This window comes from Colias philodice, chromosome 5, assembly GCF_061535455.1.
Source record: "Colias philodice isolate Cphi_HAF_F1 chromosome 5, ilColPhil1 Martin Lab GWU primary, whole genome shotgun sequence".
NCBI lineage: Eukaryota > Metazoa > Arthropoda > Insecta > Lepidoptera > Pieridae > Colias > Colias philodice.
In genome coordinates this window covers 3,119,981-3,669,758 of record NC_143090.1, presented here as the reverse complement: position 1 = coordinate 3,669,758, position 549,778 = coordinate 3,119,981, and the positions used below count along the sequence as shown (strand labels likewise).

Sequence of the window (549,778 nt, the reverse complement as noted above, 5' to 3'; positions counted from 1 at the left end):
AGATCAAGACACACAGTTCCTCCTAAATAAACTCTTTGAGCGGTAATTGCATCGCCACTTGAAAGCGACGGTAGTGTAAGGTGTAGTGGACAAACTGAAGCAAATTTAGGGATATTCGATTCGACAAAGCTTGTGCGGAATTGTGTGCAATCAACTTGGGAGGGTTACTTGTTCATGCCTTTGCTTTACGTTTGTGTTTGAAAAGGGCTATAACTTATTTGACAAGTATTATATGAATTAAATATTGTTGCAATTGATTTATTGATAACCTTTGAATTTATATTCAACTATCTTTTAGATGGCTATTAACGAATGCGGTGAATAAATTTTTAGTCCAAAGTATCGTAGCATAAGGTTTTTTTACATAATGTTAGAGATAATTATGAGTTTTTTCTTTAAATTCACATAATCTAGCACATATTATAGTAATGAATTGAGGAAAACATCTCCACTCATTAAACTCACAACAATAACAATTAAAAGCCTGGCCATTTCCGCGCGTTTTGCCGTTTAACTAAAACACTAAAGTTTTATTAACTTTCGGCAGCGTTTGCTTGAACGACATTAGTTTGAATTGTGTGCACTTTCCACACGATGTTTATATGCTAATGCACTTTATAAACATTATTAAAAGATAATTGTTTGTACTGAGAGAGCAGCCACACAGATTTTATAAGAAAAGCAAAACACGTATCATAAGATTTAAGTATCTTTTTAAGAGTGAATTAAAATAAGAGGGTTTTGTGATGTGGAATGATTAGATTTAATATTTTAAAATGCAGTTCTGTCGAGAAGTAATATTTTAAAAGATTTGTTATAAGTAGTGATCATAGGTTTAATTAAAGTTCGTTATTATATTTACCTAAAGAGAAAATTTAAACTGTCGATTACACTCTTTACAAAGAGATCTTTGAAGAAAGTTAAACAAGAAAAGGTGAATATTCTCAAGATTTTTTCTATACGGGATAAATGTGTATTTTTTTTAATGAATTGTTATCGATAATTTGTATGACACAAACTGTTCAACTACATTGAATTCGGGTTCGTGTAATTAAAACAATTTAAAAACATACTTATAACATTATATCTCTCTACATTTCAATTGTTGGTCGTTAAATTATACCTATACTTGTATAATATTTACTCAAATCTGCGATAGTGGCAACATGAAAGCAAATTTCATTTTAATGACCCTGAAGCCGGAGGGCTGATAATATCTCACTCGATTTGCTTCCAGCTATCTTTGTTTGAGCTTCTGCGAAACTATGTACCTACATGTATCTCTGTAAGACTTGCTATTTCATGTCCATGTAAATTTATATCCTGAAAGGGTGTAAATATAAATTAAATAGTTTATTTCTAAGGTCAAGATTCAAACATTTGAATAGCATAATATATTTATATTGTTTCAATAAATAGAACATTTACAAAAAAGCAAAGCTTAAGTGGTAGAAATTCAGATGTCATGTTAATAATATTACAAATTATTAATAGGAATACAAGATTTTTCCCGTATTAAGGTATCAATTCTAGAACTCATCACAAACGAAAACAACTCTTAGGTCTTTCTCTGTCAAGCTTGTATCCCTAACACACATAATTATAATTGCAGATTTCAAGACTAAAATAAAGAAGCTTTTAGATAAAGTTAAATTAAAATGTGTATGATTGAATGAAAAGAACATGTACAAAAGGCGGCCTTATCGCTAAATCAGTGATCTCTTCCAGGCAACCTTTAGTTTTAGGATCATGAGAATTACATGTGATTTAAAATAGACAAACGTCACCATTAACAAGGAAGCTTAAACTTATATAACTTGTAACAGAGTCAATACAAGCAGATCATATCAACTATGAGTTCATATATTTAGTACAATTTCCATTGTATACCGTTCCATTGTTAAGACGCGAATGTTCCTTGTCCATATTTTACGGATTTACAATGCTTTCAAAAGGTTTCATTTTCTTGGATCACGTATATACGATAAATTATGCACGTAACAGAGGCATAAAGCAACCTTTTACGTGGCGAGATAATTAACAAGGTTACAGGTTGTTGTTGCATGCAGAGATAACATTTAAAATTAAGGATTAAATAAGTACTAAATTGATTTTCTGTAATAGAAGATATTGCCTAGAATCGTAGTATAAAGGTCCAAGCAGTAATAAGCGTAATCTATAAAGGTGATTGTGCTATAGTTTCAATCGGAGCTAAAATAGACTTTACTACTTTACTTTTTTTACGGTTACTGAATACCTAGCAGACCACCGCTTTTGATTTTTAAATATATACTAAATAATGCATAGAGTTCTCATGAGGATAAAAGAAAATGATAAACTATTTATATTATTATGAAGACATTACATCGCATGAAGTGTGTGGCATGATAATTAGCTGGTCATCTACTCTCTAATGCCATATTCATTCTTCAGATTAATTGCTTCGATGTTATATGGAAAAATAAGTACGACATGCATCCATATACATATTCACAAACTTTGGTAGGATGAGGAAGGTTCTAAATTCGTCATCTTTAGTAAAAATTTGCTGAATAATACAATTGCATTAGGTATATTAATTATAACTAATAAAGAGATTTTATATGTTTTAAAAATAGAAGCTTAAGTTCATAAGTCGTTGAAAAAGCAGAGCAAAAACAACGCACATAAATAATCCTCTTTATAAAGATAGCGAAAGAAAACGTGTTAGAGAATGTTAAATGGTGTCATATCTCTTGGTAGCTCATCTGGGATTATAGAATAACGATAATAAATTTGAAAGCTCAAACTGCTTCATATTTCATACATGTAAGAGCACTAAATGTGAAGGAAAAGTAAGTAATGTATTGGCGAATTTGATAAAAATGTGCGACGAATTTCTAAGCGTAAAAAGTATTAAGAGATTCAGGTTTTATTTTTGAGATATCTGTGGATTTAAATTTATTGGATAAAATGTTTAGGTATAAAGTAGGTTTGGTCAATTTAAAATTATTAATATGATTAACTTGACCTGAATTACACTTTAAAGATGAAAAAGCGTTTTTTTTTACTTGTGTGTTTGACGCATTGAAAAATAAGAATTTCCTCGTAAAAGATGGAAAATAAAAATATGAAAGCAATATTACGTAATTATCTATGTTTATAAGATAACCTTGATGATTTTCAATCATATTATAACAAGTATGATAAATTATTATATTAATTTGCGATTAGATAATATAATTATTCAATCTTATTTATAATATTATTATTGTAAGAGTAGACTTGATCTAAATTGATGAAACCCATAAAATTTTCAAATTTAATACACCGATAATAAATGTGGCTTTTCAGTAGAAACCACATAACAGAGGTCGATGAACTCTAGCACAGACTTGAGGTTTGTTCACTTCCGAGATGAATTTTGATTCGAGCGACGAGCACTATTTGATTTGAATCAATTTTAGTCTTAATTTATATTGTTTTAACAAATCTATGCTTCTATGAAAATAAATATAGAGTCATATAGCTCAAAACCATAATTAAATAATTACCTTATTGTCATATTATATTTGTATATAACATAAACGTAATGATTGCCTTTACAAGAGATTATTAAATGTTTCCTAAATCTGTTTAGCAATCTCTCTAGCGTGCAAGATGTAATAAAACTTTTAATGACAAATCCCATAACAAAGCCGGGTCGTCGTTATCCCCGTTCTATAGAGTTAGTCCTTTGAATTAAATACGACCGTTAATTCGTCTGCGAAGACAATAAGTAAAGCTGACCCGAACCCTTTTAAAATTATAAATCGTCCAATTTTTTCGGAGCTGTCTTTTTATTTTTCGCTGGACTGAAAACAGGATTTTCCGCACGACTGGAAGGGTCAGCTTATAGTGGTCAGGCGTAGGAGAGGGATGTGTAAAATTGTAATTCTAAAACTCGGTCATTATCCATGCAGCCCGGCGAAGGGACCGGCGGAGACAACGGTCCCTTGACACGAAAGTAAGATTAGTCCCTCATACAAAGTTTTAAATTAAACGCTTTCCCGAGATACGGGATAAATAAATTAATAGTGGGATGCGTAGTTATGAATATGCCGCCCCCATTGTTGTCTCTCTTTGTGCTCTCTAATTGTTTTAAAGCGTTTCGTGGTTGTCACGAAATGTTTGGGAAGCTTCAACTGCGAATGGAATTTACAATAAATGTCTTTATATACATTCCATGTGAATACAAGTTTTCATGTATTTTCATCCTAATTAGCGTTTAAAAGTGATGAAATAAATAGAAATCAAACATGAAAATTACTTGAAAGTTATAGAAACAACTTTGCCAACAGCGGATAAGGTTTATTTTAGTCCTTTCTTTTAGTTTAATACACTGTTTCGTGCACTTCCAATATTACTTTTTCTACTAGGTTGTTTGGAAACTTTTATTCAATACGGTTGCTAGGTTACAAAACAATAATTATTCTTAAGAGCATAATAATAAAACTCTAACGACCATCTAACAACATACCTTTGACCTCAAAAACCAAATTATATAATTTAACATCCTGTCATATTAAAACACAAACGCAATACATAAACATGTGGCAAGATTGGCAATTACGATCCAGACATAGGCCGGGAAAGTTGGACTGTTCCCAGCGGATATGTAACATTTTCAGACATCGCAATGCCACAGTGGGCTAGTTTATAGCACATTCTATATTATCTACGTTATATAAACTCACTAGCGACCCGCCCGCGGCTTCGCTCGTGTTGTCAAAGAAAAACCCGCATAGTTCCCATTCCTGTAGGATTTCCGGGATAAAACTTATCAGTCTTTTCTCAGGACTCAAGCTGTACCAAATTTGAAGTAAATCCATATAGAACTTTTTGAGTTTAGCCCGGACATACATACAGACAAACATACAAAAATCGTAAATCTATATTTTTGCCTTTGCTAACGAATGTGTATCACGCTCCAAGTATTCTCTTTAAAAAAATATTTAACGTACAGTTTTAACTATTAAACGATTTTACTGCTACGTTATATAACGTATTCTATATTATGTACGTTATATAAAATTATTGTATACACTGTGAAGGAAATAAGGGCGGTGTAAGCGGTTAATATACATGGGACTTGCATGGGATGCGGAAACCTCAACTTATATACGTATTACCTCAACTATGTAGTACATTGCAAACTCCGACTTACTTCGTGTGAATATAATCTTCATTAGAACTCGACTCTGTACATAATATGTATAGCTGTTATAGGAGTTTATCTTCATAATAATTCAGTTTTTATCATGACTAGAATTTTCCTACACAATATTAAAACGACAACAAATTTTAAGGCAATGTAATTTAAAAATAGATTCGTTCTACAGCTATAAGGGTATAACAGAAACTATCTTCTGAGAAATATGACATGAACTAAGTACGCTGTTTCTAGAAAACTGTTAAGCTGATCTTGTTAAGAGGTTTTATCCAGGTATCAACATCGATGAATGCACTAGATAAGAAGAAACCTTTATCATGCTATCAAGACTTCATCTTGTGCATATATATTGTAAAATAAAATAGCTACTGCGGTTCAATAAGCACAATTTAAACTAATATTATAAAGCTGAAGTTTGTTTGTTTGTTTGGACGCGCTTATCTCAGGAACTACTAGTCCGATTTGAAAAATGCTTTCGGTGTTAGATATTCCATTTATCGAGGTAGGCTATAGGCTAGATTTCATCACGCTAAGACCAACAGGAAAGGAGCAGTGCGGGTAAAACCACGGGGCAAAGCTAATTGTTGTAACATAATACAGCTAAAGTTCAATAAGGACACTCTCATGTACAATACAAACATTCTTACATATGCATTATAATGTGATTTATAAAGCCTTGTATGATCTCTGCTGGACCAGTTACTACCTATCTACTTAATAAATTGATGATACCTCTGGGACTTGAAACCAAAAAACATAAATGATCGTGTTTCATATCTATTGCGAACTACAAAACAAAGTACGAAATAACAACAAAGCATAAACAATTTTAAAAGCATGTAATATACAGTGCAATGTGCAAAGCAAAAGTTTTATAGCGATAAGGTTCAAACATCCGGTCATTATGAGTTCGTGTCTCACTAATTAGGTTGTGGATGCCAAATGTTCATTTCTATGTTGTATAATGCGCCATTCTAAAATACCAATTTATTCTACAACTTTCGGAATAAAGCGTTTTCATTTTAAACGGTTTTTTAAATACATAGGATTTATAAATGCATGTAAGTATGTAAATAATATTTTTTTCACGCTATTAAAGTTAAAGAGTATAACAAATTCATCAAACCCTATACAGAAGACGATGCCTAAAATCTAAAACAAGAAAATAATCCGAAGAACTTATCACTTGTATAATTAACAAACAGAAGAAAACATATAAAGCAAAAAGAAACCCTTCATTAAGAATTTCCGTTGTTTTTGAACATAGGTTAAAAATAATTTCATTTAAAAGGTAGAAAAACAACCCGTGTGATACAAGCTTCTCTCAAGTGTGAGTGAGTTTCATAATTTGACGTGCGAGAAAAGCAATTCACACTCCCCGCAGAATGGCTCGGCTAGTCCTTTTTATTCTCAATAAAATTAAATGAAAAAAGCTGCTGAAGAATTATATAAACCTAAATAATATAAATGTAAATATACATTGTATTTGTAATACTTGACGATCTTGTGTTCATGAAAGTTGTATAGGTAGTATATAAAGTAGTACTTTTTTTTTGTATTTTAATGGTCTACAATATTATCTAAACGAATTACTGAGTAGGTATTTTAATATTTTATATCAGTTAAGTAATATTTGCTAATATTTACTTAATATGAAAAAATATTTCAATCATATTAATTCAACAATGCAGAATCACAAATTACAAAGATACACATAAGCTTTGATAAATATCTGTCTGATATAAAATTGGAGACAAATGTACCTCAACTCTGGGCATAAATCATAATCGACATGCTGATTGCTGACTTCAACAATGACACTAATTGATTCCAACATTTTAAATATTATTCGGTATACTCATTCTCAGAATTCATCACTCCAGGATTTCTACATTTATACATTTAACTATTAAAGTAATCCATAAAATACGCAATCAATTCATGCTACGTAAATTCTGCCGTTACCATATTATATTATCTGTATTCCTGTCACACGACTGGATCTGTTAAACATATAAACTGTATAACAATGTACATTGAATTAGTTACCGAGACAAAGTTTAGAAGCGCAACTACGTGTTGAAATTCTACTTGGCTAACTGAACGGAAATTCTGGAATACTTAGAAATGTTATAATTTACGAATAATGTACCGGACTTAAGATAGGCATTGTAATTACAATTTTTTATCTTTATTCTATAGGTTCCTAACCATAGTTCCTAACTAAATGTCATAGTGTAAGAAACATCGTGCCTGCCTTTTAAAGTGTTTATTCAAAATAGTGATTCGTTAAATTAATCTGAAAATTTTCAATATGTTATGCAGGTAATGTATTCAACCAATCGCGGGAGAAATTGAATAGTAAAAGAAGTATTTTTTTAGAAATATAGATTGTGAATTATTGGATTTTAATAGTAAAATAATGAGAGAGATTAATTTTAGGAAATGAAAAAGTATTTGTCTTATTTTTAAACAGGCTTCCTTCCATCCGCGATTTCAGTCACGAAGTACGTAATTAGATAAAATTCCTATTTGGTAATATCCTATAATCCTATAATCCATATCTGGGCAAAATATACCAAGATCCGAACAGTCTTTTGCGTGAAAGTATTGAATGAATGTATGGAACCATCTTAAAACCATATTTTCCCTGTCACAAACATTTTAAGTATAATATGTAATAGTACCACGTAGTACTTTGACCTTTTACGGTTATGTCAATATCCATTATAGTTTATTTTCTAGTAACGAAAAATCTCAATCAAAAGCTATCAAACGCAAAATCAATATAAAAACTACACGCTCTATTAATTAACCGTAAAATATTTACCGTAAATACATAATAAAGGCACAAAAGCTTTCATAACGCGTTAGAAAATACAAATTTTCCAAGCAAAATCGATGCCAAATTAGTCCGTGAGATGTAGCGTGTTATCTTAAATTCTACCTCATTTTGTTCGGAGGAGCGGAGCCGAGATGTTAGGGGCTTATCTTGTTAGATAGCGATGCTAATGTGCTGGCAATAAAGACGCCGATTCTTTGATTGCGACTGCTCTGGATACAGCTGAACCATTGCTTGATTTGGGTGGCTATTTTAATAGATTGAGGGGCTTAGAATAGGGCTTAGATCAGCTCTAAATGATAAAGAATTTCTAGGATAATAATATTATATTAGATATAAACTATGGATAGGTAGGTGTCCCCTGTAAGCAAATGTGTCCCCTGACAAATAGTAAGAATGACAAACCCCCTGACAAATAGTGTTTATTGTGTGCATTTGTATTTTGTACATAATATAATAAGAATAAAAATGAATATCCAACTCTATTGCCTAATAAATAAATAAGAAAACTTAAAAGAGTTACCCTATCACAAACAAAACCTACTATAAATCTACTCTACATATGACTCTACATATTCCTTCATAAAAACTACCAACTCCTTTACATTCAATATTATTTGTCACAGCTACTGGTTTTGATCCACAACATCCCACTCTAGAGTATTCTATACCAAAAGCTATCTTTGACAACTCACTAAGTTCCTAAATCCCACACTCATTTGACATTTGCACTTACAGCCTACATGTTTGATATTCATTTAAATTTGATTAAAATGTATGAACAGAGTTCTCAAAGTTGAAAATAATTTGAGTGACGTGAAAAGATGTCTCAGAAGTATTTATAATATGAATCTCTATTTACTAAGTTGGAATATTTATAGTTCGTATTTAATCAGTGTATGTAAAAATCTAAAACATTTTTCATGATTTATTGCTACCAAGTAAAGTACATATAAATAAACTAAAAGTCAATTCTAAGGAAAATCCTTAAAAAAACAATCCTATATGATAAAAATTAAATATGACGATGATACCAGTTTCCCTGAAGTTTATGACTTCTTATTTTGATTTATCTTTCGATTAAAGTACTCTTCTATAGCCAAAAACATAAAACATATTTTATTACACTACCTACTACCACTAACTAACTAAATTACCCTATATTATTGCAATAACATATTATATTAAATCAAATAAGACCATACTTAGCTTAACTTTAGACCATACAGCATACCTAAAACCTATAAAGTGGCTAAAACTTTACATTATTGGATTTTGGAATGATCAAAGACTACATCAAAGCGAAAGTTTACTGCGTAGGATATTTAATTAAAAACCTTTCAAAGATTAAACTCAATTTATTTACTTAATTCCGCTTACAATTAGCTCATAAAAGTAGCTCCAATAATGTTTATATCATTTCCGAGAATTAATATAATTAATTTATTTTATGAGTCGAGTCTCAACAGCTTTGTCCATGATTATCGAAATATATATTTACGTACCTACTTATTAATTAATTTGGAGAATGCCTTTATCGGTTTGTTGGCTTGACTTCCCAGTTTCAATACAACTTTGAAAACATTGATTTCATAGACTAATAAGCTGTACAATGTTCCTTTCAGAGTTTCTCATCTTTAATGTAATAAATTGGCTTATAATTTACTTTAGATTTTTTTTGGAAATAATATGTTAAAAAGTTTATTTAAAAACGGTGACCTTCTATTGAAATTTTACAGGCTCTTTAATGATCTGACAACATCGTTATTGAATTAATCAAAACCAAAATAAACCAACATATTTGAAACGTTTTATAATTATTTATAAGTACGTTCTTACCAGTTATTCGAATGCAAATAGCGTTAACCCATAACGTGCCTTGTTCATCATACAAATTAGTTGGAACCGCGGGGCTTCACAGACCGCTGTATATCATTATAAATAATTCGCAGTTAACCCTCCTTACCTTAATTATTATGTCGTAAACGTTTCCATGAGGTATTGGGGTAAAATGCTACCTTTATTATGATGAAAGGAAGAAATGAATTTATCATATATACCCAATGTAGGTATATACCTAAAGCAGCTTTATTATTCAAGATTGTCTTGTAATACTTGTAAGCCGTAGTTCCCAATCAACTTCTGTCTCTCAGTTAGATTTATATCGTCATCATACTGGTGAGACACTTATAATTATGAACTTTGGATTGCTTTGCTATTTTCTTCAGGACCACAGTAAATTTTGTTATAAGTCAGACTTTGGAAGAAATAAAAATGGGTATGGATAATTATTATAAAAGTGCAGCTATGATAAAACTTAGGATACTACCTGGTATTTAAAGGCAAGGTAATCTCTAAAGTAGAATTGAACCTGGGATATTTAGGTATTGTTTGTGTTCCTAAATAACGACCATTAAAAAAAGTAGTGAAATGTTTGGAAAACAAGCTGCAAAACAAAATTAACTGCGCTCAGTTAATAAGTTATTTTCCTCACTTTGACTTCACTAATAGCCTTAATTGGCACGTTCCGATGGTCTTTTAAATGAAATTCATTATAGTACCCTTTAATGAATATTCGGTACGAAATATAGACCTTTACAATCGTGCACTCTCGGTTTTGCCTACGGCTCTTTGATCTTGGTACCTAAATTGTATTATAATTAAATAAGCAGTGGAAAAGATTTATGTCTTTTTAAATTGTATTTAGCTTTGATTCATTGTTTTTCCTTATAAAAAAAATAAAATGCACATCTTAAAATGAAATATACAAGGTAGAGCCAATTATAAATATAATTTTTAACACCCTAATGAAAGTCGAGTATATTGGCATCCTAGCCTATTTCTAAATGCAGTAGTACCTAATACTAACACAGAATAAGTAATTCAATTGCATCATCAAGGATTTATAGTAATCATTACTATAAATCCTTGATTACTCAACTCTACAATATCCAACCTGAAAACAGTACCTATAGAAGACGAAGCAGGGAATTTAATAAAAACAGCGAACAACGAAGCATTTTTAATGTTAATATGATAATGTACAAAATTGTCTACTGGTTGTAATTCTGGAAACATAATTGAAAATTGTTTGCTATATGTAAATAATTTTTCTGCGTGACTTGGCATATAACGTAAATAATTTATCTGAAATTTGATGAAATCCAATTTGGCGCCATTTATTTTGCATGCGTAGCGTTCCTATCCATTTTTGTGATAAATTCGGAAACATTATACATGCTTATTAAGTATGGATTTTTAATACCAACATTTCAACCATAATTATAAAAGTAATAACTAGGTATTTATTTCACAATGTAATTTATGAGACTGCCACATCGACCGATGTGGTCGGGTGCTAGAATCTTCTAGAATCTAGATATAACATTTCTGACCATCCGTTAAAATTCCATACATTGAGTCAAAGAATCGGTTTATTATAACAAATAACGTCTCGAATATGTTACGTCTTTGATTTGTAAATGTAAGCTTTTACGAATACTTACATTTGATTTAAACAGAACACAAATAATGCTAATGTATACCGATTTCGTCTGGTGTTTTATGTTCGTTAAAAACGAAACGTTGTATTTCATAAAAGCCGATTGTCTGTTTGAGTACAAATCAATGAAATGACGTCAATCAGAGAGTGAGAATTTGAATAATATAAAAAAGGTCAACAAATTATCAAATAGCGATTTCGTTTTGTATTTTGGGATTTAGTATTTTTACAACTCAATTTAACGTAGGCTATTTTTAGATTATTTGCGTTTAGTATTTTTACCTTTTTGCACAATTTATTGGAAAATGGTTACTGTAACAAATTCGGAAAATACACTTATACTTTTGGCATTCCGTCCGTACCTGCTTATAAATTCCACCCTTACAATTAAAAATGAGTTAGTACCGTCTACTGTCTTATACAGAAAGCCAACTGTCTGTGACTTAGCCAATAATATAAGGTATCTCAGAACAAACGGACAGAGGGAACAAGAATCCGAGCCTTCCAGAAGGAATTTCTTGCGATAGCTAATAAATACTTACTAATGGTGAAACGCTGTCCATTACAACGCCGGAGTTTATCTCAGCTGAATTTGCGGCAAGAAAATTCCTTTTATTTTTCCCTTGGAGAAATTATTTTTACAGATAAAAAATTCTTTGATTTATCGGTTCGCGTAAGTTGAGGCCAGATTTTACGGGTTGATCATTTCACTTCGCTTGGTTGTTGTGATTAATTTTATAGAATTAACGCTTATTACTTAATTACGTAAAATACCGCTTTATTTTTAATGCCGCGCGTATTTTCTTTGGGTTATATTGAGAATATTAACAAATAATTTAATTTGCGTTTGAGTTTTTGGAAATACAACATTCAATCACGTTGATTAATAACATTTTCTCCTATATCAATCACATAGAATAGAAGACAAATTAGATACCTAATACTATCGAAAACTACTATCCCAAACTACTGTGAAACTTCATTTCATTTTCAAATACCAATATTATTCTAGCTATAAATATCACACTGTTTTATTACACTATTACAGATAACAAAAGGTGCAAAGACGTCATGAAATATATCATATACAGGGTCGTATACGAATTTCCAGAACATTATATTATGGTAAGCACTCTCAGACCTTTGCGTCAGAGCCGACAACCCATTTTAATTACAACTGGGAATGTATACAAAGCACGTTACATTTTGGCAAGGATTACTTTGAATTTTTTCCTTGTTTCTCCTTCTTAATGAAAACGTTGATACGGTATGTTTTAATTATCTTATATAATATTGTAATTGTGTCTAATTTATAAAAGTAGTAGTATCGGTAACTTGCTTGAAATCGAATAAAAAATCTCTGAATTTCGTCCTGAAAATTTCTAGTCCTTTTTTTTCTTTATTTCGTCCAATTTTATTCAGTTGCCAATCTTTCGGCAATTATGAGAGTAATTATTTTTCGGTGATTCTTTGTTATCTAGGTAAATTAATATAATAATACAATATGTAAGTACTACGCGGATGGAGGAGTCACGTAGAACCCCTCTGTTACCGTACTCGCACTTCTGATGCACGTAAACGTAGTTTAATTATAATTAAAAATATTTTCTTCCCTGCACACTGATACGTACTGTATTTACATAATACGTTTAATTGTTACTCTACAAAACGAACTTAATGTTGAAACCAAACAAAAGTATCATCTACCTACAATATGTCGTTAAAATTCCGAACTCTACTAAAATCTGGACGAAGAAAAAACGGTATAAAGTCCACAGAAACTTTTCGAATCTACGTGAAATCTCTCAACGAGAAACAATTATCTGGGTAACGAACTAAATAAAATTAGCATAAAATAATCAGTTACGGAAAATGTACAAAAAATGTCCAAGGTGAATCCCGTCGTAGGAAAAACAATGCTAACCGTTGTTAATGAGAGCTCATTAAGATAATAATATCCTCGTAAAAGAAATTCCGACTTCTATTTTATAGTCCTGTTTCTTTGGGCACATTTTGGGTAATTATGCATGAGCTAAATATGAAGAATATCTTGATAGATTCGAAGCCTTGAGAGAACATGTAATTTTTTGAACTAATCGCATTAATGAAGCTCTCGAATTCAAATAAAGCTCTCGAAAATATCAGATAAAGAAAATTTTCAAACGAGCTTAGATGGTATTTTATTGTACTTGTTAAAGTACACAGTTTAATTACTTGTCAAAATTTAAATTTCATACGTTCTATAAAATCCTTGTGTTGTTAAATTAATAATTTTAAATGTTTTGTAGATCTGAGGGCCGTGGGTAAAGGTTTTTCAGGGAAATTTTACACAACGATAATATTTTAAGCTGTACTAGTACTAAGAGAAAACAATTTTATTTCAAACTGAATTTAATTTAAACAATATTGTATAAACTATTATTAAAAACATTCTATGCTGTAACTTTTTGTAGGTTTAACTTTTCTTATTTTGGTAGATTTTCTAATGTTGTAAATTTGTCCAAAATAATAAATTCAAACATATATTTTCTGTTTACAATATATATTTTTCTAATTTTATAAAAATGTTTTTAAACTCACATTAAATCCATCACCTTAATAAAAGCGGACTTACGTCATCCATCTTGGAATTAAAACGCTGTGCTTGGAACTTAAATTGTACTTTATACATTTTTTACTTCGTTTTTATACAATATAAACTATACCATGATTGAAAAACAACATCGTCGATCAAACAAGACAAATGAAAATATAAATTAGTTCACCTTTCAAAAATAAAATTTGTGTTAGACGTAACTTTTGATTTAATATTTTTGTGGATAAATAGTTGTCAATATAGCTGTCACTGTCACCTGTCAGAACATGCTTAGCTGTCGAATACTATAAATTGCCGCGTTCCTTTGACTCGTGGCGCCCCGTCCGATTAGGGCCCTTCTGGCCTCCTCCACTCAAGCGACAGCTCAAGCCGAGGTTCGTGGTCCCCGTCAAGGGGGGACGCCCTTGTGCATGTCGCTACCAGGGTGAACCTTCAGTTCACCCCCGCGTCCGCGTTAAAATGTAGAAGCCCTTCTGGCTAACATTGAGAGACACCACACAAAAAAAAAAAAGACTCGTGGCGCAATCATACGGATCGTGCTTAGGGGCTCGGACGTTGTTTATACGACGTTTGACCCAACTACCTTCACTTTGCTAATAGTCGTTGACTTGCTGCGATTTGTTAATCAATTAGGTAGCGGTGTAGAATCGCAGTACATTCTAATTACATTTCAAACTAATATTTAACCCAGTCTCGCTTTGTAATTTCTATTATTTGGTATAATACAAAGATGTGTATAAACTAAAAACTACCTTCACCAATCTTCATCTTTCGACATCTTAATCATCCATACCAATTTATAATTCTAACGTCTGTATGTCCGTCTGTTACACTTTGACGACTAAACCCAAGGCTCTATAATATTATGCTGCCTATTTTTTAATTTAATTTATCACCTTACATAAACACGCTAGTGTTTGTGTTGTAAATCAAATTAAAAGTAATCATTAGAGTCTCTATATAACTATTATATTATTATCTTATAGAGTATGTCTGGGCATTAGTCCAAAGGGGTAGAAACTTTCACACCCTGCGGCTAAATACAGCTTCCAATTGTTATGACTTTAAACAAACTTACCCCACGATCTTTATTACCTCTATAAGTAAAAGAGTGTAGATTTATGTTTAGGAAGTTTATAAACGCTCCGGGAGTAGTACGTCGCAATGTGGCTAATTAGCAATTTTGATTCATTTGTTTGTTTTTCGCTCACGACAGATAAACCATATCTCTTTGACATATTATAGTGTGAGCATTATCATGCCTTTTTGAAGATCGTATCTACACCTTTTTACTTATAATAACATTGTACCCCACCAATACATTTTTGTGACGTTTGCTGCAAAAATGATATCATTATAAAACCACAAAAGGTTTTTCTTCCGTAACCCTTTCGGATGATGAATTTCTGAAACCTCTCATTAATTCACCCTTTACATTAAAAGTTAAAGGGTATGGTGTTATTTTTGTAGATGCTTTAAGTTATTTTTGTGACCGTTTGTTTTGAAAAAAAAAATCTAAAATACAACATCAACACCTCGTCGTTTCCTTCCCAATTTAATTTACGTATTCTATTTTACTTATAACTTAAACTACATAACGATATAGTTTTTATTCGTGACAAAAAACTGATGTGCCTTTATAATACCAAACCTTCGACAAAACATGGGTATCGGTGACGTATATAATTAATCAAACAATAAACAGCAAAGGGCAAGTAAGCGTACACTACATTGTAACAAACACACAATTCAAGTAAAACTAGTAAAATACATTTACTAAATACAAACGATAAACTAGTAAAATGCAGATAAAACATACGCCTCGTTTAAAATTTTACACAGTTTTACGCATTCCACGATCTTAATTTCGGTTTAAACTGAAAAGTCAATACAAAGTGGCCCGTTATGCCTAACAACGTTGTTATGCGTCTCGCGTCGAAGAACACGTCCCTTTAAGATGGTGGCCGTTACCATCTAGTGAGAAGCTAATTTAGCCTTATTACCTTTCACCGTACTCTTTATGTAACCGAATACGGGTTATTTTACTAGAGGAATGCTAGTGGAAGGTATGATTACGACTTTCTGTGATGGGAAGTAAGAAAAAGTTATTATAGTCAATTTAGCTTCGCATAAATGTGTAAAAGCTAAGTACCATCCTTTTGTGTGGCTTGCAACATATTATGTGGAGAGAGTTTGTAGAGTTCCATTTATTTATTTTACTTATTTATCAAATACACAGAACTTACTAGTAGGTACTGCTAACTAACTAGGTGGACCTTACATTACATAATAAGACTCATAAATCTTATAAACAGTGTTTTTCTACGAAACATCCTTCTACACTTTAATAATCACCTGTTTTACAGTATGACAAGAGATCCTTCTTCAAGTCAACGAAAAGGCAGGTAACGCGAGAATTCCGCGCTCAAAAGAGATTTTATCTTATCAACGTGCTGTCAAAAAAGATGAACGTCTACCTAAAGAGAAGGTTCAAAGCAAGCTTTAGGAGCCTTGAGCTATTTTTTTCCCTCGTCTTAGAACCTATTCCGACACAAAGGCGTTTTATAGTCTTTTTACACCGTATACACGGCCTACACCGCTATTAATCTTTTATATTTCGACAGAATAAGCACCGAGGTTAATTTTGTAGTGTCAGCTTTATAAATTTATCTAAACCCCTTTAGACAGTTTTCATCAATCACCAGCGAGGTTAGAGAAAACCAGGATCAAATTGTTAACAGTGTTGTGGAATTTAAGCCTACGCGTAATCAAATAAATTATATTTGCGTGACTATATCCCTTCCTATCCTTTAATATCCTTTTTTTTTAATTAGTATAAAAATGTGAAAATTTGTGAAGATCGATAGATGGATGTTTGTTGAACTAAATTATAATAATTTAAGCATGATAATTTGTTTTTGCGTAAGATAGATAATCCCCAAAAAGATAGAGTCAGTATGCAATTTGGTAAAAAGATGGATTTTAACCTGCATTAGTGGCTATTGCATAAGTTGAATGAATGAATGAATGCCTTTATTGCAAGAAATTTACAAGTAACAATAATTTAATAGCTTAACTAGGTTTCTTCTGGGTATCTTGCTTGTCTTTCGACAAAAGCCTCCTCCAAACTCTTCCATGATTGCCTTTGAAGTGCTGTTCTTCTCCAGGTCACTCCTCCTACAATTTCCTTTAAATCATCCTCCCATTGCATAAGTTACTTTTCATTAAAGCCCCACGCAAGAGCTTTATGCTAATATTTTGTTTTATGGCATCTACGTTTCTGAGTGAAAAAAGATACCCATATCGTTTAGCTACTATTATATATTCTATGCCCATATCTAATACATATTATAAAGGCGAAAGTTTGTAAGGATGTATGGATGTATGGATGTATGGATGTATGGATGTATGGATGTATGGATGTTTGTTACTCTTTCACGTAAAAACTACTGAACCGATTACAATGAAATTTAGCACACATATAGAGGGTAACTTGGATTAACACATAGGATAGTTTTTATCCCGGAAATCCCACGGGAACGGGAACTATGCGGGTTTTCCTTTGCAAACGCGGGCGAAGCCGCGGGCGGAAATCTAGTACAAACATAATAAAACAATACTTAATAGTCTTTTATAGAAACAATTTCATTACCAAGTCATTACATACATACATAAATAATAGTCAATTTAATGTCAATTTATTATATTGACAATTTCATAAATTGAACTAACTGACTCTTATGAATTTGTAATAACGAAAACATGTTTTAATTTATTTGAAACATTCATCCATTGTCTGTCTATTAAAAACTATTTCCTTATTCCATTATCGCCATCAATTCGGGAAAGATTCCATTTCATCAAGTCATTTATTATCACTTAATGATATTAATATTTTTATCGGCCTTTATTTTTTTAATTGCTTGAGTGCTATCATACACATGAATGAATTCAGTCGTTTCATTGCCAGAGTGTTTTGCCTGTTATTATGATGGGTGTTAAAGTATCCCCAGCTAAACCAGCCCAACCTAAAATTAATACTTTATTTGAGGAAGATCGTTTATTGAATAGATTCAAATACTTCATAGTATTTCAAACACTTTTTGGCGTCAATCGCATCTATTTATTAGACGCTGGGAGAATCAAAACGTGGTTAAGTTATTTATATAATTGTGGGACGATAGCTTTGGTTATATACTTCATTTTCCACAAAGACAGTATAGCCACAACTTTCCTCGTGTACCAGGACACAGCTTTGGTCGAAAATCTATTACTTACTGTTAATTCTTTAATTTTGCACAAGAATAGTTTGTTAAAGTTTTTCAAGAGGATCAACACTTTTGACGAAATGTTAAACATAAAAAACAACAGTTCGATTGAATGCTCGCTCCAGATTCCGGTTGTGTTTTTGTCCGTGCTATTTGTATTTATTGCAATTGAATGCGTGCTTTTAAAAATCTACGTGATAGATAGAGTATCTTTAAACTCAACATTCTTCATCACGTACTACGCTCTGCTCGCTCACGATACAGAAATAATATTTTTCTGCGTAATGCTCATAATGATCGTCAGAAGAGTTAAGGTATTAAAGGGGCACGTAGCGAAGTTATTCGTGCATGAAAAGGGGATGAAAGAGAACAATTATAATACTCTGGAAGCTTTGTCAAACAAGGCTAACCTAGACGTCAGCTCTTTGCACAGCGCTTATGATTTATTACATAATTGTTCAGAAAAGCTTAATTCAGCTATGAACTTGCCGGTAAAGTATGTTTTTTATAATTTATATCCCTGCAAGATTTTATTCTAATAAGTTTTTTGTTGCAGATGATTATTATATTTATTACTTCGGGATTATCATCGATAATGCTTTTAAGGAACATTTTTTGTGTTGTTCAAATTGATTGGATTGATAATTTTGTAAGTATATAATACGTTCATTACTGTGGTTTATATTAGTACTAGCAGTTCCGCGCGGTTTCACCCGCGTGCCTCCGCTCCTGTTGGTCTTAGCGTGATGGTATATAGCCTTCCTCGATAAATGGGCTATCTAACACTGAAAGAATTTTTCAAATCGGACCAGCAGTTCCCGAGATGAGCGTGTTCAAACAAACAAACTCTTCAGCTTTATAATATTAGCATAGATTATTGAATTTTTGTTAAAACTAATCTAAAATTAGAAATCAATCATACAATATAACCATATATCAATATACTTCTAGTGATTTCTTGTTGTAAATGTATTAATTATTCATATTTAAATACCTATTACAGTACGTGCAAGCATTGATATGCTACGCAATAGGTCACTGCATGAAATTCACGATTCTCGTAGTAATGCCGTGCTACTTCTCAAATATAACAACTACACAAGTGACCATAATTCGAACAATGCTTCATGATGCTATAAATACTATGAACATGGGTAAGTTTTTCTTTTAACTATTTACTCGCCACGACTCCACGGGTAAAATATTTTTTTTTGTACTTATGTTTGTTTTAATTTTATAAGTTACTATCCAAAAATGATAAAAATCCGTTCTGTCGTTCTTGGATTACCTATAAGTGATGTAATAACACGATCTTCTAAAGAAGATCGTGTTATTACATCACTTAAATTTAAAAATTTAAGTAGATCATTTTTACTTTACATTTTCATAGCACAGAAAAGTGAAAACCCAATATAGTGTTCTACATCCATACTATATATAATATTATAAATGCGAAAGTAACTCTGTCTGTCTGTCTGTTACTCAATCACGCATAAACTGAGAACCAATTTTCATGAAATTTGGTATGGAGATAGTTTGATACTCGAGAAAGCACATAGGCTACTTTTTATCCCGAGAATTTGACGCAATCCCGGAAATCCCACGGGAACGGGAACTATGCGGGTTTTTCTTTGAATGCGCGGGCGAAGCCGCGGGCGGAAAGCTAGTATTAAATATGTCAATATATATTAATTCAATAATAAAATAATGTACTTAATATATACTTACATACCTATACATAAGACTTATGCTAAAGAAAGATACAGGGAACGAGTGTCACCCTAAAAATTCTTAAATATTAATAATGTATGTATTTCCCAAATGGAACCGGAATATTTTGGGAAAGGACATAAGGACGGCGAAATAATATTTAACGTATGTCACTCGTATGGTTTCTATAAAGGTTTTTACGGCAAAATTAACATACGTTTTTAGAAGATAAACAAAGATTTTTATAAAATATCTGATTTTGGTTTTGTCATGACCATAAGAGCTTCTCCTCTGTACTTTATATGACCTACCAGGTAAAGTAACTGGTTGCCTTAAGGGCATCCACTAAAAACATCTTTATTCATGTACAAACTTTAAGCCATTTTTAAACTACTAGGTACATGTAAATGAGGACTAAAGGAAATGGTTTCTGGAAGAATACAGATAAAATAATTCATCGTTTTAATTTTACAGATAAAATAGAACGTCGAAAATTGAAAGCCTTCTTCCAGCTAACCAGAGACTGTGACTTTGGCTACGCGCTATGGGGCGTCATCAAAATGGACATGTCACTGCCTCTGAGCTACTGCAGTCTTTGCGTCACATATCTCATTATTGTGGTGCAATTTTCTAAGTTTATTGATTAGTTATAAAATAAATATAGAGTTGGTTTATATATATGTATTGATTATAGAGTTTATCCAATGTTATAAATAAAATAAATAAAAGTCTAAATCATGAAATGGTTTCTATTTCATTCATGCAAGTAATTATGTAGCTATTAGTTCATTTCATCACAGAAAAATCTCTATTCACAAGTGCCTCAAAACACTTTAAAAATACAAACAAATTGATTCAAAGCACCCAAACACTATTAACTAACTGGCAAAACTTTAAACGCAAACACAATATTAAAAAGAATGCTTACTTTCATCCCGAAATTAAAAGCTGTCAGCAAAATTGTTTCACACGGGAACGCATAAAGAAAATTGCCCGCACAATATTTCCAACGTATGTTTGCGTAAACTGTACGCTTGTTTTTAAAACAAAAACATCGTTAAGTGCTCAGGCGACTGTTATGAGGGGTCAAATAGGTCTACAAATTGCACAAAACACATTTTCCCTTGATTAACTTTGAGAAGGCGGCCCTCGAGATTGTAATAAAATAAAATTGGACGTCAATAATAATGTTGTGTTTAATATGTTTATGTAACTAGATCAAAGACTCTTCTGTTAATTGATTTGAAACAATTAAATTCGTTGAGTAAGAATTTATTTGGAATCTAAACCTTAATTGTATTTAACATTAAGTTACCGATTAAAGAGTAAATCACTGTAAACAATACCCAACAAAAACAAACAATAGAGATTTATTTGGCATCGTACTACGATTTTTTCTATGTAATCGATTCCTGTTATAAATTAGGGAAAATTCCAATTAAGAGAGAAATTTCGGATATTTCTTTATTTCTGAAGCGCGATATTTTTTTATTAAATTATATTTAACTTACCATCGTTAACTGGTTTTTCTATAATACGATAGTCAAACGTGATTTCATTCCACTAAATCTTCTTAAAGTCGCACTCATAATCATTTTAGTCCCCAGATTTGGGTTATGGCGAATAACGCGAGCACAGAGTAGGAAAAAATTAGTTAGATAACATTCAGTTTTATTGCGCCGTCCGTCTGCGAAACTCAGGGGCGACGTAAATGGATCTGGCAACGTGCTCTTTTTATCTTCACCAAACTTGAAATGACATTGAGGGATTTTCATTGGGTTATTACTGGATCAACAAAGGGAATTAGTACGTGTATCAAATTATCCACAAAGGGATCGACGGGACACATCAAATATTACGACTGAAAAATATAACTCGGCAATTTGGGAATTCTGAAAAATTGGCTGTGGACTGTCCACATAACAATGCTCAAATTTGATTATTTTCTGTAGGAATAAATATACCATAATAATATGTTCAATATAAGTACGTTCTGTAACGTTCACTGTACTTTCTTTTAATGTAAATTAAAGGTGTAACGATACCCAAGACAGTATGTAAGGCGGAAGTAATCTGTAATTAAAATTTCAGGAGTTAAACGTGTACTTTATTTTAATCATGCTTCTACAGGCTTAGCATCTATAAAAAGAGGGCTGTAAGAGTGTGCCCCGACCGCACTAATTGGCAATTACGATGGTATAAATGAGAATGGCCCATTCAATCCTTGGTTGGGGCGAACCGTTCGATTCCTAAACATTATCGCGGCAAATCGCGTTAAATAGACAGGATTTTTTTTCTTTTCGCTTGGAAATGGATGCTCGCTTACTGCTAATTATGGACTGAAAAGAAATTGCTTTCAGTAATACACCACAGCTTTACGTCTAGTTTCTTTGTGTGTTCTTTTTATTACCTAAGTGTAAGATGGCTAATTTTAACAGTTGTATTTGGGACAACAAGAAAATAATATATAACCTATGCTATGTGGTCCTATAAAATAAATTATAGTATAGGCATTTACCTTAAAAAAAAGCAAAAAACGTGGTTAATTTCATATTTTATAGAAAATTCAACACAAATGAAAGACCAGAAATAGGATCGTAGGTACTTTTATAGCTTTTAGCTGTATATATCATTTCAACATACTGTTTATTCAGTTTATCATTTCATACCTTCCTCAATATAAATTACATCACCAAAATAATTAAAAACGAAATCCTTTCTTTTACAACCAAGCTATTGCCTATAAAAAGCACCCTTAGCAGTTGTAAGGCACAAAATTTTCTGAATAATTTATTTAACAGCAGCTAAGCCTGATTATAAATTGTATCTACTCAGAATGAATTTATTAGAATTTCCCATTGAAGTGAGTTGCATACTTTTTAAGAAGGTTTTTCACGTCTATCCAGTAAATGAATTAAATTATAGTTTTTATTGTATGGATTATATTTATATGTTCTCGGAATATTTGGAATTGTATGTAAATCGTAGAAGTAATAAGTATACTAAGTAAATTGAAAATACTACTAATTACACTAATAATTTAAGAAAAAATCTGCTTAAGTACGACCTTGCTAATTCGTATCATAAAATTTTTCTTCTGAATTGAAAGCAAATTTATATTGAGTAATACTTATATCTTCTAAAGTAAGAAAATGAATCGCTAATCATAACATTACATAAATATTTGAGCTTCTTGCCTTTTATGAATTGCCTTTCCCGGTATAATAAAATAAAAAGCTTGATAAATATTTGTTAACAATGTTTTGATTTATACTTCAATAACGATGTGGTTACTTGTATATCTAATAAACTGATTATAGGTAATGGTTATAGAAGACCAAGCCGTTATAAGCCGTGAGCTGATTCTAAATTTTGGTTATACAGGGTGTCCCGCATACTAAGCTCAAAGGAGGTTATAGTGTTGCATACGCTGAGTACCTACGTAAAAAATACTTGTAAAATTCCAGACCCATTTTTTTTTTCAAATAGATGAATTCTTAAACTATATTATGTGTATACCCAAAACAAGCAACCCGCCCAACTTTGCCACCAGCACGTCAGCTATCGTTTATGATTATGTTTTCATTGACAAAATGCTCACATTAGAGAAGCGGTATATGCCGGCTGCGCGAAGCTAGAGAAGAAAACATGGATTTTCAGGAAAAACTTAGCAAAAAATTTTTTACGTAATTTTGTTGTTTAAGTATTTTTTAGGTGATCAGTGTATACAACACTACAAGTCTCTTCGCGCTTAGTATACCAATAGTGGGACACCCTGTATAATCAACTTATTATACGTAATGGTTATAAAAGACCAAGCCATTATAAGCCGTAAGCTGATTCTAAATCTTGGTTATATACTTATATAATACGAAGCCATGAAAAACCGTATATTACGATATATTCAAAATAATATTTCTGTACCTATGGTGTGAAAAGTGAAGTCCCATGTCCCCTAGTGGGGTAAGGGGCAGATGCATTATACATCTGTTTCACTGATCGATGTTCTTTATGGACAAGTAGGTGATCAGCCTTCTGTGTCCTACCAGACCAAGACATTTTTTTTCTTCGTCTCCACCAGGAATCGAAATCGCTCACGCGTCAACCACTGTACCGAAGAGGCGGTCCGTACCTATGGTAGTACCTATGGTAGTAGTAGTATTAACACATAAATAATTCAACACAATACATTAAAATAAATTTAAATTAATAACTACATTCGTTTTAATATTATAACCTATTTATTTACAACGGTAAGACCCAGGGATTATGTTTGACCTATAAAGGGTCAGACAAAGGTCAGTATTATAAATTATCGGAACATTAATTAATGGTAACTATTTCTCTATCTCCATCGTATTACATTATATATTTTAAATTACATACAATGAAATATATTCTTATAGAGGTAACATATTTTTCTGTTATAACAAGTGAAATAGTATAAACCACAGATTACCAAATATGTAGTTACTACGTATGACTTCAAACTTAGCACTTAAAACCCTCAATAGCAGATAAATTCAATAAGGTGCACTTTTATTTAAACCCAGTTAGTATGAAGGTTGGGATCAAGGGTTCGGACGCTGTTTGCATATTTCATATCACACTGTGACCTTGGCGTCTTGAAATGTTTCCCAAGAAAATAACATTATTTTCTTGTTATATGATGTCAGCAGTCGTTTCAAATTATAGCCACATAGCGGTTTTATTTGTAAATGCTTTTTGTAGTTATGTTACCTATGTATATGTTAGCTTACAGAAAAGGCATAAATTTATAGTAATAAAGTATATTGAAATATAGCTAATAAAAAAAAATGGAACCTGCTATAGGAGGAAGATTAGGGATATTTACTTCAATTAATTAAAATCAGATTTTGCATTTCTAAGCCCTAATTGTTAATACCTCCTAGAACTTGCTCGTAGCGTCGAAAGTCAAACGACCCGTAAAAAGAAACTTTAAAATGAATCTTTTTATTTACAAGTTTTATGAAGAAAGTTAGATTGTTTCACAACAAAAACTTTAATAGTCTTGGAGAATGATTATCATAATTAATCTGCTTTGGAGTTCGCTGTACAAAGAGCCATCACAAAGCGAAGTGGGGACATTATTTATCTTTGAAAATTTTAATTTTAAATCTTCTTTTGTAGCTCATACTATAAAACATGTTTTGATGAATGTGATCAAAATAACAAGTAAACATTAAAGACATATGAACAATTTCTAACTAAGCCTAATTTCTAAATTTCTAAAGCCTAAGTAGCCTTAGCCTTTAGTTTTTCTTGCCTTGTTCTTTTCTAGAGCACAGATCGACAAAATATGTATTTAAAAGTGAAAAATTTCTCAAAAGCGATAGTTTTGTGAAATCCAGGTTCAACTACTAGTGACATTGAACGCTGAGCCTGAACTTTTACTTTTAATGTTAACTTTAGATAACATTCTCTCTTTCCAGAGCAGTTTGAATTCCAAAATTATTACTATCATAACATAGATGAATTAAATTGCAAAGAGGTGACACAATGTATATGAACCTATAAATGTATAAGCATCTATTAAATTAGGTTAACATTGAGATCATCACAGTATCAGATCAGAGATCTAAATATAGGCGATATATACATGCATAGTAAGCTAGCTATCTATCGATTTCACGTGTTATTTAGATAAAAACATATACCTATTAGTTCAGTTTAAATACTATCTGCGCAACATTTCTGTTAATATGGTTATGCAAGTTAAATCTTTACATATTCAGATAAATATGTAAAGATTTACTTGCATGTATTATAAAAGAAAAATAAATTCTCATGTTATTAACATGAAAACCTTATTCTCTATTTCCTTATGAAACCAAATTTTTATTCGTAAATATTTACATAAACAAAAAGTATTTTAATCAAGGAGAGTACTCATCCACACCTATATTTAATACCTCATAAAGTGAGAAGTTTAATAAAAGTAGGAAGTAGGTAGTGCTGAAAATAAAATTTTAAATTCGTCGTTTTCAGCAATAGCCGGAATTTACCTATAAAAGAGCATTCATGCAAGCTATTTCCATTTTAGATACTTTTGAAGGCAAGTGTGCTGTGTCTTAGCATTATACATTCATAGGATTACCGAATTTTACAAAGATACCCTTTTTAACCTTTTTACAAAAATAATACACTATATAATCATAGAAAAGTTCTTATTAGCTAGTTCAATAAAGAAACGAATCTTCAATGGCGGCCAAAGCTGACTTTGACAGATGGTAGGATCAGCAAAAAAGAAAATAAAAATAACGTAAATTGATAATTATTTTATTAATTATTTCAAATTGTTTGTTGACAAACTTTTTTGTTATTGTATTTGTGTATTTATATGAATTATCATATTTACGTATACAGAATGTAATAAAATCCCCATAATACTTGTAATAAGCCCATAAAACTGAACAACTTTTCCCAAAGAACATATTTTGTCAAATTCCAAGAAAACATTATTTACTTTCGCAAATGCATAATTGTCATTGTAAATTTATGATAAAAACTATTATAGGGAAAATCAAATACATTTTAGTGATTTTATTTTTCCATTTTTTTTTTTGCATACCGTACGGCCGTGTGTGAGCGAGAGGGAATGATAAGCGCCGCCATTGAAGATTCGTTTCTTTAAAGAACTGACTAATACGAACTTTTCTATGATTTAAAAAAAATAAAGGAAATATACAAATCCATTTTTTATTAGATTTTTTACCAATTTATCGTATGCCGAGGCTATTACAAAACACTAGAAAATATAATATAATTAATCATAGGAGAGATTTCTTCAAAAATTAATGTATAATAATACGTAAACGCCAACAATATAAATATATATTTACTTGTGTTACAAATCTTAGCAATTGTAGGTAACTAAGATGTTTTCAAATTTAAATCTCATTGATTTGTAATATAATATTTGCCTCTATAATATTGCCTAACAGCAAATTGAATAACCTCGTCACTCACAATACATTTTCCCGGATACCCTCTTTAATGTTATATAAGTGTTACTAAGGAAACATTTACATGGATACGAACAAAGTAACTGTAGGTAACTATAAGAGATATTTTTTTATTAAACTTTAAGTAAGAAGAACCTTCAGAAATCATTCAGGTGCATTAAAAATTACATAATTATCCTTAATTATCAATTTTGGACTGTCTGAATATTAAAAAAAACCAAATGTTATTTTAATACAATGCACCGGATAATTTTACGCATCGTCTAAAAATATACGCTCAATTTTACAAAAATAAAAGAAAAAAGGGCGCAAAATTAAAACCCGCTAAATCAGTTCTTTGCCCTCACATTCAGTGTACGTGATAAAGAAGTAGTGTCCAAATGTATGCAAAAAAGTGCGATATAATCAACGCACGTACCAACTTGGGCCACTATGGTTACTATCCCACACCATATGGCCAATATGGCTGGCATTTCGTGTCCTGACTTAACGTTGTAAACGTCTTGTATAATCCTGGAAGAAATCCTTTTTTACGTTGTGGACTTATTTAGGACAAAAACAAAGGGTACCTTTTCATAAATTTGTAGGTGATTTTTTTGTGAAAATGTGTTTATAAGGTTATGTTTAATAGTTCTACGGAAATGAATCATGATCTTCGTTGGTTGAACTATACATTCATAAATAAAAAAAATGGTTATTTAAAACATTATAACATATTATAATATACAAAAGTATAAATAAGCTTTCTCACAGGTGCTAAAGCATAGGTTCTACTATATTTTTATAAACTGTTTTCATATATATGTGTAGGAGCTATAATATTTACATATTTCTACATATATCTCAAAGCAAAACAACAGAATTATGAGCATTGTGTACTTTGGTAACAAAATTCCTTCTCAAATATTTTTCTACGATTAATACCTTTGAGGTTCTTATAGGTTACGGATAATATAAATAAACAGACAGTCGTAAATAGGTTTCCATATAAAATCGATATTTTCCTCGGGAGTTATGAAAAGACAATTTTCTTTATTCGTTTAGAATATGTGGAACAACATTAAAATATGAATACTTTTGCGATTTCATCTAGACTTTAATACGCTTTTCCAAGAGCAAAGACCGAAATATAAATGCAAATAACTTTCACAGGAGACTGTTTATATAATGCTGATGTTTGTGTTTTTATTTTGAAAGTGTATAATTTAATGTAACATGTACCTACGTAACAACTTTCTTTGCATACTTAAGTGTGAGAATAAAAAGGATAACATAATACTTTAGAATCGTAATTCTGGTTTCTTTAATCTTATATATAACTAGCGGTCCGCCCCGGCTTCGCCCGTGGTACATGTTTACGTTTTCTCTACATAAGAACCATCCTCGTACTTCAAGGAATATAATAAAAAAAGAAATAAGAAAATGAATCGCAAAATGTGTTGGTATAAGCGCATAACTCGAGAACGGCTGAACCGATTTCGATAATTCTTTTTTTATTATATTCCTTGAAGTACGAAGATGGTTCTTATGTAGAGAAAACGTAAACATGTACCACGGGCGAAGCCGGGGCGGACCGCTAGTTTACTATAAAAGTTCCCACTAACGACGACTACGGCTCTCACTGAATGTTTCTTCAATCAAGGAATTAATAACAAATCTGAATATTGGCCAAAAAAAGAAGGCAATAAATTATTTTTTACTATTAATTAAAATCTTCATGTATAAATAACGTACCTTTAAAATTAGTAGTTGAATATTTTAACGACTAACAATGAAAGAAAGACTGAAAATTTGCTAAAAATCCTGTTAGCTAATTAAACGCTAAAGTTGTTGTTCATTAGTAAAAACGCAAAATTCACGTTCTTTAAAATCTTTTTGCTTAACTATTACAAATATAATTAGAAATTCTTATTCCCAGACTCCATTTCTTAATTAGCAAATGTATTGTAAAATTAAAATTAATAAGCAATGAAACTTAAGAACATTGACCCGTCCTTTGTAATGGAGGCTCCGAAACGCTTGTTAATTTCGAAATAGTGCCCCATTAAAGGGCTTTATTTAAATAGAGATGTTTATATAAAGGATGAAATATCATCAAGAAAATTCTGTTGGACTTCAATAAAAAAATACATTCATTATGACTAACAAGACCGGAGTATTTTTGTATAGTTCTTAATTAAAAAATATCATTACTTTATCTAAAAACTGTTATATCTTACTGACATTTCAAGTCAGAGTTTTCGAAATTCTTGGTAGTATAAATGCAAGTTTCAATGAGATCTCCCAGCATCAGTTTGATATATTTGAAGTTCTCGTCAGTGAGAAAAATGTGGTCTACGCCATGTGGTCTCATTCAAAAAGCATTGTTCTATTGGAATCCTCGGCACAGTCCATGTTTGATACATGAAATTGTATTTTATATTGAAGATAAAATTTGAATAGCAGTATTACTGATTTATCAAAAAATCCATATATAGTATAGACCACAGATATAAACATAGTATTTACCTACTACTATCACATCAGCCATTAAAAATCAGTTCATAGAAATTAAAATGTGTAGGTAATTTAACTGCAACTACAGGTAAACAAGATTTTCATTTTTTACAAAATAGGTACAACATTAAATCGGAATTCTTTTTCATAATCATTTTTTATTTCTTTGTCTGCACTCCATCTTAAAATATGAAGTATACCTTATCCCTTGAGATATAAATTATCTCTCTCAGCATTGAAAGATCAAAACAAGCAGACGCAAAAACATCGCATTATCAAATAATTACTCACAATAACTCTCAGATGTGGATTGGAACATTTTATGATATTGTTACACGGGGAATCTACGACATAGTGACGAATAAACTAAACTTTATATGTACGTATTAGTGTCCATATAATCCAGTTATACCCATACTAGACTGTTGCTGAAAGTATTAAATTTCTCAACATGATCCCTAAATTCACACTGTGAATTTCAAAAACGAAATGCTTCGAGATATACGCCCCCATTTTGGTTATGATTGGTTTTCACTAATCCGAATTGAATTTCACCCTTTGACTGAAATTAGCAGCAGTCTCGGGCGCAAGCAAACGCAGCATAGGCATCGCACGCGCATAAGACGCCTCAGCTAGACAACGACTGACGAAAATTGTTTATTAAAAGACCGAAATAATTTGGAAAATCCAAAAGTGCACGCCTCATAATTTTTTTTTAATAAATATTTATTAATTATTATTTTTGTTTATTTAATAACAATTAAACCACATCGAATCAGACCCTGAAAAATGAAAGGGTTCTATTCCTTAGCATACTCAAGCGTAAGAGAAAAAAAAAGACTCGATTAGTAAAGTATTTCGGTCGCTATCGTGTTAACAAGAAAAAGGATCCGCACATACAGACACACGGACGTCCAAGACAGAACTTTTTTAAACTGTTTTTTAACTAGTTTAAATAACAAAAATGACATCAAAAATATCATGAACGTTAAAAATAGTGTTTTTTCTTAATATGTGTGTGTATGTATTATCTTACAAGTGCAATGTATGATACATAAAGACATTTTAAGTTTGAAAAATCAGATGTTTTGCGTGAAGTGACAGTAGTACCCACCTCAACGCTTCGCTTATGAGGCGTGCAATATAACATTTAGTTGGGCACAAAGGCCAGACCTGAGGTTTGACCAGTCCAACCTACGAGTGCCCGAGGTTCGGGGTTTGACTATAACATATTATATAGTAAAATTAAAAGAAATTCAATTACTGAGTAAAACTTGATGACTTAATATTACGTCGCTCTCTTTGGGATTATGCCGTAGACCACAATAACTAAAGCAAATATTCAATCACACTTTATATAAATTGGTAAGTTTTACATATACTTCATTTAAAATTGATAACAAATCCATGTGAATAAAATCTTAGTAATCTGACCACGTTCTAAAATAAATGTAGTACCGTATATTCATGTTTACTTGTTTGAGTAGAGATTGAACCTTCAACCAAATGCATTTACATAATGGAGCTTCGACTTTGGATATAATTTTTCAGGTACGGACTGCTTTCTTGCGTCTTGTAGAGTGTAATATTGAATTATATTATTTGCACCGTGATTTTATTTGTCGTGTATTTTAGTACAATATTAGTTAATTAACTACCTAGCTTATGAATATACTTGAAAAATATGTCTCTACGTTTCAAAGAGTCATAGACTCTATATATTTATTTTACTGTTCTCACTTTGAATAACGGATATAACAGATAAATACACAAAAAATTTATACGTACCTCATATTATATTAATATGTAGCCAAAATATGATTGATGAAGTTTTGAGTACAGAGGCGTAAGGTAAACAATAAACATATTATGCAAAATAAGACGGGTAACACCCTAGAGGCGATTAAGTAAACGGTGGTTGAAATTACCAAAAATAAACATAATTAGGTATCATTCTACAAATGTCAGAGCAGATTGATTAGCACCTACAAAATATATTATTACTAGCTGTGCTGGCAAACGTTTTTCTGCATTACTCTTATCACTTTGGGGTATGAAAAATCGATGTTGGCCGATTCACGAAATGTGTTCCTATTGGGTAGATCTACCCAATAGGAACACATTTCATGACAATCGGTGCAGCCGTTTCGGAGGAGTATGGAACTAACATTGTAACACGAGAAATTTATATACCTACCTATAGAGATTTTGTTTGCAAACAAAACATACATTGAACCATTACAACCACAAAAGTCTTTAGCGGTGGCTTTGTAGCCCAATACATTACGCTTAAATACCATATTTGTTACACTTGTGTACTCTGAGAGATTTAATGGCGTAGGGACTAGGGGACGATTTTCCCTTTCCCCACATTACAAAAACTAAGCCGGATCATGGTTTTTGAAGCCTTTCGTAGATTTTAATATCATCTCTCAATGCGACTTTGTCTTACTAGATATCTAGGCACTTAGGAACATCTATTTCGAATGAACGCTACACGTCGCTCAGTAAACACTTAAATATATTACAGGTATGTAAATACTGAATCTAGTACGAAGCATACTGTATAAGATGTATACGTCTAGCATGTTAGTAATATGGGATGTATAAATTTTCTTAATTAATATAACCGATGTATCCGATGCACTTAGGTATTGTAACGGCTTAAAACACAATAAATTAAAAGCCATGATATATCTCCGCGAGAACACGTGGTAAAACATAAAAATTCGACATGAGAAAAATACATACAACGAATATAGAATGAAAGAACTTCCTCCTTTGTCTTTGGAAAAATAAAAAAAAATAAATTGAACTAAGCTCATTAATTGAAAAAATAATATATTGTAACTTTTTAATAAAAAATAAAGTCATCCCTGATTTCTCATGAATCAAGATGGATAAGATTTAGGTATTATAATTTTATCTAGGTTATAGCTGAGCTGAAAGAGAGCTAACCCATTTATAGGAAGAGGTTTAAAAGCCCTCCGCGAAAGAGGTTAAGTGTACCATATCAAGGCAGATATGTTATAGTTATCCGCTTATCATAAATCTGTGATAATATTATAAAATTGTAAAAATAATTCTATAATTTTATGATTTTCTATGTAATAATAGACCGTAAAACTTGGGTCCTGTATTTCTTCATACTAGCTCACGTTTTGCGTGAGAGCCAAATTTCATGAAAATTGTGTTCATCAGTTTTTGTATGAAAGAGTAACAATCATACATAGCTGATGATTCAATACATTGAATGAGACTACTTCATTTTATTCCAATCTTAAATTAATCTTCTAATTTCCTTTTTCAATTCAATATTAAACATTTGAGATTGTTTTCCTCCCTGGATACAACTCCGTACTTTATTTTGTGAATCGATTAAGATTTAATACAAAAAAATTGAGTATTGTATTCTATATAGCAGAAAATTAAACGAAAATACACACAAACTGTTCTCGTAATTTTATTGTCTAAATCATGTAGTGAATAGAAATACCGGGGGCCTAAATTCCTTGTGTCTGCCGTTCCTACAGTTCCATCTCATTCCCAATTTGTTTAAGCTTTACTGATCTTATTTATGTCTTTATAAAAATATTTTAATGTGAAAAAATTGCTACATTATTTTTGGTAGAGAGTAGAGACTCAACAATGAGTGTTGTGATTTTTTTACCTTTATATATATCCATTTTATTCAAACATATAGTATTTCAATTCTACATTATCATTATTAACTTTGTATTCATGTAATAATTTCAAAAATTCTACCTTCGAAATACAACAAAGTCGCACAAACATAATTCTATGAACACCATTATCATACCCGCTTTTATCTTCAAAACTATTTAGCAACTATATACTAGAGACGTAACAATAAACGTCTGAGCAAGCCATTACCCAAGTATATAAATGTGACAACGCACATCAACATTACTCGTAATTTCGGGATAACTCGAAACATCGCTTAAACATCATTTACATACTAGAGAGACGTAATGCATATTACAGTTCCCTGCATATTCAACTCACGATACGCTACAACACTAATGTCATGTCATACGTCACATTCGCTGTAATCAATTTTACACTTTATCGTAAGCGGGCAAAATGCATAATGGCTTACGCGGATAAATCGTTAAAATGATAACTGTTTATATGTGGTGTCTAAATTCTGTCAAACTGCAGTTTCAAATTATGTCCCTTGAAACGTATGTGAAATGAATCGAGATTGGATGGTTCATGTCGTTAGAAATAAATTAGGAGGTTGATGGCTATTATCAGGTTTAAAATATGTACTATTATAAGCTCTACCTAACTAAAAACTTTGAAATTGTTGTGTTATTTGTATTTTATAGAATTTATAAGAACTTCACATCTGAAATTCAGCACAGCCAATAATATTAGATTATCGCCACCACTCCCTCCCATGTCAACCTGAACTATTTAAATAAATAATTAATACATATTATAAGCATATTATGTACCTGTTAAGTTTTTATTTCCTTCGTCAACGCTTATTATGCACTCTATGTTTACCTAATTCATATTTAAATCTATTCACTATAAATCAATGAGCAATACATATAAAAAATAAATGTAATTACAATATTTCATCAAATTTTAATTCGCATGTAATTAAACATAAAGCAGAAAGTCAAATTAATTTTTTTCACCAAAATTTACATAAAATTTCGACACGTTTCACCCCTTTAATTAAACAACCCTTCTCTGTAGCGCAGTTTAAAATACTTTAATTAACCTTAATAAAATTATGCAGCTCTTGTGGGATGTAAAATAATTGGTATCTTTAATTTTTTATATGATAAAGATGATTTATTGTGTTGAATAAATGATACATTACTACATTCAACCCGCGGCTTTACTCGAGGTTTTAAATATGTACTATACTTTATCAAAAGATGCTAGATGAAAAAGAGTCATCTATATTCTAAGTACTAAACATCGTACCTAAGAAAAATTTGTAAAAATACCTACCTATTTGTTGAGAAAAAATCACATTAAAAATAGCACATAATAATTAACGAAGGTGTAAAAGTTCCAGGTCATGCCAGAATTTAAACCTCGTGTTATAAAATACTTTTTATACAACCATAATTTCGTAAAATATCCCAAGTTAAATATGCTTACGGGACATTATTCCAACCTATAAATACTGGGATCATGTCCGTAAGTGTTCCCTGGACGCCCAGAACCGACAGAACGATAAAAACAAACACTCCAAGTGCTCTCATTATGTACCATTTATCGTACACTGTGTAATGCTGAAAATATCGTCAAAGATGACCAGGCAACTCATCTTTTTTGTTATAAGAAATAGTAGATATCAGAGTTCAGTAAAAAAGTGGAAAAAGTGATCTACCTAAATTGGGAAGTAGACATTTACTTATTTCAACTTCATGATACCACAATCATTATATTAGGACATGATTTTATTGGTTACTATTTTATGCTGTTACGTACATTTGTAGCATTTAAACCAAGGAATAATTATCTAGATAAAAGCAAAATCACCTTACAACATCAATGTAAAAGTAATCATCACAAAAAAAACAACGTAGGTACCTATACAAAACTTCAAAGGCCTTGCCACAGCGAGCACTTTTCCAATAATTGCAGCAAGCTGAACGGGAGAAAAAAGCTAAAAGCATTTGCAGAATCATTGATACGACCCCCTTATTTCCGACTGTCGGCTGCAGACCTGCATTCACCTGTGAGGGAACGAGTGGACGCGACACACTCCAATGCATCGGTTACTCCACTACTTTGCTCGACATTGGTACGGTCAAGGAGGCATTTAAATCTAACGCACGCGATTTACACCCGTATCCCAAAGTACTTGCTTCTAAATTCTCGTACACATTTCAAGTGTAGTTCAAGTTTCTTTTACAGCGTCGAACTAGTGAAGGTGAAGATTTTGTAAAAGGTTTTACGTACAATTTGTTTGTGAGATGTTCACAAATTCTTTCACATATAAATAGCCATAATGGATAGGTCTGAGCCTTTCAAGAGTTCTTGTTGTTTCATTTTTACAAGAATATACGAAATAAATATTTTTCTTACAATGTATGTCATACATTAAATTCTCCTTTTGTATTATTATTATACAGTTTATATATCATTCTAGATATTATGTGTTCTTCCTTCAAATGGAGGTTTTTTATGAAATTTTTTCGATAGAAAACATTCATAAATTATATGAAATTTCACAAATTTTACTTGAAACGGAACAACACATAAATTATTACAAAAGCAGTTCACAACACATTTATTTGAGTGAGTAGGTATTATGTTTTCATACTAGTTAAGAATTTATTATTATAATTGATTTCAAGTTAGAATCAAGAAGATTTTCAAGTGAAACTTCTTTAGGCGCGTTGAGAGTAAAATTTCAACGTTGCGTCATGGCAATACCGTCACGGCACTCGGCACTCTCGCTCTTTTTATGCGTTACGTTAATAATTATACTAAAATAAAACAGTTTTAATTGTTTGTATCGTATTATTTAATCTCTAAACTTCCTTTACCTATAGCAACAAAGTTTTCTGAATTCATTTACATTTCTTATAATATCTTATTTCCTGTTAATATTCATCACAAACACAACAGATAATCTAGTCTCATCTTTCAATTAGAGGTGAACATACAAGATTCACCTTCGAACACGATCAAAGCCATTATGGCACAGATCGATTCAATTAATTCAACACGCTGTACACGTGTAGAAATTTCTAGACATAAGTGCACTGATTAACATATAGTATTTAGATCAGTTATTATATTGGTGGTTTCAGAACGTTAAGAAAAAGGTAATAAATCTAATTCGCATTTGAATAATTCTTTTTATTACTCCTGAACTTGATCATGAATGCAATATTTAACTACTTACAGAGTATTGCATATCATATAAAAACAATACAAAACTCAGCATTGTAGTAGTTATTATTTTATTAAAACTTAAAGAAAGAAACCGAACAAACTTTAAAACCCTGAAACTTGGAATATTTCATCCGCACTTTTTAAAACACTCCAGAACATTTTTCACAATTTTAACGTACCCTGTAAAATCGTGTCCGGGAACTGTGACGTAAAATTTAAAACAAAATTTAATCAACATTAAAACTAAATTAAATTCATTCGAGCGCAAAACTTAATTACCTTCGTATTTCATACAAAGGATTTCACGCATGTGCATCACAAAACATTTCAAATGTGGTTTTAAAAGCTTGCATTTATTGCAAACGCCACAGCCTGAGAACAATGCGGGCTTAAATACGGATTTTATTTTAAAAATACATCCAGATTAGTGGGCATTACGCTCCGACAGCGAGAAACATTGTTTGTGTTGTGAAAAAGTAATACATACTTATATAATACTAACTGTGCTCCGCGGTTTCACCCGCATTGCTCCGCTCCTGTTGGTCTAAGCGTAATAATATATAGCTTTCTTCGATAAATGGACCATCTAACACAGAAATAATTTTTCAAATCGTACCAGTAGTTCCTGAGATTAGCGCGTTCAAACAACCAAACAAATAAACTATTCAGCTTTATAATATTTATAGTAAGTAATATATTATATATATATATTTATATATTATTGTATGTTATTAATTTAATGATTGTTATTTTTACGTTTTATTTCAAAATTATTTTTGAATACATTAGTTAGATATTACTATTTAGGCAGTATGCAAACACAAAACCCATAATATTATATTTTTTCGTCCCGTCATTACTCATTAGAAAATGTCATTCCTCCTGAACTTTTTTAAAAAAACTTAAATAAGAAAAACCTCTCAACTATTATCAATGAATGGTTTTAGTGTCCAATGTTTTATTTCTCGAGAGAACTTCAAGATGAAGTGATTTTTAGAAAATTGTTGGCTCATTAAACATGGATAGAGCCAAAGTAAAAGGCTCAGTTGAAAATAAAGTCTGTAAATAGTTTATGAAAAAAGAATATGGCTGCTCCTTAACTTTCCCATAATTTATAAATTACGAAATAAAGAAAATTTTTGAAGGATACACAGAAATAAGTATCACAAAACTGAGTTATCAAAAACTGTTCGACTAATACCTAATATATAAATAATCAAGATTATTACTGAATTTACAAAAAAAAATCTACGTTCATAGGTAGATTTTTGTGTAACATCCGTATCCGTTAATAATATAAAAAAAATATTTATTTGATTAATTTGACAATCCATACTAATATTATAAATGCGAAAGTAACTCTGTCTGTCTGTCTGTTACTCAATCACGCCTAAACTACTAAATCAATTTGCATGAAATTTGGTATGGAGATATTTTGATACCCGAGAAAGGACATAGGCTACTTTTTATTGCGAAATATGTACCACGGGCGAAGCCGGGGCGGACCGCTAGTATAAAATATATAAATACTAGCTTTCCGCACACGGCTTCGCCCGCGTTTTCAAAGTAAAACCCGTTCCCGTAGGATTTCCGGGATAAAACCTATCCTATGTCCTTTCTCGGGTATCAAAATATCTCTATACCAAATTTCATGTAAATTGGTTCAGTAGTTAAGGCGTGATTGAGTAACAGACAGACAGACAGAGTTACTTTCGCATTTATAATATTATAGTATGGATTAGCCTTAACATCGTTCTTACCGGAATATTGGTGTAACATTACGGCTCATACACAAACGTATACACTTAAAAAAATAAGGTATTATAAAAGGAAATAATTTATTATGTACGCGGAATTAGTTACCGGTGAGTTCATATTATGAAAAAGGATATAAATAATTTCAAAACAATTAAGGATTTTTGTTAACATCATCCAAGGTTCATGCCGTTTTAATAATGAATTATGAAACATATCGATTTTACGTATAATTTTCTGATCATGAAATCAGTTGATTCCAGAGGTTCGCTTGAACAAGTTATAGGAGGAAAAATGAATAATTTACTCGGAGTTTTCGTTTTTATATCGATATTTTTGCACGTGAACGGTGATCTGTTTGACAGGTATAGCGGAAAGAAATTTGACGAGCCGCACGCGAAGGAACTTCGAATAAAAAAATACGCGGAGTGAGTATTCCTTATTACTTTTTTTATGTTTTCACTTTATTAGCCAATATAAGTTGATGTAGCCTTGATCTTTTTATGATTTGAGCTTCGGTTATTGTTGTACATTTGTCTATTTACATATCATTTCTTATGATTTCATGTAATGCTAAGGATTTGTGGTTATTCCACAGGAACTTTCGGAAAAAATTAGACAAACATAACGTGTACTTTAAAACATACCTTAAATTTCGAATACAATTGCACAAATAGACCCACTGTCACAGATGTGTAAATACTCATCTGTGACAGTGGGTCGTCTTCACACGCAGATTTCAGAATGCACTCCTATGAGTATCGTGAATCGTGATGATACAAATATGGTTATTTTCATTTTCCAGGGCACAGATTTCCAATGAATATTTTATCGCGATGTCTATAGATAAATAATTGTAAGACTCGTTAGAATTTAAGCCCACCAAAGCCTAGTAAAGCTTATTTGATTAAAAATACATCATAAGTATTATATAAAAGGATAACCTAAAATTCCATTGTCTACCTTACTTATGAAATCGCATAACCATCGAAAAACTCATTACCCATAAAACTTATAACTAATAATTATAACAAGTGGAAAACTTCTAAGTTAAACGTGTAAACTTCTAAATGTAACATAGAAAAATTTTTCAGCAAATGTTCTATAGACATTGCACCCTGTGCCGCCCACGAGGTCAGCAGAGTAAGCGGTACATGTAACAATTACAAGCGACCTGCGTCTGGCGCAGCTAGGCGACCGTACTTACGACTGCTACCACCGGAATATGCTAATCGTGAGTATCGACTAATATATGGAGTTTTACTCGTGAAATTGCTGGTGGTATGAATTAGGAGTATAGGAACAATAGCGTCAAACTTAGTAAGACTAGAATGCAAGAAAGATAGAAAGAAAAGAAATAATTGTCGTTTATATCACCAACACACTAGAAGAACTAAAATGTAGCAGCAAGGATACGTAAAGGATAACTACTCAGTATAATGTGAACGACTGACACATTATAGTTTTTCTTTTACTTACGTACCTGATAATGATATGAATTAATAATTATCGTAGTCATCTTCAGTACCTATACGATACCAGTTCTCGCATGATTTGTAGAGACGTGGACGATTATTTTGGTCTTTGGGCATACCAGATTGAAAAATTATATAACTTTTTCACGCTTATACCGCAAATAATCAATGAGCCAAACCTTCTATAGTCCTATAAAATACAGCCTTAACATTATAATCTCTGTTACGTTCTGCATAATAAATATCAACCAAAAACGAAAAATAGTTTCATAAAAGAGCAACCGAACAGTGAATATTGTGGTACGTGCGTAAACTGAAACGGGAATAACTGCTCCATTTTACACCCATCAAATCCATTGTTATCTTATAAAAACGAATATCTCTCTTTCTCTATTTGTTACGTTTTCACACATCACGTACTGTACGGATTTACGTGAATTTTGATAGAATGATAAAAACAATAAATAAAACTCTAGTCTATGGCCATGATGCAAACATATGTATGCGGGTATAAAAAGACTTGGTTTCCTTCATATTCATATTCCTTCATTCATTTTACGTTTCACAACGTATCCTTTACCCGTATTCATGTTTCTTTGCCTTTTTCAACCGACTTTATAATAAGAAGGAGGCTCTCCATTTGACTGTATTTTTTTTTTGGGGTTTGTTATCGTAACGTTCGACTTAGTAAACAAATTTTGATAATTATTTTATTATTTGTAAGCAGGTGCCTGCCATATCGGCTCATTTAAATTTGGTTTAGTTCTAAAATAAGAAGGCTGTTTTCAGTTTTCTGTTAAAAAAGATTTATTTGCTACTAGCTTTCCACCCGCAGCTTCGCCCGCGCAGGCAAAGAAAAACCCGCATAGTTCCCGTTCCCGTGGGATTTCCGGGATAAAACCTATCCTATTTCCCGGGATAAAAAGTAGCCTGTGTCCTTTCTCGGGTATCAAAATATATCTAATAACAGACAGACAGACAGAGTTACTTTCGCATTTATAATATTAGTATGGATTGCGAATACTTTAAAAAACATCAAAGCTCAATAAAGCTAAAAAAGTACTATAATTACTTGGCAATAAGTTTGACACAAACTCCGAACTTGTGATAGGGAGAGGAAAATAACTAAATGATCAATATTTTCTACAACGTGACTTATTTATTACTATTTATGGCTCACAAATTTGTGCACGTAGTGGGTATTCTATGATAAAACGTTCATATACATATCATTTACCTCTTTATTCTCTTAATAATTTTGAAATGTACCAGGACCAGTGAAAAGTGTAGTAAAGTTTATTAACCTGTCCTAATATTTTTTTATTACACAGGGCTAGGAAATCGAATGGCATAATATCATCTATATTTCAAAAATTCAGGGAAATGTTTTCTTCCGATTCTTACTTACAGAAACGTTTTTTTTATGATAAAAGCTCATATGTATAATTTTATTTGTAAACTTAAGGAGCAATCACGCAAAACAACAAATACGAATGTATTTTGTTAAAAATGGCATACAAATACATACTTTAATCACCTCCTTTCAAAAATAAATTACACTAGTAAATTTCTACTAACTAAATCAATATTTTAACATAAAACATAGACACAATTAAGGCCCTTCGCTCATGGAGCTACTAAAAAATGACTGAACTAATCAGTAATTACGATTACAAACCAGTTACAAATTGTATCTCGCATACAACGCTACTCAAGTTATAAGGTTTCAGTCACTTGTCAATGTTTGCTCGTTCATTTTTACCATAAAAAACAAAGAAACTCGGGAAACCAGTAGCGTGGAGACCGACACGACGCGTCGCGCGTGATTTGTTGCTAACGCGTTACTCACCAGGTAACTAGTCGCGTCGTGTGCGAATCTCCATAGAACATGTATGGGCTGTGACACTCAGGCAACTCGTTAGTAATTTGAGTTTGTGACTAGTTCTTTTTGAGTAGCTCCATGAGAGAAGGGCCTTAATTAACCAACGTTCAACACCACCGCAATATTTTTCTTTCCAAATTTAATTTAAAACTAGTCAGTTATTGTTTTGGTCCACCGCATCATCAATCCAAAAGGATTAAGCTTAAAACCGCCGCCCAATATTGTAAATTATCACACATTATATTAATTAATTTTTCATACTGCTGCGTTCATGGTTTTCATACACCCGATGTAAATTACTGCATGGAATATTATAATAACATTAAAATTTATTGAACGCTATTTGTGTTAATCAATTTAGTTATAAATAATTAATTTATGAGAATTAACACTATCTGATTATACAGATAAAATAAATAAGCACTATAGTTTTTTTTTTTTTTTTTAAATAAAATAATTCGAACGAAATGCAATGCGAAACGAAATATGAAAAGATTAATAAATTTTTTCTCACATCAGAAATATGAAACCTGAAATTGCATGAGCATCTTAATATAATTTAGATTTTTAAATTAAATCCACTGACTTTGAGGTTTTAATTTAGATTTATTGCATTCGTTTTTTTTACCAGCCAGGATGGTGAAATTAATAATCTGTGGTGTAGAGCAAACATTTTCAGGGCACGAAAATTTTAAGTTTCTTAAATTGAAAATGTTTCAATTGATTGAAGAAAAGTTGTAAGAAACGCAACCTTTACTTTATTCGATCTATTTATTATCTACTTACTAATTATTTATTATTTAAACCAATAGTAGAAGTTTAATCCTCTCTCTCTTATTCCTTGAAAAAGAAATTAACACTCGCTCGAAAATTTCACTATTAGGTACTTGGGTGTACGATTCACTATTTATATGTTGAAATAAATACCAAATTATCTAATATTTCTTCTTTTAGAACATAAAATACGCAAAAACAAAGATGGTAAACCGCTTCCATCCGCCAGAACTGTGAGGACCAGCCTTAAACCAACTACGAGCTACTTGCAGGACAAAAATCTGTTTAACGTCGCCGCTTTTCATTTTATGGAGTTAATACGGAAGGATGTCAGCGCCTTAAATGGACCCTGTAAGTAGGAAAAATAATACTTAAAGAAAATTAGTTCTTAGGATATAAATATGAAACATTAGGTACATTATGTACCTACATACCTATGTTCAGGTATATAGAAAGATCACGGTTAAATTGTAAGTACACGAAATTATACCGTTTATTAATAGCAGTTATTTCAGTTATTTACTGTAAAATTTTATACATAATTTAATGTTGTTTTTTGAATATATAGAATTTATAGTGATATTATTCGTTTAGATTAGTTCTTATTTTAATTTTATCATAATTTTTAAGTACCTACAATTTATTTCCTTTTCTAGAAAAATAGGTATAGCGAAATTATATGATATTCACTTTACGTATTCAGAAGCGCCTAAGGCACTCTAGTTCATAGAAAAACAGAAAAACGCAATGTTACAATCTTTCCCGTTTATGCATTGTTGCAAAGTAGTTTTTATTAAAAACAAACAAGCACTTTCTGTTCAGAGTTTTCAATTATCTACTTTTTAATAATTATTTCTACGCAAATTATAAAACTACATATTATGAACTCTCTTTTATAGAGCACAAAAAACTGATGGATGAAAAAATATTATGTTCATGGGAAATTCACAATAGCTCTTGTTTGTGTAAACATTTGGAATTATTAATACTGTGACAATGAAATCTTTATTATCTAAGAATATTATTATCGTCGCATTATATATTCGTATAAACATTAACAACAAAAATGAATTTCTTAACACAATTATTCGAATTTGTAAACAATTTAGCCATTATACAATCATATCGATTTTTCTACAAGAATAATTTGTATGACATTTTATAACAACAATTACACTTTATAAACAAATTATTTAAAACTATTTCATGAACTTAGCACCTTAGTCATCTCCATACGCCATACCCAAATAATATTTCGAAAAGCAGAATACATTATTAACGTAAAGTATCACTCGCAGATTCCCACAACCCTATTTCAATTAAAACACTAAACGATTGTTAACAAAAGCTGACAAGTACGAATGGACTTTAAAACTTTATCCCAAGTTTACCTTTCAGTGGACTACCTCAAGAAACGACAGAATTGTTGTACCGTAGCCGGCGAACAGGACCCGCGTTGTCTCCCAATACACGTGCAAAACGACCCTTATCTCAAAGGAATAGACTGTCTTAACTTCTCTAGAGCGGAAACTTTCCAAGATCTAGGGTGTACACAAGACGCGGTCCCCGCGCAGGTATGATTCAGTTGGTCTCGAAGTTTTAATACGGTGATTTCAGATCGACCCGTTGAGACGGCAAGAGGCGTCTCGGAACTCTTTGTATTTGGTTTGTTTGGAAGTACGAAAATTGGCTGCTTGAAAACAAATTATATTCTGAATTGATGTTTTCTGATTGACGCGATGTGATGAGTTTGATATCCATTGTTAAGCAAAGAATGTTATTTATAAATATATCTATAAATATGATAATCGGTTTAAAAGAAATCTCTGTAACTTAATATAATTTATAATCACTAATGATGCTCTACGATATATTTATAAAGAAGCAAAAAATTCTTCGCGTAGCAATGCATTCATCACAACGTGAAAATTTTCTATTGTTAGTCCTCAACATTTTTCTGAATGTAGACAATATTTTTGCTAATGTAAATAACTTTATAGAAAGGTGTCTGACTAATCTTATATAATAACAAAACCTTAAACGATTCTCTCAAATCATTAAGTATGAGAATTATCTTTCATGTGTTTGATAGACCGTATAGTTTTTCAGAAAAATCTTACACGTAACAAGTAAACGTATCATTAATCAATTTTTATTTTTAATTATACATTTTTTAAACTTTCAGATAAACTACCAAACTCCGCTCTTAGACTTGTCCATAATATACGGAGTGGATGAACAATCTATGAAAGAATTGCGTTCTTTCAAAAACGGTACTTTGAAGTTGGAGATGCGCGGCAATCGATATCTACCCGCAAACAACGGGACCGATTGCTTCCTGTATAACGATGAGACTTGCTACACAATTGGTAACGTTTTCCTCATATATAATAAACTAGCTTTCCGCCCGCGGCTTCGCCCACGTTTTCAAAGACAAACCCGCATAGTTCCCGTTCCCGAGGGATTTCCGGGATAAAACCTATCCTATGTGTTAATCCAAGTTACCTTCTATAATCGGTTCAGTAGTATTTGCGTGAAAGAGTGACACATACACATACATCCAACCACACAAACTTTCGCATTTATAATATTAGTAGGATAGGATAGGACTTTGATAGGACTTTTATATTTTATCGTAGTGTAAAAATCGTCAAAATAAATTTGTATGGTAAGGCGTTCAATAGACATATTTTAGTTTGTAAGTCATAACATGTACGTAACATTGAAAAACATTTCGCGGCCTCTTCGCGCTTCTCGGAAGAACATAATATAAATAACGAACGCTTTACCTGGAACACATGTTATTTAAAAACAGAGTGATACAACTCACGAGGTATTTCACTTAGTTAATTTCATATTTATATGTAGCAACACAGAAATGAATAACATAATAAACTATGTATGAACAATCTTAAAATCGATCGCTTTACCCATTTATGTGAGATCACCTAATATATAAGTATCCATTTTAAAAAAAGTTTTCAATTTAGCAGCGAAACTAGCTTCTATACCTGTGTTCTAAACAAACAAAAAAACTGAGCGCTAAGCTCGGCCCATCCTTGATTCACTGGGGATTAAAACTAAAACATTGCCTACGTAAAAAGGAATTACACAGCTGTATTAGTGACTGATTTTTCAATAGGCGGGTCTCCATATAGCGAGCATCCTCGTGAAGTATGCTGCGCGAAGCAACTCGGTCTATGTGGACGTAGCTAAGCACGAGAAAAATGACGTGTGTTGTCATTTTGCATAGCAATTGCTTCGCGAGGTTGCTCGCTCTGTGCAGGCCTTTAGACTAAGAAAATTTTTGAGCACGTCCATAACATAATTACAAACAATTATACATCTTTGCTATTAAAAAAATAATGTCTCAGTCTGGCAGGTAACAGAAGGCTGATCACCTACTTCTCCTTAAAGAAAATCGATCGGTGAAACAGATGCATAATGCATCTGCCCCACGAGCGGATTCGAGACTTTTTTATTACTTTAGTGGAAAAATATTGTTACAGGTTTACCAAAAGAAACAACGTTAGATCTTCGCACGACCACTTTTGTTATATTCTTCATGCGCGAACACAACCGCCTAGCAAAGGTTCTACAAGAACTGAATCCTTGCTGGAAAGACGATAGATTATTCAAAGTTGCTCGGCAAATCAATATCGCAACGGCTTCTAATATATTTTTATATGAACTCCTTCCTAGGATATTGGGTAAGCTTCACACATTTTACCATCATCATCATAATTGTCATCATCCTCATCCTCACCATCATCGTCATCATTAACATCATGTTCATCATCAACCGCCTGTTTTAAAGGTTCATCGAACGTGTAAAATTAAGTAACCTAATTCTTTTATTTCATTTACAATAAAAAATTTATAATGGAACAGTGTTACAAACAGGATAAATAGCAATAAAAACAAATTATTGTAAAACTTAATTATAATATAAATCACAGGAATGATCTCAAGTGTAATTTTCATTCGTTTAACGATGTAATAAAATCCAATGAACCTTCCTATTTGATATCTACGGCAAATTTGTTACATAATACATATTTACGAACATGAAAAGAGAATACTCAAACACTTATATTAAACCGGAATTTCATACAGTACATTTTATAAGTAATGAAAAACATGATTTGAAACGAATAAAGCCTACAATTTTTTTATAAAGGTTACCAAAATATGTTGACCTACGATTTGATATCAACTTTTGCGGAACACGTGTCAGCTTATGATGAACAGAAGGAACCTGGTGTGTTCGCTGAATTCGACATTGTCATGCGGTTCTTTAGAACATTTCTTGGAGGAAAGATTGAGTAAGTAAGGTTTATTAGAGAAATGTGTAGTGTTATAATTATCTCGGTATTATGGTAACACGGTTTGTTTTGGTCTACTCTTATGTGATTTTACGCAAATTATAAATTTAATATAATCATTTGCGTATTTACCAAGTGGTGACAAACTAAAATTGTTTAAAACGATTAACTATTTTTTTACGGCAAATTATATTAAAGACCCCAGTAACCCAGTAAGTTTGTAGCTTTTCTGAGGTACAATGTCTGATTAATAATATAATGTTCGTATGAAAATGATAAAAGGTGTAATGTTTTTGTGGTGTAAGATTTGCTATTATCCTCATAAAGTATAAAAACCGCGATAAAGTATATTACTTAGAATAGCTGCAGGCGTATAATGTAAAATGTGAATAAATAGCATCAAAGTATGATCTACGGATTCTGAAATGAAAGCCGCATTATTTTTGTTTTCCTACATAAAGAGAAACCCTCAGAGCATTTAAAATAAAATTTACCCTTCAAAGGCGCTAAAAATAAAACTTGATGTAGCATCTCCGTGCCTTAAAACGAGATTTCAGGAATGTGCTTTTGTTTACAGAAAATATAATGAAAATTACGAAAACGTTGGTGAAATAGAATTGGATGAAAGTTACTCTTTGCTAAAGCTGCTCGAGGTTGATACGAAATTCGATGAAATCAGTCGAGGGACGTTTTTCCAAAGCGCCGGAGAGACTTATGATAAAAAGGTTATTTTAAATTTAGAAAACTAAGTTGCCACAGATAAACAAAAGACAATGTAAAAGCTTTATACAATATTACCTTTACAGATATCGAATATTTCTGCAAATCAACAAGTACATGACCAAGTTTCTCTCGACATACAAAGAGGTCGCGATTTAGGCTTACAGGGCTACAATGCATATAGAAACTTTTGTGGAATGAAAGCGGCTAAGGATTTCTACGACCTCACCGATGTTATTGATGGAGAGGTATATTTGATCTGATTGAACTGATATTAAATTGCTATAATCTTTTTGGAATCGATAGCTTAACTTGTTGTTATTAAATAGCGTCAACAAAAACAACAACAAAACGTCGATCGATGGCAAACATTTTCAAGGTTGATAATAACATATTTACTTTCATATTTCTAAGAAGTGTTTGTGAAAGACATGAGTTCGTGACCCTTCACAATGTCAACAAACAACAAATCTTTGCATCTATCAATCTTGTAATTTTTTAGCTTTTGTTGCAGTAATTTATACAGATAGCACCTTAACTGTGAATTGGTTCAAATAATTTAAAATGTTAACCTCAACTTATTATTACGAACCTTGTTATTACAATTCAACATTTTTTTCGAAATCGTACGTTAAATTAAAATTCTAAAATTAACTTAGATTGGTATTTTTTTATATAGAGAAGAAGAACCAGTTGTTTCTATATCAGAATAATTAATTATTAAAAATTCGGCACAATGTTCTGAATTGACTTTACGATAATTATTGTTTTCAGAAAGTAGAAATATTAAAGAAACTCTACAGCAACGTGGACGACGTTGACCTATTAGTTGGAATTATGAGTGAAAACAATATCGAAGGCACACTCGTTGGACCAACACTCTTCTGCATTATGGTCAAACAAATACAATTATTTAGATTCTCCGACCGATTCTGGTTCGAGAGGGGAGATAATTATCATAGCTTTACTTTTTGTAAGTACTTACTTTTTTCTTATTATTGATGCATTCTTACAATAAAGGAGTGTTAGTATTTTTCGTGTTTACAATCAATACCATAACGTCACGTTTTAAAATACCATAACAATTCTTTATAGCTATTTATTTCGAATGTTGGCGCCGTTTCTAACAAACAATCACAGATAATACAATATTGATTCATAATCATTTATTTTATACAAAACATGAACAAGCGCTCAATTAAACGCAACTGAATCCGTCAATAGGAAGAGCGAAAACGTTACGTAAATACACGCGCGTTCATTAATCCAATAATTAAAACTGGAAAGTCAAACAGTTTCACAATCTTTATTCAAACACATTTACATTCGGACCGGTTTCCACTACGGCAACACTGTCGCAATTATTTAAAACTGCCGCGTTAAAAGTGAAATAAAATGTTATTTTTCAGCTCAATTACGCGAGATCAGGAGGACTAACATGGCTCGGTTCGCTTGTGACAACGTGGAAGCTATCAAATTCATACAACCTCACGCGCTGTTGGCTACCACACATTGGTACGTCCGACTATAATATTTCATTCAACTGCTATGTTTGATTTTTATTATTTAGTCCGTGATAAGTGATGATATAATTGGATTTTAGACTGTATACTTATTTATTTTACATTCCCAGTAATGGGGGATAATCTAGGAAACCCTGTTACCATACTTAGAACAGCTACATCTGTACCGTATAACATACAATTATTATTTTTATCTTCTTTTTTTCGTTCTGCTGTAGTGATCGATCTTACTCCTGTTCCATGTATATCTTATAAGATTATTCTATACAACTGTATATTCTAAACAACTATATATATATCGTAATCCACAGGAACACACCACTACCATGTTCGCATATAACTGGACCAAATTTAGAGGCATGGAGGGATGCCAGCTGCAAAGAAAATAGTCAAATTGATACGAAATTTATAAAATATAATTACCCTGATAGAAACGAGTTCCCGGAATATTCGTCTTTCCTTAATGATATTCTATCAACAGTGCATTTATAATTAAAAAAAATATTAGTTGTTAAACTAAAGATGAATAAGCGAATGTTATGCCGCTTTTACACATTCGTGCGAATAGCGAAGCGAATAACAAACACGGGTAAAATGCGTATTGTTTAATGAAATTCTGGGTGGATAAATGATGTAACGCTTTAAATATTATTTGCAATAAATAGTTTAATCTTTAAAAGACTTTTATTTGTGCTCCTCCTCCTTTATCTTTGAATATATTAAAAAAATACTAAAACTTACAATCTGATGAATTACCTTTTACCTTAATACGTCGCGTGGTCTTGAATCCTACTGCATTTACGTTTAGTATTATCATTAGTAAATAATATGTACATAAAAATCTACAATCCCAACAACAGTAAATAACAACATTCAAAAACGTATTCCAGTACAATAAAAACTCCAATTTACTAGCATCAAAACACTTGGACGTAACAAGATTTTCCTTAAGTAAGAATAGTTAATCAAACGCTGGACTAACAGACCCGGGGAACTTTCTCGAGATCTCATTCGCGGTAATAAAATAAATTAAGAAAAAAGCTAAAAGTAGCTAGTGCAACAGACCTCATTTATTCAACGCGGGAATTGGAGTAATTTCCAGAAGGAAAATTAAAAAGAAACGAGCTTATCCCGCCTGGTAAGCCCTCGGCGCAATTACAGCCCGTCTAAACAAGTTTTTTTCCTTGGACCAAAGATCGGCTTTAAATCGGGCCAGCTTAAAACTTCTTAATAATTACTTAACTTTATAACTGTTCTGGTTTCCGTAAAGTTGGGATCTTCAACATTTTAAAGATGTATTGCGAAGTTTTGCGAAGTTTCAACGCTTTCTAATGTGACAATATGTTATGAGATTTTGTTGTAGCATTATGTCGTAATATAACAAAATACTTTATACAAAATATGTATATGTTTTAATAAACTCTAAATCTGAATTCAAATTCGAATATACATATTTGCAAGAAATTTGGTTATAGAAATTAGCTATTAAAATTTAGATAAACTAATATATTTTGATCACTATGACATTTAAAGTACTTATTTACTTTTGTAAAATCAATAATAAACATTCACCCATGCATAATATGCAGAGTTTAGTAAATAGTTACTATCTAACTTATACGTCTATATTTTCTGTGGTTATACGTTGTTCAGTTAAACTTCCCGCCCAAAACCTTCGTCGACTTGCGGAAGGGTAAATGGCTCTGTTGGACCCACATTTTCTGCGTAGCGACCATTATTGGATCTGGAATTTCGGAAAGGACCCGATTTACTGCCACCAACCGACTTCTTGGTTATTTAGAGAGGTGTAGGCCCACTTTGTTTTTATCATAATTCTGATATTTTGCGTATGAACACAGATCAAACTTTAGTTTAGGCCATAATGGGCTTCTGTATGTTTTACTTTTAATACTTAGTATGGAAAACTTCGCCGTTTGTATACGCATAGAATATCTAGAAAGCTTGCAAAGAGTGGAGAGCCTCTTGACGAAAATTTTCAAGTAGTAGTGTATTCAAATTCGTATTTATTATCAGGCGACGCATAAAAGTCAAACTCCATTCATATTTCGTAACATATCATGGATTCTTTTAACTCGCTCACATATTGAAAAATGAATACGCACAATTAAATCAAAAAGCCATTTAAAACACGAAATGCTTAGAAACCATTTGAAACCAGCACGAGCTTGAAAGCAAAGCGCATAGAGATTTTAAAAGCCATTTTCCGCGTTTCAATAATTTAAAAATGTAGGCGATTCAGAGGAGAATGTACGAATGGCGTCCAAAATGAAGTCAAACGTGAACTCCGCAGTTTGCTACGAAAAAGCGACGTCAAGTTGTAGTTTTCACAGATACGTTCATTTCCATGCCGTGTATGGAAAGTGGGGAACGTGATTCGCCTCCATAAGGTACACTCTGACATAAATTGCTAAGCCAAAGATTTAACTCCAATTTTTACTTTACACGACTTTCATACGATCTATACAAAGTTTCGCGTAGTTGTTCTTTTAGTGAGGAGGCTAAAGTTGCTTCAACTGAGTAATAGAAAAGCTAGAGTAATATAAAGTTATAAAATTTATTTTCCCAGAAGATTATCTCTTGGTCATAAATAGATTTATAAGCACAGGAAGCAAACTTCCTGAATCAGCTTCTACCTTTAATTCTATCGATTTATTAATGTTACTTCCAAAAATATCTCCAACATTTCCAAGTAATCTTTTTCAAAACATTAATTCTATAAATAATTATAACACGGTAAATTCTCCCTAATTCCTTTTAATCTCTTGATGGGCGTTTCTTTGTTGTACCTTTATATATACACTAGCTTTCCGCCCGCGGCTTCGCCCGCGCAGTCAAAGAAAAACCCGCATAGTTCCCGTTCCCGTGGGATTTCCGGGATGAAACCTATCCTATGTCCCGGGTTAAAAATTAGCCTAGTATGTCCTTTCTCGGGTATCAAAATATCTCTATACCAAATTTCATGCAAATTGGTTCAGTAGTTAAGGCGTGATTGAGTAACAGACAGACAGACAGAGTTACTTTCGCATTTATAATATTAGTATATGGATTTCCATAAATATCACCTTGCTATATATTATATACTTACGGTATACTTTTATAACGTCAACACGAATTGACCATAAAATATTAATGTTGGAATGTTAACCGCCGCCCCTAACTTAATAACACTCCGCCGTCTGACGTCATACAATTTTAATCGTGTCGTCGTAACTCCTAGTTTATGCCTTATACCTTAAATACTTGTAACGTACTGGTATTGCATAGTATAGAGATAGTGGTCGTTAACATTTTAATGTAGGCTCCACCTGTTAATATTTGTCTGTTTCGTATAGTATGCTGTATGTAGAACAGCCTGCGTAGCTTGGCCATTTAATAAGAGAAGAAATATAGGTATCAATTATTTTTAATCGGATACTGTAAATTTACGAAAGCTAGTCCGCAAAGTGCTTTAACCTTATTGTATGGTTTTGATAGGATGAGAAATTAAGACCTTTGAAAAAAAGCTGCTCAGATAATCTGAAACTTCTGAAAGGACATCAAAACTGTAAAATTTATACTAATAGGTACATACCCATGTATCGGTTAGATTTTTGGGATAAATAATGAATGCTTGATTTAATTCACGCTTTTGTTTTTCATATGTATTTTATTTACTGCACAATTATATTTATTTAGTATTCGTTTAATGCTGAGTCGAAACCCAATAGTAAAAGTCATATACAGCTCAACTTATAGACTACTAGCTTTCCGCCCGCGGCTTCGCCCGCGTTTTCAGAGAAAAACCCGTTCCCGTAGGATTTCCGGGATAAAACCTATCCTATGTCCTTTCTCGGGTATCAAAATATATCTATACCAAATTTCATGCAAATTGGTTCAGTAGTTCAGGCGTGATTGAGTAACAGACAGACAGACAGAGTTACTTTCGCATTTATAATATTAGTATGGATTCAATAAAATACATCACTATTTACTTTCTTTTATTATTCACAGCAGCACTTCTATAACGGAAAAAACATCGTAAGGAAACTATGGTACAAAATAAATGTATGGTAAATACATTTTATTGGCGCGCTCTTTAATATAGGTAAAGGACATTGATCAAATTATTCTTCACGGATAATTCAGTAGTTCGAACGACTTTAAGTGAAGAAGAATATTAATTTATCTTTAAAATCATACTTTTGTTTCACATTCATAACGAATTCATAAAACGAAATCTTCAATCACATAGAATTTTTTCGTCCAACTACAGGTGTATAAACCAAAAAAAGAGTTAAGAAAAATCATTCTCAAAATACGAGGTTTTTGCTGACGAATCTGAGCGAATTAATCCTGATATTTCTATAATTTGCTTGCCAGAACTGTCACTTGAGCTAGCTCATAGCCTCACGCCGTTTATAATATGGTTATAAATTATTTCATACTCGCCTTGGGGTCAGGCTAGTCCTATTTTCGAGGTTGTTGCTATCTGACCTAATTACCGATTAATTCACTAAGTCGAAGCTCGCCGCAAGTCTTAATTAGCACTGCTTAACACTTTCCTCTATCGATAGACCAATTATGGTCGTCATAATTGCTCATCTCGATACGCTTATTTGCTTCGAACAGATTTATAGCATTTAATTTAATAACTAATAATTGAAACTAAATTTAGACCAGAATTGATGAAACTATGGTAAATATAAAATAACATTTTCGATTGTTGAAGGAAGTAGATGTAAAAGATGAAAGAGGAACTTTTTTGTTATTTTCATTGAATAATCCGTCGAAAATATTCCTGAAATAATTCCACTGATCTTAAATATCAGTCTTTCTTGGAAAAACGTATGCGATCAAGGGTATGTGATGAATAATGTAAGAAAATATTAAAAGTATCAATAATTGTGTGTCATTGCCCTTACTTTTTATAATGTCTTTATATCGTTTCTAATGTGTATATTATTTTTCTTTTGTATTTTTTGTAAATATGAAATTTCCACGTTTGATTCCCTTCTATGACGAAAATAGTAACATAAATGAATGTAATTCTAAAATTGTAAATCGCATTTGAACAATCGAGACCAATTTCGTAGAACAAACCTAACGCACTGTGACGTCACACTGTAGTTATACCTAGTACCTACTGCCACAGTTGCTACTGCTGAGTTTTCAACATGTTCCCACCGACATGAAATGCCAAATGAAAACCCGACAATAGTCCTGCCTCTTCTTTGTTTCCTATATCCTTTGCAATGTTGACATTCTGCGAAAAACAAAACTCGAAATTGGTTGTAAAACTTCTAGGTCGGCAAGGCTACCGAGGTTCATTTCAAACTTAGATATTTTTCTTCTTCGTTTTCTCGTAACACAGTGGAAATTCAATATTGCAATGCATTTTGAAGGCTCTATAAAAGCTTGGATTTTAAAAATAATTTTGTCACGACATATTAACGTTAATATTTAAATGGTGAAAGACAGAAACATATTTCCTTTCATATGCCTCATTAGTCGTCTATAATTTTTTATAGAACCAACGCTTCTTTATTATGTATCCATTATGTATCATCCAATAGGAGAGTATTTAACTATACATATAGGAACACAAATCATCATCCCGTAAATAAACGGTGTAACAGGATTTAACTCTTCACAACAGTCGAATTATGAGCCGACCCGTTTAAAATAAACCGTTTAAACTTAATCACAATTTACTTTATCGAACCTCCATTTAGGTCGTAATTTTCGCAGTTTAAAATCGGAATGTACGCTCATAATGTAATTAAAGGCTCGATTACATTTTGTTGCAAACATGGCCGCACTTTCCATGCCGCAAGTTAATACCGGGCTCCAAGTAATTCTATTCCGCCCAACAGACCTGCACAATTTACGTCTACCCACATAATGTGTTACTGCACCATTTTGACATATTAGGTATTTTGTTTGAAACATTTATACGGAGCGGAGCTAGAATTTTCTAGAAGAACAGTTTATTATACGACACATAAAACATTCTTTGACATTATTCGTGAAGATGTGTGATGTGTTCTTTAATTAAATTCAACGGAAGGACGACAATTATTTCTATTAGATAGTTGATGATGATTCTTGTTAGATAATGTTTCTGTATTTGGTTGTTTCTGTTGCGCTCCTTCTATTGTTTGAAAATTATCATACAAGTTATTTGATAACGAAGCGATGTTATAATATGAGGTAAGCGTCTTGAGAATTCAAAATATTTTAAATGCTATATAACGCAAACTATTCTATAAAATATCTCACAAGATTCCTAAGTTACGGTCGCAGATATAAATTACTAAAATATTGCCATTTTAAAAGGACGATAGCGAAGACTTATCGACAATGAAAAATTCATCATTGATAGTAATACCCTGGCGACTATCCAAACTGCCGGCGATGAGACATATATAACTACTATGCGATATTATTAATTATTTTTTTACGATACAGCGTTGAAAACTGTTCGTATATTTCTATCATTTTATATTGAACATAAAGTGCCAATGTTATTGGGACTATTACAAATGAAATTAACAAATTGAAGTGACTTTTGACTGAATTGCAAAATTGTGCTGTGTGTTGATTCCCGCTATCTATTGAGAATTCCAATATTTTAATAATATTCTATTATTTATGTATTGATAACAAATTCAACATTCCTGAAAATCTATTCAGAAATAATAGGAAAAGAGAAAAAAATATCAGGAAGTCCCAAACAATAGTGCAACCTGTATGTTCGTTTATAGCTAAAACACAAACAGATAATACAGGTAATTGGGCTTGCTCAAGAAATATAACTAACTTATAATGTAACTGCCAACAGCAAGCGACTTACAATCCAAATTGATCCCCTTGTTTTATCTATTAGTTGTTCTGAGAATTCCTTTCCTATTACAAATAATATAAACCACAAAAAAGTAATTATTCTCATTTTTTCCCCGAACTGCTTTAACTGCGAAAGATTAAACAAGTCATTTAATGAAAAGTCTCATTATAATTAATTAAAAACACTTCGAAGCGTGAAACAATTAAAAAATAATTGATTTTGTTAGGATATTGCTTTGGTGAAATAAACAGGGCGAGATAAATCTGGATTTCAATTTCCGTCGCAGGCCGATTATAAACACGGGATATTTTACATTTAGATTGTAACATCCTAATAGACAACAAACAATTTTAAGAGCGATAAAAGGCTTGGTTCATGGAAATATAAGGGGGTGTGTTTCGTACTAAATTACTGGGTCCCTAATCCTACCTCATCTCATTCAGGCCCTTCAAAATTGGAAAGCGATTTATTATCCCATTGATTTTTGGTATTTCATATTTTGTATATTACTTTTGTGTTCTTCATACAATAGATTTTCCTAAATAAAACACACATAGTGCACACCAATATAGCAGAAGGATGCATTGAATTATTTAATTCCTCTTTCTGAAAATTCTGAACAATGGATCAATTTTTCGCAATTTGAACATTTTTTTGTATCTATAGAAATATTTTATACCTATAATATATATATATATATATATATATATATAATAAATATTTTAGTACCTATGAGGTATTACTCTTATTGAAATACGTTATAGAGAACAGTAAAATAAAATGTAATTCTAATATAATAAAAACTTCCACGTATGTGTGAAGTTGCAAAGAAGTTTATGTCTGGTCAAACATTTGAACAAGAACACTCATCAAATTGTAGTAAGGTGTTAAAGAGATTGAAATCTTACTTCTAATATTATTTTAATGTAGTTGATGGTATATTTATGATACCAACATCATACAGAGGATATTACTAGCTTCAGTATAACGATTATTAAATATACTAAAATCTTCTGTTGTAATAACGAAAACATTTAATAATGAAACTTGTTTTACGGTATGTAATTAAGATAAACGTATGATATTTATGTATATTAAGAGAACTGTATTGTGTACCTATAACTGGTACTAGAATAATTTTTTAATGTAGTATTAAGCTTTATACTATAAAGTAATATAAAAGACCATTATTCTTTAAAGATATAAGAAAATGATCGTTCCATAAAATGGAGTATTTACTGCGACGTTAAATATAATATGTAATAAAAATATGTTCATAAAGCTAACAAATTTAATTTTTAACCGATACTCTTACCTTTAGGTACATAAAATATTAAAAAGCAATAGCGCATTTTATAAAGAAACAAGGGTTTAATATTTTGACAACCAGGTTGGTGATGATCAAGGTTTGAATGACTAATTTCTTAGCAAAAGTTCAGCTTACATGAGAACAGAGAACTATTACAGAACATCGAGTAAAACGTCCAGGAAAATTTATCTTCATATTCCCCAACACTCTTGTTTTATATCACAGTAAAACCACGTACCTACGTTAACAACGCTGTGTAAATACGTTAACCGCAGAAGGCATATTCTGTAGAGCAATCAAGATATGTTAATCGTCGTCTTTGATATTCAAACTCGTGTGGAGACGGTCATTCACAGGCATCAGCATTTCACGTCGACCCTTCTGTCATTACGGCTACATTCATCCCTTGTACGACACATAAGGAGCTTGGCACACTTGTTCTGTAGGTCTGTTTCTGTATGTACGTTTTGCACGCCTCATAAGCGAAGCGTTGAGGTGGGTACTACTGTCACTTCGCGCAAAACATCTGATTTTTCAAACTTAAAATGTCTTTATAGACCGGGAGATACTGACACAAAATTTCGAGTCATTTGTAACAGGATGGCGGTTCTACAGGGTTCTTAGTACGCAATGACAAAAAGAAAAACGATGGTGTGAACGCTGGTACCGGCGGCTTAGTCGCGTGGGCGTTAGTCGAACTCGTCGGAAAAATAGCGAAAGTCAAACGATATGTAACACAAAAATTTTAGAATTTACCGATAGCCCATAAAAAAGAAGTAGGCGGTAGTGTCTTGCCATACTTTTCCGGTGTGACTTACAGCCCGCCATACCGACGCGAATGTGTTGATTTAAATAAAACAATTATTCAACCATTTGTATCAGGCTAACTTTTGCACAGGTAACCATCGTCGTGCAGCCATTTACGAAAATCGCCATGCCATACTTTTCGGACGATTCCAAATGGTCGCCATACCGCCGAAAATCTGCAAAAAATTTTTATTTCGCCAAACTTTTTGTACCAGTATTGCATTTGGATTTTTGGAGAGTATTTGATAAAATGTGACCATTATTATATTTGCCATACTTCTAGTAGGGGGAAAAAGTGCTGTCATACTTGAAAAATTAATTTAGTATTAATTTATATAAGTGAAGATTTCCAACACCTAGATCTTTGAAATTTTGTATTTATATTCGTTGATCCTCAAACTTACAGGAAAAATAAGTGCCATACTGTTACAAATCGTTTGACTTTCGCTATTTTCCGACGAGTTCGACTACCGCCCACGCGACTAAGCCGCCGGTACCAGCGTTCACACCATCGTTTTTCTTTTTGTCATTGCGTACTAAGAACCCTGTAGAACCGCCATCCTGTTACAAATGACTCGAAATTTTGTGTCAGTATCTCCCGGTCTATTATGTATCATACATTGCACTTGTAAGATAATACATACACACACATATTAAGAAAAAACACTATTTTTAACGTTCATGATATTTTTGATGTCATTTTTGTTATTTAAACTAGTTAAAAAACAGTTTAAAAAAGTTCTGTCTTGGACGTCCGTGTGTCTGTATGTGCGGATCCTTTTTCTTGTTAACACGATAGCGACCGAAATACTTTACTAATCGAGTCTTTTTTTTTCTCTTACGCTTGAGTATGCTCAGGAATAGAACCCTTTCATTTTTCAGGGTCTGATTCGATGTGGTTTAATTGTTATTAAATAAACAAAAATAATAATTAATAAATATTTATTAAAAAAAAATTATGAGGCGTGCACTTTTGGATTTTCCAAATTATTTAGTAGGTATATTTGTACGTCTGTTTCTGTACGTATTTAGTATATGAGACTATACGTTTTACTTACTTGTTGCTAAGGTCTTAGGTTCAATTATCAACCGATAAAAATATATTCAGGTATGTAATTGCGATACAGAAACAGGTCAATTTTAAACCTAAGTTTACACGGAAAAAATCGTCTTATTCATCTTGGAAACTACATAACCGAATTCAAAAATGATTTAACTGTTGGAAATGTATGATCACTTTGCGTTATAAGGCTTATCTTCAACATGGTACGTACATAATATATCACGGGCGAAGCCGGGGCGGACTGCTAAATTTAAGTCAGTATATAATTATTAAACACCAATATACTACCCTATATATAATATGTATTTTACAAAAATATTTTCTAAAAGTTTTTCATTAATCGAAATGGTTGAATCGTACAGTGATTAAATTTTCAAAGAAATCATCCGAAGTCCTTTTATTTTCTATAATTGAAGTTAGAGTAAATTTCTCCGAAATAGAAATAGTATTAGCAAGTAAGCGTAACCCGTGTAACCTTAAGTAAGCTCTTTCTATTTGCTCTAATACCTATTTGTTTTAGAATGTGTACTTTCACCGGGACGGTGCTTGGGAATCTGCAAACAAAAAATACCTTTATAAGCTATTTTATTATACAAACATCTGGGTATAGAGATACTATATAGTATGAATTAAACAGAAAAAAAATGTATGTGTTTTCTTTTTATTTTACTGAGTTTGTTTGTTTGAAGACGCGCTAATCTCAGGAACTACTGGTCCGATTTGAAAAATTATTTCGGTGTTAGATAGCCCATTTATCGGGGAAGGAAGGCTATATATCATCACGCTAAGATCAACAGGAGCAGAGAACTGCGGATAAAACCGCGGAGCACAGCTAGTTATTAACAAAACTTTATTATTTCCGCTCCAAACAAACTCCCAATTTATTATGATAAACAACTATATTTAGCCCGCATTTGGATCGTAATTCAGTCATTAGTTCTAACATTCAATATGCAATCGAATGGTTTATTTTCATGCAAATGATATGGTTATAACATAGTATTATATTATCTCTGGTTATAATCAGTTCACGGAGTAATCATTGTTTATCTGTGCTACATCTGATATAATATATTCTAATTGATGGAAATACAATTTAAACTATATTCAATATGTAATACACATGTGTGATAATTTGATTTGATGGCCTCGTTAGAGTTGTTTGAATAGCATGTGCCACTCTGCTGGTGTTATAAATGGTGAATAATTGTTATTCAATTAACGGAATGGCCATATTTGTGAAATTTGCTACTGAGATATAATCATACATTCCATTTCAAAATTTTCATTTTTTTTCGTACATTTTCAGTGTTAAACCTGTAATTGAAGCACAGAAATTCCCACAGATCAATCTAGAACATTCCATAAAACTAATGCTTCCTTCCTATCTTGCATCACAGATATCCACAGAGTAAAACTTCAGTAGATACATCCAGGCAATACTCTCGTGAATTGGAAAATTACAAGCAACACGTGCGATCAGCCCGCTCTGTGTCTAGATCCTCTACTCTGTTTTCAATTTATATCTTGTTCCTTTGTACGCGACGTGGCACTCAGCGCCGATTTTTGTTCAAACAGGGTCCTTATATAATAAAAATAATATAATACAATAAACGAAAATAAATAAGAAGCTAATTAAATTTTCATTCGAATTTATCGCTAGGTATAAGCTGTTCATGTTCAAAATTTAAGTTAGAAATAAACACATTATCTACGATAATAATGGCATACGAGCTTCATTCTTAAAGAACGCATTAAAATGCATAAAAGTTTTATTATGGAGTACCTATAGAGGTAAAAGTAAAAAAAAAACTTATCGATTCTACAAAAACCAAAAATATATGATAACTCAAAATGCAATTTTATTCAAGACTTTCATGTAAGTATAAAATATGATATATTACCTACCCAATTCATTTCAATGTAAAAAGTAATTTACATTAAAGCTGAGTAAGGGCCAATTTTTTGTTTTAATAAGCTCTTTGACTTTCTCAAATGTCCTTAGAGTCTGAAAAATAATTGCCATTCAAATATATTGAACCTTAATAATAAGATTCTGTCCGACATACTTCCTAGGATAAAATTTGGTTAAAATATATACACTGAAAAGATATATATATTGTAAAACTAATTATATTTCTTACATTTTTTTTTATACTTCTATATTGGTGATCGAATTTGATTATTTTTTTCTGATAAGAAACGAGCAGCAACAAAAATAATTTCCGTCTTTTCTCTTTTCAATCAAAAATTTCTTTTAATTTTTATAATTTTTTGTAATAGCATTTCTAAAAACATTTAATAAACGAATTTAATTATACATATGAAATTGAGATTGTTATAAATTCTAACTTCGTAAAACTAGTCCAAGCTAAAATTCGTGGAATGACTTAACGATCGCACATCAAAAGACCAAAGTTCGTACCTTGGTTCGTACATAATCCGATAGTTCATTCACATAGTAAATAAAACTGAACCTTAAAACGAATTTATCGTCAATACGTGATCATACTGTAAAGTAAAACATATGGAGCCCCTTATTCGTGGAGTCCGTCCCTACCGAGCAGCAGTTTCAATTTTACACTGCATGATACGTCACACCTTGCACACGAGCTCAATTTATCACTTGTAAACGATAAGATGAAAACTCTTGTGCACGGTAACGGATACTGAAAAAAATTCTTTTTATTTAGTTATTGTTGAGCGAGTTGTGTTAAGAGTTTTTTATTCGAATTGACGAATTATTCCCTTGTTGTTTCCCATTATATTTTGAACAACTTTACTATTTTTTGCAGTGGAATAGAATTTTTGTAACTACTAGAATAGAATATACTAAATACTATGACGAACATCGAAAGTATAAATATATAGTTTCTTTATATCTCATCCATTCAGCCTTTTTATTAACACCATCATGCAACCAAACCACAACTAACAGAATGCTTTGTTTACATAACTATCCATAACTAGCATATAAATTAATATTATACGTACTACATAGTTATACAACGGTTATACTAAGCACGTATGAGTATGGCAGCTAACGAGCTAGCTTATCAAACGCCAACTTCTAGTTTATCTGCAGCCGATATTAATATACTCCAATTAACTTCCTCAGAGTTAAATTAACGCTCGTATATAATAGGAAATGTTACTAGCAGATATTTAGATATATGTTTGTAAGTTTGTAACATTAGTAATGATATTGGTGACGTACATAAAATATAATAAATTACGATTTTGATAGTAAGTGAATCTCTACCAAGATATAGAGACAAGCCAATTTTTTGCTTATCGATTAAAATTTTTATGATAACACAAATTTTTTACAGTACTTTACGATAATCAAGAAAATTAAATAAGAAAAAGGAAAATATTTACATTCTGTTAATATTGGCCCATTTAGATATTACAAGCGCAATTTCCTTATTGTACCTCGTTACGTGTTTTGCAAATCTTTATCAAGAAAAAGTATCTGTAAGTATTGAAACAAGTCGTAAACGTTTCTCTTTAACAATATATTTCGGCCAAAGCAACCTTCATAAAGCAAATATTAGTATCGATGTAAAGATAGGCCGCTGTCACTCGTTGTTTTATGGGATCAGTAAAAAGGGAGGAAAGTCATTTATTTATTTTGTAAAGGTCTGATCACGTACTTGCGTAAGTTGCGGAAAAGGTATCGCACTGAAACAGGCCTATTATAGTTTAAGTTTATAGCTATTGAGGGACTGGCGCCAGTAAAGGGATCAGTTATAATTCTTTATTAAGGTGTATCTTTTAAATAGGTAAATAGGTTGTTCTGAAGTTTGTCAAAATAGTATATTCTCTATTATTTTAGTCAGTATTGTAAACTTAAGTATCACCTCAGAAACGCATTCAACACATTATAACTATTCATTTTGGAATAAAACTGTGTTGCACAATTGATTGACAAATATAGGTATCATACTGCAAAAACATATACGCGTCTTACATATCTGTTAAAAACTGTGCATAAAAATAGTATTACAATCATTTTATTATATTAATTCTAACCAAGTTTTAAATATTTAAATGCGTACAATCTGCTCTGCTTAGACTTGCATACTAATGAAATTTAAACTTGCATAGCAATAAATCTATGTGTTACCCGTGATTTACTAGCGCCACAGACTAAGCGCGTGTAAACTGCCCAAAATATTTCTGTCAAAGAACAAAGGTTATTGAATATTTATGCCTATAAAACCTCTCTCAAGTATACTAAAAGCCCAACGAATACATCAACTGAACTGCTTAAACGGTTTTCATGGATGGTACAAAGGTGCGGTTGGCGGCAGAATGATTGATGCTTAAACATAATATCTGCGATAAATTCTTTCGACAAAAAGTCCATTATAATCTCCATTCAATGAAGTACAGACAGGCTGTTTGCGTAAACGATTTTAAAAGGATTTCCAATCCTAGTACAGTTTTACTTGTATACGTAGTATATTATTATTAGTCTGTGGTTTTACCTATAGAATGTTATTAAAATATACATATAAGGTACGTACACCAAGCGCTAACTGTAACACGTTTATTATGACCTTTAAATTATAGGTTCAACATTTTATTTATAGGTAGGTACATATCAGCGTGTCTGTTAGACATATTTTATGATTTATTGAATTTTATAAAAAGCCAGTTGAGTTAAAAATAGACTTTCAGACCACTCTATCAGGAATCTTATTGACTATTTTGGTCTATAAGCCCTTTAAGATGTGGGAGGATACTAACAAAATAATAATAGGTTAATATTCGTGATAATAATAGGTTTCTATAATGGGATAGTAGTCGTCCTACATAATTGGCATTATAATATTTACGGTATACTTAGTAATATATAGTTGTTAATTGTTATCTAGGTACGTATTCAACATAATTTTTCCATTCCTTTATTACGTAGACATTTTACAGTGACCTTAATCACGATGGTAGATATTTTATTGATTAGAATGTATGCTAGTTATAGAAATTAATATTATGAAGAACGTTTGTCGTTAAATGAATGCGAGCTAATGTTATATAAGTTACGGAAAGAAAGCTAAAAAAATAAGCTATTTCCTGAGCAAAATCCAAAGAGTATGGATTACAGCCATAAAAATTATATAAAAAGCCTCTGTACATAATAATATGTTCCCACGTAACCTTTCCAAAATACCATTTTGATGGTAGCGCAGCATTATGGAGAGAAACAAAATAATATCTTCGAAATTGTACATAATTTTTCATTTAGCAACCTTGAATCCACCTTACCAATAAGAAAACACTATTGGTATGAAATAATATTATGTACTATATGTTATTTTATATTCAAAAGCGCTTGAACATTGAAATTGAAGAAAGAAATGCTCGAGTTTTGTCACAGGTTTTGTTCTTAAAAATAAATCATGTTCAATCTAAATAATTAACTTGTTTGTTAAAATCAGAATCTATATTTCTACTAACGTGCTAATTAAACACGTATCTCTAATCTCCACCATTGAAACAGTGAAACATTTAATTATGCAACACAATATTGTTATAGATTTGCCGTAATAGTTTCTAATTGGCATTACGGCATGTACTCGATGTTGGTATTAATTGATTTAATTACATTTCATCATCAACGTCGCTTCCATTCACGCAAATTTGGAATAATCTTACAATGGAGCGTAAATTAGATACTACATTGTATATGCTAGAATTATTATCTACCATAAGTATATAAGTTTGAGAAGCATATTTAGCGTTCGTGTTTCATTTAAAACATTTGTTAAGTTTTCAGTTCACAACTTTTCTAATATAGACAGACATAAAGATGATTACTTTTGTTGTCACAAAGTATTCTCACAGAACATTTTGTTAGTCTGTACTATAAAAATCATCAAAAGGTGGGCCCACACCGTCCACACAGAGCAAGCAGCGTGTGCCTCCGCTTTCCTCGGCCGAGTCACGTCCACAGTCCACACTGACCAAGCTGCTTCGCGTGGAATATGCGAGGTTGCTCACTCTGTATGAACCCGCCTCAAGAGTATATTTAATTAGAAAATCATGTTTCCGTGTTTCTATAGAAACCATTAAAACCTATACAAATAAATCCACATCCTAATGATATTAACAGAACATATAAACGTTACTACCAACATACCTCACTTATAAGGGTTTATGAACTAAATTAAATTATGTATGAATAAGAGCTACATCTACTTAGAATCCTTTAATTAAATATTTAAATTGAAAGGCAGAATATTTTAGTGAAAATCGTAAACGATTCCACAACCAGCCTTAAGAAATTAGAATACGTACGAGTTTGATCCCTCAGGACAGGAAGAAAATGGGATTTGAATAATGACATTTTCCATAACAATTTCCTTATCGGTATGAAGAAATGTTTGTGGCTTTATTGAAAATATATCTATACTTAAAATTGTACATTGTGAGTTTGTTCGATTGATTGAACGCGCTAATCTCAGGAACTACTAGTCAGATTAGAAAAATTCTTTCAGTTTTAGATAGCCCATTTACCACGGAAGGCTATAGGCTATACATATATTAGGTATATAAATTGTAAATTGTAATAAATGGTACCTATATATCATCACGCTAACACCAACAGGAGCGGAGCAATGCGGGTAAATCCGCGGGGCACAGCGAGTTATCAATATATTCATTCGCATATTCTCAATAATTTCGTTTATAAACCCGCATGATGCAATTATCAAACATCATACTTAAAATGTTAATAAAAATGTAATATATAAAGCCAATAAACGAATTCAATATTAACTGTAATTTCAAAAATGTACGACGTTGGGGAATGTTTAATAACGCAATAATCTCAGAACGATTTTTTTCCTTATATTGAATAAACGATCTAAGGCAAGTAGGTACTTATTCGTTTGTTTTATGTGTTTTATACAACTGCGTGATACAACAACATGAATAACCATAACTCAAGAGTTACCTAGTTAAGTCACTTGATTCCCGTAATTCAAAAGGAAGCCTTTTTTCCATCAAGCAAAACCAACCGTTCTTGAAATAAAAACATGATATTTGAACATTATTATCGGAACGTCAAAGTTTTGAGCTCTCGTTCCAATCTCGACCAGTTAGAATAGACCCGGATTTCGATTACACTGGATTCGGATTGAGAGTAATCGAGTCACGTTAAGGGGTTTCTGTAAACAACTTGACATCCGATATTCCTTAGAAACTCGCGATTGTCGTGTTTACCTGCCGATATCGATTTTGGTAGTGCTTCTGTGGAAATATTAACTCTGTCCTCGATAAGAAGGTTCTCGGTTTACCTTTTCATTTTGCTTTTTTGAGGCCTGTTTTTATGTAATGTCGGTGTTTTGTCTAAATATTCAATCCGTAGGAAATGATAACACGAATATTTTTTTAACTCCAATATCGCCCGAAATATTAAAGACTAGATTTCCGCCCGCGGCTTCGCCCGCGTTTTCAAAGGAAAACCCGCATAGTTCCCGTTCCCGTGGTATTTCCGGGATAAAACTTATCATATGTGTTAATCCAAGTTACCCTCTGTATGTGTGCTAAATTTCATTGTAATCGGTTCAGTATTATTTGCGTGAATGAGTAAAAAACACACACACATCCTCACAAACCCGCATTTATAATATTAGTAGGATAGGATACTATTATAGATAACTGGTTTTCTATTTGCCAGTAAGTTTTTGTTACATTAATCATGTTCATTTTGTGTATTCAAACTTTTGTATTAAGTAAAAATGTAAAAAAAACGTTGTAAATGTAAAATAGATACTTATAATCAAATAAGTCGTTCAAATAATTTGAGATTATTAGAAATGATTACTTACTTGAAATGAGTTTTAACTCATTTCTGTAAACTATGAATAGGAAACCAAACAGAATAGGTTTCTTATTCCTAGCTTAGCTCTATGTAGAGACTGTGCTCGGTTTTACTTTACTTTTGTCATAATAAATTTATAACGTTCAGAAATACATCAAAGGTTTGCGTGCAACTTTTAAGACTACATTATTCATTTATTTATTTATTTATTAAGGCTCATTAGCAGCTGTCGATGCAGCATCGATGAAATTACATAAAAAATACACAAAAAATATAGAACATGATGGACAACCAATAAAAAATGAGCACTGCATGCACTATAAAAAATACGTTACAACACATTCAATACTTTCATAAATTATAAACAAGCAAAAATTAATTCTCAATCTTAATTGATAAAAAATAATAATCAAATTAATTATAATTTAAAACAAGTAAAAAGCGAAACGTTACTTTAAAATACATCCTAAAACAGTCAAGACTTTACCATCGCTCACATGACCCATCAATTTTTATAACGTCTATTTATTAAAAAGTAATTATAATAAAAAGCAAAGTAATATTTACCATTAACGATTTACAAAAAATTTTGTTGCCGAATAAAAAACTTTATAAATCTTCGTACAAAAGTTTCATAATTGTGAAGTTAAATAACAGGCGGGGTTATGAAATTTGTCACGAGATTTTTCATAAAATTTTCTAATAAATCAATCTAGAAAAACTTTGACAGCTTGGAGAATTCGGTGAGTTCAATATAAACAATTTTGGAATTCCCTGAGCCAATCGTAATTCAACGTTTTATTTATAAAATTGATTTAAGACAAAAAGATGAATTAATATTAGAAAAAAAAAACTTGAAATAAAAGTCATTAAATGCAAGTCATTAATTACAAATAATTCCACCAATTGCTTAATAAGCATATTTTCGTCTTCCAAGAATCACCGACTCTGATGAAAGCTTGTATATTAATTATGTAAGTTATTATGAAATATTGGAGTACGCATTACTATTTGCAGTAAAAATATATCGGTTTTATTAAAAACCTCTACATATTTTGCAAATCACAGTCCCTTATGTAATAGAGGAATTTCTATTTACTACTATACAAAACGAAAAGAGGAATTTCAGAAAATATATAATTTACCAAATAGTTTTCTTTAATATACAAAACATAAATTAATAGATACATCATAAACTAACAATGCACGGTAATAGAACACGGACAAAACTATAACCAAAAATAAAGGGAAGTTTACAAGCAAGTCTCGTATTGTTCGCAACAAGCAAGTAATCTCCACCTTGACAGTTTCACTGACACTAAACACTAATCAAAACTAGTTCAGCATGTTTACACGCGTGTGTGTTAGTTCGTGTAAACTCACCATTAAACTCAGATCGAGAGTTGCGAATTTCAGTCTGTTGAAACAGTTTTTGAGAAAGTCTCTTGTTCTAAGAGAACTGATGTTTATATAAATTACTGCAGCATATACTTTGAAATATACATATAGGTACCTAGAGTATTTAGTGGGATGTAATATTAGTAATAACTTAAAATATCTATTAGTAAATAATAAGGATTAACATAATATTACAAGCTCTCTAGCTGACTGAAAACTGATAAGGCTTGATTTAAATTGATTTCACACACTTGATTATTATTATTTAAATATGAAACCCTCTATAAAACTTACCCAAAAATAATTCTACAACGTACGCAATCTACTTCCCCGTTAAAATTAATCACTTACAAACCTTTGAGCCAACAAAAACGAGTAAAAACCCCGCAAACTCACGTGTAACTAATACCGGCTGGTAATATACTAACACCTCTAATGGATTGGTCACTTGTATGAAGCGCGATATATTTAGAAGATCATTGGGTTCTATGGGCCCTCTCCACAATGGGCAGCGTTGGCCCAACAAATGATCGTCGATGTTTGTCGTCTTTACTGTGATTATGAACATCTACAATGACGGCCGATCAAAGACATTCAGGCGCTCTACACTATCGTGATTGCCTCTACTCGCCCAACGCTGCCCTTTGTGTAGAGAGCCCATTAAATTGCTCACCCAGAACCGTGGTTAACACTCAAGATTACGGGAAACCTTTTAATTAAGAAACCGACACGTATGTTGTTTATCATCGAACTTATGTGTTATTTGTTATCAACTAGCTGTGCAACCCGGCTTCGCCTTACAATACTAATACATAATAGACTACTTTGTAATGCAGGTTTTATATTAAAGATACAAAATTCCGTGAATAACTATCGTTAAAAAAACTGTATCAAAATGCATTGCGTAATTTTAGAGATCTAATCATACATAGAGACAGACAGACAGCAGAAAGCGACTTTGTTGTATTCTATGTAGTTCTATAATAACGTAGAATACAACAAAGTCGCTTTGATAGACAATTATTTATCATGAATCATGAATGAGGAAATTTTGAAGAGAGAAAATAAATAAAATGAGAAATACAAAGGTTATTTACAATATCGCTAACAAAAATTAATAAATAAAACAAATCGCGAATAAATATCGTAAATCCGATTGACGGATAAATAAATACGCTATGAATTAAGAACCTTAGTCGTTTTTGGGGTCGTCGGTTAAAAATAGACATATCACTTAGGTAAATAAACTCAATTCATAAAAATCAATAATTCAATAATGTATGAAGTATCGTCAATAGTAGGTACATTATTTAAGTGCCAATTATAATATAATAAACAGTATAATTGCTCTTCAAAACTTAGGTACCTAACAAATACGTTTCGAGAACTACTCATTACATTTAATATTTATCTAGTAAATAGAATTAGTTATCTGCAACTAAACATATAATTATTTTCTTTATAATCTAACTTCATTCCACATAACTACAATATTTGCAATTTAAGTTTCCCTTTAAATAAACAGTTGCCCGAAGCTATTTTATTTTACTCTCCATTAATTAATTTTTCTTGTTTTTGTAGCTTAGCATGAAAATGCATATTATATTTATATATACTTTTTATAAAGTTAATTCAGTTATTTTTTTTATATTTAATTTTCTTGCTCCTTCTGTATGAACGTAGTTTTAAAACTTTAAATCACAGAAAATAGTTACCATAGTATAAATGATAGGGAATATTAGGATGTAATTTTGGAAATTATGAAGGCAGATATTCAATAAAATAAAATTTAATTTAATTGCTCAGATATCAAATATTGAAACAGCAATTAATCTTTCGGACTTCAAAAATTGGAAAGTTAACAAATAAATTGGAGTTGAAAATAAATACTTGCGATACAGCCGACATCGTAACGATTAAAAATGTATGCCAAATGTTCTTCGATTTTTGTTTTTATTGATTGAGTTATATATTTTAAATCTAGTTTTGTTAGTTTTAATGACTCTTAAAGTAAGCAAATAAATTGGATTGAACATATTCGTTAAACATATACGTGTATATTTGTCAGAAAAAAATATATTTATTTCGTTATTTATATGGTCGCTACAATCAAGATGAATAATGGACAAAATGTTGCAATTCATGGTTATTTTTCTCTTGTGTAGCACTTGCTCATCCATTAAATACTGCACACATCCATAATTGCTGCGATAAAATACAATGAGAAAAATAATGTAGTATTCTGAAACAGCCTAAATATAAAATTCTTATATTCTAGAGGCTGTACGGTATTTTTTTCGTGTAACCCCTCTTTGGAGCAATAAATATAGGTAGTCCATGATGGACATGGTAGTTTGCATGCTATTATTTTATTTTCTTTGGGATCAATACCATAAATAACAAAATTGAAATAATTTGTAAGTTATTACTTAAAAGCAACTAAATATAGAACAACCGAAAATTTGGACACCCGAAAGAACTTACTACTCCCCAATTTGTTACATAGTCTAAATGGAAAATGTTTTAAATGTTAAATTATTCACAAAATCAAGTGAAATGTCGAACGGATGCTCTTTGAGTTGAAGTAGAGGAGAAAATTCGTATTTGCTTCACAGAGAATTTCTTGCTATTCATTAATCTTGGCCATTTACGGTCTTCAAGTGTACCTGCATTTCTTGCGTAAACAGAGTGATTGATACACATTGTGACACTGTGTCTACGTCTCTTTCCCTCGGTACGTAAAACAATGCTAATTATTATCTGTGGCAATTCCTGTACAGTTTCCGAAATGTGACTGCGGAAAAAAAATATACCCGAAAGAATTAAATATATAAATAACATAAAACGTCCTGTACTTTAGAACATTATTAAAAATCAGCTACAACACAATTGTAATAGGCAAATGAAGTACGTTTTGCAGTATAGACGCATGGAAAACAGTATATAACCTGCATAGCCGTCTACATTGCGTCGTTCGATAGCTAACAATAACTTTACTTTTACAAAAAATCCACATATCATATAAATTTAATCAAGATTTTATTGAAAGCCGATGTAAAAATAAATCATAATTAAAAACTGAGTGCTTCTACTGCTTGGAAAACTGTTGAGTTAAAGTTTACGGGAACAATGTAACGGAACAATAAAAAAAGCAAATTAGTAATATTTTATTAAAATATAAAGTGCTTTGTAGTGTGTTTCTTCAGAAGAGAATGTTTAATTAAAAACTATCCAAGCTTTGAAGTAATAAATTAATTAATTAATATTGTCATAGTTTTCTTCACATTTGCAATCTATGTCTCAATATAAGAATCCAAGTAATAATCAGTATTAGATGCAAACAATTAGTTTTTTAAAGTGGAGTTCGGAAGGATGGATGGGCAGATGTGATCCATGCAAAAATAGCAGGTTAGAGAATCCTAACAGAAATGCGGCACTAAGTTCTTTTTTTTTTAATCAGAATGGCTTCATTTAATTATTTTACGATACGGTCGAATGTAACCGCATGTGTAAAGAAGTTAGTGTCCATTCTGTTTCAAACTTTTAACATAACCACAAGCTAGTTTATGTTAAAACATATTGTAATAGACAGTAATGGTTTACAAGTTTCGTAAAGCGCCTAAACACTTTTGTCACCAAAAAGGTTGTGTATATACCGATTAGAGGTTAACAGATTGTTTGTCGTTATATATTTGACTTGTAGCTTGATTTATTGCAATATTGAGGGGAGGCGTTGAAAAAAAAATATTTATTTCTGTGATAAAAGGTATGTTTGAAAGTGGGAAGTATTTACAATATGAGCTTGAAATAATTACCATTTCTAGCAAATTCACCATTCACTTAGAGAAAAACTTGGCGATAATGTATTAACGGAAACTTTTCAAAAGATCTGCTGTGGCGAAATTGACCGTTATTATTCAATTCAATCTTATAACTTTATTAATTAAAAACAAAAATATTTAAAGTACGGCCTATTAGGGCATTTAACATTGACCAAGTTACTTATAAAGTACATTTAAATTTAAACGATAATAGAGTCCGAATTCAACTAACTTTCCACCCGTACTGTCATTAGCATAGCCAAACTTATATAAAACACATTAGTCTACCTGTCAATATCCCCAACCGAGTAAAATTAGAATCACTGGGGGCCGATAATCCGCACTCGGGCATTCATTCCCTTCCGTTTTGTTGTGGCCGTCCCTTTCCTAATCCCTTTTGTTGGAACCCGAAAGTGAACGATTTGCTTCGAGCCCGACACCTTATGAATATGTTCTTAGTACATTGTGCTGACATAAATCGACTTGTACGCAATACGAATGCTAGATTTGCGTTCGAATGTGTAGGGTTGGATTATATTATCGATTTGGAAGGCAACAACATTATTTGGTTGTGAATTGTGGTGGTGTCAAAAGATGGTTATAAATCAATATAATATCGATAACAGGATACATCATAATTGATTAATATATGTGTTAATATAACTCCAGGGCGTAAGTACATTGACGTAGAAAAAACATAAAAATCAAACTACATATAATATCACAAGTTTATTATTTATCTATATACATATATAAAACTCAAAGGTGACTGATATAGTGATCTATCAACGCACAGCCCAAACTACTGGACGTATCGGGCTGAAATTTGGCATGCAGGTAGATGTCATAACGTAAGCGTCCCCTAAGAAAGGATTTTAGAAAATTCATCCCCCAAGGGGATCAAATAGGGGATGAAAGTTTGTACCATGAAATTTTATCTTTTCCACGCAGGCGAAGCTGCGGGCAACAGCTAGTTTAATATAAAATTTGAATAGATAAGTTCAACATGGAGAACAAAGTAACGGTTTCCTCAGAAAATAATACTCTTGAATGCTCTATATCTATCGAATTGCGCACTATTATTATACCCCCAAAATACCACGCCACTAGTAGAAGCTGGCATGTTAAATACATTTTGATAATCCGACTTATCAATTAAGGCAAGGAATTGGTAAGCCTTATACGGTGACAGGCTAATCTGTAAAGCCCGTGAGCCTGCTTGTCTAGCTCTGGGATTATTATGAAAATTAAGGAATTAGAGGACTTCTGGGGGCCTGTTTGTGCATTTTTCAAGATGATTACACTTTTTGAGTAGTAGTAGAGATGTATTTTAATTTGAGCATCAATTTTACACAATGTAGAGATACAGTATTTAATAATTTAGTTCTGAATGTCGTGGAGTTGTAGCCACTGAAAATAAAATTAACATTACACACCGTATTATTACAAAACAAGTTAGTATTGAATATTTTAAAATAGAAAATTTATCCTTCACCACAAACGAAACCGCGTGTATCAACTAGTTACTTACAAAAATACATCCAGCAAATAGCAACATAAAACACAACTGTAGTTTCTAATGGAGCGTTCAACTAAAACAAATAGTGAGACACACAGCTATCAGCGAAAACGGTTCAAAATAAACATAAATAAGCTTTTAGAAATACAAGAAACACGCAGCACATAATCATTTATAAACAAGATGATGACTTAACAATACATCGAGGGAGGTAATTGAAAATAGCTCGCATTTCATCGTTCACACGTTTCGGGATTGCCTTTTTATGGCGCAATTTTTCAGGTGGCCCTGCTTCATATTTATTCGAGTCTTTTTAATATTCCTGTTTTATGAGCTGGAATACTCTATTGTGAGACGGTAATGTAATATGAGACACATTTGTGGATGCTACACTTTTTATTTTGCTACATATTTTGTTGTGCATTACTGAGCAATTTATTCTGTCATATTGCCGCTTCGTTGTGTGGTAGTGAGCATATTGAGGAGAGGAAATCATGAGCATAAATTTGACGTAAAAGAAATGTTACTAGTATTTTTAAATCAGAAACGTACTTTGCAAAAGTTTTCATAATAAGCGCGTATTATCTTTTATATGTAATTATAACCTGATTACTATTGGTAATTTAAATTAAATCATATAGGTAATCATTTTTGCATGTTTATCAACATATACCGAAAACCATTAAATTAATAAATATTATTACATAAATAATTAAAAGCTTTTAACTAATAGTTGCCGCTTTTGGCACAATCGCATTAATAAATGCAAATGAAATATACGAATGATGCGGAAAGTACTTTAATGTGTTACTTTACATGTATAATAAAATATTAGTGTAGTTATGAAAGTAGGGTTACCAGAAATATTACTTTAGACTGCCACTTACACTTTACTTACTACACTTTACTTGGATATTTCTGACTTGTATACAAATAATAATAAAAGTATATGAAGGAAAGACGAAGTGAACATAAATAGTATACTTTCAAACAAGCAACATTGTCGATTTACTTTTCATTTTAATTAAGTATCATAAAATCAAGAAGTTTTTGAGCTTTAATGGATTGGTAAAGACATGTTTTTTGAACAAAATTCCAAATCCATACAATTATAATATAACAAATTGCCAATGGAGCTTACATCTATACCTACTTATACTTTTAATTAGTCAATATTTTTTTTATATAAAGCTGAAGAGTTTGTTTGTTTGAACGCGCTAATCTCAGGAACTACTAATCCGATTTAAAAAAAATATTTCTGTGTTAGATAGCCCATTTATCGAGGAAAGCTATATATTATCATCATGCTAAGATCAACAGGAGCGGATAACTGCGGGTAAAACCGCGGGGCAGTCATCAATAAAATTGAATTTAATATTCATATGTAAGTATCACATTTTTTCCTATTTAAAAACCTACTATATTTACTAAGATTTCTGAATTTAACATAGTGTAACCCTAAGTGCAATCAGTGTTCTGACAAATTACATAAACCCTAATGGCGCATCGCATGCAAAACCGCAATATAACTTTTTATGAACCTCATATCTTAATTACTTTCTAGCAATAATATACTAGTGTACGATTTTAATTCAATACGACAAATGTTATACTTTTTAACGAACTATAAACGAATTATTTACTTTTTTGCAACAATATTCCAAGCTTGGGTTCCAATACTAGTGTTTTTTTCTTCAAAAACTCTTTTTCTTAATTTAGCTATCGTGAAAAAAATGTTTATTACCTTTTGGAGATATATCCTTTTGTTTATCTGTGATACAAATGCCTAAATACTATGTCACCAACAGTGTGGAATTGTGGAATTAATGGCCTCTACAAAAGCCTCTACGAACTAATTTTAAACATACCTACTATCCTTTCTTATCGTTCACTCATGACACAATCAAATCAAAGCTATAATTATTACATATATCATGTATATGTCGTGGCCATATCGTAAATTTGGTCATTTCATGATATGATTGGCCATTTCACGAAATGGTCGCATTTCGTGAAATGGCCAATTTAGTTTGGCCACATCATGATGTGGCTTGAGCAGATCAATGATAAGAAATCGTTTCACGATATGGCCAACTAAACGCGCGGTTTTTTCATGAAATGATCAAAATTATTTGATCATATCGTAAAATAGTTACATTAATCATTGGTAGAGGCGCTGCAAGCTCTGTGTTTATGTGATAAGATGGCGGCCGCTGGCGAAAATTTAATTATTCGCAGTTAAAAACTTCATAATTCGTTTAATAACAATATGAAGAAAGTCATAGCAAAGAATTTACGACGGTTCGAGTACTATGGAAAATGTGGATATCTTATATGTATTGAAGAAAAAATGCGTCTTAAATAAAATAATTTAAGACGCATTTTTACTAAAGTATTATAATTGTTTGTTTTTTAAAAAGCGATCCGCTTCTGGCACTCGCCGGCCGCTGCCGCGGCACGCTCGCTTTGCTCGCTCGGCTCGTGCGTTCTTTATTAAAGTCTAACCTAACCTAACCTAAATGTTTTCTATTGCAAAAACCATTCGCTTCTGGCAGTCGCCGGCCACTGCCGTGGCACTAACTTATATGACAATAAACAAGTTCTAAAAATATTCAGAATTTTTTAATGTTTTATGGACTTTATATATTTTATACGATCTGGCCAAATGTGGATGACCATATCGTGAAACGTTGACGATTTAACGATCTGATCAAACCATGTTGGCCATTTCATGAAATGCGACCATTTCGTGAAATGGCCACTCATATCATGAAATGATCAAATCTACGATATGACCACGACATATACAACTTAAAACCTTCATAAAATGGTCAACATTTACACTAAAATATAAACTTTATCCTTAAATGTAAAAGCCACCACAATATTTAGTCTATGTATATTATCTATATATATTATGTATTTATTAAATATTATATTTATCGTCGCCTAGTACCCACAACACAAGCCTTAATTGAGCTTACTGTGGGACTAGGTCGATTTGTGTAATAATTGTCCTATAATATTTATTTATTTCATTTGTCAATTAAAGAGAAGAAATTCATCAAGAGTAGGTGAATATCTACTCTTGATGAATATGAAAGATAATGTCATGATAGAGTCATCTACTCTGTCATTTATCAAATAATATACGTTCTCTATCCAGACTTTAAAGTTCTAACAACGACATAAAATCAGTTTGATGATTACGTCTGAATCTACCCAATTTATGTACTAAGAGTCTGTACCAACTGTTACCAGACATATAGTCCGATCGTGACGAGAACCGACATCTGCAGTCCGTTAAAACAGTACGAACGTAAAATTGTGACCGTTATTAGGAACAGCCTGGCTAAAATATGATGGACGTTTCTAACTATTTCAAATGGAGAGCTTTTAATGAGTTTTATAATACAGCCGAAATATTAAAATAGAGGACCGTGTTGTAGAGACAATATAATTTAACATAGGTATTAATTTTTTAATGGAAAAATCGGTCGGTGAGTTTTTTCCAGAAAACAAGCATTATTTTTGTCAATTGGAAATCCAGTTACGCTGATCGTCAAGCTACAGCTACAAACCTAAAGTTAGACATAGGTAAGTAATTATATTTTAGTGAAACTATTAAAAATGTTTTCCAAAATAATTAAAAACTCATTTCTCATTAGCAGTGTTTTCTAGTATAATAGAAAAAATATATACATAAGAAATAAAAACTGCAACAAAAACCATCCCCGTGTTACCTTCAAATACAATGTAGGTACCTATCTACCTCGTATAAATTAACTTATCCATTTAACGGTAATCCCGTTAACTAAACGTCACGTCATTGTGATGAGCCGTAATTTAGTTCAAACATTTCGTGATTAGCTAGTTGACTGCAAAATTGAATCTGTTATCACCACGCCGTATCACCCCCTTTCTAATCAACTATTAGTCAAGAAGTTATTTAATCTATACATACTAATATAATAAAGCGTTTGTTTGTTTAAACGCGCAAATGTCTATACTAATGTTAAGCTTGCTTGAACGTTCTAATCTCAAGAGCAACGGGTCCGATTTGAAAAAAAAAACATTGTTAGAGGAAAGCTACGCTAAGGCCAATAAGAGCGGAACAATTCGGGTGAAACCGCGGGCACAGCTAATATAAAATGTTACATAGTTTAGGCTTCATTTGATTTCCAAAATGAAACATTATAGATGAAAAATATGACTAAATTTCACTGTTTTATATTCTATCACTATCGCCTTTTATTACATTCATAGGACAAAACAATTGAAGGAGTTTCTTGTAAAATAGAGTTACTTTTTTCGTTATTCGTATTTGGTCGTCAAATATAACGTGTATTGAAAATATAACAATGGTGTTTTACATTGTATTGTTGTTAAAATATTTGTTGGAATTTGGATTTAAGGTATTAACATATGAAAAAGTATAATTTTTGTGTACAGAATAACAAAACCGGATTTCGAAAATTTGGAATGGCATTATTCGTGAAATAACACATCAAATATTGCAATACCAATGTTTTCTGTTCGTACAAATGTACCTAAAACTGAGATTTTTAATAAATAATTCCTGCAATCTACATCCAAGAACCATCCAGAGATTGCAAGCTTCTGTGATACATGAGACGCTGAGCTTGACATAAATTACATACGTATTGTAGCAAGCAAATATCAATTCATTAGTACAGAGTACTACTATATTGTATTATCTGTGGTACAGAGTAAGGGCATATGCAGAAAGAAAGCTGGAAACATATAAGCGCTTATACCGGCGCTTGTCAGCGCTGGTAACCCACGCAGGACAATATATGAACACGCGCCGATAAGCGCTGAACGGTGCCGACAAGCTTCAACACGTGCTGGTCAGCGCTGGGCGCTGCCATATAAAATTTGTCTTGGTCTGCTTCAACCTGCTTCCTTTGTGTAGAACGAACCAGCGCTGTCAAGCGACGGTAAGCGCTTTTAATTTTCCAGCTTTCTTTCTGAATACGGCCTAAGATAGTATTATATTATCTGTGGTAGAGAGTAATTCCAAAGTTCATGGAACAGACGTCGCAGGTTTAATCCGTTTATCTCATCACGAATCACGCATCACGATCAAGTTGTTAGGAGCATACCTGCAAAGCGAGGCGCTTTATGAAATTAGTCGCTTTAATTATGAATACGTAATAATTTTTCTTAGTGCTTATGTGCTTTTTAGTGTTCAGTTTATATTATATGGGTTGTAAATCTGCATAAATAAAGGGTCCAGAAAACCCTTCCCACAAATTGAAAAGCATTACAAATTAGTTAATACAAAATGAACAAAAGCCAAAGATTCACACCATAACACAGAATGGATACTAAGAATTTATTACAGAATTCCTTACGGAATTCGACCCATGGAAGAACCCATGTGAGCGTAATGGGGCAAGATGGGATTAGGGGTAATACGGTTTACCAATACGTATACCTTCATACATAACATATCGATTATTCATTATATAATACTATAGCTTACCGCCCGCGGCTTCGCCTGCTTCGTTTAAAACCTAATAAATTATATACTTCCTTTTAAATCACTGTAGTACCTATCTATTAAAAAAGTGCATCAAAATCCGTTGCGTAGTTAAAGATTTAAGCATACAACACATAGGGACAGAGAAAGCGACATTGTTTTATACTATAGTGATATACATTTTGAATATACAGCGTCAAACGTGTATGAAAAAATATTTCTTATTTGCTCCCTAATATCAAAATTTGAATGATCTTATCCTATAGGGTATAATTTGTGTGTGTGTGTCTCTCTTAAATCTGTACAAATAGAGGCGAATACAATGCAATATGATATTGACACAATATTTCGCATTCATAAAGTAACTATATCATGTACAAGATAAATAAAGATTATATAAGATTAATTTCTACGTATTATAAAAGCAATATCTATTACAAGCCGAAGTTTGAAGTACGAATATCATACACTGTGAAAGTTTGTAAAGCTTAGCGTATAAGGAAATTTAATGAAATTCCTGTAAGATGTGTTAACTTTGCTCATAAAGTCAGACTGCTATTAATAAAAGTATAATTTATTTCGTATTAGTATTTAAATTTAATTTCCATAATTACATTAGTTAATGATGAAATTATTTATCATCATCGAATATCATTTAAATAAAAAAATACGTGTGGCACTCGAGGACTGCCGCGGTAAAGCTATCATAGCATCGCATCGCTGTGACGGTAGGAGTGGGGGGGTGTTAGGTTTTTCGTTACGGAATTTTTACATTCGGTCGCCGCGCTCAAAGTCTGAGATAAAATTAGCTATCCCATAGCTTAAAAAGTATGTTCTGGTAAAGAATGGTTAAGCATAAGCAACAATTAAACAGAATTTAATAATTGTTAATGGTTTTGTGATAAGGTCCACTCCTGCAGGCTGCAGTGGCCTCACCACTTTCTGAATTTGAATCTTTCCAGCAAAAGTAACGAATACTCACAAATTCGCTTTAATACTAATTGTCGAATTACAGACGATGGCTACACAGTAAATAAATAATGATAGATCTACTAGGTCGAAAAGCTCAGATTATGTAGCATTCATGAAGCTTCGCAACTATAGATAAGCTAATAATAAATAGATAAAGTCTATCGTTAAATTGGTTTCAATATCAGTGTTTTTTAATAACCCAGTATACAAAGTGTTCTTTAATTCCGTATAATTGATTGATAAAATAAGAAAAAAATCCAACAATTCATCAATTCAATCCGTTTTTACATCCAGTTTAAAATTTCTTTTCACCTTCATCAATCACTCTTCACAAGTGGCATCGAGTCTCCCAAATTTTTGCTAACGATTGATGCGATTTCATAGAAATTACCATACTGCTTTCATTTTTCAGTGTTGTCGCGTTTTGAAAAGTTTAATGTTCCTATTAATTTTATCAAAATGAATATCATTGAGAACATTCGTTCAATCAAGCAGATACTTTTTTGTAATTAAACCTTTTTCGTTTCTTTGAAAAAAAAAAGAGCGTGTGTGCCGAGCACTCGTGTCAGAAGTGAAACTTCTTTTGCAATATTCAAAGATACCAAAATCGTCGCATTGCTCAATAACGTGACGGTATTGCCATGACGCAACCTTAAATTTAACTCTCAACGCGCCTAAAGAATTTTCACTTACAATATCACTTCAAAAATATTTTTGAAACGATATTCGACAAGCGTTAGTTGAGCAAAAAGAACAACAAAAAAAAATACACCACTATGACTTACATTTAATTATAAACGAAATGTCCAATATACTTGGGTCCTATCAAAACCTACGAGCATAATTATTCTATTAACTTGTGTATATGAGATCTCGAATAGTTAACTTCGAAGGGAACATTTACTTAGGACAAGAAGTAATGAAAAGATAACACTCCAACGATTTCAATTCAACTCGATCCGTCTCTATATGAAATGATCAATAGCCTATACAAAGTTCTATATTCAATGTATTGTGTTTGAATTGCTATACATTTTCATTTTGAATCAAATCGTAAAATATTTTAGATATAAAAGTTCAATAAAGATTCGATAAATCAATTTAATCCTAACTATATTTCAGTCTAAAACTAGAATGAAAATTATTTTTAGTTGTTAAAGATTTAAAACGTCGTGTTAACAAAATTCAAATTACTTTTTTAATAGGTACCTTTGAATAGTTGTCAGCCTTTTTGTGCATATTTTTCTTATTTTATTAAATAGATGTATTTAATAAAAATAATCGTCAATTGTGTTGCTAAGTTTAAAACTCCAAAGCTCGACCAATGTGGATAATTTTTTTAAACGTTTTTATTAAGCAGTAAGCACTAGCGGTCCGCCCCGGCTTCGCCCGTGGTACATATTTACGTTTTCTCTCCATAAGAAGAAATTATTATTTATTATATTACAAAGAATTGAGCATCGATTATCGATTCCTTCCCGCTAAGTCGTACGTATATTCTACATAGTCCCTCGTTATCTATCGCCAGATAATGGTATAACACCACACAGCTATCACACTAAAATTGCCTGTGGTTCCAACTCAATCACTGAGCCAGCATCGGTTTAGTCTAGTCACTACTCAACGGTAACCGCAACAGTTATATTTGGTACAATGTGTTTCACAGCGGTTTGACAAAGTTATTTAGCTAAACTGTTACATTTTATATGTTGTATTGGCGACTGCTTTTACTGTGATTTCAATGAATAAAGTAATGTATAATATGCTTGCAAAATGTTGGTTTAGGGTGTATTATGGAGCATGGTTTTGGAGGCTTTGTAATTTAATGGTAACCTAAAACAAGGAGATAAAATTGTCGTATGTTTCCTCTTCAATCTTAACTTGTCTAATGTTCTAGTGCGACAAAAGATAGATCCTTATACATCATCATCATCCCACTGCTGTTACACGGGCATCCTATGGGGTAACAGGTCAAAATCCACCACAATCCCTATATAAACAGCTTTAAAAGATAAGATATATGAAATAAACTGAAGGAGATACAAATGTAACAATAAATGCATCTCAAAACCTTTTATTAAAATGGCTGAAATATACGCATTTTCTTCAATCAACGTACAGATCGGAATAAAATTTTTCTACGTTTTTTCGAACTCTTGGCAAAAGTGGTTCAATTCGTGCTGAAGCATGTTTAACTTCCACTAGTTTTAAAGTGAGCTGTAAATGCTATTACAATTGAAGAAAGAATCGCTATGTACGGATAAAGTAATAAATTTTTTCAAAATTAAATTGGTGTAATTGAAATTGAATAAAACTGTATTGCATTGATTGCAAAGTTACAAGTATATAAGTACATTATCATTAAAGTACACTATAAATATTTCAATCACATTTTCCTCAAGTATCTCAATGTATTTCAGTATTCTGAACGAAATTAAAACAAACGTATACAAATTTAATTTGTTCATTGCAATTTGCATAATTTATCACAAGGTGTTCCAAATTTCTTCATGCAAAAAAATCTCACAATATATATTATGAATTCCGAAATTATCACCACACTAGCTTTCCGTTTTCATACCAAAACACACACAAGAAAACACTCACATAAGATAGTTCCCCAAGTGATAATTTCCTCTAAACCCGCCGTAATCTTTTAACGAGTTCCGTAAAGTGTTGCTCGAACAACATTTAATCACTCCACTTTCAGAGTTAAGTGCAATTTTTAATCACCTGATTTCAGTTTTGATACTCGAGCGTCGATGAAGTTTTACGACTTGAATATTTATATTGGATATTAACTTCTGCATACCTTGAGTAGTTTCAAACAAATTTTGATTGGTATTCGTAGCAAAATATTGATTTATATTCATTTTATATATTCTTATATTAGTCTTTAGTCTTAAAGTGCATTTAAATCAAACGAGCGAATGCTCATTATAACCCCACTATGTCAAACTCTTTTTAGTGTAAACAGGCATAAAGCATTCTTTCGTTGTTCTTAGTGCGTTCGAAAAGATTCTATGCAATGTTGTAATACTGAACAACACTGAATACGAGTTTTCGATTACACTAAAAGATCACGAAAGAATGCTCTTGCTCTATCTCTAGCTCTATGTCCGTTTGATGTAGATACTTTATCTATACAATAAAGTAAAGACTACAAATATTGTTGTGTTTGATTTAGGTCTCTACTTTTCAAACAAAATTACCGACCAATTTTCTATTCAAGCGTATACGTATATTTATTATTATACATATTATGACACGCGTATTTTAACGTTTTTGTTAATAAATAGTTTAGGAAAATTGTAAAACTGAGTTATGTAAATGTTTAAACATTTTCAATTTGAAATTTAAAGAATAAAAAATATCTAGACAAATACGATACGATAATTAATGAAACACAATTTAGCTATAGAACCAAACTTAATACTTACGTAATTTCATTTAAATTGCGTGAATTCATCATTATTAATCACACATTCAACACTTCAAATGCACACTGCATTTAATAACTCACATTGTTTCCATTCATTCAATATTTAAATAGACTTTAACATATTTATTATTTCCTAGTAATTTTGTTTTGTGGCATCAAACAGTTACGGAAATTTGTTTCTTTTTTTTATAAAATGACATACAAAGAACTTTTATTAATTAAGTTAATCACTTCATAGTATAAAACAAAGTCGCTTTCTCTGTCCCTATGACCCTATGTATGCTTAAATCTTTAAAACTACGAAACGGATTTTGATACAGTTTTTTTTAATAGATAGAGTGATTCAAGAGGAAGGTTTTAGTATATAATTTATTATGTTTTAGACAAAGCGGGCGAAGCCGCGGGCGGAAAGCTAGTTAAAATATAAAATACTTTTAATTGCAATACTAAGACGGTTAAAAAGAAACAATATTCAGTATTAACTTTACAATTTAAAATAAGTTCTAATACAACATACAAGAAACATACTATGTGCTATCAAAAGAATGTGCTTTTTGCTGTAAAGACTATCTTGGACTAACTTTTCTTATCATCCGAATATTTAAATTGTATGGTGCTGAAAAAGAGATACCGTTTGCAAACTTTATATGTCAAGGAAAGTTTCCAAAGAAGTGCCTGTAACCTATTTAGCCAAGTGCTTTAAGTAGGTAATTTCATGCATTTTTAACCTCTAATGTTACTTTTTATGATAATGTTTATCGTTAGAGGACTTCCTAGATTTTCTCACGGGGAAGTTAACTGAGGGAGGTTTATGTATTGATCCTTTTTGCGATAACAGATAAACTGACCATAATGGGTTCTCTAGATTTAGTTATTTAACATTAAATGAGAGCAGATTTTTCAATGTAAGTTGAAGTTATGGAGTTTCTTGCCGATTCTTCTCCATAGATACTGCTTTCCGAATCGGTGGTAAATGTTAAAAATACTTATGTAATGACGATTCGAAAGTGCTACTAAATAGTAGTCTAATTGAATAAATGAATGTTTGAGTTTGAGTTTGAGTTTGAAGAAACGAAAACGAAAACGAAAATAAGAAAAGAATGAGATAGGACATTGAATAGACAATAATAAAAATACTAAAATTACGTATTCATTGCCTATAGAATTATTTTAACATTATAAATTAATTTACTAACAATTCATAACTAGGTATTTCTAACAAGACCATCAGATCAATAACAAAAGGCTTTCTCTGTAATGTTCCGCCATTCCAGCATTATCTTTTAATTACTTTCGAAACCCTTAAATATATTTCTACTCCGGAAAATTTTATGTCTTTAATAATTATTCTAATTACTTTTAAAACTTTTGCATAGGATTCTTGAAGATTTGTAATATGGCTCCTATTGTACGTGTACGTGACAGTAAATTTTAAACTTCATGTTATTGAAATAATATATGGTTCATAAAATTTATGTATTTCAGACATTAACAATCTCAAGTATCACTAACTATTTTACATTGAATTAACATTAGACATTATACTTATCAAGTAAAAATAATAATTTATGTTTTTTCTTTCTATTAATCAGTAATAGTTTTGTATAATATGATCGTCTGTTGTAATCAACCCCACGTGATGAATTAATATGCCGATTTTTCAATGCTTGGTTAAAACTTATCCGTCGTAAGTATTACACGATAATATTAAAATGTCACGTAAACTATCAAGTACGGGCAATTAGAATACGTTTTTAAAATGGTAGTTTTATACATTATTCGACGAATAAGTTTTAACCAAGGATTGAAAAATCAGCCCTTAATAATGCTATAAATAATTTAATTAAACACATGCTTACATTTGCATAAATTTTAATTAGATTACGTATATTTATTTGCAGGAATCTTAGATTAGATTACGTATATTATATGAATGAATGAATGAATGAAAAATACTTTATTGTACACCATAAAGAATACATTTTACAAACTTAAAAATACAATATAACAATGTACAGTAGGCGGCCTTATCGCTGGCAGCGATCTCTACCAGGCAACCCAGAAAAGACGAGGAAAATAAATGAGTCAATAACATGGTGGTGCAAAATAAATAAAAGTGCAAGAATAATAATTTTATTATATATATATACTATACCTACATATATGCAGCTTACATTAATTATATACATACACAAATAATAATATATATACACAATACACATATTAGTAAGATAATAAATAAGAATACATACTTAAATATATACAAGCATACATACATACATATTTTATAAGCACATATTATAAATAAATCGACAGAGTTAATACCTAGCCTGTGACAGAGTTAAATAATAGTTTTTAACTTTCTTTTTGAAAATAAAAATCGATTGAGCTCGTTTTATTTCTTCAGGTAAAGAATTCCATAGGTTAATAACGGTGACAGTGTAGGAGGAATGGAAGAAGTTGGAACGGTGAGAAGGAATACTTAAGGTTAAAAGGTTGGAGGAACGGAGAGTGAGGGTGAGTGAGTGAAATTGTCTTTAAGATAGGAAGGGGTCTTAGGATCAAAGAAAATACCGTATAACGATATCTTTATAATAAAGGAATTTACGTAAGGTATTATTGGAATATATTGAATTAATATTATAAAATAATTGTAAAGTTGCATATCAATTATTTTCACGAAAACAAACTTTTGTTTATCCATGACTCTACGTGTATTGACTGAAAAGTATAATAAGATAGACTCTTTTGGATAATATTAAAAAAATATTTTCAATAAAACAAAAATATGTAAAAAGATTAAGAAACCTCAAATCAAATGCATTGATTTCATACTTTATAACATTTCGAAGAATAAAAATGGAAGCATCACCGCTTCGTAGACGTCAGATGTGATCTCAATTTTATGGATCGTAAATCGTCCAAAGATTGAAAACACACCGCTTTATGCTCGCATGCTAACATCTATTTTATGTTTTATGACGTCATAAAATACTAATTCTTTCCCTTGCATTTATTTAAATGTTTTGTTGACAATCTGTACAAGGATTGTTTAGAAATTGGTTCGATTTTCTGATCTGTTGCGACGACATTGCATCTTTTATTAGATTTCTGTTTGTTTTGTCTAGAATGCTTGCTTGTATTTGCAATTTAATTAATTGTCATTGCTATTAAATAAATGTCATTATAAAATGAAGATGTCAACGATCTTGGAAATGATTAACTATGCAATACAATTAATTTCTTTTTAGATGCGTAAATAAACGTTGATAAAGAAAGATCTTCACAGAAGCGTGATGACAATGTTCGTTTGTGTAAAATGATGAACCGGCAAAATCGAACGGAATAAAGCCTCTTTCTAACAGTATAAGAAATTCAGATGCAATCCATTTATATAAGTATAACGTGGTATAACTTAACGTTTTAACAATATATTAAATTCATACACTCCAAAGGAAGAGCGTTGCAGAAAATATATTATTTAATGGAAGCATTGGAACTGCACATGTAACAATTTTAACATTAAACAAGTTTAAATTACTCTTCAACGCTGTTCTACACAAAACTATATAGTGATTACCTAGCATTATCATCTGCATTTTAAGCTGTTTATCTTTTCCAGTAAACAAAGCAAAAAAGTTTCAGTAAAAAAAAGCAAACAATCGCAAGCAGAACATCTCCCTCTATCAGGTGCCAGCCTCGCCGAATGATAAACCGACTGCCGACATACATTCAGAGGGACACTGCATACTCGTATGCGGCCAATTTCATTATGCAAATGCACATGAAACACGATGGCTACAAAGCCTTAATTGATGAGCAAATTTGCATGCTAATAAAATCCATTTGCTTATTCTGTACATCAATATAATTGTGCCCGAACCGATAATTTGTATTGAACATTTTTATCTCGCGAAACAATTTTATAACGTAATTCGAAGGACGGGTTTGAGGTATTTTATTGAGTGCCGCCCGCGGCATTGCCTTGCTTGTATTTTGATTTCATTTTAAACTATTTTCTAGAGACGGTCTTGATTAGATTCGAAGTTCTCTATCGATTTCTCATTTGGTCTGTTCGATTTCAAGATTTGTCTGCAAAAGTATAATATCTGTATAAATAATGGTTACGTTCCATCTATATTATACGTAAATCGTTATCGAAAATACAATATAGTTATATAAGTAGTAACATATTTTTTAACATGTCAAATCAATATTCTGTCTAATGAGTAAATGCACTATATTCTCCCCATTGGACAATTTCGAAGAAATATTTATAGTTTATATTTTCTTTCCTAAGTACAACACAAAATGTATGAAACAAATACATATTGAAAAATCCTATCCATGATTATCGAATACGTTCAGAACAATACATTCCATTAAATGATACCACAAAGTTTAAAATGAAACCAGCTTCAAATGGGAAAGATTAATTGCAATAAAATAACCAAATGCTCGCGGAAATAAAAATTAAAGTCTTCAGTTTCAGGATAATTAAAGCTCGCAACGAGCCGGATTTTGTTACCAATCGTTTAACCAAAGATAAATAAATAATTAACGAGGCTGATGGCTTGTACCTGCTATTATCCGTTCAAATTATTTAAACCCTCTGCTGATTGCTTTAGAAATGTATTGTAGCTCGTAATGTTACTGGAATTCGATTCAACTTCTAGTATTGTTTGATCTTGAACCGTGTTTGAATTAATTTGGTTTCTTTAATTAAATTACTATTGATTAAGATATTATTTCTTATTTCGGTTTTGAGCTAATAAAAATAATGATTACATTAAAATGTTAAATTCTATGTTGTTATGTCTTCAACATGGCATATGGCATGGTCAGCGAACTATTTCACAAAAAACACTTCTAGAATATTAGGTATAAAATTGGAAATGGACTTTAATGCATACAGTTTAGATATAATTATAATATATTTTATGGGCATTAATTTCCCGCGTCAGATATCGTACGTCAAGCACGCTGGTAGCTTTGGGTTGCTACTTACAAATATAATATTACCCAATACCCATAGAAACCCTGTTATAAATAAAACCGGAAAGAGGATGTAGTCCAATATTTGTTCCTCCACCAATAAATACAAACGTAAGATAAAATACAAATATCGTGCTAATACCAAATTGGAACGAATCTCTATTTGTACGAACCAGCAGATTCAATAAGTCACGTGCCCGAAGAATAACCTTTATTATATAGCAATAAGGTTTCTAGTACTCATATAACACCTGGCAACAAGCCAAATTGCAAGTCAGAGCGGACACATTAATACTGAAACTTTATGAAAATGGAAGAAGGGACTTTAACACCATGAATGACTTATTCAACTTGTCGCCTAATGACCGAAGTTTTTAAACCTGCAAACATTTAATTACTACATAAAATGTTCTGTCGCTTTTAAAGACTTTGTTTAAGGGATTGTAAAGAAAGTCTGGAAAAGCGTTTGGAGGTAGCTTTCAGGAATTATAGAAGCGAATGAATATTAGGTACTAGATACTTTTGTTAGGTCATTTTGTGATCCAGATAAAATAAACATTAATTACGTAAATCATCGATTCCTTTACATAATCTCTTCTATTTTTTTCTTACATAATTATTCGTAAAATTATTTAAATTGTTGTTTCTACAATATCTACTTGTTGTTAAATTAATCTTTATTCTAGCAAAACTAAATTAATACATATTTGCTTTCTAAAAAATAAAAAACAACAATGATATTTAACAAACTTGTTGACTAAATACTCCACGCATAAACTATAAACATCAGACTTTTGAGCTCTAGAAAAACACATGCAAGATCTTTAATTTCCAAGAATGGGTTTTCTTTGTTGTTTAAATAAATATTTTAAGCATCGCAGCATTTTCCAAGAATGTTGACTAGAACGCTTAAATTTTACAATAACTTATATTTTATCAATTGGATTGGATCGACAAGACATTTTAATCCCTATTAGGGTATATTTTTTCTTTAAGGGTCATGTTACTTGATTCTGACCAATGATGTATTTGATTATAATAATCAGTTTGTTAATAATTATTATTGTATCAAAAAATGTTGTGTGGTTTTATGAAACCACGGTAAAAGTGAAACTGTTCGAACGGTTCCGAACACTGCTTTATACCTACTCGGCAGCCGACCGTCACGCGACATGCGCTACACAGACCAAAAAGTTTGAGACGATGTAATAAAAGTTTCACTTTAAAAAACAATTATTTACTAAACAAGTGTAGAGACTCTAGCCAGTTCCACAATTTCTAACTATAAGTGCAGAATAATAACTCAAAATGTCTGCGTAAAGTTATCTAGTCTTGTTGAATTATTAAATATTAGATTTTTTTTTTGAGTTTAGGTAGGTATCTTAAAACATTTAGAGAAAAGGGTGAGTGGACATTCTTCTACTGTTAGAACGTTCAGTAGGCCTAATATAAATTACTAGCGGCCCGCCCCGGCTTCGCCCGTGGTACATATGAAAAATAGATGTTGGCCGATTCTCAGACTTACCCGATATGCACAGAAAATTTCATGAGAATCGGTCCACCCGTTTCGGAGGAGTATGCAGACTAACATTGTGACACGAGAATTTTATATATAAGATTTATCAAACCATTCAATAACCATACCTAATACCCATATTAATTTCTCATTTAAATATCGTGAATTTTTAAATATATAATATCTATCTAAGTTTCAGTTGCAGCAGCGGTAAATACTTACCTTTTCTATAATTTGTATACCTACCATTTATAAAGTTTGTTACACCAACGTAACGAGAAAATTAAATCGTACCATTTGAAAACTAAGTCTATTCCATCGCTAAATAAAAGGAAACCAAGAAGAGAAAGAATTTAATGTAAAATAAAATAATTTCAATTTGGATTTACTGCAAAATTAATGGCAGTCAGAGCTCTAACAGCGGTTAAAATGTAATAAAAAGACGTTTCATTAAATCCCCCATAATTTAAAGCCGAATTACTCTAACGAGCGCTATATTCTCTTTCACTTAGCCAGTGAAAATCATAATACTGACTCATAATCATTTTCTCAGAAGATTTATTCAGGGTTCATGAGTCTCATTAATTGGATCGTTGGAGATCATTTTAATTGCCTAAAATTTGGAATAGAATAGTGTTACTAACCAACATTTAGTAATGTATAAGATATAAGTAGTATGAGTGATTGTTTTTTTGTAAATTGTAATAAATTTGTCGTACGTTTATAATTGTATTTGTTTATAATTGTATTTATTGTTCATAATGTTATACTATATGAACGACTGGCTGTGCCCCGCGGTTTCACTAGCATTTATCCGCTCCTGTTGGTCTTAGGTAGATTATATATAGCCTAAATATATATATACAGATATATATATATATATATATATATAGATATTATATTATATTATATCTATATATATATAGATTATATATACCTTCCTCGATAAATGGGCTATCTAACACCCAAAGAACTTTTCAAATCGGACCTGAGATTAGCGCGTTCAAACAACCAAACAAACTCTTCAGCTTTATAATATTAGTATAGAAGTATAGATTTAGTATTACAATTTTAAGAATATTGACTCTATTTTCAATAATAGCACAAGAATATCGCATTTGTTTCCTAATTCCTGAAATAAACAAAAATACAAAGTTTTAACAAATTTCTAAAACGTTTTACAAAGATCGTATTTCACCGTACAAAATCAGTGCTTGGCCTTGTCTATAAAAACTATACTGCAACTTACGATCTCCGCTGAAAATCTGACCTGAAAAGAAATTTCTTACAAACGTATTTTTAAAAGTACTACAATATAATTTAAAGCATAAGAATTCTTGATAATGAACAAGAAATATTAAAGATAAATTAAAAATATTATAATAATAACGAGGAATTTTTAATTTAACAGATACGAAGCGAAACAAGTCTTTAAAAACATTGGAAATAATAGGTTATATACTATGGGCAACGTTGTTCTTCGAGGAAAGTGAGAGGTTAGGAGCAAAATAGTTTAGTAAGAGTAACTGGTAACTTAAGGGAAATTGGTAAAACTATGTTATAACGATCAAAAGTGCTTCTAGATGGAGTCTAATTGTATAAATAAATGTTTGAGTTTGAAAGAATACTTATATCTATTGATACACATACTTACTAGTTTTGGACGAATTTAGTTACAAACACTGTGTCACGAGAATTAGCATCTATATAGTCGATACATACAGATATAGTATCTTAACTTCCATAAGATAAACTTTTAATGAGCTATTCTAAACTTCCCTTACAAAATGAACTCGAAGTTGACTTACAAATAGGACTTTACAAAGAATCCTATCAGATACTATACTTACATATTATTATAGGTAATGTATGTACTTTATAGAACATTCTAGACGTCAACGTATCCATAAGAACATTAAAGTGTCCGCATTACAAATCAAATGTACGAGATTAAGTAGAATTCAAGGAACGTACATCGAATGTCTTTCCACAACCATTACGTGAGACACCCAGATAATAAAAATCCGTTATTTTGCACAGCAGTAAAGAATATCTCTCGAATTGCCTGCGGAGGCATTTCGCGATTTCAAATTGTAGGCATTACGTCGCGAAAACGTCGCTATCTCTGTTATTACATTCCACTTTAAGGACGCCCTGAATGTACTCAGACACGCCATTCTAACATATTGCATATTTGGGAATCAGCGAAATATCGCATTAGGATCTATCATTGCAAAATCGCGGCGAAATTGGCTTTTGGCAATTGTTGCTGTATTTGTACAGAGAGTACGTGATTATATCGCTGCCAATACAAACTTTTATTGTTCCAGAATCCAGTTTTGCTCAATTACAGTACGACAAATTGCAGTTCCTAAAATTTTGTGTTACATAAATTTATAAAATATCACACTCTACTTATTGAATCCTACTTGAAATAAATATTGACAAATCTTTGCAGAATTAAGTATAAATATTGCATTATTTCAGTAAAAAACAATGATTTTTATTTACTTCACTGTAATGGCGGTTGCAGTACTCCATTGCAATTGCCGCGTAAACCATGTATCGTGCTGAAGATTGATTGGTTTTGTAACGGTCATAAAAGTTTTAACGTAGAGAAATGCAGCTGTGTAATTTGCAATACATTATACATCTGTAGGTAGTATGGAGTAAATAAATCTATTGTTTCTTTTATAAAGCTTAATTCGTTATAATTTTCTATAGGTATACATTCTAATTGTGACTTCAAATTGAAGACAATAAAACTTCTCTCTCAATTTTTATAACTGTTAAATATAATAATCATCGACGATAAATCTAATCAGTATAATACAATAACATTGACAGCTCTCTGAAAGATTACATGTAACGAAGATGTGACGTCAAAAACCAAGTGTTAATGAATCAAGCTGTTAACGAGATACCTCGTCTCATTAATATTCATTAAACTTGTAAGAAGAATGTTACACATGGCATTAACGATATTATACACAGGGTAACCTTTAATCAATTAAAATTAACTGTTATTTCGAAACTGTCACTCAAAACTTGAATCGCGTCAATTATTTATTAAACATAATTATAAAATCAATTTTTATTGTTGACTAATACAATAATTAATTCCCATGAATTTAGGGCATTATTTTATTTGTTTTATCTGTGCATAATAACGTATTTATGTCCTATCATACTTTTTCTTGGTCGATTGATCGATTTATTTTTGGATGCAAATTAAACAATTATTTTAGCTTTTGCATCCATTCTGTCACTTCCAATATTTCATTACCCTTTTTAAATTTGGACGTCAGTTATGAATTAGTGTTCTAGAAAAAACGCCATTTTAAATAAAAAGCAATAGCCTGCATATTGATGCCCCAGTAAATTCAAACCTGCCCGTATTGACATCGATATACAATTTTTAGTGACAGTAAAACTCAGCAGTTTCATATTTTATCGTGATTTTATGTACCAGGATTCATCCAGATATTTTATTTCAATAATGTCCGTTCCATTTTATCTAAAATCTAGTTCTCTTTCTGTTTTAGGTATTTTTTATAGAAAACCTTGCTTTTTACTTAATTATCATTGCTTCATTCTCAAATAGCTTGAGGTGAGGTTTCACCCGCGGACGAAACCGGGGGTAAATTCATGTTTTCTAAACCTTATGTGTTATTCTGACGTAATAATAAAAATCCATTACTGTAAAGTTTCATTCAAATCGGTCCAGTAGGTTTTTCGTGAAGAACAAACAACCATAATGACGAACCATTTAAAATATTATAGTAACTTACGAACTCAATTTTATACAATTTTGTGCAAAGTTAATTTATTACGCACGGTCACTCATAGATAACTCCAACGACGTCATGATTACTATATATCCTATGTATATTCATCACTCATTCCTCAGCTAGTACACGACCGAATTTGTATCTAATAAGTATGATAAAGTTTTCGCATAAATCACTCGAGTTATATCACTGGACATTTTGTACTCGTGCCAACGCATCTGCGCTGAACTTTTAAACAAACTCCCGAGTCATTTTCAAGGGGTCTTTGCTACTCACAATTTGTATTCATGCTCATCTTAGATGAATGGACCAGATTGAATATTTTGTTTACAATGCTCTCTTTTTGAAAGATTTACAATAGTTTACAAAAAAATTTACACATCTGAATAAAGTGTAGTTTAGTCGTATTTTTTCATCGAATGAAAACCATTATTTATTTCCTTATATAACAACTATTCGACTTTACTGACTTTTACGCCAAATAAGCTTTCCAAACCTCAACAAAACAAACAAAACATATCACTAAGAAAATTTATGAAATCCTACATCATATTATACCGTTAACCTGTCAATTTTTACGTCATCATAAAATTCACTCGAACGACGAACGAAATCAAGGTGAAGTGTCTTAAAATTCCGGATTGAGGAGTCATCAATATTTCTCCCTCATATATTTCATCGAGTATCGCAGAGAGCAGGTATTCTTAAACGTTTACTGCAAATCGACTTTCATATTTTAGCTATGATATGATGAATGGTTCAGAAAACATTTTTGTTTTCGTGGAAAAGCACAGCTGCATTTCTCTACATTTAATATAATTTGCGGTTATTATTAACATGCTTTCCACCCGCGGATTCCCCCGCTTAGTCTAAAACCTTCCTGTTGAATTACCTTATCTATTAAAAAAAACCGGATCTAAATCCGTTTCCTAGTTTTAAAGATTTAAGCATACATAGGGACATAGGGACAGAGAAAACGACTTTGTGATTGATGAATTTGTGATAAACATTTAAAAAGATCTCGCTGATCACATCATAAAGTGCAGGATGAATTAAAATTTTTCAAAGGATTTACGTTAAAATCTAATAAATGTGATGTATTCCAGAACAGCAAACAAAGACCGTATGTAATACGTATAAAAAAGCAAACGTACTCCAAGGTTTCTTAAAAAGCGCTCCGCAGCTCTCAATTTGAATGGAAGACGAAAAAATCGGAATCGCAGAGCAAATAAAGCAACATTTGCGGACAAATTGAGCTCATCCACTTGTATCGAGAACGCTCTTATTAGCTCAACGAGTTTCAATTTTAAACTTTTCACCGATTTTCCTTTAGGACTTGTTAAGCAAGATACCATTGTTCGCTTGTAGTTGCCAACTTTGCCTCATTTTTGCCTATGAAAACTTATTTAATTTAAAAGAATGGCTATGTAAATGGTAGGACTTTAATTCACTGAAAAACTGATCTTTAACTGATTTAGAATTAAACGTATTGTATCAATAGAGCCTATGTCTTTAATTGTTTTTAACACAAAATGTATCTTGTAATTTTTTCAACAAATTATAAATTCAAAAGTGCAAAGATTTTGACATAATACCCAACAAAATAGTAACATTTGCAGAAATATACGTTTTAAATTGTGAGCGATCGCGATGTGTACATATAGGTAAGTAGGATTATTTCTACATTTCAACATACGACATTGGACATCAGTATAGTACGATTTTAGAAATTTCGTATTTCATATACCCAAGTAGGTACATATTATAAACTGGCTTTCATGGTTCATTTTCTATATTTTAAATGTACTTCAAAGTGCACATTAACAATTAATAATATTAGCAATAGTTAGAGCACACTACGAAGACTATGAAATACCTAATATTATACACATCTTTTTAGTAACCCAATTTAAATCTATTTCCGAAAAAAAAACAGTTTTGTGCCTAACTAAATAATAATAATTATTATAAGACTAACTGATAAGATGTCATTACTTGATAGAGACCTAGGTATCATAATATAATATAATAATGTGCTTGTACATTTAACACATGTCACATTATGCAAGTAAAATTAGAAGTTATTTCCGACATCGCATCGCACAGTGTGTGTGCGCTCTAAGCGGTCGTTTCGGGCGGCGGTTTTGTTGCGGGCCATAAGGCGCATCCGGCGACCAATGAGCCCCTGCGGTTATATGAGTTTATCTTTTATATTGTTTGTCGGGACGCTGATTAAATTTCAACGTTTCGAATCGTTTTTGGAGGATTACAGTCGTTATTATATTATCTGCTGTTGGAAGTGAAGAAATGCACATATTGTTGCTTACACATTACACAAGCATGATACCGCGATGTTAATAAGAATAAATACAAAGGTTGGTTTTTTAGACGGATTGTTAGAAAAGCAATTTAATAAAAGCTTTTGTCTCTTGTAGTTTCCCAAAACAAGACATTATTACATTTAATGAAAAGAAATCTAGAGACAAAATTAATATATATAATTTTGCCCTGAATAGAAAATGTAATAAATTCCGTCTGAATCCTGTATTCATAGAAATAATAACAACATTCTCATCTATATTTATATAGCAGGAGAACTAATATTGAATCCCAATAGAAATGTCCCGAATATCTAGGGTACTGAATAGTTAAATTATCATGTAGTACAAGCTGTCTACATAACGATTTTACGGTCTACCGCTGAAAATACTGGACGCGATTCGAGAATATTCAAAGCTTAATATTCGGGAAAATCTATTATTCGTAACTAAATACACGTATGAATTATATGGATTTCATAAATTATGCTTTGAAATATAAGATATTTTGTGTGTGAATACCGAAATGGTACGCACGGAGAGCTTCAATAGAGTTTGAATCGTTCTGTCTGATGGAGTAATTAAATGAAATGTTTATGTTCAAAATATTAAAATTAACAAAATAAGTAATATTTAGAATTTTATTTATTTTATATATAAGTTCCGTGAAGGATAATTCATCTCGCTCTGATAATATTTTATCGAAAACGAAACGTTCTTTTTGACCGCATAAATAAAGACGCTAAAGAGAATATTTCAGCATAATTACACAATACCAGAATAATGCCAAAGCGATACAAAGAGATAACGAGAAGTTTGTTTTCATTCAACAATTTATACAAGAGTTCGCAAAACAAGGCAGGATCCCTTCACAATGACTCTCAGAAACAGGGGACATTCACGGACATTACAATCATCCTCTATATACAAATGGGGTTTAGTTCTAAACAGATTTCAATTGTAAAATACGAACTTTTTCACCCATTATAAGATAGCAATATTAATTAAATTCTATTATCTTCAAGACGACTTATGTTATTTTAAAAAATATTTCTGTTTTTCAGATTTCAACTTTATTTATTGAATATTCCAATGCTTTTTCAAGAGATTTGATTTTTCTTAATTTCAAATATTGAGTAGATTCCAATATTTGAAATTGGAATTCAAAATTGGAATTTAGTATTTTAGTAAATTACTTCAAAGGAAATGCGTTGTATTAAGTAGATAAGACAGTATGTATAAATAATGGAATAAAAACAGTCCTTTGTAAATTGTAAACGAAGTCTTGTCTCCGCCAGTGAGCCATAAGCCAATATTATAAAATGTTTTTCACTGATTTTAATAACGAAAATGTTTGTCCCACCAGAACTTACTCGTCTCTATAATAATGTACCTACTGTAATAATAAAACTATAGCGCGTTGGTGCATTAATGTCACTACCAAGAAAATACCGTACCCCTCTTTGACACAAAGACCTCATTTCATGAAAATAAAATTTAGAATCTTACAACAAACAGCAATTTGTGTCTAATAGTCCGGGATACATCGCCCATTTTTGCAAGTGATTACTATCAAGCTAATTTTTCGTGAGTAGCTTTATTTTGATGAGATGCCCAATAATTTCATGTACGAAACTCTCGATTGTGGTAGCTTACAGAGGTAACAAGGATAAAAATTTTTGATTTGACGGTTCTCAAATATTTATTACGCAATTTGTAGGACAATATGTCTGTTGAATTATATAAGTATTAAATAAGTGAAAATAAAAAAATCAGCTGGTTAGTAATCATTTATGATGACTTCGTTATCGATACACATTGGAAAGGGGGACTCTTTGATCAAACCATAGATTTTGTAGGACAAATATTTTTTCGAATAATTTAGATAATTATCTTGAGATTGAACAAAAAAAAAACATTCAGTTAGTAATTAATATTTGAGAACCATCAAATCAAAATATTTTATCCTTGTTTCCTCTGGTAGCTACCACAATCGAGAGTTTTGTACATGAAATTATTGGGCATCTCATTAAAATAAAGCTACTCACGAAAAATTAGCTTGATAGTAATCACTTGCAAAAATGGGCGATGTATCCCGGACTATAAGAGAAGCTCACAAAATTCAGTCACGCGTGGGATTAGTCAAAAATTGTCACATAAAATTTGTTTTTATGTGCACGTCGTCGCGTCGTTAAATTAACGGCAACGCCGTACGAGTCTCAAAGCAAAAAGGTTATAAGCCTGCTTTGAATCGTACATGCTTGTTTTTTATATGAGAAATTTAGAGAGCACGTAACTTGCTGAAACACAAAGTACATAAGCCTCCGTAATGAACAGTCTAGAATATTTTGGTACGGAAATAAAAGCAGCTGAACATATTCCATAAAATTTTGCTGAAATGGACAAATTTCCTCAAAATTTTCCACGAATATTAATCGTTGAAAACTCTTTGTTTTGTTGCCTTAAAACAAAATCTGTGCAACCTTTTCATGGCGACAACAAAAATGAAGCCTTTGCCAAAACACGTATTAAATTTAAGCATTGCCCTGTTTAATCCTTTCTGGTTTAAAATACAAATATGAGTACAATATCTCTTCTTTATTTTGAGCAAAGTGATAGAGCATCATTTAACTTGAATAAAAAACTAAATAAAAACACTTTAACTTTGATAAGCGCAAAAGGAGAGCAGCCAAGTACTTTTTAAAATTTATAATTTTAAACTCGTCGACCAGGGCCAGCATTATTACTTCAATATTGTCTTGTATAAAATGGTACAGCATTATTTTATCGACAGCAGGTGCGTTTAATGTGTATATAGATAATCCCTAATCCTGCAGGTGATGTTAAATTGAAATTCTATGTCGGGAAGCTACAATCCGCTACGAATCCTGCATTTAGATTTCAAATAAGGATTTCTACATGCATGCACGCTAATACTCATAAATGGAAAGCAAACATTGTATCTATAATTTCAGAGGGTTTCGGGAAACAATAATTATATCAGACGGATTAGAAATAAGCGGGCAAAAATCTTTTAAATCCAATGCATACCGTTTTTACATTCCGTTTATTCCACGTCGCATTAAAAAATAACTTTTGTAAGTTCTTTTAATATTTATATAGCCAGGTTACCACTATATTTTGTATTTCTCAGGCATTTAGAGGAACAAGAATCCCATTGCTAGTTTTACGGAACATTTAACTAACTGCGGCCTAAATGTAAACACATTTAGTACACTAGATGACCGCAAAGTGGCATTTCAACTAAACGCCTACAGAAATCCACTAAAATGTCGATGTTCTGTTGTTAGTATGGAACAAACAGAAACATTTCTTGTTCAATATTTAAGGCCATCAAATTGCTTTAATAATATTAGTAAAAATAATGAATGTAACATTTATCTGCACCATTTTCTTCCTCGTATTACCACCTCACACTAAAATCTATATTTCATTCTCATTTCTTTATTTCCTTCTTAATTAATCTGTCACAAAACTTATATGCTGTGACAAAAAATTAAACAGAAAACAATGGTATTTGTTCAAATCACAGTTCAAATCAAGATAAAATCTAAAAAGTGCATATTGCAATGTAAATACAGTTACATAAACGGTCACTATTGTGATGAACGTTTCACGGAATTCAATTCTGAAAACGTGAACAAAAGCATTTTCTCTACATTGTTTGTCATACGAATTTTCATTTACCTTTGCAAAACTGAACATGTGCCTGGATAGTTTTATGTGATACTAGTTGATTACAGTGAAATTTTTAGTCTAATCCATTGTTTTACTAGTTTAGTGTACCTATTACTATCTAATGAATAATATAAAATGTAAAGCGGAAATCTGTATGTACTATGGATTTTTCTTTATATTTTTATAATGTGCTATGTTAAAAAAATGTCTGATGTTCTTTTTTATATGTAATTAAAATCTAATTCTTAATAAATAAAATAGCCATAGAAAGGTAAAAAAACAATACACATCAATACTTAGAAATTAATTTATTGTTCCATAATTAATCTAAGACACTATCTTACTTAAGTACACGGCCTAAACTTAAATTAAATAAATATATTATACAACAATTGTGCCACGCGTCATCCATTTATACAAAGGACGGCTCCAGTATGAATCCCTCATTGTAACAATAAATTACATGAACGCACCTGTGATATCTTGAATACCTGTCATTGTTGACTAGATAAATTCAACCTAGCCTTAGTATTCAAATGTTCATTTAAACAATCTTAACACAAAAGAGGCAAACAAATAAGCATTAGAATATAAGCACAAATACAGGTATTCATTTATGTAATTATGACCTTCTATATTTACATGTTACGTCTATAAAGTCTCTTATTTTCACACTTAAACGTATTAAATTCTACCGATAGATTTTATCTTCATGTGGTGGCATGCTTATAAAGTAAGGTGCTGGTGGTGGTGGCGCTAGATACCGAACTGATCCAGGACCTGACTGCATTTTATGAGGCAACGTAGCCGTTGATAACGAGGGAGGTGGCAATGTACCGGCATAACCAGGCCAAGCTGCTCCCCATAACGGGGCAGCGCCAGCACCCGGACTGTTAGCTAATGGACCACCTCTGTATGATGTACTTGACATACGTAAGCGAACTATACATATCGCTACTATCAAAATTGCAATAAATGCAACAACTCCCCCGACGATACCAATAATCAAATTATCATCATTATTTGATGTCGCCACGCCAAGAACAGGTGCTCCTTTCGGCTCTCCTGCATTTTTAGATCGCTCGTGCGATGGGGCAACTGACCAAATAATATCTGGTTCCGCTGAAGTTCGATGAATTAGACGCGGGGGAAATGTTGTAGATAAGCTTGTGCTAGATGAAGTTGCAGTGGTTCGCTTTCGAGTGTCACATGATAGTTCATCGTCTCCTATTTCTATAAGAAGGAATCCGGATAAGTGTTCGGGTGAATCACAACGCACATCTTCAATCCCAACAGTTGGTAACCATCTACGAAGTGCTCTCGCGTTACAATCGCAGCGTATGGGGTTTGTGTCTAAACCAAACATAGATAAATCAGCTCGTCTATCATCAAGTGCCACTAACAGCTGGGGTTGTATTGTTGATAACTGGCTACCGCCTATATCGATGGTAATTCGTGATGATCTTGGCAATGGAAACAGCAGTGCTGGAGGCAGATTTGTCATTGAAGTATTCCGGAACCTAACTGTAATTGCAGGAGCTTTCAAACCAGCTAACACTCCAGATGATACTGTTTTAAGACGGGATCCTCTAATGCCAAGTTCTTCTAAACGTGGATGTAGAGTAGAATGAAGTTGATCAGGTCCAATATTTGTATCTTTAAATTCAACATCTAACTTTTCTAGTGCTTCGAAAAATTGTAATGCGCCTGGAACATCAAAGTACCCTAATCTAGGATAATCGTAAGCTCTAAGTTCAACTAAATTCGATAAAGTTCTAAAAGCATTCTTTTCAATTTTAGTACACTTTTCTAAACGTCTTACATCTAATACGCGTAGAGAAGATAAGCCTTCGAAATTTCCTTCAAGTATCATTACAATAGGATTATCTGAAATATTGAGCAGTTGTAGATTCTTAAGTTTTGGCCAAGCAATCGCTAGAGAATTCGATACATCTACAATTTGATTGTGGGAAATATCTAGCGATTCTAATAGTGTAGTTCTTGTAAATGTTTTCTCAGATAATTTTGTAATATTATTGTGGGACAAGTTAAGTCTATATAAAAATGGTGTTTCAAGCTGACCTACGGCCTGCATTCCAGTTCCTGCTAAATTAAGGTCTCTTACCGTTTTTGGTTCGGTCAAAACACTCATAACAGATTTTTCTGCCAAGGGGTTGAATGATAAATCCAACTTCTTTATATTTACCATTACACTATCTTCAGCTGGTATATCAACAATATTATTAAACGACAAGTCCACAGAAGATACAAAGAAGTATTGTTTCTGTAATGCCTTCAAAGGAGCTTGTTCAAATAAGTTATGACTGAGGACAATACACTCTAACATATGGAGTCTCGATCTATCAAAAATATTGTCTGGCAGTTCGTATAAAAGATTACCGGCCAAGTTTAATGTTTCCAGCCTAATCAATCCTTCAAAAAGTCTATCGCCCAATCGATCTATCTTATTATAAGAAAGATCAAGAGTCTGTATTTGGCTTGAATTATGGAAAGCCATTTCACTCACAGTCTCGAGTTCATTACGCGCTAATAAAATAGTTCTTAACTTCGGAAGTCGGGCGAAGTCTAACTCATCAACATTTTTCAAAGCGTTTCCCGATAAATCGACTAATTCTAAATATTGCAGAGTACTTATAAGTTCCGAAGGGAAGAAATTAAATTTGTTATTTGTCAATATAATTTCTCGCAAGCGTGGGTGTATTTTGAATGAAGATGGGAATAAATAGCTTAATTGATTATCCGATATATCTATGACTTCCAAGCTTGTACCCGTATTGAAAAATTCGCCCTTGAACGCATTTAATTGATTACCCTTTAAAGATAAAAATTGTATAGACATTACATTAACAAAAGCAGGAGTTCTGATCGTTACAATATTATTATAAGACAAATCTAAATGTGTTAGATTTTTCAAATTTTTAAACGTCCCTTCAGATATTTCTTGTAAATTATTATTTGAGAGATAAATTCTTTCCAAGTTGTGGTTTTTCGAGAACAAATTTACTGGCAGTGCTTTTAATCCAACATTACTTATATCAACTACCAATAAAGCATCGTTGTGGTTGAAAACGTTCTGCGGGAGCACACTCATGTGTAAATTATGGCTCATGTTTAAGTGCGACAAACTCGGGATCGACTCGAATGCATTCACCGGCACTTCGGAGATCTGATTTCCGGATATATCCAGGTACCACAAGCTAACGAACTTCAGCTGTTGTCCCGTGAAGCCTAAAATCCTATTCTGGCTTAGTGACAAAAATTCGAGCGTTACTTCCAATCCGCTGAACACATCTGCCGATATTGAGTTCAGGAGATTTCCAGAGAGATCTAAGTGCTGAAGATTTTTAAAGTGATCGAATGCTGCGGGGGGAAGTTCGCGTATAACATTTCTAGATAGGACTAATGAATTGATTCTATCTGAGACGGCTCGAAGAATGTCGCTCGATAGCGCAGTGACCCTGTTGAAGCCGAGATGAACTGACGTAAGACTTGGCAAGCGAGACAAAGCCGTGGCCGGGATGAGTAGAATATTGTTATCTCTCAACAACAAAGTTTGCAGATTAACTAATCCGTCGAAAGCGTCGTCCTCCACCTGAAATAATTTAGGAAACTTTTAAATATTGTACGAGCTTTTGCATTTAGTGTAAGAGGTATCAAATATTGACCGTAATATTAAAAGTTTAAATAGCTTGTTCTGCCTAAACGTTACTTTAGCACATTTGCAAGTATTACCAGTCACAACATCCCTCCCAGTCCAATTAAACTTTGAGGGCACTAAATAAAAACTTACGGTTCTCAGCGAGTTAACTCCGATATCCAAATAGCGCAGATCGCTTAAACCGACGAAAGTACCCGGGGACAGCTTCACGAGATTGTTCCGGCTCAAGTCAAGCACTTGCAGCGATGAGAGCGAGTTTAGGTGACTGCTGTCCAAATTCTGTAAGCATACGTGTTGTTTGTAAACGTATTTGAATGTTATCTTCGTTTGATATTTTAGTCATTTTTTGGAGGAATATTTTTACAATTTCTTTATAAAAAAATCAATTTGTCGAATTTATATCATTTTAGTTTTTAAAGAATACATATATATAAATTAAAATTATATAAATGGAAATCATCAAACGCATCTAAAAATTAATTATGTGATTGTTACTTTTATTTTAATATCTAATATAACACTTTATATTAATACAAAACTATTTCATCAAATAAAAAAACATCAAAATGTGTTTCCATTCCCATCACGAAGTTGTTTAAAACATTTCTTATCACACATGTTCAAATCTCAAGACTCACCGTGATCATATTACTAGACAGGTTTAAGTGTTTGAGAGCCGTAAAGGATTTGAGGGCGACAGTTGGGAAGTCAGTTATAAAGTTCTCAGAAAGGTCCAACTTCTCCAAGTTTTGTATGCCCTGAAACACGTCGCTATTGAACTTGGAGAGCTTGTTACGGCCTAAATCTAAAGTTTGAAGGTCGTTTAAACTAATAAAGGCGCCGCCTTCGATGCTCGAAATCATATTCCCGTGTAAATCTATTTCTTCGAGTGTCTTCTGTGAAACGAACGATGCTTGACGGATCAGGGCTGAAATGAATGGATAATGTTTTATATTTAGGGAATTTATCGTGCGTTGAATTTTGGCACGTGTTATGTTCAGGTTATGAAATAAAATTGCTGGAGACATGAATTTGTTAATGGTTTATTAGCGGGGAATATCGAGCATAATATTTGAAAGCTCCTCCTACGTTTTTCGTGTAGATTGAATATCAGCACTCAAATTTAAATATAAGTGAAATAAAATTAGAAATCTAAAAGAAGGAACGTGTTTATAGCTCTAGGAAATAATTCAACAATATACAAATCATGCAACATCATTGAACTGATAAGAACAACGTTTGATCTAAAACAGAAAAACACAATATTCCATTATATTCTACACAAATAGCAAATCAATTAAGAGTTACTCTCCATTAAGCTCAAATAAACATTACACAGAGGCTTTCCTCAAAAATTTCACGGCAATATTCACTAAAATAAAGACTTCATTACGCCTACTAAATATTATTTTAGGCGCAAAACTTTAGGCTTTTCCAAATGGACGCGGAAAGTTTGGAGTACTTTTACAGACTTACCAAAAGCCGTAAAGTGTCTTTCGTACATTTGAAGGGGAACAAAATTTTTTCAACTTACCTATTCTATTTTCCCTGAGCGAAAGAAGTTTTAATGAAAGCGGCCCGTTGAGAGAGGAAGATGGAACGGAGATCATATTGTTACGGTCGAGGCGTAATATCTGCAAAAGTTTACCATATTTTTACGATATTCACTTGTACGATACAAGATTTGCACAAATATATTCAAGTGTATCTTATTTTAACATTTGTACTCAAATTTGTGTACTGTGTGATCCATTTATGAATAGTGTCGATTCAGTACCATATTGTTTCTTGAAAAGATGTAATTCAATCGAATTAATACAAATTTAAGCATTTGATTTAGGTACAAGTAAGTCAAACAAAATATAATAAACACTTATTAACATGCAACAAAATTTACTTCAACATTTTACAAGCCTCTACATTTATCAAACTATCAGCCTAAACTATCCCTTACCTTCATCACATTGCATCCAATTAGCAAGCCTTCTTCCAAGCCTCTTATATTATTCCCGCTCAAATCGAGTTCTTCCAAAGCTGGCAAATTATGTAGTTCCGCGGTGGAAAATATTGGGTTGAGGTTATCTCCCAGGAGGTTGTCGGCGAGTACCAGCTTGGTTAAATTACCCTTGATGCCAGATAGCAGCCTATCTGGCAGTCTACGGAGACTGTTGTGAGAGAAATCTAGCTCCTTCATCGGCAATCCGTAGGAGGAAAATATCTGGAATAGGAAAGATGGTGTTTAATTGATATTGAAACTTCAAGCTGGTATAAAATTTTAATGGTAGGTAATTAGGAACAACTTGCTAAATAATCCCAGCAATTAAAATAATTTACTTCTTAAAATAAACAAATTTAAAAATTTCAGGGACATGGATATAATATTTTAGTCAATTTTCGTATTCACTTCAACTTGATTATGTTGTCGTTACAATAAAACTTCAATACTTGTACACTGTATTGTGACTAATAGATGAATTATTTTTACATAATCGAACTGTTTTGAAAATCAAAGGATTAAAACACAAATACATTAAGTTAAATTTTCAAGCATGAATAAATATACCAGTTTTATTGGAAACCAACAAAATTAATGTAACACGCAAGTTTTAAACCATTTGCTAATGAATTGATTGATTTCAAAACCACCAACTCTGGTGAACCTGGTCAAGTATTTGCCTCGCCAACATTAAAATTACATTAGATTAAATACAAAGCTTCGACCACTGTTCCATATGAATAAACGCAATTTGTAGCCAAATGTGAAAATTGAAAGCAATTTATATTAAATATTCGATATATGAATGGAATATGTTTGAGCTAACCAAACATATCAACGTGTTCGGCAAAACAATAATATGTTACTGCGAATTATTTGTTCTGGCTTAATAAATGTTCATTTTAACGCAGACCAATATGGACTGGCAAATATGGAATATTTTAGAGGCGACTTAGCCACGCTTGCTTACATTCGGTAATAGCGAAACGGGAAATTACTAAGCAATACTACGTATTTGCATATAATGTTTTAAATAATTATAAAAGTAATATTTTATAATTGTTGGTATTGATTATAAATGTATTTGTAACGAATGTAATATGTAGAGCGTTGTATCGATGATACGGGTGAGTAATCTAGTCATTGGAAACATCGTAACGGTAATGTAAAAGATGTGGGTTCAAATCTGCCTCAAAATCTACTTTCAAGTATGTTTAAGGTTTTTATGATTGTGTAACTACAAGTAAAACGATTTTTATTCAAATATAGTTTCTAAAAAACATGTTATTCCATAATATAAACAAATTGTCTAGAGTACCACCGGCTACAACAGTTTCATAAAACTCATATAAATGTAAAACATATTTATAAATACGGTTTTAAAATTCACCAACACGCACGTTTAACGTTGAACCGGGCAAATGAGCTGAAGCGTCCTCGTGTCGAATCGTAAAACACAACGAATCCAAGCTTTAATTGAACCACATTATCGAAACGATACAAAAAGCAATTAAAACACATTCCCCATTTAATTGTCAGTCATTGTCGAACAATAATGAACGTTTCTATATGCTAAATGGACACGGAAAGCGATGGATTCGCTTCAAATTATACGATTAAGCTAATTTCGTGCAGATAAGTTGCGCTCATTTGTACTATTTGTCTATTAATTACTGAACAATAACTGTAAAGGCTTGTCCACAATCCACGTTGGTTTCAGGGTAATCTGCGTGTAGCTTTGATGGTGTTGATCGGATGGATATTACGGAACTAAAGCAAAGTGCACATATTTTGAATTAAACTAAGTGCATAAGTATGGGATTATGATCTAGCAGCTATTATTTAAAAGTCGCTTAAGACTGGATGTTAAAATGCCCTAATTGCGCAATAATAATAATTAATGCCATAATATGTAATACCTTTTTACATATTATGGCATTAATTATTATTATTGCGCACTTAATTAAAAAAAGACAATGTTCTTCATCCCACTACTTCATTCGCATGTTAAGGTGATGAATTAATTTTTCTAACATTTACGGCCCTTTTTAAACCTTCGTAATTTTTATATTATTAAAGTTGTCGTGATGAAAATTCTTGACAAGAAAGTTCAATAGTAACACAATACGTCTACCGTTTTAGAAACATGATTCCATGATATTTTCTCGATAGAAAAAAAATACAAAGTTCTCATTGTTATTTTTTTTTAATCTCTGGCATCTTCAAAATAACAAACGTAAAGTTACGACTTTTTGGATATTAACTATAAAATATACAACCTATACGTCTACCGTGTTAGAATTTTGAAATATGCGATGGTTTTGAAATAAACAAGAAATACTTGAAATTAGCGCCTGACCAGCCAATATAGCGAGAGCCGCCCTGTACCTTCCTACCCCGATCGCTGCACGAGTCATTCCCGCTACGGCCGTCACACGGGGAACTTGTGTCGCTTGCGCAATCGTAAAAAAGGGTGACAACACGATAAGACAAAATGAGACAAATGGGGACAATAAAGAAAATAAGAAGAAGAAACATAAAGGTTGGAGGAAAAAGAATGCTTACAATTGGAACAAATTAATGAAGTAAGTTGGTTTTATTTTAAATTTGATGATAATTGTATTATAGACAATGTTTGATATGTACCCCTGTTTTAAGTACATAACGAATGTGTAAGATTTTTTCATTTATAGCATAAATAATCTTTTCAGAAATCCGGAATCCAGAAGGAAATAAACCCACTGATTGTTCACAATGTGAACCCACTCCTTCGTAAGTACCTTTATTCAGTCAAAAATGTATGTTATCAACGCTCTACTGGTTTTATCGCATGATTCCATTTTTAGCAAAAAGCAACAAAGTGCAAAGAAATAAAAAATCATGGTGAACTTAGTGGAAGTATGGTGGACGTAATATGGAATTATGGAACAGGAGCTCGTTGGAGTAGTATTATATTTTAAAAAAATACGAAAAAATTTCAAGAATTTCTTAGTAGATGGTAGATAAGTATGTTGTATAAAGAATTTGATGTTGATATTTATTTCATTTATACTTACTACACCTGTGCGGGAAATTGCTTAGTACTAAAACCGGTTTATATTCATATTTACATAGTAATGTGAGTTTTCATTTCGAAAAATTTTGTGTAAGTATATTAAATTGAGTTCCTGGGTGATCTGGAAACACAATTGGGCCCGGAGGATGGCGCTGCAGTCACTCCTCCTAATCACATGAACCGATTTGGATGAATATTTGTGTGCACATTTCATTGTTGTGGGATGATTGGTTGATTCGTTTTCACATTAGCTAATATTATGTATTTTTGTTGTAAACTTAATTTAATGTTTATAATACATTATTATTGGTATAAATAAGCCAGTGTTCGTCTCACATTGCTGTACCTGCCTACCTATCCTACCAGGGCCTAACTTTGTTCTGGCTATTTTAATTTGATTATTTGTAATGAATAATTACAATTATAATAGAGTGCAAAAAATAAATACATGCGTCAATATATTTTGTGTTTTTTTTAAACAATTTTTTTATTTAAAAAAATATCATTCCGACCGCGGCTTTGCCCGCGTGGAATTAGGTTATATCGTGAATCCTGTTTTATCCCACAGAAGTGTTCAGTTCGGATAAAAAGTATCCTATGTGTAAATCCAGGCAATTAGCTATATTTTATCAAAATTGATAATGTAGTCTTAACGTGATTAAGTAACAACTACCAAAAAAATATACAAATTAACATCCAAAGTTTCGCATCAGTTTTACTGTATTAGCGATATCTTCCACTCTTGACTTTGACTGAGAAGAATTAGGGTTTATAACTTCTTTCAGAAATAGTACCTTTCATTTCTGGGCATGATGTAATATCTACGTCAGCATCAAATTCTATCTAAATCAATTCAGTAGTCCGCGTAATTAGGTACCATTTCATTTTTTCAGAGTAACAATATTTTTTGTTATTTTAAAGATTATTTATAACCTGTATTATTTTGTAATAAAGTAAACATTACGAAATAATAATAATTAATAATTATTAATAATGTCTAAGTAGTTGTTAAAAAGAAAATAATTTTGTGTTTATAAGCAAGAAAATAAAACCAATAAATCAACAATTAAATATATGTATAACAATATTATAACTGTATGACGACTCCATGTACATGTTTGTCCCGAGTCGGCCAGCGGCAGCGCGGCGAGTATGCAAGAATGACTTCGCGCACACCCGCGTTCGCGATAGCGAGCTATTAGACTCCGCCCGCCAAGCAGTGGATTTTTTTTGTGTATCGTCTTAACTTTAATAATAGACTAGCGACCCGCCCCGGCTTCGCACGGGTGCAATGCTGATACTAAATACACTACAGAAAAACCGTGAACGTTATAATAAAAACATAGCAGCCCGGCCGGCCGGTACCGCCGCAAACGCTGCGTCCCGCAATTTTTAAATCTGTAATATCTTCGAAAATATTCACTTAAATCATACGGTGTAAAGGGCCATATAGATCTATATTAAATGTACAGTGTATTCAAGGTATTTAATTGGTTAAGGATTAATGCTGTATTGGTGAAAATCGCTTCGAAAATTAGCTATTATTTGTCGTAAAAAGTAAATGACAAAAAAATGTTATTGTGGGTTATCCATAAGAGATAGACATATACCATCGCGGACTTTTCTGTAGACCTTTTCAATGTGTATAATACTTAGTACATTATTTTGATAAAACTCGTAGGGTTCAGCCTGCGTTTGCAATATAAGCGGAAAAAAATGTAATTTTTTACGACATCACATTAGAAACCTCAAAAATAACAGTACTTCTCCACTATTTAATGGATGTTATTATACATATAAACCTTCCTCTTGAATCACTCTATCTATTAAAAAACCGCATCAAAATCAGTTGCGTAGTTTCAAAGATTTAAGCGTACAAAGGGACAAAGGGACATAGGGACATAGGGACATAGGGACAGGGAAAGCGACTTTGTTTTATACTATGTAGTGATAAGCCTTTCTTAATCCAAAGAGTAATTGAACCATCCATCCATCCTCACAAACTTTAATTTTTATAAAAGCACCTAGATATTTTCAGACAAGCTCTTTCTGATTAAAAATATGCCCTTTTTTACAAACTCGCTACAATCTTTTGGCATATATTTAACAACACAAATTCTAAGCGAAGTAATTAATTTTATTAATTATTGTTTTTACCAAAAAAAACAATAACATAAGTGTAACTGAAATAAACCGTAATACACGTGCCGAAGTCAAATTAATTGAACATAATTTTTATTACCTACGAAAACCTTAATATAATTATAATTCAAAATTACATCTTAAGTGAATAATCGCATTATCATTAATTAACTTTTTCCTCTTCTTCTCACTTGATTTATTTACGTTTCAATTGTAAAGAATTACATATTTTTAAAATTGTAAACCATCTACCAAATACAACACGATACACACAATTTTTTAAAACGTATATAATTATAATAAACTAAATATTCATAGGACATGTGTAATGAAACTAAGAAAATGATTTACCACGGAAAACATTCTTACTACTAGAAATCAGCAGATTTCTCGAGTGTAGGTATCTTCACTAGGTATGTTTATAGTAAAACATCCTAAAACCGTTTGATTGTTATCTTCATCTAATTTATCTCCCGTTAATCTTATTGTAGTTCGTTCTAAATATTTGTACAATGTGTAATCTCTGTAAGTTTAAAGGCGGATGCGTTTCCCGCGTTTATCAGATCATGAATGATCGCGTGCTATCATAGAAATCTGAATATTATTACTCTCAACTCAATTAGCACTAATATTTCCTGTGATATGCTAAATGATACAAATTTATTGAGCAATTACGCTTATCACTGATAAATATATGATCTTTACTCATCTTTTAAAGCTAAAGAGTTTGTTTGTTTGTATGCTTGAACTACTGGTCCGATTTGAAAAATTATTTCAATTTTAGACAGCCTATTTATTGGGGAAGACTATAGTCTATAATATTATCACGCTAATACCAATAGGAGCGGAATAATGCGGGTTAAACCGGGGCACAGCTAATTATTAAAAATGAAGGTTGATTTTCATCTGCTCTGATATTGTTAATTAACGCTAAGTTGTTTTAATCAACGGCTATATGCTCTAATAGGTTCTAGGTCATGCATTAAACTAAAAATAATATTTATTTCGTCTTGGAACAGGAACTATGCTGGTATTTCTTTGAAAATGCGGGCGAAGCCGCGGGCGGAAAGCTAGCTAAACTATAAAAGAAGTGGTAATGCTCGCATTTCGTTTCAATTACAATTTCTCTCGTCTACATAATGTTCTAAAGACTTAACTTTTTATAAACATATAATAAATGTTCGAATTTGTACAAGTTTAGTAATTTTTAGGTTTTTTTAACACCTAAGAAGAACCCCAGTTAATAGATATAATAATGAAAATTAAGAATTTGGGAAGACTTAGTATGGAATTAATTATATACAAGTATAAACACTGGAAACATGTTTCTTGGTACAATAATATACTTGCTTCTCTTCACAAAATGGAAGTAATATTTACAAAAATATTGGAAAAATCACGTATTATAAAAATACATTTCTATTGTAATGTGTGGCGGTAAATCAGATTCTATTTTCATCTTTCCTTGTTTCTTCATATTATTTTTATGGTTCCATAGTTTGGTACAAAAATTAGTATTTAATTTTTCTTTCTAAAGACAGTTGAGACTCAAAAGATGATAATGTAAAATTAATTATAAATGTATATTAAATTTATAATGAAAACAAAACGGCAAATGGTCTTAAGAAAATTAATATTTAATCGAAATAGCGAAAAAACAACTATTTGAAAAGTAAATTTCACACAAACGGTTCATTTATAGTTTTAAGCATTTTACCATAATATTTGTAATTCATATAAAACCACACACGCAGTTAAAAAAAAAACATAAATTATTCCAGTCCATATATTATCTGCATACCAACAGCGAAATCTGTTCAATTTGCGAACAACCCCTCTACTTTACTGTTCCAAAAATCATTAAACATTCAAGCATTAAAAATTCCGTGTACGGAACCCGCCAATCACCACATAACACGCTTGGCTGTTTTTACTTTTGCATATAATATACAGGGTGTCCCGCTATTGGTATACTAAGCGCGAAGGAACTTGTAGTTTTGCATACACTGATCACGTAAAAAATACTTTAAAAAAAATTACGTCCAAAATTTTTTGCTAAATTTTTCCTGAAAATCCATGTTTTCTTCTCTAGCTTCGCGCAGCCGGCATATACCGCTTCTCTAATACGAGCATTTTATCTATGAAAACATAATCTTAAACGATAGCTCACGTGCTGGTGGCAAAGTTGGGCGGCTCGCTTGTTATGGGTGTACACATAGAGTTTTAAGAATTCATCTATTTGAAAAAAAAATGCGTCTGGAATCTTTTAATTATTTTTTACGTACTCAGCGTATGCAAAACTATAACCTCCTTTGAGCTTAGTATACCAACAGTGGGACACCCTGTATAAGCCATTCCAAGGCACATTACAAGGGATTTATTTTATTCGCCATTGTGAGCTATCTATGCAAATACCACAAGACTGTAATGCGGAAATGACTATCACTCTATCCTTTCTCACGCACTCTACCGTTCACTTGTAAATTGTACCAAGGCTGCGGCATTTGCGGATTATATATTTAGTATAATAAACAATACTAAGCTTCGTTTATTTTAGAGTATTTATTGCTATGGAATATATGTATAGGTAAGTACTGTTTTCTAGTAGCTAAGCTTTGAGCTTAGCTATAATTCAGCAAAATGCTGTGATTATAACGTTTTAAACACATTTAGTTTTCTATCTCAAAAATAACAATTAGATTATTTAATGTGATTACTATAATTATAAGAAAAAACATCTAGTAAGAATACATATAATTTAGACATATAAATTGAATCCTACATTATTTATTTAACCTTGTGAACCTTCTAAACGCCTTAATCAATGTTTATCCCGGACTACGCTTAACTGCGCACAGGGCTTACCTATAATGAGATAAGATCCTAGTATTAAGGATTATTATTATCGTACAATTACTAAAATAATAATGTGAAAGATGTAAGTATTCTTTTTTCAATGAATTTTCTTGATGATCTTTCAGTAAGCAGTATTCCGAATGGGTATAACTAATTGAACGAAAATTTAATATAAGTGGACCGTAATTTGTGCCTGAGTTTTAATACCAAGTAATAAGCACGTAGTCTACTGCCTTGTATATTCTTATATTTAGTAATAACTAGCTGTGCTCCGATATGATATATAGCCTATAGTCATCCTCGATGAATGGGCTATCTAACACCGATAGAATTTTTCAAATCGGACCAGTAGTTCCCGAGATTAGCGCGTTCAAACAAATAAACAAACTCTTCAGTTTTATAATATTAATATAGTATACCTAGTATAGATATCCTTCTTTTTACTTATATAAATAATAAATACCTGAGTTGGCAAGGACTGTTGTCCAGCCCATCGTTGACTGAACGCCACTATAGGCGCGCCATACGGCAACGGCGGAAAGTCGCCAGGGAAGACCACATGGTCGCAGTTCATTAATATCCTCAGCTGAAGTGCTCTGTCCACCTGGACCTTACACCGGCAGGGGTAGCGCAGGTCGTCGTTGAGCTCTGAACATGGCACCCAGGGCTGCTGGCTCCACACCACCGGCATGAAAAGGAGGAGGAGTATCCACATTGTGACCTGGAAAGAATAGGATGGTCAATAAAATTTTTATAAAGATACAATCAACATGAAATATCAATACGATTAGAAAAATATATATGCAAATATTCAATACAATTTTCCTCATCATTACATGTTTATTCATATAAATACAATGCAAATATTCAATTGTTTTCCCCATCATAAGATTTTTATTCATATAAATACAAACAGCATTGCAAAAAAAATCAAATGATTAGGTACATTTCGAAATAATTTTTCCCTGTTTTAAATTAGCAAAATAGAGATTTTTTTTAATTTAATTTCAACGAAAACACGGGTAGGTACCTCACACGACATGTAACATCTATTCGCAGAGCTGAAATACGGCCCTACAAGTTTTGGAATAATTAACGAATTATCCAACATTAATCATTACACCCATTTGTATGATTAAATTAACTAATGACTCATCATTAATACTTGGAATAATTACCAAAGTTTCATAGTCTCTAGGTCGTTCCAGATTAAACAAACATTAAACACTCTATATGTAAACGAAAATGAGATATAGGTAGTACTAATATAATTTGTTGGCTGGAAGTTTGATTAACTGGTGTATGAAAAACAAACCAAATTAATGACTGTGGCATTTGAAAAATTATCTCGCCCTATTGAAATTGACTGGATTCAATGAACTCAGAACAAATATGCACATAATTTATTAATGTTTTGGATTATTGTACCTATAAAAAGGTGTTTTCGATAAATTATGAGAAAATGTTGTTATACGAAAATTATTAGAAATAACGCTTAGTATAGAGCTACATATTATGTCTCCACACTTTTTCTCCTGTATCTCTACTACATACCACAGATTATATTAAATAGTACCTACTACTCTGACCTTTTCCCAATATACTCAAATTCATGTATCGTATATAAATTAATTTTTCTTTTACAATATTTAAAACAAAGTTTTTGTTTAATTTGCTAACAAAGCAATTGAAATATTCGAAGCTACGTCGTTGAAAATATTTTGCTTTGATAGGTTTTGCATTTCGATGAAAATGAAAAATACACAATGATGAATAATTGTGATAAAACGTATATTCTTCTATAATACCAGCTGTTCAGTAAATACGATTTTCTTTATCGTTTAAACATAAGAAAAAAATTATTTGAAAAAAAAAATTTTGTGTCAGTGTTTCGGGTCATTTGTAACAGGATGGCGGTTCTACAGGGGTCTTAGTACGCAATGACAAAAAGAAAAATGATGGTCAGAACGCTGATACCGGATACCTTAAGATACTGTAATATTTTATATTAGATAATCTTAACATAAAATATTATAGTATCTTCACCGTGTGTGACGCGCTTAATTATTGTACAAAGAATAAGTATATAAGAATAGTAATAATACCAAAGCGTACATAGAATTTAGTAAAAATACAAACAAAACGGAGAACTACATACTATGTGCGGCTACATGCATCCAAGTATTATTTATTAAAAAATCGTAAATATTTAGTACATGTGTCCCACAATTTCACGATTTAGTAATTCTATTTTTAAAAGCAAATTATTATTAAATCTCTAGATTTGAGTTTGTCTATGAATACCTCATCCTCTATGAGTATAAATTAAAATAGTAAATTCCCAAAAGATCGGCCCTCATAATACCTTACCATCTACCTACATCTTCTGTAATATTGTTTAAAAAATTACTAGAGTAATGTATACAATAAATATAAATCGTATAAGCCTGTATAGAAATTCATCACCCATGAATAGATTAAAATCTATTCTTGGGAGCTTTAGCTCCAGCAGAAAATAAGATTAAGTACTTCAGACTAGAAAAAAGATATGAGAGCCTATTGCTGCATTACATGTCATTATGTGCTATTTCAACCGCAAACCTTTATAGAAACCATAAAAAACTCATTTGTTACATCTGTATGAAATACTCGTGTTTGTGCATATTTGTAACCTTGTGCTCGGAAACGGCTTGACCGATTATTATTATATTAAAAAAATATTGATAATAGAAATTATATGTATATTTGATAGACCGATAGACTTGTTTTTATTACTTTTATACTTCAGGAGCTCTAATATTATTTTTTACCACTAAAACTACAACTTTCGATACATCATCTTCAGTTATATAAAAAGCAGTACAAAGTATAAAATATAGAGATTATACGCATCATATTGATGCAAGATTTTTATCATCGTTGCTAATGGTTATTGCAAATATTAAGCATTTTAAGTATTTCATTGACCTGGCATTGGTAAATATATGTATTGGCAAACTATCGCTCTCGATACGATTTATGTATAAACTTTGTGAATTTCAAACTATCTAAAATTTATTTTGAACTGCATTCATCGAGTCTTCTTACAAGTCGGATTTCCTGTCTTGTCAAAACCCTAGTTTTCCTTTAAAAAGGCTGTTCATCTTTGACAACATAACACGTAAACATTTTAACTGATTCATATATCTAAAATATCCATATTAACTGTATTCAAGATTTTTTTTCGTTGAGATTTATTCTAATTGATTTCAGATCTATTAATCATAAGTTATCTGTATATTTTATGCACGAAATATCTACGTACCTAAATAAAAATCCTTGTGGAATTCACACTTCTTTCGTGCATAAATTGCTCTAAAATTTATGCTCGTGTTTTTTTTAACTACATAGTTCAACACAACATAGGAATACACCACACTTTATTCACACTTAATATACACGTTCACAAAAATGTTTACCTACAAGCACATTCACTGTTTGCACTGTATTACACATTCAAATATAACTGTTACAATAACAATCACCGCTCTACGCATTCGCAAATACACAATTGACTTGTTTGATTACAATAATAACTGTTATATTAAGTCAACAACATCGTAATTAGTTCGTGATTGCATTGACCAAGCCAATTCGGTGACAACTAAACACTCAAGCGAAATGTTTGTGTTGCCTCAAGTTTATAATTACTCAGAGTGATTAGATTATGAAATTCGTTAATAAGTGAGAAATATGAATGAAAGTCGTGTCATTTTTTAATGAGTAATTATGTATAAACAAATTGCATGTCTAAAAGATTGGTTTATCCTTATAGTCCATCTTAATTAATTTAAAACTATGATAAAACAAACTGGTCGGGTCCCAAAGACCAAAAGTTTGCAATGTGTTTTTAATATTTTCTTAGAAACAATACCCTCATAAAATTTACGTATATTTGAAAAACATATTGCAACATCAGTTTATTAAAGGAAGCTCTATTGAGCTGATTATTCAATGCTATCAACAAAAATACGTTTATTCTCTGTATTACGAAATTTTTGGACGCTTATGACCTTAAAAAATGGGTATTTTTTAAGATTGCTAAGATTATGCATGATCTAGATTGTGAATTATGTAAAATACGTCTAAAATGTTAATTTGAATTCCGCTGAGATCGTTTATAGTTAATAGTCATCATTATGGTAATGAGACAGACTTGCTATGTAAAAATTATACAAAGAAAACCATTCAGAATGTGCAGTTCTCAAATAGACGAGTTATAGCAATATGCAATGAAGTCAATGAACTGTCACAGTGTATGCTTGTAAATATAGAAATCTAATATAGATACAAGTACCTTAGTATTATCACAAATGGAATAGAATAGAAGGATTTGAACCTCACATGTTAAAAAACCTCATAAATGTTATTCAAATTAAAATTTAACTAATTGACTCAGAAAATATAGATCTCCCAGAAATACCCTTATCAGTAACAAGTATTAAAAAATTGTCAAAATCACACAAAAAAAAATCATATAAATAGGCCAAGATAGTCACAAGGATTTTGATATGCGCTATTTTTTTAAAAGAACACAGCACGAATTCTGCTTTTAAAATCTCTATGCAACTATTGAGTCATAGATATAAGTTTTATAGCCCCTTAATTGTTTCTCATACATACTTTAATTTATTTTATAGCCCCTTAATCGTTTTTACATACCTTTTCTAACTTGCTTACTGTTATTACCGTGTTACACAATTTTAACATGTGCTAATATTGAGTGAGCACGCATCCATAAAGACAGTCTCTATACATTTTTATTACACGCGGAAGAAGGAAGGAAGCCATTAATTATGTAAATATAAAATTATTAGTCAACAATAGATCGTTAAATTGACAGTAAAGCTATAAAAATATTCAATTGTGAAAAGTAAAAGTGATGTTAAGGTGTCTTAACCACAGACATAGATAGACTACGCAAGTACCGCGATCTGTATGAAAACCAAGCGTGTCATATTTTTTGTACTGACCTTGACGCATTATGACGTCACGAGCGCTTTTTAGTGATGGTAATTTCATTTTACGCTAAATCGATTAGGACGCCACTCGCGCGGCGATTCTAGTATCGTCCTATCCCATCGAAGTAAATCGAAAGAAATCAGATCAAACTAGATCTATGTCTAAGAGGTAATTAAATAAATGAATCGTAATCGATTACTAAATCGATTCAAGACAGAAAAATGATAATTACCATAGACAGAGGAATGATAAAATAAATTTATAAACCTTTTAATATTCTAACAAGTAAACGTTGTGCAAAACAAGTGTTTTAGCTTTTTCTTACATATGCCCATTGAGTTACCGTGTACTACGTACTAGAGAGGCCATCGAAAGAAAGTAATGAAACTGTCAATCAATCAATCTTTATGTCCCGTTGCATCAATCCATTTATCTTTTATGTTCGGGTTACTTGGAAAACTGAAAAAACAAACATAGTCTAAGCAATAAGGAGTTTTCTTAAAAAACTCCCAAGATGACACTTTAACTAATGGCGTCCATGTCTTAATATTTATTTTTAGTACCTTTGTATTAAAATACTTAAAAGTTCTAGGTCAAGTCGTATTAAATGACAAAAAAAATCTATGCCTTTTTTTCTGAAAAATTGCTCCTTCAAATTATCATTTTTCTGTTCGATTATAAAATCGATTAGAATCGAGAACTGTTGCATCAAATGAACATCACTAACCACAAAATTGGACAGAAAAATGAGAACAGAAAAATGAGAAGACGCTATTCATTGCTTGTTATCATACGACTCGATCTTTACCGTGCCAAGTAAAAGCCGCAATGTATTCCGAATCATTTCGTATGATTTGGTATCCGTGTTTGTCACGATCGTTTTCCACAGATATTCTTTATTTGATTTTAAAATAAATAGTGCATATTCTGATTAGAAAATTACTTACCGGTGGAAGGAAACATCTCTGCTAACTCGGCCACTCACAGCTGTGGAGTTTCTACAGTTTATAACGGCGCAATTCGGCATTTTACTTTATTCAGCTTCACGTCTTTCCTTGGCGAACTGCAAGCGCGGACTGAGTGTAGGCCAGCGTCAAGTAAGTTTCATAAACATAGTTTGGACACGGGAAGTACATACACTCGCTTAGTCTATCTTGATACATGTCTGTGGTCTTAACATTAAGTGTGTAGTTGATGGCAAAAATATGATAATACCTATGCATTTGTATGCATACCTACCGATTATTTTTCGAGAACAATTTAAATAGGTACTTATGTTATAAATCACCAATATAAGGGTAAAATGAATTTAATTTATTTATAGGAAATCATTATGGGAAATAATTAATTGGTGAAATTTAAATTGAAATTAATTGATCGATTGATAAATTCTACTGAACAATTAGAGAAGTAGTATTCTGTAATCATTAATTACAGATAATAATTAATTATAGGAATCAAAATTAAGCGAATTTTTACTGCAAAAAAATTAAAAGGAATATAGGCAAAACGAATAATAGGTCTCCCGCTATGCCTAAGCTAAATAGTTTCATTAATAACGACACGCACATATAGGCCAGTAGAAATCGACACTAAAAAACCCTAAATTCGCAAAGCACGATGTAGATTTGAATTTTTGGTATGTTGTTTGGATCAGTTAGGGTGATGTAAATCCCAATTTGCAACTTCGAAAAAGTTGTGCTCGCTGCGCACCACGTGATAAACTGCGAAAATTTTGGACTTTTTTCACTTTTTGCTCTAAAAGTCATAAACTATGCGTTTCCGACAAGTATGATTCAGTACATAAATTAAGGTTATTAAATTTGCAACAATTTAAGCCTAACCGCAGCTCTCTAAACCTTATAACGACTAAACTGTGGCCATTCGAAGATGGTTCATTTTTCCCGAAATATTGAAATTTTTAGTTTTGCTCCCGTTTGAAGCAAAATATTGGCAAAAACCGCTCGTTCTATGAGAAGTTCGTATAATAAAGTTGTAGTGCATTTAATTTTCTTTCATAAGAGCATAGAACAAAGTCTGTGAGACAAATAGTTCACTCACAATATCTGAAAAACAAAAAGAAGGTAGAAATAGATTTTTAAAGAATTGAAACTGAGGGCATATAAAATCATAAAAAGGATAATACTTTTTCATTTGCAGGATAGGTAATTAACAAAATTACAAAGATAATTAAATTTGCAACAATTTAAGCCTAACCGCAGCTCTCTAAACCTTATAACAACTAAGCTGTGGCCTTTCAAAGATAGTCAGTTTTTCCCGAAATTTTCAAATTTTTAGTTTTGCTCCCGTTTGAACCAAAATATTGGCAAAACCGCTCGTTCTATGAGAAGGTCATAAAATAAAGTTGTAGAAAATTTAATTTTGTTAATTACCTATCCTGCAAATGAAAAAGTATTATCCTTTTTATGATTTTATATGCCCTCAGTTTCAATTCTTTAAAAATCTATTTCTACCTTCTTTTTGTTTTTCAGATATTGTGAGTGAACTATTTGTCTCACAGACTTTGTTCTATGCTCTAATGAAAGAAAATTAAATGCACTACAACTTTATTATACGACTTTCTCATAGAACGAGCGGTTTTTGCCAATATTTTGGTTCAAACGGGAGCAAAACTAAAAATTTGAAATTTTCGGGAAAAACTGACTATCTTTGAAAGGCCACAGCTTAGTTGTTATAAGGTTTAGACAGCTGCGGTTTGGCTTAAATTGTTGCAAATTTAATTAGCTTTGTAATTTTGTTAATTACTTATACTGCAAATGAAAAAGTATTATCCTTTTTATGATTTTATATGCCCTCAGTTTCAATTCTTTAAAAATCTATTTCTACCTTCTTTTTGTTTTTCAGATATTGTGAGTGAACTATTTGTCTCACAGACTTTGTTCTATGCTCTAATGAAAGAAAATTAAATGCACTACAACTTTATTATACGACCTTCTCATAGAACGAGCGGTTTTTGCCAATTTTTTGCTTCAAACGGGAGCAAAACTAAAAATTTCAATATTTCGGGAAAAATGAACCATCTTCGAATGGCCACAGTTTAGTCTAAGATTTAGAGAGCTTTTATTAGGCTTAAATTGTTGCAAATTTAATAACCTTAATTTATGTACTGAATGATACTTGTCGGAAACGCATAGTTTATGACTTTTAGAGCAAAAAGTGAAAAAAGTCCAAAATTTTCGCAGTTTATTATTTGCGTATAATCTTTTTTCCTACTTTCCCAAATTTTGTAATTTTGTTAATTACCTATCCTGCAAATGAAAAAGTATTATTCTTTTTATGATTTTATATGCTCTCAGTTTCAATTCTTTAAAAATCTATTTCTACCTTCTTTTTGTTTTTCAGATATTGTGTGTGAAATATTTGTCTCACAGACTTTGTTCTATGCTCTTATGAAAGAAAATTAAATGCACTACAACTTTATTATACGAACTTCTCATAGAACGAGCGGTTTTTGCCAATATTTTGCTTCAAACGGGAGCAAAACTAAAAATTTCAATATTTCGGGAAAAATGAACCATCTTCGAATGGCCACAGTTTAGTCGTTATAAGGTTTAGAGAGCTGCGGTTAGGCTTAAATTGTTGCAAATTTAATAACCTTAATTTATGTACTGAATCATACTTGTCGCAAACGCATAGTTTATGACTTTTAGAGCAAAAAGTGAAAAAAGTCCAAAATTTTCGCAGTTTATCACGTGGTGCGCAGCGAGCACAACTTTTTCGAAGTTGCAAATTGGGATTTACATCACCCTAACTGATCCAAACAACATACCAAAAATTCAAATCTACATCGTGCTTTGCGAATTTAATGTTAATTTCCACTGGCCTAATATTGATAACGTTTTATTTAAATTGTGAAGCATAACAAAAACCTTTAAATTTTCAATTAAAGATATTGCACCTTTCCAAATAGCTTACGATATTCTAAAAATATAACGTTGTTCCTACTTAAACTTTACTTACAATTCTTAGATCCAAAGCTAATTGTATGAACAAGCTCAACCCCACGAAGCTACTTTACAAAGTTCCACACTTGTACACCGACTACTAAGGACAATGTAGTTACAACTTGTCTCAACTCTGACCGTACATTAAAACAATTTATCCAACTATGTGTGTTAAAGACGCTAACTGCCCAGCCTTGTATAATATCGCCTTGTTGATATGAAAACTTTCATTATACTACATTATACATGTGTGTACTGCTTGTGGTTTGTGGAAAACTTTAAGCTTTAAGCTCTAAAAGGTTAATCTAAAAGGTATGTTAATCTTTAATATGAAGGAATCAATCGATACGATCAACTTTCATTTATTTTAACAAAATTGCAGTTTACAATTGGAATTCATAAACATTAATTAGTATAGATATACTAATTAATGTTTATGGAGTTCAAAAATCCCTCATTGTTTTCTTCAGTGATTTTAAAACGTATTTTTTGGCAAAAGAAATATTTTTCAATATAGTTAGGTAACATTCAGTTCGCCACTCACACCAACAAACGCATTTTAAACATGTTTTTGTTCATTTTAGAAAGATAAAAGAATGTGCGCCCAATCAAACTAAAAATCAAAGACAAAAGAAAAAAGTCATTTCCAATAAATATTCTACAAATTCGCTGATTTTATAAATTGGCTATCGTAAAATACAATGTATCTATAGCTTATAAATTAAATCAAAATGACAAAGAAACAAAATGCAGCCAATAACAGTATTGATTTACTTAGTATTCATTCCAATCTGTTAATTAATGCAATTCCGAATGAATAGTTGATATCAACCCAGACTAACAATATTTATTAAAATTCGATTTGTGTCCATGGTTTTTTTTTATTGTGTTTAGGGAAGCGCTTGACCACAATCTCGCCTGATGTTAGCTGAGATGTGGTCTAAGATGGTACGCTCTTCCCAAGAAGGGACCTGTTCACTCTACGCTTGAAGACCCCCATATTTTTATCGTCGGGGAATATATACAGGGATGTATTATCCAGGACACGTACCTATAATTGTTAAATATGAAATATATAAATGCTGTATTTATAGCAATTATTAATTATGATTTATTACTACTAACAAGCTACTTACGATCAAATGACGTCGACTTCTATTATTGAGTTTTCAGTCATAAATTAATAATATTTATTTTACAAATTTCATCTTTTGCAGATTGCAAACTATATTTGATGAAGAATTCCTTAAAATTAATATTGGATAACTATACTGAAATGCGTTTAAAATAAAATAACAAGCATGTTTGATTTATTTCATGTCGACTTCGTATGCAGTTATTATATATTTCAGCACTATATCACATAGTTACTGTCCAAATCTGAAACGCAGGTATTGTACCACGCTATCAATGTAACCAATCTCAAATAATGAGTTTATGAACGTATTCGGAAGTGCATATCGGTCGTCAGTATGGAATCGTTTCAATATTTCTGTCAACCGAATATGGTGCTGAATACAATATTAAATATTAAATTCGCTATACACTTTACCTATTAATATGAATTTGAAGCTACGGTGCACATGCAGACTACAGGAAACGTCCCAATACGACACACTAAGGATAGAAGGCAAATGTTTTGTTTCTTTTTTCTTTGAATTTTTTTAAAGTAACATGTGGATTATCTAAGAGTTCCCGGATTCTCAAATTGTTAATATGGATAAAATTAAAAAAAGTATCTGGAACGGTAGAGATTATATTTACTTAAATTTATTATTACCGCAATTGTTTATAAAAGTATTATTATAAAACATTTTAAGCGGCTTACTAGATTTACCATTAATCGATCAGATTTCTTATCATCCTCTATACATCACTGACGACAAGTATTGATAATTTAGATAGCTATAATATATAGACGCTTTGCTGCAATTAGCAATAACATGATATTGCAATTGCAATACACAAGTATAGAATATAATATAATATATTGAACATGTTATACCTTGATGCTCAAAAAAGAAAATATGTAGAGACGATATAATATGCTCAATATTCAGAAGAGTAATTTCGTTGAACATTGTAAAATATTTTCTAAACTGTATGGAAAATGTTAAATAAAATATAGATTATTTCATTCATATTATAAATTTATAAATATAGATTAATTTTAAATCAATAAAAGTTATAGTAACAATTTTTTATCAGTTAAAACATTTGTTACCGCTTCCTTTTAATACAGTGACTATCAAAATAAGTTATCGGATATTCTTTTTCTTAAATCACCTGTCAGTTAAACTAAAAGGCGAGGTAATAAATAATGATGTATCACTTGTTATTCAGGATCTTATTCCTTTATAGAATTTATAATAACACCGGTTGGCAATCAATTTCGCATGTCCCACCCCATGTATTGTAATGGATCGCCACCATGTGTGATTGATACCTGCACTCTGATTGGTTCATACAGCTGGATTGAAATCTCAATATATTATGCTCTATTACGCACCAGAATATAGATTACGTTGATTTAGTTTGAAATTGTTACTGTTAGTTAGATCTACGTATGTATACATAGATTTATATCTATGCTATACGTAGGTACCTTTCTATATTTATGAACTATCATCATCGTCATCATCATCAGCCCTATACATATATGTTCCCACTGCTAGGACATGGGCCTCTTATGAGGGTACAGGCAATAATCCTCCACACTGGCCAAGTGCTGGTTGGCGGATGTCACATGTCATCGAAACTCTTGATTTAACCGAGCAGTGATGATGTTATAAACATACGTAGATAAATATTTGAAAAATCAATTTATTTCCTGCACGCCCCTGGTCTCGAATCCCCGACATATCGATTTGAAGTCCGAGGTCCTCACGACTGATTGCTATTTAGTATTTATTATATTATGAACCATATTTTCCTGTAATCCTAACCGTACAACGAAAAAAAATTTTGCATTAGTAGATAGTAATCATCGAGTAATTCTTTACTAACATCGAGTAACCTTAATGCCATTTCACTGACTTTCCAACGACTCTATCGTTAAACAGGTCTGCAAACCTACAATTTTCATCTTCTTCCTTTAAATACTTTTTGTCATTTCACTCTTGAATGTAGTTTTAACTGTGCATTATTTTTATAAGGATGTTAAAAACTAGTGAAAATGCATTCTTACGTATTCTCTTGACACAATATAATATATGCTTGTGCTAGATTTGCTCTTTATTCGAGTAAGTAGGTAGATTCAATCGAAAATTTAATCGTTTGGTGGTTCATAAACGCATGTTCCCTGTGCTTCACAATGCACAAACATAGAAACAGGCCTATTGAATGCATGTTATGACTATTAACCTACAAGTATATCTCAATATTAGATTTAAAACTTAATTCCTAACCATATTTGAAATCAGGGATCATCGTTAGTGTTCTGCAAATTTATAGTATCAGCATATCTTTGATGCGCTTGCAGATTTAGTGCCGACACTCATTGTCAGCTGACAGCATTATTAACGGCTTCAGTCAATAGAATATATCATTGTAGTTAAACTGATTACCCTCCGTTTATTGAAAGTTATATGAACCTAATAATTCAGCCGCCGCCTTCCTTGTACTAAGTAATTGCAGCACATTCGTTCTCAGTCTAGATTAGAAGTGCAAAATTAATGAATACGAATGTTTGGTCTAATAAAAACTTGTGTTAATCTGGTGATTTGTTAAAATGCTATTTAATATGAGTAAGATTATTTTATTACACATAATATACAGTAGCTAGTCCTGATGGAACCTACCAGACATTATATTTTATTTTATTTTTAAGATATTGCATAGCTTCTATCGCGGGCCTTGAGCGCGGGGACCGAATCCAGAAATTTAGTAACGAAAAACCTCACGCTCCCCACTCCGACGGGCGCCGGAGGTGTGGCTTGAAGGCATAGCATGCAATTTAGCTTTACCGCGACAGTCCCCGAGTGCCACACGTCTTTTTTTATTTTATTTGCAACACAAACACATAAATAACAATATTATAGGTGCAATACTTAATTAAGATAGACATACTTTCAAATTTCATTATAGATATCCAATTTTTAAGTATGGGAGATAGATATTTCTTCTCTCAATCTAAAGTATAATAAAAGTTTAGATGAGCGAAATTAACGTTATCTATTCTAATAAAAATACTCACTAAATGAATACTAATTTCCATGTTCTGTTTTCTTCCATTTACTTATTTATGGCTTCTGTTATTTTTCTTGCTCTTAATTAATCAACAGTTGCTGAAGTAATAAGATTCTCTTTGACTTTTCAAGTTTATAAAATTAACAGTACCTACGGCTATTTTACTCAATTAATTGGTATCCATTATCATTCAGCTTTTTATTTTACCATATTATTTACACAAAACAACAAACAAAGGCATAAAGAACATCACAAGTCAGTGTTCATACAACTCACTACGCACTTATTAATGAACAGATTATCATTTACGTATAGACTTTAATAGTAACAAACGTTGTTATAAAATGAAAACCAACAAAATCATCAGATCACTAACAAAGAGCGACCGACTGCTCTTTGAAATACTGAAGCAAATACAACATCAGTCAAACGGAATTCCCTTAAAATCTTAAACCCACAAACAGTAAAGTAAAATCTAAATATGACGAGTATCCGATTGAATATAGTCCCATCCACTGCCTGCAAATAGCTTTGTCGACGATTGTATTGACTTTGAGGCTGTTACAGTCCAAAGCTATATTATTGCACTAGTTCTGTGGAATCCATAAAATAAGATACAAAACCGATGTTATTTAAACATTACTTGGAGTGAAAGGAAATAAATAACACGCAAAATAAAGTACAAAATATGTTCGAATATTTTTCGGTATTAGAACAAAAAGGAAAAAATTAACGTTCTTCTTTCCTTATTTGTCATGTTTATGGGTCATATGTTAGATAGGGAAAAAACTAGATAATAATTTTGATCTGAGTCAACCACATGGCAACCAAGTCACATAAATAAAATGCATAGGAAAAAACTGTTAGCTTCATCATATCTCGAAGATAGAAAAATTAAATGCAACAAAACATTTAAAAACTCAATCTATTAAAACAATTTTGTCATTAATCATCCAAAAACTCAACTTTTTTTCCCACAAAACATTAACGTACAACCATGCACGGACGAATAACAGAGTCGAAAATTCAAAGACCTCTAATTCCACCCAGTCAACATTCACACAGACGGGCTGTCGGAATGTCGGTCACTTCACGGGACATAAAGCTTTTATGGAGACATACAGCCCATCCCATAGGGCGCTATATAACCTCTCTGACATACTCCACCGTAATTCAACGCCCGAATACATTGCATTCTTCAGACGATTCTTCTAACCTAGTGACGCTTTGTTAAGTAACGGTAAGATTTATTACTTTACTCCTCATAAAATTATTGGATAGAACGTGAACGTGCTAAGTGCACGTAACAACCAAAATATCCTAAAGTTCCATAGGTAATCACAATTCCATCCTTTACAAACATTGTTTGGAAGGGTTGTCAATCCCGGCTAAGTTACAGGTATCCAGAAATGGAAATCAAACTTTAACGTTTGAGCAAACGTCAAACAAACCACGCAAATAACTTTAAAATTAACTTCTGAACGATCTGATCAAACTTTTATTTTGATTACCTTCATTAATAAAACATTGCCGTAAAATCAGGCATTAGCCATAATAACTTACAGAACATAGCCTGAATTCTAGCGCATTTTTTTGATAATTCATGATAACTTCTTTTAAACAAAGACTCATGACGTCACATTCGACTACTATCTACTATACCGACCAATAGACCTGTAATACTTACCAGACAGAGATCGTAGATTCAGCCATCTAGCCTAGAAAAAATTTTTTAAGACAAATAATTCTAGCATATTGTTGTCTAAAAATATGTTTTATCCACGTGTTTTGTTTCCATAAGTATAGTTTTGTTTATTTGAGATTAAATACATAGTTTGGACGGTATATCAGTTATGTTTATTTATGAACACTCGAAACTTTGTCAATATGTATGAAACTCCCACGTCTTATTTGCTCAGTCGTTCAAATAATGCACAACAAATCTTGAGTCTTTTTATAGCAATCCCCTTAAGCATGTGTCACTTCGAAGAACGTAAATAGAAGATCATTTAAAACCAAGTTTAAAACTAAGTAGAAAAACTCTGAAAATTGAAGCTTTAATGTACATAAGAAAATTGTTTCATCAAATAAAAAGATAAAGTATTCAAGTAGTTTAAAGCGTTATTAAATTGTCGTAATTAGAGTATTTAATTTTTTAGTAAGTCGAAAAGCTAACAAAATCAAGAAAAATTATGACTCTTTGATAACACTATCCATAGCTAAGTTAAAATAAAAAAAAAACAACACAAATTCTTATTTAAATCTCATAAATATTAAATACGTGGTGTACTTTATAACCTCGTTCAGAACCTCTTTACTGTATAACATAAAGAATAACTGGATAAAAAAATTAAATGGCTTCCCACCTCGAGCTATGAAAATGCACAAAGAAAATTATTTCTTAATCTATGGAATTTTTTATTACTTCTCCGTTGTTTTACTACGTAATGAGATTCTCCTTTCTAGCGCAATGCTTGAAACTCTTTTGTAAAAATATTATTTTATTACATTGAAGTATTGTAGACATTCGCAGCCGACAAATTCAATAAGAATACAAAATATTAAGGAAAGAAAAAATCTGTAGCGTATTATTTGATGGCTATCAAATATATTGTTGAATTCAAGTAAATAAAGCGTCTATAAAAGATTAAACAACAAGTTAATATTTAAAAACTCAGGGACCAGGGTTATTACAATTATTTATCTGTTTAAAAATCAGTTGTATTACTTATTGTCTGCATGGGAACTTAATATCTACCAAGGCAAATTCTCAAAAAACCCAATGTTAACAACAGCCAAAACGCTATAAAAAACAAATAATAATAAGCTACGTTGCTGTTCAATGTTCTATCTAGCAAACTGCTAAACTTTTTAGATTGAAAATAAACCCGCCACCTACGCGAACGCCTTCAGTCTACAGGAATATTTAAAAAGCAATCCACCTCAGATTTTACTTAATTTGATTGGAGGCCTGTAAACCAAAATACGAGCCGAAGCTTAAATATTTCCAAACAAACATTGCGATACGAATATATGAATGAAATCCCAACAGCTACAAATCTAGACGAGAGAAAAAGCCATGAATGTAAATCAAGTCGAATACGGCCTCATCAAAGTTTGTTGGCGATGCTCTGTAGGCGCTTTCAAACTCATTTTCATACTGCGGACGCTGCGACAAACTATACTAAACTCCAATTAAGTATATTTTTACGGAATCCCTAAAAAGTTCCAAGGGAATGCCGGCCTTGTTTATTTAGGCAATGTTTACTCGCTCCGAACTTTTGAAGCACGGCCAATTTTTAACTTCTTCTAAAAGGTGTTCCATTATTTTCTTTTCATTAACCGCTACGTGATTTGACACATTTTAATTAAACAGTGTTAATTAATTTAAAACGTTTGTATAAACAAGCTTTAGTTGGGATTTATTATTTGAATAAGACAACCAATTAATTTTTTGTGAAATCACAGTATAATGGTAAGTGTTATAGGTGAAATAAATGCCTTGTTTATTCTTACTCACGTTATAGCTACGAGATTATATTATTTACAGAAAATGAAAACCACATTAAAACTTATCTTTACCTACATATTTAAAAGGATTAACTTTAATGAGACTCAAAAACTAATAATAATTTAGTTTATTATGAATGTTTTAAAGCCGACGATGGAGTAATGGGATGAGCCAGTATGAAAGGACGAGTTCACTGACGAACGAAATTTGCAAGTTATTAAACTATTAAAAGTTTTGTAATTGGTATTTCTATTTGTAATTTTACAGCTTAAATATATTTTTCAAAATTGAATATAAGTAAGGACGATGACAACTGTAGTGTCTTTTTCTTTTTGTACAGGTTTTCTTCAACCAACACTGATTTTAATATTATATAATATGGAATAAATATATAAAAAAAATATTCCGGTATAAAAACTACTATAATCTTTTTTGTGAAGAAGTAAGTTCTAGTACACAACTAAAATAAGTAAATAACAAATCATCACTCCACTAAAATTGACTGAACGCTAAATATGTATGATAACAATTACAAATCGCACAAAAGAACTTTATAAATGTATTTAGAAATGTAAGAATCTACATAAATAATATTATAAGAAAGTTCTTTCTGTGACTTGATAACGAGACTACCAGCTACTAGTATAATTTCATAATTACCCGGTTATCTTTGAATAAATAATTCAAACATTCTCTTACGCTAAAATAATGATGTTAATTAAAAGTCTAGCTTAAAGGTAGCATTCGGATCTGGGCGGTCGCGACCCGGCAGCCGCTGCCCCGCAGCCGCGACCGTGGTCGCGCGTACCGCTTCGTAGGGAATTGTATGCGATAGTGTCCGACGCAAGCGACCGAGCCGCGCGGCCGAGGGGCGCGACCTGCTCGCGATTTTGGCAGCGCCGCCGGACCGCTCCGGGAGCAGTACGGTCGCGCTGCTGGCGACGTTTACGGATGAAAACGACGAGTTTTTAGTTGAATTAATTGCTAAAAATCCACCACTTTACGATCCTCGACTCAAAACCTATAAGGATAATGTTATGATAAAATAAATCGATTTTATTCCTCTTTGATGATAGTAAGACCAACATTATTTGATCGTCCTCTTCTTCGTCCTCTATCAGTCTCTTCACGAGTTCTCGCTTTCGTATATTTGACTATTAATTTGACTGAGTGCTGTTTGACTACTGCGCGTGGCAGTCGCTGCCCGGGTCGCGGACGCTGTTATCCGTAAGCTTCTGGCAGCGCCGCACAGCAGTGACAATTTTCCCGGCTGCAGGGCCGCGGCTGCCAGGTCGCGACAGCCCAGATCCGAATGCTGTAAAGGTAGCATTCGGATCTGGGCGGTCGCGACCCGGCAGCCGCTGCCCCGCAGCCGCGACCGTGGTCGCGCCGTACCGCTTCGTAGGGAATTGTATGCGATAGTGTCCGACGCAAGCGACCGAGCCGCGCGGCCGAGGGGCGCGACCTGCTCGCGATTTTGGCAGCGCCGCCGGACCGCTCCGGGAGCAGTACGGTCGCGCTGCTGGCGACGTTTACCGATGAAAACGACGAGTTTTTAGTTGAATTAATTGCTAAAAATCCACCACTTTACGATCCTCGACTCAAAACCTATAAGGATAATGTTATGATAAAATAAATCGATTTTATTCCTCTTTGATGATAGTAAGACCAACATTATTTGATCATACTCTTCTTCGTCCTCTATCAGTCTCTTCAGGAGTTCTCGCTTTCGTATATTTGACTATTATTTTGACTGAGTGCTGTTTGACTACCGCGCGTGGCAGTCGCTGCCCGGGTCGCGGACGCTGTTATCCGTAAGCTTCTGGCAGCGCCGCACAGCAGCGACAATGCAGGGCCGCGGCTGCCAGGTCGCGACCGCCCAGATCCGAATGCTACCTTAAACGTCGCCAGCAGCGCGACCGTACTGCTCCCGGAGCGGCTCGGCGGCGCTGCCAAAGTCGCGAGCAAGCCACGCCCCTTGGCCGCGCGGCTCGGTCGCTTGCGTCGGACACTATCGCATACAATTCCCTACGAAGCGGTGCCTCGCGACCACGGTCGCGGCTGCGGGGCAGCGGCTGCCGGGTCGCGACTGCCCAGATCCGAATGCGCTACCTTTAGACTGTTATAAGCGGCACTGCCTTATTACAACTATTAAAGTCAAGAACTCCGCGATAGCATGAATAAACTTTAAATAAATCTTAGAATTTTTTACGGAAACCTTCATTCTCTATAATTAATTAGTTTTTTCTTTTATAGCGTTTTTTTAGTAGGTTAGGTCACGATTTATTTATTATTCTTTGAACAGTTTTTTCATGAGGCCGTTATCTTAATATTTTCCAATCTTTAAATAAATTGCTTAATTGGAACTCAAAGGAAAGTTACCGCTTTGCATCCGAATACTATACTATACGTATTGAAATAATTAATACCTTTTCACTTTTCTATGAATTAATAAATAATGCATGTAAAATGACCTACTTAACAAATGGACTACTTAATACATTAAAAATTTTAAAGAGCAACCATGATACACACTCCTTATAAATTAATATTTCAAACTCATATGTAATTTATTAATTTGGCCAAAGAAAATTTATAATTATCCTGATATTCTATTCTTTTTTGTTTTGTAGAATACACCTATGTATTGTAAAATTCAAATACGCATCTATTTCTTTTTGTCTCTCCATTCAAGAAGACCTTTATCAAATTCCAATCAAGCAAATGTTATCAGCCGCAGCACGCGAATCGAACATCCGAAATTAATTAAATTCAGATATCCAATTCCTCAGAAATACGTGTATTAGTTATCTTTGTTTAACCGAGATTTATACCTCTATTTGTCCCAAGGGTTTGCGATATCTCCCGCGATATCTGACTATTTCTCCTCCTTTCAATTCCAACGACCTCGATTGATTGTGGCTGGGAGTGCGGATTTGCGAATGACCTTTTATCTCCAACTTTGTAAACTATCCCAGTAATGGCTATGGGAATATGAGCTTCGGTGAATACATTTCCATGAAAATTAATGACATTCATTGACTCTCTGGTTTTAATTTAGTTTTTAGTATTTGTAATGTGATTGGAGTGTAGAAAACTAACATAATACTGTAATATGAAGAAGAACTTGGTATTCATAGTTACGTTTCTGGTTTCTTGACCAAGAAGATATAAGGCTCGGTCATTTAGATATTTGTATACTGTCTTTCATGCAATGCCATTTTTAAAACATGTACATATATTGTATTATTCATCTATCATCCCATACGCAAATAAACTACAAAAATGACCTAGTTTAACAGCATTTTCCCATAAGCAACTTATTTCTTATCTTCAAAAACATTGTCAACCAAGTATAAAGTACCAGGCGCACATAACTACATAGGTACGCGTTCGAGATAGCAATCGTTGGCATATGCAGTGCAATATCCGGAACAGAACCGACATCGACTCCGCCTCACATGTAATGATGCGAGTGTCGATAAGAATTCAATATACTGCACTGCTTATTTTTATTTGATGCATTCGATCCCGCTCGCGATATAATAAAATTGCTGTTGGTTCTTGTATACTAAGCTTGTTGGTTGTTTGACTTTTATTGTGGGTGATAAAGCTTTAGAATTTGTCAACTGTAGAGCAATATCATTGAGTTTAATGATACATGCATATTGAATATAGATTGACACAGAAACCCTAAGCTATTAAAAAAAATAATAGACTAAATCTTGTCTAATTATGATGAAATTTCATAGGAGTAACCAAAGTCTGATAACGTTAGAATATTATAAATTAATTAATGACGGAAATTCTAATTTCAATGGTATATTTTATGATATTACCTGTATGTGGTGATAATTTGAATGTGTTTACCCCTTTTGTCGTAAAAGTTTTCTCTAAATTCTTGATTCTTTCTCAAACTGCTACTCATTTTAAGTATAATTATTAGAAACTCATCTTATAAAATACAATGCTTTAAGATATTTTCATTAAATTAAAGACATTGTAAAAACAAAAGGCATTTGATGAACGCTGGCGTGCAGCCAGAAAAGCTCTTGCATCGAACTGCCAATGAGTGTGATCCTCGCAAGTAAGGCTTTAACAAACACCGTCAGTTAAGACTCGAGAGGGATACGTCGAGAGATTTGAAAATAAAGCGAAAATATTTAAAAAAGAGCTCGAACGTTCCGGAATGCAACGGAAAAATAATGAACCAGTTTTTGCCCTCACGGAATTCGAAAATATTCTTTACAAGTTTCAGTTCACAGCTACGCTCGCCTGCATGCAGGAGCGTATCTGCTTTTTCCGTAGGTATCAATGGTTGCAAAATTCGTTCAACCGTTCCAGTGTGATTGGTTAACAAACGACCTCAACAGACATCCACTTCAAGAATCGCATTTACATTATCAGGAGAACTACAGCAGCAGCACATAGAATTCAATGAACCATAAATAAAACATTAAATGTCGGGAAAATAATATAATGAATAAATCGCGTTTAAAATCCGTTAAAAAGTCTTTAATTTCTAAACATTAAATATTTAAAAATACACAGAAGCCCATCACCTAATTCTCACACAATCCCTACCCTTACAGAAACAAAACATAAACAGTTACCAAACTAAAGCCATACATTATAGACCACACCATCTATTACTGACCCACGTTACGTCAATCGGGACGAAAGTGCTACGTCAGCACTTGATTCGATTAAACGAGCCCTAAACGACCTCAATACCTCCCTTGGACTATCGACAGGGGAAGTATTAAAACTGCTAGCTTGTTTACAAATTACTGGCAGGGTTGTCTGGTAAACTATATTAAAGATTGACTTTTTACCCTTTTAGCATTGTTAGATTTTAATAACAATGCCGCAGAAAATATATAATTTAATTACTCTCCCGTTTAAATGACGTGATTACTGAACAGTACTAATTTTTCCTACAACGAATTATATGTGCCTTAAACTTTTATCTATCCCAACGTATTATAACGAGTAAAAGTATTGAAATATTTAAGAAATACAATTGGTAAAATATATTTTTTCTATTTTTTGTGCTTTAAAAATTTAATACCGGAAAATAATACTGCGTCATGCGTATGCTTATTAATAAATTGCCAAAATTGAATGTAGTTTAATAACTCGTTATAATAATAGACCGGGAGATACTGACACAAAATTTCGAGTCATTTGTAACAGGATGGCGGATCTACAGGGGTCTTAGTACGCAATGACAAAAAGAAAAATGATGGTGTGAACGCTGGTACCGGTGGGTTAGTCGCGTGGGCGTTAGTCGAACTCGTCGGAAAAATAGCGAAAGTCAAACGATTTGTAACACAAAAATTTTAGAATTTACCGATAGCCCATGAAAAAGAAGTAGGCGGTAGTGTCATGCCATACTTTTCCGGTATGACTTACAACCCGCCATACCGACGCGAATGTGTTGATTTAAAAAAAACAATTTTTCAACCATTTGTACCAAGCTAACTTTTGCACAGGTAACCATCGTCGTGCAGCCATTTACGAAAATCGCCATGCCATACTTTTCGGACGATTCCAAATGGTCGCCATACCGCCGAAAATCTGCAAAATTTTTTTATTTCGCCTATCTTTTTGTACCAGTATTGCATTTGGCTTTTTGGAGAGTATTTGATAAAATGTGACCATTATTATATTTGCCATACTTCTAGTAGGAGGAAAAAGTGCTGTCATACTTGAAAAATAAATTTATTATTAATTTATATAAGTGAAGATTTCCAACACCTAGATCTTTGAAATTTTGTATTTATATTTGTTGATCCTCAAACTTACAGGAAAAATAAGTGCCATACTGTTACAAATCGTTTGACTTTTGCTATTTTCCGATGAGTTCGACTAACGCCCACGCGACTAAGCCGCCGGTACCAGCGTTCACACCATCATTTTTCTTTTTGTCATGGCGTACTAAGAACCCTGTAGAACCGCCATCCTGTTACAAATGACTCGAAATTTTGTGTCAGTATCTCCCGGTCTAAATATTATGGTTGACAACATAATATTCATGACGCACTCTTGCAAATATGAAGGCGTGACTTGATAACCTTCAATCAATTGACTTGCGAAATCTTAATATCATACATTTTATATTGACTAGCTGCCCCAGCAGACGATGTTCCATTGCCCCTTTTTCGTGAAAGAACCTTGCTTGTCTTAACAAACATGTTAAAAAAAATTGCCGAATTTGTAGAGCCGTTCTCGATCTTTACACTTAACAAAACATTTAGTGATTCATTTTTATTATATAGATAAATAAATATGGAAATCCTACGTTTAAATTATCTAAAGAAAGCCATATATTATTTATGAATCCTAATTGAGCGGAAAAGATAATTCATCCCAAGCCAATCAGTAAAGATACTGATTTCAGCATTTTCCGCGTATCGCTTTCTAACATCGTGTATTGAATACAAAAATTGACTATTCTTACGGAAGGAAAAATAATATAAAAGGAAAATAATATATATTAAACACTTGACCGTAATTTGAAGCTTACTTCATTGAGAAGGCACCTAGCTTTTTCCGCCTATTCTTCCCTCTCTTTCCGTTGTATGTATGCTATCTCTCTCGCACACCTCTCCACCAGGTGGCGGGGCGCACGATAATGTCGGGCGCTGGATGTTTTTCATTGGCGTCTAGCTTCCGCCGCGAGAAGGTTGTCTACAAGACTACAACCTTGGTGCTATTAAGTATTAAGTATTGCTTAAAGCAAGTGCTAAAAGTGTTAAAAAGTGTATCCCGTCGGATCGGTACAGTGAGTTATTTTTACATCTATTCTAATTAGTGTTGCCGAACTATCGATAGTTTGACTATCGATAGTTGACCTTGAAAATAAGTCAGAATATCGATAGCACTATCGATAGTATCGATATTATCGATACTATCGATACTATCGATAGCGTTAATCATGGAATACTATTGATGAACTGCAATAGTATCGATAAAATCGATAGTATTGATTGCCAATAGTTGCTATACTATCGATACTGTCGATAGTATCGATACTATTGCTACTGAATATTGCAACTACAATCGATACTATCGATAGTACTGATACTATCGATAGTTTTGAGCTATCGATAGTAGTAAATTGTGCAATAGTATTGTTCACGATTTCTTGGTATAATGGGTCAGTCAGTGCCACCGACCCATATTATGACTCAGTTTAAAAGTTAAGACTAGTATTTGGTTTAATCGTTGTAATAAAGAGACATCTAGTTCTAACATCTAGTTCTCTGTCATCCACTATAATATTATTGATAAAGCAATACTATCGAGAAAAAGGTCACTATCGATGGGACGATATTATCGATAGTATCGACACTATCGATAGTATCGATAGTTCGTTCGATATTGAGCTTCGATAGTATCGACACTATCGATAGTATCGATAGTTCGTTCGATATTGAGCTTCGATAGTATCGATACTATCGATGGTATTGCTATGTGTCGATAGTATTTACGCTTATAGGACTATCGATACTATCGATAGTATCGACACTATCGATAGTATCGATAGTGCTATCGATACTATTGCTTTTCCCCAACTATCGATAGTTAATCGATAGACTATCGATAGTGGACTATCGAGCGGCAACACTAATTCTAATAATATTTTACTTAAAAATGAGTAAAAATCTTTAAAGTCAACGGTATAATCGTTGGACTTTATTTAAAATGTTGAGGTTTTTAATGAATCCTTCAGCAATAGTTTATTTTTTCAATATGCTTAAATACTTAATAGCATGAATAAAGATATTTAAAATTAACGATACAACCGTTACATTTTACTTGAAATAGTAACTTTTCTTTTGAAATATTTCATTATGCAATATGTACTAATTAATATTTGAATTTTTAATACTGTGAGTAAAGCTATTTTAACGGTGTTACCGTTCGGCTTTACTCGAATCGTTAATATTACTTTTGTGATCATTTGATATTACTAGATATATCAAATACCCTCTCTTGTATATAGATATTTTTAATATTTTATTTCATTTTTAATAATGTGTTTTTATTACAAGGGTACAAGTGAATTTTTCGTGGAAAAATTACAATTAATACTTAGTATGGATATGAGCCAACTCAAAGCTTTACAGGCATACAATCCATTGCTACGACTTTATTACATTGTCGTTATCGCTAGGAACGGTTCGGAATTCCTATCATAGTTTATTACTAAAAATTATCGAACGAGATGAGTCAGCTCCAAGAAGTCACGACATGTCAGAACACGTTGTGATATTATTTTATAAATCGTACGGGAGTTACCGCTCAACTGAATAATGATGGAATTCGCTCATGTATAGTAGATACGTACCATGAATGTTCCACACATTCAAAACTATCCGTAGTCTATACGTGTCCTTTTATGAGTATTACTCTGATCCGTTTTTATGTGAAAATAGACATATTACACACGGCTAATTTGATTGAAAATAACGTTTCCTATGTTCAAATGATGCAACTTTTTTGTTAAAACGAGTAAGTACCAAAAATTTTACAATTAAATTCTTTGGTTTACTGAACTTGTGCTGAAAGGGTTATCGTATAATAATTATCGAGATATCTTAATATAAATTAGATTTAGATACACTTATTTCAAAGGATTTACAATTCACTTCTAACGTTTTAGAATAATATTATAAACTTGTACACCTTGACAAAAAGTAAAAAATTGCGGGTGAGTGGAGATTATTTTGTGCAATTAAATATAACGTCCTACGACGGTATGGTTGCGTTCGTAAGGAATGTTAACGGATATAAAGCAACTAAATGTTACATCGATTGCATGAACAAAAATAAATATGAATCGAAGTTCATTTTAAAATTTAGTGAATTGATTTGAATTATGAATTTATTAAATGTCGCTAACATTGGAAAATAAGTTAAAGGACCTTGTTAATTGCTATATTATTTAAATGATTATTTACTGCTATTTTTATATTAGCACTAAGGTGTATTCTTGCTCGAAGCAGAATACATAAATGTGGCCACTACTCCTCGCAGGGGTTAGCCAGGTCAAATTCACCCTCGCAGGGTGTCTCTTAAGCATTTTTTGGCAGGCCCTACTTATTTTTAGCTACAAACATCCCTCGCGCAGCTGTCGCTCGCAGGGAAATGGTGCAAATATATATCGGCCCTCGCGGGGCTTTGATTACAATCGTCCCTCACGGAAAAGATGGTGCGAATATATATCAGCCCTCGCGGGGCTTTGATTACAACCGTCCCTCATGGAGAAATGGTGCAAATATATATCAGCCCTCGCGGGGCTTTGATTACAACAGTACCTCACGGAGACATGGTGCAAATATATATCAGCCTTCGCGGGGCTTTGATAACAACCGTCCCCACGGGGAAATGGTGCAAATATATATCAGCCCTCGCGGGGCTTTAATGGCGATTGGTGCAAATATACAAAGGATTGATCATTAAAATGATCATAGATATTTGCTTTTGTCAACGAGGACCCACGAAAGAAGTTTTGGATATGACCGTATCGGATCTTCACTCTTCTAAGGTAGGTAGAAAAAGGTTTTGAAATCTACTTCACAGTGGGCAGTATAGTAAATGACCTAATAAATACAATAAAGGTTAGATACGTCAAATAATGGGCGCATGAAATTGATACTTCTTATCCTGAAGTTTACGCTTCAGGAATCAGGAAACCACCATTGGTTTACCAATTATGGAAATTGGAATTGAACAAATTGTATTTACCAATGCAAAGCCTAATCACAACAAAGGAAGGCGAGTCGGATCAAATATCTTCTCGCTGATGATTTGTGGCGGTGGTTTCGAGGATTGTCACCAAGCCTTGTGTCAACGGTATGTTTGGTATCGTAATTAAATGGCACTAGCCGACCAATTTTCATATACAAACATCGGAAGAGATTTTTTAATCGCAAAGCGATTGAATGTAACAAATGACGATTGATTACGTATAGTTGACCTCTCATAGGCCTATTTTAGTTGCCCGGTCTTGTAGGCAATTTATTTGACTCGTTTTTCAACCCATTTGACCTCATTATTGCACCCATGAGATTTTTCTTCGGGGCTCAAACAATAAATCGCTGAGGGATTAGGATAATCGTTTGTTAGACAAGTTTTTTGTCATCCCACCAGGATTATTATATTGTATAATATATATTATAAGTATTATATTATAAGTTATATACAACTATTAACGTAAAACGTTTAAGTACTCAACGAATGCTGAGAATACTGACTGTTGAGTTACATAGGATAGAGGATAAATAACGGAAAGTCAATCTTTCCAAACAAAAGCCTCTTATTATTAGTAATTACTTGGAACCCCTACCCTTAACGAGAAAGCTCTGCCAAATGACTTCTCATTTCTTTGCTTTGGGGGGGGGGGGGGGGGGGGCAATAAATGAAATGTACAGGCTATACGGCTTTTAAAATATAAGTCTGGTAAGCGAACTAAACTTTGCTGGTTTAGTTCTTGCTATATCGCTATCCGTGCCTGCTTCTCGTGTTTACGGGTGAATTAAGTTTATCAATAGTCATAAATGCAATGCTATTCAGAGGATATACTGCATTTAAAACATGACAAAGTCTGGTAAGCGAACTAAACTTTGCTAGTTTAGTTCTTGCTATATCGCTGTCCGTGGCTGCCTCGCGTGTTTACGGATGAATAAAGTAATGTCCTGTCTTCGCATCCACAGCTAACTGTCCTATACTGTCATAATCTTAACACAGATTCATTCGACATAGCTCCCCACGAGCTCAGTTCTTCATTTTTGCACTCGCACAACTGTGGACAACACAAGAGCAATGCCTCCATTGGTAGCAGTTACAATCAAGGGATAACTAACCTTAGGCTAGCCATATTACGGATGTTGGAACAACCGACTATATTCAGGGCAATTGTCTTTGTTCAGTGTAACGTTTAGACTGTCGTAGCATTCCTACGGAACAAAGATGGGATCAGATCTGCATCCTTAATGCATTTAATCGAAAGGAGATACTTTCAGACGACGATAGTATTCAAAACCCACCATATTCCTTAACATAATAATGCATAGTTAAGCTTATAATCTCTCTTGCCATTATCCTGCAGCAGAATTCCTTGGCGATAATTTATCCTCGTTAGAACGAGCAAGGGTTGTTACGATAATATGAGAAATCCTAGTCAGTTAGAGACCTGAACGACGCGATAGAGTACCGCTATTTCAGTAGTAGTAACACCTAGAAGGGTGAAGGTATTCTGGAAAGCGGAACTGAAGGCCCGGTCAGCAGCATCAGCCACCTAATAGACAGTGTTCAGTGCTGCACCACTATAATCTGCAAAATGACTCTGACGGTATGAAAATGTGGAGTACATTTTCAAAATATCAAATGATATAGTTGGAATAAAAATCCTATTTGCCTCCGTCTATCCAAAAGACATACGGAGTAGCTAGTAGTAGTTGGTTGAATTAGAATAAAGTAACTATAGTTAAAATCCTTTGTTACTGGATAAATGTGGCTCTTTTCCTATCTGACGTTCATATAGCTGTTGACTGCCTAGTGTTGTGCACAAACACTATTATTATAAACTAGCGGTCCGCCCCGGCTTCGCTCGTGGTACTTACGTTTTCTCTACATAAAAACCATCCTCGTACTTCAAGGAATATAAAAAGAATTATCGAAATCGGTTCAGCCGTTCTCGAGTTTTGCGCTTACCAACACATTTTGCGATTCATTTTTATATAAGTATAAGAAGATAAGTCACGTTATGTAGTCCCGAGGCTTTCGGTATATAAGTTCTGATGTAAATCATAATTATATCTTAAAACCGAATTGATTAAAAGTAACGTACTTGGCTGTAGTAATTGCAGTTTTGGGACACAGATAAGCTCCTTATCATTTTAGTCTCTTAAGTTCAGTATATTTGTTTCCAGTACAGAGTTTATGACCTATCAGTTTTAAATAAATAATTCATGCATTGTACTGAAAGTACTAGCCATGTTTAGATTATGATTGGTGGCGTTGGCTCTAAACATTAATAGATACCGCACGGTTTGGTTGGATGTTAAAAATCTGTATTATAATTAAAACCGTTTACCTGTTTTGATATTTTATTGCCTTATTCAAGGGGTGACCTTTTAAATTTATTTCTGACCCCAAAAGTAAGGACCAAGTTCTCTTCTTGTCCGCTTGTAGCAGGTTGGGTTAAAACTGTGTGAGTTGAGACAGGTGGTAATTCTATGTTAAGATGATTCAATTGTGCTTCTACAGAGTTCTAATTGAATAAATAAAGGTTTGAGTTTGAGGTATTTTTGCCTCGTCGGGATCAGCTGTTGCTTCATTTTGTAAGTAACATCTAAATGCATAATTGAAAGTCGTTACTGGCGCTTTCGCAGATTTACGCTAAAGATAGTGAAAATTGTAGTAACTTTAACTTTTCAAGCCCAAAAGGTTAACTAAGGTACGCTTGAACCAATCTTATAAGTTCTAATACTTTTAATCATTATGATTAACTTTTTGGTTCTTATTTGATTAACTTTTCATCTGGGATTGTTAATATATATATAATATAAAAATTTGTGTGATTTATTGGTAGGTATACTATCTGCACACCTTACTCTTTCAAATAAAGAAATAAGTAATTACTTATGTATTCAAATTCACATTGGCGTCCATATATTGTACACCAGGTGGGTAACAAGCAGGTCTCAATGAAGTAAGCTTCAAATTACGGTCAAGTGTTTAATAGCTGTGTTTTACCTGAAAATAAAACACATATTAAATACTTACCTATATTTGAAGCTTACACTTAACGTCCACCTGTTGTGGATTTCGACTCAATGAAAAACATCCAGCGCCCGACATTATCGTGCGCCCCGCCACCTGGTGGAGAGGTGTGCGAGAGAGATAGCATACATACAACGGAAAGAGAGGGAAGAATAGGCGGAAAAAGCTAGGTGCCTTCTCAATGAAGTAAGCTTCAAATATAGGTAAGTATTTAATATGTGTTTTATTTTCAGGTAAAACACAGCTATTATGAAGTTACCAAGAAGTGCTACTTTGGGCACCTGTATTAAATTTATATGTTTATACATTCAATACAATATATTGAGCATTATTTATCAATCTTTATGTATTAGTGTGTTAAATTTAAAAAGTAGTGAATTTAAGATGTTAAAAACGATACGCATAATATTAATAAAGAGCCCGAAATACAATCTTTTTTGGTTTCAAAGCTAATTATATAATCAAACTATTCGTAGAAGCAATCATTAGACTAATGCAAAATAATAAATATTAAAATACCAAATCTATAAAATTGCATACATTAATCTAAATATTTCACATAAATTTAACTTGGAAATGTGTATCATTTGACCTCATTTAATATTAAGCTTATCTCGTATTACTAAACTTACTCATGAGAGCAATTATTATAATAAATAGCATCTACATTTATGCAATTAACTGTACTCGTACATAAAATATTCAGAGTGATAAGTTTATGTTATTTATATTCGAATAGGGGTTAAACTAAACTTCTGTATGAATTGTGGCATACTTACCCAATACCCAAAGAAATATAACCTGAAAACCAACTTTTAATTTACATAGTAAAATGACACGCTCACGGTTTACGAGGACAATAAAATAAGCAGCCTTAGCGCCCTCAAATGTGTAAACTTTATACTCACACTTTTTTATTCATGTGAACTTTAACAAATGCATATGAGTTTATCGTATAGGAGCTGCCAACGTTGACAAGAGAGAATTTTAGTAGTTGGTTCTTTGATATACTGTTTCTTTTCCTATTTGGGTTAGATTCCGGGCTAACTAAAACCCAACCCTAAAATGACTTTTTTTAAAACGTTACTAGCTCCCGTACCATTATAAACTGTCGCTTGATATGAACATGACGTATTGATAGTTATATTCGCACTAAAAATCGGTCACCTATTTTGTGATGACCTGTATAGTATGAATTATGATCTATGAAGGCTATTTTTTATATTCAACTAATGTGGCTAAAATGAAATGCTTCCAATAAAAATATAACGAATGCTTTGAAAATGTCGGACACTTATATATTGTATGATACTTTGTTGCGACGTTATAATAAAATAAGATACTGGATAATGCTTTACTATCACGATATAAACTGTTCGTTAAAATTTCTAGGTTGAGATCTTAAAGGCACTAAATTCTTAGTACTATCATTATTAGTAAATATTACCTAAGTATTCTATTCTCTTATTTATACGAAAGAGTAATCTATTAAATAAATGATAATATTACAGAAATAATCAAAAGGTTAACTTATTAATTAACTCTGCCTCAGAACCTTTGACCTAATTATAGTTTATTTGAGACATACTAATCCACGACACAATAAACGTATTCTTATTTCATCGATATCTTAACTTCTTATATTATCTTCCTTATCTTCGTTCTAAGTATTTCGTAAAAATTATTAGAAATTCGAGACTTATTAATTATACACGAGTTTCGATGACTATGAACTGCAATAGCATACAATTCTTCATTGTAAACACCGTCTTTTTACTCTGGCATCAATCTTGTCTCAACATTGTGTACCTTTCACCTTACACAGCAATTTTCCCATACACTCGTTCAGTTTTCAATTTGCAGTGTTGTCTCCCACAGGGCGTATCGCGATGTCGAGAACAAGAAAGCCCATAGCAAATATTCATGCTGACATCGAAACTGCACAATATTGACGTATAGTGTATTCCCTCCAAAATGCAACTCTGTGTGCTTTATACGAACCGATTCGTTTCACAACTGGACGTGTTTTTTCAGTGAACATTTTTATTGAACGCTGTCAGCGATGTTATGAATCTAGATAAATATTACTTAAAAGGTTTTTAGTTTTGATATTTTATGATCTGATTTTCAACAAAAGAATATTTTGTGGTGATTTTTAAGACATTTTGCTTTCATCTAAGGACACACAAAGATCAAGAACAAAATATTCGCTGATGTACAAAAGATATTTCATCGGTTCATTAACTCGTAGCATGAAAGGCTTGTTCCAATCTATTGTACTGTATACATAGATTTATACCCGATAAGCTTTGTTATGCGTACTTACTTATTATAAGTATTGGTTAGGGAGCCAGGTGCAAATTTGGTTAACTATTTCCTCTCAAGAGATAATTCGTCAGACGCATGAGAGTATAGTATTATAAAGCCTCGTGAACGTCAGCTGGCGCTCGGTTGGGGGGGTGAGCGGTTGTAGCCTCCCACGCACATAGGAAAAAAAATACATTCATTCATTCATTTCCTCTCAGCTAAAAATTTGTCAAATTGTAGCTAACCCAATATCTCAACGAAAAAAAATAGTCAGCTGGTTACAACATGGTGTATTATACGTCAGCTGGTGTCTCGAACATGAAAGTTAAATTTAAAGAAAAATTTATTTTCCGTTATTTCCTCTCAAACAAAAATTTATCTGATGATAGCTTATATGTAACTGTGGATAAATATATATGTCAGCTGGCTGTATCTTGGTGGAAAAACCGTCAGCTGATACGGGAGGCTACAACCGCTCTTCCCCCCAACCGAGCTCCAGCTGACGTTCACGAGGCTTCATAATACTATACATTGATGCATTTTACTAATTACCGCTTGAGAGGAACTTGGTCATAAAATCTGCTGCTGGCTCCCGGACCATATTTCTTTGTTAGGTCCATATTTTATTGGAGAATAAAATATCGTCAACCTCTTCAAAAATATTTAAACTTAGTTAAGTCTACTAGGGTACCAATAGTATAATACTTATGCTGGTATAAAACACTAAAGAGTCATACAAAAGCACTAAAGACTATTTAAATTTAATCAAAACATATATTTAACAGACCTAAAAGAATTCTCCATTACTAACGTAATATTTGTTCAAGTCCCTATTATTTTAGGACGACAGACCATAGGCCATGTTAACATTACAGTATTCATTATTTTCGTCGTATTTATTCAGCGCCGAAAGCAATGAAATCTCTTTATTCATAGTCATGCCAATTTTATTTGACATAACATTTTCTTATGTTAAGGTTATTACTTTTGTGGTTTAGAAACATAGACAAATAGTCCTTAATTTTACTTCGATCCGAAAAGTAAAACAACATATTATATCTACCTACTCGCTCCGATAAATTAGAGTCCAAATATTATCACTACACTCATGATATTAGATCGTTATTGCACGCCTCATAAGCGAAGCGTTGAGGTGGGTACTACTGTCACTTTGCGCAAAACATCTGATTTTTCAAACTTAAAATGTCTTTATGTATCATACATTGCACTTGTAAGATAATACATACACACACATATTAAGAAAAAACACTATTTTTAACGTTCATGATATTTTTGATGTCATTTTTGTTATTTAAACTAGTTAAAAAACAGTTTAAAAAAGTTCTGTCTTGGACGTCCGTGTGTCTGTATGTGCGGATCCTTCGACCGAAATACTTTACTAATCGAGTCTTTTTTTTCTCTTACGCTTGAGTATGCCCTTTCATTTTTCAGGGTCTGATTCGATGTGGTTTAGTTGTTATTAAATAAACAAAAATAATAATTAATAAATATTTATTAAAAAAAATTATGAGGCGTGCACTTTTGGATTTTCCAAATTATATTTTTAATTAAGAGTAGTTTATTAATTTCTGGAAGGGACAGACTCAGGTCCAGAAACCGTTTTGTTCAGCTGTTATAAGGAACAGCAATTGAATGATAGTATAACGTGATGAAAAGTGTGAGCTTCATTTCTCTACAACTCTTATATTGTGATTATGACAGAATTATGCATACTCGCAACTACGTAAATGTAGTATAAATGTAGTAGTATAAATGTAGTAGTATAAATGTAGTAGTATAAATTCATAGTACTGTTTCCAAAGACGACCCGTCTTCTATCCAAATGATTACGTGAATGAAGGACAGGTTTCTATTAAAATTATAAAGAAAATCGTTATTTCTATATTAACCATTTTATGTTCGTATAGTTTATAATGAAACCTATAATATTAATATATTCGTAGTACCTGGACAGCAGTATAAAGACTGGTATGAGGATATTAATTAAGAGCTTTCCATCCCCAAAAGGGTAACTCATATAGCATGATATTTTCATATTACATAATAATCATTTCTATGAAATAATTCATTATTCATTCTGAAATATTACGTTCGCAAAATATAGGTTATGAGTATTTAATATATCTGATTAAAGTATATTTTGTTTAATTTGCATATTACTAACTGTTCTTCTTCTTCTTTCTTTCTTTCTTCTCGCCAAGAATCCGCCCCGTGTGTAATCTTTTTTCAAAAAATTTCAAAGCTTTAATTATCCTACAGCATTCTCCTGGTTCTAAACTACCAAATCAGTTCAACCGTTCTTGAGTTAGGTATAGTAACAAACACAACTTTCTTTTATATATCATGTGTTTATATAGTATCAACATAAGATAGATTTGTATTCAGTACCCAAGTCAGACCGTGCTACAATATCGATTTCCGATTAAGCATGGAGTTGGTACAGGAAGAACCTAATTTCCTGCCTTCTCCGCTTAAAGCAGAATATATGTGAATAAATCTACATTATTTACTTTGACAAGTGTACATCCTTTGCCATTTTATTTATTTCAGTGTGTATTTATTTTTATTTTGTGTAAATTTTACTTGGCTGGATAAAATATATATTAATTATGCTCAATAATAACTTCATCAACCTTCTGTTTTACTTTTTGTTATTAACGTTCAAAGATTTGATTAACTTGTTAATTAAATCCATGAATTATTAAAGTAAAACAACTACACAAGTGAAATGAATCCAGTTTCAATCAATTCTTAACCTAATCTCTACATTTAGTAGAAGATTATTTTTAATGCAATACATTTGTTGATCAGTATAATATCTGCTTGATTGCGTTCACAATGCCTTCAACTTCCATCATCCATTCAAAGTTGTAACACAATAGAAATTCTAAAAAGAAAATGTGTTGATACAATGTACATAAGCAACAGCCTCGTCATGCGGCGTTAGATCTTCTATCTTAATAATAAATCATGACTTACACGCTTATAAGAATATAGCGGAATTTGATCACGATCGTATTTTCACATTTTCTTTTAACGCCGCGTACATAAACGTTAATTCGGGTTATATTACTTTTCTAACCTAAAAATGTTAACCTAAATATCGGTTATTATAGTATAAGCTTTCTGAATATACTTCGATATTATGTTCAACGAATTCTGATTGTTTATGATCACAATATGTTTCAATTACATTTATTAGTCACCCTTCATTGGAAATCCTGAGCGTGTGACTGACAGACATTGTATTCATAATTGCATTGCATCGTAGCGCATCCAATCGTAACCCTTCAAAGCAGTTTTTTATAAATATTATTTTAGTAATGCTAATATGTATCCGGCACCACTTCATATTATATTTGAAAAGAAATTTCAATATTTGAAAGGTAACTTCTTTAATATATTATGCGATAGTTAGCCAGTTTTAAACGATAGTAGAGTCGAAAAAAGAACACGTCTTGAGCTCCCAGCTCCCAGAGTGGTCACGTAAATCTAATGAAAATAATTCCATATTTATTTAAACGCAAGTAAGCTACATATCTACATTCAAACTAATTAATGTTTGTAAGCTTGTTGAACAGAAATTTACGTAGAAGCAATATCTCTATAATCCTCACGTTATATTACATATTTATAATAAACTAATACTAGGAAACTATCTATAGGCCATGTTACGCCTACGCTTGAGGGACCAAATTACTATGTTGAGGTGAATGAGAATCAATACACCACAACATCTTTGTTATGAAGGCTCCCTCAACAAAGGTATCCAGGCAATGTTTACCTGAACTGAATATTGCGGGATTGCTTTTGATACAAACTCTATATGTTATGGGTGTCAAATAATAGTATTTAGACTAGATAATAATAGGTATTTAGACTGTAATAATAAGGTACTTATAGATTTGAAGGGGTAGCGTAAATGTAAGCTGAGCTGTGTTATTTCTATTTATAAATTATAACTTGTAATGTTTACTATAGTTCTATAACAATAGTACATCTATATGTATAGTTTATGAAACTATAAAATAAAAGTTTATAAATAACTTGCATACCCGATGTGGAAGTATATCTGAAAAAGAAAAAAAAAGTTAGCTAAGTATATGTTTACTATGGCACAGTCGTATTATCATGCATTAAAGTAAAGATTAATACTAATTTCACACTGTTAATCCAACTTAAAAGCTTCAGTTAACAATCGCATCTGCCTCCGAGAAATATCAAAATGTTATTGGTAAATTTTCATGTTGATTCCTAAAATTCTAGCAGTTCTACGACGTTTTACCTTGTTACGCGTATTTATTTCAATAATTAAACGATTGAATCTCAACTTCCATATAATACACAATTTGTTTTAAACATCGATCGTATTCAAAATGTTCGTTCCAACAAAATTAAAACACATACTTTGTATAGAAGAAGCAAGTCGACTCAATCATGGTGAAGTTAGACAGTTCTCTGAGAGTTAGCGGGAAATAATGTAGTTTTACATAGTTGTTGGAATTACTTTATAACGTAACCCCAGTTCTATGAGTTAGTTCCAATACTAAACGCCTTAACAACTTAATTGTTAACTGTGATTCATGTTACTTAGAGCAGGTTACCGAAGCCAAATTGTCTATAATTACTTCCCAATAATACATTTGGGAGCCGATTAATTCCTTGTAAATTGATATTAATATTAATATTAATGAAACCAGTGTAGAATTTACTGAATTTTGTGGTTGTAATTACAGAATCTATGTTGTATTTTTATTTTGAAAGAACATTAAAATAATAACTGGAATACGTTCTATTTTATAATATTTGGAGCACAAATATACGTTACAAAATATGCTACGATCGCTACGAAAGTATTATGTATCGCTCTATGTATTTATTGCTTTTTATTGACACAAAAAAAAGTATCCATTAAAACATCTCCATTAACATAAGACTGTTTAATTACAGCCTTGCCATGTGATACGATTTATTCAAGCATGAACGATACCCGTCTCCATGCAATGAGGTTAACCCCGTGACTTGTGAGTAACGACAATGAAGGCATAAATAAGGCATGAGTCGATACCTCACTATTCGTATTCTACTATAATATTATGTGAAAACACCGTGGTTGTGTGGTTGTGATGAAAGCAACAACAGACATATTTTACGAGCGTAAAAAGAAAGACGTATGTATTTCCTTTATAAGTAATTTTTTTGATAAATGTACTGCTTTACACCATGTATTTTCAGTGTTTTATTTCAAGTGAACACCCATAAAATTTTGTCACGAGCCGCCTCTGCTCTATACTCTTCTATGAACTAAACTTCTTACTATTATATATTGTAGCAAAAATTATCACTGCTCCGCAAAAAGCTCTAATAACACATCCTTTATCAAAACGATGCAGTGACAGCCCTAATTCCAAACCCAAACAAAGGTCACATAATCATAAAATTGCACACAATCACAATATTTCGTAGGGCTGACACGACCCCGTTAGCGGATCAACCAGTCCTCCGATTACGTCCACTTTGGCCGCAGCCTTTAGCGTGGATTATACGGAATACTGATCTGAACTCTCATTTGGATTTAGGCGTTGAAGCGTGAATCCAAAGACGCATAAATCTCATAATGACGTGAATGAATGTGTGAATAAGTCTAGCCTTATTTCTAAGCCTTTACATATTCATTATAATTACTGGTAACCTTAGATTGCTGTAATTCTAAACATTTTTCATTTAATTTAATCAGTTTTCTTGCGTAAAATATAATCATGTAGGCACTAACGTAGAGTTTGAATTTCATAAGACTTGACTGTGTCGCTTAATTAAAATAATTATATTAATTCAGTCCTGAAAATCCCTGTAATTCTTTTAACAATTCAGAAATTTCAAACTAAATAGTCTGCAATTTAACGAAGTCTTTTAAACGTCCCCGAACTCCGCCTCTTAAATAATATATATCGTCTTTATTTTGGCCTGAAAATAAATTTGCGAGCCAATTTTCAAATAAGACACTATTTTCAATTTGATTTTATATGCATTTATCGTTGAAATACCTACTTTTACATACATATTTTTATATCAACTATCTAGAAAAACTGGAGTTATGTTCTCACTTCAAAAATAATAATTTACTCATAATAAATCGATCCCTTATAATATTAGATATTATAATAATATCAACAACAAATACAAGTAGGACGTAAATAGTGGATGCGAATAAAATATGAGCGTAATTACTTGATTCATATGCAAATAAGCAATGTTTTATGGACCCGATGTGCTTTTCCTGGTTTTGTATTTATTTATTAAACGTATAATTTATAATATTATGATGTCCTTTATAACATTCTTGAATATTTAATTTTTATATCCAGTAATAGCCAGCATCCAAGCAAAGCCAAATATTCCGTAAAAATATTTTCTTAATCATTTAACGATTTATAATTAAACAAAATATGTAAACAGTTACTCTAACATCCTGTTAAAGCTGTGCGCGACGTGTTTAAAAAAGTACACCGTTGCAGCTTCCAAGAAACCAAGCTCCTTGCTCGATTCTAAAAAGCCATCAACGAACCGTTACAACCTTCAGTACTGTTATCAATTCGCCACCTGCTCTCGGACTAATGAGTCGCGAGGAATTTTTATGAGATTCACAATCCTGAATGATATTAAAAGTAAAAAAGTTTCTCAACTTTGGTTCAATTAATCAGATTTGAAAATCTATGTTATACTAATTAGGTTATTATAGTAAATAATACAATCCAGTCTTAATTCTACTGGTTTTAAATAATAATGGTTGCGACTGACAATATTCTGTCTACGATTATCAACTACAAATAAATAAATAAATAAATATTTCGGTACAAATTTCACACACGGCACGATCTGATCCCATACTAATAGACTAGAGTAGATAATTTTTGAAACAAAAAAAAATCGCAGTCGGATGAAACCCATTAGAAAAGGAGGGGAATATGATAAAAATGTAAGGAAAAATAAATTACGGTCAATCCGAGTTCGGGAAGTGAGAGGGGGGAGCTTTTAAGAGAAAAAAATGGTCTCTCTCCGACAAAACTACTAGTCCTACGGAAAAAAGTTCAATGGCAAAGTTGTAGGTAATAAAAAGATCTACAACTTTTGTATTAACAATTTTTTCACATAACCTCAAAACTTAGGTGAAAAATTCAAATAACCAAGTTTTTGGTTTTTTATTTTTATCTACTTCAAAATTTATTGTTTTTCTACGAAATTTGGTGAAAACTTACTTTATTATGTCCCAAATACACTGTAATTTATTTGATTGAAAATATTTATTTTTTCGCCTTATTTTGAATTAATACCAAAAAAACAACCTAATTTTCAATCGAAAAGTCACCCGTCAAAATATCAGCTTTTTTCAAAAACTTGGGGTGCTTTTTATTCATTGAAATCTCTACTTTTATATGGTGTAAACAAAAATAAACACCACCATTATTAGTAAATGTTCTCAGGAAATGCATACAAATAGTGTGAAAATTAGCTTTTACTAAATCAGGCACACTTCTCGAACTACCTGAAATGTTTTTATCGAAATCAATTTGCTTTTGAATATGCTGTAAAATATTAAACTTAGAACAGATAATTATTTTTCTTTCGAAATATTACCGAAAAGCCGATACAAGAGAAGATATAGAGTTCGAGAAGTGTGCCTGATTTAGTAAAAGCTAATTTTCACACTATTTGTATGCATTTCCTGAGAACATTTACTATGGTGGTGTTTATTTTTTTTTACACCATATGAAAGTAGAGATTTCAATGAATAAAAGGCACCCCCAGTTTTTGAAAAAAGCTGATATTTTGACGGGTGACTTTTCGATTGAAAATTAGGTTGTTTTTTTGGTATTAATTCAAAATAAGGCGAAAAAATAAATATTTTCAATCAAATAAATTACAGTGTATTTGGGACATAATAAAGTAAGTTTCCACCAAATTTCGTAGAAAAACAATAAATTTTGAAGTAGATAAAAATAAAAGACCAAAAACTTGGTTTTTTGAATTTTTCACCTAAATTTTGAGGTTATGTGAAAAAATGGTTAATTACAAAAGTTGTAGAACTTTTAATTAACTACAACTTTGCCATTGAACTTTTTTCTGTAGGACTTGTAGTTTTGTCGGAAATCGAGAGAAACCATTTCTTTCTCTTAAAAGCTCCCCCCTCCCACTTCCCGAACTCGGATTGACCGTAATTTATTTTTCCTTTTATTTTCATCATATTCCCCTCATTTTCTAATGGGTTTCATCCGACTGCGATTTTTTTTATCTTTTCATTATTTTTAAAGGCTTCTACCCCAGTCTATAAGCTTTCGCTTGTGTTATAGAAAACAGATGACTGATAAACATACATATATAATTTTAAATAAATACTTATGTAGATAATTAACACCCAGACACAGAGCAAACATCTATTTTCATCACACAAATATTTTCCCCGTATGGGAATCGAACCCACGACCAGTGGCTTGTAAGGCAGGGTCACTACCAACCAAGCCAACTGGCCAGTCGAACAAAGGTCGTTAGGAGTCCTCAAATATATTAATCGATCAGAATATTGATAAACTTTGACAGAATTATTATAGATCCCATTTGCCTCAATAAAATGGAAGAAGCATGTGTTTAATATTAATACATAACTTCAGTGCCGTATGTATCATACTTGCTTACTCAATCTTTGTTATACGTTATCTCTGTTTGATACATGAAGTCAAATATTTCATCGCTTTCTTTGATTACTTTCTGAAAAGGAATATTTTCTTTTCAAGATACAAGGAAAAGTTCATGTTTCATTACAAACAGTAATAATGATTCTGATATTTAATGATTTGTAAATTGAGAAGAAATCAATGTTTCTACCCTTAAATTTCAGACAGCGCTTTTGTTCAGTGACGCCATTTGATGCTCACTATCTATTCTTCATTTCTCCTATAAAATAATAAAGCCCTTCCATAGATTAAAGAATTAAATTCGAGTTTTCCGACTACAGCTTTATTTGATTTAAAATAGCGACGGCTTTGTACATTTCAGTCCGCCGCTGCAAATTGCGAGGCGTTCGCAGCTTGCTCGAGGTGAAATAAAAAATATCCGATCCAAACCACTCGAACTTCTCAAGTTTTTAATTTCGATAAAAGCTTTACTTTATTGTTATTGCTTATAATTTTTTCCCACTGTGTTTTTCACAGAGTGTATTTTCATTTCGTAGTTACAAATGCTACTGTTATGCTATAAATTGAAGATACATAATATATACTTTTTCATTAAAATATGGACCAACCTCATTTATATTCCAAATAGTTTTGAAACACCAAACTGTGTTTTTGCTTTTTTAGTTTTATTTCAGTAAAATGAGGTTTATTTATATTTTTAAGTAATTGATGTTCGTGAGTTAATTGGTAGGTAGGTGTCTGTTTTCTTCAAATTTAATTAACAATCATATTTGTGATATTTTATTCAAGTATTAGCTACTTATATGTAAACTATTAATTCATTAAAATTTGATAGCAATTATTATTAAGGTATTCATAGGATCCTCGTGAATTTTATAGACTAATTTCATATTCTGGGAAATAAAAGATAGAAACCTATATATTTTTGAACTCTTGAAGAATTTGCTTTTAACAGTTATTTTAAAAACTCTTAGGTACGTTTAATGACATGAATAAGAATACTCATTGTATCTCCATAAACATGAGAAAGCTTTTTTTTGTAATTATAATAACGTCTCAACCGGTGTCATAATACATAATATAAATAATTACGCTCCCACAAGTTTTTCATTGTAATTCAAGTATAATGCAATAAAAAATTAATGCTTGTAACAACGTAAAACCAGTTAAGACCCTGGAATGTTGCCATGGTCGCCTTTGGTTTGTCTTGGAAGAAATGTCATCATAATATAATACTTGTGGTATCTACGAGTGAGATTAGCACGTACTTTATTTTGTAAGAAGGTTGTCCAAGCAGGATGTTCCATTGCCACGTCAGTGTCGAATAAATAGACGACAAATTTTGAGACAAGATTATCGTAGATAATTTCTTCTATAGCTGCTGACCATCCTGGTCTCTTTTCTTCCAAGATCTTAATGAGTCTATTAAATTATATAATTTTGTTTTTATTAATATATCAGATACATTTTTAATGAAGGCCTTGAGTGCTAAATTTCCCCACAAGGTGACATGTCACTTACTTTAACTGAATCGTTAAACTGTAACATAAATCTGACAAAGTAATCAATATTATATATGTATCTAGTATTCAATATTAAACTCAAACTTAATCCTAAGTAAATCTCATTCTATTATTCCATCCAATTACTTTGCAGTGTAGCTCTGCCTTAAAAATAAAGTATTTACAGTTCACGTTGTTCACCTGCCCCATATAGGTACCTACATGTATACAATTTTTAGAAATAAATATAAAGGTTTAATCCAGCCAGCGACTGCAATAATCCGATTTCACTTGAATTCTGTTTGCTAAAACGTTCAACTAAATACAAATGGATTGTATTTTTCACTCAGTTGAAAATGTATATTTGTTCAACGAAATATAAAAGTCAAAACCGTTTTCGATATTTAACAATTAATGGAAATTGTATGTTTGCTAAATGTCAAATGTTACTCTGTAAACATCATGTTACATTCAATTATTGATCACTATTAGGATTGAATAGGTGTATTTCGAGTAGGTTCTACAGTATACTAATGAATGGAAGCCCATTGTTCCCATAATATAATCTCGAGACAAGCTACATCAAACAATGGTGTATGGGCCAAATGCATTTATAAACTTAACTCAAATTTAATTTATTCACAAACATTGTGCAATTACGTACGATTCGTTTAGATATTATAAACTTAAAAAAGTACAAATTTTTCTGAGCCAATATTGAAAAAGTGCGTAGCCCAAGAAATAGTTTTATTGCCCTCATCCCTAAAGAGCACCTGGAGATGAAACAAAACCGTAACAAATGTGTAAGAATTACAAATTGCCTTTATACATTACTTCATTGGCTTGGCTCAGGATTTTCTAAGAAAAAACATTTCCTTTGCTCAAAGAAAACAATACAGCTACTTCTCGAAGCGATCGAAATTCCGAAACATAAATCAGAAGTCAGCCAATCGAGTATTTCCATAATCCGCCCATCGGATCACATCAGAAGGCAATCGTCACTCATTTTAATATTCAAAATAAAGCTCCCAATACGCTGATCCCGAATCACAATCGAAATCTAACTGTATTACATTGCTTTCGATATTTCCCGGGATTTACCGCTCCAGCCAGCGGATTTACAACTTTGACCGAAACGTTCACCCATAGCATTTTGTTAGCTTTTTATTGGCAATTTGTTACCTCTTGTATCTACCGGACGGTTATTTAGGACCAAATTGAACTTCACTTTCTTCATTAAATGTGTTCGTTAAGTTTTTTTCTGTGTACTATAATATAATGTTGATGAATTATTACCAAGATTATTACTGATAGAAAACTCTATGTAGAGTTTGTCTCATCAATGGAACATTTATTATATTCTATAAAAAAGTTCTGCCTTAAAGCTCCGATATGTTATCTACATTTCAGAACTATAAAGTTCCTTCAAAATACATTCAAAGGTTTTATTTTTATAAAATAGGTATTTAAATTTGTAATTGCGAAAAAAAAATCTACAGAAAAATAGCCAATGAATATTCATATACCAAGTATGGCTTTTACTTTTTTCCCTATTCTACATATACTCGCGACCGCTAGTAATTATCTACATAGACCTCAGAGTGTACTTATGGATATAAACTTAATATTTGAAATGGATGCAAGTTCTATGAATATGAATATATGACACAGCCATTTTGAAAGTGCAGTCCATAAACCACCATATGGATATATTTTCCTTTTATTGTATCTTTTAACGGAAAAGGGATTAATGTGAATGCGTCGTTTTTATAAATTCATTAAAAAGTCATTTCTATTATACTATTAAATATGGAATACTTGCATCATCTCAAACACAAAATAATTTATATTATTATATTCTAGACTTGTTCTATCTCACACTTCTACCACGCTGTTGACACTTTTTAAATATTTTCCTATAAGTATCATACTTTAAAAATTGCATACCGTTTCAACAATTGAATATTCATGCGTTAAAAAAGTAAGTACAGGTAAGAACTCGATTGCAAGGATATTGGAATACTTTCCTATATTTGGAAGTAACGTGGGCGAGAGCGACTTGACCGAGAAAATAGTTGTTCTTGCATGCGTTTCAATTTACCAAATAAACATTATTATTTTTCGTACACTAAGCTTTTATCCTCTTATTGTGTCTTGAAATTATTCTAAAAATTCGTTTTTCAATCACGAAAAAGTGCAGTTTTATAAAAAACTATCTTCTCTCTTAAAATCTAATACCGAGTTTTAATACAATGACGGATAAACAAGTACTAAGAACTTAATAAGTGGGAAATAATTGTTCCTCAAAGAAAAGCATGACATAACATTACATAACTATTGAAGTATTCGTATAGGTTCTGTGAACGGACTACGTACACGTGTGACTCGCATATAAGGAGATTTCTATTTATAGAAGGACGACGGCCCTGTCACTGACCTTATAGTTTAATGTTTGAAATGTCAACCTTTTTAAAATTCATAAGGACTAGCCCACACATCGGCACCTTAATGTTCATATAAGTTTGAACTCTAGTGTTAAATACGTTCTCAGTGATGGTTATTTATTCCTCTGTTCGTGTGTTAATTCGTGTAAAAAATCAAAACTATACAAATTTTGACTGTTGTTTGACAAAAAGGCTGTATAGTTTAAGATAAATCAATGGCTGAAAATTATATCTTCGTTAATTATTTGATCGTATGTTATTATCTGCTGCTGGATTTCAGCTACAGATAGATTGACTTGAAACCCTGAGTCAGTCAATATTACCTATATACACGATAACCACTATTCTCATCAATAACTGTTCTTTTATTACAAAATCTACCGAAATTAATAGATAATATATTTATGAAATAAAACATGAATTAAATATTCATTTTCAATTTGTACGTCACAAATGTTGAATCGTAACGAGTTTAACAAAACCATTTGCTTTTACATCAACAATAATCTCTGAAACTTGACATCTCTGTGAACAATATTTAATTGTAAAATGGATTGTATAAAACCCCTACGGAAATATGGAATGTTTCAGTTGAAATTTGTTACATGAAATAAAGCGATATATGTAAAGAATATCGAATGCCATGAGACATCCTGGCATTGATAAATAATACCGTTTGCAGCAAGAAAAATATATCCAATGCATTTCGAGATAGAATACTCACGTATGCGAACTTTACAATATGAATGAAATTATATATTTCACTAAATAGTATTTAAAACAAAGTCGCTTTCTCTGTCCCTATGTCCCTTTGTATGCTTAAATCTTTAAAACTACGCAACGGATTTTGATGCGGTTTTTTTAATAAATAGAGTGATTCAAGAGGAAGGTTTTAGTATATAATTTATTAGGTTTTACACAAAGCGGGCGAAGCCGCGGGCGGTAAGCTTTGTTTTATGCTATTCGGCTAGTTATAGCATAGAACAATGTTGCTTTCCGCCGTTTGTGTGTCTGTATTTTTTATTGTGAATAGGGAAGCTGTATGCTCAGATCTTGAAAATTACGCAACAAAATTTAATGTCTTTTTAAATAGAGTTGTTCAAGAGGAAGGTTTTAGTACATAAATTGTTAAGTTCCCTACAAAGCGGGCGAAGCCGCGCGCAGGAAACTAGATATCGATAAACTTATCAAACTTTTAACATATAAAAATCAGGCCGCATTCGTTCTTAAACAACGGTACAATCAAGTTTTTAAGGATACGTATTACAGGTATTTTTTGATGAACAGTTACTATTAACATATTTATATCATATAAGATAATGTCTTTATATAACTGAGAGCCGTTATGACGAATAAATTAATGAATTTTAGTAATACTATAGGATAGATACAGAAAACGAAATGAGGAGATAAAAATATGAATAAATAAAAAATATGATACTGAGTAATGGCGTCGCGTCGTTGATTGTTAATAAACATAATATATTGAAGAAAATAACTGTTACTATTTATACAACACCATTTCAATAACCTTGAACATAACAAATATTTCAGTCTTTCGTAATATTGTACAGGTTCAAACCACTTTCGTCAAATTCATATTGCCTTAAGCTATTTCCATTTTAGGTAATGTCTGCAATACACGTACCTACTTATCTATCTCTTCCTAAAGGGGTTAATATCTTAATGAGACAATATTTACCTAAATAATTTCAAATATATTTAATATATTTGAAATATATTTAATAATTTAAATTAATAAAAATATATTTAATATATTTAATATATTCATAAATGACCTCCCACTTAACTTAAAGCACTCAAAAATATTTTTATTTGCAGATGACCTTAAAATTCTGAGAACAATTAAATCAACCACTGATAGTACTCTTCTCCAAAAGGACATAAATTCTTTGGCAGAATGGTTTAAAATCAATAAAATGAAACTTAACTCAGAAAAATGTTACCATATACGATTTAGCAGACATAGAAGTAGAGGTATTATTGCACCCAGTTATCAGATTAATAATCATATCTTAGCAACAGTAGACAAAATAAAAGACTTAGGTGTTTATTTCGATGCAAAACTTAGTTTTCACGCTCACTTCAACCATATAATTAATAGCGGTTTCAAATTGTTAGGTTTTTTACTGAGAACTTGTAAAAATTTTAGGAACCCTCTCACAAAAATTACCCTCTTTAATGCCCTTGTTAGAAGCAAATTAGAATATTGCAGCGTAATATGGAATCCAAAATACAATATTCATATTAACAATATTGAACGCATTCAAAAAAGATTTTTGTGGCATCTTGCGTATAGTTGCAACGTAGCCAAAAAAATTCGCAGTTACTCAGAACGTCTTGATTATTTTAAAATACGAACACTTTATCAGAGGAGGAAGGTTTTGGATCAGGTCTTTTTACATAAATTGGTGAATGGTTCAATCGATTGTGTGTCATTGGTATCTCAGCTTAATTTTAAAGTTCCAGTCAGATTGCCTAGACATTCTAATAATATGCCGTTCCATACAAAATTCCACAAAAGTAATCTAGGCCATTATTCAGGCATTTCTCGCCTTACCAAAGAATATAATAATATAGTTTCTGGCAATAACAAGACTATTGACATTTTCTCAAACACTGTACATAAATTTAAAAAGGAATTGCTCTCGATTGAACCTTTACCAAAACCCAGTTGATCAAATGTAGTTTTATTTTAACATTAATTAATTGATTATTTTGCCGTCAAAATTGGATTTATGTATTATGTATATGTATACTTTTTACCTAATCTGCAGCTAGCTGCAGACTGTGTGTCTTTGATTTAATGTTATATTAATTGTTAGTGGTGGTTGCCTATAATTGTGACAGCACTATGTCTACGATTGTTATTACTTTAATGCTTTTATCTATGTATCAGTGTATGTCATGTTGGTGATCCTTAATGAAATAAATAAATAAATAAATAAATATAAAAGAAATACTCTAATTACCTACTCAGTTTCCTATATCTTCCACTATAGTAATAATAAATTATAATATAAATAAAAGACGTGTGGCTCTAGGGGACTGCCGCGGTAAAGCTATTGCATGCTATGCCTTCAAGCCACACCTCCGTGCCCGTCGGAGTGGGGAGCGTGAGGTTTTTTCGTTACGGAATTTCTCGATTCGGTCCCCGCGCTCAAGGCCCGCGATAGAAGCTATGCAATAGCTTAATTATTATATTAATAAATTATATAAATAACTTATAATATTTGCGATAGTAGGTAATAATAAAATACAAAAAATCCACCATTTTTTTATCTCAAAAGATTCCCATAAAGCATAGTTCTCACCGCATTGCTAACTATGTCGTACGTGCTGAGGTCACCAAGTACCGTTAAAACAAATGGCAAAATTGCCCAAGTTACGAATGTAAAGGTAGAGATGAGGGCCGCGCCTCTCAGCCTGTTTGAATAGCCGACATCGTTGCGCATAATCGCCTTCCTTGCCTCACAGTTTATTTTAGAATACATTGGAATGTAATTGGTATTCATGATATAACTTATTTGAATATATATTGGCCATTTGTTGGTGTATGATTTTTCTATGCATTCATAAACTACTATGAACTATTATGTTGTATATTTTTAACACAGTTTAACTACATCAAAACTTCCGCAACTAAATATCTTAATTCAAATAAAACCTAAATTCAAATATAAGTCAAATCGGATAAAATCTCAAACATATTATTGAAATACTTTGAAGCGCTGAACCGAATACGAAAATTTAACGTATAAAACGAAATAAAAGTTTATTTAGCTCGAAATTTTCACTTTAAACGTCCCTATACGATCCTCTCCAATAACAGCCGCGAACTCAAATCATGACTGATACACCGACATTGCGAGATAGCAGCGCCTAACTTTTCCAATATCGCTACACAAACTCGCGAAATACTTTCATAAGCGATTTATAATCATCGGATAAAATGTCTCTTAGGAATTTAACATTATCTCAATATTACATCTACTACTAATTCATAAAGAAAAGCAGAATACCGCCGAATCTAAGAAACTTCGTGAATAATTCCCCTTTTACGACGCTCAGACAAAAATAATCGAATGGAAGTTCGAAGTAGTCCGCAGATAAATGGCATAATTCTGAACCGAGAGATCCTATTTGCAATTGCTGCTAACATTTCGTGGAACTTGGCTTTGATGACTCTATTTATTACCTTAAATGTTAATTTACAATGAAGGATATGAATTATACGGCAATTTCGAAATAAAATCAAAATGTTCAGAGCAATTTATTCCCTTATGTCCTTATCGTTTCACAGTATAACCTAAGTTTGAAAATCACATAATGTGATACTCTGACGGTTTCCTGAATATGGTACCTAGATATAACAACGATCAAACTTTTGTTTGTTTATACTTGTAGCTTTAAAGAGCACTAATAAGGCCTACTTATGTTGTTAAAATTACGTATGTATTATAACTGGGTTTACCGTACAAACGGTTACTAAGCAGCATTTCAAACAAAGTCATGAAACCGTTAAGACAACGCACGCAAATATTTTGTCTTGCATTTTTCTAGCACAGTACGGAAGCATTTAACGATATCTACTATATTAAATAACAGAGAACACTGAATATTCAATGTTATATTTATATATCTGTTTATCTGTCTATTTTACTCAATCAATTTTAAGCACAAACATAGGAAGTAATATTGAGGCATCTAATGAAGTAAATCTTCGTTATTTTTTGTTATTTTTGTGAAAAACTAGTTGACTCGGCTTCTCATGAAAGCATAATTAGGGTATTACCACTGTTCCCGGTAATTTTTCCAATTTTCGTTTTAATAAGAAACACTTGTACATTTACAAATATTTCAATTTGTCGAATTGTTCCAGGCGTTCTCGTATTTTTTCCTTAACAACAAGTATAACGCTTTATTACATACTTTTCACTATCGCAAATTAATGTCATTTGCTCTACAAATGAATCGAGTATTAAATTTAAAAAAACGCATTTTATCACATCCAGCTCGCTTTTAACATTAATGCATTTTCAATCGTGAGAAGTTAAAACAATGTAAAATTGTTTGAAACACTTTCACATAAACTATTAACCCGCGATAAACATTAATATCTAATTACACGCATGTCCGCATATGCCGTTAATCTTTCACATTCTTTCGTAGAAAAGAGCATAATAATAAATAAGGTATTCAGTACCTAATTAGCAATCCTAATTGTGACTGTCTCAGATAAGTGACAGATAAAGCTTTAGATAAGACTTATTCAAATTTCTATGTATTGAATTTTTAATTTGATTATAATGAACTGTCAAATAAATAGGTACACTTTTACACATAAAGAAGTGTTGTTAAATGCATACACTGAGAATCTTTTCTTTCTTAGATAATAATTTATAATTCCAATTAAGTTAATTTGAAATATGAAATTTTAGTTATTCTTACTGTATAATAAAATATTTAGCTTGATGTTCTAAATGAGAAAGTTTGTTTGGATGGTTTTTCGTTTCAGTAACGCCATAACTGCTGAACCGGTCTAAATCAGACACAAGTAGCTTTGATTTAATTATAGGTACCTACTGTAGGTTACTCGTTACCTTTTTTAAATAATCAATAAGTACTAAAATCGTAATTCTTCGAATACAAGGGCAAAAAAAGTTAAACCTACCTAAATTCAATTTATTCAATAGTGAGGATTATTATGTTACTTCGAACTCAATAAAGTTATTGATAGTTTCAAAATGTCAGGTTTACAAGTTATAAACTTACTTACTTACTAACCCAAAGAAAGTCATGGCCTCCGGCAATAAGAGCCATTTGACTCTATCCCGCTATATCTTGAAGTATATAACTATTTAATAATTTAAAGGAATCAGATAGAATTGATCAGCTTAGAATTCTGCCAATGGAAATGCGCTTTATTTTTATAACACGTCAAAAACTTTATCACAAGTAATATTCACATTGTCAAGTAAAATATTTGAAATATTTGTGTAAGCATAAGTTTATGATTTATTCCTACTAAGCCTCTTCTAAATGGTACTTGTGAAGTACATTTCACCAGAACAAAACGTTCATATTGTGCACTAGCTTCAGCACACGGCTTCGCTCTCGTAGCGCTAGTTTAAAAAGCCTATAAATTTTGATTTTTTTTCCTTGTTTTGCTCAGTACTTTTTCATGCAAAAGACATCTTTATAGCGACATCTTCGGCATTTATCATATGATTAGAACAGTATAATGTATACAAATACTAAAGTAAAAAATTTGCCTTCAGCGTAACCTCAATTTTCCACAAAATCTAATTATAGCGCTATTTTATTATTCATTTATAAAACACAATTTGAAATTTTTAATTTCGCTGCAAATTTAAGTAGCCCGAATAATAGAAGCGAATTAAAATATTATTTGCAATCTTCACTATAAAGAAAGTAATATGTTCACTTTCACTGGACACACTTAAAAAAACTACTCTAACGTACAATGTCTTTCAATACTAGTACTTTATTAATTCATTGCTTCGTAGAAATACATTTTTTCTATAAGCACCGCATTGATAATTAGAAATCTTTAATACACTTGCCATGTAAAAATAATTAATGCTCCATAATATAAGTCTTATTAAAATACAAATTTATGCAAGCACAAAAATAATATTCTAATTAGTTATTAACTATGGAGTAATATTTAAAAAGTACCCACCAACGAGATCACCAAAACTAAGCTAAACAATACAAAGTTTTTATCCTCTTATTGTTACTATCTCAGGTTTTACATAATTCCGTTACAATTGCATAATTTTAAGAGCAAACATTAAAAATTTTATAATTGTCTTTCCGCGAAATTTTAATATTAATTGACTTTCGCCGAATGAAACTACATTCTTTGAAGCCACGTTTTTATTCCATTGTCTCATCACAAAGACGATTTGAACTTATTGTTCAGACGCTTTTGTACGAAGGGAACGATTCCTAGAAAATAATATAACATTTCACGCTCAAGAACGCGTAAAAAACGGGATACTTTACAAGATTAAGTGTACTTACACCTTCTTAAGTTAATGAAGAGCCTACATTAGGGAGTGAAGAAACAGAGCGCAAACACATTTCTTTTTAATGTCAGTTATACGTTTAGCTGTAGCGTTTTTCTAAGTGAATATTTCGTCGTAACGGCTTTATTTATATAAAAATAAAGGCTCACAATCTTTTTAATGAATTTGATAAATCTGACAACAATTAATGTTGTGCAATTTGATAACTTAATACATGTTATACAAAGGAGGTATAAATAGTAGTAGGTACCTACCTATTTATGTAATACCTATAATGTAGAGCCACCCAATAGTCCCAATACATTATAGTAGCTAACGCTAGTAGAGCTATAATTAATATTCATTCTCAAAAAAATATCCACACTGTGAATTGAGAACCTTACGTCGTTTTGGGAACGTCAGTTAAAAATCTAAACAGTTTAACACGCAAACTACATAATTGCGTTCGTAATGCGTAGTATTATGTACTGCTACTTTTTCGTTTTTAAATAACTGTAACTACGTAACTGTATAAATTTCTCATATTATCTTAACTATCCATCCAAGCTCGCCGAGAATAGAATAATAAACATTGAATAACAAATGTTTTCGTAAGAAGTTTTGCAAAAAAAAAGCTTTCCTTTAATGTTTTAGAAGTTTAACAATATTGATCCGTGGTTATAGGATAAAATCATATTTTAATTCGATAAAATAATTGATGGAATGAATAGATGTAATAAAGCTCTTCAATAATCTTGTAATATATCATTCAATGCTGAAAGGTAGTGTACAAAAACAATTATTAGTTTTATTATAATACGGGTTGTAGGATAACTTCTATTCTAGAACAAAAGGTCAATGGCCGAACCGTAACGGTAGGCAATAATTGTGTAGAAACTAGTTTATTCTGAAGTATTAGCTATATTGAGTTTTTTCTCTGTTATTAAATTATTAAAACTAAAGGTGTGGCACATGTGAGATCTACGATAACAACATACAATGTTGAATAAAAATATTATTTACAATAAAATCAAAATCAATATACTATAGGTATAAAAAATACAATTCACAATTATTAAGGCCGTGTACGCGGTCCGTGCGCTGTTTGGCTCAAATATGTGATTTTTCAAACCAGATTGTCCATCAACCACTTATCTTACAAACATATGAATTACTAATAATTTTAGGAAATTTTATTGTCTATATAGTTAGTTAAGAGTTTTTTTCAATTAATACAGTATTTGTGAATACCATCAAGATAACTGAGCCGATGATTACTTAATTTCACTTTTAGTGTCAATTTCGAAGCTAAAAATATCTGAAATTGCTGACAGATCTAACACACAATTATTTTTAACTAACTGCAAAGATCCTTATTAAAATAGTTAGTTAAAAGATTTTTTTATTTTGGACTCCTAACTTACGAAATTAAAATCCGAACAATGTGAATTTTTTTAGAAATTATAGTCGACAAAATGATTATTTTCACCAAGATATTTGACTTTATTGAATATAATTTATACATATTTCAATAAAAGAATGTCTTACTTATAAGATAAAATTTAAAAAATCAACTAAGGTACCTCTATTATTTTTCTACAATTTTTTTTAAAGTACTATAAAACACTGCGCGCGACCCGATTAAAATCAGTCGGCAGCGAGCCTTTCCAGAGAGAGGACATGTTGCTCGGCGCTCTCCTGTGGACCTATGCTGTTCATAGTAAAAGGATAGCGCAAGCCGCGATCTATCGTAATAGATCGCGGAGATTTTGACTTGCGTTAAATTGAATATGCGCTCTTAAAGCTTTCGTGAAAATCGGGGCACGTAGTGAGCCTTTTTATCAACTTTTAAATTTATTTTTATCTTACAAATTGGAACACAAAATGAAACAATGAGAATAATTTCCTTTTTCTGACACTCAATAAATTCATATTCGTATTTTACAGCATCTTTATTATTTATTCAAATAACTGAAATATTTTTACAAATAAATACAAACTAAAAATTTATTATAGCATCCGTAATTACCCTCATATGAACAATACAATACATTCTACAATACCATTTAAAAAAATTATTTGTTTCTATATTTGTTATACTACAATCCTTTGTGGCACAATATTCCAAATATTATGCTCTATTGAATATGTAATCTATAATCCACTTAAATATTCTTTTTTTATTAAATCTAAAAATAGTTAATACTTTTGTACACTAGATCATGCGTAACAAAATGCATGAACTGGTGACCTACTATTACATTTCCGAGCGAGTATTTCGGAGGTATACCGACTATAGAATAGCCGAAATATTTTATTGTGGTAGATACAGTAAGATTGTTATATTGCTCTAGAGTCTATATATATTTTTGAAAAGTATTTTGTTACTTAAAATTATAAAATTATCTATATCAAGAGCTTTTACAAATTAATTAGCAATTACTGTTACTTACATAGAATTGTTAAAACTAGGCTTTAACAATTGAGGAACCTGACATTGTTCATATATTGTAAAGTTGTTCTTGTTTTCCTTTTATGAATTATCGTCTAATGATTATTATCGTCATAGGACAAAAAATCTATACATAGACGTGAAGTACTATCACAAATTTTGAAAGACACAATCTGCTCTTCCACATACAAACTGCATGACTCCAATTTCCTTAAACCAGATTCTCGTTGCAATGCGACCCATTTATACGTAAACCGATATTAGATTTCTAAAGGTGGTAGTCGAGCCTTAAAGATGAAATCCATATTATTCTATAGACGTCCGTAACACAACACTGCAACCTATCTTGTTGATGCAGATGCTTGCTATTGAACTGTTTCCATAAAGCAGTGTACCTACAGTGGAAGTAACTTAATTTCTTGTCATATTATATCAGCGTATATTATGTACCCAGGTCGGGGAAGCTATGTATAGTATTGTATAACGTGTAAATCTTCTCAAGTGTTGTGTTCCTTCTTATCAAATGGTGGAAAACCTAGATTTCAACAAAGCACTAAATTTTAAAAATTAATTTATGAACAAATTGGAGATGTAGAACTCTAATATACCTACTTTGTAAACAGATCGATGATAAGCCAATAGAATAAAGAATACTATTTGCATACAAATTCTTTCATATTTTTGAGAGGAATTTATCTTATAGGTACTAGAAAGAGATCGCCTGTCCTAGTCGATTCATTATTAAAACCATTGTATCACAGAAAAAAGCAAAATACTCACTTAAGGTAGAAAATAAATTTCTTAAATTACCTCTAGATTGTAGATTACTCCATTTATTTACTTAACAGCCACTAGTGGCCGTCTAGACTCTCTACAACTAAAATATTAACAAACATCCTAGAACGTTTACCCTTAGTTATTCAATTTACGCTATAGTTAAAGTAAATTTGGAAATTTACTTTAAAGCTTGCTCAGAGTAAACCACAATATTTCTGAATATAGGTTGAACCCCGTTTAAGTATTCCAGACAAAATAATATACGATTGTACCTTATGTATAATTATTACCGTTCTTCCTTAATACAAATTGTATGTAGATATTTTTATATAAAATTGGGCATAATTTGCCATGAAGAAATAGAAAGTGATAACCGTTGGCTATTTTGGTGACACTTCGTGACTATTGCAGTGAAGGCGATCAGGTTAAGGCTCAAGGCGAAGCACATAGCCAAATACCGAAGCCAATAAGAATTACAATAGATGCTGTTATCTCAACTGGTGTATTGAGCACAAATTCTCGTTAGAGAACTATACTCACGTTCATTCTATGCTACTAGTTGTTGATAGTTGTTTCCGGAGATTTCATATTTTACGTCTATAGGATAAAAGAGCAACGTCTCTTACTACATAATTCGACGCTATAGCAATCGACATGGCTCCACATAACTCATACACATTCCCTGTCCAAATATGATAAGATTTTAAAATCCTTGACATTTTTAGAGAAGATCGATAGCATGATGTAGAGCGTGCAGAAACGTCGATTTATAAAACGTCTTACGTTCTTTGTAACTGCCGAATAAAGCTGACGTTGAGGGATTGAAGGCATCTAGCTGAAACTTCCGTACATCGGGGAACGTAAAAATATTAAAGTTGAACCTTTCCACTTATGCTCGGCAAATTACCGTGTGCATCGTATCCTTTAAAAGTTAGTATGAAACGAAAACTTTATAACGATCTCGTATCGACTTATTGTTGGAAATTTTCAAACTAGGAAGGAATTTAATATGCAAGATTATTACCCTAATTTAAAGTTTACATTTTAACCGGATGAACTCGTTAATATATCAGCTAAGATCCAAATCCAATTATACCAAACAAGACTAATGAACTAACAATAATCTATTAACAGTTAACACCATAAGCGCCTCGTAATCTCCACGTGTTATACCTAGGTACCTTTGACATTTTGAATTGACTGCCAATATTGTTGTTTATACAATAATTTTCACTATTCATCATAATTTCACCTTAACACCTAACGGCATATAAAATCTCAGATGGACGTCATTTAAAATATATCCAACTAAATATTAATATATTCAACAAATCTTCTCTCAGAAATGCTTTCAATTACACATACCTACATAATATATACCTATACCGACTATTGATATAACAGTTGTATACGGATTGAAATGGCACAGTTACTCCATACACGCCCGGAACGAAAACAAATACCTTCCTAGTCCATCTTGTAGAAATCAGTTATACAATATAAGAAACTGAGGCGATCCAGTCATGCTCTCATAAACTGGAAAATCCGATTGCCACGATATTATTAACTACACGGATAAATTGATTTTCATGTTATATAAATTCCTCTCTGGCTAATTAATTTTGGATGGCTCCGATGCAAGTATATGTTGCTACAAACTTTTCCGACACATATTATGTTAATTTATGGTTTGATCGGAATTTCTAGAAAAAATATAATTTATTTTATGAAGACTGACAGTTATGTTGTTTATCTGTAATCTTCTTTTCTCTAAATTTCTATTGAATTGATTCAGGAGACTACCATTATCGCAAAATTTTATTAACTTATAGGAAAAAAAATCGATACAATAACGAATTCAAAGCGAATAAAAGCTTTTACAAATATTATCGCATCCGTCATCAAAATATTCAAAGAAACAGTTCATAAATGATTTACTAACAAAAATAATTTCTTATCTTTACGTATACCTGTATTTATTAAATGGAACACCACTTCCTTTCTCGATAAGATATTGTCTCTAAGCTTTTTTTCCAAGCTCAATGACTCATAATATATGCACGTATTCTAAACTTTTAAGCTAAATGAAAGTACATATAATTTCACACAAGACTCTTTATTTGCATTTCTATGATTGAAAAAAAAATACGAATAGCAAAGCGGCTTCAAATGTCGTAAAACAAAACATTAAATCTTAAGCACACAATTCACTTACACAGGTTGTGCAAACAACGCAAAGAAAGTGCGTATATTTTATTACGGATGCTCCATACTTTCTTCTCTATACGACTCATATTTCAAACTCAGCCAAGTAAACTTATCACATTACTTTTACTGGATGTCAACTTAAATATAACGTCGTATACTGTCCCCCAGTTAATTGCATATTTTGTTCTCTAGTTCTATAAGTCAGAGTTACTGAAACATTCTCTCTGGGAGTATTAAAGATTATTTCTCCAAAGTTTAACATTACTTCAGACCTGGGTAATATTTCACGTCTAAGACACTAAAACGCCTACCTACGCAGAACATAACTCCGTCTACGAATGTATTGTAGTACCTAGTGCACACTAAAAGTTTTGCGTTTCTAGCCACCCATAAATGTTTGAATTTCGAATGTTCTATTTTTTTAACATATGAAGTCTCATAAGTTGAGGAAAAAAAAATTTGGTGGGAAGCACTTGTCAATTTTTTTTTATCTCAAGTTGAAGTTCGTTGTCCGTAGCAAAAACGGAACTAACACGAAACAATTTTAGGGCGATGATTTTTGATGATTTTAAAAGTTCGCTTTCTCCGAAAGCTTGCACTGCTCGCCTTCAAAATACTTTTGGGAGGGAAGCACCTCATTTGAGCACTGTAAGGCATTGATATGCTGAATTTCATCGCGGCCGTGTTTCTCTCCATGATGAAATTCGTGAAGGTCAACCCTCAACTGCGATCACGGAGGAAAATATGGCTACCGTCAGACGACTAATTTAAGAAAATTGCCATATCACTTATTAGGAGATTCGAGGACATTTGGGGATTGGTATGAGCCAAATTCAGAAAATTTTACATGAACATTTCAAAGTTAGGAAGCTTGGTTGCCGGTGGATTGCTCCCAAACTCACTCCAGAACAAAAACGACATCGAGTAGATTGGTGTTAAGAAATGCTATTAAAGTACAATTACGGACATTCTAATGCCGTGTATAATATCGTGACAGGATATGAAATATGAATACATGGTTATATTCCAGAAAGAAAACACCAATATTCTTTGTGGGTGTTTGAAAGTGACAGCAAACCAACCAAATTGAGGCAGGCGAGAAGGGTCGCCAAACAAATGATTGCATTATTTTTCTCTAAGACGAATCCTGTCTGCACTATCCCACTCGAGTAACAAAAGACTGTTAATGCTGAGTGGTACACCACTATTTGTTTGCCCAATGTCTTAGAAAAAATAAGAGAAAAGCGACCTAGAAGTCGCATCTTGTTGCACCATGACAGTGCTTCGGCGCACACCGCGAACAAAACAAAGTCATTTTTGGCTTCTGAAAACATAGAGCATGTGACTCATGCCGCACGCAGTCCCAACCTAGCACCTTGCGATTTCTTCCTTTTCCCAAAAATATATGATTCAATGAGTGGTTCGACATTTACGTGGCCAGAAGAGGCCGTGGTTGCTTTCAAACAGCACGCAGAAAACATACCCTCGAACCAATGGTCCTCATGTTTCCAGAAATGGTTTGAACGGATGAAAAAGTGTTTTAAATGTAACGGAGAATACTTTAAAAAGTAGTAAATATAATATTAGACAAGTAAATTGTTTTATTTATTAGTTACGCAAAACTTTCAGTGTGGCCCACGTATCTATTGAAATATTTTGTGGTACTGTCGAGCTTTTAGAGAAATTTTAGAGAAAATTTAACGAATAAATAATCCACGTAAATTTTCTTATTGCACATGCAATAAGAACGATAGATACGTATCTATGCAGAGTATGGTTTGTAAGTTAAAGTTAATTATTGTAAAATGAAAATAGAGTGCATGAGTAGGTACCAGACGCTTTCAAATACTGACAAATGATGTAAAACTACAAAGCAATAAGAAAACAGTTATACAATACACAGACGCTTACATCAGTAGCGTTAAAATCACTTACAATTGAGTTTTTACTAAATCCACCTTTCAATTTGTCTTAACGTTCTTATTTGGTTTGAAAACTATAACAAATTGTTGATTCAATTTGCAAGAGTTCGAAATGTTTATAATTTTTATGTAACATTTCATTTGTTGGAAAGGTATGAAATAAATGAAAACGTATATTTCCTGAATCCTAGTGTTTTCAATTTAATCCTCGTGGGTTTTCTACATTGTTATCCTTTATTTTGTCATTTAAAATACATTAATTTATCAACATTTACTGATGCAAAACTTTGATAAAAAAAAATACATATCTACAGACTACAGAAAATAGAATTTACTTCACATTCAGAAAAAATGCTTTTATTTTTATTCTGAATATGTTTAATAGTAAAAGTACAAACATTAAATTATTTTTGTAATAGCAAATATGATTTCTCATTTGATGAGTTGGACCAACGTATTTGATATTAAATAAAATATGTTCATTACAAGTTTTGGATAAAGCTCTCTGGGGTAATAAAATATGTATTAAAAAGGTCATCGGAATCGCGAAAACCCATTTATGTAATACCTACGTTAAGTTAACGAATATTGAAGTAACTAAAAATTTAATTTTAAAATATTTTAAATACGATTTGAAATGATAATAATTCCATTTTGGATTTTTATACAATTAACAGCTAATTTGGTGTATGCTTTCTAAAACTTCATCGCAAAACTAATGTAGAGTTTCGTGTTACTTTCTTAACCATAAAAAGAGCCATATGAAATTTTAAGCCTGATATCGTATAATAAATAAACCATACAACATTGCTTCTATATAAAATATTGTTCCTATCATAAACATGTGTTTGCGAGCCAGATTCCTACTCTAAAGAACTTTCAATTCTATAATAGAATAGACTAGTTCAAAACCCACAGAATTTTACCATATTGAGTCATACAATCTTGATTGGTCGTTTACTAACACAAGCGGTGAACGGTAAACCAAAATACTTCCTGCAAATATGACTTGGTATTGTTTTCCTTTCGGCTCAGTGGGTCACGTTCAACATCTGATGCAATTTGTGATCATTCTCATTCCAGTTTATTCGACAATGGACCGAAATTAGCATTATTATGTTGCTACAATGCTCGTTATACCGCTTGCAGAACTCGTGTTGTTTCCATGTAAATGATAGTTTGATTAACGTTTCTATTAACGTACGTAAATTTTAATTATACAAAGAATACACATTTCTAAAAAATATATAAACAAACGAAAATTAATTCATTTCAATCTTTGAATCGTAAACTGGTTTTTATCTTGCCTATCAAGTGTTGAATGTACGTGACACGTACCACGGAATATATTAGGTATGTTTTCAAGATCCACCTCAAGAATGCTTTAAAGTACAATATTAACTTCACTACAACATATAAGAACTTCATCTTATTAACCACTGACCGCATAAAAGCAAACACATAATGATTGGTATGCCTACTTTCAAATTGTTTCACGAAAGGGCTTTAAGCTCATGAGAGGAAATTGATAATGACGTTGACCTTCATTGCCTAGAGTTATTTATTGTAGCCTATTATAGCTACAACATTTATTAACTGTAGAGAAATTTACAGAATTATTTCAAGTATTAAATATGTATCTATGAATATAAAATTCATAACAAAATGCACAATCCAATGTACGGTAGCGGCAATGATAAAATGCCAACATTCAGGAATAACTCCGCGGTCGTCTCTTGCAACGTATGGATTTTTCACATAACTAAATATTTATTCATTCAAATGGCTGCCGTTGCCGCGAGTTATAAAACAAATATATTCCACGGGAACGTACCCAGTTCCGAACTAAACTTTGAAGTTTATTCATATTGATAAGTGGTCGTTTAAAATGCAAAGTGTTTATCTGAAACTTGCCTTTGAAGCGTCGAGAGTTCTGGAGGATCCTAGACGAGACACTATAAGCACACAGTATCACACACAGAACATTTCACAGATCGATTTGGTTTCACTGCACTAGGTTTATCACTAGTTTGTGCGGAGAGGGCATGGACCTGCGCAGTCGCCGGTTGCCGCGGCTCGAGTACCGTTGGTCCGTCGAGCGCCGGAGGGTCGGAGCGGCTCTGACATTTCATTTCTTTACTTTGTCGTGATTTTTTATCACGCTTCTGCTCTACCTTGACTGTGTGGGTGAAGGTACGCTGCGTGTTTACTCGCATCGGTCAGGTTGCAATCATTTGATGTATTATTTACATGTGCGTCAGATGAAGTGTTTAACTATATAAATTATGTTTCATATTTAAACTTCGTTATATATATAATTATTTTCTATGTTACGTAGATTTATATTAAATTATCAATCATATAATAATAATAATTGAGATAACTTTACTTAACGTTCCGAGTGACTTTATTATTACATATTTATTTGGAACTCACAGTAACAATTTAGACATAATGTTTTATGAGACATTAACTATGCAGTTACACATTATATCAAACATTAAAATGATAGATCTGTGCGCCGATAAAATACAGTGAAACCTGGTTAAGTGAGACATCAAGGGACCGGCAATGTCGTTCCACTTATAGAGGTATTCCACTTACCCAGTGTCTCAGATTTACAGGTATAAATAAATATCTGTCTCATTTACTGAGGGTTCCAATAATAATTTGACATTTTTCAAATAAACATCTGTATGATAGTAAAGCGAAACTAAAACTGAAGGTAATTGAAGCTCAAAATTTGTACTTACGTACTTGGAATTACGTGTGGAATTTATGGGTAGAATAAGAATGAGTAAACAAACAATGTTATCTCAGTTACAGAGGTTTATGCATATAAAATTTACTCGCTGTCTCAGTTATAGAGGTAACTATGATGATAAATCGAAAGAACAAATCCCAGATATAGAGGTTTACCTCGTCCCACTAACAGAGGTAATTCAGTGCCAAAGTGTTGGGACCTCAGCATGAGTTCCAGTTATGGAGGTTTCTCACTTATCCAGGTCCCACTTAACCAAGTTTCACTGTACTACACAATCTATTTAAACCATTGCAGAGTAAATCGTGACTGCGCGTACGCAACCCGAGTGCTGACAAAAGACATCAACGCGTCTATAGTGAAACTATTACCAACGAGAGGGATTAAATGTCTTGAGAGATGGATAGATTGCATTCAGTAATATCTGAGTATAAGAAATACGTGAAAACATACAAATAAATTATATGAAGATTGATGTTAAGATATTAAGAACTAATTTATGAATTGGTGCAAACTTAACAGGGCTTTTGCCAGCCTCGAACACTTTACTTTTTTACATCTACCTATTTAAAATTAAATTACAGATTCAATTAAAGAGTTATTCCTGCGCGTTCTCTAGAAGACAAATACAACAAGAATGTTGTTTATAAAAATCTTAAGCCCAAGGGTTGAATTTTTTAGCACGTAACAAAAAGAACAAAATAACACTCACCTGAGAATTGGATATATGAAATGCGGATCGTAAAACAGAAGTTATCAAACCAGAGCATGGGCGTAGCCACGGTGGGGCAGGGTGGGGCGCTTGCCCCACCCTGGCTCTGACCTGGAAGGTATCTAACCAAATCTAAAAAATTTAGTTACCTAGGTACCGACTACAAAACTTAATATCCGTTAAAATATTCTCACTCGAAAGTTGTCAGTCGACACAAAAAGCTTGCGCTTCTGTCTTGTCTTCTTAGGGCGTATTCAGAAAGAAAGCTTGAAACTTATAAGCGCTTATCGGCGCTTGTCATGTTCATATATTTTCCTGCGCGGGTTACCAGCACTGACAGGAAAATATATGAACATGACAAGCGCCGATAAGCGCTTATAAGTTTCAAGCTTTCTTTCTGAATACGCCCTTATGTTGCATGACTTAAACCACCTTTGGTGACAGAAAAAGTAGGTAGTGTATTACTGTTACCCCAAATAAAGCTGTTTTTATTTAGCCAAATTCGCACTAAATTTTCCATCCAATTTCACTTTTGTTTTAGGCTAAGGGTCACTTACTGACCATAAAAGCACAAAAAGCTGACAGATCCAGGTGGAGCTTCGCTCGCAATCTTAAATAAAAGTTTTTGGCCGATATCTCGGAAACTCACTATAAGGCAAAAAATATTTGGATTTTTTTGAAGATAGTAAAATTTTACATCTTTTATACGTTGTAAACTTTTTTGTGGAACTTTTCGTTTACGATTTATGGCCTATTTAATGAACCGGTTAATCGTTTTTGGAAAGTAACTCTTTAAATATTAGATTAATCAATGAAATGCATCATCCATGTTTTAAGATTACTTTATTTGAAACTTTTTAAAGTGAAACTTTTATTAGGTACATCGTCTCAAACTTTTTGGTCTGTGTAGCGCATGTCGCGTGACGGGCGAACCGTACGATAATTATCGTACAAATACGATAATTTTGTGCCTAAGTTTCACTTTTACCGTGGTTTCATAAAACCACACAACATTTTTTTCTAATGCTTTTTGAGTTATTTAACGTTTAATGTTGGATTACCGGGCGATAAATAGAAAAAAAGGTATGTATGTTTCGTATATATTTCGTACAACTAAATAATATTGAGTACTTATTTTATATTCGGATGCAAGAATAAAATAAAAGGAAATGAAAGGAAAATATTTAAAAAAATGCACTAAAAAAATGTCTATAAGTAAAAAAAAGACGTACTGTGGCACTCGGGGACTGCCGCGGTAAAGCTATTGCATGCTATGCCTTCAAGCCACACCTCCGAGCCCGTCGGAGTGGGGAGCGTGAGGTTTTTTCGTTACGGAATTTCTCGATTCGGTCCCCGCGCTCGAGGCCCGCGATAGAAGCTATGCTATAGCTTAAAAATCTAAAATCGGAAAACGGCAAAAATCCACTTGCATTGGAAATTTCTTCTTCGTTTTCATTACATCCGTAAAAAACTTTTGGCCTGCCACGTCACCCGCCGAGCGGCGGCATTTCTACATTGAACGTACAACAACTCAAAAAATATGGGCACTAGGAAAAATTTCAAACGAAAGTTGACGTACATGCATTTTATTGATTAATCCAATATTTTACGATTTATTAGCCAAAAACGAGAAACCGTTTCATTAAATAGTCCATAAACCGTAAGCAGTGAGTTTTACAAAAAAGTTTACAGAATATAAAAGATTCGAAATTCGACTTTCTACAAAAAAGTCAATGTACCTAACTTTTGCCCTAAAGTGGATAGTTTTATAGATATCGGTCAAAAAATCTAAATCAAAAGATGAGAAGCCGTTTTATGCTGCTAATTATCGCAAATTTCGACATTCGCAAGGGAATCAAAACCTACATTGTACTTCCCGTGAAGACAAAGTCTTGAAATTTGGTTAAAAGCACAAGTCCATTGAAATGTTACATTTTTTTAGGCATAACCTTGCGTTTTTTAGAGGTCGCAATTTTATTTTTTTGATGTGTAGGGGGGGTCAGTGTGAAGCTAAAACCAAGTTTGTGGGGTCGCCACCCTTGTCCCACGGCCGCCATCTTGAAAATAGCGGTTGAAATGGTTTTTACGATATATCTCTTAATCCATCAGTCCTCGGAATCACAGACACAATAGAAAATCTATTGTGTCGCGCCCCGATCGGGGCTTACGGTGGTCAATGGGTTAAACTATTTATATGATTAAAAAAAATATAGTTAACATAATTTGTTGCAAATTAAATTCTCTACAACCTTTGGTGCAGAAACTTTTTGTCGTAGATCTATAAATATAAAAGTTATAAGCGAAATTGTTCAGAAATTAGAGCTATTTATATCTTTCAATAAAACTTTTTCTTCGCTTCGCTTAGCTTCGCACTGACGCCCCCCCCCCCTACATATACCTAAAAAAAACAAAATTGCGTCCTCTAAAAAACGCAAGGTTAGGCCTAAAAAATGTACACATCACTAAAATAAAATTCGCACTTGGCCGGTTTTTTTTTTGCCCCACCCTGTGCCCATGGCTAGCTACGCCCATGAACCAGAGTAACCTTCATGTGGATGATATTACAGAGACGGTTTTTTTATTTTCTTACAACGCCTTCCACTACTGTTCTTCTTCCCTACAGATGGAAAACACCTCATAAATAATTTATATTCCACTTGATCCTTTATGCTCGCCAAAAATTGACAAAGGAGAATATTATGTAGGTATAATGTTAATATAATATTTATTGAATATTATGTCATATTAACCACGTATCAAGCAAGTTCGCTTTCAGAGTGGTTTCCCCGAACACGCTTCATACAAAGTTTAATTACCTATTACCACTAGTGCGGTACCATCGTATTAACGAACGATGGTTGACACTCACGCGGCGCGCCTCTTCTAAGGTTATAATGCTTTACATTGATAACTCCTCTTAAATATTAGAAAATATCGAAATAAATTGACTAATCGTAACATTGTCATAACGTGAAATTAATGTCGCTCATATACATGTTATAAATTCAAAAAAAATCCTAACCATTGAGTTTTTCAGTAATTATAAATAAATTTTAAAGGCATATACATACATATTACAAAGTTTGTGATACAAACGTCTATTATCTACAACAACAAATCAGTATCTTTATTAATCAGAAACAGCGTGTTACTTATTCTTTAAAATACATAGTACTTCTGTATTTATATTTATAACAATATAGATTAAATAATTCTTTGATATATAATAATATAGTCTATACCAATGTCAAAGAGGTCTGGTATGTGGGTATACTGCAATAAGATACGCAATACTCACACATCGCTGGCTCCGATCGACTTCAATCCACTCCCTAATATCGTTTTAAATCTACTTTATACTGTCATCTTCTTTTCAACAAAATTGGATTTATACTCGCAAATACATAAAATCTTATTTTGAAATATTCAATGATAAAATGTAAGATTTTATATATATTTCCAAATCGACTTTTCATAATATACATTAGGACATATTACATACACTCAGTTGTACTTTTAAAATGTTGATGACTACTACTTATAAAAAAATATATTTCAATAAAAGAGTGTGAATATGCTCTGTTCAAAATATACATGTTTGCTTGTTACAATAAACAAACAATTACTGTATAGTGCTGATCAAAATAAATATTAATTTCTCTACAAAAGAGTATCTCATAACATTCAAGCTATTGTGTCATAAAAATAAACTTAGTTATTACATTAAAATTAAAGGTTTTATTACGTGATCATCAGGCAAAAAAGATGTTAATCGCAGTTTTACCTGCTTCTATCTCGTCATCACAATGATTTACATGACAATAGACAAACAGTGCACTTTCGAGATTCGCATCTTACTCTCACGAACATACTGGAATGTTCTACAGGTACAAGCGGGTTTCGAAGAAAAATGCTTCTCTATTAATATACCTACAACCCTCAAATTTTAATAGCATAATCTCGAAAAAGCATAAAAATATCCTATATACATCTAAGAAGAAAACCTAAAACTCATCTTTTATTTCGGAATAATATAGCAAACTATTACATGCTATATAGTTTAATAGGTACCTTCCACAAGTCTACCAAAATCAGATTGATTAATCACTATTTCCTTGTCATAAATAAATCAATGCCTATACTATGGCTTGTATCTGTCTGCGTGGCTACAAATCGCTGACATCTCAGTTTGGTTTTAATACCTATTATTAGTAGTATAATGATAGGTCGTTAATATTAAATAAGTAATTAATTTCAATGAGCAATAAATTTACTTCTGTACCGGTACCAAACTCATTATTTTCAGCTCTAATAGCTTTAAAACGTATGGTGTATAATTTATTTGTGTTATACCAGCTAATATTACCTAATACGTGCCAACTTTTATTAAAAATGCGAAAGTCTGACTGTTTATGCCTAAACAATATTTAAAAAAGTCGAATATAAATAAGAAAATCGTAGAAGAAGGGTCAACCAGGGACTCTTTTTTTAGCCGAGCCGCGAACCTCTAACTAACTAGTATACAAACCCATTGAGCCCCGAGCGGCCCGATCGGTCCACGACACAATAGATTTTCTATTGTGTCTGTGATTTCGGGGCCTGAGTTATTAATGTACATACTTACTTACACATTTTGTTTTATCAGCTTCATTGGATAAGCCATATTTTGCAAACGATTATGCTGCGCTTCTTTCCGATCCCACGACCTAGAAGTTATTACTTAGGTCATAGCGTGTTGAAAATCAGATTTACGATCTAAAAAACATTGTGAGAAATTATGTAACTGAATGTAAAGGTTCCTACATCATGAAGTTAATTTAAAAAAATGATTCTGTGTTTTTATAAGGCTCTATGTTTAGGTTTAAATAATAAAATATGTATCTAGGCTTTATTTTTTTGGCTACCCACGCCATTGGAAAAAGGCAAATATGCCAAGTATGCTATTTCCGTAACGGTTATATCGCGGAAGAATAATACCAAGCACGATGAAAGAAAACAGCATTAATTCATATAGCGGAAAGAATTTTCGTAGAATAAAAGAGACAACAAAACTCATTACAAACATGAATTCCATCAAGTACTTAATAGTCCATGGACGAGTCGACTCGTGAGAAAATGGCCCGTGACCGTCCATGCGAACATCATTTAATTACCGCGTTAATGACTCTTTTTATCTGAATGAAAACGCTATTTGCCCGGCAATTTATAAATTATTGATATTCGATAGGTCATGACTCGTAATAAAAGCTTTATGACCCAGAAAATCAGTGGACTCGTCTTCTAATGACATATTTTGGTAATGTTCTACTTTTATACAGAGAGCTAACTGATACTCAACAGTGAAACACATAATTATAAAACTAGTGGTAATTGGTAAAGATAAAATTATTAACCAAATCCACAACAAGGTAGGTGTTAAAAGCTAATGAAATTAAATTCTGTTTTATTGTACCTCTTATAGTCTTAAAAAAGAGCCTTATTTAACCTAACTACCGAATTTCTTGCCGATTCGTATGTAAGTCGAAGCGAAGATGGAGTAAAAAATAAGAAAATCTTGTACTAGCTAATACTTGAAATATGTATTTAAAATTAGTTCGATTTCGCCTCGTGTACTTTAAAAATATAAAATATTTAACTTAATACATAGTTAAAGTTCAGAAATCGTAACTGCTCAAAAATATTTACTTTTCAATTTCTCAGAATCGCATATATTCGCCGTTGCTAGAAATTCCTTCAAAAGGTACATAAAGAATACTTTCTGCTGAAGTATTGAAAGTATGGAATGAACTTCCAACAACAATAAAGCTCTCCCGTAAAAGCTAAAACTCGTACCGATGGCCTCTCTTTGTGTTACTCTTACTACATTTTGCTACGAATGTACTCTACTCAAAAGACTACGTCAAAATACAAATAGCATGAATCACACAAAATGTTTAAAACCAAATAACATCAGACCACCTCCTTGATAAAATGCGTACGGGGACATTTACGGGGATCATAGCTGCTTATCTATAATTGCCAAAGGAATAGGGCTATTATAAAAATATTTATTTATTACAACAATAACAATTGTTTCCGGGAATACAATTATGTACCAAAATAAAACGAATCTATAATCAATTCGTAACACTATAATAATTGGATCGAATATAAAACAAATTCATAGGTACGTTCGTACGTATTTTTCATTGAATCCGACCGCGACACAAGAATAATGATGTCTTACATGGAACTTATTTGTAAATAATAACCGTATCTTACAATTATTATTGTAGTCGGTAGGGTATGTTCGGGACACATAATGTATTTATAATTGTAGTTGAAGTTTGAAGACAGTTCTGAATTCTGAGAACAGTACTTTAACGTCTATCTATATATTGTTTTACGAGTAATAACTAAATGCGTAGGTAATTATACATATTATAATTTTAATGTTGCTTGCACATATTGTGATATTTGCATGTCTATTTAATACATACCTATATTACATAATGCTTAGAAAACTATTAGGTTTAAATATAAAAAAAAATGTAAAAAGTGATCGGTTACCTTTCAATGTGTAATACAACAGCGACGTCCGCACCGTAAATATTGATTTCCATGTAGGTAATTAAAATGCTAAAGTATTTTTATCGCATAGAAACTATAAGTGAATTCTCGTTTTAAAAACTTGCTTTAAGTGTACTTCTTTAAAAGAAATCGTAAAGCAAATTGAAGGTATCTACGTGTTTGGTTGGAAAGCGGTACTAGGTCCGATTTCCTACGGTTTAGTTTTTCTAGAAAGTGAAAATCGTTAAAAATGGAAATATGAAGATAAACTGAAAATTGTTTTAATTTTTTTTTTTTTTGGGGAATTTAATTAAAAAGAAATTCAGTTCTTTTTTTAAATTTTATTTTTCTTTTTTTTATAACTCAAGCATAAAAATAAAATTCTAGATTTTCTGAACAAAATAGGCTAATATAATAATAAATGAAATAGGCTATTAAATTTGTTGGACGGACGTAAATATGTAAAAAAAGCCATAGGTACCAGTGGCGTGCCTAGGGTGTTAGGACTGGGCAAGCCCAAATTTTTCAAAATGTTTGATGGGTACCCTTTTCATTAATAAGATACCTACCTAGGTATACTGTGTAATTATGTTCGTTATAAAACTTATAAAAAAAACGTGAACATATTACCTACATACTGAATCAAATCTTTTAAATTTTCACGCGCGCCCGCAAACAGTTGAGTCAAACGTTTATTATTAAAATCGATAAATTATACAAAACTGTATGACATTATATCTTCTTCTTCTTATATATAAAAATGAATCGCAAAATGTGTTGGTAAGCGCATAACTCGAGAACGGCTGAACCGATTTCGATAATTCTTTTTTTATTATATTCCTTGAAGTACGAGGATGGTTTTTACGTAGAGAAAACGTAAATATGTACCACGGGCGAAGCCGGGGCGGACCGCTAGTTATTAATAAAATTGTACAGATCATTTATATTCTAATTCAAAACGCCAATCTTTCTGAAGGAAAGATTTTATAACATCGGAATTATAGAAAGTAGGTGTTTGTTTTAGAATTCAATTACCTAACAGCTACTTTTCTATGGCAATTATTGATACCTAATACAGAAAGGCGTTCTTGGCCAAATAAATACTTATACGTATTTCTTAATAATTAATACGTACATACCTATGAAGAACGATGAGAAAGCACGCTCCGTGGAAGAACTACTACCTATTTACTAGCAGGAATCGTAACTACCAAAATATGTGCAAGTTTCAACAGCTGGGGAAAGGCTTCTTCTAAGCAATTCTCATTCATGAAATCGTTCGTAAACATTACAATTAAAATTTCGTTTATGTGACTTGTACTAGTTTCGGTAATGCACAAATCGGGAGTTGGTTTTGATGAAGAAATTAATTGTTTTTCAGTAAAGTTTAATGATTTTACCTTTCCCCCGCTGAGCACAAAGCAAACCGCCACAATTTACAACACAATCTGCTGTCGCGACACTTATTTTACAACAAAATTCGAAAAACTTAACCTAAATTACACCGGTATATTCACCCGCTCAAACAAATTATAATTTAACAATAATATTCACGACGTTCGTTCGCGCAATCGTAACTATCTTCACACTGTTAAAGCCGGGCATTTTTTCCCTTAGAAATTGCTATAGAGTTCTATAGCTAGGTATGTATCTACTCCGACGAAATTTCATACGTTAGAAGAGATGAGCGCAAAGCCCGGTAAAAGCCCACACGTGCAAGCGAGACACCGCACTGTTTATAATCCATCCAATTTAGGTTGTAACGTCCAAATAAAAGGTACGACCTTATTCCGATAGGAAGAAGGATGAAATTAAAAAGTTTACTCGAATTCGTCATTATTTTATGCTAGGCGTATTATACATAATACATATATTATATTGTAGGTGAGTTTTCATTGAATTCGGAGCAGATTATGAATTGCTCATTGCGCGCGAATATTCAAACGTGAATATAGTTATTTTTCTGTCTCGTAGCGAATTTCTAAGGCAAGCCGGGCTTTTCGGCTTGTATGAACGTACCGCCACTGATAGGTACCATAACAAAAATTAAATGAGTAGTGATTACTGATTACCAATAATCGTTTACATGAGAAATTATTTAAATAAAAAAGCATATACATTATTCATTTTAGCTGTTGGGTAGTTCAGATATTTGTGTTTTATATGCTTTTGAATAAATTTTAAAATTGTGCATGAAACACAAATAATTATGGGAATTTTTTTTGGCTGTATCGCGCTTCAATCAGATTCTTCTTTGACAATGTCATGATGACATTTGATAGTCTGTTATCATGACATTTGTGATTTGACGCAAAGTTTTCATTTGTGGTTTGTTGTTGTACTTTTTGTACTTAATGTAATTAAAATTTATTTCATAGTACAACAAATTTATTCTTCCTTTAGTCAAAGCATGGTTCATGTGTTTAATATTGATTGAATAACACACACATTCTCTATTTTTCAATAATCAATTAGTTTACTAGTTTTATTCTATCAGGATTTCTCCCACTTTATTAAATTAATTAGGAAAAATGTCAGCCCTATTAACAGCGGACTGGTTTCAGTTGGATTCTTACTACAGGTAATAGCATAAAACAAATAACGCAATGCAAAATAAATTAAATTTTTAAACTTACATTTTTAACTTAAAAATTTTCAGGAAATTTGACTTGTACAATATGATATGGACCATGGACGAAGGTTTGGGTAATATGATCGTCAGTGGAGCGGCTTATGGTGGTCCGATAGCTGTTGTTAGAGATAAGAAACAATTTGTCCGAATTATGACCACATCCAAACCAGTTATAACAATTTACAATGGTGTTGGCAATATTATATCTAAGATATTGGTATGTATATTTAGATAACAATTATACATTTTGCTTCTTGAAAAACTCTTATTGTTTGTTATATAGTTCTTTTTGGATTGTTAAGAAACCTTGCAATTGTTTATTTAACAAAAAAAACTTGTATTTCGGTAATGTAGCTCTATTATTCAATACACACTTCTTATATTATAAAAAAAAATATGTGTGGCACTCGAGGACTGCCGCGGTAAAGCTATTGCATAGCATCGCATCGCTGTGCCGGTTGGAGTGGGGGGTGTTAGGTTTTTTCGTTACGGAATTTTTACATTTGGTCGCCGCGCTCAAAGTCTGAGATAAAAGCTATGCAATAGCTTAAAAAATATCATTTGGTTTCTATCATTACCTTATTCCTTAAAAAGTTCTTAAAATCTGTTCAGCTCATACTTTCACAAAAACAATTAATTATCTTAAATTACTTAACTTTTCAGTGGAACAGTGGTGTGCTAGTTCACATGGGTTGGTCTGATGGGGAACAGCTACTGTGTATACAGGAGAGTGGTGATGTACTTGTGTATGACATGTTTGGAGCTTACCAGAAGACGTTTAGCATGGGACAAGAAGTCAGAGATACAAAGGTTTGATTACTTTGTACATTAATAGCTTGAGCGCTTATCTCTACAATAATAGTGTGTCCAAATATAGTTGCCTATATTGCATGATAGTATATTTGCCCATATAAGGTGTGTGGTTTTTGGATTACTGTGTTGTCAATTATAAAATGTATATGACAAACTAGCTATGCCATGCGGTTACAACCCTGAAATAATACATGGGTAAAAGCCAGTAAAACTATTCCTATAGTAGTATAGGAATAGTTTTGCTGGCTTTTACCCATTGAATTGTTTTACCCTATCTACATCTATACTAATATTATAAAGAGGAAAGGTTTGTATGTATGTATGTATGTATGGTTTTCACGCCTAAACTACTGGACCGATTTTGATGAAATTTGGTACAGATAATCTTTAAACCCTGAGAAAGAACATAGGCTACCTTTTATTGCGAAATATGTACCACGAGCGAAGCCGGGGCGGACCGCTAGTAGCTTATAATATGATATCCTGATATATAGGCTACATCATTATCATATATGTGGACAATACATTCAGTGATTTACATGTGAAAGAGTTATAAACATACTATGTTGATAGTAGATGGTGCATTTTACTAGTAGTTTCTACAGTGATTTAAAACTGTGTTTCTTTTACTTACAGGTGTGTAAAGCACAATTATTCTCAAACCCTCACGGCATTGGCTTGGCCGTAATTACCACAACCAACCGAATGTACTTAGTCAGCAATGTTTCTGACCCTAAACTAAGATCATTGCCTGATCTACCAAGTAAGTATGAATTTTCATATTAAAATGTAAAATTTCATTTTCAATATTTCATAATATAGTTTAATGCTCTATCTAATTAGAGGTTCTTTTTCTCTGTTTCTAACAATTTAAGTGTAATCAATTGTTCATTGTTTGAACTGCAACAAAAGGCAAGGATTTTACAAGAGATTAATCAAAATCTTTTCAATTCTATTTATGTTAGCTAAATAGAATATACATTCAATGTTATTTACAATAATATATTATGAAAGAATGAATACTCACAACAATTTCATACAACTTAAACAATTAATTTATAAGCAAATTTATATTTTACCAAATACATACAAACATTTTCAGGAGCGAACTTGCCAATAAGTTCATGGTGTGTGTTGAGTACTGGCCAGCGGTCTTCAACACAGATCAGTTTCCTTGTGTGTCGAGATAAAGAAGTTTTTAAATGTCAGCTTGGAGAAACTAGACCTATACCTATGGTAAGTTTTTAAATTTAAAATAAGCTATATTTATTTTTATGCACATTAAAAAGTAAATATTTTCTATTTGAAAAAAAAAATGGAAATCCTACTAAAAGTAAGAAACTCATCAAATCAAGTAAGAAAACTTGACTTATAAAACAAACTTCATGATAGGTTTTTATTTGGCTTTAAGTTCATAAATAACATTCATTTTTTTCAGCGTCCAGAATTTAAAAACGCATACACTCAGGTACTATCAATAGTGCCATCACAAAATGGCCGCCATGTCGCTCTGTTCACGGATTCCGGCTTCCTGTGGATAGGTTCTTCTGATTTTAAGAATAAATACTGTGAAATTGATACAGGATACATAAAACAACCAAAGGAACTTGTGTGGTGTGTAAAAACTTAGACATAGTTGCTTGAAATTGTACTTGTATAGAAAAGAATACAATATTAAATTTGTTTTTTTGATTATTTTAACTTACTCCACTACACAACATCAGCTAAGCATGCACGTTTTTCTATTTAAGTTTTTTTTTTATGCTACCATTGACAATTTCTACTTATTTAACTCAACAAAATATAATCATTTTAAAATATGCCTCAACATAATTAAACTTTGTTTCACACTTCATTTTTAGGTGTGGTTCCCAAGCCATAATTGGTCATTGGGACGACATGATGTGCATCTACGGATTCAACGGTCAATCCATAACGTACCCTTACGATGGGCCCTTCCACATAATACCAGAAATGGACTGTGTTAGAGTGATCTCTGAAATGACGCATGAGTTGATACAGAAAGTGCCGGTTGTGGTTGAGAAGATATTCAGGATAAATAGTACCGCCCCTGGGTCTTATTTGGTGGAGGCTTCTAAGCAGTTTCAGGTATGTTAAAGAACATTTTCCTTTTTCTAAATTAAATTCATTGTAACATGTTTCGTTTCAAAATACTGTTGCTTGTTCCAAAAATTTTAGCAATTTAGGTGTTCAAATTTCTATTCTATTCAATTGATAACCAGTTTTTAAAGATCTCAGTGGCGTTTATTATTAGTGAAACTTCTTTAACCCGTGACACGTTCTACGCACAATATTTGTGTCGTAACGCAAATTGTACTGTAGCGTCCTGCGCACAAACTCTGTGCCTAACGCAGCCCGTGACATTGAAGGTCATCAGTAGAGACTTACAAGTGAATGTTTCCAGTATAAAAAATATTTCTCTATGCCTTAAACATTTATAATTCGAATCGACACGACTCCGAGACAGGCAATAGAGACCAAAACCACAAAATAAAAAAAAAAAGTGAATCATTGATTGAGTTGCGTCATCGGCCATAGTTTGTGACATTTGTCTTGTTCAACGAATATTTGGATTGTGAATTATGCCGAGAGGAATAATTAGATGAGTGATAATTGAGACGTATATTACTGGAAATTGTACGTAGAATACGTTTATGATATTGGTTTTAGGGATATTTGAAGAATACTCAGTGAAAAAGTGTCTCAACTTTTCAGTGCGGAAGACGCAAAATGGCACTTTTTTTCTTGTTTGTGAATAATGGAGATTTGTTATTATTTATAGTGAAATACGTTGTGTTAAATGTGTGAAAACATAAGTGAATGTATTTGGCAATCGTGTAGTGATATGAAAACGTGAATATGATCATTTGATAACTCAGAATTATCATGTAAGTGTTAGTATGTAAGCAATTAAAATTAAAACAAAATTAAATCAATTTCTATAATTATATAGAAAAAATATATCGTCATGATTACATTTTTATGCTATAACTAGTTTCTTCTTCTTTCCAAAAATATATCATACATGGCATATAATTATAGAACAATAGGGTAAATAAAATTTTCAAACTCGGTAGTCATAAAAAAGCTAGATTTCGTGAACTCCCTTGACACTATCGGGATCGGTGCCGGCTGTGCGCCAGACGCGTGATAGGTTAATCGTGTTGAGAGTAAAATTTCAAGGTCGCGTCAGGAAGTAAGGCGACAATTCTAGTATTTTTTACTCTTGCCACGTTGACGTTTAGTTTCACTTCTGACACGTGTTCTCGGCACACAAGCTCTTTTTTTACTTGTTTCCTTAATTTTATCTTTATAATAAACAAATATCCTGTACCATCTTATCTGTATTTTTAAGTACTTATATATTGTGAAGACTGCATAAAACTGACTTCTTAATATAATATTATCCAGAAACGCAGCCACCGAGCGGACGAGTACATCCGCCTAGTAAAACCAGATCTGTCCACCGCAGTACAAGACTGTATAGATGCTGCGGCTTTCGAATTCAATACTGATGTTCAGAAGATGTTGATCCGAGCTGCTCAGTTCGGTAAAGGGTTCCTATTGGAGCCAGCGTTGACGGAACATTATGTGACCACGTGTAGATGGCTGAGGGTGCTGAATGCGGTGCGGGATGTGAGAGTGGCTATACCTTTGACGTTCTTGCAGTATCCTTTTTTGTTGAAAACTATTATGTATTTTAATGTGGTGTTAGTAGGTCTCCTTATGATAACGGTATCTAAATATTCCTGTTATATTTATTGTCTATATTGAGTTCCTGCTTATATTAGCAGGATTATTACGAGTTTTCGTACATCTAAAACAAACGAGTTGTTAATAATTCAATTTCACATGAAGAAATGGCGATTTTTCTTAGATTCTGATTTATACTATGTCTAAATAGATTTTTTAATGTTCTTCAAAAATGCTTCATTCAAATCAATCACTATTTAATGTGTTAACTCAAACAACTGGGAAATAATTTCCGGTCCTTATAGTTACTTCGAAATACTTTACCTTACTGATCAGGCATGCTAACCTGAAAGACCGCATCTTCACTTACCATCAGGTGAGATGGCGGTCAAATGCCTGAGCAGCGTATATAAAAAAATACAACTTTTTCCTTTAATTTAAAATTAAATTAAACTTAACTCAAACCCCAGAGTTCAAAACTTAGGTGAAAGAATCCTTCTAGACAGACTGATTTGGCGCAGACTGCATTGCCTCGCGGGACACATCGCCTCTTATTTACAGTTGAAAGACGGACAAACAAGAGTGTTGTCTCATTGGGCTTGTTATAAGGTATTATTATTTATTTATTGAAGAGTCATATCTGGTAATTTGTTAGTTTTACTTCGTTTTGAAAATGAATTGAGATCATTGATTTTTATCTGCTCTTTTTGAATTACCAGCTCCGTATACTTTCCATCGCGATGCCATATTGTAAAAATATCGACAAAGCATTAATTTTTTTTTTTTATTTTCGAAGAAATAATATTTGTGGACGAAAAAAAGTACTTAGAGCAATTTTCCGAATATTTAAATCGTAATAATATTTTTCGTCAAATTTATACTGTCGGCCTACGAGTGTGACAAAGTTTTACTTTAATACTTACGCGATTTTTTATTACATGCACATATAACTGCAACAAAATTAAGACTTAAAATATTTAATCAGGTAACACAACCCCACCTGGACAATGAAAGTGCGGCTCGAGAAATAGGTGAGAAACTTCGAAACATTCCTGGTATCTCATATTCCACTATTGCTATGAAAGCCGCAGAGAAAGGCAGGAAAGCGCTTGCTATCAAGGTAAAAATGTGTTTTTTATTTTTCGATACATACAGTATAAAAATCAAACATTGAATATTATGTCTTCTTCAATGTACTTTATACGAGAACATAAGTGAGTGTTCGTGACCACTCTTGACCGGTGTGCTCTGAAAATTAAGTATCGATTTTACACTAAAATAAAAGTTTATTTTACGTTTCTACACAATGACGAACCCAATTCTTCAATTAATTCCATATATCCTTATCTGTATAGGTTGTATTTTTCTCCATTATTCACCTAATTTTAATTATTCCAGATATTGGAATATGAAACGCATAGCAAATTGCAAGTGCCTCTACTTCTATCATTGGAAGAAGGAGTCATAGCTCTGTTAAAAGCTACAGCAAGCGGGGACACAGATCTTGTGTATATCGTACTTCTACATCTCAAGGAGAAAATGGGAAAACATGAATTTGAGGTAATTTAGATTTGATGTTAGATTTTATATATAAACTAGCTGTGCCCGCGACTTCGTCCGCGTGGAATAGTGACTGCATAGTAGTTACTACTTAACTTTTATTGAATAAACATACCATAAATAATTAAAAGAACTGTTAGTAAAATTTATTACTAAACTGAGCTAAAAAATAATAAAAATAAATGCCTCATTAATTTTCTACGTAAAATTTATTTTAAATTACTTATGTCATATTATTTTTAGGCACCATGGGGGAAGGGAGCAAATTTATTTTTCTTCCTTCCTTTGTATGGATGTTTTTGACAGTAGGTATATCGTGCAGCAACTGAGCGCCGAGATAAACGTCAAAACGCAAAGGAATAGAATCCGCTATCGATACTATAGTCCTTTCCACCTAAGATGATTTCTGTGACACATCGATTATTGACACGTGTAGAGATGTCGGTTACTGAAATCGTATCAATTGTTTCCGATAATCGATAATATTCTATATGGAAATGAAATCGATTTGAATAAAGTACCAAAATTAGTTTTTTCGGCATTTCGCCAACAATTAACTAAGGAAACTTAGCAAACAACAGCAACAAAAAGTCAACAATAACAATTAGTAAAAATAACAGAATACCACGTAAAGTATCAATATAAAAATGCAACTTGTATACAAGGCTGAGGTACTCGTACAGACGATTGACTCGATTGACAAACGATCACAAGATGGGCGCCGATTATATGATTTTCCAACTCTATGATTTTTTAACGATCCATTTCATGTACAAGAATTGCGTAGGTATTATATTTTTGTGTTATTTTATTTTATTTTTCATTATATTAAACTAAACAATACTGTTTTTGATTTATAAGCTTAAGATGTTTCATTTTTATATTTTTGGTAATAATGCCGCGATAAAATAAAAATATTATGCACTAAAATTATTTTGACTTTTTAAACATAAAATACGTAATTCGGAACACGATCAAGTGTCACAGGAATCATCCTAAATGAAAAGGACTATAATTGACTTAAGCGTATGATGTTTTGCTAAGGATTTGTTCACCCTACCAACGACGACGACGACCACGAACAAAATTTTCATCCAGTCGCAATTTAACAAAATTGTGCAAAACACAATTAGAATAAAATATTAAAATTTCCTGTCGTTCTGGTCCTTGGAATTTTTTTTTGAGATCAGTGAACGAAAAAATAGATTTTACGTAGAAACGAACGTATTAAAAACACCTAGAAAAAAATGTATTTGAAGTTTTTATAGATAATTTTATGATCTACAATTTTGGTAAAAGGTCCTTTTAAAAAATTTCCCGTCATACCGGTACTCGGAAAGAAAAAAAATTCGAGGACAATTAATCTAAAAATAGGTTTTTTGCGATTTACCTTTTACCAAAATTGTAGATCATAAATTATCTATAAAAGACTTACAATACATTGTTTTCTAGGAGCCACCGTTTCTACGATAAATCTATTTTTTCATTCGTTGATCTCAAAAATAAAAATTCCAATCACCAGAACGACAGAAAATTTTAATAAATTATTTTTAATTGTGTTTTGCACAATTTTGTTAAATTACGACTGGATGAAAATTTTGTTCGTGGTCGTCGTCGTCGTTGGTAGGGTGAACAAATCCTTAGCAAAACATCATACGCTTATGACAATTAGTATCGAAAGCGGATTATATTCCTTTGCGTTTTGACGTTTGTCTCAGCGCTCAGCCCCTTTAGCCAAACGTCAAATCGCAATGGAATAGAATCCGCTAGCGATACTAATTGTCATAAGCGTACGATATTTCGCTAAGGATTTGTTCACCCTACCAACGACGTCTTCGTCGTTGGTAGGGTGAACAAAAAAACAAAAAAACAAAGTCGTCGGGGCTGCCATACCATCATTATCATAATAAATCATATATTTTTGAAGTGAAAACTTCTTTAGCGGCGTTGAGCACTTTTTCTGTAATGGCTATAAAATCTTAAACTCGCGTCAGGACACGTGACCTGATCGAAAAAGCGTAAGACAGATGGATATCAAACATGCTCAACGTTAATAATCAAGTTTTCACTTCTGCCGGCACTCCCGGAGTGCAACCCGTCTTTTTTTTATAATGGTACTTAATTTTACAGATCGTCGGGAAGTTTGTAAAATTATTATTTATTCCTTTTCCTTCGTTGCGTTGGATTTTTTTTTGAAGTGAAAACTTCTTTAGCGGCGTTGAGCACTTTTTCTGTAATGGGTATAAAATCTTAAACTCGCGTCAGGACACACACAGAACAGTGACCTGATCGAAAAAGCGTAAGACGGATTTTTTTTAGCCCTTATATTCCATGCGTAAGACGGATACCATTCCAAAATATCAAACATGCTGAACGTTAATAATCAAGTTTTCACTTCTGCCGGCACTCCCGGAGTGCAACCCGTCTTTTTTTTATTTTTAAATTTTTAACTTTGGTTTCTTATTTTCATGTAATATTTTCAAGTGAGCGAGACCTACCTCTACCTCCATATTACATTCCTACATCATATTATTGATATCTATAAGTTTGTTGCTCCTTGACATCTTTTAAGTTGGGCCGTAACCGTGCACAAATTGTAATGGACCACAGTGGCAAAAGAAGTGATATCTTTAGGAAAAAAAATTGCCAAGGGCCAACCTATGTGGCTTTGAGTAGAGTTCAAAATTTCCAGGGTGTGGCTATCCTCTCGCTTCCATATGCCCCTCTTCTTTCACAGACTTTCAACCCTTCCATTTCCACCCCTAGTAAATGGCAGAACCAATTTTGATGTAAACCATATTATGTAATTGTATCTACACGTCATATCCTGTCGTTTGATGCTCCATTTGGTTTATTTATCTAACCACTGTCACCCCTAAAATGCCCTATATGTAATAAACGGATGAACCGATTTCGATAAAACATTACTAATTGTAATTCACACGTTGCTCTTTCATATTTTGATATGCCGCTTGAGTATATTATTTGAGCACATTCGATTATTGTTCATTCCCACTTTTACCGCTGTAATCTAATAAATGGATAAACCGAATTGGATAAAAATATAACTAATATTTTTTCCCACATTCCCACTTTTACCTCTATATACCTAGGTATAATAAATGGATGAACCGATTTTGATACACTTTATCTAAGAACCAGCGTCGGAAAATATGCTGCCTAACAACAAAACCGCATCTAATTCGGATTACCTGTTAGCGAGCTACGGTGGCACATACAGACACACATACACACACAGCTTATCACCCATCTTTTTGCGTCGGGGGTTAAAAATAGAATAAGACATAATTTAAAGGACATTTTATGTATAAAATTTACCTAGAAGTAAGCATAATTCTAATTTGACCCCTCCCCCCCTACTACCTCAGCTTACCCCTCCCACCCTTGGGGACTTTCGATATGATCACCTGGACATTTATAAGGAATAACTGTAGCGTATAACAGATAACTTACGTTTTATCGTACATTGTATAGCTGTGTACAATAGAATGCCTTTGCAAATGTTCGCCGTGAATACTTAAATGGTCATAACTTTTTTATTTACGAACTGATTAACATGAAATAAACACTAAATTTTAAATGTACATTACCTCAATATATTAGTGGAAACAGCATCCTAATTGGATAAGCCGTTTCTGATATTAGCGTGCACAAACATACAGACAAACAGACAAAAAAAATTTTAACTACAGTTTTGGGTTTGGGATCGATTTAATAAAAACCCCTGCTAATTTTTTTTTTTTCATATTTTCGCAAGAAGGCGAAAATTAAAAAAAAGCCGAAAATTTTAAAAAATGTAACCAATGAACACAATCACTGTTATCTACTATTACTTATATTTAACTGTAATGGTGTCTTGTTAGTTGTTTGACATCAAATAATAAACATCTACCCTCACTTATAAAAATTTAGTATATTCACATGAAATATAAGCGCACCTGAAATGGACTCTGGGAAGATATGAATTATTTATTTAACTTTAAAAAAAAGCAACCTCACCAACATCATAATAATATTTAAATTATGAATTTCCAAGAAGCGTTAATATTATGTAAATTGATTTGATTTTAATGAAATCTCATAGATGGCGCTGTTTTAAATTTGTCTTTATACTACTAAGATTCATTTTACATATTCACATGAAATATAAGCGCACCTGAAATGGACTCTGGGAAGATATGAATTATTTATTTAACTTTAAAAAAAACAACCTCACCAACATCATAATAATAGTTAAATTATGAATTTCCAAGAAGCGTTAATATTATGTAAATTGATTTGATTTTAATGAAATCTCATAGATGGCGCTGTTTTAAATTTGTCTTTATACTACTAAGATTCATTATACTGTTTCTCTGCCAAAATTACTTAAATGACGTAGTTTTTATAGTGTAAAGGTAGACAATAGCATGGCTTACTCAAAAACAACATTTAAACATGAGTCTTTAGATTGTACGCTGTCGTAGTACGGAGAATACGTAAGAAAAATAAAGGTTCACAGCTCCTCCCCCGTAGGTGATAGCTTGATAATATGTAGCCTATAGCCTGACCCGACCAGTTAGTAATATTCATGCAAAATTTGAAGTCAATCTATGCAGTACTTTTCGAGATTAGCCCGGTCAAACATACAGACAAACAGACAAAAATTCTAAAAACTATGTTTTTGGGTTCTGTATCGATTATAGATCATGGATTATGTATTCTTTTAAAAAAATATTCAATGTACAGTTTTGACTTTCCTACGATTTTATTATATGTATAGATTATTAGATTCCGTTATAAAGGTTTTTCTTTATTAATTATAGTCTCAAATTATTTCCATTACCTTAAGTCAATGCTTACACTTCTTTTTACATTTTTATCAATTTAGTAGTTAAAGAAAGAATCCCAATGAGTTTAAAAATCTTGATTTAGTACTTTGCCCCTGCAACTTTACTGTAGTGCCATGGCCAATCATGTATTAGTCTTATCAAATCATCATTATTGTCATCTATCAATTTTCATATTATAATATTGTAATTGTATGTTAACAGTTTTATTCCATGTAATAAAATTTCAGAAATACCCTCTTAATTCCAGCTAACAATCCGAAGTCTACCACTCGCACATGCGCTATACATAAAGTACTGCGCGAGTCACAACCGCGAAGCATTACGACAAGTGTACGTACAAGAGGACGATTTCCCGGGACAAGCGCACACGCATATCCGGGACGCTATAGAACAAACCAACCCGGGGAGTATCGAGGCTTCGCTTATTTCGGCTAGGGAGTGCTATAAGAAGGGGAAAAACGATTTGGGTAAGTAAAACTAATAGTAAAGGAATTGTGAAGCGTTGCGAATGACTATGCACTAGAGGACGACTTCCCGGGATAAGCGCCCACGCATATACGCAACCACAAATTAAACCAAAATCCAAATATGCTAAGTTTACGATATCTTTTAATGACCAACACTCGTATTTTATTTTCTAGAATGTTAATAAAATATTTATGATTGGTGAATGTTGCATATGATAAGAATTATAAAATTGTTTAATGAATTTGGCAATACTTACTCAATAACACATACAATTTTTTGGGGCTATTGAACTCTTTTTATATGAAGATTTTTTCACTGATCGCTTCAGCTCAGAAATGTTGTGAAAACATTTTAACCAAAATAAATGATAGTGTATAGTTATCCAAATTTTATGATCAAGCTAACTTCATCCCTATTTCCAATCTATTAAGGTCCAGAATCGCATTTCTTATTTCTATTTAAGGTGCATCAATCTGCGAGGACGCACGTAAACTTTGCAAGCAACAATCTAGTTTGCAAGAAACGTATGGGGAAAGTTTTGTTGGTTTGTCCTTACACGACACGGTGAAGAAACTGTTGAACCAGGGAGAAATCAAGCTGGCTGATAAATTGCGCTCTGAATATAGAATGCCGGATAGGAGGTTAGTAACATATTTCTACACTAATAAGTAATAATAAATACAGAGGAAAGATTTTGTTTACAACTTTCGTATTTGATAAATAAAATAATAAAAATAAATAATAAAGCAACATTTTTTTTAGTAACTTATTTAATTTAGTTCAATAAATGTTACATGAAAATTTGTTGAAGATATACAATTTCTATAACTTTTTTCATAAGCAATTTGAACCTTAATTACGCGTAGTATATGCTGTTTTCTGTTTACCTGGCCATTTTCTGGATAAAAGTCGTTTTGTCCTTCATTAATTCATAAATTTCCAAGCAATTATTGATTTAACAACACATCTTGTATCCGCTAATCACAGAAAACATGACATTTAATTTTTACCATAAATCTTTAGGTATTGGTGGCTCAGAATCTTAACTCTGGCTGAAAAAGATGATTGGGCAGAACTAGAGAGATTCTCTAAATCGAAAAAGTCTCCAATCGGCTACGAGCCGTTTGTAGATGCGTGTCTCATGCACAGGAAAAATGATGAAGCCCTCAAATACCTTCCGAAGTGTAGGGATGATATTAAAGTCAAATATTATGTAAAAGCTGAGTAAGTATAATCTTAAATTGACATTCTGTATAATTTATTTATCAAAAAACAGCTTTGCTATCTACTCGTGTATTTGTGTACTTTTGCTTTTAACCGACTTCAAAAAGGAGGTTCACAATTCGACAGTTTTTTTCTTTATTTGTTACCTCTGAACCACCTCTGAACTTTTGCCTGGGTGAACCGATTTTAATCTTTTATTTATTTGAAAGAGTCTGATATGTGGTCCCCTTTTAGTTTAGTTCTGATACTTTTAAGTTGGTTTTTAATGTTTTCTTTAAAAAAGTAATTGTTCTAACGTTGTCAACGTTCATTAAATGTAAATAGGTAGTTATAATATATTTTTCCACTTTACAGGTTTTACGAAGAAGCAGCGCAAGTCGCTTTTGAACAAAAGGACGAAAGTGCACTTTTCTTCGTACAAAATAAATGCCCAATTCGCGAATCCACGAAACATGCTAGGATCTCTGCGTTATTAGAACAATTATCAACTAGGAAATAAGTACATAATATATAAATCATGTATATGTGAATAATGGACTGATTATGTAAATACTATAAAATGTTTATAATTATTTATTTATCTCATTTAAAAACACGTTCAAACACCATTAAATGAAACACAGGCTTGTAGAATAATCTTATTTTTCATAGGAAACAGTTAGAATGTGCAAGAAATAATGTTATTATTTACTATATATGTATTTATTATGCGTTATTCATGTCAAAATAACCTACAAAGATTATAGGCTTAAAAATTGTAGTAATATAAGGTTTTATAATGTATTGTGATACTGTTAAGTTTATTATACGGCAACAAACGCCGAAATGTATTCTATAGTAGTGATATTATTTCATTAAATAATTATATCCATGAATGTATTTTATTTTATCTTACTGATTTTCTGGGTGAATTCAAGTGTCCTGGAAATAGAATATTCACAAGAAAAGTTGCCATTTTAAGGAAAAAGTAATAAGCAAAATAATTTTCGTGATGCTTATTAGATATTGAATCATATTTAAATCTCATGTTCACTGGTAATCACTCAAATAATTCATTTATTATATTCTTAGGGCTGCAATTAATAAATAAAACCAAAAATCACGCGATTGCGGTATGACTTTATTAATCAAAAACATGTAGATACAACATGGATGTTAACATCAATCGTAATAAATAATTTTAAATTATATTATCTGTGGAGATGACAGTAGGTTCTTAAGTACGAGTGAGAATATTCTATATTATTTTATTACAATGTGGATTTTAATGATTTTTCGTTATCATACACATATCAATAAAGATGGCTGACATATCATTTGGAATAATTGTAATGACATACACAAGTTAGAATATAATATACTAAGAACCTTTTACTCTGCGGCATGACTCCCCATAGATCTTGAGCTATGTCTTGGACATACATATAAAATCGGTACAAAAATTATTTCAACAACACCATACGATAATAGCAATTACATCTCTGTAGAAGCTACGTCTAGCTACAATTTACAATGTTGCACGATTATAAATCCTATTGCTAACAAATAGAGTTTATAATCAAATCGTACATCGAAATGTTATTTAACTAGTACATATACATTATACATATATTTTATATCTACATACATAAGCAGGGACAGTCTTGTAGGATACAGCATGAAGAAACAATTTCAGTGATAATTTTTCAACATATATTTCATTTTAGGTACGCTTTTTCACAACCGTTTACATATAAGTATTTGCAAACCAATATTAAATGGGAAAAATAATTTCAAAGCATATTTGGAATAAAATATTTATGTTACAAAAGTAATAATGCTTATAACCCATATGGTGAATAGTAATAGTACATTGAAGATGATTTTTGCTTTTCGGATTTATTCCATTTCTATTTCGACATTTTTATAGTTGGCAACCCTTCCGTTTGTGACGCCATTTTCAAAGCACGTTCTATTCATGATCACACAATTACAATAGGCATGACGACAGTATCCATAAATGTTCGAATTAGTCTTTTTAAGGGAAAATGTATAATATATAAATTAAAAAAAGTGACTTAGAAATATTAAAAACATTAAGATTAATGAGATTATCAATAAAATAAAACATTGAAATTCTGCAGTCGGCCATTTTGACTGAAACACGCGTGACGTCACGTCTACGTAAACAACTCACAACAACTTCGCGGCAGGTGTATTTTGTTGTTATGAATATGCTGAGAATACGCATTTTTATTTATTTTCTATTTTTTCACGTATGCTTTATCGACTCAGAACAGAAATATAATTGCGAATTCACGAATATGTGGTTCGGGTTTCTCTGCGTCAAATTTATACAATCATTTCATATTATTTTCTCACTTTAAACAATGGAGAATGTTCACTAATTTTGATTATTAGCACTCCATATTCTCTGTCAAAAATAAAAAATACTAGTGAAAAAATTACTTCGATACGTCAATTAGTTTCCGATTTAGAAGTAAAACAAGTTGTAAACGCCCGGTGATGGTGTGACGTCACACCACAACACGCTCAATCTGGCTCACTCAGTCCGCTAGCGATCGCGCGCCCGTGCCGTCGAAATTATAATTAAATACATTTAAAAATGTCCAATCCAAATACCAGAAAATCATGTGTTGTTCCTAAATGTAAAAATACAACTACCAATTCGCCGGATAAGTTGTTTTTTATAGTTGCAAAGGACGTAAACAAAAATTTTAAACAATATTTAATAATTTATAATTTCAGAATTTTCCGTGTTCTTACATAGTACCACATATTATAATATTTTGAGAACATTGCAGCTGTTTTGCGTTATCCTTTGTTTTCTATACAAGTTTTAATCTATACTAGACTGTGCTTCTGCTCTGCTCGTATGGGCTAAGTATAGGTAGATGGCTAGTAAGATTTTTTCTTGTTTTAAGTTGAGAATGATATGGAGAACTATACTAAAATATAAGTTGGTCGGGGGAAGAATTAAACAAAAACAGGGTATAGTTCCACACAAATTCAAATGTCAAGAGGAAAATGAAGATAAACCTCAGAGATCAGCAGTGAAAAAACGCAATCGTATAGAATATTTTGAGAAACTATTAAATAAAGATGAAACTTTGGCATGACTGTTATTTTATTAAACGAATAATAATTACTATTATTGGACTATTAACGAAATTTGCGGACGAAAACCCATCAAAATACTGCGCAAGCTACTATTACAGCGCTGCCGACTTGATACTAAGCGTTGTGACGTGACGTCACAAGCGGTCACGTGACTATTAGCGAGACTCGATATTTTTCGAAACTTTGAATGCGTATAAAATCAAAACTACTTGGTATTTTTGACTACGACAAAAACTAGTGTATTTGTATACATACAGGCTTTACTGAAACACAATTTCAAGGGATTTGGCATACCTAGTAACATTCTTCATTACTAACACTTTTTTTGAGTATTATTTTTATGTAGATTCACATTGCAATACTGCACACCACTCATAAACTTTGAAATTAGATTCCATAACACTTTATAATTAAATATTTGTTTAATTTTACTTCGCTATGCACACAGATAATTACGTATTTACGTAAGAGTGACGTCACGCCTACGCCATGACACCTGTGAGCTGTTTTAGCACAGTTAATAAATATTTTTTGAAAAATGGCTTTTATCTTCGTTAAATTTGAGTAAATTAGCGAAATATAGGGTTTTTCTTGTTTAATAAACGTATTCACACATTATGGAAGAGGTTTTGAAAATCTTTCGTCATGCCTATTCGATGCTTTTCAAGCTAAATCGTTTTTTTAGATATTATATCATTCAAAGTGGCACAAAATTTGCAATAACTAGCAACATGCATGGACTATGTCCCCATAATAAGATCTCATCAGCACCCACCCATCAATTTCGCGTTAACTTAACATTTTTTTATAAAATAATCGCGTTTATTAGTAAATAAATAATTGTTAAAAATGAGCTTATTAATGTCTTTCTTGTCCTAAAACTAATAATAATTTAATCAAACAATATTAAACCACGAAACATGTACACTATAATACAATTATTATTATGAAAAACCAATGTTATGTTCGTGGTTTACGTTCCTAGGAGCGAATAACAATCAGTCTTAATGATAAAGGTAATGACTAATCGTAACAAAATAAATAGATAAATTTGTAAAACAATATAAACATCTCTGGATTTTTAAAGGGTACTTAATTTTAAGTGTCACTTCATTCGGAAATTAAAGAGGCAACATAAAAATTAAGCAGCATTTCAGAAAGTGTTCTGTACCGAAGAAAATCTAATAAATTTGACGACTCTAAGTATTTAATAGTTCCAGTGTGAATAGCAAATAGCACAGAAGGCATTAAGCGATAAAAATGTTGTTTGGACTACCTTGAAAAAATATATAATACTACATTAACAGGACAGTAATCTAACAAAACCATTGGCTATGAGATACCATATTCTTTGGTAATGATACTTGATGATAATTACTTTTAATTGAAACAAACGCAGTCATTCAGAAACTATGTTTCTAAACTGTACCTAAGCTCTTATTTTTTGCCCCAACTATAATGTAGATAACATTCTACCTACTTTCAGAACTACGTTTTTGATATAGCACCTTAAAACTTTTTCCGAAACTCTTTACGTAGGTGATACAAAATTTCAACTCTGCTATGGAGATTACAAAAGTGTGAAAATAATGTATTTTTTGGTGGTACAGACAGATTCATACAGATTATAAATAGCAGTCAAAATAAAAAGGCACAGTCACACCTATATCGACATTATAGCTAGGTTAATGATCCAAAGTCTGATCTTAGGTTTCTACAAGTTTTACGTCATAGTGAAAATATTCAGATGAAAAATATAGATAATTTTTGGAAGGCAAGGTATACATAAAAGCCAACTTTTACTTCTTTGAGGTTTTTATAGTTGCCCACAACTAATTTTCGCTATTGTTCGAGTGGCGATCAAAATATTAAAAATAATTTGAAAAAATATCCAATATTTAGACTTAAATATTAAAATTCAAAGAGAAAATATTACCGAAATAGACGTTTACTACACACGACAATACACTCATGAAAATCAATACTTATTGAGATTTCGAACTAACCTAGCCACTACTTTATAGTTACATACTTTATATGTATTATAAAAACTAAGAACAGACTTATTTTAAAAGTTCACATAAATCAGCCTTATTTCCTATTTAACACTATATAGGTATTAGGTATACGCTTACAAGCTTTTTTTTGTTTTTTTTTCTATAATTATTATCACATTTAAGAGTATATCTATAATCCTAGATGATACTTAAGATCAAATGCCATTTTTATTGATTTTTTCGTTTTACAAACATGCAATGTATGTTTACAACACTAACTTATGTGAATTAAAGCATTTTATATAATAAGTACACAATGGCGTAAATGGCACAAGGATATTTTTGTGATGACATTTCGTGTACTCGGTTAGCCTTTGCATTATATTTAATGAAAAAATGTAAACAAAACAAACGAGTATTATATTTGAATAGTAAATAAATTATTGTAGATAAGCTTCCTTTCGAATATAAAACTATTTTTCTTGAAATGTTCGAAGATGTGTTTCGTTTTTATAAAATGCAAGGACCAACCACGAAAGAGGTACCCTGTCGTAATGAATTGAATTTTTTTTTCGTTAGTTTAAAATAGTGAAGCCACAACAAACACATCGTTCTTAATTACAAACTACGTGAGGTCTAAATTTGTCTAATATTCATAACGCTTTGGTAACAAAAATAAATAAAATACCAAATAATATAATCACAGCAAACAGAATAAACTAATCAACGAAAAATACTTCTCGAACAAAAACAAACAACAAGTTTAAAGTGCAACGAAACTAGGCGTGCAAAGCTGCGTGCGTTTACACTTATTTAAACTAAATATAAATAAATAATTTCAAACATACTTTCGCATCTGGCAACATTCGTTCGAGCCAGCGCTGCCAACATTCAAGCACTATAGCTCTCGCATTCGAAAAGATCTATAAATAATAATCACAATAAATTATATGTGGCCGTAAATAACCTTTTTGTATAGGAATTAGGAACTGCGCGTTAACGACGTTGCGGTATTGTTCAACCCCTGCGTTCGTTAGTGACGTTCGACATATCTGTGACGTAAGCGGAGTCTTGTGACGTCACTGTCACTTTGGGCGATCTGTCAAACTTCATTTTGTCCATCGGGCTCGAGCCGGGCGTCGAGTTCGGGGTTAGAAGGACCGAGTGCCGCAGTTGGTTCTGATTAGCACTGATGATGTTCAAGTTTGTGAGATTGTGTTTCGGGATAGTGAAGGAAGGGAGATCTTTTGTTTTGATGCTGTCGTAGATTCTGACTAATTTGTTTGTGTCGATGCTGTCTATGATGTTGAGTTGTCGTTGGGCTGGGGAGGCGGTTACGACTAAGCCTGGCATTTTCACGTGGACTCGCTCGCTGGTGGTCACCGCGGAGGTCGAGGGCTGGCTGACGTGTTGCGTGAGCGAGTGGCTCTTAAGCCCTTGGGCCGTTTTGTAGCTTTTGCCGCAGTGGCATTTGTAGGCCTTTCTTACCCTGAAATTTTCAAAGGTACCCACATTTAGTTGAAAGAAGAGATTTGAAAGAAGAATTCGACTGATTTTTTATACGTCGCTGTACTATTTATTACAAACTGTCAATTAATGAATAATAATTAATTAATGGTTATTACTTATGATATTACTGTAGCTACTCAATACCATATTTACTAGTAGACTAGTAGATTTATGAATGATTATATTATCTCTATTAACTTCATTCTACATTTTCCTTCCAAATACAAAATAATCAACAAAATACACAAAATCAACATTCGCAATAATACCCATTTCTTCCAAAAATATTCTTGGGCAGTCAATCGCTTTTTAGTCCCGGATGGAGCCTTATGTTTATAAGGTTCTTGGGCTGACAGTACTGGATATCTTTTAAAATAAATATTATTAACAAAACAGTCTCTATTAATTGAAAAAAAAATTGCGCATTAATTTGACCAATTAAAATCTAAACTTTAAAAGATTTAGAGGAATACCAAAGGATTTTTTGCATATTTTCATAAAACTGTGATAAAATTGTCACCAATAATAATTCAAAATTCGCCCGACTTATTACAAAAGTCCTGCTATCATATTTATTTTTAAAACATATAATTATTATAAAGGTTCTACTCACTTCCCATCCTTCTTATGGCCATTTTTGGAGTGATATTTGATACCGTTGACATTCTTATAACGTTTCTTGCATCCAGGCACGGGGCAAGCAAAGGGCTTCTCTTGTGCGGCCGGCCCTAAAGCACCAGAGGTGGCACTAGCGTTCATTCTGAAATAATGATTTTTTTTAATATGATAAACGCTTGGAAAATATTTTTTATTGTGTTTTCTGCATTAAATTGTAGGTAAAATGTGTATATGTACCAATGAAGTAGGTATTTTGAACTGCAACATATTCAAGTTTGTAAAAGTTGTCAATACAATACGATTTCCGAAAAAGTGTTTGTAAAAGAATTCAAAATATGTACATGAAATTCAGAATAAGCAAATTCGCTTGCCAACAAAATACAATAAAGCTTTTTAGGTCGGGGAATGCCGTAAAGACGTTAAAGTAAAAAAATAAAATGCCCTACCCCTATTCCACCCTAATTACTTCGATTATTTTATTTAAGACACTTTAATTACGTTTAAAAATTAAATAGTTTTATAATACTCACTTGACACCATACTGCAAAATGAATTCAGAGCTGTATTCCTCAACGTTCGTCCACGAATCGTTGCTGTCTTCAGATGGGCTCATCACTTCCTCGTCATCCATTTCGCTACCTGAATTACCAAATACTGAATTACCAACAGAAAGCTATTACGTCTATATTCCTGAGTCAAATAGGCAAAATTTTATGCCTATTTGACACAGTGCATTTATTTAGACGAAGCCGGGTTTAGATCAGATCAGACACGCCAGAGTTCACAAAATATTGATAACGTTGAGAAAACACAAGTCGAGGTCGCATAAAATCGATTATTATTAATATTCTATATTATAATGATAGATAGAGAATAGAAGTAGACTTTATTATAAAGAAGGAGAGAAATTTCAATTGATTCACAAGTACACGTAACTACGTGTAACTAAGTTGGATCCACGGCCTCATGGCTGTATTTTTCTTACTATTTGAAATTAAAATAACTATCTGACTGAAAAGCGATCTGGACAAAACACAGAAACAAGAAATTAAGATAACTAGAAGAAACGTGTTTTTTTTTATACAAGCGCTAAATATTAAGTTCAGTATAAAATAATAATGGGTATAGTCATTAAGAAAAACTGTAGATTGCTTCTTGAAGCATCTCCATCATCATCATAACTATTTGTTATTTATAGGTCTACCAGAATCTGATGGCATATTTATATTTAAAACAGTGTTGGATTCAGACCCTCCGAAAATTATTGTCTATGGAAGTAAAAATTATACTACTTAATCATAAATTATACTACGTTTCGTTTTTTGTCGATTACGTTTTAAATTTAAATAAAAGAACTAAAATTGATTAATAAAATAAATTTATAGAATAAAAAACATAAGAAATTACAAGACCAAAGGCAATTTCTGGTCGCCATTTTAGAAATTACGCATGCGATGTCATCCAGATCTACAATAGTTTGACTTTGACAGCGGGATGAAGGGGTTAAATCAAGAAGGGTTAAATTCGGTGTCGAACTGTCTATCGAAGAAGTACGCAGTACGCTACAATCGCTTTGTTTACGAATTCTATACTATATCATCGTCTTTCTCACACGCACCATACATAAAATATATCTATCCTACTCCGTCAAAACAACGGAGAGTTTAATTCTACATTCATCGAGGGGAAACCCCGAAGCTTGTGGCAGCGCTAGCCTGATTTAATGTTGCCATATGTACAAAAATTCCCTCAATTGTAGGATTTGTAGGAAAGCTGACTGAATCAATAAAACAATTTGTTCCCAGGATAAAATTATGGTATTTTTGCATAGTATACATGTATTACGATACTACATACTACAAAGCATGAAAATATGGTACAAATAGTATAATTATACTACGAAATCCAACCCTGATTTAAAAAATACGAGATTTTCATGTGGCAACTTTATTTGACAACTATCAAATTGGTTGTCAAATTATTTGTGTTGATGATAAATTTTTAGGATTTTGTCTTCAAAATATTCGAAATGTCGATAAAACCGCTGCGATCACAAGCAAGAGGTGTTGTTTACAATGTGTATTAGAAAAATATTCGATGAAGAAGGGTCAAACACATCACAATTTTCAATTTTAAAGCGCGTGAAAGATTTTGTTGCTAAGTTGGACTTACCCGTTTTGATACTTTAATTTAAAAATGTTATAAATAGGTAACTATAATATTGTTTGTTGAATAAAATATAATTTTATGAAAACTTATTACAAGAGTTTCCAATTCGGCTATTTGTCAAGTCCAAGGTGTACAAGTCAATTTTATAATGTGTTAATACTTACGAAAATAAACATGATTTTATTTTATTATTGTTTTATTTTATAAAAATTTTTAAACAATCGTTAAATATAGTAAATAAGTTTTGATCTGCATTATCATTACATCCATATTTTCACATTCCATAATTATATTTATTCAAATATAGGTATGTGTAAATACATAATATTATTATGTATTAGATACCTTTAGAAAAGTAATATATTATACATGTAATAAGTACCTACATAATAATTCGTGGATATCTCATTAATAAATACAGTATTATCCACTTGTATAATGTGACTAATGATATTAAGGACAAAATAAAAAATACGCAGTATCAAGATCGTTCTGTCCATTTTCCCTAGGGTTGCACACTCTAAATTTTGATTTCCCTAATTGCCATCAGATTCTGGTTTACCTATATTCTCTAATTAATTTTTGTCTCGGTATATTGAAGGTAAATTAATAGCTTTAGATACAAATTATACCAATAGTGAGTATTAAACGAAAAAAAACATGTTTCAATTTTGACTCATTGTAAGTATAACAGAAAAAAAGCTCTTCGACACGTCTGTCTATTCGCTAAACTGAAAAACTACTACAACGATTTTCATAGTTTTTTCAGCAATGGATAGCGTATTTCTCGATCATTCTATATTATGTATTTAGTCGCCCTTTTCTATATTACATATTTGTTACTTATTAAAGCGGCGCGCCGGGCGGGCAAAGACTAGTGTATTCGATATCAATCAGGTATGAATTATAATTTCCTAAGATCATTTGTCTTATAACCCTATTTACCTATTACGTGCCTATGTTCATAATTTTAATAACTTGCATTCATATGATTTCATCAAAAACGTATAAATAACTTATTTATTATGTGCGTGCATCCGCAAATAATCTCTTACAAATTATACAAGTCCGTAATTGAAAAATCTAGGTAAGTGACACTGCATTGCGTGCAACGATAGTGACTAAGTACATCAAACTAAACAGTAAACACTAGAGCTACCTTGAATATATAAATAGGTATATTTAATAAAGTACATCCATACTTATATTATAAATGCGAAAGTAACTCTGTCTGTCTGTCTGTTACTCAATCACGCCTAAACTACTGAACCAATTTTCATGAAATTTGGTATGGAGATATTTTGATACCCGAGAAAGGACATAGGCTACTTTTTATCCCGGGAAAATGACGCAATCCCGGAAATCAAACCGGGAACGGGAACTATGCAGGTTTTTCTTTGACTGCGCGGGCGAAGCCGCGGGCGGAAACCTAGTACTACATAAATACGTATACCTAAGTGATTTCTAATATGCGTAACTTCTAGCCATTCCTTTTTGTGTCCTTTTACTATAAGCCATACAAAAAATTAAGTGTTGTGTTATGTAGTAACTCTATCTAACTACTGTACTAAAATTATATGTGGTATAATTTTTTTTTTTTTGAAAATAATCTTAGATACGACTGTAAAATTTGGTTCATCATTCGTCACAGGCATTTGATGTTTTTACTTTTTGAGCATCAGTTGTTTCGAAGCTATCTAAAAAAATGACTGTCTCCTCCTATGATGCATACAACCACAAAAAACGATAAAGTAAAATAAAACAACGTACATCTGTATTAACGATCTAAGTGCAATAACCTGTAGGTGTACTGCTGCGCACTGATGGGGTTTTCGGCGCAGACAGCAGGCGCTTGCGGACCTCGCCCGCCGGGGGCATTTGAATCTCCCGCCTGGATGCTTCCGTGAAAAATTTTAAAACATAACTAAGTGGAATGCATGCTGGCTGCGAAGCCTCTTTTTGCTCGACGACCGCGGGATCATAATCTGTAAATTTTAATTTTATTCATAATTTGTTATATTTTCATGAAATAAAATGACTTTGTAAACAAATCATTCATCAGCTGTTCAATGTTTACAACATAGAGATTCAAATAAATAACACACTGCTATTAGCCGAAGTTACGAATTCTTTTCAGAGTGTTGACGATAAAAATAATTAAACAAAAATAAACTGTTTAAAATAAATTCAATAACACTGAAATTCCCGCATTTTAGAATCATACAAAAAAGTATTCTAATGTTGGTACTTTTGACGTATTGATAAGACGTATCAAGGGAGGGGTCATCATTTACATCACATTATAGAAATATCATTTAAAAGGAAAGAATATGATTTCAATTTAATATTTACCGATGTGGACATCTTCGATGTGCTCGATTAGGTCCGCCAGACGAGGAAAAGTTATGCCACAGCCATTGAATTTACAGATGTTAATCATGAAGACGGCCATGTCGAATTGACTATAGTGCACTAGTCAAATACGGAACAGTATTCATTAAAATTTTCATAAAAATATTATAATTGATTTATATTAAACAAAAATCAACTGATACGGTAATAACTTTAATAATTCTATAATAATTTTTAGAAACATAAAAAATACAATCAGGTTGCTTCTAACAAAAATATTAAGAAAAAGTAGTCAACCTAGATGTCATACGCGCAGATCAATAAAGAGTTGGCTGTTCCGGGCGGAAATTTCGTAGTCTGCGCAAGTCAACCAATGACAGCATAGATTTTATAATCTGTTTTACTTCACCACTGAGAAATTGAACATTCCAAAGGCCGGTCTCCTCCTTCTCGGTGTTCTTTGGTAAGTGTCGTAGAGAATTGTGACTGCAGTAATCGTGAAAAAGTGCTGAAATCGCAAACCATTATTGAATAAAAAGTGATATATTCAACGATTATAGGCGCGTAGTGCGTGTTGGTGTTAATATTTGCTAGTGATTTTGTAAGTTGCCCCTGGGAAAGACAATTCATCCGTCGGTAATCATTCGCCGTATCGGCCATTTTCCGCTATTCGTAATATATTGACGTTTACAGTAAAATACGCCTCCAGAGCTAATTTTGCTATAAGATTTGTGGTAATATCGTCGGTACAAGCAAAATCTGATACATAAAAGTTAGATCGGGTCTCTGTTACGTAGTGTCGTAAATTACGTAACGCTCTGCGGTCAAACTGACAAGAACCTCAAACTTAATCATTTATCAACTCGATCTCGTCCAAACACCAAATAGGCTTAGCATTTACGGGAAATATTATTCTTTCAGTTATCGATCGCCGCACCCAAACTAAACACAAAAATGCTGTCTGCTGCTAGATTGATCGCCCCTGCAGCCAGGTCTGCTGTAAGTATACAGTTCAACTTCAAAAATTAATTAACATTTAAAGCCGGGTTTCATAAATTGTTACTTTTCCAAAATTTTATCTATTGGCAAATCTTAAGTTCATGTTTATTCAGTTACCAGTTTTTCCTTCTTTAACATTTAAATGCATCTAATAAGACTTCTCTAAAGCTTTTTTACTAAAATTTACTGTTCAAATACTGCCTAAAACCTTTGCACTTAACCCATCAGTTGGTAACACAGCTGTTATATAACAACATAATTCAATTTTCATTGATTTACTTCAGATGAAGTTCTTTACAATCAATCAATGCATACCTCACTAAAACTACCCTATTACTTCATTAATATATGAATTAAATCATTCCAATTAACATTTTTTTGCCCATAAAGTACAACATCAATGATCTGAACTGCTATTATTGATTGGTTCCTACAACTACTGATCTTCTGCAGTGTCTTTAGATATCTCTATTTATTAATTGTGTATATAGAAAGAAAGAAAGAAAAAACATTTATTTCTAGAAAAAGGTACACACACAAGAAGAAAACACAAAAAATAAGAAGAAAGAAAGTACAATACCTACATAAAATTAGACATAAATTAGACGCCATGTTTGTTGAGAATCTGGTACTTTGTGTGCACTGCATTTCCAGAAAAGGGTCTTGACTCAGCTTTCTGCCATAATCGCATCAAGCTGCGACTACAGCCATATATAATTCCAGATCTTCAGCAACACAGCTCTTGTGAGGCCACTGGCAGCAGTCCCCACACATGCACAGCTGGTGCCTGCTGCGCCAGCTCAGCTGTCGGCTGTGCGTTCTTTCCAAACCACATCTGTCACAAAAGACATTGACTCTGCTGCCAAATTCATTGGTGCTGGTGCGGCGACAGTAGGAGTAGCTGGCTCTGGTAAGATTCAACAATTACAGGGTTTTCTGTGCTTGCTTTATCATTTTTAACACTAAATATGTTCATACATATTCTCTTTATCATGCCAACTTAAAGTAATTACTTTTTTGTGTGCTTGCTTTAACACTAAATATGAATGAATTCTCTTTATCATGTTCAACTTTAAAGTTCTGAGGTAGAACTAACATCATTAGAGCAATGTTGGTGTTATATAACATGGGTGGGACTTTGCGTGTGAAATTGGAAGAAAATTCAATCAATAATTTATAAAGTAACTGCATGTTCACTGTTTGCATGAATATCATATTTTAACCACTGGCTCGCTTATTTTTAACTGCATTTATCTTATCTATGAAAGAAGTGCTTAATCAAACACTTGATTACTTGAAAACTATAATTATGGGAATTTTTATGTAACAATTGGTTGCATAATGAGGAAGCAATTTGCATTCTACATGTGATGAAGAAGTTAATTAAAAAAATATTAACGAAATACTTATTTTAAATGAAATAATTCTTAATATTTTTACTAACAATTCATCTTAATAAACTCTTATAACTTCCTCCTTTCCATCAATTGAATAGCTAGTTTTAAATCATATATGTAGAAGCATATTAACACATTAACAGCATGATTTATCGCTCCCTCCAGGTATTGGTATTGGTGTGGTGTTTGGGTGCCTAATCATTGGCTATGCTAGAAACCCATCGCTCAAGCAACAAATATTCTCATATGCGATTCTTGGCTTTGCACTGTCTGAAGCTATGGGACTTTTCTGTTTAATGATTGCATTTTTGATGCTATTCGCTTTTTAGAAGATGTTGTGTTCATTTTTTTTTTAAGTATTTTTATGTACAGTGTATATATTTTGTGATTATGTCTGGTGGAAGCTTTATTTGGTGCATGTCTTTAATACTACTAACCATTCAGGTGAGCACAATTTACTAATATAATTCTTTATTGCATAATTTGTGTTGTCTCTTTAAAAAATGTTAATTTGTTAGTTAATCAATAATTATCAACTCTATACAAACTAAACTTATATTGTTACAAAATTTATCTTAACAAAAAAAAATAACTTGCACAAAGTGCTGTGCAAAATCACTCATTGTATAAATATTTGAGTGATAAGCATATCCAACTTTATTAATTTAAATTTTAAATCAATTAAATAACATTGAAATATCCCCAGAACAGTATAGGAGATGAACAGACAACAAAATGATATCATGACTGGGTGTTTCAGGTGCTGGTATTGGAACAGTGTTCGGTTCCCTCATCATCGGTTACGCCAGGAACCCATCCCTGAAGCAGCAGCTGTTCTCATACGCCATCTTGGGTTTCGCCCTGTCTGAGGCTATGGGTCTGTTCTGTCTTATGATGGCCTTCTTGCTGCTCTTCGCTTTCTAAACCAATTACTTTTAAGAACACTACTACTGCCATCCTAAAGAGGTTTCAGTGTATAAAATCTGGAGTGCACGGCCAAGGAATAGAATGTGTGAAACCTCACCCTCATAGTGGTGTAAGGACATTATGTGTAAATGTGTTACACACCAGTGTGTCATCAGGAATGCAATTTATTTAATTATGTAGTATAAAAATCTGCAAATAAAACGTTGTACGTAAACATTCAGTTATTCCTATTCCTGGTTTATATGTAGACTGTTAATTATTATAATCATGTTATGGAAATCTCCCAGTATAATGATGTAAAGATGGTGACTTTTTGAAGCCAGTTACACTTTGCGTGTTGTCATCGTCTTGTGTTGTTATGCTGTTCGAGAATGTCAGCATCTGTATTGTACATTTTTAGGGCGATTAAATGATACAAACCAATATCTATTGAACATTTTTTACCAATCTCACCTATATATTATTATTTATTAATTATTTTCTCAACTAATTTAGATTGCTCTAACTATAAATTTACGAAGACAGCAGAAATACATAAAATTAGGATTGATTTATGGAAATTATTAATTCAGACCCTATAAAAATTCGAAAAGTTATCCAAAATCCTAAGAAAATGATTTCTAGTAGGCTTAACAAAAGACGACGTTTGAATTTATCAGTTTCAAATAAAAGAAACTACCAATAGACTAGAGTAGATAATTTTTGAAACAAAAAAAAATCGGAGTCGGATGAAACCCATTAGAAAAGGAGGGGAATATGATAAAAATGTAAGGAAAAATAAATTACGGTCAATCCGAGTTCGGGAAGCGGGAGGGGGGAGCTTTTAAGAGAAAAAAATGGTTTCTCTCGATTTCCGACAAAACTACAAGTCCTATAGAAAAAAGTTCAATGGCAAAGTTGTAGGTAATTAAAAGTTCTACAACTTTTGTATTCACAATTTTTTCACATAACCTAATAATTTAGGTGAAAAATTCAAAAAACCAAGTTTTTGGTCTTTTATTTCTATCTACTTCAAAATTTATTTTTTTTCTACGAAATTTGGTGGAAACTTACTTTATTATGTCCCAAATACACTGTAATTTATTTGATTGAAAATATTTATTTTTTCGCCTTATTTTGAATGAATACCAAACCTAATTTTCAATCGAAAAGTCACCCGTCAAAATATCAGCTTTTTTCAAAAACTTGGGGTGCCTTTTATTCATTGAAATCTCTACTTTCATATGGTGTAAAAAAAATAAACACCACCATAGTAAATGTTCTCAGGAAATGCATACAAACAGTCTGAAAATTAGCTTTTACTAAATCAGGCACACTTCTCGAACTACCTGAAATGTTTTTATCGACATAATTTTGCTTTTGAATATGCTGTAAAATATTAAACTTAGAACAGATAATTATTTTTCTTTTGAAATATTACCGAAAAGCCGATACAAGAGAAGATATAGAGTTATATAATTATAATATCGAACGATTTATAACTATTTGACCTCTTTTGAACTTGTGGGCATTACCTCCACAAAGATCTGGGTTCGATTCCTGGTACTTTGTTAAAAATTAGAAGTAAATGCGACTAAAGAAGGTCGGAACTATCTGTGAAAATCTTTAGATAAAAGCGTCTGAATCATATTCTAAGAAAATCTGGCGCTTCACTTGGATGTTGCTGCTTGGATACCTACATGATAAAATTATGACAACCTATACCAACAGAACTATGCTATGAATGATGGTGTTACATCATACACATCGACTCTACGGGATCTCGTGATAAACGCATGTGATTTGGCTGTCAACCAACGTTATCCCAATTTAGTTGAGGATTCCGGAATGGGTGTATTGCTATGCTGTTGTTGACAGGTTCTATTTGAGCTATAGGTATAGTATTTTGAAATAATAGTCTCGTACAAATCAAATGTCTAATACTTACTACAAAATTACTACACTAGAAACGACATCACAACTGTGAATACTGCTACAGAATCGTAAATTTTACTAGTCCAACTTATAATGTACCTATGGACGTTTGTTGCTCTTTCACACGAATACCACTGAACTGATTTTAATGTTATGCAGTTCGCAATAATTATGTACCTACCTAGCTTCATAGCATGTGTACCAGTTACTCAGGTGCTTTTGTACCGGTATGTTGAATCTGCGCAGCACAGCTAGTAGGTATTATAATATGCAACGCTAATATTGGTATAAATACATACCTACCGTGCCATAAAAATTGATTCGTAACTAAAATGGGAAAGTTTGTTACGCTTTCATGGCTTTGCTAGTCATCCGACCAAGGACTACGACGTCAATAGAAAAAGATTATGTTAACTAATGTTATATTACAAAGAGGAAACTTTTGTATGTATGTTTGTATTTTTTTCCCAAAAAATTCTGCACCGATTTTTAAAAATGCTTTCACCATTGTAAAACTATATACCTACATCTTTACCGAATAACTAAAGCTGTTTTCGATTGGTAATAGGAAGTATAAGAATAAAATAATAGCGAGATTATTAAAGTCTTAGACTACAGGCCCATGTTGAAAAAATTATGGGTCATTTGACCCACCACCTGACCTATCTAGAATGATATAAGAGCATAAAATAATAAGATTCAGCACTATGACGTCACTTGTAAGCTGTCCACCTGAGTGCAGATGAGAATTCGAAGGTTCAGGTAGAGATTTTCTCCCCTTGTCTCCATGATTTTTGTACGGCGTTGCGGAATAATTGATTAAAAGTAGTATAGAAATAGTATGACACAGATGCCGTACAAAATCAAATGACCAAATTTACCCCGGCAACTGTCGAAAAATAAAAATAAATTCCGACTTTGTGGACCACCATTTTTGTACGGCATCTGTGTCATACTATTTCTATACTGCTTTTAAGCCATTATTCCGCAACGCCGTACAAAAATCATGGAGACAAGGGGAGAAAATCTCTACCTGAACTTTCGAATTCTCACCTGCACTCAGGTGGACAGCTTACGAGTGACGTCATAGTGCTGAATCTTATTATTTTATGCTCTTATATCATTCTAGATAGGTCAGGTGGTGGGTCAAATGACCCATAATTTTTTCAACATGGGCCTGTAGTCTATCTAATTAGTTATGTAAAATCTACATCAGGCCTGACGGTCTACCTCATGGCGAAAGCTGTCACCACCACAGTTGCGCCAAGACGCTGAAAATTCGACTACCCTTTTTGCAATTGTGACCATTTCACATGCAATAAATTTATATTATAGATCTATGAAGAACTGCACATTCTACACTCTGTAGGTACAATTTTATAGGTACTGCTCTTTCAGCCATACTAGGTGCTGAATAAAATATTGGCTGGTATCAATATTGTATTAGCTTCTACGAAATTCATCTACCTGATATGAATTTTATAATTTATCAAGAGACATCAATGGATCTGGGACACTTCTGAACCGATTTTAATAAGATTTTACTTTCTCAACGGCCAAAGGATTTAATCGGAACAATAAATACGATTGGCCGTCTGAAAATTCAAAGTACAGGACACAGGTTCATGATTATGTAAGATCAAAGATTGACTTCGTTATGTAATGAGGAAAAGGTGAATCCTACCGGGATTTATAGGCATAAATTATACTAGCCGCTCCACCAGAGTTGATTAGATTTCATCAAGCAAAAGTGATAAGGTATATGTTGGTAATTCTAGAACATTGGCATGTTTCATCACAATATATTCAAACTATAACAGGTTCAATATAAGTATGGGTGGATAATAAAACAAAATATTTTAATCAACAAGTTTTATTGCAAATAAGTTTACCGATAAGTACCCAAGTGCGTACCTCCACATTCTCGAACGAATAAAACAACACAAGGAGGCACAAGTAAGACAATCAGTTCTTAGGTACATAGCAAGGAAATACGCACTTGGGTTATATAACTACAGGGTTCTTAATACTAAAATAGGTTCAGGCATTCTGAATGCACCAAATTAGAATTTATACATGATGTCTGGTCGCCGCTTTGATCAAAATGAACACAAACAAAATATTACTTCCGAATGTTATTTATTCAATTTGGCGTTATTCAACAAATTTAATACCGAAACGTTGAAGAAACCATTCACACGCCACACATTCAACTAACTTGTATAAACATGTAAATATATTGTATTTCTTTTATATAGACAATGTCCTTTTCATTTATTTGGTGTTTAGTTAATTAGGTATCACTTAACATACACTTGTACATAATTTTTCATGTTTCAACTACTTAAAAATATACCATTAAATTATATGGGAACAACTATTGGAATGAATTTCTTAAGAACAGGGTCACATTAATTTACCTAATAAGATTTTACAAAAGTTTAAGGCTAGCGAGCATTAGGCTAAAGAATACTTATTTTCTTAGTACAGATATGTTATTATATATATTGCGTGACATCTAAAAAGAATATTCTAGTATATTTTAAGGTTCAATAACTTTCCACACAATTCTCATGCACAGCATGAAAGCGACGTATTTGAGAAATTGAAGATATGTAATGGAGATACAAAAAATTACATGTGCCCCTGCTCTCAATAGTTGTTCCATTTTACACTCATGATTTGAAAAGCACAAACTGTTCTAACATAACATAAGTCTAACAACAATAAAATGTCAACTGCAAATTGTCTCTATCTCGCAGATTCCGTAAAATATTGAGAGGGGTGAAACTTAGAAGTTAATTATTCCTTTTTCTTTATATCTATAAAAAATCTGTAATAATACTATAAATCTAGAATTCTGAATAATAATTTAATGTTTTTTTTTAACAGAATATTGCACGGAACCTGCAATTTGAAAACATAATTTTGTCCTATAAATCTTAAATATGAGTAAGAAGGAATATTAAACTATTGTCACTATTGAAGCTATAAAACAATGTAAACATCTTTACAATAATTCTCACTTAACCTACAGCAAAACAAATTAAGGCAATTCACTACATGTCTAACCGACAAATTACAATTCAGACCATGCTTTTATCAAATTCGAGTTCACAGAAACCAATTATCCAAAGAAAAGTCCACTTAATCATTCAACTACAATTTACTTTTTATTTACCATACTTAAATACTTTCATATATTAAAATATAGTCCCTTATTTCGAATTGACGATATGTAATATGACGAAACTTCTCTCGAATAAATAATAAAATCCAACAAACATCAAGGTTAAGTAGACTTCACTTTTTTGTTGCAATCTTGAGATCAACAATTCAGAATAATATAATTTGGTCCAATTTGAAGTTTCCATGAATTCGAGTATATTTTTGGCTCCCACGCTATCCTCACACATAACTCTCGTACTATAAATTTACCCTCTTTTATATACTTACATCTTTAATTAAAATTAGACCTAATCTTAAATCGCCTCCGTTTCGAACTGGGCGCCCTTCGTGATGGTTATCGGTCCGTAAGTTTCGTTCTGTTCCAGTTTTAATACTTGATGTTTTTTCAGTACAAGTAAACTGTAGAATTTTTGTGCAACCTGTAAAAGAACAAAATACATATTAACATTCTGTAAAATGACATAATTTTAGTGTAGCATGTGTGTTTGTAATGTGTGTGTAAATGTGCAAGCATAGTTATGAAACTAACGTTATTTACTTTAAAACTGTGATAAGTCGTGTAGTCTGTTTCTACAATGGGACTAAAATATTAGCTGGTGATGATGAATATTAGTAGTAACTGAATCTCCAACTAAAAAAAATGTATGCGTGTAATAGAGTACACACGTAAGAAGTGAAACTTCTTTATGACCTTAAAAATGTCAGGAGTATGGCGTAACGCAAAAATGTCACGCGTACGGCGTAACGCAAAAATGTTACACTAAATTTTTGTCCAACCCCGATAAAGAAGTTTCACTTCAAAAATTACCTACTGTTTTTTGCAATAGTAGCCGCTAGGGTGCGGCACGTACTTTTTTTTATAGTGGGGAAATCTTGCCTACCTACCTGTCCTCGGGGAAGCAGCCGTGGGTTATGTCGGATTCTTACCAACTAAAATCCCCCCCTGTGTTCCGTCGAGCTGTTTGAATGATGGGGCCGCAGGTTGAAATTTTTCCGCGACCCTCTCGGCAGCCGGTCATCAGGCCAAGCTTATTTCTACCCTCCAGTTGGCGGCATGAGCGGAACACGTTTCATGGTGCACACGTAGCCGTCAATACGATCGCAGTGTTCCTAATGCCGTGATCGTCATTGGCGGCGTCTATCACCTACCACCAAGTGAGTCACCTGCCCTATTCTTGGGTCACTAAAAAAAGACGGTTTGCACTCGGGGACTGCTGCGGTAAAGCTATTGCATGCTATGCCTTCAAGCCACACCTCCGCGCCCGTCGGAGTGGGGAGCGTGAGGTTTTTTCGTTACGGAATTTCTGGATTCGGTCCCCGCGCTCAAGGCCCGCGATAGAAGCTATGCAATAGCTTAAAAATAAAAAGCACGTACCTGCTTGCGGCTGTTGTGCGGCGGCGCCAGGTCGGCGAAGGCGAGCGCGTGGTGCGCGTGCAGGCGCGGCCGCATGAGCGCGAACAGCTGCGCCGCGCGCCGGTTCAGCACGCGCTCCTCGAACTGCTCCTCCGTCTCGCCCGCCTCGCGCCACTCGCCGCCGCGACCCTCCTCCGGCTGCCACACAACACACACTTATACAAGGTGTCCCACAATTTATCAATGAAAGTTAATTTCAAACAATCATAATCTTTATAGAATAAAAAAGGACAAGTTTATTTTTATTCCAAGCAAAATTACAGAGCAACGTAACCCCAGAGACCGCATAAAACCTCACAGAGTAATATCACACATTTTTTTTATCATCCGTTTTGTACATTATTGCGTTTCTAAGCGCGAAGGGACTTGTAGTTTTGCATACCCTGATCACGTAAAAAATACTTAAACAACAAAATTACGTAAAAAATTTTTTGCTAATTTTTTCTTGAAAATCCATGTTTTCTTCTCTAGCATCGCGCAGCCGGCATATACCGCTTCTCTAATGTGAGCATTTTGTCTATGAAAACATAATCTTAAACGATAGCTCACGTTCTGGTGGCAAAATTGGGCGGGTTGCTTGTTATGGGTGTACACATAGAGTATTAAGAATTCATCTATTTGAAAAAAAAATGCGTCTGGAATTTTATAAATACATATTTTTTACGTACTCAGCGTATGTAAAACTATAACCTCCTTTGAGCTTAGTATACCAACAGTGGGACACCCTGTATAAATATTGCAGACTAGCTGTGCGCCGCGGTTTCACCCGCATTGCTCCGCTCCTGTTGGTCTTAGCATGATGATATATAGCCTATAGCCTTCCTCGATAAATGGGCTATCTAACACCGAAAGAATTTTTCAAATCGGACCAGTAGTTCCTGAGATTAGCGCGTTGAAACAAACGATCAAACAAACTCTTCAGCTTTATAATATTCGTATAGATAATTACATGCCACACTCGATACATTTACAACATAAATAATTTTACAACACAAGTAGTGGTGTATTAAAAAGCGTGCTTCGTATTGTATGCAATTTTGTTAATATTTAAACGAAAAAGTTTCATCCATTTAATTCAAGGTCATTAAATTATTGTATTATCACCTGTTCTTGCTAAGTGTACAAAGTTTGAATTAAATCTGTTTGTTAAAAGTGGGTCAAATTCGAGTCAAAAGGAGTTTATTAAATGTTACATATAAACACACAGGTGTAACTAATATAAACGAATTAAAAATAGAAAACTACTTGAATAATAAACAACATCAACAAACAAATTTTGAATACTACTCACATTCTCCACACTTAAAGGTAAGTCGTAGTCGTGCTGTGGACTCTGGTGTCCCTGCTGGTCGTCATACCCTAAGTTGGTCATGGGCAAGCCGCTCTGTGAATAAATTAACACAATATATTTCTGTTACTTGCATTGGTTAAAACAATACATTTTCAAGTTTTTAAAAGACAAAAATTGCTAGATGAATAATTAATCATAACCATATTATACACACTAAAGTCAAAACTATTGCATTAATTTCTTATTTTTTTTGAAGTGAAAACTTCTTTAGCGGCGTTGGGTATAAAATCTTAAACTCGCGTCAGGACACGTGGCCTGATCGAAAAAGCGTAAGACGGATTTTTTTTAAGCCCTTATATTCCATGCGTAAGACGGATACCATTCCAAAATATCAAACATGCTGAACGTTAATAATCAAGTTTTCACTTCTGCCGGCACTCCCGGAGTGCAACCTGTCTTTTTTTTATATGTACATATATCGTATATAATTAGTACTATAATATTACAACAACACAATATTTACCATCATTAAAAATATAAATTACCTGGTAATCCGATCTATGTAATGGCGAGTGCATGTGGTCCATGCCGGTGTGAGATAATAAGGGATTGTCAGATCCGCCTTGAGGCATCATCGGAAGCTCTACATTGTGGTGTAAGAGCCCACTGTGTTGGACACCTAGGAAATAAAGTGATTTTGAAATATAGGAAAGCCATAATACAAGATTATTTATAAGTTGACATTATTTAAATAATTTGAAATTACACGTGCGTATTTCTATATTTCTTTTAGTTAAAGAATAACCCTTTGGAATGTTGCAACTCGAGGATCTCTAACTCGAGAATTTGCACAATATTATGATAAGCATAATTTTAATATTTAATAATTCATTGCAATAAATATTGTCCTATTTATATTTATACTGAGTCCTAAATAAAACCAATGCTTTTACTCGACCTACAGAATTTTAGTTGCGTACAAATTAGGTGACGTGTACTAAAAAGACATAAAAATTTACCCGAAGGAGTCATTCCTCCGTGCCGCAAACCGGCCGGCGTCATTCCTCCGTGCTGCAAGCCCGCTGGCGTCATGCCTCCATGCCCCAGTCCCGCGGGCGTCATTCCCCCATGCCCCAACCCAGCAGGTGTCATACCACCATGCCCCAACCCGGCAGGTGTCATTCCCCCGTGCCCCAGACCGCCAGGGGTCATACCGCCAGGAGTCATACCGCCGTGCGTCAAGCCGGCTGGCGTCATGCCACCGTGCTGCAGACCCGCTGGTGTCATGCCTCCGTGGTCGAGGCCACCTGTAAATAATATAATGTGTATTTTCCGACATAACAATCTAATTTTTTAACTCTTAACTATTGAGAATCTTTTTTGGTATGCTTACATTGAAAAACACATTGGCAAATCGAATGTTATTAATTTGAACAGTATCTCTAATCAGAATAAGGGAGAAGAACGTACTATAACTTTTAGGACCAGTTACACAACTTGCTAATAAAATCACTGATACTATATTTACCGCATTTTGACCATTTGACGACTTTTATTTTCATAAACTATTTATCATAAGCCAACATAATATTCGGAAGCTGTAAAAGGAACGAATAAATACAAGCATATTTACCTGGCGTCATTCCACCGTGATGCAATCCCGCTGGCGTGAGCCCGCCGTGCACCAAACCTGCGGGCGTCATACCGCTGTCCAGACCGAGGCCAGGGGTCATACCGCCTGGCGTCATTCCTGGATAACAAGATTTTATTTATTAACCACTATCGACTTCTAAAAAGCTTTCTTTTTATAAGGGCCGATTTTTCAATGCTTGGATAAAACTTCAGATAAGTTTAATGAAGTCCAATAAAGAATTACACGATAATATTAAAATGTCACGTTAACTATCAAATACGGGCAATTAGAATACGTTTTTAAAATGGTAGTTTTATACATTACTAGCGACCCGCCCCGGCTTCGCACGGGTGCAATAATGATACTAAATACACTACAGAAAAACTGTGAACGTTGTATATAAAAACATAGCGGCCCGCTCCGGCTTCGCACGGGTATAAAATAGATAGCCGGGCGGCCGGCCGGTACCGCTGCAAACGTTACGTCCCGCAATTTTTAAATCTGTAATATCTTCGAAAATATTCACTTAAATCATACGGTGTAAGAGGCCATATAGATCTATATTAAATGAACAATGTATTCAAGGTATTTAATTGGTTAAGGATTAATGCTGTATTGGTTAAAATCGCATCGAAAATTAGCCATTATTTGTCGTAAAAAGTAAATGACAAAAAAAAGTTATTGTGGGTTATCCATAAGAGATAGACATATACCATCGCGGACTTTTCTGTAGACCTTTTCAATGTGTATAATACTTAGTACATTATTTTGATAAAACTCGTAGGGTTCAGCCTGCGTTTGCAATGTAAGCGGAAAAAATGTAATTTTTTACGACATCACATTAGAAACCTCAAAAATAACAGTACTTCTCCACTATTTAATGGATGTTATTATACATATAAACCTTCCTCTTGAATCACTCTATCTATTAAAAAAAACCGCATCAAAATCCGTTGCGTAGTTTCAAAGATTTAAGCGTACAAAGGGACATAGGGACATAGGGACAGGGAAAGCGACTTTGTTTTATACTATGTAGTGATTCGACGAATAAGTTTTATCCAAGCATTGAAAAATCGGCCATTAGTCGATGGTGGATAAAATTATGTGTTGTTAATGCTTGTGAATGTTTATTTACGAGAAATATTTTCGCAATTTAGAAATGTTTGAACATTTAATTTTATATCAATGTAATAGCATTATTATAATGATTGTCAGAAACTTTTTGAAAACTTCATAAACACTTTATTCATCTATAATATAAAAATGAATCCCAAAATGTGTTGGTAAGCGCATAACTTGAGAACGGCTAAACCGATTTCGATAATTCTTTTTTTATTATATTCCTTGAAGTACGAGGATGGTTCTTATGTAGAGAAAACGTAAATATGTACCACGGGCGAAGCCGGGGCGGACCGCTAGTACTAAATATTTTTTACCTCATGATAGTAATAGATAATAGATACTAATAAGTAACTCACCACCATGGTGTAAGCCAGCAGGTGTCATACTGCCAGGCAGCCCAAGATCTTGACCGTCGCCGTGCTGCAGTCCTGCTGGTGTCATGCCTCCGTGCGTCAGACCACCTGGGAATATATTAAAATATTCACATTTCGAACAAAAACGTTTAATAATTAATTACACACAGAACGAAATAATCCTGAAATAAATAAAAATTATTTATCGTATCAAACTTCAAACTCTGGTGTCAAACAAAATTTCATTTTTGGAAGAGAAAATTAAATCTATGGTGTTTTATATCACAAAAACGATACATAAAAATCAACAATCAATGACCAAAACAATAATTATGCTGTGACTTTATATTATGAAAATCTGAGGTTTATTTATATATTTTAAGGTAAAAGACATGCATCTATTTATATCGTTCTATTTATATCGTTATATGAAAATCAAATTATATCATAATTTGTATTTCACACTGACCTGGCGTCAAAGCTCCATGCGCCAAACCGCCCGGTGTGATGCCGCCCTGCAGTAGCGTGCCAGGTGTTAAGGGGCCGAGCACACCGGGCGTTAGTGGAGCGCCTAGACTGCTCAACATACCTGTATACATACATGGATATAATAAGTAGTCTGTATAACTAACAAAAATAAATAATGCAAAAAAAACCGCAAAAAAATACTATAAATTTACGTTATATTTATGTCAAATTGAATATTCATTAATATCTTAAAAAGAACATGAAACATACTCATACATTGTCTTTTTTAATTTTAATTGAAGATGGACTTTCTAAAAGTGCTAATAAAAATTTGAAACTATTCATAAATACATATCACAAAATACACGCCCCAACCAAACAAATTATATGACAAAGAAAACTGGCTTTTTTATATACCAAATGATATCGAAATATTATGACAGCAGAAGTATTAGTTAATAAGCGACATCCATGATTTATTAATAATGCATATAGGTAAAGTGGTTCCAATAGTCTTGTATGCAGGCGCCGTAAATTACATATGTAAGTACTAAAACAACTAGGCTCATAAAATGTCATCAAAAAATGTGCAGGGGATATACCGATAACATTAACCCTACATTTCGTTTAACACCTTAATAGATGGCAGTAATGTTCAGTCTTTAACTATTGTAACTTGCAACTCTGCCTTCTTCACGCGTAATCAGAGTTTTGTATCGGACAATGTTTGAGCTCGATTATGAGTCGAGTTGTTTATTGTATGTGATCAATATTGTTACCCGGCGTGCTAGGCAACTGGCCGTGCGACTGACCGCACCGATGTTAATGTGTTTATGTGGGAAACTATATTATTTCGTGTAGTTTTTGTATGCACACCTAAAACCTAGTAGTATGTTATGCGTTTATCTGGCGCGTTCGGCGGGTCGTGGCGTGCGTTACTTGGCGTGCCCTGCGGCTGGACTTGTATATATGTACACCTATAGAACCACTTTCCCACAGCCTCGCCTTACAAGACAGCATTGATGTGTGCCTTTTCCTGGCGTGGTTGATAAATTAATGAAATTGTATAGTGTATATATGATGTACACCTATAGCCCCCCATACAAGACGTGTGGTGTGCGTTTACCTGGCGTGCTGGGTGGCTCGTCGTCTGCTTGCGGCGAGCGGTAGGCGGGCGAGCTGGCCGCCTCCGCGTCTGCCGCACCCGGGTTAATGCGTTAGTGTGATAGTGTGGAAACTTTATCGTTTTTTGTTTACCAGTTTTCGATTTATTTAGATAAATTATGTCTGAATTCATTCAGATAAAATATCTCTGAACTGATTTAGATACTAAACTCTTTGAATGGATTTGAGTGAGTATATGAGACATCGTATTTTGTAGATTATGTTGTAATGAAACCAATATGTTCAAGTTTTTAACTACATCTTGAGCGAGTTATATTCGTATTTGTATGCCAGTAAATCATATTCACACAAATACTCAAACACATTTGTATTTGTACGACATTTCCAAATGTCAATTACCTCCATACATGAGCGCATTGATTGTGTGAATGTTTGCACACACCTGAATTACCCAGGTAAGACTTTTTCATAACTTAACTAGCTTTTTTAATATTGGCGTCAAACTTGGTGCTTCCTGTAGTGTTATTTTTTATTTTACAATCATTATATTAGAGAAGAAAATTCAAACTTCGAAAATATTTCAATAAAAATAATTAATAGGAAGTATCTAATATCTAATTCAGTCAGTATTTTTCCTTCTAAACGTAGAACGATAAAGTTTTTCACACACAGAATATTAACAAAAGCATGAAAGTTAATTATTATATGAAGTGATATTGAAACAGTGGTCTTAATATTATTATTATTTACAAAAACAGTAAGTCAAATTAGTAATGAAATGATCAGTTAATATATGCTTGGAGTATTAAATTTAGTGATAAAGCCTATGATAGTTTTAAGTGTAGGTAGATTCAGATGTAATCATTATTTAGTTTAATTTAATTTTGCATGTATTTTTAGAAAGTTATTTACATAAACTTTTTAATTTTTACGTCATCAAATACAAAGAAAAATTAAATAGCTTTTACGCGTACCAATAACGGAAAAAGCATTAATAACAAATAACACATTGTTTTACAGACATTGTGTAAAATATAAGTTTGACACAAAAATATTGCTTTTTCAATATTCAAAATTTTCAAGGATGTAGTTAGTACTTTCCAGAGCCTACATCTGAATCTACCCTCCCAAAGATAAATTTAGCATCAATATATAAAACGCAGTGACTCACCGACAGACGGTTCATATTCTTGTGGCACAGGTGTTGGCGGTTGAATGTCAGGCGCTGGTAGAGTTGGCGCCGGGGTTTCTGGCGCTTGGATTGGCTGCTAAAATTTTGTTTTTAAATTAATTATTTTATATTACATTGTTAAGATAGCACATTTGAAACAAACTATTCAGCTTTATAATATAAGTATAGATAAAAACAAATGTTTTTCTTTGTTATTAAATTTTAATGCTTGTAATGTTTTTTCGTAATCAAATATTTTGTAACCATCTAGATTCAAGAATCAGTCATCCATTATTCATTCATTCATATTTTGTAGCCTAATGAATATTAAAATGTTGTGACTGCAAATTACTCAACAGAACTATTTTTTTCAACTGTACTGTCTCCATAAAAAATTACTCGAAACATTTTATTTTTCACCAAAATCTCATCTACAATTTTTATTTAATATTAGCTGCTCCCCGCGGTTTCACCCCCGTGGCTCCGCTCCTGTTGGTCGTAGCGTGATGATATATAGCCTACCTTCCTCGATAAATGAGCTTTCTAACACCGAAAGATTTTTTTAAATCGGACCAGTAGTTCCCGAGATTAGCGCGTTCAAACAAACAAACAAACTCTTCAGCTTTATAATAATAGTATAGATAATTGACCAACCTCCTCATGACGGCGTTTCCTGCCCCTCGGTTTGCTGACGGCCTGCTCGGGCTCCGGAGACTTCGCCTCTTCTTCATTCTCAGTGCGGAGCGTCATGTTGCGCTGGTACTTCTGTCAATTTATTATATTCAGTTAATATCACTACATAGTATAAAACAAAGTCGCTTTCTCTGTCCGTATGTCCCTTTGTATGCTTAAATTTTTAAAACTACGCAACGGATTTTGATGCGGTTTTCAATAGATAGAGTGATTCAAGAGGAAGGTTTTAGTATATAATTTATTAAGTTTTAGACAAACCGGGCGAAGCCGCGGGCGGTAAGCTAGTTCCTGATAAAACGTTAGGTTAGTACTCAAAATTACCACTGATGAATTGCCATTTATATTTTACTACATTTATATTTTTGCAACTAGTTTCAAGTTTTAGAAATAGATCCATTTGAATTTATAAATATTAAAAACAATCTTCAATACATCATAATTACAACGTAATTAAAGCATATTTAATAACAAACACATATTCGAACTCTGGTTCGAATATGTGTTTGTTACTTTATTTATCTAATTTTAAAATGATCATAGCATACACACCTAACAATATCTCATACTTGTTCAAAACATACCTTAAACAGCACCCTCGAGGGTATCGGCCTGGCAGACAGGGTGAACAGTTTCTCCACACCCCCCGACTCCTTCCAGTGCATCAAGCGCCTGGTCGGTGGGGCCAGGTCCAGGGTGATCACAATATCTGATGTATTGCTGAGTTGGTTCTTCATCTCTTCACCGGATAAGTTCTTCACCTCGTCTACTATGAGTTTACGCTTGCGTTTCGTTTTTGTTATACCTGCGAAAAGTATTAGATTATTTTATGTGAATTCTTGTAAATATTATTAGTTTTTTTTTTTTCGATTTTAGATTTGCTGTTTTTATTTATTATGTACAATATAGTAAATAAGCTGCCTTTTTTTTAAAGACTATGAAGTTATTTACTATTCATTTTATGTTATAATAACAAAACACTTTAAATTAAACTCGAGAATGGGTTGACAATTTCGGCCAATTTTATTTATCGTTTTTTTGAATGCACTGCACATATGAATATGGCGAACAACGTCTTTTTCTCGATCATAGTTGAGTGGGAGAGAGACGCAAGGCATTCGGCGGGCCTCTCTCTCGTTCGGTGACTCATCGTAACGTTACCGAGCGTTACACTTTTTCATAAGTGACTCCCAGTCGCAACCTAATTTAAGACGTTTTCACGTCAAAAAAGACGAAAAAGGGATCACAAAATTATGTATGTTGGGGAGCTAGTAATTAATACCTTACCTTTAAGTACAGTAGCGTCCACAGGTGCCAAAGCAAAGGACTCCTCATCGTTTTGTAACAAGGTAGTTGAGTCCAACGCAGGCGCCGGCGTCGCTGGGGCTTCAGGTCGAGGTTCTTCTTGCGGGGGCTCATCTACCTCCTAATAAAAAGTAATTTATTTATTTATTACTCTTTAATAAAACTATACATAGGATACTTATTGCTAATTTATACAAAGCAAAAGAACCAACTTGCCAAATTAGGTGTGAAAGGGATAAAAAACATACAGGCGTCATTCAAGGTCATATTTTCTTGTTACAAGTTAATGTTCATACTGAAATCTCCAGTGTATTAGATATAAGCTTCTTGGTACTGACTATAGTTTACAATAACATAACGCACCATGGGAGTGTGCGGCGCGGGCGCGGGCGGCGGCGGCATCGCTTCCTCCTGCGGCGCGGCGCTCTCGGGCGCGGGGGAACCCGCCCAGCTGCATTATATTATAAAAGGTTATATTTTATGTTATGTACAATTTTAAAACCTACGAGTAAAGTACTGAAAATTTTCTCTTAATTAAATAAAAAAATTAACAAGAAAGAACATGAAGATATAGGGCTGTATATTACTACTACTTTTAATTGAAAAAATTTTTGGGATCGCAATTAATAATTACAACTCTTTTGAAAACCTTTGACCAAAATTAGGACAAAAATAATATAATACAGAGTAAACTGTCAAATTAAATTTAAAATTAATACAAACACTTCTTTATTAAATAAAATTACATTATTCAATTTTCTTGTGTTTGATTTTACATTATAAGTATTATACATTTAGAAATTAAAGACCAATGGATTCTTGCTGTTTACAGTTCCAAATAAAATATTAATTATAAACCGATACTAACCTGTGTTGCGGCGAGTTTCCAGCATCATAATGGTCTCCCATATCATCATCAGAATCTGGTGCATCTGCGGCTGCTTCACCTCCCTCCGCTCCCGCTACGCCTGCTGCGTCTATTTCGGCCTGGTCAAATCATTTATTTGTTTTTATTTAATTTATTTATATGTGTAAAGAATTTATGTGTGTTTGTGACTTATAATAAACTACTAGGTTTCCGCCCGCGGCTTCACCCACGCAGTCAAAGAAAAACCCGCATAGTTCCCGTTCCCGTGGGATTACCGGCATTGCGTCATTTTCCCGGGTACAAGTAAAAAGTAGCCTATGTCCTTACTCGGGTATCAAAATATCTCCATACCAAATTTCATGCAATCTCGCGCAGGCAACACATCTGCTTATAGTCTTGCGACTGATTGCAGATTAAACGGCAAAAAAAAAAAACAAATTTCATGCAAATTGGTTCAGTAGTTTAGGCGTGATTGAGTAACAGACAGACAAACAGAGTTACTTTCGCATTTATAATATTAGTATGGATTATTTAATATACTTATATGTCTAAATAACTTGTTTGAGCCTTATACATAATCGACTATCAGGTATTTGTATTAATGGTATGACTTTTTGGTGATAGTAAAAGTTACTATACAATTTACCTAATAAATAGGATCGATTCTGCTTCATTTTGTGACCTTATAGTTATTCCTTCAAACAAATCAATAATCTAAGGAAAAAACGTTAATATTAGAATTTTATGTAAGGGTCAAGTAAATACAAAATAGACCATTCAAAATAAATAAGGGCCGATTTTTCAATGCTTGGATAAAACTTATCCGTCCAATAAAGTATTACACGATAATATTAAAATGTCACGTAAACTGTCAAATACGGGCATTTAGAATCCATTTTTAAAATGGTAGTTTTATACATTACTAGCGGTCCACCCCGGCTTCGCCCGTGGTACATATGAAAAATAGATGTTGGCCGATTCTCAGACTTACCCGATATGCACAGAAAATTTCATGAGAATCGGTCCACCCGTTTCGGAGGAGTATGCAGACTAACATTGTGACACGAGAATTTTATATATAAGATTCGACGAATAAGTTTTATCCAAGCATTGAAAAATCGGCCCTTAATAAAATTAAAACTCAAAAATAAAAAAAAACTGACTTGTAACGACTGTGGCTGTGCAGATGTCCCAGCCATTCCCGGAGTTGCGCCCGCGCCTGAACTACTAGCAGTGACATCTCCGAAAAGATCGCCTTCGAATAAGCCTCCCGCATCTACCAGATTATATTTTTTTATATGTTACACTCAATAACCAAAAATACATACACACTTATACAGCAACAGAATCTTGGAAAATTAATTCATCAAATAACTAAGATTTGAAGAATTTTCTTATATTTGTTTTTAAGTCTTTAAGTGGTAGTCTCCACAAAACTTTTGAATTTTGTCTCTTTTGCTATTAGACAAATATCACAATGTGGCTATTTGAATTTACTGTGTAAATGTACATATTTTTAAATCATTAATTGTTTTCTGTATTGAGTGTAACATGTATGTAATCAAATTTACAAGTTTAAACATTGCTATGACACAAAAGAAACACGAACGCCAATCTTTCAATTGAATTTTTTTTCAAGTTATACTTACGTCCAAAATCTCCGACATCCGGTATAGATCCCCCAAAACCATCATCCATATGTGCATTTGGAGCGGCTTCCATTTGAGGGGCATGAGCCTCGGCAAGTGCAGGAGCTGTACCCACTCCTGCACTGGTGGTTGGACCATCCTTGGTCAGCTCTAGCGATGATCCTTCCGCAAATAATAGGTTACTCTGAAAATCATTATGTGGACGTTAGATTGAGTGGTGGTTATTTTAATGGTAATGAAAATGATTAACCTGATGATAAAAAAAAATATAAAGTTGACTGAAAACTAGGTAAGAGCCAAATTGTTTCTGTTTGTATATCTATGAACCGGTTTTGAATATACAATTGAGAGGTTTTATTTCCCTCCCTTTTTATGTTAAGGTAAGTTAAATAAAGAAATCAGTTTATTTGTCATGTACAATGACTTGAACAATTCTATTTTCATTGATATATATACAGAACTGAAAATAAAACAAAGAAGAAAGTTACTTGTTCCAAACCACCCTCGTTGCCAATGGCATCTCTCATTATATCAGGGTTTTCGGTATCAAAACCCATGTCTCCAAAACCATCATCGTGAGTGACCAAATTGAGAGACCCATAATCCTCTCTCATTGTAATTTCCTCGGCTCTTGATTGATTTAGAGAGAATTGCGCTTCAATATCCACTTCACTGAAATATTTCAGAAAGCAGGCTGTTTAATAATTCAATAATAACTTTATTGTAACACAATAAAAGTATAATAAACACTATTGTACTATGATATTGTTAAAAAAAATGTTGTGTGGTTGTATGAAACCACGGTAAAAGTGAAACTTAGGCACAAAATTATCGTATTTGTACGATAATGACTCCGAACACTGCTTTATACCTACTCGGCAGCCGACCGTCACGCGACATGCGCTACACAGACCAAAAAGTTTGAGACGATGTAATAAAAGTTTCACTTTAATAAATGATACATAGATATTTACGCTAATGCATAATTTAAAAATGGTATAACATTTCATATTTATAGTATTATTCCATATCAATCCATTTGAAAATAATGTTATGCGTCTCAATGCGTGATATTTTATAGTATCTAATATTCCTTACGAGTGTGAATAGCTTTTTCTTCCAAAAACTCTATGAAATATCTCCTATTGATAGCTTTTACATGTCAACTTGTGTAACAAATAAACTTTTATGATGACTGAAAACTATTGATACTGATGATTTATACTTAATATTATTACTCACTTTAATTCAGGCATGGCAGTATCAAAATCATGAAATACTTCAGGCAAAGTGATGGCATTCATTGCTGCTTCCCTATGTTCTTCAGGCAAATCTACCATACCTGGCCTAAAGGCCATCTGCAAAGAATAATTTTATGAAGATTTTGCATCTTTGTATTGAACACACACTTGATACAAGCGTTAGGGAGTGGGCATAGAACACGGGACCCCAGGTTTGATTCCCTATGGGGCAAACAAGACCTCTCTATTAAATACACCGCTAAGGCGAACAATCATAAAATGAGAACTGACATTAAATAAAATTAGACTTTATTATTTCTATAATCAAAAGCAGTTCCATATTTTAAATTTTTTTATTAAATAAGATGGTTTATTACCAGCAATGAAGTCTTAAATAATGAATTCTAATAATGTATCTTCTAGCTTTTATAAATAAATCTTAGCAATCAGTGAAATACTTTGAACTATTATTCGACCAAGCCAACTAGACGCTCGGGTGGAATGCGGCCTCCCCGCCCGCTTACCGCCTCAGGTACCGCGTTCGCCTTAGTACGGTTCGCAGCATCGACGCATTCGTACGTTTCGCATCGCTAGTTATTTCTGTACTTTTTATTATTAATCGTTAAAGCTTGTTGTTGACTGTTAAGTTTTTCGTTGTTATTTGTTTAAGTTTTTACTGTGTTGTTATTCATAGACAGCCCTCGAAATGGGGAAAAATAAGACTATTCATAGCGGAGAGCGAACAGTGATATTATTAATATTTTTTTTTTTTGCTATCTGTACCCGAGACATGGGCGGGTGACGTCACAGTTGAAAAGGGTCTAGTTGGCTTGGTCACGTAGTAGTATGATCGCGAAAGAATATTAGTTTGTAAAACAGAAGTAAAGTCGGAGAAATCTGTTAAAATTATTTTGATCTGATTGGAATTATAAAGCCATAGCCATAAACAAAAGTCCCGTTTCATATTTAGCGGACACTATCACATATTATAAACTAGTGATAACGTTTAGTATATGAACTGACGAAGAATAACAGATACAATAGGATAAACAATACAAAGTACACGAAACATATATATTTCCTCACCTTGATTTTAACAAAAGCTTCATTACAATCCTGTAGCAAATACTTTGCTTTCCTTGAATATATCCTTACAACACCAAGCAACAGATGCCCAGATGTACGGAGGGCCATCTTCACTTTAGGCTTCAAAATTCCATCGACAGACTTTTCAATATTCGTTTCGAATACATGAGCCTTGGTAAGCTTTTTGTCCCAGTGGGCCGCCAACCAAATTTTGGCCAACGGGCCCTTCTTGGCCAGCACAAAATGTGCATAAAACATTTTGTTTGTATTTTATAACTGGCCAATTACATCAAAATTGTTCTGAAACCAACAAACATATAAGCACTGCACTAAATATAAACCATATAAAAGTTCTTTAGGCTTTCTGCTATAAATGTAAATCACTGTATTTCAACAACGGTGATCCAGTTTGGCGCCCATTCTTTGGGCAACTTTTTCGAGGGTCATAAACACTCAAAATTAGCCGTTTTTGTACTAATCGCACACATCTAGGTTTAATTACACTATATACATAATTATAATCAAGTTTTGTAATAAATACCTAATTTGAAATCATAAAAACCACGAATTTCACCGTCCACACAACGTAAACATGACAACAATTACGCTTTCAAGATGGCGGATAAAATTATAGACAAGACAAGGGAGAAGTGAGAACCGTTCCTTTCGTTCGGAAATAAACTATAGTTTTAATTTTTAATAAATTATCAAATACAAGTAGAAATTTTTGAATATAATAGTTTAAAAAAATAAGATAAATATACACAAACGAAATAAAAATTTGATTGATAAAGTTTATTTTAAACTCCATTCATAAAGTTTAATTTTTTTGTAGATTAATATCACAGAATTAATATATGTAATACAATAGCATATTATATGTGTACAGTCTATTTATTGTAAGGCCGCGTTTCCATCTGCAAGAAAACTTCCGCAAGAAATGTCCGACAGTCTGTCTGACAGCAGCTTGCAAGTCTACTTGCAGGTGGAAACGCGGAAGCTGCTGTCGGAAAGACTGTCGGACATTTCTTGCGGAAGTTTTCTTGCAGATGGAAAGGCGGCCTTAGGTAACTAGTAGTTGGTTATCTAATATCTAATATCTAATATATATTATAAATGCGAAAGTTTGTAAGGATGTATGGATGTATGGATGTATGGATGTATGGATGTATGGATGTTTGTTACTCTTTCACGTAAAAACTACTGAACCGATTACAATGAAATTTAGCACACATATAGAGGGTAACTTGGATTAACACATAGGATAGTTTTTATCCCGGAAATCCCACGGGAACGGGAACCATGCGGGTTTTCCTTTGCAAACGCGGGCGAAGCCGCGGGCGGAAATCTAGTATAATAATAAATGTACGTTGTATCTGTACTTGGTCTGTACATGTTATTTAAAATTTCTAGAGATATCATAGATACTGTACTAAAAACTAAAAATATTTGAAGGAATAAATCGTCGTTTAATAATAAAATAAATAAGTCATCGTTACATATAGCATTATTTGGGCAACTGAGTTAATTATTATATTTAATAAACATATATTTCAAATAAATACTAAATTATGATTTTGAAATAAATATTTCAATTCTACTGGCAATACCGAAATAGACAACATAGACAATTTCTATGGTCCACAAAAAGTTATAAACAGACGTTCGAATTTGGTACGGACCGCACCGTGACCTTGGTGCGCTCCGGACCATATTCGATCGTGTGTACAGTGGTCCGCCGGACATAATTATTATTATTGACGGTACGGTTGGTTCGATGGTTTTTTCATCCGAACTTGGTGCGGACCGTACCAAATTCGCGCGTGTGGACGGGCGATCGCACCGGACAGCGCATTAGTCATAGACTATATACTTATTACAGCTTTAGTCATAGTTCTACCGCCAAACAAAACGGACGTCGGTCGATCGTTATCAATGGCGATGGCGTCGGATGACGTGGCTAATACTGAAAAAAGATTAATAATATAAATTTTAGAACTCTACAAAGATTTATGATATGACTGCATATGTCTGAATGAATCCCTGTCTTTTAAATATAATTTTGCCCATTCTTTTCTCTTCGTTTTCTTCTTTTCAATGGTTGTAACTTGTACTTGTACTTGTACCAAAAGAAGCCTTGAACTGAGGTCTACATGTGAAAAAAATACAACATTCTAACCACGAATTTATTACGAGAAATAGATTTTCAAGGAATTCGGTTTGACTTTTAATGAGATTACTATGATCAATGCTCGAAATATTCACAAAAAAAGGAGATTAATTTGTATTAATTTGATATTATTGAATTGTCTTATAAATCTAAGATATTTTTTTTGTTCAGTTAATTTATTACATATAAATATTATGTACCTACATATAATAATATATTGAAATATCGACTATAACTAACGACTAAAACATAAACAAAAACTTGGTAATAGATAGATGATATATATAATTTTGTTTACTAGGGACAACCCTGACATTCTTTGAAAATCTATATCTCGTAATAACTTCGTGGCTAGAATGTGGTATTTTTGTCACATGTAGAACTCAGTTCAAGGTTTCTTTTGGTACTAAACAGAGCTTCTACTAACGCCTGCATATAATATAAAAAAATAAAAACGAAAATCAGTAAAAATTACAATACTTTCGCCTCTATCGACAATATCGAAAATTTCAAAAAGGGATAATTTGCGCCTTTAATCACTTCATATATTAGCAACGTAATAAATTATCTAGTCACTAGTGTATCTATTTTTTTATATGAATTTATTTAGCTCAGTCGGCCGCGAAAATTCCAATATTTTAAATGTTTTTTTAAAAATCGTAAATTTAATCATAATTTTTAAACAAAGAATATTTTCTTTGTGCGGCAATGCCTGGACGGATAGCCGAAACCGATTGAATATTGAAACTGTAAAGGCGAAGCTGCAAATTAATTAAATGTAATTTTAAATTATCGTGCAAAGATTTTTATACATTCGCTTTAGAAAATGAAGAGCTATTAAAAGCTGTTTCTTCCAACAGCAAATATAAATGCCAAAAATAAATTTTCTCTATTTAACATTGCTGTTTTAATTATCTCCCGTAAAAAATAACTAAAACTCGTATTTTTGATGCTGTTAACCCTTAAATCCTGGCATCTTAAATACTGGCAACCCTAGGTGCGGTGCGGTCGTGTGGCGAGTCGATCGCACCGCACGAGTACGGTGGTCCGGTCGCACCAGTTCGAACGTCTGTTTATAACATAATGTTATAAACAGACGTTCGAACTGGTGCGACCGGACCACCGTACTCGTGCGGTGCGATCGACTCGCCACACGACCGCACCGCACCTAGGGTTGCCAGTATTTAAGATGCCAGGATTTAAGGGTTAACAGCATCAAAAATACGAGTTTTAGTTATTTTTTACGGGAGATAATTAAAACAGCAATGTTAAATAGAGAAAATTTATTTTTGGCATTTATATTTGCTGTTGGAAGAAACAGCTTTTAATAGCTCTTCATTTTCTAAAGCGAATGTATAAAAATCTTTGCACGATAATTTAAAATTACATTTAATTAATTTGCAGCTTCGCCTTTACAGTTTCAATATTCAATCGGTTTCGGCTATCCGTCCAGGCATTGCCGCACAAAGAAAATATTCTTTGTTTAAAAATTATGATTAAATTTACGATTTTTAAAAAAACATTTAAAATATTGGAATTTTCGCGGCCGACTGAGCTAAATAAATTCATATAAAAAAATAGATACACTAGTGACTAGATAATTTATTACGTTGCTAATATATGAAGTGATTAAAGGCGCAAATTATCCCTTTTTGAAATTTTCGATATTGTCGATAGAGGCGAAAGTATTGTAATTTTTACTGATTTTCGTTTTTATTTTTTTATATTATATGCAGGCGTTAGTAGAAGCTCTGTTTAGTACCAAAAGAAACCTTGAACTGAGTTCTACATGTGACAAAAATACCACATTCTAGCCACGAAGTTATTACGAGATATAGATTTTCAAAGAATGTCAGGGTTGTCCCTAGTAAACAAAATTATATATATCATCTATCTATTACCAAGTTTTTGTTTATGTTTTAGTCGTTAGTTATAGTCGATATTTCAATATATTATTATATGTAGGTACATAATATTTATATGTAATAAATTAACTGAACAAAAAAAATATCTTAGATTTATAAGACAATTCAATAATATCAAATTAATACAAATTAATCTCCTTTTTTTGTGAATATTTCGAGCATTGATCATAGTAATCTCATTAAAAGTCAAACCGAATTCCTTGAAAATCTATTTCTCGTAATAAATTCGTGGTTAGAATGTTGTATTTTTTTCACATGTAGACCTCAGTTCAAGGCTTCTTTTGGTACAAGTACAAGTACAAGTTACAACCATTGAAAAGAAGAAAACGAAGAGAAAAGAATGGGCAAAATTATATTTAAAAGACAGGGATTCATTCAGACATATGCAGTCATATCATAAATCTTTGTAGAGTTCTAAAATTTATATTATTAATCTTTTTTCAGTATTAGCCACGTCATCCGACGCCATCGCCATTGATAACGATCGACCGACGTCCGTTTTGTTTGGCGGTAGAACTATGACTAAAGCTGTAATAAGTATATAGTCTATGACTAATGCGCTGTCCGGTGCGATCGCCCGTCCACACGCGCGAATTTGGTACGGTCCGCACCAAGTTCGGATGAAAAAACCATCGAACCAACCGTACCGTCAATAATAATAATTATGTCCGGCGGACCACTGTACACACGATCGAATATGGTCCGGAGCGCACCAAGGTCACGGTGCGGTCCGTACCAAATTCGAACGTCTGTTTATAACTTTAGATTTGACAACTGCACAAACTTCAATCTTTTTCGATTGAACTGTGGTGTGATTGAGACGTACGTGTTAATATTAATCGTAAATATTCTTAAGAATCCCTGTTTAAATTTATTGTATTGTTCTCTTTAATTAATGATCTAAGGCATTTTCAAAGCAGTGAATAATTATTTTACCCGTAACGTTCATAGTTTACTAAATTTGCAGATTTTTACTCCGGCATGTTATTCGGGATGTGTCCCAAATCGCTCTATTTGTGGCCAGACCGATGATGTGACTTCTGATCAATTTTTTATTGATTTTGTTGCTAGGTCTGCCACAGGCTCCCAAGATGGGTGCGTACAGATATATCCAAGAGTTGTATCGCAAAAAGCTGAGCGATGTTATGCGCTTTTTGTTGCGTATAAGAGTATGGCAGTATCGTCAGTTGACTCGTATGCACCGCGCCCCCAGGCCTACACGACCTGACAAAGCCAGGAGGCTAGGATACCGTGCCAAGCAAGGTTAGTATCATTTCTTACACCTACTTCGACTTGGAAGTTCATTCAGTAACTATAGTTAGTAGTTTGTGTCTAATAGTTCACGACCAGCGTTCGTTTAAATTGAGCTACTGTGAATTCACTTGAAATATGAAAGTTTACCGCCATACCCAAAATAATAACACGTGTTGAAGTTCTGTAACATCAATAATTGTAACTAACATTGTTTTGCAGGTTATGTTATCTTCAGAATCCGCGTGCGCCGCGGTGGCCGCAAGCGCCCAGTGCCCAAGGGTGCTACTTACGGTAAACCCAAGAGCCATGGAGTCAACCAACTCAAGCCCACACGCAACCTGCAATCCATTGCCGAGGAGCGTGTCGGTCGCCGTTGCGGTGGTCTCCGTGTGTTGAACTCGTACTGGGTTGCCCAGGACTCTTCATACAAATACTTTGAAGTCATCTTGATCGATCCTTCACACAAGGTAAGATTGCAATAAATCGTTTTTACATTTATAGTTTCAAAGCATTATTGAAATGAAACTTCTTTATGGGTGTTGGACAAAAATTTAGTGTAACATTTTTGCGTTACGCCGTACGCGTGACATTTTTGCGTTACGCCATACTCGTGACATTTTTAAGGTCATAAAGAAGTTTCACTTCTTACGTGTGTACTCTAGTACACGCATACCAATTTTTGCTATAAGCGACTAACATATTTATTTCATGAACAGGCTATCCGCCGCGATCCTAAGATCAACTGGATCGTAAACGCTGTTCACAAGCATCGCGAAATGCGCGGTCTCACATCAGCGGGCCGCAGCTCCCGAGGGCTCGGCAAGGGCCATCGCTTCTCACAGACCAAGGGTGGCTCCAGACGAGCGGCGTGGATCAGACGCAACACACTTCAACTACGCCGCAAGCGATAAATTTCAATTTATTGACTGTCTATTTGGTTTGCGAAGCGTTATACGATTTTGTATTGGTATTGCAACCCAGATGGTCAGTCGCCAATAAATACTTTAATTCCACATTTGGTTTTTCTTTTACGAAATTTAATATAGCTATTGTTTGCTGAAAGTAAAAAGTAAGTAAAATTTATTGAAATGATTTCTTGTATTTAAAATTATGAATTACAAAAAGTTTATTTTTGCAGGTAGGACTGTTGGAGCCAACTTTCATAAAGGTGAGCTATTATTATTTCTTATTGTTTGAACATATTTGTAAGATGCTAAAATGATGAAGATTATGTCATGCACCAATCTGAAAGGTTTTGCTGAATACTCACCTAGTTTGTTATCTGATTATACATATACTATTCTTTAAACAATTTGTGTTATTTCTATAGAAAAACTAATGTACCTTTCTTTTATTGCAGGTTAAAAGTGAGCTGAACAATTATTTCATGGATACAACAGCTGTGAATCACATTTTAAGGTTTGTTTCCATTGTTTATATACATTTAATTTTATTAATGAAAATCATAGATATTCTAGCAAAATGTAAAAACAATTTACTTGCATTTTATGTTGACTGAATTGTCAGTTGAACAACTTGATTTAATATTTAATGATGATACAATGCTTTATGAATGCGCAAACCATGATTACCACGCATTTTTCTTCCTTGGATGGCTGACCATATTTATTAAATTTTTTTCTTACATACTGCATGGGATCTTTTTTAAATATAAGTTTTTTATTCCAGATGAACACTAAAGCATCCGGCAATGGGATCTACTGAAATTTGGACAAGAAAATTTAAGGTATGAACAATTTCTCTTTATAATTGTAACTAAATAATCATTTGAAAACCAAAATAAGTCACTATATTATTTTTATTAGCACTTAAAACAATCCAAATTCACATGTGTTTTTCATTAATATCTAGTTAATGTAATGAGTGAATTTGGAAATAGCAAATTTCGTCTAGGTGAGGCTATTGTTACTTTAATTTTCAATATCCTCAATCCGGCGAAAAACATTTCACCTCAACTATTCAATTATTATTTATAAGCTTGTGTCACACATACTGATATTTTATACTTATTTTTACAGGTATAAATGATGAAACCCATCCCGCTGCAAGCTTACAGTCTACTGCATAAATTATTGTTCTGTAAAAGTCTAATAAATGATAAATTTTTAATAACCTATATTGTTTTATTCCCAATGCCCTAGTTTTACCACTTAAGGAGCAAATCCAAAGAGAAAATTCAACTACTGACTATATTATAGTACATATAAATTGTTTAATTACATAGATTCTATATCAAACAATCTCTTACCTATATACACATTTTCTCGTTTCATAAAATGCAAACTAAAGTTGTCTTTCTCAAGTTATTATGCCGATACCTATCCAATACCTTTCGCTGGCAAGCTAAATCGCTTTTTATTATATAAAAAAAAATATTAAAGAAAATCAAAAATGTAGTTACAATCATGGCCATCAATCATATCGCTTCATTTAGTTTGAAGCGATACCTACTATGAGGCTTTATTGTGGTAAAATTATTCATGGTAGTGCTGTTAAAATGCGTATGATTGTCGTGAAATAGCAAATACACGATGGAGTGCTTGCGTCTATTGTGCTTCTTGTCCTATAAAGCCCGGTTTCCGTGTAGGATGTTTCATTAAAAATTATATATACGGTCGAATTGAGAACCTCCTCCTTTTTTTGAAGTCTGATAAAAGTATCATAATAATTATAAATAAATATATTTTAGGCATCATAAGTCATCACTACATAGTATAAAACAAAGTCGCTTTCCCTGTCCCTATGTCCCTATGTCCCTTTGTACGCTTAAATCTTTGAAACTACGCAACGGATATTGATGCGGTTTTTTTTAATAGATAGAGTGATTCAAGAGGAAGGTTTATATGTATAATAACATCCATTAAATAGTGGAGAAGTACTGTTATTTTTGAGGTTTCTAATGTGATGTCGTAAAAAATTACATTTTTTCCGCTTACATTGCAAACGCAGGCTGAACCCTGCGAGTTTTATCAAAATAATGTACTAAGTATTATACACATTGAAAAGGTCTACAGGAAAGTCTGCGATGGTATATGTCTATCTCTTATGGATAACCCACAATAACTTTTTTTGTCATTTACGTTTTACGACAAATAATGGCTAATTTTCGATGCGATTTTTATCAATACAGCGTTAATCCTTAACCAATTAAATACCTTGAATACATTGTTCATTTAATATAGATCTATATGGCCCATTACACCGTATGATTTAAGTTAATATTTTCGAAGATATTACAGATTTAAAAATTGCGGGACGTAGCGTTTGCGGCGGTACCGGCCGGCCGCCCGGCTATCTACACTCACCGGCACGGAATCTTGGCCACTTACCAATTTGCCGATAAAAAAAGTTTGAAGTGTTTTTCACGATTTTTTTGTATGCAGATATGTTAACATATTATTTGTTTAATTTTATGGTAAGAAATCATTAAGTTTGAGAATAATCTTTTACCACTTTTTAAGAGTTACTCGAAATTTGTGATTTGTGCGGTTAAGCCGAAGTTACGAATTGTTCGTTTTAAACTTTTTTCGATATCGTTTATGACGTTTTAAGATATTGTTATTGTTATACTGTAGTCAATGATCATAACAAACAATAAAAAATGCCGTTAACATTTGAACAACCTGCTCAGGCCATCACAATGTCAGACCAATGACTGCCGCAACGTAAAGTACCTAATGTACAGTACGTACCACGTTCAGCGATGCACTATGCATGGAAAAGATACCAGGAGACTGGCAGCTACACGTGCAGACCAGAAAATGAAGGCGTGAGGTGCACATCAGCTCGAGAAGACCCGTTTATTGTTCAAGAGATACTCAGAAATGGCTTTCTGACAGTTTTTGAGATACGCCACCGGCTCTAAAACACCAGGATAAGAAATGTGAGTGAGCAATCGGTGAGAATACTAATGAAGGAAGTTAATTTGAAGGTTTGCAGACCAGCACGTCGTCCAGAACTCCTCAGACATCACAGAGAAGCACGTCTTCGTTTTGCACGAGAACATGAAAACTGGACTCACAGCCAGTGCGCTCGTGAGGTGTTCACAGATGACTGCTAAGGCACTTTACGAGCTTCTGATAGCCAAGAGTCAGTATAGAGGAGATGAGAAGAGAGGTTTTCACCCATCACCACACTCAAACTGCGATTTTTCATGGAGGGTCAATAATGGTATGGGGAGGTATAAGTTCCGATGCTCGCACGGAGTTAGTTATCGTAGATAATGCCTTAAATTTGATCAGGTACATTGAGGAAATTCTCCAGGAACATTTTCAGCCCTATTACAGGTTTATCAGTGAAGAAAATTTGCTACTAATACACTATAACGCCCGTCCGCGTGTCGTACGATGCGTATAAGAGTACCTTCAAGAGGTTATTATTGAAAAATTGGAGTGGCCAGCTCGTAGCCCGAATCTTAATCCAATAGAACACATCTGGGACATGCTTAAAAGAAACATAAAGTTCGATTCCAACCCAGCACCAATGTTAAATGAGCTTAGAAATACAGCTGGGGCCGTTTGGTACACTATAGCTCAAGTGGACATCAAAAATGTCTTCTAGAGTATGCCAGACTGGATGCAAACAGTGTTTAAGGAAAGAGAAGGAAACATCCTATATTCAAAGGTTCAATTTTTTTTTATGGAAACGTTCTTTCTTATTTTTGGGCATTTTTTAAAAAATCATTTAAATTTCACAGGAAAAGCGTAAATTCTTGTTTAATTCATATCTACGCGTTAGTACTTCTTATAAAATTCCAATTATTACTAAAAGTTAGTAAAAACATTAAAGTAACTAGTTTTGATAAAATTTTTATTGAATTTTGTAGTAGAAAAGAAATTGTGTTATTTTACCCAAAAATTTGCAGTGGCCAAGATTCCGTGCCGGTGAGTGTATTTTATACCCGTACCACATACTATTAATAATATACTACGTATACGAAGTCGGAGCGGGCCGCTATGTTTTTATAATATACAACGTTCACAGTTTTTCTGTAGTGTATTTAGTATCAGCATTGCACCCGTGCGAAGCCGGGGCGGGTCGCTAGTAACCCTATAATTGCATATCATTTATTTTGCATTTTTTGTGTTATTTTATTATTTTTTATGAAACTGGGGTAATGAATATGCTAAGGAATATGCCTTCATTGAAAATAAATTTAAAAAAAATAATTTCTATTCAACTTGTTCCAACACTAATCCTGCATACTCGATCAGTTTAAATGGATCGGAAAAAGTGATTAAAATAAAAAAACGGGTTTGTGTTCTTAGATTCCTTTATGATCTTATAATTAAATAACAATAATGTGAAAAACTTATTCGAATGGTGAAAATAAGATAAAAAAATGTTTACCATTAAATAATTTTAAATTGTTTAAGAAAAAAAATACGAAATATTTACATAATTGAGACCAATTCTGAGGGTGCTTCAACAAAAATATTTTTGGACGGTAAACATGGTAACACATATATGACAGGATAATTAATAATTATGTTATAAAAAATACATTTTCAGTGTTTATTGCTCAAGATTCCACAGCGCCAAAAACTTAAGCTACGTTATAATATTATATACAAAATAATATTTACATAAAATTAAACAAAAAGAGAACGAAACACCACGCCACTAAAATATTAGCTAATAATGATATTCTACGCCAAAAATAATTTAGTGTGTATGATAAATATAAAGACTATATAGACATTGTATTGTATTGTAGTGCATTAACCCTTTTATAGTAAAAATATACTAAATTGCGCGCATAAACTTATGTACTGTAAAGAGGATGAAAAATTAAAGAAAATTCTTATTCCGTGAATTTAGCGCAAAAACTTAACTAAATATAATTAACGTATAATATAGATTTTCACGAAAGTATTAAACCAAAATCACAATTTCACAAATATACCGTTAACTGCAGTTACAATATAAATTATAATATACTCAAAATTTAGGTAATTAATTAATGTAAAAAGTAAAATAATTAGCCGTGTGCAAGAAACCGTAAATCGATGCTTATTTAGAAAATTTTCAAACATGGTATTAAAATGAAAAACATAACAACACTTTATATGAATATTTCAAATCTCTCTCTAGAATAGCAACACTGTTTCGAAGGTACAATTAATATCACTGTATTTTCATAAATTTGGATTTTCTATGAAAACGACTGTCACTCAAAACTTTCTATTCCTCTAATTCATTGACACTATGGTTGAATATTGGATGATTTTGGTGAATCAGTTGTTAGGTATTTGTTGTGGCGGTCGTCGGTCGAAGTGGAATGTATCGGACAGGTAGAGGCCGAAGATGGCAACACTGTAGAAGACTGTCAGCCCGAACAGAGCTACGCTCGCGCTTGCGGTAAACATGTTTGAATATTCACATCTGTAAAAACAAGAAACTAGTGAACACATGAATTCTTGCAATTGCAATTGTTTAAATATCACTTCGTTTATTTAAAAAACGAAATATTTAAAAGAAAAATATTTCAAAACATTTAATATTATTTTTCACTGGCAACCCTCACTTTACCTACTCAATCAATATATATATTGCAAACACATAATATTTATTGCCATCCTTCGATAATTTTGAATTGAATAACATAATTTTTTTTCATTAATTTTTTTTATTTACAATTTAGCATTAACATATCAAAACAATTAGAATTTGTATTTCTAAAAGTACAATACCTGAAGAACCACACAACGGTGAGGGCAACACTGACGAGCGTCATCAGTATATTCTCCAAGTCCCATGTCCGTTCTGCGGCTGGGGCTTCTGTTATCAGCTCGTGGGTAGCAGCTGCTGGTTCCGCTTGCCGTTGTTGCTGTTAAAAATATATATTTGGAAATAAATATTAACAAGAAAAAATTGAACATTCGAACAACCTTTCTTTCACCATTTTTTTGAGATTTTAATTAATATTTAACGATTGCAATGCTTTTCTTAAATTGTTGTTTATTTAGTCGAAAATATATAATTAGCTTGTGACACAGATAGAAAAATAGTTGATTTTGCTATCTATGTTTATACATACTTTATATGGTTTATTGCCACTGGCAAGGGCCTGTCTTCCGATCCAGTGCTTTAAACTGGACTGGATTGAAAAGAATCCAGCACTGGAATCCTGTTTTTTTCGCCTCAATTACGTCAACACGTCACCAATATACATACAGTCGTCAGTCGCCGCCTCGTGACATCCTTCATTCGAACCGCAAAGGACTGCAACGCGCTTGCTGAATCTGTGTTCCCCGACGAGTACAATTTGGGAGTCTTCAAGCTAAGAGTGAACCGGTACTTACTAGGGAAGCGCGGACCATCTCAGACCACATCGTAGCTTTCCATCAGGCGAGATTGTGGTCAAGCGCTTCCCTATCTTTACTAATATTAAGCTGAAGAGTTTGTTTGTTTGAACGCGCTAATCTCAGAAACTACTCGTCCGATTTGAAAAAAAATTTCGGAGTTAGATAGTCCATCTATCGAGGAAGGTTATAGGCTATATATCATCACGCTAAGACCAACAGGAGCGGAGCAATGCGGGTGAAACCGCGCGGCACAGCTAGTCTACAATAAAAAAAGACGGGTTCCACTCCGGGAGTGCCGGCAGAAGTGAAAACTTGATTATTAACATTGAGCATGTTTGATATTTTGGAATGGTATCCGTCTTACGCTTTTTCGATCAGGTCACGTGTCCTGACGCGAGTTTAAGATTTTATACCCATTACAGAAAAAGTGCTCAACGCCGCTAAAGAAGTTTTCACTTCAATAAAAAAAAAGAAAAAGTAGAGCAGTGTAGTGTGTGCGCTCACCTGCGCGCGCTTGGGGTGCACGAGGCAGTGCACGACGGCGCGGTGGTGCAGCCCGCACGCGCGCAGCGTCGCCGCCTCGTCCACGAGCACGCGCCCGTTGAATATCAGACGCACGCGGCTCTCGGAGGACAGCTCGGCCGCGAAGTGGCGCCTGCGCAGACACATAGATACTCACAATCCTTACAAAGTTCATTTGAATGCGTTGAATTTTTTTTTATTCTGAAGTATATCAAAATTAAAAAAAAATATGCCATTACGTCAAATCAACTTTAGATTCATTGATGAAAATTACAACTTGTTCGAATCCAGTTTGTTTTACGAAACATAACATTTGAGCTATTTTTTTTTTCTTTATTGGACACTTAGAAGTACGTATATATATACAGGATTAGCCATTACTTAATTCACCCAAAAAATTTTACAGTGCTTTGAAATCAGGCATTGGATATATTAAAAAAAAATATCAATACAGTTGGTCTTGTCTTTTGTCTTGTTGTTCTGAAAGAGAAAATAAAAAGGAATTAATAACTCACCATTTGAAATCCTTCAAAAGCTCATCAAGACTCCCTTCCACTTCTTTCAAAGTGTCGTTCAGGTATTTTAACTTGATCAAAATCTTATTTGAATGTTTTGTTTCCGCTGCTTCACTAGTTGAACTACTTGGGCCTTCATTTGTAGTAACATCAGCTGTGTTTTGTGAACTTTCATCTTTCTTCATACTACTTGTGGAAGTTTCCGTTGTATTTCTCTCTAGATGATATAACTTATTGTTAACTAATATTGAATACTTTATCTAATATTCAAAATATAGTGCTCACTTTCAATGTATCAACAAAATAGAATATTGTTTATTCAGCACTCACTCTGAATGTTCTAATAAAATAATAACTTTATAGAATGCAAGTTCTTACATAGATAAAAGTCACAATCAATGTGACCTTAATTAGAAATAGATACAAATATATTATTGTACAGTCATCAGCAAAACTTCTTTGGAATTTTATTCAAGTAAACAATCCAACTTTCGCATTTATAATATTAGTAAGATATTACTAATATTATAAATGCGAAAGTTTATGAGGATGTGTATGTGTGTGTTTGTTACTCTCACGCAAATACTACTGAACCAATTACAATGAAATTTAGCACAAATATAGAGGGTAACTTGGATTAACACATAGGATAGGTTTTATCCCGGAAATCCCACGGGAACGGAAACTATGCGGGTTTTTATTTGAAAACGCGGGGGAAGCCGCGGGCGGAAATCTAGTATTCTAATAAACTACAAATCTTGTTAAATTTCAATGCTGTAAGCATCTAATGTTTTAATCATATAATATGTACACCAATAATTAGTAAAAATTCATAAATGTGTATAATTTTCTCATTACTTCAACTGCAACGTAATTGATAGTAATGCAAAAAAAAACGCCATTAAAAAGAAAATTATTGACTGACAATATTACCATTGTGAACGGTCATATCAGCTTCCATAGCACTAACAATGCTGTCCATTTCTCTGATCTGAGCCTCACTGGCCGGCTCCATCTCCTCTTGGCTCTCCGTCTCTACTGACGAGGTTTCTGTTGACGTCTGTGAGGTAGTTGGCGCTGCAATGGAGAAAAAAGACGTGTGGCACTCGGGGACTGCCGCGGTAAAGCTATTGCATGCTATGCCTTCAAGCCACACCTCCGCCAACGTCGGAGTGGGGAGCGTGAGGTTTTTTCGTTACGGTATTTCTGGATTCGGTCCCCGCGCTCAAGGCCCGCGATAGAAGCTATACAATAGCTTAAAAAAAATTCTATGACTGATACAATTCTAACTTTACAGAATAAGTACTTATATACTGAATAATAAAAACATTTTTTTTATCGCTTAAGTCACTTTTGCTGTAAAAAATAATTATATTGTAGTCAAATTCAAAATTCAAAATTCAAAAATTCTTTATTTGGAACATAATATGTAACAAATTGTACATAAACTTAAATTACGATGACATCCGTAAAAGCATAAGAGCTGTGGCACGGATGCCAACGCCCACCTCCATACATAAAATAAGTTCCATCTTAATAATGTAACAAGTTTAACAATAATATGCAAATTAAGTCGGTTAAAAATAGAAAAAAAAAAGTAGTACAAAATTCTAGACAGCAGGTGTGTTTGTGAGACTGAAGATGTGTATTCGTGAGTGTATGAGTATATGAGTGTGTGAGTGTGTGTGTGTGTGTGAGTATGTGCCAGTGTGTATGGGTTTTTCCAAGTTTTAGACTGTAAATTTAATAATTTCTTCAGTTTCTTCATACGAACGGGACAAAAGCCAATCAAGGACTATATTTTTAAGTTTAAAATTACAGAGTGGGTAGATATTTAAAACCTGATTGAGTTTATTATAGATTAAGGAACTAATAAATGGATAGTGGCGACCAGCTACCGCGGTTCTGCGACGTTCAATAGTACACACCCTGTCATATCTACGCCTGGAATTTATAAGGTTGGGGTCATAAGAAGTATCCAAGTGTTTTCTCATAACAATTTTTAGTATATATAATTGACGTACCGACGGCACTTGGCATAGGGCATACAATTCGCTAGTTGGAAAGCGGAGAGGTTTGTTGGTGATTGTTTTAAGTACAGCCCGTTGGGCTCGTTCCGAGCGAATCATCAGAGATTTAACACAACCTCCCCAGGAGGTTAGACAGTAAGAAGTAACAGACTGAATCAGTGCGTAATAGACCGTTTTTAAATAACGGAAGTCTATCACTCCTCTAAGGCATTTGAAAACATATATTAATTTTCTGACTTTAGAACAAACGGTATCGATCTGTTGCTTCCACGACAATGTTGGATCTATTGAAACTCCCAAATATTTTAAACTAGTGGCTCTCTCCAGATGTGTACAACTACATTGAACAAAAGGGTCAGTTTTGAGACAGTCATGGGCGCAAATGGTGAATGTTAGTGGGGGTGTTCGGAATAGATAAAATAATTAAATGGTCACACTGATGCGGAACCGCGATGTTTTCAATTGGTGAGTCGACTACATCACCTGATGAGGGAGCTGCATTCATATTAATTGTTTGTCGCAGTCTATCGGGGTCCGCCAACCGCGCCGCTAGCGAGCAGTCGTGTATTTAGTGTTTTATCGGCCTACACGGAAGATAGTTATCTGCCGAGCGCATCGGGAGCGTTATTAAATTCGGCATTCGGCCCACGGAGTTTTTAATATCCATAATATTGTGTATTCTTAATTGATATTAGTAATCACGCGCTGACCGCGAGTTGTTATTGTGAAGTGAAAGGACGACGGCAATGGCAGCTGTACTGTGGTGACGTATATACATCGTAAATTGTCTCTTTTGCATTATCTTTTATTATCTATTATTCCCGTAAATATAGTTTTTCCTCCCCAAGGGGCCCCTATTGTTTTTATAACATTTGACTGACCGACACACCACATATTATGTGCAGTTTATGTTCTACGCAACGTGGTAATCTCAGGTATGTACCTAGGTTTGATATTACTATTGTTAGTGTATAATGGTAGCAGAGCGAAATAAATAACATACATAATTCGTACGTATACAGAGAGTGGTTCGCCGACCACTGGGTTTTTACTTTTTTGGGTATACGTAACAGGGGGCATGGACGAAATTTTGGGCGCAAAAGTTATAAATTTACTTTTCGCAATATTGAGGGTAAGAAGATTTTGTTGCAGCCAATATTGGACAAGTTTTAAGGCGTTTTCAGCAATACTACGTACCTCATTCCATGTCTGAGCATAAAGAATCAGAGTAGTATCGTCAGCATACGAAATTATTTTACAATTATTGAGAGAGAGGTCACATAAATCATTAATGTAGAGTAAAAACAGGGTAGGTCCTAAGACACTGCCTTGAGGAACGCCGAATGAAACTGAAACATACTCACTCTTGATGTTATTAATAACGACACATTGTGTACGGTCAGAAAGGTAACTGCTAAATATATCCAGAACAGAGCCTCTGATACCACAACGTTCAATTTGGATAGAAGAATAGGAATAGAGACAGTGTCGAATGCTTTAGAGAGGTCCAGAAAGAGAGCTACAGTTTTCAGTTGATGCTCAAAATTGTTAATAATGCAATTAGTTAATGACAGTAATGCATCTTCTGTAGATAGGCCCCGTCTAAAGCCAAACTGGTTTTTTGAAAAGACATTATTAGAATTAAGAAATGTAAGAAGCCTGTTATTTAGGACTTTTTCAAAGATTTTGGATAAAGCTGTAAGCACAGATATCGGACGATAATTTGCGACACTATCTCTATTTCCACTCTTATAAATCGGATGGACAACAGCTCTTTTAAAAACAATTGGAAACACGCCTTTTGATATGCAGAGGTTTAGGACATAACAGATAATAGGGGCGAGAACTTGTCTTGCAGATTTAATGACGGACGCGGGAATACCATCCCAGCCAACTGCACATTTGTCTTTAAGGTTGTTAATAATTGTAAGGATTTCTTCGTTTTCAATGTTCAGAAGTACCATTGAATTTACAGGAGTATTTAAAGAGATTTGTGGAAAGATGTTTGGGTTATTATAATTATTTGAAGTAGCCGATCGAGAATTTTCAATAATTTTATGAGCCATATCCTTACCCACATTCGCAAAGTAATTATTGACTGAATTGACGGATAGACTGGGACAACTACACGAATTTAATAAATCACTTGCATTAGAACCCTTTCTTTTTTGTCCGGATATTTCCTTTATGACATTCCACGCAGCCCTGGGGTTCTTTCTGATTTTCTGGAACCTACTAGTAGTATCTCATATTTACTTCACTTCAACACTTTATAAATATTCCACCAAACCTAATTCAAAGCTTTTATTTAGCAAATAGACACGTATACATTTTTTACAATTGTACATCACAATTTTTAAACAAAGTCATACCATCGATCAGTCTATAGAAATGAAGGCGATTATTGTCCAACATGGCCATGTCTGCGTCCACAATGCTATCCATCTCTTGTATGGGAATCACTCTATTCCCACTACTGTTAGTTGATGTTGAACTGCTTGCTAAAAATACAGAAAACTTGGTCAAATTAATGAAATTATACTTGAAATTCCAGTTTTAACCATGGCTAATAACTTAAGTCCAATGTGCTCAATGTAATGATTTTTAATCACTACATAGTATAAAGCAAAGTCGCTTTCCCTGTCCCTATGTCCCTATGTCCCTTTGTACGCTTAAATCTTTGAAACTACGCAACGGATTTTGATGCGGTTTTTTTTAATAGATAGAGTGATTCAAGAGGAAGGTTTATATGTATAATAAGATCCATTAAGTAGTGGAGAAGTACTGTTATTTTTGAGGTTTCTAATGTGATGTCGTAAAAAATTACATTTATTCCGCTTACATTGCAAACGCAGGCTGAACCCTACGAGTTTTATCAAAATAATGTACTAAGTATTATACACATTGAAAAGGTCTACAGAAAAGTCCGCGATGGTATATGTCTATCTCTTATGGATAACCCACAATAACTTTTTTTTGTCATTTACTTTTTACGACAAATAATGGCTAATTTTCGAAGCGATTTTAACCAATACAGCATTAATCCTTAACCAATTAAATACCATGGATACATTGTTCATTTAATATAGATCTATATGGCCCTTTACACCGTATGATTTAAGTGAATATTTTCGAAGATATTACAGATTTAAAAATTGCGGGACGTAGCGTTTGCGGCCGCCCGGCTATGTATTTTATACCCGTGCGATGCCGGAGCGGGCCGCTATATTTTTATACCTATACAACGTTCACAATTTTTCTGTAGTGTATTTAGTATCGGCATTGCACCCGTGCGAAGCCGGGGCGGGTCGCTAGTAATTGATAAAAAAAAATATTTTACCTATTGGTTCGGGAGCAGGTGTTGGCGGAGTGTTATTTACTGGTGGACTAGGACTAGGCATAATTGATCCTGAAATGGAAAATATTATTTTGACACTTACTTATTTTTAGCTGATTTATATAAAAATATACTTATGATAAAGGCATCTCATTGTTGATTAGCATTAAAAGCAAGATCAGTTAAAAAACTAATAATATATGGGCATTTCTCCGCAACTCCACATCAAGCGCCTATTTTAAGTGCAGGGAAAAAGTAAAAAAAGAACTTACTTGTTCTTATACTGACTGTTACCGGATGGGTGGGACGAGATCTCATAAGCAAAACTGTTCTATATCTGTCTGGTCTAGAATTAGTCGACCACCAGGCTAATGACGCAATGACTATCACTAACACAGTTATCATAAACTGTATAACCTCATCGCCAACACCCTCTATTAAAGTCATTGTGATCTAAAATTAAGAAATTGTTGTCATATTATTTGGCAAATATAATTAGTTTAAACTTTAAATATACGAACACAATTTTGGGAAATACAATTATTATTGTAACTTGTCAAGGAAGGTCACAATAGAATGCACTTCTTGCATGGAGAAGCATAAATTAGAAAGATTAATGGAAAAACACCCAACAGTAATGATGAGTATATCATTGTAATGTTATATACTAGGTCCCTTTACGTATACATATTATTTAGCCCAAAATAAATGCTTCTTATAATATTTAAGAATCCGTCATATATTTTTTTGTAATTTTTGTATATTAACATGAGTCAAGGTCATGTACAAGGCGACAATCAAATGGATATTTCTTACCTCACTTTTACAGTCTCTGATACTGTTCAATAATAACAAAATCAAATGAGATGCCAAATAAAGTAGATAAACATTATGATGCCAGCTGAAAATACGAATTATGTTGATTTCAAACTTCAAAATAAATACCCGAGTGTTTATACTTTACACAACTAGGTACGTCAAAACTCGAAGCTTTCTTTCTGTATCACTTCAAATGCCGTTTTATAGATGGTTTTTAAAAAGTATGTATGATGATATCACATCCAAATCTTTTAATCCTATTTAATGCAAAATCCTATGATATTAGCACAGACTAATAATAATATACTACGTATACAACAGACGGTGCACTCCATACAAAAAAAGTTGCACTATGAATTTACGCAATTAAAGCGCCAGTGGGGAAATAACGTACTACATGTTCGATTATATCTCTTAGTCTTTTGCTTTTAACACACTAGATGGCACGTTAAACACTGACTTGATGTTCTTTTCCTTCCAGAGCCACTAGATGGCACTAATGTAAATATATGTACACGTACCTTTTATTTTCAAGTCTTTGGCGTCAAGTGTCAACTGTCAACTGTCAACATAATATTTTGTACACGTTCGCAATAACAAATTTGTTCAAGAGAGGAGAAGAATTAATCCATCCCAAATGTAAATACGATTCTCCACAAAAACATTGTAGACACAAGAAAGGGATTTCTACATTTGCTACTAAGAAGGATATGGGATCATGAAGGATTTCATGTGTTTTAATACCAGTAAAATGGAATGAGCGCCGTGGCCGTGACTGTGTTTGGTACATAAAGAATGACAAACATTCAACTTAAAATTATTATGAGTGCATTACGGGCAAACACACAATAAGTTGTCCTTTGACTAAGATGTACTTAATTTTAAGGAACACTAAAATGGATGGCTAGAATAGGTAAAATCGCATACATAGTATTTATTTCTAGTCTGTTGTATAAATAATCAAAGACTACAAAATATATAGTGAACTATGTCTTTAATATTAATTCTACAGTTTACAGTGTAGTGTGCAATCTATTGTATGTGTGCGTCTAGAATATATAGTCCTGTTGTTCTACAGTTTAAGCAGTTCAATACAAGCTTACAGTCGAGTCAAGTGTTTCATTAACCACCAACCATTGCATGGCAACCCTGCCAGTTTTGTAAATTGTAGTCTACCTAACCTGACTGTTGTTTTCGATTTGTATCACACAAAGAATACTATACCAAATTTCAAGAAATAAGAATTAAATATTTGATTAACTTTTACTAATATACAGGAGCTTATACATCAAACAAGACCAAAACAGGGCTTTGGAGAAAGTGTGTATGGACAAAGACCACAATACATATGGTGCGGACAACTGCATGAAAAGCATGCAGTAAGGGACATTAAATAAATAAATAAATAAAACACATTTATTGTCAAGATCACAACACGAGATACATATATAAACGAAGGAAAAACAAAAAGAAATAAAAAGAAAAATAATTAAATAAAAATAATCTTATTCCTAAGAACTGTAATGTGGCAGTGAGTGACCTGACAAATGGAGCCAACTCAGTATATGATGGCAAGGTGATTAATACCTCACCACCACTGATTTTCAGTGACCCCAAGTGACTATTGGAGTTTCAGTCTAGAATTGTATATAATGATAATTTAACATGAGTATATTATGGGAAAGATATATTTCTATTAATATGATAAATACTAATAAATAAATACATCAGTTAAAACATGATATACATATATATACATATATATATGTATAGGTAGATATAATATCAGTATGTAATTATGTATATACTTAATGTAAATAAATAAAATGAAATTATGTATAACTATGTTACCGGAAATGTATGAAATCAAGGAATTGTATACAAATCCTAGTGGTCTAAGATCCGAATATAAGTCGAAATGCAACGGCGTGATAATAGAATGAGACCAATTTTATAATAAATTAAGTGTTTTAAAAATGGTTTGACTGGAAAAATCCTGGACAGGATATTTTTTATTAGTTATTAAAAAAAAAATATTTTCATTTTTTATTAATTGCAGTTTCGAGATAATAAAACAAACGTTATTTGAAGACTTATTTACGAATGGGTCTCAAACTAATAGGAAATGTGTACAATGCCGATGCCACTTAGGAAATGTATAAAATATTGTTTAATAAACTATTTAATGCATACATATCCTAGTAAATGTATAATCTTCCTTGGAATTATATATAATTCCAATATCGTATTAGGAAATGTATATAAAGTAAATGATTTCTGTAATAAAACACGTTGTTATTTTTTTTTATTATAGCACCTATTGAGACAATCGGGTAACAGTCTTACCGTAAAATAATAATAATATGTTCATATTATCTTACTAATTAACATTTCTTAAATCAACTTATATTCAATCAAATCAAATTTTCATTTATTTAAGGGTGCTATTACCGATTTTTAACAAAAAACGCTATTTTACGGTACCATTTTAACTCAAAGCAATTACACGTGAGAACAAAGTAATATCTTAATTTAAAGATAATATATTCAGATCTACGATCATCTTATAAAAATTGTACGACGTCATACAAAATTGTCGCTGAAATACGATTTTCCCAGCACAATGATCGCATAAAATGCAAAAAAATGGGGTCTAAAACGGTACAATTTTAAGAAAATTAAAAGCGTAATCTATCTTCTTACCTATAAATTATTGAGGGATATATTATAGTCCTTTATAGATTCTGATAATTTTTTTGTATCTAAATCAAAATTTTATTTCAATTATTAGCTAAAAAAATACTTCTTGATTTCTTCATACATTTTGCTCTCGCGGGTTGTCAGACCGCGCTCAGAAGCGCTCTTGGAAGGACGGGTGTATCGCTCCTTGTCCCAAAAATAAAACGAATTAGAAAAAGATTATTGTGCGTGCACTGTCGTTTTCGTGATTTGAAATATTTGATACTTTTCAGATGCTCTTTTTTATGGGTTGTTGAATAGATTGGTGGGGTAAAACAATTCAAGATGGCGTCGACGAAAATTTGACTTTTTTTCGTGATGGGTGTCATTTTCATAGTTTTTGGGGTAGCTATTAACGAATATGAGGTCAAAACTGAAATCCAAGATGGCGCCGACAAAAATTATACATCATTTCGTCATGGGTGTCATTTTCATGGTTTTTGGGGTAGCTATTAACCAATATGAGGTCAAAACTAAAATCCAAGATGGCGCCGACGAAAAATTTGACTTTTTTTCGTGATGGGTGTCATTTTCATGGTTTTTGGGGTAGCTATTAACGAATATGAGGTCAAAACTCTAATCCAAGATGGCGCCGACAAAACTTTTACATCTTTTCGTCATGGGTATCATTTTCATGGTTTTTGGGGTAGCTATTAACCAATATGAGGTTAAAACTGAATTCCAAGATGGCGCCGACGAAAATTGTACATCTTTTCGTTATGGGTGTCATTTTCATGGTTTTTGGGGTAGCTATTAACCAGTTTGAGGTCAAAACTAAAATCCAAGATGGCGCCGACGAAAAATTTTACATCTTTTCATCATGGGTGTCATTTTCATGGTTTTTGGGGTAGCTATTAACGAATATGAGGTCAAAACTATAATCCAAGATGGCGCTGACGAAAATTTGACTTTTTTCGTGATGGGTGTCATTTTCATGGTTTTTGGGATAGCTATTAACGAATATGAGGTCAAAACTAAAATCCAAGATGGTCGTCGAATTTCAAGATCGCGTCATGGTAATACTGTCGCGTTATGGAGCAAGGCGGCGGTTTTGGTATCTATGAATCTGACACGTTTTCTCGGCACACACGTTCTTTTTTTTATTATCTTCGTTTAAATGTTTTAGATAAACTTTATTTTAAAAAAAGTTTAGCGAATATATTTAAAGTTAATAATATCTGTCAGAATATAAACACAGATGATGATTGCCACAGAGTTGCGTTTTATATTACATTTCTAAATTCTAATATTTAGAATTTAGAAATGTAATATAAAACACAACACACAATTTTAAAGAACATTGAAATGCATATGCATTTCAATGTTCTTTAAAATCGATCGTTTTTTTTAAGACTTTCTACAAAACTGTAGTTGTTAACGTTTTAGTTATTTTATTTAAGTTTACTTTAAAGGAGTAAGAAAAATATACCTAATTATCGACGGTTATATTGGGGATTTGGTAATACCTACATAGCTGTCTCAAAAACCTTGATAATGACACCCATGCCGAAAAGATGTAAGAGTTTCGTCGACACCATCTTGGATTTTAGCTTTGACCACATATTGGTAAATAGCTACCACAAAAACCATGAAAATGACACCCGTGATGAAAAGATGTAAAATTTTCGTCAGCGCCATCTTCGATTTTAGTTTTGACCTCATATTGGTTAATAGATACCCCAATAACCATGAAAATGACACCCATGACGAAAATATGTAAAATTTTCGTCCGCGCCATCTTGGATTTTAGTTTTGACCTCATATTGGTTAATAGCTACCCCAAAAACCATGAAAATGACACCCGTGTCGAAAAGATGTAAAATTTTCGTCGGCGCCATCTTGGATTTTAGTTTTGACCTCGTATTGGTTAATAGATACCCCAATTACCATGAAAATGACACCCATGACGAAAATATGTAAAATTTTCGTCCGCGCCATCTTGGATTTTAGTTTTGACCTCATATAGGTTAATAGATACCCCAATAACCATGAAAATGACACCCATGACGAAAATATGTAAAATTTTCGTCCGCGCCATCTTGGATTTTAGTTTTGACCTCATATTGGTTAATAGCTACCCCAAAAACCATGAAAATGACACCCGTGTCGAAAAGATGTAAAATTTTCGTCGGCGCCATCTTGGATTTTAGTTTTGACCTCGTATTGGTTAATAGATACCCCAATTACCATGAAAATGACACCCATGACGAAAATATGTAAAATTTTCGTCCGCGCCATCTTGGATTTTAGTTTTGACCTCATATTGGTTAATAGCTACCCCAAAAACCACCCACAATTGCAAATGTGTTTGCTACTTAGGAAAAGTTCAGATTTAAAGATATAGATAATGTGACGAATTTAATTTATTTAATTCCGACTGTTTCTCGGAATAACATACCTACATTTACTAAGAATTGCATACAATGCCGGGTTTAATATATTGCCGGTAACATAATATTATGTATGATAATAATTCTTAAAAAAGTATTTTATATATTTCTTAAAAAGCTTCGATATTGTATACAATAATACAATTCATATTCAAATTGTTGTAAAATAGTCCCACTTTTTTAAGTTGGTTGAATACATTAAAATACTTATAAGGATCGTACCTACTAATAAAAATAACAAAATGAATTTTTTAAAGTTCCCAGTAATCTTCTGGATTCAATTTCAATAAAAATATAAAAAAAAAAATATCAAGTATGAAGATGGTCTATAAAATGGATTGCGCTATGTTTACGTGAGCGTGATGTCCCGCGAACCACGTTGCGACGTTAAATACCTAAATTTGAGTAACGCAGATTTGTGACAGCGTCCTTAAGGTAATCAGTCCCCTCGTCCTGCTGTCCCCGTGTACATGTCGCAGTTGGATTATATAATCCGCCGTATTACAAACGGCCGGCATTTTGTAATATGCCGAAATTCGTCTTTTTCAAACATTCTACAAAAAGACGGTCGCGAGCTAAACAGAACTAAACAGAAATAGGAGCCCCACTTCGTGGGGCTCCTATTTCTGTTTAGTTCTAAAAAACACGAACCTAACCTAACCCACCCCCTTATCCAAACCAAAAAATTCTGATTACGAATTTTCGGCATATTACAAAATGCCGGCCGTTTGTAATTCGGCGGATTATACAATCCGATTGCGACATACATACCCCTCGTCCCGCGTACCTTCCAATATCTTAGATGTTTTACATTTCCGACTGTTAGTTAGGAAATGTATGGATTTCCTAGGAAATGTGTACTATAAAATAATTTATTTCACACATTTCCATGCGATTTTAGGAATTACATATACATTTCCTGGGAATTTTATACAATGACGGATTACATACATTTCCGTTAACATATACTTACAATGTTTATAATTATAATGATAAATAGGCAGAAAATAACGGTCTATATAATGTTATGTTATATTATAACCAGTAAATAAAATAAATATTTAATTAAAGTTTATGTGTAAACTGTAATTCGATACAAATGCAGGGTTAGAACAGGATTTTAAAATATGTCTCCGGTATTGGAAACGAAAATTATTAATATTTGTTAAACTGGTTAAATGGTGGTGGAATGTTGTTCCAACACTTATGGCTCTTTCAATTTATGCGTTTCGTATCGGACCGCTAGTCGCTACAGTGCCGACTGCCGAAGCTGTGCGTTTGTCGTACGGCGCACGGCCGGTCGTTTGTTTTCATACAAAATGCACGGTGCGGCAACAGCGCGGCGTCCGTACCGCGAACGCTCGACAGCAGGACGGCAATCTACAGATCACCCATATTTGGCAATCTCGCTTCACCTAATGGCCTTGTCTGTTCAAGCCGAAATGAATTAATTACCTACTGCAAAAATTAAATAATTTAGATTACCTGGAAAAGACAAGGAAAATAAACTTTAAACAAGTGTTCGACCGATTATTACCAAGTAGGTAAATAAATTAATGACAAGACAAGGTAATATGCTAATAATTTCCTAAAGAAAACATTTTTTTTCAAAATTTTCACATAATAGGTACTAGTACCTAACTAGACTCAAAAGTTTATGATAAGTCAATAAATGATAAATAGAATATGTTTAAGTAAAATGAAGTAGTTTATTTTACAATAAATTAATCTTATAAATTACCAACTTTCATTCTACGGCTTCAACCGTGTGCCTTATTCAATCCCTGTTCCTACACCTTGAATCCAACTAATATTTATGCAACAAAATTGAGATGTCCTTTTTCAACGTAGGTATGTACCGTGTATGTATATCGAAATTTCCGTCAAAATCGGTTCAGACGCGTGCGGGAATACCTATTTTCTCGTGGTCCCACTATTTTCTATTTTGTCCTACTATGACGGAGTAACTTTCGTATTTATCTACAAAACAGAAATGATTTGATTGTTTGTTTGTTTGTATTGGATAGGATCCGAAACTACTGGATTGATTTGAAAAATTATTTCACCATTCGAAGCAAAAATTATACCTACCTGATGAACATAGGCTACTTTTTATAACGGGAAAATACTTCATTCTTATGGGAATCGATGTCGAAATATTTAATTTTAGGCGCATAAAGAAAAAAAACGCAAAGGATCATTCAAAACCTTTTCTACGGTTTAAATCTCAAAACTTTTTGGTTCATACTTCATATAAAGGTAATCTGATAGGATTATTTAGAAAATAAAACAAGATGACGTAGGTAGGTATTTAACTTTAGTTTCGATTTATTATCATTATGATGATTTCTTGATATTCTTAACGACGCGGTTGGCGCAGAGGTAAAGTAACTGCCTACTGAGCTGACGGTCCCGGGTTCGATCCCCGGTCAGGGCAAATATTTGTGTGATGAACTTGATTATGTGTTTTTGGGTCTGGGTGTTATCTATATATGTATTTATAAAATATTAAATTACTAGCTGTGCCCGCGACTTCGTCCGCGTGGAATAGTGACTGCATAGTAGTTACTACTTAACACACAATTATTGAGTAAACACGTCTTGAAACACGTATTATCATATACAACTAAATTATAAGTACTTACACATTATTATAAAGTTAAGAAATAAAATAAATAATAGCACAAAAGAACTGTTAGTAAAATTTATTACTAAACTGAGCTATAAAACTTAGGTAAGAAGAGTTCAAAATTTCCAGGATGTGGTTATTCTCCCGCTCCCATATTTCTTCTACTTTCACAGACTTTCAACTTTTCCCTTTCACCCCTAGTAAATGGCAGAACCGATTTTGATCTAAACCATGTCTAATCATACCTATATATTTACATGTCATATCCTTTCGTTTGGTACTCCATTTGGATTATTTATCCCCACTATCACCCCTAAGGTGCCCTATATGCTTACCTATATGTAATAAACAGATTAACCAATTTTGATAAAACATGACTAATTGTAATTCACACGTCATTTGATATGCCGCTTGATTATATTATTTGACCACATTCGATTATTCATTCCCACTTTTACCGCTATAAATCAATAAATGGATGAACCGATTTTGATTAAATATGCCTCATTATACTTCTCATGTCAGGTCATGCCCTTTCATTTGATATGCCACTTGGGTATATTATTTGACAACTTTTATTCCCACTTTTATACCTTACTTATATCCAATAAATGGATGAACCAATTTTGATAAAATATGTCTTTTTGTACTTTACACGCCATGTCTTTCATTAGATAAGTCACTTGAGTATATTTGATAAAATTTATTTATTTATTCCCACTTTTACCCCTAAGTATATTAAATAAATGGATGAACCGATTTTGATAACATTGGACTACTTAATTGTTTCTGACAGGTCGTCTTTTTTCATTTGATATATCACTTGGGTATAACAGACAGCATTCGTTTTGCTCATTCCCACTTTTGCCCTACATATAATTATTGGATGAACCGATTTTGATTAAATATGCCTCATTATACTTCTCACGTCAGGTCATGCCCTTTCATTTGATATGCCACTTGGGTATATTCGACAACTTTTATTCCCACTTATATACCTACATATTATGTATATACAATAAATGGATGAACCAATTTTGATAAAATATGATTGTCTTATTGTACTTTACACGTCATGTCTTTCATTAGATACGTCACTTGAGTATATTTGATAAAATTCATTTATTTATTCCCACTTTTACCCCTATATCAAATAAATGGATGAACCGATTTTGATAAAATTTGACTAATTGTTTCAAACATGTCGTCTATTTTCATTTGATATATCACTTGGGTATAACCTACATTAACAACCTACATTAACAACTATCATTCGTTTTTTTCATTCCCACTTACCCCTATATAATATAATAAACAACTAATGTAACAAAAAAAACGCATCTAATTCGTATTACCCGTTAGCGAGCTACGGTGGCAGTTGGCACAGACAGACACGCAAACACACATAGCGGACATAACACCCCTCTTTTTGCGTCGGGGGTTAAAAATATAATACCTACGACATAATTTCAAAGACCTTTTATATATGTATAAAATTTACCTAGAAGTAACCATAATGCTATTTGTGCAGGTTTTAGACTTATGAGCAAAAATCTAAATAAAGGTCCTTTGACCCCCCCTACTACCCCCTGAGCATAACCACCCCCCCCCCCCACGCTTGGGGACTTTCGATATGATCATCTGGAGATGTCAAGGAATAACTTTAGCGTATAATTTACGTAATAAAGTAATTCATGTATAGAATGCCTTAGCAAATGTTCGCTGTGATTACTTAAATGGTCATAACTTTTTTATTTATGAACCGATTGACATGAAATAAACACTAAATGTTAAATGAAGCTTACCACAATATATTAGTGAAAACCGCATCTAAATCGGATAATCCGTTTCTGAGATTAGCTTGTTCAAACATACAGACAAACAGACAAACAGACAAACAGACAAACAGACAAACAGACAAAATTTTTTTTAACAACAGTTTTGGGTTTGGGATCGATTTAGTAATAACCCCTGCTAATTTTTTTTTACATATTTTCATTGTACAGACACCACTTTTCTAGAATTTTATTATATGTATTGATATTTATCATCGTCTATACTCTGTCCATTATATTATTTGTTTTTTGACAGCTTCACGCCTATGAAGGATTGTATTGTCTATGTTAAAATGTCATACAAATAATTATCGTTCTTCATGGACAGGTCCCGCCCACTTAGTGATGTCTACACAGAATTATTCAATGATGGGTCGATAGATTATAATAATCGATAGAAATACTCTGTAAAATATATCCGATGCAGAATAACTCTTCTATTATGTTATATAATTTAAACGTAAAGACAACCAAATTGTAAGATAGAAACCAATAAATAATAAAATATTAGTTTAGTTTAGTTTTAACATACAATGCATAGATATGTGGTCTTATTATTACATATCTTATTAGTACGTTTACGTTGTAATTATTATTTACGTACCTGATTCGATTTATGATAATATTTTTAATTTATAATTGAAATGGTATCACAATCGATAATCTTTTGAACATCACTTCTGGTATCACCCGTCGAGCTGTCAAAAAGCAATTCTTATAGTCTTAGGGCGTATTCAGAAAGAAAGCTTGAAACTTATAAGCGCTTAAAAGCGCTTATCGGCGCTTATAAGCGCTGGTAACCCGCGCAGGAAAATATATGAACATGCGCTTATAAGCGCTGATCGGCGCCGACAAGTTTGTTGTAACTTGTTGGAACTTGTCGGCGCCTATCAGCGCTTATAAGCGCATGTTCATATATTTTCCTGCGCGGGTTACCAGCGCTTATAAGCGCCGATAAGCGCTTTTAAGCGCTTATAAGTTTCAAGCTTTCTTTCTGAATACGCCCTAAGACTATAAGAATTGCTTTTTGACAGCTCGACGGGTGATACCAGAAGTGATGATAAGCGCTTATAAGCGCTTATAAGTTTCAAGCTTTCTTTCTGAATACGCCCTTAGATTATACATCTAAGCTTATAGTGGACAGACTATAGTACCCACAACATAAGCCTTAATTGAGATTACTGTGGGACTAGGTCGATTTGTGTAATATTGTCCTTTAATATTTATTTATAATTTATATACTTATAATTAAATGTGACTAGAAATAATATACTTACTACGGTTTAAGTATAGGTTGTATTATGTATATTATTTTGTAATGAGATCTTGCAATCAAATATTCACACAATCTCGCAAGTTTTCCGACAATTCATTTTTCGTATGAAAACGATCAATACACTAGGTACCTACCTAATATAAGCCGCTACAGGAACGCAGTTAGTAATAATTAATAACGGCTTTAACCCATTTACAATATTTTTTATAGGTACTGCAAAGGCAATGAGGTTATGTATTAAAAACGTAGTACATATATTATTATTAGTCTGTGGTCTATGATATTATTATTAGTCTGTGTTAAAAACGTGAAAAGTAACGTAAAAACGTCTTAGTGCCATCTAGTATTCGTTTAGCATCGCCAAATCGGAGGAGAATAACTTGTTTATAGTAGTTTCATGAGATGGCGTTGTTTTGAATATAAACTTTTCTGTAAAATTAGTTAAAATCGAGTGAAAATTAAATTAAATAGGTAGGTTCCATTTACAAAAGTATGTAAAAAATTATAAAAAGCAATGAAATTGCAATTAAATCTAATTTTGTTTCTTGCTGGTTAAAATGATACACTTAGCGGCATCTATTGGTAGACGGATGGCATTAATCGTCTTTTGTATGTAGTGCACCAGACATGATATTAGTGTCTTGAAATTTCTCTCTCTAAATAAAATTCGCAGAGAAAATTAATTTTCAGATAAAATGTCAAATACCATCCATCAAATGTCAAAAATGTCAAATGTCAACGTGAAATGTCTGATGCTGTCTACGGTCGTCTGATGGTTCTTTACCATAGAGTACATTGAGTATAATATGCGTAGAGTGAGAACCTTAGAGTATATAATATACTATCTATAGAGTGCGAACAACCAAGTGGGAACAGTAGGCACAGGTGGGAACAACACGACGTTCCCGCCGCGAGCGCTCGTAGTCGTGGTTGAGTGCTGACGAAGTGCGTTGCTCTGGAATTTTATTCATATTTACGAATAAACATGCTGAAATGTGCAGTGCTATCTTGCAAAAACGATACTAGAAAAATCACAAAATTGAAATCCAGTATCACATTTCATCGGTAAGTTGATTGTTATAATTATTTTTATGAAAATAAATCTAGCATCGCGGTGGTGAAGGGAAAGTGGGAGGGGACCCGCGCAGGCTCGCTCGCGCAACTCACGTGATCGTAGTGATGTGACTTGACCAACGCTGTACTCGATAGTTTACTAGAAGAACTATATTTTAACTTATTATTTATTTTACTTTAAAATTAAAAATCTTCTAGAAATGTATTATAAATAATTTTGTGGTGTGTTTGGTATGATACAATTTCTAATATTATGAATGCGAATGTATTATAGTGTAAATGAAAAGTATGTAATGTTACGATATATGGACCGCTAAATTGATTTTGAAGATTTTGGTAGGTATAGAATGGATAAAATTAAATAAAAAATTATTAATATTATTTATTAGTTATTTCATTTTAAATTATTAATTATTTCTCATTTTAAAACATTATTATTATTGTTCTATTTATTATTGAAAAAAAAGAACTATACCCGATCTTTTATTTTATTAATTTTAATATTTAAGAAGTGCATACGTTTTTCTGATATTCCAATTAAACATATTTTTTTAAAGTACTTATACTTAATACAAAAAAATATTCAAATGGAATAAACACACTTTATTCACTTGGTAAACAAATTTAAAATTACATATTTATACTTTATTCATACATTTCTCCTTTATTATCATATTGAACATAACATTTATATAATATGATACATATTTATTTACATAACTTATCGATAGCTCATCACGCAATTGATATCTATCCATCCCTATTTGTCACACACACATCTATATAGTATCTATAGCTCATCTGCCTACGATGTGCACAAAGCAATTTGTGCAATACACGCGCTCTATACTATATCTATACTCTAGAATGTATTATAGTGTAAATTTTACACTATAATACATTCGCATTCATAATCAGAGGCGGCTCGTGACAAAATTTTATGGGTGTTCACTTGAAATAAAACACTGAAAATACATGGTGTAAAGCAGTACATTTATCAAAAAAATTACTTATAAAGGAAATACATACGTCTTTCTTTTTGGTGTGCAAAAATATCTATAACTTAAAGCGACAAGACATTCGTAAATATCTGTTGTTGCTTTCATCACAACCACACAACCACGGTGTTTTCACATATTGTTCAGATTTAAACACACGCGTATATGTTTTCGTTTTTGTCGTACATTTTTGCGTAAGATCAAGTTCAGGCCGTGGCGGTCCCTTAGCTTTACATTCAAGCCGAATTTGTAACGTTTTATCACACTTTTTAATGAACGCCACATTATAATTATTGTTCATTTTAACACTCACAAGTAATACTGATAACTACAGGCTATTCAACACGTATTTTATAATTTTAATTAGAAAATTGCATGAATCGCGCGCGTGCATTGAAGTTGACTCGAGAGTCGAGTGTTTGTTTATATTATAGACGTGGCAACTGGCAACGTCGCAATCGCTGTCCTGCCGGGCGGTAAAAACGAACCGGCAACGTTTGCGGGTGCGGCGCTCCGAATTTTGCTACTTTTCCATAGAAAATCTTTTGTTTCACGCGCAGGGCTCTGGCAAAACCCTCTCTTTCACTCCTATTGGATTTCGTATTAGGAAATGTACTAAATCTTTTTTCATTGGAGCGCAATCGTGAGCGCTCCGCTTCGCGCGTTACATAATACAGTAGGTATTATACAGGTGTATGGGATGATGGAATGATGGATATATTCATGGGTATTAACAGTAGTTTTAAAGATTACGATTGATTTTAAATAGTAATAATTAATGTTAATAATTAAATTAAGGAGTATGATTTTATTATAATTATTTATGGGAGTTCACTGCACCAGCGCTCCTTAGGGCGAGCCGCCTCTGTTCATAATATTAGAAATTGTATCATACCAAACACACCACAAAATTATTTATAATACATTTCTAGAAGAGTTTTAATTTTAAAGTAAAATAAATAATAAGTTAAAATATAGTTCTTCTAGTAAACTATCGAGTACAGCGTTGGTCAAGTCACATCACTACGATCACGTGAGTTGCGCGAGCGAGCCTGCGCGGGTCCCCTCCCACTTTCCCTTCACCCCCGCGATGCTAGATTTATTTTCATAAAAATAATTATAACAATCGACTTACCGATGAAATGTGATACTGGATTTCAATTTTGTGATTTTTTTAGTATCGTTTTTGCAAGATAGCACTGCACATTTCAACATGTTTATTCGTAAATATGAATAAAATTCCAGAGCAACGCACTTCGTCAGCACTCAACCACGACTACGAGCGCGCGCGGCGGGAACGTCGTGTTGTTCCCACCTGTGCCTACTGTTCCCACTTGGTTGTTCGCGCTCTATAGATATCTATACTCTAAGAAAAAAACCAAGAAACTCATCAAATATAATATCCTCGAGTGTGTTGCGTTAATGCACTAATAATTCAAGTAATGCGGCAAAGTGCAAAGAAATAACTTTTCATTGGTAATTAATTAGATAATCATTTTTAAAACTTGGTTCGAGCAAAATGGCGGCAAAAGCAAGTTCGCGGGCGCCATTTTGCGTCATTTTCCATAGATTAAAAATTTAAGAAATCGCATTGGGTATGAAATATCTTGTTTCTAAAGTAAAATTAAATGACGTAAATTTTTATAGCGGAAAATAATAATTTTACACATTTAGGAGAAGATTGTACTTACTGTGGATATATTTAAAAAAAATGTTAAATCATGAAAGATGAAAATAAAATACTTACGTATCATTTTTTTTTGTTAATATAACATTGTGATTGGTTTTAATTGAAAAGTTTTTAATTGATAAGTTTATTAATAATTTATTTATTAGATAAACTAGCATTCCGCCTGCGGCTTCGCCCGCGTTTTCAAAAAAAAACCCGCATAGTTCCCGTTCCCGTGGGATTTCCGGGATAAAACCTAGCCTATGTCACTCAGAAATGATGTAGCTTTCCAACAGTGAAAGAATTTTTCAAATCTGCCAAGTAGTTTCGGAGCCTATTCAATTCATACAAACAAACAAACAAAAAATCAAACCTTTCCTCTTTATAATATTTGTATAGATTATTATTTTTTGTTACATTGATTGTTCATAATTGATAAGTAATAGGCAAAATATTTACAAGTTTCGCCTCTATAGCGGTGAGTCGATGACATCGCATATTCTATGACTCACAAACCGCCCCGCGCCGCGCACCGCGCTCGCATCACAGATTTTGTTCGTGGTGTCTCCTCTATTCGTAGTAATAATAGCTCAATGTTTGAAAAATACTTTTTAGGTACGTATAATATACATATATTAAGGGTTTATTTTATTTTGCATGACACTTTAAAAACTATGAAGAATACTTCTTCGGTCATTGTTTGATTATTTAATATAATTATTTGTTTTTGAATCGCTAACACCATAGCTATTAAAAAACGAATATATTTAATCGAGAGCATAATAAGTGCTACTAAGTGAAAAAAAATACAATATGAAGTACTTATTAAGCTTTGTTTTTCATGCTTACACTTTAAAATATACTCATGTGCTAAACGATTATTTTATTATTTATATAAATAATTGTATGTAATATCTTTGAACGTGAAACGAAGCAGTGATGACGTGATTTCAACTGTCGTATAATTTTACATGTCATATGATCTTGACATAACGAAACTATTTGTCTCTGTCGTACCTGCACAAAACAACATAGCGCTATCTCAAGTCGCAATATTTGTAGGTCAATTTTGTGACTTTTCGCGAAGTATAAGTATATGTACAATAACAAAGATACCTACATAACTTCATCTTCTTTCCTAATACTTTTCGTGAGTTTCATCATACGGTGAACGAACTTATTTTGAACCCCAGAGCCATTTACTTGAGAATTACTTCTTTCAACGATACGTGTACCTGTTTAGAACATTCCTTTATTTTATTAAATAAATGGCAGATTACAGTGAACGTTGATCGCGGTTTGTGAAATTTGATTTTGAACTTACCCATTGATTTTTCCAATTCGAAAAACAAACCTACTTACTGAATTTCTTGTTGAATTTTCCCAAAACCTATTGTTACTTGGGTCTTACTTGAAACTAAGACCGCCGCAGCTGATTGTTTGTGAATAAAAAAGGAACTCATTCAAATATCGTATATAGAAGCCTGTTGGGATTTAACATGGTCAACGCGCATTCCGTAGGAATCAATAATATATTGTTGCAAAATATCTACGGAGTACATAATACTACTGTTCAAGACATTCTACGCCGAACACAGTATTACTGTATGTGTTATTGTATGAGAAAAGAAAATATAGAGAAGTTTAAGAGAGTTTTATTCACAAGACACTTTAAAATGTAAGTACTTTTTTATTTTAAATATATTTTAATTATATTTTGTTTTGTAATTGAATATTCGGGTTGACTTTAGAAACGTGCGGCACGAATTTCGGCGCGATTTTAATTTTTATCGATCGATAATGATGCCCCGAAACATACATTAGCGGCTTTTCGTGCGGAAACGTGTAATTACAGAGAAATCTTTTTTTTAATTTTTGAGATTATGTTCAAAATTGTTTGAGTTACATTGACAAAACTACAAGAATTGTGTTTGAAAGAGATAACAAATGTCTTAATGTACATATTAAAAACCAAAGTTCATTCAAAAGCATGTTGCTGAGGGGACAACAATTAGAATAGAATAGAATAGAATAGAATAAGAATTTATTCGCAGTAAAAATCAAACACATAAACAAAAAAAATACACAAGAAAAATAACAGTTTACTACGAAAAGGCTATGGACTCAGCATATGGTGGAAGCAATGACTAAAAGGCCAGTGCTTTCACCGCTGTTTTTCAGCCATAGCCTGTTGTAGCCACAAATGTCACACGAGTTGATACAACAAAAATTTTGTTATTAAAATAAAAGTATACAAACTAACAGCATTTCTTATAAAACAAACATGCAATACATTAGGAAAACAGGTAAAACAATAAAAAATAAACAACAAAAAAATGGAAGATGAAAGGAATGCGGGATAATGTTTTATTCCGTTTCTACCGGTGGGATACATCGATACATCTTATATTAATAATAATTAATCAACTACACAATTATATCTAATAGCCAGTTCATTCATACCCGGGTGAAATAATTACTATTGAAGTATTTAAATGTAAAAACACAGTATAAAAAAAAAATATATATATTATAAAAATTACCCATTCATCAACTAATTCACTGGGCACTGCTCTTTTTGTTTTATTAATAAATAGCTTTTTAGTTTAGCTTTGAATGTACCAAGACACCTTGATTCGCGTATAGGAGGAGGCAGGTCGTTCCAGCATTTACTAGCCCGATATTTAAAACTACCTCTAAATGCAGCTGTTTTATACTTAGGTATTCGAAAAACACAAGAGAAAGGCCTTGATTTGCAGAGCTTTTGGCTTCGTGACCAAGTTAATTTCTCATAGAGGTAAGGCGGTGAATGGTTATTGACAACACCATGCAAAAGACTACAAAGATGGAGCTGCCTACATGCTGACATCTTTAGTATTCCTGCTTTATTTAAGAAAGGCGTAACATGCGTGCGAGGTGGGATCTGGAAACAGTAGCGCGCACAGGCATTCTGAATCCTTTGAATGAGACGCTTACTTCTTGCCAGACAACAGCCATCATAAACAACATCGCAGTAATTAATATACAATTCATACAATTCATACAATTCATACGGGTTATTGGCGAGCATATGATTGTTTGGGGCAATATGGGTATGTTCATAAAAAAGTTAATCACTCAGACCCAGACAACCCATTTGTTGCCTCTGACCCATTTGAGTCCCAGTGGCATGTTGTAAAAAGATTTTTTAAAAAAGATAACTATAACCACCCAGCAAACTTCGGTGATAATATTATAGAATATGTGGAGACGATGGGTGGAAAAAAATAAAATGGATCCATTCATTGCCTTTGTAAATATCAAACATGTATACAAGATTTGAATAAATAATTATGTAAAAAAAATGTTTTTATTGTATGTATATTGCACACAAATTGTTAATCACAGAACCGAATCTGTCCACCCCGATTCCACGTGGTACTTGTCTGTCATACACTAGAGTGTATTAAAAAAGTCGGAGGCGCGGAGGAGCGTGGCGCCCGCGTGTGCTGAAGAGCAGGCAGAGTCAAGCGAGCCGGAGTGGCTGAGGCTGGTCGCCAAAGGCGACCAAAAAGCTGAAGCTACGAAGGCGAGTGAAGACTCCTGCCTGCAACGAGGTACACGGGGGCAAGCGCCACGTTCTGCAGCGCCGGAGCAGTCAAGAAAGCCCATAATCTTCGTTATATTTCTAACTACATCACTACATAGTATAAAACAAAGTCACTTTCTCTTTCCCTATGTCCCTTTGTATGCTTAAATCTTTCAAACTACGCAACGGATTTTGATGCGGTTTTTTTTAATAGATAGAGTGATTCAAGAGGAAGGTTTTAGTGTATAATTTATTAGGTTTAAGTCAAAGCGGGCGAAGCCGCGGGCGGTAAGCTAATTTTATTAGGGTAGTTACGATACTTGAACTTTTTATTTTTTTTCTTCGAAAAAACTCAAAAGTGCAACTTGTGACCGACACCGATAGATTGCTCATAATTAGGTCTATCATTGATAAAAAAACCAGATTCCACTATGGAGGCGTTTAGGAGGTATTGAATTTTATTAGGGTAGTTACGATACTTGAACTTTTTAACTAACTACACTAATAAAATTAAATTCCCCGTAAACGCCTCCATGGTGGAATCTGGTTTTTTTATCAATGATAGACCTAATTATGAGCAATCTATCGGTACCGGTCACAAGTTGCACTTTTGAGTTTTTTGGAAGAAAAAAAATAAAAAGTTCAAGTATCGTAACTACCCTAATAAAATTCAATTCCCCGTAAACGCCTCCGTGGTGGAATCTAGTATTTTTATCAATGATAGACCTAATTATGAGCAATCTATCTGTAACGGTCACAAGTTGCACTTTTGAGTTTTTTGGAAGAAAAAAATAAAAAGATCAAGTTCAGTAACTCAAACTACCCTAATATAATATTTTGACAATCGATTCCTCCTAAAGGCTTCCATGGAGGAATGTGTTTATTTTACCAATTATAGACCTAATTAAGAGCAATCTATCAATACCGGTCACAAGTTGCACTTTTGAGTTTTTTGGAAGAAAAAAATAAAAAGATCAAGTTCAGTAACTCAAACTACCATAATACATACCATTTTAACAATCGATTCCTCCTAAAGGCTTCCATGGAGGAATGTGTTTATTTTACCAATTATAGACCTAATTAAGAGTAATCTATCAGTACCGGACACAAGTTGCACTTTTGAGTTTTTTGGAAGAAAAAAATAAAAAGATCAAGTTCAGTAACTACCCTAATCAAAATTCAATTCCCCGTAAACGCCTCCGTCGTGGAATCTGGTGTTTTTATCAATGATAGACCTAATTATGAGCAATCTATCTGTACCGGTCACAAGTTGCTTTTTTGAGTTTTTTGGAAGAAAAAAATAAAAAGATCAAGTTCAGTAACTCAAACTACCCTAATATAATATTTTGACAATCGATTCCTCCTAAAGGCTTCCATGGAGGAATGCGTTTATTTTACCAATTATAGACCTAATTAAGAGCAATCTATCAGTACCGGTCACAAGTTGCACATTTGAGTTTTTTGGAAGAAAGAAATATTTTTTGATCGATTGATGTGTAGTATGGGGAAATTGTTTGAGCGAAAATCATTTTTTAGTGCGTATAACTCAGAAACGGTAGGATATAGGAAAAAATGATTTAGGTACAACTTGTAGATAATTTTATGGACTTTCAACTTTTCCTTGAAAGTTTTTCTCTAACATGTACCGTTTTTGAGATTTAAGCGAAAAATGAAAAAATGGTCCCATTTCCCCCCTCCCCCCACTCCGGGGCTCCTCCTAGTGTCCCGGGGTTTTAGTATGTTTATTACCTAGGGACTCTTGACATGTTTCCGAAAAAACATCTTACGTTACTAACTCACGCACTCTAGAACTTTTTATTCAATGGACTAATCAGACAGGCGAATCAATGGTGGCAATGATAGGTATTTTGCAAATTGATATGTACTACCTATACTGCTTTCTGTATTTTTATTAACCTCTAAATGACATTTGTTCGCTTCATTGTGTGAATTTTAATCGTTTATTACATGTTTATTGATTCATGTTGTATTATGATTTTTATTGATCATTTTTTTAATAATTACTTACGATTAAAAATAATCCCTTCCCAAAATTCTTAATTTTACATCCTACTCGAACTCGTACGGTAAAGTTTTCGATATGAACGCTTTATACATATTAATACTGTTAGCTGCCAATCGACTTAGCTGCAGTGTGAAGTGAAATTTCGTGGAAATACCCACCAGCATATATCTAAAGTCTAAACTGATGGTTTACTTTCTCTGCATCGTTATCCTCAACGAGAACTGGTTTTGCTTTCGTAACTGAGCACGGGTCGGCGATGTTTGCCATTTTAGAGCTTCTGTTTTGAAGCAGTACCTATTTATTATGTAGTCTCTGGTCTGAATTTGGGTTACCTATGTATTTTACAAATATGTCATTGGTGCGTAGTAGTCGAACCATCATTTGCTTATTGTCGTAATAAAAATCGATACTTTCCTGACAAATGAATGTAACATACGCGATAAGCTTCATTTCAGTGAAATTGTAGGTAATATGCGGCTAACTGGCGCCAGACCCCATGACTCATTTATTAGGTACCTAACCATCAAACCGACTAACAGTAAACCCATTTTTAAAATAGCTACATTCCGAACTTGAAAATGTGATTCTAACATGAAAAGGTCGCACGTGTTTTTCTAGGTTACAGTCATGAAGGTATTGTCAATTTTCAGTACAATAATGTCCTTCGTCAGTAAGCGGGGGAGAGTCATACCTAACTATTCAGGAGAGTTCGTAATAGATTGTCGTCTTATTTCTCTAATAGTTATGATTCTTAATTATTTCGGAAAGAAATATGTGGATCTAAATAATAAGAAAAGACTTCATTGCATAGAAAATTATACCTAGGTACTTAATCAATTCGCCACACTGATAATAGCAAGGTTGTTCAAGTCCAAAATACCTACTTCTATAAAAACAATGTAACTACTAACCAGTTACATATCGTAGTAATCCGCCAAAGTCTAGCACAGTTATTTATAAACTCGTCTGCATAATGTAGTCTTTTGAGGTTTTTAGTGTGAGCTTTCCGTTGTTTTCAAAACAAGTTTGTTTATCTTTTTCTTCTTCTGCTTCAATGACACCTCCCGATCTATGATCACCTACCCCGTTTTTGGGTAATATTTATGTTTCAGGTATAAGCTTAAAAATACTTCCTAGTTCTTACTCAGTATAAATTAGTAAATAGCCTACACATTACCTTGAAATATAAATCATAAGTCTGCCTTCGTTAAATTAGGTACAATCAATACAAGTTACAATCTGCTGTTGGCACTTGGCATGCTGTTATCGATATTTTGCCCGTCATTTAAAAAAAGGCGTAAGAATTGTAAAATAAAAAAATAACATTAAAGCAATGTATTATTCTAAACTGTTGGAAATCCATTTAAGTACTGAATATTTTAACTTTTTTAAACTACTTTTTTATAAAACAGAGCTGGTTTGTTTACATACGTCATCACTACATAGTTTATAACAAAGTAGTCTCCCACTGTCTGTCTGTCTTTTCCTATGTATACATAAGTATACTTAGCGATTTTATTTAATAGATAGAGGGGTCAAGAAAAAGGTTTCAGTATACATACAGGGTGTGGCATTATTAATGAAGAACTGAAGATAGCTAGCAGATGAAGTGGCGGTTCAGAAAAAGCATTTTGTCTATGTTTAAAGTCCCTCGGTTTTCGAAATATTCGAGATTTTCAAAAGTCCGAAAAAATTTACAGCTTTTGCTACTCTTTCTGATGGTATAATCCCAAATGAAGGAATTTTTAGCATTTATTTCAATTACTTACCAACGTCGGATAAGGATAGATTTAGAACAATTTTGTAATATGTGTAGGAATTAATTACCGCCACTATGGTTATTTCCGAAAGCGGTTATTGTAGCGTGGGATTTCCTGGATTAGTTCGATGTTTGTGACAATTTATTACTTACAAATTACTTAGATATTAAATATTAAATAAAACTAGCCAAACATCTTGTATTACTTTAAAATGGTTGACAAATTTCACAATTTTGTACATTGTAGATAAGTTTAAGTACCTACTTAGGTACCATACTTAGTTATCACAAACTCGAAAATGCGTCATTCTATGTTGTGTCGTACCGCACGTCAGTAAATTATTGGTTTTTTTATCTGTATATATATTATCGTTTCCTAATCGTATTATTGATGTCTGGAGCCACACGCTTAGGTACCAATTTTTAATAAATATTGTTGGATTCCATTACGAACGATACGATGAAATTCTAACGTAGGTACATATGTAGGGTGACTGGAAATTCGACGCGATCCTTCAAAGGTGTTATACTAGAGGTCATTTGCAACAAATTAAGTCCAGTTAACCAGGGGTCAAAAATGGATGGTTATTGAGCTATGACCCTTTTCTTTTTGAGGTGATGCAAGTTTTGGGCAAGCTTTATTTTAAAGTGATCGCTCATTCTTCGGCTTTCAAAAAAATATCAATTGAATGTTAACAGTGTAGTAGTTTTTTCATAATTAATTGTTTTTGGTAGAAAGGCAGAACATTTTATCAGTCATAGCTCAATAACCATCCATATTTGACCCCTGGTTAACTGGACTTAATTTGTTGCAAATGACCTAGTATGTATAACCCCTTTGAAGGATCACGTCGAATTTCCAGTCAGCCTGTATAATTTATATATACCTACTAAAATACCGAACTGAAAACGTTCACGAATCTAGTGCATGTGAATAGGTGCGTTATTCATTATTATGTCCAGCAAAAATTTATCAGAAAAAATTCAATAGGAAAACATACCTATTTCATCTATTATGGCTTACTTCTATATCCATCAGATAATAAAGTCTAATCCAAATAAGGAAAATAGTTTCATCTCTATGATGTTACATAATATCTACTCTATAATTGTCTCATGTTTTTTTCCATGACCTACAGCAACTCCTTCGTATAACACAAAATATACATTTCAATTCTTTATCCATGCTATAAAAAATATTTATCTATAATTTTAACCTTTTCATTTATCTACATTTTAAAATGTAAGTAAACATAGACATTACATATTATATTATTATACCTATCTTTCTATCATTTTTAATCAACTACGTGAGATATATTTTATGTTCCATTCAATGCTACGCCCATTTATTATATCGAAACGTCGACACTGAATATTTCGTCAATGTAATGACCTAAAAGAATGTTAATGACATAGTTTTTGTCACGGAATCTTATATATAAAAATGAATCGCAAAATGTGTTGGTAAGCGCATAACTCGAGAACGGCTGAACCGATTTCGATAATTCTTTTTTTATTATATTCCTTGAAGTACGAGGATGGTTTTTATGTAGAGAAAATGTGAATTTGAACAATTTGTACCACGGGCGAAGCCGGGGCGGACCGCTAGTATAGAATAACTATTTCACTACCGGTTATAAGCTCAAATGCCTTTGAGTGTAGAATTCATCTAAATACATTTTGATGGTTAATGTTTGCAAATTTTCTTATCACCATGACGCAGCAAAAAGAAGCTACACTAGATAGCGTCCCACGTCAGAGGCCAAGATGGGTGGAAACAAACTAAGCAACATCCACTACTCGATGTATCTATATTATAATTATGTTTGCATGTTCACCATCGTGCTAAGGTGAAGGACGATATCATCCTTGTGTTATTAAGCAATAATTACCCATGCGAGATATTTATCTACAGTACATACATACGATTAATTGCATCGTATCCATGATGACAATTAACAATCGGAATATTCAATCAGAATTTAATGGATATTCCGATTACAGGCTTTGTTGCAAGTTTGTCGTGCATTATTATCATTGTATGTACTATTTTATTAACTTCTATTTAATTATCAAGGTGTTATGAAAATTGTTTAAGTAATTTCATACTCAAAACCTTTCTTTTCGTTTAGCATTTAATATCCTGCTCTCATTTTATTTATATCATGAATATTGCCTTGGAACTTTTGGATGTATCCGCATACAGCTTTGAGTGTGCCTTCGAGTAATTGCAATGTTGTCAAGCAGTGTCAGCGTCTTGGTTTTAGATAACCTATAAAAGTTGGATAATAATAGTCATCGTGACGAGATTTCCAAAACAAGCATGTCTGATATAATGGAGGTTATTAAACCTTCGAAGCCGATGAATGAGTCATTTTAGCAAGTGTTTGATACGCATGAACGTATCTAGTTTGAAGTTGCGTACGGATGTTCCACTCCTAACCTTAACCTAACCTAATTTGTAGCATACGCAACATCATTATTGATTTCTCTTTGATTTCTAAACGAACCTGGTCAATATTTTAATGTTCGTATCGTAGCATCAATATCAAAGCATAACTTGTCTAAAGGATATCCTGAAATTTGGTTTAACTTATTAGGCACCTACCCATATATTTCTTTAACGTCATAATAAACATGTTCAAGTTATATCGACACTGTAAGCATTAATCATAAGTTTTTATTAAACTTAAGGAATAAATGGATCTGAAATACTGAATATTATGTACCTATAATGCACAATGAGCTTATATATTACATAGTTGTATATTGGATCCAGCTCAAATTGGTTTTAGCTGCAATAGTTAGGTATGTAATTTTCATAGGCAACGATTATCATCATCTTTTCTTAAGGGTGAAATACCTACGTTGAAATTGAGATCGTCAAAATATAGTACCTACCTACGTCTCTGTTCAATTCTTGTTATTTCCAATCTGCTTCTGTAAAATTAACTTCCAGAAAAACAAAAAAACAAATCTATTTTCCCAGCATAAAAATTTGTAGAGACATCTGTCAACTTGCTCTGAATCCATCGCCGGTGGTATATTGTAATTTGTGACCCGTATAGGAGACCTGTCTCTAATGAGACGTGTATGAAATGATGTTCTGAAGATGACTGTGTGTTATAAAGCACTTAATTTGAAACCCAACTTTTATCACGAGAAACCTAGATGATATACTTAAAAATCGTTGTTAGAATCTTCACTTGTAAGTCTTTCAAAATTAAGAGTGTGCTGTGTGGCTGTGTTTGTCTTTTAAAATAATTGATTCCAAAGTAATATAAGCATTGCGTTTTTTTCATATCATCGAAAATGTAATATTGAACTTATTGTTATTTTATACTTTGTAATTGTGAAATTGTTTTTGTTCGAGTGAGCGCTTTATTGCTATGTGAATGTGATGGGCGACCGGCGATTCGATCACGTACTTATATGAATTGTAAAGCGGCTTAATAAGTAGATAATGTATAGCAAAATCCTGTGATAATACCCGAATCTGGGTCTTTCCATACCACAGCTAAATGAAAACCTAAATATCGCATTAGAACAAGATTGCGATATGATAAAATTATTTGATATTGGTAACTCTATTTTTCAGTGATATGAGCGATGATAAAGCGAGTGATGCTTTTCAGCTTCTTTTCATTTCTAGCAATACAAAAGGTGTAAAGCTAAGTTATTAATAATTATTAATAGAAATAAAGGAGTAAGTAGATCCCTAATAATAGGTAGTTCCAGTAAAGGTAAAAAGTACCTTCTTCGTAACGATTTACAAGGTACAGTTAATCTATCGTATACTTTACAGGTCCCATCTATTTTGCCTCAAATTACGTCCAATCATTTATTATTATAAGAAAAATAATTACTTGTGGAATTTACGATTTTAATTCATTCCGTTTGCTGTTGTAATATGTAAATATCATTATTAAATATCTCTTCCAAGAAATACAAACTATCAATTAAGACAACGATAACATAACATAATGATATAGCTGACCAATAGTAATCATTACGTACTTATACCGAAGGTTTTAATATTTATAGGTATGTCGTTAAAACTACGTTAGCACATATTATTTCAAAAGCTATTCTAATATGTTTAAATCAATAGGTATTTAATGAATACTCGAATCAGGCGCCTTTTTTATCAACCTTAAATATTTGTCACATAGCAGACCTTAATTGAGGTAAAAAATAAATAGGGAGTTGGGACTTAAATTTTCATAGATTTTCAGGTCAACAAATGTTGAGATTATGTTGGTACATGTTTTCAATGAGTCATAAAGAAAAACAGTAGCCAGCATTGTTGTTATTTCGTAGATTTGTGCGGCGTGAATCCCCACTGAAGTACCCCCCCTGCGCGTCTGCCCACGCGTTACTTCGTATTTGCGAGAAATACATGTACATACATAAATGAATCTATAGAACAGCGAAAACGCGACGGTCTCGTGACCGTCACAATCGCCAGTCCGCTATTGGCTCAAAAAAGTTGACGTCAGTCTTATCGACCAATGACGACGCTCGCAAGTTATTTTTAGAACGTGTAGAGAGCGGTGGGGAGTCGAGGAAAATTGTGAACCGCATTGTGCGCGAATGTTGCACAACGTTTTTAGAGCTCGCTCTGGGCGCGCGTATGTAGTTTTTTCGTTTATAATAAGCGAAAACTTGTTTTGACCTTGAATAATAATATTATTATTAATTAACTTAATCTATACAAGCCCAAAGTTACTTCTTTTTCATATTTTTTAAAGAGTGACTTTCATCTTTATAATAAGAGTGCCTTCAAAACAACTCGTTTTCGAGGTAAGTTGTAATTATAAGTTGATATTATTATTATTGAGAGGTTTGTAATCATTTAAAACAAACATCTCTTATTATAAAATCATATTAATTTGCTCTACATAATTATTTTTTTGGTATTTTTTGTATTCTCATGAACCTCTCGGTTTAATCTGGTAACCGCGTGTAGAAAGATATGAGCAAGTTATTTCTAGAACACGGTGGAATTCAAATAGACATGTTTTTTAAATATACATATGAATATACCAAACCAATTAGTTTTATTGCGTTGTAGTTTCTATAAAATTTCAAATCCATAGCATATGCTATATCAACCTTTAGTTGGCATGGTCGAGGTCGTTTCTAATGGATTATTAAATAGCTATTATAAATTCAGTTTTATAACGTTGGATACTTATATCTGTTTTTATTTGATAAGTGTTTCGTAAGATCGTATAAAATTAATGTTAATTAATAATAAAAAAAAACCTGTACGTCAGTAATGGCCTTGTATCTACGGTGTGGTGAAGGTAGATTTTTGTTCGGAAGCAGGTGTCAACACTCAACATGTTTGTGAAAGTTGTTTCAGGAGGAAACATTCGAACTTGTTTATGTTTTTTGAAAAAACAAAATCACGTTCAAATTACATTGAGTTATTTTTGGCATATGGAAAAAAAGATAAAAGTAGGTACCTAGGTCTGATAAATGATGTGGGTGGCGATATCCTTCAAGTTTATATCGCAATTAAAGCTGAGTGGACTTCTATCTTTTACTCGATAACACTATGTCGATAACACCGATACTGACTTCCATTTTGTCTCCGAGATAACTGTGAACAATTCATGGCGATAACACGTTTCCGATCCACGTGTGGCTCTAACGCTATTAGTGCTCTATATAGGTTAGCTGTTTATTAATGAAGCGGCATTCCATATTATTCTCGAAGTTCCGTCAACAAGTATCAGTATAATATGAAGACTTCAGACTTGTTTTTATAGGTATTCGCATTCATTTTTATTTTCGGATCGTCGGATCCACTTCACTGTATACCTACTCTATGAAAGGTCACGCATACATACCTACACTATTATTAATTACATAAATTACATGTTTATTGTGTACATATTCTGAAATTTGAATTCGTAGGTACCTACATAGAGTTGGCATAAATTAGATCGAAGAACCTACACTATTATATTAATTATATTTTATGATATACATAGGTAGTTAGGTACCTAGTAGGTACTTACATCAATTATGAAAAACGCACTTAGTTAAACGACCTAATACTTTTGGTACGTCTGTTATCTCATTGTTGATTTACACACATTATCTAATTAAGTAGGTACTTAATTAGATAATGTGTGTAATCATGCATACCTATGACCGTAAAATAGTCAAAACATTAATTAATGTACAATAGCGTAATTTAAAGTACTTAATAGTTTATTTATTTCTAGTATGTAGTAAAATGGGGTTTTAACACATTTCTCTATTGTTACAGGGCTATCACTGGGAAACTGTCTTGGACGAGAGCTTAAAGGTTTAAGATTTCAATAGGAGCTCGTGACGAGTTCAAAAAAGTAAGTACCGATCACCGCTGCGGCGGCACCAATTCCCCTAACCACATTTTTGTTACAGGTACTTACAAGATTCACGGGCAAACCAGCAACCTCAAGAGAGAAAGCATCGGATCAGCTTGAAACTATCAAAAAGATCCCTATGTCAAAAAAAAATCCAAAGTTCATTTAACTAAATATCAACATCATGCTTTACAAAAATAGTTATCATAGTGTCAATAATAAATCTATATCCAACAGATACTTAAAAAGAAGTTTTAAATTGATTCCATGCTATTTTTACATTAATGAAGCGATTATGTAATTCATTAACTTGAATCTTGCGTCAAATCTTTTATGTAGATAACGATGTAATACCTTAAAGTCTCATAATGGAATATTCCGTTCAAATCAAATTAATGCATGTTTGAACAATTTCCAACCTAAGAAAAGTTATTAACCGAGGCAAATGATTCTTTCGAATATATAGGAAAAGTGGATTGTTAATTGTTATGCGGGAAATCTGTTAGAGATCATGAGTAGCAACCACATATCATTGCCATGTACATACATGCATTATTATCATAATATTCTCAATATAGTTCAATCAATCTCTTCATATGCAAGTTTAGAACATTATAACTTTTCGAAACTTAATTATTTATGCATTCATTTAACTCAATGTTTTTTTCTTTTTCTATAAATTGTATATTATATGAGTATCAATATTTGTATTTAAAAAATTCAACTATTCTTTGAATGTCTTCTCTCTTCTGTCTTCCATCACTTTATCACAACGCTTATTTTATAAAATGAAGAAACTTTATGTTAAGCTATTCATGTCACTCATATTACTTTGTTGCATGCCTCCTCCCCCAATAATAAAACATCATTCTCCTTGCTTCATAAATATATGCACATTATGTTACGTCGTATCATTTTTGTTTGTAGTTCTATTCAAAATGGTTGCTCAAAAGATCAACGTCTGTCCGCGTCGAGGAGACGATATCGGAAATCAATACGATCCAAACATCGAAAGACATGGTTTTTTCCCAAACGAGTCACAAGACTCGCAGTCATTTGAAAGTGGTAGAAATAGATCGTTTAAAGTCCGAAAAGAACCAACAGGTGAACGGTCCTTACGGAGTTGTGACCGACCTAAGAACGGAATCAGCATCATCATCGCCAGTGCCAACGACAAGCAGCTATTCAGAGGTAAGGAGCGGTCGGCAGCACGTGAGTACTGTGAACTTATTTGTTTGTGAAGTTTCATAGGCTAAAAATCTTTCTTGTGGTAGAGCAACACGAGCAAACGTTCACCTGATAAGAGTTAAGTGACCGTCTACCATGAGCACCTGGGTAGTCTATCGGATGAATCCCAGAATGCTGTATCCAAATTCTGGGTACAGCATTGCTCTACCACCAATAAAGATTTTGCACTGAAAGCAAAGTCATAAACTAACATGAAAATTGATTTTTCAGGAATTTCTGAAACCGGAGCCCGTATTCCAGAGTACAATGTTTCACGATTCGGACGCAGAATTCTTCCAAGATCTGATTCAGTGGTGCGACGCACCTACCGAACAAGTTGTAGTACAGTCCATTGGTACGTATCGTAGAATTGAATCGAAAACTTGGATTCGATCATAAATTATAATTATTATACTCATTAACGCAACGTCTCTTCTTCCTCAGATCCAGCAAAAACAACACAAACAAGGGCACACAACACTGACACACTGCACACACAATTCTCACCGCAAGGTTGGGATGTATTCGACGCTAACTCGCCAATAACACAAGCGGGCTTATACAACCCAACGCCACCCAGCTACCCCGTGTCGCCGAACGCGGACGGGTTGGCGGCCTTCAACACGGACCTCTTCGGTCCCGTCGGTTTCGTGGGCGAGGACAAGGTCGTCCCGTTCCAAGAACAATTTTTAGATATAGATAAATTGCCCGTGGTAATAGGCGAATTAGCGTCAGAGACCGTGGCCGACGCGAATCCCTGGCAAACGACCTCGGAGACCGTCTGGCACACGACATACGACACGAGTTACACGAAACCGCATACAAACATACACAACACAATGCCCTTCATCGATCAAGAGGACTCTCTGGACATGAAATTCATGTCCGTCATACCGAGAGAGGTAGAGAGGAACGACGTAGTGATATCGGAGTACGTAATCAACGACGTGCAGGAGATGGCGGGCGGGCGGGGGGCGGGGCGCCGCGCCGCGCCGCTGGCCGTGGACGTGGCGCGCCAGCCCTGGCCCGCTGACGTCATCAGCACCCCCGAGGTGCTCACCTTCGTCGAGCAGCTGGAGAAGGAGAAGTGTCCGCTCATGGCCTCGGTGAGTCCCGTCTATTCACACGCACGTGATACGTCGGTCACGTGTTTCTTTTGTGTTAGGATAATTACATTAACAATACACAAAAACATTAGCAAGGAATAAAAAATAAACATAGCGTGTTATTTAAAATTTAACACAGTTAATGGAAGCCACATCAAAAGATATTCCTTAGTTGATCTTTTGATAACTTGAATTATTATTAATTGTTATACTTAATTAAAGTTCGTCTCACCATCGTTCCTTTACAGACGCCAATTTCACCACCGGAGCACGACGCGTCACCCAGCTGTTCGATAGTGGACATTTCGCCAGTAGTGGAATATGAACCCATAACACCTAAGAGCGAGCCTCAGCCGGACTCGGAGGAGGACAACAAGTCGAACGCGAGCAAGCGGCGGCGCCACGACAGCGAGGAGTCGGACGAGACGTACTCGCCGTACGCGGAGCCGGCGCCGCGCAAGTACAAGAGGAGAAAGCCGAGCATACCCATCAAGGATATGATCCGCGCGCTCGAGGGCTCGCAGCAGCTGACGAAGGCGCGCCGCGGCCGCCCGCCCAAGCGCCGCGACAGCACCGTCTCCAACGTCAGCGAGAACTCCTCGTCCGTGTCCACGCACGAGACCAAGTACCGGGAGCTCAGGGACAAGAACAACGAGGCTTCCAAGAGATCCCGCATGAACAGGAAGCTCAAGGAGCTACAGATGGAACAGTTGGCCGAGGAATTGGAGGAGCGAAATAAGAAATTGAGGGTGCAAGCCGATCTGCTCGAAGACAGAACGAAGCAGCTGCGGGAAGCTTTCATGGCTGCCGTTGCACGACACAAAGTCGGTTAACACCTTGAAGAAAATTTCTCGGTTTCAAATTGATACGAATGTCATCTATACCCATGGATCTTGCGCTTGCGAACTGAAATTGTGTTTATAGCTTTAATGTGAGCATTAGATATTAGTTTTAAACGCTCGCCATGGATGTATCGTTCCGATCGTAGCTGCCATGTAATTATTTATTTTGCTTCACTTAAAACCCGGACGTGACGTTTTAATACAGGATTTGACTATAGAATTTAAGAATTAATTTTTAAGTCTAAAATAACTTAACACTTTGTTATATTTTTATCGAAAAGTGTTAAAATTTTGATTTTACGATTGTTAGTCTTTATTCTTCGAAGCTTAGCAGAGCTCGGCGTTAATCTTAAAAGTTTAAAATATAAATCATACAATTAATATTAATTAATCAACAATTGGTTAGGTTTTTGAAATAATGCATGGTAATTGATCGCGGTAGACTAATGTTTTTATGTTGTACTTGCAATAAAAGATTTCAACTTGTTGAATTGTTTGTTTTAATTAAATTCCTCGAAGACAAAACTAAAATATTTTACAAAATTAAGGTAAATTTTCAGACATGGACTAAAATTTTACACAAAGCCTCATCATGCCTTAATAAACAGAACTTTAGTTAGGTCTTCATAAACAAGCTTAAACTATTCGTTAACAAATCAAATATGTTGCAGAAAAATTTTTGATCAGTATGCATATTTATAATATGGCTAGCAAGAATAACATAAACATAATGTCCCTCGTAAGAAATAGTCAATAGGTATTATATACTTGATCACGGCGACTTTTGTGCAGCAATGCTGGTGCAAGTTGCAAATGTAACTTTAGCACTCACTATAAAGCACGCAAGCTATGCAATGCTATCATGATTCATGGGTTTAATGATTGGGTTGCTTTACATATTGAAAAGTCGTTAATGTATAGCGAGTCAGGGGCCTTAGACAAAGTAACAATTAAAAAACGATAACGAAGTTAGAAAAGGCAAAAATGTATGGGATTGACATACGCCGCGTTAGATCACGTGGTCTATCTAATGTCAATCCCATACATTTTTCCTGTACTTTGTCTAAAGGCCCTGTAGAGAAAGAACAAACGAAAAGATTGTACCTTTACTTAGGCACATCGTTTTTTGTGTAAAAATAGGTTAGCGAGGACCGAAGTTATGAGCTTTGTTGACTGTAAACCAATAATCTAAGCCATAATCAATAGACTCACTCAAACAGAAACAATCTATGCAGGTTTGATTTTGGCGATGTAATTTCACTTATTTCGATGACATTTTAATTATTTTGAAATAAAAAATTGCGTGTGCCATACGCAATTTTTTTATTTAACAACGAAAAAAACGTCTTGCAATAAAAAATTTATGTCTGATGGATCTATCTAAAGGCAAAAGATTAAAAATTACGCGTTAATAAATGACTATATTTTCCTGAGCGCACTAATAAACGCAACCACTACCACCAGCCAGACACACAGCCCGGACTCTAACCTAAATAGCAAGAGAATCAATATACATATAACTCAACTATACTAAAATGACTTTTTTTAAAACGTTAATAGCTCCCGTACCATATTGAGGACCTACTTACACAAAATCGCTCTCAACTTTAGTGAGGAGGTTTTTTGCTGCTCATTGTTTATCGAGGCACAATTATTATTGGCATATGGAATCAATGAAGTCGAACTGTACAATGTATGTATGTACTTACATATTTTTATAGGTATGATTAATTAATTAGTGAACATAATAATATGTTGCAGTCGTAATAATTATATATTTTTCTTTTTAAAATTGGCGAGATATTATAATAAATAATAATTATTGACACATAACTTTTTAAATTTTTATCAAAATAAAATAAAAAAGAGAGTAATTAGGTACAAATACGCAACGGATTTTGTTGCGGGTGTTTAATAGATAGAATGTAAGTATTGTTTTTTCTATTAGGTTTTAGACAAAGCGGGCGAAGCCTCGGGCGGTAAGTAAAAAAGTAAGTAACTACAACAATGTGTTTATTTAATATATAAAAAGTTAGTAATTAGCTACATTAACAGTCTTCTTTCCTATGTAGAGTTTAGCTGTTCAATCAACTGGTAGTTTTTGCCTAAATTAAAGTTTTGAAAATGAATGACGTTATCTTCAAGGTGCTCTTTGCAAAGTTCTCCTTTGGTACCTCGTATCGTTTATCAATTTTTCTTTCAGTCTGTTAACACTTCTTCTGTATATCCAGGGTTTAAATTTATACTTCCGCTCGGTGTTACACACAAATCAAATAAGTTTGCTTGGGATCCACCTATGTTTGTGGCTTGTGCGATAAAAGTAGGTATCGCTTGCGCTATAATCACTTATCCACGTTTTCTTTACATAATATTACGTTTACTTGTAATTACACTCATATAATTTTGCTTATTTTTTTCAAAAAATAAGTTAAACCATACGTTGTCAAAAGCTTGTTTCTCTTAATCCTCTTTTAATAACTCGAGCAAGCGCTGATCGCGGTTTGGATTACCTAATTCGTCTCAGCATTTGTAGTTTGTGGCTAGTGGAAACATTGGCAAACGCATGAAGCCGCCAAAATATATTCACGATACTCTTCAAGTCACTACATTTTTTCTTTAGTCTATTGTTTTCTTTGTGTAACTTACATATTTTGCTATTTTTAAGTTTTATTAGTCTTTTACAAACATAATGTTCTCCATTCATTGCAACTTCTTGTTCGTTTTTTTTCTGAAAAGAAATTGAATCGATCATAAAATGGGGAATAACATAACTACAATAAAATCATTTAATACTAGCGATCCGCCCCGGCTTCGCCCGTGGTACATGTTTACGTTTTCTCTACATAAAAACCATCCTCGTACTTCAAGGAATATAATAAAAAAAGAATTATCGAAATCGGTTCAGCCGTTCTCGAGTTATGCGCTTACCAACACATTTTGCGATTCATTTTTATATATAAGATTATAGGTAGCTGCTCGAAAAACGAAAAATAAAATATTAGTAACTAAATTGCAATATGTACCTACCTATATCATAAAGTCAAAAGTAGATACGTATCATAAAATTACGGATTATTCTATTACGAATAGATAGGTATAATGTGAACATTTATAGTAGGTACTAATCTAAGGTACTAAACTACTTACTTGCAAGCTACATTGTTCATTTTGTTCTATGTCATCAGAAGACTCATCTTCTTTATATTTTATTTCCTATAAACAAAACAAAAATATAAATAATTCATGTTCAAAATAAGTACTTAGATATCTTATCAATTAATTAAGTTACAACATAATATTATGTGTAGATATTAAAATTCAATCTTAGAGCATTAAACCATGCTCTAAGAATTCAACAGATACTAGACGAGGTATAGCTGTTTTATGTAGTCTTTTGAAGACTCACTATCCAATAATGCATAGTAATAAAAGCTCGGAAAAAAACGTAAACAACCTTTGATTAAAACAAAAAGAGGAAGATACGCTCATTCTGTTACGTACGAGTAAGTACGCGCGGGACGAGCGGGGCGAGGTTCCGTGTTCATTATAGAATATGCTAAAGTCATGGACGTATAAAATAAATTATAATATGTAGTTTAAAAAAACTAAAAAAACACGCTTTTTATAGAAAACCGAACTAAAAAAAAATGTATGCGTGTACTAGAGTACACACGTAAGAAGTGAAACTTCTTTATGACCTTAAAAATGTCACGAGTATGGCGTAACGCAAAAATGTCACGCGTACGGCCGCGGCGTAACGCGAAAATGTCACGCGTACGGCGTAACGCAAAAATGTTACACTAAATTTTTGTCCAACCCCTTTCACTTCAAAATAGAAAATAAATTTAAATGAATTTAAAGAAAATAGTGTTAAAAATTTCAATGAATATAACTAACTAAATTAATAATAGTGTGAGTAAAAAAAAAAATTTTGTTGTTTTAACAAAATCGCTTTGTTATTGAAATAAATTTTTTTGTTGCAATAACAAAATAGTTTTCTTATCAATAAAATTTGTTACTTGAACAAGCTATTCCGTTGCTTTAACAAATCGATTTATTACTTCAATAAAACTATTTTTTTTTAATAATTGAAAGATTCGGTAACAATAACGAAATAATTTTGTTGAGTGAACATATGATTTTTAATTATTTTTTTTTAAACTATTATTTGTTCTGTAGAATTAAAATTCTCTTCAGTATACAAAAATTTGTCAATATTATAGAAAACGGCTAAAGATAATTACTGGAAATAGAAATTAACATCGAGTCCTGCCTTATCGACTGTAGAGAAAAATTATAGAAAATTTTAATTATTTTCTTACCTTATCGACTATAGATGAAAATTATATAAATTATAGGTAAACCAGAATCTGATGGCAATTAGGGAAATCAAAATTTTGAGTGTGCAACCCTGGGGAAAATGGACTGAACGATCTTGATACTGCTTATTTTTTATTTTGTCCTCAATATCATTACTCACATTACATAAGTGGACAATACTGTACTTAATAATGAGATATCCACTTAATATTATATAGGTACAATACAATTAGGTATACTTACATGTATACCTAATATAGTTACAATTATACAAATTACTTTTATACAGGTAATACATACATATTATTATTTACACATACCTATATTTGTATATTCATTACCAGTATGCCATGTGAAAATATCGATATAATGATAATGTAGATCAAAACTGCTTATAATTTTTTATAAAATAAAATAAAAATAAAATAAAATTATGTTTATTTTCATAAGTATTAACAGACACACATTATAAAATTGACTTGGACAGCTTGGACTTGACGAATAGCCGTATTGGAAACTCCTGTAATAAGTTTTCATAAAATTATATTCTAATCAACAAACAATATTATAGTTACCTACATATAATATTTTTTAATTTATAGTATCAAAACGGGTAAGTTCAATTTACCAATAAAATCTTCAAAATTGAAAATTGTGATGTGTTTGACCCTTCTTCATCGAATGTTTTTCTATACACATTATAAAAAACACCTCTTGCTTGTGATCGCAGCGGCTTTTTCGACATTTTCGAAGATTTTTTAGACAAAATCCTAAAAATTATTCATCAACTGCAAAAAAGACAAATAATTTGACATCCAATTTGATAGTTGTCAAATAAGTTGCCACATAAAAATCTTTTATTTCTTAAATATAAATATGCCATCAGATTCTGGTAGACCTATAACAAAAATCATATTTTGCAAATTGAAAAATGGAATAATTTTATCAAATAAGTTAGTGTATTTTCATCGGTCCTCAATAAATCTAAAAAGTTTGAACGAAATCTGGCCGTTTAAAGTGGGTCAAAATCGCGCCCAAAGAAGTCGGTTACAAACAAACATACAAACATACAGGTGAAGCTAATAAAAAGCGTGTAAAAAGACGGACGGAGTATCGCCTAAACATTGAGTGAAGACTAGTCCGTATTATTAAAGTACTCTTTGAGACTAGTAATGGCGGCGACAAATCCATGTGTGTGTGCGCCAGGTTGATTGCCAGATGCAATAAAATTACCCCACACTTTAGTATTTTTATTTTTAATTTGTTATACTTTTTATGTGTTCTCTAACTATTAGAACCTATGCATAAATACAATTACTATTTAGCTTTGACGAATCAACCACTGGACGCGAAACCAAAGGAAAATGTATGAAAACTTGTTCAACTAATATTGGGGGGAGGAGAGGTAAGGTCTTTAATTATTATTAAAATAAATAAAATTAAATAAATAAAATGTCAGTTTATAACCAAACAAATAGGAAACATGCTTCATACGATTTCAGTATACATACACTTGAAATTTTCAAATTAACTGTCTTTTATCAGATGTCGAATTGGCTGTGATATTTTTTTTTATATGGTTGTTATATAAGGGTTAGCATAGTATACATGTTTTTGTGTGAAGAAAATGCAAAAACAAATTTGCATTTTGTATGAAATTATTTTATCGTAATTTTAAAATTAATCAACTTTACATCAACTCCCCGACTTTTGGGAGAATGAAATTCTGAAATAATGGCAACACTATGGCAACAGCTGTCCTGATGACAATGGCGGCTGTATTTTTTTCTACAAATTTTGCCGTAATCATTTTGTCATTAAAACATAAAAGAAATAACTTGCTTCCCTGTGGAATGTTGCGACACCATTTAACCACGCAAGACGGCATTTTTTTTTTTTTGTGAAACAGTGACGCAGTTAATCAGTCGGTAGTTCACGACGTAATGGCGGCCGACTAGCTTACTATGGTGAGAGTGCGTGCGTGTCTATTGTCTTTACACGATCGCTAGCTTACTACGGTGGCTTCACGTTGTTTGTTCGTAAAACGGCGTCCGTCTTTTTTTATACGTCCATGGCAAAAGTTAAATTAATTACAACATCAATGCATTCGTCCTGTCTTTGTGGTGTATTTGTCATCTTCTTTAAAATGAAATTAAACATCGTTTTATAGGTTTTCTGTAGATTATTTGGCTTATTTATTTTTTTTAACAAATAATAATTTAACATGTAAGAAGGTGTATAAAACTTCAACGTAACTATGCTGCCAGTATTTTGAAAATGAATTTGGCATTTTTATGGGTAAAACGGCAAAATGGAGATCTTCCTGTTGGATTTTTCGATCGTGAATTTGATTATACATATTTATTTGTATAGTGCAATAAAAGTTCATGATCATTATTAGACTATTTTAATAAGCATTAAATACATTTTTTTTATAACTTGTTTTAAAAAAAACGTCATAGTCGTTTTCGCTCGCGATTGAATTCATGTGACCTCCGTGATGGATATGATGAAAATAAAATGTCCCATTCTCGACTTAAATCTTCCGCTATTCGCATTCATATATTTTGAAAAATAAAAAATAATATAATTATTGTAATATTGCATTTTTTTTTAATTGAATAAAATTATTTGGTCCATATACTTATATAACTTTAGTAGCTAAGTGCTTTATGTAACAAAATAATTTTTACAATATTATAAAAAATATCATAAACCCGAATTGTCGTTCTGATAAAAAAAATGTGTGCGTGTACTTGTGTACACATGTAAGAAGTGAAACTTCTTTATGACCTTATTTTTCAAAAAATAAGGGATAAGAATCACGCGTGGTAGGGAATAGGGATATGAAAAAGATGGCGCGTAACGGAAAAATGTCACGCGTAACGAAAAAATGTTACACTACATTTTTTCCAACCCCGATAAAGACGTTTCACTTCAAAAATTTTCTTCTTCAATATTTTTACAATAGTTTTCATGCTTCTTATCTTTTTTTAACCTTTTATTTTGTTGATTAATCAACAAAAGATAGAAAGATACAAAAAAAGAACATCAGTGTCTTTTTCTTTTCTACAATGAGCCGACGAATTCGCTTATTCAGACCAAACTTTCTTGGACTATCGAAAATAAAGGTCATATCCGATATGTCTACATTTTCGAGACATCTGGGGACTACAGTTAAACTCAAACTCAAACTCAAATATTTATTTATTCAATTAGACTTCTTATAGAAGCACTTTTGAAACGTCATTACATATTTTAAAATTTACCACCGATTCGGAAAGCAGTATCTACGGAGAAGAACCGGCAAGAAACTCCATAGTTGCTCTTTTAAATCATGTTAGTTTTAAAATTTTACAAAATACATATGTAACATCATATATTATAATAACATGCCAAAGAATTGTCCTGTGGTTTTTTCGCGACAACCCTCCATGGGTTTTTATCGTCCACATATTCCTGAATACTGTAGTACGCTCTCTGAACTAGTACATTTTTTATATAAGTTTTAAATTTAGAACTACTAAACTCTTTAATATTATGAGGAATTCTATTGTAAAAGCGTATATCTTGACCCATAAATGAATTTTTAACTTTAGCTAATCGGAAAAATGGCATTTCAATTCTATTTCTGTTCCTTGTGCCATAACAGTGTCTATCAGGAGATACCGACTTACACACAAGAGTAGGAACTCTTGTGTGTAAGTCGGCGTTTTTGTGTACATGCAAAATATTATTAAATATATACTGTGATGGTACAGTAAGGATACCAGTATTCTTAAAGAGATCTCTTAGTGAGTCACGAGCACGTAAATTATATATAGAACGAATGGCTCTTTTCTGTAAGATAAATATAGTTTCTATATCTGCTGCCCTGCCCCATAGTAGAATTCCATAGGACATAATACTATGAAAGTAGCTGAAATAAACCAATCTAGCTGTATCTTCATCGGTGAGATGCCTTACCTTTCGGACTGCATATGCTGCTGAACTGAGCTTACCTGCAGCGGTGTTGACATGGGCTCCCCACTGTAGTTTCTCGTCCAATGTTAACCCAAGAAATACAGTCGATTCTGTAGGGTGTAATACCTCCCCGTTCAAGGTAATATTTCTGCTTAACTTTTTAACGTTTGGTAGTAAAAATTCAACACAAGTTGTTTTTTTGGCATTTAATAATAAATTATTAGCAGTAAACCAGTCGGATATGTGTAAAAGAGCACTGTTCACTTCGTCAACATTTGGGTCATGCCTATCCACATTAAATATTAATGAGGTATCATCTGCAAACAGAACTATTTCACACCTATCCTGTAAATAATAAGGTAGATCATTGATATATACCAAGAACAAGAAGGGTCCTAAAATAGATCCCTGTGGAACACCAATGTTAATTGACGCACCGCTAGAACGTTCTCCATTAACAACTACAGTTTGTATCCTATCATGCAGGTATGAGGCTATGAGGTTCTGAGCTTGTCCTTTAATCCCATAGTGACTAAGTTTACGCCATAAAGTACAATGTTCAACGCAGTCAAATGCCTTGGAGAGGTCACAAAATATCCCCAAAGCATTTTTTGAGTTTTCCCATGCCTTATATATATGTGTTAGTAGTGCAACTCCAGCATCTGTGGTTGAGCGCCCCTTTGTGAAACCAAACTGTTTGGTGTGCAGCAAATTATTAAATGCAAAGTGACTAGTCAATTGGTTTAATATTAACTTTTCGAATTTAGTTACATTCGGGGGTTAAATTCTCATGATTCTAAAACAAGTGAAAGAAATAATTTAAGTAAAATAATGAATTACATATATTATTATTAGCTTAATTATTAGGCGTTCCGGTAACCTAACAGCTATTAATAAGTCTAATATATTTGAAATTAGATGTATTAAAAATACCTAAAATCTTTATTTCTTGTTTCACTAGCTGAAAATCGTATTAACTGTTAACAGCTAATAGCTGCGTCCCTCGTGTTACTTGCAGTTATTTTCTTGTAAACTTTTAACTTAACCGAAATAAGATGTATGAATTATCTAGGCTTAAATCTATCTTCATTCAAAGTATCATCTATATTTATCCAGACATTTCAGCATGAAGGCTCGTAAAATTAATCAATTAAAACATGTCAAACAAAATCACATACAGTAAAGGTACTCGTAACAATTATTACCTCTAAAATGGGAACAGAATTTTTCATCAGTAGCGTTAATCCTTTCTTTGATGTATATTTATCCTCATTTTTAAAATGGTTACTACATATCCTACTACTACTTGAAGGCATCCAGTCATGTTCGCATCTTTGTTGACGAACAACTGTGATCCAAAATTGTAGATACTCCTCGTCGGAAGGAAATCTATGGAAAAATTAAATAGCTATATTATGTACCTTTTCAAATTTCAATAATCCTTCAACGGTTTTATACAGAAAAATTAAAACGATTAAGATAAAGAAATACGTGTTGTACTTAGTTACTTACATTCAGAAAATGTTTGTTAACATATTAATTATGATTTATGTCCAACAGTGGAAGAGTGGACGAGACTGGGCTGATGATTATGATGATGTTATTCTGTATTTATGTAAATGGATTTGTGTTAATTTATCAAAATCTGTATTTACGTCATGTGTGTCCAAACAGGCTGATAAACAAACATACTAAAAAATGTATCTACATCAACATAATCTTTGAACACAGTGTAGACCGTACGCTAGCTTTGTCACACTAGTGATTGAAGCAATGTTTTATCCCTTTCATAATTCCAATACACATGTCATTCATTAATTGCAAATTGTTATTTTTGCTCTTAAATTGTAATATTTTAACACATTTACCTGTGATATGATATTCCTTTATCTTTCTTTATTTTTTTATCGTAATTTGTGCACTTTCTGAACACACAAGAAGGCATTATTGATAACTTTAACTTAACTTTAATATCGGCACGTGCGCTCGCTGTGACGGTAACAATCTGACTGATTGCACTGGACACAAACAGGACCAATTCACGGTATGCGTTTTGGTGCGTTGGTGGCATCTGTACCTCTTGTTGGTCACTACATAGTATAATTCATTACTATATTACTTGCTCTATGCTCTGTGCATAGTTTAGAATAAAGTCGCTTTCTCTGTCCCTATAACCCTTTGTATGCTTAAATCTTTAAAACTACGTAACCGTAATTACGCAACCTAGTTCAGAATCAGTAATAGAATCGATTGCAATGTTTTTAACAAAACCATAATTAACGTACACCTACCAACTATGGGACAGAACAAAAAGTATGTAACTTCATGAGTGTTTAAAGTTGAAAGTATCATTATAATTTTTTTTAAACTGATTCTGTAAAAGAAAATGGTTGACCGATGTTTCGGTTTTCGGTATATACAGGGTGTCCCATTATTGGTATACTAAGCGCGAAGGGACTTGTAGTTTTGCATACACTGATCACGTTAAAAATACTTAAACGACAAAATTACGTTAGAAAATTTATGCTAAATTTTTCCTGATAATTCATGTTTTCTTCTCTAGCTTCGCGCAGCCGGTACCGGTAGGTAGGTATATACCGCTTCTCTATTGTGAGCATTTTGTCTATGAAAACATAATCAAACGATAGCTCACGTGCTGGTGACCAAGTTGGGTTGATTGTTATGGGTATACACAGAGTTTTAAGAATTCATCCATTTGAAAAAAAAATGCGTCTGGAATTTTATAAGTATTTTTTACGTATTCAGCGTATGCAAAACTCCTTTGAGCTAAGTAATAAAATACCAACAGTGGTGGGACACCCTGTTTAAAGCGCATCACACACGTTGAAAATAATGTAAAATATATTTTATCTTAGAGCATATATCCGATTATCGCTCGCCACACAAATCCTATGAGCCATAACACACGACGAAGATAATATATATTTTACCTTCAAATACCAAGCGATAAGCCATTTATAGGCCGGGAGATACTGACACAAAAATTCGGGTCATTTGTAATAGGATGGCGGTTCTACAGTGGTCTTAGTACGCAATGACAAAAAGAAAAATGATGGTCAGAACGCTGATACCGGATACCTTAAGATACTGTAATATTTTATATTAGAGAATCTTAACATAAAATATTATAGTATCTTCACCGTGTGTGTTGCGCTACCCCTCATGACAAAATAAAAAATATGGTTTAACTATAAACAAGTAGGGATTATCTCATATCAACACCCTGAGCGAAGCGGGGTACCACAGCTAGTTTCATGTTGAATTTTATTTATACACCTTATATATGTCGTGGCCATATCGTAAATTTGCTCATTTCATGATATGATTGGCCATTTCACGAAATGGTCGCATTTCGTGAAATGGCCAATTTCGTTTGGCCACATCATGATGTGGCTTGAGCAGATCAATGATAAGAAATCGTTTCACGATGTGGCCAACTAAACGCGCGGTTTTTTCATGAAATGATCAAAATTATTTGATCATATCGTGAAATACTAATAGTTACATTAATCATTGGTAGAGGCGCTGCAAGCTCTGTGTTTATGTGATAAGATGGCGGCTGTTGGCGAAAATTTAATTATTCGCAGTTAAAAACTTCATAATTCGTTTAATAACAATATGAAGAAAGTCATAGCAAAGAATTTACGACGGTTCGAGTACTATGGAAAATGTGGATATCTTATATGTATTGAAGAAAAAATGCGTCTTAAATAAAATAATTTAAGACGCATTTTTTCTTTTAGGGTATATATTTATGTCGCGGAAGAATTCTAACAAATACCCGCGGCCCCATCATTAAAGCGGCTCGACGGAACACAGTGGGGTTTTAGTCGGTAAGAATCCGACATAACCCACGGCTCCTTCCCCGGGGGCCGTGGGTATCTTTGGAAGATCCGCTTCTGGCACTCGCCGGCCGCTGCCGCGGCACGCTCGCTTTGCTCGCTTTGCTCGCTCGGCTCGTGCGTTGTTTATCAGTCTAACCTAACCTAACCTAACTGTTTTTTATTGCAAAAACGATTCGCTTCTGGCATTCGCCGGCCGCTGCCGCGGCACTAACATAAATGACATTAAACAAGTTTTTAGAATATTCTGATTTTTTTAAATATCTTATGGACTCTTTATAATTATTTTATACGATCTGGCCAAATGTGGATGGCCAAATCGTGAAACGTTGACGATTTAACGATCTGATCAAACTATGTTGGCCATTTCATGAAATGCGACCGTTTCGTGAAATGATCGATCATATCATGAAATGAGCAAATCTACGATATGGCCACGACATATACACAGTAAACATAACAAAATATAAAATAATGAAACATAATTATGAAGCTAATCAATTAATCTACACCATTACATTGTTTGTTGTATTGTATTGCTTGTTATAATAAAATAACTACTTTTTACACGCTTTTTATTAGCTTCACCTGTATGTTTGTTTGTAACCGACTTCTTTGGGCGCGATTTTGACCCACTTTAAACGTTTACGATTTCGTTCAAACTTTGTAGATTTATTGAGGACCGATGACAATACACTAATTTGATAAAATTATTCCATTTTTCAATTTGCAAAATATGATTTTTGTTAATTTAACTATACAATTTTCATCTATAGTCGATAAGGTAAGAAAATAATTAAAAATTTCTATAATTTTTCTCTACAGTCGATAAGGCAGGACTCGATGTTAATTATTACACGCTTTTTATTAGCTTCACCTGTATGTTTGTATGTTTGTTTGTAACCGACTTCTTTGGGCGCTATTTTGACCCACTTTAAACGACCAGATTTCGTTCAAACTTTTTAGATTTATTGAGCACCGATGACAATACACTAACTAATTTGATAAAATTATTCCATTTTTCAATTTGCACATCGCTAAATCGATAAAAATATCAAAACAAATAAAAATATTTTCAGTCATTTTATTATACCTACCTCAATTATAGGAACTGCTGTTTTTTTTAATCTACGTAATTTCTTTTTCGTCTCATATATATCTCCTTCGTTGAAATGTTCCGAGCAGATTGTTGAATGTTTTGCTGGCATCCAATCAATCTCCCGCCTTTGAGTCCTGATTATCTTTATCCACTTTTCCTTCATACACCCATCTTTAGGAAATCTAAATTGAAACGTGTTTTAATATTCATACACATTTTAAATGATAAGTAATTCAAATTAAAAAATGTTTTTTTATTAAAATAAACTGTTACAAGTACTTTTGAGTTGTCGATCGAATCTATCAATATTTAGTAACATGATTTAAAAACAATTTCAGGTTTTATATAATTTTGTGAGGGTGAATAAAGACTAGTTCCATTTTCCTCAACTTCCCCTAGCAGTGGAAATTCCGAGTAGCAGTTCGCCGCCATCGCCATTATCACCAATACAGTTGTTCTCTCTTTCACTCTCACGCACGAGACATAATACATGTCTCACTCATGTACTTCGTAATAACAACTGCCGATTAAAATATAAAAGTAACATTTTTCGGTTAGAATAAATATTCACAGTACTTACGTATGAAATGAAACTGTTTTATTTTCCCTAACAGTTACAGTATAATTCCTGCAACGTCTAAAAACACACGAAGGCATTTTGTTGGACACTTTTACAATAATACGCGTTAATTAAAAGAACGTCCAGCCACGACGCTGAATGGTGCGTGACTAAGTGAAACTCGGGCACTTACACTGAGCTGAGTTTTTTCTTGCCAAAATAGAGAGCGGGCTGAGCGGGTAATGTATCTAAAGCTTTTTTATATATCATAGGTTATCCCCACAGGTTATCCCTGTTTTTGTTGTCCTAACAAATAATTTTTATGCGTGCATGTAACTTAGATTTCACGAGCCACGAAGAAGTCCGCCACCATCTCTGTGACTAAGTTTAACCTTTTGAACGCCAATGACATCTATAGATGTCATGCGCAATCGTGCCCTGTGCGCCAACGACACCTATACATGCCAAGAAACAGATCATAGATAAATACAAAATAAACATATTAAACCTTTACTTTTACGTGTTTTATTTATACAGTTTATGAACTGAATCCCCAGTTATTACATAATTGTACACAGTAAACAAAATTGCCAAGTAGTTATTCAAATATTTGATGACAAAAAATAACTTAATTAATGGCTAAAAAAGCATGTTCTCTCGCGCCAATGACATGTATACGTGCCTACTAGTGATGTAGTGTAATATTCAAGTAACTTCATTAAAATTTCAGCGAAATTACTCTAATTCGCTTAATTTTTGTAATAACTACAAAAAAAAAATATATAAGCTTAGTCACTGAGAAAAAAGGTAAATACTACATTCTTTGGTATAATACCATATTGTCTATATTGTGGATATTGTTGATTTGAATATTTTCCTTTTCGCCAATCATGCGCATCCCTAGCACAGTATCGATATGCAATCCCTTCTGCGCCATGTACATGAATAGATGTCGGACTGGTGACGTCGTAAGCGCGTGCCGTGTTGTTAAGTGCGGAAAGTTGTAAAAATATTTTATCGAGTAGCGGGCGAGTGAGCGAGCAGTTTTCAAAATTTATTACCTAATAAGTCTAATCAGTGCCTTTATTAGAATATTCTTATGATACAAATTGTCGCTATGTCATATAAAATATGGTAATTGACCTAAATAGGTACCTACATATAATTAGTATTTGTAATAACTCAAGTATTAAACTAAATGATTGGAAAATAAATATGTAGTTTTAATGCAATTCCCTTTATTTAAAGGTAATAGTTGTTTTGATATTTACAAATAAACACTCCACAATAATACCTATAGTTCATATAAACTTAATAAATAAACTCGATAAGTTATAATAATATACAGCTACACATCCCTAATCAGAAGCGAGAGATTATAAAAAAAAGGATGGTTGCCCGCGCCATTGGCATGTATACATGCCAATGGGGCGTAACTGATAGAGAATAGTGCTGTAACTTGCTGCAATTTTATATGTATTTTTGTATCTCAAAAGGTTGATTTTTTTTGTTGATAGTTGCTATAAATGTGGTCTTAAGTTTTTACAGTAGGAGATGAGGTTAAATAAATATTATTTTTGTGTTATAAGCTGTTTATTCAAATATTCAGACGTGAATTATTATGTTTATCGATAACATTTTGGACTCCCTACTATTTTCAAGGTTATCTCATTGAATTTGTGGCTTGGCGTGGAGGGCACGGCGATGCGTTTTTGCTCTGGCGGTCAAAAGGTTAATTATTTTGCCGTGTCTACGTTCGTCCGTTGCTCATATTTAATACTAGCTGTGCCCTGCGGTTTTACCCGCATTGTTCGGCTCCTGTTGGTCTTAGCGTGATGATATATAGCTATAGCCTTCCTCGATAAATGGGCTATCTAACACCGAAAGAATTTTTCAAATCGGACCAGTAGTTCCTGAGATTAGCGCGTTCAAACATACAAACAAACTCTTCAGCTTTATAATATTAGTATAGATTTATGTAGGGGAGTAGACTAGGTATTGGTGCTCAGTAACCGAAAACGTGTATGAGATTTATTAGTATTATAAAGAATATAAATAATTTTTCTATTTTTTAGTTCGGTTTCTATAAAAAGCGTGTTTTTTAGTTTTTTTTTTAACTATTATTTATTATTTAATGCATCCATATGCATAATATAGTTACACAAATAACATTAATTTTACAATTTTTAACCATTTTTTAACTGTTTATAGTGGCTAATCTGTGGAACGGCTGGTTTTGATGATATAATATTATTGCTGATGTATTAAGGAATCACTTAGGACAACTTAACATAAAATTTCTACGTTGAAGTGGCGGGGAGATCTAGAAAAACCCAAACTCGTATCGCATAGTCAAATGAATTCGCAATTTTTGTTGCAAAGTTGCTATGTACGTACATAATAAAAGTGGATAATTTGCTTTTTTTCTGTTATGCACAAAGTCCGTATTGTGTATTTCTCTAGCGGTCCACTCCGGTTTTGCCACTATCCAATCGTCCACATTTCTTCCTTCAGAGTCAGGAGTTCAGGTCAGGTGGCCCTGGGATCTTACTCTATACGGAAACAAGACATTTTATACCTAACTAGCTTTCCGCCCGCGCAGTCAAAGAAAAACCCGCATAGTTCCCGTTCCCGTGGAATTTCCGGGATTGCGTCATTTTCCCGGGATAAAAGTAGCCTGTCGTAGTAATGTCGTTTCTCGGGTATCAAAATATCTCCATACCAAATTTCATGAAAATTGGTTCAGTAGTTTAGGCGTGATTGAGTAACAGACAGACAGACAGAGCTACTTTCGCATTTATAATATTAGTATGGATTCAAGATTGAAAGGTCAATCCCCAATTTAATAAATTGGTGTTTTGATGTTCGCCTGACCAAATTAGCTCCATGCCACTAATATTTTAATTTGTAAGGACTTGTGGGTACATGTAAATTTATCCTGTCAATGTGACCTTTTAAAAATTACAAAAATACATTTTCGGTATAAATGAAACAAAAAATGCTGTAAAAAGAGTAATTTATTTATAATTCACAAATAGACATTATGTACCAAATTCTGTTGATATTACAAATAATAACATTTCTTCGGACTCCATCATAGGATCAATACGAAAATTCTTGTGACCAGCCTTAACATAAAAATATGGTGGTTCGATTTGTTGATGAAAGCGAATGCGCGCAGAGGGCGTCAGTATGGCAACCGATATTGAGCCAAAACAGCATTTGATTTCAACAAATTTCGAGTGTAAAGATAAATAATACAATTAACATTCTAATAATAATCTAAATCGACTAAATATAGTATAGACAAATCTAAAATAAAGAAAAAATAAGATTCCCTATTGGTAGCGTTGCAACATTGCAGCAAAATGACAAAGAGTAACACTTGAACAATGTTCTTGGATAATATCAGTTTACATTATACACAGAGGACAGGGAGCACCCGTGAAGATAATCAGTTCATCAATTAGGAATCAGCATTTCGCTCCACACAGTTAAACTAGGTAACCGTTTACACAGCATTATAAATGTAACAAACCCATAGAAAATTTACATCAATAATTTCGCGGTCAACGCCCCAGCCTCCACTGTACCCCTCCACAAACTGTCTTCACATATTTCATGGCTGATGGCTTGCTGTTATACAATTTGTACAACACGTAATAAAGACAATATGAATTTTTGACGTGACAACGTCTTATAATTCGATAGAGCCGGCTGCACGCACGAAAAAACATGACTCATGCGGCGTTACCTCGCTCTGAGGCGTTCCATGTAAGGCTTGAAGTGCAAGCGAGAGCGCGGAACGAGCGACAGAGAAGCATAATCGAACGTTGTCAAGTTCAACTATCGTCAGTAAACCGACTTTACAGACAACCAATTTTTTCTATATAAATTAGTGACAAAAATTCCATAGATTGAGCGTCCCAATGATTTTGGGGGATATAAACACAGTTTGCGCATACAATGAAGGCTGGGGCTGACCTCGAGGCATAATGTGCATATAGCAAACCCTAATATACACGTAAACCGGCCGCTACCACTTGTATAGCGCCGCAGCCGGCGTCACTCGTGAATTTACACTGAGCACTGAGTCACATGAGACACACAGACAGACGAACTTAATCTGAGCCGCCGTCGTCCGCGTCTTCTAAGAAGCTAAATTTGTTTGATGCTATGAAGTTCTGTAACAAACGAAAATAGATATTATCCACTGCAAGTTAATTAAATTTCAAAATGTTTTCTAAAGATTAAGATATAATAAAGTTTGGAACTGTACAAATAAAAGAACTTTCAGACCAAAACATAAAATCTTACAATTTTTAATTTTCTCAAGAAAAGCGGTTCATTCTATTAATATTTTATAATTTATGATTTTAAAAATGTCGGTGTATTGCGACCGAATTACGTACAAACGCAGCACGGTGTCTAATAGACCCACTTTTGATCTAGCACAATTTATAATATAAAACAATGATCGCAACAATTAAATTAATTGCAATTATTGGTTAATGTGCAAAATGATTATTGCTAATATCACATACTAAGTAAGAAACAGCTGTGAAGAATAGAAGCTGTTCATATAAAAATACTTTCTAAACTGGTGATCACAACAATGTAACATTGCAAATCGCTTCAGTTTGTTTCCATGCACAAAGTTAGACTCTTCACTCTGTACATATTATGTACAGAGTGAAGAGTGAGTAGTATTTTTAGAGAAACAGCTTCTATTTTTCACAGCTGTTTCTTGTACTACATATACATGCATACACATACACTACATATACATGCATACCGGTTTCTCCTGCTCCTTCAGCTTGGGCAGCGGCTTGTCGTCCAGACTGTCGCGGCGGTCGCGCGAGCGGGACGGGCGGCCGTTGCGCTCGCCCCCCTCCCCCCGCCCCCCCTCGCCGCCGCTCTCGGGCCCGCTGTCTCCGCGCTCGCAGTCGCGCGGCGGCCGCTCGGGCGTGCGGTCGCGGCTGGGCGCGCGCTCGCCGCTGTGCGCGCGCGCTTCCCTGTGCTCCGCGTCGCGCGAGTAGTCGCGCCTGTTGTCGCGCGACTCGCGAGAGTAGTCGCGTGCCGCGTCCTTGTCGTCCTTCGAGTAGTCGCGGCGCTCGCGGTTGTAGCTGCGCGTGTCGCGCGGACGCTCGTCTGTTAAACAGTCATGATATAGAATTAATTGTCATAATAATGTGTGAAATCTAGTGCATTGGTGTGTAGTTAGATAATAAATTATATACGTTAATCTGTTGAGTTTTGTTTGTCTTGCAGTGAATTCATAAAACAAAATTTTATTTTTTACTTACCACGTCTAGGCGCGGCGCGACGGTCTCCAGAGTGATCATTCTGTGAAAGATAATTGTTTATTTAATAAAATAAAGAACTTCACCACACAATATTTTCATCATAATTGAATATTTTATTATTTATGCTTGCTTATAAAAAATGCAATAATATCTGTGTATTATTCTTTTACCTTTCGTCCCCAGCGCGACTTTTCGTCAGCGGCCCGACGTGATTCTTCTTCCTGTTTCCTTAGGCGTTCTTCTATCTCACGTTCCCTAGATAGAAATATTATGATTAGTTATTAATTTAAGTATTTATTATCAAAACTTCTCTGTTTACTCCTTTTGAGAGAACTAGTTGATATTTGCTATGACATTATGTATATTATGTTTTAAATAAATATGTCGGTGTATTGCGACCAAATTGCGTACGAACGCAGCACGGTGTCTAATAGACCCACTTTTATTCTAGCACAATTGTATAAAACAACAACGATCGCAGTTATTAAAGTAACCGCAATTATTGGTTCTTGTGCAAAAATATTATGGCGTATATTATCAGTATAAGTAAAGGAACAAATAATATCATAAATAATGAAGAATTTCAAAAACATTTATAAGTATGCTTTCAACAAATAGCTGGCAGTATCCATACTGTGATAGCAGTTAGCACAGTACATCTTGTGTGTCCGATGCTTGTGTTGGTTAATTACAACACATATGGCAATAGAAATAGTGTTCTGAATACACCTATTACTATCAGTCTATAACTATCACTTATCATTTAACGTAAAGCACGTATTATTTGTTATTATGAAATAATAAAAGACGTGTGGCACTCGGGAACTGCCGCGGTAAAGCTATTGCATGCTATGCCTTCAAGCCACACCTCCGCGCCCGTCGGAGTGGGGAGAGTGAGGTTTTTCGTTACTAAAATTCTGGATTCGGTCCCCGCGCTCAAGGCCCGCGATAGAAGCTATGCTAGCTTAAAAATATGTAGAAAACTAAGCTACTACCTACTTGTACAAGACAAGTAAACTATTTGTGTGTTAAATAATATACAGTAGGCGCTCGATAATCCGGCGCTCGCCAATCCGGCACGCTCAGTAGTCCGGCACTTCGGGACTCAGACAGCCCGCTCTATAATCCGGCATTTTACATAGCTTAACGCCGGATTACTGAACGAAAACGTCACAAAAGATGAACCTAATATGTAATTTTAATACATAATTAATTAATATTTTAATTAATTTATGTATTTTTTTTTATAATAAATTCAACTTACTATGAATATAATATATCTATACATATAATAAATCTGTAGAAGGGTCAATTCTGTACATTGAAAATATTGAAAAAATAAATAGCAGGGGGTGTTACTGGATCGACACCAAACCCAAATATGTGATTAAAAAAATTTTTGTCTGTCTGTCTGTCTGTCTGTCTGTCTGTCTGTATGTTCAGGCATCACGTAAAAACTAACGGTTAGATTTCGATGAAACTTGGTATAATTATACCTTATTATCCTGGGCGTAAAAAAGGATACTTTTTATCCTGGAAAAATACGTATAAAAAAATTAATCTTAATTTTTCAGTTTTATCCATAGACGTTGTTCTGTAGAACCGCGAACACGTTGCGTATTATTATAGGCCTAGCCGTATTTGGGTCCAATAGATATTTATAAGATGTCATTGTCAGAGTTACTCAAAATGGAGAAATAAACCATCCACGCGAAGACCGACATCCGCGCGGACGGAGTCGCGGGCGGAAGCTAGTAATAAATACAACTTAAATATGAAGTCTTATTTCCTATACTAATTCGATAATCCGGCATTTCCGACAATCCGGCATAGAGGAAAAATTGCCGGTGCCGGATTAGCAAGCGCCTACTGTATATGTTAAAGTCAAAACCCTGAACAAGTCCATATCCTTATTGACGGTTACGGAATTTCTGGATTCGGTTCCCGCGCTCAAGGCCTGCGATAGAAGCTATGCAATAGCTTAATCTTAATACTATTTTAAAGGCGAAAGTTTGTAAGTATGGATGTATGGATGTTTGTTACTCTTTCACGTAAAAACTAATGAACCGATTACAATGAAATTTAGCATACATATAGAGGGTAACTTGGATTAACACATAGGATAGGTTTTATCCCGGATATCCCACGGGAACGGGAACTATGCGGGTTTTCCTTTGAAAACGCGGGCGAAGCCGGGGCGGATCGCTTGTAATAATATACAAAGTACAGTGCACTCACTTGGCAGCGGTGTCGACGGGCTTGGCGCCGCCGAAGACCGCGGGCGCCGCTTTGGGCCGCTCGTCGGCCGCGGGCTCGGCCTCGCGCGGCACTGTGCGAGGCAGCAGGTTCAGCTTCGGCCGCTCGCGGGGCTTCTCCGCTATAATCAATTGTTTATTTATTTATGCTTTATTGTACATATATACCAGGGCAAACAAACTTACGACTATAATTTTATACAATAATAACACACGAGCACATATGCACGAAAAGGCGGCCTTATTGCTCAAGAGCAATCTCTTCCAGGCAACCCGGATTGTAAGGAATGTTGAACGAGTATGCATTGTTTATTTAAAAAATAAACAACGCGTTGTTTATTTTAAAAATTGTTTATTTAAGTAAAAGTGATCACTCTTAGACACAATCTTTTTTTTTAATTCGTACGAACGAGTAGAAGAATTCCGATTGCTGGGGTGGGATAACCTTCCGGTAACCTGTTATCCCGATAGGTGTAATGGAGATCAAGTGTCTATATTATTTATGCAATGGGTAAAATTAGTTAAATTATGCAACAGAAGAGGTTATAAGCTTCTTTTATTTTATTTTATACAAAAGTGCTGTAATAATAGTCGGGGATACATCGCCCATTTTTGCAAGTGATTACTATCAAGCTAATTTTTTGTGAGTAGCTTTATTTTGATGAGATGCCCAATAATTTCATGTACGAAACTCTCGATTGTGGTAGCTTACAGAGGTAACAAGGATAAAAATTTTTGATTTGACGGTTCTCAAATATTTATTACGCAATTTGTAGGACAATATGTCTGTTGAATTATATAAGTATTAAATAAGTGAAAATAAAAAAATCTGCTGGTTAGTAATCATTTATGATGACTTCGTTATCGATACACATTGGAAAGGGGGACTCTTTGATCAAACCATAGATTTTGTAGGACAAATATTTTTTCGAATAATTTAGATAATTATCTTGAGATTGAACAAAAAAAAAACATTCACTTAGTAATTAATATTTGAGAACCATCAAATCAAAATATTTTATCCTTGTTTCCTCTGGTAGCTACCACAATCGAGAGTTTTGTACATGAAATTATTGGGCATCTAATCAAAATAAAGCTACTCACGAAAAATTAGCTTGATAGTAATCACTTGCAAAAATGGGCGATGTATCCCGGACTATAACTCAGGCCCCGGAATCACAAACACAATAGAAAATCTATTGTGTCGTGGACCAATCGGGCCGTTTGGGGCTCAATGGGTTAAAACAGGTAAACAGATGCGAATCTATTGTCTACCTATATCTATTATTCTATTATCTACCTATTATCTATTTCTATTTATTATTATTATTTTATCTATTATTCTATCTTATATATATAATATTATAAAGAGGAAAGGTTTGTATGTATGTATGGTTTTCACGCATAAACAACTGAACCGATTATAATGAAATTTAGCACACATACAGAGGGTAACTTGGATTAACACATAGGATAGGTTTTATCCCGGAAATCCCACGGGAACGGGAACTCTGCGGGTTTTCCTTTAAAAACGCGGGCGAAAAGCTACTAAATTATAAATAATGAAATGAATATACACAAAAAATGTAATTGTAAGGTGTCAAACATTATGAATTAATTAATTACCTTCTCTAGGCGGATCCCTCTCTCGATCCCGATCTCCAAATCCTCTACTGCCGAACCCTCTGCTGTCACGGCTGTAACAATTATTATCGAATGAATATAACACAGAATGTAAAATAAAATAGCATATGACCGACTTTTAACCGACTTCAAAAAAAGGAGGAGATTCTCAATTCAACATTACTCAGAACTTTTGAGTGGGTGAACCGATTTTGATAATTATTTTTTTATTAGAAAGCTGATGCTGTGTCTGGGATGTGATCAAATTTAAATTTTGTTTAATTCGGATAAGATTTTTGTAAATAAGATAGTATATTACTCCTAACATAGATCTAAGAACTTATTAGTATCAAACTAAAAAAATTCAATTTATTTCAATACAGGTAAAGACAAATCTAAATTACATAAATGGAAGGTATTTACCTAAAGCCGCCGCCCTCTCTCTCAGCGGTCCGGAACCCGTCTCGGCCGCCGTACCCGCTCCTTTCACCGTCGCGACCGTAACCTCGCGGCTCTCTGACAATACATATTACAATTTTAACAAAAAATCAATAAAAATCGTTTATTTGCTTCAATAACTTGATAATGTATACTAACATTATAAAGCTGAAGAGCTTGTTTGTTTGAACGCGCTAATCTCGGGAACTACTAGTCCGATTTAAAATAACTCTTTCGTAGTAAGATAGTCCATTTATCGAGGAAGGCTATAGGCTTATATATTCACGCTAAGGCCAACAGGAGCGGAGCACTGCCGGTAAAACCGCGAAATATTAAACTGTTTATTTAAAACATTAATTATACTTTATGTGAGAGATAATAGTTTATGATTGCGATAAAATAATGTTGGTATATAGCGACCGAATAACATATAAATAATGTAACACGGTGTCTTGTTAACCTCTTTAATTTAGCACAAAAAGATATAATCTATCTACAAATAAAATCCGAACAACTTTAATTGTAGTTTATTGTGCAAATTGGATAGTTTAAAGGTGTATTCATGAACAACAAAATAAATATTATCCCATTTAACTATTCCGGCATGACATTTATAATATTAATATGTATTGTTTATGTATGTTTGTGTGAGTTTATATTAGGATATTACCTATCCGCATACCGATCTCTGCCGTACGAGTCCCGCCCTCCGTAGGGCGTGCGCGGCGGCTCCGCGGGCCGCTCGGCGTCACGCCACGCGCCCGGCTTGTTGTCCGCGCTCGCTGACATTATGTGGAAAACACATGTTTTATGTATTTGTACTTTTAAAGGTTATGTTTGGTGATTTTCTTGATGGTTTCTTCTACGTTGAGGAAATACAGTAGTAATGGAACATCGAAAATTGTATGTCAATGAGAAAATACAAAATTGTAAAGTTGGGTTGGGTTGGTTATTTTTGTCATTAATTTTTAAGCTATTGATTATTCATCGAGACAAAAAATATAGTAAAACATATTTAAAAGCTATTGTGCAAGAAATGCAGTGATAACTGCCACTATGATCAATCTGCGAGCATAAGTATCTTAGGGCATAAACTTATCCGTCCAATAAAGTATTACACGATAATATTAAAATGTCACGTAAACTGTCAAATACGGGCAATTAGAGCCCCCGCAGACCACAGACTTTTTATCGGCCGATAGTTTAGTCGGGTTGGCCTGCTAGTACGCACACCGGTTCAACTAAACAGTTCAGTCGGTTATGAGTGCGCAAACTATCCAACAGTCTGCCGACTATTTGCTAGTTTCTAACCAACCGTTGAAAAGAGTGGTCGCACCGCACAATGAAAATTAATAAAACATTGCATAGAATTGTTATTATTGCTCTCATACACCGGAGGAGGAAAATTAAAAAGAGAGCTCGAGAGTATTGGGTGCATCCTATCTTTAGTGATAGATTATTAAATGGAAAATTTTACACTATGCATTCCAAATTACTCGATTACCCGGAAAAATTTTTCGCCTTTTATCGAATGAGCATAACTAGCTTCAACCAACTTGTCAAATTAATTGGACCAGGAATAGCGAAGGAGGATACAAATTTAAGACTATCTATACCTGTGGAGGAGAGATTGAGCGTTACGATAAGGTAAGATAAACCACAAAACATATTTTTAATTATTTATTATAATTCAAATGCCAAGTTTACAAGTCGTATATTTGGGAATCTTCTGAAAAATTTGTATAATATGACTCGGCTGACATGTTGGAATCAGCTGGTGATGAAACATTTTGAATGGTTGTTTGTGGTATAGTGGGGGATGGTGTAGAACCGGATGTATAAGCCTGAGATTGTTGTTGTGGCGGCAAGAAAGTGGGGGATGGTGTAGAACCGGATGCATAAGCCTGTAATTGTTGTTGTGGCGGCAAGATGTTAGTCCCTCGTTGGTAAACAGGAAAAGAGTTTAGGGGTTGTTGCAGTATGGTGTATGTTGGTTGAGAAAGAGGCTGAACACGCCTACCAAGTCGTATCTGTTTAAATACGTTAAGAATACTAATCTTAGCATCGAGTTTTTCATCTGCGGTTAAATTTTTGAGTGATGGGACAAGAGACAATGCAAAGTTTACATCTTCATCAACATTAGTCTCATTTAATGCTTTTAATATTGCTTCATCCAAATCCGTATTCTTCGAAACACGAGTTTTCTTCTGGCGAGGAGGTGCGGAAGGTGCGGAAGCGGATGGAGCAGTTTCTTCATCATCTTCCGCATTTTCTGAAGTATCCTGGGCCAGGTTCAGGTTACCTTCCGTTTGACGATTTTCCATGCATGGAAGTAAAAATAATAATTGTTCAAAGTATACGTATTTACGCCTCTTGACCGAAGCCTGCCCCGACTTTGTGTTCTTTTGTGCATTTAATTCTCGGCGAAAGCAAGTCCGTAAATTGGCCCATTTTTTTTGTATATCGCGGCCTGAAAAATAATAAAATATAATTAATTCATTACAGGTATCTGGCTACTGGAGCAAGTTTCAATTCATTGTCTTTTGATTATCTGATGGGAGCTTCTACAATACGAGATATTACAAAAAGTACATGTGAGCAAATATGGAATATGCTTCAACCGTTATATATGCCAACCAAACTAGAAGATGACTGGATTGAAATAGCAGACGAATTCTATAGTCGCACAAATTTTCCAAACATCATTGGAGCGATCGATGGCAAACATATACGGATGATACAGCCAGAACATTCCGGTTCATCATATTTTAACTACAAAAAGTTCTTCTCCTGCGTTTTGATGGCTTGGACAGATGCCGATTATAAATTTGTGTACATTGATGTTGGTTCTTATGGAACAGCTAGTGATTCGGAAATATTTAAAACATCAGAAATGGGTAAACGGCTTTCCGAGAATCGACTAAATATTCCTTTTGGAAGGCAATTGCCTAATGATGATGTCGGAGATGTTATTCCATTCTCAGTCGTAGGCGATGAAGCGTTTGGACTTGGAAATCATATATTACGCCCTTATGCAAAAAGAAATTTAAACTACACCAAGCGAATTTTCAACTATAGACATACAAGAGCTCGACGCATGGTTGAATGTACTTTCGGGATTCTAGCTAATAAATGGCGTATTTTTCACCGTCCAATTGACGTAAATATCAATTTTTGTGTTAAAATTATTAAAGCTTGCTGTGTCCTACACAATTATGTACGAATCAAAGATGGAATACATTTTAAAGACACTCTCTACAGTTGTACCATGAATAACTTCAATACAAATGGAAATAACCGAGGAAGAAATAATATGAATAATGTTCGGCAATACATGTCGTCATACTTTATATCTCCTGCAGGCTCAATTCCGTGTCAATATAATAAAGTGTAATGTAAATAAATAAAAATGTATCGTACCTTGATTTGTTTTATTTTGAGCACTAAGCTCATTCCAATCAGGAACAACAGCTTCGCAAACTTCCTCCCACAGTTTTTTCTTTACATTTACATCACAGTACTCTTTTAGATTTTTCTTGTAAAGTGCAGGGCGTTTTTCGACTTCCTCGATCAAAGTAATGATCGAAGATTCCGAAATAAGCGACTGAGAAAGTGACGCCATTGTAGAGGGGTTGTAAACTCAAAGACGTTTCGGATTGTAATAATTTTATTTGCACACAATACCCGTATTTATACAAAAATCGACCAAAAACAAAACCAATCAGAATTCTAATTTTGAAATTGAAATTTAGAATGCGCTCTGATTAAGAAAAAGAATGCGCCGGCTTGTACACAATATGATATATAAATACTCTATGCATGTCTCCCATACCATTTTACACGCGCGGCCGACCATTCGCTGTCAAAGCTCGGAGCGAACTGAACTATCGGCTTAGTCGGCCGACTAAAAAATCGTCGTGTGTGCGCGTGTGGTAGGGAGTCAATAATGATTATACAGTCGGCCGATAGTTTACCGACAGTTTAGTTTGAATTGAATCGGGAAGCCCATCAAACTTGTTTATCGGCCGATACCTAATCGTCATAGTGTGCGCATTTGCTTACATCTGCGTACTGATTAAGAGCCCCCGCAGACCACAGACTTTTTATCGGCAGATAGTTTGGTCGGGCTCTTAGAGCCCCCGCAGACCACAGACTTTTTATCGGCCGATAGTTTAGTCGGGTTGGCCTGCTAGTACGCACACCGAGCCAACTAAACAGTTCAGTCGGTTATGAGTGCGCAAACTATCCAACAGTCTGCCGACTATTTGCTAGTTTCTAACCAACTGTTGAAAAGAGTGGTCACACCGCACAATGAAAATTAATAAAACATTGTATAGAATTGTTATTATTGCTCTCATACACCGGAGGAGGAAAATTAAAAAGAGAGCCCGAGAGTATTGGGTGCATCCTATCTTTAGTGATAGATTAAAATGGAAAATTTTACACTATGCATTCCAAATTACTCCATTACCCGAAAAAATTTTCGCCTTTTATCGAATGAGCATAACTAGCTTCAACCAACTTGTCAAATACAGAGTACCTACTCTTTTAAGTCTTTCTTATAAAGTGGAGGGCGTTTTTCGACTTCCTCGATCAAAGTTACGATCGAAAATTCCGAAATAAGCGACTGAGAATTGAGCGACGCCATTTTACAAAACATGCGCGGCCGACCATTCGCTGTCAAAGCTCGGAGCGAACTGAACTATTGGCCTAGTCGGCCGACTAAAAAATCGTCGTGTTTGCGCGTGTGGTAGGGAGCCAATACTGATTATACAGTCGGCCGATAGTTTGCCGACAGTATAGTTTGAATTGAATCGGGAAGCCCATCAAACTTGTTTATCGGCCGATACCTAATCGTCATAGTGTGCGCATTTGCTTATATCTGCGTACTGATTAAGAGCCCGACCAAACTATCTGCCGATAAAAAGTCTGTGGTCTGCGGGGGCTCTTAATCAGTACGCAGATATAAGCAAATGCGCACACTATGACGATTAGGTATCGGCCGATAAACAAGTTTGATGGGCTTCCAGATTCAATTCAAACTATACTGTCGGCAAACTATCGGCCGACTGTATAATCAGTATTGGCTCCCTACCACACGCGCAAACACGACGATTTTTTAGTCGGCCGACTAGGCCAATAGTTCAGTTCGCTCCGAGCTTTGACAGCGAATGGTCGGCCGCGCATGTTTTGTAAAATGGCGTCGCTCAATTCTCAGTCGCTTATTTCGGAATTTTCGATCGTAACTTTGATCGAGGAAGTCGAAAAACGCCCTCCACTTTATAAGAAAGACTTAAAAGAGTAGGTACTCTGTATTTGACAAGTTGGTTGAAGCTAGTTATGCTCATTCGATAAAAGGCGAAAATTTTTTCGGGTAATGGAGTAATTTGGAATGCATAGTGTAAAATTTTCCATTTTAATCTATCACTAAAGATAGGATGCACCCAATACTCTCGGGCTCTCTTTTTAATTTTCCTCCTCCGGTGTATGAGAGCAATAATAACAATTCTATACAATGTTTTATTAATTTTCATTGTGCGGTGTGACCACTCTTTTCAACAGTTGGTTAGAAACTAGCAAATAGTCGGCAGACTGTTGGATAGTTTGCGCACTCATAACCGACTGAACTGTTTAGTTGGCTCGGTGTGCGTACTAGCAGGCCAACCCGACTAAACTATCGGCCGATAAAAAGTCTGTGGTCTGCGGGGGCTCTAAGAGCCCGACCAAACTATCTGCAGATAAAAAGTCTGTGGTCTGCGGGGGCTCTTAGAGCCCCCGCAGACCACAGACTTTTTATCGGCCGATAGTTTAGTCGGGTTGGCCTGCTAGTACGCACACCGAGCCAACTAAACAGTTCAGTCGGTTATGAGTGCGCAAACTATCCAACAGTCTGCCGACTATTTGCTAGTTTCTAACCAACTGTTGAAAAGAGTGGTCGCACCGCACAATGAAAATTAATAAAACATTGTATAGAATTGTTATTATTGCTCTCATACACCGGAGGAGGAAAATTAAAAAGAGAGCCCGAGAGTATTGGGTGCATCCTATCTTTAGTGATAGATTAAAATGGAAAATTTTACACTATGCATTCCAAATTACTCCATTACCCGAAAAAATTTTCGCCTTTTATCGAATGAGCATAACTAGCTTCAACCAACTTGTCAAATACAGAGTACCTACTCTTTTAAGTCTTTCTTATAAAGTGGAGGGCGTTTTTCGACTTCCTCGATCAAAGTTACGATCGAAAATTCCGAAATAAGCGACTGAGAATTGAGCGACGCCATTTTACAAAACACGCGCGGTTGACCATTCGCTGTCAAAGCTCGGAGCGAACTGAACTATTGGCCTAGTCGGCCGACTAAAAAATCGTCGTGTTTGCGCGTGTGGTAGGGAGCCAATACTGATTATACAGTCGGCCGATAGTTTGCCGACAGTATAGTTTGAATTGAATCGGGAAGCCCATCAAACTTGTTTATCGGCCGATACCTAATCGTCATAGTGTGCGCATTTGCTTACATCTGCGTACTGATTAAGTGCCCGACCAAACTATCTGCCGATAAAAAGTCTGTGGTCTGCGGGGGCTCTAAGAATACGTTTTTAAAATGGTAGTTTTATACATTTTTGGACGAATAAGTTTTAACCAAGGATTGAAAAATCAGCCCTTAAAAGATCATCAGTATCAGCTATTATCGTTGCCAAAAATCTAAAATATTCAAACTCCTTACATATAATATTATGTATTTATTCATCACATGACATTCAACATATGCTAATAAGCCATAAATTTTCCATGTTCCACAACTAGTATTTATAATAATAGGTCACTCAGAGTGAATGTGGCTCGAGTGAGCTGTAGACTAGTCTGAATCGAGTTACGGGCGACCCGCGTCACAGATTGAACTAAAAATGCTGGTCACAGGAATTTTCAACAATCAGTACAGCCACATCTAACCTCGACTAGCCATACGATTGGTATTTCTGGTCTCCCTGTCAGTGTTGTGAACACCGCTCCCTTCTAGAGAGTTCTAATGGTGACCACAACGCACCTACGACCTTTACTCAGACCTTCCCGAGACATAGCGAGTAACTATGAATTATCAACAAAAAATGCAATGAGCACGATTTTTTTCTATACAAATATAATTGTTGTTGATAATTGTACTCTGTATGTGTGTCCCAAGTGTGACATTACAGCTCACCCAAAACCACACTCACTATTTACATCATCGTGACACTATGTGATTCTTAGATATAAAAATCTATCAATTAAGTAGTAACTATTATACTGCATAGTAATTTTCCGTTTCAGTTTATTTGAGAAATAGCCATATAAACATTTTTATGCTGAAGAAAGTGCATGATAACATAATTGCCAACATTCCTTCACATCTTAATGTATGAATTCCAATTAAAAATAAAACAACTTGAAATATTTTCAAGTAATTATCCAAGGTCCTTCATGTTATGTTATTTTATTCTACAATATACCATGACATGTGGTAAATTGTAAAGAATTTAATATTTAGTCTATAAAATGTTAACTTGCTCTACAATTTAATTAAAATAATATTTTTATGTATTGAATAGGGTCCAAAAGTACTGAACCGATTTTTCAATTTTTTCACTAATAAAAGCTACATTATGAGAAGGTAACAGGCTATTTCATTAATTCTGGGACGCGCTGCTATTCAAGTATAAAGAGAGTACTCACAGTCCCGCTCACGGTCACGGTCGCGGCCCATATCGCGGTCACGGCCCATGTCACGGTCGCGGCCCATGTCGCGGTTGTCACGGTCGGCTGGTCGCGCCCGTGACGGCTCCGGCACCGCGCGGGGACCAGAACGCCAGTCGCCCATCGTGCGCTCTGGATCGTATTCTCTGTCACAATGAGAATTAACAATGGGGATAAGAATAACATATTTGTAAGGATAACGTATAAGTATTTATGGAGAAACTAGCTTCCGTCTACGACTTTGTACGTGCATCCCCGTATTTCCCCATTCCCGCAAGAATTTCGGGAAATCCTTTCTTAGCGGATGCCTACGTCTTAACATCTACCTGCATGCCAAATTTCAGCCCGATACGTCCAGTGGTTTGCGCTGTGCGTTGATAGATCACTATATCAGTCACCTTTGAGTTTTATATAATATATAGATAGATATTCCTGAGTTTTGTCAGATATTGAGTGCGCAAATGAAGATAAAAAAATTTCAATAGTTGTTCTGAATGTGGGAAATTACAGGTAACTAAAAAAATATCGAATATATGCAACAAAGTCACTGAAAAGTGAAAACATGCCAAGGAATACATTGGTTTCAATTTTACTTTCCTATACCTCACTTATTATTACATCATTTTCAAACATAATTTCCTTTATATCCCACATTTTCTATTATGTTTTAAAGCTTCTCAGTCTTCCATATCACATATTTTTACTATAGTCTGTCCACTATAAGAATTGCTTTTTGACAGCTCGACGGGTGATACCAGAAGTGATGTTCAAAAGATTATCGATTGTGATACCATTTCAATTATAAATTAAAAATATTATCATAAATCGAATCAGGTACGTAAATAATAATTACAACGTAAACGTACTAATAAGATATGTAATAATAAGACCACATATCTATGCATTGTATGTTAAAACTAAATTAAACTAATATTTTATTATTTATTGGTTTCTATCTTACAATTTGGTTGTCTTTACGTTTAAATTATATAACATAATATAAGAGTTTTTCTGCATCGGATATATTTTACAGAGTATTTCTATCGATTATTATAATCTATCGACCCATCATTGAATAATTCTGTGTAGACATCACTAAGTGGGCGGGACCTGTCCATGAAGAACGATAATTATTTGTATGACATTTAAACATAGACAATACAATCCTTCATAGGCGTGAAGCTGTCAAAAAGCAAATAATATAATGGACAGAGTATAACAATAATCATTTGAAGTAAATATACAGTATACATAATACAACAATATTTATACCTAAAATAACACAAATTTTACCTGTCGCGATCGGATCGGCCGCTCCTGCCCATGCCGCGGCGATCATTCTCCTTTGTGTACACTTCTATTCTTATCCTTCTGCCCCCTATTGTCTGTTGAGCAAACAATATTTATTTGCAACTTTCTTTGTCAACGCTCGCTGAGATGTTATTATATTTGAGAAACCTTATTGTTTGTTTTCCAAGGAAATTGTGTACTTTTAAAACTTTGATTTGAATGTTTCAATATAGCTTATATAACTTGTTTCAAGTATTACAAATAAGAACATAAAAAGAAAAAATTACAATAAAAATAATAGCAGATTAAAGGTTGCTAAACAGATAAATGTATTACATATTACAGGAATTTATTCCATACATTGTTTTTACATACATACAAGAAAGTGAAAGTTCAAACAAAAAGAAAAAAAATGGAGTAAAAAATGTCATTCTTCAAATTTATAAATAAATGTCTGTATTGTATAAAGAATATAACTCACAAGGTCAGATATGTTCATGGCATTGACAAGGCTCTCCCTGTCTTCAAAGTCTATATAACCAAAACCTTTTAATCTGTCTCCCTCTCTTGGCAGTCTCAAGTTGGATATCTGTAACAATAATAAACATCACTACATAGTATAAAACAATTCGCTTTTTCTGTCCCTATGTATGCTTAAATCTTTAAAACTACGCAACGGATTTTGATGCAGTTTTTTGTAATAAATAGAGTGATTTAAGAGGAAGGTTTTAGTATATAATTTATTAGGTTTTAGACAAAGCGGGCGAAGCCGCTGGCGGAAAGCTATTAATATAACATTTAATCAAACAAAACTGCAAAAATATTGAAAATTTGATAATACACATTGTGGTACATATTATGTTTTCAGTTGCTATAATTTTTATGCTAAAACTAGCGGTCCGCCCCGGCTTCGCCCGTGGTACATATTTACGTTTTCTCTACGTAAAAACCATCCTCGTACTTCAAGGAATATAATAAAAAAAGAATTATCGAAATCGGTTCAGCCGTTCTCGAGTTATGCGCTTACCAACACATTTTGCGATTCATTTTTATATATAAGATTATAAAATAAATTGCTTAGTTTCATATTATTTATTGTGATAATACTTGGCAAAGAATAATCTAATCAAAATTATTTATAACAATCAAGTCAGAAGAAAATAAGATGTAAAATGTATAAGATTAAAGTCTTAACCTTCTACTGTAAGTCTTCATGATTTAAGGTGAAACCTGTTCTTCTAGAGTTGTAGACAAGTACATTTTAATGTGAGTAATTGTAAGAATATAATCACTTAAACACATGACTATAATTAAATATAACATATAAATAATAACTTTTTATTGCAATTATTCTTCAAAATTATTTATAAAACCGGCCAAGTGCGAGTCGGGCTCGCGCACAAAGGGTTCCGTAGCAGCAAATATAATAAATTACAGTTAAATCAACCTATCTCAAAAACTATAAGAGATACTTTGATCAAACCAAAAATCGTTGAAAGAGTTAATTAGCATGCATCACCTCTATTTTTTTTAGAATTTTATACCCCGTAGTTATAAAAATAGAGGGGGGGGACATACTTTTTACGACTTTGAGAGCTGATATCTCAAAAACCGTTCACTTTAAGAAAAATGTTTTTTAGAAAACTTTATATCATTTTAAAAGACCTTTCCATTGATACCCCACACGGGTATGTACATCGAAAAAAAAAATTTCATCCCTCAGTTACATGTATGGGGGGCCCCACCCCCAATTCTTTTTTTTACTATTTAGTGTCATATTTTTGTAGCGGTTCATACAACACATATTCCCATCAAATTTCATCACTGTAGTACTTATAGTTTCCGAGTAAATCGGCTGTGACAGACGGACAGACGGACAGACGGACAGACGGACATGACGAAACTATAAGGGTTCCGTTTTTGCCATTTTGGCTACGGAACCCTAAAAATTAAAATTGTCTGAATGACCAAAATCTTATTTTCATTTTTCTTATGGAAGATAAACCACTGGTTGTTTTAGTAGGACCTTCTATTGGATGGCATATTATCATACTTTCATGGAAAATATAGCAATGTATGAACAAATAGATAAGAAATTTGATATTTAATTACCATTGTATAAAGTATACAATATTGTAGTTGTTGAAAAAAAGTAATAAGCAAATATATTTGAATTTGGGACTAGCAAACTTACCTTAAGTCCTTCAAACAGGTCAGAAATGGCGCTATCATCGACATCATATGGCAAGTTGGATATATGAGCGATGTACGGGGGCCGCTTGGGGATGCTCTCGTCGTCGACCGCGAGCCCGCCGCGGGCTGCGCGGGACGCGGACGGGAGCACCACCTGTGTGCGCGCACGGGACCCCGAGTGGCCATAGCTTGCTAGATAGATTAATAGGTGTTAATCACAGATCACAGAAACTAAAGGGAGATATGGTTAGGGGGCGGGGCCGGTGTCGCAGTAATATGCCCAAAAAAAGAACAAGCTGTAGTCGTGCTGTATACGTACGTCACTTACAATCTAGTGTGCGAACGAATAGTCGCTCTCATATTTTTGTGTGATGACACGCACACAACGCGAAGTATTGTTTTGATTTTGTTTACTGCAGTTGTGTGCGTAAATTTGTAATGAGACACGGTTTCGTACTCAGCGCAAGCGATTGGCATCTCTCTAGATCTCTATGGTGTTAATAGACTATTTGTAGTGTTTTGTATAGCATTTGTAGACTAAGGATGTTTGAATATTGTGTTGTTGGCAAAGTAAATAGTAGAGATATTATTTTTATCGTCAAATGAAATTATGCTGAATTGTGTTAGTGTTACAAACAAAATATAACCCTTGTTATGTGTAAATATATAAAACAAATTACAATGTTTGCTTTCAACTAATATCTGAAATATATGGATCAGTATTGAAGTAAGTAAGTTAATTTTCTAAAAATTAATAAGGTTTTCCATTAATTCTCATTATTAAACTGTATACATCAGCAGTTTTTTTTAATTGCATCAAGAATAATCTTTGGTGGCCAATAAAAAAAGCCAATGTTGCAACTGGAATTTGTATGCTTTGTATGGCTTTAATTTAATAATGACATTCTTAAATTAAAAGAAAATTTTCTTTCAGTGATCATATTGTAACTCATGGTGAAAGGTAATGGAAAATTTCATCATAGATATACTTAAATATTATCATGAAGATGTTTGATATTTGTTTATCATTTAATGCTCCTGCAATTTTGTATTGTGTTAAATCAGTAAAAATGATAATCATTAAATAAATAATTTCAAACATTATAATTTTTGACACAATAATTTAAATTATATTATCAAACAATATAGTAAGAATTTATGCTTGATTAATCTACAACCCTCAGTATATTGGGGAGCAAGCCAATGAAAGACTAGTCTGAATTGAGTTATGACCATGTAGTCATCTCGTAGATTATGCTAAAAGTGCAAGTCGTGGGAAATTCCAACAGTAATAATGCCCACACCTCCACTACAGCGAACTTGCTGAGCATCATAGGCTTGACATTATACTGTGATTTCTGGTCTCCCCACCTTCCATATAATGGAAGCATCCGGCTAGAATGTAAAGGAAACACAATTGACCTTTGCTCAGACCTTCCCGGGGTGAAGAGAGTGACTAACACTCTGAATGTGCACCCCAAGTACGAGATTAACATTGGCTTGCCATTACCCCTGTATCATCATAGGGTTTACATTTTTACAAGTAAGAGGAAAATTACACTTGACTATGAAAAACTTGGCACTTACGTTCTTCATTTTCTGGATCGGCCCAGCTATTTGCTGTGGCAATTGTCGTGGGCTCGGCAATAATGTCTGTGATGTTGGCTTTGACCCATTTTGGCTTTTTGGTCTTCTTGCCTGCAACAAATATGTGGTAAGCAATATGTTTTGGTTATATACAGTACGAATGCTACTCGAAACTGTAACCAGAGTGCATGAAATGATGACGCATTGTAAGTGAACGACCTACTCCGATTTTGGAAGCGGTTATTAATGGTAAGGTAAGGACACAAGGATTATAGCATTTCACAGTCTTTTTAATGTTTCGTAGCAAAATATGAGTTAAACATAGAGGTTCGTACAAATTAATAAAAAGAACTTAGAACGAAAAGTTAAAAAATGTGGCCACGCGGTAAATCCAAACGTCTGCAGAGGTGAATAGATGACACGTTAGCAATGTAATCTATTTTTCTTACCTATGAAATTTGTTTATTTACATAACCTAAATACTTGGCAACAAAAATCATGCATTAAAAGCGTAAAAAACTCTTAAAATTCACTAAAAAATCAAGGTTTTTCATGTGACAAAATTAATAGTACTAACCTGTAGCGGCCATATTACAAGGCTGGGGCCAGTGTTGCCATTGATTAATTATCTGTCTGCAGTCAAACTTCTGTTGCCAGTTTTATAAAATATTGTAACCAGTGCTACCATTAGTAATAAATATATAATAAATAATTATTTAAAACCACCTATTTATTAAACAAAAAATAACTTACAATGTAGTAAAATAGAAAAAGCAAATCGTTTTTTAAACTAATCTTTCTGCTTATTTATTTATATCTTGAGTAAAGTAATTTACAGTACAGAATACGGGCTTTTTGGGCGTTGGATGACACTGTCAAACTTAGAGCATAGGCATGACGACAGTATCCATAAATGATCGTATTAGTGTTTTTAAGGGAAAATGTATAATAGATAAATTACATATAGTGACTTAGAAATCTTAAAAACATTAAGATTAATGAGATTATCAATAAAATAAAACATTGAAATACTGCAGTTGGCCATTTTGACTAAAACACGCGTGACGTCACGCTTAAGTAAACAACTCACGTCAGATGTTTTTTGTTGTTATGAATATGTTGAGAATACGCATTTTTATTTATTTTCTATTGTTTCACGTATGCTTTATCGACTCAGAACAGAAATATAATTGCAAATTCACGAATACATGGTTCGGGGTTCTCCGCGCCAACTTTATACTTACAATCATTTCTTATTATTTTCTCGCTTAAAATAATTACTAACACATTTTTGAGCATTATTTTTATGTGGATTCACATTGCAATACTGCACACCACTTATAAACTTTGAAATTCGTTTCTATAACACATATTAAATAAATATTTTTTTAATTTTCTTCGCAATGCGTACAAATAATTACGTATTTACCAAAGTGTGACGTCACGCCTACGCCATGACACCTGCGAGCTGTTTTGGCACAGTTGATAAATATTTTTTGGAAAATGGCTTTTATCTTCGTTAAATTTAAGTATATTACCGAAATATAGGGTTTTTCTTGTATAGTAAACGTATACACACATTATGGAAGAGGATTTCAAAATCTTTCGTCATGCCTATTCACTCGTCAGATGGTTTGCCGACCGTTAACCCACAGTATTACAATATTATTTCCTACAGTAAGGAATCGCCTTTGATGTCGCGCGATGCCGCCGCCAGCGTAGGTACTTACGCTGCCACACGAAAATACGCTAGGGTTGCAACAAATGGGAAATAAAACAATTGTGATTATTAATATTATGATAAAAATATAAAATCATTTATTCATATGTACATTCAAAATAATTGCGATTATTAAATCTGATGTAATTATTTGTTCATAAATATATAATTACAGATATTGCACTGCTAAATATTATTTACATGGACACTTTATTTTTGGATGTTCTTAATTGTATATTATACCATTTAACTAAGTAATGCATTCGCATTGGGATGTACAATCTGATTAGAAAATAATGAGGACAACATATTTTCACATAGAGCTTTGATTTTAATTCAACAGATACAATTATTACAATCTTTCTGAAATATTGTTTCCTTCTGGAATTTCAATGTAGATTTACATCCGTAAACGGAACAGTTTTTGCGCGCCATAATAGAATATGTAAGTACCTATGTATAATAAAATTATTACACAAAAAATACGACTGCGTCGTCCTTTCGCGATAGTTAATGCAAACTCAGCGTGATTGCATTAAGCGGCCCGCGTCGCCCGACCCCCCGCCAGTTCCCCTCCGTTTCTCTGCACAAGTACATTCGTCGCCATACTGTAGGAAATATGGTAATACTGTGGTTAACCACACCCACCAAACAATAAATATTAACACAATTTTAACGATCTGCCATTAACAGCATTATCAAACGCTTTGCCGAATTTCACCATCCGCCAACTCGGTATTGAACAACAAATGAAAAAAAAAAGAAAATTTCCATATATATTCGATTTTGTTTGATATACATAATACCTCAGTATTACAATATAGGAAATATATTGTACTAGCTTTGAACCCGCAGCTTCGCCCGCGCAGTCAAAGAAAAACCCGCATAGTTCCCGTTTCCGTGGGATTTCCGGGATAAAACCTATCCTATTTCCCGGGATAAAAAGTAGCCTATGTCCTTTCTCGGATATCAAAATATCTCTATACCAAATTTCATGTAAATTGGTTCAGTAGTTAAGGCGTGATTGAGTAACAGAGAGACAGACAGAGATACTTTCGCATTTATAATACCTATTAGTATGGATTACTGTGATAATACCATTGAGTCTTGAGATACCTATTGTAAGTTGAAATGAATTCTTACCTTTTTGACTTCTATGCGTAGTACCTACCTATTTAGGATGCTATCGAAGCTTATCGCACGTAGTAACTTAATCTGTGATATCGCCTCATTTAGTTTCATTGAAGTGATAGGCCGTTTAGGCTTGTTTTCCACCCAAGTTATGCTATGCAGCGCACTAATCAATAATAATATCTACTTACAATAATAATGTGAGGATTTAATAGATGGTAAGCTATGAATCTATGTGACTATTTCCAATGAAACGAAGCTATACATCATATTATGTAGCTATTTGAGAAAGATCTTGTTTATTATGTTGTTTACGAAGATGTCGTGGTCATCATTGACTAAATATAAATAATGAATATTTTTATAATGATAATAAAATAAAAATAACTTTCTCAACTACATAATCTTTTAAATAAAAAAATTAACCCTATTTCTCTTGGTCACAGGCCACGGCATGGTAGGTATCACGCGTGAACGGTCAACGGCTGTACTGATTTCGATAATTCTTATTTTGATGAGTTCTTATGTTATAGATTATAATCCGTATTACGGGTACCGATATCCTTCGATTACTTAAAATTTATTTCAAAAATATTATTATATTATGTAATATGTATAAATAATATAATATGCACTTATCATGTCAGAGAGCTCGCTTACTTACATGTTTTTAATGAGGTGGTCACTGCGCCTGGCTATATTTTTATTTCCAAAATCATGCCAATAAATAAAAATCAATTGAATTTATATATTTTAAATATTTTTTTGTCTCAATATATTTAATTAATAAGATAATCTAAAAAGGACAACCGCTTCCTGGTAGCCGGTAGGCTGACATTAAAAAAAAAGAAATGGCGGCATATTTTTTAAAAGTTTGCCGCCATAATTTTTTCATAAATCTCCATGAAAGGAAAAAAAATCTTAAATCTTCCTATCGAGTATCGACGCATATCCCAAGACCCAAATAAAGGTAGGTACTACATCTACATAGGTACTGCAACTTGACTGCAACAAAGAGTGAGCAATACGGTTTTTTGAAAATTCGTCCCATAAAGACATGCAGGGTAACTTTCTATGAAACTCCGTCTATTTTGAAGTAGGTAATAGTACCTAAGTAATAACGAATCCGTGTGCCTAGTAAAAAAATAAAGAAGTCGAGGATTAGTTTAGGTATTTTATATTTGTTGCATAGTTACTGAAAAGCTTTTTAAAATTTTTATCTTTTACACAAAATAAATTGTTTGTTTATTTGAACGCGCGCGCGCTCATCTCATGAGACTGATTTCAAAAATCGGATGAACCCATGGTTTGTCAGCAGACGGATCCCTAGTAGATCTACATTTTACCTGTATTTTGATGAGAACCTTTTGTATTTGTTTTTATTAGAGGTCAAACATGATCAAGTAATCACATGATGCCATCCCCGAGTTGATTGTACTTTTGCAGCCTGTAGCTGTAGCTATGACACTATCAGTGGCGGTGGCGCGGCGGTTGGCAGACCAACAACTCGAATCTCAATTCCCAAGGAGCAAACCGATATCGCAATAGATGGCATTCTCGTCGCGCGCCTACGCGGAACGGACGTCGTGTCGCCCGCCTCGCGAGTCATACCTTCGTTTATTACTTTTTAATTCATTTTTCTTAACGCAACGGTCGTGCATAAACTCAAAATTAAATATTGTCGCTCTATAAAAATAGATTCATCATTTACATTTTTCCTCATTGATATCAAACTTGATGCAGTGATAACGGTAATAGTGATGTGAATTGTGTTGTGTTTACGTTGCGATGTAAATTGTAAAGTGAGTGCACTAGTGTAAAGTTTGTTTACAATGGGTTACACGTCGAGTGGTGCAGGTAGGGCGGCCCACGAGGCGCTGCTGGCTCGGCAAGACGCTGAGCTGCGTCTCATGGAGACAATGAAGCGTAGCTTGCAAGCAAAGATGAAGAGCGATAGGGAGTATGCTCTTGCGCTCTCCGCCGCTGCCGCACAAGGACAAAAGATGGATAAATGCGAGGAACTGAACGGTAAATACCAAAGATCAACTTTCAATGAGTGAAATGTTACTAAACAGCATATTATTATTACAAAGCAGTTTGTATCTATTGAAATTCATAGTTGACATGAACTATGGTTTAAAATTGATGGGATTCTATAAAAATTAAAAACCAACATTGATACCACCAACAAACAATACCTACAAGTTAATAAATATTTTTTTAATTTAATTTTGTAGGGTAGAAAAATGTAGTAGTGATTGTCTACATTCAAATTTCTTATAGGTAAATACCTAGGTAGGTACCTAATTCGAATTCAAAAGTTTCGTTGGAAATTTTTACTGTTTTTTTTGGCGATGTAGGTTTAATATAATGACAAATAACTGTTTAAAATGACCTTAAGTGGGTCCCTCCTAATTATAGTCCTTTCCACCTAAGATGAGTTCTGTGACACATCGATTTTTGACACGTGTAGAGATGTCGGTTACTGAAATCGTATCAATTGTTTCCGATAATCGATAATATTCTATGTGGAAATGAAATCGATTTGAATAAAGTACCAAAATTAGTTTTTTCGGCATTTCGCCAACAATTAACTAAGGAAACTTAGCAAACAACAGCAACAAAAAGTCAACAATAAAAATTAGTAAAAATAACAGAATACCACGTAAAATATCAATATAAAAATGCAACTTGTATACAAGGCTGACGTACTCGTACAGACGATTGACTCGATTGACAAACGATCACAAGATGGGCGCCGATTAAATGATTTTCCAACTCTATGACTTTTCAACGATCCATTTCATGTACACAAATTACGTAGGTATTATATTTTTGTGTTATTTAATTTTATTTTTCATTATATTAAACTAAACAATACTGTTTTTGACTTATAAGCTTAAGATTGTTCATTTTTATATTTTTGGTAATAATGCCGCCATAAAATAAAAATATTATGCACTAAAATTATTTTGACTTTTTAAACATAAAATACGTAATTCGGAACACGATGAAGTGTCACAGGAATCATCCTAAATGAAAAGGACTATAGGAGAAACGCGGTGCAATCGTTTTGTCACACAAACATGAAAGTAAGAAAGTTCTTACGTCATTCTCATGAATGTTGACCAAAATGCAAATAAGCTTGTGCAGTTGTTTCTATATGCTGAGTTTGTTCCTTTTGAAGTAGTTATGTAAATATAATAATATATTCTGTGCTATGTATTTGTGCCTATAACAGTGTGTCTAAGTCGCAACCAATCTGCTTAATAATCCGTTTCATAAATTCCCCTGAAACTTTTCTGAATAATATACCTCCTACCTTTTTGCAATTTCCCAATAAGACCCGTCGTCATTCGTCACATTGTGAACATCCATACAAATGTGTCGAGCATCCTCCCTTTGCACTGGGTTATGGGTAAAACATATAATCTTCCAACTATGTATTCTTTTCCAATTAAAAATTAATATTCTAGAGACTTTACCTAATTTTACGTAAATTAATTATTCGTTCTAATAATGTATTCTAGGCCACTTTTAATTCTATTATGTTAAATAGGATTAATTAAAGTAGGCACTAGGCCTACTTACTTAGGCTGTCGCTTTATTCAAGTAAATGGGTCATTAATTTAAATAACATAAGCTTATTTATTTATTTTATAAGATAATATATTAAACTCCGATATGCATAAATCATTATCCTGATCATCATAAATATGTAGGCTTAAAGTACTTAATGATTTTTAATATCCTTTCAAAGGTTCCTTGATCGCATCAGCATGGCGAACAATGACAGAAGAATGGGAAAACACGAGCCGGTTAATAAAAACCAACGCCGAAGCATTGGAGTCCCGTGCCCTCGACCGCCTTAACACTCTGATGACGGAACGGCGGAAGGCCCGAAAGGCCTACCAAGAAGACCACACAAAAATATCTTCACAGTTCACTCAGGTAAGATATCGAAACAAAGAATAAATCAAATTGATGTATGTTTTACAGAGCCGTTGCAAAATTCGAAAATAGAAGGGTTATTTGTAAATTTCAGGTTTATGGATGTGGATAACTTTAATAAACTTATTATTACAGAACTGTTTCATTACAAAACATGAATTGTTCATATTGTCCTCGAGTTCTATTAAAAGAGACTACCACTTTTTTTGACAAAACAGATAAGTTTTTATGAGTCAGTGAACTCGCGTTTCTTATAGTGTAGGTAGGTAGGTGGTTCTGCTGAATTTAAAAATCCAGTTCCACAACTCGGTTGAACTTTATAGGCACTTTTATTGCAGTTGTAACTACGCTAGTGCAAATTTTACTAGATTTTCATATCACCGTATCCGATCACGTTCCGTTTTCGATAACTAAACTGAGTCATTTCTATTTGTGCATGTCGCAATTTTACATCGATGATATTATAGCCAATGTCACGTAATACAGTGTTTATATTTGATTTACATAATTTACGTACACATATTTGCATTTTCAAATTCCTGAGTTTCGCAAATGCACAGCATAAAACTAAATAATGTTTTGAAACAGTTCACAACGGAAAAAAATGTTGCTCGATCTCACAAAACCACTCAACATCCTTGACTTTGTCATTAAGCATAAAAAAATATCGAGCCATCAATAACCAGTATTTGATTAAATGCTGGCGATCCGTTAATGGCATCTTAACTAGTTTCCATGTCTGTCCATCCGTTTCCTCCGATTGGCGATTACTGATCGCGTATTTGAAGCGCTTTACGTAAATTAGATCTAAAGAGTCGCGTAAGAAAGAAGTGTGTCAATCCGGTTGACCAACTGTTAACATTTCCAATCTGAGTGTATGTCGGCCAATTCTATCGGTTACAGTAAATTACTTGCGGTACTACGGTCAGTTGATGAATAACATCGACTGCTTCATGATTGCGAGTTGATATCTTACCAATTATATGCAGTTATTTAAATAGACCCGACGTCAAAGAGGCTCGTTTTCTTAATGCTATAATATTATTACAAAATTCAGAGATATAGGCGGTCTCGGTGAATCCGTTCGTTGGAACGGTTTGGAGTTGCGCCAATTTTTCTTTCGATGTAAATAAAACATAGCTTCGCCCGCATGATATTGGTATAGCTGAGATTTCAACCATCTGTTAGCGATATGTAATTGTATAACTGGAACGTTTAACTAGGATAATAACGAAACATTTTTAAAAACAGCTTAAGATTTAAACGACGCAATCCTTAGTAGGCTAAAGGGAATAAAGATTGTGTTGTATTTTAAAAACAAGCTTTACATAAAGTAATTTATTTTATAAATGATTCTTAACAAAGAATCACTTAAAATATCAGTAACTGAACATTATTGCCAAAGGCTTTAGAAAGTAATTTTCAAGGTAGTAACTGACGTCTAGTCATGAATCAGAAAAAGGACATGCACATTATGCGTGTCGCAAATTACAACTTGTAATAAATGCAAAAACTTGCTTTTACTTAACTATACAAAGGTGTTTATTAAAAATTAATTTCTAATAATAATTCGTTGAATAAGTGTAAGGCTCAATATAAAATGCGTCACCCCAATAGCAATGTGGTTCAAACTGTGGTCTAAGATATTTGCCAAAATTATGATAGCATTCATTCGCAGCCCATTTTTTAATTTGAAAACTTTTAATAAAATATTGAAGTAAATTGATTCGAGGGTTTGACCCTTGAAGATTTTTCGATATTCAAGCAAACAGAATCCGGTTGCAATGTCAATCGATTGTGGGTTCGTCGGTGCGCTCTGATTGGGCCGGATGCGTTCTAGTTACGGTTAACTTGTCGAATGAAAATCAAGAAACCCACTCGTGTCTCAACTCTCAGTTACTAAGCGAATAAAAAGCAGGAACTGGGCCAAAACAGTCGCGAACAACGCGTTGTCCACTTGCTTTGCAGCTGGTAAAAATAACGACCTAGTTGGAATGGTGAAGTTACACAAATAATGTTGTTTTCAATATTTTTGTTTTCTTTGCCTACCTCCAGAGAATACTAACTACTGCTAAACTTCAATACTAAGCTTCAATGCAATAAAAGATTGGGATATATATATATATATATATATATATATATATATATATATATATATATATATTATAATATCTTGAGTGCCAATAAAGAACTTGATTATTTTTTAACTATATAAATGGGTGCTTGGTATGTGTATTGTTTATACCGGCGTATCGAAAATATAACACCAAGCAATTAGCGATTGCAATAAACTTGATAGCGTGTCTAAAATCTAAATGCTATGGGAATCGATATGAAATATACATTTTTAAAGCATTTAGTACTGGCGACCGCGGTAAAAATATTTTTAATAGACTTACATTTTAAACAAATTATAAATTTGTAAATTTGTATGTCGATGTGACATTTGTTATCTTGTAGTTTTATCTATAAACTCGTGAATTGTGTTTACATTTAATTTATATTTTATCTTTGTTTTTAGCACTTTGTCTTCTTAATTGTTACATTGCCCCTTACAGATCTTCTTCTTAATCTTCATTTAATTTCCAATTTACGTCACTAACTTCCTCTTTTAACATACAATATAATTTATTAAGAGTATATCAATCTCATTATAATTTTATTAGCATCAAATTATCAGCTGGTACAAGCATGCCGCTTTCTAGATGACAAATTGCATACAGCTCCATGCCATGAGGGCATGGCATCATGGCATAAATCTAGCAGACACAAGTTTTGTCATTGTCGTTTATAGACTGCGCACCCTATCATCATACGAATATAATAGTAAATATTTGAACAAAAGCCAAACGAAAAATATTACCCAATACCCATTCAGACAGAATTGAAAAAAAATAACATTAAGAATGTTAAATATTCCTTAGCACGTTGAAAAATATTATTTTTAGAAGCATTGTTGTGACTGAAACGTTTTGTAAATAATAATCTTATCCGTTGTTGAATTTATTTATCGCCTGTACATCTTCTCACACACGACTTCTCCCTTCTATTATGGGTAAAAATGTGAGTTATGATTTAATAATATTTTTCTAATACGTCATTACAAACACTGTTCCCTTAATAGAAATATCTTGGTCATTACTATGTGTGTGAGCTTTACAGTTCTAAACATCATTATCTCTATCGTAACCTTGTTCATCGCATACCAGAGGCTTATTAACATCCTCGTCTAAAGCTTCTTTTATAAGGCGAATACTCATGACATAAAGGGTGATTATCATAGGTAAATTCTTGGTCTGTCTCTTTGTTTATTCACGGTGTGTGTTCCTTATCTTAAGAATTTCCTTTTACCGATTATATTATCTGTTGCATACTGGCCAAGGTCAACGGTTAATCTACTTCTGTTTTGTTTTAAAATAACTGACTCAACCTGAGCAGGTAAACTGAATTGAACGTACCTACAGCTCACAGACATTCCGAATTCTTCCTTTTGTTTATACGAAGACGATTAAGATTTAGGCATACACATTTTTGAATTTATTTTTAAAGTATATATAACAATATCTTCTTTGAGAATTTATGTGAACTGAGTTTTAATTTTGGTATATATTTGACCGTTGTTGCGAAGTACATTTTCGCTATTCAAGTAAAGTTACAGTAAAACCAACCATATTGACCTATTCCATATCGAGATTAACAGTATTTAATGATTATGTAAAGCATTGCATTTTTAATGATGTTATGTATAACTGTATTGAGTGCACCGCGCAGTGCAGACACTTGACCCCTGCCAATTTGTAATGTTTCCCACGATGCCATTGTTACGGTTTCATTGGACCTATAGTTCACGTTTCACAATAGGTCATTTACGTGCAAGTTCTATTTATAGCTCAATAAAAGCTTTGACAGTTCTGTGCAATTTTTATTCAGTTTTTGTAGTCATTTGTAGATTTGTAGATACCATATTTTGATTATAATACTGGTTGGCCTTATATACCATATCATGAAGCATACTCGATGTCTTCATTAGTTCATGTTTATCTATACTAATATGGGTTTTATTTAAATATCTTGTATAATGTTTATGTAATTAAATAATTTAATTAAAATTAACATTTGTTTTGTATCCTTGGTATGTTAGAACTATAACCAGTAGAATACTGATAGTTGTTTAAAAATGAACAAACACTGAGGAACAAAAAATTCGAGACACGTCACACAGGTTTTTATAAAAAAGAGCTTATACTTAGAACTGATAAGCTTAATAATTAATACTTTGGAGACTACTAATTATTCAACGATTTTCTTGTATGAACCTTGGACGGACTTAATTATTTCCTGAAAAGGCTTTTGGATTATAAGATAGTCACTACTGACTCCGTCAATCGGTCGTCAAACTTCAGGTTTGTTCTTAGTTTTGCAGCGCTCGTTAGGCGATCGTCGGACCTGTTATTTGCATCCAACCGACGTCCGTTCCGACATATTGGTAACTTAAGACGCCTCTTTCATCTTGCGTGAAATTACCCTTTGCTTTACCGTGCTTGTCGTTTTATCTTTTTCTGTCTGGATCAGAGGCTGAGTTATTATCAGATGTGTTCGACTGTAATTACCTTAATTACTTTACAACTGTTTGATATTTAACGCTGGCATATTTGTTTCTTTTGTCAAGTTACGAAACGCTGACCTCATTGCGTGTAATGAAAAAATCGATAGTCTACCTCGTTTTATACGACATGCGGATTAGATATATTATGAATAGATAGCTTCTGTTATAAGTATTTTTTACTTTACCTTGCCCAAATTTAAAATAATTTGGTACTGTTAGTTCCTCTTCAACTGTGGCCATAAATAGTCCATACTAGAGTTGAACGTGGTTGAACATAAAACATCGATCAAATTTGAACAATCGCAAATAATTAACCTTCAAAATGCGTAATTTGGCGTGGTTGCAAGGCAAAGAGTAGTATCGCTTTAATTGCGATAGCAATGTAGCAGAGGATCTGAGGCTTTGTGCCAAATTGAATGTCATCAGTGGGCCATTCACTTGTTGATATAATACATGTTACATGTTTCTTTGTTTTGGATAAACATTACATTTTTTGTCTAATTGAGTATTCTCTTTATCTTCAAAGATAAGAAACATTTAAACTGCAAAATAAAATGCAAAACACTGATCGTTTTATCAAACAATAAGTAGAGAGGGATGAAGAATTGTATATTTGTTTATATTTTTAAATTAGCGTAATCTAACAGTTAATAAATAAAAATGTTATTAAATTGATGTCGCCTCAAGTTCAAAGTATTCGTTTGGCACCAAATCAAAGTGGTTGCACAGTCAGTTAACGATGACAGGAATAGTTTAATTTCACACTGTTTTATGCTCTTCTACGATAACGCAAATACTAAGCGGTCATGCCGCATGAAGATATTTACGAGCTACAAACAACAAAATTATTTTGTCTAGCAGTGCTAAGCGAATTGCAACTTGTATGTGATTGACGTATTATTTCATCTAATGCATGACATGCAGCTTTCCCATCTAGGGCATGCCCAATGCTCCTAATTAACTTTTCGTGTTCGAACCAGAGTTTGGCTTTCAGCCGAGTTTCTTGGAATGATGTCGCATTGCTCTAAATAGTAGGTTGCACTATCCCGTCGTTAATTTATGTCATCGTATTATAGAAACTTTTCTTTAGATGTTGCGATTTCAATAGTGACCTATTTTAAGTATTTGTTAGTGATCTCGTTTTTATTTGTGCGTCGTTAGAACGTTACTTTGTTTATTCCATTATTTTAATTTTGTCACTGTATCGTTACCGTACCTTTAACTTTATCTAAGAGATAGATCTATTGAGTTCATCTTGATGTTATCTGAGCAAAGACTATAACAACAAGCTAAGCATTGGGTAGCAATTCTTAGCTACAACCTTTTCCTAACGTATTATTTTAAATGGCTATTAAAATTAGTGGTTAGCGTCGAATCCTCATCTTATTCTGCCCTTGACTATATGCCGCTTATTATCAGTTAACGCGTTTGCTCGTTTGCCGTCCTGTAAAAAATATGCAAGCTATAACCAGTTTAGTTTGAGGTTTTCTAGCAGTCTGGTGTTGGGACATCTATCATGTATAAAATATAATGTAGTATGTGTAAAACTACTTGATATTTGCTTCACGTAAGGACTCCGGATGAGTCCTGCGACCAGAGGTTTGCATATTGAACAAAAGCTCACGTCAAAATACCTCTGAGTTGTATTGATGCAGAATTACCTTGTACTCAATTGTAAATGTTTTGTATAGACTATAGACTATAGACTAAAGATATCGATTGTGTTTTATTTCTGCGACTGCGTCTTGCCGTTGTGAGCTGCTATTAATAATGCAAATAATATCTGTATTATAATTTGGCCTACACAAATTAATGTAACATTCTGGTATCGTTTTTCATGCAATTTATATAAACAATCTCATGATTTTTTGTAACCTACATTATGTAAACAAAAATAGGCATTTTAATTACGTTAGCATGATATTTTAAAAGCAAATTACTCAGATAGCGCAAGAACGTGAGAAATAAAATGTAGGTTATGACTTTTTATGACTGGCAATTGTAATGGTTGTGTTAGATTGCTTTTCTTTTTATTCCCATCATAATTTTAAAATGTTATTGTAGTTTGATAATCAAATATGTAATACATACTCCGCATTTTAAATTCTGTACTTACATTTTTTATTCTGTTTTGATATGATTATGTTTTTCTAGTAAATTACTTCATATGAATAAAAATTGAATACTGCTGTACTGTTTTGCACAGTTTCTGTAACCAATAAAAGTCTAACAGTCTTTTACAACACTCCTGCTTGCTCTTTACTTACCTATTTGTACTCTCAAGCTACGCCATTATTTACGCCATTTATTCAAATCTATTAAAGAGTGTCATACTATGGATACGTAGGTTCCCGTAGATATATGTAATTTTCAACTTCGGATCCAGACGCATTCTATTAAAGATCTAGCACGTAGCACCCGAGTGGAACTCTGCTCCTCAATTGAAGTGTCAACTCTGAGGTCAATTGTTAATTTCCCTTCTGATTCTTGGTGTCTAATTGCACAGAGATGTCGATATGGGTACTCACATAATTTTTAGGAGGTTAATTTGTAATTATGCAACTAGAAGCAAAAGGAGATTTTAAACAAGATGTTTTACTTGTCTTTGCAGCTTACGTTTTTTTTTTCAGACTCATGTTGAACATAAGTACATTAGAAACAGTAAGATTCTTCTGCATTAAAATATTATTAATAGTCTTGGTCTAGACCAAGACTATTCATAATATTCTAGACTATTATTAATATATTATTAGACTATTCTTGGACATTTATGATTGAGGTTCTTATTTTTTAATAATTAAGATATTAAAGACGTACATTAAAGTTTATTATCGTCAGTTAAGTAAGTTTATTATAAGTATTATTATTTGCCCTTTATTAAAATTTTTAATAATACGCGAGTGCGTATTATTACACAAGTGTGTACCTACACCTGCAGGATTGATCTCAATATATAAAGGAGGAAAACGGTATTAATTGTTATTTTATGGTATCATGACAACTCTCGTATTATATTTGTGGTTTTAATTCCAGTAAATACGATGAATAATATTTTAGTCATTAGTGGAATAATTTTTAAGTAATGTAGGAAAATATGAAATTTAATTATTCGCATTAATTGCTCAAATTGCTAAATCTCTGAGAATTGTCAATTTTGTAAGCAATGCAAAGAGCAATATGAAAGGTGAAGGTCTTCTATTGTTCCGTATCGCAAATGCTAACCTTGCGAATATCCTGACAACACGTTAAATACGACTCAGTTGCTAAATAATTTCGTATTAATTATTACAAGCGAAACGAAAGATAAATTTATTAAATAGCGTTGAATTTGTTAAATATTTCATAACAAATAACCTGAATTTATAAGAGGGTATTACTCAGGTATCCGTAACTACCACGAGAAAAAATATAAGTTGACAGCCAGATTCAATATAATAAATTAATGAAAAGATGGGTTGAAAAAGATATTTGGATTTGAATTTTAAAAAGGCGGTGCGTTCAAACAACTGTCTGGTTGTGTTTGTTGAAAAAAGCGACGCTCTTTCTTCTATTTGCCTCTGACCTCAGTTGCTATTGACAATGGCTGCCAGAATGAAATATGGCTCGACTCTAACGAAAATGAGATTGGGGCGATATTCTTCATGCATTGTGTGGATCTTCGGTGAAGCGGCAAAGTTTGTCGTTTTGAACGCTTCATAAGTTTTTTAATCACATGTTAGCCGTGACGAAGGTTCAATGTTTTCTTAGGTATCGACCTGGAATATGAGATAACACATAAAAAGCCGTTTAAGTTCATTCTAATATTTCGATGAATAAAAAAATACAAACCAATTTTAATAATTTCATAAGTAATGGAAATCCGTAGCCTTAAAGTAATTTATCATTGTCGTTAAGGTCAAAAGCGGCATTTAATCGTATGATCTACTTATTAATGTTCATGTAACAGATAACAGACGATCAGTAACGTAGGTAACCGGTAGACCGACACAATAGTTGCCGACGAACCTTCTCAGAACCGGTCTCACTCCTGAGGGCAGCGTCCGCCGAATTTCGCGTCGACCACCCATCGCCTTCCATCTACACTTAACGCCTATATTTATTAGTAGAAACTAGAAATGCTATAGAATCGCAACCAGACCACCCGTTGCATTGATGTTGTCTGCACAATAATTTATATTGAACTTCGCGCCATTTCTTAACGTATTTGGTATTGAGAATTAAATCTTTGTGGGTGCAATAATTTATATGTATCTATAGTGGTTGGTAAACTGGTACACGGATGTACTCGCAATGCATGTAAATAATTTATTGAATTACTTTCTATTTATTCTAAAAGACCTGTATTATAGAGATGATAATTTTCGGTATCAGAGCAAATATCCCATCAATCAGCGAGTTGGCAATAACATTCCTTAAATCATGCTCCAGTTATATCTCACAGCTAGCAGATTAATAAATTTTTAACACATTTGCACGTGACGCAATGTACCGATAAATTAGTGCGCGTCTTTGAATTGAACTAGGGAACTAGATTGGTATCGCCTTGTTGCTGCCACATTTACAAAGATGACGCATCTACTAAAATATATTGGCAATGATTATAAAGAATAACGTCCGATCGTCGCATGTCGAATAACCGAAAATTTAAATAAATTGGTAATACAGTTTTGAGATTGGTTTTAGAACTGAATTTACCTTATCTATCCACGTGTGGAGGGCAAAAAGTGTAATTTATAGGAGGAACAATATTACAGGTTATATGAAACATTACCGTCTAGAATATGATACTGGTTACCAATGACTGTGTTTAAGCCGCGATAAATCCCGAGGCAATAAGCCCAGCCCTGACTACAGTTCATTGAGTAAACCTGTAGTATCGGCGCGGGCGCAGCGTCCGACCGCCCTGCCGATGTGTGCGTCTGTGTGTTGATCCTTTGTTTGTTGTAAGTTTAGAAGCTCGCGGGCGCCGCTCTCTGACGCGTTTCTGTACTTTTAACAGTTGTTATTGTATATTTATTGGGGCTGTTGATTTTTTCTCACAATCGATCAGGGAGCGAGATCATTTTCATATTGAGGCATTGAATTATGTTGGGGATATTAACAGGTTGTTTTAGCTGGGAAAAAACTAGGAGTTATGAAGATGTTATGTATTGCCACGGTATTATATTATCTTCTATTGAAGGTTACAAATAATAAATTAAGATATTTAGTACGTTAATGCTGACTATTTTCTAATAATTTCCTTTCAAGTACTACGATAGAGTTGTGGATGACCCGATGGGCAGGTTTCGAGTCGTAAGGGAAAGTTAAAACTTTCTGAATACTGATCGGTTAAAAGTAAAAGTAACTTCTATGTGGTTCGTATTTTAAATACATTATATAAGTCTTGCATAATTTAGTCCATATTATAAATTATCATTTTTACGCTACGCTATCAAACAATTTACGGTACGTCATAATAACGTGTGTATTTTCGTACAAAAGCTAACAAACGTCACGGAGTTGTAGTTAAACAAAGTGTAATTAGGTGTTCAAACAAACTGGAATCTATAATATCATTTACAAATGCAACATAGAATTGGAGCAGAAATAACAAATCGTAAAAAGTACGGTTTATTGTAAAATTAATTTAGCAATACAGCGCAAAGGTAAGTAACCTGACCTAGTTTAAAACTACGCAAACAGAGACGCTATTATTTTAGTTTTCTTGTGGTGCAATTTACACAATATATGAGCACAAAGCATACACTACACGTGATAAGGTATCACGTAAAAGGCTTTTAAATCGGTTATAGACTGCGGTTATAGATAAGTGTAAGTTTGCTTAGCTGTTCAAATAGTTTGGTAGCACCACGCGACTCTACCGAGAAATTATCGTTTACTACACAGTGCATAAATAAATTAAACTTTATTTGGTCTATTACTTATCTCGGAGCGGATGTTTAACAGTTATCATGTACTAAGATATGGTTTAGAATTTAGATCAATAAAAAGGGAGAAGTTTAATGTTTTCGAGTTATTTACATGTTTTTGGTCATTATTGCATCTTAACAATTTTGAAATTTTGTCAAAAGTAAAATGATTCATTTTTTCTTAGTGTTAGGTATAGGTAAACTAGGTGGAGCCGGGTAAAGAAGTTAGTAGAATATAACGATGTTGGTTAATTTCATCGTTAAAAATACAAATGTATTTTTACAGAACTTACAAGTGTAATTAAACTGGTTTGCTCATAAACGCTACGATTTACGATGCATATGACATAAAATATAGTACCCGACTAGGCTATGAGAAAGGAATATTATTATACTTTTAAAAGACCTTCAGTAACGATGGCTTTATTAAAATATCGCGTTTAACAATAATCCTTTGTCAATTGTCAGAAATCGAAATCGAATCGAAATGCTCTTGCTCCTCCCCTTTCTTACTAGCTTTTACTTCATTTAAGATTTTTTTTTCATAATTTGTGAAAAAGTATACAATGCATCATTAGGTTAATGATGGCATAATGTTACCTAAAATTATGAATCATGCATCAATTAACTAAACACATAACCTAAAATGCTTTCCAAAGAAATGCCATTCAAAGCCCCTTGTGTACCCACTGCCGAGTGACGTTAAAAGTAAAATCGCTGTTTACAAAACGTGTCGATGTCGCCATGCTGTGTCAACGTCCTAGCTATGTTATCTTACCTGAGAGACAATGTAATGTAAAATCAGTTTCGTCCTGCGCCATACATACTAAACAGTTATTCGTTGGTTATTCGCGACCGCAATCATGCCTGTATGCATTCTTCGAACTTTTCTTGGTGTTTATAACACTTAGGAATAGTATCGATAGTTTTACATTGTTATAAATAATATTTAAATGAGTTACTCATTCATAGATTAATGGTTAACCGTTAGATGCGGTTGGTTTAGTTACGTGGCGACATCTTGATCATGTACCTAAAGTAAGTCCAGTAGTTTTTTTGTTTTTGACATAAGTATATGCAAAAGACAAATGTTTTGGGGTTTTTCCTTTCCTCAAAAGTTCACAACAACTTTGTTATGTTTATAGCCTAAGAGCCTACATATTACGTTATACCTACGCATATATTTATTAGTTTTAAATAAAATTTTATGTAACTTCTGTTTTGTGTTCCATTCCATGTCAATCAGTATAAAAGAAGCTGTTTCAGCTTTTAATATGCTGTATATGTTGAAATACGATTATGCTTTAAACTGTGTTGAGTCACGCTTGAAAGTTGACATGTTGACTTGTTTGGCAATGACTTGACTAAAGTCCATAACATCGTTAAAAAGTGTAGACTAAACATAAAATAATATTAATATTGATTAAATATGAAAAAATGCATGAATTATCATGCTAGGTAGGTATGTCTTGCTAAAATATGTATAGAGAAAACATAATATGTACATATTTAAGTTTATGAAGGTGTTAAACATAAACATCGGTATGAAAAAGAAGATAAAATTTAAAGTGATATCAGTCTACAAAGTAAAAATAAATATTTTTTATGAAATACTGTTACAGTTCATAAAATGCAGCAAATAACTGAATTCTGACGAAACAATAAAGCCATTTAAAGAGTTATTGCTCTTTTAGTTGCTTTCCTCCGCTCTCAAATAACAGTCTTGACTTATTGATTTATCTGTTTTATTTTTGTTCTGCCCTGGCCAGGAATTATTTAAACAATTTTTTATTTTACCTCTGTACTATATTAAGTTATATGTATAATTCCTGTAGGCGTGGTGCTTGTAATTGGTACACCTCGGAGCCGTGGGATCGCCGCTGGCGGTCTTTGTCGCCCGGCGTTTAGAGATAACTTATTTTTTATGTTTATTGACCAACATTCGTGGAATCGACGTAAAACAATATATCGCCTTGGACGTTTTAGACTTAATTGCTGTTGGTGAGGTGCAGTTCAATGAAATACTGTCAAAGCGGTAAATCAGTGACTTGTAGTTGTTTTTCTCGGAAAGTTGGGCGCGTCTCTACACAGTTTTGCTTTTTATGTTTTAAAATTTAAAGGTGTTTTAATATTGTTTGAAATTTTTTAATTAAAGTAATAGTTGTGTAGGTCTTTGGACGATTTTAGCTTTCAGGCATAAATTTATAGTTATATACAGAGGTATTATTGTAAGAACCCAAGGATTATAAACTATTGAAAATGTTAAAAGCATATCGAAGTACATTTTATATGTAATAGTCGAGATAAAATCTGTTCTAGTTCACATCCATCAAAATAGAAGGGACATATGGAACAGTTAGGCAAGAACCGGTCCTTGTACATAGAGCCTTTCAATTAAAAGTAACCATTTATTATGTTGATACACTTACAGTAGATAATAAGTCGGCTTATTATCTATGATCCTTAATCCTTTGCTCTATATTTTCAAATATCTCGTTAAAGTGTTCAATTGGATAATAATGATGTTTTGGTTTAAGAGATAAGAATAATAAGGTGCGTATTATGACTATTATGAGGCCAATTAGCAGGGAAACCTATTTGATTTTGCATTCTTCTTGGATTGGCTGGTCACCACTCACCCTTGATTCATATTTTTGTTTTCACTTTCACTATGAGATGATTAAAATGATGAAAAAAGAGGTTAAGATTCTATATAGACTCAGATTTTGATCAACGTCGTCATAAAATTTTAGTGTAATTTCTCGAAATCGGCGTCTCATTTGAAATGAGTTCGTTCAACGTCATAAAACATGTGAGCTACATTTGAAGCGTCGTTACATGCAACTACATAATCTTTATCTCGTTAAGTTAATCTTTTAACAGTAAATTATACAGTTGTCAACGTTACGGCGCGTGTGGTGAAAGCAAGGTGGTCGGCCACACCTCTGCTTTCTTGTTCATTCAAGCTTGTGGCTTTAGGACGTACCTTAGTACCTGTAGCTGTAGTATCTACAGTTTGAGCTATTTACAGATTGAGTACGTGAATACTCTGATGTTTACTGCTTTGTGCTCTTTTATTATTCCATATTTAGGATTTTATCCTGTTCGAATTATTTGCCTGTTAAAGTCCACGTTGTGATTTACTTCTTTTGTTTCTTAATATTGAATGCTCTATCCGATCTCTGACATGTTTATCAAATTTCAGAATCATTATGATCATTATTCATTTTATAACTGTTAAGTACTAAGTACCATGTGATTACAATGAAATTCCTGTTTTTTATATTTTGGAATTTCTTATTACATTTCGATGCATAATCGAGTCCAGAATGTTTGATGGGTTACGTCACCCGCATATCCCTGTACCATGCAAGTTCAATACCAAATTACCTCCCCTGGTGACTCATGCGCAGTTCAATTAAAATGTTACTAGTGGGACATGTTTTGTACCTTATTATCGGCATTCTTTATGACGCACTCTCCATATTTTCCTTGTACACTTATGAACGTCACATGAATTTTGATGCAAATGAATGTACGTAATTATTGTTGGTAGAAATTGTTTTCTTGTAACAGGCCTTACCTGTATTGCGTAAGCGGGGCTTCCTTGTTCCTAGTTTGTGTTTCTCGCATTTTTAATAAATTAACAGTACAATACATATGTATAAAAATACCAGTTTTATTACGTTCATATTATATGTAGTTACAATTAAGTTCTTTTTGTTTGATGAAGATTTTCTTGTTCGTTTCTCCAGGTTTGCGGTAGTGCAATTAATTTTTGCTTCAACTTAAGTAAATATATATAAATTCAAGACTAGTTTCTTGATTCATTTCGTTTTGTTTTATTATAATGTGCGGAAATAATCGAAATCAGAACAATTTAGAACTAAACATTTAAAGAATTGATATCTTAACTTATTATTATAAATTTATAATTGATATAGCTTTACTTATCATTAAAATAATCATCCTTAACATGCAGTGTTTTATTAGAAAGCTTTCCATAATGTTTCCCCTACGGATGTAACGCTCTTTACATTTATATAATAGCATTTGAATTGGAGGAAACTGTAGAATATTAACCGCAGTTAGCCGATAGACAATGGTGAGCTTTTAGCAGTCATTGGTACAGTCATAAAGGCAATCGATATGTTATTGAATAGTCATTTCCTAATCGATATTTTAGTTATTGTGATGAGTGTTATTATAGGTTCAGTCGTTTTTAGAAATAAACAAACATACAAAAATCTAATATGTTCTTTTAATGAAACTTAAAATTTCACATCAGGTGGTGTATTTACGATTTGAGATACTGATAATTAAGCTTGTTATTGTATAAAACAACAATTAATCACAATAACATTGTGCTTCTATAAATACATTAACCTTATATCAATATACATAATAGTTATTTTTAGATCTCGCTCATACTTCGTATTGTTGTTTGTTACGTCTGATATTCAGACTAAATATAGTATCATATTAGAAAATGGATGGAATGGTATTTTCAGGAAAAGCTCTACGCGTAGGTTTAACATTTTAACAGTCGGTTAACGGAATTTCAGTGAATTTAAATGAAAAATATTTTTCCGAGGAGTACGAATCAATAGCGATTGAACTTTAAAGTTTAGAGTACACGATCAAACGTTGCACAATGCGACGACAAGCGTCTATCGAGTGAAGGTAGTATCTATAATTAACAATGCCGTGTGCTATCTCAGTGAATCTATAAACAAAGAATTCTCACCCACTTCTCAAAGGTACACACTACACAGCCTCGTTCTGTCAACACTGACCCACATAGTCGCATGCCGATATTTTTGATTGCATGATCGTTGTTGGACGCGTCATCGATAATATTGTAATGACATCATGCCGCCAAATATTATATTATGACCGAGTCGAATTCATTTTGTACGTATTTGTTTTTAAATAATTGATATTTATGAAGGAATACGTAATTGTTTGTCGTGCAGCGATGATAACGATTCATTCGTACGTGATATGAACACTTAAAAACATTGTAGTGTATGTTTTTAGTAATTATAACATTACATTCACATTTTCATTTTTAAATTAGATATAAGTTTTAACTTCAGCGAGGAAATAATTAGGATTTAGGACCGTGGTAAGTGGTAACTATATAAGCATAAAATTCAGACGTCTGCTGCCGTCAGAATCCTGATTATCAAATTATCAATACTTTAATTAAATTAATGAACAAAAGAAAAGGAATATGTTCACAAAGTTTTATTAAAAAAGCTTTCGCTTCTACTATTAAAATTTCCAATAGAACACGTAGAAAAAGTCACCAAGTCATTACTTCAACAATGCATGAGAAAATTAATATTGCATACATTTCTTCCTACTCATCTTCGGTATTAATAGAGTTTTAAACTACACAATAGATAGCTAAAAGTGACAAGAAAGCAGGTCAAATAATGGCCGTTAAACGTGCCAAAAAATTGCAATTTGTTGCTTCATTTGCTACGGAGACACCTGTAACCGTTGACAGACAATATGTCTACTTTCACTCAAGAGACTCTACTCTGTAAGTGGTATCCGAACTATTGTACAAGCTGAATCAACAGCTTTCCTTTATCGCTATACGCACTTAAACATGAATTTGTAGTAAATTTATTGGAAGTAAGTATAAATGTGGACTCATTTTTAAGGGCACATTCATCCCTCATTACAAAAATCGGTATTGTGTATACTGTATACTACTACTTTTATTTTTCTATTCAAAGTGTTACGTAAAGAATAGATATTAGCGAAATATAACACCTAAGTTTAAATTGATTTTCTATCGACAACAGTCGCTATGGACTAGCGAAATCTAGACCAAATATGACGCAATATCTTTGAGCATTGGTCGTATTCTACTTTCTCTAGAAACGTAATAGTTTGCATAAATTTTAATTTAGGTATTTAGCTTTACGATTAGATATGTCGTAATTACCTGCAGCAAAAGAGCTTAGAAATATTCACACTTAATAACACTTCCTGAAAAAATAAAAATAAATTTAGATTTGACGAGAAAAATCATCGCGAAGAATGCATTGCAAAACACTTGACAGTAGGTAGTCGGTTCTTGTTTCGAATAAATAAAGGTTAGAAACAGTTCTACAAGTGGATAATGGATTTAAGACACTGAATTGAAATTAACCACAATTTCACAATTTTTCTTACCTGAAAGTCAAACCATTCAAACCTGTGATTCAAACCTACGTATATTTGCAATCAATATATACCTAGTAGGAAGAAATCTCTCTCCAACCTCCGGCAACTGAAAAAGAAAAACCCTAGCAAAGCGTTCCCACGTTCTGCCAACGCCAAAAAGCCAATTAGAATCAAGGAGCGAAGCATTTCGTCGCCCAAGAACGGATCGTTAGCGGTCAACCACAGGTCTGGGAGACGAAAATATGAGACTTTACGTTTATACACTTTGTTCTTTACATACCTATAAAATTTTATAACCCCCGGCGGCTCGTTCAATTGAATTCCGTGAAAAATTTACTTTTACACCTTCATTTTATTGAGTTCGCCGTAAATGTAAGTTTCGAAATATAATATTGATTTAAGATTAACATAAATGTATAATGTAAAAAGACTTAGAAATAAATTCTAAGTCTTTCTCTTAATACATAAATCAATTTTATAATTATTAAACTGTTTATAATTCATATCGATGCACTTGTTAGAATTTAGACACATAGGACTAGAAATGAACGGAGAAAGTTCCGTCATCAAAATTCGTGATAACGCGAATAACGAATCTATAATCAAATTTTATCTAATATTTTACTTTATAAAGCTTCATGTTACTTTATTGGCTTGATTAAAGATGAAAGAAAGAAGAATAAGTGGACATAAAAATAAAAATGAGCTTTTGAGATTTATGTATGATTTATGGGTCTTTCACTCAATTCTCACACATTAGAAGGAGATATAATTTCGAACGTGAAATATAAATATTGCCGACTCATACGTGATTAAATGCTAATCAACCATTGACGTTATATTTTCTACCACTTTCTTCAGCGGTGTCAATGTGATCATTAAACGGTATAGATATTGACATGACAGTCGCGTACGCTTAGACACGCGTGTCGAGCATTGTAATTGACAATGGTAAATCTATATAATCTATAGTAAAATCTATACTTGTTACTACACACGTATCTAGTCCGATTTTATTGATATTTTAAAATGACAATCAAATCAAAGCTTTAAAATAAAAATCTACCTAGTATCTGTACAATTCACTGCATAAAATCACAATAACCCATTGACCACCGAGCGGCCCGATCGGGCCGCGACACAATAGATTTTCTATTGTGTCTGTGATTCCGGGACTGAGGGAATAAAATGGAATACGTAGGTGTTCACTTGTTCATATCATTATGCATTACATTATGTTCAATTTTAATATTACCTACTTAAAATGTTAAATACTAGCAATAAAACTAAAAAATATTTCAGTTAATTTATTAATGTTGCGAATTACATTATATCTTAGCAAAACCATTTATTCAGTAGGTATACTGGGGATTTCTTATTTATTTCGTAATGTATATTTTATGGATTTTTAATCTACATTTATGAATTAATCAGATTAATTATTATGATAACTCATGGAAAAACTAAACATTTTGATGTATAATAATTATTTTTAAATTACTTACTTAATCAAAATAGATACTTATATATTTCCTAGGTGACTTAAATGAATGGCGAATGAATACTTTATAATATATTCAATAAGTGATTTGTTAAAAGCTATTGAATGAATAAATACAAATGAATATTGATGCGGTTTGCTGCTCGTGAATGTATTCCAACCGTTTCCGTTCACTACGACGAAGGTTGTTACCATAGGTTGTTATATGCTCACAATTATAATGTGATATAATAAATAGTATGTTTGATCTAAAGCTCTATGAGTATCTAGTCATATTTTCATATTTCAATGTAGCTACTGAGTTGCTCACGTTGGATGATACTAATTTGTATGACGAGATTCGACGTGACATATTTTCATACAGTAAGAATGCAGCCCCAGGTATTTACTTGAGATAGAAATACAATATATTTGTTTAAACGTAATAATACATACTCAATAAGCATTTCATTTTCCACTTGTATTTGTAATTTTTTCCAATGACCTTATTGCTAGCTCGTTAAATCTTAAAATACATATACCTATACGTTTGCGCTTTTATATAATGCTTCATTATAGTTTTATGTGTTTCAATAATAACATGATTACGACAGGTGGGCTTTCAATTCAGTAAAAACATGAACCTAATAGCCTTTTATAGATTATGAATCACTGACTCAACAAACAAGCTGTTTAAAATGTTTTTGTACGAGCACTAAAGTGATAGAGATAATTTATTTACACATTTACACACACACATAGAACTGACTATCATTACAGGAAATTGAATTGAATTGAATCAATTGAATTTGGACACGTAGATTGCGAGTAAATTACTGTCACATCAAAATCAAGTTTTCAAGTTTGTTGTCCGGGAGCAATCATTGTTTTTATAACGCAGCACTTGAAGTAAATTGTAAAGTAGATACCTATACATAAAGAACATCATTATTAAAGGATTTTTATACATATACCTAATTGAAACTACGATTATTTTATAATTACTTACTTACCTTATATTCACATGTTTTATATACCTATGTGATATGTCGCCGGCCAATTGTCGCCGTATACAAACTACCTATTTCTGTGTAGTTTTAAAAACAAGAACCTAACCTAACCCACCCCATTATCCAAACTAAAAATTTCTGATTACGAATTTTCGGCATATTACAAAATGCAGACCGTTTGTAAACGGCGAAATATTACAATTTGCCTGCGACATATACATTACAAGAATAAGTAAGCTAATTGATTATTTTTAATTTTACTCTCTAAAAGACAGCAGGAACTAAATTTCTTTTGAGACCTCACATGATACATCTTATTTTCCTATATCCCTTATATTAAGTGTATTTAATCAAAATAACATTCAACCTACGTTCTATTGGATTCACGCTTAGAATTTCGACCCTGCAGGCCATATTATAAATTATAATATAAACAGAGGTATTGTATACAAATTGTTTGTAGACCTTAGAATATGATAGGCAGACATTCCACGAACCGCAGCAACGGATGTAAATGTTGTCTAGTTTGTGAAACAAGCCTCGAAATGTAAACATTTGCCTCGGAAATGGTTTATGTGATATGCTTTACTCAAATTCGACGATTTGATTTATAGTTCTACAATATTGCATCATTTTGCCAACATTGGATTTCAATTTTTATTGAACTACTTATGATAAACATTTCGACATTTGCAGTTGCAAGTTATGTAATTTTTTGGTTTGATGTAAAAAGTTGCATAGGCACACTAAAGGACATACATATTTGTCACCATTTGTGCATTAAAATTTAAATATTTTTATCTAAGGAATAGTCTTATTTTTGACAAAGCTGTGATACAGGAATACATACATACAGGAAAGCTGATTTTGGTTGTACATATTACAATTTCTTTTTTTGTTTACAGTTGAGTGAAGAAGTGCAGAGAAAACAAAGTGAATACCAAAAGTGTCTCGAGTCTTACAAGCAGATGAGAGCCAAGTTTGAAGAAAATTATCTTAAATGTGAGTATCAATTTGGTATAACGAACAATGATTCTTATACGTATATACTTTCCCATTTCACATTCCCACTATTTCTACTAAACTACCTTAAACAACTAATGTATATATCCAATCCAAGAAGCTTATATGTATCTAATACACTGGAGATTTGACATAGACATAGACATAGACATAGACACACATTTATTTACAAACATAACACACAATAACACACACAACAACAGACAAAACACAGAACATTACAAATAAACAAAATAAAAAATAAGAAATAAAAAAAATAAAAAAAAGAAAGATAAACTAGGATGCAATTAATTAACTTAAACAAAAGAAAAAATAAAAATAAAACAATAAATAGTTGTAATTATGTGCTATGGCTGTAAAATGGTCCTGGCTCAGCATATGTCATGAGTCATTTGACTCATGACGCTGTTGATTCTGCCAGGACCCAGAAGGCAGATGGTAATAAGAGGAAACAATAAAAATAAACAAAGTAAACTAATTAAAACTAATATTATGTAATATACGTGTAGATATGATTTTTATTATATAAAGAGTCATGATGTAAAAAAGAAGAAAGTAAGTGCATACATAATATATATAAATATGAAATTATATGAATAAGAACAGGATAGATAGTAAATAAACATTAGTAAGAACAACAGGTAACATAAATAAATGAAAGCTACGTGAGAAATAAATCATAATAAAGGGGGAAGCAATAATAGGTACAAATGCTGCTTAAGAGGGAAGGGAACTCTGAAGTGATAAGAGATATTTTTTGAAGGCACGTCGGAAGCTAAATTTAGACTGCAGACATTTTATGGGAGGTGGTATATTGTTCCAGCATTTGGTAGCAGAGTATCTGAAGCTCCCACGAAATGCTGCAGTTTTGTGTGCCGGGACTGACAATTCCTTGGTTACACCCCTGACCTCATTTCTGCTTGTTTGACTTCGCCACAACAGTTTAGAATACAGATACTCGGGCGCTTTATTCTTTACTATGTCAAACATCATACAGGCCAGAAAAAGATTTTGCCGGTTCTTAATTCTCAGGTGGTTGAGAGAATTGATGAAAGGAGTAACGTGGCTGCGATGTGGTATGTTTAAGCAGAAACGAGTACAGGCATTCTGTAACCTTTGGATAAGTCGCTGAGAACGTTCCAAGAGGCAAGGACCGTATACGGCCACACAATAGTTCAGTTTGGATAAAATGATTGCCTCACAAAGTCGAATACGCAGATCGACACTGAGGAACTCTCGAATTCTATAAATTGTCTTGAGGCGGAAAAAGCAATTGCTCACTATTTCCGTAACATGCTTCTCGAAATTAAGGCCACCATCGAAAACAACTCCTAAGTTACGTGCAACAGTGACTTGCTCAAGTGGAGACGAATCAATTGTAAGGGAAGGACTGTACTTAGAAACGTAAGAAATCTGCTTTTTAGTACCAGTTATTAAAAATTTTGACTTGGATGGATTAAGGCACAAAGAATTCCGCATTGACCATTCCGAGATTCGTTGAAGGTCGTCATTAATACTCTGAATGCAGTCTTGAACACAAAAACGGTTGATAGGGAGATATAATTGCAAGTCATCTGCATATAGATGGTAATTACACTTTTTTAAACAATTTGTTATGTCCGCTGAGTACAAAATGAATAACAAAGGCCCCAAAATGGATCCCTGCGGAACTCCTCTTGTGACAGGATATAAGGCTGAAAAAACATTAGACCCATCAGATTTAGTAAGAACTACTTGTTGGTAGCGGTCATAAATATAAGAATTGAACCAGGACACAGAGTTCTCGTCAAAACCATAGTAAATTAATTTAGAAAGAAGAAGAGAAAAGTTAATGGAGTCGAATGCTCGGGAAAAATCAAGCAGGGCGATAATTGAAGCATGACCAGCATCACGGGCAGTTAGAAGATTGTCCACGACGTCAAGAAGGGCAGTGCTGGTACTACGTCGCTTTCGAAAGCCAGATTGATAGGTAGGAAAGATGTTAGAAGATTCACAGTACTTACTCACTTGAGCGTGGACAACCTTTTCGAGAATTTTGGAAATGAAAGGGAGGATACTGATAGGACGAAGATCTTTTACTGTTGAAGGATTATTTGTTTTGGGGATAGGGCGTATCAAAGCTGTTTTCCACTGAGAGGGGAAAACTGACGAAGCAAGGGATCTATTTATTATAGCTGTAATGGCACTAAGTGAATGCGGGAGCGTAAGGATTAACATATCTCTAGATATCCCATCTATTCCCTGAGCGTTAGATTTAATGTCCAAAATGACTTTACCAATGTAATAATCACTGACAGGAACAAAACTAAACCTATTTAGACCGAAACGATTACTCGTAAAGAACCTAAGATCGTTCTCCTCCACGTGGTTAGATCCCGGAACATTTAAGAAATGCTCATTAATACCATTAGCATCACATAGATGATCAGGGAGACACGAACCGGATTTGAAATTCGGAAGTACCGATCTTTTTAAATTTTTCCACAAAACTTTACTATTATTAAGGTTGGAATTAATGTCTTTGTCAAAATAAGCCTTTTTTTCTGAGAATAATGTTACATTTGCTAGCTTTTTCAACGATTTATAATCCTCAAATCTATTTTTGTCCTTAGTTTTACGGTACCGAGTGTGGGCATTGTCGCGTAACCGCATCAAATATCGAAGATTAGAGGTAAACCAGGGAGAAAACCTATCTCTTAACGTGACCGATTTAAGGGGCGCATAGGTATCAAACAAAGCTATTATATATTGATTCAACAAATTAACCATAGCCTCCACATCCGTCAGTCTCACTATTTCATTCCAGTCCATATCATTGAGCGACTCATTAAAGTCATTTACATTAATGTCTTTTAATGGTCGGAAGGTGAATTTCTTTATAGGAGGTTTATTTTTTTTAAATTTAAATTCAGAGACGATGAATGCATGGGCCCCGAGATCAGGTATGTAGTCAACCATTACACTAACAGTAGCTGTATCACTACAGACGACATCAATAAGAGACTCACTATGGGAAGTAAAATGGGTGGATTCACTAACCTGATTTTGCAGTTTTAACGAATTCAGGAAATTCTGGAAACGAAGTGTATTTCTATCATCAGGGCACAGTAAATTGATGTTAAAATCTCCAAGCAAAATGAGGTTGTCATAGGCACCAAAGGATGAGATGGATTCAGTGAGGGCATCAAGAAAAATATCAACATTAAGCCAGGGGGGTCTATAAGCTGTGCCAATGATAACTGTCTTAGAATTTACAGTAACCTTTACCCAGTATTGTTCAACTAAACTGGCAGGTGGGTTTACGCAGGTACGAGCTGTTATACCACGTTTAATGTAAAAACCAACTCCACCGCCTCTGGCGCGAATGGCTGAAGGCCTCGGTCGGTGACGAAACGTGTATCCGGGCACACAAGGGGCACGAGCTTCCTGGCCTTCCTGGAGCCAGGTCTCATTGATAGCAAGTAGGTCCGGTGAATGACGTTGAATGGCACTAAGTAACTCGTCATGCTTAGTTCCTAAGGAACCTGCATTGAATAAACCAACAGAGAAGTTATTCTTACAGCTAATCATTGATAACAATAAAATTTATAAATATTTGTAGGCATATATATGTGAGTGTAACAAATAAACACATGTATAGTGGCATTATATATATAGTAGTAAGATTTTTATATGTATTTATAATGTGTGACAGTAAGAACAAAAAAAGAATTTGAGGTGAGAAGTAAATAAATATGAAATAGTAGAAGCAGGTAAAAAGTAAAATAATAGATAAATATATCAAGCTTAAATATTGTTTTTTAGTATCATAATCAAGAAGAACTGCTAAATCGTTGTGTGTCATTTTCCTCACAATTAGATAAAATTTATAGACACAGGTCAAAGAAGTATTGTAATTATTCACCACATTACAATTGACATAACAACAGCCATAACACATACACACAACATGCAACACAAAATAATAAATAATCATAATCAGTAAACAAGCGGATTTAGTGGAAGTTAAAAGACAATTCCATACATTTATATATGTTATAATGTCATTGAAAATGCAGATCGTTGAATCATTGAATCGTATTATATCTAGTGAATAAAAATTATATTTATGAAATATACAAATAATAATCACTTCACATTTATTACAGAATGGAAACGTTGACACGTTGAATATTAAAGCAGGCGTTTTAAGTTTTACAATGCAGTATTTTAATTTTAAATAAGATAGGATGAAAATTAAATGTAATACAAGAAAAAACATAAGAATATCGGTATTAGAGAGTAGAAATATTACTTGATACGGGATTGTGAAATAAGCGTGATATATCGTCTTCAGTTCGAAATGTACAGATGTTATCATTTTCGCTTTTTCTAGCCATAACACGCCCATTTTTCGTCCACACGAAACGCCAGCGAAAGGTGGCAGCTAGCGCTCGTACTTTACCATATAACTGCCTGTTTTCTTTGGTAAGACGCTCATTAATAAATAAATACACGCATAGGGTTATGTGGTGGTAGGCCCATATCAGACGTAGTAAGACCCCGTTTGACGCGGGCTTGCTTCAAAATTTCATCCCGGATGGAACGGCGCGCGAGCTGCACGGCAATGAGACGAGGGCGGGGGGAGCGTTCATTAAGTAGATTATTACCTATGCAAGTGACCTCAGTTACCGGCGCGCGCTTCATTCCGATACGGTGCGTGCTAATTATGTCGCGCTCATCCAGGCTAATCCCAAGTTTAGAGGCAGTGGTGATTATAATGTGTCCCAGTGACTCGTTGTTGTGTTCTGGAATGCCGGATATTTCTATATGGTTAAGAAGATTGGCTTGTTGACGATCATTCAACTCAGTTTTTAAGGCTGTGACAGTAGCTTGCAAATCCGGAATACTTTGTAAGTTAGATAATTGTTTATTATTTTTGTTAAGGTCGGAACGTAGTTGAGAGTTTTCGCGTTCTAATATACGGATTTTCTCAGCGTTAATATTTATCTCACTTTTAATATCTGTGATTTGCGATTGTAAATAATCGGTCGTTTCTGTAAACTCAAGCTTAAACTTGGCCAATGCCGAGTTAAACTCACCGAGAAAATCTTGAGTAAATTTGGTGTACATAGCAGTTATTCTGGAGTCAAGTAGCTGTTCAAAACGGTCGAAAGTGATTGTACTTGCTTGAGCAGGGGTGCTGATTTCATCACACGACATGTTAAGATTGATTGATGAACTTTCAATTTCAAATTGTTTTCGTGTTGGGGTATCATCGCCTTTACGACGAGTAGCATTAGTTTTGCACGGCGGACAAATCCACGAGCGTTTTAATTCCCTTAAATTTTTATTATAATACGATGTAGGCATATTTATGCACATATGATGATACGAACCCTCGCAACGAACACATATAAGTTGGCCCTCCGTAACGGACATCGAACAGGCAGCACAGATCATCGTGATTATGACAAATCTTTACGCACTTTGTATGCACAGGGGTTTAGTTTGATTATATTCACTATTTGAAAATACTCTAATTGAAATAAATTAATTAAAAATAATATTTTAGGCTTGAGTGTTTTGAAACGATGTTAGCAGGTCGAATTTCGATCTACCTTCCCGATTTCAGTATGAACATTAACTTGTAACAAGAAAATATGACGTTGAATGACGCCTTGTTTTTTTATCCCTTTCACACCTAGGTAGTTAGTCACTAGTTAGTTATTACTAGTTAGTTATTACATATTTTCTTGTTACAAGTTAATATTCATACTGAAATCTCCAGTGTATTAGATATAAGCTTCTTGATCCAATCCAAGACCACCTTTTATGTTCTACAAGATGTTAAATTGACAACAAACAAAATGGCCCTATTTATGATAAACTCATAAGATAAAATATTCCATTGCGATTCCTTCCATTGAACTTTCAGACAGTAATTTCCACCACGCAGGTTTTATTATAAACATACCTAGCCCACGCCAGAATTACTCAACCTATTGAACTACCCATTTCTAACTAAATATTTGCGTCTATGTAAACAAATGAATAATCGATTTTATGCCATGAAGCTTATTTGAGCTTGCGAAGGAGAAATTAATTGGTATTTAGTATTGGTACCACACATTGGTACCTAGTATTAATTATTTAGGTTGCGTCAACTAAACGTACATCTATTGCAAATTAAGTTGTACCGTTCCCCAAAAGTCTACGAAAATACCGTTTTTACCTTTAAATTCTAGAAAATTCACACGATACAAGAGATATTTTAATTATTATACAATTAAATTAACAAACTCCCCTCATTGCTTAGTAAGATTTAGCAAGCCGCTCATTACATTACCTCGTGATAACAGCCACCTCTGGCGCCAGGCACAATTGCACAAACAGACATACCTACTTATCAGCTCACTTGTTTGTCGAGTACGGTGCATTTGCGTAAATATATTTTGTTCCACCGAAATTATAGAATATTGATTTAAACGTTGCATGAGCGGTAACCGCTTTCTATCACGACCCATGAGGATAAATGCATTCTGAAATAATGATGCACCAGACTGTGTGCAAATGTTTCTTTTGATTTGTATGTTTAAGTCGCAATTCAAACTTCAGTTTTACAATTATTTTATATTTCATGTCGATTAGGAAATAATCACAAAAACGCTAAAAATAATGAGTATTATTTTTTCCTCATGAAACATTCTTTGTCTTTTAGTACTTACAACTAAAACATAGTACGTCTGAACGATTCGATTGGTCGCATTTTTCATGAATATATTTTTCTATTTTCCAGGTCCCACGAGTAGAGGAGGCCGCAAACTAGACGAGACACGCGACAAGTACGGCAAAGCGTGTCGCCGCTTGCACCGCGCGCACAATGAGTACGTGCTGCTGTTGGCCGAGGCGACCGAGTGCGAGCGCGCGCTGCGGACGGCGGCATTACCTGCGCTGCTGGACCAGCAGCGGCGGCAAGGGGAGGCCACGGCCACCTCGTGGTGGGTTCTGTGCACATTGTGCTTGTAGCGACACTAACACGTGCTGCGGACGGCGGCACTGCCCGCGCTGCTGGACCAGCAGCGGCGGCAAGGGGAGGCCACGGCCACCTCGTGGTGGGTTCTGTGCACATTGTGCTTGTAGCGACACTAACACGTGCTGCGGACGGCGGCATTACCCGCGCTGCTGGACCAGCAGCGGCGGCAAGGGGAGGCCACGGCCACCTCGTGGTGGGTTCTGTGCACATTGTGCTTGTAGCGACACTAACACGTGCTGCGGACGGCGGCACTGCCCGCGCTGCTGGACCAGCAGCGGCGGCAAGGGGAGGCCACGGCCACCTCGTGGTGGGTTCTGTGCACATTGTGCTTGTAGCGACACTAACACGTGCTGCGGACGGCGGCATTACCCGCGCTGCTGGACCAGCAGCGGCGGCAAGGGGAGGCCACGGCCACCTCGTGGTGGGTTCTGTGCACATTGTGCTTGTAGCGACACTAACACGTGCTGCGGACGGCGGCACTGCCCGCGCTGCTGGACCAGCAGCGGCGGCAAGGGGAGGCCACGGCCACCTCGTGGTGGGTTCTGTGCACATTGTGCTTGTAGCGACACTAACACGTGCTGCGGACGGCGGCATTACCCGCGCTGCTGGACCAGCAGCGGCGGCAAGGGGAGGCCACGGCCACCTCGTGGTGGGTTCTGTGCACATTGTGCTTGTAGCGACACTAACACGTGCTGCGGACGGCGGCACTGCCCGCGCTGCTGGACCAGCAGCGGCGGCAAGGGGAGGCCACGGCCACCTCGTGGTGGGTTCTGTGCACATTGTGCTTGTAGCGACACTAACACGTGCTGCGGACGGCGGCATTACCCGCGCTGCTGGACCAGCAGCGGCGGCAAGGGGAGGCCACGGCCACCTCGTGGTGGGTTCTGTGCACATTGTGCTTGTAGCGACACTAACACGTGCTGCGGACGGCGGCACTGCCCGCGCTGCTGGACCAGCAGCGGCGGCAAGGGGAGGCCACGGTCACCTCGTGGTGGGTTCTGTGCACATTGTGCCCGGCGCAGATATGCCGAAGTGCAGCGCAGCGCATTTTGACGTGACAACGTCTTATAATTCGATAGAGCCGGCTGCACGCACAAAAAAACATGACTCATGCGGCGTTACCTCGCTCTGAGGCGTTCCATGTAAGGATTGAAGTGCAAGCGAGATCGCGGAACGAGCGACAAAGAAGCACAATCGTTGTCACGTTCAACTATCGTCAGTAAACCGACTTTACAGACAACCAATTTTTTTTTAATTGACAAACTATTTTCGACATTGTTTTCATCAAAATAAAATTCAAAATCAAATAACAATTTATTTTGGGGAGCATCGAAGCGTCACACGCGAAATGTAGTGCGCTGCGGACTTGCTTTTTTGAACGTTATTTTAATTAGGATAATGTCGATAATAGTTTGACAATGAAAAGTGCGCACTGCGCTTCCCCATATCGGCGCCGGCACACACACACGTGCTGCTATTGGCTGAGCGACGGACTGCGAGCGTGCGCTGCGGACGGGCACAACTATGTTTCTATTTATTTATTTATTTATTTATAAATACTTTATTGCACTTAAAGATAACAAAACAAGAAATACAAACACTTAAATATAACTTACACTAAGTACAATTGGCGGTCTTATCGCTTAGAGCGATTTCTTCCAGACAACCTTTGGTACAATAGAGGAATAAATACCAAAATACATAAATGGGTAGTGCAATAATAACTATGATAAAGGATACACATACATATTATATATATTGTGACATAAACTAAATAAGTAAAAGGGAATAGAGATTCGAAGAAAAATACCATACTAAAATAATACATAGTAATTAATAATACGTATATAATATAAATAAATTTTATGTACGGCTAATACTGAGAAAGTGAGATTTAACCATACATTTAAAACTATTTGGTGACTGAGCATTTTTGATAGAGTCTGGCAGAGCATTCCAGAGTTTAGTAGCATGTACAGTAAAAGATCCATCATAAAAATGTGTGCGATGTTGAGGCATAATTATCCTCAACATTTCGGATGAACGAACCTCACTACATTGACCTCTAAACTCAAACCTTTCCTTAAGGTATTTTGGCGTTTTAGGGTCAAATAAAATTCGATACAGTAGTTGGAGAGCATGCGCATCCCGCCGCAAGCGAATCGGCAACCAGTTGAGCTTTTTTCGGAACTCCGAAACATGATCATATTTACGGAGCCCAAATATAAACCGTATGCAGAAGTTCTGTAGGCGTTCGAGCACATTCAACTGTTCCATCGTTAAGTTTACATAGCTTACATCGGCATAGTCTAATATAGGGAGAAGGAGGGACTGAGCTAAAAGGATTTTAGTAGGCAAAGGAAGAAAGTTTCTTAATCGTCTCAGGGATCCAGCTGCTGCGTACATTTTTTTGCTCACTTCCTTGATATGAGGTCTCCACGATAAGGTTTGATCAAAAATCAAACCCAGATTTCTTACAGACTCACTATAAGGAATTATGGCACCATCAACTACAATGGGTGGCAGATTAACCCAGTTAACCCTTGCGATTAACGAAGGACTACCAATAATAATAACTTGGGTCTTAAGTGGATTAACCTGCAAGCCATAGCGGTAGCTCCATTGGACTATAGTATTCAGATCTGTATTAGTATCTTGAATAGCCTGGTGTATTTCGTCAAGAGTAAACTGTGTGTATATTTGAAGGTCGTCAGCATACATGTGGTAGAGAGACAGCAAGGTATCTGATATGGTATTAATAAAGATTGAGAACAGTAACGGGGACAGAACACCACCTTGAGGAACCCCGGCAGAGACCTCACACCAAGAAGACAAAACGTCATCGATGTGTATTCGCTGCCGTCGTCCATTCAGGTAGCTCTGAAACCAATCAATTACCGGTGCGGATATATTTAGTGAACACAGTAAGCTGAGGAGAATGTCGTGGTCTACAGTGTTGAAAGCATTACTGAAGTCTAACAAGGTCAGTACTGTAAGCCTTTTATTGTCCATGCCCATTCGAATATCATCGGTTATTTTAGCTAATGCAGTGGCCGTACTATGACCTGGACGGAAGCCGGATTGGTAAGGATTATGGAGATTATGTGAATTTAAAAACAGTTGCAATTGATGATGTATCAACTTTTCCAGAACTTTAGAAAGGAATGGAAGGATGGAGATGGGTCTAAAGTCGGAAAAAGAGGATGGGTTATTTCTTTTGGGGATCGGTATGAGGTGGGAATCTTTCCACACCTGTGGAAATGAGCTATTGGATATGGAATAATTCAGAATATGGGTAATAACAGGTGTAACAATGTCTAGGATAGGTAAGATCATAGTACGTCCAATGCAGTCGCCACCAACAGCACTCGACGAGATGGACAATATGTTCCTTTTGACATCACACTCGGTAAATTGTTTGAAGCTAAAAGGAGGAATATTGGGAACTGGTAATTTGGAAATGTAATCTAATGTGTTATGTTTTAATTGAGTATCGAAAGAAGGCGAAGAATTAGAAAAATGTAAGTTAAGTTGTTCTATGTTTATATTAGATGGAATTGAATTATTTCGTTGTTTGCCAATACCTAACGTTCTAAGGAATTTCCAAATGACAGTAGGATCACTGTTTTCAACAGAAGAGTGAATATACCGTCGCTGTGCATCTCTACAACATGTATTGCATCTATTTCTTATCGCATTGTATTTTTCTCGACTTGCATCACATTTAAGTGCTCTATGCCTCGCCTTGGCGCGAGCTTTTTTATTCAACAAAATTTTGAGATCTTCAGTCAACCATGGCGCAGGTAATTGTTTTATTTTAACTGATCTAAGCGGTGCATGCAAGTCATAAAGCTTTATTAACGCGGAGTTAAAGAACTCAACTTTTTCATCGATGCTAAGAGACAGAAATATCGGAGACCAATCAATACAGCGAGCATCTTCCTTTAGTTTTGAATCATCCATACCGTTGAAATTGCGTCTTAATAATACTCTAGGTTTATGTTTAGGTGGCCGTATTCTATATGACAGAAGCAAGAGGTCATGGTGTGAAAAGGCATCAGCTGGATACTGGCCGTATTTCGAAACTAAATTGGGAGAAGAAACTATAATTAGGTCTAGGAGAGATGGGATGCAATTAGGGACACAATGCGTGGCGTTGAGAGGAAGAAGATGTAAGTTATGTGACTCAACGATGGAAACCAATTTTTGCGACCGGCTGTCTTTTTTTAAGAGACATGTATTAAAGTCTCCCATTAAAATACAGTGGTCATAGATTGGTATTAAATTATCACATATTGAGTCAAACGAAGGAAAATAATCTATTAGAAGAGAGGGGCTGTAAAAGACTGCTAGGAGAATTTTGGTAAAGGAAAGGACGACTTCAATAATGAGGTGCTCGGCTGCATCTGTAGGTGGGGGCTGGGGTGATGTACTAATAATTTTAAAGGGTATATGTGATCGGAGATATATCGCTACCCCACCACCACTTCTACCAATTCGGTCATTACGAATGAGCCGGAAGCCTGGTAAGGAATAAGAGGAAGAAGGTAAACAAGGCTTCAACCACGATTCAGAAATTAATATTGCATGAAGGCTTGTAGACTGAAACGATGCAAGCATGTCAACATAATGCGCTGGAACGCTTTGAGCGTTTATATGGACCAAATTAAATGTTTTACTATCGCCTTGAAACGCATCATTGATGGTGTCGCTTAAACTGGGTGACGTTGTACTACGATAACTACTATCACTGCCAGACTCATCAATAGAATGAAAAGATAAATAGCTGTTTTCTGATGTATCGCTTGAAGGTGATATCATTTAAACATATACAATATACAAGTGAATAAATAATAATAGGTAGTTACTATACGTATACTACTAAATTAAACTAATATTATCCACAAAAATATATAAATAATAATAGTTAAATATACTAAACAGTTACTATTTACCAACCAGCGTCTAAAATAAAATTGCACTAAAAGACAAGTAGCCTGGCCGAAGATACAAATGAAAAACACAAGTTGACACTTGACATTGAAACGTTGACATATGACACTTGACAGTTCGACAACGACAAGTGTATTTTTAAACAATAATAATTAATATTAAATACGGTAATATAAATATCTTATTACACGTTCTACCGCCGGCTTATATAAAAAATAAAAAGAAATAGCTGAGCAAAATTAGCCTAAGTTAACTAGTAGTAATACTATGAAATACATAATTCGGACTTCAGAGTACAGGGACAGTAAAGCAAAGAACAATTATTACAAGATATTGTTTAGAAGGGACATAATAAAGTTGAAAGTTACTTCACTTTTTGAAGTCTTTTAGACCTAGCAGCTGGAATTGCCTTAGCATCTCTCTGTGTATCACGACCACTTACTGTTTGCTCACGAGGATTAACTGGTGCAGCGGCAGATGAAGGAATGGCATCCAAGTCAGAAATACAAGCAATGCGGTGTTTTGTTCCATCTTGAGCTGCAATAAATATGAAGCCGTCCCGGGTCCAGCAATGAGGGATACCGAAACGATCCCTTGCAGCCATAAATGCTTCGTGGCGACTTTTAGTCAAGAACTCCGAAATCGTTATTCCACTGCTCTTCAAATGCGTCTTGGCAAACCAGACTACATCTCGAATCTGGCTATCATGAAATTTAACTACAATAGGTCTAGGTTTAACACCAGCGACATGACCTAAGCGATTGCAGCGATTGATAGCACCTTTATTGATAGTGGAAATGTTAAGTTTTTGCAATACAATGTCTGTGACAATTGAACTTAAATCTTCTTTATCAGTTTCCTTCACACCATGAAACAATAAAATCTTTCTACGCGAACGCATCTCCTGTTGGTCAATAAGTTTTGCTAACATGTTGATTTGAGATTGAAGGCACTGAAGCGAAGTAATCACAAAGTTGCGAAAGGTTTCAAAGTCCGCCGCAAGCCTGGAAGTAGGACTACTAGTGGCAGGAGGATTTTGGTTATTTGTTAAGTCCCTCTGGAAATCTTCCATCCTTGTATTAAAATTATTAGTCATATCTTCCATACATTTCTTGATAGACTCCATAATTTAGTGACTGTGCAAGTTTTGACAGTTTAGTGCAAAAAGAGACAGGAATTTTTGTGAGGACACTGGTAGGTAAAATCACTGTTTAATGCATATGGTTTTTGTATCAAAATTACTGAATCAATTAATTTTCGTAAATTTAATTTGTAAGAGCAGAGAAAAACACGCCTTCTTTATTTTGCTCCTACCCACGAAAAAAAAAAAAAAAAAAAAAAAAAAAAAAAAAAAAAAAATATTTATTTATTTATTTATAATCTTTATTGCATAAAAAACATAAATACAAATTTCACACACACAGACAGGACATTTGATGCAAAGGGCGGCTTTATTGCTTCAAGCAATTTCTATTAGTATTTATGGTGATAATAGGTGGAAGGAATTGTAACTGAAAGCACGGAGGAACGTTATGACCCGTAAAATAATTGATGGAATATGAAAATAATTTTAAACTCGTAATCTTTTAATTGCTTGTATGTATAAAATTTGGAAAAAAATATTAACGCATTTTAGTACTTTGTATCATGATTTTCTATAATCATTTACTCTATGTTATAGGAAAGGGGTCCTTTTGGAGGTTGTTCAGAGATCAGACTTCAGCACAGACAAATTTAAGGAGATTCAAAGCAAAACTGAAACTACAGTTCAAAATCTTAGGCCACAAGAAGAATACAAAGAGTTTATGGATAAATATAAGTAAGGAACACAATTCTATATTCCCATTTAAATATAATTGAAGATATTCGGTATAATGTAAATAAAAGTGTTTTTGTATTTTAAAAATATATCTTATCTGTTGTTATTTCGCTTTCTGGTTTTAGTCATTACCTAATTCTAACTAATTTACATAAGACCCTCATCTGACGAACAAATATAATATGTATTTGTGTACAATTTATAACCATCATAAAGTTAATACCTTATACTTATGTTAATTCAAGATTTAACTGATTTTATTAAAAAAAGAGAGCGTGTGTGCCGAGCATACGTGTCAGAAGTGAAATCTCTTTGGCATTGAAAGATACCAAATTCGTCGCCTTTCTCCATGACGTGACGGTATTTCCATGGAATTTTATTCTCAACTCGCCTAAAGAAGTTGCACTACAAAAAAAATGTACTAGTGTACACACGTAAGAAGTGAAACTTCTTTATGACCTTATTTTTCAAAAAATAATTTACTATATGCAATTTTACAGAAATACGTCGAATAAAGATGGCGCGTAACGGATAAAATGTCACGCGTAACGATAAAATTACACTAAATTTTTTTCTAACCCCGATAAAGAAGTTTTACTTCAAAAACACTTTCAACAACCATATTTTCTTTCAGATCACCGCCCTCCACTCCAGTGATATTCGCATTCGACGAGAGTCTAGTAGAAGACACAAGTGGGAAGCTGCAACCGAACCAGTTAACAGTTGATAACTTAACAGTAGAATGGTTGAAGGAAAAGCTCACAGAATTGGAGTCAGTTCTGGCAGATAATAGGGAAAAACAGACAGCTCTACAGGGTCCTGAGATCATTGGAAATGGTGTTTGTAAGAACAATAATAGCATGACTAATGGAGTTAACGGGATTGATAGGTAATTGTTTATGTTATTTTACGTTTTATTAGTTATATTTCCATGGTGAAATATAGAAATAAATCATGGTTTGGAAAAATAGTATGAAAATCAAAAATAAATCCTTATAGGATTAGATCAGTGAAAGTTCTTATGTTCACTAAAATGTATATATTTTGATATTTTACAACTGTTTTCAAATTAGACTTATGTTCGTAGGATTTATAATTTTCTATAATTTATTTGTCTGTTTTCTGCAATGCTGTGATGTATTGCTAATAGAAGCTTATGAAAAACATTATCAATTGATTTTTTTTTTCTTATTCAGTACTTATTGAAATAGAAACCTTTTTTATTCTTTCTTTAAATGTCAATGAAATTCTTAATTTTCATACTTTCCCCAGGCATTCTCCACCGCCCATACCAGTAACAACATCAGAACCAATCAAGCTACTAGAGCTCCGGATAGCTGAACGGAAATGCGCCAAACAGGCTGAGATGATCCGTTCAGCACTTGCTGAACTCGGCTGTGAAGAGGCTCCCAGCGGCTGTCCAGATCTCTCCGCTGAGACTGTAGGGGTGGACAGTCTGGATGGATCCACTGTGGATCATCAGGTAACTTACTATTTGGTGATAGTAAAAATATTTTGAAGTGAAAACTTCTTTAGCAGCGTTGAGCATTTTTTCTGTAATGGGTATAAAATCTTAAACTCGCGTCAGGACACCTGACCTGATCGAAAAAGCGTAAGACGGATGGATATCAAACATGCTCAACGTTAATAATCAAGTTTTCACTTCTGCCGGCACTCCCGGAGTGCAACCCGTCTTTTTTTTATTTTTAACTATTCTCACAATCGCATATTTAAAGGTTGTCAAAAACTATCCGGTGGTATAAAACATCATTCAAATTGTGATCTTATTACGTGACAATAATGTTCAAAGTCAGTTGAATACATTTAATGAGTACACGCTCATTAAAATACTATAATTTTTTGAGTGTGAATGTGTCCAGTTGTTTACAGTACGAGAGTGAGTTATAATATTATTATCAAGAGTTTTGAAACTGTGATTTTTATTTAAATGCAGCAAGGACAAATGGGTTTCTAGAAATTGCATAGTGGCAACTAGGCTTTGGTTATCGTATCAAGATTTATTGCTTCGGGTATGGTTAAATTTCTTCTGCATTTATTATTTACTTTTCGCGAGGAAATTTAATATTTCACAAGTTCGCTTGTACGTCATTTCAATACATTTATCGTAAGAAGAACGTAACAATATGTAACAAAAATTAACCATCAATATTTTACTGAATGTTTTACCTATTTAATTCATTGTTAAAATTCTTAAAAATATAGAGTAATGGAGAAAAATTGTTTGCCAAAAAAGTCACATGTTTGGAAATGATAGTCCAATTTGAAAAACCTGTTCATGTTGATTCATATATTCTTTTTAAATATTTTTGATATTTAGATAACATAAATGATTCGCTTCACTGGCTATGGTATTGGGTCCTATACTCAGAATCAAATTTATAAATTCAGTGTTTACAGAATAGCTTGAAAGTTCTTATATTGAACATATATATTTTACTAGCGGCCCGCCCCGGCTTCACCCGTGGTACCTACATGTTTAAACTATCCTATCTCTCAAGTTGGATCGAACTGCACATGGTGTGCGAATTTTATTATAATCGGTTAAGTGGTTTAGGAGTCCATTGAGGACAAACATTGTGACACGAGATTTATATATATGTATTAAGATTACGTCAACATATATGCTAGTGTAACTAGTGTGACCGAACCATCAGGACCGCTCGTCGATCGCGTCTAAAGCGTCCCTAGACGCGCTGCGGCTGCACCTCCACTCCATAGTCCCCCCGAAGCCGTTCCTCCGGCTCTTCACCCGGCCCTTCCGCCGCAAGTCTGCACCCTCCAGCCCAGCCCTACCGCCCAAAACGTACAGGAGCAGTAGCGAAGGCCCCGACCCGGTAAAGCTTGTGCGCACGCTCCGGAACAAACGGATCGTGTTAGCCGTCCGGAGCAAACGGACCGTGCTCAAGGCCGTCCGGAAGAGATGCGTGCGGTGTGACGTTAGACGTGTGTGTAGATGTCGCTTGGTGAGTGCGGAGGGGTGACGCGTTTGTGGGCTTTTTGGATAGTTTAAGGAATTTTTAGCTGCTTGAGGGTTGTGTCGGTTAAATTGAAGTTTCAATGTTTACTCTATTGTTTCTGTATTTTTTTTAAATACTTAAAACTTTATTTTAGTTTAAGTTACTTACTTAATTACATGTTTTATTATATTAATTGAATTTATAATAGCATTGGTTAAATTTTTGTCATTAATTTTGAATAGTTAGAATATAAAATCTGATCGTAGTATCCTATTATCTTGTACTAGTTTCGCGGCCCACAAACAGCGTCACTACCGGCGTAACAGACGCATGGCATGACACGCATGCTAAAAAGTTTAATCACGTTGAGGTTGCGAAAGATCGCGGTATATTTAGCCGCCGCGCATCCTGGCACGCGCGAACTTCGCACCGGAATACGCTTTACATATAAAATTAAAATAGCACCGGTTCGTTCACAACACAATTTCAAAATCAAGGTGATGCTCGAGTCGTTCCAGAAATGATCTGTTTACGCGACGTTTCGGAGTTTTGCGTCGAGCTCGTAATGATTCCCGTGAAGTGATAATAAAATTGGAGCGTTTATGAGGCCGTTAATATTAATATGGATCCGTTCGCGATGTACATAACTAACGGTGACTTGCCGCCGGTGGTGATACCGCGCAGGAAGAAACGCTTGAAGCAATTACAGCTGGAGCTGGAGAAGGAACTGGAAACGGAACTTGTATGTTGCGACGTTTGTTTTGCAGCTTTTGTGGTATTGATTACCGTCTAACGTGTGATTTGTGCATGACTAATGAGACGTTGTTTTGATGTGTGATCAATAAAAATGTAATTTTTTGTGTGTTTTCTGTATTCATTTTAAATTTTAATGTAACGGTATTGCTGCCTTTTATATAATGTTTTTATAGGTGTATTTTATGAAACATTCAAAACAGCCAATAATTTTCCGTATGGAAGGCATTAAAATTTCAAATGAACGTATAGTCGTGCTGCCACGTGTCGCTCATAACTGTGCTCATAACAGCTGATATCGTTTTATGGAATGATCACGTCTATCGATGACGCTTATAAAAAATAGTGTCTTTATTTATCACAAATAATGACGACGGTCACAAGCAAGAAATGACTGAACATTGCTTAAAATAACCGAAACAAGCAAGCGATTTTTATATTGCATTTATAAATTCACCTTTCACCCACGCGCCTCTATGGTCCTGATGAATAACTATGCTTATCTCGCTCTTGCCCGTGTTCGCAGGTGAGTGCGAGCGAGACGGAGCGCTCGCTGGTGGACCAGGAGTGGTTCCACGGGGTGCTGCCGCGGGAGGAGGTGGTGCGGCTGCTCAGGAGCGATGGGGACTATCTAGTGCGGGAGACCACGAGGAATCACGCGAGACAACTGGTGCTGTCTGTTTGTTGGGGACAGCACAAGCATTTCATTGTCCAGACTACGCCAGAGGTGAGATTTTTTTTAAAATTTTTGATTTAAGTATAAAATTGTTTTAAAATTATATAATATGGTTTTAGCATACAGATAAAATGTTAAAGCATCTCCAGTAGTGTTACATTTTAATGTTTTGCTATTTTGAACAAAAGATGGCGTTATGCGAAATGTTAGAGTATACAAATTTAGGTTAACTACACCATTTGTAACTCAAGGCCGTTTCGACAATTTTACGATCTAAGATTGATGGATTTGTCTCCATCTTGATTAGCAGAATAACTATTAAAACAGAAATAAAATCACGTTTAAGACAGATGGAAGTTGACCTATTTTTTTATGATAGACAGGTATAAGGATTTTTTTATTAATTCAGAACAGTTTTGCTCATAACTACTCCGTCGCTTTCTCTGTCCATATGTATGCTTGAATCTTTAAAACTACGCACGCAACGGATTTTGATGCGGTTTTTTTAATATATGTATAAGATAGAGAGATATAGATAGAGTGAAGAGAAAGTTTATATGTATAATTTATTAAATTTAAGACACAGTGGGCGAAGCCGCGGATGGAAAGCTAGTACCTATATAATAAGCTTAAGTAATCTAATCATTGACTGCACAGGCTGCCCTCAACCACATATTTTGCAGGTCTTCTATCTCTTTTCATCACTTATTATGAATCATATCTGTTTAGAAACAAATAAGAAAGCGAGGAATGCGGGAAAAGCTATTTGTGCCTAAACGTTGCGTACCGGGGACTGTACACGTACTGACTAACACTATACACCAGGGCCACTACCGCTTCGAGGGTGCGGCGTTTCCCTCAGTCGCCGAGCTGGTGGCGTGGCAGAGGGCCAGCGGGGTGCCCGTGACCGCACGCTCCGGAGCCCTGCTGCGGCGGGCCGTGCCTCGGGAGACCTGGGAACTTAATAATGACCACGTGCAATTGTTGGATAAGATTGGCCGGGTGAGTTATGGGTGTGATAGGAATATGTAATAAGGGCCACTAGCACTTCTGAGCTGGTGGAGGAGGATTATATTGCACACCGAGGATTATATAACACACCGGAATGTTAAAAAAAGTCAACAGTTTTTTAAATAAGTAAAATGCTTCACCTCAGAATTTCTTAGTCAAGAAAACTTAAAAAAAAAAAATTCTAAAACTAGAAAAAATTGGCTGAAATACATGGGATATATTCTGATCGCCCACGATATGAGGAATCTAAAAAAATATTGTCGTCAAGGTTTGGGCCATCCTGTATATACTTTGGTAAATGATATAGGATTATAATTTATAACAATACAATATGTCCATCCAGGGAAACTTCGGCGACGTGTACAAAGCGCGTCTCATCACCACAGGCCAGGAGGTGGCGGTGAAGACCTGCCGAGTGGCACTACCAGAGGAACAGAAACGCACCTTCTTGCAAGAAGGTCGTATTCTCAAGCAGTACCAACATCCGAACATTGTGCGGCTTATTGGGATAGCGGTGCAGAAACAGCCGATCATGATCGTTATGGAACTTGTGTCAGGTAAGGATTTTGTTCGTGTTTGGAGATTAGGTACCTAAATATGTATTACGTATCATTAATATGGTTTTTTTTATTACCGCCTGCTCTCTACAATTAAAAATATCACAAATAATATTGTTTTTTAATAAGCGCTTGCTCTCTACAGTGAAATTTGTAGATGTCACTTCAGAAACTAGTTAGTAGTAGAACTGTTATATTAAGAGTACATGGCCCAATTCATTGTTTGCATTGTTGATGTCTAGTTAATCAATGGGTTCAATATATACTTTCTCACTTTTTATCGTTTATTTTTTTAAACAATTTATCATTCCTACAATACACAAAATATTTTACCATAACCGGTTTTTGCTTATAATACTCCACTTTCAGTACCTTTCCACACATACATAAAACTTTTGACATGACGACGCGGTTGGCGCAGTGGTAAAGTAACTGCCTACTGAGCCGACGGTCCCGGGTTCGATCCCCGGTCAGGGCAAATATTTGTGTGATGAACTCAATTATTTGTTCTTGGGTCTGGGTGTTATTATCTATATATGTATTTATTAAATATTATATTATATTTATCGTCGCCTAGTACCCACAACACAAGCCCTTACTATGGGACTAGATTGATTTGTGTAATAATGTCCTATAATATTTATTTATTTATTTATTTAATCATTCCTACAATACACAAAGCATCTTACCATAACCGGTTTTAGCTTATAATACTCCACTTTCCACACATACATAAAACTTCTAACTACCCTCAGGTGGTTCCCTCCTCACGTTCCTACGAACCCGAGCTCAGTCGCTCAGCAGCCGTTCCCTACTGTGCATGTGTCGTGACGCAGCAGCCGGTATGCGATACCTTGAGTCCAAGAGCTGCATACACAGAGACCTGGCTGCTAGGAACTGTTTGGTTGGAGATGACAATATCGTGAAGATTTCTGACTTCGGCATGTCTAGAGAGGAGGAGGAGTATATCGTGTCGGGAGGCATGAAGCAAATACCGATAAAGTGGACCGCGCCAGAAGCTCTGAATTTTGGTAAGTACCCATATAATAATTACTAGATATCCGCCCGTAGCTTCGCCCGCGTTTTCAAAGGAAAACCCGCATAGTTCCCGTTCCCGTGGGATTTCCGGGATAAAACCTATCCTATGTGTTATTCTGATGTATAAGCTATATTGTGGTAAAGTTTCATTCAAATCCATTCAGTAGTTTTTACGTGAAAGAGTAACAAACACTTACAAACTTTCGCCTTTATAATACATAGTAGTAGGATATGGTAGGCGAAGAACTTGACGTAACTTACATCGAGTCTAACCGCGGCTGTACACACTCGTCGAGAACCTCTGCCGAAAAGACTCTCGTCGAGAGCATGCCTATACACACTCGTTCTAACATTTGAACTGAAGACTTACACGAGAATGGACGTAGAAATAGCTGCTGCTATTTGTATTTGTGCCGTGAGCTATTATAATTTTTTAAACATTTACTATAAAAAAAATTTCTCAAACCATGGAGAAAAAGAAGATGGTGGATGATTACTATGCACCGCAGTAGAAACAGGGAAATAAATATAAAAACTTCCTGAATAGTTAATGTATTTTATTGTATTTTTAAGGAATCAATAGAAACGCTTCTTTGTTTCAGAAGTACAATGGAAAATCAATTGGCTGAGTTGGTGGCAGAACCTTCTGGCCAATTTAAAATAAATCCATAAAAAATAAGTTCCATAAAAAAGGTTCTGTTTGATAGCACTCCAAAAACTATAATTCTCGTTCATTAGACCACATAGTGAAACACGTGAGTTCATAAATACGTCCATTCTCGTGTAAGTCTTCAGTTCAAATGTTAGAACGAGTGTGTACAGGCATGCTCTCGACGAGAGTCTTTTCGGCCGAGGCTCTCGACGAGTGTGTACAGCCGCGGTTACAATCTATTATAGGCGTCAAAATTTGACATTTTCAGTATCAGTGGAAATCAATATTCAATAAATATAAAAATTTATCAGGTAAATACACATCGCTGTGTGACGTGTGGAGTTACGGCGTGCTGATTTGGGAGATATTCTCGAAGGGCGACACACCGTACGCGGGCATGAGCAACTCCAGGGCCAGGGAGAAAATTGATCAAGGTATTATAATATTGTTATGTATATTTTTTAAACTAGATTTTTTTGTAAAAAAAAAATTAACAGTTTTATAGTATTCAGAATTCACAGAATTTCCAAATAAAATTCCATACATTATTATTGATAACTATCAATTCAGAAAAGTTTGTTTTATAAAACACCTGGATTCTGGAACACTGTTTAAAAAAAAATGTTAGTGTGCTTAATTATTCGTAAAAATAGAATTGATATTTTTATATTATAAAAAACATAATAATAGTACTAGTATTATATTATCTGTGATAATAGTAACTAACATAACTAAATCCAAATTCATGATTAATAAGAATTTACTATAATACTCAGGTTACCGTATGCCAGCGCCAGAAGGGTGTCCCGAAGAAGTGTATGCGCTCATGTTGCGCTGCTGGGAGTACGAGCCCGACAAGCGGCCGCACTTCAACCAGATATACACCATCATTGACAACATTTATAACAGATAATATAAATTTGTTTAGTGATGAGCTGTCAAATGTCACTGTCATTAAAATTGTCTAGTGATCAGCTGTCAAATGTCACTGTCATTGACAACATTTATAACAGATAGTATAAATTTGATTAATGATCCGATGTTGCATGGTAAAATAATGTAGTATAACATGGTCCAATTTCCCTTTTCTCTCTTTTCCCGTTGCCCAAAATAGGGTAAGAGTAATTTTTGAAACATTACAGATGTACTGCATATTATTGTTTTACTATTTTTAAAGCTAGGTAATTGTTAAAGTAGGCTCATAATTAATTTCGTATGCTAGCAGCGTATTTACTTGGTATTATAAACCCAAACAATTTAATGTTAATCAGTATTTTTTACTTTATTAAATGGATTAAGATTATTAATTGTATTGTGTTGTATTTTTATCATAGCTTTTTAATGTTCTTTTATAAGTCAAGGTGCGAATGTTAATTGATATTTTATTTGAAATTGTTATAAATTCAGTAAGGATGTGATGATCTCTTGAATTTGGTTTTTGGCGACAAAATTGAAATGTATGATAATTAATTTAGGTACAATTTATTTTAATCTTAGACATTGACAATTATTTTTAGCTTAACAGCCTTAATAATTATTTTATATAAATCAATATACATTATAATTGCAAATGTGTTGTTTAATTTCAAAATTTTTGTGATATATTTTGTGCTTCCATGTTATTTTGAATAGAAATCGTCACGTTATTCTCTTGCCACGTGTAAAAATGAACTGCAAGTAATAGCTTGAAGTGAGATAACGTTAAGTATCGAAAATATGTGACATTAAACGTGTAATAAGTATTATGTTTGTAAATATAAGGTTTATTTTACAATGATATTATTTTCGAATAAAGTGCCAGATAAATTTGGAATTATGGAGTTTTATTTTGTCCCTATATCTATAGTTGATTTTGATCAGCTCTGTCAGAACTAATTAATGTATCGAAATAGCAGGGCACGGAATTTTTACTCATATACCTTCTAATATAATTGACAAGTGAAACATATCTAATTGCGGCTTTAATATTATAAAATTGTTATAAGAATAAAACACAGGAAGTATTTATAGTAGAGCCATTTTAATAGGCAACATTTGACAATTCAACAAAATTCAACAACGTAACCTAGTAACGACGACATAGAATAAAATCATATATCGTTTAGTTAAAACTGCACATTTGCTTAAATCTTTTCAATTACGATTCCATATTTATAATAATAATGACCGATACAAGTAATTTTAAGATTTGATTTAACTGATAAACCATTCTAAACATAATTAAAAATTTCTGATTTAAAGAACTGACATCGCTACAATTTTGTGTCAATAAACCTTTTTTCTTTTTAAATACCAGAGACGTTACTCTAAAAATCGAAATCTTACATCTAGAATCGAATGCATTGATTACTTGTGAATAAAAATCATCATAAATTAATAAATGCGTTGTGTTTTTTTACTTATGCAAATACTTGTCTTATTTTGATCCTTAAATTTACTAAAGAAAGTATATTACTGGGACAGGGATTCGCCTGATGAATTTTAAAATTGACATGTGTTTCAAGTTCGATTGATTAATGTTTCAAGTCCGTATCGATTAATTCACTATCAATGTTTTTAAGTAGGTTAGCTCTCTTCGAAGATAAAATTGATAGACGTCAAATGTTGCCTGTTAAATTGGCTCGACTATAAATGAATTTATAGCTATTCGGCGATGCTCTCATTAAATAAAATACCAGACATAATATACAATTATTTTATTATTTACAAATACAGTTTAATAAGTTCGTCACTAACTGCTGATGGCGTAAGGATTCCCAGATCAGTGAACAGTAATGTAATATATGCAGGAGGAGTATAATCTACTAAAGGATGTTGTTTTGATAAATTTCCAGATTTTATCACACTTGAGAGATATTTAAATTCATTGGGCAGGTCTTGCTGGTTAAGTGGATATATTCTAGAGAATTTGAAACTTTCTGTAAGTACGTATACTGGTTTCTTGAGTTCTAGCGCCGACATCGCCAAGCAGTATGTGCCGATCTGAAAGGAATTTGTTTTAATGGTTTATTTAGAATTTCTCAAATATTTCGTAGTTGTATTTCTGTTTGAAAATTTTTGCCAGTTTTGCCAGGCGTAAGACGAAAAAATCTTTTCAGTTTTGAACAGTTTTTCAATATGCATATTAGAGTAGGCATAATTATTTATTAGCCAATTTCTGGTCTAAAAAAGATGCAGCGGAAGTCACACTGCCAAAAATAAATAAAAATACCTTGTTCTTGAGAAGATCTCAAATGACTTTCATAACTGAAGGTTAAATCTTATGCGAATTTTTTCGCGTCAGTAAAACAGAAGAGCAAAGAACTAATATTATCATTTTTCTTAAACATATTTTCTACATGATTAAAAATAATTGTTTTGCAAAAATCCTTGAACATCAAAACGCATGTAAAATTGTTAAAGAAATACAAAAGAGATAGTAATACCTTATTTATGATACCGCCACTCTCTGTAACTCCTTCCGCACCAATCATTACAATGTCAATTTGTTCCATAATATAACCAACAGCAGAGTCTAAGATAAGGGTTGCTTCTATACCCGCCGCTACCAGTTCTTTATGCATTCTTTCCCTAAAAAATAAATGGTATTTTATAAAATTTGTGGTATCAGTACATATCTATAAATAATATATAATCCAACATTCTTAGAAAAAGTAGTTTTAAAGGTATGTTAAAATATATAACTAAAGATTATTACACTATCAAATTGAATGTTTAGTATGGCTCAACTTAGGGCCGATTTCAATTCTTGGATAAAACTTATTCGTCAAATAATGTATAAAACTACTATTTTAAAAACGTATTCTCATTGCCTGTATTTGACAGTTTACGTGACATTTTAATATTATCGTGTAATACTTTATTGGACGGGTAAGTTTTAACCAATCATTGAGAAATCGGCCCTTAGAAGAATAAATAAGATTGTACCTACCCACTATTATCAGGACAAGAAGATGTTACAAACACTTGAAATCTTTTATTTGCTTTCACTGCTTCGAGCATTGCAGCTAGAACCACCCTAGATCTTGAATGTGTCAAAATTTTCTGTAATAAATATTGAGTATATAAATTTCTTAAAATAACAAACATTGACATATTTAATTTATAAACTAGCACCCCAAAAATACTTAAGAATTACGAAGATTGTGATATTTATACACCGAAATTATACCACGGAATATACCTGTGCTAAAATATAACCTATCTTTATGATTTTCATCAAAATTATTTCTTCTGTTTCATATTAACCACTAATAGAAAACACTTTAAAAAATGATTCTTTTTTATTAACAACAAGTACTTGAGAATTTATTTTTAAATCACATGCACTTGAATTCATCTAAGTAATGTTAAATATTATATTATCTATTTCAACATTTCAAAATTTTTTCTACAAGAAGTTAAGTTGAATAAATATGTTTGTAATTATGTTAGTATTAAATCTTTATACAACTTACACATCCATCACTAATAAATGGCAATGCCTGTTTGGCCACCTTCCCTCTGGCTTGTAACAGTGTGTCTAGGAACACCCTCCCTCGCTGCAACATTATCTGTTCACATTCTTCAAATGACTGAAATCAAATAAGCATTTCTAATGATTATTGAATGCAAGGATAGTAGTATGGCAACTTCACACTTATAGCATGAACATAACTTGTATAATATGTCATTAATAATTATTATATACTAGCGGTCCGCCCCGGCTTCGCCCGTGGTACATAATATTTACGTTTTCTCTACATAAGAACCATCCTCGTACTTCAATGAATATAATAAAAAAAGAATTATCGAAATCGGTTCAGCCATTCTCGAGTTATGCGCTTACCAACACATTTTGCGATTCATTTTTATATATAAGAAGATTATCAAACTATAAAAAAGTTTAACATGTATGATGGAGAAACTAGGTATATGTTCATAAATTTATAAAGAATAGAAAAAATTCGATCACAAGGTTGGCTCGAACCCGGATCCTTTCACGCCAATCTGGGGCAGATGCCTGACCAACTCGGCCACTTGCGACCCGCCTGATCAAAGGAGATTGCCCAAGTTACTATGGCACTTGGTATCGCAATCAAACTTATTGTGTCAAGATGAAATATAGCTCAATTTAAAGCTTGATGTTAGTACTTTTAGAAACGATTAAAGTTTTTATGTAAATAAGCCGCAGTTCGCGACAATAAAAATAAAACAATAGTGTTATTAAACACTTTAAAAAAATACTTTATCGAGTTTAAACTAACGATGAACGTTAAGTTTTACATTTATTACATAGGTAATATTTTAATTTACAAGACAGATGTGAAAAGTAAATCGTAATAAACATTATTTCAAAATAAATATCGTCGAACAATGCGTCGAACACAATGACAGATGACGCAGAACGCTTGCAAGAGAGATAGATATGTGTCAAAACAAAAACTTTTACTTTTATTTCTATTTATTCAGTATAATTACGACTAAATAGTGATAAATATGATCATTATAAATACAAATAGGAATTAACAATATCACAAACATGTGACACAACTAGTATTTTACCGATTCCATACGTGGTCATACATGTTTCAAAACACAAACTTTTACTATTATTTCAATTTATCTGGTATAATTAAGACTTAATAGTGATACATGTGATCATTATAAATACAAATAGGAATTAACAATATCACGAATACGTGGCACAACTAAAATTTTACCGATACCACCCGTGGTCATTCTCCTTTATTAATTCTTTCAGTTTTATGTGTTTAAGCTATATATTTATATAAAATTAATACATAAACTAGTATCAGCATTACCAACCTTAACATCTAACTTGGCAAACGTAATAAACCTCATGAAGAGTTCACAACCAGAAGAAATAGCGGCCACTGGCTGATCACAGTGTCGCATTGCGTCCACCGCTAATTGGAGATTCAAGTCCAACTCTCTCACTGTGGCCACTGGAAAAGTTATAATTAGTGCTTGAGGATTAACACTGAGGAAATTTAAGTTATTTTGTTCCTTTGCAATTCTCTTTTTCATTTCATATTAAATGCAGTTAAAAGTTTTACAGATAAGGCTTAGGGAATTTCAGTGATCAAGTCACTTGAGTGTATTGAGAGTGTGTGTATTGATGTGTAAGTGTGGGTAAACCTGGATTACTCTATTATAACTATTATTGCATAATAACTTTATTTATATGTTCAAACATATTATTGTGACTAAAAACATGCTTATAAGAATAAAATATTGGCTCAACTTTATGATACAATTCATGAATTAAATGTATAATGACAAAAATAACTTTAATTATAGATTATTTCATTGTTTATAGTAAAAGTAAAACATACCTTTATAATTTTCAATGACTGTTAATAAGGTTTTAATTGCCGCAACTCCGACAGATACATCCTCTTCTTCTCTCAGAATTTTCAGAAAGATATCTTGTACCTCTGAAACCAGAAAAAGTGCAGTAAGTCGTGTTTGAATGTTTTTAATACCCTGAATATGAATGAACCTAGTCATAGTAATAAAATGCTTCCAGCATACCTTCTTTCCTCATATTGACTTTTGATTGCTTCTTACAGAAGCCGCGTTCTAAGTTTGATTTTTGAATAACTTATAATCTGAGCATATTTTTCATTTATACAAAGTATAAATAAAGTCTTTAAATTGCAATAAAGCTAATAACCTATAGGTTTACTGTACAAAATGAACACACGTCAATAAAATTTAAATCCTAAATTTGCTTAAATGTCAAATGTCAATTTGACATTTTAGAATTATTCCATTCTGTATTACGCAAAAATACTAAGATGTTACTATAGATATTCTTATTTTATTAAATACAGCAAATATAAGAGAGTGTAATAAATATAAACTGTTTACTAAAAATGTACTAAAAATGATTATTTTTTTAAATATATTTTATTGTCATTATTATACCCAAAATTAAAAACAAGAAATAAATAAATACATTCTAAGAATACATTATACAAATTATTTGGATTATGTTTTCAAAATCTCCGATTATTATCATGTGCATATAAGTTGTGTTATTCAAAATTGTTGTTGTGTTGTATTCCAAATCAATTAGTCTTTAATTAATTTAGATTAATTTATTAATTGCTTTATACGTGCTTCATCCATATTATTATTTTTTATCTTCGGGCCAGTTTGTATATTAACAACAGTTTGAGAGGGACATTTAAAAAAAGAACTATATGTGAATATTTAAAAATTCTTATTGTTATTAAAACAATCATAATATTATGTATAAAAAAACAAGAAAAAAATCTAAATTATTACTGAAACAGGGAAAGTCATGGCCAACGAATGTAGATTTACCGCCGGTGTACTACGATTACAGTAACAACGGTGTTTGAATGGCTTAGACGTATCCATCGTATCTTTATAGTTTTGTAAGCGTGATTTTTCATAATAAGTGTAGATAAATAAGGAAATACCTATCAATAATGGGAAATTCAGCGTCTCTCAAACTGAACGATAAGAGAAAATGGCAGTAAGTTTTTTATTACTATTATTAGTAGTTAGTTACCTACTTACAATAAAATAAACATTAAATTATAATTCAATGCGATATTGCAAGTCTATTTTTTAATACAATGAGGTAATGGATGATTTTGCACGAGAATTATATTACTACATAGGTGTAATGATACGTACCTACTTACCTTATATTACATATACCTGCTTACATTTTTTATTATAACAATAAACCTAAAAAATATCTTTATACGTCGACGATCGATGTTGATCGTTCGTCTGACATAAATCATATAAAATTGTTTAATATCTGATGCACTTGATATGACACATCCATCCGTATAGCAATGAAATGATGAGATCTTTCTTGTAAATGTTCTAAACATACAAATTAAACTAATGTATCAAAACATGTTCTTTCAATAATTGTTTATCGAATCTAAAATAATAAACCATGTTAAAATAAATAGAACAAGGTCGGCGATATAAATCAATAATAAGTAACAACTACCCTCATCGCTATAGATATTTTGAGGGTCTTGACATTCGATACTGAAAATAATAATTTGTTGTCTATAAAAATATTGTTATAGAACACGGCTTCGCTTGTTTTATAGTTGAATAAAAAGAAGCATCCAATGCTAAATATTTTATGGTAGGTGTTTATTTTTTCGCCCTTAACCGGAGGCAGAGTAGGTAAGGAAAGCATAACCTACTACAATTTCGCGTTTTTTTCGTATTAATATCGATTCTAAACATTAACCTACCTTCTTAGTTTTCAATAACTGAAAAACTTCTGTGTTAGTGTATCTTGTAAAAAACGTGTACAGTTTTACCTATACGTTAAAAACATCCAAAAACCCACAGTCCGTTTTTATCAAATTAATTCTGTAAAACAAAACTTGCAGGTACCAAACCTGTAATGTACACAACTTCCTCAAATATCGAAATTCAAGCCGACAGACAATCGATAGACTTGACAGTACAAAACCATTTGCTTGCATTAACGAGATACTAACTTGTAAGCAATGATACGTGAATATGTAATGAAGATGTAATGTTTCTACCGTGAAATCGTAGATAACGAGAAACAACTGACATACAGTCATTAAACACTCATGTTGAGCGAAAGTAAGATCTTTACGTAATTAAAGGCCGCTGCATACGTGACGGGATTTTACCCGGACGGGACGTGACGGGAAGTTTTGGAAACATCGTTGCATACAAAATGTATCCAAATACGTATATGTCACGGGAACATCGACGGGACGGGAACGTGGACGGGAAAAATATCGTCGCCGACGATGTTTAGCACGTCCCGTCCCGCACGTGCCCCGTCCCGTCCGTGATTTCGCTACGTATGCACAGTCGCTCCGTTCGTGCCGGAGAGATTAATAGTGACGCCTTCCAAGTATCGAAAATGGACGACGAAAAACTGATCGAATGTGTTCGCTCATATCCAGCGTTGTATAGTATAGCGAACCCACAATATTTAGACACAAAGTATAAAAATTATTTATGGCGTAAAATTGCTGTGAAATTGTCATACAGTGAAAACGGTAAGTGTTATTTAATGAATTTATTGTGGTATTCCTAACTATACTTAGTCCTTTTCACCTATGATGATTCCTGTGACACTTCATCGTGTTCTGAATTACGTATTTTACGTTTAAAATGCCAAAATAATTTTAGTGCATAATATTTTTGTTTTATGGCGGCATTATTACCAAAAATATAAAAATGAAACATCTTAAGCTTATAAATCAAAAACAGTATTGTTTAGTTTAAATTAATAAATAAATAATTAATAAAAAAAATAAATAATAATTAAAGCCAATTCTTGAATTGAAAAATCCATCTTTCGTTGTTCACAACACTAGCAAGTTAGATCCGAATCAATGCCACGGTACGTATGCGTTAGCACCACGTTCCCGTTTTGAACGTGGCAATCACGTGCCCGTCCCGCTCACGTCCCGTCCGAGGTATTTTCCCGTCACGTATGCAGCGGCCTTAAGGCTTGAGATTGTTACATACCGCCAAAATAATTTAAAATAAATGGCAATAATTTTAATGAAATCGCTCAATGAAAATGCATCGGAATAACCTACTGAAGTTGCTAGTAATAATAATTGTGCCTTGTTCCTAATTTTTCAAAATGTTGACTGATTCAGATTATCAGATATGAGTAGGAAAGACCAAAAAAAGGATGAAATTTTTTCGGAATAAAAAAATTATATTAACGAAAACAAAATATCATTGAAGTTGAAGCTTCTTTAAGCCGACTGCTGAAAAAATTAAAAACTAACATAACAACTTTATAATATAGGCACAACATGATTTTCCACGGTGTTATCGTCAAATTCAAAATTGCCACTCAAACACAGTGTCTATAAAAAATTAAAAACCCTAGCAAAAACTCAATTAGTCTTCATAAAAAATCACCTGTTATTAAAAAAGTTGACTAACAAATTGTGCACCGGTTAAATAAGAACACGGCCGTAGTTAGGCGTGACGACCCTGACTTAGCCGTGATACTTGATAGATTGTCAGTAAATGTTTCAGTATGAATTTAATCCGACATCCCATTTGTCAGCAAATTAAAATACTTGTTATTCATCTTTGTAATGTCTCCAAGGATTTTCTTGATATGAGTCATTTTTTAATCCCTAGAAATAATTAAATCAAAATAGGTAAAATGCTTACAATAAATTCATATTGTTTCACGTTCGCGTTCCTATGAAAAAAAAAGTGATTAATGTAATTTAAAATTTATTTTAATTAACCAATAGATTTTTTGTGTTACCTCTGTTATCTCTGTTATATAATAGATATTAGGTACCTAAATACATATAGTATTTGAGTGAGATTAAAAAAAATGTGTTATTGAATCTGGAATTTCTTATCCTCTTTTTAGTGAAATTTTCGTGTAATTTATCAATCTTATAAAATGAAACATTATGACATTTTGGTCATTTTATAGTAGTATAATTTCACGTGTTATTTCTCTATCTTGCTCACAATTGCAACAGCATACAGTATGAATTTCGCAACACAATAATTTAGCTGTGACGCCACATCAAAATGATTATAGTGACTTGCAAAATTGTCGATTTACATCATTTTGACGGAGTGCTGGTGTAAAGGAAAACCTCAGTTGTTAAAGGCGTCCATAGGCGTATCGGGTGTCTATTATTTAAATATAATTGCTTAGCTATAGCCTATACGTATAGTATTATAATATTATTACCTATACCTTATCATAAACGACGGTACTAAAGTGTTCACTTTAGTACCTACTTTCTATTAAAGTATATATATAAGAATAAATGTGTACTTACAAATTACAATCTACTACTGTCTACTACTGGATTCAACTATTGTCTTAAACTCAAAACGGTCCCTTAATCCAGCTACCAATACAAAATTCCCCATATATAATCTAGCTCCAATATTTTACGATAAGTATTTATTGTAAAATAGAACTAAAGAGTATTAGCAAAATGATTATTTTTTATTTCATTTCACCTCTGTCTCCCTTCAATAACGATCGTATCGTTATTATGTGCATCATCAATTAATGGCATACAGACAACGCGATAAATACGAGTAACCGAGAAATAGGCTCTACGCTCGCTCTGCTTTCTATTGGTCTGAAAAAATCATTCTATGTCACTTGAAAAGCTTTTTGTGAAATAATTTTCATTATTAACAAAACTCAAACTTTATCACTTTATATTATTATTTTAGTATAATATGTATATAAATGTAAGTATACACTATACACATTAGTATATTTTTTTTGATATAAATAAAGAGTTAGTGATTGGAGCCATATATTTTTTACAACTAAGTTTTTATTACAAATTTTATTACACTAATGTACTGATAGTGATTTAATACGAAGTATACGGAATGCAGGAGTGGGATTGTGTGTAGGTAATAGTGCTTTTCAATATATGTATTATGTTGTGGTAAAAAAAACTATACCGAAGGTAGGCAACGTATTTTTTTATTTTAAGAATTTTTCCGTCAATATTACGAATTATTTTTATTTGCATCGTTATTTTTTTAATCAATTAATAATACTGCTTTATAACTTTATAAGCATTTGAATTTTTCCGTTTAAGCAATACTTTTAATTCTTTTTATTTTGTTTTGATATAATTTATTATCTAGTATTTAGTGCCTGAAGATAAATGTAGAGCTAAATAAAACAAGTTCTCTAGTTGGAATGCAATACTATTTCCTGACACCTGTTCATATCGGAAGTATGTGCGTCAATTTTTATTTATTTAATGGTAACATTCTACATTGGTTGATTGAGGACAGTGTTAAGGCTATAGTATACAGATTACAGTCTTAAAGGTTAGTTAGGCGGTACAAATTGCAATTAAAAAGAGCGGATATGTAACTTATTGTTTAAGTTCCGGGCTCCAGCTGCAGTTTGATTAATATTTATGTACCTACCTATATTTATTATTTAGGTCAATTTAGGCATAGTGCATACGGTTAGCATTAAAGAGACAATACTAAATACGACAGAATTTATATTCTTTGTGCACACTTTTGTAAATTGTAAACCAGTGAAAGAAAAATGTGTAGAAATTCAACACTAGCGTGCAGTATGATTTATCATTAACATGTCATGATTGATATTATATATTATGTTTATATTACCTACATAGTACAATATATGCATGCCCTTAATCGTATATGTGGCACGAGATAGCCATGCACGTTTAAGTAATTACAATATCATGATAACGAATCAATTCTGTATTACTTCTGATTTAACGTTCAATAGTAAAAAAATGATTTGCTTATAGCCATAAGGCCGCCTTTTCTTTTATTTCTGTTTTCATTCTTGTATTTCCTAACTGTAAACAAAGAAGAATAAATAATTAAAAATTGAAAGAAAAATGATACCGTTTATTTTATTTCTTTTCTTCGTCACGAGTTAGCAATTTTTATAAATGTTTCATCATTTATCTTTAGCGAGCGACCTTTTGCCTTTCCAGTAGAACAGTTTTGTGTAAATAAGGTATTCGGTTCTTTTAAGACTTGATTTTCTAACATTGGTAAGAAATTGTCCACGTGATTAATTTTTAATATATATACTGATTATTTTGTGAATTATTTGAAACTTGAGAAAAAAATACTCAACTGCATATCACGCCTATTTTTGATTTTGAAATAAAAATACAAGGAAAAATATATCATTCGACTATCATTAATGATAGAAAACTTAAAAAAAACAACCTTAATTACTTGTCACATGTATTCTCAGATTAGATTAGTATTATTTGAGAATTAAGAATGTTATACAAACAATTTTTTTGCGTATTTCAGTGTACATGACGGTCACAACGTTTTTGCATTAACGCTATCGGTTATGTAAGCTAACATTCTATGGGGGGCACTTATCGCTGACCTTTTATGTTTTTAAAACATTATAACATAAAAACATTTCGACTGATACGCCTAATGATAGCATATTATGTGTTTACATACAAAGCTATGGGTTAGAACTTAATCGAAGGTTTGCACCATTCCTATTTTAATTTGTTGAATGGTAGTACACCGTTGTACATGTACTATTCGTCAATTAAATTACCTAAAGGTTGCTTAGTTTTAGTAGGTGTAGGTATATTTATTTTGACTGTAGGTATATATCTTGCCCGGTCTTTGTTAGATTTAACCCGGTATAAAAAATATTCTAATGTCTTACCTACTCGATAAAGATGTAGCTTTCTATGAATATTTTGAGTGAACTCGTAACAATCAACCAAGAAATCGACAATTTTTTTTCTCTATATTATTGATAGCAGGTTTTGATTACTTACGTTGGTAACTATGATGGGACTTCATTATCATGTTATATGGCGTTTTATTACCCTCGTCATATCATCCCATTTGATAAACGAAAAAAGTTTAATAATAGCCACAATTTGTTTTCATTATGCGAATATTTTTTATTGACTCTATCATTCTTGAGATTGCTATTGATTGAGATTTTGGAGAGTTTGTCAAGTTGCAGTTGGCGTGGAATTAAAGGGAATTATACATAATATGAGTACTTATATTTACATTATTTATTTAGCGACATTTACAGATCTCAGTTTGAATAGCTACTGGCCACTCAATACAATATGATCTTTGTAATTTCGAAGTCTTGATATGGACAGACAATTTTACTTACACAAGCTTAACATAATATACATATGTAGGAACAAGAGAAAAGTAGAATTTAACCTAATAAAATAAAATATACATAACCATACATTGCTTGTATTTAGATATTTACAGGGCACGTATCGAACATAACGTCGCACAGGCTAGGGGTAGAGGTTATGATGGTAAATGTCGACAGTTTGTTGTGGTCCGAGCCGCTGATAAGAGAGAGGAGGTATTTAACGAGATTATCCCCGGAAACTTTTCCAGTCGTCACCAAGAGAGCGAACCGCTCTACATGGCGCTCCGCTATTTATATTTATAATTTAATGTATTTTTTTATAAACTTATTAAAGTTCAATCTAATAATCTAATAAATCACCCTGTGATATAAGATCTCCTTGTTAAAATGGAATTCCTTTCACGCAAAGTGAAGTCTAACGGACAATTTGACACAAATCAATTGAATGGCGCGCCTGGGGTTTTTGGGAAGAAGCGGTGAGCGATGTTTATTATTAAGCCTTTTATTCCTTATTATCTTTAATGGAGTTCCTTTGTGGCTTTCAATGTAATCTACAAATTGAGCATTTTCAGTCGTACGGTAAACGATTATTGTCAAGGTTGCTTGTGTTATTTAAAAGTTACGAAAACATAAACATGTTTTTTAAATATGTATGAGAATACAAGTTATCAATAATACAATATAGTATGTTAAGAATAAAATATCTAGAAATTTAAATTATGTTAAACGCAAAATTATCATTTTACGCTCAAAATAATGGGAATCGGAAGGAAGGAATATTCCAACAGCACTTATGTGGTAAAAATTAATATCGCGTTAATTTTGTTTATGTAAGTATTTAAAAAAATCAACGCCAAGGCTAAAGGTAAAATGTCTAAACAAAGCTTGATTCCATAAAAATAAAAAACGGAAGATGAGATAAAAAAAATATCCAATAATAGTATTGATAATAAAGTTTTTTTTAAGGTTTATCGCGGTTATTAAACGGAGTTTCATTCAAGAACGGAACTATTTGGTAATTTTATGTGTAATTATTTATTACAATATGAGTATGTAGTGCTTACTTAACTACGTTCTTATTAATTTTTGTATGGATATGTATTTTTTTTAGATTGCGTACGTTTTGTATGTTTTAAAAATAAATATATTATCGTTAGGGTCGTAGTTATGTGAGGTTTAGATGGTTTTCTTCCTATCATTGTATAATAGCGTGTACAAAGGTCATCTTATCATTTTGCATGGGACTTCACAAGTATATATTTATTATATAAACGTTAAATAGTTATATTCGCGAATTGATAACTAATTAATTAATATGATTTTTATCGTTAAGAAAAGAATACTTTAACAAAATTAAATTATGTACATATTTTATTAACAATTTATTATGAATTTCTGAATATAAAGTTAATAATTATGCAGTCTAAATATTCATCAAGTATTTTACAATTAATATACCTAGTAACGTAAATTTATAGATTACTAGGTTTCCGCCCGCGGCTTCGCCCGCGCAGTCAAAGAAAAACCCGCATAATTCCCGTTCCCGTGGGATTTCCTGGATTGCGTCATTTTCCCGGGATAAAAAGTAGCCTATGTCCTTTCTCGGGTATCAAAATATCTCTATACCAAATTTCATGGAAAATTAGTTCCGTAGTGTAGACGTGATTGAGTAACAGACAGACACACAGAGTTACTTTCGCATTTATAGTATGGATTGTCATAAATAGAGTTATCATTAGCCATATTTTAAAGTAGGTATTATTCTTGTGATAATGTGTTTAATTCTTGGAAACTTGAATTGCGTTCTTTTTCCAGTTTTTAAATGAAGTGCCCTTGCAAACAAGAGGGAGAGTGTGTATTCTCGATATTTGCAAATAGGTAGGAATTTATTCGTTGTATGCTCACAGCTTATAGTAGACTTTTTCGAAACGTACATACCAAAACAAAAAAAAGTCTATCTATCTATCTATGTACTCTGGTTTTTTAGACAAAATTATAATTTTTAGTAAATATGTTTTGTAAGTAATAAGGTATAGTAAGGTATGCTTTATGTAACATTCATACAGTAGAGTTGCATTGAATTATAAAAAAATAGAAATAGTCATTTAATTATTATTTATTTATCAATTAGGTCAATGCACTAGAAACAAAAAAGAACCACGAAACGATATGCAAATAGATAGCGAGTTGAATGACCGTGCGCCATCTATTATCAATCGGCAGAAACCGCATCGCGCGGTTCATATCTACGCTCGCGCTGAAAAATTTTCCTATTTTCCCAGGAGTGAAACCACGATGAGTCCAGCGCCCCCCGCGCCGCGCGACAAAAACGTCGCACCATTCATAGCTAGCAAGCAGTCGCTCGCTGTTAGTGGAGGGAAAAATACGTACGAAATGGATCGCGATCGTCTTGGAGTGTGGGGATGCGGGGACTCGCAGTCCAACAGCCGCCTGTCGGGCCTCGACCGCCTGAAGCACCCTGGACTCAACAAGGTACGTCAGTGGACAGCTGGTGAATCTATGCGCGACAATAATACGGCTAGGTCATGGTTGCATTTTACGATACAATAGGGAAGTGTTACATATTATTGTGTATGATGACTTATGTTATATGTAACTATGGTGCATTATTGTAATAACTCTACGTTAGACGTAGTACAATAGTAATAGATTTCCACGCTTTCAGCGCTTACTATTCATGCAAATGTTTGCCTTTCTGAAGTTTGAACTCGCGATGTCAAAGTTCACGTGTCTGACTTAGTTTACGAAGTTTAATTTACTCTAATATTTTTAAGATTTCCATAATACTATAAAAAAGTATATTAAATTACTTCTCTGTCATTTATAAATGATGAAATATTATGTAAACATTAATTACTTGAATGTAGAGACGCTAAATATAACTATAAATATTCTATAAATAGACATAAAATGCGGACGTAAAAACTAATATGCTGACGTTGTACCGTTTATAATTATTATTGTTTTGCTAAATCATGTTAAACATAACCTTATATGTATACGAACAGACATGACTTCCCCACGGTAACCCCAGTTCTCTATATAATCGATAAGTCTAGTCGACTATACCTTACGCACCCTTTGTAAATGTATGAACCAGCTGGATTGAAATTTCAAGGGAAAGTCATCCAGACCCCTTTATTTTAAACAAAAGCAAGGGAATCTTAAGATTATAATTTGAATTTCGCAGGGAACTATAATTATATGATGATTTATAGCTTTGCCGCATATTACTTATAACCTGGAAAAGGTGGTTTCCTTGTAGGTAACTAATTATCATAGTTTTAAATAGTATAGAGAAAATTATATCAAATTTTATTTTATATAGGATACAAATTCAAAATGATATTTTCACATAGCTTTTTCCAAGCAAATAATATTCTAACGAAAATGTAGAGTTTTCCCTCAACTTATAGTACGGGTTTATCCCGTAATAAAGAATATGAGGTTTTACGAAGAAAAACATATCATATAGGTAGATATATAACATATTTCTAGTTTAATAGACCTACTAGCAAGGATGTGTCTAAATCGTATGTTACTTAATAGGGAAATAAATATTGTTTATTATTGACTGAAGAGGATATTATTTGCTTTACAGAGTGAAACATCATGTGTTGTTCAGTGTGACGTAACTCACATGATTTGTAACAATATCTATTGCAATTATTGGTTACAAATTGATTTGTTTTACATACTTAAGTAATAGTTATTAATTTTTGTTATGGTCAGTTAGTATCGATCAGTACCTCTCTAGTCTCTACTCTCTAGCCTCTATACTTACATTAAAAAGTGTGAAAATTTGTTTCTCTTACCTTTTTTACTCATAAATAGATAGAATTAACCAAATTGAATGAAAGTTGGCACACATTACGCTAATAACCCCATCTTTTCACTGGATAAAGGGCGAACGGAGCGGGAAAAAACAATTTCTTTTAAAAAGACACGCATTTTGTAATTTACAGGTATTTCTGGTGAATAATATTTCTAATGGTTAATCATTTTGCAGTATAAATATGTCAAAATTCGTATAACGTGATATATATTTTTCATAGTAACATTTTCATATTACGGCAATGAATCATCGCTTAGTGAGTCCTATGAAAATTCTGAAGTCTAAACTAATAAGAATATTTTCCTTCCTCTACAGTGTACCTACGTGTGTTGTTTTGGGTTTATTTATTAGGTATCTGTATAAGGATATACACAGGAAATATAATATTATGTTATGCTTTACATAAGGAGTTGTAAGAATTAGGTATCTTATTTATAAACAAGAATCTAGTTTACGAATATTGCTTTAGTACACAAAAATATTTTTAAAAGTTCCTGATATAAGCGCTTACAAACAAACAGAAACTCATCGATTTTATGATATTGTCAGCATTAGATTTGGTTAATTAATATTACGTTGCATTTTTTGAATTTTCCGCATCATTTCGTATACTAACAAAATGTTATCAACACTTGTAGCTGCCCGGACTAAATGACGTATCGGTTTTTAATCTCTGAATCAGAAATATACTGAAATCTGATGGTATAATATAAAATCTTGATCGGGAACGTTATCAATAAGATTGTTTCATACTTTTGGTTTATATTTAAAATCATCATCTTCTTATATATAAAAATGAATCGCAAAATGTGTTGGTAAGCGCATAACTCGAGAACGGCTGAACCGATTTCGATAAATTATTCTTTTTTTATTATATTCCTTGAACTACGAGGATGGTTCTTATGTAGAGAAAACGTAAATATTATGTACCACGGGCGAAGCCGGGGCGGACCGCTAGTGATAAATAAAATATGTAACATCTAGATTTCGTACCATGTAGATTTTAGGTGTTGTTCGTGTGTAGGTGTAGGTACTCAATTAGCACTTAACACGTGATAATGTTATCTGTGTAAAAATATTTGCTATAGGCTTCAGATATTTAATTATACAATAGTTTTACTCAAAACAAAAAACCTATCTACAAGCAGAATGTTGTTGGAACAAAATAGTATAAAAACATAAGTTAGGTATAACATAAATTGATATTTCAAACTTAAGTATTTTATCTTGGTTTTCAGTCAGAAAGAAAACCTTTAATAAAACACTGTTTTGGATAGTCATGCCAATGCCAATAAAATTTCACCGTTCCTTTGTTGAAGTGAACAAAGACAATAGAACGGATACAATCTGATTGATAAATTCGAATGAAACATCGGAATGTAATTCCAGTAACAAATAGCCACTGTGAAGGGAAAACTCGAATAAAAAAGAAATAGTTTCTTTTGTGACACACTTGCTCTGTTCACACAAATTGAAATGCGTAAATCTTTTATCGTTACTCTATTCAAAGAATCTAACATAATGTGACATACAACTTAAGGGGGCGCATAAAGCAAAATAACCAATCTTCTATTAGATGATACGTGTAATATGCAAGACCAAATCTAAAAAATAAAATATATATCAAACTAGATGATATGTTCAACGATTCTGTTTAATCAAAAACATAAAATATTAAAATTTACTCGATTAAAAAAAATCACCAAGTTAGCTCTAATTTTCACACTTTTACGTTTTCTACTTGACATGGTAATACTTATTATGATTTTTTTTTCATAAACAATTATATTAAAACATTTGCAAGATATTTGTCAGAGCATTTTGTGTAATTACTTTTAGTTTTGGTTTTATCTGCGATAAACCACTTTTGGCGCTCTTTTTTTCTCGAGATAAACGTTTGATTTTGTCACGATAAAAGTGGTTTATCGCAGATAAAACCAAAACTAAAAGTAATTACACAAAATGCTCTGACAAATATCTTGCAAATGTTTTAATATAATTGTTTATGAAAAAAAAATCATAATAAGTATTACCATGTCAAGTAGAAAACGTAAAAGTGTGAAAATTAGAGCTAACTTGGTGATTTTTTTTTATCGAGTAAATTTTAATATTTTATGTTTTTGATTAAACAGAATCGTTGAACATATCATCTAGTTTGATATACCTATATTTTATTTTTTAGATTTGGTCTTGCATATTACACGTATCATCTAATAGAAGATTGGTTATTTTGCTTTATGCGCCCCCTTAACAGCCATTTTTAGCGAAGTAAAGCATATAAATTGGGGTTCGTTTTTAAATTACAGGTATTTAAGGAAAAATCTTATTAATATCCTAAACGAGCATCCATGTTCTGTAGCATGTAAGTTATATTGTTAATGTTTACCAAAACAATATTATAAACAGGTTAGATACTAATTTATTTATGCGTAACTTATTAAATACCCAGCGTTTGTTTTCTAATTTTGACAACGAATTTATTAATCTATTTATGTAATTAATAATTCATCAGCCTGTAAGCTCCGCTCGAGATAAACAGGATTATAATTAATAACACAATATAATCATAAATTGGCTGTAATATTAGAGCCTCGGCGGATATTGTTGTGTTTACGGTAATAGAACAGATAAATTGTATTGGCTTATCGCACGATATCGGTTGATTAAGCCACAAAGCCTTCGTGTGTTCAATATGTGCGAATTATAGCTGATTTCGGTTACCATGGTTACCATATACGTGTTATATATATATTAAAGTGTTAACGTAATATTAGTGTGTGTTAAGTTAAGCCTTCGTTTGTGGCTCGACGGGTCTAGGGATTTGTGTGATAATTCTTTACGTGGTCCTTTGCTGATTGAAAAATTATTGGTGAAATTTATAACTATAATCTGACTGAAATAAAACGATAATAAAAGAGATAGGGTGTTATTTAAACTAAAAATCCGGGCATAATCTAATCAGTGCTATTTTTATAATGATATTTTTCTTTTTATAGGTTAATGCAGTTTATTGTAACGAAGCGGAATTGGTTTTTATATATTTGATTAATAATTTTCTAATGTGCTCTTATTTAAATAACGGTAATTAATACCTATCACTATTCATTTTCTACTCAAGGTTCGCTTGGTGTTTGTTCTAACTTCCTTATTGAAACTTTTATGATCACGTATAATAGGTAAACTATTCATTAAAATTATTATAAGAAAAACATTTTAAAATAGACAATTTGAATATTTATACAGGGAAATAATTAACGAGAAAGAAATATAATCTTTTTTATTGATACATACTAGCGTAGAAAATGTTCAAGAAAAATAAAGTATAAATTATTTTGTTTGAAGTAAAAATTAAATGATAAATGGCGGTCTAATCCCGCCATTCATTTTAACGTCACGAAAATTTGAAAGGGAAATTCGGGTTCGAATTAGGACGTATTTCCTTACCGCTGTAAGAAAATGAACGTATATAAACTGTGGTATAAACAGTACATTTTCTATTTTTACTTGCGATCAATGTTAATTTTAAATCAGAGGTTAAACTAAATGGTTATTTTACTTTTTATGATTACTTTGTACACTATTTCTTAGAGTGCATTAGAATAGATCGACTTGCATTGACCTATAAACTCTTCTAAAATATTAACATTCCCTCAAGTAGTTTTCCAATACTCAAGAACAGTCGTAAAAGAAAAGCACATTTTCCCCAGTAAAGTATAAATTTAAAAGCAATTCACGAACGTAAATGCAAGGAAAATTGTGAAATACAAAATTTAGAATTTGTGTAAGTACTGTCAAGTGGAAAATATAATATAGTGGTGCCTGGTGGGTACAGTGAAGTGCAGAATTTAATATGGTACATGACTGGTGGCAACTAACACCTAGAAGAGATGTGTACTCCGTGCCTGACTGCTTGGCGGCTCATGACTCACGGGTAATTTTTGTTTGGCATAATGCTTAGCATAATGTGCTAAAATTATTCTTCTATAAATAGTCTGTCAATACGGTTACATAGCATAGCGTGTAGTTAATGTTAGCTATGATTTGTACGTTTTGTTTGTTGTTATTTAGTCAATTCATGCAGATTTATTTTTCTTTTATGCGCCACTGCCAAGCTAAAATTGGAATCTAACCATATGATTTATGCATTGGAATTCATCATGAAACATACCTACCATTGCGTCATATTAGCCGTGCCTCCAACTAATGCATATTAATCATTATTTGAATACGTGACGAGACATAAATTAAAGCGGAATAAGCTATTTATTTGACACGATATTAATTAAGTTTGTTTCTTTTTTTTCGAGAATTCTATAAATCCGGGAAAAATTATGTGTGAACTTCACATTTTTCACTTCCTCCTAGATAATATGACTGAATTTGACATTTGTATTATGTGGATACGTTTAAAATATAAATATATCGTTTACGTTGAATTTTTTGTTGATAATTAGAATTTATCAATACAAAGTTGATAACTTTTGCGACCAGACGGAAATTTTACATTTCATTGATACGTTGAAAACGATAATTACATTATGTGTTATATTTATTACTTTAACAATATATTCTGATATATTTGATAGCAAAAATTGGGTACCTAATTATTAAATGCTCATAACTACTGAGTTAATAAAACAAGGGTATAAATTTATAAAAGAACGTTTATCTCAGAGACACGGGTCGCTCCATAAATCATGTTATAAATCAGACTAAGATTGTGTAAATGTACGTCGACCTTCTGTAGGGGGTGTGGTAAGTACACCGAGGTTAGCTTAACCCAGTTCTTACTAAATAGAGATCGTCCCACACAAAATGTTCGGTTTAGTTTCCTTTTATTTTATGCGCGGCTTTGTACCAACTATTTCTTTTTTAGATACCTAATGCAAGTGTGTACAATCAATATCTTATCAATACTTTTCTTAGATTATCCGATTATCGTCTTATAACAATATATGTACAAGTATAACATGAGTAGGTAATTGTATGACGTATTACAACAGCTGTTCGTCGATAGGTACTAGATTTATCTGCAGCGTAATCTTGATTAATCTCGATCTTATCAGCATCCCTACACAGATCTCAAGCTCGAACAGAATTATCTTCGTATTTCTGTATTCTTATTTTACTTTGTCCATTTGTTAATTTAATTGGGTCTTATAGATTGATTGAACACCTACGAATGTGGCTTAGAATTTGAATGAGGTAAGTATGTTAGAAATTAAAATAAGAAAGGTTGATAAAGAAACATTTTTTTCCTGTTCCAAACGAATGGAACGGGAAGCCACAATGTTAATTTACGAAGATCCTATAAATAGCTTTCATTTCGCAAATATTTTAAGGAACATTACTCAACGTTTGTTCGATAAATTTATTTGGGAACCTCGAACTCCGGCCAAATAAATAATGGAATATCTCACTGCTTGAATACAAAACTACGAATGAATTTAAATGATGGCTTTATACCAATTTCTGAATAAAAGTTTGTTTAATTAATTTATTTATTTATTTATCCTTTACTGCTCTTAGATTAGATATTATAAATTAAAACAAATGGCGGTCTTATCGCTAAATAGCGATTTCTTCCAGACTCCGGTTGTCTGAACTCTGAACGGAACGGAACTTACGGAAGGAAATTAGTTAGAGGAGAGGAATTTGTTTTTTTTGTCTAGGTATCCGTAGAAATATTATGTAACAGAGCAGAGAACGTGTATCTATTTCTTTTTATAATCAAGTTATCGATATAAAAAGTACATGAATTGATTTATATGAAAATTGCAAGTCATCGTCTCTGTAACGATAACCTAAGTTGTCAATAAAACATCGTAAGTAGATAGAGATTACAATATTATAGATAAATATTTCAATTGATTAAACGTACCTATGTATAAAATAAGATGATAAGACAGGTACCATTACAAATTAATACCACATGTGTTATTAAAACTGATGTGGATTATTGGAACTAAGTAAGTATGTTTCAATCAATGTAGGTCCATATCGCCCTCAGGCAAGGTGACTCGGACCATTAGAGAGTAGCATGCGTGTCATACATGACCTTAGATATTGTGTTTAAATAAACATTGATTAAGTATTTTCAATGTCAGCTAGGTATCCTAGTGCTCGGAGTGAAATGTAGCTAGTTTATACTTCCTGGCTTTGGGCCGCAGAGCTGCCTTCAATTTAGGTCAAATCGATCGAGTCGACTCTCTGTATTCAGCAGTCAGCCTTTCATTTTAATTTGTATAATGATTGACGTCTAATAAACTGGCATATTTGTCAGGCTATTAGAATGAAAAGGTGGGTAATTTAATGTTGCCTATTTTGTGTTTTGGTTAGGTTTTAAAGTCTGTCATCAAAACTCTACTGTGAATTAATCGTGGTAGAGTTAGCCTATCTGTATTTTTTTGATTAATTGCATTGTCGATATTTATTTTTATGTATAAACTATATACCTACTTAAGTACGTTATTTCTATATTAACACAAGAATAAAATTAAAATACATACTATAAAATAATTTTACTTAGCATTAAAACTTCATGAATATTGATAGCACCGTTCGACACTATGGTAAAGAGACGATACATTGTTTAGGTTTTCAGCGCATTTTCAACAGTTTACACGAGTTACGAGTAGGTATCAAAGTTCGCGATCGGTCACCTTGCTGACGTCACGAGTCGCGGCTCACAGCTGACTCTGCTTCCGGAAGGCTCGATCCACGTCAAGGACACGCGTGATCGGACGGATGAAATCGAAATTCGCTTACTGTGTCGTTAGTCATAACAATGTTAAGAGAGCAAAGGTTATGATAATCTCGCGTGGTTTTCTTGGATTTTTTCAAATTTAACTGTAGTCTCGTGATATCTATTAAGATGTCTGTCAGATTCGGGATAACTAGAAATGGACTCAATAAATCACGAATGTGTGATTCATTTATTACGCCAAAATTTGTTTAGTAATTCACACGTAATCTACATAAAAGATGTAAAGATTGCAACATATTACTACACTTTCCAAATTCCAATACTTATAGAAAATTATTGGAAGCGATTTTCCCAAATGAGATCCTATAGGAGAGGTTGTTTTTCCAGCAATCTTCGTTATATTGAGTTATGCAAAACTAATACAGGTACAAAAAACAGGGTCGGCATAAAATGTTGTTTGTATTTTGCGTAAAAAACACTTCGACGTGAACACACGTGGTGTTAATTTCCACTTGATAATGAATTGGAAATTTACATAGTACAGTCTAACGTGTTTTCCTGTGTTAAAAAATATTTTGTTCCAATCTTTAAATAAAATGTGAACGGGAAAACTGAATAGCCGTTTCAATTATTACGTTACCAGAGATTTTTACTGAATCATGATATAGAACTATTTTTTATTCCATACTTAATTTTAAATATTCCATACTCTACCTGAAATCCCAAAACTATTACCTAGCATAATATTTTATACTAGGGATGTAACGATACCGATACCGATACCGATATATCGGCCGATATAATCGGCAAGCCGATATATCGGTATCGCCGATAATAAATCAACCGATACCGATATTTTTTTATTAAATTCTTTCTTTTCTTTTATGTTTTTGCATTGTATTCATTCATATTGTTTTATTTCTGTTTCTGTAATAGTGTTAAGGAAGAGCGGAACCTCCTGACACAAGCATTTTATTTGCTTACTAGGAGTGTTCCAATCACAAATTTGTTTATGTAAAGGAAAGAAATAAATAATTTTGAATTTTTTTAATTTTTAACGTGATAACGTTTTTAAAATCGTTTTAGTTGGGTGACATGTTCATAAACTTGTGTCACACCAAAACCTCACGAGCGCGATCGCAGGTATAACGAGAGAGAGACGGACCGATCTCCCGTTTCATCTCGAGCGCTGCCACTGCATTATGTTATCACGTAAACATCTCGATCGTAAACCTACTTTACAAACAACCAATTTTTTTGATATCAAAAAATTCAAAAACCCGCGCCCAATGAACGATGCGGGAGGCCGCCCGCGCGTGCGCAATTTGTTTTCTGAAAAAACTCTACCAATAGTAAACTTTTATTAGGTACTGATTGTATGTGTATTACTTAAAGTTTAACTGACTTTGTAAAATAATAATACTAAAATAAATGGTTTTGTTGTTTTTTGATTTGGCATTTTTATTTAAAAGAATACGATTAACAGTTGTCTCTGTTAAATGTTGGTAACTTTTTATGCATAATTCACTATTTATTTTTCTACCAAGCCATCGATATCGGTATCGGTATCGGTATCGCCGATACATTACTACAAATATCGGTATCGGTATCGTATCGGCAAAATCATGTATCGTTACATCCCTATTTTATACCAATGTTTTTTATGTATTACCTATATGAATTCATGTTTATTTTAATTTAAACTGAAATGATAAGAACACATTTATACAATTGCGCTCAAATTCTATGTAGCGTTACCAGTACCTACTATTATAAAATATTCTGTGGCGTTACTAACGAATATTGAATTGTTATTGAAATGGAAATTCAGTGGAGAGTATTGTTATCATTTACATCATAAACAGTGATAATGAAGCGATTTTGATGATGGAATAAAGAAATTGAAGTAAGCTTCAACGTGATTACATTGGAAATTTGTTCGCAGGGTATGGCGTTCACAATAGAGGAGCGTCAGGTGATGGGCATCCACGGTCTGCTGCCGCCCAGGGTCAAGAGCCAGGAGGAGCAGGTGCAGCTGTGCAAGCTGTCCATCGAGCGGTATGAAGACCCGCTCAACAAGTACATCTATCTTATGGGATTGCTGGTAAGTGGGATTGATAACATACCTGCCCTCCGAACCATGGCAGCTTATATCAGTATTATTTCCAGTAACGGTAACGTCCTGTTATTTTTCCTGTAGCAGGCATACATAATAATTTAAGTATGTGTCTTCTGGCGAAATAAATGGTTCTTTCTTTCATCTTATTTATGGTTATTAAGGTTAATACGTCCGTAAATTAGATTTTCTTTGTAGAAGTCTCGGTATAAGTCATATAAAAATGTTATTAAGTATTTGATTTCGTTTTTCAATTTAAATCAAGAGGCATGTAGTAGGAAGCTGAACTTTTAACGAATGGCAATTTCCACGGCATTAAATTTTGCTCAATCTCGTTTTTGCTTAATGAGTAATTTGAGTTTTTATACCTCATTAAATGGAAATGTTATATTACGAATTAATTTTGTTATTTCCTCTTTTAAGGGCTTGGTCTAGTAGTGCAAACAAATGCATCCTGTCATCCTATATGTAAATAATACAAATGTACTAAGGGAAAGTTGCTCCACTTAATTTTTAAAAATTAAATCATTCGTATAATTTAATATTCGTAATAAGTACCAAAAATGACAATTTGAAACAATTTTCGTGAAAATTACACCGGGTGATTTTTTTTTTATCAGTACACAAAATTTGCGAATACTTTCTATTGATATCTTCAACTTCATGTTTATATAACTGATCAACTTTTACAAAGAAATTTGGACGAAATATAAAAAAAATAAGCTTTCCATACAAAATGCATAACTCTATACATTTTTTTCGACCTAAGTTTCTTAGTGAAAGTTATTCAGTTTAACTAATAAAACGGATAAACAAATTTTGTATTTAATAAAAAAAATGTAATGTTTGTGTTAAAAAATTATAAAACAGAAAAATACGCAAATGAAAACAAAAGATATTTATTACTGACTAGCTTCCGCCCGCGACTCCGTCCGCGCGGATGTCAGTCTTCGCGTCTTCTACAGATTTATTATATTATGTATAATATTATATAGATTAATATTGATAAACCTAATAAATCTTTTGCTAGCATTCTGATGCTTTATCGGTTGCACTGGATTAATCTCTTTTTTTTCATTCGCTTGAATGATATAGGATGGGTCCTTGATGGGCATCGAATGCTGAAGTCTCGAATCAATCAATTCTGACAGTAGGCAATTTATGTAAAATCTTGATAATGGTCCATCATTTTATTTTGCCTAAACGTTACATACTTTTTTATATATTCTATTTATAACGAATGATTCACTCCAGTCCAAACAGCAAATAAGCAGACTTCTGCTTCTGCAACGTTTAGTTGTCCCTGAATTTGAAAAAATAGTCATGATTCTTATCTATGACAAAAGTGTTATTTTTTGCATTGTATTTCAAATATTAAATTTTTTTTAACCGCATTTTCCGCATTCATGTCTTTTGCCGGAACTAGACATTTAACTTCTACTAGTCCCATTTTCCCTTTTTGATATGGGAGTGTATAAAGTAAATTTTTTCGATATTTCTCGTTATACTTTTAAAAAGTTATTATTGTCATTTTGCTCATTAGGTAAAGTAATTTCGATATCAGTTTTAAGTTTTTTGATACCTGCAATAATAACGTCATAATCGCCTGCACATACTTATCGATTACACCCTGTATACAATCCACCATCCACATTCATAATGTTTTCCTGTCCTCCTCTCCTTTACGCTGTTCACCGATACATTTTAAATGAGTAAATCTGCTACCACTGAAGGATGTTTCAATGTGATCAGCAAATTTTCACCACTGTTGTCGATTATTTGTTTTTCATTTTTAATCAGCAATTGGGAATTATCAGTTTTGTTTTTTGCAGATTGGTGATGTACCCTAACAATACGTCGAAAAGGGAAAGCATCAACGAATTATCGTTTTCGTCCTCTTTTTTTATTCTTCGCGTCTCTGTTACTTCTGTTTGTTTAGTTCTCAACCCCACTGAATTTTCTATGTTATTGTGATCTTCCATTACATCTGAGTTTTGATGATGTGATGATAATCCATTCGTTTTAATATTGGTACTTAGAGTTGGTAGACTAAACTAGAAATGGTGGACTAAATTTGTCAGCGCGTCTGTAAGATCAGAATATAAAACCAACATCCTGTATTTAAGTTACAAAATTAATAATCAAACAACATGCCGCTACGTTGAAAATGACTAGAAGAAGAAATTAAAACACCTCGGATCAATTTTGGAGTAAACAAATCATTTTCCCCGTATGGGGATTTCCCCGGATGAACTTGGGAAGTTCAAGTTCTCAATACAAGTTTATATTATATTTCGTATTTCTCAAACGAAAAATAAACATTTTTGGAACTTCAAAAAAATTATATTATAAGAAAATTTATGAGCTTACTTTAGTTTTAAAGAAATATACATCCCTTTACTGACACCCCGTAAAATAAAGAAATTGTTGCCAATCACCTTTGCAATCTATTTGGTTTCATTAACTTTATGTTCGAAGATAATTTTTTTTCTAGTAGTTACACGCGTATTTTTTTCGTTTATTTTCCATATCGAAATCAAATGTTTAAAAATACGAATATTTGCACAAAACTAAGATAAAAATAATCAATTAACAAAAATATTAAATTTAATGAAGTAGAGCAACTTTCACTTCGGTATGAAGGAAAATCGAGCGTAGAGCACACGTCAGAACGCTCCGGCCCAAGGAGCGCGACTAAAGAAATTCGCTAGGATTTTTACTTATTATTTTAAATATTTTTTTAATATTTAAAGAATTATCAAAATTAAAAAAAAAAAATTTTTAAAGGATTAATACTCATTGGTCTTCAACCAACTCGAATAAATTAATGGAAAAAATAACTTTTAGCAGTATTTATCAATCGATTTTGTAAGGCAAAAAATGGGAAATTTAATGAATTTATAACGTCCTAATTAAGAAAATCATAAGTTTTTCGGCAATTGTGTTCAGCAGTTTTTAATAACGACTATATAAGGATAATAATGCGCTGATCAGATTGTGTAAATTGTAATCGGTTGCAACGTAGTGAGTGCACAAACTTAGCTCGAAATGTCTTTGGGGGAAAGAGACTTATCTTTAAGGCCTGATTAAGGTAACATAAAGTAACTTTATAAATGTGAAAAAATTCACGCGCATTGCGTATATAACACTAATTGATAAACAAGAAAAAAAAAATCAGTTTATCATTTCATTAGCCGGGAAAAAATTGTCAAATAACTTGTTGAAAACGCAATTTTGCTAGACTGCAGCCTTAAGAGCCAAATATTTGAATTAATTGAAAGATTGATTCGACTTCAAAATAAGAGTATAATAATTACATTAACGGAAGTCAATACTTAGAAGTGGGACGCATTATGCCTTGAACTATAGGTCATATTCGATTGGATGAAGAGGACTATTTTATACAGACGGTTGGCTTCAAATTGTAGAAACTTTGTAGACGTGCTTCTACCTCTACTCTATGCTTGAATCATTCATCTTGCAATTTACAAGAATAGCACAAAGAATGGTTGATTGAAAAAGAACACATTTTTCCTGATGGCTTTCCCTGGTATGGCGAATGGCCTGTTTTACAACTTCTGGATATATTTTGATATCCAGATCAGTAATTCAAATAATTAATAATGTATCAGAATATACTTACATACTTTCATCAGAGAGTGTTTACATAGAATTATTAATAGCACTAATCAAGCTAATCGTTCTCTCTTAGTGCTATAAGATCTACACTCTATATATGCTTTGTAGCATTCCCTAGAATCGCAACAATCTCTATATCATTTACATTTTGTAGGACCGCAATGAGCACCTATTCTACCGCTTCGTCGGCGAGAACGTAGCGGACATGATGCCGATAGTGTACACGCCGACCGTGGGGCTCGCCTGCCAGAAGTACGGGCTGGTGTACCGCCGGCCCAGGGGACTGTTCATCACCATCAATGATAAGGGACACGTGTATGAGATGCTGTCTAACTGGTGAGTTGAGGAAATCTTAAAGTGCAGTTGTTGACGTGACAACGTCTTATAATTCGATAGAGCCGGCTGCACGCACGAAAAAACATGACTCATGCGGCGTTACCTCGCTCTGAGGCGTTCCATGTAAGGCTTGAAGTTCGAGCGAGAGCGCGGAACGAGCGACAAAGAAGCACAATCGGACGTTGTCACGTTCAACTATCGTCAGTAAACCGACTTTACAGACAACCAATTTTTTTTGGTCAGGTTTTTTGGTTCTGAGGGAGACCTGGTGATCCGGGTATAACTTATTGATTAACTGTGTTCTTAGTTATGTTGTCTTTCCTCGTGTCAGTTTTGTCCCTATAAGGGGAATATTCATTGTTGTGTTTAATAAATTCACATTGTAAATATACCGATAAGCAGTGCCGTAAATTGGGATTTAGCTAAAATGGGTATCAAGGTCCTCATTATAAAAATATATCTACAGATAAAACGTAAAAATAGCCTATTGATTATATTCTAAAGGCTATTTTTAAATGATTATATCTAATACATGATAATTGATAACGAACGAATTTGTGTTCTCTATCGTCAGCATTACTTGCGATATTTTTGGAGTTTTCGCGATCACACAAAAAATATCCTCAAAGGTTTTCTTAGAAAATAATTTGGTAAATTGTTTGTAGGAGGATGTGTGATAAATTGATGTCACTGATTTATGAAGGAATTTGTTAGTGTATTCACGAGTTTATTTAATCCAATCAGCTTATATTGAGTCATGAAATTATGATATCTTGTAGGAAATAGTCTAAATACATAACAAGATTTATCCTTGAAATTGGACTATACTTATTAATTTGTCAGTCAATATTAACACTACCAAATTAGGATTTATATACGAACTACCTCTTCCAAATTCGCACACAAGGATAGCGTATAGATACGTTTTGCATGCACTTGCGTATGACAAAATTTATCAACTCGTTTAAAAGTCTATTTGGCTCGTTATATTTGTTTATGAGTCAGAACTATTGACGATCATGTTGAAGAGTATTTTAAGTAAAATTAACACTTTATGGTATACGCTAGAATTCGTCAATAAGGATTATATAATATAGTGATCACATCGATTTTTAACGGGGTTTCCTAATTATTTTCTGTATTCGTCATTGCTTTACGGCTTTCGTGCAAGGCACCATGATGTCAGCATAAATTTATCTATAAATTTTACCTACTTATAGCATAGGAAGTTGTAAGGTATCATTATTATGTAATATTTGTGAACGTGATTACTCATTAAGAAAGGACAGCAAGCATAATAATATTATGTATTCTTCATTTTTTTATCTTATTGTAAATGTAAAATATATTTAAATTATATGTAGGAGGTAATTAAGGTAAACAATAAACTTGAAGGTTATTTGTAAAATAGTCGTTATGGTATAGTAACAATGTTTTTTATTGTTTTGTTACAATTATAGTAACTACCTACCGGTAACGTTTACGTAATATTACATGATTCTTGAGAAACTAGGTAATTTGAAGATTTAGCTGGATTAAGTTGCTAATTAATATACCTACCTAATAAATAATAATACTTCAACTACGTGATACCTATATATTTCAAATAACAATATCATAATAATCTGTTAATCAATATTTAAATAAGGTAATTACATCGCATACAGTTTTTCGAATTGTTTTATGTATCTATTTGGTTTCTACTCAGTAAAAAAAACTTACTTGTTTAAAAAACGTGGAAAAGAGGTGGATAGTGGATAATATATTTTTTTTAATCAATTTTATACGATTATTACATGTTCTTTCTTTCTCTGTATCTTATAAAGTCTGCAATCCATTATAAAGGTGCAAGGCAAATGTTTATGGGCTGTAATTATTGGTCTTACCATAGTACCTGCAGCTTCTTTACCAAGTCTTTACAAAATAAAATCTCTTCTCAGATACAAAAAACTTTTTTGAAGTAAAACTTCTTTAGGCACCTTGAGAGTAAAATTTCAAGGTCGTATCATGGCAATACCGCCACTTCATAGAGTAAAGCGACGATTTTGGTATCTTTGAATCTTGCCAAAGAAGTTTCACTTCTGACACGTGTGTTCGCCACTTTTTTTAATAATACTGTTTCTCTAATCCAGGCCAGAAACAGACGTGCGCGCGATCGTAGTAACAGACGGGGAGCGAATCCTCGGTCTCGGGGACTTGGGCGCTTGCGGCATGGGCATCCCCGTGGGCAAGCTGGCGCTGTACACCGCGCTCGCGGGCATCAAGCCGCACCAGTGCTTGCCCATCACGCTCGGTGAGTTTTGTGGGGATTTTGTAGGAGAAAAGGTCAGCCCCCCTAGTCAAGTAGCTTTCTGTTAGCGTAGCGTTCAATAGAATAGACTACGAATGTATGAGATTGACGTAGGCTGTAGATAAACGTATCTACAGGTTACGTCAATCTCATACATTCGTAGTCTATTCTATTGAACGCTACGCTAACAGAAAGCCACTTGACTAGGGGGGCAGGGCAGACTGGGTTAGAAAGGTTTGGACTGGGTAGGGAAGCCTGGTTGGTTAGTCGAGGGTTTAGATAATGTTTTTTACTGGCTACTCACAGACATTAATGTATGTATGTGTGGCTACTAGAGTCAATAGCTACTGGTACTTGGCATTTTAGGAAAGAGACTTTTTTTATTTTCAACACAGGTTGAAAACCAAGTTAACTTACCATTTATAAGCCTTGTTTTCATTAGTCTACTTTCCCTTATAATGGTGGTGATTTATTCTATTACCTTCCTATGCGGTAATTTCAAACTTGACACTTCCAAACATAGGGTACAAACAGTAATCTTTTCTCACACTAATCTCCAACTCAACTCCAGACGTGGGCACAAACAACGAAGCGTTCCTCGAGGACCCACTATACATTGGACTCAAACAGCGACGTGTCCGCGGGCCCGCGTACGACGAGTTCATAGACGAGTTCATGTGCGCTGTCGTGCGCCGGTTCGGGCAGAACTGCCTCATACAGTTCGAAGACTTTGGGAACGCTAATGCGTTTAGGCTTTTGGAGAAGTACCGCGGGAAGTGAGTAGTATTGTTTGGTTTATCTGTGTATTTATGATAGTTTATTGGTTGTAGTATATTAAATTTTATTTCGGGAAAGATGTAGTTGAAATCGGTGTTTGTTTGTACCTATAGGACTTTGATTTAAAAAATGTTTAATAAATAGCAACTATTTCAGTGAAATGTAATTTTCGAGTTTATACTAGTATTTTTTTTCTATATGCTCTTAACGACTTAATACTATTCTATCTTTACTTATGAGATCTATTCTTTATTTATAAGATTCATTTAACAACGTTTGTACAATCTTATCTTAATTCATCGAACTTGTTATCAAGAGCATCCTACTATACTAAACAAGGTATTGTTGTACTAACTGTACCCTATAACACCCATTGTACCCTATAACACCCAATGCTCAATGTACCCTATTAGGTATTACATTGGTAAATGTACCCTGTCAGGTACTGCACGTTCAACGACGACATCCAAGGCACGGCTGCGGTTGCAGTTGCCGGGCTCTTGGCGAGTCTGCGTCTCACGCAGAAGAAACTGTCCGATAATGTCATTGTGTTCCAAGGAGCTGGAGAGGTGGGTACTTTTCGGGTTTTGGGTACATAATGTAATTTTTTTCTATTGGTGGTTGAATTTAGAAAAGAGTGAAGAAGATTATAAAGTTGTTGAAAAATTGTTGTTTAATAATTATCCCTTCTTATAAGCTCTATGGATGCTTTCTTTTGTGCAATGTGTTCGGACAATATTTTAAGCTCGCCTTGGTATCTAGTAGTGTGAGATTTTTTGTAAAATTACTTATTTTTAACTGGATTATGTGATTAAAAATATAATCATATTAATTTTGGATAAGCTAAATTACTTAAAAATTAAAATTACTTCAATAGGTAAATATTTGGCTGCTTTTTCACCTGATCGTAAGTGACAACGCGTCCTAAGTTGGAGCATGTTTACCTATTTAAAACGTTTATTAGCTTAGTGAAATGTAAAAATCATCCCATCTCCAGGCATCCCTCGGCATAGCGGAACTGTGTGTAATGGCGATGAAGGCCGAGGGTACTCCCGAAGCCGCAGCCCGAGACCGCGTGTGGCTCGTGGACTCCAAGGGGCTGATCGTGAAGGACAGGCCCGAGGGTGGGCTCAATGAACACAAGGCCAAGTTCGCGAAGAACCACCCTCCTGTACGCACGCTGGCTGAGGTCGTGGATGTCGCGAAGCCTTCCGTGCTTATTGGTGAGTTTTATGAATGAAAATGTTTTATTTTGAAATGAAAACTTCTTTAGCGGCGTTGGGTATAAAATCTTAAACTCGCGTCAGGACACGTGGCCTGATCGAAAAAGCGTTACTAAAGTGATACTAATAAATTATTAATTATTTATAAATTATACTAATAAATTATTAAATTCCCCAGGCGCGGCCGCAGTTGGCGGCGCGTTCACACCCGCCATCTTGCGTGCGATGGGCGCCAACAACGAGCGGCCCGTCGTGTTCGCGCTCTCCAACCCCACTAGCAAGGCCGAGTGCACTGCGGAGGCTGCGTATTCTAATACTGATGTGAGTGTCACATATACATGCACAGATTTTTTCTTTATGTTAATAGCAGGCAAACGAGCAGACGGGTCACCTGATGTTAAGTGAACATCGTCGCCCACTTGCACCCACAATACCAAGGGTACGGCGAGGTAGGTGTACGCTCTTTTCTTGAAGGTCCCCAAATCGTAACTGCCCGTGGAAACACTGCCCGTGGGAACAGATTCCAAATTTCCATAGCACGAGGCAAAAAACTTATTTTAAAGCGAACTGTTGTTGATCGCCAGCTGTCCAGATGGTATGGATGGAATTTGAGCTTGTGACGTGCTGTACGGTGGTGGAATTGATATGAACAATTTAGACTCATACACATTAGATATATTCGTACTCACACATACTAGATATGTTACAATATGTGTACAAACTAGTGACACGCAACGAACGCACACACGCGTTTTGTTACGCACTTACACGCACTCACTCAAGTGACAAGTATGCACGTAATCGTATGTGTACACGAATACTTCACTTATTTTCTCTTTGAAAACACCATTCCTAAATAAATAGATATTTAAATAATTTAATAAATCAGTTTAAAAAATCTTAATTATATTTATTACTAGCTGCGCTTTGCGGTTTCATCCGCGTGGCTCCGCTCCTGTTGGTCTTGGCGTAGGTAATAATATATATCCTATAGATAAATGGGCTATCTAAATTTTTCAAACCAGACCAGTTGTTCCTGAAATTAGCGCGTTCAAACAAACAAACTCTTCAGCTTTATAATATTAGTATAGATTTACTGCAACAAATGTTGATAAAATATATTATATTTAAGCATTTTTAAAATAAATATTCAATCCTGCATGCTCTGTACTAAATATATCTTATATAACTAATCTACAATCTACATTACCTATAGGACCGCGCGATCTTCGCGTCCGGTTCCCCGTTCCCCGCGTACCGCGCCAAGGACGGACGCGAGCTGCGCCCCGGGCAAGGGAACAACTCGTACATCTTCCCCGGGCTGGCCCTGGGCATACTGTGCGCGGGTATCGTGGACATTACGGACGACTTTATGTTGTTGGCTGCTGAGGTGAGTGGTATTTAAAGAAAAAAAAAGACGTGCGGCACTCGGGGACTGCCGCGGTAAAGCTATTGCAGTCAAAAATAATTTTCATAACATAAAACAATCGATTAAATTGCCACTAATAAAAATGCTCCTAAACAACGAAATTTGTTGAACAAAAGCTATTAAAAGTAAATAATGTTTCATTTTTATTACCAGGCTCTCGCTGAAATTGTATCTGATGACGATCTGAGCCACGGCAGTCTGTACCCACCACTGGAAGATATCCAAGACTGCTCTGTCAAGATCGCCAAGAAGATTGTTGACCACGCGTACAAGACAGGTAAAATTTCGCAAAAATATACGAAAATTTGCTCTATTCTACACTAGCTGTTCCCCGCAGTATCACCCGCATAGTTCCGCTACTATTGGTCTTAGCGTGATGATATATAGCCTATAGCCTTCCTCAATGAATAGGCTATCTAACACCGAAAAATTTTTTCAAATCGGACCAGTAGTTCCTAAGATTAGCGCGTTCAAACAAACAAACAAACTTTTTAGCTTTATAATATTATAGTACCTATACATCATGTACTCAAGCAAAACCATATTACAATAAATTTATATTAATTTCGACATCGGATTTTAAAATAAATTTTTTATTTTTTTCACAGGCAAAGCTTCAGTCCTGCCGCAGCCCATAGACACGGAGGCGTTCATTCGCGCGCAAATGTACGACGTGCGATATTCTCCCGCCATTCCGCCCGTCTACAGCTGGCCGGATAACGGGCCCGTAGTGCATCAGATGTAGACTGTGCTCTATACTCTATGACGCTAAAGTTACCAATCAAAATATTGTAATCCACAAAAAATAATATTTAACAATTTTTATTCCAATATTGTCATGATTGAGGTTAGGTGTCTGTCACTCGAATATGAATTTTGGAAACAAATACAAGTGTTAGTTATTTTCACAAATTGTTACTCTATAATGTGTTACGAAATCTATTTATTGCATTGTTTTGCGCTTCAGTAGCGGTACTTAAAATATTATGTACGAAAGGATGTAAATTATTTAAAAATTGATGTATGTACTGTGATAATGGGAAAGATAGAGGGGCTAATTATTTCATTTTCTTTGGAAATTAAGATCTTTCATAATGATAACATACATTCCAAATAAGTTACCACTAAAATAAAGTCATTTTTGTGTGTAATATGTTTAATTCTTGATGTTTCTTAACTTGTCTTTTCTTTTCATTATAGCTTTTCCGAATATCATTTACCATTTGTATTATAAACAATCTTTGTTACTGGGAACCTAATAATATTGTTTACTATTTATTACATAATGTTAGAAATATATTTTAATTTTATGAATGACTGCAATGTATTTGTAAATTTATAATAAATAAAATTTATTGTCTATGAAATCAGTATTTTTTAATTCCTTTTTTAACTAATCCCTACACAATATAAAAAGTAAACACTCCGGCCTCAGTAATTGTATGATTATTTTTTTTTTACTAATACGATTTCAAAGCGCTTTTCATCATAATTTGAATTTATTTCTAAAGATTTATTCATGCAAAGTATTGCTAACATAGATAAATATAACGACATAGAGATACGATTTTGAGCGCTTATAAGAATACCGGCTATTGTTACTAATGCAATAACAGAACATGTTAAAGTTACGGTTAGGAAAAAGATGTTATAGTATCTTCACTAATATTTTATGTTAAGATTCTCTAATATAAAATATTACAGTATCTTAAGTATCAGCGTTCTGACCATCATTTTTCTTTTTGTCATTGCGTACTAAGACCCCTGTAGAACCGCCATCCTGTTACAAATGACCCGAAATTTTGTGTCAGTATCTCCCGGCCTATATGGCTTATCGCTTGGTATTTTAAGATATTGAAGGTAAAATATATATTATCTTCGTCTGTGTTATGGCTCATAGGATTTGTATGGCGAGCGATAATCGGAAATATGCTCTAAGATAATATATATTTTACATTATCTTCACCGTGTGTGATGCGCTTTACTCGCCATAATCATTTTGCTCTTTCAGTAACTATTTTTATCTTTTATAAATTAAAATTTTACTTTATTTTATAGGTTCGTTAATCCTAATTCAAATTTATTAATTCTCTTGCCTATTAATTAATCTGGATGAAACCTGACTATCTAGTGCGAGTACTTTTGCGTTTATTGCAGATTTAAATTATAGCCGTTATTTAGTTTTTATAATTACATAATATCACCTAATGGCTAATCGCCGTCATAAAAATTATAATTGAAACCTGTATGGTTATTGAGAATTAGCGCATCACCTCTCGCAGGCAGCTTCACTACATCAATTCCAACAACATTAGTTCTACAAGAACAAGAGAGTGGGTGCAAGAAGTGATGTGCATTCATTAACCCTATAGAATGTAGTGTGCAAATCTTCAATTGATACGGACAATTTTGCTCGTCTTGATGCTAAAATTAAAAGTTTGTCGTATAAGCAAACCATTTTCGCGTCCATGTCGTGGCCGTATCGTATAGAATATAGATTGTATCTATAGTCGTATAGATTTCATGAAGCTTGATCAGCAGATCAATGATAAGAAATTGTTTCTCGATATGGGCAACTAAACGCGCTGCTTCATGAATTGGCCAAGATTATATTTTGATGATATCGTAAAGTAGTTACATTAATAACCGTTTTAAATGTGTGAAGAGAAATGTAGGGTGACTATTGTGCATTGTATGGGTTTTTTTATATTACTTTTTGTAACTTTCTACCAAAGTGATAATTTCTAGAGATGGGCCGAATATTCGTTTTATTTACAGTATTTGGTACATTCGGCAGCTCTACCTAATATTCATATTCGGCTGAATCACCTAATGTTTTTACTGTTAAGACCTTGGTTATTATCATGATTTGAGTGTAGTGTAATGAGGTATTTTAGCGTGTAGCTTTCTGATTTTGTCGTCACTGAAGCTTTATTTCAATTAAAATAGGTTGGTAAAAAGACAATAACTTAATAAAATAATAAAGGTATCTAGCTATACGACTATTCGGCCGAATGTTCGTATTCGGTGAAACCCATGTTCGGCCCATCTCTAATAATATTTTCTAAAAATAGATATGTCACACTGACGATTTAATGATCTGGTCAAATTATTTTGCCCACATCATAAAATGCGACCACTTCATGAAGTGAGCTAATAAATAAGGTCACGAATCCATATAATTTGTGCAGATGTAAAATGTATGTTTTCTATGTATTACATAGTGTGAGCGTTGAGTATGTTTATATTATATTATGCAGGGTAGAAAATCAAACGACAGTTTAACTCAGACCAACAGTCTTTATTTCGAATACTTATTTATAAATACAAATTGAGAAGTACCGATTCACAACAAAATATTACCTAAAATTAACGTTCGACAAAATATATCACTTATCACTTCATTAATGTACAAGTTTATGATACATCGACAGCGCTTGGCGCGGCGTCGAGGGCGGGCCCGTCACGTCGCGTCAGGGCGCGTGGTGAGCGCGGCGCGTCACGTGACGTCATGTCACGTGCGGCGTCACGTGGCGGGCGCCGGGGAGCGGGAGCGACGTTGCCGCACCGCGCCTCACCTGCTCAGCGAGTGCGAGCGCTCACGCGAACCGGAGCTCTCGCCGTTGCAGCGCCCGCGGTCATTGCCTGTATATGACATAACTTATTAGTTTCACATCTACAATAATAAAGTATCTCGCAAAGCACACCTTTAGAACTCAAAGAAATAATACAAAGTCGATTCAATAGTTTTTGATATGTTTCTTAACTTTACAAAATAATTTTATATACCATTACTAATTTATAAATTAGTTTTATTATTTATTACAATAACATAGAAATTTAAAAAAAATGACAAAGCTAGAATTTGTTTTGCAAGTAACATTAAAACAAACAACATTTAAGATTCTAACTTGACCATTGAACCTACATTTAACAAATAAATGCATAAGGACAAATCTTTAACAAATATTGAACATGGTTACGACGAGGTACATGCGAAAAGAAATAATCAAAAAAATATTATATAACGAAAACAAAATCTAAGACTCAAGCTCACATTTTAAGAGAAATAAAAATGTTATTCAACAGAAAGTAATAATAATAAAGCTCAAATTATAAACACACTGACAACACAAGAAACAGTTTCATGTCATACTATGCTTTCAGTATGAAAAACGAAACTTAATAAGCGTCTAACAATGATAATGATTCCTGACCTAAGATACGATGCCCTTGTAAACGGGTGTCCTATAACAAACAATTTAATATAAAAACTGCGAACGGGAATTCGCTAATCACTGTCGAAAATTTCAATTATTTTTATTACAAGCTTTTTCTTTTGATAACTTAGCTCTAGTACCATGCAAAAGCAATGGTTAATTGCCATGTTTAATTTATAAAGACGCTAGACAGACACACATTTTTAGATCAATTGTGATCTTACTAGACACAATATAATTAAAACTGTACTAAGTAGTTGATATATAAATAGAATATGTACATATATTTCATATTAAAAAATTAACTTTTAGGAATGCATTTTAAATCTATATTGTCGTTGTATGCAGCGGCCGGCGTGTGTAAAATTTTGATGAAATAAGTAAATAATGCACATCGCGTCGCAATTATGTCGACCAATCAAGCTTCAGCCCAAGTCGAGATTCGTGATCCCCACCAAGGTAGGACGCCCTTGCGCATGTTGCCTTGGGCAGCCCTACCACGTGTCCGCGTTAAGATTTAGTAGTCTTCTGGCTAACATTGAGTCACCACACAAAAAAGAAACAGGTCGACCAGTTGGCGGTATCGCTGCGCTCTGCAGCACGTCTACGGCTCGGTAATAATATCTACAGTATTGGGACTTGGCGTTTTACTTGAAATATGTACCTACAGTCAGGGTAGTGCTGACCGCTTGCGGTTCTCTAACTACATCTCGATGACGTCATGGTAGAGTCTATTCGCGCGGCTGTTGGGTACCGAGCGCATACTGAGATCCGAGGCTGATAGGTATAACTTTGCGCTCCGCACGTTTGTATGAAGACGGATTACTGTAGATATTATAACGGTGTCTTCTACAATATATCTTTCTGCATAGAATATATACTTTAACGCGACACTTAAGCCTGTGTGTTCGCTCGTAAAACCACTTACGGCTATGTATGCGTGTTTGGCTCTGCTTGGGGCTGGAGCGTGTACACGCCGTGTACTTTGACGCCTAGTGATTAAGAAAAGTATCAACCCTACTACGTTGCGACCCTCCCGTACACAGTGTCACGGGTCAGCGCCCAGGGAGACAGTTACCTAGCCGCTGGTGCGCGGGCAGTTTCGCAAAGAAGGGGTGCTTGAGCGCGTCCCGCAGAGTGATGCGCTGGGCCGGCTCGTAGTCCAGCATGCGCGCGATCAGGTCGAACAGCTGCCGGTGCTCCTCGCTGTTGCTCTGCAGGTACCTCTGCGGAAACGGAACAAATAATATTGTAAAATTCATACTAAATTAAAATAAACAAGTGAAATAGCATGTCGGATCATGAACCCATAAGATCATTTCCTACCAAAAAAGGTATTTTAGAAAGACAGCAGAAATTGGACACAGAGGTAAATTTTTGAGTCTAAATTAGCACAAAGGCTACTTTGACCGGCAGTACAGCGCGAGTGACGTCGCAGATAAAAAAAAGATTCATATAAATATTAAGTTGGAAAGAAACTGATTATTGGGAAAGAATTTTACACGCATATAGAAAATAAAGACGGGTTGCACTCCGGGAGTGCCGGCAGAAGTGAAAACTTGATTATTAACGTTCAGCATGTTTGATATTTTGGAATCCGTCTTACGCATGGAATATAAGGGCTAAAAAAAAGAAAAAAACATTCGTCTTACGCTTTTTCGATCAGGATTCAGGCCACGTGTCCTGACACGAGTTTCAAGATTTTATACCCAACGCCGCTAAAGAAGTTTTCACTTAAAAAAAAAAGACGGGTTGCACTCCGGGAGTGCCGGCAGAAGTGAAAACTTGATTATTAACGTTGAGCATGTTTGATATTTTGGAATAGTATCCGTCTTACGCTTTTCCGATCAGGTCACATGTCCTGACGCGAGTTTAAGATTTTATACCCATTACAGAAAAAGTGCTCAACACCGCTAAAGAAGTTTTCACTTCAAAAATTTAAAATTAAGAAAAAAACTTACCAAAAGTGGTTTACAATTATCTCTAACATATCTGCCCGCCGACGATTTTTCGTCCCAATCTAACTTGCCGTGGTAGAAATATTTTGTTCTTGTTTTCCTCGCCATTCTGTAAACAACGTCACACAATTCAAATATAACTTCTACACAATCAAAATATAACTTCTATAAGACTAATTAACATATTATTTTGATTGTATTGATGGTTTTATCTCAAAATAAAAAGATAAACAAAATCTAAGCAAGCTTTTGTTTATCATTCCCGTCATAACGCAGCAACATTAACGTAAATAACTATACTTATTCTATCTAGAGATAGCCAGGAGGCTAGAGAAGGACATTGACTATTAATACCATAGTGAAACATCTCATTCCCTTGAGCCTCTTACCTCAGGAACCAAAGCGTGGGTAACATTTTCACTACATAGTATAAAACAAAGTCGCTTTCTCTGTCCCTATGTCCCTTTGTATGCTTAAATCTTTAAAACTAAGCAACGGACTTTGATGCGGTTTCTTTTAATAGATGGAGTGATTCAAGAGGAAGGTTTTAGTATATAATTTATTAGGTTTTAGACAAAGCGGGCGAATCCGCGGGCGGTAAGCTAGTTATATATAAAACTTATAATACCCACCTGTAGGGTATGGGTCCGAGGATCCTCTCCATCATGGCGAGGTGTTCCCGGTTGTCGTGCGTCTGGAACAGCGTGATGCCGAGGTGCAGCTCGAACATTATGCACCCGATCGACCACACGTCGCACGGCTGCGACCACCCTAGTTCTGCAATAAGCAAATATTATTGTTTAATTGTGTGTTTTACATCATGGATGCAATCAATATTAGTTATATCTTAAATATTTTCGAAATTTAGTTGATATGGTTAGATTCATTTATTCTAAGTGTATGAGCATAAAAATATGCTTCTCAACATTATAATATATTTAGAAGCACAGACATGCAATTGAGTTATAGTAAAATAAAAATAGTGTTTAACACATATTACAATTATTTGTAACTTTAAACAACACCATCTAACTAAAGATTTCACAACAACCAAAATCAATACCAATAAGTACAATATCACCATACACTCTCTATAGAAAAAAAAAAACAAAGGAAAAGCTCACCTAATATAACTTCAGGCGCCCTGTAATGTCTCGTGGACACTATAGTGCTGTGGTGTTCGTGGTCGAACGTCGCGCTGCCGAAGTCTATGAGCCGCACGTCGCTGCGTTTCACGCGCCGCAAGTCGTGCTTCTGGAAATAAATACATTATTCATATTAAATTATCTAAAAAATAACAATAATAGTCATTTATAACTAAACTAGAGGTCCGCCCCGGCTTCGCCCGTGGTACATATTTCGCAATAAAAGGTAGCCTATGTCCTTTCTCGGGTATCAAAATATCTCCATACCAAATTTCATGCAAATTGGTTCAGTAGTTTATGCGTGATTGAGTAACAGACAGACAGACAGAGTTACTTTCGCATTTATAATATTAGTATGGATTAAAGTAATTAACTAAAATACTGAATTGACTTTATCATATACTTCAATTTTATTATTGAAGTGAAACGTCTTTAGGTGTGTTGAGAATAAAATTTCATGGCAATACCGTCATGTCATTATGGTATCTTTAAATGTGAGGTGACGATTTTGGTATGTATTTGAATCTTGCCAAAGAAGTTTCACTTCTGACACGTGTGCTCGGCACACACGCTCTCTTTTACTTTTGAGTAAAACTTTCGATAAAGTAATTTTCTTTCGCGGAACTAGATTTTTCTAAAATATTTTAGTAAAATACTGTTCTAAGCAGGGATATTGTATGTTCTATAATTTTAATTTGAACCGTTTAAAATGTGTGTTATATAACAAGTTAACAATATTCTGTACGTACCTTCTTAGAACTACTATATACAGAGACGAGCTCATAATCACTGTCGACAAACAGTATGTTCTCCGGCTTGAGATCGGTGTGCGTCAGTTTGTTGTCGTGCAGAAACAGCACGCTGTATATCAGCTGGTAGGCGATGTGCCGCACCTGCTCGAGCGGGTACGGCTGGTAGTTGTTGTCTTTCTGTTACAAACGAATATTATACGTTATTTTATTTATTACACACTATGATAATACATGCCAGTTTGATATAACTGTTCAACATATAATAGGCACGTTATTTTATACATAATATACTACAATCTATCATAATGTATCCCAATTTGATATATCTGTTCAACATTTTATAACAGAGACATGTTATTTTATACACATAATGAATAAGCGATCGATAAAGGTACATTTATAACATATTTATACACAAAAAAAAAAGAGTCTTATAATTCTTACAACAAAGCTTTCTGCCTGCGGCTTAGTTAAGCAAAACATAGTTTCAGGGAAAAACAACTATCCTAAGTACTTTCTCGGGTCTCAAACTATGTTTGTCCTAAATTTTCATCCAAATTGTTATTTAATGTAATTAGTAAATACTCGTGTATTCAACCCGATATAGCGCTGAATCATTATAACAGCTTGTTTGTGGCCTATAGGGACATGACAAGCCTATTATAAGGTTAATGCCAAGTACAGGGACAAATGTCTATGATGTTAATTAACTAGTTTTAAAAATAGGCTAATTATTTGAAATTTATAGTCTTTTAAATAGTGTTTGGCGAAATTAAACGTCCACTGTTGATTAAGAAATAGGCTGGAGAGAAAATATGAGATAATACATAAATATAATGTATAATCAAATGTAAAAACTAAAAAAAATGTCATATTTTTACATTTGAAGAATACGGAAGTCGAATAGATTCTTTTGTGAAGTTTGGTTTGCAGAAAAAAACCATGTCCCAAATTTAAAGTTTAAAATTAATACACTGTTATTTCCGTCCCATTTCGTAAACAAATATAGCATTCTGTCTATTTATACATCGCACACCTAGCGAGCGATACACATTCGTGCCCGCTTTTTGTGCGATTCGTTCGTCAACATTCTAGTCTAAACACGAGCGAAAAATATCAAACGAACCGGCGCGGCGCATTGACGCAAATGAACGAACCGACTCACCAGGAAGTCGAACACGCTCTGGCCGAGCATCTCGAACGCGATGCACATGTGCCCGTGGTACTCGAACCAGTCCAACATTTTCACGCACAAACTGCAACAGATAAAATACAATAATCAATCACGGCGCGTCCATAAACACCGAATCGAGGCTATTATAGAGATTTATACGAAATTCTAAGAGCATAATGGCGAGCGGCAGACGGTATTTTTGTGTTTTCGTTGACATCGACTTCTTCGTTGGCCGGCCGCCAGCGCGGGCCATAACGTCGCATATAAACGTGCAAGGTCAAATATTGCTACATTCGCGCGCGATATACTGTAATGTCAGCGAATTAACAAATCAGGTACAATACACGCAATACCAAAGCCCGCCTGCACGAGTATTGTATAATTTTTAAGTATCGAAAGCGTACTCACTTCTTACAGTCTGGATCTATATCAGCTAACTTTTCTAATACATTAATCTCTAGTTTTGCAGCCTCTCTGTACTTCTCAACATTCTTTATTATCTTCAGAGCCATTCTGTGCTCCCTGAAAAAGAAAAACGAATCGTTTTTAACATCGTTTATACATTTTAAATATACAATTGTAATGCTAAAACACACCTGTGCGTCTACTACATTCACATAATCCAAAAATATACTTGCACAAGAGCGTTACGACATATCTAAAAACTTTAAATAAATGTTGCACAGAAAATTACTGGCCAGTTTTTGATGATTTGTATAATTCCAAAGCGTTATTTTCAGCAAGCCAGATATCATTTCATAGGTTTGCATTCATTCAATACAATTCAATTACAACATTGAATAAATATTATTGTATCTTATTGAATATTAATTTTAACTCTTACAAATATAAACAAAACGGAATATCAAAGTGAAGACAATCAAGTTGCCGGGGCAAGGGTCGATAAAATTAAATCCATTCTATATCGAGTTTGCAAAACAAACTGAATGCGGTATAAATAAATTTGCTATGCTGCCAAATGTAGGGATCACTCTAAATCAATTGCAAAGCTGACGAAAGAGTTCAGTCTCTTTCCTTTACATAATGAAGATACGTGGCTACAATGTGCTGTTGTTTTGCTCTGATGTTGAATGTATAACAAAACAACTGGTTACATTATTGCTAGTAAAGTGCACTGTTAGATGTATTGTGTAAACGAGCAGGTAATCCATACTAATATTATAAATGCGAAAGTAACTCTGTCTGTCTGTCTGTTACTCAATCACGCCTAAACTACTGAACCAATTTGCATGAAATTTGGTATGGAGATATTTTGATACCCGAGAAAGGACATAGGCTACCTTTTATTGCGAAATATGTACCACGGGCGAAGCCGGGGCGGAGCACTAGTCACAAATAAAAGTATATAAAAAGATATCATAACTGCACAGCTTAAGATATTTTATTAAAGCCTTTCATTAAATTTCATCACACAAATTATTTTATACTTCTTAATAAATAGAAATTTAGTAAATTATTTTTAGAAAGTAATATAATAAGCAAAATAACTTACATTTCCAAGTCTTTCACCTCAACCACCTTGCCGAACGTGCCCTCGCCAAGTGTGTCGATGATTTTGTCTGAAATTAATCATCGAAACGATTACTACATTATTTTTCAAACAAAGTCATGATAGAGATTTGTCATTGGTTTACCAAAAAGTTTCAACACAAAAAATAGACAATAAATATAATAGAAAAATACAAATAGAATACTTAATTATCATAATAACATTTAAAATTCATAAATAAAAATCATACCAAAACCAATGCTTCCAGCTCCAACATGACTTTTAAATAAAAATTACTTTGATTACTGAAAAACTTTTAAATAAAAATATAAGAAATAAAGCGTGAAAATGTATTTTTAAAATCTTCAGACACGAATATCTGATCTATGGGAGTTTAACTGTGGGATATATAAAAATAGTTCAATGATTTCATGTTTTACAAATGTGACACTTTCTGTTATGTATAAATGGATAGTTGTTCTAATCGTAAAAAGTGTAAAGGAAAGATCAAATGGTTGTGTTATATGTGATGTGTATCTGTAGTGTACGGTGTGTGTGTTTGTCAGTGTGTATGTGCGTGTGTGTGTAATGTTACAATACATATAGCCGGTTATAGTTATGCTGTGGACACGAACATCTCGCTCCCATGACATAGCCGGGCCAGTAGACGAGGTGTCCATCCTTGTCGTCCTTGACGGAGGAGCGTGCCCGGGAGCTCTGCAGGCGCCGCCGCCGCCGCCGCACCGCGAGCGAGCCGCACGCCGCGCCACGCCACGCACCAGCCACATGCCACGATGAAGCGCCACGCGTTCGCCACGACCCGAGTAGTGTTGTACCCAACAATCAGACAATGGAACGGTTGCCCGTCAGACAAGCGACATTTGGTATTGAGTGTCGTACATGCTGTTAGAGGGCGGACGGGTGGGCGCTGATGCGGTCACGCGCTTAGCGGACGCCCGAGCCGAGCGCACCGCTCGGGCGTCCCCCAGCTGCGCTGCTCGCGAGGATCGGGACGGGAGGGATGGGACGGGACGGTGCCGCACTTCACTCACACATCCATCCATCACACGACATCGTCACACATCATGGAATACCAGTGTCCACCCGATCGTTAACTATTATAGATTACGTTATAATTTTATCATCACTAAAATCACTTTACTAACTTTGTCATTCGATGCTTCGACTGGACTCATTTTACGTTTCGAGTGTGAAAACACTTTCATACAGGATAAAAACATGTTAGACTGAATAAAATTCACGAAAAAGTTAAAAACATGCACTATCATTGCATTATTAATTCACTCGTAAGTCGTCACTGAGTAATTGCAAACTGACATATACGTTACAGAGTACCCTCTCGCGATTTATTTTTTGTACACCTCAAATATTGACAGTTTTTAACTTGAATTGCATACATTTAAAGCGAACCATTCATATTGGATGAGTAGTAGTTTGATTTCAATTAAAGTATAATTCAAGTTTAAAAAAAATATTTTAAAATGTTCAATTTTACTTATTAGGAATAGGTATGTAATAAACTTTTTTTAAATTATTTATGCAGTAAAAATTTTAAGCTTGACAAAAGTCCAGTATTAAAAAAACACGGACCAGGTATAAATGTTAGCAGCACACATATGCGAAGGCGATTAGCTTGTGCTTACAGGCGGCGTGGCCGCGTGCCTCGTCAGGTGGCGGGGTCGCTGCGGCCTCTGACGGCTTCTCAACTCCGGCGGTAGTGCGACAACATCGCCTACGCTTATTGGTTCGGTTTTCTTTATCACCGTCGGCGCTTTTGATATTCCGTTGGGTTCCTTTTCGGTGATCCGACCGTAAACTTCATCTAAGTGAGCGTATTTCATTATGAGGCTCTGTATCTCTTTACGGCGTGTTTCGCGGTCGTTCAGTATCTGATCACCGACAGGCGTTTTGTCGTCATCGTCGTCGTCTTCATCGCTCGATGGGAAATATATTTGCTTTTGCCTTCCTATTTCTTTACTGGGCGAAGATGCAGGAGTTTTTGTAACATTTGTTTTCGAATCTGCATTCATGTGTTGAGGTGGTGAAACCAAATCCCTAGCACCACTTTGCAAACTAATATCCACAGGCCTTAAGGAAAGTTTATTAGTTTTTCGTTCCGTTTCACTTTTTTCAGCGCGTAGAGATCTTCTTTGATGTTTCCTGTACACGCTATTCCTATCTTTGCCAAAATTGGTACGATCTTTATTACTCAAGTCGAAGCCATTTTTCATTTCAGTTTTCTCACTCTGTTTATGAGAAGATAAACGTCGATCAGTCGTGTTTCTAAACGGCGTTTTGTCCCTAGTCTTTTCGCGGGAATACATGTTTCTTTTAAATGAATTTTCACCAAAAACAGCAGTTGTCAAACTCCTCATTAATCCCCTGCTAGAAAAGGCTGGCTCAGGTTCTAATGTTTTTTCTCGGTCTTCTATTTCCTTACGCGCTTTCTCTTTTTTCATTATTGCAATTTTGTCTAATACCGATGAGTATTTATCCTCTAAACGACTTCTAGTACTCCCCAACATAATTGTACTCTCTATATTATTGTTTGTTTCTTTCAACGGATATCGTTTGACTAGTGGCGATGACTTGTCTTTAATATGAGCTCTACGAAATGAGTCACTGCGGCCCAGAGCACTAAAACCAGACGCACTGTGAATGGGAGATGTTTTGACATGAGTTTTGGTCGAACCTAGGTAATTAAATGTGCGATCGTCACTCAATTTCTTTGTGGTCGATGACAAACCAGATGAGTAGGATTTATACGGAGAAATGTGTCTATTGTTTTCGTAGCGTCTTACATTTGTCAATGCGGGGTTTTTGTTTGTAAGCAAATTGTCATCATATCGAGTGCGTGCAGTACTTGTAAGCTTGGAATCAATAATCGGGTCGTTCTTTTCGGAAGGTCCACGCCGTGTGAGCCGATTCATAATACTCGAATATCCGTCGGAGAGCAATTGAGTCACACTGGTGGTAGAAGCCCGGGTGTATCGCTGCCGGCGTGGACTCGTCGCTCCACTTCCGCTCGTACTTATGCCGGCCATTGTAATTTAGTAATAAATCTTCAATTGTAATGAAACACTATTCACACAGGAATAAACACTGAATTCTTTCCAATCATTGTTACATGATAAACATATTCTATAAAATGGCACTGAGCGTGATGTATCACAGATTTTATAAGACAGAATCAAAATGGGACATAGCACTAGCCTCACTGTGGACCGGGAGTGGGCCTAAAGCGCGGTAGGTTTTGAGTAAGATCACTAGCGCAGCTGAGTACGGCCGTCGGTGCCAAGTAATGGTTGCGAACTAAAAATATCGGTAACCCGTGGGAGCGCCCTCCTGCGCACTCCGAGGTGCCGCGGCACGCGCATTTTCGTCGCATTACGCCCGTTATAAACATATTAATAATGTTTGATAAAACAATACTGTAATTTTTAATTAGAAAGTTGCTAGCCAAACCGTCAATTATACGTTTACTAAACTATTTATCTTAATTCGTTAACTTTGTTATTTATATCTTTAATCAATTTTTAGTAAAAAAACAAATTCAAAACATACGTTAGCTTTTAACAAAAATTTACAATTTATTAGCGATATATAATTTGATTTTTTTTGCATAGACAATATGGGCCAGTTTGACCCTTGTTGACACGAATGTGACGGGCATTTCTCCGCATGGTGGGTCCGTGAGCCAAGTCTGTTTTGCCAATGAGCGACCGCTAATTGGGTTAGTGGAGCGCGTGTGAGCAATGAACAATACCGATATGCTTCGTATGCGCAAGCGGCATCTTTTCCAAGACATAACATTGCATCCCCGAGCCGATGTTATAGGTTAAGCGATTGAGTGAAACCTATTGATAGTAGCATCTCGCTTATCGCTATAATAGATCGGACAAACAGAAACAATGAGGAACGGATGCGGGTATAAAAAAGCATCATGCGACGCGATGCGTGTCTGATGATACGTAACACGAATACTCTGCGTGCCATCTCACGCTTATCGTATTATAAACAAATATATGCAATTATTTATTTTAAACTTACTAAAAATATAATATTAATATTTACGGAATTACTAATACAAAATCTAATGTCAATAGCTGTTTTAAATGCTCGCCGTGTTTTATTGTATTTCAATACTTAGTTAAAGATATACATATATTTTAACGTTTTAAATTGGAATGTTGTGCATTAATTTATACAAAGATAATTCATACGGTTTATATTATTAATTTATACGCTTGAGATCTCGGTAAAATCGTTCGGCCACCGTCGGAGGAACTGAAATATCACATTCTTCACGTAACAAAGTTGCATGCAGCAACTTTCACTTCTAAAGCAAACATTTTTCAGCTACATGTAACATTTTCTGTAAATACCGTCCTATAACGGCCTCGAAGTAATTGCTGATCAATATCAAGACAATACTTAAGCGAACACTTGATGAATTATTCTCGAACTGAAATAGAATTCACGTAATTTGCAAATAGGTATATGATAGCATTGCACTGTTATTCTTACGAGTCAATTCATACCTCTGATATATAGTTGTCTTCATCCTCGTAAATAACAATAGAAACGCACGTGTAAAATAGATCCACTAAACCTTGGAAAATTTTCGAAAAGCGTAATTTCATATTATTTACAATCCTATATAGGTTTAAAAACATCAATATCACAGATTTTATATGTGTATCACTATTATTCATAAAAGAAGAAACTTTATATAAAACTTTCATTCCGTCTTGAACTCCGTCAACGTACTAGTCAACGGGTACAAATTTTTGAGCCAGCTGTACGAGACAGGGATTAACAATGGCCGAGTAGTGCAGGTAAAAAGGGACGCAAAACTGGTATGCCGATTCCTTTTCACGCAAATAATAACTAAACTTTCTCATCATCAATGGACCAACAAAGCGTGACGTTATTAAGATTCTCAATAAGGTATTTCGATAGAATTATTTTTATTACGTTATTATTTTTTCGATGTACGGGTATTGATGAATAATTAAAACATAATATTTTTTGTTATCTGGTGACTATGAAATTAAATTGTCAATGACACGAGCGGGTACTCTTAGACGTATTTTTTATCAGAAAATATTCAATGATGAAACTGACCTTGCCCGCAATTTTACAACACGCACCGTCTACATCGAAGAAAATCTCCGCGACCATGTTGAGGAGTTTGGCTACATCGTGCCACTTGCAGCCGTGCTCCTTCAGGAACCTTTTATACAGTTCATAAAAGGACGCGAGCCGGAGGGGCATCCGCATGCGATCATGTTTCACTACCAATTCGGCCATTACCCTTGCACTTATCACTGCACTACACTGCACAAACTAAATCGGCGCACAGGGGGCGAGCGGGTAGAATGCCGGTTGATTCACAACTGTATTATGAAACCGTACGCTAGTAACGTGCGCTCCACGGTTCAACCGTATGACTGGAATACGATTATGTCATGTAGAAATATTTACTTTATCGGAATAAAAACATTTCATTTCAGAAAGCTTCAGTATTATCAAACGTTTGCGTGTGACACTTCGCGTTGGTCGATGTCTAAATGTGAACTAAACCGACCGACACTTAAACAGACCAATTAAAAGACGAGGACAATCTGTAATGCAAGCTTTCGGTTGAAACAGGTTTTATCCGCGTATTGTTGAACAGTAAATACTCGTTAATTAACAACTATTTCCCATAACGCATCAAAGATGATGAGTAATTATTTCGGTGAACTAAAATAATTTAACAATAAGTTCATTAAACTTTGTTGTTGATCTTCTTAATTTTTATTTGATAACATCCTCGTCTAAATTAACTTTTATCATCTTTCCTAAGATAAAAATAATATTTATAAACCGAATTCCGATAAACGTTATTTTGTAATAGTTGTAGTGTATGACCCGTACGGAGGTCCCCACATAACTGGTGCTTCATTATCGCTGCTAACAAGACAACTATACGTGATCAGAGTCATTCAAGCGCACTTGATGTGGGTTTACAGATGCATGCCCAACCACTATAGTGTATAACACTATATTATCTAACTATAAATTGCAATTTGCTCGAGCTCAAATATCTTTGCGTCATAATGAACTTAGGAAATACTGTGTTAGTTCGATGTATTGTTATGCTTATAGAAACTTTATTAAGTTATTGTTTATAAGTGGTAACTACAGCCATTTTGCAAGCAAATCCATCTGTCATCGTATAAATGATGAAGTACGAAATGTATCGCGATAATTTATGGGAAAGTTGTGGTGGCGATGCCAACAGTTTAGGGTACAGCAAGGTCGGGCGGAAGCAATCGTTTCCAGATAGGTGTGTTTCGGTCGGGCGCAGCACATTTATCTCTCGCTATCGGCACATCGCCCGCCTTCGCCTCGCTAACGACTTTCGATAAACCCCCTGTCGCAAACTTGACCTCCACTCGAAACTTAATCTTTCAAAAGTTTTACACTATTTGCGATATGATTAATAAATTGCTATTCGGTTGTTTTGTCATTATAACTTTAGAATTCCCGTAACTTTCTAAATGCTCAACGATCACAAATAAGGTTTTATTTATTAATCGCGACTCACATAATAAATTAAATTAAGGATATAAATATTTTATTGATCTATGGATATTGGATATTACGAGAGATTAGTCATATTAATTGAATGCTTTTTAAAATCGACATTCCTTTAAGGCCGCAGTTCGGAATCAAGAAACTGAATCATTTGTGAGTCCAATGTGAACTGAACTGGCTCTAACAAGTTTCAATCTAATGATTTTGTTTCACAATTCAGAACAATTGAAGACTACCAACACATTAATGAGAGTAGATTAGGAAAATGTTTTCGCGACTTTAATAATAATTTATGGTGTTATTATCTGTTTTGTTTTTATAGTATACATCCATATATAGTTTTATTATATTACGATTGACTGATTTATTTGCATCGTTATCTTTTCAGGTTAAAAACCAATATTATAATAGATACCGACGTATAAGTCTTTGTCTTCTTAAGAGTATAATAAATATGATTTATATGGAAACAATTTAAGATTATCAGAACAGTTATAAAATATGGGCGCGAATTGGATGTAAATATGAAAGAACAGCAAATTAGTGAAGAATCGATTTGAGGTGTACAATAAAAAATTTGGCGAGTTTGATTCAAAGCATTTGAAAAATCATAACAGTGAACAAGAAGTATCGGCTAGGTGAAGGTGATCGTTGCTATTTCTGTGCGCATGCGAAGTTATTCGTTTAACGGTCATACAACTAATGCGTGGCGCCATCTAGTGATCGCCATTGGTATGGAATAGATGTGCCAGCTGCTGATACTATTTCTGTCTTTATACACACTTTTATTAGCGTGGTATTCATACAATACAAAATTGCGTTTTATATAATTTCACATCAATAATCGAGCGCACCGTGCAAGATAAATTTCATTAATCGATGCAATCTCAACTAATTTTTTTCCTTTTTAAGTTTCTAGATTATTATCTCCACAGGACAGTGTGTTTATTTTTGAAGATGTAGCACATAGACATTTTAGAAAATAAAAATTTAAGTGTTACGCTCTAACAAGAGAAACGCGGCATTAAAAATGATTTTTTTCTTAGATACAGATTGGTTATCATAGAATAGCCTTAAATGAACATCACTATCAAAACACTAGGTCGCGCGCATAATTGTTTGTTTATTTTGTAAAAAGAGCAAATAGCTGACCTCGACTTCTTTCGGTTGTTTCTCTGGTTTCAGTTGAGAGGGCTGCTGTGTTTCAACGAATGAACAAGATGCCTGTGCTTCTGGTTTTTGTTGGATTTTGCTTTGCTGGGGTGTCTTCGATCCTTGTCCGACGTAACTCGCTTGTCCTTCAGAATTTTGAACACATATTTGTGGTACACTTTGGTAGGTAATGTTAGATGTCGATGTTTTAGTCAACCAAGCGGGTGGCACGGCCGGCGGCTGCGGACGTTGCACCGCTGGTTTGAATGGTTTCGAATGTGGTACTTCCTTTGACGATATTGGGAATGAAGCGCGATTGCTGTGACAAATTTGATTGCTCGTTTTATTCAGTTCACTTAAATTCGTCACTTCATTTTTATTATTTTGCACTACTTTACTAACTACTAAATTTTCATTCACAGCCTGTATCTCTTGGTGTTTAGGTGGTGGTGGTGGAAGATGTTTAGGTGGTTCGTTCTTTGTCGGAACGGTGGCTTGTTTATTATGCCCTTCGTTACAAGGGGGTAATGGTCCATTGCATTCCAGTTTGACTTCACTTTTCACTGCCTTATTTTCTTCTATGCACACAGGGGAAGGTTCATCTCTACTTTGGGACAATTCAGCACTATCACAAGATAATTCTTCTAAGCTTTGAGCTAAATCGAGCGCGGACGCTTCATGATAATCCGTAGAACATGTTGATGTATCTTCGCTGGTATCATCGGTACCACGTGTGCGTCTAGGCGAACTTTTACTACTAGGAACAAATGCTAAACTACTAGTTACATCAATAGATATATCACCATTTAACGATTCTTCTTCACTTCTAGTCGATGATTCTCTGTTAGGTAGAGTTTCTACATTACTTTGTTTACTGTCTTCGTTTAAGTGCAAAGGTGAAGCTGGTAATGCATCTGAAAAATTTGGCGTTTGAGCATCTTCATAATTATCGGTCATTGTCTCCGCACTTCCTGTTGTGTTATGAGTTGCATTATCTCTATGTAATTCTTGAACTTTTCCTGGATCTACTATCGGCAAATTCAAGTATTGAGGCAAAGCACAATCCAAATCATTTAATCTCATATATTGCACACCTTCTTCCAGGGGTATATCAAATTGAGGTGAATAGTATTCTAGTGTATTATTGTTGTTGCCGTAAAGTGTCCAAGGGTCATTAGAAGGAATTAACGGTAGCCCATCATAATATATACCGGTATTCATATCTTTATCCACTAATAGCTCTGGTTTATAATCCCAAGATGGTACGAATGAATCTTCGAACGCCATGTAGTTTTCAGGCATCATTACCATATTTTGGTTAATCTGAGAAGGATCGTAGGCGTAAGATCCGTCATAAAAGGGATTGTTGAGTACGAGCGAAGGTGGACATTCTATTGAAGAATTTTGTACCAAAACATCAGTTTCAAGATAAAGCTCATATTTAGATAAATCTGGTTCCGATCGCCTATAGCGGAATACGTTGTTGTTTTCATAATTAGCAATAGTAAGATCTGATATATCAAAACTTCTGGCACGGCGAAAGATATTGTGATATGAAAATTGCTCATCAATTTCACCTGGGATGTTTTTTTTAACACTTTCGTTGCATTGACTATCCGAAATCGGCACTCCAACGTTATTTATTTCTTGCAAACCATGCGGATAGTTAATTGATTCAAGGGCAGCATTTGGTGCTGCATTTTTTGCCACACTGTCACATGATAAATTATTGGGTATAAGAACTATGGGTGGAAGTGAAGGCGGAGGTCCACAAAAAAGCACATTGTTTGGAGGTTTACGCGACGGCTGGGCAGCCATGGCTCGCGCTGGCCGCCCGCGGCCGTGTTCAGCGAATAAACTTTTCACACCGGTAGCAAAACGCGCTGGGCGGCCGATTCAACTTTGCGACTGACTGAAGGCGAACAGAGTGACGAAGGCGAACGCAAATAGAACAGGCGCAAGCGTGAGGAGGTCGCCGTCTCTCGCGCACGTCTTCATGGACGAAGGCGCATGCGCACGCGCACTCTGATGCCAAACCAGTCCCCGTATTATCGTCCAAACAGGCACTGACGTTTACGCATTATTCTGGTTCCGGACTTTGCTTATGACATTATTTATATACGTACATAAGTTTATTACAGTCAGACAGACAGGTTCTCGGGTGGACACATGGTAGGTAAGTGATAGCGAGCGGTAGGTTTTAAAAAAACATACATTCGTGCTTTCATACATCCACATAAATAAAGTGAACGGAAACGGTGAGACTCACCTGTTCAGGGGGTGACCGGGGAGAAGACTCGTCGCGATGATGTCTTCTACGCCGGTGCGAAGTTGGTGATCGCCGGTGATGTGATCGCTTAGATCGCTCATTTCGCCGCCTCCAGGAGTGCTCCGAGCTGTGAAATCAGCGATCGGTAGGCTATAGGGTTAGTGGTAAGGGGACACAATATTTAAGCGTACTTATAAAATACGAGGCAAGGTCTTGAATCTAATCTAGGAGTAAAATTCAGTTATTTTACTAACGTTAGCGACCGTTCTTCATAAGTACAATGTGGATCTATTTGGTTGTTCAAGTTGTCGGGCGGCGGCATGCAACATGCTAGCAGTAGAGCCCTAAGGGCAGGCCAACATCTGCGCGCCGTCCCTATGATCTTTATTATAGGCAGTTTTAATTCGACTTATGACAGCTTATCGTTTATGTTTACATCACATAATCTTAAATTAAACGTCATTTGTTAATTTAATAATATATTTAAAAGTCTGATCTATTTCTTTAATTAAAAGCGAAAATTAAAATTGCAAAATAGTCGTGTACAATTGCGATGTCGCCTTTAATAGCAGGTCGTGGATAGCACTTTTCTCAAAGGTAAATAACGATAAGATAAACGCTTAGCAAAGCAGCTGAGCGACGATGTTTGCAATGTCACCGTCAGGGACGAACCGCCGTGGACCACGATCGCGAACTGACTGCCAAGAGTTAAAAACCCGTGTCGCTCGCGCACTAGTTACAAGTTAAAAGGCTATGAATTATATTTTTTCACAACATAGCACCAGAACAATCACTCTACGTCATTCATTCTTATGATGATTTATCATTTGTCATTTATTTGCTACAAAAAAATGATATGCCTTAAATCGTATTTTTTACAACTCACCGACAAATACGAGAGGCAAATGGTTTAGCCACTTCAACAATTCTAATAAAACTTGCACTTTTTCCTTTCCTAGCGGGATATAACATAATATATTGATCGGAATTAATTTTGTTAATTTAATCTAGAGGATTATACCGAATTTCTATACGCGAGTGTTTGTGTCTTTACCCAAGATCAACGACGAACTGCGACAAGCCTATCACAGTATCAAAGCTAATGGTATTATGTTCCGCATAATTGGTTTATGTGATGCAAGAATACTTTAAAATATATGCTATTTATAAAAAAACGAATAATAATTATATAATCAAGAATTCACAACATGAGTGATGTAATTTAAATTATAATTACAAAAACAAGATGTTAGAATGATAGCTTGGGATTGATAGAAATCAATGATAAGGAAATGAAGCTAAATTTAAAATGTTTATAACGGATCATAAATTACACGTTTCAATAGATTATTCAAAAAAAAAATCAAAGCGGGACAAGTGTTAACAGTACGGCTGGTAAATAGGTCCAACATACATACATAAATAATGTCTACACGAGTGGGTGTATGCCATTTGCGAGGTGTAGTGTCACATTGTTTAGCGCCAACCGTGGACACGTTGAACTTGAAAGCTTCCAACGGACCTTGTAGGTAACATATTGTGATATATGGATAATGAGACATGTTAAATTCAATGCTTTGATCTTTTAGAATATATCCTTCTATACGCTCCTTGAGAAATACAGTCGAATAATATTGTCCATAAGCTCTAAACAGGAAAATACATATTCTGGTTAATAATGACGCGTACTAACTGTGATAACTAACCAGCAAATATGGAACAGGAAATTCCAGCATTTGTTTTGTCTGAGGAATGTCATTAAATGTTTTGCTATTAAATAAATTAAAGTCCGAAACAATAACAAATTACGCGGCTTTTTCGTAAATCTTTTATAATCTCATCTTATCTGGTTGAAAACAACGTGAGAGCTACACTAACTACAACAGGAAAGCGTCACTAGTCTAAAAAATATCGTTAATTTTTCCCGGCTATTAGGTCAGGAAGTTAGCAGACTCATTTAAGTAATCTATGTATTAATAAGCAGAGGGTCTCCTCATTAGAATAATATCATAGTGAGCGATGACGGTGTCAATGTCTAAACAGGCTACGCACGTCACACGGTCCATCGCGAATAACAAGCAGCGGAACATTCACTTTCGACGACCAAACACATTTGTATTATAATGCGAACACTGTGTTATGTATGGTTTCTTCGAAAACCGGCTAGGAGTTTTCTCTAAACGAGTCCGAGGGATTTTCAACACGATTCATCATCAGTTGATAATAAATTTGGAATATTTAATACGTCATACCAAATTATGCAAGTAGGTTCTCAACCCACCACCCACTCAATTGAAATGCTGATTTTTTTGGTTGTGAATGCGTAAACAACATAATAAAGCTCCGAACCAATATTATTTCTTTGTTTCCTACCTTTTACTGAATACTTAATTTTTATGACTAAATAATCACATAACAATCGTACTTAATTATCTGAGTAATGAACATAATAATAATGAGAAAATATTTAAATTTCACTTAACCCTGAATTGTCAGATCTAGACTTCTGTGTTACTAGGTGTCTAGGAAAAACGGAGATTTGAGATAATTATAATAAATGTATGCATAACTGGACTGAAATTACGCTAAAACTAACGAAACAATGGCCGAATGCGAAACAAAGTCAAACTTTTTGCACAATTTCTACGGACTGTAACGCTTCTCAATGAGTAATTGTTTTGTTTTCTTTCATGCAATACTAAGGAATAACGGAATTCTTAATTACTTTTTCTAGTATAACAGGACTATTTTAGCATTAACGTTTTTTGTTTTTTGAAACCCAGATTAGAAAATGTAATTATTTAATCATGATAAATGTTTATCTGTTTAAAAAGCGAAGTGAAATTATGTACATGTATTTAAATGAATGTGGCACTAAAAATTACGAAATGAATACTATCCTGTGTCGTTAAGTGGCGTTTACGAAATAATAATGAAAGGTGAAATCGATTTCAGGTATAATCCGCGAATCGTGTTTATGTTGTCGCGACGGCCACTTTCTGTTCGTCTCCGCGACGATGGCTTTAAAGCTGCTTTACGATTTGTCAACAATACTACCACTGTAACATTTCTAAATCCACACGCGACTGTGAATGTAATGCGCGGCGTATAAACGGTAGCTTTTCAATTAATCCACTGAGTTTAATTTTAAAGCGAGATCTATTTATGTACTACTAAAATGTGCAATCGTTACGCGGGCTGCCATTAAGTAAATTGAGCAAATGCTAAACTGAAAGCATTACTGAGGAAACGTTAATTTTCAATGCGGTCAACGCTCAACCGATATGTATTACGGTATCCCACAACGGTTCTTTATATTTAGAAACAACGAATACACGTGGTACCGCATTGAATCATCTCGTGTTCTGTTTACAATTCAATATTGGAGTTTCCTCATGCCATAACTGATCTCTTACTTTCTGAAGCGTTTCGGTAACGGAGAACATTTCGCGATTGCAGTCAATATTTTTGACATAAAGTGGAAAATTTAGCGCGCGGTGACACTGACGGTTGAGGTGTTAGGAGCTAATAAGACGGCACTCAAAGGTCGTCGAGGCCCCGCGGTACGCAATCTCTACGCTAACTACGAGAGTGAAACGGCTGCAGCACAATGGCCAAAATCGATCGGACGACCGGTGCAGTGCGGGCACGGTTACGAAATCGAGAGGCAAGCTCTTTGGAGTGACACGAGCCATATCTGGTCAAGGACTTTGGTGTCCGAGACCCTATCGTTTATTATTTTTTTATGTTATAAATAATAACTTCTAAATTTTTCAGTTATTTGGTTCATGTTCATTTATGCTATTCCGGCTATAGGTAAATATACGCACAGTAAATATATACATGTTTTTAAATAATGAAATAAATAAATGTTATGGTGTGAGAGCACCGAATAATTAACGGGTCTGCGTCGGCCGTCGACACTCGACTGTATGACTGGCAAGGCTACACCGGATGAGCGATTACTGTGAACCATGTCAACACTGCAGCCGAAACTAATAGCACGCCCGCGCCGCACTCGGGTCAATGACAACACTAACTGCCTTCTAAATGATTAAAAAGAGCCAAATCAAATTTAAATCAACTCCGTTTATAGCTGCTTGTAAACAGTCGAGATTAAATATTTAAATTATTAATTAATGTAAAGCCTAATAGGGGGTATTTGAGACAATTTTGTATTGTCTAAGAAAGATGGCCAACAGTAAGCGAATACTTAAAATTATCGAGGCTCGCGGCACAATATGGTCCGGGAGCCAGCAGCAGATTTTATGACCAAGTTCCTCTCAAGCGGTAATTAGTAAAATGCATCAAAGTATAGTATTATGAAGCCTCGTGAACGTCAGCTGGAGCTCGGTTGGGGGGAAGAGCGGTTGTAGCCTCCCGTATCAGCTGACGGTTTTTCCACCAAGATACAGCCAGCTGACATATATATTTATCCACAGTTACATATAAGCTATCATCAGGTAAATTTTTGTTTGAGAGGAAATAACGGAAAATAAATTTTTCTTTAAATTTAACTTTCATGTTCGAGACACCAGCTGACGTATAATACACCATGTTGTAACCAGCTGACTATTTTTTTTCGTTGAGATATTGGGTTAGCTACAATTTGACAAATTTTTAGCTGAGAGGAAATGAATGAATGAATGTATTTTTTTTCCTATGTGCGTGGGAGGCTACAACCGCTCACCCCCCCAACCGAGCGCCAGCTGACGTTCACGAGGCTTTATAATACTATACTCTCATGCGTCTGACGAATTATCTCTTGAGAGGAAATAGTTAACCAAATTTGCACCTGGCTCCCTAACCAATACTACTACAGAGAAAGTTGATTAGCCTGCGTAACTACGAGTTTTTACATTTTGTCAGATGTACGTGAATTGACCGCTAATGTCGGTTCGTTAAAACACTTTGCATTTTCATCTTTACCAATTTATTTACGCAAATTGTGACACTATGTAAATCGTACCAACTTAACACGCTCGTCATGTTTGAAGAAAGTTATAATGGATAATAAAAAGTAATTTAAATGCAGATTACGATCGGGAGTCGGGACGTAGCTCGAAATAATAAATTATAAAATCATATGATGTAATTGATATACCTATTAGTAATCACGCAATACAATGTGTTTATGTAAGAAAACTTTATTTCATTACTATTACACTGAGCACAAAAAATGTGTCATAAATAGTAAGTTAGTAACATAATATTATGTTACAATTACAATTTATCTACAGTGTGGATCTCTTTCATAATTTAATGTATAGGGTATTGCAACAAGTCGGAAATAGTCGAGAAGTCGCTTAGCAACAGGAATTTTGTCTAGAGAAAGACATAAAAGACAATAAGAATGAATTACGTCATGCCAACCACGTTGACAAATCCTTAGCGAGTGTTTAAACCAGGACGGGACCTTGAAACATTCACTAAAATGCTATCGAGACGAATCTTTTATATTATAGCTGCGAGCGCCCACGGGTTGCAAATACTTTGCTTATTATGTTATAGTCTTAATGCCTCTATTATCTCTTTTGTTTTTAAACAGTTGAATATATTACTATTTGCAATATTAACTTATGATTTTCTCTTAGGTAACGTGTCCTAGATCTTTGGGACATTCGTTACAATGACACGCTTGTCGATTGTAATCCTGATAAATTTTGATATTCAACTATAAGCGATAATGACTACAATAATGTAGCAATAGTTAGCGGGATGGAATAAAGCTCCGACGTGGTGACTCAGTACCGCTTGTGCAACGCTTTTGCACAACCGGTCCGCAGACCCTAAGCTTGCTACTGTCAAAGTGCATAATGTTATAGATAGATAAGATTCTATGTAGCTTTGTTGTAAAGCGAATTATATTTATTGGCAAAACGTCCATTGGAATTTATTATTAAAGGATATTTAAATTATTATGCGAAATAGATATTAGTGGATACCGTCGAATTATTATTATTGAAACATCACGATCGCATTAGGAAGCTTTAAACGACTTTGCGACTAAAACGCAAAATATACAACATTTCTGTTCGTCTAATGCCATCATTATTAGCTTTTACCGAAATGTTCATAAACGAAAAGTAAAAGTTCTAAAGTAGTTTTCTCTCTAAACCAGTAGTTACGCTGATGCACTCGAAACGTGGTCTGGCGTGTTTTATTTTATTATACAACTACGTTTATGTTACCGGGTTACTTAACTGAATTTATACTCCTTGATCGGATCGACGAAAAGTAGTTTAAGCTGACGTGAGGGATTGGCAAGGTGTTAGTAAAGGAATCGGTGATGCTATCTCCGGTATTGTACATACGATACGCTCCACTCGTGCTCGCGCATACTCTTCTGGAAAGCGGCGGACTTGGGCGTCCACGAGTCCACGCCGAGATAGAGCGCCGGCAGCTCGGCCACCTTCACCTCCAAGCGCTCGGCGAGGCGCTGGTCGACGAGGGACTTGGGCCCGCTCGTGAGCGGTCTCTGCTGTTCCTTGCCGCTTCGCCGTTCCGCACCACTGTAACCGTTTAGTTTCTCGCCGTTGCAAGACGTCACGCTTTTTGGACCATCTGTGCTGAGCAATTTGCTCTTAACGGTGTCCACTTTACCGTAACTTTTATATTGCACTGATTCTGTTCCATTCGCGACTCGCGAATATTTCGTAGAATCATATGTTTCGCCGTTCAGACTTGATGAATATTCGACGTTCAGATTGATGTCTTCGTCTAATCGTTTCGAAGTAACGTCATACCCATTTCGTTTGGGGTAACGATCTTCATTGATATGTTTTATAAAACTACTTTCGAAACTAGTTTTACATTTAGGAACATTGTTAAGATAGTCGCTAAAACTTAAATCCTTATTGTGTAATCCTTTATCACAGTTATTCTTTAATGTTTCCTGAATATCCACACCGTTGCCGTTGTATCTTCCATAAGTAAAGCTAGCTGGCTGGCCGTTATCTATCCTGTTCAATTTATCCGTCCGTTCTGCTTCTTTGCTTTCAAATTCATGTTTGACGAGTGCAACACGCGAAACTTCTTCACTGCTCACTCCGTTTTTAAAGGGAGATTTTGTGATAAATTCGGCAGAAGCGATGCCAGCCCTACTGTGTTCAGATGGAACGGTCCAGGTGTCATGTTTCTTTTTGTCACTACTTTTCGACGACCACGCTTTGGCCAGCGCGGCTTTAAGCGCCTCTCTTCGTTCGTGCACGCTCACCCTCGGGTACTCGTGAATGGGAACAATAGCTGGAGCGTAAAGAGTCGAACGCGGTGTCGCTCGCGTTATTCGAAAACTTCTGAACTCCCTGTTGAACTCCGAATTCAGAGAATAGGCTGGTATTCTCGAAGTCACCATGTTGAGATCAAAATTTTCACTATCGGTAAAACTATGAACTAATCAATGTTTAATGCTCACAAAAAGTCCTTTTGTATAAACGAGCTCACTAAACACATGTCGACTCTACCTGAAACGATATGAGAACAGTGGAAACGTGTTGAACGACGTGGAAATAACGTAAACAGTTAAGTCTAAGGGAGCGTGACGCGATAACAGAAATGTTTATTTTCCATGTGATACAAACATGGGATTGTGTCAGTGATGGGCCGCGACCTTCGAGGTGGGCGGTGGCGTGGCGGGACAACGCACTGGTCAACGAACCGCCCCGTCCTGCTCGCAGCTTGCATAATGCAACGCAAACGGCTCGCCTTCCACATCTCTTATGCAGTAATGTTACTGGTCACGTTTACATTGCGTACATAATTTATTGTTTTCAACCCGAACATGATTCAATAGCCCGATATTTATTATGATAACGGCCGAGTAAAAGATGTAAGTATTCAGTAGTAAATATTGATAAAACGGCACATAAACGCTGGTTAAATATGTGGAGCAGTAATGCCGTATAAGTGCAACAAGTGTCGCCTTGATGTTGTCCCTAATATGGCTAGTCGCGGAGCTGCCATATGGCCCGCAGCCGATACATCCTCGCCAGTTTCCACTGCTGCATAGGGGGTCATTACTTTTTATGTAATCCAGCGATTAACCTCGTCGCATATGTAATGCACCTTGACATTAAATTTTCTGCAGTTTAACTTTTAAAGATAAAATTCAAGTTGTAAATTGTATTCATCATGAAATACATATTTGTTAAATAGAATTTAATATTTTTAAGACATAAAATAATCATAAGAATAAAAACAAATACTTTTCATAAATCAATAACACACAGACTAATTACTTATGTAGGCACTTGCATAATGAATACAAGTTATATTTAATTAAGATAACACAATCCCCTGTTTGTAAATGCATCAGCTATTGTTATGAGGCTATCAGTGAAACGTTAAAGTAAACATTTAAATTAATTAGTCCAACACGTTTCCACTAAGTGAAGATTCCGCTGAATCTCGTTCGACACATATGTAACTTAATCACACGGACGTAAACACCGATAAACACAAACATCTGCCGCGGCCGCGACTCGGCGGCTGTACATATTTCGTATCGTGAAGAAGTTTCACATAAATGAAACGCGATAATTGCGTCGGTATCGAAGGAGAGCTCGAGCAGGCACCGGAAGCGAGTGCAAGAGCGTCGGCCACAAGAGTATTGCGGTCGCGACGTGCATACCTTCTCGTTGCGCGCGCGAGAACTGCGTGCGGTGTGCGTGCACCGCTCTGACTGAACTGACTGAAGGGAGGCAACGCACGCTCGCGGCTCCGCGGCCACCGAGGACCCCACCGCCACCGCCTCTCTCGAGCGGTCTAGCCGGTCCGCCACAAGTGACTCTATCGCGGAGCACTACGGCCCGAATCGCAGGAGCACTGACCTTCGCTACCGTGCCAACTTCTAAGCCAGTTTCGAGTGCAACCCGTGCTCTACTCACATTTCCAAGTAAACTCCCCCACAGACGATATAGCTAACAGGATCGTCAAGGACAGGAACGGATTCCTTGCCAATCTCAACAATTATCTTGATCGTTTACCGTCAAATGAAAACTACTTTTCGTTTTAGTATATACCGGAAGAAGTCTTATACAGTCGATAATGACCTAAATTAAGTTATTTTGTTGAGAATATCTTAATTCTTTATTTTATTTCTTGTTTTTAAACATCAAAACCTTACCTCGTACATTATACGAAGAAATTAAATCAAGTTTATTACCTGAAACAAATACAATATATCATTAATATTAAAACATGAAGCCGTGATAAGAATTAGTGTACAGAAGGTCAATTGAATTTCGAAACTACTCCATATTAATATTGTAATATTATGCATCTGGGGCATTAGAAAAATTTAATAGTGTGTATCAAAAATAAACAGAAACCTAATTATTATTCTTAAGTAAATAACTAAATAGCTATAAACTTTGTACGGTCTGGAAGATTGTTACAATGTTAGTCTGTTCGAAATAATTAATTTATTGTATTTCCTCAAATCGGGACATTCAGCGCCTGCGGTTATAATACCTTGATAACAAATCACGTTTAAGGACAACTCAATGCCGACCCAATTAGATACATATTTTTAATGTTTTGCACGGTGAAAGTGGAACTTGCGAAACAATCCTTTAGGCAATTGATTACACTTCGAAATAAACATAAATCGTTACTACCTACGTGTACATCTGACGAATTAAACAGTATCAGGGTCAATACATACTTTCTTATTTCATATAGTAATGAAGCATACTAACTAGCGGCCTGTTGATATACTTTATTTATTTAACTTAAAACTTCTTTAAAAAAGTATTCGCCGTAAATGTCTCTATTTGCTGTGAGAAATATAAACACTGCCTAGGCCAGAGCATTATTGCTAATTCATTGGTGAAGTGTGTCACTGCCAACGATTACATTATGCTCTTATGATTTTATTCCCCTTGGGGCTTTAAGTGCAACACTTGTGACCTATATGGTTTGACCATAAATAGATAAACTAAAAGAATTTTGCACTGACATTTGCAAAACATTATAAGACATTCTAGGTTACTTGATCTCGAAATTTCTCACGCGTTACTTTTACACTAGGAAAATTTCGGAACCAGTTTCTAAATTTTTTGGACAAAATTGCGCAACTTGCAAATATATATTCAATCAATTAGTACATGAGTAAATTTTATGAATCAACATCCGAAACAACCGTTATCTTTTTGATTCGTACCTGCTCTACGTGGAAAGAGTGTTCAACTTAGTTTATAATTTTTAATTCATCGCACGTTTTTATTGATAAAAAACAATCATGATAATTCAGTGAAACTAAGCAAATACAGAAAAGATAAAAATTTTGTCTTTTACAAGCAGGTATACCGTAATTTACAAAAAAATGTGTACAATACACAGGTTTGTTTTATAAACATAAGTACAAAAGTGATTGTAGCGAACTGCGTCAGTCACATCATTTGCCGGCAAAAAAACAAAGACACCGGAGGCGAGCAGCCGACAAACGGCGAGGTCCAATGACCCAAATGGTTCATTACTGGGGCGCTAAGACTAACGAAAGAAAAATCGGTCACCACGGCAGCGATGCTTGGTTCCGTTTTTTGCATTCTTTGTTAGGGCATATCATTCGAGACTTTAAACCCAGAATAAATTATACTTTTTTTTATTAAAGTATTTTACTCTTAAATCTACATCATATTTAACGCTGATACAGTGAAGTTTTAAAACATTGCTCTACAAGTATATAATATTTAGTAATACAGACGCAAATCGTCGTCCATATAAGGTGAGACCACCCGATTAATGGCGTAAAAAACTGAACAACATAGCTCTATATTATCCGAAACATTTTAAACCATATCCGCGTCATGATAGCTACGAACGCATAGAATTAGTTCCAATCCGTAAATGGTACCTTAACCTGATCCGGCAAACACGAACTGATAATGAACCGAACCATTCTTCATGGTACCTTTAAATGGACTTCCCGAATATTGATCCTTCGAGCTTACAAATTATAAACTAACAAAAATCATATTTAAACAGTCACGTTTCGCGGTAATTAGGCTACATTAGCATACGGAGATGCTCATGTATTTCAAAAGTTAACACAATAATAACCGAGTTAAGAGTAACGGTCCACATTAATCATCGAGGTCAAAATTGGTCATACACCGAATACATATAACACATACATACTTTATTACTCCGATATTGATTCATCATCATTACGGGGACCGATAGTCATTGTACGCACTAGTTTCCACGCAATTAAGGTCCTGTGTCAATCACCTTTGAGTTTTTTGACACGATACGGAACTATTGCACAATTTATTGTTTAGTGTCATACCCGTTTAAATGTTCTTTCATTTAAAACTGGTACCGGAATATAACGTTTACATTCATAAACGTATTTGTCACTCATAAGGCTTTATCGAAACGACAGCGACATTAACACGGGCCACATTGTGACTTAGAAATAATATTATAAGTTAAAACGTTTAATCGTAAGCGGGACAGGAGAAAACAGTCCACCGACTTGCATTAAAATACCTTACCCACAAAGACATACCCGTTGTGCTTCTGAGAAGAACAACAAAGATCCTGTACTCGTTTGTGATTCACGCTTCAGTCTGGTCTCCAAAGCAAAATAATACAAAAAGCTCCACTTGTGTCCAATAATATGGCATAATAAAGTATCGGATTACGAGTGTTTGCGCACTCTAGATTGTGAGAAACATTAAATTAATGGAATATTTATAAAGAATGCAGTATCATACTTTAATGTTAATAAAGCTATTCTTGATATGAAATTTATATCAGTCTGTTAAGCCTTTAAAAGGAACTTAGATTTATGAATCTTTAAGTATATTAATTTAAAAATAAAATTGCAGCGGAAAATTTTCTCTCCAGCGAAGTTATTTAACACTATTCTAAAGCGCGTCACACACGGTGAAGATACTATCCATCCTGTTACAAATGACGCGAAATTTTGTGGGTCATTTGTAACAGGAAGGCGGTTCTACAGGAGTCTTAGTACGCAATGACGAAAAGAAAATGGTCCGAACGCTGATACCGGATGCGTTAAGATACTGTAATATAAAATATAACAGTATCTTAAGATAAAATATTATAGTATCTTCACCGTGTGTGACGCGCTTAATCCATACTGAAGCTAAACAGATTCTTCTTTTATTTTCTTCTGAACTTCCTTTGACGTTGGGTCAAACAAAAAACACCATTACATTAACATACATACAAAGTAGTTTTTTTTATTGAATACTTATTAAAAAATGTTAATAAGTAGATATATTTTTTGCCATCCTTAATCCTTCCAGTGAATTAGCTTATTACTTAACTAATGGTCTAAGGATAACGTCATCTAAAAAAGCAATAGCAATTAGGAACAGTAATTTCTCAATTAGTAAATCGTTTCGGCTAAACGAGAACTACTTTTTATGACAATTAAATTTGCGAATCTAATGGAGGCATTCCATCAATTAGGGCAGAAGGCTGTCAGCTTCGGGCTTACAGTTGGTTCGACGAAGCGGCGTGTAGGTGTTGGCGGGCCACATTACAGACTCGTACTTCAAAATCACTTGATCCTATATGTAATTTACATTCCGGGTTTTCGGAACACTTGATCATATCGATTAGAATGCGTTACAAATTGATGCACACGTGGGCGGTGTACAAAATTCCGAATCATCATTTAATAGCAAAAAATGTACTAAATGCTTGTTATTTATTAAGTAATGATTTCATGATGTGTAGTTACATTCTACACATTCATAAATTTGTGATGATTATCTAAAGCGATTATGTTAACGTTAATTAGCATCGAAAGCATAAAAAACTAACACGCATTAATGAATAGGGTCATAAAAGGTACATGATGAATATTTTACCTATGTTTATGGTCATTGCCCTATCAGTAATTAGCACCTGCGTGGGCAGGTGACTCAGAAATCTTTTACTTATAATAATTAGAATATAAGAATTGTAATGGAATGGATTAGTTAAAGAAATGAATGTAATGAACATTTTTCAAGACCACTGTTTGACAAAAATCAACTTAACCTTAACCATCAAGTAATAAGTATATCAATTTTCAAAAATCGTTTATATTCATACAAAAAATACATACCACCTAACCAACACACAAGCTCGTTAATGGTTTCTGATAAAAAAAACAACTACTGGATGAGTAAGGCACACTCATTTACCGATAAACGGAAGAAGGTTTTTGTTCAATAACGATAGATTATAATATATTTCCTTTTACGTCATAGTGTAATTAATAATAATTAAAACTAGAGGCCGGAATCACGTCCAGGTGCAAAGGTAACTTTCGCTTATTAATATAACTCTGATAAAAAGGGAAATCATGTCACGTCCGATGACAAACGACTGCAGACAATGTGCAGCCACACGGAGGTGGATTATAATCAAGGTCACGGGCCGACACCGCTTCCAAAGACGTTTGAAAACAAAAGTGAACACGCTTTACGCACCGTGGATTTATTGCGATTACGCAAACAGAAAGCCTCCAGTTTCGAGGGTAATAGAACATTGACAACCTACGCGTTTCGACGTTCCACCTTCAACAATAAGTGTATATTGGATTTATGAATCCATACCTTGGAAACGCATGTACTTAAAGGTCTTGAAATAATAAATATGCTTATTACTATGCGGGTGAATTAACCACTTCATTCCGCGTGTCATAACTTAAAGAAAACTGTGCTACAATTAGCGCGCGGTCATAAAGCAAGCAACCACTTACCGACGAAAGGTGAACAATTCATAACAATTACATTCTGCTTAAGTTATGATTAACAAGCGGTCAACATAAAGTAAACCAGAAGCGGATAAATGCTTCCGCGTACGGACGAATTATCGAAAGATCGTTTGCAGTGTTTTAGTGCGACGACGCCTCCATCGATTTCAGCACAATACGTGGGCGGTCGATGCATTGCCGATCCATAAACGGAAATCTTGTTTACCTACTTGTCTTCCCTTTAGGATAACTGATATCGATGATCGGCGAGGCTCCTCATTAAATACCTTTACGTGAAATATTTGGAATCCTATATTTATTGTCCTATATCCGCATACGCATAGATACAGATCGTCCTCGGATGTAAAATCTCACAGTAAATGTGCATTCGAGTGATGCGGGCTTATTACGTTATTGTATACGTTAGCGTTGCATGTAGAAACAACGACGTAAATTGGAGCCTATTATATTCGTCCGAAAAGGAAACAAATAGATCGATTAGCATAACCGACAGAAACCCGCCGCAGTGTGCCTTTATTTAGCGGATTAAACGAGTGAGATTTGCTAGCTCATACATTTACATGTATTAGTATAAGCTAGTAGTTACATACTACTTTTGCATATATTATCAATAAAATGTCATATCCTTGCGTACTAATCGAGCTAGTAAAGAGACGCATATATTTCACAGTTTTATTTGATGCTAATGTGATAGAAGGAGAGGGTCAAAGTCATTGCTAACACATCGTTTGGTCATCTACATAACTAACACAAAGAATTATCTATGACTCAGCTAAAGTACCTACTTCCAAGCTACTTCCTGACCGATGGAAGCTCATGCGCACGTGCGGCTCGCCGATAAAAAATGAATGATTGCAAATCGAAGACATATTGCTCATTATCATAAAATTTTATTAAACTAATTCTCATTTTATGGAATAAAAGATACATTAAAAATAATGATATCTGCAGCCAATTATACCTACATTCAACGTATAATTGCAATTCTTGGCCGTAAGAGACATTTTTATTGGTGAAAGTATTTTATTATACTAGTGTTATTAAATCTTTGTTTTTATTATATTACAATAGCGCGCAAGTGTTTTTGATAATTTAGAATTTTGGGTTAGCACCAATCATTTGGCCCTGACTCAGCCGAGACTAACTGTATCAGTCTAGGTACCGAGTTTGTTCTAATTACCTACTTTTCGAGTTCAAATTACCTACATTCAAAACCTCTGTATAACTCAATGTCACACTAGTTCATCTTTTGTACAAAGAAGGCTGTGATTATAGTTAAATGCAGGTCACCGTCGCACACATGTGTTTTGATGGCAGAATAATTGTAGAGGACGGCACGCCTTTGAATGGATTCGGAATATAAACTATAAATTAAGAACTGTAAAGAATACCTTACCAAATCGCATTTAATTCAATTCGAAATAACTCAGAACCGAATAGCCAATTTCGCATCATTTCGATGTAAAGATAATAAATTAAATGTTTTTATGCTGTTCTCCATTTGACTATTTTTATTATTTTATAGCACCACCTACACGTCTCATTACATATTAAATACAACTTTTTCTTTTAATTGCCCACATATAATTAAATTTAAATTTTATGAATTTGTACCGCTTCAACGATACTTATTTATATTTAGTATCGACGTTACTGACGACATCATTCAGGTCTTTGGTGGAGCTACGATTTATTTTATTTGTTGTTTCAATCAAACGTTTAAAACTGAATTGAATAAAAAGTAAAACTTCCATTCATGTGTCATAGCAAAAAAGCCTATGTGCTATTGAAAACACTTTCACGGCTCATAATATATGACAACAATGGCGGCTTTGTACATTTCGAGTTGAGCAGAAATAAAAGCAGATATTAATTATCACATTTGTGTCCGTGTGACCCACTTGTGTGAGGCACAGAGTACAGACATGAGCGCCCACGTATCCTCGCCGCAAGACAATGCTATATTGTGAGCGCGTCGGTTCTGCGAAACCTAATACATAAACATTACAAACCCACCCTTTAACTTGGCTCCGATCTTTCGATTCAAGCTTATTATCTCACCATAATATCCATTATTACTTTTCGCAAGGATTGTAAATGGCAATATCTGATCTGGCTCAATGAATGCGAAAGTGCTCGGTTGACTGCAGTAATATAAACAAAAGTAATACCTGTGGGTTAATGTTAATAAATGGATAGCTTAACATGATGTTGCTTCGCATTAACTTGGCGGTTCATAACGACTAGTAAAGATGGATCTATTCGAAATATTATAACATTCATATATCAGAGATCATTGGGTAATCCATCCCATCTTTTTGAAACTTGTTTTAAAATAAAATGAATTCAAAATCAGCAGAATTTATAATTTCCTAGGAATATTTTTGTTGATGTAACATTTACAACTATTTACAGCTTTTTTCATAACACAATAAAACAGTATGTTTTTACTAATAGATAGCTTAATGTGGAATATGTATAAAGTCAACCGAAAATGTGATTACCTGAACACTTCGTTTTAGTACATAATAATTAACAATTAGGAGCCTACATGTCTGAAGCGACTAGACGGCTAGCCTTCGAAAACGCCTCCTTAGCATATGTGGATATACCAACTTGGTAACAAGCATTACGTAACTTGTAGTGTAATGCACTTATAGGCGGTAGACACTCGCGTACTGAACTCAACCAATATATTACATTAACAAGTTATTTCTAAATTGGCAATAAAGCCAATTCGAGAAATTCTTGAATTAATTTACATTCGAACGCAAGACTTTAAAAAATATATCATCTTTTCGTTAACAACGTACCGTAAAGAACACTATTTCTACGATACTTATTTATAAACGCTTGTCACGAACATAGTAACGAGATGTCCACGTAACCATGTAGCTGGTCTGATTAACTAGAATCTATAGTCTATACTAATATTATAAAGCTGAAGAGTTTATTGTTTGTTTGAACGCGCTAATCTCGGGAACTACTGGTCCGATTTGGAAAATTCTTTCAGTTTTAGATAGCTCATGTATCGAGGAAGGCTATAGGCTATATATCATCCTGCTACGACCAACAGGAGTGGAGCCACGGGGGTGAAACCGGATAATTATTGAAAAAAGTAATAATACCAAATCATACAACATTTTTTTTAACAATGAACGATCGGATGGACCATTAACTTATGCGCATACTCATTTGGCACATTGATTTAGCTCTCATATGAATACAATGACAAAACGCCTGATGACTTTTTCGATATTATTTTACAAGTTTTAGTTCAACCGTTATATTGTGCCCACGTACGTACAAGTTTACGTTACAAGCTTTTTATGTGATTAATTGAGTGGAATAATAACAGTGGAAATGTTTTGTTTTCTTTGTAATACTTTATGATATTGTAGTATATAAGTGAGGGTAGACACAAATAATATCACCGATCGTGTGTCAGTTTGTTGCCGTGAATAAAAGTGATTGCATCATCATTGTGTTTCAATATAAATTAAGCCTCAAACACCATAATTGGCGACCAGGATGATATTAAGTTAATTCCCCCACATCTTCGGTTAAGTTTTCTCTAAGCTTGAAATTCCCAATGAGAAAATATCGACATCATTTTATAATTCTACGAAATTAAGAGTAATCAACAAAATGCTATTAATTATAAATTTATGCGATGCGATTGCCAGCCTCTGGTAGCTTTCACTAACGCCCACCTCCTGCCGCAGGAACGATTGTATTACACGTATTAATTTACCTTCAAAATAAATATACAACGATAGCACTATTTGGATTCTTTGAATTTATTTTCGGTCGGTTCCATTTCTTTGTTTTTACGATTTAAAGAGAGATCAACTTAATGCGCTTTTCAATTGAATAACATGTTACTTATATGTATATTAAAATACGCGTTGAATATAGCATTCAAAAATTAACTGTAGTCATTACTGAAAGTAATACATAATAATGAAGAAAAATATGAGCATTGAGCATGTTGCAAGTTTCATACAAAATTAATTAATTTAGTCTTTTAATTAAAAATTTCTTCTCCAAATTTGATTGACATAGTAATAGCGAAAGTAAAAATTATGATACGGTTTATAATTCAAAGACGGAGAAAGGTTGTTTCGCGTCTTTTTACATATTTTGGCAAATTGCATCGTTGCTTAATTTGGCATTTTATCCGAGTTAGTTTTGGAGCTTGAAATTTAATTGAGGTTCAAACCTGTATAAACAATAAACATGCAGTTTAATTAATATTGCTTCGCTCATTTTGTAAAAGTCTGCATGGGTCATCTATACATATAATAAATCTGTAGAAGGGTCAATTCTGTACATTGAAAATATTGAAAAAATAAATAGCAGGGGGTGTTACTGGATCGATACCAAACCCAAATATGTGATTAAAAAAATTTTTGTCTGTCTGTCTGTCTGTCTGTCTGTCTGTATGTGAAGACATCACGTGAAAACTAACGGTTCGATTTCGATGAAACTTGGTATAATTATACCTTATTATCCTGGGCGTAAAATAGGATACTTTTTATCCTGAAAAAATACTAAGAAAAAAAATAATCTTAATTTTTCAGTTTTATCCATAGACGTTGTTCTGTAGAACAGCGAACACACGTTGGGTATTATTATAGGCCTAGCCGTATTTGAGTCCAATAGATATCTATACTATCTATACTAATATTATAAAGAGGAAAAGTTTGTAAGTATGTATGTAAGTATGTATGTATGTATGTATGGTTTTCACGCAAAAACTACTGGACCGATTTCAAAAATTCTTTCACCATTAGAAAGCTGCATCTTTACTGAGCAACATAGGCTATATTGCATTTTCAAAAAAATTAGAGATCCTTACCAAAAATGCAATAATGTAACCCAAGGTGTAAAAAAATCCTCAATAAAACTTCTGTCATCGCGTGCGCTGCGGAATCTATTGAAGATAGAACAAAAAAATGTTCTACAGTATTATAGAATGGATCAATATCTACAAGAAAGTCCGCGATACCATATGTCCATCTTCAGTAGTTATGTTACTACAACAACTTTTTTACGTTTTCAAAGTAAATAGAAGTGCCGACAGTAATCAAACCATGTTATCCATACACATATATTAATCCTTATCCCATTAAATGATGTTTTATTATAGACTGTTTCAATACCAGCAAAATACTTTTTAAATGAAAAGAATTGGATATTCCATTCAAAAGATATAACGAATTTAAAAGTGTCAATCTACAGAAAATAGTAGGTATACTGTTCGAGCAGGCCGTAGTGCGGGGGTCACGGAGGAATTCTACCAATATGCGTCTTGACGGAACACAGTGGGGTTTTGGTCGGTAGGAATCCAACATAACCCACGGCCCCTCCCCTGGAGGCCGTGGGTATCTATGAAAGATTTCCCCACTAAAACAAAAAAAAAAAAAGGCCGTAGTGCGGGACGGGGTAAAGGTGATTTTCATGTCCGACCTATAGTAGACTTTTCACTGTAAAGATATCGCTATCTATGCGGGTGAAACCGCAGGGCATTGCTAGTTAATTATAAGATGTTATTGTCAGAGTAACTCAAAATGGAGAAATATACCCTCCATGCGAAGACCGACATCCGCGCGGACGGAGTCGCGGGCGGAAGCTAGTTTCAAACAATTTGAATTTGAAAGCATCAAATAAAATATTGACTTTACGTTATTTATAGTCTATGCACAATTTCTAGGTAGCGGTTAATGAAAAACCTGCCTAAAAGCTGAGACAAACAAAATTTTAACAACAAAGCTAGTTATATTAAAGCTCACTTTTTATGGTTGCCAATAATCTTTATTCAACCACCTGTACATTTTAAGCCAATTTATTTTCCAGTACGTTACGAAGTTCCACAAACAGATCATGTATCGAGGTGTGCAAACGCAGCAATAACAAGAAGCGGTTAGTATCCAATAAGCAACAGACACCTAGAACAATACGCTTGTGTTTTACCCGTTCTTGCAGCCGGTACTTTCTACAGGCCCCGCCCGTTCAACAATGAACAATCACATTATTATACTTTTTCCTTATATTAAGTAAAAGTAAACATTCGTCAGTTTTTAGAGAGCGTCTTGAAACACCTATTAATAATGCAATTTAGCTTGCAGCGTTTCTATTAATTATTTTGCAAAACTAAATCAGAAATATAAGATTTTAATAGCTTTATCATAACTTAGATTAATTCTTAGAAACGGACGTCGCTTTGAAGATCTTTTTCTTCAATCTGTGGAATAACCACTTTGCAACATCTCTGCCATGCATCCATACATCGATTTTTTGTTTAGGTACGTTCCACAAATCCTTTATACAAACGGCAATTAAGTAAAATACACAAAAGCACGAATTTGTCGAACACTAAATTTGTACTTATTTGATGATCGTTTTTATGCGACGAAGGTTTTTAACGTGTATTTTATAAACAAGTATTGATATTTTAAATATAAACACATCTGCGTCGGGTCCAATCCGCTTTAATGAGCACTCAGTGAGCGTGAAACGATTCGCGGAGACAAAGGTTACTCATGTGTGTAAAGTGTCCAAGAAAAAAAAGCTCAACTTTTTAATTATAGCCATACTTTACGCTGTCAATATTTCTACAATCAGCTAAGCCAAATGTCAGTACGATAACGTACAATAATTTTTAAATCACGGTTCGTTTAACTCTCCAGTGAAAGGAGCGCGGTGTGTTCGGCAAGGTTCCGAGCTGTTTTTTGCCGTCGAATCCTTTCTCCGCGTTATCTTCAAAACAAATAATTAACCTCGCAAAAAACTGAGATTATTAAAGCCTACACTAGCTTTCGTGTCCCAAAATGGCGATAGCAATAACGATGAGTAATGAATAGAGAGCTGCTTTAATTCGCGCCGCTGCCTGCGCCCACGCTCAGCCGTACGCCGTGCATCCACTCGGAACAATGCTTACTGGTTTACTTTCTCGATTGACTCATACTGATACATTGTACATGTCTCGATATTCGAATTAGATTAATGCTCCTAATTACGGTAAAGTTCAAACCATAGGTTAACCGCTTTCCTGTATCGCTTTATAGAACAACAATCGAACGAGCTTTACGCATGTCATGTCAACTATTCAAGCGTAGCGAATGGTAAACGAATAAATAACCTGCCCGTAGATCATTGGATTGCGTCGTGTGTGAGTGTAGTTCTGTATTTGTAATAAAGTGCATAAATAAACACGAGTAGGTGTTTTGATGCCGTCGAATATTTAAATATGTAAAGTTAAACATTTTTGTTTGTTTGTAGATTTAAAAGGCGATACATTATAATATGAAAGAGTAATTTATTGATATGTTTAAAAATATTGCTACCAATAAACCTTCGCAGTGACCGTGGCAAGTACGACGCCCTGTGAAATCTGTTCATCAACAATAGGCACCGCGTCAGGTGAGAAATGAGTATTATTTATCGATCGTTCGGGATAGCGAGTAAAAATAAGAAAACAAACATCCGCGAGGACACAACGCGTACAATAACACGAACACGAAAAGTGGCCGGTGCGGAACACAAAGATTTACAGCTTCCGCGATGAGACCTTCGCCCACCGATCGGTTGGCCTTCACTTGTGAATATCGAACTGTTATCTAACTAACGAGTTTTCTTTATACGTGATTAAAAGTGAAACGTAAATAAATACTTAACGTTTGCATAAAACGATCGTAGCTTTTTAAGATTTACATAAGCTTGGATACTGGTTTTGTGTGATCGGAGATCTTTCACAAATAATAAGTTTAAATGTCCAAACGATTCATCGATCACCTTCTTTCGATCATTGAATTTCTTTACCACAATTATGAATACGTGTGTTTGTCTTTATTATGCTATGATCATTGTGTCTGAATGAGAAGATGAACACATCATAATTGATAATGCGTACATATTTGAACCACTCCAAATTATTGAAACATGCGGGCTAGTATTTATATTTCTTCTAGTATATTTACCAAATTGATCATAACTAAATCATAAATTACCGTGCAACAATTTGCTTGATATCAGACAAAATTGTTAAGCTAATTACGTTATTAGACTGAATACTTTATTAGTTAAAAACACTTCATTGCATAACACAATATTATAGTTGAAAAACAAATGACCTTAAATTGCATTTTCTAATAGCCAACCTTCATTTACGTGAACATCGAATAGCAATGGCCGACCACAAGTATTTTTTTACTAATGAATTATTTCGGATAATTTTCGTATAATTAAAATATTTGAGTAGCTATTACAGGTAATCATTACATTGATCTAAATATGAACTAGCAGAGATATAGAAGTGATCGACGCACGCGCACGAGTGCATGCGCTAATGAACGCATGTCTCGCCGCTGACCCCCGACCCACGCCGGGTTCAACGACCCCCTCCCCCTGCGAGCCCTCAGCATGCACTATGCAGTGTGCACCAGGACAATGCGAGACAGCTTTATCATATCTAAACGAGACATTTATCCCTTTCTTGTTGCGTATAAGATTCCAGTTCTTGTATCGAGTTGAATCTTGGAACTTTTGCGCAGGTTGCCTAGAACACGACTTCTTGAAGCATTTTATTTTTACATGATTCACTGTTTTTGATATTCTATTGCTGATTTCTATAACAGTTTTTCAAGGTTCTAGGATACTTATGATAAACTTAAATGAATGTAATTTCAAATGATTCTATAACACAACTTTATTGGTGTGCATGGAGACGCCGAATTTTGTACATTATAGTCTTAAAATAGGTATGACCCTTTTTATGGTTATTTTTAATTTTGCACCAAGTTTATCACCGGGGAAAAAGGGAAAGGTTTTGTACAAAAATAATTGAAGCGGAAGCGGTTTGACAACGACGCGGAAAATAATATAAATCTTACGGCCGCCGTAATACTTTAATAAGCTAGTTATGTGTACCATATTATCGTTAAGGTGTTGTTTCATATTGGAAAGTTTTCCACGTACATAATACGGCAGTCCGTACACTTAACTGGAAATTAAACTGGTACGAAAGCGTCCGGAAAAAAGTTGAGCATCTAATCTTGTTTATGGTTCCGTAGGTATGGTTCCGTTCCGTATCACACGGACAGAACAACAGCTAACAGTTAACCCCTGTTCAGAAACAACATTTGTTTAAAGTTTATTAATAAAATTTTGTCATGTTGTTGTCGAAAAAATTAAAAACACAACTTTTTTTTTGTATCATTATGGAGGAAAATATAAGGATCAAACTAATATTATGTGCTGTTTTTAATTTTGCTTGCTGATAGTTATGTTTCATTGCATATAAATTATTTGATAAATTGGTTGTTATTGTTGTGTTCCAGATAAAAAGTGCCACTGCGGAACTCCACCGAGATGTTTCCTAGGCATGCATTTACTTGCAGGTAGTGCTGCCGCACCTGCGACCAATTACACACAAACGGACATGTGCATTTAAAATAACGAGACACCGGCACAACCTGTCATCCGCCAAGTGAAACTTAGACGTCTTGCTGTTTTTGTAAACACCATCCAAGAAAATGCGACACCAAACGTGACTTTTGTTTACGAAAGTGTGAAGAGATAACTCCAGCTATGATATGTATTATGTGCAGTACGCTATAGGAACGAAGATTTTATTGCGACATTGTATAGGCATAAGTTCAACAAGGGCGCTGGTTTGGATACAAGGCGATCGTGTCCACAAGGCGCGGGGGTGAGCCGGGGGCTGCGGGGCGGGCGCAATAGCGAGAGGCACAATTCGCGATCGTAGGCGCAGGCGGGCCGGGAGTCAACGTACTGGGACCGGTTCACTAATCGCTCCTACACCGCACTCCTGTCTGCACCTAAACTCCGCTATAACGGCTCCCTAGTAACCGGCCACCAGAATTGCAACGATTCCAACAGCAGACAAAGCGTTGGATTATGCATGAAAAAATATACCTTTTCTTATAATCTTTTTTTCAAAATATATAAATATGTAACAATAAAATTTAATTGTTACCTTAAACGATTGTCAAATACCGATAATAAAGTGATAACGAAACGTGGTTATGAAAATATACTGAACTGTATTTTATGAGCAAACATTAAAAATACAGTAACAAGAGATCGATATCGATACTTTTCATAGTTGCATAATTTGGAGTACGCAACAAAAAGCGGCGGACAATACCGCGTATTGATTTACCGTGGTCCATTGTGCAAGCTCTGCGGTGACGGAGATTGACGGTGACAACTGTCCACTATATCATTATGTCAATGCACTGAAAGTCGGACTGGACCAATTGTTCCGAGTTTCACTAAAACGAGCGAATTAGGCGTTCGACGGCGATTTCGTTTTGCAGAACGTGACAATACTTTATTGTCTGAATCACACGCTCGCTGGTGATAAGAAACTCGCGGAAATTGATGTCAACGAGTCACATATTATAAATCGTTCTTTATGTGAAACAACAATACGCCCGATATCGGACTGAATTCATTAGTCCCTTGTTTGTACATAAGTGATGTACAGAATTAATCGACAACACAAAACTTCGGCTATCTTTCTCCATCTCAATAATAAAGCAATCATCGGTTCAACGCTCACAACTGTAAGATTCACAAATAGCTCTATTAATAGAATGATTTTTACGTCTAAACTCTGAACGTTTTAGATGAAGATTGAAACACCAATCGACCTATAATTTGGCAACAACTATCGTCTAAGTTTAGTACAGTGAAGTCGGTAATAGACTTATTTATTAATTGCGTACATACGGTGGAATATTTTGAAAACATTTATAATTAATCCAAGTATAGTGTATACTATTAGCGATATTGTTTTGTATTGATCAAACAATAGATTTTGTTAATTGTTTGCGTTCACAAAAATTTGCAAATTGCATCACCATATCTACGATCTATGTACGAGTTTATTACAGACTATTACAGAGCTATATAGACATACAACTGTGATATTGGTATTACATACCTAAGTACACAACTTTTACGTCCAAACATATTTTATTTATAAATATAAATAAGGACAAAAACATTTGGACAAGCGAAATTTACAATGAAATTTATATCCACGGAACCAGACGGCCAGCCGCCGCGCCGGAACACTTATAAAGCTCTTATTTTATATCTAAAAGTGTTCAACTCGATCTTAGCACAATTAAAAAAGTGGTGTGCAATAAAAAAATATAGTGCAGTCACGATATCCTCGAGATAATGCGATATTATATGCGTGTCTTTCGAGACCATGATGTACCCTCAGAGTGAATTTAGCGATTTTGAATAGGCCTTTGTTAATTTAACAGGATATGAGAAACGACCTCGCGTCAGTAATCCGATGCGTTCGTACGGGAGTAGGAAACGATTCTCGTAATGATCATTACCTTGCGATCCGTGGTGTTTAGACAAAGGCGCGTCGAGCATAAGGGCACGAAGTAAGCTGTGAGCAATTAGGGAAGGTTAATGATAATTATCTACGCGTGACTAATCGTTCATCATGAAAACGTGAAAACACCAAGCATTATAATACAAAGACTAAAAAAGATACACATAAATTAAGTGAGCATAAATAACGAATCAGTCAGTTTGGGAATTTCCAAGTGTTTGGAACACAATAAATTTCCATTCGTATCGTTCCCAAACTGATACTGCACATAAATCGGACTTGCAGCGTACTGCCTCGCAACATCGAAAGCGTTTCTTGTTAAAACTCTATGCAGATCTCTGGACGGATAAAACAATGCTGCCCATAAACTGTAACGAGAAATAATAAATAACAGGACAACTAGTCTTGAAACAATCTAGTTTCGTGTGAAAATGAATACTTTTATCTATTTCACAAATAACCGACCTATCCAATTTATCGATAGTGTACGAGACAAGGTTAACAATAAAGGTAAGTTCCTTAGTATCGTAAGTATCACCGTTTGCATTGTTCCGTTAAAAATAAAACTAATTTTATACCCCAAGGTTATGTCACGTTCGGTTTCCAATTCCATAAAAAGCTGACTGTGAAGGACTTTCAACTAGTTCAATAGCAGTTAGTCATTTGCTAGAAACGAGTTGAAATTTGAAACCAAAAAAGATTTTAAGCCATATAGTTTCCAAGTGAAATAAGAAGTCATCGAAAAATATATAATGCCACAAACAGCAAAGTTTCAAGCTTGTACAAATGGCGGAGCAAAAGCTCGAGTTACAGATGCGAGAGCTACGCTAGTCTCGTTGCAAAAAGCTCAGCGTGGGTCGCCACTGCACCTACTGCACTTCTAGTTTTACTGTGTCAAGAACAACACCTCTTGTCCCCACCACGCGTTCATGCCACACAACTATTTTGTCACCTGCTTGTAAAAACTTCGATAAAAGCTAAATTCGCAAAGCTTCTATTTATTTCACTATGTTAACCTCAATTTAAAACCTACCCACGCCTGATATGTAATAGATAAAAAGACAGTAATGAAGAGAATGAGAGACGAGAAAGCTGATCAATACTCAGTGCGTACAGCAAATGTATATTTTACCCATAAACCTGTAATACATGAGACCTTTCTATGACAATTTTAAACGTTTTCCGACACAAGTGCATTAAGCTTATAAAGTACCGTAAATACAACGGTACATCGCGCTGTAAACTCAAGGAACGTCGCCCTTCAGCGGTCAGTAATATTGCTTTCATTAAACAAGTATGTTTGAACCCATCCGACTTTCAAACGTATCGTGAGCGATGACGTGATTACAGTTAACAAACGCCAAAATAAAACAGCAAACCCAAAGATAACATAAAGATTGCCTTTTCGGCGGGCGACCTTCTCCAGGTCCTTGACATACACTGATTGCGAAAGAAATGACAAACCAAAACATGTCTAATGCACAATGCAAATATTGGAATACCTATTCGTGGTTTATTCCGAATCGGAACGTGACTCCATGCAATAAATTACAGCATTCAGTCGCTATCGACAATTCTTGTAATTTACAGTTAGGCCCAATATCCTTGATTCGCACTCCAGCTGGCGATTAAAGAATCATTTTCGCAACACACATGCACGCAAATTACGGCTAAGTCTCAATTATTGCTGTCGGACCTTTGTCTGGCGAATAATAAATGAACTTTAATATAAAATCCATCAGGGATTTTATGCCTGTGATGAACACTAATTAACTTTACAAAACCTATTGTGGAATTCGTATTATATTACAGGTTACGTATGCCTAATGTTTCCTGATATGATTATTTGCTTTATTAAATAGACCAATTTATAATCCAACAAAAAAGGCACTACCATGTAGGGTCAACTCGAAATTTGTTCCGTGTTTTATTTGGAGTACATTACACATCAACATATCATATTGACAGATCGACAACACGAAATAATACAATACATTTACCATATTGAATTAGTCGACGGATACAATTTATTGGATTACCAAATACGAATCGCGAGAGGCGCCTCGTTTTTAACTTTATGCGTTTTTAGTAAAAACTTCCAACAATTTTAAAGAATGTTAACTGTGAACGTACAAACTGATAGCTTATTTATGTTATGCTTGTTAAATTAACTCAGCCTTGTTTAAATGCAATTGCGTATTGCGAAATATAACGTGCCCGTTGTTAAAACTTCGCCAGGGACTTCAAAACGAGTTTTATAGGCACGAATGCAAGGCTTGCGAGCGGTTAGGATAACCTGCCCTCGCAACAAACAACACAGCCCAATGAAGCCATTTTGTACATTTTTTACTTCTCACACGTCTGACATTTATCATTTGTTATTAATTAAGTTTTATTTAAAATTATTTAAAAACACATAAAAACTCGTACATAACTCGCTTTGCTTGTTTAACTGATTGAGTGCGAGTAATAAATTTTACATTTAAGGTAATTTTGAGGGAGGTTTAATTTCGGGTCGTAGTTAAAAAGCAATTCGGGTATAAAATGGGTGTGTTAATTGGATTTACGCACTATCACGTATGGCGCTATAGTAATTTTTCCGTATAAGGAGTGACTTAAGGAAACGTTTAATTTTTATGATGCGATATTTAGAATCTTGCAACTTTACTATTAAGAACCCTGTCTTAAAACTGGCGTGGTGAGACAAACAACGTTGTAACCTAATAATGTGACTAAATAAATATTACTATACTAACGTCGATGAAACTTAATCTTATGATTCATCTATTTTACAAATATTTGCACGTCGATAAAAATTACATTCCCACGGAACGCGATCCAACAAAAATATACAAACCTAATATTAGGCATACAATTTGTAACCGTCCTACCTTAATCATAACTGATTGACACCTTCGACAGGATCACAAAAACAAGCCCAACTTGAAATTTCGTATTCGCAGTTTTTATATCACAATAAATGACTTTATCCTTTGGCAGTGTGTCGTGGCCTGATTCTTGCGCGAATAAATCATCGCCCATCGATTGCAATGTACGTAATTTTTAACTCATTTTACCCTTTTTCGATAAAGAGGGCGTGAGATCGAATCTTAACGGTGCATATAAACAATCTACATATATTAAGCGCATGTCGAAGTGATTACATCGCGACACTAAATTTGTATGGCAATCAGTACTTTGTTTACACTCATTTATTTTTCCTTATATAAACTGCCAATTTTCAGAAACGTGTTTCTTGTAGGGATAAACTTTTTACGTAACTTTTGCAATAATATCTCGGAGACAAGCAGAATGTAAATTGGTGACAATAAAACGCATTCGCGACTTACTTCAAATTGTTAAACAATATTTCTATTCCTTTCTAATATTATGAGGTGCGAAAGACGAAAGTGTGTTTGTTTGTTTTTCGTTCACCTCGCAACAGAGCGATATGGAGGTATGATTTAGTGTTTCGAGATAATCAGGATTGACAGTGATATAGGATTCTTATACTTGTTATACTTACTACGGTAAAAACCTCATTCCCAAGGGAGTTAGAATTATAAAAAAATCTTATGAACGTTCGTTGTTATTGTGAATTTCGATTAAAAATAAAAAATTCAACTAAACCAGACGTTTCAGAGAAATATTAACATCGGAAGTATTGTGTTCGATGGCACAGGCCTTGGATTACGAGGAAAATCAAATCAAATATTAAACTATAAATTATTCCTATATGGAATCCTACATGCAAAACTTAGTATGTATTGTGTTTTATCGTAAAGCTTAAGACACACAAAATCGCAAACTCATACGCGGGAATCGAACACAAATGTGCGAAACAATTCTTTCTATAGCTACATAGAATATTCTAGAATATTGAATAGTATTAGCGCGTCATTGACCGGCGGTAAGGCCGACCGGTTCACCCGGCACGTAGCCCCAGCCTGACTCCTGCCCCTAGTTCTCCAGTCTCCCACAATTGCATTGCAATTCCCGATACCGTAGTGCAAATATGGATTTACCGTATATGGACAAGCTTGTTTATAAATACATTTTCTTATTATCTACTCCTAATTATTTTGAAAACGTTCTATTTTTACTTTTACTTTAAAAAATATAAAAAAATTGCTAATGATGTCAAGAAATCTAAAACATTATTATTTTCTCCTACTTTCATTTATGTATATCACATTAATAAATTGTAAAAGATATAAAATGTTGAATTTAAAAATCTCCTTTTACTTTATTATATGCTAGAACATACATGATAATTATAACTAATTAGCACTTTTCATATTAAACTTCTCAATATTTAAAATTGATAACAGCGCCACCTATCGCATTATGAGCGAAGCACGACAACTACGACCAAACAGTCAACATATAGTTCACTGCGTCTCCCAACAGATGACGCTCACATCAGTGGCGCATTACCAAACCGACCTTGAAGTTTCACTATCGCAGCAAATGCTACATCACAACACCGATAACTCACCTATCACGTTCGCGACTTCTGCTGCGCTTCCTGTACGATTCCTCGCGCGGCTCGTCGTCCAGACGGCGCCGCTTCACCTCGCGCGACCGGGATCTCGACCGCGAATGCGAGGCGTAGTGCTTCCTTCGTGTGCGCGGCATCTGCAAAAGTTCGCAACACAATAACTATACATGTATCATAATCTAATAAAACCCCAGAGTACCATGAAAATGTATTTGATACTGTTAGCCATAGAATATTAGCATTTTGCAAGATTTGATTGTTATCTATTCTAAGTAAGCGATTTACAATTTCAAGTATATTGCTGGTACTAAATTACTATATTATGCTTAAGCCAACAAATGTTACAGCTATTTAATAACTTGTTACAGCCAATATGTATTTGGCTTATGAATTGCAGTTATATAGAAAAGTTCAAAATATACCATGTTTGCAGATAGATTTGCAAGTAAGTGTTATAAGAGCCAATTAATGAATGTTTTTCTTCCAAAATGCCAATAAAAACAGAACCGCTGACACTACGGAATGAAAGCAGTTAATGTTTGGCTTTTAATTTCATAATATCACTTGATTCCTGAGAACCTAATAAGTCGATCCACAATAATAATCATCTTTTCATATTATTTTAGTTGATGAGAATGCATTACATTATCTTTAATAGTTATCTCAGACTTATTAAAAAGATATAATAAAATACAATCTCAATAATTTTAGAATAAACAACTTTGTTTAAAATTAATTAATGACATATTATTATTATCAGGCTCAGGAATCAAATGCAAATGTATACAGTGCAAGCAAATTATTGAGTACACAAACAAAATACAAAGTTATCTAAATCCTCCTATACATAATCTCCTATACATAAGACACAATCACAAAATCATTTGGCCTTCATGATGAACCAGTCTTACTGTTGTTTATAAAAAATTAAGAATTTGATAAGCATATGTTTCCATCAGTCTGTATTAAGTATAATTTATAGTTTTCTGTTTCATATGCGCAAGAAACTGTATAATTTCATGGTGTGCTTTTTTTAAACGATTCTTAATATTTTTTCTGGACAAATAAAAACATTACAAGTCTGCACATGTATTGAAACCCTAAACCTGAATTTTGCAAGTGAACAGTTCCCTCGATAATTTTTCTTTCCATAAATATGGCTATTAAGCAAATTTACATCTTTATATTCTCGGCACTTTAAGCAAAGCTTCGCAGATGTAAGATTGTGTGCAGAATAGAAATTGTGATTGTATGTATTGATAAAAATAATGTAATTTATTTATAAAAATGCACATGTATTATGTAGTAAAAATGGAATACAATGTGTCTTTGTTAATAGCTATTAAAACACACAAACAAGAAAATCATGACAATCTTTTAACACATTACGAGTAGTGATTATTAAAAAAAATAAGCAAAATGTATTTTCTTCAAGTAGATTCAAGTGCGAGTATTAATGAATCACTAACATGCAAACTAAGAAATTAGTCTTTTTGTTTATCCAATTATTAAATAAATTTTTACATTGCAAAATGAATTGTTTAAATGTTGTGTTTTTCTCAACTGTGAAATGAAAAGTAGGAAGTAAGGCATATAGTAATGACCTATGTGCATTATTATTTGAGTTGCACAGGCTGACATTGAGATTAGTGGAGACTTCAAGCTATAATATTATGTTCTCCGGTCATGCAATGCTTATGCTTGTAATTACACCATTAATGCATTTGTCAATTCTCAGCATGAGATTATTATCAAATAGGAAAGTACCACATGTACTTTCACTTACCATTAAAATGTACCAAAACTCGTTCGAAGCAGTTTAAGCTGAAAAACATGAAATTGTTTAGACCAGTGTTTGGTCACGGTAACCTGCATAGCATATTTATAAACCACATGCACAAACTGCTCATCATTTTACATGTTATATCAATGCTTCAAAATAAATGGACGCGGATAAACTTACGAGGCGGAAGAATAAAAATAAAACTTAACCATAGGTGTCATTTGGTTTCCTTAAAATGTTAACTTCAATAATCGTGTGTGTATGTATATTGTAATTTAATATTTAATTAAACTTGTACGCAAAATATTGTGCTTACTAGTTACTATATAATTATGTACCTCGACAGCTGTAAATTATAGAAGCAGTAACGAAAGTAATAAAACTATAAACATTCCTACCAATTATAGCACCAATATTAAGTGTTAAGTATTATAGAAAGTATTTCCAGAACTCATTCAAAACAGTTGTCCGATTTACTACAATAACTAAACTAGATGTCACTATGTATTTACATGCTGACGCCATGTTCGTTCTACAGATCAATGGAGCCCTACGTACGCTAGTGATAAGAGAAAGCAAATAAATAAATAACTTACCCTCAATTCACGTAAATATTTTAATTTACACCAAAGCAATTGCGTAAAATTAGCAAGGCAATTCCAAGTTCGCGATGCAGAACCCTGAAGAATGCTTCTTCGCAATAAAGGCCCGAACATCGATCCAAACCACAGAGCAAGTAATATAGTAAGAGACGGCACTCAGTACTTCGATTTCGAGCTCACGCACACATATGCATGTATTACTTAGGTCAAATCTTATATACCAACCTATGAAAAGTTTACGTCAAACATGACCCACATTGCTGCCAACATTTAAAAAGTAGACGTTGCTAGTGATGTCTCTTTATGAGTGCTAGTATCGATAAAACTTCATATCGATATCGATAAAATTATCGATGCTGGGTAACAACACTACTAATTCTCATCCATAATATATTCAAATTTATAGGAAATTAAAAATAAAACAACAATGTAGATCAATAAGTTTATTATAATATTAATTATATAATAACATTTTTATATAATATTAAAACTCACTATTATCAGCAAAAACATAATTCCATTTGAATTTTACTGAATATCTTTATTTAGGCATGTAGGACAGAATTCGGCTTAAATATTATGTGAATACAACTAGATTCACATTTTATACTTTTCCTTGAAATATTTTGCGGGATTTCTATTAAATCTCGTTCTAAATTTCGATACCAATATATCGTTGCCGTTCGGATCGCCATATTGGAATTGTATATGAAGAAGCCGTTGTTTTCTTTGGATATAATAATATCTCCTCCAATTGATTCTACAGCCAGAACATGATGTGTTAGAGACGTTTTCTCATAAATTGTTATGTAATTATTATGTTTTATCTTCCTTATAGAACAGTCATTGGGTACATACTACATATTGCAAATATTTAGTCACAAATCACAATAAATTATTACACACAAAGATTTTAACGTTGTTTACACTATATAACACTTTTTCTTCTTTTTTCACTTTTGGCAGAAATATTACAAATTAAAAAATGTACTGTACATTAACTGAGTAGGTACTTAAATAACAAAATTTACGATAAACGAAGAACAAACTTTGTTTATCATCCACCAAAACAATAAAATAAAACGCCATTTTGAATTCAAATTTCAAACAACAAATCAACATCAAGACGTTGTCTATGCTTAAGTCTTAACCATTGACAAAAATTGAAGAAAGAAGGAAATAATTTATTAATTTACTAGCTTAAAATTAAAATGTACAAAAATAAGGTTTAAAAAAAAAGAAGAAATAATAATAAATAATTAAAACTAAAATATTAAATCTTTTATTATATGATTACATCGGAGAGGCCAACATTAGAAATATTTTTATTTTTTCTAAATGTTGGCAAGTCAGACTTGACCTTAGGTCTTGGAAAAGTACAAAATAATTTGAACTCTATGTCAACTGAATGAAGTTTAAAATTGCTTGATAATGGAAGCCTAACCAAAACGATGTTCTAAGTGTCGACCCACTGGATCCAAACGAAGACGTTAGACGGCCTAGTATTTTGAAGGTTGGCAGCCGTGTCGTGACGTCAAAAGAATCAATACTCTTTCCTGTCAAATTAAATTTATTATAAGCGTAAATGAATAAGACATAAAATTATTTTAATATTAAAATAAACAATAAAGAAATAAGCTTTTATAAATATTGCATAAATCAGTTTAGTTCTGATTAAAAAATAAATGAATACTTTTAACCGGAAGTAAACTTGACACTTGCCGCCATGTTTGATGCGTTCACTCTAACAACGTTTGGAAAAGAAAAGATGCGTTCAAAATAAAATTGCAATACATAATATATTATAGCAATTATATAAATATTGTATACTTATAAAATGTATAATAAAAACGTTTATATTATAATATAAAAAATAAGATTTCAGCATTTTAAATATTTCAATTTTATTTGTTTGTATGGCTGCCATGCGTCCTTAAATTATAAACTAAGGATATAATGATTATAATAATCATTCACCTTCTTTTTTCATATTATGTATTAACTATTATACGACTACTGACTAGTAATTAAGTAATCCAATTTTTGCCCCTACTTGTAGTCTTACGCCTATGAAAATGTTCATGAGCAGTGGTAGCGTTTACCATCAGGCGCCCCATTTGTTGATAATATCAATTAATATTATTACTTACACAAAAAATTAGCGCAATATTTACATAATATATATTTTTTAATTTTAACATTAGTTTTAGTAATTACGTAGTACTGCTACCTACTAAGAATTTGTGATTTTACAAAGGTTTTATGAACAAATTTGGTACAAATGAACATACAAATCTTATAATAATTATTATCTTTACTAATATTTTATAGCTGAAGAGTTTGTTTGTTTGAACGCGCTAATCTCGGGAACTACTGGTCCGATTTGAAAAATTATTTCGGTGTTAGATAGCTAATTTATCGAGGAAGGCTATAGGCTATATTATATCATCACGCTTCGACCAACAGGAGTGGAGCCACAGGGGTGCAACCGCGCGGAGCAGCTAGTCTATATAATCTTCTTTATCTCTATAATATAAAAATGAATCGCAAAATGTGTTGGTAAGCGCATAGCTCGAGAATGGCTGAACCGATTTCGATAATTCTTTTTTTATTATATTCCTTGAAGTACGAGGATGGTTCTTATGTAGAGAAAACGTAAATATGTACCACGGGCGAAGCCGGGGCGGACCGCTAGTCTTCTTATATATAAAAATGAATCGCAAAATGTGTTGGTAAGCGCATAACTCGAGAACGGCTGATTCGATTTCGATAATTCTTTTTTTATTATATTCCTTGAAGTACGAGGATGGTTCTTATGTAGAGAAAACGTAAATATGTACCACGGGCGAAGCCGGAGCGGACTGCTAGTCTTCTTTTATATATAAAAACTAGCGACCCGCCCCGGCTTCGCACGGGTGCAATGCTGATACTAAATACACTACAGAAAAATTGTGAACGTTGTATAGGTATAAAAATATAGCGGCCCGCTCCGGCCTCCGGCATCGCACGGGTATAAAATACATAGCCGGGCGGCCGCAAACGCTACGTCCTGCAATTTTTAAATCTGTAATATCTTCGAAAATATTCACTTAAATCATACGGTGTAAAGGGCCATATAGATCTATATTAAATGAACAATGTATCCATGGTATTTAATTGGTTAAGGATTAATGCTGTATTGGTTAAAATCGCTTCGAAAATTAGCCATTTTTTGTCGTAAAAAGTAAATGACAAAAAAAAGTTATTGTGGGTTATCCATAAGAGATAGACATATACCATCGCGGACTTTTCTGTAGACCTTTTCAATGTGTATAATACTTAGTACATTATTTTGATAAAACTCGTAGGGTTCAGCCTGCGTTTGCAATGTAAGTGGTATAAATGTAATTTTTTACGACATCACATTAGAAACCTCAAAAATAACAGTACTTCTCCACTACTTAATGGATCTTATTATACATATAAACCTTCCTCTTGAATCACTCTATCTATTAAAAAAAACCGCATCAAAATCCGTTGCGTAGTTTCAAAGATTTAAGCGTACAAAGGGACATAGGGACATAGGGACATAGGGACAGGGAAAGCGACTTTGTTTTATACTATGTAGTGATGATGAATCGCAAAATGTGTTGGTAAGCGCATAACTCGAGAATGGCTGAACCGATTTCGATAATTCTTTTTTTATTATATTCCTTGAAGTACGAGGATGGTTCTTATGTAGAGAAAACGTAAACATGTACCACGGGCGAAGCCGGGGCGGACCGCTAGTCTTATATATAAAAATGAATCGCAAAATGTGTTGGTAAGCGCATAACTTGAGAACGGCTGAACCGATTTCGTTAATTCTTTTTTTATTATATTCCTTGAAGTACGAGGATGGTTCTTACGTAGAGAAAACGTAAATATGTACCACGGGCGAAGCCGGGGCGGACCGCTAGTCTTATATATAAAAATGAATAGCAAAATGTGTTGGTAAGCGCATAACTCGAGAACGGCTGAACCGATTTCGATAATTCTTTTTTTATTATATTCCTTGAAGTACGAGGATGGTTCTTATGTAGAGAAAACGTAAATATGTACCACGGGCGAAGCCGGGGCGGACCGCTAGTCTTATATATAAAAATGAATCGCAAAATGTGTTGGTAAGCGCATAACTCGAGAACGGCTGAACCGATTTCGATAATTCCTTTTTTATTATATTCCTTGAAGTACGAGGATGGTTCTTATGTAGAGAAAACGTAAATATGTACCACGGGCGAAGCCGGGGCGGACCGCTAGTCTTCTTATATATAAAAATGAATCGCAAAATGTGTTGGTAAGCGCATAACTCGAGAACGGCTGAACCGATTTCGATAATTCTTTTTTTATTATATTCCTTGAAGTACGAGGATGGTTCTTATGTAGAGAAAACGTAAACATGTACCACGGGCGAAGCCGGGGCGGACCGCTAGTCTTCTTATATATAAAAATGAATCGCAAAATGTGTTGGTAAGCGCATAACTTGAGAACGGCTGAACCGATTTCGTTAATTCTTTTTTTATTATATTCCTTGAAGTACGAGGATGGTTCTTACGTAGAGAAAACGTAAATATGTACCATGGGCGAAGCCGGGGCGGACCGCTAGTCTTATATATAAAAATGAATCGCAAAATGTGTTGGTAAGCGCATAACTCGAGAACGGCTGAACCGATTTCGATAATTCTTTTTTTATTATATTCCTTGAAGTACGAGGATGGTTTTTATGTAGAGAAAACGTAAATATGTACCACGTTCGAAGCCGGGGCGGACTGCTAGTTTTCGAATAAATGTGGAGTGATTGAATTGTTTACCTCAAAGCATTTTGAAAATACTAATTATTTTAGTCAGTGCTAACAACTTAACTACTCGTAAGTTAAATCTACATACTTAATATTGTTATGGTTCGTTTTTTTTACCGACTTCAGTAAAAGGAAGAGTTTTTCAATGCGACTGTATTTTTTGGATTTGTTACCTCAGGATAAGATCAGATATACCTTTTGCATGTGTCAACCGATTTTGATAATTCTTTTTTTTATTTGAAAGTTGGTGCCGACTGCCGCCTATGTGGCCCTATTTCGTTTTTGACGATTTGGAGCCGGTTAGTTTCCTTTTACTAATAATTATTATTTTTAATATAAGTATACCTAATATTACGGTTTACTTCAATGTTTAATATGATAATATTAGACTGGCTATATTTAATCAAACCCGCCATCCTGTTACAAATGACCTGAAACACTGACACAAAATTTCGGGTAATTTCAAATTTGTAACAGGGTGGCGGTTCTATAGGGGTCTTAGTACGCAATGACAAAAAGAAAAATGATGGTCAGAACGCTGATACCGGATACCTTAAGATACTGTAATATTTTATATTAGAGAATCTTAACATAAAATATTATAGTATCTTCACCGTGTGTGACGCGCTTAACACACATCCATCCATCCTCACATATTTTCGCATTTATAATATTACATAGTAGGATATCCACCTTCTAACTAAAATGCTAACAACGTTGAGCTAGCTTCTTATATTTTTAGGCTTGAGAATAGTTAAAAGTAGTAGAAGCCAGTTAAAATTAAAAATACTTACTAGAAGTTGTTTGATATAATCCCATAAGATTACACAGATTCACTTAAATGTAAGATATGGATAAGATGGCTATCTTATGTATCGAATGTTATTTATCGAATATTATTATTTAAACAAATGCCATCATTGTTAAATTATTAATACACAAAATATGTAGTATAATTTTAAAATAAGGATAAATTAAATTACTAGAACGAGTGCGCTGTGATAACACAAAATATACTGTGCAAAAGATAAAACATTTGTATCTCTTTACCTTTTGATAAGACGGTTAAATATACAGTCTAATTTGACGAAAATTTTTGAATAACTTATATAAATAACCATCAGAACGGGACATGCTTAATCTACGATATGTATTCCATAACAGTCTCGGTCGTTGAATGTTAAATTAAATTTATGAATTTTTTTTCAACATTGTAAACTTTTATTCAATATGAGAAATAAATCTCTGTCATAACCCTATCAATCAATCATGAAAGCAATATAAATACACACGACCACGTGTTTCCAAACCTTTTAAATTGATGGCTATTAACAGTGGAGCGATTTTAGGAATTGCAGATGGTTCCTGGCGGGAATCAGCTGATAGGGTTTGCGCAGTGCGCAAATCTGCGGGGGAGGGTGTACGGGGTGGGCTCAGTGCGGCGGCGCTCCGCGGTGCGCGCCTTCCGCCCGGCTTACCGTCGCGCCGCTCGCACCCTCGCCACGCGTGCTCCGAGCCTCGCGCGGGCACATGTCACGCGAACGCTACCGCGGTCACAGAACACCCCCTACATAATCCCTGCGAAGCCCCAAAGAGAACCCGTCTCACCCCCAAACTGTGATATGCCACTCTCGCACACCGGAACATGCAGATAGCGCAACAAAATTCTCCCGCTTCTCTTGGCGGTATCACTGTGATGTTATGAGATATTTATATTTAAGCGAAGATGTTTGAAATGTCAATTCAAGAGTTAAACGGGAATGGGCCGAAGAAGAGGAAAAAGTCGCTGGAGAATATCTGTGATAATGACGGGAAGGGAGTGGAGTTGAATGGCGAGGAGAAGGTGGAAGGGAAGAGAGATGGCTGTGAGCAGAAGGCTGCGGGCACCGAGGGTGTGGAGCTGCTGCACTGGCGCGACATGCCGCAGCACTTGCAGTTCAACCCGTACGTCCTCACGGGCTACCGACCCCTCCAGGACTGGGGCGGCTGCATTAGAAGTCTATTTTACTTCCACAATGAAACAATCAACATTCTGACTCATGGTAATGTATAAACATGTTATATTTCAATGTATTGTTATAGATGTTTACTCAAATATTAAGTCTTGGTCATTCAAAAAACCAGTACATTTCAGTATCAAATTTCTTTAGAATTTTATATTTTTGTTCTAAAGTATGATTTATGTTTATCAAGTATCAATAAAAAACTAGAAGTATTTGCTCCTATTTCTAACTTATTTAATTTAGTGTATTGAAGAAAATATATTGAAAATCAATTCCTTTTTAAATGCAAGTAATACAAATCTAGGAATTTGACTACAAGTACTAAATTACAAATATTACTTCCTTAATACAAAATTATGACTCAAGATCGAAAGGGTGAGTAAATAAGGGTGAATTAGGGAGGGTTGATAATATTGAAGGGCTAAATAAACCTTTAGTTTTATAAGAGTATTTTCTGCCTTCCTGTATTGTTTATATAAACCAGGCATAAAATATCTGAATTAAATTACCTAGTGAACTTCGCACCGACCGCCGCGACCGCGCTCTATGACTTTTCTTTATTTGAAGATCAAAATAAATAAGTTAAATAAGAACAAATTTAACATAGTGCAATCAACTTACTTATTATTTAACTTACAAACTGTACATACATAATTACAAACCTTTCTTCTTTATAATATTAGTATAGATATAGATTAGTATTAAACCCGAAAAACATAAATACATAAAACTATAAGTCACATGAAAGGTTATAGACGAATTTATTGCTATTTAGAGGTAAAATACGGCTACGCGTATTTACGGGCAATAAATTGGTAGCATTCGTAGCAGTGCTACGGGAGGGCACGCTACGTTTAATGCATGTCGAGCTACGAGTTACGAGTACATTGAGAATCGTATTTATGGACCCTATTTCTTTCAAAGCAATATTGCATGGTTTTACATGATTTGCGATTGATAAAATGATCAAAGGATGTTCGATGAATGTATTGAGCAGCCGCTTAGGGATAGAAAATATTTTACACTTCCTGGAAAATGGCTCTATGGGAATTTAAACAGAATTGTCTTTTATTATTCAACTGAAATTCAGTGCTATTAACAGACAATAGCTGTGGTCTGTTTAAGTTTTGTATTGTTCTATGCATTATAGTATTTTCTAGTGTTTGATTTTACGCGAGTATAATACATTTAGAAATTAAAGACTTTTTAACGGATTTTAAACGCGATTTATTCATTATATTATTTTCCCGACGCTTCGAAGTTCGAACACTTTACAGCGAGCGTGGTAACGGGGAGACTCTGGGAATTGTTCTATGCAATTAAATAAAAAATAGAAATGCTAGAAAGATTCAAATTGCATGGATGGTTAAGTTTATTCTGCAGTTCGCTACTTAGATAATAGATAACTTGAATAAAGGAAATATGAAAAGTAAAATAGCTATTTTGATATTTGAAATGAAAGCTTACTATTATGGTAATACGATAAATTCATCAAGCTATTACCATAAAGTTATTTTGTATTGCTAGCCTTAAATATTTGTGACAGAATTGCCATTATTTAAATGATTTAACAACAGCAACACCGACGCAAATTGAGTTATGGTTCACAATAATCGAGTTCAGAGCAGTTATTTCGTACAAAATGCTCGTTTTAATACAAATGGTCAGTCGTACAATTGTCTTTGATGTAGAAATACAAATTTTGCCATTTGTATTTCAATCTAAATTAATGATGTCTCACTTAAACCAAAAAATGCTAAAGTGACTGCATTTTAAAATAAGAATTATATAAAAAACTAGCGGTCCGCCCCGGCTTCGCCCGTGGTACATATGAAAAATAATTTGGAAAATCCAAAAGTGCACGCCTCATAATTTTTTTTTAATAATTATTTATTAATTATTATTTTTGTTTATTTAATAACAATTAAACCACATCGAATCAGACCCTGAAAAATGAAAGGGTTCTATTCCTGAGCATACTCAAGCGTAAGAGAAAAAAAAAGACTCGATTAGTAAAGTATTTCGGTCGCTATCGTGTTAACAAGAAAATCCTCCGCACATACAGACACACGGACGTCCAAGACAGAACTTTTTTAAACTGTTTTTTAACTAGTTTAAATAACAAAAATGACATCAAAAATATCATGAATGTTAAAAATAGTGTTTTTTCTTAATATGTGTGTGTATGTATTATCTTACAAGTGCAATGTATGATACATAAAGACATTTTAAGTTTGAAAAATCAGATGTTTTGCGCGAAGTGACAGTAGTACCCACCTCAACGCTTCGCTTATGAGGCGTGCAATAGATGTTGGCCGATTCTCAGACTTACCCGATATGCACAGAAAATTTCATGAGAATCGGTCCACCCGTTTCGGAGGAGTTTGCAGACTAACATTGTGACACGAGAATTTTATATATAAGAATAGGTATTCTAAGCCGAGTTGGCTTATGTCGATTTTTTCTTTACTATTTTAGAGTACCTAGAATAGATTAATCAAGATTAATAATGTAAGTATAGACAAAATCACAAAAGTAATTATTTTTCACAGTTATTTTTATATAAATAAGATTTAAAATTGATTAACACGCTCAGTGGCTCAATGCCACAACTTGACAGTTTATCAAAAACAACGATCAGCAACGATAATATTGAATCGATTTTGTAATTTCAATCTATTTACTAAATGGATTTTTAATTCGAAATAACCATGTCATGGCAACAATAGACGTTGATAAATAAACAATTTCTTTTAAATCTAAGTACTAAAATAATAATTAATAACGAAAAAAAGTATGTTTCCTTGTTAACAGGGAATTTAGGACTAGATACTACTATAACGAAGACTGAAAATTAAAAAAACTGTACCGGAGTGTCGGATGTTTTTTGTTTATACATATTTCATTCGATGATCTCTAAAATGAGTAGTGTCCCTATTAATAGGAGGATAGTCTTCTTTATTTTTTTAATGCTTTTTTTTGTTTATAAAAAATAATAGAAGCGATAGCAACAAAGTAAGTCAAACAAAGCTTACCTTAATTTTTATGAAAATATACATAGAATTAAAAAATCAAAGAAACTAAAAATAGGTCACCCTTATCTCCCAAAGCAATGTCACGTAATATACAGCACCGCTGTCAGGTTACCGCGGCGCAAAAATATTGGACAATTCTGTTGTCCTTAGATTACCTCAATGTTGGACCTTTCTGTCGCTCCGAGAGTAATGGAAAGCTTAAGAACACTTATTTACAAATGTACAAGATATACTGGCTTGGGTTTATTGCTCAATTATATTGGAATATTCAAATATTACTAAAATTCGTTGCTCTTATGTGTTTATTTGGAAGAGCAGTTCTGTTTTATATGACACTAGCATTCCGCCTGCGGCTTCGCCCGCGTTTTCAAAAAAAAACCCGCATAGTTCCCGTTCCCGTGGGATTTCCGGGATAAAACCTAGCCTATGTCACTCAGAAATGATGTAGCTTTCCAACAGTGAAATAATTTTTCAAATCTGCCAAGTAGTTTCGGAGCCTATTCAATTCATACAAACAAACAAACAAACAAAAAATCAAACCTTTCCTCTTTATAATATTTGTATAGATGTATAGATAAGGGAATTTATTTCATACCTTCATTAGCCATCTGGCCTATGTGTTTAGGTTTACACAACGTTGCACGAAGGTCTGTGTAAGCAAGCTTAAGGTTCTACGAAATTCATCAAGGACACGATTATAACATTCGATTCGTGCAGTTGCATGGAAACTGCATCTCTATCTATATGTACAAAAAGTATATACTTGAATAAAGCAAATTTTAACTTCGTAGTGTTTCCTCCCCCAAGTGTAGCACCGACGTCACAAATATTGACCCTGCGCTTTGGGAATTGGCGCCTATTTTCACTTGCAAAAGCTTCATATCTATTAAAGGAATGGAAGTGTGAAAAACAAATATGATCTTTATGACCATTGAAATAAAGCTGCTAATAAAAATAATATGCGATAGCAGAGGACTATTTTCACTTCTTCGTGTAACAATAACACTTCATAAATATAAATTATGTCCCATGTGGATCCAGGATCAACATCCTGTCCCTTAAATTGAATTGTTGAGTTTCAGTATTAATATTAGTATTTATAGGAGTAGAGATAAAAAAATATAGTAAATCTATAATTTCAAGAGTAGGTAAGATTCAACTTTTTAAAATAAGTATATAAAGTTTAACGTTAAATTTACTATTTACATTAAAAATATTAAGACTATGATTAAGACAAAGAAAATATTTCTTACTAGGTTTCCGCCCGCGGCTTCGCCCGCGCAGTCGATTGCAAAGAAAAACCCGCATAGTTCCCGTTCCCGTAGGATTTCCGGGATTGCGTCATTTTTCCGGGATAAAAAGTAGCCTATGTCCTTTCTCGGGTATCAAAATATCTCCATACCAAATTTCATGAAAATTGGTTCAGTAGTTTAGACGTGATTGAGTAACAGACAGACAGACAGAGTTACTTTCGCATTTATAATATTAGTATGGATTGACATAGCTCTTGCTTTGTATTAAATCTACGTAATAAATAATATCGACGATTTAAATATGTAGTACATTTTTTGCTATAGTTATATATTAGCAAAAAACCGCCATCGAAACCTTAGCAAAAGTAACATTGATTTACATATAATATTGACTCAAAAATATAAAACTCTTTCTAGTACCACCTTATATCAACACTACGGGTGACTAATAAAGTATAACTCCTATGGCCCTACACCCTTATTTCAGCCTTGTGTACTATTAACTACCTAACATCAACTCAATTATGCAGTGCTGTTCGATGAGCAAACAGCAGTCACACTACCGATCCAATTTATATTCTTGGTAATCACTAGCTGACCATTGTAACCTTTCAGTCATAATGCCTTGGTCGATTACTTTAGTGACGCGTGAAAAATTGATTGATGCCTTACAATACTTTTTATTACTATGTTTTATGTAGCTGATTTCAAAGAAAGGCCTATTTGATATGTGTGTTTAATGGATAAAGGATGATTAATTTACGAACTAATGAACAAGAAACTAAGGTCGAATTTTATCGATACATGTATTGTACATTTGGGTACAATTTATCATAGTCAGCATACAGTATGTAAGGAACTCTTGATTTATGGCGTACACATGATTCAGTTTAAATACATGCTAGAACAAATTTGATCAAAGATTATTGTAGGTTCGTGAGTAGATTAGTACCAAATACTATCTACTTACTTATATGTACGGTTTTGTTTGCTTTTACAATATCAAAGAGAAAATACTAATAATGCGATGCGATTGAAGTCTGAAACATGTAGAGCGTTTAAAATTAAAGTTACTTTTGTATGGAATACCTACGTTGACCAAATTACAATATAAACCAAATAGCTATTGTAATAATCATATTTATTTCACCCAATAAACAACATTTTCAATTTATATAATCAAAATTATTCGTATCAAAATAATACGCCATTTTTAGGGTTCCGTAGCCAAAATGGCAAAAACGGAACCCTTATAGTTTCGTCATGTCCGTCTGTCCGTCTGTCCGTCTGTCCGTCTGTCACAGCCGATTTACTCGGAAACTATAAGTACTACAGTGATGAAATTTGATGGGAATATGTGTTGTATGAACCGCTACAAAAATATGACACTAAATAGTAAAAAAAAAGAATTGGGGGTGGGGCCCCCCATACATGTAACTGAGGGATGAAATTTTTTTTTTCGATGTACATACCCGTGTGGGGTATCAATGGAAAGGTCTTTTAATTTATTTATTTATTTTATTTATTTATTTATTTATGTAAAGGTACCTTACAGCTAAACTTACACTAGGTATTACATTAACAATTCAATACGCCAATTAAAAGGTACACCAATAACAATACATAATACTGTGAGTGAGCAAAGTATAAAGATAAAGAACGATATTAACAATTACAAACCCTATATTATATATTATATATAATTATAGTTAAATAAAAAGGTAACAATAAGCATGAGTGAGTACAAGTGTGATTGTAAGTGTGTGTGAGTGTGTGTGTGTGTGTGTGTGTGTGTGTTGTTTGTGAATTTCTTTACAAATTTTGGTCAATAAGCTGTAGTATTAATTTTTTAAACTTAGAGCGAGATAATTGAAAGGGATCTGCCAAGGAGAATTTATTATTATAATTATTCGGAATTCTCAGAAAGGGTGAATGTTTGAGGTAATTAGTAGAGGTTGCTGGGACATTAAAGAGAGGCGTATGACGAGTACGTTGTGATGGCGCACGATATTGTAAGTATTCTAAAGCAACAGGAAAATCAAAGTTATTATTGACAATATCATACAATAACATAAGGTCGATTACATCTCTACGATCCTCCAAGGTATTGATTTTATAGTGAGAGCAAGCTTGTGAATAGGTTAAATCATGTTGTTTATTTTTATATTTCATTCTATTTACAAATACCTTTTGAAGCTTTTCCAATTTAGTTATATGACATTTATAACTTGGACGCCAAATAACGCTGGCAAACTCAAGAATACTACGTACATACGCGTAGTACAAAACTTTCAAACATGCCGAATCATCAAAGGGTTCCGCTTGCCTCAAAACAAATCCTAAATTTTTGTAGGCTTTTTGAGATATTAATTCAATATGCATGCGGTAACTAAGTTTGTCGTCGAGGATCACACCTAGGTCCCTTACTGACGTGACGGATGGAATAATTTCGCTGCTAATTTTATAGTCAAAACGTATAATTTTAGTAGCCTTATTTCGAGAAAAAGTTATTTTTTGGCATTTATTTGTGTTTACTGATATTTTGTTTAATTTATAATAATTGGTAAGCCTATTAAGATCGTCTTGAAGCAAGAGGCAGTCCTGAGGAGTTGAAATTTTTCTAAAAATTTTCTTGTCATCTGCATAAAGCAGAAATTTTGAATTTTTGAAACAAGTATCAATATCAAATAAATAAATGTTGTACAATAAGGGACCGAGGTGCGAGCCTTGGGGGACTCCGGAAGTGACATCAACAAAGTCAGATCTATAGCCTCCCAAGATAACAGACTGACTACGATTTCGAATGTACGATTCCAACCACCTAAGGAGATTCCCTCTGATGCCAACCGCGTATAGCTTGCGAATTAATATATTATAACTGACTCTATCGAATGCTTTCTCAAAATCCGTATAAAGCACGTCCACCTGCACTCCTTCATTCATGCTACTATTCACAAATTGTGTTAATTCTAATAAATTCGTTGTGACATTACGCGACTTAACAAAGCCATGTTGGTTGGAAGGGATGCAATTAATTGTTGAGCTATATAAGTGTTTATGTACAATTTAAAATGATATAAAGTTTTCTAAAAAACATTTTTCTTAAAGTGAACGGTTTTTGAGATATCAGCTCTCAAAGTCGTAAAAAGTATGTCCCCCCCCCTCTATTTTTATAACTACGGGGTATAAAATTCTAAAAAAAATAGAGGTGATGCATGCTAATTAACTCTTTCAACGATTTTTGGTTTGATCAAAGTATCTCTTATAGTTTTTGAGATAGGTTGATTTAACTGTAATTTATTATATTTGCTGCTACGGAACCCTTTGTGCGCGAGCCCGACTCGCACTTGGCCGGTTTTTTACGTAGGCTTTCACATGCAGGGTTGATTTATCTTCGCAAAGAAAGCGTATACAAGGGGCTGAAATGTAAATCTGATGCTCAGCTTGCGCGGAAATTTATATATAATCAAAGAGCTCTTTTATCGAGAGACCTGTTATCGATGAAATATGGTTTTTCATCTTCAGGATTTGTTTTCACTCCGCTGTACTTATTTTCGATTCGGTAAAGCAAAACGCGATTAAGGAAAGCAAAGTTATTCTTCGTAATTCTTTTTATCCTATCCCAACATTGAACGCAACAATTTATTTCTAGCTATGCAAGATTTTTCTCGCGATATTTCCCTGAAATAGCTTACGTTTACCCTAAACCCTTCCGCTAAACTATTTATGAGGCTACGTGAAGGCACCTCGACCATGATGTTATTAGAATAATTTACTTAAAATCGTATAATCTTCGATTGCGAGAACTGTTAGCATTTGAAAGCACCTTAATAATATCTGCGTTAATAACAAATATCTTTATATGAGCTCCTATCATAATATTTGCAAAAAAAATACGTTCAAGAAAATGTGTTTCGTATTGCACTATGAATAAAATTTATTCTCAAGGAGCCGCCAGCAATTCACAATATTATTTTGTATTCATAAGACCGGAATAAGGGCCGAGAAAACAATAACTATTGTTCTTCTCACAGTTTTTTATACAAATGGCCTACGGTAAAATTGACCAAAAGCGTTCGGAAAATATCGCTGTATTTGCATAACGCTCCTGATAGTATTTTTGACGATTATCGTGCTGCAGGGGAAAGCCACTTATGGTCTTATATTAAATTTAAATATATTCAAAGATACAATTTCAGAAAGCATTTTGTTCAAACCCTTGCGAAATTAGATAAAAAAATTATATCAAATAGGATTTGAAATTTTCAGTCAAACATAGAAATGATAATCATAAAAACCTATTTATTGTAGTTAATATAATAATAAAAAATACGCTTCGAAAGACAAGGATTATTTTTCAGCAAGACAAAAGTGGTCAAAAATAGTTAAATCGGTTAAGATATGAATGAAAAACTTTTATTCTAACAATGACATACCACGTAGGACGTAGGTACCTCAATACAAAAAATAAAAACCCATTTAAGTTTTCAAATGGTTGCGGAAAATTCTGGTATTTTCACCTTTGAAATCGTACTAGATAAAATAAATTCCAAAGCATTCCAGTGAAATATGTGCTAGATTTAACTTTATCTCCTGGCGCTCACTAGCTAATTGTCCCCCTACTTTAGTATTTAATGTTCTTTTATTTCCGTACTTTACTATTTTTCGTTATAATGAAACACAGTTTTAGATTCCATGTTGGGATTACGGCTAATCGATGAAGCGTTTTTCATAATTTTTTCGAAATTATATGATTATCTTTAAAGTTAGCTAAGAGTTACATACTTGCAAAAAATAAAAATTATTTTCTAAATAGACTACAATTGACTTAAAAAAATATATCTTATAAAGTCTATATCTAGAACATTGTGAATGGATAAAGTTATGCACATAAGAAATTAGAATTTTGTCAAGTAACATAGTTATAAGTTTGTTAATGTTTTCTTTCAACATCATAGAGACAATCAACGTATTCCCGTGTGTCCTATACGGTAACAAATTACTGCTATTAAAAGGTGTCACCATCAACATTTATTCTAGTAATTTTAAGTAACAACAGGTGACTAGCAATTTTCCCAACAAGAGCAGTGCAAAGTTGGCGCCGCGCCAAACATTATGTAAGCAAGGTTTTAGGTGAAGGGTGGATTCATTATTTGCGGCCCAACGATACATATCAGCGAAAATGGGATACATCCAACAATTATTCCATCTGATTGTGACGAATTTTATTTAAACATTTCAATAATTCCGATGTATTTTGTACGAAGTACATTCGAATACTTCGGTCGTATTTGGACGACGTAAGTAGTAATGCCTACCATAATACCTACGTATAATTTACGAGCGTTAATTGGGTTCGATAATGCCTTCTGAATATTTGTCAAAATTAAATTATAGCAAATATTCAGTATGTATTATAACAGCCAATTAAGGCTCGTAAATCATGTGACGTTTAAAGTATAAATTGTTATTGTTACGTCACTTACGATGGTATTTTAGAAATGAGGGCGAGGAAATGGTTTTTTATAAATAAGAGGGAGGAATAAGCTTTTTATTAGAAGAGGAGGCAAACGCGTAGTCGTCTAATGGCAAGTGATCAGCGCCGTCTGTGAACACCCACAAACTTGCGAGTTGGGGATATGGGCTCCTTGAAAATTACAATGTTCCAAAATAACATGAAGCTGTTTCTATAGTTACATAACGGAAACTAACTTCAGAAAATTATTATGGATGATCGCCAACTGTCCAAAGCGAAGCGGGAACCGACATATCTTCAATCGTGTATTAACTTTAAATATATGTATTTTGGAGTTAATTTCTTAATTAATACGTTACTACACTGTTCGATTAACAAATCGTTGTACACATTGTTCTAAATAGCGCATAATAGCTGTAATTAGTACGTCTATTAACGCGACACTGCTGTGTTTAAAGTTATGTATGTAACCATCACATTTAACGACATTTTCAAAGTGACGATTTAACATACAAAACTTCTATGGATTAATCAGTTTGATAACTTTTGGAAACAATTTATGGAAATTGCTCTATCTTCATACTAGCTTATAATATATTTTTAGCGTTTTGGGATTTTGCTTGAGGGTTACGATTTGATGAGGAGCTTTCAATAGATCTTTTGTTTGATAATATTTTAGGTTATCTTTTGCTTCAGTAAAATTAAGTGCATAAAATTTAAGCCGATATTTTATAATGTGATATGCAATTCTAAATCTTGTTTCTTCATTGCAATATATGTGTTGTGTATATGTGCCATGGAAAAGAGGCTGGCTATATAGAGAAATAATAATCAGTGTGTTACTCCTGTGTAGATTGAATATTGATAGAATGCACTTACGCTGCTCATATTGAGCGGGATTGTCGATATTATAATATAAAATACACATAGCCAGTGCATTACAAGTTTAGTCACGCTCGCCTAGAGATGTACCGATATCGATCCTAAACTTCTACGAATTTCATAACATGTAACAGAATTCTGTAGAATTTCAATCAAAGGGACACATTTGGTGCGCGAAGATAGGAATATTTATGGATATCCATTTGCATTGACAAGTTGTGATATTGTGATTTTTTGATGATAATGTATTAGAGCAGCGCTACTTTGGTCCCTAAATAAAGCGTGGAGAAGTTATATGACTGTGAAAGAATATTACCTCAGTATTTGCTTGTCATTGTTACATATAAGACGTCTTCTTGTTTGGGTTGAAATATATTTCTAAACTACTGTATTCTATCCAATACATTTAAGACGAGTATTTGACAAGGTCTTTGTCAAGGTGTATTAAACCCTCGTCTGTCGGAACACAGATCTGAGCCAAAAATTTTGTACCCGTTGTCTGTCGTGGCACAGATCTGTGCCAAATCATCGCCGGTTGGAAATTAGCTCATTGTAACGCAAATATAGTTCAAATCTGCATAAACGACTATTTAGTTGATAGCTTATGAATTACTGAATATTTAAAGTCCATCAATTAATAATTTGACCGATAAATATTCGAAATATAACAGTAATTATGTCATACTTTAGTCGAGTAACTTTTAAATTTTAAAGTTTTAAAAAATGTAAAATTTTGCGGAAAGTTGATAAACGGTAAGTATTTATTGTTCTTTTTATTATTATTCACTATATATCCTAATGTTTATGTGCCGAAATAATGAAAATTACCAATAATTATACCACAAATAATGGCTCCAAATATGTATCTACCATTTCACTGTACGTTGCTTAGTTTTTGACCCCTGGTTAATCGTATTTTATTTTTAATATTTTATTTGTTTTTTACATCATTTTACAAGACATTTTATGAAGATTTTTATAATATAATTCAAAATTTGATACTGTGTTCCATTTTAAAGATATTTCGTTTTCAATTCAGAACCGACAATAATTTCCCCGTAAAATTCGCGTACAGGATGTTCGCATATTGTATGAAATTGAAAAATTTAATTGTTCGTCTTCAATTAAATTTTTCAATTTCATACAATATAAAATGTACATATGTTTTGTTTATATTGATGGGTATCGTTTTTGTGGTATTTATTGTCCTCAGGTTTAATCATCACTACATAGTATAAAACAAAGTCGCTTTCCCTGTCCCTATGTCCCTATGTCCCTTTGTACGCTTAAATCTTTGAAACTACGCAACGGATTTTGATGCGGTTTTTTTTAATAGATAGAGTGATTCAAGAGGAAGGTTTATATGTATAATAACATCCATTAAATAGTGGAGAAGTACTGTTATTTTTGAGGTTTCTAATGTGATGTCGTAAATTTTTACATTTTTTCCGCTTACATTGCAAACGCAGGCTGAACCCTACGAGTTTTATCAAAATAATGTACTAAGTATTATACACATTGAAAAGGTCTACAGAAAAGTCCGCGATGGTATATGTCTATCTCTTATGGATAACCCACAATAACTTTTTTTTGTCATTTACTTTTTACGACAAATAATGGCTAATTTTCGATGCGATTTTAACCAATACAGCATTAATCCTTAACCAATTAAATACCTTGAATACATTGTTCATTTAATATAGATCTATATGGCCTTTTACACCGTATGATTTAAGTGAATATTTTCGAAGATATTACAGATTTAAAAATTGCGGGACGTAGCGTTTGCGGCGGTACCGGCCGGCCGCGCCGCCCGGCTATCGGGCGAGTCGAGCGGGCCGCTATGTTTTTAATTTTATATCTAGGTACACGTATTTAGTATCAGCATTGCACCCGTGCGAAGCCGGGGCGGGTCGCTAGTACGATATAATCAACTATACAAATTATAGTCCGTAACCTCTATGGAATTCCTTTAATTTTAGTATATTATGGTTAAAAGTGTATATTATATGCTGGAAAAATAGTAAAAAAAACCTACATCGGGAACAATTGTGGGAACAATGGTTTTCACTATGACCTATATATAGGACAAAGTGACTATGTTACTATGTAATTTGTGTAGGACAAACTGGAAAAGAAATTTAACACATTAATTGTACAACATATTCTTACCTTAATACAAATGCAACATATTATTTTTTATTGGGGAACCATATGTTTCTGAAAAAATAAAAAACCGGCCAAGTGCGAGTCTGACTCGCGCACCGAGGGCTTCGTACAAACTTATTTTTTTAATTATGCTGTAGGTATCTTTTAATTCATATTTTAGAATTCTTTATCTGTGCTATAAGACGTTGCTATTGTAAGTTTTTATAACCTTGCAAATGTCGAAAATTACGAAAATTTGCAGCATAAACGGTTGTATCTTTTGATTGCGTTGGCATATATTATGTTTGATTCTGTTTTTATTTTGTTTTTCTGTCGTCTCACAATTTCAAAATGAACGACAACACGGGAGTTGTCATTTTTGAAACCCAGATAGTCCAAAGATGTTTTTACACATATTTTGGGGTTATTTCTTTAAAACTGGAAGAATGTTTTTTTAGAGTTTTGAACCTCAATACGATTCGCGCTTCAAGGACCCCGAACAAACCTACTTTTTATTATGTTTTAACTTCTAGTGTTTTTAGTAAATTTTTCTTTATCTGTGCTGTAAAACCTTGCTTTTAACCAAGTCCACTTAACTTTTGACCCGTAGGTTTTGATTCCCTTGCTAGTAGTTGCGGTTTTCAGAATATGCCGCATATGAATATTATTTCTTCTGATTGCGTCTTAAATCTTATATCTCCATACCAATTTGCATGAAATTTGGTATGGAGATATTTTGATACCCGAGAAAGGACATAGGCTACCTTTTATTGCGAAATATGTACCACGGGCGAAGCCGGGGCGGACCTCTAGTATGTATATAAAAATGAATCGCAAAATGTGTTGGTAAGCGCATAACTCGAGAACTTAAGAGAACATTATTTATTTAATAAAACGAATTAAATGCATCATTTGCAGTACGCCTGCAAATATAAATCTATTCTCTCATTTTGTAAATGACTAGCGATAACAATTATTGTATTTTTGCCTTTTGGTGTCAAAACTGCTTCTATTACCCAGAAGAAGAATGCAATTTTTCTATTTGAAGATATCACATTGCTGTTTAAACTACATAATCAATAATAACTTATTTGTTAGGTAACCCTAAAATAAACTTCCGTCTTGATATTTTAATTTTCTTTCGAAAATAAAAATTTGTATTTGATAGAATAACCTTTTCTGATTCGTAAGCATTTGAGTATCAATAAAAGAGAATTCAAATGGATCCAAACAACGATTCTTATGGCAATGGAAGACAAGGCTTACTTTAACAATAGGACGTAACAGTATTTGAAATCAAGAAATATAACTCTGTATATTTTGTCAAATGAACAGATAATAATACTAACACGATTAGTGTTTGGGAATTTACAGCTTTTAATTCCTGATACCAGGATTCTTCATGAAATTCTACACATAACACGTCTTACTTTATTCCAATCAAAATATTTTTAAGTTTCATGCTGTTTGTGTACTATGGACTCCCTAAACTACTGAACCGATTTTAATACAATTTTACCGATTAGTTTATATCTTAATTACAATATGCTTGGAAATACTGCATGTATTGAAGTACAACCCTTTTAGCTAAACGATGTCCAAAATTTTTGTTTCCTCGGATATACAATAATGTCAACAAATAACACTACTATCGAACTACACATGCAAGAAGGTCATAAAGAAATGGTTACATACGCTGTCTTTTGAAGAAACCGAACAATTACTTAAAGGACCACTGAGCTGACACACACTATAACAATATGCCTTCACTCACAAACAATGACCCACACACCCAACCACACACACTCACTCACACACACACACGAGAACACACACACACACATAAACACACACACACACACGTAAACACACACACACTATCACGAACACGCGTGCTGCAAACCGCAAAATAATGTACTTTGTTTTTCTTTTTTTTTATTAATTGTATTAACTTCCATTACATTAGATTATTTACCTACTTGTTAACTTCCTACTGTCCATAACATATGTATATAACCAAGAAGCGCAACTCAGGGTCCCAAGACACAAGTATTTCACTTAGTTTGGGACCCACTGTCTTATATTAATTGTAAATCATATAATGGACAAATAAATTTATTTCATTTCATTTATTTCATTTCATTTCATTTCATTTCATTTCAACTAGATTGGAGAGCGTTCATCACTTTCCTGATCACATTCAGGTGGAACCTCGTGGTAATAAATCGTCGTCTTGAGGCGGTCCGGTCGTTGTGTCCGATGTATTATAAGAAAAAATGAACAGAAGTTAACATTATTTATGCTATGTTGCAAATATTCCTATTTATTGGCCAATGTTGGCGTCAACACCACACATTACAACCACATGAGTATATAAATAGTACAGACACAAAAAGCTTCATAAGAATTTTTTTTCTGTCAGTTAAGTAAAATTTATTTAAGTAAATAAAACATGTAGATGTATAATTGTTTATTTATTTTGAATCTTTAAGTTTATTGATTTTTATCCTTAACATAAGCTGTATTTTATAAAAAATATTTAAAACTCGAATTTCCGAAATTTTTGACCTATAAGTTAAATGTAACGGTTTATAATTAAGTTATGGTATAATTAAATGTAGATTTCACTTTTGTACAGCTTAGACATTTTTCTGTATGGATACAGTGCCTTTCGATTTGTAGTTGGACAACATTTCATTTTATAGGTACTATATTATAATAATTAAGAGCATGAAAGAAAAAAAAGCATTTCTTCATAATGCTATTGTTACCACAAAAAATATTTTCTTAATCGCTAATTTTAAGAAAAAATAAATTAAAATTAAAATTGATGTGGAGACGTTATACATACAGACGTTAGAACAAAGTCCACCATAAGAATGAAGTCATTTAGGAATAAGACGATTTTTAAACATTAATAAAAACCAAAATATTTAAACAAAGTAAAAATTACTGTTAGTTTTTATCTAGTTTTGATTAAAATAAAAATAAAAAAAAAGTAGCAAATATTTTTGAAATGTTCTAATTTTGGAGCAGACTGTAAAGTCTGTATTTGTATGAACATATGTGGAGATCGCGTCCACTTATTTTCATGCGTAAACGATGATATTCATACTCAACTTTCTCGAATTTTTATAAAATAAACCTATGTTTTTGTTATATTCACTCAAAAGATTGTCTATTCTAGTGTGAAAATACAAAAATAAAAATCTAAAATACCTTGATATTATTTTTTTATGAGTATTTTTCTTTACAATGTCATATTTTTTCAAAATGTGTGGGAAAAAATGCTTCTAATAAGTAAAATAAACACGCCAGGGAGTAAGTAAGGTAACTAATATAAAGTTTGGTTATCTAGTTAGCATCAAAATTTACAAGAGTGTCACAGGTTAAAGTTTATATCACAAATTTTAATATCGAAAAAAATCGGCAAATCAGCGCCGACTGCTCGAATTTCTCCGACAGACAGCACCTTTTTGACGCGGCGCGCCGCGACAGCTGAGGGGTTCCTTTTAGCTAGTAAATTATGTAGGTATTGCATAATTTAAAAATGTCCTTTATAAAGTGTTCGAAAAGCGCTCCCTTAACAAGCGCACGTTCTAAGAGCTATTATCATCCAACTTATATGCAGGAGGAGAGTTGAAAGTTTTTACGGACTTCAGAATGGCATAATAGCCTCTACAAGTTCGCTGGAATTGCAATATTTCGCTTTTATTGTGAGCACTGAGCGACGCTCTACACAATGTTCTACTGGGTTTTACTTCTCACTGAGCAACTCGAATAAGTGTTACTATAGTGCATTACAAAGATAGCGTCCTACATACTGTCGTAAATATTTATGGCTTGACGGTCTTTTGTAAAATGGTCTGAGCATGAGCGCAGTTGTCCTGGGCTAAATCGTTTATAGTAAAAGGGGCTGATTTCCTATTTGATAGAAAACTGAACAGTGAAATATGTGTAATATTTCTGGCTCATAACCATTCAATATAGAATTTCATTAAATAAATGAGATGTTAACGGAAGTGATTGTCAAGAGCTCACGAAAAATCTATCTCGAGAAAATGTATCAATACATTTTATCATGCTATTATCCAAAAGCCTTGATACCTGAAGCAAACATATTTTTCAATTTCAAATACAAATTACGTTACCCTAATGTATATGTATAAGTTATTCTATTTGCATCTTCTATGCTCAGCTAATCATAACCAAACATTGGTTTCATGATATGTTTACCTACGTAGGATCGCTTATAATATCTATACTAATATTATAAAGAGGAAAGGTTTGTATGTATGTATGTATGTATGTATGTATGTATGTATGTATGGTTTTCACGCATAAACTACTGGACCGATTTTGATGAAATTTGGCACAGATAATCTTTAGACCTTGAGAAAGAACATAGGCTAACTTTTATTGCGAAATATGTACCACGGGCGAAGCCGGGGCGGACCGCTAGTTCTATATATGGACATGTATTCCGTATTACAGAAATTGATTATTAATATGATATATTTTTACCTGCGTTAGGCGCATTAAGTTAAGGATTGGTCAAGTCATGCTCTGAGATTCGCCTATTTGACGGAAATTCGGTCAAAACTATAATTATATTAAAGACTGCATACCTGGTCAAATAATTGTTTGGATATTCCTAATAACGTCACGGATAAATGTATATTTTATGAGAGGCAAACACGCAAGCACGCAATCCCTCAATTCTGTAGTCCTCAGGACCTCGCATAGAAAATATTGTATTCATCATTTTATTGAAAATGCTAAATTTCCGCCATATTCATTTATAAAGGTTTGAAAACTCACTTCACTCTCTTATATTATGAACTAGATTTCCATTTTCCGCCCGCGGCTTTGCCCGTTTTGTCTAACCTTCCCCTTGAATCACTCTATCTCTTAAAAAAACTGTATCAAAATCCGTTACGTAGTTTCTAAATATAAGCATACACAGGGATTAGGGACAGAGAAAGCGACTTTGTTTTAAACTAGGTAGGTATGTAGGTACCTAGTGATGATTATCTTCTTATTATAAAATAATCGAAAAGGGGTTAAATTCGATATATGCCCTTTTAACTAATAACTAAAGAGTAGCTCTGTCCTTCCTTACTCTGTAGTTTGTGATACGCTTGATATTATCAAATTATTGTCCTCCATTTTTACGTGCCAACAATGTTTCAAATCGATGATTAGAAACGGATGGGTTTTTAATGTAATAACTGAACTACCTAATATTATGTATAAATCGTTGGAAGCTATCGGTTAATAAATAGCATATTTAATTTACTTATATAGAAAAATAAAGGGTTCTATCGTGTTTTTGGTTCATATTTTCTGTTTTCCTTATGTTCAACAACACAAAATCCTTACATAAAACTCTACATTAAAATTTTCTACTCAAAAAAACTTGAAAATGGAACAAGTAAAAATCACAAGTTAAAAAGAACAGTTGTAGCCACGTCGTAACAGTATAAATTTCACATGCAAATTCGCGACAGAATGAATATTCGTTCAGAAACTTGGTTAATGAAATTCTACGTTTATACTGAATATCAGTTTAGGAATTGGGCTCTTGCAAATAACGAGCTAACGAAGTAACGCTCAAATCTGTGCGGTTGCTATTCTGCATCATGGCTTCTGATTCTGTTCAATATTGTTTTGAAATTTATGTTTCAATAGTGAATATGGAACATGCCGTAGGATTTGGGTCACGTACGTATTGTGGATTAAAATGTAGAAGGCACGATTTCATGTGTTGTCCAAACAAGGAACGAAAAATAGGAAAAATAGGAAGGATTTATTTCGTGTTCATACATTAGAAGTGGTTCTTAAAGTTTGAACATTCCGGACTTTCTTCAAAAATAAATTTCAAAATTAATCAAATGCTTATTTAACTACTTTATTTCTATTCAAAACTATACCTATCTAAGATCTAACGTATATTTCCGATTAGGTATATTCCTAGTTTTATATGCATGAAAAGAAACACACTTCCTCGTTATTTCTCCAATTAACGAAACTATTTAAAAAAGCAGTTCATAGGCGAAAGTTATAATATGCTAAAGCAACTTCTGCACATGCATCGGAATATAGGTCGTGGAGTTCAGAATGTTCTTCAAGTTTTAAATACTAAGCTTTGAAAAAAAATTAATGAAAGGGTTTCAATTCCACATTAACGCTCAACATAATTTTGCTTTTACATTGGTATATACTGAATAAAGCGTACCTACTTTTATTAAAATGGTTTCCATGAAAGGTAGGTAATAAATAAGTTTAATGAAAAAACCAGCTTTTACCAAAGCTTTTATTGCATTTTACAAAATTCATACAACGTTTAAAAAAATTTAACCATCGCGTTGGCGAAAGACCGAAACGGCAGCTTAAATCACATTCTAAAACCATTGTTAAACCCTTACTACTATATCTTTACCTATATTTGGAATCTCTTTGTTCGCTTGCGGATTTTAACGAACCACTCATATGTGCATTCATGTGAATACATAACAGGATAAATCTTCTAAAAACATTCAATGTCTGACGATAAATCCTCGGCTTATCGTACAAAATTGGGAAATCCCATGTGCGTACAACCTTTTATGTGTATAATTGGTTCTTTCTGAATATAGAAGTTAGAAGTGACAGTAATCTGTGGTCGCCTTTTAGAGATTACTGCATATTCAGAAGGCCGCGATATTTGCTATGATTTTATTTTATCCTCTCAGGTTTTTGTGACATAAAATAAAAAACAGATATGACATAACCCCTTTTTTTTTTTTTTTTTTTTTTTAACGTGAGGAAATTCATCATGAATACCGACTGCTTCGGGGGCAGCAGCACGGTTATGTCAGACTCCTACTGACTAAAACCTCACGGTGGCCTACTACCGCGCAAGTAAAGCCTTAATAATAACTAATAAATAATAACCCCTTAGCATAACCCTATTCATCTTTTATTTTGAACGTATATATATATATATATACTAGCGGCCCGCCCCGGCTTCGCCCGTGGTACATATGAAAAATAGATGTTGGCCGATTCTGAGACTTACCCGATATGCACAGAAAATTTCATGAGAATCGGTCCACCCGTTTCGGAGGAGTATGCAGACTAACATTGTGACACGAGAATTTTATATATAAGATTTTCACTTCACTTCTTTCATCTCTTCGCTTATTGCAAAAGATCAGCTGTCTTCAGCTAATGCTAATGGATTTAAAAATAAAAATATTAGAAGCTTATCTTCTGCATAAAGGCAATTACTATAAAGTGTCTAATCAAACACTATGAACCTTGTAATTATGGCACAACTTACAATACAACCTACATTCCTAAGTTCAATTCAATCGATAATATTATATGCAAATTGCAAGCATATTGTCATTTATTATTATAACTTTTTTTTTAAGTTTTTATGTGTTAGGCTATTAATATACAAAATCATGCAATCTGCTGAAATACGGCATCGTTGTAAAGAAAATGAATGTAGTTCATTTCCATACCTAAATAAAAATAAAAAAATAAACTCGGTATAAAGATATAGGTACTTAGGTTTCTAAATTCTAGAATAATAATTGCGCTTCACATAAAAGTATTGTCGGAATTGGAGCACACGCCATACAATAAAATAAAATTGAATACTCGTATACAGTCATTAACGCGCCAAACAAAACAGTAATAAATAATTAAACTTACATACCCTAAAGTCAAATAGTCGAGTTAATTTTTAATTGGCATCCAATTTGTGGTCTTGAAGACCACGCCTGTTGAATATTTAACAGTTACTAGACAGTTTACATGTAACACGCCCATGTTGTATAATCGTTAGCATATTCGGCGTTAAACTGTGTAATTATTAGTTTATTGTACTAAAATAACAGCACTAAATATATGTCTTGACTCTTCACTCTTGTCGGTTATGCAATCTATATCATAGAACCTTAGGATATAGGATAAAAATGTCACGTTTTATACAATATTTTTTTTACGTTGTCTTTTGTATTTCTAGTGGAGAATTTTGTAGAAGCTTAAAACTTTTTCGTATTCGTTACGTAATCAATTCACTGAACTGAACCGACACCATTGTGGAGTATGGACTAGATGCATTTCACATTTGTTTCACTAATCGATTCTTTGTTCGAGCAACGATAATGAAACTTTTTACTTCACATTAGAGCTTTGCCTTTCGTTAGTCTCATTTGGAGATAAAACGGACCCATCGGTTCTACTTTTAACTTTAAATCCTGTATATTATATTGTGCTAATAATAATCGATTGCTATAATCTGTAGTCTATAAAAATATAAAGCTGAAGAGTTTATTTGTTTAAACGAACTTATCGCAGGAACTGCCAGACCGATTTCAAAATTATCTCAATAGATAGACTTGCAATAGAATTATAAACCAAAATTCAGTCAAGTGCTTTGACGTCATTGAGTAAAAAATATTCATTCTCATCAATCCATACTAATATTATAAATGCGAAAGTAACTCTGTCTGTCTGTCTGTCTGTTACTCAATCACGCCTAAACTACTGAACCAATTTTCATGAAACTTGGTATGGAGATATTTTGATACCCGAGAAAGGACATAGGCTACTTCTTATCCCGGGAAAATGACGAAATCCCGGAAATCCCACGGGAACGGGAACTATGCGGGTTTTTCTTTGACTGAGCGGGCGAAGCCGCGGGCGGAAAAAAAATAAATAGATTTTATGGCATTTTGGCTCGTGATAATTATTGCCTATTGAGATATCATGCCCATTTATTATGATTGCTTGCGGTTTTCCTGATTCAATGTTGCAAGTCACGATTAATTTTAGGTCGTGATTATTTTATTTAGTAATAACAAAAAGGTAGGTAACTGTAAAAAGCGTCCTGATGTACTTTTGGTGTAAGGAAAAATATTACTGTACTGTATACAATGTAATAAATAAATTTATTACATTTGCATTGTAGTGTACACGAAATAATGGGTTTATAATTTTTAAAAGAGAAACCGCAAAATTTTATAGAAAATACTTAACTATATCGCTTATAAAAAGAAAATATTGATTAGGTTGCTAAAGTTTAATAGAATATTATGTAAGTACCTACGATTTGCTTAAAAAATATTCTTTTCGAATTATAAGAGGTAATTATTATTCCTTTCAGATTTAAATTGGTGAAACGGTGCTTTGACAAAAATCTTTCCTTATAATGGAAACGTATTGAATTTTAATGATTTGATTTTTTGTTAAGTGCAACATTAATTATTCAGTGCTGATATTATAATGAACTAGCTGTGCCCTGCGGTTTTACCCGCAGTGCTCTGCTCCTGTTGGTCTAAGCGTGATGATATACATATACATAGTTATATCCTATAGCCTTCCTCGATAAATCTAACACCTAAAGAATTTTCCAAATCGGACCAGTAGATCCTGAGATTAGCGCATTCAAACAAACAAACATACAAACAAACTCTTCAGCTTTATAATATTAGTATAGATAAACCATTTTTACGAAGACATCTTTAGTTGTAATTATTTATTTCCACTAATTGATGTGAATTACTGGATCAAAAAAAGCTCGGCTTCTTATGCTAAGAAGTAAAGTAAAGAGCTAAGAAGTAAGAAGTGTAAGAATGTTTGTCACTCTTTCATGCAAAAACAGCTAAATGGATAATGATAAATGAATAAATGTAATAATCTAATAGTCTGCTAGTAAAAACTAACTATATCTCAAATTCACGATACTTTAAAGAATACTTTAAAGAGTAACAAATATCATTATGAATATAAACTAAATAGCGAATTCCCGTTCATCCGTTTAAAATGACTAACCTAATTTAATTAAAAGCAGCCAGACAACAGTTCGCACTCCGTACTAAACTGAATTATCCGCTACTCTAACATTCTAGTGTCGTTTTGAATATTTAAATAATTATTTTACGCTCACTATATATTTAGATATTATTTCATCAATTTGATATATCTCTCTAGTACAGTAAGGTATTTTAAATATGCTTTAAATAGCGTATTTAAAATGAATAACCATACATATTTAAAAATTATATTCATCACTATAAATCTTCACAAAAAATATTATAAGGCAAAATAACAATAGCGCTTTTCTGCAAAACCTTGAGCAACGAGAGCACATGCACGCTTTATATTCTTGAAGATCATTGACGAGAAAAGCATCTTATTCTTTTCTAACAGCATACGAGCTGCTTGCCCCGGCTCCGACCAGGTTCACCTGCAATAGAAACAAAAAGAAAGTCCCTCTTATTTAGGAATAATGACGGCACCTTCTGACAATGAAAAAAAACATGCATTTAGGTGATTAAACGAATGAATAGATTGGTTTGAAAAGCTGTATCCAAGGGAACGGCAATAAACTCGATAGCTTCCAAACCATAAACCTTGGTACACACTTAGGCTAGACCGTTATCGGTATCAAACCCTATTAGCTTTGACTTTGAACTTTACAATAAAAGGGAAAAAACGTCAAAGATCATTCGCGTGAGGGCGTCGCGTGACTCGTTTGGCAATTCGCAACCCTCCTGTCACTTATCACCCTTTTCACTTGCTCTAACTGTCGGTGTGTGGAGCCATTAAAATGCTAACAATGTAAGCAACGAAACTAGGCAATGGAAAGTGGATTTTCCCATTTAGGCACGAAAAGCTCGGCGTAGGTTGCTAAACCCTTTTTTTTGTAAGTTATGTTTATTCGTTTTATCGTACTTTTCTAATAGAAGTCTTAAGTGAAAATTCTTTTAATAATCATACATTATGTAATGATAACAAGACTCAATACCTTGACATTATATTATTACCTATAATACCTACAAAATAATTTCAAATACAAAAATACCCAAACCTTCTGACATCTATTGCAATGACGTACCCACGACGTACCTATTACAATATCTATTTATTCTGAGGTAGATGCTATTCAGACAAATTGTAATTTAAAATCGTTTCCAGGTGTATCGCTAGTGTTCATAGTGGCGGTGCTGCCAGGCCTGCTCCCGTGGGGCGGCGGCGGCGGCTGGGCGTGGTTCCTCTCGCTCTGCCATCTCCTCGGAGCCCTGGCGCCCTGGTGCGGCTCCTTCCTGTACCATCTGTTCATGAACCACACGAGAGGCGCCAGCTTGTACCATAGACTGCTGCAGCTGGATATGCTGGGGATTTGGGTCAGCCAGAGCATAGGTAAGTGGTACTGAATTTGTGGTTTATTGTTGTAGTACAAAATGGGTTGTAATATCTTTCGGAAATAATAGTAAATAACATTTTTGAATTTATTTAAAAAAATCAACTAAATGCTACATAAAAAACGTCGCTTGTACGATTTACAAGATCTAAAAATTATTATAATTATTAAAAAAAATGATTGTAATGCAGTGTTTTAGCGACTTATTATATTTCATAGAATGTTGAAAATGAAAAGATCTCTATTTTCCACAAAATAACTAACTTGCCAAGCAAAAATATCGACAAATATCATTTCAGTTTGTTTTCTGTGTACAAAAATATTAATTAATAAAGTAACTAATGAAAACATTACGTTCGTTCAATTAACTCGACACTTGTTTATTTTCCTTGCAAGATGCTGCAGTTTCGTTTGAACAGAGGTCTAATTAATTACCTTCTCCGTGACAGTTCATTTAATTAAAATTGTTAAATTTGTTATGAAGCTGGAAGTATTTAAATACGCAATAGAAAAGTTGCAAATTTAAATTAACATTAACTTTATTTATGTAGAGCAAGGTAAGGAAAAACACAATTATTATTTTACGAAATGAAATCATAAGAGGTATGAGAAGGGTATGAGTGACTATAAATCTGTTTCTAGAACATACGAGTTGAAGGAATATTTTTCCAGGTTTTGCATACTTACAGAGCCCCAAATTTGTTATTCTATTAATAAAAGGTACCTACTTTATATTTTCTTCAGGCTGTAGACGATATCGGTAGGTATAATCCTTATTTATTTATAAATCAATAATATTCTATTTATAATCTGTTATGAACTATGATTACGAATGATGGAAAATAATATCTATTGAATTAATGTGTTATTTGTGTAACTAAAATCCAATTAAATATGTCTACAGTTGTTGAAATTCCATATTAATAACATGTTAAGGATTATGTAAATAACAGTAACATTCTAGTTATACATTCCTATCGTCAGTCTAATATCTAGTTCGTAGTTCCTAACTCATGGAAACCGTTTCAGATGTAACGACAAACACGCTCAGCAAATGTACTTGTAAATGGATAACTGAATCTCAAGTGATTTATATCCGTTTTCAAAGGAATGGCTACAGTAAATATATGCAATATATGCAATATATGCAGTATATGCAATATGCGAATATTAATGTAGAAACTGCAAGAAACGAATAATTCTGTTTGTATTATAAATATATTTTAAACAGTGTCATATTAGTATATTTTTGTAAATCAATGTCTCGTCAGTTATATTTTAGAATAACTTTCAAGATAAGGATTATACTATACAGTGTAAAGTACTATTAGTTGTGATACTAATATGACTTAGATCTCTATATAACGTAGCATCTCCAACGTCCCCAATAAAATATCAGTCAAAATGGATTCCAACGTAATTCAAGCTAAATTTGATTTATTTAGGAGCTAACATTAGCCAAAAATATCAACGCTCTACATGTAAAAATAATATTATCTCAGTAGTGCCTATATATAGTATCTGTGATAATACCGGCTCAGAATACCCTTCCCAGAGGATATAATGCGGGTAGCCGTAAAATGAGTACTTAATATTAAACTAGAAGGGTTCATCGCATTTGCGCTGCGGTCGTGGATGTTAGCGTATTTCTGACTAACATAACATTTGCTTTATAACTATATTTTTTTTGAATAAACGAATGATTGCCGGCATAGATTGTTTGCAGGGCCAAGGCTATTCGCTTAGTGGGAATTTGATTTGTTTTAGTTTAGAAACAGTAATGTTTAATCAATAGTTAACAAAAAATAAAAAGCTTTCTAAAAAGCGCAGATTTTAGATAAACAAAGATTTAACATTTGACAAAAATTTAACATAAATCTCAAAGAAAGCTTCCTTAGACAGTACCTATGGCGGTGTTTGTGATTCTGTAAATCTGCAATATAAAAAGCTTTTTGTCTGAAAATTGTCTAAAAATTTCAAGTCCGGTAGACAGGCTGTTTTGACATGAGAGGAGATCAAGCAATCAAAAAATTTAAATGTCATGAAAGAAACGTTACTTTTAATATAAAATTTTTCACTACACTATAAGGCAATTTCACTATTTCACTTTTAATTTCATAAGCGAGCTCTCAACTATTTCTGTGAGCGTACAAAAACTTGACATTTTGCTTATTTACCGCTTTACATAATGAATACGAACTGTAGCACGGAACGCTCTTGACCTGACATTTACGGCACGTGCTAACCGCCCAAAGAAACCTGAATTGGCTTACTTACAGACTAACAAAATCTTCAAATCCTAGGTACTAATATTATAAACGAAAGTTTATGAGTATGGATGTTTGTAACTCTTTCACAAATAAACTATTGGACGGATTTGGATTTTACAGTAATAAAGGTTGTGTTTTCATACATTTCAATTTACGAGAGTATTACACATTTATAAATTACAGAGTATAACGCAATTAAATCGCGTTTAAAATCCGTTAAATTATTTATTTTACTGAATGTAATAAAGGTCATCAGAATAACACATGAAGATAGAAATACTTCATTTTGCCCATGGTTTCGTCCGCGCAGCACAGCTATAAAGGTTTATATCAAACAGTATTTTTTGTCTGTTACGATTACGAACGAATCACTGATTGGGTGGATATAGCGTGAGACGGAAAAAAAGGTTTTTGTCGCAAAATGAAACTAGAAAGTAATGAAATTGGTGATGGAGATTAGTGTAGAGAAAATAATCAAGAAAGTGGACATTATCTTTTTCAATATGTGAAATGTACATGATAAATCTACCAATTAGGTATTACAGTATTTTATGAACTTACAAATTCTGTAATAAATTAATATGTATTTAAAAATTCTGTTTTGTTTTCAAACACGGATACTATTTTAGTTTGGTAATATTTTAGGCTAGGTAAGATTATATTTCAGTAAGAATCAGGATATTTATAAAGATATTTAAATAATACTTATAAATAAAAACCACATCACTGTTTTGTTCGTGTTTCAATTACATGTCTTTCTAACTTCTAAGTGTAATTAGGATCTATGTTCGACTCCCGATGAAGACCAACTAATAAAAATCAAGTTATTTCACAAAAGTTATGTCACTTCAAGTTTTTGTCTTATAGATGGTTAATGAATAATTATCTATAATAGGATAAAAGGAAAATCAATTTGTGAAGTCGTACCAATGATCGGGCTTCACGTAATCCGTTGAGAATATTTAAACTTATTCATTACCTTTATCGTCAGTTTACATTTAAAAATACTTTTCACAATTTATACGTAACTGCATACTTAAAACGCAATAATTTATTAGATTGTTATATTAACAAAGATTAAAGTTTTATTGCAAAGTGTTACAACAATATTTTATATGACTTCAAAATATTGCTCAAAATCTTATATTTAAGAAAAACTTTAAAAATAAAGTTAAAAAACGCGTATAAATACAATAAACCTGAAACAAAGGAACTACTTTCTAAGAACAATAAAAACCATTAGTGAGGTGTCTATTATAAATAATATTTACAAAGGAAAGTCGTTAACTACGTAATTTAATATTAATAGAGTTCGCTTTACAGTTTTATATAACAGAAAATTATCCTGCCTGCTACGGAAAGCTTTAAAATTATCTTCATTGTTTCCATTTTACAGTAGTATGATATTAATAAGTGTATAATTTTGCAATTTAAAACGTAAAAAGATGGTCTGGAAAATTCTTTTCGTGTCAGCATTAAAAAAACATTTTCAATTCGGATTTTGATATTTTTTCTATTCGCTGTTACCTACTTTACAATACGTTACCTACTTTACCCACGTCAACAGTTTAATTTTTTTGCGTATTTACCTCAAAAATTACCAACATTTCATATAACTAAACAACGTTTATCCGTTGATGTCTTAAAAATAAAGTTGTGTTGAAAAATCTTAAAATAAATAAGCTCGCTGACCCCAACGAGCCGTTGTATTGTCGCAGACGTTCCCGAGTTTCGTTCCAAAATAAAAGAGCCACGAAGCAGGGGAATGACTGAAAGTAGGTCAGCTTAGCGCATCACTTACATTAGTGATGCTACCCTAACTTCTAATTAAGATTGTACATACATGATGTTGATTCTACGAGATCTTGAAATGCCAAGAAAATATTATCTTGAGAAACATTAAGATTTGTGTAAATAATGTATAATGTTTTTGTAAATGTGTGAGTGGTGGTAGAGTCCTGAATAATTTGTTTTAGAAAATAAAAGGGAATTTTCGTATCCCTTCATGATTGACTTGTATTAAAGCCCCGTTAAACACGGATTCCGGTTCCGGCTGTCGTACAGTGAGGACGTTGTTCAGTGCTTCCCGAAAGAAATAATTACAAACTCAGTGCAAAAGAGGAAAAACAACCAAAAAGTGGAATATACTAATTAAGAACACACTTCAGGCAAGATAAGCTATACATTGTGTGATTAATACAACGATTACTTTGTGATTATTACAAGTTAAGTGAAACAGGTAGTAAGCATAACCTTATCGAACAAGTGAATTGTCACTTGTCACTGACAAATGCCAACAAGTCATAGATATCAGATAACTTTACATAGTACCAACTTAACGGAAGAACGCAGTGTTACCATAACAAAATATAAACTATACGGCCTGTCATCCACTTTCACGAGTGACATATCTGAAGGGCAGCCAACATAAAAAGGCTGCATAACGATGACTGAAGAAATGTCAATATCCACACTCTACAATATGATGAAACTAGAAATGGATAAACAAGCTACGCTGATAAAGGATAATACAGAAAAAATTATGGTGACAATAGACGAAAAAATCAAACCATTAATTCAGGAAAATAAGATCCTAAAATTGGAAATCGAAGTACTTAATAAGAAAATAAACTCCCTAGAAAATGCAACCCGAAGGAACAACATTATAATTCATGGATTTAAAGAGACAGAAAAAAATTATACTGAATTATATAACAACTCTATAAGATTATTTGAAAACTTGGGAATAAAAATTGATAATTACGATATAAACAAATTACACAGAATTGGAAGACAAACGAATGGAAAAACAAGGCCTGTATTAATTACCCTCACAACATACAACAAAAAAATCGAGATTCTAAAAAATAAAAAGAAAATGTCACAACCAACATACATTACAGAGGATTTTTCTAAAGAAACTTTGCAGAAACGCAAAGAATTACAACAAGAACTTCACAGAGAAAAAGAAAAGGGAAATGATGTGTACATCAAAAACAACAAAGTTGTAATAAAATCAAAAGAGAATGAAAAAAGGAAAAGGGTGACATCACCATCACCCTCACAACAACATCAACAAGTGTCAGGAGATAAAAACAAAAATATAGTAGCCCCTGCAAAACTGCAAAGAACTGACCCATTCGCATACATGAGGTCTAGATCACATTCTTTGACTGAAACAACAAAACCAAAAGCATAGGAATCTCGAGACATCGGTAACCGGACAAAAACGACAATCACAAGCACAGAACATTTGGAAAAGGAAAATCGCCCCAACCCGGCTGGTCACCGTGGGGCAAGAGACCAATACCCCCTAGGATTGCCCCCTCCCAAAAAACACAACATACAGAAACAAGACCATACACACGAAAACAACGGAAAAGAAATAAATGTCATAAAAGACAAGAGAAATAGTATTTACATAGCAACGCTTAACACCAGGACTCTAAGAACAGACGAATCTTTACAAGAACTGGAATATGCCTTAGGTTTTATAAAGTGGGACATTATCGGTCTCAGCGAAGTGAGGAGAATGGGAGAAAAGATTGAACAACATGAAAACTACATATTATACCATATAGGAACCACACCAGGCCTACACGGTGTCGGTTTCCTTATTAAAAAATGCTACAGTCAATACATACAGTCCTTCAATGGAATATCAGAACGAATTGCACAACTAAATATCAACTTGCCTGGGTATGCAACTGTGTCAATAATTCAAGTATATGCACCGACAGAGCTGGCACCAAAAGATATAAAGGATAATTTCTACGAAGACCTAGACAAGACTCTGGCAGGTGCACACAAGGCAATCATACTGATGGGAGATTTCAATGGCCAGATTGGTAAAAGATTAGCAAACGAAAATAACACACTAGGCCAATTCAGCACAGGAAAAAGAAATGATAACGGACAAAGACTAGTACACCTGGCACAGGAACATAACCTTAGGATATTAAATAGTTTATATAAGAAAAACAAAAATAAAAAGTGGACCTGGATTTCTCCAGATGGGAACGTGAAAAATGAGATTGATTTCATATTGTCAAATAAACCTAAATTCTTCAAGGATATAACCACAATTAATAAGTTCAACTTTAACACTAATCATCGTATGGTAAGAGGAGCCATTTACCTGAATGAGATAAAAAAGAGGAGACAGTACACTAAGAAAGGAATTACACCAAGTCAAATCCCTCTCACCGTCCCAGAAAACTTGTTGACAACATTGAAAGAAAATTTACTGAATAACAACAAGAGCGAAAATATTCAAGAAAAATATAATATAATAGAAAAAGCGCTGAAAGAAATATCCAGAAAATTATATACCCTAAAAAACAAGAGAGATAAAATAGGAGACGAAGCAAGACATCTACTTGAGACCAGGAAAACTTTATTAAGAAATAAGAAACAAAATAGAACACAAATAACCCAGCTAAGTAAACAAATAAATGAAAAAATTAGGACTCATAGGAAACAAATTAGAAACAGAACTATCCAATTCCACATTGAAAAATCTGGAGGCATAAAGAAAGCTCTGAAAGAACTGAGAGAGAATACCTGTTGGATCCCATCCATCAAAAGCAAGACATCTAATAAGAAAGCAACAAAGCGACCCGAAATTATGGAAATAGCAACAACATTTTATAGTAAATTATATGATGATCCAGACTACACAAATACTCAATACCCACAGGAAGAAGACGAAGAAGCTACCCTCCCAATATTAGAATCAGAAGTAAGAACCGCAATACTGTCCCAGAAAAACTACAAAGCCCCCGGAGAGGACGGAATAGCAAACGAAATTTTGAAGAAATGCCTAGACTACATAATAAGTGATATTACCAATATATACAACGATATTCTGACTAAAGAAACAATACCGCAACAATGGACATCGTCAACCATCATATTGCTCCATAAGAAAGGCGACAGGGCAGAAATAAACAACTACAGACCGATCAGCCTGATCTCCAATTTATATAAGATATTTGCAAAGGTAATATTGAACAGAATTAGCTCAAAACTGGACGAAAATCAGCCGAGAGAACAGGCTGGATTCCGAAGCGACTTCTCAACAATGGATCACATTCATGTCGTCAAACAAATTATCCAAAAGAGCAATGAATACAGAAAAACATACTACTTGGCATTCGTAGATTACAGTAAGGCATTCGATTCTTTGAAACATTCACACATTTGGGACGCTCTACACTCACAAGGAGTGCAACAAAAATATATCAGGATAATAAGAAACATATACAAAGAATCAACGGCAAAAATTCAGACTGAAAGGAAAGGAGAGGCCTTTAAAATAAAAAAGGGAGTACGGCAAGGTGACCCCCTCTCACCAAAACTATTCTCATCTGTACTAGAACACATATTTCGTAAAATTAACTGGGATGAGTATGGGATAAATGTAAATGGCAAAAAGCTCAACCACCTTAGGTTCGCCGACGACCTGATTCTGCTTAGCGAAAACCAAGAGGGCTTAAAAACAATGTTAACGCAATTAGACCGAGAGAGCAGAAAGGTGGGTCTGACTATGAATCTAGACAAAACAAAACTAATGACAAACAACATAAAAACACCTATACTGCTAGACTCAAATCAAATAGAATATGTCGATGAATATACATATTTAGGACAGATCATTGCACCGGAAAATCAAATGCAAAAAGAAATTAACATCAGAATAAATAAAGCTTGGAAAAGATTCTGGTCTCTAAAGGAAGTTATGAAGAATCCACATATGCCCCTTAAAGATAAGACTACAGTGTTCAACTCTTGCATACTACCAAGTTTAACCTATGGAGCACAAACCTGGGCCCTCACTAGCAAACAGAGTGGAGCACTCAGAGTGTGCCAAAACAAAATGGAGAGGAGCATCCTAAACCTCAAGCTAAGAGACAAAGTTAAACTTAAGAATATAAGAAGCAAGACAAAAGTTATGGATGTCACTTACACAGTGAAAAAGCTTAAATGGAACTGGGTAGGCCATATGATAAGGAACAATAAGGGAAAATGGACAAAAGATGTTACTGAATGGTATCCTCGGGATGGGAAAAGAAAGAAAGGAAGGCAAAAAACAAGATGGGAGGATGATATTAGGAAGGTAGCTGGAACAACATGGCAAAGAGAAGCCACAAATAGAGATAGATGGAAAAGCCTAGGGGAGGCCTATGCCAAAAGGCAAACTGATAATAAAGTTACCGATGTCGAAAATTAAAATGAATCAAATTATATTTATATTATTTAATTAAATATTATTATTAATGATTAAAAGTGCATGTAATCTTACCATAATTGAAATAAAAATGAAATTACTAAATGTGCATGAAACCGATTGTATTAAAATAAATAGGAAAGACATTGTAATATATTGAAAATTATTTATTACAAGAGAGTATGTATAATGTAATGTATTAACTATGTATAATGTAATGTAATGTAATGTAATGATGTTATCAGTAATAAAGGCTATTTTTATTTATTTATTTATTTATTTAAACACGTTTTTGTCACTCTTTATAATTAGTTTTTGGGACTAGGTTTATTTGAAATGACTAAAAGGAATTAAATATTTGCTATTTAAAGTATAATATATTCTCGGCAGATTTCTGAATTGAGAATTGATTTGATTGTGGTTTGAGAAATCTTGTGAAAAATATTTTAACTATATTAGTTTCGTTTATAGAATCTTCACTTGTACTGATTTTGCTCTCTTTTTTAATAAAAATTTAATATTACATGTCTGCCCACAGCGTCTGCCCTTGACAAGTGGTGCATGCTGCTGAAAAAAAGTAAACAATTCTGATGAAGCCGCATTTTCACCCTTGTAATATGTAGTTTAAAAATAGTACAATATGTGGATTTAATCAATATCATAACTTTATTTAATAAACACTTAAATAAAGTTATGATATTGATTAAATCCACATATTGTACTATTTTTATTTTAGCATAAAATTCCATAGAATTTCAATAACATTATAACATAGTATACTTCCATACTTATTGCACGCCTCATAAGCGAAGCGTTGAGGTGGGTACTACTGTCACTTCGCGCAAAACATCTGATTTTTCAAACTTAAAATGTCTTTATGTATCATACATTGCACTTGTAAGATAATACATACACACACATATTAAGAAAAAAACACTATTTTTAACATTCATGATATTTTTGATGTCATTTTTGTTATTTAAACTAGTTAAAAAACAGTTTAAAAAAGTTCTGTCTTGGACGTCCGTGTGTCTGTATGTGCGGAGGATTTTCTTGTTAACACGATAGCGACCGAAATACTTTACTAATCGAGTCTTTTTTTTTCTCTTACGCTTGAGTATGCTCAGGAATAGAACCCTTTCATTTTTCAGGGTCTGATTCGATGTGGTTTAATTGTTATTAAATAAACAAAAATAATAATTATTAAATAATTATTAAAAAAAATTATGAGGCGTGCACTTTTGGATTTTCCAAATTATTTTAATCTTTTGTGTGCTTAGTTTTGATATTTCAATAATGAAATTCCCCAAAACAATAATTATAAATACTTATTCCCTGTGCAAATGATTTTTCCTCAGAGGTAATTAATTAGATCATAAATACGAATATTGTAACTTATAGGATCATCTCGTTACTTCACTAAAAGCTCAAACATCAAATTCATAAGCCGGCAACACCAAAGTATATGTCATAAATACCAATTATAGAGCAAATTAATGTGAATAAACAACATAATTTAGGGAAAAGATAAGCAGGCATTTATTAGCTTGGAAATTACGTGAATGTAACGTTTAATCATAAATACATTACATTATTTTAAGTAGGTTATTGAGTAAACAAATATCTACGATACCAAAGCAAATATAGTAAAACAATAAAAACTATTATCATAGGTAGGTATACATATCTAATATATTCTATGTTGGATAATAAACAACCATCGATGTTTCTTTACTTTCTACTTTCTAGATCTATTGTTTATGCAAAAATTTATGAATTTATGGATGTTATTAACTATTTCAGACATAAACTCGAGAAACGCATATAAATGGTAAAGATCTACCTATCTATAGGTACATGAATGTAGCATGAAATTAAGTCTAAATTTATACTTACAAGGTTGTGTAGAATGGTAATGTGGATTGTCACAGATTTATTATAGGTAAGTCTTATCCTACTAATATTATAAATGCGAAAGTTTTTGAGGATGGATGGATGTATCTTATTCTTTCACGTTAAACCTACTGAACCGATTACAATGAAATTAGGTAGCTGAAGACCCAGAATAAGACATAGGCTACTTTTATCCTGGAAATCCCACAGGAACGGAAACTATTCGGGTTTTTCCTTGAAAATGCGGGCGAAGCCGCTGGCAGAAAACTATAGTACTTTGTAAATAATAAATATTTAAATGTATACCTATGATATTATATGGTATTGGTACACTTAAATTACCCCTTTTTAAAGTCGTTTAAACATAACCATCAGTGGTCACCCAACTAAGCCTATATAACGAGGCACTTATAAACTCGAGGATCGTAACTTTTATGTTTCGTTTTATTGCCATTGTTTGAGTTTACTTACTTTACAGTGTTGACATTATATTCTAGGCGAAGAAAACTTTAAAACCTGCATTAAACTTTACATTCATCGTAAAAAGTTTTTAATATAGTCCTAAGAGCGTTGTTTTTATTGTATGTTACTTAATTTTAATAAATATACTTTTTTTATAGTTACAACTACGTCATAGACTACGTTTAAAATTTAATAGTTTATACCTAGAAGAACACTTTTGGGTAATATAATACATATACACCTTTGAAATGGAATGAATAATAATTATGATTATATATGTATAAAATAACTATATTATGAGGTTGTTTAATGTTTATGTAATCATTGTAAATTATTAATTTGTATAATCTATGTGAAAAGGTATTGATTTCTTTTCATACACAGTTACCTAATTAAACCTACCATTTGTAGGAAAATACACAACTCTACTAATACACAAAAAGCTTCACATTCAGTCATTATTGAGAGGAATGAAAAATGTCGCTTCATTCGCAGTTCTCGCTTTTACACAAAGAATCAGAGAGCGAAACATTTTACAACATTGACTAGCATTTTTCAAATAAAAGAAACATCAAACTGTCTTCAGTTATTAATTACGTAATTAGATCATTTGTTATCTGTTATGTCCCATTTTTCGTTGTTCCTTACCTGGCATGATATTTTCTACACTATAGTTGAGCCAATTTAATAGGCAACATTTGACGTCTATCAATTTTATCTTTGAAGAGAGGTAACCTGCTTAAAAACATCGATTAAAGTGAATTAATCGATACTGACTTGAAACATTTGTCAATCGAACTTGAAACACATTTATTAATATAAGATGATTTTTATTCAGAAGTAATCAATGCATTCGATTCTAGATGTCAGATTTCGATTTTTAGAGTAACGTCTCTGGTATTTAAAAAGAAAAAAGGTTTATTGACACAAAATTGTAGCGACGTCAGTTCTTTAATTCAGAAATTGTTTATTATGTTTAGAATGGTTTATCAGTAAAATGAAATCTTAAAATTACTTGTATCGGTCATTATTATTATAAATATGTAATCGTATTTGAAAAAAGTTAAGCAAATGTGCAGTTCTAACAAAACGAAATATCATGTTATTCAATGTCGTCGTTACTAGGTTACATTGTTGAATTTTGTTGAACTGTCAAATGTTGCCTATTAAAATGGCTCTACTATAATATTATAAAGAGGAAAACTTTGTTTGTTTGTTTGATTGTAATGAATAGGCTCATAAACTACTGGACCGATTTTAAAAATTCTTTCACCATTCGAAAGCTACATTATCCACGAGTAATATAGGCTATATATCATCATGCTAAGAGCAACAGGAGCAGAGTAATGCGGGTGAAACCGCTCGGCACAGCTAATATGTATTTCTTATAGATAAAATATAAAACGATTTATTCGAAATTTAAATTGAATGCGACCACTATTTTATGTCCGTTGTCGCTGTTATAAAACATGAGGGCTTAAATAAAGGCCGTAAATATCGTATGCAGTTAATCGCTTGAAATTGATCTGTAGAGCTACTTATTTTTTTCAACGCAATTAATGTTATAAATAAATGTTTTTAAAAGTGCAACTATAGAGTTTCTTGCCGGTTCTTCTCTATAGATACTTCTTTCCGAATCGGTGCTACCTACCCTAAATGTTAAAAGTATGTAATGACGATTCACAAGTGATTCTAGGAGAAATCTTATTGAATAAATAAATGTTTGAGTTTTGAGTTTTGAGTAACGACTTTAGGAATATATAAACAATACCTAATTAAAAAGCTTAGTCAGTCGATCGCTACGCTATTTCTTAGTATTTTTTCAAAATCCAAAAATCAATTTTGAATTTTCAGATACATTTTTTAGATCTTTTAATTTTATAACTTTTATGTATTACTTAGTTTTATTTCTTAGGCCTTCACAAGCTTTAATTTATGTAAATTTGATTCGTCCTTTGAATGGATCAGTTCCCTTGGGTTCCTATTTGACTACTTAGAAACTAAGTGACTAAAATCCGATTGGAGAGCCCACTTTACTAACGAAACGACCGCTTAGTGCCTACATTTTAATTAAGAATGAATTTTATAACTTTTTAATTCTCCTGTATTATGAATGAATGAATGAATGAATGAAAATACTTTATTTGCACCAAAACAAGGAAACAATACGAAAAAACACATACAAACCAACACGTACAAAAAGGCGGCCTTATCGCTAAAGCAGCGATCTCTTCCAGGCAACCTTTAGTCGAGGATCATGAGAATTACGTATTATCATAATTTACTACAGACAATTACGGCCGGTTTGGCTACTTGCATATAGGACCTAGATATATTTGATATCCCTGTCGTATAGTTTCATACACTATCTATCATTTTAACTGACAGATAAGCCAAACAGAACATATCCAGAAGCTGCAAAGGCAATAAATCTTCCAAATATGTATTACGTTTGTACTATATTACCATTTCTGCCATGAATCAATTGAAAATAATTTCTTTTTGTTAAATAAAGGGTAATATTTGAAATCTGAAGGTACTTGAAGACAATATCTACTCGAAAAAACGATAATTCAAAAGAGATTCTAAAAGTTCACTTTAATTTGATTTATTTTGACTAAAAGATTAATTTTAAATTACACCTAGACTTAGTACGCACTCGACATTATTACAGGACAGTGAAATATTTCATTAGTTTGAATTTTCATTCCCACAGGGTTGAGGATCCTAATAATAGGTTTCCCTGTGTAGATACATAATTTAAATTGTTATCATGTACTATGTAGATTACCTACTATGGCGCATTGAGATAATATTAATACTATGGCGACTATTATTTTGATAGGATATGAACATGCTTTTCTTGGCAATAAGGAAAGCACATTAAAAAATACCGCGTTAAGATATAATAATCAATTCAAGGTATAAGAATGTGTATTTCGTAGTGAATATTATCTGAAAATCTTTTGATGCAGACTCTAAAATATTCCTTATATTAAACTATTTCCAACGTTCGTATAATAAAAAAAAATCACATTTGTCATATCTGTATACCAACATACCAACCATATACCAACATAACATTTAGGTTGTCAAAATAAAGCACAGACTATAAATCAACGTCGCCAAGGTTCAGGCATCTCCTAGACGACCTAAGCTTACAATGGAGTATATAAATCGACTGTCACGTACCGAGCTTTCTGCTTCGATACCTTTTTCTATTATTTTCGCTTATTTAATCAATATAAGCAGGCTGGTGTAGTAGGTATGGCACAGATTACTAAATAGTTACTAGTATATGAATTAGTATTCACTCCAACGCGAACGATATTACATTATTTGCTTATATTCTCGACAGTAATACATGGATTCTAGAATAATCTTTATAACAATAAATTAAAAAAACCTATTTTTGGCTATGAGATATCTTTAAACATATAATAAATCTGTAGAAGGGTCAATTCTGTACATTGAAAATATTGAAAAAATAAATAGCAGGGGGTGTTACTGGATCGATACCAAACCCAAATATGTGATTAAAAAAATTTTTGTCTGTCTGTCTGTATGTGAAGACATCACGTGAAAACTAACGGTTCGATTTCGATGAAACTTGGTATAATTATACCTTATTATCCTGGGCGTAAAATAGGATACTTTTTATCCTGAAAAAATACGAAGAAAAAAATAATCTTAATTTTTCAGTTTTCAGTTTTATCCATAGACGTTGTTCTGTAGAACAGCGAACACACGTTGGGTATTATTATAGGCCTAGCCGTATTTGAGTCCAATAGATATTTATAAGATGTTATTGTCAGAGTTACTCAAAATGGAGAAATAAACCATCCACGCGAAGACCGACATCCGCGCGGACGGAGTCGCGGGCGGAAGCTAGTTCACTAATATATCAATGAAGCAGATGCGTCTCTTACGATAAAGATCTATCAAAATATACATATTATAAACTTTTTCTGTCATAAAATTGTTTCATTCCATTAGAACCTAATCTCAATATTTTGACTAGCCTATAGATTGCGTATATAATAACTACAGGATAATATGTTACACAATTTTATTTTATGTTTAAAACATATTTACATAACAATAATAAGTAAGGACATAACGAATGTATTTTCCTAAATTAAGCAATGAATAACCGCACCTCGGGGTAGAGAATTGTACATTTTGAGGAAAAGTTGTTCTAAGAAAGAGATAATATTTGTCTTACATAAATATTTCATCATGTGTTATTTGTTATTAATAACAATAAAGTACCATATCTTCGTGCGTGAGTACTGTTTATTCTATACATTTAACCCACGTGTCGTATAATAGATACACGAGCCAATTATTTATTTTCTAATTTAAATATACGTGCATAACTTGAAAGTCACTATGTTATTATATGCAGTACAAAACTATAGAATCATATTACATATACCACTAATTGTAATATTGTTAAACTCGGTTCAGTTTAATATTAAATAAATAAAATAGCCTGTTTAAGTCCTGATAAGTTTTAAATTATGTTCAAGAAGCAGTTTTTTATATCCTTCCTTTAATCAATCTATCCTTCTACTCATAAAAAGCTTACCTTATAAAAATATAAATTTAAATCCAATGCTTTGTTACTGAAAAACTATTTTCATTAAAACTGTTAAGCAAACACGACTCAGCGGGAGACCGATATTAAACATTTACAGTTATCTCCCACGAGCAATATATCTTCACTACAAATGTAATAACTTTCATAAGCTTGGAAACTGTTATTTACCGCGATCTCATAACATAATATGTATTGTAAACTTTATAAATTTATTAAGAGATTGGGTCGGGAGCGAATAAGTTGAATAAGCGTTGGACATGATTAATAACTTTTTATTTTTACGTATGATTCATGTAAGTAAAAATTTTTTGTGAGGGCGCGTTCCCACTATGTCGTAACGACTAATTTATCGTTCGACGACTGTCGTCTCTACCTGTTCCCATTATAACGATTGTTTGTCGTCAACATTTTTTATCGTTTAGCGACTGTCGTATCTAGCTGTTCCCATTGGATCGCGACCACATTTTATCGTTTCCTGGGAGTCGCTTTGTCGTTTACACATCATCAGCAAGCTACAAATCTAGTCGCCTCTGCGTTCGCTTGGTGATTACTAGTGCGTTTACTCTCCTGAGTTCAATGGACGTTATAGAGTTGCCGTCCACGATTTTTTATCGTTTTACGACTGTCGTGCTTGCCGTTCCCACTGTCACGACAAAGTGTCGTCACTGCAAAAACTGTCGTAGACGACAGTAAATTGTGTCGTTCTAAATGTGAACACCTCCATTTAAACATATAAGCCACGACACTTAAAACTACACGATTATCTGTCGTCACGACACGGTGGGAACGCGCCCTAAGTCTTTGACATGGATAAACTCAAAAACTTTGAATTCCTAAAGTTACTATTTTTTGATATTTATTCCGCGCTCACCCGGGCAGTCTGCGAGTGTCATGTAGGCTCTATATCATACTCTATATATTTTGTTGGCGTAAAATAATCACAACAAAAGAGGCTAATGAAAATCCACAATTACTTTTAGCTTTGAAATCTGGGTACAGGATGAAGGATGATAAGGGTTAGGGTCGTTTGGATCGCGATATGTTGGAATATATGTTTTTGAATCTGGGCTCTTTTAACATGAAAGTTTTCCAAAAGGCAAAGCAATTAACATTATTTGAAATGAAGTCTAAATGCTACGAAAATTAAGTAACACGTGTCGACTCCGTTAATTATAATTAGACGATAATTATCTTGATTGAACACATGTTGCTTTGGCCTTTAATTATATCTGTATTTAATTACTCCTTACTTGGAAGTTGTGAGTTGTGACACGCATGAGCGTAAAGCGGAGAGGAATGAAGCTTTCTTAGTTTCTGAGAGATATTGTATTCAGTTATTTTTATTTTGAAATTGAAATAATGATTATTGTTTTAATAAGCATAAAGTTAAAAATAAAGATTATTTTTCAAAAATAATTTATATTTTACTTATATTAAAAAATTTTAGGAGATAAAATATGTTAAGTATAAACACCTAATTTTACTAAAGGTATTATTTTTGCTATTATTTACAAAGCCTTTAGAAATTACCTACTATCGTGGGCTATATTTGTATAGATACTTCATATATATTTTACTGTAACATTCTAAGTAGGGCAGGTCTTTATTGTTTAATAACCACCATGCCCTATAAGGCTATATCTGAGAAAAGACACGAGTGATAGAAACAAATTACTTCGTCTGAGATTGGAAATATCGGCTCTTTAGAATTAGAAATAGAAAATAAAAATAGCAGTATCGAAGTGAAAATTATTATTAGAAAAGTTGCAAGCTAAGCATTTGGAGGCTTATGACGTCATCGTCTGCGGCTTTGGCATTGAATCTATATCGAGCAGGGTTGGGTCAAAATACAATCCATGATCGGCGAGCGGGTGGCGTGAGCTCGTGTACAGCTTGCGCCGCCCCGGGGTGGGCATTTGGTGGAGGGCCTGGAAACGGGCAAGTGGCGGAGGGCCTGGAAACGGGCAACTGCTGGGCGGGACATGCGGAAGATTGCGAATGTGTACCCGCATCCCGTCTAAAGCAGCGCGTTGGTACACGGTGGGGTTTTAGTCGGTAGGAATCCGACATAACCCACGGCTCCTTCCCCGGGAGCCGTGGGTATCTTAGGCAAGATTTCCCCACTTGAAAAAAAAAAAAAAAAAAAAAAAAAAAAAAAGGGTTGGGTCAAAATAGATATATTATTTGAATTCAATAGATTTACAACACAACGGCATGCGATAGTTACTAAGGTAATAAAATTGGACAAAAGCTTTTGTTCCTCTTATAACTTTAATAATAGTATAGTTTATCCATCGGATAAGTAATTTTAGTAAAAAAACTGAGTATATAATTGGAAATAAAACATTTATTTGTATAATAGGATAGTAATTTACAGACTTCTGAGATTAGAAGGGCCATGAATGAAGTTCTAAATCTACAATCTTAATAAAATAGTTCGCATCCATGCAGTTATTTTTTACTATTATACATTTTTAAATTTACATCCGTGTTGTTACTTATATAAATATAAATAAACAATAATGTAGAGTTCCTAATGAAATCTAAATAGAGCTTCTGAAATCTTACTTCTTTTAAATTGTTCATCATGATACAACAAAAACTTCATAATTCGGGTTTTAGTCTTTAGTCGGATTCTATTCCTGTACATATGTATTGATTATTGTGATATGATTTGCTAAAATATATTTTATTTGTACTTTAGTGCTTAATTCTACAAAATGGAATTTATTGTCTATATTTTTAGGCAACTATTTATTTTCATTCAGTCCAACTTTTCCGGGATAATTTTACATTATTTGTTTTAAAGCAAATTCATATTATATTGAGTATGTTTTACATTAAAACTTTATTTAAGATAGTCTTTTCACAACGAACAATACAAAAACACAATCTTAAGAATCAAGATCATTAAGTTCGCATCATTAGGAGAATGGATGGCGCCATGCCAAAACTTGCGCGGGAAGAAATGAACCGCTCTGTGAATGTGTTATGTTTCTTAAGGAAATTAGAGAGAAAAGTGTGTCGAAATCCCAGCGTAGTGTTACGTAATGTGTTCATTTATATCGAGACTATTTACACATTGTATAAGTATTTTACGGACCAAGTAATTAATATGGGTTTTCTTAATTCCCGAGTTTACAAAGGGCATACAAGTTAAAGTCTATATAAGTAGGTTCAAATACCCGAACATTAGGTACCCAAACCCTCCCCAGCAAATAATTAATCACCTCCTAAGCAGCTTATCAATACATAATGCGTGGGCTGTGGGCATTATGAAATGTTTCATTTTAAACCTTGATCTCTGGCATTTATAAAATTATTTCAGTTGATGAAAATAAATCTGATTAAATTAACGAAAATATGGTTCAGTTATGATATAGTTATGTTAGTTTTATCCATTTGCATCCACACAAATGGAATTCTATTTTTATAATCTGATTTAGTTTGTAGGATGCAAAGTATAAGAAGGATGAGGTATTCATCTAGCTACAATATCTGATTCTTAATTCATCTAACTCTACGTCTAATAAGTTTTTTTTTTTATAATCAATAAGTATGTATACGTTGTATAACTGGATCTATAAATAAAAACTAGATACTAAATGTCAACAGGTAAGTAATTGTTAATTAAAACCAAGTTTTTTTTTCCTTATCAATTGGATAGAATGTGTATTGTTATTGACTTGGAACAAATGATTGAAATGTCTTTATTTTTTTCAAATCATGTCTTCTCAAGCTTTTGCTATTTCCTTGATGCGAAGGCACAAATGTTCTGTCTTAATTTTTATATGATTAGCCTTTCTTAGTAAAGTATATAAAAAGCTAAACTACAATAGAGCCAGCTTATTTTTTAATAATCATGACGAGTTTATGAATGTTTACATCTGAGTCCGGTTTTGAAAATATTTATTTATTAGATATTTAAACAACTACGTAACAAACCGGACAAACAGTTCCGATTAAATTTAACAAAGTGCAAGCCCTCACCGCTCCGAATAAAAGTAAAAATAAAGACATGGTGCATTAATATTATTTCTTGTTTTTGTACCCTTTATAATCTATGGTCAAAAATGGCTTACAACTTTGGACTAGGAGTATGGGCATCCGGCACAGATAAGTAAATAGTTACTACGCTAAGTTACTATGTACGTGTATGGGCAGAGTAAATACAGACTGTATGGATTTAGCGACTAGGGAATAAGGGCTTTGTGCGTTCTGGTCTTGATTAATGTGTTCTGCGGAAAGTTAATGGTCAGAAACGATCGAAATCGACACTTTTGCGACATTTGCGATTGACTAAGCGGGCTATTCTCGTGAAAAATCGTGATAAGATTATTAAATTGCAATGGAACAAAAAGGAAGTTACAGGTTTCGAGTTCCTGCTATGAGATCATAAGCACGTTTATTAGAAGGCAAAAACATTGCAAATAAGATCGTGGCTCATTTATTTCGTATTAATTAGTATGTAAGTTTTCTGAATTCCAGACTATTCTGTACGACCTGTGGTACGACTACGTTTTCTGCTTATATGTATATGTATAGTCAGTCCAGATGGAACTTTGGCATTATTTATTTACATATTACAGCTATCTACTAATGTATGTTTTTTTTTATCTTGTCTCATTATTTTACACGTGCCGTTTTCTTATACTACAATATTATTTCTTCTCAAGTCTGGGATTTTTCTATTCAGTTTCCACTTAATATTCATTCCGTATACAAAAGAGCATAAAAATTTACTACTCTATATGTATAAAGTTTTTCAATTTACATTCAATACGGCACGTAGGTAAATCCTTTACCGAGTATATTATGAGTATTACAATTGAGAACTGTGGTTTCCTAAATATTAACTCACAAATATATTATGTATTACTAATTGAATTTACAAAAACAACCATACAAGCAGAAAAAATCATTCCAATGTCTTAATAACGCAACCAAATTTCCGATTGTCCTGTCCCTATGAATGCTTAGATTTTTAAAACTACGCAACGGATTTTTATGTGTAGATAGAGTGGTTCCAGGAAGGTTTTCGAGATTTCAAATATACATTTTTGTATTATAGATACTACCATTTAGGAAGTCAATAGATATTTGAATACATACCTTTAATATTATTATAGCAATCATAAAATAAAACTATAAACATAAAGATAATAAACTTAACAATCAATTATATTTTTCCTTCCGGGTTCTAATCCCAGTAGAATTTCCTTGAACAATAAAACAATAAGTTGGTCTTGTGTTGTTTTGGTGTACGTCTCCACTACACAGTAATTAGTGCATTTCTATAATACATTCAGACAATATAATGGAAACATGTTAGTAATAAGACCCCAATAAAATCAAAGAGAAAGCAAAATAATAAAAATTACTATATAAAAAGATCCTTCAGAAAAAAAAATGAGAAGTAACGTTCTTAAAAAATACATCGAGAAAAATACTTTTACTCAAAAAAAAGGAATAGGATGTTATTTATAAAAAAATAAGCATAAAAGCTAGCGAGATAAATTTCAGAATTCATAGCACGTGCAAGCCAAATTGAACTCGCCTTGTTATAATTTCAACGTATGAAATTTTATAATATTATGAGTTATAAATAATATAGTATATTCTATTTATATAAAGTCTACGTCATGTTAGCTACGTCTCTGATAACAAGAACGTTTTTCCTAATTCTAGGATCTTGCTTTTAAAGATCTATGCATACGTAGAGCCAGACAGACATACTACGGGAAGCAATTTGTTTTATTCGATATAGTGGTAGTGATGATGTACCGTGATAATTTTTCTTATGTGTGGAGCTTATCTGTCAGTTAAAATGACGAATAATTTACGGAAATATACAGCACTTTATTGCGTTGTGAAAATGGCCTTTAAAATGTTCACCGCTTGTTTTGTTGTGAATATAAATAGAGATTGTGTATGTACAGTCAGGTAGTGGAAACGAACAAAAGCAAACGAGTAACAAACATCGTCCCGTTGTTTCAGTCGCACTGAATATTGTATCATGTATGAACAGCGAGTGTTCTTTAATTGTAACGAATATCCCCTGTATATTTACTAATCCATGCCTGTACATACAAATACTGGTGGCTACCATGATGTCTAAAAGCAGTATTAATTCCAGTGTGATAATAATAAATCTTCAGTATGTTTTAAATACGGTTTTAAAATGATGATACAATAATTTATAAAACATATGGAAAAAAGACGTGTGGCACTCGGGGACTGCCGCGGTAAAGCTATTGCATATGCTATGCCTTCAAGCCACACCTCCGTGCCCGTCGGAGTGGGGAGCGTGAGGTTTTTTCGTTACGGAATTTCTGGATTCGGTCCCCGCGCTCAAGGCCCGCGATAGAAGCTATGCAATAGCTTAAAAAAGCCACATAAGTCATCACTTTCGCACACTGGAGTTAATGCTTTAAAATTTAAGACATTATGGTAGCCCCCCTGTAGTTTATAAAGGTTTATTAATATATTCATTCATTAAAATTCCTGATACGGTGTGTCCTTTATATTGCAACTCCCTAATGCCATTTCGTAATGCTTTTTTCACGACAAAGTTTCCGAATTGCATATAATAGCAATTTCCCGTAACTTCGACGCTGGTAGCTGGAGAATAACAATTGTTTCTCGTTGTATTGTTTCAAGGTATCGGAGCTTAAGGGGCCAAATGAATGACTGAAAACCTCAAATACACTTAAGGCTTCTACATTGCAAATGTTGGTTGTTTTTGATACAATTAAGTTTTAATTGCTTTATATCAGTCCTATCCAGTCGTTCTATTATTGCCATAGACATATTATATTGCTATATATTTATTTTACGTTCTATTATCTCATATATCTCATATATCTCATATATCTCATATCTCATATATCTCATATATCTCATATATCTCATCTCATATATATATTATAAAGGCGAAAGTTTGTAAGGATGTATGGATGTATGGATGTATGGATGTATGGATGTATGGATGTTTGTTACTCTTTCACGTAAAAACTACTGAACCGATTACAATGAAATTTAGCACACATATAGAGGGTAACTTGGATTAACACATAGGATAGTTTTTATCCCGGAAATCCCACGGGAACGGGAACTATGCGGGTTTTCCTTTGCAAACGCGGGCGAAGCCGCGGGCGGAAATCTAGTTGCTATATATTTTTATATTTATTATAGCTATATATTTATTTTACGTAAAAAATTATAAGTAATATCTTCTCGTATATTTTAAAATAAGTTAAAACTGAAAATTTTCCATGTATATTTACTGCTCGTTCGTATTCTAGTATTTATTGCTTCCATGTTCTTTTAAAGATGAATAATTATTGTTGAAGGACATTGAAAGGAGATTTAAGACAGACAAATAGTTAGTCATTGGTTTTTAGATAATTTATGTGAACATTAAATTTTAATTCTCAAGTCCCAACTGAATGGACTTCCATTGTTGCAAATTTCGGCCATTTTGGTGTGAAGTGACAATAAACACGTAGCTAAATAATGGCGATTACCCAGTTGAGCAAACAATGTTAAGCTTCCGTATGTTTGCGATTTATGGGCTAATTTACATTCATAACAAATTATACTGAATGCCCAGTATGTACAAGAGCTACAATGACATAGTTAACGACTTTATGTATTATACAATGTTATTTTAGCAACACATATAGGTGATGAATATTTTATTACAACTTATTTATTTTTTCGAAACCTTATGTATAAAAGTGCATTTACATCAAACGAGCGAATGCTCATTCTAAGTTCTAACCCCACTATGTCAAATTCCTTTAGTGTAGGTAAACAAGCGTAGAGCAGTCTTTCGATGTTCGTAGTGCGTAGTGCGTTCGAAATGATTTTATGCAATGTTATTATACTAAACAACACTGAATACGAGTTTTAGTTTGTACACAAAAAGATCACGAAAAGATACTCTTGCTCTAGCTCAAGCTCTATGTTCGTTTGATGTAAATGCACCATTATATGCATGTCAATTATTTTTTGTTATTGTACATGAGTGTAGAGCACATTTTTTCCTTATTATAAGTTTAACTATCGCCTACTTTAAACTATTTATACTTTAAACACCATTGCATAAAGGTAAATTTGAATTTTGTAACAAATTCTGATACTTTATACCAAATCATACAATTCCAAAGAGATATGCAAGCAATACACGGGAATATCAGATATTCAGAACTGTAACTAGATTACGTCTCCGTCGGAATTCAGAGCTGTAAATTTATCGGATCCAACAGTGGTTTCGACAAACAAACACCTGAATCACAATGTTAGCTCTGTACACTATGTAAATGACTTGTTTCGCTTCACAGTTGCTTCTAGGTTCTATTTCGTACCCATATTTTGCACTATCCGCCCACACTCAAAGAAAATAAGGTGCACCTGTGGCAATGGACCAAGATAAGTAACTCACAACTTTTTTATCCTGCGCTAAAATGTGCGAGGATTTATGATTACTTTTTGTGGGTGTTGCATTTGATTTGCATAATCGGGGTATATTTTTTATACAACTTTAGATAGGTAACCGTAAGAGCACTAAATACCACGCTAAACTTAAATTTTATTCTTCCAGACCGTCTTGCTAAATTTACGAGGCAATAAAATGAACTTGTAAAAATGCACATAATATTGATTCCAACGAGTTTATAAGCTCAGCTACAGTGAAATGGAGTGCACTTCTAACATATAACTGTCCTACATTCCCAAGAGTTTCTGTGTTGTAGAAAATCCGAATGAAACGACTCGATAAGAGGTTCCGTTACAATTTATTTATTGACACAACTTCTGAACAACACTTCTACGTATGCGAAAGTTTATTTCAAGTAGCGTTTGGATTTATATCTAAACTTATGTTTATAAAAGTACCTATACGGTAGGCGAAGCTGAAAAATAACAACGTGAATTACAGTTACGTTTGTAATGCATTCTACGAATTCAATTATACTTGTGTTTGGCATATGAAATGATGTCCAACTTCTTTGCAATCCTAATACACAATGCATTAACACATCTCAAAAGCTTTTGCTCTACAAAATCATATTTTATACCTGTATTCAACACCAGAAAAGGTCCAGCAATATACGGTTCAAATGGACATATTTGTTTCCCCGTCACAACCAGGAAGCTGCCCTGATTGATGCGATGTGAGCAATCACTTGCAATCGAAAATCAATCTAAAACTACTCTGGGCTGTCAATGGTAATGGACAAAGGTTCAGGAATAGTTTTTATTTATGGTTATGACTTATGGCTTAAGGAATTTTCGGTGTTGTAGGAAATATAAGAGGGATAATATATAAAGCATATACGTATATATTATAAAAATAAGTCGGGTTTTCCTTCCTGACGCTATAACTCCAGAATGCATGAACCTATTTCCACGGTTTTGCATTTGTTGGAAAGGTCTCGGGCTCCGTGAGGTTTATAGCAAAGAAAAGGTGTCTCCGGTGGCGAAACGGAGTTCACCCGGTTTGCTATAGTACTTGATAGGTAAGGTAAGTATAAGCGGTCTGAATATAAAATGTATAAAGAACTAGCTGATCCGACAGACGTTATGTCTTCGCGAATATTGTCAAACCCGTATAGTTTACTTGGCCGTTATTTTTCGCATTTTCTTAATTTATGGCTGAAGATTCTTAAGGTTTTCTTTCTTAAGATCCTTCTCCTGACAATAGCGAACACATAAATATAAGAATTATCGAAATCGGTCCAGCCGTTCACGCGTGATGCCGTGACCAAGGAAAATAGGGATCCATTTTTAAATATAGATAGAGATTTATAAATAGACAAGAAGATACATATTACACACATTTTCGTATGACAATTGTATGGAACAAGCATTATTCTAAAACCTAAAATGAGTATGAGTAAAAATCAAACGTAATTTATGTTAAAATTTCAACAAACACATTGTACAATCAAAGGAAGGATAAATGAAAATATTAGTTTAGAACAAAGTCATTCAGCATGACAAGTGGTTTCATGGTAAATTGAGAATTACATCAGAAAACAAATGGAGTTGTTCTAGAAAATGTCCACAAAGACGCTAGTTTATTATTTAGATGTTACCGTTATAATATCTACAAAATATTAAATCTTACTTACTACTACAGTTCAAAGACTAATATTATGTGTTATTCATTTATTTTTATATAGTTCTGTTTTTATGTATGCGAAAATGTAGTATTGCTAAACAACCTTTGGGATTCAAAGTAATCGTATTATTTAAATCAAGGCCAGTTATTGCACCGAATTTCATTCAAATCTGATACGTATTTTCACGTGATTCCCAGATAGAATTCCCAATAGAACTTTGTTGAACAGGAATTATCTATTTATTTTATGAGAAATTTCAGTTTTAGTTTCAGAGGTGACAAGTAAAGCTTGTAACAACTGATCATTGTAAGTTGTATCTAGGTTGTATCCTACAGCAATCATTTACACTGGCAACATGCTTTCCTTTTTGTGTTTTAGCTTTGAGGGTTTAAGTATACAAAAAAAAGCCAAGATAACTAACAAAAAAAACCCACTATATAAATTTTTAATTTATGCAATTATTAGAGCTTATTATTAAAAGAAGATTAAGAAAAGTTATAATCGTCTGTGGCACCGGTCCAAAGGCTTAATCCCTCAACCCTCTCCAAAGCCCATCTTAGCTCTTTTGAACGTCGTGCGAGGGATCGGATAAGCGTATCAGTACTTTTATACAATTTATTAATTTCATTTGCAGATAGATTTATTATTCTCTTCTCCATGCGATTTATACATTTTCCATAGCGAATGGGAACAAGAGTTCCACTCTTCAATATAAATAACTACTTACATAATATAAAAAATAAGAGCGTTCGTTTTATTTTACGATAAGTATTATGTTTTTGATACTATTAATTTATAAAAACATGTAACCAATATAAAATTACAAAACAAATAAAGTAAGAACAAGCATTATATAAATTGAAAAAATATACCAATTTGCGCTTCCAATCGAGCATGAAAAAAATAAAAAGATTACTTACATCAGACTGAACCATTTAAATGGCTTGAAGATGAATTATAAAAATGAATTTCGTATAATGATTGATGTTCATCGCTTATTGGAAGGCTTATGAAAGCTGAAAATGATTTAGAGGAATTTCGAGTCTAATTTATCATATCCTTTTATCTGAAACCGCTATTATTATATGAGTTTAAATTAAATTTAAATTATAAAAATATACTGGCCGATTTGAGAACCTCCTCCTTATTTTGAAAGGAGGTTCTCAAATGAAAGAAAGAAAGAAAGAAAGAAAATACATTTATTTTAATGTCTTGCCACACAGGAAAAAAACAGAGAATAGTAAAATACAATAAAGTTTGGAGTGCGAAGAAAACAGAAAATTATATTCAATACTGATTTTAACATTAACACATAGGGTCTGTGCAGCATCAAACATTAAAAAAGGGAACCACTCGGTGATATTCTGTGATGCAGAGGCATCGCAGCACCGGTTTTCAGTGGGCCCTCCTCGACAGTCAAAGGAACAGTGTAAATTTTTAAATAATATATTTATATAGTTAAGAGAAAGCAATAGATATACATAAATAATTAATATATTAAAAAAGAAAAACATATTACATAAATATACAATATACATAATTACATTATAATTTGTATGTTATAGAATTATAGAAACTTTACTACATATATATTGACTAGGTTGTAAGGGGAGCAAACAATGTGAAACATTTAGTTACGATGCAACTAAAGCTGGCCTACCTGCCTTATGATTAGATAATTTTTATATTTATTTTTAAAATTAGTCACAGATTGAATGTTACGATAAGGAGGAGGCAGGTTATTCCAACATTTAGTTGCATTGTACTTAAAACTGCCTCTGAATGCGTTTGTATGAAATTTTTGAAAATACATTATATACGGAGTTGCCCTAGTATTATACCTGCTGTTTATATTACGCCCCCAAGTTATTTTATTATGGAGATACTCAGGTTTAGTAGACTTTACTATTCCAAATAGTAAGGTGGCAAAATGCATGTGCCTTCGATTTTCCATATTTAATATTTTGGCTTTATTAAGATAAGGTGATATATGATGCCTAGAAGGTATGTTCCAGCAAAATCGAGCACATGCATTTTGAACCCGCTGAATAGCATTTTTAGTTCTTTTAAGTAAACGAGGGCCGTATACAGTATCTCCATAATCAAATTTTGAGAGAATTAATGTAAATCAAATCGGCTTCGGTTAAAAATAACCACCAAATTCATGTAAAATTATCCTCAACAATTTAAGTTCTGTATTTGTAATTATTATCTGTTTATTAAATTAAATAGGGGAAAATTCCAGTTACTGATAATATGCAAAGTACCTACGTTATTATTGATTTCATAAAATTCTGCGAATACACAGTATCTCTTAAGGGGATCTCCGATAGCGTAGTGAGTAATAATCGTCTATAAACAAATTTTAATGAGCATGTAAAACACTAGCTGTGACCCGCGGTTTTACCCGCATTGTTCCGCTCCTGTAGGTCTTAGCGTGATGACCTTTCTCAATAAATGGGCTATTGAACACCGTAATTTTTTTTCAAATCGGACCAGTAGTTCCTGTGATTAGCGCGTTCAAACAAAGAAACTAACTCTTCAACTTTATAATATGAGTATAGAAGTATAGATTAACTGTTTACATATTATTTTAGTAAACTTTAAACTTCATTAATTATATAAACTTAGGTAATTCTATCTTTACCATCATCGAAGATCTGTGAAAAGATAGATCACTTTTAATTTACACTAGCTTTCCGCCCGCGGCTTCGCCCGCTTTGTCTAGAACATAATAAATTATATACTAAAACCTTCCTCTTGAATCACTCTATTAAAAAAACCGCATCAAAATCCGTTGCGTAGTTTTAAATATTTAAGCATACTATGTAGTGATGATATAGGTCATTTTTTTATATATGGTCTACGTTTTCCAAAAAAATCAACGTGCGTTTTTGGGTAACATGCATTGTATACCGTATAATTTAGATTTAACTGATTTATACGCATTGCTCTTAAAATTTAATTATCTTTTGTTAACAGGAGCGATTCCCATGGTAACTGCGACGGTATACTGCGCCCCCGCACCGTTACGATACGCAGCTCTCGCCGTGTATAGCCTTGGAAGCCTTCTAGGACTGTACAAGGTATTTATTTTTCGTAATATGCTACTGATATACTCAATCGATGTGGAATTTATAATATAAAATATGATACATTGTTATTCCTGTATGCTTACAAAAGTTATCGCATATATCAAAACTTCCGTAATGAGAGATTTTTAAAACTTTTGAATGTTTTACTCATAATAATTATGAGTCGAGTATTTCAAAGGGAAAGGCATAATTAAACTTTTATACAATCACTTAAATATTAAACAGGAAGGAAGTAAAGAATGAAGAAGGAATTCCTTACCCAAAATTACCGAAAATTTTAGCTCGAAATGACGTCATACAAAGTATATCTGAAAATAAATTGGAACGGGTTTCTACGATCGCACATCGTGTCCACGTTTCGTCACGGAACTCTTCAATACGTAATTCTGACGTAGATGGAATAAAAAAAGTACATTTGGGATAAACAATATCAATATTGTTTTCAATTTAACGGGTTCGAATGGGTATTTGGACAAACCCACATAAAGGAATGTCCCTTTTTGGAATTACGACCAGATGCGTATGATAGGTATCTGTTACACCGGTCTATTTATTTTGCGAGCGAGTAATCGAGCTTCTACACCTTTGTATCCAATGGTAATCGAACCCAGTTCCTTTCGGTTGTGTTAGTCCTACATTATACCTACCAATGTGCCGAAAGAGCGATTTTCATTTTTGAAGTGAAACTTCTTTAGGCGCGTTGAGAATAAAATTTCAAGGTTGTGTCATGGCAATACCATCACGTCACCACCACCACCTGCCACACGGTAATGCGACGATTTTGAGATCTTTGAATCATGCCAAAGAAGTTTCACTTCTGACTCGTGGCTCGCTCAGGCTTTTTTTAAAATCCTCTTAACTGTTGAACTATTATGTAATTATAATCTAGAAAAAATTTAAACGTCATTAATATTTAATACCCATTCCGGATGTAGCAATTAAAGAATGACCATTTGAACATATTCATATTCACAATAACAAAAAATCTCTATCGACGAAATATTATGACGTAGTTATGTATCAAACAATGACGTTATCATTCTGGCATTTTAAAAGCACCTCTTATTAGAATAACATCGTTCATGTTTATTGTTCAAAAAACATGTATTTTTATCAATAAAAATTAGCATATCAGATGTTTTTCTCACAATTGCCTATCTCAATATTTTTCCTTAAATATAAAATAATTAAGTTACATGTAACTATTAATATATTGAATAAAAAAAAACATGTCCTTTATGAACCAATTACCTACTATAAAATATCAAGAACATCCAGATTTGGAAACCGGCTGATTTTTTGTAAATTAAATATCGCAGTGCCGTTTAACCTTTCTTCCTTGTAAAATGAAAACCTGAAATTAAACAGCAATAGGTAAATACCAACAAAGATTCGATTTAGCTCAGCTGATAAGTTGATTACTTCCTAGCCTTTGAAGATACTATATCAAAGGAAAACTGCTAAATGGCCCAGAGTTCAAGATAATTGAGTTTAACTCTTCATTGCACTTGGGAAAGTAAAAATAAACAGTAATAATTATATTGAAACAGCTTAATTAATAAGTTGAAACTAACTTGCGTCATAAGTGAATGCAGGCTTACAACTGCGACGTATATAGAAAAATAAGAAAGTAATCATTGGGTATTTACCACGTATTTACGGTAATAAAGGGCATTAACTATTGTATAATATAATTTTGTTATAAGGAAAACTAAATAGTTAACTGTATCCTGTTCTCCAAACTTATTGTAGCGACAAATCAACTAATTTAGGATTAATTTGAAACGATCAAAACAGGCAAATTGAAGCAAATATTTTTTTTATATTAAATAAAAGGATGTCAATAGTTAATAATGTCATAAGCAATAATGATGCAAAGTTTGTCAACTGTCGAAGACTAATAAATACAAATACCCTGTCTGGTAGAAGACAGAAGACTGATTACCTACTTGCAAAAAAAAACAGAATCTGTAATGTGGGCTCATTTTCTAAATAATTTATAGTATTATTTAAATGCATAGATACTACACCAGGGCAAAAATATTTAAACAATTTGCAAATAATTTTTAAAAGGCTCTAAATACACATCCATGGTTTTGTTTAGCAAACGCGTCTGTAATCTTTTAACTTTTTAGACCAATAACGAGTACACAAATTATGAAAACAAGTTCAATAATATCGTTCCTTGCAGGCAATGCGAGCATGGTCACCATGGGAACGGCGACTATGCTTCGCCGCCCCATTCTGCATGCGGTTGCTGCTCGCCGGCGCAAGAGCGGCCCGGGTCGGGGGCGGCGACCCACATGCTATCCTGCATGTCTTCCTACAGGTAAAGTAACAGATATAGACTTGATTGTAGACAATATGAAAAAGTAGAACAATCCAAAAAATGAAAAAGAAAATGTACGCTATTTCACTAAGTAGTCAGTAGTAGAATTTACCTTGGCCTTTCTCTTGAAAAAGGACGAGTACAGTATGAAAATCACAATATGTACAACATTTTACCAATGATTTATCATAAACATTAAAACCTGAAAATCATCAATCTGGTTGAACTATGAAGATGCGCGATTTATCTTATGCAAATTTTATGATGTACTCATAAAATTCGCTTTAGGACATATGAATTTAAATTCCATTAAAGTTAAGATGATGAAGAGTTAAAGTTTGTAAAATGTAATGATTATTTCATATTTCCAAAGTAAGTTAAATATCCTATATAATTCAGGTAAGTTAATAATTTTGGAAACAGTAGAAACGAAAACGTCCTAATTTACCTTGGATGAATCATTACTCTCCTATAATTTCAAGAAAAGTAATTATTACTATATTGTATTTATAAAGACTTTCTCGTTCAATTCAACTTTCGAGTTTTATTCCTTTTTGATAAAATTAAACGCTAATAGCTCTTCCCACGCTTTCAATATCCAAAAGTTATTTAAGGTTAAGCTTTAATTCAGTTTAAGGTGATGAATTAATTTTTCTAACATTTACGGCCCTTTTCAAACCTTCGTAATTTTTATATTAATAAAGTTGTCGTGATGAAAATTCTTGACAAGAAAGTTCAATAGTAACACAATACGTCTACCGTTTTAGAAACATGATTCCATGATATTTTCTCGATAGAAAAAAAATACAAAGTTCTCATTGTTATTTTTTTTTAATCTCTGGCATCTTCAAAATAACAAACGTAAAGTTACGACTTTTTGGATATTAACTATAAAATATACAACCTATACGTCTACCGTGTTAGAATTTTGAAATATGCGATGGTTTTGAAATAAACAAGAAATACTTGAAATTAGCGCGCGACCAGCCAATATAGCGAGAGCCGCCCTGTACCTTCTCACCCCGATCGCTGCACGAGTCATTCCCGCTACGGCCGTCACACGGGGAACTTGTGTCGCTTGCGCAATCGTAAAAAAGGGTGACAACACGATAATACAAAATGAGACAAATGGGGACAATAAAGAAAATAAGAAGAAGAAACATAAAGGTTGGAGGAAAAAGAATGCTTACAATTGGAACAAATTAATGAAGTAAGTTGGTTTTATTTTAAATTTGATGATAATTGTATTATAGACGATGTTTGATATGTACCCCTGTTTTAAGTACATAACGAATGTGTAAGATTTTTTCATTTATAGCATAAATAATCTTTTCAGAAATCCGGAATCCAGAAGAAAAATAAACCCACTGATTGTTCACAATGTGAACCCACTCCTTCGTAAGTACCTTTATTCAGTCAAAAATGTATGTTATCAACGCTCTACTGGTTTTATCGCATGATTCCATTTTTAGCAAAAAGCAACAAAGTGCAAAGAAATAAAAAATCATGGTGAACTTAGTGGAAGTATGGTGGACGTAATATGGTAATATGGAACAGGAGCTCATTGGAGTAGTATTATATTTAAAAAAAATACGAAATAATTTCAAGAATTACATTTCTTAGTAGGTGGTAGATAAGTATGTTGTATAAAGAATTTGATGTTGATATTTATTTCATTTATACTTACTACACCTGTGCGGGAAATTGCTTAGTAATAAAACAGGTTTATATTCATATATACATAGTAATGTTAGTTTTCATTTCGAAAAATTTTGTGTAAGTACATATATTAAATTGAGTTCCTGGGTGATCTGGAAACACAATTGGGACCGGAAGATGGCGCTGCAGGCACTCCTCCTAATCACATGAACCGATTTGGATGAATATTTGTGTGCACATTTCATTGTTGTGGGATGATTGGTTGATTCGTTTTCAAATTAGCTAATATTATGTATTTTTGTTGCAAACTTAATTTAATGTTTATAATACATTATTATTGGTATAAATAAGCCAGTGTTCGTCTCACATTGCTGTACCTGCCTACCTACCCTACCAGGGCCTAACTTTGTTCTGGCTATTTTATTTTGATTATTTGTAATGAATAATTACAATTATAATAGAGTGCAAAAAATAAATACATGCGTCCATATATTTTGTGTTTTTTTTAAAACAATTTTTTTATTTAAAAAAATATCATTCCGACCGCGGCTTTGCCCGCGTGGAATGAGGTTATATCCTGAATCCTGTTTTATCCCACAGAAGTGTTCAGTTCGGATAAAAAGTATCCTATGTGTAAATCCAGGCAATTAGCTATATTTTATCAAAATTGGTAATGTAGTCTTGACGTGATTAAGTAACAACTAACAAAAAAATATACAAATTAACATCCAAAGTTTCGCATCAGTTTTACTGTATTAGTGATATCTTCCACTCTTGACTTTGACTGAGAAGAATTAGGGTTTATAACTTCTTTCAGAAATAGTACCTTTCATTTCTGGGCATGATGTAATATCTACGTCAGCATCAAATTCTATCTAAATCAATTCAGTAGTCCGCGTTATTGAGTACCATTTCATTTTTTCAGAGTAACAATATTTTTTGTTATTTTAAAGATTATTTACAACCTGTTTTGTAATAAAGTAAACATTACGAAATAATAATAATTATTAATAATGTCTAAGTAGTTGTTGGAAAGAAGATTATTTGTTTATAAGCAAGAAAATAAAACCAATAAATCAACAATTAAATAAATGTATAACAATATTATAACTGTATGACGACTCCATACATGTTTGTCCCGAGTCGGCCAGCGGCAGCGCGGCGAGTGTGCAAGAATGACTTCGCGCACACCCGCGTTCGCGATAGCGAGCTATTAGACTCCGCCCGCCAAGCAGTGGATTTTTTTTTGTGTATCGTCTTAACTTAACATTTAAACGAAAAAGTTATTGGAAATTAAATTGATTGTTCATCATCGATGAGATGTTTCTTTATTTCTTATAAGTAATTAAAATAATACGTTTTGTGTTAGTAAATATACATAGAAAAAATGCACAGGGAACTGACTTGAAACAAAAATATTTTTACACATTACAAAGGATGTAAACCGCATTGTTACATAAGTATTGATGTGTGGACAGAATGAGGTCAACAGTTACGTAGTGGCCTGTGGCATAGTTCAGTGAACCAATAAGGAGGAACAGTCACGGGACGTCCGGCTGGCGGAGGGCCAAACATTCGACCTTACCCTTTGAAGACCCTTACATAACCCGAGTTCACCATGCACTTCAAATTTGATAATGATCTAAACACTACATGTCGTCTTTTTTTGTGTATTGATCAAAAACTAGAATTATGAGCAGATAGTATGCATAGTTTAGTTCTTACTATAGAGAATTGTTTGTCACTGTTGTTAGCTTTTACTCATCTAAAAGATTGAATGTGTGTTACTCATAGTCTTAAAACCCTGATATCATCATTGAGGCAAATAGACTATTGCTAAATCGGTAAATTTGCGTTTCGGTACTTAAAAATGGATAGACTGTGCCACTGTTGTGAGTTCTAGCAAATGCAAGGGAACATGTCTATTTTGATCTGACTAATTCATACACTTAAATAACTTCGGAAAATCGACTCTTAACATAGATATAAATAGAATAGGGAAAAGGATAAAGAAGATGATCTCTTTGTCGATGGTATAACCCCTGATGACGTAAATGTGTCATAGTACGGTAAATATAGTACCACTTTAATATCTCCAATGAAGGTGCGGTAACGAGGTGTGCTAACTACTGTTTGTTTAAAATGAATTATGGCATGTGGTGTCTATTATATTGCCTGACATTATTACCGAAAATTCATATTAACACAAACGAAAGGGCTCGGTTACCTAGTAAAAAATAAAAACGAAGCAACCGCCCAAATGTACTTCCCAGAACAAGAGTCTCTAGAAAAAGTTTTTTCACTTGCTATATTTAATATTCCAGAGTTGGTATCTTGGCAAAAAGGTCATATAGTCAAATATTCTTCAGACATAAAAATACACCATCCAACTTGGACATACTGAACCAAACTGCTCTCAGTTGAAATATAGGTAATTAATACTTTCCTCCAACAAGTTCAAACTCTACAAATAATTCAGTTAAAAAAGTTAAAAGAAAAAATTTCTTTCGCATGAAAATTCTAAACTCATTTTTAATAACGATTGTTCTTCTTTTATATGCAAAATTTTAACCTTATTGATGTCGTTTTAATGAATTAGGTCACGAGCTAAATTTTTAAAGTAAAATTGGAAATAATTTGGAAAATCCAAAAGTGCACGCCTCATAATTTTTTTTTAATAAATATTTATTAATTATTATTTTTGTTTATTTAATAACAATTAAACCACATCGAATCAGACCCTGAAAAATGAAAGGGTTCTATTCCTGAGCATACTCAAGCGTAAGAGAAAAAAAAAGACTCGATTAGTAAAGTATTTCGGTCGCTATCGTGTTAACAAGAAAAAGGATCCGCACATACAGACACACGGACGTCCAAGACAGAACTTTTTTAAACTGTTTTTTAACTAGTTTAAATAACAAAAATGACATCAAAAATATCATGAACGTTAAAAATAGTGTTTTTTCTTAATATGTGTATGTATGTATTATCTTACAAGTGCAATGTATGATACATAATGGTTAGGGAGCCAGGTGCAAATTTGGTTAACTATTTCCTCTCAAGAGATAATTCGTCAGACGCATGAGAGTATAGTATTATAAAGCCTCGTGAACGTCAGCTGGCGCTCGGTTGGGGGGGTGAGCGGTTGTAGCCTCCCACGCACATAGGAAAAAAAATACATTTCCTCTCAGCTAAAAATTTGTCAAATTGTAGCTAACCCAATATCTCAACGAAAAAAAATAGTCAGCTGGTTACAACATGGTATATTATACGTCAGCTGGTGTCTCGAACATCAAAGTTAAATTTAAAGAAAAATTTATTTTCCGTTATTTCCTCTCAAACAAAAATTTACCTGATGATAGCTTATATGTAACTGTGGATAAATATATATGTCAGCTGGCTGTATCTTGGTGGAAAAACCGTCAGCTGATACGGGAGGCTACAACCGCTCTTCCCCCCAACCGAGCTCCAGCTGACGTTCACGAGGCTTTATAATACTATACTTTGATGCATTTTACTAATTACCGCTTGAGAGGAACTTGGTCATAAAATCTGCTGCTGGCTCCCGGACCATAAAGACATTTTAAGTTTGAAAAATCAGATGTTTTGCGCGAAGTGACAGTAGTACCCACCTCAACGCTTCGCTTATGAGGCGTGCAATTGAATGTACTTTTTAATCCATTGAAATCGACGAACGAAAAATAAATTGAAAAAGTTTTACAATTCAGTCTGAAACGGCAATAAACTAACTAATATCTTAATTAAACTGATATTATAATATATAACCGTTGAATCGAATAAACAGTTTTAAATGGCTTATTAATATCCGAATTAATTATACAATATATTGAGAGTGAAACGAAAGGTTGATGATATCTACGTGACGATACTGTTATTATATTTTGATCATAATTTAACATACACATACCTACTAGAAATTACTTACCTATGCTAGTAATTATTATATAAATCTTCATATCTATTATTTTTAATTAATAATTAATTTTACAAATTAAAGATTCTGAACACATATGAGATCATAGGATTAAATCAATGCCTTTATAGTATTAACTTAAAACAACTTACGATTTTTGCCATAGATAAAACGAAAAGATCCTCTGCATCATACACTATGAATACAAACTTCTAACCAGAACTTTACGTAACAGTTTTAATTGGAGTGAAGTTGCTGCTCTCCTCGATACTCCAACTCTTAAGTGTTGTTAGAATCGTTCCGTTCTCTGCATACAAACTATTTTATGAAAATATCTTTATATACTATCTTAGGATTGATAGATATTTGTTGATTCAATAAATAGAAAAGTATACTTGAAAAACGTTTTATTAGCTAGAGAATTTTCAAATTGCCTGTTGAATAAAAAATTCTTACATCAGTCCACTGGCAAAAGGAAAATTTCTAAATTTGAAGCAAATATTCATGAATCAGAATTCAAAATATAAGTTGATGTAAATCCATATAATACTACAAAGGAAAGTCGCCCAAGGGATCTTTTGACCTTTAAAAATCCAAAATATCCCCGAACACTGTAGCGAGAAGCATCCATTAATAAGCAAGTCATGAAATATTAAGGAGACGTCATAAAATGAAACAGGTGGGTCTCAACTCGGCTAATGTTTAGTATTCACTGATCAAATTTAATGCCCCGCTGAGTAAGGAATACGGGACCCTTGTCAACTTCACGTTTGGCAGTATTAGGCATACCACAACCACTAATGAAAATAAACGCATACAAATACGTAAATTTAACAGCCAGTAACTGGCTCCATTATTTTATTTTATGTTTTCTTTGTTTGATTCTTTTAAAACAATGTTGAAAATTATATTATTAGATATGTTTTTCTCCGATATTGACTCGGATATAATATAAGGAAGATTATTAGATATGTTTTTCTCCGATATTGACTCGGATATAATATAAGGAAGACACCCAGTGATATAAAAATTATTTTTTCTAGATTACTGGGAAAGGTAGATGTAGTTGTAAGGAAGGTAATTATTATTTCAATGAATTAGGGTTTCGAACAAAAACTTCTTGTGTACGAAGATGCCATCACGTTCTCTGCAATCTATAGATCGTGCTATACAAACCACAGAGGGAAAATACAATGACGTCATATCCGCATATGTCAGGTGTATCGTGCATTATAGGAACCTGCACCAGAGGTAATTAATGTACTGGAATCAATTTTATTTATTATGTGCATTTGCTGTATTTGCCACTGTTTAATGCTATTCTAAATTTTTCCATATTGGAAGTCGTCGCAGTTTCCATTTTACCTAGATGTTAGATCCTAGACATACCCTGATGATTTTTAAAACTTTTGCAGAATTCTTAGAAATAATTTTTCTTAATAGAAAAATAGAAACTAGTATACTTTTATTGATTAAAAATCGTTATTTACTTTTTTTTTTCCTTGTGTGAAATAACTCTGGCCACAATTTTTTATAAGTTAACTTGTCCTTAAATTGTTTGAGGAAGCATATAAAAACTATTTGGACAACAAAATGTATACACAAAATCCCACCAAATCCCTTAGGGAAACTAATTGTGCACCGTAGGTAAATGGACATAATTCGCGTAATTAAATCGCGTTTTGGGTCACAGGAAGGCAAAGGAATTCAGATGACGACATCAGCATACATTATGTATGTAACTATTTTGCTAACGTCAAATACCTAGTTTCAGCAATTCCGATAAAGACAGGAAATATTTGGGATATTAATGGATATTCACCTTTTCATAAAAATGACAAACAATATGGTTTCTCTGGGAGCGAAAAAAGTGCTTCAAGAGCAAACTTAGATAAACTCATAAAAATACTAAGTATAATATTTCTAGGGGAATCTTTATTTACACGTAATATTTTAGAAATTGAACCTAAATGCGGATCCTAATTTATCTGAATACTTATCCAGTCGTCCAATGCACCACATAATAGTTAGCATTAGACTGAATGAGAAAAAAGGACAAGAAAGCAGAGCTTCTCCTCACAGTTTTTGTTACCATCAAGAAATATGTATTGGGTTACCATCCCTACAGTAGAAACGGATACTTACTCAACCATCTAAAGAGATAGAGAGACAAAATCTCTTTATATGAACAATTTGTTTCCAGGACGCAGTGTCCCTCGGAGGCGGAGTAATCGGAGCCCTCCACATTCCGGAGAAGTGGTTCCCCGGCTCAGTGGACCGCTGCTTGAACTCTCATAACATTATGCACGTTCTGGTTGTGCTTGCTGTGTACTCCATGCACCAGGTAAAGTAGAAACAAAACCAAAATATTTTTATTTCACTAAGTTTAAATAAGTTATAACACAATGCCTTTAAATATAAGGAATTGTGTTGCATACGGACCACATAAAAATATTATATTCTTAATTAGATAATATTAATAATTTCTCGAGTATATAGAGTAGTTACGTGTTCGTGTGTATCTAGTGAAGTGCAGCGCGTGATTCACTCACTATTTGTTGTACCTACCTATATGCAAGATAATAAAATGTGTGCGTGTACAAGTGTACACACGTAAGAAGTGAAACTTCTTTATTACCTTATTTTCCAAAAAATAATTTACTATATGCAACTTTACAGAAATACGTCGAATCACGCGTGGTAGGGATAAGAAAAAGAAGGCGCGTAACGGAAAAATGTCACGCGTAACAAAAAAATGTCACACTAAATTTTTTTCCAACCCCGATAAAGAAGTTTCACTTCAATAATGGAAAATCGTTTTTAGGTACAAATTACAAATATTTTTCCCAGCTCGCGGCTTCATTGGTATATAAACATAGTTAAGAATAATGAATGCAATCTTGTTCAGTATTATTCTTATTCGCAGCAGAGCTGTTATTCGAAGATTTTTACTGAAATTGTGTTGTTTCTTTCAGGTGACAACACGAGACATTGCGTGGATGTCGCGTGTGGACTGCCGCAGTCCCTTACGCCAACTCTGACGGTAGTTGGTGCTCGCCCGACTTCCCTCCCTCACCAAATCGAATCATCCAAGCACGATTCACCAAAAAAACGAATAATTAAACAATAATGGGTAAAATGATAAATCTATACTTCCTATAGGTTTGTCATTTTTACAGCGAAAAATAAACGACAAAAATGGAAAAAACTATTATAACGCCATAGAATAGACAGTTTGTTAGAAATGTTGGCTGTCCCAGTATCTAAGATACATTAATTTAAGTGATAATTACAAGAAATATTATTGCTAAGATTAAACAATAAACATACATATAAACGCATCAAACCACAAACATTACCGATTTTGACAAACATTAACCGAAAGGTGCCGAAAGTTATGAACAACATATCTTTCTCACTTCATTTACCTCCAAACAAATTATGTAGTTCAAAAAGGGAACTTGTAGACTCATTTACGCTTTTAATAATAGAATAAGGAAATAAAGCAATATTGTTTAACATTTAGAAAGGATTTAAAATTGATATTGTGCAATTAGTTAACAATATTTTTTAATAATGATAAGTTTTAGATGACAATATAATGGCCTAGGAATAGCCTCGTTGTTTTTAAATTCTTTCTAATGTTTTAAGTAATTATGGAAGCCACAATAAATATATAGTTCAAAGTCGCGGCGTAATAGCTATAGTGTATTGATAAGATTACACGTAAGGTATAACATTAAATTGTAAAACACCTCCCGGAGACAAACTTAACTTACATGTGTAAATTCGTCCAATAATGCGTGAACAAATTACATAAAGAATAATAATAACGCGTGCTCAAAATTGCAATATATTAAATTGGCTTATCAATAAAATTAAACTTCCTCGTAAATATAAGATATTGAAATTAAGTATGAAATAACAACAATAAGGAAAACCGCTTTAGTGATTAGAGTCATAAAAACATGCAAAATAACACGTTTAAAATAGTTATACAATTTTAGTGAAATTTAAAATTGTCTTCTTAATATTAGTCTCGTTCTCTTAACTAGGTATCAATTTTATAAACGACCAATTGGTGTGTTTTGTAACGTAGAAAATTGCTTGACAATCTTGAAAACATTTTTGGCCATAATTTTTTTATAGCTATATTAGTGTAGCCCTAAGTCGCGTAGTTAGATAGCAAAAGCAATAAATAGATTTTATTGTTAAGAAGTTTGACAAAAGTAGAAATAGCTGCCCACTACCCATTAGATTTCATTATACCTATAACATTCAAGTGTCCTGAAATGAGGTGCGGTTAATAAATATTTATTACGATATTCCATGATATATTATATCTATAAAACCTACACCTAAGTACATGTCTATATAAATAAAAATAATTTGGAAAATCCAAAAGTGCACGCCTCATAATTTTTTTTTAATAAATATTTATTAATTATTATTTTTGTTTATTTAATAACAATTAAACCACATCGAATCAAACCCTGAAAAATGAAAGGGTTCTATTCCTGAGCATACTCAAGCGTAAGAGAAAAAAAAAGACTCGATTAGTAAAGTATTTCGGTCGCTATCGTGTTAACAAGAAAAAGGATCCACACATACAGACACACGGACGTCCAAGACAGAACTTTTTTAAACTGTTTTTTAACTAGTTTAAATAACAAAAATGACATCAAAAATATCATGAACGTTAAAAATAGTGTTTTTTTCTTAATATGTGTGTGTATGTATTATCTTACAAGTGCAATGTATGATACATAAAGACATTTTAAGTTTGAAAAATCAGATGTTTTGCGCGAAGTGACAGTAGTACCCACCTCAACGCTTCGCTTATGAGGCGTGCAAAATACTAAGAGATACATTTCGCGCTTTTTGGGGCACCATTATTGTAGCCACACTTAGTTGGATCCTGAAAGGTTTATTAATAATACAATACTTTTGTCAAAATTCGGTTGTTTTACATTTTAATATAAATAAATTATTATACATAGGTATATGTAAGAAATGGCATAATTCAATGAATTTAGCCATCATTCCATGTCCAGTTTACGCAATCACTATACTATTACTTTGTGCACTACTATTGAACTAAAACTTGTATTTTTCGATCATATTTTAATTAAATATTTATTTATAACGTTCATTAATCACAACTACTTATTGTCTTTTCAAAGTGGACATTTTATGAAAAATAGAACTCAAACATTTCAAAAATGTAATTTACAAATGTAGATTATTATTTCTTATTAAATTATTTATTAGACAAAATACCTACTTTACATTATACTGTGACAAGTAATTGTTGTAATTTATTAAAATTATTTAGGTTAAATATATGTTAAATTTTATTATAATTATAAAAACAGAAGCAACGACATGCTAAAGTAATATCGCAAAATACCCACACTAAAGTTTCAATATCCATTAATTTATTAGACTAAAATTCGTTTAAAAGTATTGAAACTCCAAGGGAAAAAAGACATTTGGAATACTTTCATTAAACTGACGGTTTAAGAAGTTTTCTTTATATAGTTATTTAATAAAGTCTCTTATGTCATAAGTATTTTATCTGTTCTTATAAAAATAATGTGCAGCTTTTACATAAAATTAATGGTTTAGCTAATTTTATGTAACGAAACTCAGTCATAACTCATGATCATACGATCTGATTCACATTACCAATTCAAGAAGGTCTAATAATATGTAATTAAAAAACATCAAGTCACGTCCCTCGCTTGCCTGTAACTTATCATCGGGTACGACCATGACGTCTGATTTTCTTTCCGCGTGATGAAATAAATAAAATCATTGTAAATTAGAGGAATAGTGACGTACCTATACCGTATACCATCGTATATAATATCTCATACCTTGCATCATACCTATTTGTTTCCTTTTTCTGACAATTAACAGGTTGTTCGTGACAGAAATCAGGTTCCACGCAATATCATTGACCTCGAAGTTTCGTGTTGGAATAAATACTGATTTTGGCACTCAAAACTTGTATCAAGTTTCATATATAGACCAAAACATAGAACAAATGCAAAAACAATGACGTTTAAAATTAGTTCTTACTATTTTTAATGTGCTCATGCATTTTTTTTTTTTCATAATAATTATGATAATGAATATTACAAATTGCGATTTAAAATCTATATTATAAAGCTGAAGAGTTTGTTTGTTTGTTTGAACGCGCTAATCTCAGGAACTACTGGTCCGATTTGAAAAATTCTTTCGGTGTTAGATAGCTCATTTATCGATAAATCGTATATATATATTTATATATACGATTTGAATGAATTTCAAATCGTATATATATAAATATGTAGGTAATAAATCACTTTTACGATATTAATATTTCCATTCACGCATCGTTTGAATCATATACCACATAACACGTTAATTGACAAATATAATAATAACAATAAAAATCCTTGAATTTATATTCAAGAACAGTACATTAACATTGTGTTGGTTCCGGTGATTAGTCAAAATGTACTTACTATAAGACTTCGGAGAAATAATTAGCGAATAATACGGGAAAATGTGTCAAATATATCCTCGAAATTTGACAGGCGGGAAATTCTTAATCGTGACATGGCGATTTTTTTTTAATTCCGAAACCACGCAATAGAAACATCTACCTATGGTCTATACGTGTGCCAGTTTAGTTACCTACGTAGGTAGTTAAATAATAAATAGTATGGTTTCCTCCTACCCAAAATTGAAGTACCTACCTAGTATGTTTTAAATTTTTAATAATTAATTTTATCGTTGAATGAATACGCTTTAAGAACTTTGTGTTAAAATAAAAGAAAATATCCTTTTTTACTAAACATTGTTATAAATGGAGATTAACGAAATAAGCCTATGTGGTAGTTTTGTAATTAATACATTTCATCTCAACCAATTGTGTAAAAAGATATTAAAAAAAAAAAGAACGTATAAGCCCAATATTTATATCTATAAAGTAATCTATCAACGCACAGCCCAAACCACTGGACGCATCGGGCTGAAATTTGGCATGCAGGTAGATGTTAGGACGTAGGCATCCGCTAAGAAAGGATTTCCCGAAATTCTTGCGGGAACGGGGAAAAACGTGGGCGGAAGCTAGTATCCTATATACATATGGCATGTCTTAAAAAAGTATTATTTTTTTTCCTTCATTTCGGTGGATTTTTATGGTAGTCACACGGTAGATATTATTCAGAAGTAGTCCCGACCTTGACAATGAATGACTAACAAATATCAACAGACTTTACCGCTAACCTGGGTCTAGACTTTATACACTGACTCAATGCAACCACAATATACAGACTGACAAACAGCCACGCGACAAGCATAGTAAATAAAGGTAAATATGACTAATAAAAACTAAGTCTAATTTATGATATTCTCTGAAAATTTCCGGAAAAAATCGGATAGAAAGCAATAAATAAATAAAAGGATGCATAAATTAATTCAAATTACAATTAAAAGATTGGTAAACTTTTTTGCTTTTTATTTTTGATTTATTGGTTGTAGAAAAAGAATGATAGTAGAATGAAAATTTGGAATAGAATAAGGTTTTATATAATGGCTTTTTTATCTACACTTTGCCCGATTATTCATAAGAGTACCTTTCTAATTTAACTTAAATTATAATTGCATTCCTAAAAATAGGTCAATTATTAATGAACTTATTTATTTCCTAATCTTATGTTTTAAAAAAGAGTGAGACTTAGTTAATAACGGAAATAAAAGCTAAAGGTTGTTCGCCCCTTAGGCCTTGTTCACAATAACAACTTTACAAAATTTTCGTCAATATTGATGAGATTACAATAAGGATTAAAATGATATTAACTAGGGATATAATTAATGGAATGGGCTCTCTGGATCATTACTTAAAAAAAACTCTTAAATTCGCTTGAATAAATTTTAAACCTGGATAAATATCCGACGAAGCATATTGTGTGCTATAATGGTTATCAATATTATTTAATGTCGAGTGACACTTCGTAAATATAAAATCTTGATTGAAAAAAGGGCTGAAGAAGATTGAAAAAAAATAATACCTTAAATAAAATTTTGACTATGTGTTGTGAAAACTTACGGCTACAGAATAACATGCAGTTCTGATCTGCTGATCATAGTAGTTGAATTATATTTATGTGCATTAAATCCACGAATCAAGTATGTAATAAGGTAATAATCCCAATTACACTTATAAAGTTATAATTATTAATTATAGCATTAATATAATAATGAAATTAAGTGCATAATGAAACATGAATTCGGTGGAAATGTTGATTATGTAGTTGTTCAAGCACATTGTAATTCCTTAAGTCACTTATAGAACAAAGAACGACTCATATTTATCATAAAGTGACTCACAAATTAATCAAGACATTGAGGTGCTTTTCCACCAATAATGTGCGAAGATGTGTAGCGAGGAATGTGTTTTAAAGAACCAATCATATCGCTTCATTTAGTTCGAAGTTTGAAGCGTTTAACGTTTGAAGCGATACTATTGGTTATTTACAAACACATTCCTCGCACATTATTGGTGGAAATGCACCCTTATTCTAAAAAAATATAAATATAATTTGTAAAACACAATGAATCCTCTGAAACTAGTCATAGAGCTTGTGTATTGTGTACTCATGTCATTATTGAAAATCCATATCTTTGTAACACTTATGATTAGACAGTATGAAGCTTATACAAAGGCAAACATTTTGAATTTTAATTTTATTTATTTTAGGACTACGTTAGATGTGCCCCATATTGTGATGTTCATAAATTTACTCAGAAATTTTTTGTAAAGTAATTTGGAATAACTATGGATGTAATAGAATATAAATAAAATAAATCAATGTCAATTTATTTTAATGAGCATGGGCGATAATGTAAGTGTGTACTTATGATGATTAATGACTTATTTTAATATGAAAATTTACTAGTTATGTTCGCAAAAACTCTATATTAAAACTGAAATCACCAAAATAAATATTTATAGTAAAATCAAACATTTTATCAAATTCACGCCTTAAACTTTATATTTTTCAACAATGTTTGTATTACGTACTGTAAACTGTTAAGTTAATAAAATTAAATGCTGTATTATGTTATGGAGCAAGTAAAAAACGGGGTAATTTTCATAGTATCCAATGTCACAATGCCCTCTTCCGGAGCTCTATATCTGTCGTTTTAAATATCTATTCGAACCAATAACGACTCAAGGGTTAATGTTTTAAACTCAGTAGCTTCCCAATATAACATTCAATACATGGAATTATTAAAAATGCCTCTATTATTACTTAATCCGTAACATACGTATATTAGATAACAAAATGTAATGGCAAATCAAAGCGACTATCTGTGTCGTCAGTTTTATGATACTCTTGTCTTGTCTTCACCTATTAATTATTGTTATTGAGTGAATTTAATTACAATACATTCCTTCTAACATTCCAATACAATTATCTTTGTTGTCGTTTTACAATGTAATTGTAACACAATTCAAGACAAACTTGTTCTGCAGTCGATAACCACTATTATATTGATTTCTTATTAATTGCAGTTTATACATAATTTGTTACATAGGTGATATCTAAGAGCAATATATACAGTATTACTATTACTATACATATTTTATGTATCGTTACAACAAATCATTCAAATACTTGTCTTTAATCTGTAATCGATTCTCTCATCGTAGGCGTTAAAAAGGGTATTAAAGTTTATTTGAATTTATATTTTGTTTTATTTACTCTGTATTATTTCCTATATTACTTATCTATATAAGTTGAAGAAGTAATATGACATTTTTAACACACATTTGGACAGTGCAACGGCGATGGTTGCAATAAAGGGAAAACCGTAATCAACTGAAATTACTACATTTTCAATATCCAGAAAAATAGATACAATTTGTGCAGAAATATAGGTAAGTAAGTACCTAATCACAGTACAATCTCAAAATGAATGAATAAAACAAGAAGCAATTTTAAGACCAACTAGCTGTGATATAATAATATGCGGTTTTACCCGCAGTGATCCGCTCCTATTTGTCTAAGCGAGATGATATATAGCCTATTAATAGCCTTCCTCGATAAATTGGCTAGCTAACACCGAAATAATTTTTCAAATCGGACCAGTTCCTGAGATAAGCGCGTTCAAACAAACAAAATCTACAGTTTTATAATATTAAGTATAGATTAGTTTTGGTCTCTTACAATGTAGGTACCTACTATGTACCTACTTGTATAAATTGTAATCGTAACATGAGTATCAATAGTATTCATTTCCCAACTATAAAGACTTAGCTACAATTATACTGATAAACATAAACATTGATAAGTACGTAATTACCGCTATTTGCAGAAAGCGGAAAACTTTACATGATAAGAATAACATTATACATTGGGAAAAAACATTCAAATGTGAATTAGGTTTTCACGTTATGGTTTAATGGACCATCGACAATTGAGACGAGGATATAAATTGCTTTAATAACCAGAAATATATTGAAAGAAAATTCATTTTTATACGTTTTCAATGTATCACGCTGATAATAGCTCTTTTTATGTCAAGTAAAACTCTGCTGGGGCTTCATTGGTACAGTGGTTACGCATGAACGTAGACCCGAAGGCAATTAAAACTTTAACTCTGGCAGAGCACTGAAATCTGTCTTAATGAATAAGAAAATTAATAGTAAAGTCAATCTCAATTGACACATATTTCAATTAAGTAAAATCAAAGAAAAATCTACCAAAGACTACTAACGAGGCGCAGAAAGTGCACACACATTTCTCAAAAGCATTTAAAACTTTTACAAGCAGTTCTTTCACCAAATCTTTTCCTTCCGTATCCTTAACGTAAGTTTAAGATGTGTCAAGGAAATATAAAAAAAAACTTGAAATATAAAAAAACCTATAATTTATATATAACTACTAGCGGTCCGGCCCGGCTTCGCCCGTGGTACATATGAAAAATAGATGTTGGCCGATTCTCAGACTTACCCGATATGCACAGAAAATTTCATGAGAATCGGTCCACCCGTTTCGGAGGAGTATGCAGACTAACATTGTGACACGAGAATTTTATATATAAGACTAGCGGCCCGCCCCGGCTTCGCCCGTGGTACATATGAAAAATAGATGTTGGCCGATTCTCAGACTTACCCGATATGCACAGAAAATTTCATGAGAATCGGTCCACCCGTTTCGGAGGAGTATGCAGACTAACATTGTGACACGAGAATTTTATATATAAGAAGATTATTTTTATATAACATTAAATTTTCCTTTAGGAGTAGTAAAGATCCAACAATTAAATTGTGTTAATCTTTGACACTTCAAAAGCTTACTGAAAGCTGAAAGCTAATCGCACATTGTTTTGCTACTTATAATTAAAAAAAATGCGCAGATGTTGCAAGGGAAATTTAGAACATACTGCAGGCTTGCTATATAAATTTGAATGTTAGTACAATTCACAAAAATAAATTTAATTTATTTGTTTATTTTATTTCTTTAACACTTTATTACACATATTATTTTTATAAAATTTAAAAGTACTTAAATACTAAATCTCACAGTTGTTAATAAAATATAATTATGTAAATGAAACAGAGTTAGATATGAGCTTAATAAATAAAAACAACAAAGAAATCTAGATACGTAATTTTTCAAAGATATATCTAACGCAAATTCCATTGGCTAATTTAGTTATATGTAATTTATTTATTTTACAAAAATATAATAAAATGAAGTTGTAAAATTACTGAATATAGAATTTAGAAATTATAATTTAAATCCGAAAAACAGTTTCAATTAGTCGATATTTTTTTTAACGGAGAAGTAGATAATAAATATTTTTTTATCTGTAGGTAAATATAATGATTTTAAGTTATAATATAATTTACAGTTTATAATTAATTTCGCTCTACATATTTATTAGTTATCAAAAAATAAATAAAAATACCAGATCATAATTTACTCATTTAACACAATATTTTTAACAATTTTTTAATCTATCCCTCATTGACTAAACGTTGCACAAAAAACGACACAATTTTTTCAAAATAATGACGGTACAATTTAATAATAAACATTAACAATCAATACGTCCTAATTAACCGAAATGCTCATTAGCGTTATCGTATATTCCTACGACATCGAACGTATATAATAAATAGCTTGGTATAACACACGGTGAACCAGTCTGTTGTGAACAACAAATAAAAATGTATCGGACAGCAGTGGTCGTGTTTATTGCGCTGGCGTCTTACGTGTCTTGCAGCGCGCGAATCAACCGGGTCCAACCTTTGGACAAGCCTTGTGAGTACATGTGTCTTCAGTGATAGTGAATGTGTAGTGGTACTTATCAACGGTAACGAGGGTGTCATCGTTTTGCATACGATATCCGATGTTAACGCAATTATGTGTATTTAACCCGAATAACGTGAAGGCTGAATGCCAAACAAATATTTTGTTTTTATTTTTCGTTTAGATCATACAGTGCGGTTTAGGCATAGTAAAACGAACATAAGATTTTTAAATTAATATGAAAATAAACACATAGATAAAATTTTAGCGCCGACGTATTTTTAAATAATATTTAAATACCCTCTCTAATTTATCTAGGTTTCATGTGTCAATTTAGGGAAACGGTATGGCAAAATTGATTTTTCTTGTATTGATATTATTCTAAGACCTTAGATTACAATTAAGACATGCTTATTTGCTAAAACACAATAAAATAAAATAAGATATTGGATCATTAGTTCTAAATTTAACGGATGCTTATAATAAAATATGACGAATCGGTACACATCAGTAAATATGAATAAATAATAAACAAACCCACTCGTGTACAGAACACTATATTTATAATACATGAGTGACTATTTAAGGGCAACGATGACTCCACTGTTTGAATACTAACTTCTTTGTTGTTTAGTGATTTATTATGAATCCGTTAGGAGTTAGGACATTGTTTTGCTAATAAAAATAATACGCTACTTTATTTTTTAGAAAATTTTTCCTGCAACCTAACTTAACGGTTAATATTTGACTCTATTCAACTGACTACATGTGCATAAATAATAAATAAACACTTTATTGTACAATGCACAGATATAAAATACAATAACATACAAAAGGAATCTTCACCGTACAAATTGGCGGCCTTATCGCTTTGAAGCGATTTCTTCCAGGCAACCTTGGGATATAGGAAAATGAAAAGAGTGAAAAAGTGCATAGTATCTATTGTATGAGTAATTTGATTATTTATATATACCGACAGTTTCTTAGATATTATGTAATGTGTAGTTTAAAAGTAATAAAATATAAAGATGGTTATTGTTATTTAAACTAAAATATTATTAAAGAAGTCAGTCTATCTTTGTAATAAATAATAATTAATTAATGATCGACGTCGATGAGGAATAACCTATTTTGTCTTTTTCGCCAGTTTTGTAAATTTTACTAAACTATGAAGCCATCATCAAATAAATAACTGCCGTATTTACAAATTGAATATAATTGGAAAATCCATAATTTATAATTAATGACCTCTCTCTCATAGATTTTCATAGAAGTCTATCTGATAATTCATAGTATTTAGATAATTGTAAAGGTTTGATGTAGACGACTAATCACAACATTCATCAGCTCAAAGTAATAATGGTTAATTGAAAAAGACATAAAATATTTGGAATCAATTAAAACAAATTCGTGTAATAGGATGATACTAAACTAAATAAATATTTAATTAAGAATGCTATAGACACTAGAAGGTAGACATTCGTGATAGGTACCATAAAAAAAAAACAAAATGTAAAAAATAACATAACTTCTGAAATAGGTCAATCATTTTTGCGGATAGTATTTATTAGATTTTTTTATTTAATATGTATAGTATTATATTATCCGTAGTTAATATGTTCATTTGAAATCAAAATAGAAATTTTTACAAACAATTAAAAATAATTCAAAAAATTTCCTATAGAAAACACGCTACGACGATTAAAACTAACCATCAACTTGCTATGTAATCTGTGACAATTATAATTATGCTGTCGTTACAGATCAATTATAATGCTATCAACGTATGCACATTCGTTTTTTTCTTGTAAAAGAAAAAAAACTTCTTAATCTTCTTCTAATTACTAACGTATTTTGTCTTAATTAAAAAGATACGAGTACTTACGTACATTTTTTATGGGAAATTCAAAAACAAGAATAACTATATTTAGACATTTTACAATCTGGGTAATCTGAATATTTTCTGTAAACTGTGTATTTTGAGGAATAACTTTCTTTAATGAAATAACAAACATAATTATACGCACTTTAACTACCTTCAACATTTTGTCAAGCTAGACCAAGCAAAAACGCTCCGAAATATGCTATAGGTACTTCCTCTTTTCTTATCCTCTTGTTAAAAAGTTACATTTATGTACAGTATTTCTATATAAAATGTATATTTTCTTTTATTTCTAGTGGTGGGGGTTTACATTATTCAGACTCGTAAGTTGCTTTCTGTGTTCTTTGGTTCTATACTAATAATATTTAATACTTAATAATATATCTACTTTCCATATTCTTACTATATCCAGAAAAATCCGAATATCACTACATAGTATAAAACAAAGTCGCTTTCTATGTCCCTCGCTGTCCCTTTGTATGCTTAAATCTTCTACGCAACGGATTTTGATGCGGTTTTTTTTTAATAGAAAACTTTAGCTTCAAGAGGAAGGTTTTAGTATATAATTTATTAGGTTTTAGACAAAGCGGGCGAAGCCGCGGGCGGTAAGCTAGTATTTTAATATAATTTTAAGCCTTGAAATACTCTTAACATTGGATTTTTGCAACAACTTGCAAACTTACCAAACCTGTATTTTATAAAATAAAGCTCTAGTCAAACCAATGAATATTGTGGTTGTTTTACAATTATTATTTGTACATAAATATGTCATCTATGAGCTTAATAAGTGCTTATTAATTTTGACAATTAGTAAATTAATTAAATTGTATAGTTAATTAACTAGATACCTCACTTCGCAAGCTTATTAATGTACTAATTATAGGACATGCATGTTAACCTTTTTTTAATTCTAATCCATCAATCATACTACATTATTGACTTCCCATTGTTCACTAATTTAATAATACCGTTAAAAGTAAATCTAAAATGTATATAAACGATAATTTGTATGTTTGTTTCTCTATAAATCGAAACGTTCCTGAAACTGAACTTCATGACTAATTTCATTTGAATTATTATCTCTATGCATATTATAACGGTTCATTAGACGAAAACATTTAAGGAAATTTTATTTCAATCTAGTTGTTTTGATTACCTACCTAGGGCTAACTATGTGCTTTTAATTTCCTACAATATTTTGAAAAGTCTTCATCCATACAATCTGTCCTATAATCTTATATATAAAAATGAATCGCAAAATGTGTTGGTAAGTGCATAACTCGAGAACGGCTGAACCGATTTAGATAAATCTTTTTTTATTATATTCCTTGAAGTACGAGGATGGTTGTTATGTAGAGAAAACGTAAGTACATGTACCACGGGCGAAGCCGGGGCGGACCGCTAGTAATATTATAAAGAGGAAAGGTTTGTAATTATGTATGTATGTATTTCACGCATAAACTACTGAACCGATTTCAATGAAATTTAGCACACATATAGGGGGTAACTTGGATTAACACATAGGCTAGGTTTTATCTCGGAAATCCCACGGGAACGGGAGATACGCAGGTTTTTCTTTGAAAACGCGGGCGAAGCCGTGGGCGGAAAGCTAGTATTCATATAAATAGAAAACGATCTAAGACACAATTATTGAAAATGATATGAGGATAAATAATTCGATAAAAATCTATATTTTAAATTTATTCTTTAACTAAAGCCAAAACGGTTTCACATGATCACGTTAAGTCTTCCAAATATTACCCAATACCGGTTTTTGTGAACAATACAATTAGCAAGAAACACGAAAGATACTGATGATCACGACATTGAAGTTAATTCTTGTTTCCCTTCGCTTTTCTCGAAAAATTGCGAAAATATCTCAAGATAATCGACAATGCTACTCTTAAGTTTGGACAATTACAAGCGTTGTTATTATTTTGTAAACTTTTAAATATATTTTTCCATAGTTGATATTAAGAGACTAATAATAGTTGATGCCTGCTCTTAGATTGTATTCTAAGAAATATATTCTTACACAGCAGTAATTAGACTCGACAAACACCTGCAGTTTAGCTTAGGTACTCGCAATCACAAGTACATCTCATTTGAGCATAAACGTCTCCATAATAACATTAGAAAACAGTATTTTATCAATTATCAAAGAGAAAATCCAAAATAAACTCGATATCAATTAATCATAAGTGATAATAACTCGCCTATCGCACTAGTATCTCGAAATGTTGTTAAATTACACCATTATGTTTATATATGGGAAGTTGAATTATTATTTTGAAGCCTATTTTTCAAACATCATCTCTCATCAATCATTTAGATTTTCATCATCTTCGTACAAACCGTTTACAACAAAATAAGAACCTTGCAAGTGAACCATCGCTAACAAATAACTCACCATTTTCTGTTTGACTTATCTGATAAGGGGCGATTTGATTTATAAATTTATTATAAAACTAGTATTTATATTTCAGGTTTACACGTAAATAAATGCAATCCGGACAAAGTCCCGCATCCCGTCCTCCCGCGGGACGATCTAAGCAAGCCTGTGAACGAGAGATATCCGTCAGCTGTGCTCTTTGGCAAGACCTGTGGGGGAACCATCATTGGTGATAAATGGATCTTATCAGCTGCTCACTGGTAAGTTTCATACTAATATGATAAACTAGCTGTTAGCCCCGGTTTTTTCACGTTTCGTTACGGGAAAACAAACATAGCTTATGTTACTCGGTACAAGCTCGGTACCAAGCTTTTTAAGGAAAATAAATTGTCCGATTAGATATTGAATTAAGTCGTAACAAATAAAAATATTCCCTCTATATCAAATTAGTATAGATACACATAGAATGACCAAAACATGTATGTATTTGAAATTTGGTATAATACAATTTCAAGGCTACATTAACGAGACGAAAATAATTGAATGTCATATAGCAAGATCTCATGCATATCAAAATGAATACTTGTAGGTACATAATAGGTATATGGTATATACTAATAACTAGCTGCTCCGCGCGGTTTCACCCCCGTGGCTCCACTCCTGTTGCCCGTAGTGTGATGAAATATAGCCTATAACCTTCCTCGATAAATGGGCTATCTAACACCGAAAGAATTCAAATCGGACCAGTAGTTCCCGAGATTAGTGCGTTCAAACAAACAAACAAACAAACTCTTCAGCTTTATAATATTTATACTATAATATACCATACAAAAGATACATTTATCTCGAATGTATATTGAATATCAATACATATTAACACATTTGAGACGCATTTAAGTTAGATTATTGACTACGTCAGTGGTTTTTCCATGTTTACCACAATTTATTGATCCCACGAGAATGGAATAGTTATGTAATTTAATTAATTTATGTGGTCAATTATATTTATGTTTACGTTGAGGACAATTTATTTATGTACCTATTTTTGAAGTTATCCTTAAAATAAGGACAAATATTATTAAAAAAATATTTATACTGTACAAATTACATACTAAAATTAATTCTAAAATAAGATTTATTCCTGTTTGTCGTTTACACCTAAAGATATAAATGTTGCGGACTTATTAGAAGCGAATCAACCAAAATACTTGAATTTGCATTGAAAGAAATAGCAGGATTAGTAGTAATCAGTCAATAACCTTGTTGTATACATATTATAACACTAAAGATGAGACGCAGAGCATCGCCGGACCTTTCGATAAGAAGTGACCTTATGATAGCTTTTTCTTGGATGCATACAATATTATGTTAGTTTATCTTGAACAGGATAGTTTAAAAAAATAATATACATAAACGATAGAACAAGGAAAACAATAACTGTATAATTACCATTCCTATCGTTCATAAATATACCGGCAATGAATAATAATTAATTATTTTACAAGATATTATAATTTATATCTGTTAATTTTCATATGTTACGTTGTGTGTCGCAGTCAAATTGTATTTTGTAAAATGCTGAGGATTTACTTTTTCCAAAATTCTACAAAAAGACGGTCGCGAGCGGACGGAGCCCCACTTCTGTGTAGTTTAAAAAAACACGTACCTAACCTAACCCACCCCCTTATCCAAACGAAAAATTTCTGATTACGAATCCTCGACATATTACAAAATGCCGCGTTTTGTAAACGGCGAAATAATACAATTTGCCTGCAACATATATGTATGACAATATGAATATTCCTATTCATTATAGAAAAAGTAAAAAACACTTTGTTGCACAATGCAAACAAAATTACAATTACAACAATAATGGTTTAAAACAAATGTACAATTTGGAGGTGTAAATTCATTCCAAGGCTTTTATGAACGTGTTTATTAGTATCCTTGTAAAAGCTGTAGCAAAAATAATAATAATGTTATTATTAGTTATTAGCTTCTGTTGTGTATTATTTTCCACATAGGCATAGAGTTATGTAACGTATTTTTTCTAGGTTAACTGAACATGCCAGTTTTATTTTCTATACAATCTATAAGTCCTCATCTGTAATCGCAACAATTTAAAAAATCACAATACACACAGACATGATGGTCCTAATAAATTTGGCAATGAAAAGCTGTTTAATCGACCGTAAACGAGGATATTATTAAATAAACTGCAGGTAAAGCAGGTTGCTATGTAAAATAGGTTTCCCTCATTTTCATATTGACTAAAGGGTTTTATATGGTAATAGGTACTTGGAAATAAAACAATATTTACTGCAATCTATGCATGTTGTTATAATATGGAAAAAATAAATAGTTAAAAAGCTATGATTTTAAGATAGTTTCAGAAAAAGTCTGACTAATAATGATGATATGACATGGGGAGTATGGCAAAAGAGGCGAGCTCGAATCCCGCATCGTAATTGATATTATTCTATTTTTTTTTAATGTCTCATTTACAAAGCATTAGTTAGAATGCCATGAAACTATGCCTCAAATACATTTTTGGAACGAAGTTCCGCGTTGTGAAAGACTAGACGGAAAAAATTGCAACTCACGAAAAGTTGCAACGACACTTTTTTACATTTTTTATAAAGGCTCGGTTATAGATTCTTAGTTCTATTGGTTACAGTACACTTTTCACAAGAGGGCGTGACATATTGGCGGGAACAAACAATACTGAAAATGGCAGCGGAATCAAAGCCCGCGTAAAGAAACTGCACATTCATCCGCGATTCTCTGTTGGCCCGTACTGGCTGAATACAGATAGCTACAACATCAAACAGGTATTTTATAATTTTACGGTTATTGGTTCTAATGACGTTCCCGGATAAACCAATAAATTATTGAATTTTTTTTTTGGTTCTCATTTTTCTCGAATTTTTTTTTAAATTATTCACTTCGAGGTTTTGTTACAAACTAAAATAAATTGGCTCTTCGAGATATAAATTTCCATCCAACAGAGCTTACCATACTCGATACTTCCTAATATTCTTCTACATATCGTGAGATAGAAAATAATTATAAAACTCAGAATCAAACAGATATCGAATATGATATTGTACGAAATTTATAGCAACATTTTTATAATCTTATAGGTAGCTGCGCGATGGGACTTCCTGCTGGTCGAGTTAGAAGAGCCCCTGACCCTTGATGGCAAGATCTTAGCAGCATCACGTCTAGATGACGCTACGTACCACCATCCTGGAGAAACTGTTGGCTTTGCTGGCTTTGGCACTGCTACACATGGGGTGAGTGATAGATATTCAAGTGTTCTTAAGATCTGAGACAATTTTTACCGTCTAGAATTCTATCTTCGAGTTTTAGGTCTGCAGAAGGTATGGGGAGCATGCCAATTTTATAATGTTTGATTTGTTTTGAAGTCGCAAAGTTATTGGTGTTTTGAGGTCTATTATTTACAATGTGATCAAATAAGGATAATTACATAATGTTTGCATGGTGTCTCCATTATATTTTTTTTTTTCCTTTGCCTTATGGATCTAGTCGTGCATTAATGTGCCTACTTATAAATTCAATAGGTAAAGGATATTCTATTTATTTATTATTTATAGATACTACAATTATATAACTATGTATATAATTTCAGGACGTAATGCGACCAGACATGCACGCGATGGATTTAGAGGTGCTCTCTGACTCGGATTGCGGAGAACTGGTGGAGTACGATTCACAGGACATGCTCTGTGCCACGGGAAGACCACCTCGTTATGACACTGCTTGTAATGTAAGTATAATATCTATACTCTATACTTAAAATGGGAAATTTATTTGGCAAGATTCTTAGACATCAAAATGCCATGACGTGACCCTGAACCCCTTACTCTCAACGCGCCTAATGAAATTTTACTTGAAAAAGTCTTATGATCATCTAATAATCTATAGGTACTAAATTAAGTTGAAGAGTTTGTTTGCTTGAAGGCGCTAATCTCAGAAAGTAAGTACTGGTCCGATTTGAAAAATTCTTGCATTTTTAGATACAGATAGCCCATTTATATTTATAGATCAAGGTATTTAATACAATCATCATCAAAAGAATAGCATCCACCAATAAGACGAAGCACCGCAAGATACCTACAGCTAATAAGAATTCTTATGTTCTCAAAACTTACATTAGCCTCCTTTGAAGGTTAATAACCGTACTGGTGAAGTGTTGTTTGGTATATAATGCGTTGTCAAGACTGGTTCTGAAAATGCCGGTACATCGCGATGACCTTCATTGGTGAAGTTGTGATGTGAATAATGTATGCAAAATTTATTTAAACTTCGATTCAGATTGGTATCTATTGATATTGGCCTAGTCTGATATAAATTTTTTACTTGAAGTTTAAACAAACAAACAACACCAATCCCTAAATATTCCATGAAAATTTAGCGCAGGAATTACGACCAAGCAGTTCAAACTGACACATTGGGGCTGATAAATAGTATCTAATATTACATTATAAAATTTTTAAATCCGTTAGTGAAGCAGTTGCAAACCTTTTTAATATTTTTCTCTTTTATAGCAATAACTTCATAGGTACCTACTACTTATTTATATACATAGATGTGCTTTTGTATTATGTATATAACTAGGTATGTTATATTATATTAATTATGTTTCATTTTCTATTCTAGGGCGACAGTGGTAGTGGTCTAATCGACGAATTAGAGAAGCTTATTGGTGTAGCTTCATGGGTTGAAGACGACGCGCGTGAATGTAGACCGAAAGCCAAAATCTACTTCTCCAGGGTAGCTGCTGCCAGACCATGGATTAAAGAAATAACCGGCATTTAAACAGAGTCTATACCAAAGATATAAAATAGTAATTTAAATATTTTTGTAGATTAGTGATTGCCAATGAAGGCAAAAAATTGTCTACGTCTTAACTGCATTTGCAGTCATATGACATTCCATATTAGGTTATCTTTAAATAATTGTTATATTAATTGTAAGTGACCATAAATAGACGTACAGCCATATTTTCTGTTAAAATTGACTACTACATGAATACGAACACGGAACAAGTACTAGTTATTGGTTCGCTGTTGCTTTGTATTGTAAGAAACTAAGCAGAACTCATGACATTATGAATTATTATAAGTTTAAAATTTTCGGAGTTGAGGTGTTCTCATAACTATGTATTAATGTAAAACATATCGAAGTACATATTTGTTGTTTATATTGCGTAGAAGTTGGAACTAGCTAGTCATTTAAATTTCACTTTTAATTATATTCGAATCCATTAGAAACAGTCGTTTCTATTTAGGTATAAGAAATCTATAAACACGTAAACCAGGCTTTACAAGGCTGTTTTTAATACAAATAAAGCTTATTAATGACATTTTTGTTACAATTAAATAATTAGCCAAATGCGAAACAATTTTTTATATAGAAGTTGGTTAAAATTCCATTTTAAATACAATATACTTACCTAGTACATTCGGGGAATTCCGGATGTCGGGTAATTTGTAAAATTCTGAATACCAAACCACGTTTCATCGTTTTATTGTGTGTATAGTGAATATAGTGAAGGTATCGCATGGACACAAACATCTATCTATACATATTTGGTTAATTCATCACTAACTACGTATTAATTACATTATTGCATTTACCCCGTCATCTGGAATATTACCCTAATGCACCTGATACTATCTGACGCAAATATAAGTACAAATGAAGGAGATTCTCTGATACACTGAAATATGTAGATATGTTTACTATGTAGGTACCAATATCTTCTGTTCTATGTTATAATTATTACGATAAATTTTTCGAAATTTACTACTTAAAACATATCAATGTTATAAAAGAAACAGATACAAAAAATCTTATTACTTATAATAAATAGGTTTGTACAAATTAGTTACATATTAGTTATTAATGATTTATGTTAAAATAAAACATACGTATTTATTTGACTATTTTATTTGAGCCCTTTGCATGTATAAGGTATAGGTAAACTGTACATAATCATATTTTAAATGGAATATTAATTTAACAAGAGTTCACATAACTATATCTGTCTGATGCTTTTCCTTTCCTTTTTCCATCCATTTTCATCTTTTTTTTTTTCTTCGCTGAAGACGGAAGAACAGAACTTTGATAAATCGACATTATATTATTCAATTACGTAGGCGATTAACACACGGTGCCGCGTGCCGCCGCGGTTGGCGGTGAAGCGGTTCTCAAGTTGCATTGGCTTCTATTAAATCCGTTGATACCAAACACACATACACCGCCCGACCGCGCGGTCGAACGGTCCGTTCCTCGTAGGGATTCACTGCCAACCGCCGCGGTGCGCGGTGCCGTGTGTGAATCGCCTAACAGTACTCAAAAATAAGGGTCACCTCACACCTGTGTAATTCAGGTGCCAATAATCACACCTAACTTGGCAAGTTGGTGTGAAAGGGATAAAAAAACAGACAGGCGTCATTCAACATATTCATATTTTCTTGTTACAAGTTAATGGTCATCAAGATGGTCATAGTGCAATCTCCAGTGTATTAGATATAAGCTTCTTGATAGGAACTAATTTGACAGGTCGACCATATTCTTTATGGACAGGAGTTGCCCCTCTACAACCGTGACTTGAGTTCGATACAAAAAATATGAGCTGGCATAGAAATAATCTAAGCAAATACTTATACATGTACTAGTGGTCCGCCCCGGCTTCGCCCGTGGTACCTACATGTTTAAACTATCCTATCTCTCAAGTTGGATCGAACTGCACATGGTGTGCGAATTTTATTATAATCGGTTAAGTGGTTTAGGAGTCCATTGAGGACAAACATTGTGACACGAGATTTATATATATTAAGATGTAGTTGTGTATAGTATACAACTCAAACTGGACTATGGATGGTAAATAACTGATAGGAAACCTAAATGATATCATTGTTCTTTATCTTTTCGATACTCTTGTATAACATTAACTTCATACATTTCCTTTCCATCAGGTTGCCTGGTAGAGATTGCTGCTTAGCAATAAGGCCGCCTCTTGTACAAACTATGTCTTTCTTATGTATTAATATTATTTTTGTCATATTTTAGTTTGTGCAATAAAGAGTTATAAATAAATAAATAAACATAAGTAAAGAAATATCCCGTTTCCATACCACAGAATACATAATAGTAGCTAAACGCTACTCAATGCAATCAATGAAGCGGCATTTTCTAAACCCTTTTCTATTTTTAATAAATTCCCCATTTCTAGGCGCATTTGAATAAAATAACACTGGCACTGATAGCGCCGCGTCTACGAGACTTCTTTCGTGACGCGCGGAACTCGAAATTCGAAAATTAGCTTGATAGTAAGGTCATAGAAATGATCCAGGTATTCGGGAATAGCCTAGCATTCTAGATATTTTAAATATTACAAATTAAATTTCCTTTGATGAGCTAGTTAACCTACGGCCGGTTGCAGAGCTTCACCGACATCATATTCATCAGTGAGTAAGTCAGTCGCTGACGTACGCACTGATGGTCGGTGAAGCTCTGCAACCGGCCTACAATGTGCCAAATCAAGCTGTGAATCA

At 33.3% G+C, this 549,778-nt stretch overlaps 20 protein-coding genes, 2 long non-coding RNA genes and 2 other non-coding genes across 44 annotated transcripts; 13 read left to right on the top strand and 11 right to left on the bottom strand.

Moving 5' to 3' along the window:
• Positions 1 to 18,122: 18,122 nt before the first annotated feature.
• On the top strand, positions 18,123 to 20,756 carry LOC149488361 (uncharacterized). The gene is made up of 4 exons (XM_089695289.1): positions 18,123 to 18,890; positions 18,956 to 19,048; positions 19,403 to 19,553; positions 20,584 to 20,756. Exons 1-4 carry the CDS (start codon positions 18,123 to 18,125, stop codon positions 20,754 to 20,756), a joined length of 1,185 nt encoding a protein of 394 aa, XP_089551415.1.
• Positions 20,757 to 38,483: 17,727 nt separating this feature from the next.
• On the top strand, positions 38,484 to 49,603 carry LOC149488360 (salivary peroxidase/catechol oxidase-like). The gene is made up of 12 exons (XM_089695218.1): positions 38,484 to 38,668; positions 39,335 to 39,474; positions 42,552 to 42,722; positions 43,770 to 43,945; positions 44,557 to 44,740; positions 45,881 to 46,081; positions 46,552 to 46,696; positions 47,274 to 47,421; positions 47,503 to 47,664; positions 48,191 to 48,389; positions 48,826 to 48,931; positions 49,251 to 49,603. The coding sequence occupies exons 1-12, from the start codon at positions 38,484 to 38,486 to the stop codon at positions 49,429 to 49,431; spliced, it is 1,998 nt and encodes a 665-aa protein (XP_089551344.1). The 3' UTR covers positions 49,432 to 49,603.
• Positions 49,604 to 100,066: 50,463 nt separating this feature from the next.
• LOC149488359 (uncharacterized) lies at positions 100,067 to 174,460 on the bottom strand. 3 transcript variants are annotated; one of them, XM_089694957.1, is made up of 8 exons: positions 174,254 to 174,460; positions 149,345 to 149,361; positions 113,965 to 114,222; positions 105,407 to 105,670; positions 104,987 to 105,086; positions 104,091 to 104,380; positions 103,585 to 103,731; positions 100,067 to 103,386 (listed from the first exon to the last, which is right to left on the bottom strand). In XM_089694957.1, exons 3-8 carry the CDS (start codon positions 114,214 to 114,216, stop codon positions 100,465 to 100,467), a joined length of 3,975 nt encoding a protein of 1,324 aa, XP_089551083.1. In that variant the 5' UTR covers positions 114,217 to 114,222; positions 149,345 to 149,361; positions 174,254 to 174,460; the 3' UTR covers positions 100,067 to 100,464. The 3 variants fall into 3 exon arrangements, with proteins under 3 accessions (XP_089551083.1, XP_089551084.1, XP_089551085.1); XM_089694958.1 differs by lacking the exon at positions 149,345 to 149,361; XM_089694959.1 differs by lacking the exons at positions 149,345 to 149,361; positions 174,254 to 174,460 and adding an exon at positions 116,806 to 117,036.
• Positions 174,461 to 184,659: 10,199 nt separating this feature from the next.
• Vps16A (vacuolar protein sorting 16) lies at positions 184,660 to 198,496 on the top strand. The gene is made up of 15 exons (XM_089694965.1): positions 184,660 to 184,942; positions 185,021 to 185,210; positions 185,657 to 185,803; positions 186,443 to 186,569; positions 186,909 to 187,042; positions 187,245 to 187,420; positions 187,669 to 187,915; positions 189,239 to 189,495; positions 189,991 to 190,129; positions 190,506 to 190,640; positions 190,919 to 191,080; positions 196,181 to 196,400; positions 196,865 to 197,042; positions 197,425 to 197,625; positions 197,980 to 198,496. Exons 1-15 carry the CDS (start codon positions 184,893 to 184,895, stop codon positions 198,122 to 198,124), a joined length of 2,508 nt encoding a protein of 835 aa, XP_089551091.1. The 5' UTR covers positions 184,660 to 184,892; the 3' UTR covers positions 198,125 to 198,496.
• A 2,616-nt stretch (positions 198,497 to 201,112) lies between these two features.
• Positions 201,113 to 298,952, top strand: LOC149488349 (uncharacterized). The gene is made up of 2 exons (XR_016315588.1): positions 201,113 to 201,261; positions 298,826 to 298,952. It is a non-coding gene; the product is annotated as an uncharacterized LOC149488349 (long non-coding RNA).
• Positions 201,915 to 209,500, bottom strand: LOC149488357 (juxtaposed with another zinc finger protein 1). The gene is made up of 5 exons (XM_089695497.1): positions 209,391 to 209,500; positions 208,838 to 209,023; positions 205,400 to 205,508; positions 204,865 to 205,011; positions 201,915 to 204,231 (listed from the first exon to the last, which is right to left on the bottom strand). Exons 1-5 carry the CDS (start codon positions 209,488 to 209,490, stop codon positions 203,760 to 203,762), a joined length of 1,014 nt encoding a protein of 337 aa, XP_089551623.1. The 5' UTR covers positions 209,491 to 209,500; the 3' UTR covers positions 201,915 to 203,759.
• Positions 209,697 to 213,136, top strand: ATPsynC (ATP synthase, subunit C). Of its 3 annotated transcripts, none has more exons than XM_089695498.1 (4): positions 209,697 to 209,853; positions 210,312 to 210,389; positions 211,113 to 211,299; positions 212,547 to 213,136. In XM_089695498.1, the coding sequence occupies exons 2-4, from the start codon at positions 210,345 to 210,347 to the stop codon at positions 212,708 to 212,710; spliced, it is 396 nt and encodes a 131-aa protein (XP_089551624.1). In that variant the 5' UTR covers positions 209,697 to 209,853; positions 210,312 to 210,344; the 3' UTR covers positions 212,711 to 213,136. The 3 variants fall into 3 exon arrangements, with proteins under 3 accessions (XP_089551624.1, XP_089551625.1, XP_089551626.1); XM_089695499.1 differs by having other exon boundaries at positions 209,851 to 209,991; XM_089695500.1 differs by lacking the exon at positions 209,697 to 209,853 and adding an exon at positions 209,881 to 210,026.
• Positions 216,485 to 233,861, bottom strand: vtd (RAD21 cohesin complex component verthandi). 4 transcript variants are annotated; one of them, XM_089694960.1, is made up of 21 exons: positions 233,774 to 233,861; positions 233,233 to 233,532; positions 232,148 to 232,263; positions 231,394 to 231,577; positions 230,906 to 231,089; positions 230,420 to 230,532; positions 229,257 to 229,375; positions 228,752 to 228,839; positions 228,371 to 228,509; positions 227,668 to 227,888; positions 227,048 to 227,158; positions 226,394 to 226,490; positions 225,224 to 225,292; positions 224,099 to 224,218; positions 223,633 to 223,737; positions 222,155 to 222,271; positions 221,541 to 221,828; positions 221,067 to 221,200; positions 220,522 to 220,614; positions 219,192 to 219,368; positions 216,485 to 218,235 (listed from the first exon to the last, which is right to left on the bottom strand). In XM_089694960.1, the coding sequence occupies exons 2-21, from the start codon at positions 233,488 to 233,490 to the stop codon at positions 218,110 to 218,112; spliced, it is 2,859 nt and encodes a 952-aa protein (XP_089551086.1). In that variant the 5' UTR covers positions 233,491 to 233,532; positions 233,774 to 233,861; the 3' UTR covers positions 216,485 to 218,109. The 4 variants fall into 4 exon arrangements, with proteins under 4 accessions (XP_089551086.1, XP_089551087.1, XP_089551089.1 ...); XM_089694961.1 differs by having other exon boundaries at positions 226,394 to 226,487; XM_089694963.1 differs by lacking the exon at positions 225,224 to 225,292.
• On the top strand, positions 238,093 to 239,594 carry RpL15 (ribosomal protein L15). Its single transcript, XM_089695052.1, has 4 exons — positions 238,093 to 238,149; positions 238,399 to 238,590; positions 238,801 to 239,048; positions 239,298 to 239,594. The coding sequence occupies exons 2-4, from the start codon at positions 238,419 to 238,421 to the stop codon at positions 239,490 to 239,492; spliced, it is 615 nt and encodes a 204-aa protein (XP_089551178.1). The 5' UTR covers positions 238,093 to 238,149; positions 238,399 to 238,418; the 3' UTR covers positions 239,493 to 239,594.
• On the bottom strand, positions 243,857 to 253,412 carry LOC149488353 (uncharacterized). The gene is made up of 9 exons (XM_089695034.1): positions 253,130 to 253,412; positions 252,586 to 252,766; positions 252,317 to 252,385; positions 251,349 to 251,477; positions 247,880 to 248,023; positions 246,947 to 247,163; positions 246,414 to 246,564; positions 245,295 to 245,431; positions 243,857 to 244,986 (listed from the first exon to the last, which is right to left on the bottom strand). Exons 2-9 carry the CDS (start codon positions 252,758 to 252,760, stop codon positions 244,839 to 244,841), a joined length of 1,170 nt encoding a protein of 389 aa, XP_089551160.1. The 5' UTR covers positions 252,761 to 252,766; positions 253,130 to 253,412; the 3' UTR covers positions 243,857 to 244,838.
• LOC149488352 (uncharacterized) lies at positions 262,922 to 264,173 on the top strand. The gene is made up of 2 exons (XR_016315590.1): positions 262,922 to 263,445; positions 263,842 to 264,173. It is a non-coding gene; the product is annotated as an uncharacterized LOC149488352 (long non-coding RNA).
• Positions 268,852 to 285,126, top strand: LOC149488351 (uncharacterized). 3 transcript variants are annotated; one of them, XM_089695495.1, is made up of 6 exons: positions 268,852 to 269,420; positions 281,382 to 281,460; positions 282,388 to 282,651; positions 282,919 to 283,042; positions 283,132 to 283,793; positions 284,042 to 285,126. In XM_089695495.1, exons 3-6 carry the CDS (start codon positions 282,478 to 282,480, stop codon positions 284,624 to 284,626), a joined length of 1,545 nt encoding a protein of 514 aa, XP_089551621.1. In that variant the 5' UTR covers positions 268,852 to 269,420; positions 281,382 to 281,460; positions 282,388 to 282,477; the 3' UTR covers positions 284,627 to 285,126. The 3 variants fall into 3 exon arrangements, with proteins under 3 accessions (XP_089551621.1, XP_089551620.1, XP_089551622.1); XM_089695494.1 differs by lacking the exon at positions 268,852 to 269,420 and adding an exon at positions 279,684 to 279,901; XM_089695496.1 differs by lacking the exons at positions 268,852 to 269,420; positions 281,382 to 281,460 and having other exon boundaries at positions 281,467 to 282,651.
• On the bottom strand, positions 286,571 to 298,637 carry LOC149488350 (THAP domain-containing protein 1-like). The gene is made up of 4 exons (XM_089695061.1): positions 298,461 to 298,637; positions 297,879 to 298,062; positions 287,783 to 287,848; positions 286,571 to 287,363 (listed from the first exon to the last, which is right to left on the bottom strand). The coding sequence occupies exons 1-4, from the start codon at positions 298,535 to 298,537 to the stop codon at positions 287,142 to 287,144; spliced, it is 549 nt and encodes a 182-aa protein (XP_089551187.1). The 5' UTR covers positions 298,538 to 298,637; the 3' UTR covers positions 286,571 to 287,141.
• A 2,486-nt stretch (positions 298,953 to 301,438) lies between the features above and the next one.
• On the bottom strand, positions 301,439 to 321,530 carry eIF4B (eukaryotic translation initiation factor 4B). 2 transcript variants are annotated; one of them, XM_089694971.1, is made up of 14 exons: positions 321,441 to 321,530; positions 320,864 to 320,974; positions 319,278 to 319,468; positions 317,565 to 317,672; positions 317,087 to 317,178; positions 315,773 to 315,939; positions 308,732 to 308,843; positions 308,047 to 308,139; positions 307,627 to 307,697; positions 305,984 to 306,122; positions 303,916 to 304,000; positions 303,746 to 303,785; positions 303,235 to 303,590; positions 301,439 to 302,623 (listed from the first exon to the last, which is right to left on the bottom strand). In XM_089694971.1, the coding sequence occupies exons 1-14, from the start codon at positions 321,451 to 321,453 to the stop codon at positions 302,561 to 302,563; spliced, it is 1,641 nt and encodes a 546-aa protein (XP_089551097.1). In that variant the 5' UTR covers positions 321,454 to 321,530; the 3' UTR covers positions 301,439 to 302,560. The 2 variants fall into 2 exon arrangements, with proteins under 2 accessions (XP_089551097.1, XP_089551098.1); XM_089694972.1 differs by having other exon boundaries at positions 308,744 to 308,843.
• LOC149488348 (uncharacterized) lies at positions 309,705 to 311,700 on the bottom strand. The gene is made up of 2 exons (XM_089695035.1): positions 311,482 to 311,700; positions 309,705 to 310,531 (listed from the first exon to the last, which is right to left on the bottom strand). Exons 1-2 carry the CDS (start codon positions 311,681 to 311,683, stop codon positions 309,765 to 309,767), a joined length of 969 nt encoding a protein of 322 aa, XP_089551161.1. The 5' UTR covers positions 311,684 to 311,700; the 3' UTR covers positions 309,705 to 309,764.
• Positions 314,908 to 315,259, bottom strand: LOC149488347 (Nuclear RNase P). The gene has a single exon (XR_016315675.1).
• Positions 320,477 to 320,775, bottom strand: LOC149488346 (Nuclear RNase P). The gene has a single exon (XR_016315676.1).
• A 3,678-nt stretch (positions 321,531 to 325,208) lies between the features above and the next one.
• FER (tyrosine-protein kinase Fer) lies at positions 325,209 to 371,144 on the top strand. Of its 2 annotated transcripts, XM_089694967.1 has the most exons (14): positions 325,209 to 325,742; positions 327,475 to 327,665; positions 347,762 to 347,858; positions 354,658 to 354,859; positions 361,529 to 361,666; positions 362,301 to 362,555; positions 362,939 to 363,149; positions 364,342 to 364,642; positions 365,904 to 366,124; positions 366,899 to 367,075; positions 367,428 to 367,641; positions 368,397 to 368,672; positions 369,643 to 369,765; positions 370,108 to 371,144. In XM_089694967.1, the coding sequence occupies exons 1-14, from the start codon at positions 325,547 to 325,549 to the stop codon at positions 370,242 to 370,244; spliced, it is 2,739 nt and encodes a 912-aa protein (XP_089551093.1). In that variant the 5' UTR covers positions 325,209 to 325,546; the 3' UTR covers positions 370,245 to 371,144. The 2 variants fall into 2 exon arrangements, with proteins under 2 accessions (XP_089551093.1, XP_089551092.1); XM_089694966.1 differs by lacking the exon at positions 364,342 to 364,642 and having other exon boundaries at positions 325,215 to 325,742; positions 365,924 to 366,124.
• An 874-nt stretch (positions 371,145 to 372,018) lies between these two features.
• On the bottom strand, positions 372,019 to 376,050 carry eIF2Balpha (eukaryotic translation initiation factor 2B subunit alpha). Its single transcript, XM_089695217.1, has 7 exons — positions 375,869 to 376,050; positions 375,670 to 375,771; positions 375,140 to 375,279; positions 373,789 to 373,905; positions 373,263 to 373,375; positions 372,757 to 372,901; positions 372,019 to 372,313 (listed from the first exon to the last, which is right to left on the bottom strand). The coding sequence occupies exons 1-7, from the start codon at positions 375,879 to 375,881 to the stop codon at positions 372,035 to 372,037; spliced, it is 909 nt and encodes a 302-aa protein (XP_089551343.1). The 5' UTR covers positions 375,882 to 376,050; the 3' UTR covers positions 372,019 to 372,034.
• A 640-nt stretch (positions 376,051 to 376,690) lies between these two features.
• Positions 376,691 to 406,729, top strand: LOC149488342 (NADP-dependent malic enzyme-like). Of its 2 annotated transcripts, none has more exons than XM_089695493.1 (12): positions 376,691 to 376,841; positions 385,301 to 385,511; positions 395,526 to 395,684; positions 399,490 to 399,671; positions 401,804 to 401,964; positions 402,533 to 402,737; positions 403,181 to 403,307; positions 403,736 to 403,961; positions 404,140 to 404,282; positions 405,178 to 405,351; positions 405,544 to 405,667; positions 405,999 to 406,728. In XM_089695493.1, exons 1-12 carry the CDS (start codon positions 376,795 to 376,797, stop codon positions 406,133 to 406,135), a joined length of 1,896 nt encoding a protein of 631 aa, XP_089551619.1. In that variant the 5' UTR covers positions 376,691 to 376,794; the 3' UTR covers positions 406,136 to 406,728. The 2 variants fall into 2 exon arrangements, with proteins under 2 accessions (XP_089551619.1, XP_089551617.1); XM_089695491.1 differs by lacking the exon at positions 376,691 to 376,841 and adding an exon at positions 383,293 to 383,494 and having other exon boundaries at positions 405,999 to 406,729.
• A 1,941-nt stretch (positions 406,730 to 408,670) lies between these two features.
• Positions 408,671 to 458,310, bottom strand: Doa (CDC like kinase darkener of apricot). Of its 8 annotated transcripts, XM_089695488.1 has the most exons (14): positions 458,181 to 458,310; positions 457,588 to 457,625; positions 455,799 to 455,938; positions 426,177 to 426,303; positions 416,785 to 416,866; positions 416,153 to 416,219; positions 415,048 to 415,161; positions 414,631 to 414,721; positions 413,463 to 413,642; positions 412,693 to 412,822; positions 412,201 to 412,345; positions 411,572 to 411,677; positions 410,689 to 410,836; positions 408,671 to 409,035 (listed from the first exon to the last, which is right to left on the bottom strand). In XM_089695488.1, exons 2-14 carry the CDS (start codon positions 457,588 to 457,590, stop codon positions 408,965 to 408,967), a joined length of 1,404 nt encoding a protein of 467 aa, XP_089551614.1. In that variant the 5' UTR covers positions 457,591 to 457,625; positions 458,181 to 458,310; the 3' UTR covers positions 408,671 to 408,964. The 8 variants fall into 8 exon arrangements, with proteins under 8 accessions (XP_089551614.1, XP_089551613.1, XP_089551611.1 ...); XM_089695487.1 differs by lacking the exon at positions 457,588 to 457,625 and having other exon boundaries at positions 458,181 to 458,306; XM_089695485.1 differs by lacking the exons at positions 455,799 to 455,938; positions 457,588 to 457,625; positions 458,181 to 458,310 and adding exons at positions 432,491 to 433,639; positions 434,806 to 434,935.
• A 6,181-nt stretch (positions 458,311 to 464,491) lies between these two features.
• On the top strand, positions 464,492 to 529,329 carry LOC149488339 (progestin and adipoQ receptor family member 4). Its single transcript, XM_089695042.1, has 6 exons — positions 464,492 to 465,045; positions 488,775 to 488,999; positions 517,567 to 517,670; positions 519,871 to 520,008; positions 527,805 to 527,945; positions 528,577 to 529,329. The coding sequence occupies exons 1-6, from the start codon at positions 464,730 to 464,732 to the stop codon at positions 528,640 to 528,642; spliced, it is 990 nt and encodes a 329-aa protein (XP_089551168.1). The 5' UTR covers positions 464,492 to 464,729; the 3' UTR covers positions 528,643 to 529,329.
• LOC149488340 (uncharacterized) lies at positions 520,359 to 522,224 on the top strand. The gene is made up of 4 exons (XM_089695288.1): positions 520,359 to 520,380; positions 520,996 to 521,218; positions 521,345 to 521,406; positions 521,481 to 522,224. Exons 1-4 carry the CDS (start codon positions 520,359 to 520,361, stop codon positions 521,519 to 521,521), a joined length of 348 nt encoding a protein of 115 aa, XP_089551414.1. The 3' UTR covers positions 521,522 to 522,224.
• Positions 529,330 to 537,788: 8,459 nt separating the features above from the next.
• On the top strand, positions 537,789 to 548,154 carry LOC149488338 (scolexin B-like). Of its 2 annotated transcripts, XM_089695480.1 has the most exons (7): positions 537,795 to 537,930; positions 540,097 to 540,123; positions 542,287 to 542,452; positions 544,870 to 545,023; positions 545,336 to 545,488; positions 545,845 to 545,982; positions 546,876 to 548,154. In XM_089695480.1, the coding sequence occupies exons 1-7, from the start codon at positions 537,837 to 537,839 to the stop codon at positions 547,032 to 547,034; spliced, it is 891 nt and encodes a 296-aa protein (XP_089551606.1). In that variant the 5' UTR covers positions 537,795 to 537,836; the 3' UTR covers positions 547,035 to 548,154. The 2 variants fall into 2 exon arrangements, with proteins under 2 accessions (XP_089551607.1, XP_089551606.1); XM_089695481.1 differs by lacking the exon at positions 540,097 to 540,123 and having other exon boundaries at positions 537,789 to 537,930.
• Positions 548,155 to 549,778: the final 1,624 nt, after the last annotated feature.

Bases quoted from the DNA above. Each gene is read 5' to 3' on its own strand.
- LOC149488361 (XM_089695289.1), top strand. From the start codon at position 18,123: ATGGGTGTTAAAGTATCCCCAGCTAAACCAGCCCAACCTAAAATTAAT. The intron at 18,891-18,955 runs GTAAAGTATGTT...TTTTTGTTGCAG, and splicing joins ATTCAGCTATGAACTTGCCG to ATGATTATTATATTTATTAC. The intron at 19,554-20,583 runs GTAAGTTTTTCT...TTAATTTTACAG, and splicing joins TATAAATACTATGAACATGG to ATAAAATAGAACGTCGAAAA.
- LOC149488360 (XM_089695218.1), top strand. From the start codon at position 38,484: ATGAAATCAGTTGATTCCAGAGGTTCGCTTGAACAAGTTATAGGAGGA. The intron at 38,669-39,334 runs GTGAGTATTCCT...AAAATTTTTCAG, and splicing joins CGAATAAAAAAATACGCGGA to CAAATGTTCTATAGACATTG. The intron at 42,723-43,769 runs GTAAGTAGGAAA...TTTACCTTTCAG, and splicing joins CAGCGCCTTAAATGGACCCT to TGGACTACCTCAAGAAACGA.
- LOC149488359 (XM_089694957.1), bottom strand. From the start codon at position 114,216: ATGTGGATACTCCTCCTCCTTTTCATGCCGGTGGTGTGGAGCCAGCAG. The intron at 104,381-104,986 runs GTAAGTTGAAAA...CATTCATTTCAG, and splicing joins GCTCAGGGAAAATAGAATAG to CCCTGATCCGTCAAGCATCG. The intron at 103,732-104,090 runs GTGAGTCTTGAG...GTATGCTTACAG, and splicing joins TGTCTAGTAATATGATCACG to AATTTGGACAGCAGTCACCT.
- Vps16A (XM_089694965.1), top strand. From the start codon at position 184,893: ATGTCAGCCCTATTAACAGCGGACTGGTTTCAGTTGGATTCTTACTAC. The intron at 187,916-189,238 runs GTATGTTAAAGA...AATATTATCCAG, and splicing joins AGGCTTCTAAGCAGTTTCAG to AAACGCAGCCACCGAGCGGA. The intron at 197,043-197,424 runs GTTAGTAACATA...ATAAATCTTTAG, and splicing joins TATAGAATGCCGGATAGGAG to GTATTGGTGGCTCAGAATCT.
- LOC149488357 (XM_089695497.1), bottom strand. From the start codon at position 209,490: ATGGCCGTCTTCATGATTAACATCTGTAAATTCAATGGCTGTGGCATA. The intron at 205,012-205,399 runs GTGAGTATTATA...TCATTATTTCAG, and splicing joins ATTTTGCAGTATGGTGTCAA to AATGAACGCTAGTGCCACCT. The intron at 204,232-204,864 runs GTGAGTAGAACC...TGAAAATTTCAG, and splicing joins GGCCATAAGAAGGATGGGAA to GGTAAGAAAGGCCTACAAAT.
- ATPsynC (XM_089695498.1), top strand. From the start codon at position 210,345: ATGCTGTCTGCTGCTAGATTGATCGCCCCTGCAGCCAGGTCTGCT. The intron at 210,390-211,112 runs GTAAGTATACAG...ATATAATTCCAG, and splicing joins CCCCTGCAGCCAGGTCTGCT to ATCTTCAGCAACACAGCTCT. The intron at 211,300-212,546 runs GTAAGATTCAAC...TGGGTGTTTCAG, and splicing joins AGTAGGAGTAGCTGGCTCTG to GTGCTGGTATTGGAACAGTG.
- vtd (XM_089694960.1), bottom strand. From the start codon at position 233,490: ATGTTTTATGCACATTTTGTGCTGGCCAAGAAGGGCCCGTTGGCCAAA. The intron at 229,376-230,419 runs GTCAGTTTTTTT...TGATTTGACCAG, and splicing joins CACAGCCACAGTCGTTACAA to GCCGAAATAGACGCAGCAGG. The intron at 223,738-224,098 runs GTCAGTGTGAAA...ATATATTCCCAG, and splicing joins GCATGGAGCTTTGACGCCAG to GTGGTCTGACGCACGGAGGC.
- RpL15 (XM_089695052.1), top strand. From the start codon at position 238,419: ATGGGTGCGTACAGATATATCCAAGAGTTGTATCGCAAAAAGCTGAGC. The intron at 238,591-238,800 runs GTTAGTATCATT...ATTGTTTTGCAG, and splicing joins AGGATACCGTGCCAAGCAAG to GTTATGTTATCTTCAGAATC. The intron at 239,049-239,297 runs GTAAGATTGCAA...TTTCATGAACAG, and splicing joins TGATCGATCCTTCACACAAG to GCTATCCGCCGCGATCCTAA.
- LOC149488353 (XM_089695034.1), bottom strand. From the start codon at position 252,760: ATGACTTTAATAGAGGGTGTTGGCGATGAGGTTATACAGTTTATGATA. The intron at 252,386-252,585 runs GTAAGTTCTTTT...TTTCCATTTCAG, and splicing joins AACAGTCAGTATAAGAACAA to GATCAATTATGCCTAGTCCT. The intron at 245,432-246,413 runs GTGAGCGCACAC...TATTTTTAACAG, and splicing joins TGCACCCCAAGCGCGCGCAG to CAACAACGGCAAGCGGAACC.
- LOC149488351 (XM_089695495.1), top strand. From the start codon at position 282,478: ATGGTTTTTTCCCAAACGAGTCACAAGACTCGCAGTCATTTGAAAGTG. The intron at 283,043-283,131 runs GTACGTATCGTA...CTTCTTCCTCAG, and splicing joins AGTTGTAGTACAGTCCATTG to ATCCAGCAAAAACAACACAA. The intron at 283,794-284,041 runs GTGAGTCCCGTC...GTTCCTTTACAG, and splicing joins AGTGTCCGCTCATGGCCTCG to ACGCCAATTTCACCACCGGA.
- LOC149488350 (XM_089695061.1), bottom strand. From the start codon at position 298,537: ATGCCTTCGTGTGTTTTTAGACGTTGCAGGAATTATACTGTAACTGTT. The intron at 298,063-298,460 runs GTAAGTACTGTG...GTTTCAATTTAG, and splicing joins AAAACAGTTTCATTTCATAC to ATTTCCTAAAGATGGGTGTA. The intron at 287,364-287,782 runs GTAAGTAGTTTA...ATTTCTTTTCAG, and splicing joins ATGAACAATGTAGCTTGCAA to AAAAAAAACGAACAAGAAGT.
- LOC149488348 (XM_089695035.1), bottom strand. From the start codon at position 311,683: ATGGCGTCACTTTCTCAGTCGCTTATTTCGGAATCTTCGATCATTACT. The intron at 310,532-311,481 runs GTACGATACATT...ATTATTTTTCAG, and splicing joins TCAAAATAAAACAAATCAAG to GCCGCGATATACAAAAAAAA.
- eIF4B (XM_089694971.1), bottom strand. The intron at 303,786-303,915 runs GTAAAAGAATAA...TATCTTTCACAG, and splicing joins AGTCGCGCTGGGGACGAAAG to AATGATCACTCTGGAGACCG. The intron at 302,624-303,234 runs GTATGCATGTAT...CGTTTGTTACAG, and splicing joins TGAAGGAGCAGGAGAAACCG to AACTTCATAGCATCAAACAA.
- FER (XM_089694967.1), top strand. From the start codon at position 325,547: ATGGGTTACACGTCGAGTGGTGCAGGTAGGGCGGCCCACGAGGCGCTG. The intron at 363,150-364,341 runs GTAACTTACTAT...CCGAACCATCAG, and splicing joins GATCCACTGTGGATCATCAG to GACCGCTCGTCGATCGCGTC. The intron at 368,673-369,642 runs GTAAGTACCCAT...AAAATTTATCAG, and splicing joins GCCAGAAGCTCTGAATTTTG to GTAAATACACATCGCTGTGT.
- eIF2Balpha (XM_089695217.1), bottom strand. The intron at 373,376-373,788 runs GTAAGTTGTATA...TATTTATTACAG, and splicing joins CATTTATTAGTGATGGATGT to AAAATTTTGACACATTCAAG. The intron at 372,902-373,262 runs GTAGGTACAATC...TTTATTTTTTAG, and splicing joins TCTTGTCCTGATAATAGTGG to GGAAAGAATGCATAAAGAAC.
- LOC149488342 (XM_089695491.1), top strand. From the start codon at position 383,406: ATGGAATTCCTTTCACGCAAAGTGAAGTCTAACGGACAATTTGACACA. The intron at 383,495-385,300 runs GTGAGCGATGTT...CTATTTTCCCAG, and splicing joins GGGGTTTTTGGGAAGAAGCG to GAGTGAAACCACGATGAGTC. The intron at 403,308-403,735 runs GTGGGTACTTTT...TCCCATCTCCAG, and splicing joins TGTTCCAAGGAGCTGGAGAG to GCATCCCTCGGCATAGCGGA.
- Doa (XM_089695490.1), bottom strand. From the start codon at position 425,725: ATGGCTGCCCAGCCGTCGCGTAAACCTCCAAACAATGTGCTTTTTTGT. The intron at 416,867-423,907 runs GTCAGCTATTTG...CGGCGCCTGCAG, and splicing joins AACAACCGAAAGAAGTCGAG to AGCTCCCGGGCACGCTCCTC. The intron at 416,220-416,784 runs GTTCGTGTCCAC...GATTAATTTCAG, and splicing joins CTATGTCATGGGAGCGAGAT to ACAAAATCATCGACACACTT.
- LOC149488339 (XM_089695042.1), top strand. From the start codon at position 464,730: ATGTTTGAAATGTCAATTCAAGAGTTAAACGGGAATGGGCCGAAGAAG. The intron at 465,046-488,774 runs GTAATGTATAAA...AATCGTTTCCAG, and splicing joins AATCAACATTCTGACTCATG to GTGTATCGCTAGTGTTCATA. The intron at 489,000-517,566 runs GTAAGTGGTACT...TTTTGTTAACAG, and splicing joins TTGGGTCAGCCAGAGCATAG to GAGCGATTCCCATGGTAACT.
- LOC149488340 (XM_089695288.1), top strand. From the start codon at position 520,359: ATGATTATTTCATATTTCCAAA. The intron at 521,219-521,344 runs GTAAGTTGGTTT...TAATCTTTTCAG, and splicing joins AATTGGAACAAATTAATGAA to AAATCCGGAATCCAGAAGAA. The intron at 521,407-521,480 runs GTAAGTACCTTT...TTCCATTTTTAG, and splicing joins CAATGTGAACCCACTCCTTC to CAAAAAGCAACAAAGTGCAA.
- LOC149488338 (XM_089695480.1), top strand. From the start codon at position 537,837: ATGTATCGGACAGCAGTGGTCGTGTTTATTGCGCTGGCGTCTTACGTG. The intron at 545,024-545,335 runs GTATTTTATAAT...ATAATCTTATAG, and splicing joins ATAGCTACAACATCAAACAG to GTAGCTGCGCGATGGGACTT. The intron at 545,983-546,875 runs GTAAGTATAATA...TTTCTATTCTAG, and splicing joins GTTATGACACTGCTTGTAAT to GGCGACAGTGGTAGTGGTCT.